Source organism: Cupressus sempervirens, chromosome 3 (assembly GCF_028749045.1).
Source record: "Cupressus sempervirens isolate cs-2001-9-10 chromosome 3, ASM2874904v1, whole genome shotgun sequence".
Lineage (NCBI taxonomy): Eukaryota > Viridiplantae > Streptophyta > Pinopsida > Cupressales > Cupressaceae > Cupressus > Cupressus sempervirens.
The window spans coordinates 598,298,316-598,875,031 of NC_143120.1; the positions used below are offsets into that span (position 1 = coordinate 598,298,316).

The 576,716-nt window shown below is 35.2% G+C and overlaps 3 protein-coding genes across 4 annotated transcripts; 1 reads left to right on the top strand and 2 right to left on the bottom strand.

Moving 5' to 3' along the window:
- Nucleotides 1-8,028: 8,028 nt before the first annotated feature.
- LOC149568090 (uncharacterized) lies at nt 8,029-8,706 on the bottom strand. Its single transcript, XM_089816684.1, has 2 exons — nt 8,293-8,706; nt 8,029-8,178 (listed from the first exon to the last, which is right to left on the bottom strand). Exons 1-2 carry the CDS (start codon nt 8,704-8,706, stop codon nt 8,029-8,031), a joined length of 564 nt encoding a protein of 187 aa, XP_089672810.1.
- A 33,399-nt stretch (nt 8,707-42,105) lies between these two features.
- On the top strand, nt 42,106-380,847 carry LOC149568091 (ARM repeat superfamily protein). Of its 2 annotated transcripts, none has more exons than XM_089821094.1 (42): nt 42,106-42,424; nt 43,779-43,964; nt 76,609-76,698; nt 116,372-116,445; nt 116,550-116,705; nt 116,802-116,922; nt 117,129-117,184; nt 166,455-166,509; nt 166,586-166,642; nt 166,762-166,863; nt 170,642-170,722; nt 170,866-170,918; nt 194,737-194,806; nt 232,621-232,684; nt 275,490-275,638; nt 275,765-275,895; nt 275,998-276,055; nt 276,178-276,275; nt 276,430-276,520; nt 276,775-276,840; nt 276,947-277,006; nt 301,638-301,724; nt 301,845-302,073; nt 302,743-302,786; nt 302,906-303,247; nt 303,356-303,408; nt 303,533-303,581; nt 317,375-317,433; nt 317,560-317,699; nt 317,824-318,032; nt 319,214-319,342; nt 319,446-319,531; nt 319,675-319,790; nt 319,889-320,001; nt 320,567-320,690; nt 320,925-321,046; nt 321,190-321,689; nt 359,475-359,814; nt 359,966-360,105; nt 379,814-379,935; nt 380,065-380,269; nt 380,368-380,847. In XM_089821094.1, exons 1-42 carry the CDS (start codon nt 42,320-42,322, stop codon nt 380,441-380,443), a joined length of 5,208 nt encoding a protein of 1,735 aa, XP_089677220.1. In that variant the 5' UTR covers nt 42,106-42,319; the 3' UTR covers nt 380,444-380,847. The 2 variants fall into 2 exon arrangements, with proteins under 2 accessions (XP_089677220.1, XP_089677221.1); XM_089821095.1 differs by having other exon boundaries at nt 276,469-276,520.
- A 6,873-nt stretch (nt 380,848-387,720) lies between these two features.
- LOC149568092 (uncharacterized) lies at nt 387,721-388,101 on the bottom strand. The gene has a single exon (XM_089816685.1). It carries the CDS (start codon nt 388,099-388,101, stop codon nt 387,721-387,723), a length of 381 nt encoding a protein of 126 aa, XP_089672811.1.
- Between the last annotated feature and the right edge of the window lie 188,615 nt (nt 388,102-576,716).

Consider the following 576,716-nt stretch of genomic DNA (forward strand, 5'->3'; position numbering starts at 1 on the left):
TTATAAAGTTACCTCTATGATTCTAATCTATTGTTGGTCCATGCATGCATGCAAAGGGCCTCGACTTCTACTATCAATTCTAATCATTGCCCACACATCACTTAGAATGGTAGGGGTACAAAATAATTTCAACAGAGTAGTTAGCTATTTCAGCTTGCACAAACCTTCAAAGAGACTATCTAGAAGCACTTTCCTTTACCCATTGGAGAATAAGAGCACTTGGAATGTCTACTTCATCTACGTGAAGCGACAATTCAACAACATATTACTCAAATCAATCACTTGAGAATGAAAACAAGAATTTTTTTCCGCTTTGATAGTATGGCCAAAGTTATTGCCAGAAATTAGTCTTATGTAAAGTTATGTCATATCTCTATGAAGGCACATAGAAACTTATAGCTAAATTTGGTGATGTATATTTAAATTTATATAAAATATTCTTATAAAAAAAGACAGACATACACTTTCAAAATATGCCTGTAATCATTTATTTATAATTAATAATTATTTATCAAGAATTACATAGAGATACTTAATATTAATAACCACATGTTTAAAAATGAGTTTATTTTGTTACTCACAGCTTAATATATTCATGTGAGATGATTATTAGCTTGCATTCTATCTGTAGTATATAGATCAATATGGAATTTAAGAATTTAATCTCAATATTATATATTATATGCTACCATGTATCTTCCCTTTAATTACACTTATATAAATGAAAAAAAAATGAAAAAATTCAATCTTTCAGTTGAAGTTAAAATTTATCAATTGTTGTCATAAAAATATACATATGTATAATGCAAATTTTCTAATTAAGGAGAAATAAAAATAAATAATTGACATCTGATACTAATTGGAAATGTACATCACTCCATTTGGGGTAGCATGATTTAGAAAATTTGAAGAAACAAAGAAGCAAAACCTTATCCGCACAATTTTTTTAATCCTTGATGGGTCATTTGTTTTTGATTTGGAAAACAGGTTTTACAGGGATCCTGAAACCCAAAGTTTTATAGAATTAAACAACTTAAAGCATAAAAAGTCAGAAAAAACATAAACAGGCTCAAAAGGCTAGAATAAAAAAGGCCCGAAGCCAGGGAAACAAAGGCCAAGAAACGAGCCTGGCGGGCAGACTAGTGTCCCTTCTTCTCCATTGTCTGTAGGATTTCTGCAGCGTCGCTTTCCTTTTGGATGGCCTCCTCCTCCTAGGTCACGGGGGGGAAATGCAACTTATCCCCCTGGCTTTCCTGGATTCCAGTCTCTTTTTGAGGATCCTCCCGGCTGGTTCCATTCTTTGTGCTCTGCTCCACGTTCCCCGCAAGACCGGTATTGGTCAGATAGTCCCCCAGATTAACAATGTTTTCATTCAATGTGTGGAGGGTGTCCACAATTTGTTTAGTCACAACCTGGTGGATGGAGTCCAGCCTTTGGACCTTCTGCTCGAGCCAGGTGATTCTATCCTCCTGATTGTCACTGGGGTCCTTGCTTCTATCTTTTTCCTGGCTGCCCACCTGGTCTTTACTGCCTCTAGCCTCGTGATCTTTGACTTCCCTCCTATTGTTGGTCTAGTTGGACCTGTCCTTTAGAGTCTCAATTTCCTGAAAAAGCCACTTGATGGAGCAGAAATTGTCAATCAGGTTGTTATTTGCATTGTTAAGGAAGTTGAAACCTATTTCACGGGCATTGTCAGAGAGAACCAAAAGAGACCAGTCAAGGAGCTCGTCATAGTGGGTGCTACTGTCGAGATCCCCCAACACCTGGATTTTAGCAGGTTCTCTAACAATGCCCATACTAACACTATCCATATTGAAATTTCACCAGGCTCTTATCTTATTTTTCCTGATGGCCTCCCCTCCCTTTTCAACCATAATTTATATCATCTCTTCTGGGGGCAAAATGGGGATCTCCAGGGGGGAGGTGGGCGCAGTGGGGTTGGGGGGCAAATCAGCATTATCACTGAGATGATCATGGGTAGAGGTTTGGTCCAATTTTCTTTTTTTGGGGTTATCTTGGGTTACCAAGGGGGTCGCCTCCTTCTTGTCATAATCTTTTTCCTTATCGTCTTCCAACTCACTTTCCTTCTCTACCACCAAATCCGCTTCCTCCGACTCCGTATCTAACTCCTCACAAGACTCCTTAGGAAGAGGGGTAGGGGGGTTAGGGGGAGGGCACCTGGGGCTCTTCCTACTAGGGAAGCAGGGAGAGGGTTTGGCTTTTGGGGTTTCAGACTTGACAGATTTCACAACGCGCACTTCCCCAGATTCTAAACTAGCAATGTCCTCCGAGGAGCCACCCGAAGTCCCAATGGGCCTGACTCTTGTTTGGGTTTTCAGAAATTCAAAAATGAGGAGCAGAAGACCTTCATGAAGGGCGGGATTCTTGACAGGACATTTTTTATAACTCTCTATATTCTTAGTCATAGAAGTAAAAATATAGAAAGGAAAGGAGATTTTCACTTTATGTCTAAAATGATTAAGCAGAACAAAATGATGGGTTCTGACTCTATCAAACCTGGGCTCCAAAGTGACATACTCTATGATGATCCTCAGAACAAGCCCCCAAAACTTTTTGATGGACTTTATGTCGTAGAAGGTGTCAATCTTCACCAGTTTTCTTTTCTCCTTGTCGTTCTTGACGAAAGCATTGACTGCATTGGCGGACATCTTCTTATCCCTGAAGAAGCTAATGCCTTCCTGGGAGAAGCCTGTCACTTCTACAATGAGACCCTCTGTGATTTGGTGGGAGACACCATCAATTATGACCTTTTTGTTGTGCCAGGTTTCAACCATTATCTTGGTAACCCCCACGTCGAAACCATGGAGCCTCTCCATGAAGCTGGTTATGCCGCCCTTCTAGAGTTTTTTCCAAACCTTCCCTTTTTCTTTCCAGCTCTCGGTTTCTCCCCATGGCTCTCTTCTAATCCTTTCTCCCACCATTACAAAATTATGCTGCTCTAACCTTAAACCCTGAACAGAATTGCAGAGCTCAAAGATGGACAAATTGCTAAGGACAAGAGCATTAATGCGCGTGTTTTTGGGTTTAACTTTGGCTTTCTTCTGCTTGTGTAGTTCGTACACGTTATTATGAAACGGTGGGGGTTTCGCATAACTCCTATTGATTCCCTTTTTAAAACATGATTTAGCATGTCTCATCATCATAAAAAGATTTTGAGTTGGTTCCTTGAATTTTCTCCTTTTGGATGAGCTCAATAGCTGCTGTCGGAAAATGAGTATTGTTTCCCCACGTCATCACCGAGTTTAATGTGACCACTGCGTTTGCGAACCAATCAGCAACCACGTTAGCTTCACAGTAGACATGGATGACGTGGTAATTTTTAAATTTGCTCAAGTCCATTTTTAGGTCCTCAATTATGCTTTCAATGGTCCATGATGGCTTGGTAACTCCTAAAATACAATTAATTATATTTAGGGAGTCACCTTCAAGCCACAGTTGTTCGATCCCTGAGTCCAGGGCCAGCTTAATAGTGAGTCTAACCGCACTGGCTTCAACCAAATGGTTGGTTTGGTGACCAATAGGGGAGGAGATAGCAGCAATGCCCCCTCCCAAGTTGTTTCTTATGATTCCACCACATCCGGCAGGACCTAGGTTCCCCTTAGTCGCTCCATTGAAATTGGCTTTATGCCAATTTTCGAGGGGGAAGGACCAAGAAGCCTGCTATCTTCTTTTGATCTTGTCTTCTTTCCTGGTCTTAATTTTCCCTCCATCCTTTATGTTTCCATCTCTAGTTGTGGCATAGTTCTCTTTCATGATTCTATCAATTTTCTCTGCTATTATACCCTCAGGAGCTTCTCTGTCGCTGAATATCCTATTGTTGTGCTCCTTCAAGATTCCCCAGCAGAAGTGTGGGATAATCTAGGAACTCAAAATTTGGGATTCCAGGCCTTTGTGGTTGCTTCTCCACTGAATGAAGAAATTCTAGATGTTGGCTGGCGAGCACCAGTAGGAGTTCATATTGGAAGTCAGAAGACTCCACACTCTAGAGGAGAAGGGGCAGTGAATGAAAATGTGATTAACCGTTTCCAGGTCAATTTTACAGAGGCAGCATCTGTTGGGAATAATTTGGCCTCTTTTGGCTAAATTATCCAGGGTAAGGATCTTGTCTTGCAAGAGGAGCCAAAAGAAAATGTTGATTTTGGGCGTTAATCCAGGGGTCCAGGCCTTGGCCCAAATAGGTTTCTCCCATGTTCCCACAAGGGAAAGATAGCCTGAGGCTACAGTATAATGGCCTCCAGAAGAGTCTCCCCAGACTAAGGCATCGCCTATCTGGTTGATGTTAATAGCATTCAAAGAGGCCATCAAAGGCTCAAGATCCTACAAAAATTCTACCAGATTGTGCCAATCATTCCCATTTCTGTAGTTCCTAACCAGCATGCCATATCTGCCTATTGCCTGATCAACCCATCTGCCAAATGAAGGATGGTTAATGAGAGGTTCCTAAAAAAGCCAGCTGTCCTGCCAGAAAAGGATTTTGTCTCCCATTCCAGCTTTCCATTTGGCCCTGGATTTGGCAAGGCGAAGGGCCTTCAGAATACCTTTCCAAATGTAAGAACCCAACGGCAGCTCGGTCCCCTGGAAAATGGAGGAGAGAGACAGGCCTCCCAAGTATTTCTCAGCCAAAATGTCCCTCCAGACCCTTGTGCCTTAGAAGATGCACCAAGGGAGTTTAGCTAAGAGGGATTGATTGAGGTGAGAAATTTCCCTGATTCCAAGACCTCCCTGGCTTTTGGGCAAGCAAACCTGGTCCCAGGCTACCAAGTGGTATCTCTTGTGGTCATCAGTTCTAGTCTAGAGAAAGACCCTTTGAATCCTCTCCATTCTGTCCGTGAACTTAGCCGAAATTCCAAAGAGACTAAGGGCATAGGTGGGGAGGTTCTGGAGAATCGAGTTAACCAGGGTGCATTTACCTGCCTGACTGAGGGTGGCCCCTTTCCAGTCAGCAAGTTTCTTGTTGAAGTTGTCAATAATGCTAGTCCAAAAGGATTCTGAGGGTTTGGAGCCTAAAGGAAGCCCAAGATAAGTCGTCGGTAGGGACCCAATGCCATAACCCAGAATTCGAGCAATTTTCCTCTGCCTCTCCAGAGGCGTGTTGAGGAAGAAGACAGAGCTTTTGTCTAAGTTAATAGCTTGGCCCGAACCCCAGGTGTAGGAATTAAGGATGCTTTTGAAGGTTCTGGCGTCCCAAACTGAAGCTTCTCCCCCCAAAATAGTGTCATCCACAAATTACTGATGAGTGAAAGAGGATGGACCCAAAGAAGGCCTCAAACCCACTAAACACATGTCCCTGATCTTCTTCTGAATGAGTCTGCCAAGGCATTTTGCCATGATAACAAACAGGACTGGAGAGATGGGGTATCCTTGCCTTAGACCCCTAGAGGGGGAGAAAAAAGGAGAGGGGTGGCCATTGACCAGAACCGACAAAGAGGGAGAAGACACAAGCTAAGAGATGAGTTTGCAAACCTAATCATCAAGGCCAAAGGCACAAAGAACAGCAAAGAGAAACTTCTAGTCAACCCTATCATAAGCTTTTGACAGGTCCAGCTTAAGAAGGAATCCTTCCTTTTTACCCACCTCAAGAGAGTGGATGACCTCATGAACCGAAATAATTGAATCAAGGATCTGCCTGCCTGGGACAAAGCCGGTTTGCTGAGGAGAGATAATCAGAGGGAGAACTCTGAGGAGCCTGGAACTGAGAACCTTGGCAATGATCTTATAGAAGGAATTGCAGAGGCTAATGGGCCTGAATTTATCCAGAGAATCAGCACCCGAGATTTTAGGGATGAGAACCAAAAAGGTAGCATTAAGTTCTTTAAGCAAATTCTTGGCTCCAAAGAACTCCTGAACTGCTTTAACCACATCCAATTTCACAACATTCCAAAAGATCTGAAAGAATAAAGTAGGGAAGCCATCCGGGCTAGGAGCTTTATCCCCCAAGAGAGAGAAGAGGGCCTGATGGATTTCCTCCAAGGAGGGGATAGCCTTCAGCATGGAGTTAAGGTAATCTTGAAGAATTGGGGGAATGGTCGCAAGGATTTCTTCTTGTTCAGACCCAGAGAGGGAAGGATCAACAGAGAGGAGAGATGAGAAGTAGCAAACAGCTTCCTTCTCAATTTCATCCTCTTTGGTAATCTGAGCCTGGCCCTTTACAATGTTGGATATTCTATTATTAGCCCGGTGCTTGAGGGTGGTGAGGTGAAAAAATCTGGTATTGCGGTCTCCTTCCTTCACCCAACTGACTCTTGATCTTTGTTTCCAGAAAAACTCTTCCTTAGATATGATGTTGTGCAGATCCGAAAGGATGGCCTTTTCTTGCTAGCTATTATGTGCATTGTATCCTAAATGTTGGATTTCATCCTGAATAAAAGAGAGTTGATCAGAAACCTCATCTTTCTCCTGGAAAATGTGGCCAAAGTCAGTTCTATTCCATGATTTGATGTTTCTTTTCACATTTTTCAGCTTCTGGACAACTCTGTACATAGCAGTGCCTTCAACCTCAATGCTCCACCAATGGGAAATATTGTCTTCCAGCGCAGGGTGTGAGAGCCACATTTTCTGAAAGTAGAAAGGAAAGGCCTTGTTGCTAGAAAGGGGGGAGGCAGAAAGAGAAATCGAGGAGTGATCAGAGCCCACCCTAGGGAGGAGGGATAATCTACAGGAGTGGGAGAGGAGCCATTTGGGGGAAATGAGGGCTCTATCAAGACGAACCTGGATACTATCACCCCCAATTCTTCTGTTAGACCAAGTGAAGCTACCACCTTGAACGTCCAAATCCAGGAAAGCAAGATTCTGAATGAAAGAAGCAAGGTTGCGTTTGCTATCCTGATTCGGGGCCTGACCCCCCCTTTTGTCTGCATCAGATAGAGGCGAGTTGAAGTCCCCCATTATAATCCCTTTATTCAAGTTACAATTAGATAAGATGCCAAGGAGCTTAGTCCAGAAGCAATTCCTTTCTTTCTTGGTATTGGGGGCGTACAGGTTAAGGATTATCCAAGAATCATTGCTTTGGATGTGAAAAACATTACAAAGAAGAGCATTATTTGAGCTGTAAAGAGTAGTTAATTTGAAAGCTCTGGTATTATACAAGGTTAGGACACCACCTAAAGCTCCATCCGAATTAGAAGCTTCGTAGTGAAAAGTTTTACTGAAAGATATCCTTCTTACCAGGTCCCTTTTCATCTTAGTTTCCTGTAACAACAGAAATTTAGGTCTTTGGTCTCTAATCATATTTCTAATGAGATCCTATTTGTGAGCCCCATTTAGGCCCCTTATGTTCCATGAGATAACTTTCATTTCTTACTTCCTAAGAAATCCTTGATGGACCTCTAGCTTCCATCTACCAGGTTCCTTCTTGTTTCTTCTTGCAGTATCTGATTTAAGTTCTTTCTTCCTGCTCCCTTGGGGGGTGATCCAATATCAGCTTTAACCCTACTTCTGGTTGAAGCAAGCGATAGGGGGGGGGGGGGGGAATTTTCTTCTGGTTCTTTTTTTTCTTCTTGACCATGCACCAGTCATCAAGGCTATCCGTCGCACTGTTATCTAACCTATCTTCCCAAAGGGCAAGCTGAGATGGATCAGTGTTCTTAATGAGGAGATGAAGCTTGGCCTCAATACTTATAGGGGCTGTAGAATCTCCCCCCTTGTCGGAGATGACCCTCGGAGAAGCCAGAGTGTTCTCAAGAGGAAGACATTTAGCTTGGGTTTCCTCATTTTGGGCCGGGGATTCTCGTTCCAGGCAATACAACACAGTAGCTCCCAAAAGAGGGACTTCATCCGCTGTGGGAGAAAATTGTACTATAGTTTCTAGAGGGAGATTCTGCTCCATAATGGGACCTGTGGCTAAGGAGGGGGAGCTAACCCGCACCTTAGGGTCTTTCAACGGGTCAGAGATTGACTTTTCCAATATAGGGCCCTATTCAAGGGGGGGAAGATGGCATTTTCCTTGGGGGGATCCTTCTGAATAGTGTCCTTCGCTGCTACGTCTTTTAGGCTAACAGCTTTTCTCCCCTACGCCACAGAAAGTTTGCACCTCCATAGCATCTTCATCTTTCCCTTACCAGAAGGGCGTGTAGCAATTTTCTTGGTTTGATCAGGGATGACTGGTTTCACGATCTTCTTCTTTGCTTCATTGGGGCACTGGTGGGCCTTATGACCTGCCTTCAGACAGAGGAAGCACGCAAAGGGGATCGTTTCGTAGATAATTTTCTAGTTGTGCACTCCAAGTTTGGAATGAAGTTCAACGAACTCAGGCATGTCAGTTCCATCTCTCACCCCAATGTAGATGCGTGCAAAGTTGAGGCGACGCTTGGAAGCAGTGATCAGATCTGTTGAGAGAAGTTCCCCAAAGATCCTAGCTATACCCCCAAAGACGTCCTCATTCCAGTATTCAAGTGGCAATTCTGGCAGTCTTACCCACACTAGAGCTTGGGCAAAAAAAGAATCGTTCAAGCTCATGCCAGAGGACCATTTTTGGAGCACAAGGGAAGAACGACCCATGGCCCATTGCCCTTCACTCAGAATGCTAGCAAGGTCTTTCAAGCAAGTGAAATCGAAAGACATAAAGCCTTTCGCCATAGCCGTGACCGAGACCTGGCCCTTGAGAGCCCATTTATGTTTTATGAGCTGCCTAACTTCATCAATGCTCGGTCTAGGCCCCAAAAATTTCCCAACCAAAGTAGAAGCCATAGTCTAAATATTGTGATCCACAATCTCATCCGGGATGGCTATCACACAAGAACCAATCATCAAATTATGAATAGTTTTAACAAGTGGGAAAGAGGACTTACCAGAGGGTTTAACCCCAAAGAGTGAGGACCATTTTGTGGGTCCTTGCACGTTTGATTTGGAGGCCAGAGGAAACTTGGCTGCTTCCTTGATTAGGACAGCTGGACCCCCAACCGCGCTTTCTGACTTGTCCCTAGTGCCAGGAGCAACCAGACAGCCTCCATCTTGTTGTCTGTGCTCCAGTCCAGGGGCCCGAAATCGACCATCCAAGGAATTCCTGCTCTTGCATGAATTCAAATTTTGAAAACACGCGCTCTCTCCGCTCCCATCGCTGACCACTCCCATCACAAGAAAAAAGTTTTGATTGATGGGTCATTTGTTGTTACTCACTAGATTTTGAGTTTGTGAGACAAAATATCCACCTTAGCATAGACAATCCTCTACATGGATAGCCAGACTCTTTTTTATTATTCCTAAATTCTTGATAATTATTCCTAAATTCTTGATAAGCCTTTTGAAAATCTTGGGTTGTGTATGTGGTTGAATTTTGAATCTAAGTGGTTGTTTTTGTTTTCTCAGACTATAATCTCTTGTAAATCAAAAAATTTGTATCTATTTACTAAAAGAAGCTAGTTTTTTTTCCAGTTAAATGTCTAAACTACTTGTTTTAAACTTATTGTAGAATTTTACAGTTAACATTTGCAAATAGAATTAGATCTAGCAAAGAAAATAGATGCAAATAGAATTGCAAAGAGTAAAATTTTATATTTTAGTTGTTTCCCTATAATTACAAAGAATGGGAATTTATAAATTATAGAGTTAATTGCTTCATACAATAAGAAAGCACGTGAAATGAATAAGAAAATTTGTAGTTCTCTAGATAGAATTGATGCATGTAGGCAATTATTCCCAATCAATGTAGTAATCCATGAAGACAGACATGTCTAATTTCACTTTTCAAAGTGAAATTAAATAACCCATGTTCAAAGTCATGGTTCATAATAGAAGGATGTCAAAATTAACTAATACTAGTTCACCCTTCCTTAGTTCTAACTAAGAAATGAATGAGTAAAGACAAAAACCCAAATAGGAACAAAACCCCCCCTCAAAATAGACACTAATAAAGAAAGACATGTATTATACTATAATTTCTTTCACCCTATCATCTTTGAAAAAGTAAAATTGGAGGGAAGATAGATCCCTCCACAATGTGTTGTCAATGGTAAATGCTTCAAACTATGTCCAGGAGGTGATCCATGATCTTTGGACAACATTATTCCCTTTATGAAGAAACAAAATTGAAAATATGTAAAATAATTCTCTCCAATCTTAAAAGGAATATTTAGGAAGAAATCTCAAGATGTATGATACTTTTGGAAAATGCTCCATAGTCTGCATCTAGATTGTGAAACAAATAGAAGATTTTAGAAACAAATGTAGAACATAATCAAAAGACACATATATCACCTCAAGAGGAAATAGATCTCCTCAAAAATATTGTACAAATGTGTCCACAACAACCATATCAATCTATGAAGAATGATCATGTAGAGAAGGAAGATAAGAATTAGAAGGTCCCCTCACAACAACCAAAGTAAAATCACCTTCATCAAATAAAAAATGTATATAATTAGTACTATCATCGACATCTGAAATGAGGGATTATACAAACAAAAATGATATGCCTAATGTAAATTGATCCCAAAGTGTCAAAATTACCTTGAAATCATAGACATTTCTCAATCATTATGGTGTAATTTTTCATTTTTAAAATAAATTAGAGTTTGCAAATATGGATATCTATACAGTGAAATCTATTAATAGAGCTAACAATAGAGAAGACAATCAATTTTATTTTTTTAATATCAAAAGTCAATAACAAATATACATGCATACATGTAACCTCCAATAATTATTTAAAAAGACTGCTAAACTATGGACTAGAACTTAACTTAACTGATCTTAGAATTAGCAGACACTAATTACAAGGAGATTATCCTACGGACTCAATCAATTAACTAAAGAATGTAAAACTAGAACAATTTTTCCTCCACTAGTTTTTTGCCCTATGACACTTAGTGACTCTTAGGGTTGATTTTGTTCAGCATGCTCGAGAATGTTCAAGCAGTCAACCCAGCCACTTGGAGCTAATAGAGTAGATAGTTTAGTCCCACGACAAATAGTTAGAGAGGTTCACCAGTTGGCAACTTTGTACTGGCCAACACTAAAAGTTTCAACATCACCCGAGATGGGGCTGCAAAATTAAAACAAAATCCAATCTCCAAAAAGTGAGAAATTTTATTGTAGATGTCGATATCATGATCCTGTAGCACTTAACATTGCATCAATACCTCGCACGAGCTCTAAGATATGCCTTGTCAAAGTTTGCTACCCTATGGCACTTAGTGACTCTTAGGGTCTCAAGTATATAAATGTTACATCAAATGTTTTTTTAATTATATTAAATCCAATGAACTAGTTGGATCTGCTCTACATTTTAATGTATGAAGTATTGCCTCATGGTCTAACTTGTGAACCTTCCAAAAAGTCTTATTATGTGGTTTTCCTCCATATTTTATCAAGTGGACATTTGATGTGACAAAAAGGTTTGAATAATGAAGAATCTTCCTCTTTGTTTGCCAATCCTTGAAAAACCACAAGTTAGGGTTCTTCATAGAATATCATGTAATCCATGTATCGGTTATAATTGTCGCACCTATATGGTACTCTAAACCTTCCCCATTTGTAACTGAGTGATCCAAATTTGTTTTAGCCTACAAACAATGACACAAATAATAACATGTCCCTTCTTCATTGTCTTTAGGTGCAATAACAACAAAAACATGGCCTACAGTAATAAATGTACATAATGTGGTCATTAATTTAGCAAATACTTAGGTAAAAGTTATAAAGTTACATATTGAATTTATAGAGATTTATATATTACCAGGTTGCACTAGATCAGAAAAGCAGTCAAAGTCGATGGATGAATCCATCTCTACCATTTCAAATGCTTATGGGGGATGATAGGTGTTAGTTAGGTCCAAAACCTATGTATCCCATTTGTCCACCCATTTAGTCCACTCACACTCATCCCAATTTTCCTCTGCACATGATGAACAAAAGAATATCATTTATTGTGTGTAGATACTCCATGAACCTACATCAAAACTTCTAAAAGAATGCAACTCACTTGATCCTGTTAGTGTGCAACAATCCCCGTATGGTGCAATGTTAGTATTACCTATCAACCAAAAAAATCTATGAATTGTAGACTCGCCTTCCTTACCTGGACCCATTGTAGTGTTATACCACTAGATGATGGATTTTGCATCTGTCAATGTTGCTCCATCTTTGTACTTTAATTCTTCACAAGAAAAGGCTCTTTTGATGCATTCGCTTGCACCATCGTGCTCTCCCATTCCATAAACAACCTTTGTGAAATTCCACATATATTGAATTCTAGACAACTTGTGCATCTTGCTCAACCAAAAGAACATCCATACATTCTTGAATTGAGATTGCAATTGTTTGACCAAATAATATGTTGGCAATATGGTATGCCCTTGTTAGCCAAATCTCTATTAAATAGTTGAAAAAAACCATATATAAACTCCATAGGATGTGATCAATCATCACTAATGTAAAAATGACACTCCCTTAATATTTTCATGTCATCCTCTATACTTGTAGGTGAATGCATGAATGTTATGCAAACAAATATGAAAACCTATTGAGAAGTATAATGCTTTGCTTGCACCTCATTTTGTGGTTGTAGTGTGTAGTTCTCTGTGATGTCTACAATTGAAATAGTGGCCTCCAGTGAAAATGTATCCTTGCACAAATTGAATTGCAAATCCAACCATCAAGCTCTATGTATATGCCTTGCATACTCGTAAATAATATTTTCATAAAAAATCTTCATGAACTCATACACTGGAATCTTTTCAATGACCAAATCACATCTTTTACTTGTTTCCCATCTTTTAGAGCATAATTGTCTTATATTTTTCGTAATCTACTATTTCATTTCCAATTGCATGTGTGATATCCATATGTTCACAAGTTGATAAAAGTTGCAAAAAACCACAAAATAAGCATATACCATCCAAGCATGACATCTTGTAAAATTGTAGACTATCCCCTATTTCACATAAAATATAGGATATGAATTCTCTTGAAGATCTAGGTGACTCACTCATGTCACAATCTTGCAAAACAAACTTAGAATGCAGAAACACACATATATTCCTAAAAACATCAAAATGGGTAGAAAATTCGATATGTATCCTACAACAAAAAGTTGTGCATGTGTGATTTATCTTCACATAAAAAGGTTTACCCATCTCAAAAAATCTTTGACCTATTTGAATTTAAGGATACATAAAAAAAATTGTATTTGAGTTAAGTCCAAAAAATGTTTCACATGTGGATTGCAATTTCGGCCACCAATCCTCCTTCTTACAATGTCTCTTTGATTAGGGGAAACACGCGTGTTATTTGTCCAAAAATATTCAATCAATGATTCCAAAGATTCACTAATTTCTTTATCCTTTCATGGTAGTCTACCTCTAAATGTCCATAACTCATTTTTTGTGGGATCTTCCACTCTCTCATGCTTTACCATGGCTCTCCTTATAGTGTCTCTACCAATTTTCAATGTTTTGCTTGTCTTTCTCATGAGTCAAGCTTTTTTCATTTGGGTACTTACTATTGTTTATTTAAGTACACATCTTGTGATATTACTATCTTTGGTACATGATTTAGAACCTACTTCTTCATATGCACTCATTAGATTCTTTACAATATTTTTTTAAAATTTGAATCATCCATCGTTATTTACCCAAGAATCTTCATGATGGGCCTAAATTTCAAATTCCTCATCATTGCTACAAATAATTTTCATTGACCTATCATATTTAATTCTTTGAAGAATAATCTCCATGTACGATTAACATTTCTTTGACAAGTACGCTTGCTAATCTTGTTAGGCATTGATTTCAAAATGTTACTATCAATATTAATCAAATATTTTGGTCTTCTAAAATGAATTCTAGAAGGTGTTATAATCTCTTCCCTTCCCTCAACATTTTGAACATCAACATAAGGTTGAGTGATTTACATACCTTTAACTAAAGATGATGTGCCTTGGCAATAAGATGCAAAAGATGGAATACACCTATTTGATATGTTGATTTGTGCATTCAACATGGTATGATGGAGTGTTTACATCATCATATGTAGAAATTAGTGTCTCTTCAACTTGAGATGATGATATGACTCCAACATTGGAAGATGGTGTATCTTCACAATTCAATTGTCTTCTTGAGTGTAAGAGTCTCATTCATTCTCTTTGTCTTTCCAATTCTTCCGCTTTGTTTCTTTGTATTTGTGGTTCATGTTCCTCTTCGAAAGATAATTCTTCATTATTGCATTGCAATGTTCTTTGTTCATGTGGTGGTTTCATTTTATCTCTTTTAATTGCCAAATCTCTCTCTCTCTTTCTTTCGTTGTTTGAGTTTTTGGTTTCTTCCTTGCATGATGATGATTTTAATATGTCAAATTATTCAAACATCTGAATTACTTACAATTTGTCGATAAAAAATCCTTCAAATACATATACAAATTACAATTATTTGAATGAATACATAATATATTTTTAAAAAACTTATAAACTTATAGTAAATTATTCATACATTAAAATTTCTAACCATTTCCAAATATCAATTTATTCAAGCATTCAAATTTTAATGAATTCACAATATATAAAACAACTTGTCAAATTATAATGGAATTTATCTCTATAGTAACAAAAAATATTTGAAAAGGACTGCACTAACCTTTTCAATACAAATAATGTTCAAAAACCCTTCAAATAGTGTATCCAATTATTGAATTTGGTGTTTGCTAGCTTCCAATACCATGGAACCCATTTTTTCTGTCAGAACAATAGAATAACCAACAAACGAAAAAGAGAATATGGGTCAATAGGGATCCAAACTTTCCTTGCTTTCCTTGTAACCATTTTTGGTGTTTTTATATAGTGCGTACACACTATGTGAAAACTCTCTCTCTCTCTCTCTCTCTCTCTCTCTCTCTCTCCATGTATCTATCTTGATCTTCATCTCCATATTTCTCTAGCTAAATATCTCTCTCACTCCACTCTTTTACTATATTTTTCTCACCTCTCTCTCTCTCTCTCTCTCTCTCTCTCTCTCCATTTCTCCCTTGTCTCTCCCTATCCCACCCTCTCCCATCCCCCCCCCCCCCTCTCTCTCTCTCTCTCTCTCTCTCTCTCTCTCTCTCTCTCCATTTCTCCCTTGTCTCTCCCTATCCCACCCTCTCCCATCCCCCCCCCCCTCTCTCTCTCTCTCTCTCTCTCTCTCTCTCTCTCTCTCTCCTTATCCCACCCTCTCCCATGTCCTACTCACTCCCCATCCTCTACTCTCTCTCAGTCTCTACCCTCTCTCTCTCTCTCTCTCTCTTTCCATCTCTCCCTATCCACCCTCTCTATTGAAATGCAAGGCTTACAAAGTGTGTGCACACTATAGCATGTATGTTTTATAGTGTGTACGTGCTATGTGAGCCTTGAATTTAAAAATGATTTAAATAGTGTGCACGCACTCTAGTGTGGAAGTGCAATGGCATGCACATGTTATTTAAAGCTTGGATACCACCAAGCCTAAGGCTTGGATTTGCTTTGGGGATCCAACCCAAAGGTTTGGAGTCTCTAAACTAGTCTGAGATTTGTTTTGCAACAAGCATACAAGAAATGATTGATTTTTCTTATGTGCTCTCTTTTAGGTTTCCTCATGGTTGAGCATCGATAAAATCAAGTTATATGATATTATAGATCTTTGTGTTAGCTATATAACCATATAATTTATTTCAAATTCATACTATTTCAAGCCTTTCAACTATAATTTATTTTGAATGTATGTCCATTTTCTCTCAAAAACTAACATGTACTAATTGGGGTGTAGATTTTAGCTTATTCATCGAATTTTGCAACAACTTAATTTTTTAGAAACTATACTCCATTCTACACACTTTGAAAAAAAAATTGATTTTAGATTAGTTTTCAATAATTTCTAGGGGGAGCACACAAATATTTCATATTTTTGGGATGTGTCCAATTACAAATTTCATTAAAAAAAAATGCACATTATAAAATTACTTGAAAAATCTAGGATAAGCTACACGGTGTTAGGTAACCTTTGACCAAGGCGAGTAAAGAATTTCAAAAAAAAAAATTAAAATTAGGGGAGCCACACTTTGCACTATGTTCTATTTTTTTTGAAAAAATAGTACCACTTTTTGTGGCCCCCTTTTTTGAGGACCTAAAACTAAACCATTTTGAAAAAAAATTACTAGTTTAGAAACTACATTCAAAAGACTACTACTTTTGTTTTTGTCCTATCTCAAAATTTTGAGCATAACTATCTTCAAATTCTTGTCAAAGTTCATAAATTATTGATTTTAGAAGAAAAAAAAGTGGCCACTTATACCCCCCTTTTGGCACCACAACTTGGTGCAGTTACCCAGTATATATAAAGGTATGATAGATTTACCAGTCACAACAATATATAGGCAAAACCTAGTATAATAAGGAAATGGGAAATTTTGGGTTAAGGAAGTATTTTGTTTACGAAATGATTACTTAACTAATTAGGGAAGACATCCTAGATGTTAACCATAAGTCAGCGAAACTTAATTTTGTATTTTGATAATTGTATAAAGGCATGAAGGCCGACTGGGTAGATAATTTTTTATTAGCAAGGTATAAAGGAAAGATTGCTATATGCAAAATTTTGTGATGTGTGTATGATAATGATGATAAATGAACTCTGATATATGATTAGAGGATTGCGAAATGAGATAATTTTTTGTGAATGAGTAGCAAAGGAAAGATCCAATATTAAAGATATTAGCACTAGTGTAAAGAAGCTTTTGTATCTATCTCTTTGTACTCATAGGAACTATATTATATATTGCATGTTTGGGTAGTGGGCTCATCTTGTGTACAATTTTTATTTGTATATAACAAATCCTAGTAGGGTTGAGGCTTCTAACAAGGACCAAGACACTATACAGATGTAATAGATTCCTACTAGGGTCAATATCTTTCACAATTGATACTTTTGATTAGTGGGTCATTTTGTGGCTACCATCCCCACTGGGGTTTTCCACTAGCCAAGGTTTCCCTATTTAACAAAATATGGTGCTATGATATCTCTTATTACATGGCTATATTTATTGTTCAACATAGTTAGTTTACTTTCTTATGCATGTTATAAAGTTGTTAAATATATCCAATTTTGGGATAAAGTTTGTGAAATACTAATTCACCAACAGCGCCGCCCCCCACCCCCCCCCAACATGTCCTACTCTCTCCCCATCCTCTACTCTCTCTCACTCTCTACCCTCTGTCCTTCCATCTCTCCCTACCCAAAATGCAAGGCTTACAAAGTGTGTGCACATTGTAGCGTGTATGTTCTATAGTGTGCATGCGCTATGTAAGCCTTGAATTTAAAAATGATTTAAATAGTGTGCACGCACTGTAGTGTAGAAGTGTTATGGCGTGCACATGCTATTTAAAGCTTGGATACCACTAAGCCTAAGGCTTGGATTTGTCCTGGGGATCCAACCCAAATGTTTGGAGTCTCTAAACTAGTCTGAGATGCGTTTTGCGGCAAGCATACAAAAAATGATTGAGTTTTCTTATGTGCTCTCCTTCAGGTTTCCTCATGGTTGAGCATTGAGAAAATCAGGTTATATGATATTATAGATCTCTGTCTTAGCTATATAACCATATAATTTATTTCAAATTTATACTATTTCAAGCCTTTCAACTATAATTTATTTTGAATGTATGTCCATTTTCTCTCAAAAACCAACATGTACTAATTGAGGTGTAGATTTTAGCTTGTTCATCAAATTTTGCAACAACTTAGTTTCTTAGAAACTAGACTCCATTCTACACACTTTGAAAAAAAAAATTGATTTTAGATTAGTTTTCAATAATTTCTAGGGGCAGCACACAAATATTTCAAATTTTTGGGATGTGTCCAATTACAAATTTCATTAAAAAAATACACATTATAAAATTACTTGAAAAATCTAGGATAAACTACACGATGTTAGGTAACTTTTGACCAGAGTGATTAAAGAATTTCAAAAAAAATTTAAAAAATTAGGGGAGCCACACTTTGCACTATGTTCTATTTTTTCTTAAAAAAAGTACCACTTTTTGTGGCCCCATTTTTTGAGGACCTAAAACTAAACCATTTTGGAAAAAAATTAGTAGTTTAGAAACTAGATTCAAAAGACTACTGCTTTTATTTTTGTCCTATCTTCAAATTTTGAGCATAACTATCTTCAAATTCTTATCAAAGTTTAGAAGAAAAAAAAGTGGCCACTTATACCCCCCTTTTGGCACCACAACTTGGTGTAGTTACCCATTACAGATAAAGTTATGATAGATTTACTGGTCACAATAGTTTATAGGCAAAGCATAGTATAATAAGGAAATGGGAAATTTTGGGTTAAGGAAGTATTTTGTTTACAAAATAATTACTTAACTAATTAGGGACGACATCCTCAATGTTAACCATAAGTTAGCGAAACTTAATTTTGTATTTTGATAATTGTATAAAGGCATGAGGGCCGACTGAGCAGATAATTTTTAATTAGCAAGGTATAAAGGAAAGGTTACTATATGCGAAGTTTTGTAATGTGTGTATGATAACGATGATATGTGAACTCTGATATATGATTAGAGGATTGCAAAATGAGATAATTTTTTGTGAATGAGCAACAAAGGTAAGATCCAATATTAAAGATATTAGCACCAGTGTAAAGAGGTTTTTGTATCTATCTCTTTGTATTGAAGGAACTATATTGTATATTGCATGTTTGGGTATTAGGTCATTTGCATACATTTTGTATTTGTATATAACAAATCCTAGTAGGGTTGAGGCTTCTAACAAGGACCAAGACACTATACAGATGTAATAGATTTCTAACAGGGTCAATATCTTTCACAATTGATACTTTTGATTAGTGGATCATTTTGTGGGTACCACACTGGGGTTTTCGCCTGGCCAGGGTTTCCCAATTTAACAAAATATTGTGCTATGATATCTCTTATTACATGGCTATGTTTACTATTCAACATAGTTAGTTTACTTTCTTATACATGTTATAAAGTTGTTAAAGATATCTAGTTTTGGGCTAAAGTTTGTGAAATACTAATTCACCACCCCCCACCCCGCTGGTATTTATTTTTTCTAAAAATAATATGTGTAATATATTTACTATTGAACATTAGATTAATAATATTATATAGAACAAAAAAGTATTGGATGATCCATCAACATGTTGGAGTAGAAAGCTTTGTTTTGTTTATTTGGCTACATGTTTCATTTGGAAAGTCATCAAAGTTATGTTTTTGAGTTATGACTTCATATACGAAGTCAACTTTCGATTGCAAAAAGTGTGTATGATGATAGAGGATATGACAAGGAGATGCAAATTATGTGATTAGAGATTGTATTTGATGCAAATACTTGCCAAAAATTCATCAAGAATTTATAAGCATTGTTTATTCTACTAGTCAGCTTGGTAGAAGATATAAAATCTAGTTTATTTATATAATTTGACTAGTGAACTCGACAAAGGGCTAAATCTTTTTTATAATCGAGTAGTGAGCTACAAATGAGTACTTGAATGCAAGTGCACTCTTCTCTTTTGTATGCATTCCTTCAACATGGAACTTATTATTGTATTAGTGATTTATTTATGGATTTCATCCTCCCCAAGGTTTTTCCTCAAAAAAAAATATGGTGTTATGAATTCTTTGATTGTTTTGTGTTATGTTGCAGTTTACTTTGTATTTGATTTATATGGTATTTGTGCAATAATTTTAAAATTAATAAAAGAGATTGACTATCGATTCATTCCACCCCTCCATCCTCTCACTATTCTCTCCAATATCATCTTTGAAAGAATGAACCATGATTTCTATTTTTGTAATATTTTTTAATAATTATCCCTTGTACCTTACATAAATATTATTAACTCTGCATTAAACACATGCTCATAAATCCTCCCTTCAATAGTTATTGACCTTTTACATGTGAATTTTAATTGAATTATTAATTATTAATTTATACTTTACCTCCTTCCCTCGATATTAAAAATTCCCCTTACCCCATGAAGAACAAACATGCTCAGAGAGCATCAATCTCCACTCACATATTGAAGACAACCTTCATTTGAAGGCTTTAATTCCAAGTCCTTATCATCCAAATCTTGTAAGTCTTATAAAAATTCCTCTTTCATTGTCTTCTAAAGCTTCTAACAAACTTTGGACATAGTAACTGCTACTTCATATTCCCTTCTTGCTTTATGTAAGCGACTTCAATCTTATTATTAATGACATTACAAAGTTTCTTTGCTCCAACTACAAGAATGTTTCCTTTCTAAACATGAGCTACATAGTATGCTCTTGAAGGACCCAAATTACCCAAGGAGGCTCCATAGAAGTCGAATTAAATACATCCTTTGTGTGGTGGTATCCAATTTTCCTTCACCTCCATCTTGTTAGCTAGATAAACCTCCCCATTAACTTACTTATTTGATAACATTTATTGACTACAATGATTTATGATGATAAAAATTGACATTATAAAAGATGGATTGCATTGTTATTATTGTCATTGTCGTCATAAATCATAATTGTACTACTTGTCAACATGACTTACAAAAACACAGTCTGAGGAGGTGGTTAAGGAGACGTAGGAGGAAATTAAGGAGGAAAGTGGAAGGAAGAAACACAAGAGGGAGAGTTTGGAGGAAGTGCGCTCTCAATTTGAGGAGGTGTCTGTGCTACCCCTTTATCTTGTCCATCTCCATCCTAAGGAGCAGAAAGAGGAGAAAGTTGGGTATGCGGAAGGGGAAGTGCAAACTAATGACAGGAGGAAAGTGTGGATCAACTTCAATGTCAAGACTTCCAAGATGGGCATCGTCAGGGAGGCCATGAATCCCCAAATCCTCATGGATAATCATGAAGAACAGTGGTTGGAAGAACTAATTGATATGACGATTGTGGCTATTTCGGACAGAGCCAGGGAGATAGGGATGAACCTCTTGAATAATGCTCATAATAGTATGATTGATAATTTTAGATCAATCAAATGGCTTTTCCACGAGCTCGAGGAGGTCAAAGATCAGGTGAAACATATTGAGGCAACAAAGAAAGGGATGGATGCCAACAGGAGGATGGATTCGGCTGACAGGCTCAGTCTAGCAGAAAAAAGGATACACAACCTAGAAAACTACAATCACAACCTTGTGAATTAGATGTTCTCCTTGTTAAGCTCCATTAACATCAACATCATCTCTCTCATGGGCTAGATCAGAGACAGAGAAGTGCACACAGATGAGGATGGAAAAGACAAGGATGAGGCTAGAACGGAGGATGACTCTGCAAAGGGCAACTCCATTCCTGATCAGGACCAAGGGAACCAAAGGGCGCAACAGATGGAAGCAGAGGAGAATCAACTGGCCTTTGAGGCTACTTAGGTTATGCAAGATCTGGAGTGAAAGAACAAGGAATAACTCTCGCCTATTCTTTTGTTTATCATTGTCTTTTGGCTTTTTGTTCTGGCTTTAGGCCGTGGCTTTGCTTGTCTTTTTTTCCTGGTCTTTTCCCAGAGCTCTTTCCTTTGGCTGGGCTTAATGCTTATTATCAGCCTATGAACTTAAACTTTTTTGGCTGGGCTTTCACGCTTATTATCAACCTTTTTTTGTATTAATTATTAGGTTTCAGGTTCCCTCTAAAACCTGTTTATCTAATCAAAAACATGACTTACAAAAACACATTAATGACTTGAGAAATAATTCAAAGCGAAGAGTGAATTAAATTTTAAGATTACATTTTATATTATAAATATATTTGTAATTTTATGATTATTATAAATCTTGAAATATATCTTATAATCTTTTGAACATCTTCCTCTTACTTATAACCATGATTAATTCTATCTTTTATTTTATTAAAGAAAAAACTTTACAAGACACATAGTCTAAAATGTAACATTCCAATCCTATTATTATCTTATAAAATTCCCCATTCAATTTTACTATTTCAAAACTTATAACATATATATTGATCATGCCATAATCATGACTAGTCCACCCCTTCCATTTTACTCACCTTCTTATCTCAACTCTAAAAATGAACCTCCAAACAAGGTAACTATAATTAATCTAAACAATACTTTTTAGAAAGTTATTTTTTCCCTTAGAATATTTACAATTTAAAAAATTAAAAATTAAACAAAAAGTGTAAAATAATTAAGCTAATAGGCTTTTTATTATGGCATGCAATAGTCGGAAAATCATCATACATTAAAAAGTGTTGGATGTTAGATGCTAGAAAATTATGAGTTCCCTAAAAAATTATAGATAAATTATTAAATAGAAAAGAGGGAACTGAACAATATTTATTCTTCCCCAAGAAATAACTAAAAAGAATAAAGACCATAAATTGGGGGAGAGGTTCTCGTAAAAGGGCGTCGTATGCTACGATCAAAAGGGAAATAATTAGATTGGATTAAAATAAAGGAACACACTCTTTCTCTAGGGAAGGGATTGACATACATTTATTAAGAGTTGTGAGAAGGTAATGAATGGGTATGAGAGATTGGCAAGACTCTTTGAATGACACGAAACGAAGCCAGGGTAGACCATATGTAAAGACTACCCCTGCAAAACCAATGCCACATCAACAATCTCCATAAAATCTGAATGTTCAAAGAGAGTCAAGGTAATTTGAATATTTCAGTCAACATTAATTTTTAATTATCATTAAATTTAAAGAATACATATACTAGATACCATATGGTCTAAACATGATGACCAAGTTGAAATGAGCTCCAAGGACCTATCTAAGAACACAAGGGGCAAGAATATTGTAGAAATGTTTTACCACCCTACCATGAAGTTGTTAAGCTTCTTCGAAATCGTTCTTGACATGAAAGATACCCAACCTAACAATGAGAAAGTCTAAATAGGTAAAACCAAGAGTGGTAATGGAATTGTGTAGTTAAAGATGTCATATTCTAAAACTATTCCCGACCATTCAGACACAAGAAAAACACATAATTAAGTTAGTATCAAGCTTAACCAAATTAACTAAATTTATCATCCTTATTTCCAATTCACATCATAAGTAGTTCAAAATGTGACATCATTGAACATATCATATAAAACCATCACTCAATTAGTATAAGACTATCAAATTATGCTTTTAAAATATATCATCATCAAATCATATATCCAACCTATATGATAAGTAGAATGAAGGATAAAATAACTAAATAATTAAATGCATGAAAACATTATTGACTAAAAAGTCTACATCTGATTACGTCTTACATCACTGAGACAACAAGAAGTTTTAAGGAATTAATTTCAACTGTTAGATTTGAATTTCCAATGCACCATGAAGTAATCTCATTTACTTCTTTTAATTAGGTAAGAAAGTTAACCACAAAAGAGTATGGCTCCACTAACCATGTATTGTTTAAGCTATCTCATATGCATGAATTTAATAACAATATGCATATATAAGACTTCAACACTGTTATTTGGTTCAAATAACCAAATACCCCATTATGTAACATAACATATATCATAAGAAAACTAATACACATCAAATCATAAGTAATCCACGCACATTCATAACATATACATGGGCACTTAAATCCACAAATGATCAATTGCCCTGACTATTTCAGAATAACAAAATTTGGTAGATAATCATTACCATTTAGAACACTTTCCTTATTACAAAGAAGCAACATAAACAAAAACATGGACTACCATGTCATAAAATGACCATACATTATTCTGATACAACTTAATTTATATAACCAATAGATATGTTATACACATGTACTTCTTACACATAGGCACATCCATTTTACTATGAATCCAATACTGCAACCAACGTATTCAAAGATTCCATAAATTTCACATGAAAAGTATAAAAAATTAGAATTTCCATTCTAATTCCACAAGGTAACAAAATCATATTATAGCTAATATTCCAAAATAAAATTGTAAGGTTTGTTCAGATTCTTATTCCCAGCTAAAACAAAGACCCAACATCAAACTCAAACTAAATTTTTGAGTTCATTTCATTGTGAGAGCAATTAAATAATTTTGTTGGAAAAGATATATGCTCGGTGATAATTGTTTATCAAAAGATAGAGATGAGACATTTCAGAGGTTAAACTAATTTCAAAGCTTTCCTCATAAATCTGTCTCAAGCTTTTGAAGTTTTTTACTATAGAATATTGTTTTTTTTCTTAATATTTTTTAGTCTTATTATTTGTGGTTGTGTGGGGCAAATTTGCTCCAGATATGGAATGTATTAGAGCCCACTCATGCTCCTAAGTGATCAAGGTGAGGGCTTTGTTTTGGCATTTGGGGTATACACAATTATTACTCAAACTAAGTGTATTGTTTTTTCTTTATTATTGTGAGCAAAGTGGGGGAGAATCAATTATTTTCATTGAATCAACAATAAGTATAATTAAAATTTAGAATAAGCTTTAATATAATTCTAACATTTAAAAAGAAATTATGTACAAATAAGTATATTGCTTAAATATCACATAACATATGCCGCTATATGCTTGAACATTGCACCTTATTGGTGCAAGTGCTAGTTAATTACGCTGAAGGTTTACTATACTGAGATTGTTCAACTTGCTTTTGCAATCAACAATTGTCATTTCATTAGAGACAATGCAAGATCATTGAATTAGTCATGAGCGTTTATTTTTCTTTATTTTGATTCGTTGTTTCTATTCACGTTGATTATTGCCATTTATATTTACCAGACACAAATTCCATCCCACTCCACACTAATCATAATTATCGACCGTTTTAATGAGTTTGTTGTCAAACTAAGAAATACAACCATTAGTATAAAGAAAACTGTATTTTCTATTTTTATTTGGCTTTTTAGTTTGAAAAAACATTAAACTAAGTTATTAAATATATAATTTTGTTATATCAATAAATTATATATATATATATATATATATATATAAATTTATTTTTTCTCGGTAAACGGTCGAAGCCATGATTAATTTTATTAGATTGAAAACAAAATTTACATATAGTTCCCTCGTTCTGACGGGCACAGGTAGGAAAGAACAGGGAAAGAAAACCTCCTGTCTTGCCCAAGACCTTAGTCCTATATTATACATTCATAAAAGGGGCATACCCCAGTAATTACATCAATCTGGAGTTTACAACAGTTTAATTGACTTTTTGATGAGGTTCCAAATTGGCGAAAAGATAATCCGCATCTGATCTAAATTCACCACCATCAACAAGTGCTAAGAGTTAAGGATAAACCAAAAATAACAAATCTCAAAAGGGAACCAAGGGGAGTCATCTCAACACAATAAATGAAATCATTATGAAGATAATAAGATGGATTAAATATGTTATAATTATTAATTGTTCTGTCGTTAGTTCAATTATATTGATTTATAATTAACTCAATTATATTTACATTTGTGAAGTTTTGATTATAGAGCATGTGGGGACCGAATTTCTTATATCTAAACATTATTAATTTTCATGCACAATATAAGAGATGGTTTAAACAAAGATAAGATGCCAAAGTTAAAACAATTATCTATAACCCAGGGGGAGCAAACTGACAGCAAGTCACAAGCATCTACGAAGATGTGTTGATTCTCCCATTGTTAACATTGATAAACATTAAGTTTTTAATACAAAATTAGCATAAAGCCCTAAATAGTTGGCGTGTCTATACCAAAATTAATATTGGAACATGATCAGAAGTGCCAAAATGTATGAACCAAAACCATTACCAGAAAAGGGGCTGAGCAATAGCTAAAAACAATTTTCATTCATATATATTAAAGTTTACAGTAACATTCGTATCCAATTGAAAAGGACACTAAATTAACAGAAGTCTAGTTGATTGCTACGTCCTAATTATAGTTATAACAACTTATATACAGAGGCATTCTTGCTAAAAACAGAGCTTTACATGCCAAAATTTTGGGTCGAATTCTTATACAAAATGACCCAAGAGCTATTTTAGTCATTCTTTTTTTTAAACCATTATGATTTCTGAAGCTTCGTGCATAGTGGTTGCCTTGGATCCTGGGGGGAATTCATAGGTTGACCTACCCCCGCTTGTTTTGTCATAATTTGGAAGACAAAATTCCACATCCTCCATGATGTTGAAGTCCACATCTAGGTGTATATAGGCATCAAACACCCTTAGGTAATTGGTTAACCAGACCCTTCCTGGATCTTCGATGATTCCCCACCATCTCAACAAAAAATTGATACTCAACTCCATTCGTGGCCACTCATTAAAAAAATGGTTATTATCCCTAATTACCATGCAAGGGTGTCTCGGGCTCCTTCCCATTTCTGGGCTGTTAACTTTAAATTCCATGTATGCCTCTGGGAGAGGAATGCGAAGCCGAGCATCAATGTTTGTGATTGCTAGCTCTAGCCCCACTAACCAGCAAGGGTCAAAAATATTGTAGGTAGTCTTGATAATGTCCCATTTTCCAACCCCTGCTCGAAGCAAGCATCCTACCCAGAGCCCTACTACATCACTGTTAGTCCTCCATGAGTAATCATATTTGAAAACTCCTTCTCCTAAAACCTGACTGACAACTATACAACTCATATCATCTATGGGCCTCAAAATTCTATTCCATCGCTCCTGTGTAATCGACCCACAGAAGGCCATGGTGTGATTTTCATATGCATGAAATAGAAAAATGTTAGAATCCATAGCACCCAGACTTTAACACTGCCTATTTTAATGCTAAAACCTAATGCAGGCCAAAGAGTGTTGCAAAATAGCCCCAGAATTACTGATAAATAGGCGAGCTCAAAAATTTGAGATGCCTAATAATGAGGAAGGCATACAAATGATTAATGTTGCTCCTCACAAAATCATCATATTGAAAGGATATCTCAACTTAATTGAAAGATTACCCGCAAGATGGTACTCTGGCCAAAATGTGTGAGATCACTATATTGCGTCGGAGTTAGAAAGAAAAATGATTATTTTGGCTTTACCGAGGGTTAATATTAATGATTGCATGTTAAAGTATTAAAACCATCAGTGCCAAGATTGGCTAATGTATCGGCCTCCTTGTTGCCTTCTTTGAAAATGTGTTTAAATCTCATTTCTTCAAATGTTGACATAGATTTAATAATGGCTTCTAATTTGGAATTTAATACCCAATTTGGGGTAACTCCTTTTCGGAGAGCATTGATAATAATTTGTGAGTCCCCTTCTATAATAATTTTTTTAATATTAAGTTTAATACATAGGTTTATACCTTCTTCTACGGCTTTGAGTTCAGCTATATTATTAGATGCCATGTCTATTGACTTTGATCTTTTAATGATCCATTCACCTAAATCATCCCTTATGATACATCCAATTCCTACTTTACCGGGATTTCCTCTAGAAGCCCCATAAAAATTCAATTTCTTCCAACCAGGTGGGGGAGGCTCTCATTTTCAAGACAGTCTAGCAAGGTCATTCTTCTTCTTATAGTAAAGGGGGGGTTGATTAATAATGGCCATCATTTTTTAATTTCAGCATCCCAATTAGAGAAAGATCCCTCTTCTCTAGGTCTCTTTCTGAGATCACTATTCATTACTTCTGAGATTGCTACTTCTATTTTCAAAAATAGGGCTTGTTCTGAAAAGTATTGATCTGAGAAGATTCGCTGATTACATTCTTTCCAAATTTCCCAAAGAGCTATAGTCGGGGATATGTTCCACAGTTTGCCATAGATTTTCTTTGGATCCTCTTTGGGCCAGCCCATCAAATGATCTTCCCAATTACCTACTAATGGGGAAAACCAATTCAATTTACTTTGAAGCCATCTCTAACATTCTTGAGAAAATTTGCATGAGAATAAGAGGTGTTCTACATTTTCTTCCTCTTCTTTACAGAGGGAACACCTAGATGGCCCCTCAAATCCCATTTTTTGAATCCTATCTTCTGTTAGAATTTTCTTGTGCATGGTGATCCAGAGGAACATTCCTGCTTTAGGAAGACATGTTGGATCCCAACATAGGTTCAAAGGTAGGGAGCTAACTTCCCATTGCTATGAGTTTGTGATCATCCTGTATCCTTCTCTGACTTTATAGATTCCATCCTTTGATGCTGCCCAGATTAGCTTATCCTCCCTGCCTTTAATTGTAATAGTCTGAGGTTTTAATAATGATTCCATTTTATCCTTTTCCTCCTTATTGATATCACATTTAGAGAGTGATTTCCATGTCCATACCTTACCTATATCTGATTCAATTTCCTCTATATAATCTTTTACTTTTGTACCCCATACTATTTTAAGATGTGATATTGTTTTAGGAGAGAAATTTGAATTAATCAAAGGAGGGTTCCCATTCTAGGAGTCTTCCCAGAATAATGCTTCATCTCCATTCCCTATATCCCATGTGAGGTATTTGGAAATCAGGCTTTGATTATTCAAAAGAAAGTTCCAACCTGCTGATCCTTTGGGGGGAGAATTAATTTTGAATAATGAAGTTTTATCTAGTGGATTAAGATATTTATTGTATAAGATTTTTGCCTATTTCCTATCTCTTTCTTGATAAAGTCTCCAAACTTGTTTGGCTCCTAAAGCTTCATTCTGCCATTCCAAATTCTTAATACCTAATCCATCATATTCTTTTGGTTTGAAAATTTTGTTCCAGCTAATTAGTGCAATTTTTTTCTTATCCTCCAATCCTTTCTAGAAGAAATTGCGTAGTTTACTTTCCAATTTAGAATTAATGTGTTTGGCTAGGTGAGAAAAAGACATTTGGTATGAAGGGATAGCTGTTAGAACTACTTTAATCTTTGTAGCTCTCCCTGCCTTTGTTAACCATCTTCCTTTCCATGATTCAATTTGAGAATCAATTTTCCTGAGTATATGCTCCCAGCCAAGATTAGTTTGCCTATTCTTATCAAGGTGAATCCCTAAATATCTGAATGGAAATTTCCCTTTTCTAAATCCTAATTTTTTGACAGATTTGGTCTTCAACTTCATTATTAGTATTTAGAAAGAAAAAATTTGATTTCTCAGCCTTGATCATTTGCCTAGATGCATTTGTATATGTGTTTAAAATATATTGCATATGATCAGCCTCTTCCATTATACTCATTCCAGCTAGAATTGTGTCATCAGCAAATTGTTGATGGGTGGTATTTTCAACTCTGTTTGTGACTTTCATCCCAATGATTTTGTTCCCTTCTTGCACTGCTTTAATTGCCCTCCTGAATGCTTCTACCATAATAATAAACAGGAAAGGGGATATAGGGTCTCCTTGTCTGATACCCCTTGAGATATTAAAGAAGCCTTCCGAGGTACTGTTGATAAGAATCAAGATTTTGGGGGTTGACATACATTGGAAAATAATGTTAATCCATAATTTGGAGAAGCCAAATGCCTCTAAGGTTTTACAAAGAAATCTCCAATCTACCTTGTCATATGCCCTTTGTATATCAAGTTTTAGTAACATACTAGCTTCTTTATTTTTTAATGTTGAATGGATAGTTTCCTGTATAATTGAGATACCATCTAGAATAGATCTGCCAGGGACGAATCCTATTTGTTCTTTTGAGATGAGTTTAGGCAGAAAGTTTTTGAGTCTATTGGCTAGAATTTTCGAGAATACTTTATATATAATATTACATAATGTGATAGGCCTAAAATCTCTAGGTGATGTGCTTTCATACTTTTTAGGGATAAGGGTTAAAAAAATATGATTAATTTTAGTTAATATGGATCCATTATTACGAGTTTCTTCTAAGGCTTTCCACAAATCCACACCTATTATATCTCAACATTTTTGAAAGAAGAATGCTTGAAAGCCATCTGGACCCAAGGATTTATCCGAATTCATACTGAAGAGTGTAGTTTTAACCTCAGCAAGAGTAAAAGGTTTGCTAAGGAATCTATTATCATCCTTAGTGATCAACTTGGGAATGTGTTTCAACATTTCATCTTGGGCAAGTTTATTTGATGAGCCAAAGTTATTAAATGTGTCATAAAAGTGTTCTACAAAAGTTTCAGCAATTTCGACCAGATTTTTTGTTTGCTCCCCCTTTGGGTTTCTAATTTTGGTATTATTAATATAATTTCTATTGTGAATGGTATTATTATGAAAAAAATTTGTGTTGCGATCTCCTTCTAGGAGCCATTTTTCTCTGGATTTTTGCCTCTAGAACATTTCTTCTTTTGCTAAAATCTCTTCATATTTTAAGAGATATTCTTTCTCTAGATGATAAGATTCATTATTCATTCCTTTCATTATAATCTCCTTGTTTAATTTACTCATTTTATCTTCAATGTCTAACTTTTCTTTAAAAGTGTTTTTAAAATGTATCTTGTTCCAGTTTAAAATCTTGTTTTTTAAATTGTTTAGTTTGGAGACTAGGTAAAACATTTTTTATCCTTCAAACTGATCCTCCTGCCACCAATTGTTAATCTAATCCATAAAACCTTAATCCATAAACCACATTTTCTCACATTTGAAAGGATTTCTACTAGGCTTACTCTATTCTTTGATCTCCATTTTCACTAGGAAATGGTCAGATCCTGCCATAGGTAATATTTTCGCAACGATCAGATTATCCATACTTAATTCACCTTTTAGAAGAGATTTGTCTAGCCTTTCAACAATGTAGCAGAATCCCTTCCTTTGATTATTCCAGGTGTAGATTACATTCTTGGTTTTGATATCTAAGAGAGAGTCCCTCTGAATCCAATTTTTAAATCCTTCCATAGCTCTATTACTTTGACTATTCCCACCTTGTTTTTCCTCCGTGCTTAAGACCGCATTGAAGTCTACATCTAAAATGGCTATTTCTTGAGGCATTGAATTAAGAAATGAACTGATCTCATTCCATACTTCCATCTTGTCATCTGTAGTTGTCGGTCCATACTCATTAATTATTGCTATTTACAAGTTTGATTTTGTGTTGATGACTCTTATTCCCATCCAATTAACTTGAGAGGAGATCATTTCAATATTGATTTGCTGGGGGTTCCAAATTATTCCTAATTCTCCTGAAGCTCCCTAAAATTGCTGAAATTCTAATTTCCATTTTCCCAATTTTCGATTTAACTTTAATCCTTCCTCTTGGCTAAGTTTTGTTTCTTGTAATAATAAGATATCTATGTCGAATTGGGTGAGGTTACGCTTTAGCAAGCATTTTTTGCTAGGGGCGTTAAGACCCCTAGCATTCCAGGTTGTTATCTTCATTGCTCCTTGGGAAGGAACTTCCCCTTCCCGTTGTTCAGTATATCAAAGATTTTTACTTGATCCTTAACCCGCCCTACTGCCTCTCTAAGTTCTTTAAGTGATTTCCTTCCACGTTTCTGCTTAGATTTTCCACAAATTGGAGTTTTCAATCCTTCCTGATTCATAGCAATGCTTATATTATCAAGGTTTTTCTCTTCTAATACCTTCTCTGCTATAGAGATCTCCCCTTCCTGAAGTTCCTTTAAGATTATTTCTTTGATTAACAAATTACTAATTTGCTAATTTTCCTCTGCTACTATCTGGGTGGGCTTTATTACATCATTCTCTTTGTGACATTCTTTATTTGTCTAGCTATTTAGTTCTTCATAACTCCAAATGGATTCTATATCTACAGAATGTGGAGTTACTCTTAATACTGATCCATTATCCTCTTTATCTAATCTAAACATGTCTTTCCCATTACTGGGAGTTTGCCAAAACTTCTAATTTTTCTTCTTTCCTTTCTTTCTGATAGTTATATTGCTCCACTGGGCTGAGTCTGCTGGTGGAAGGATGACTCCTTGTTTAGTATCATCATTTGGATTTGCTAAATTTTGAAATGTTTCTAGAGCTTTCTCTACTCTATTTTCTGACCTGTATTCCTTTGATCTAAGTTCAATTGATCCAAAGTGTATCAATTCTCCCTCGGCCTTCTTGTCCTTAAACTGATTTGCACTCATTTTTGGTATGTCTCCTAATTCCGTAACTTGAACTGCTTTCCCTTTATGCTCCTTATGCAACTCTTCTCCTAATAGACTTTGATCTATCAAATCATTTTGAATTAGCAGGGTTTCATGGTGAAGTTGGTTTAATCTAACAATATTCAATTCCATTTCTTCAATGGCCTCTTTTTCTTTCTGAAAGTCCTTGCATTTCTTGAATTTATTCAGTGAATGCTGATAACTGATCTTTTCTTCCCCTTCTTTTTCCTTTGATTTATCCACATCTTCTTTACTAGTTCTTGGTGCAGTTCTGCTGTTTGAGGATCTTTTTTCATTAATTTTTGTTTCTTGAAGGAGTGGAGTTTTTGTGATAGCCATTTTCGCTCTCCCTGGTGTCTTGCCTGCGTTTCTTTTAGTTTTTAAATGATTTTTTTTATGTTATTGATAATCTGAGATTTAGCAAAGTTGGCATCTAATGTTTTATGAATTTCTCCTGAGTATTCTTCAAAAGTTAACTTGTATATAGATCTATTTGTAATGATCTTCCTATTTACAGGTTAATTTTGATCTAATTTAACCAAAACCCTAATCCTGTTGGCTTTATTTAGGTTGTCTTCAAAACCTATTACATTTCCCAGAGAGTTGCCAATTTTTTTTTATTGTGGATTCTTCCATTAATTCTGATGGGATTTCTTTACATTCCATCCATTTGATCATTACCATATTTTCAATTTTAGTTTTGTTGAAGTTAGGTTGCCATTTTAAAATTTTAATTTGATGTCCTTTATAATATAATGGATCTGATTTTAAAATTTCCTCCTCCTGAATATTTCTACATAAAATGAACCAAAATTTATCTGAAAATGAGTTAAGGGTACTTACCTTGTCACCCCAAATTGTGGAAATGATGCTTACCAGCTTGGATCTCCTCCTTGGCAGACTATTCCAATACATATAGATGCCCTTATCCTCACAATCCTTCCATCTTCTTTCATTATAAGAGTTGCTTATAATTATTTCTTTGCCTGATGAATACTGACTGGTAAGGATTTGTTTAGAGCCGATTGTGGTTCTTTCCTTATGTGCCAGTTGTTCTGTCTTTTGATGCAGAGGTATGTAAACCGATTTTCCTCTCTCAGTGTGATTAATTCGCTAGTTACTCTCATGGATTTGCTTCGATAGAGCCCTTGAATTTATGGGAGATTTTTCTGGTTGCTTTCTAAGAAGGATCACATTCACTTCTAAAATCCATCGAGGCTTTTTAAGGTGCTCCTTCTGATTGAAGTTTTCCTTCAGTTTGGAGCTAGGGACGTTAGGCTCAAAATTTGTCGCAAATTTAGTTTGACAAGATAATGACTTTTGTTTTGAAATTTTTTCTTCCGCGACGTCTGGTTTTTGCCGAGTTTCGGGCCATTTTCTCCTTCTCCACACTGATTGCCATCCATCTTCTTTTTTGTGAGGATAACTGCCACGAATTTCTGAGATTCACTTGGTGTGTTGTTGAACATATGAATCAAAACTATGATTGTTTGCTTTACCAGTATCTCCTTGCCCTGAATTTGCTTGTGTAAGGGCTTCAAATTTATTTTGGGTCGCCAGAGGAGGTTGGGGAGTCATTTTCTGCTGGAACACAACAAATTTCGAGAAGGGGCGACTGAATTTGGGATATAATTTCACTTTTTTCTCCATTTTTATAAATTTAATATTTTTATTTACTTATAATATTCAAATTTATTTCACTTATAATAAAAATAAAAATTTAATGTTAAATTTCCTTCATTTTGTTCCATTTAAAATTATATACTATTAATATATTATGTATTTAAACTTTATTTATATATTATATTTAAATCATTTGAAAAACATGGTAAAAAATAAATAATTTATTTAAATATTTATATACACATGTAAATATTTGCTTTAATTTTAATGTACTTTATTGTAATGTTATTATTTATTGATAAGTTTAGAAAATTTCTTTAATTGGTTAATTTTTTTAAATTATAGATAATTGATTCTTTTATATTGACTATTAAATAAATACTATTATTTATATCATATTATAGAAAAAGTAATGTTTTAATATATTATAGATCAATGCTATTATTTATATTGAATTATTAGTATTTATAAAAAAATATTATCTATATTTAAAATTTTATATATATATATATATATATATATATATATATATATATATAAATATATATATTGCACTAATTTAAATTAATCAAAACTAATATAAATTACAATTACTTTAAATGTTTATCATTTTCATAAGTTAATCATTTATGATTAGATACACAAGTAAATTAATGAAATAATAAACTTCTAATGACTAGGGTTTAATGGCAGTTAGTATTGTGGCTAGAGGCAGGCCTTTAATTATGGTTGCAATTCATAGCTAGGATTATGATTATATTTAGGGTTTATGCTTATGATTATAGTTAGGATCGTAATTAGGGTTAAAGTTTACATGATATCATTAAATTGTTATCATTAGGGTTATGATCAAGGTTTAAGATTACTATTATGCTTAGTTTTATTATTTATACCATGTTTGTAATTATGGTTAGTGTTATGATCTTGAGTTAAATTTAGACTTATACCATGACTAGGGTAATGTTTGAATTTAGAGTTTGGGTTAGTGTCTTGTTAATTAAGATTAATGTTTAATGTTTAAGTTAGGGTTAAGGTTAAAGTTATAATAGTTGGGATGAGACTTGCCAATACGGTTTATTATAAGAATTAGAATAAGGGGTTACAACATTGTTACTACTATGTTAAGGTTAAGATTTTGTTTACAATTAGAACTAAACTTTTTTTTTAAAATTAAATAATCGATACATCAAAAAGATAGGTACAAAATCAAAAGAGGGGAGGCAAACGTCAACCTCCTAGTTCAACTGGTAATCCATGATCAGTCAACTAGCACAATAAGTAATAGTTTCAGCGAGATTACAAAAAAGGAAATTAGATAAGCTAATCCAGAATATCATCACGGTCATCAATCCATGCAGTCCATCCCAACTCTCCTTCCATCCAAACAACTTTCTTCCACTCAAGAATATGAGCAAAGAACTCAAGTCTATCAGAAAAAGGGCCTCTAGTATCCCGTGTCTCCTTAATCAGTTGCTTCAAGGCTTCTTCAAAAGCAAACCGATCATCAATAATGCTGGCCCATTCCAACCCATGCTTCATTTCGTAGATGAACATCGTAGCATGCCCATCACAGAGAAATCTTTTCAGCTTGTCTTTTTCAAGTTTCATATTGCAGCACACCTGCAAGATAATCTTAAAGCGTATGAGTTTTAGTTGAAACAAAGTAAGGGATCTACCAACATCTTGGAATTTGTCCTCATTTCTACTTTTCCAAATAAACCAAAGAATATGAGAAGAGAGAATATTCCAAAAAAAATTAGCATCCTTCTTGAGACCATATATGTTTCCAAGAATAGTATCCAGCACAGAGACATGATCGGTTATAGATATTCCAAAAAATTTCCATATAATCCTAGCAAAATGACAAGTAAAGAAGATATGTCTTAAATTTTTAGGAACCCTGCAAATAGAACAAGAGTCAGTATCACCAGCCTAATTTTTAACGGGAAGTCTATCAAGAAGAAGCTACCATTTAAAATGTAAAATTTTGGGAGGAATATGAGACTTCCAGAATCTGTCAAGGATTTTGTGCCATTCAAGAGAGTCCAAATTCATATACCAGGTGGTATTCAGGTGTGATAAAATAGAGTGATCTTTATTAAGCACCTTATATATATCTTTGGCTTTGATTTTATGTAAGAGGGATCCATCATCCCAACGAAAATATAAAAATATATGAGAATTCACATCACATCTATGAGGAAGATTGAGAGGATGACAGACATTAGCTATCATATTATAGGTATGTTTATGAGAGTTTGGAAGATTGAACTTAAGCCTAATATCTTGCCAACTAGCAAGGTTGTCATTCTCCAAAATATCAATAAAGCTCTTGAGACCACGGCTGTTCCAATGTTTTGCAGAACACCCTCGAGTCATGGTAAGAGGTTTGCCATTATGATGCAGATTCCACTAGATAGAGCATTCACCGTGGATAGAATTATTGTTATCAAAGTTAGAATTATAAATAAAGCCCCTCACCAACTCCCAAGCCTTCCAAATAGACTTAAAAACTATGGAGCCTTGAATAGAGATAGGGAACATCCCAGCAACAAGATAAGCAAAGGGAAGGTTCTTCCAATATTTGGCCTGCTTAGGAAATCCAGATTGAATATTATTTCTAAGAAGATTTTTCCAAGGCTCATGACCATCAAGAGCCTTAAAAATCCACTTAGTAGCAAGAGAAACCCCTTGAATCTTAAGGTCTTTAAGGCCTAAACCACCAGACTTCTTATCAATGTGACACCAACTCCATCTAACAACATGTTTCTTCCTGTTACCTTTACCATTAGACCATAGGAATCTCCTGATGGCCTTCTAAGTTTCAAACAGTTGGTAATTACTAAACATCCAGACAGAAGAATAGTATATACAGTAGGATGACAAGATTTTTTGGCACACCTGCACTCTACCAACAAGTGAAAGCACCCTATTATCCCACTTGTAGAGTTTCTTAATAATTCTATCCTTAACCCAAATCCACATGTCTTTGAGTGAAAGGGAGATGGAAAAAGGAACCCCCAAATATCTAACAATCTTATGAGGTCCACCCCATGGGTAACCAAATTGGAGAAACCAATTTGGAGGTTCCTCTTTCCATCCAAGCATGATAGATTTGGACTTAGATATACGAGCACCTGAGATGGTTTCAAACAACTTGAGTTTCAAATTAAGATGCTGAATATTAAGACAAGATAATTCAAGGAAGAGCGAGGTATCATTAGCAAATTGGATATTAAGAAGCTTAGAGTTGTCAGGGAGGGAAATCCCATTAACTTTGGGAGAGATAGTATCATCTCTGAGGATATAGTACAAGGCATCAGAAGAAATAACAAAAAGAGAAGGAGCAAGAGGACATCCTTGTCGAATGGATTGAGACAGGGGTATAGGATTAGATAAAAAAACCATTGATTTCAATTCTAGCAGAGGAATCCTTAAGCAACACTTGAATATATCTAACAAATTCATCAGGGAATCCAAAGGCCTGAAGGATATAAAGGATGAAATCCCATTCAACCCGGTCATAAGCTTCTCAAAATCTAAAAGAAATATAGCAGAATTCTGATTCGAGGACTTAGTCCACTCCATTGACTCCCAACTAGTGACAAGGTTTTCTAAAATATATCGTCCCTTGATGAAACCAGTCTGGGTGGAACAAATAAAGTTGGGCAGAATATTAACAAGCCAAGAGGCTAAGGCTTTGGCCAAAATTTTGTATGAAATGTTGAGAAAAGTAATCAGCCGCCAATTCTTAATGAGAGATTTGTCTCCATCTTTAGGGATGAGCATAATAATCCCCATATTGATAGAATTACCAAGAGTGCCATGATCATAATCTTCTGAATATAAATCAAATAGATCCTTGGTAATCCAATCAATATTGGATTTGTAAAATTCAGTAGGGAGGCTATCCGGCCTAGGTGCTTTATCCTTTTTAAGAGCAGATGTAACATCAGAGATCTCCTGAATTGATATCCTAGCCTTAAGGATGGAGACATCACCCTCAACAATTTTTTTAGGAATGAGCTCCTTGCATTTATTTCTAAGATCTTTGGCATTATTATTGTCTTTAGAATTGAAAAGAGCTTTGTAAAACTCCTCAAAGGCAGTAGCAATGTCATTGATATCAGTAAGCTCCTGATTATCCATAACAATTCTATCAATTTTTTCTTTACTCTATTTTTGCTTAAGGTAATTAAAGAAGAATTTGGAGCCTTTATCCCCATATTTCAACCATTGTTGATGGCTTCTAACAGAGGCTCCAATGGTTTTAATATGTTGATGCATCCTTAGAGAATCTCTGGCAGTAGAAACACGTCAAATACGAGATAAAGAGGAGGGATTAGCTTGGACATCTAATCCAGCAAATTGAAGGCGATCATTCAATTCATTTTCCACTCTTCTATAAATTTTAGCCTTTCTTTGACCTAAGGTTTGAAATATTTTCCTCCACAAGGAGACATTTCTATTCCATCAATTTGAAAACGGAAATGGTTAATAAGATTGAATGACCTAACCATCTTAACAGCAATATTAGTATCTTAATCATTAAGCAAGGATGTGTTAAGATTAAAATTATCATTATGATGAGCATTAGGAGCCAGAGCATTCCTAATGTTGATGAGAGCAACTATAGGAAGATGATCAGAGAGAGTAGAGGAAGAAGTAAAAACAGGGGATTGCTGTTGATTAGGAGAAAATGAAAAAAATTTAGAATTAACATAAAATCTATCAAGCCTGGAGTAAATCCTTCTAGACCCTTGCTGAAAGTTACACCATGTGAACCACAGGCCAGTAGTATCTCTTCTACGCCCTTCCATAGGATCAAATAGATTAAGTTTATGTTTACAATGATCCCAATAGAACTTCTCTTGATGTTTCCAAGCAAAAGGAAGACCACCAGACTTATCATCTTGATTCTCAACCATGTTAAAGTCTCCAACTAGAATCTAGGGTATGTTGGCTAGATTATGCAGCCAATCCCAAAGAATGATCCTATCTTTAACCTCATTGGGAGCGTATATGGAGCAAACTCCAAAAGATGTGCCATTGAATTCAATCACGACCCAAGCCACACGATTAAAAGGGGAGCTTCCAGTGGATTTAATATATCTTCCCTAGTAGGGATTAATAAGTAAGGCAACACCACCCTTCCCTTTAGGATGATTAGTGCAAATTTTAATAACATCCCTCCAGATGAAATTCAGAGAAGAATTAAGAAGAAAGTTAACAGCTTTGAGCTCTTGCATCATAAAAGTCTCTATGTTTTTATGCCCCAATAAAAATCTCTTGATGATAGATTTCCTATCAAGAGACTCGAGGCCTCTTATATTCCAAGATATGCACTTCATGATGAAGAGTGCATTAAGGGGCCAGCAAGGGGAGTCAAGATCTCCTCGTTCTTCTTTTTATTTTTAGAACCTAAGGGCTTGCCCTTTTTCTTAGAGGCATTAGATCCCATGAGGGGATCATCCTCATCCTAACCATTATAAGACTGAGAGTGTTTAGATTGGGATCCAACCAAGTGAAAATCCCCAATAACATGTGATCCAACCAAGTTCTGGGTCAACATGCAATCAGGATTTCCATGATTCCCAATAATGCTAGATCCAACTGAGTTCTGAGACTTAACATTATCAAAACCATTCTTAGCGAGAATAACTTCAATGAAAAAATCATCATCCAACTCTTTAAGGGCAAAGATGGGGGGGCTGATGGTGTTATCATCAGAAGGGGGGACTACATTCAGGTTAGGGTAATCCTTACAACTAACCATGTCTATAGGGACCTCACTCATGGTAACATCACCAGACCTACCATTGTTTGAGCTTTGACTTTCCAAAATATTTTTACCAAGGATCATTCCATCCATAGAGGGTCTATCTTCAATCAACAACGTAGTAGATGCCAGAGCATCAACGGGGTTAGATTTAGAAGTAGCACAAATTTGATCGAGGGCCAATTATTGAGCATTCTTTTTTCTTGGTTTCTTATTTTTCACTTTTGAAATCCCTCATTATCCCTCAAATCGCTATTCTTGTCAGAAATGGTAGGGTGTTGAGTCTTGCTAGGTTGATTAGGTATAGGGTTGTTAATGTGAGAACCAGAAGATCTATCAAAATTCTGAGTGGGAATCGAAGAAGATGGGATGATAGCTAAATCTTTGTTGATAGGGTTACCGTTAGCTAAGTCCCCTGGTTTTGGTTCAAAATTTTTCTTATTAATGATAGGACAGTTCTTCCGGATATGCCCTTCTTTTTTACACAAAAAACAAGCGTTAAGACCCCCTAGAAGTTCAATTGGGCAGGAAATAGTTTCACCTTGAATTTTTAGGGTAATTTTTTGGGGAATATCAACCCCTGGTTAAAGAGAAACTAAAACTCTAGCATCAAGATTAGCCACAAGCCTAGATATTTCATCGATTCTAATAATGTTACCAAAAGGAGCAAGCAATTGAGCAAGGAATTTCCAAAGGAATGGTGGAACTTCTTTTAAAATGATCCATCTGGGTGAAGACAGAGCGAGGACTTCTTCACAAACTGCATCATGAGACCAAGCCAAAGCCCTAAAGGAGGTTTTACCAACATTCCAATACTGTTGTTTTAGGGCTTCAACCTGAGCCTCATGATTATGAAAGAAAATAATGAAAAGCCCTTTCTGAACCTGTCTGCAGAAGGAAATTTTAAGCCCTAGTTTCAAATTCCATAAATTATGAAACCAATCATCCAAAAATTTTCTAGGAGGGCATTTCTCAATGTCAACGCATGCAAAGAAAATGGCAATGTCACAAAGCCGAGACTTCTCCAAAGCAATTGCCTTAAGCATATTGTCATTTGGTGAGACAAAAAATTCATTCAAAAGGTTGGGAGATTCCTTACCTTCCTCGAATGATCTCTTGCCTCCAACAACCTGCACAAATCTCGCATTAACGGAGACCCCATGATTAGTGGGAGCCACCGTCTTTGCAAAAGTCTTCTTTTGAGGCAAGGTTGAAGAGCTAGGGCTAGGGTTAGAAGCTGAGGGTGGGGTTTCAACACCCGAAGGAAAAGTGGAAGCACCAGAACCTGAAGGAACATTGAAAGGCGATGGAGATAACATAGCAAGATTTGGATTAATGGCGATAAGGGAGCCATCAGAGCTCGTCTCCATAACGCAGAAAGAAAATGCAGAGTAGAGGTAAACAAAGAGTTAAGGAAAGAGAAAATCAAACCAGGGTGGAGGAGTGTTCTCCTCCACAAATGATTACCATGCCCCTAGGGCACGTGTCACCATCCGTGCGCCGCTGAAGACAAAAACTTGCAAATCAAACGCCTAAGTCTCTGCAATTTTCGCCGCCAAAGAGTTTTTTTCGCCGATGAAATGTTGTCCGAACTAAACTTGGGATTGACGTTAGATATGGTTAGTGCTAGAATTAGAGTATTTACTAGTATTAGATTTAGGATACTGGTTTAGGTTTATGATATGATTAAAGTAAAGATTATGGTTTCAAATTAGTTTAGGAATTATATAAGCTTTTTTTCACTGTTAGTATTATGATTTCATATTTTTTAGAAGGTTTAAGGAAAAGGTTCATGGCAATGGAGCCATATTAAACAAGAGACACAATGTGTCAAAGTTTCTGCCAATAATTGGAAAAGAAGGAAAATAGAGATCTATAGATAGAAAGGAAGAATATAAATATAGAGCTAAAAGAGAGAATTGTATGTTATTATAAGGACAAGTAAATGTAGAATGATAGGGAGAGTTGAAGCGAATTTTAAAAATATTAAAAATTATATATTATCTTAAGAAATATATAAATAATAATAGAAATTATATTATATGAATGAACTACTCATTTGTACCAATTCAATTATAAGTTGAAATATTTAATTTTAAAAAATAAATTGTTGATTACTTAATTCAAACTACCAAAATATCTAATTTTACAATTTGTAAAATGGTATAAAAAAAACAAGAGCAAGATTGTAAAATAATAGCTAGTAAAACATAGTTTAAACTTAAAAAAATAACATTTTACAATTGACAAAAATAAACATCTATGTAAAACTAATAAATATATTTAAAATAAGAAATATAAAACATTTAATTCTATATTTGAACTTGGTGATAAAAGTAGATTGTGATAATTAATATTGATTAGATATTCATTTTTGAGGTGGAAGATAAAAATGATTATTTTTTTTGTCACAAATGTGAAAAAGATCAAGTTGTAACTAATACATTCATGGAGTTGTTAGAAATATTTGCACTTTTGTTGAAGAAAATTGAATTTTCTCCCTAATAGAAATATGAATGAAAAATGTAATTTATAAAATAATAAAAAATTAAAAAAATATATAAACATTGATATTTTTTTTTTGGTATTCTTTTAAATTCTATGAATTGATTGTTCAATTGAATTGAAAATACCTTTAGAAGAACTAATAATAACTTGCCCATAGTATTTGATGCACATGCAAAATTATAGTCCATTTTCCCGACTATTTCACCTTCAATTTCTTTCCGCCTACCTTTTGCACTCTAAAGTGCGATTGCTAGTAATTGATGACAGATTAGGAGAAGTATGGGAAGAAGGCACCGTCTGGTCGCAGAGTACTTTTCCACTTCAACCCCATGAAAGGTTCTCATCTAAGTTATCAGTGACATTTTTGCGAACTAGGTTGCCGGTGTAAGGGAAAAGAGGAAAATGTTTCATTAACGACTCATATTTGTTCTTAGATTTGCGCATGAGAACTAACAATTCGTCGTGGAAAACTGGTCGAGCAATTTTCCACAGCTGATTGTAGATCCATTTATCGTCAAACTTGTGGATCCAGTTATTACTCTCTTCAGATCTCTCTATGGCTTTTATGTCCGTACTGGAATCTGATTTACGCGCTCTCTCAGCTGAGGCCAGAAGAAAATATCCTGCTGTTAAGGACGGAGCCGAGCACGCTATACTAAAGGTGCATTTCTTATTTGTTTGTTGACAATTGCATTTGAATCTGTTGCTCGACAAGTTTAATCTTATTGCATTTAATTTATTTCACTTTAGTTACCCGATTCCGTGGCCTGGTGAAATTATTGAATAAATACAATGTTTTCCTCTGAATTGGGTTGTCCAACTCTTATTCAAACACCAAGCATCAGACTCGTTTGATGCATTCTTGTGGAGCCAGAGGTCATATTCAGTTTAAGCTTCGAACCCTAAATTTATTAGAAGGTGCTGAATTGGCGATAATGATTACAAACGATCAACTGGTCGTGGTTCAATACCGTTGGAGTCATATCGCCCTGTTGTCAATTTAATAGTTTACAGCTGATTGTTGTGAAAAATTGCATGCAATTATTTTAAAATTAACAATTTGGATCACACTCTGTAATCCATCATCAGGATGACTTATGTATAAGTACACAATTATGGGGACAATGTTCCTTTTCATGTAATTCAGCAGAGGGAGAGCTCTGAGATCCGTCTTCCTTTTCTCGAAAAGATTCTTTAGAGTCAAATTCCTGGCTTCGACATACTCACAAGCTTGAGCGCTCAGTCACCAGGTCAAAGTCTGACAGACAATTGCTCTGCTCAATTGTGTTGTGCACTATTGCCGCGTTTCCTTTGTTGTGTGCATGAGATTCGCTTGCTACTTGAACGATGTTATACATCAAGTACATTGAAAAGAAATGAAGCGTCACAATGTAGAAGGCAGAAGCCACCATTATTTACAAAAGGATTCAACCATATGGTTTTTGCTCTATCCAACAAGTTGAGAGTGTTTACTGGTCATCTGATATGAGCTTCCTACAGAGGATATAATCAGTTCAGTCGACCGCACATTTTCAATGAGTTGCACAAAGTTGAAAGTTGAAACTCATCTCACCTGTGAATTTCTGCAGTTTGTCACTCTACCACTTGTCAAGTTCATCAGATTAATGATTTTTAGAACAGGTTCATTTATGTGAAGCCAGTCACAATGCTTTAGATTGCGACCTAATCTTTGAAAATCAATTGTTTTGGTTTACAATTCCATGTTATTCCTATTCAGGCATGTTGTTCTTAGATAGATTGTTCTTTCCATTGAGAAACTGTCATCGATCTAGTTTCAGGGTACGACTAAACAACATCGATGTTTGGACTTAATACTTTTTCTAGAACATTTTGATGGGTTCTGACATTGATAGAGTATGTACTGGATTGGTTTCATAACTCCATTCTAACCTAGATGAATACTTGACATAGTCACGTCTATTTCTTGCTTCAATTATTCAAGTTTTTGTTTGGTAAATGCACAATGTAATATTCTTGTGGGGGTTGTTTTGCAGCTTCGGTTACTTTCTGATCCCAGTGAAATTATACAGAATGACGACATATTGCGGATATTTTTGCTAGCTTGTGAAGTCAAGTCTGTTAAACTGAGTGTCATAGGCCTTTCATGCCTCCAGAAATTAATTTCACATGATGCCGTTGCACCTACCGCACTAAGGGAGATTCTTATCACACTGAAAGAAGTAAGTGCCACAAATATTGTGTTTTGGATACGGATTCTATTCTTTTTGCTTCTCAACACGTAAGCCATCTTTTGGCTAGAGTATGTTCTGTTATAAATCTGGCTGTAACTGAAAGCTTCCTTAATGGCAAAAGATATAGCAATGTCTTGCAAAGGAGGTACTCATATATGCATCTATAGTATGCAGATTTGAACTTAGAGAGTACTCAGACAGCCCAAAATTTTCAACTTAGGCAAATACTTGGCAAAATCTCAGCAACTTTAAAGTACTAAAAACTAAAATCTCTTTAATTTTATTTTATATTTTTTTGTAAAATTCAATTGAAAAATGCATTAAGTTTAAAAATTGACACCTTTAAAGAGAAAAAATGCATCGTTTTATAGCAAAAACAACATGTGAAATATGCATTTCAACCAGCATTTTGCCTGCGCAACATTTTAACTCATGTGCTTTTGCATTTTAAAGAACATGAGAGTTAAACTTGTGAAAACTTGCCCAGCCAAAAAATTAGAGAGTACTTGACAACTTGGGTAGTACTCACAGAGTTTGCAAATTATACATGCATATGTGATTTCCAATAATCTGTCAAATATTTCATCAGTGTACACGAAGTTAACTTTGTCTGATATCTTGGAGAACACTGTTGTGTCATTTATTTTAATTTTGAAAGTTCTGTTTTTTTTTTTCTGACCAGACTAATTGCTTTACTTCTATTACTGTATAACCTTCAACAATTATCAATCCAAAGTTATATACCTATCATAATTGCAAACAAAAACTTTTAAGATTGGCTCACCAATGTGATCAGAAAACATGGTTCAGAAGCAAGATAGAAGTATACATTTCAACATTCTTAATATAAGTGTAAATCAACAAGCAGAGTTTAAAGAGTTATCACCTACGTATCTCTAATTTAGCCTAATGCTGAAATCCTTGAGGTGAAAGTACTAGGTTTTTTTTTATATTGAAGCCATTGAAGTTTCATGAAAAATCTGCAAGCCATTTTTTTACAAATAGCTATGAACCAATTGCTTTAAGCCCTACTTATAGAACTTTCAGTCTGAATTGATACTAGAGTAAACTCTAAATGTTCACCTAGAAATTCTCCTACAGCTCTTTGTGGTTCCATCTTGCCTTGCTTAGGTTGCTTTATCTTTATAAATGCCAATTGAATTGTCCCCTGTAATTCTTTCCTAGTTTCTCTGACCTCCTGCAGCAACATTACATCCTCCTATAACTACTGTTGAAAATCCAAATTGAAGTCTTCTATAGAGGCTAGCATGTCTTCTTCATCTTCATCCAACATGGACGTTTTATACTTCACAGTGAACTTCACACAGATGCAAATTCTCATAAATGACCACTGATTAGACCCTAAGGCATGTAGGTAGTTCAAGCTCAAAGGCATTCTCTCCGTCTGTTTCATTTTTGATAATGGTTAATATCTTTGAGGTATAATATTCCTAGCTTGTTCTTGGAGCCTATCCTTGATCAAGTACACCACACTATCTCCCACCTTAAATACTTGTTTTTAACAACACAAGTCATGCCTATCCTTATAATTGGGCATTAAAGTTCTCCACTTATTACCATGCTTTAGCATAGATTAACTTAATTTGCTTACTGGATTTTGTTGCCATTTTCATTCGCGAGCCTAGTTCTTTCCCACATTTTACATTTTTCTAATGCAACTTTGAAGTGGGTTAGTAGGCAAATAATCCAGAAGCGTTTCAAAGGTTATTCATGGGTAGGGTTGTCAGCCGTCCTTATGAGGATGCTGTATGTATGCCAAAGACCCATCCCATTTCCTTGATTTTGCATCCGATTTAAGATTCTATTTCAACTCTTTGACTATTTCCTGAGAATGGCAATAGTCAAGACTATGCTTCATTTCAACTTGATGTTCATCATGCTCGATTAGTTGGTCTGAAAATTTTGTTGAAAATTTGAATTCTTGTCTAATTAATTAGATTTAGACAAATGAAGAGTTACCCAAATATTGGAACAATAAATGAGCCTCTTCTTGCTCATTCATTGCCTTGTTTGTGGAACTAAAACATATATCTTGCTAAATCTATCTACAACAATACATAATTAGTAATATCCATGCCTTTTTTTTTGTAGGCGACCTTCTAGACAATCCATAGGGATGCCCTCCCATCATGTGCAACATAATTCACATCTTCTAATGACTTTTTTTTTTGCATTTTAGGCCAATAGGCATTGCTTAGAAAATTGGCAATTATGTTTCCAACAGAAACAATTAGAAACTTTTCAAGTATATTCCTCTCCCGTACTTCCAAATATATCATCCTTTTGACTATATATTTTATCTTGTTGTTTAGCCCAAATTTGAGTTATAGATCAATTGCCTTCAATTGCTGATATGTTGCCCAATTTTGTCTTGAGCAATGCTTTGGTATAAGCCTCCTTGGTTAAATGATCAATGTTGTAATATTGTTGCCAATATTGAGATTTGCTTTGTAGTTGATGTCTTAGGTAGCATACCATCAATGACGTTTGTGCTTCCCTTTTGGAAGTGAAATAAAAAGAATTCATCAAGTTATGATCTTCTCGTTGAAAAGGAATAGGGGTGCCCCGGACGAGTTTCTGTTTGAGGGTTACCCTCTTGAGATTGTGAATGAGTACAAATACCTGGGTATAGATTTTCAAAACAAACTCAATTGGGATACATGCAGATCAAATAGGATTCAAGGGGGTTGGAAGACATTATATTCTCTACAAAACAGGTGTAGGAGTGCAAAATTATGGGATTGGATGACCATGAAAACCCTTATTGGTTTGCTGGTCACTCCGGTGATTCTGTATGGGTATCAAGTTTGGGGCAGCAGTATGTTCGAACATAAATGGTGACAGGTAGAAAGAATTCAAAGCACTTCATTACTTGCAATCTCAAAACCAAGACTACGGTGCCCTATGAGATCTTATTGGTTGAGGTTGGCTCTTTTCTGTTAGAAGCTATTGCATTGGTTCAAATGCTAAGTTATTTGAAGAAAATGCAAGGTTTGGAAAATCATCATTGGCCCAGGCTAGTCACTGATGAAAAGCGTGACAGGCGAAAAGGCATATGGATGAAACAAAAAGACAAGTGGATGCGAAAATGGGATGTTAACATCCATACTTGCGTAATAAAGAAATAAAGAAGTTTGTTATGAATTTTTTTTGTAATATCATTTGGACAAGACCAAGGGGCGGAAAAAATCTTACTATATTAAAGAATTTAACCCCACTTCTAGTCATGGTGAAAAGGCCTAACTAGTTCTCACTAGCTAAGATGCGAAACCGGTAGATGATAGATTCCAAAAGAAGAGTGGGAAGACAGGACATGTTTATTTTGTAATATGGGGGTGGCGGAGACAAAGCATCACTTAAGCACGGAGTGCCCGACATACAATGACCTCAGATTTGGTTATGCTGAGATCTTAGAGACAAGAGACTTCAACTACTTATTTGAGGAGAATCAGTTGAGGAGAACGACCCTGATCATCAAAATTCATCGACGAAGAGAAGAGTTAATCGAAAGTTTACAGCTAGATTAATTTTTCCTCTATTTTGGGGGTGGGTGCTATGTGTGGGTCCCATAGGTTGCCTTGGTCCCGTGGATGTTATTAAAATCTTTCATTTCATTTCATTTCATGCGTTGTTTGCTAAATTTGAAGAGTGACCAACTTTGAGGTAGATAAGATAAGATAAGATAAATTTATTAATGTCCAAAAAGAGACCACAAAGAGGGTCTAGGGGATTGCAAAAGTACAAAACAAGAACAAGTAGCAGTAGGAACACCAAACGGTGTTTGGGAAAAGAGCAAAACAAAACAAACCCCAAACTGAAGAATGGAGGTGGGAACCAACAATACACTAATCACTATTAATCAAAAGTTTATTGTGGGAACCAACAATACACTAATCACTGTTAATTTTTCCTCTATTTTGGGGGTGGGTGCTATGTGTGGGTCCTATAGGATGCCTTGGCCCCGTGGATGTTATTAAAATCTTTCATTTCATTTCATGCCTTGTTTGCTAAATTTGAAGAGTGACCCAACTTTGAGGTAGATAAGATAAGATAAGATAAATTTATTAATGTCCAACAAGAGACCACAAAGAAGGTCTAAGGTACTGCAAAAGTACAAAACAAGAACAACCAGCAGTAGGAACACCAAACGGTGTTTGGGAAAAGAGCAAAACAAAACAAACCCCAAACTAAAGAATGGAGGTGGACTGAAGAATGGAGGTGGGAACCAACAATACACTAATCACTGTCAATTCCCGTGAAAAAGTCCATAACCGAAGGGTAGGGTCCAATGTGAGAAGTGGCCTTGGGTTGTCTCTGAGAACTTGTGCAAATGGAGGATTGTTGTCGAGAATAGCTCTGTGAGGCTGTATGGACCTAGTGTGACTAGGGATATGAGAGCTGAGTGTCTGCTTGGTACCCTGAGTAGGAGAGACCAAGGAGAAAAATGAGGTAATGAGCCGATCCGTGAACTATCTTGATGGTACCTGAAGTTGCACAGTGTGGTCCCAAAGCCTCATGGCCTCTCGGAGATATAATGCAAGACACCACTGATCTGTGTAATTGAAGGACATAAGAGACTGACACTCCTTGAAAAGGTAGTGGAACCACCCTCCAATCTTGTAGTAGATTGGGCAGCGAAAAATAAAGCATGTTTCCTTCTCGGACTTACCCATATCACACAAGGTGCATATCTGTTCCTGTTTAACAATCTGGTGGTCTGTTTGAATACGTAGCTGCTGTGAACCGACTCTAAAGGAACATAAGGAAATGTAGAGAGCATGTCTTCAATGCAGAGCAAGGTATGACGGACACACAATGACCCCATGCTGAATATCAACAAAGTGCTTTGCATAGGAGGCCATACGTGATTGGAACCTACTAGGGGCATTAACCCATGTCATAAGATTATACTGTCTGTAAATATCCATCTTGACATGCCCATTCAACTCTTGCTGGGAAGGAAGGAGATGGGCGGGGACTTTCAACAAGTACTGAAAAGGAGGAAGGTGGTTAATCTTGAGCATATGCTGTTATCAGGTCCCTCAGAATAAAGGCTAAAATTGTGAAGATTGTTGATAAAGTTTGTATGTGCTTTGCAATTGGCATTCTAGACAATATATCTGCTTCTACATTTGCTTTTGTCTTGTACTTGATCACCAAAAGAAATTGGCAAATAAATCCCACTCTCTTCGAGTATCTTGTTTGCTGCAGTTTGTTTTATTGCTCACAAATATTGTAGTGTCTTTCTCAAACAAATAATGTTTCCAATTCTTAATTTCTTGTATAAATGCATGCATTTAACGACTGCTATGAATTTGGAAGAGCAAGAAATGATGAAAATCTGATTGCTTTTTTCTGTTGAACTGTTATATAGCAGGAAAATTGTTTAGAGGAAGACTGACAAACCAAAAGTATAAGATTTTTTGAAAAAATGGGGACAAATTGACAGAAATAAGGATTAGAAAAAAACACATAAATTGTATGAAGAAAAGGACATAAATTACTGTATTGGAAACTTGAGGGCATTTTGATAGCATTGAGATATAGAGAGCGAATGAAATAGAATGTTTTAACCCATGCATTGCTCAAATTTCAAAATAGGTTTTTTGTAGTTTATATTCATATTGCTCATTACATTGCATTGCACAAAGCTTACTTCATGGTGCTCAAAGAATAATTTGATCATTACAGCTGACAACATTTGAAATTACAATATAGATTATACAAAGAACCTATAAACAAAGTGCATAAGTTCCAAAAAATCAAATATAGTCAATGATTCTTGCTACTACAAATAGAGCTTTTGCTTGAGGGCTGTACGTCCTGATGATGAAGCTCCTAGTTCAGTGTTGATCTCTAAGCCTATGTTGTCTATTAGTGTCCAAACACTTAGTCATTTATTAGGCAAGATTACACGGTCATCATTGAGACTGAGTTATCTAGTAAAGGCCGAGTATACAAAGTCCATAACGAGCATGTCAGCGATTGCCGAGTGTTCAGTTGAGACTGAGCACATGTACGAGCCGAGCAATATAGTCGAAACCAAGTACAATGATAAGTTAATGATTGCCGAGCAAAAAGGTATATAGAAGCCGAGTGACAGTATGGATGATTCATTATGACCAAGCGCCAAAACATTCAAACACCGAGCAGTTCAGTTTTGTCATATGAGTTTGTAATGGCCCAGATACATGTAAATTGTTTTGGTCGACTTCTATATGACATTTAATAATTGTAGAGCCAACTAAGATGATGGTTACACATCATTAGAGAAGGTAATGATCTTGAGGAATGCAAATCAACCAATCAGATGGAAACAACATAAGGAGATGGATTGTAAACCATCTTCTAGAACCTTCGAAGAACATCTATTTAAAGAGGATTCTAACCGTAGAATTAGTGTGTGAGCATGCGAGCAAGAAAGAGTGTATGAATGCGCAAGTGTAGGAGCGAACAGAGGAAAGAACATAGCATAAAGGATAAGTCTGGAATTAGTTCAGACGACGGCAATCAGAGCTGTGAAGGATTAGGCATCATATCTTTTGATCAATCATTGTAACCCTAATAGGTAAACTTCATTGTTGCAACAATGAAGATTTGTGGGTTTCATCCCCACCCTAGTATTACCTTAGCATTGAAGTGTTTTTGGGTTACCAAATCATTGTGTTATGTGTTGAAGTTTTTATGGATGATTATGTTTTAGTAGCACAATTATATGTTTTGCAGCTAAGATATGAGATGCATTAGGTGTGAAATCAGTAATTTGGTTCTATTAGTAAAAGTTTGAGATCCTGATTCACCCCCCTCTCAGTATCTTGTTTCCCATTAATCCTTCCAACATTCAGAACCTCTCCTAAGTCATTGAACATCATGACCATCCAAGATGGTCTTCAGGATCTCAAAACACTCAAGCTCAAGAAATTTATTAAAGAAATAGTTTTCCTTTGCTAAGCAGACATCATAAATTACAAAGTGAACCAAATGTTTCATATGTGTGATTTAATAGCACTTGCAATTTCTAGAATAGTGTGAAAGAGAACTTTGTAGTAGTGTGGAAGAAAAATTATATGACAAAGGAAGCAGTTGCAAAGTTTAACTGAATAGGTTTTGAATCAAATAGCTCAAGATACAACCACAAGAATAGGGATTGACTTTTTCCAGGCTTTCTAAACCTCCATGTATATATGATGAGGCTAAATGGAATGTAGTTGCCTAAAACTTTCAGGAAATGCATTTAAGCAGTGAATTTCATCAATTAACAAAGTATTAATCCTGTAGAATATATAGAAAATTTAAATATAACAAAAAAAATTCCTTCATTTTGATATAAAATATTGCTATAATCCATTTTTGACAGCACTATAAGGTAATTTTATCATTCTAATTGGAACCATTCTGCTTCTGGTTCTACAATATCTATATATTGTTTGCATGTTCCTCTTTTTACCACTTGATTATATAATTGACACTACCCTACCCACTTGTCATTAAAACTTGATTGCTAGCGTCCAATGTAAGCTCTTGAAAAGGAAATTCATCCCAACGTAGCCTTGATAATCCTAAGAACCTGTTTGATGTTATTATCAACAATTGAAGTGTCATAGTTCTTTTGAATAGTCAGGGTCATGCAAATTCCAAGAAAACAATTCTCTTTAGGTTGATATCAAGCCAACAGAGTTTTGTTTCAATTTGGTCTTGCTTTTTATATTTACTTTTGGCAAATACTCTTATAAGGTGTATGTTATAAAAACCAGATAGAGGCCGGCCTTAGTTTTCATGATATTGCCTACTATTTCTCATTAAATTATCTTTGGGTTTATATACATGGAAAGCATTACTACGAGCCTAAAGAAAATGATAGTAGTGTTGATTATTGAAAAAGCACACCTCTGAACAATTCCCTGTTAATGTGACTTCAAACATATAAGCATACTGAAGAACATGTCTGTATTTGAAGGCTGACTACATTCAAGGCTGGCTTCCTGCAATTTTTTTTAGGAACATGATGAAACTCGGTGTATCTTTGATGGTGAACCATGGCCATGCAGCTAGTGCTCGATTATATGCTAAAATTCAACAGGAAAACTTGATTAAATAGTGATGTCATTTGATTAGGGTATTGCAACAGGTTGGTGGATAATAAATGCATCTCCGAAGAAACTTTTTAATGGTTTTTTTGTTATTTAAGCCTTCATTGTAGAAAATTGTGGCTGATTAAACTGGCAGTTGGGGAAAAAATTGTTTTGGTTGAGGATTTTTCAAGAATTGTGAAATCAAGATTTTTTGAGGATTTATGCTTGTACATTGATACATGCATCCTAAGAGATCACAAACCCTCCCATTTGAATCTAAACTCTAGCCTAAATCTGGTATTGGTTACACCATTTTGAGGCTTGAAAATATGTTTGGATAGAAAATAAAGTCTGATTCTGGGAGGTTGGAGTACAGAAATATGTGATTTAAGAGTAAAACTTAAATCTGCACAATTGGTGACTTAGATAGCATATCTGCTACTGCATTTTATTCCTTCTACGTACTTGATCACCAAGGGGAGTTAATAATGAAATCCCACTCACATGTTTTGCTTGTTGCACTTTTTCTTGTGCTTGCAAATATTGAAGATTTGTGACAGAATTAACTATTTTCTGTTCTCTCAACAAATAATGTTTCCATTTCCTAATGCCTTGTACAACTGCATGCATTTATTTCTTTTATTTTGTATTAGTAAAATTATCACAATTGCATACTTGCATTTGCTTGTACCTTGAATGACTAGTGCAAATTAGGAAGGGCAAGCTTTGATGCATGGTTTATTTTGTGTTGTCTAATTCTTTGATTAATGACTATAAGAGGTATGGAACCCTCCCTCCCGTTTGTATATAGAGTATACTATATACCATAGAAGCAAAATTTGTTTTGGGAAAAAAAATGGCAAACCAAAAGAGTAGGTTTTTTTGAAAAAAATCAAAGATAGAATTGGGAAAAAATAAGATTTGCAAAAAAGGTAAAAATTTGAAGTAAAACAGTTATTTTTTTTCCTTTTAAATTAAGGGCATTTCCACATCATAAATATATTGAGAGTAACTTAAATATAGAGTTTAACTAATAGATTGTATAGAATAGATTATCATTATTTTTTATTTTATACAGTATCATTGATTTCATTGCACAAAACATACCACAATAGCATAAAAGATAACTAGATGGAGACAATTGTCAAATGTCAATTACAATATGGTTTTAAAAACTCAAAAGTAGGCAGTGGCGTGCTTGGCCCTGTTGATTAAATTGAACAAACTTGGCACTCCTTAGTGATAAACTAGTCAATATATCCAGGAACACAAGGTCTAAAGGAAACATGAGAAAATACTTTCGCATCTACAAAATTATAAGTAGAAAATTCAAATCTCTGAAGTTTACGAATTGCATTTCCTAAGATCTTACTAAAATGACATCCTTAAAAGGTTCAAAGAAATGGTCAAACACAGAATAAGATATTAAACACCTCTAGTTTTGGCAAAATTAACATATAGATTTGTAGATTTCCTGAAATGTTATGGGTGCCAACTCAAGCCCATTCCAAGAGAAGAATGAGAGCTTAAGTTGGCTAATTAACAATCCTCTCTTATCCTGCAATTATCTTCTAGAGGCTTAATGCATTTCTACAACTCCTATATGCAAAAGGCTTTAATGTAACTGATATAATCTTCTTTTTGTAACTATAGGCTTTAATGTAACTGATATAATCTTCTTTTTGTAACTATAGGCTTTAATGTAACTGATATAATCTTCTTTTTGTTAACTATAGTTACAAAACTCAAAATTTATCATAATTGACATATTACATATGTTGATGTGTAAAATTATAAATGTTCAAAAGTAACTCCACATGCTGTTTGCAAAACTGTTAACTCACCATATAAGTTTTTACTGCATAATAGATGAGTATTTGCATAATAAATGAAACATAATAAAATATAATAGCAAAAACAAATACAAAAATATATATATCAGAGACAAAAATTTGTAAAAGTATATAGGATCCCTGATAGAGTAACAGAGCAGTATTATAATGATGTTTGACTGAGGTTTTAATGAAGAATAATAATAGACTTGAATACAGGAATGATGCTGTTTTGGAAACTGATAAATATATGTTTCTGTCACAGAATATATGTGCCTTAATTCTGATTGAAGATGCAAACTGTACTTGAGATATTGCTGCAGAAGATAATTTGCATTGCCGTTAGATTAATGTGTTTCTCTTCAACGGCAGCATCTATAAATATATTAACAAAGGGCCATGTCTACGTAGAGACATGACTCTACGTGGCTATGGCCACGTAGGGTCATGTCCCTATGTGGACATAACAAACAAAAATTAAGTTACCTTCCGTTAACTGCTACTGAGTCATACGAAGACTCTAACAAGGAGCCCGATCAATAGTTAGCAAGTTTAACAGGTAACACATGGAGATGCCTGATAGTATAGAGGACCAGTGATAAATTAATTATTATCATTTTAATCATCATATATATATATGTGTGTGTGTGTGTATGTGTGAATTATAAATATATAAACACATTTTATATACACACTTGATTTATTATGTGCTTCAATTTGACTGAAGCTACAATTTAACACTCCCTCTTAGCAAGGGAGAATGAACAATCAATCTTCCTTTAGTATTCTCTTGATATGTGCACTGACATCAAATTCGTAATGTCTATCAAGAGAATTATTCATCTGATTTCCGGCACTACGGGACAACAAATTAATGTAGTTTGATCATGATATGTTTGTTATCATGACTACTGGCACTTTGGGACACCAACTTAATGTAGTCTGTCACGATAACAAGTCAAGCTATCGATCAGATTGTCACCTTACAATAGTAAACCTCCATATATATATATATATATAAATGAAAGATCGTCACCTTTCATGATATAATTTACACATGAGAGATTACCTCTGAAATAGAGAGAGGTTTAGTGAATATATCAGCAGTTTGCTCATCAGTGCTGATGTATTCTAGCTTGAGAGCATCTCTGTCCACCATATCTCTGACATAATGATAAGGAATTTCAATATGCTTTGACCGGTTGTGGAAAACTCTATTTACCGACAACTTAATGCAACTCACCATGCATAACTGTAGGTTTTAAAGGTTTCCCAAATAATCCAACTAGCAACTTCCTTACCCATACTGCTTCTCTGGCTCCCATGGAGGCAGCTATATATTCTGCTTCAGTCGAGCTTAGGGCAACTGCTGATTGTTTGCTGCTAAACCAAGATATCATCGCTGAACCAAGATTAAAACAACATCCTATAGTACTTTTGTGGTCAATGGAGCTGCCGGCCCAGTCAGAATCTGAGTACCCATGAAGTTGAATCTCAACTTGATCATATTTAAGACCAAGTCCAATCATACCACACAGGCATCGTAAGATGTGTTTGGCTACCATGAGGTGGATCTTTTTGGGTCGCACATGAATTGACTTAATGTAATAGTTGCGTAACAAATATCAGGACAAGTATTCACCAAGTACATTAGTGATCCGATTCTTTGTTTGTATTATGTAGGATCAGCAGGTTTAGATTCAATTTCGTCATCTATAAGCTTGTGAATATTTGTTTCCATCGGTGTGGTCAAAGGCTTGTAGTCCATCATTCCAAATTTGGTCAAGATGTCAACAGTGTATTATCCTTGGTTTAAGAAAATGTAGTTCTCTTTTTGCCATACTTATAGACCTAAGAAGTAGTGTAGAAGTCCAAAATCTTTCATGTCAAACTCAGTTGCCAGATCCTGTTTGCATTTTACTATAAGATGGTCTTCACCTGTTATCAGTGTGTCATCAATGTATACAACAAGAATAGTCATATCACCATCTGATATTTTGAAATATATATTAGGATCAACTTCATTTTTGGAGTACCCTAATTTAGTGAGGTAACTATCTATCCTTTTGGACCATGCTGTGGGGGCTTGTTTAAGGCCATAGAGCACCTTCTTCAATTTGCACTCATAGGAATTTTTGTCGTGAGTGACAAATCCTTCTGGTTGTTCTATATAGACTTCTTCTTCGATAACACCATTTAGAAATGCAGTCTTAACATCCATTTGATGTATCTTTCATCCTTTAGAGGCTGCAATGGCTATAATGGTTCTGAAAAAGGTGTATCGAGCAACTGGAGCAAATGTCTCTTCATAATCAATTCCATCGATTTGAGAAAATCCTTGAGCTACGAATCTGGATTTGTATTTTTCAATACTACCATCTGGAGCATGCTTGATTTTGAATAATCATTTGGAGGAGACAACAAATTTGTCTTTAGGTCTAGGTACAACATTCCAAACATCATTTTTAAATATAGATTTATATTCTTCAATAATTGCATCTTTCCAAGGTTGACATGATAATGCTTCTTCAACACTTGAAGCTTCAGATTTTATTAGTTCAAATACTAGAGTAACATAGCATCAATGACTTCTAGTTTTCTTGCTTGCTCTAAATATGTCATTAGGTTATATATTGTTTTCTTCAATCATCTTTCTTGCCCACAGTGGCCTTTTCTTAGGGTTTTCAACATTTTCCGTATTTAGAGATGGGAGTTCATGGTCTTCTAATCCATTCTCCCTCTGATTTTCAACTATGGGATTCACATCTACTTTTGTAGTTGATTCCTCGTTTAATTCTTCAATATTTTTAGAGAGGTTATAAGCAATATCTTCTTCAAATTTTACATCTCTGCTAATTTCAATAGTTCTTTGTCCCGGAATGTAAACCCTGTAACCTTTGGAGGATTCACTATATCATACAAATATACCTTTCTTCCGAGAGGGTTCAAGTTTGGTTATCTTTTCTTTCGGAATATGAATATATATAGGACATCCAAAGAGTCTTAGGTGAACTAAATCTGGTTTGTTTCCTGTAAAGGCTTCTTCAAGGCATATGTTCTCTAAAATTGAATTAGGACATCAATTTTGAATGTATACTGCGATATTCGAGGCTCCAACCTAGAATGAGATGTGGAGGTTTTGACCATGCATCATGGCTTTAGCGGATTTAATGATAAAACTGTTTTTCCTTTCTGCCACCCCATTCTGTTGAGGATTATAAGGTACTGTAAATTTCCTCTTAATCCCAACAGAAGTGCATAATTTTTTAAAGTTCTTAGAGATATATTCACCCCCATTGTCAGATCTTAGTGTTTTGATTTTCTTCCCAGTTTGATTTTCAACTAATGCCTTACACTCTTTGATTTTGGATAACACTTCATTTGATTCCGTAAGTTTTAGGAAGTAAATCCAGGTTTTCCTAGAGAAATCATCTATAAAAAATACATAATACAAGAACCCATGTAGTGAAGGGACTGACATAGGACCACACAGGTCAGTGTGAATAAGTTCAAGTATGGTATTAGATTTATGTTCACTTTTTGGAAAAGATCCTTTGGTATTTTTTCTTAAGGCACATCCCTTACATGTTCCAGTATGATCAAATTTTAGACTAGGTAGACCTGTTATAATCTTTTCTATAGATGGCAGAGCACGAAAGCACAAAAATAATGCTAGGTTTTGAGGGTTAAAAAGTTCGTAAAAATTTCCATCTCTGAAACCAATGGTGATTGCGTTCTTAATATTGGAGTTCTTGGGCCATGATAGAATTTTATCTTCTTGAAATGTGATACGATACCCTTGATTTGCTAGACCTAAGATTGAAACCAAATTTCTTTTGATGCTAGGTACAAATAATACATCTTTTAGTTGAAGAGTGACTCCGGTTTTTAGTTGTATTGAACATCTTCCGATTCCTTTTACTGGATAGGTAGAGTTATCACCTATTGTTACTTCTTTAGTAGAATGACCTTCAAAAGTTTCAAATTTGTCTTTGAATCCTGTTATATGATGAGATGCTCCATTGTCTATTATCCACACATTTTAGTTGGTATTTAGCTCACTTGATAGGGCCAAAGGGAATGGTAAAATTTTCATCCTTGACTTCTGGCAGGGAAGCTTGAACTTTCTTCCTTTCCAGGCATAATTTGCGAGTGTGACAAATTTTGTTACATTTGTAGCATTGTACTTTAGACAAGTCTCTTTTCTTCTATTTTTGATTACCTTTTCCTCTTTTCCATTTAAATTGACCTTTCTTTCCTTTATTATTTGTGTTAGTTTGAAGTGCTTGAATTTCTCCCTCTTGATTTTGATTGATTCCTCTTGTGATCAGTCTTGACTCCTCGTGTGCAATCATTCTTAAGTTGGTTGAAATTCGGCAGTTCAAGCCTAGAGCTCATCCCACGAATAAAGGATTCCTAAGACATGGGTAACCCTTTAAGGGCTATTAGAGATAATTCTTTGTCACCGACCTGATTTCAGATGGTTGCAAGTTGGTCTATTAATTTTGCAATTCTCAGGAAATAAGATGTAATGGTTTCTCCTTTGTTCATCTTGATGTAATGGATGCAGTTCTTATTTCAAGGTGAGCAGTTTGCTGGTATTATTGATTTCAAATGTGTTTTTAATAGTCATGAACATTTCATAGGCAGTTTTGAGGTTTGAGATGGATGGAAGTAAGTGATCTTTAACATAATCTGTGATGATCTTCATAGCTTTATTATTATGTCTTTTCCAAGTTGATTTATTTGGATCATTTTCAGGTATTTTCTTATTTTCTTCCGCATACCCTTCTAATTCAAGTTCTCGTAGAATACTCATAATTCAAATTTTCCATAAAACAAAGTTTGAAGCACCTTCAAGTCTATCCTCCAGTCTTACGTGGTTCACCATGATTTTAATCTGAAATTTTAATGATAACTGAGTATATATGCTCTATCAGTTAGGCTCTGATACCATGTAAAAGTATATAGGATCCCCGATAGAGTAACATAGCAGTATTATAATGATGTTTGACTGAAGTTTTAATGAAGAATAATAGTAGACTTGAATACAGGAATGATGCTGTTTTGAAAGCTGATAAATACATGTTTCTGTCACAGTATATATGTGCCTTAATTCTGATCGAAGATGCAAACTGTACTTGAGATATTGCTGCAGAAGATACTTTGCATTGCCATCAGATTGATGTGTTTCTCTTCAACAACAATATCTATAAATATATTAACAAAGGGCCATGTCTACGTAGAGACATAGCCACGTAGGGTCATGTCCCTACGTGGACATAACAAACAATAATTAAGTTACCTTCCATTAACTGCTATTGAGTCATACGAAGACACTAACAAGGAGCTTGATCAGCAGTTAGCAAGTTTAGCGAGTAACACATGGAGATGCCCGATAGTATAGAGGACCAATGATAAATTAATTATTGTTATTTGATTCATCAATTATTTATATATATGTGTGTGTGTATAAACACATTTTAAATATACACTTGATTTATTATGTACTTCAATTCGACTGAAGCTACAATTTAATCAAATTTACAGCTAACAACTGCCATTTTGTAAGCTAATAGATACTATAGTCTATAACAAAAAATAAAAATTTATTGAGAAAAATTAATTACCAACCTGGCAAAAATTTGATTGGAGCCTGGAGTTGATGGACTTTTCTCTCACCACAAATGTAACAAGAAGGTAAAAGTAACTGGACTCTCATGTAAACAACAAACAAACGATCTTGTCCCTCAATGGCTCCCATGACAAACAAATGATTTAATCCTTGGCAAACAACGACTCCCGTGTAAAACAAATGATTTAATCCTTGTCTACAATAGACTGCCAAGACAACTAAAGATATGTGATTCAGAGGTCGCACAATGATATTAAATAGAAAAGAAAGACTTTCATTTGGCATTATTTATGTTTTCTGGCAGCACATTTTTGTACACCTTTAAACGATTAATTGTGATTTTGTTATGATTAAACATGAATTTATTATTATTAAACATGATTTTTTGGGCCTAAAAATAGTTGACTGTGTTGATCAATTTGTGGGGATGTTTTTGGGGGAAAAAATTGGGATTGGCTTTGATTCAAGATTAATCACAATTAATTGCGATTTTATGAAGATTTTCGCTTCATTGCCATATACCATACATGTAGTACTTAAAATGTTAGTTATGAAAAGATATGTAAGACTATTAAGAAGTAAAATAGCAGAACGACATATGCCAAATACTAAATAGTAAATACTTGGACATTAAAGCTTTGAATATTGAACCTGCTAATTAGAAATTAGAATACCGAATGCTAAATATAAGTTTAAATTTTTGAATCAACAAATTGAAGATAGCTTTTATATCAAAATAATCATAAAGATGATCAAAATGAGTAGTAGGATGAGCATGATGCCATGATATCAAAATAAGTACTAAATGTCAATATGTAGTGAACGAAGGCTTCTAACCATTGCTCTAGGCAAACTCCTCATCAATGGAACTACTAAACTACTGATGGTTAAGATCTACAAAATAAACACCAACCAACCCTCAAAACATGTTGTATCCTCATCCTCATGATGGCTGCTTTGGCTCTACATCCCATCATTTTACTAGGTTCTCCTTGTACACATGTCTTGTAGTTAGTCATATGCGAGGTACTATGTACAACCTCTAGCTTTTCTGATCTCCTGGAGGTAAGTTTGTTCTTCTTAAGAGAGTGGATGACGCTATAAGTAGACCTATTACTCTTTGAAGTTGAAGAACTAGAAACCTGATATAATAGACCAATGACTAGTGCGGTAGTTACTGATTTCTATCCATGACAAGTCCACTAAATTACGTCCACTTGTGCCATAGTTCTTATATCGGCCTTTGCTGCAGCTATATAACCCTAAGAGTGGCGAATTTTGTCCACTCAACGTGAAGCTTGTTGACAGTTCCCTCATACATCCTGTTAACGTACATGAATAAACTTTCCTTCTCCACATCATCCTTGATTAGTGTAACTTTATTAGGCCTAAGCATGTATCACTCTGGGTTCAATGGATAAGCATCCATTTGCAAGGGAGTGTTTAGGCTGTTCCATCTGCACTAAATGATTGGCTGAATGTGCTAATTGTTGAATGCTAAAGTGGGGTCGTCTCGCTCAACTGTCCTAATGTCATCAAGCATAAAATTGATGCCCTTATACACCTCTCCAAGGGTAGTTGCACCCCCATCCTCATATGTGATGACTTGGAAAACTGGAGCAATGAGAGACATTGTATTTTGCTTCATTCCAAAATGCATCGCTCTTTACTATTTCCTTCACCCTCATCCCCTACCTTGTCTTATCCTCGTCCCACCAATTCCATTGATATCATAACCATGAGTTGTAGTTGCTCTTGCAACTTAAGCATTCTCTCCCAGAGAATGAAATAGCATGCATAGCTGGCCTTAATTTGTTTTAAGAACTCCTTCACGAAGCTCCGAAAGAGTGCATGTAAAGTTTGGTGGTTGCAAATAAACATCTGGACATCTCTTGCATTGCTGACCACTCCTCTAATCCAATCAATCATCCCCATGTCCTTGAGTGTGTTGTTCACGGCATGGACACAATATGGAGTCCACCAAATATGTCTATATCTTGCCTCAATAAGCTTCTCAACAGGTCTACACACATGTGCCATATATCTCTACTTGGACCACATTTTGTGGCCCAACCTCCTCAATAGCTGTCCAAAGGATGTCAAATAGAAAATCAATATCTTTTCAGTTCTTTGAACAATCAAGTACCCTGAGAAAGAATGGGCTTTCTTTGCATGTAACTATGCTATTGATAAGTGGACGATGCCTAATGTCTATCCACTCATCCATTACAATGTTACATTCAGACTCTCAACATTTCCTCATCATCTTTATCAATGCATTGATCTTGGCATAGTTGTTATGCAAGACTGTGGTCCTAAATTTGTTGTTATCGGGAGGCACATATGATGGTCCTTCCATTGCCACCATTTACATCATCTCCCTATAATAAGGAGATCGAACTGCATGAAATGGGATGCCATTGGGAAAGAATAAGTGGGCAATCGTATTATCTATTTGTTCCTTCAGGTGCACATTTAACAAATCAGCTATGGGGTTACTTTGCATCTTGCATTTCTCCTTGCCCTATTGTGATTCAGCCACAACGCTATGAGTGGATGAAGGTCCCAAGGTTGACCCTAACATCACTCTTGCTCTCTAATGCAACATACGAGTAGAAATATGTGTCTGCCCCTATATCTGTTGAGTAGTCCAAATTTGATGCCAACCAGACAAGGTAGTAGGCATTGCAACTCAAATGTCATTTCAAACACACCAATTGCAACTCTAATGTCATTTGGAATAAACCAATTGCAACTCCAATGTCATTTGGAGCACATCAAAGCTTGTGGAACTGAATTATGTAGCGCAAAATTTAGCCTCCTTCAAAAATTCACATGCTCCCACTCCTTTTCCTAGCAAAAGGAGGAAGTGTGCATTAAGTATACTTATGCTTCCACACCATTCTATACTGCAAATATTGCTTTTCCATTTCCTTGTGCCACCACCTGTTGGCATTGGGGCTGTTATTCTTGTTACAAAGTGTTTGAGAGGAGATTTGGGGTCATAAGGACCTGTAGCAAATTTTGGGTGAATGTTTTGCAACTGATAGTTTTATGGATCAATTGCAAAACAATTTTTCCAATCACTTCATGTGAGACACAAGCTAATTAGAAGGGCATTACATCTACCATACTCTTTTCTTTCAGAGTAGGTGATCTTGCATCTATTCTCTAATTATATACACTAAGCTAATGACAAGTTCATTACATCTACCGAACTCTCTTCTTCTGGAGTAGGTGACCTTGCATCATATTCTCTTTCTTCAGAATACATGTTTTTATCTTTACAACAATCTCTTGAGTATAAGTTAGCAAAGTAAAACAAGAAGATCATGAAAGCTCAAAGTCTTTCCATGACTTCCTATGATAATTTAGAAACAAGAATGACACATAGTTGCAGCTCAAATTCTTCAACGTATATTTCACCTTACACGCACAAACAAGAAGACAGGGGTTTTTGACAAGCAAATTTGGAGGAAAAAGGATGGAATCAACTTTAAAATGAGGCTAATGTGCAATTCAAGGTTTTTTGATGGGCAACGCACGTAGGTAAAAGATACGCATTTCAACTCAAAAATGAGAAGTTCAAATTGCAAATGCATATCCATATCATGGAGGATAAATTTTACTTGTAATATGGATTTAGAAACTTGATTGCATGTACTTTGGGGAAGTGCTTTCATTGGTATTTGGGTTTTAAAATCCCGATTGCAAGTAGGGAAAAAACTTTAATCTTGCTTGAGGAATAAACTTGTAGTCAGGATCTTGAAACCTGATTTTGCAAGTGAAGGGCATATTCATGGGAAGAACCTTTAGCTCATTGCAACTATATGATAAATATATACTTTGACATCGGGAAAACATGTTTGGATTTTCTTTTCAGATTCCATACTTGCTTCCAATACATATGTATACCAAACAAAAACGATGTAGATAAACCCTAGGCACAATAAATATTCAAGCCATTTTTCACAAAATCATAAGAAAAAACCCTAGGCATTGTTGGCGATGGAGAGACAATGCAAAATTGTTTAATAAAACTTGCAAATACAACCATAAACATACAAAAATGTCCATTCTTTTATAAAAAAAGGACCAAGATTTGGTACAAACAACTGAGAAAACTCTTTAAAAATCACATTTCAAGCGTGGGTGCTTTCAAAAATAGCTACAGACTTCATTTTTGGAATTCATATGTTCTTGTACAAGTTGTATAGAAGAGAAAAAGACCCGATATGAACATTTTTTCATACTTGTGTTTTTCTTCATCATTTACAACTAGAAAACACTATTTCAAACTAAGATTTACTTGTAATTAGGTTTCGAAGTCTTGATTACAAGTTTAAAAGCCCTTGAACTTTTTTTTTTGGTTCTTCATATTTAAAATGTTGTCAGGTTTTAGACTTCAAAAGAAAAGTAATTGCTTTTACCAAAATGCCTACCACATGATAATGAGTTGTATAATCCCAATTGCATGTATTATTTACATGCAATTTGCTCCAAAAATCAAGCCCAACTAGATAAGCTGTGTTTCAAAATATCTTGTACAAGTAACATGCTTTTATTACAAATTAATTGGTAAATTATTCGATGGATTAATGAATGAGCAATACACTCATTATAAAATATATAAAGATGACATTATTAAAAACATTCTAATAATGAAACAATAAAAGAATATTAGAAACATTCTAATATTTACAACATATACAATATTGACGACTAAAAGAATAATAAATAGGATATTTAGAGATATTATTCTTATACCTTGGCTTAATGTGTTAACTACACCAAGGAGCCCTTTGAACTTAACAAATTTCTCTGGAAGGAGTGACTTGGGGAGAACATCAACAGTCTGGTCTCCTTTATGTATATACTGCAAATCCATGGATCCATCTTCAATCACCTGTCGGATGAAGTGATAATGAATCCTAGTATGCTTGGTTCGCTCATGGAAGACTAGATTTATGGCAAGTTTGAGCACCCCCTAATTGTTGTAGAAGAGGGGTGACAAACCTGTTTAAGAAATAGGGATGCCGAATCGCATCTGCCTCACAACTTGCTTTGACTGTTCCCCGATATTGACCTTTTAAGAGGAAAGAGAGATATTGCTTGCTGCTTCTTACTAGTCCAAGTGATAGAATTGGTGCCCAAGCTAAAGACATACCTTGAAGTGGACTTCTGTCATCATCAAAGCTTCCCCAATACAATTCTGTAAAACTGATGAGTCAGGGATCTTTGGTTCGCCCAAAGAGGATGCCAAAGTTTGGTGTTCCTAGCATAGCGCAAAATGCTCTTCACTGCTGCCCATTGATTTGAAGGAGCTACCATGAAGCAAGATATGTAACTTACCACAAAGCTAAGATTAGGTCTACTGGTGGTGAGATAGATTAAACTGCTTACTAGTTGCCTAAAAATGGTTTCATTCTGTCATGAAGCAAGATATGTAACTTATCGCAAAGCTGAGATCAGGTCTAGTGGCAATGAGATAGATTAAAATGCTTACTAGTTTTTTAAATATGGTTTCATTCTTAATAGTAGAACTAGATTGGGTTGACAACTTTAGACTAAGCTCCATAGGTGTTGATGTAGGTTTGCAGTCTTGCATTCTGAATTTGTCAAGCAAGGCACTCATTAAGAAATGAGCAAGGTGTATGTAATGTCCCCTTTTTTGGGACATTAGAAAAGTTAATGACATTCATATAATACTAAAATTGACTTGAAGATCGTGGACTCAAATTATAAAAGGTCAATTTAATATTATAAAGTGGGTTAAAAATGACAAGGAGAGATAAGGCGAAAAGCTAGGGAGGGAGTCGAAGAGTCACGACTGTGAGAATAAAAGTAGAAGAGACTCATTCATTTGTATGCTTGTTCATAATTCAGATTTCAGTTTCTTGCTTGCGAGAGGTATTCAGAATGCTTCAGCTTTTAGCCAGTGTGAGGATGTAGCCCCTCATGCCGATAGACAGTGGACGCAAACCCATTGTCCGTGGAGACGTCACTTCAGGTGTCTCATATGCACTTACAGGTTCTTCTCTTAGTATTCCAATCTGACTGTAAAATTGTGTTTAAGATTGGATTTTGAATGCTGGTTATTGTATTGCTGTTGTATAATGCAATAACATGTTTTAAGAATTTTATGAGAGTTTACTTGTTTTATACTGTTGGTTTATAACGCATTTTCATATGCTTGAATCCTGAATATTATTTTGAGGAAACAACCGGGTAAATATCTATTGGGGATATTTTCCTAGGGTTTATATTGTTGGTTTCTATAATGCAACGTCGTATGTTTATGTTCTGGATGTTATTTTGAGGAAGAGATCTGGTCAATATCTGTTTGGGATATTTCAGTGGTATCAAAGTTGGTTTTCCTGCCAGCCTGTGAGATTGATATTAAAGACGAATTTATAAAGTTTGTTATCAAAATTATCAATGTGTTTGCATTTACAATGTTCATAAGAATTAGAGGTTCTTTTATTTAGAATCATAGCACAAGAAGGTAGAGTTGATAACCTGTGCTTACAGGAAGGACTGGTAAAATCTATAGCTAGAAAGCTTGCTTGTTCTTATATCTTGATAGTAAACTGTTGAGCTCTCATTGGAGAGTGCATCCGAGCAAGGAAGGAAAAGCAGATTTCTAGATAATATCAGCAGAGATATGTTGGAAAAGAAGTCTATATTGCACGAATTGGTATGTACAAATTCTTTGATCAAGTAGCAAATAACTTCATAAGTCTAAGAGTTCAGTAATTGCGAGAAGGTGATCTTGTGTGTGGCAATAGTAGTTTTGAATCTGTACATTGTCAGGGATAGCAGGAAGGATTGAAGGATGTTGAATGTAGAGTTTTGATAGGCGAGATGTCCAACTAAGGCAACGTTACTCTCAGACTATCAACTCACAACCATCAACAATCATGTTAACTGATGTAATCGTATGCAGGTATAACTAGGGAATAGTCTGTAATGAGATCTTTGCAGATTGTACATCTCACTAATTGGGTAGTGTCCAGTTCAGTTCTCGTGAGGAGTTAAGGGTGGTAATCAAAGACCATACCACACTCTCGATTTGCATGTAGCGTGGGTGTAGCAATAGCATCCGGATGGCAGCAACTGTTTTCAGAGTTGTGGGGAAATCATAGAGATGGATGGAGTAATATAAGTCAATATTGAACTCCCGACAACCTTCCACATGTTAATACCATTTATTTGCAAACAAGGGGACTGGCTCCAACGGTGCTTCCAGTTGACACGGGTAGAAGACTCACATCCTAATGCCATTTATAGATATTTATTTTGAGAGTTTGTAATCTGCATATTATCTTTACCACACCTTGGGCAAAAGAGTATAAAAAATTGAGTTGAAATATTGAGGAGCTAAGGTGGAAGACCCCGACCTAGTCACATTCTCGGCCAAGGCAGCTATAACATATATCGTGGATGTAGCAATGGTAATCAGGTGGCCATATAATCATAGATTTTGGGAGTGGAGGAAGAACGCAGAGATTGGTGGGGAGACTAGTTCACTACCAAGGACTGATAATCTTCACTAGTAAATATACCCTCTACAGCAGACAAAGAAACCTTCGTGACTTAGGAGGCTCACCTCATATCTTCAATGAAAGGAAGCAGTAACAAGTGAGAATGGAACATATATTTTAATGTGTATCGGTTTGCACTTTCTTGTATGAAGTTATCTATTCGAAAAATCCAAAGAGATAATGACTCAAAGGGCAACGTGGGAGTGGAGATGAGGAAACGGTAGTAATGATTAGTAATCGTTATAGTGAGTTAAGTAACGCCATTTTTTGAAACCAAAAAATCATCCTTAGTGGCAAATGCAGAGATGTCTGTAGCTTTAGGCCAATAATTTTGGCTTATTTGTAATAATTGGGAAATACTGAGCAGATTCGAGGCGTTACTAAAGGTAGAAAATTGTAGAGAAACGAAAGGGAAGAATAATTAAATATATGCAAGGAGATGTTGACTTTGAGAAAATATTTGTAAAATAGTCACAACTTGTTTTGCAACTGAAGTTTGTGACTGAAGCTTGGCTGTAGATAGTTGAATGTAGACATGTTTTGAAATGGATCTATGCATATGGCCATTACCTTCCTAAACACAAGCAAACTAAAAGGCAATTTTTTGAATACTTGCAAGGTGAAGCTGAATCTGGCTTAGAAAGACTTCATCATTGTGCTGAAAAGGAGTTACAAGTATATCTTGAAGGTGATGGCCCTTCAAAAGACTTCAATGAATTTCGGACAAAACATGCAGGACACACAAGTGTTACTCGTAATTATTTTGAGAATCTTGTTCGAGCTTTGGAGAATGGCTTATCAGATGTGAGCATTACATAAGCACCGATAGTAGAACCAGTACCTCTAAGGCTTCTAGTAACAACAAGGGCAAAGGCGGATTCCTAAAAGTTGGCACATCAAAGAATTATTCTAACAGAGATGGCGATAATGCAGCCCGTTGGAGTTGCAATCATTGTACATTTGCTAATTTGAGTTCTATGACTGTCCGTAGCATGTGTCATCATGCACGGTGATGCAACTGTGATTACCAAATATCACGAAAGACAACATAACTTGTAAAGCTATACATTATTTTCATTTGATCTTGCTGTCCGTGTTGATCTTTTGAGAATGTTTTATGTAACTTGTAAAGTGAAATTGATGCTCTGCATTCAAGCTTAGTCACACAACCACAATAAATGGATTGAGCTTTGTATGCAATAGCTTGAGCATATAATTGCGGGCCTCATTATATTATAGTAAGAGAAAAGCTTCTGTCGAATGATCAGAATCTGAACAATAGCCAATTAGTATCAAGCACTACGAAGGTAGTGGTTTGGAAGTCTTCAACGGATAGAGAGAGGGAAGTTTCTAATGTAAGCTTTGGTTGTTTGAGAATGTATTTGAAGCTGAAAATACTATGGACACTCTTATAGCCATAAGAACAAAAAATGAAAAAATATTATAGCAGACCAGAATAACACTTCGGCATAAAATCATGAAGAATATCATGAAGTGACTACAACAATTGGCCCAAAATTTTGAACCTGATATAAGATTAGAAATACCCGATATTTATAAAGAGTATAAAAAACTTCCTACCCGAGTTGAGAATGACTTATCATTCGGTGATTACTTGGATTTTCATCCAAAGCATCAAAATAAGACTGATATGGCAAAAAGGAATTATGTGGAATTGGTTCAGGACCTCCTAGCAAAAGACCAGTGCAAAAAGTGTATGAAGAAGTTCCAGCAGATCAAAATCATCTGATAGAGGGTCTTGAAAAAGAAGAGCAGTCAACTACTATTGATTTGCAGCCTTCTTGGGATCATGTAGAAGATGTTACACAGGGTGCAAGTTTCTACGTTGGTGATTTGGAGGTTAGCTTTGACAAGCAGGTTGATGAGGTTGGTTGCACACGAGGTAATAGCATATTGGAATCTTTGTATGATGAACCATATATTTCTGATGCCCATGACATGAATTTAGTGGAACAATCTAAGATGACACTGCAAGACGATGAACTGCTTTAACATGGCAATAATGAAATGGATACCTTAAAAAACCAGCTAAAGGTTAGTGAAGAATGGTTGTGGTATCTTTGGTATGTTATGAAAACACTCAAAAGATGGTTGAAGATCTCTACAGGAAGGCTCAAAGGGAAGTGGTAGGAGATTGGCTTGTTGCTGATTTGCAGGTGGTCAAAATAGCTCTTGAAACTATGAAATCAGATTATCTATGTTTCCTTTCGGACAGGGATTATATTCTTAAGGTTGTTGAAATATATGCTGACCAGTTGAATAGAGAAAGGAATGAGATTAAGGAGCTCAACAGGGAGCTTAAGTATGCTTGTGAAGCATTGGATGATACTTAGTTTTCTCTTCAGGAAGCAAAAAATCAGATTAGGATTATGAACCATTTTTGGGAACATGAAGGTAAAGAGAGGTAGGAGTTTTTCTAAGAAGTAATTGAGGAACTTGATAGCATTCAGCAGACTTATGACTTGCACAGTTGTCCCAAGAGACCAAGTACCAAAGTTTCAGATCACATTCAACTTATAGACAACCCCATGTTTGAAGTGGATGCCGATTGGACTTTCGATAATCCCCTTTTTGAGATAAACGAGGGAACTCTTTTTGATTGTCATGAAGAAGATGATTTTGATTTCAGGATATGGAGTACTGGTATTATTCCTAGCAGTGAATCTTGGTCATAGGATGGGAGTAGTGATTTGACTATTGTCGCTTGTCATTGGATCAGTCCAAATATGGTTGTCGACTTCACCCCATATAGGAGTTGGATGGATTTCCTACATCCAGCCATTGAGTAGATCTTGGTGGAGTATTGATGAGAGCTATGTTTCAATCACAGCGGATAGCTTTTCAGCTAAGTTGCCGGTTCGCGGTTCGGTTCCGGGTTCGGGTTCGAGAACCAGTTCGCTGGTTCGACAAAATTTTGAAAAGGGGTTTGGGTTCATTTGGGTTCGTTAGTACAAAAACATGTAAAACAATTTAAAAAAAAAAAAAAAAAAATATATATATATATACATCTTTACGAAGCATGAGTTAGAATTAGAATGTAGCATAGTAGCATAAACACATTTGAACAACAAAAACTTTAAAACAGCATAAACAATATAGTAGCAAACCACAGCGATCATTGGAACCCCTAGCGACTAGATCTCTTCCCTTTCATTTAAAAAATTCATAACTGTATCTGATTAGTTTATGCAGATCAACAGTAAGTTTTAATAAAAATTTCTTCTTTTCATAAATTTATTTACCAAACTCTTATTATGATTAACATAACCGATTGAATGTGGTTAAAAACTAATTAGATCTAGCTTACAGAAGGTAAATCCCTTTGACCAGCTGAATATTCTTCAATCTCTTTGGGCACAATCTCCCAAACACTGATCAACAACAGTAAACTGGAAAAAGACCATTCATGGAGGCCTCTGGATAACACAGTCTGACGTCCCAAATTCAATATTCTTTAATACAATTTTTAATATACCTAGAGGAGAAATAATCAGCCAAACAGTGATAGACAATGTGGTAAGTAGCTGCCCCACCTGACCATATTCATGTGACCGTAACTTTCTTCTGCAGGGCAACATTTCCCAATAAAACGTTGTTTATTGTTTAGTGTTTGAAAAATTCATATTGCTACTCAAATAGGCCCTGAAATTCCTCAAAATTGGTCATGGTGGTCGCCACATGTTGAGCATCTTCTCTTGTGGGTGTCTCAAATTTAGTAGCATTTTGATTCAAATAGAAAGTGTTTTACAGCTAGGGATTACTCAACACTAAAAAACTGTGGCATTGTAATGCCTACCAACCCAGACCCAAGATGTATAAACATAAATTAAATTAAAACATGCTGTAATGTGGAAAATTTATATGTGGTTCTCCTGGGTTCGAACCCTGGTCCAAAATTTTATATGTGGTTCTCTTGGGTTCGAACACTGGTTCGAACCAGATCGAACCAGGCCTCCAAAAACGAACCCAGGTCGAACCGGACTAGAACCACGAACCGGTTCGAACCGGTACGTGGTTTGGAGGGGGGGGGGAGGTACTCGTGCAACTTAGCTTTTTAGCTTCATACTTACTCATAACACCTATGTACTCGGGGTTCTCCAGATTTATGATGGCGGTATGGTTTTTGATGTGCTCGTGGTGTTAGTTCCAACTTTTGAGTAGCTCGTTTCTCAAATCATCTATTTAGGTCGGGTTGCCACCATCTACTGGGTTATACGTAGCCCCTGGATACATTTCTACCTCATCATATCAGCTAATCATGACAACAAGGTTTGGGATCGAGGTGTTGACAAGATGTATCTATGGCTTGTTGAGGATTTTGTTGTAGTTCTACTCAGTTTGAGACTGGATGCGAGCTTAATTAGAGTTGTATAGTCTACAGGTGTAGCGATATTTCGTAGATTTCTATGGCATCCAGGGATCAGGTTGATGGATGGGTTGCAGAATGACACCTTGCTTCACAGTGTGGCCAAATTTGTTTTCAGATTGGGCTATAGGGCTACTTGCAGATTCCTATTGGATCTTGGTACTGATTGCTTGAGGGAAAGCAATCTTGAAGAGGGAAGATTTGTAATGTCCCTTTTTTTGGGACATTAGAAAAGTTAACGACATATTCATATAATACTAAAATTGACTTGGAGAGCATGGACTCAAATTATAAAAGGTTAATTTAATATTATAAAGTGGGCTAAAAATGACAAGAAGAGATAAGATGAAAAGCTAGGGAGGGAGTCGAAGAGGCACGATAGAGACTCATTCATTTGTATGCTTGGTTCATGATTTAGATTGCAGTTTCTCTTGTGACAGTTATTCAGAAAGCTTTAGCATTCAGCCAGTGTGAGGACGTAGCCCCACATGCCGATAGACAATAGACACAAACCCATTGTCCGTGGAGATGTCACTTTAGGTGTCTCGTATGCACTTGCAGGTTCTTCTCTTAGTGTTCCAATCTGACTGTAAAACTGTGTTTAAGATTGGATTTTGAATGCTGGTTATTGTAATGCTGTTGTATTGTGCAATAACATGTTTTAAGGATTATATGAGAGTTTATTGGTTTTATATTGTTGGTTTGTAATGCATTTTCATATGCTTGAATCCTGAATATTATTTTGAGGAAACAACCGGGTAAATATCTATTGGGAATATTTTCTTAGGGTTTATATTGCTGGTTTCTATAATGCAATGCCATATGTTTATGCTCTAGATGTTATTTTGAGGAAGAGATCGGTCAATATCCATTTGGGATATTTTAGTGTAATTGGTAAATCATTGGGTGGATTAATGAATGAGCAAGGCACTCATTATATAGTTTACAAAGATGATGTTATTGCAAACATTCTAATAACAAAAGAATATTAGAAACATTCTAATACTTACAAGATACACAATATTGACCTCTAAAAGAATAATAAATAAGATCTGGAGATATTAATCTCACAGCTTTTACGAACTCAAAGACTATAATATTGTTCATTTGCATAAAAGCATCTTGTCACATCAATGTTGATAATTTCCCGACTTTGATTTTGAAATGTCATTTTTAGTGTTCTCTTTCTTTTGTGTGTAAGGGGCGCTTCACTTTTAGACTCAAGGGCAATTGAGGTAGTATAAAAGGGATGGTCTTCTATCACAACATCTGTGGGGTATTGAATTCCCTTTTCTTTTTTAAAAACTTCTATTGCCAGTGCCATTGGTTGTCTTTTACCTAGGTTCGTCTCTATCTTCTGGTACTTCATGCTCTTGGATATTATTAGTACTGTTGCATTTGGTACAAGTGGACCTTTTTTTAAAGGCATTTCTTGACTCCTCTTCTAGGTTATCCATACAAATGGCCCACTACACCAAAGTATGAACTATTTCTTTCCACATCACTATTACAATAATAGATAAGACGTCTATTATTAAGTTAATGGTTATCTTATAAATATCTTTAGCTTTAGTTTGCTTTCATTTTTTGCTTTCTCTGGAATAGAATGTTTCTATTCTTTACGATCGTTTCCTAAGGAAACATCGTCTCTTCCTTTTGTATAAATTGACCTTTCGGTCTCTGTTATTAATAAGCAAGTATTTACCAATTACATCGTAATATGGTATTAGAGCTAAATACTTAAATTTTTTTTGGAAAAATTTATAATTTCTTCTTGAAATTATTTGTTTAAATTTTTCCAAAATTATTTCAGCTAATTTCTCCAAAACCCACCTAGGGTTTTTCTGCTTGGAGAAATTCCCGAATTACGGGTCTGCAAATCGCGTGGAAATCATGGCCATTTTTTGGAGATTCGCGTTTTTGGGGTGAAAATCTGCATGTTTCTGTATCAAATCTTCATGCTCTTAGCCGTCTCAGTCTGTCATCGTGCTCTGGAAAGCAGATGCGACCATTTTTCATCAAGAAATCTGAAGTTTTTTCAAGCTTTTTTTAGCTAGGGCCGTTTTTTTTCGAAACCCTAATTTTTGGGGTCCAAAAATTTTTTTGTTTACAGATTCTTGGTGGGTTTTTCGAGAGCTCAACTGGGTTGTCGTCCGTTTTTTCTGGGTGCCTCGATTTTTGTGCCTTGATTTTCGAGCCAGCGGATTCAAAAAATGACAGCAGATTCCTTCTGGGTTTTTCGAGCTCTCTTTTGGGTCATTCTCTAATTCTTCTGGGTCTTTTGTATTTTTGCCTCGAAGAACGTGCCTTCATAGATTTTCACAGTTTTTCATTGAAAAATGTGCCATGGCATCTCTGACAAATATTCTGCTCGAGCATAATTCCAAATTCAATGGTCGCAATTATGGAACTTGGAAGCAGCGCATCATCGCAATCTTCGAATATCGAAACACCGATCAACTTGTTCTAGGTGTTAAGCAGCGTCCGACTTCTCCGGGTCCTGATCAAGATACATGGGATCTGAACAATCGAGAGGCAGTAATGCTTCTCAAACTATTTGTAGCTGATGACCAGCTTTCTCAGATTCCATCCGGCAAGACAGCGGCCGAAATCTGGACACATCTAAAAGGTCTTCATGAGACTTCCGACAAGAGCAGAGCCTTCTTTCTAAAAAACACTCTGTTTTCTATTGTCATGGATGAGTGCACCTCGCTCCAGGCACACCTGAATCGGATTCAGGAAATCCGTGATCATTACTTGCCATTGGTCGCAAGATGGAGGAAGAGGATATTGTGGTAATCACTCTTCGGAGTTTACCAAATTCCTATGAGCATTTTATCGAGACTCTCAACATCACATCTACTGGTGTTGATCTAAAGTTCACTGATCTCTGCACCCTGCTACTTCAGCAAGATCGGTGGAAACAACAGTTCGGTAGCAGCTCCAGTTCCACCTCCACTGAGCAAGCCTTTGCTGCGAAATCCTTTCAGAAGGATAAGGGCAAGTTTCAGCAACCATCTCAGCAGAAGTCTTCTGCTCCAACATCCGATGGTACCAAAAAGAAGAACATTCAATGCAACTATTGCCACAAGTATGGTCACATGAAGGTTGCATGTCGGAAACGCTTAGCTGCCTAGTCTAAGCAATCAGGTTCGCAACTCAAAGCGAACAGTGCAGAGCACACTGAGCAGGCGGAATCTGCCTTTTATGCCTTCATGGCTAAAAGACCCGCAGATCATGTACAGTCATCTACCTGGTACATTGATTCAGGTGCCTCTCGACATTTCACTCACCTCAGAGACTGGTTTACTGACTACCATGACATTTCAACAAAATGCACCACCTCCTGGAAGGGGTCTTACAATATCAACATACTTTCACAAAGGAGAATTAGATTGGAGTTCTATTCTTTTTATTTGGTATTGCCTACTGAGGAAGATGTAGATGCTATTGTAGTTCCTTTTCTTATGACAAAAAATTGTATTCATAGACAATATAAAACTTAAAAGCAAGAGAATGAAAAATTATGGAAAATAATTGGTAGAACTTATGGACAAGGAAAGGGAAATGAAAAAAAAAGCTTAAACAGAAACAAAAAGCAAATGGAACGAGAACTTACCTCTTCCACTCATTATAAGCTCATAAAGGTGTAGGAATGAGGTATAGACACTTGAAGAAGGCCCACAAATCAGTCTTCCAACCTCTTCTTGCATAACTAAACTCTCGCTCAACCACCTATTTGCTCTTGCTCAAAACAGAATAACCTGTTTGTACACCACAAATGAGAATGAGAAGTCAACAAAAGCCTTTCATATCCATGTTTTAGGGTTGTGGATGTCAAATTTTTATAAATTTGCATACAAAATGACTTAAAACATGTCCATGGGTCCTAGTTCAACATCAATTCGACCTAAAGGTGATTGGTCCACCCGGCTACAAATGGCTGACCTGCTGGTTCAAACTGGGTGGCAAAATTTCGAACACTGCCTGGACCAGCAGTCAAATTGTAGCAGGACCAGGTACCGGTTCGAACTTTTCCTAGTCTGACAACCAATATAGGCGAATTGTACATCCTAGATTAAAATTGAAAACAAACACTACATGAAGTAAAAAATGATAATCTGATATTAGGCTAATATCACTTCTGAAAGAAGATATCAAAAACACTACCAATCCATTTGAAAACAACACTAAACACTCTTGTGGAGCTTGAAACCAAAACCAAAATAAAAATCCTACCTTGGATAGAGATTCTCCTCGTTGCAAGTGCCTGGATTTTCTTGGTAACTATCTACTGCTTTTAGAATGTGAGACATATGTAGAACAATGTATTAACACCAATCAAACTCCTTGTCCTAACGAATGAATTTTGTTTGAACACAAATCAGACTACTTGTCCTAAGGATTGAATTTTTGGTTAAGTGAGGAATGTAAAGGTAGGAAGGGATTCTTGCTTTTGTTTACTCCATTGTCAGGATGCTAGAAGTCATATTTTACTATTAGCTTAGTTTATCTAGTTTAGTCTTTTGACTTATTGTTCTTATGTACTTTTAAAAAGTTGTTGTTTTGAAACATACTGTGGCTTTGATTTTGCAAGTCCAAGGTCCATCTTGGTTATGTCTCACACATACCCAGGCCATACCTGAGTCATATCCATTCTATACTTGGAACTTTAGAGTTGTGGGTATGACCTGCATACAGGGCATGCCAGGTCACCTGGATTAACGTAGGTCTACTAGTCTATGCATGGGTAGTTTGTGAGCTATATGTTTTATCTACAAAACCTATTGAAACCTGGAGGCAAATTTCATATAGGAAAATGAAAATGATATTAACAAGAGACTCAACAAGACAATTCACAAGGGCCTGATTTCATTAGATACATTAAATTTAAAAATGATTCCTTTTCAATAAAAAGGTTTGTTTTGTAGATAATTGCTTTCATATTTGTTTTGTAAAATCATCCTAGTCATTGATGTTAGAGTAGTTACAACTATATTTTATTCACTAGCAGAATATTCATTATAATTCTATTGTAATCATTTACAACTGTGTCAATTATATTTAGTATGGATTTTATACTTTGTTCACAACATTTGGATTCAACTGTGGTTGATGTTATCCCCTTTTTTGGTTTCCAGCATGCTGATGTGAATGATGAAAGTGTGCAGCTAAAGACATTACAAACCATATTGATAATATTTCAATCACGCTTACATCCAGAAGATGAGGTATTGTAAATATATATGGTATATTTTGAAAAGATGATATTTAATATTTACCTTTTAGATGTTTGTGCTTTTGTTGGCTTTGCATCTCAATGGTTGAATGACACCTTGACCTCAACACCAAATCTTGTAGCCCTACAAGCTATCATTTCATTTAGTGTTCTGATTTTTCTATACACCTAACTAGTAACAATTTGTTAGGATAATTCACATAATTGTCATTAGGTGGTTATATGACATTAATAATTGAGCTAGTCATTTGACGTTACTTGTATCTGTAATTTATTATCTCCATGGCTTCCAGTTCAGTAGGAAAACACAGTTTTTTGTTGAAATGAGTGACGTATGTCACAATATATGTATCTATATAACTATGTAAAATTATCCTGCTACCTGGGGAGAAACATCTCACCATAGCAGCAAAAATTGTTTGGGGAAAAATTAACATACCAAAAAGGAGGTATAAGATTTTTTGAAACAGAACTGAGGCAAAAAAATAAAAAAATTCAGGAAAAAACCGGATTTCAAGGAAACATAAAAATTTGTAAAAAAAGAGTCAAAAACTATATTTTAACTTTTTTTTGAAGGCATGTCCATAACATAGAGATATAGAGAGCAAACAATAGAGTTTAACCCATGAGTTGTAGAAAATAGACAACTATCTAGCTACTGTTAGGAATTTTGCAAAAATGGAAGCCATTTTGAAGTGATCGAAGACTTTCATTACGATTAAGGCAAGGATTTTTGTACGGGAAGTTCAATATTTGAGAAAGGGTATAAAATTATATTCCACAATTACAATGCTTTATATTGCATAATGGCAATTGGTAATTCCATATCGGGTAGAATTCAACAAAAAGACATTTGTGTAGTTGAAGTAAAAGTTTAGCATACCACTAGTTATCGTAATACCTAGCTTGCAATTACTATTTTAGGTGGAGACGATAATAATAAAATTACATATATTAAATACATTAAAAGTTCTATATATATTAAAAATTGAATATATTAATTATATATTAAAATGAAATGTATACGTTAGAAATTTTACAGTAGTTATAATTTCTAGTTCATTATATAGTTATTTTTTTGTAAGTGCTGTCTTATGGGAACAACTCCCTATATCAAAAAAGAGAATATACATAGAGTTCAGTACATTTGGTGGAAGTATGCCACTCCCTTTCCAATATTGACCAACCTATTTAAAACTGGATCAAATACATCATTATCATAATTATCAAAGGCCTTAAGTAATTCAGATTTTTGTCTTCTTCCACTGCCTTCCTGAATAGTCTCCATGCCTAAAAATTGTTGTCTTCGGTGTTGAGGTGCTAGACTCCAAGCACCATCCCAGATAAATTATAATATAACTATTAATAACTATTAATAGTCTAATAATTTAATTTATGATATTAATTATAAACTATAGGCATTTGCTCTTTCCCTGTCAAAGTAGCATCTATTATAGTGCATAACAGTTAATGTTAAAATTAACATATAATAGTAATGATATATTTCCTCGCATTAAAATCTAATGGGTAGGGCATGTAGAGAGCTTGGGTCATATTAAAGCCAGGATTTAGACTATATTCATCAACTGCTTCAACACTATTTCACATGGCCCTTGCAATTTAGGATGATTGAGGCCCATTCAATTTTGGTTGATGACTGTCATTTATCCTTCTGCTCCTCCATATAGGATTTTTGAGAGGTCAGATAGAAAAATAAAGGACAGAATAACAAATTGTTTTCTAGTTGATTTTGCACTGATTTTGATTTTATCTTGGAATCTACCCGAGTGATTTAGCAATTTCGTGAGTTTTTCTAAGGTTTACAGGTTTTTGCAACATTTTTTCCATTTTTTTGGCTATTTTTAGGAATTTTTAACATGATTTTTAATTTGCTTAAAGACCAAAAGCCATTTAAAAGTGGGTCGATGATATTCTCATGAATCAGGATTTTTGCAAGGAAAAATTGACTGGCTCTAGTATTCAGTATTAATTGGGTACAATTTTGATTTTTTGCAGATTATTACTTCTCCATATCCCCCTATAGAAATTGATAAGAACTGTTTACATAAAAAAATCCCACATAGGAAAAAAGTTACCGTTGGAGTTAAAATGACTAGCATTGCAAGGCATAGTGATAACATGGTTGGGGCATCTATTCTCTGTCAATATGAAGGTCTTCCTTGATGAACTTCTTGTTGGGTAATCTCTGCTGATAACTTGTAATTTCATCCCCTTTACAATATCGTTGGGAGGTTTATTAGGGATCTCTTTAGAATGATGCTCTTGGTATCCCATTTGGTATTACTTGTTTTTGATTAGCCATTGGCACACCTTATAAATAAGATGCAAATCATATGAAACCATCCAGCCACATTGTGAAGCAATATGTTCAGATGCAACTCATTCATCAATAAGATCCTTGGATCCCAAGGCCAATTTGAAGGACTATTGCTCACATTACATGAAGCCTTTAGCTCATCCTTAAATTTTCATCTTTGTAACCCATCATAAATGTCATTCGGAAAATGCAAGCTTTGTAGACTGCAAGGACTCTTCCCAAAGGAGAGTACATTTCATTCCATGATGTAGTATAATCCTCTGCATACCAATCATTCAATTTTTTTTGTTTTAGTCATCATCAGAATATTCAAATCATCAACTTGTGAATTGAAAGAGAAATGCTACGTTCTCCTCACAATGCAATGAAGCTGATAAGAATCACCTTTTTTTGGTATAGATTGATGCTCACATCTATTAGACTTGTACACATCGTGCTTTTTCTGCTCTACTCTGTCAAAACTATAGTTTGGAGGCCTGTAATATCCCAATAGGATATTATCTCCAAATTTTCTCCAAATGAATTTCAGAACATAAACAGATAAATGATGCGATGTAAACCAACAATATAGCCAGTAAATTCTCATTAAAATGCCTCAGAATATGTTATTGCATTATGCATCAGCAATACAATAACCAGATATCAGGTCCAATCTTAAATACAAATGATACAGTCATATTGGAAATAACAATAAAATGAACCTATAATCCCAAGTGTGAATTTTGATATGAATCCACCATAGAGATGAATCAAGACTACGTCCAATCCACCCAAGAAGAGCTTGAAGGTTTCCATCCTTGGATCCTCAACCAGAGAAAGCTGGTAGCTCCCCAAAGTTCTCCAAGGAGAAACCAGAAACTAAGTCTCAAATCCAAGCATGTCAAAAATGAATGAGACCCCCTCTTTTAATGCACAATAGCGGCTCTTCAACTACCTCTTATCTATTCGTCTTAGTCCCCCTTTTGTCAGTTTGGCCCACTATATAATATTAAATTGACCCTTTTTTAATTATTTATATTATGTTCTCATTAGTCAGTTTAATATTACATGAACATCTCCTTAAATTTCCTAATGTCCCAACAAGGGGACATTACAGTCCAAGCTCCTCAAGATTGCTTGTCGTCCAGCAATCATGAGTCCATAAACAATACCAAGATCCCATATCCATCTGCGAGCATTTTAGTGGCCCACACTGCTAACTCTGAAGTTACGACCTGCTATGCGATTGCAAAAATGAGAAGGCAACCCATTTATCACTATGATCCCTGGATCCCATGTCAATCTGTGAAGTACCATTGCATCTGTAGGTTGTAGAAATAGATGATCAGTGAATCATTAACCTTCTGAATCAGCCAGCCGAACCAATGGATGTCAAACACAATGCCCATATGCAAGGAAATCAACTCATCATGTCTTAGGGTATCATTACCATAACTTGGGTCACCATCAAGAATGTCAACAATGTCATGACTATGTTGTGGAACTAGGAAGATAAACATCTCATATAGAATATATCGCATTGTGTGGCTTCCACTTGTCTACAAGTAAGTCACCAACCGATGTAGGCCAAACAAAGTTTGAAAATATACTAATAGTCCAAGTAGGGCAGCCATTGAGAACTAGAGTATGCAGAAAGATAAAATCACCAATCAATAAGTAGGCAGCTGCCATATTATAAGAACTTGGTAAGCTGTAAAAACCCTCAGGGCACACTAAGGACAACTTTGAATTATATGCTTCACCATAAGCATTATCACTAAAATCAATGTCTGCATCAATAAAAAGATCACCTCCGCACATAGTTTTCATAGTGAAATTACTTGGTTCATCTTCTACCTCATGATAAGGTGAGATCATATAATTGTTGTTATGAAAATCAGAACTCATTTGCTGGCCTTTGAAGCTTTAGCCTCATCTAGATACGATGAAGTGGGGAAACCAAGTTCATCTTCATTGTCACCAAGGGCATTGATCCTTTCTACAATGTGTAGGATATCCTTTGTTCTAAGATCATGCCTATCATCTATGCAAGTCACTGTTATAGAATTCTGATTTTTGGCATGGTGTAATGAGTATTGTGTCATATTTAGTTGGAGACATAACTCATCTATCTCCCACTCTTTATCCTTAGCATGTTTGATAGCCACATCTCTATCTTCGAGCAAGTTTTAGTAACCATTCATTCTTTCTACTGCCCTCTTAAGAGTGCGAAGACTTGCACTATTGGTTCCTTCATTGATCCTTTCTCCCTTTCAATACTTTTAATTTCCCACATGATCTCCTCGATGTTTTTATGGGTGTTATTGAAATGCACTAAGGCTGCAATAATCATATCATTCGATACTTTCAGCTTATCGTCCAAATTATATGCTTCAAAATCATCAACCTAAAACTAAATTTCTGATTGTTCCTTCAAATTAGCCCCAATAGTAACATCGTCCTGGTCTAGATTTTGATTCTAGATTCATTTTTCAACACCATTTTCAGAATTTCCCTCTGTCTTCATTTGTATTGTCTCATCAACTATTAAACCATTGTTTTCAAATAGTCCATCCTCATGGAGGGGTAAATTTTTATTTTTCAGACATATCATGTAGATAGACATTTTAATGAAAGTGCTTGTTAATAACCACTTCTAAATCACTAAATAAAATGCTAAAACAATCCTTACCATTAACTCTAGAGGAACCCTTATCCTCTCTTTCCTCATTTGGTTCTTGTTCATTTTCTGAGATTCTACAACCTGTAATTTCCTCATTTTTAGTTCTGCCTAAGTACGTTGTTGTTTGTATTTCTTAATTTTTGGCTCACATTTTTTAACACCTTGTTGACTAAGTGACAAGTAGCCTTTGAAGCCTTTTGTTCTCTATTTGAAACTGTTAACAACATTTGTAGAAGTGGCTGGAAATGAGCATCACTCTCATTAATTGTCATAACCATAATGTTTTCTATGGCTGCAATAACATCTGCATCGTGTTCTTCCCTAATTGTGCCTAATAGATTGTGGAACATGATATGTATTACATCATACAACCCCAAGTCAAGTAATAGGTTGGACAACCTGATATTTGCAAATGATTTTGGTATTGCATCCCGTTTGGGGAATGACAACTACTACTATCTCCCCCCCCCTCCCTAAGTTTTGAAAATTATCAACAATAAGTTGAACTACCTCTTTCATAATGTCTTCTTCATAGGGCTCCTGTGGTGCTAAAATTCTTATGACCTCCATTAGGCAAGAGACAACTAATAGCTTTATCTTGTTATCTGAATGTTTCAACCACTTGTGATGTTTCAATGCAGTTATTGCAAGTACAAGAGCAACCTGCAACAAGTAATGGGGCGATGGATCCACAATGGTCAAGCATCCTTCCAGTTGTATTAAGGTGACGAGAGCGTTTTCCCTCATTTGTGTTTCCACATTAGCTTGCTACTTTTCTCATAAAGTACTTTGGCCAAACTATTGTTTAGTACCATTTTAAAATCTGGTACCACCTCAATTGCTTTGTGGTTTTAGCTAGCTTTTAAACAATCCCTTCACAACAACAACCAGAACATTTTGTCAAATAATTGGCCTATTTTTGAGTGATCCCCGAAGCAAAGGTTGGTGCTACATAGAAGTTGAGTTGTAGAGGAGGTTCTTAAATTCAAGCTGCCTTGAAAAAAGGAACTACTCTTATATCCCACAGATTGATTGAGTCATGTAGCTGGGAAACCCAAATTCCTTGGCACTGTGCATTCAACGCTTTGCATGTTACTTGAAAAATATTATAGACTTTCCTTCTCAAGAATTTTGTTGAACAGATTGCAACTGGGTACTGGTATTAGCAGTTATCCATGACAACATGTAATAATGCGATCAGATTTCCACAATCCATGATAGTTATATTGAGTTTTTGGATTAGATTGTGTAAAGATTTTTTTCATCAACGTTTCGAATCACACTACGTGATCCATCATTAGGATGAGAGAGCAAGAGGTGTAAATCAATGTAAGTTGCAGATTTAGCATAGGCTCACCAAATAAAGGAGACCAGGAGGAGAGGGATTGCACACACCCCAAAGCAAGAAAAAATAATAAAATTAAGACTCAATATAACTAACATGTAATAACCCCAACCTGGTTATAGCTCAAACAAACACTGATTATTTATTGGCTAGTTACTCGACATTCCATCAAACGCTTGGAAAGCCGGCTCAAAATCACCATAATGACAAATCTTCCTTGTAGTTTTTATTTATTGCTTTGCATTTAGAACATTTGTGTTGAATTTTAAACAGTTTGAATACTGCAACCACTATTTGTGCTATAACTTAGCAATCCATAAATTCCAGTAGATATCAGAAGCACATAGCAATACTGAATCTAACCATTCAATTTCAGAATTACTTATTATTTAATTAGAGAATAGAAAGATAGTATCATGAACCAAATTTCCAATGTTTAAACAATGATGAAACCTGATTTCTCTTCGTGGCATAATTCCTTGCATTTGCTGGCTGATAGGAGAATTCAATATATATATATTAGATGCGGCTCCTTAACATAGCATCACCATTAGTAATCTCAGCACAAACCAAAGACTCTAACAGACCCGTCTAGTATTAATCTGAACTGCTTACCATTTGCAAGTTGCGGCCAGGATAGGAATGAAGTCCAGCTTGATTGCAGATCGCAGATGGAACCAACAATACGTGAGACAATGCAAAGATTCAGAATTACATTTGTTTCTGCCCATCCCAGTTTAGTAGACCAGCAATGTTCTCCTCACAGCTTGGTGTTTTAGCAAATGACAATCTTAGACGTAGCCCAGTAGATTAAAGCCGTAGTCACCAAAACCTTCAATCAATTATCAAAGCGACTGACAGATTGTACACATCACAATCGATTTCCTTCAGAATGTCAATCTCCGTAGCCGCAGTGATCATAGTTGGAGAAATACGACAAATATCAAATACACTATACTTCAGCAGTGGAATGAGAACACTTCTCAGATACAGTGATGAATAGTAGAGAAGCAAGGCAAACTAAGCTATACCTCAGCGGCTAATTGCAAAACAAATTTCCAAACCCTTATACATCAGCAAGGGCATACAGTTCACAACCCAGGAAAAAGCCACAAAGGCACAAATTCAAATATATAATCAAGCATGTTTTTTCCCGATGAAAAGAGTTCTCATTTATAAGCTTTTTCGTTGGCAAAAGTTTCCATAAAATTCCACTTCAGAAAACGTAGAAGTTTCCCAAAAGAACTCAATACTAGAAACTTTCCAACTTGCTTTTTAGAAATATCTCTTTAAGTCATTAATTATAAACATTATTATAATAATGCAACTCAATGATTAAATAAATAAGAGCTCAAGCAATTTATTACTTTATTAACTACAGGTGACAACCAACTGCTGAAGCCACTCATTGCACTACCAAAAATAGCAACTGCCGAAAATAGACTTACTAAAAATAGTAAGTCCACAACTGAGACCCCCCAAAACACCTTGTCAGCTCATGAGGATCGCTATGATAGCTAACTCCATCAACTGCGTAGACCTGCCAAAATCAGGGACATTACACAACATAAATATTATGATTCCAAGCAATTACATGCTGGTAGATTTATGAATAGAAGTTTCAAATGAGCAAATTTCAATCACTCTATCCAGCTGTAACAACGTTGACGGTCAATGATTCCAAATTGAGGTTATCATATAGTGTTCAGCTTCAAATGCTTCCTGCAATTGTCTTAGCATCACCTGCAATAGATAGCCATGGAAATATTTGATAGAGATCGGCCCCATTGGATTATAAGCTAAAGATTATATGTCGCCTGAGCTTGCATCTTATACAGTTGAAACAAATTTTCAAACTTAGGAGCCCAATATTAATTTGTGTTGTCTACTTGAATTCCTAGACTTATTCAACTAATTTCTGCTTAACCTGAAGATGCAGACTAGTTTCTTCCAAATTTGATGCTTTCAGCTTTGTCTATATGGAAGTTGCACCCAACATTAACTCGAGATGAAGGAATTCTTGAATAGTAGCCAACTTTAGGCTGTTCCTCACACATGAAAGAGCAACACTGTTGTCTTACTATATTACTTCCACCCAACTTGGCACTCCAATTACTCTAGATTACTCGTAGCTAGATACAAAAATATACTAGAAACCCATAAGCCCACCCAATGAAATTCGGATTTGATAGCTGTTATAGTCAAGTCGGAATGCTCACGACATTAAAGAAATTGTTTCCAAGCTCCTATGTTGTAAAGTACGTCAAATTCTGCAAATCATTAGCTCCTGCCTTGCAAGGAGAGATTGATGGGTTACTTGTAGAGAATCACGGTATTCACAACAGACACTTCCAACACAATTCAAACTCCTTTATCAAATCAATGATTTTTGTTTCTTTTCATCCAATTCAGGTTAATGGCATATACTCTATAACGTACCTCTGAGTCCCATTTATAGTGTAGCCCAACACAGAAACGAACGTTACTTGGTATCAATTTGTTTCAAAGGAACTTCCCAAAATCTCTTGCTATGCACCAGAAGCATTTACTGGTCCTTTACAAATAGTTTATTCTAAAAGAAAGTCCCAAATGCTTAATGGTAATGCTACCACGTTGAGTAACCGATTGAATTAATTATAACAAATTGAAATAATGTGGATGATTTCTCATGATATAACATCTCTGCTACTGGTCCCCTCTATTTTCGTCTAAAAACTTTGAATTGAGAGACTATTGTCTCTAACGTGTTTGCATCCACCACCAACCACTATAGTTCTCTCGAAAAGAATTGGATTCTCAGTCCATTCTCAATTGCTTCTGACCAGAGTTGTAACGGAAAATGCTTAAAGATTCCTCAATCGTCGTCAAGACTTACAAGAATGTTCTTGCTTCAAATATGCCAAAGGTATTACGCTTCAAAATTCTCCAATTATTAGCTGATTTACTAAACAATCCTCCCTCGTTGTCTTTGTTGATTCAATGACTTCCAAGTTTCAGACATTAATCCTCTATCGAAATTCAAATATGGAGCCAATATGGAGTCGGAGCTTCAATTTTAATACAATCGGAAACCAGATCATACACCCACAATAAGTATTCGCCCAAATATTTGTCATTCCAAACTTAGGCGGAGACGCAAATAATAATTATCTTCTAATATTCTTCAAATTTTCAACACAGTTCCAATCTTGTGCTCTTTGCTACATCAGTTTCCTTCCCTGTTTACTTGCATACACCTTGCCCAAGGCTTGTGTGCTAATAGCATGTCTCTAACCATTTACAACTCATGCGAAGAACTCATACACAAGAAGATTACCAGTGATCTCTCGACGAGCTCTATAATTCTTTATTTCTGTGCTTAAGTCATAGAAGGCTCTTGCAACAATTATTTTGCACTTTCAATCCAGTTGAGCAAAACTTACACTATAAAAATGCAGCGGCAAAATTATTGTGTATTTCCCGTCGACTACAACGCATAGTATATTTCTGTCCTTTAAGATCGCCCTGCTCCTAGGTGTCTGTCCCAAAAAGCTCAAATGTTCTGTGCGAAATATGTATTCCTTTGCAAAAATGCCTCCCGACAGAGTTCAATTTGCGGCAGCAAAGAATTTTTTTAGCCAAGACTATTCACCTTTCTATATAACTAGATCGAATTCCGGCTATGTATTAACTCGTTCCCTTAGACGACGATTTTCATTCTTCTATAGAATCTTGATGAAAACCTTTCCCCAACTTTTGAAAATGACCACAAATTATCACCAGCTTTATTTTAGCGAATTACTATTATAAAATGATATCATTTCTGCAGAATACAAATGTTAAACAAACTTTATTGCTATTGGGAAAATCTCTTAAATAGTCGATGATCAACAATCAACTAGACTTGGTTGTGGAAACAAATATTATAAAATAGTTCTTGTGTAATAGTTGCACCATACTTTGCATTCAACCATGTTGGAATATGTACTACCTCCGCTAGACATTTAGAAGACGACATTGAAGCTCCAAAATCGATTAAGACTTTGCACCATATTTAGAAGACACAACATCGTACAATATGACCAGTCTCAATGATCCATAATTTGCAAAATCTCTATTTTTTGAAGCATTAAAGTCTGATGAAGTGATTTTCAATAGAGAGTTCTCAATTTCACCTTTCTTCAACCTCACATGTTGGCAGGAAAAGGAACTCTGATACCACTGTAATATCCTTGTAGGATATTATCTCCAATTTTTCTCAAAATAAATTGGAACATAAATAGATTAATGATGCAATGTAAATCAGCAATATAACCAGTAAATTCTCATTAAAATGCCTTAGAATATGTTATTGCATTATACATCAGCAATACAATAACCAGATATCAGGTCCAATACACAAAATACAGTCAGATTAGAAATAACAATAAAATGTACTTGTAATCCCAACTGTGAATTCTGATATGAATCCACCACAAAGATGAAACGGGGTTACGTCCTATCCACCCAAGAAGAACTCGAAGGTTTCCGTCCTCAGGATTCTCAACAAGAGAAAGCTAGCAACTTTCCAAAGTTCTCCAAAGAGAAACTAGAAACTAAGTTTCAAATCCAAGTATGCCAAAAATGAATGAGACCCCCTCTTTTAATGCTCAACTGTAGCAGCAAGCTCAAGCTCAGTTTCAGTGAGGATATCCACACAATCCCATACTATGGCAATACCAAGAGCTTTTGCTTTAGTACCTTTTGATCAAGGCAGCCCTTTAAATCTTCAACAACATAATTACATACCATTAGCTTCTTTGAATGGACTGCCAGCGTTCACAGGAGAAGGGCAAATTACACCTTTTGAGCATATAAGAGATGTAGTAGCATTATGTAATGTTCACCATGTGACTCAAGAGAATGTGGCCGTGAGATTATTGGCTGCATCTTTCAAAAAGAATGCATTAGAATGGTTCAAAAGTCTACTAGTGGCTTCCATATCAAATTGGAATAAGCTAGGTGATGCATTTACAAAGTTTTTTGAAGAGAAATCATAACATCTGTCATTTTTAGAGCAGCTAACTACTATTAAGAGAGCTCCTCAAGAGCAAATGACGGATTTCAACATTTGATTTTAAAAGACTTGGAATAGGACCCCTGCAACGGTAAGGCTTTATGCTGATTACATATTTTTGTACTACTTGAAGAGCCTCAATAGTGACATATCAACAAGGATATAGTCTAGGGGAGGTCAATCATTACCTTAAGCCTATGATATATAGCTATAAGGGCAGGAAATTGCCTCATTCAGGCAGGAAAGATAGCTCCTACGCCTCCTATGCCATATTTTCCAGATATTCAACCAATATGCCATTGCATATACCTCCTCTTGCTACATTACCTGCTGTTCCAGTCATAGATTCTGGTGGAAATCAGACAAGTGCCATTGCTGGACCTTCAAATGAGCTACAAGAGATAAAGAGTAGACTACAAAAGATAGAAACTATCTTGCAGACATTGGGAAATGAGTTGATCAGCATAAAAAAAAAGCAGTATCAAGGTCAAAGGCCAGCGTTTCAGCAATATAATGAGCAACAGGGAGTGAATCAGCCATATCAAAATCATGGCCAGGGGTATTAGTATCAACAAGATAGGCAGCCGTACCAAGGAAATAATCAAGGACAACGACAAAATGATAATCAAAGGCCCTTTCAATCATGCAAACCAGTATTGCTCAATGCTGCAAACCTGGTGAAAGATATTGTTTCAGCTCAGAATAATCTTGCAACAGACTATGAATGGTGTTATCCGTGTAATCAAGCACATAACCAAGCAACCTGCTCAAATGGAGTGATTAATCAAGCACTTATGGTCCGAAACGCTAAAGCTCAAAACTTGATGCATCTAGTCCTATACTTGAACAACAACCGGATATACATCCAAATGAAACAACATTCCTAAATTGGCAAGGTGAAGAATTCTATGGTGTTAATGATATCCAACAATTATAACATATACTAGAGCAAAGAAAAGGGCTATAGAATCAGAGCAAACAACCAGTAAAGATAAAGGAGCTGCAATTGCAGAACCATCACCCACACCTAATCCAAGTGTCCTACAGAAGCCTTCAACTCAGCCAACTGGAAACCTACCTCACAAAGAAATAGATTCGACTGTTGCTAAGATACACCAGAAGGTGCATCCCAGTATGCCTTATAACATTGTGGATAACATAAAAAAGATGAATGTGTCAATGACTATGTAGGACTCCTTATCCATTCTTCGGCAAGCTGACATGTTGAAGAAAGTGTTAAGTGGTGAAGATACACAAGAGCAAGCTGCTGGTGATCGTGAGAAGGTGGTCATGACTAATGTTGATCAAGTGAAAGGTGCAGACAAAAAACCAAGCATTACAATTCAGGGTAAGAACGTGAGACCTCCTCTGCTCTATGTTTCATTGTTGGGAAGAACTTAGTGCATATTTATATGGTTGATAGTGTGGCCACTTGTTCTGTAATGCCTAAACCGGTAGTTGATCAGTTAGGAATAAGTATGAACCCATAGAAAAGGGAGTAGTTCAATTGGATGACACATCTGTGAACTCTATAGGACTCATAATAGATGCTAGTTTAACCTTGTATGCCTGCCCTTCTTTGTCTTTTCCACAAGACATATATGTGATAGATTTGCCTCCATATTTTGGTCTTTGCTTATCATGAAAATTTATAGCCAAGATAGAAGGTTATCTTTCATCTGGCTGGTCTCACATGATTCTCCGCACAAGGTATGGATTAAAAGTAACTATAAAGTCTGAGTCACTTGTGAAAGATAATGTAGAACCTTATCTACCTAGCATAGTATACATTGTGTTATTTTTTAACAAGATGAGTATGCTATTCCAATTGTGTTATTTTTTAACAAGATGAGTATGCTATTCCGGTTTGGCAAACATCCATTGCTGAAATTCTCAATATACTTTTAGATGAGTGGGCTGACAGTTATACTCATCATGCTGGAAGTGACTTAGTGTTAGATGCTGGAATGAGCAACTATATGTTTCAAGAGGCTGGTTTGGTTATGCCAAATTTGGTAAAAGTGACAGAAACTAATTCTGAACGGAAGGATGAAGTTTGGCATATGTTTTTTGATGGTTCAAGTAGTAAAGAGGGGGTTGGTGGAGGTGCAATGTTGCTCTCGCCTAAAGGTGAGAAATATTATGGTACTTTCATGTTTACTTTCCTGTGTATGAACAACACAACAGAGTACAATGTAATGTTCCCATTATAAAACAAATAATAAATCAAACTTTTGTAATGGGCCCATTGATTTAATGTATCTTGGACCCATTTTATTTTTGTTTCCGTAGTTGTGTTGCCATCGGCTATCTTTGTACACCCTCGAAAAGTTGTTCCCGACGGGTATTTAAGCACATGTAGGTTGTCTTTAGGTATGCTTTTGGATTATTTTCTATGTACTACAAATTCCTGTTGGAGATCTCTGTTATTTTCCATTTCGGAAGTGAAAGAGGTTCCCTATTTCGCTTGTCTCGGTTTCGGTGGGAACCAACTCTCACCCTATTCCGTCTGTGTATTTCTTGATTTGATTCTGGCAAATATCGATATATATTTTGTGGAGCGACTTTGTTGGTATCTCTTGTTTGCATATCTGGATTTCTTATCAAAAATTGTTCATCTTCGGAATCGTACGCAGCCCATCAACGGTAACATCTCGACAAGCCAGGACTTGCAAACTGTACTTCGTCACAACAAGGCTACTGTACGGATTGATCCCGTACGGCCTTGGCTAACGCTGTCGTACGACCTTGACACCATACGACCTTCCTGGCCTTGTCTCCTGTATGGCCTCCCATTGTCCGTGTGGTCAGACCCCAACATACCGTACGACCAATAAGGTACCAGATAGCCTTTTTCATCCTGCACATTGTCACCGTATGACACACAACCAGAGGCACTGGAAAGACTTCCCGAGGCACAGAGAAGAACATCCCAAGGCACTGGAAAGACTACCGGAGGCATGGAGGAGAACTACCTGAGGCACTGGAAAGACTACCCGAGGCATGGAGGAGAACTACCTAAGGCACTGGAAAGACTACCCGAGGCATGGAGGAGAACATCCTGAGGCACTGGAAAGACTACTTGAGGCATGGAGGAGAACTACCTGAGGAACTGGAAAGACTACCTGAGGCACGGAGGAGAATATCCCGAGGCACTGGAAAGATTACCCAAAGCACGGAGGAAGAACTACCTGAAGCATTTTGCTTCTGGGAGCATACGACAAGGCTACCTAAGTAATTGCCTATGGATCGAGATCACCTACAGGCCGAGTTCACCTTAGGAACATCATAGTGGTATCAGAGCCCTTCGATCTTGCTAGCTTGTTGATAGTGAATGAGAGTTTATAGAAGGAAGAGGACACATTCCGTTGATCGAATGGCTGCCGAGCCGGAACCGACAGCTGTCGAACTCATGGCACTACTGAGGGAACTTGCCAGGAATCAAGTATAGATCATTGATACTCAACGACTCATGGAAGAGACTCAAGAAGTTGGCGGACAATAAAATATCCGGAGAACAAAATGTTCACAGCGCAGACTCAATGTCGGGAAAATCGAACCCTCATCCAACATGCTCTCAAACCTTCCATTCCGACTTTTCCACCATGGATGGAGGCACAATACGGAGGGAAACAACCAACCTTTGAAGAGATGCAAGAACAACTGAAAGAAGATTGGAAGAATGCAAATCTTGAGGAAGATATATCCTACAAAGATTACACAGATTTGAGAATGAGATATTCGGGAGGCGAAAATAGAGGATATTTTAACGATGACCTTAGAAGGAAGTTGAGTAAAGTAAATCTGTCTGCATTTGACGGATCCAGTTCCATATCTACGCAAGTGTGGGTAATGAAGGCCGATATTTCCAGCTAAATCCTATGCCAAAAGAAGAAGCAATCAAATTTGCGGCACTGCATCTGGAGGGAGTTGCGCATGAATGGTGGTATCACGACACCATCACATTAGGGCATGATCAAATAAATACTTATGTGGGATTCACGGAAAGATTGATAGAGCGATTCGATGGTAAAGATCCAAAACTCAATTTCAAAGATTTGGCACAATTGAGACAAACTGGATCGGTCGATCAATTCATTGCGGAATTTCAGAAACTCTCTGTTTTGGTCACGGACATTTCCGAAAGAAGACGAGTAGTGCTCTTTATGGACGGACTGAGAAAACCTCTAAAAGGTTGGGTAAAGGGGTTTAATCCTGCCACCCGGTCGTAGGCAATCAATAAAGCGAAGAGTATGGCCTCGTCATTAGCATCATCCTTTCGAAGTTACTCACATTCCAAACTGTTGGCGTTTCCAAGGGACAAACCTTTGCCCAAGAAGCCGTCGTTGGATGAAGCTACTAGATAGGACCTCCGAAGGAAGAAATTGTGTTTCAATTGCAAGGGACCTTGGGAGCCTGGACACAGATGCCTCAAAAAGGGGAAGATCCATTACATTGAAGTTGTGTCTGATGATGAGGACGAATAGGAGGAAATACCGTCTAAAGAGAACCAACCTCACAATGACACCAACATGTTCGGTTTAATCGTACGGAGAGAATTGCAGCTTTGGTACGACGCGGAGGAACTATCACCTTAGCTGGTAGCCCGAGGTGCACATTTTTTCGTGTACAGGGAATCCTTCAAGGACAAAGGGTTATGGTGATGCTGGACAGCAGAGCCACTCTAAACTTCACTAACTCATCTCTGGTGAAGCAAAGAGGTCTACCTACGAAGGCGCACGCAGGCTTTCAAGTCAAGGTTGCCGGAGGGACTCTTCTGCCCTGCACGTACCTTGTTCCTCAGCTAAGTATCACAATGGCGAATCACACGATGACTGAGGATTTCTTCATAGTGGACCTTGATGACATGGAGGTTATTCTAGGCATACAGTGGATGGAGACACTTGATGAATACACTCAGAGTTTCAAACGGATGGACTTCACATTTGTTGTCGATGGAAAGAAGGTTGTCCTCCGCGGAATGGCAAATGAGGGTCCGAAGGAAGTTTCTGCGCATCAGATGGAGACAATTTTTTGACGTGATGACATTGCATGGACGACACACTGTTTTATCTTGGTGGAACCTATAAGAGGACAACGAACATCCCCACAAGATGATGAACTCCGGGATATTTTAAGTAAACATGATAAATTTTTCATGAACATTCCTCTTGGCATATCGCCTCATCGAGGGTTTGAACATACTATCGAGTTGGAAGTAGGAGCCAAGCCGGTCATAACCATACTGTACCGCCATCCCAAGAAATTCAAAGATGAGATCAAAAAGATGATTTAGGAATTACTAGAGAAAGGATGGATCCATCCCAGTTCCAACCCTTTCACATCATTTGTGGTATTGTTCAAAAAGGAGGACGAGACAATGCGCATGTGTGGACTACTGCGCGTTGAACAAAAAAACAATAAAGAATAGATATCCCATTCCAAGGATAGATGAGTTGCTGGATGAATTGCATGGTGTGGTCTACTTTTCAAAAATAGATCTCTGTTCTGGATACCATCAGATCCGCATGAGGGAGGAAAATGTAGAGAAGATAGCCTTCCGTTGTCACTATGGACATTATGAGTTTATTGTCATGCCGTTCGGATTGACCAATGCACCTGCTACATTCCAATTATGCATGAATCACATCTTCAACAAACAATTCCGTAAGTACTTATTGGTATTTTATAATGATCTTCTTATCTATAATAGGACATGGGAGAAGCACCTGAAGCATCTGAATGAAGTCCTAAGTATCATGGAGGAATAGTCCTTGTTTGCGAAGTAGTCCAAGTGTGAATTCGGTATGATAGAAATATTGTACCTAGGGCATGTTGATAGTAAATACGGAGTTCAAGTGCATCAGGAGAAAATTCAGCAGCCCCCCCCCCCCACAAAAAAAAATACTCACAGATTTGCGAGCATTCTTTGGGCTACGCAGTTATTACCGGAGGTTTGTCAAAGGATTCTCTCAGCTCAACCCACCTTTGACGGATCTGACAAAGAAGGGGTCTTTCCAGTGGAACGAAAAGACACAATTCACTTTTGATAAACTGAAAGAGGCCATGAGCACTTGTCCCATACTTGCATTACCTGACCTCACCCGACCATTCCTTTTGGAGTGCGACACGTCCGAAGAAGGCATTAGAGCGATATTGATGCAGGATAGACACCCCATAGCTTATGAGAGCAGGAAGCTTACGCAAACAGAACACCTCTATTCCATCTACGATAAAGAGATGTTGGCCATCGTACATGCACTAACCAAGTTCTGGCAGTATTTGGTAGGTGCCAAGTTTATCGTCGGCACGGATCACAATAGTTTGAGATATTTTCTGGAGCAATGGAATTTGAACAAGAGGTAACAGAAATGGGTAAGCAAGGTTCAGGCCTTTGATTTTGACATTGAATATTTAAAAGGAAAGAACAATATGGTTGCAATTGCTTTGTCAAGAAAGCTTGCCGTTTGCTTACTAACCTAGATTTTTGCCGATTGGAAGGCACAATTGTTGGTAGAATACTCCAAAAACACATTTGCCTGTGAGCTAATGGATGGCATTGCCAAGGATGACAGGTACAAAGTAGTAGATGACATCATTTACTATAAGAGTCGGCTATTCCTAGTGCTTGAATGTAAATTGAAGCATAAAATCCTGAAGGAGCTACACGACTCACCCCTGGCAAGACACTCAGGCTGTCTATGGGGGAGGTTTTCATGGAAAGGATTAAAAGGGGACGTGTTGCAGTATATAAGAGAGTGTGCAGTCTACCAGCAGAACAAATCCGATCATACTCTACCTGTCAGGTTACTGTAATTGCTGCCAATTCCAGAACATAAGTGGGAAAGTATCTCGATGGATTTCATAACAGAGCTTCCCAAGGTGAACGAGAAGGATTGTATTTTTGTGGTGGTTGACAGGTTGACAAAGTACGCACATTTCTTCGCCATCCCTTCAGAATTTCAGGCTGCACAGGTTACGGAGTTGTTTTTTAAAGAAGTCTTTTGTTTGCACGGGTTACCCCGAAACATTGTCAGTGACTGGGATGGGCAATTCATTAGTATATTCTGGACAAAATTGTTTTAGATGGTAGGGACATAATTGTCACCAAGTACTAGTTACCACCCGCAAACAAATGGACAATGAAGATTGTGAACAAATGGCTTGAAGGTTACCTTCGGAACTACGTTTCGGCACGAGCGTGGGTAAAATGGATCCATCTGGGGGAATATTGCTACAATACTACGTGCCACATGTCTATTCCAGTTTTATAGAATTTCTGTCTACCATATCTCTTCCATAATGGTAAGGAATTTCAATATGTTTAGACTTCTCATGAAAAACTGGATACACTGAGAGCTTGATGGAATTTTGATTATCACAATGAATAATCGTAGGATTCATGGCTTGCCCAAATAATCCTACAAGTAACTTCCTCAGCCAAACTGCTTCACGAGAGGCCATTGCTGCTGGAATGTATTCAGCTTCTATGGAGCTTTGAGCTACTGAAGATTGCTTTCTGCATATCCAAGATATTGTCGTCGGTAGAACCTGTAGCTGACAGGGTATTGTTGTCAGTAAAATTTTTGTAGTCGATGGGTAGATTAGTATTGTTATGTAACCGACAAACCCCTTCAGAAAGGTTCGGTGGAAAGTATTTATACCCCGTCTGGGATCATTGTAAATCATCTTATTTGATCTAATCTTATCACCAGTTATGTAATCTCTTGGCATATGCGAATAAAGGAGTACTGTTGTTCGTGTTCATTATCTGTGTGCATTTCTTAATTGACCTATGCGGTAAACATTTGGCGCCGTTGCCCTATGAACCTGGAAGGTGGGAGGCATGAAGATTAATGCCAAATCAGCTTAATAAGGATCGAAATAAGCTCAAGGGCAAAGATGGAATCTGTAGTGTGCAAGAAAATTTAATTTTGGCACAGCAAGCTGAACGCAGAAAGAGGTTCCAGAAGATTGCCAATGGACACAAAAGTGCGAAGGAATTGTTAGAGGAGACTCGACAGCGGGTGGAGTTGGTGGAAGAAGCAAGGGAGGAGTTTTTGAATTTGTATTCGCCGAGGGAAGAGAATCCAGACGGAAGAGAATCGACTTGCACGGCTCGGAGTGCTGAGGGAGCACGAGTGTGGAGTGAACTCTTCGTCCGGGATACACTTCCGCAGGGGACAACTTTAGAAGATCCTTCTTCACCAAGGTTTGCAACTGTTGGGACCGCCGGTGTGGGAGTGCAGACCGTCGGTGTGGGAGAACAGTCTGCCGGTGTGGGAGAACAGTTCGTCGGTGTGGGATTGTAGATCGTCGGTGTGGGAGTGCAAAGCCACGATGTGGGAGTGAACAACGCCAGTGTTGCAGGACTGAACAACACCCATGCACAAAATCTGGTAGTGATGGCAGGACCGAAGGAAAAGTTGTCGAGATTCGGTGGTGATGGTACGGCCGATCCCATTCGACATTGCAAGACATGCGAGACGATTTGGAGGGAAAATGGCATAACAGATACAAACGAATGGGTCCGGTAGTTTCCGGCAACCCTACGGGGTGTTGCAATTGATTGGTTCGCTGATGCAAATCCCGAGGACTTAACCATTTGGGATGACCTTAAGGAGTTTATAGCGAAATTTCAACTACTTTGTGACGACAACGAAATTGTAGTAGAAATATACAATACGAAGCAAGGGAAGAATGAAACTATCCGTGTCTACGCCAGGAAATTAAAAGATTTGATAAGTAAAATGGAAAATAAGCCAGTGGACGGATTGCAGAAAAGATGGTTCGTGGAAGGCCTACGCCCGAAGTTGCGGAAGAAGATGAAAATTGTGTCGCCATCGTCATACACAGAAGCATACAACAGAGGACGAAAAAGAAGAAGAAGAATATTTCCTCCGACTCAAATGACGATGCGTCCTCGGGAGAGGATAGCAGTGATGATGGAAACAGTAGCAAGAAGGTCCACGCCCTACAGGACATGATCCGCATGATGGAATTGTTTAAAAACATGTAGAAGGAGACCAAGTGAAGGGAGCTGTGGTGCACGGAGTGTAAGACGGATGGTCATACCAAAGGGTCCTGTCCAAAGAACCAATTCTGCGACATCTGCCAGATCATGGGACATTCCACAAAAGAATGCCCCTTCAACATGAAAACCAGAGGACCTCAACAAGTGCTCTTGACACGGGCAGCTTCCACGTCCGGAGGGAATGGAAACGCAAACATTGATGGTGCCACTTCGGGTGGATACAAAAATAATAGCAGAGGGCAAAACAACAACAATGTGAACAATAACAATAATAATGGGAGCCAAAGTCGAATCCAGTATGATGCAAATGGACGACTGATCGTTCAATGCCGAGCATGTAATTTGTGGGGTCATCTTGCGCGGGATTGTACAACGACAAACACACCGAAATTATTATGTAGATGGTGTGGACCTGGCGATCATGAAGACGCCAAGTGTCCAAAATTTGGAGTAAACTTGATCACCGTCGGGACAGATGAAGAGGTTCTGGCAATTACTCGGAGGCAAGCAAAAGAGTACTCGAACTCGACGGAAGAAAAGAGGAAATTTGGGGAAGTGCGGGCGGAGATTGCAAAGGCATCGCAGGTGGAAACATCTCAGTTGAAGGACACTACCGATACTTCGGCATGGAACTCTGCGGAACAAAACATCGTATGACAAATTTTGCAAACAGAGGTACCTGTCAAGATAAATGATTTGCTTCTTAGGATGCCTCAACTTTGATCCGCTCTTACAAATATCGCGCCCGCTCCGAGGATACTAGAAGAACAAGGTAGAGGGAAGGAAATTGCTCCAGGCGGAGAAGACCAAATGTTGCTAGCCCTCACATCCGGACGACATCTGGCAGTCGTCGAGATGGGGATCCTCGGACATGTTCTCATAGACACAATAGTCGATGGGGGGTCCGGCGTAAATGTCTTACCCGAGGAGACTTGGACGAAGCTGGGATAGCCGATGTGGTGGCCTCCTAAATTTCAATTGCTGACAACAGATCAACACGGCATTAAACCCCTGGGCATCCTGATGGCTCAGCCGGTGACAATTGGCACACAACCGTTCCTGCTGGACTTCGTCGTGATTCCGTTGAAGAGAAAAGGATACGACGCCATCCTCAGTCGTGGATGGCTTATTCAAGCCAGAGTCAGACATGACTGGAAGAAGAACACCTTGTCACTCGAAAGTAAAGGCCGGTGATTTGTCATTGATTTGCACACCCAAATGGTTGGGGAAGAAGCCTTGTCATCAGATTCCGAAGAAGAGGAAGATGAAGGCAAACAACGTATGGAACCGGATCAGGAGGGAGTCTTGCGATTGGAAGGAGGCTCAACAGAGGATGATCTGGACTCGGTCAATGGTCTCGTCCACTAGTAGATGGAGGACTACAAACTGTTCTAGAGCTGCAATGTATTGACAGTAGAGGAAGGCCACAACGGAGATGAGTTTCCAAGAGAATTCAGAGAAATGAAAGAGGGGGATGTGCCACTGGATGAGACACCCGCCCATGCATTCACTGAGGGGGAGCCCATCAAATACAACGAAGCCACACTACAAACCATGAATTTGGGAGATGAGGCCAATGAGTCAACTTCGAAAAAAGTGGAGCTGCAGTAGAATGAATCAGAGAAGGAGATCGAGGTTACTGTGAAAACAACGACAAAGCAAGAGCTCTCGGAGAAAATGGAGATCAATGAAATGGTGAAGAAAAAAATTGATAATGAAGAAAGCAAGGGCAAGCGTAAGAAGAGTAAGAAAAGAAAGCAAGTGAATAAAGTAAAAGGAGGAGACGTGAAGAAAATCACAGAGGAAGATAGAGAAGGGAAGAAAATACCACCGGAACTAAAGAAGAAAACCACAGTGGAAGAAGGACATACGAAGAAAATCACAGAGGAAGAGGGAGAAGTAAAGAAAATCACATAGGGACAAGGACAGCTGAAGACAACGAAGGTTGATGGAAAAGTAGAGAAGAAACCAGAGGATGATTGAACAGTGAGCGGAGTTTCCCTAGACAGGGGTCCCGCAGACTGTTCCGAGTATACCTTTTTCGCGGGTTGTGTCTCCGCAGGAAGTCTTTTGTTCCCTGCGGCTTGTCTTTATCTCTCGTGGACTTTTGTTGTGCGGATGGCTTTCTATTCTCCGCGGATTGCATCTTGATGTTGGCGGGCTCATCTTGTTCATTGCCACTTTTTCAACCACGGCATAGTGCAGCTTTTTCTTGTCTTTCGCAGATTCTTCTGCAGGGTGCATTGTGATTGCGGGTTGTCTTCATTCTTCCTCGGTGACAGCTTCTTCCACCCTCGGTAGTGTTCTTTCTTCTGTTGTTTCCTTTATTTCTTGCGCACTTACTTCCCTATTCGCAGATGGCTCCCTAGTTTAGCAGGTGGCGTTGTTATGTATCTTTCAACTCCCTCGTCGTCGTGGAATGGCAAAGTGTGGAGGGAAAATTGAGTTCTATTTTTTTTTATTATTTGAAAAAAAGAAAAGAAAAAAAAGGAGAAAAATAGAAAAAAAGAAAAAACGGAGAAAGAAGAAAAAGAAAAAAGAAAAAAAGGCGCTGAGTGGAAGAGTTTCCGCAGGCACAACCCGCGGACAGCTGCTACGCGGGTAGGCTGTCCTGCAGATAGCTTTCCGCAGGTTGTCCCGCGGACCCCTTCCCGCGGGTATTCTAATTCCTCTGTTTTCTATGGGCTCCTGGGTGAAGTTTTACGCAGATTGTTCCATCCGTGTGTACGTTCACTCCCTCGCAGACTTTTCTTTTTCCTGCGGAGGTGTTTCCGCAAACTGTCTTAAACCCCGCAGGTTGGCTTTGGTTTTTCTTCTTTGGACAGGCTTGGAACTCAGCAGCATCATCTTCGGCGGAGACCTTTTTGCGTCTTTGTCTTCTTCCCCACGGATATTTGAAGTTTCCCGAGGACGACTGCTTGCTCACATGGAGTTTTGTTTTGTCTTCCAATGCCTCAGCTTCTTTCCGCGGGTGATGTCTTATTTCCCTTGGATGCTTTCTGCGAGGACTGATGGTTTTCTTTTGTCATTCCGTGGGAAGTCTTGAATACTCTTGATGCGAGCCTTGTAAACTAATTCGACAGGCAGAGTCTTTAACCAATTGTTGACAAAGATAGTTATGGGCATTAGGAGTAGGAAATATGTTGCGGTTGTCTCCCTTTTCGGATGCCGTGGACCTGTGTATAGTCTTGGGTGAATTCAATAGTTGCATGTTACAGTGGAGGTGGTTGTGACTTCGGCAACCGTGGGCAAGTTGAAAGAGTAATTGGCAGGATAGGAAAGAAGCACAATAGCGGATGGAAACAAAAAAAAAATGACGACAGAATGAGTAACGGATGATGCCAAAGGTAAGGGGAAGCATCACCGGTTGCTAGAAAAAGTGTGAGATCAAAAGAAATTGCAAAAATAGTGTGTTCCATGCATTTTTGTGTGGGTTTCGAAGTGCCCCAAAACTCCACGGGGGTGCTGCCCCTCGACCCCGCTGGGGGTGTTGACCCCTAGACCCCCAGTTGTTGCAGTTATTAGTCGTGGAAAGTATGATCAGTTGATGAGACCTGGAGCTGCTGCAGGCATGGAGTGTCTGTGTACCAGAGGCACTTGGAGTGGGTGTTGGACGTGAGGTTGTCTTGGTGGATGCATAGAGAGCTCGGGAGGAGTTGATCATCCAGTTGAAGGCAGTTCAGCGATGCTTAGCTCAGGGTATCCAGAAGTTGGAAGTAGAGAAAGCGGCGCGGGTGGCTATCAAGGTCAGCTTGATTAAGGAATAGTATTGTGTTCACAGAGGCTGCAAATGCAACACATTTTGGAGACCAGTTAGTGTATTCTGTTTTGTTAATCTATCCTAGATATGTTGGAATTGTATTTTGTAATTGTCGTCCGGAGATGACTTTTTCTTTTGAGGGGGATGATGTCGTCGGTAAAGATTTTGTAGCCGACGGGTAGATTAGTATTGTTATGTAGCTAACGGACCCCTTCAGGAAGGTTCGGCGGAAAGTATTTATACCCCGTCTGGGATCATTGTAAATCATCTTATCTGATCTGATCTTATCACCAGTTATGTAATCTCTTGGCATATGCGAATAAAGGAGTACTGCTGTTCGTATTCATTATCTGTGTGCATTTCTTAATTAACCTATGCGGTAAACAGATATCATAGCTGATCCTAAACTGAAACAACATCCCGAAGTGCTTTTCCTGTCGTTAACACTTCCACCCCAATCTGAATCGGTGAATCCATGCAAATCTAAAGCAACCTTCTCGTATTTGAGTCCAAAATTAAGAGTGCCCTGAAAGTATCTCATAATGTGTTTAACTGCAACTAGGTGAATTTCCTTTGGCTCACACATAAACTGGCTTAAGGCATTAACAGCATAGCAAATATCAGGTCTTGTATTACTAAGTACATATGGGACCCAATTATCTGTCTGTAGAGAGTAGAATCTATGGAAGGTGATTCAGTCGCTGCTTCTTTAAGTTTATTTAAATTAGTTTCCATTGGAGAAGACATAGACTTGCAATTCCACATTCCAAATCTTTTCAAGATATCTGATGTGTACTTCCCTTGATTAAGTATGATACTGTCAGAATTCTGTCGTACTTCTAATCCTAGGAAGTAATGGAGAAGCCCCAAGTCTTTCATCTCGAATTCTCTAGTTAGATATTTCTTGCACTGATCTGTAAGATGATTATCACCTGTGATTAATAAATCATCAACATACAATATCATAATTACCATATCATCTTTATCTCTTCTATAATATAAGTTTGGATTGGCTTCATTCCTGGAAAATCCTAAGCCGATGAGATATTTTTTAATCTTTTCATACCAGGCCCTGGGAGCCTGTTTAAGCCCATAGAGAGCTTTCTTGAGCCTGCAAAAAAATGCTTTAGGATCATGAGTTTCAAATCCTTCTGGTTGCTCCAAATAGACTTCTTCTGAAATCTTTTCATTTTAGAATGCTATTTTTACATCCATCTGGTGTACCTTCCATCCCTTTGATGCGGCAATTGCTAAAACTGCTCTTACAGAGGTATATCTGGCAACAGGAGCAAAGGTTTCTTGATAATCAATCCCTTCTTTCTGAGAAAAGCTGCTGGCTACAAATTTGGCTTTATACTTCTCAATACTACCATCAACAGCATGCTTTATTTTAAATATCCACTTGGAAGAAACGACAGATTTTCTTTTAGGTCTTGGAACAATTTCCCAAACATCATTTTTCATAATAGATTGGCATTTTTTTGTCATAGCTTCTTTCCAAGCTGAATGTTTAATAGCATCAGAAGGATTGGTTGGCTCTGTTTTGGATAAATCACTCATGTTTGCTGTATAACTAGAGAATCTCTTAGGTCTTTTGCTTTCTCTGACTGTTCTTGAAGGTGCAGCAAAATCTTGAGCTGCTTCAATTGTTTTTATGGCTCAAAGTGGTCTTTTCTTTGAATTTTATTCAAGGTTCATATTTTGAATTTCATCTTCTATCTCTTCTAAGTTCTCTCTCTAGGATCCAGATTCATTATTTCTTTTAGAACTAGATAAAGGAGAAGGTTCATCAGAACTTATGGCTCTTTTGAATGCAAGATCTTCTTCAAAGATTACATCTCTGCTAAGTTCAATAGTTTTCTATCCAGGTATGAAAATCCTATATGCTTTAGAACTTTCACTATACCCTACAAAAATACCTTTCCTCCCAGAGGGTTCTAACTTGGTTCTCTTTTCTTTTGGAACATGGATTAGATAGGACATCCAAAAATTCTAAGATGACTTATATTGGGTTTTACTTTAGTAAATACTTCTTCAGGGGTTTATCTTTAAGATAGAAGTGAGGGCTTCTGTTTTGAATATATACAGCAAAACAAGAGGCTTCTACCCAAAGATAGTATTCTAGATTTTTGTCAAAAATCATAGCCCTAGCAGCTTTTATAATTGTCCTATTCTTTTTTTTTGCTATCCCGTTTTGTTCTGGGTTATAAGGAACAATGTACTCCCTCTTAATCTCTAATTCTTTACAAAACCTTTTAAACAAGTCTGAGGTGTATTCTCCTCTGTTATTTGTTTTAAGGGTTTTAATTTTATGTCCTGAAATTTTTTTAGTTAATGCTTTGAATTCCTAAAATCTTTGTAGGATTTCTTCTGATTCTTTGCATTTTAAAAAGTAAATCCATGTTTTCCTAGAGAAGTCATCTATGAACAAGATATAATACTAGAATCCTCCAAGAGAAGGAATAGGCATAGGTCCACATAAATTTGAATGAATTAATTTTAGTACATTATTTGTTTTCCTAGTACTATCATGAAAGGGACTTTTGGTGCTTTTACCCAGGGCACACCTTTTGCAAATACTAAGGTGGTTTTTGTTTAATTTGGGTAATCTAGTAACCATCTTTTCCATAGTTGATAAAGTTTTAAAATTTAGATGCCCTAATCTTCTGCGCCATATTTCATTTGAATCTTCAGCTTTGTGAACTAGGGCTTGAATGGATCGACTAGATTTTGTATTCAATTCATACAAATATCCCTTTCTTTGACCAATTAATTTTGCTTTCTTGATGGAAGAGTTCTTAGCTCAAGTTAATACTTTGTCATCCACGAATGCAACATTGTGTCCATCATCTTCAAGTGCTGTAATTGTGATTAGGTTTCTTTTAATCCCTGGTACATAGAGTAGACCTTTAAGAAGAAGAGTATTTCTTGATTTTAGTTTCAAAGTACAATTTCCAATTCCTTCAATGGAGTGTGCTGATTTATCACCAACGGTAACTTCACCGCTAACCTTCTCTGATAAAGAATCTAGAGTTCCTTGTATCCTGTTATATGTCTAGAAGATCCACTATCAATTACCCATGCTTTATTTCAAATTTCATTTGGTAGAGAGGAATACAAAACACGGTTCTTAGGATCATAAGTATCTTCTTCCCTAATGACATTTGTACAATTTGCATGTTGTTTGGAGTTTTCAGGACAATTAGATCTATAGTGTCCAAATTTTTCACATTTGAAACACTTTATTTTAGATAGATCTTTCTTGGTCTTTCCATTCTTTTGATTTCCCTTTTTCTTCTTGAAATGCTTCTTCTTGCCCTTATAGGAGTTTGCATTAAGAACATGAAATTCTTCATCTTCTACTTTTGGTTTTCCTCCTTTCTTTAGTTTTTCTAGATTCCTGAAGACAATCATTCATGAGTCTGTTAAAGTCCAGAAGCTGATCTCTGGCACTTATTCCTTATGCGAATGTCTCCCATGAATTTGACAATCCATCTATAGCCATAAGTGTTAATTCTGTGTCATTAATGATGGTTCCTATGCTTGATAGTTCATCTCTAATGCTAGGAACTCTTAGGAAATAAGAATTTATCGATTCTCCTTTCTTTATCTGAATGTGCTTCAGTTGCCTTTTTAGTGCAAGAACCCTAGTTGCATTGTTTACTTCATATGCATTTCGTAATGCATTCATCATATCAAAAGCAGTTTGATATTTTGTAAGCATAGGTACAATATCATTTTAAACTCCATCCAAGATGATTTGAATAGCTTTTCCATTTCCTTTGCTCCATATAGATTTGTGAGGTTCAACAGGGGGTTGTTTGGATGCTCCATCAACGAATTGTTTAACATCGTTCTCTTAAAAAATCATCAAGATTCTGAATTTCCAAGCTTCAAAGTGTTCTTTCCCATCAAACCTGTCCTCGGGTCTGATTGTGTATGCCATTGAAGATGGAAGAAAGCTACTAAATATATATGAAGTCTGATAACTGAATTTTGTAGAGCTCTAGATTTGATAACCTGGCTCTGATACCATGTAAAGTTTCTGCTAATTCTTAATTTCATTGAATCAGACTTTTAGTTCAGTCTTGAATTGCCTGAGAATGATCTTCTAAATTCTATGAATATTCAGATTGTTGAGGAATTTAATACTTATCTTAAATGCAGATCCAATACTCTATAATTGATCTAATTGAATTAGAATATTTCTGATTTAGTATTTGCTGGATGTAAAATGCTTAGAGGAGCAGATTGCTGTGTATTGTGTGTCCCTTAAACTGCATTTACAACCGACTATATATATCCTTTCTAGAGGATATGTCCCTCAAGGGACATAACCCTTAACTTGGCACTAACTATAATTCTCCTAAGTCGGTGATCTTAAAAGACACAGTTTAGTAATGACTAACTAACTAAGTGTTAGTTTAGTCAACCACCAAAGAAAAGCATCACTTGAAAATCGCTGGCATCTATAGGAGAAACACATACACACACACACACACACACACATATACATATATATAAAATTCCAATTTTAGATATATTATCATTAAGAGAAGGTACGGTCTGTACTGTTAGACCTGTAGGTTTATCTTGGTTAATATTTTAACATCCAATAGATACTCCATAAACGACTGTGTAGTGGAAATTATATGTGGAAGCATCCACTTGCTCCCTTGTGACCCACAGCTGATCCCTCTGAAATTGTGGCACTGCCAACTGTCCAATGCTATCAGCTATATGAGATGTAGAAATAGATTTGCTTCTAGCAGAAGGAAGCAAATCAGCATGAGAGCCCAACTTCCCTGATACTCTCAACTCATCCGTACCTACTCCATGGTCACCTCATCCTCTTGTGATTGTGACTCTTGAAGAGCCCATTGAGTACACTGAAGAGAGTCTACAGTCACCTCAAGCTCTTGGGTGAGCTCCACCACCTCCTCCTCTTTCTCTTACAATGTCTCATGATAGGTGCTATCCCACTCCAGAAGGTAATCCCAGTCAACAACTAGTTGTGAGTAATTATGCTTCAAGATCCTAACAGCCTCTCGAAGCTAATGAATCTCTACTAGAGAAAGAGTACTATCACTGCGCTCATTAGACATAGGAGCATCCCAACCAGATGTAGCTAGCATCTGATGGACAACATCATAATGCCCAAGAGCTGAAGAAATGTCACTATCACTCACCTTCAGCTGACTGGTCACATGATGCCTCTGTAACGCCTGACTCCTATGCAATGTCTCTATCTCACAAACTACATGGTGATAGGAAACTGAATCAAAACTGCCCACCACAAGATCACTCATACGTATGCCATCATCCTCGCACAACTCCACATCTGAGATACAGCTATTAGGTACCTCAACCAACTTCTCATCCGAAGAAATGGAAGCCCTCGCAATATCAATCTCCTCGCATGTCTCAACTTCCACCTCAATCGTAAGATCATGTAAACATCGATCCTGGGACTCATCCAAAACCTCCTCAGAGTCATCGCCCAATATCTGATAAGGGATATCATGCTCGGTAGAACTCATAGCATCATCAGATGTGTTCATACCATCTGCATCTACATCTCCAAACTTTGTTGTAACACCAACATCATAGTTGGGTGACTCTATACGTGCCTCGGTCCCACCTAAGGAAGCAACTGCCTTCTGTACTGGAGCAACACTACAGTTGCTGACATATAAGTCGCCAATAACAACTCCCTCCTTCGATGAGTCTAAAAAGTCAGTGATAACTACATCATCAAGTGCCTCTGAACCAACCATAGCCACTACTTTGGGAGCCTCAACTTGCTGAAGCTCAGTGCTGCTATCCATCATGGGCACATCCACATGTCCCAGTGAAACGAGTCCATCATCAACACTGCGAATAGGACTAGTAGGTGTCATAGTAAATATAGGTACATTAGTATCATGGACACCTATCAGGTAAAACTCAAGCTTCCTTCCCTGCAACCTCGATGTTGGCCTTCTAACGGCGTAAACCATATACCTCGCTGCCCTCTCAACTGTCATTGGATCTGACAAGCTCTCTGCTAACCTCTGTTGATGAAGCTTAAGTTTCTCCATACTCTCCTGTAAAACATTCATTTTTACGCTAACATCCTCATTACTCCACCGACTTCTAGAACTGCTAGTTCCATTTCTATCCATAGCTGGAGAAATTAAAGTGTTGGTCACTCCACAAACAGATCTGAAAATGAAATAATTTTCCTACACCACAGGATGGCAGGAAACCGCTCTGATACCACTGTAAAGGACCAAACTAGCTACCGGCTTGAATATAGAAGCACAATTTATTGTCTTTGCAAATTTTAACAATGTATTTGCTTTTCTCTTTTGAAGATTAAATCAACTACTTCAAGAAACTTGAAATGATAATATTAAAATCAGAAAATAAACTCCCTCAACACTTAAATTTTGCTTGTTTCTTTGGAAATCACAAATCAGAATTACATGATATAAAGATGGCACCTGAATTGCAATTAAATGTGCCAAACCCGTGAAACTCAGCTCCTCCTTATTGTTCACTATGATCCTGCAATGCCAAGCCCGACCATGGATGCTAATGTCCATGGGTGGCTTACGGAAATGCACATGTAAAAACAGCAAGTAGGGGAGCCAGGACATAGACATTGACATAGTGCAAGGCAGGAGTATCCCCAAAGGAGATGTCCTAGCCCCTTACTATAAAACCACACAGCGGAAACACAATAATAGGAAGCAATAACACAAGATCTGATACCAAATAATAATAATATATTCATAAAATATAACTGATTATATGCAATGTGCCGGGCTATAAGGCCTTCTCGGTTATGGCCAGATACAAAGCAAGTAATAGTTCTGCAAGATCCCTCAAGATCCAAACCCAAACCCTAGCTAGTCCAGATCCACACTCTGGTAGAAACCCACAAGGAAGATCTCAACTTGTGCTCGCAAGCCCACCAAGCAATCTCCTTGTTTTCCAAGCCGCAGCTACTAGCTCTGCTCCAACTTCATCCAAGTGTAAACTGCCTCACACTCGGCGCTCTGTTCACACATTCACAACTCCATCACAATCCTGCTGTAAACTGCCTCATTCGGTGCTCTGTTCACAGACTCAGGAAAACTCGCTCTTCAGATACTTCCCACACCCACTCCTCTTTTGAGTGAATGAATAGTTACTAAAGACTTCCCCACAACCCCTACTTATACCAATCTAAGCCACAAGTCAGCCCAAAACACAAATTAAATGCAAATACATAAATTAAATGCCAAAGCCGGCCTCCTACAACAATTAAATTCCCAAAATCGATGTCTTAGTGAAATTGCGATATCTCCTAGCTCCAAAGGAATTAGAACTCGAGCTTCGAACCATAGGTAGAAGTCTAGGCCCTCTTCAATCTCTGAAAGTTTGATCCTTTAACTCATTGTGGAAAATTAGTTATACAGCCTGAAACAGACACCAAATTCTCAGACCATGCCAAGCAACCAAAGACCATGCCGAGCTCCATAGACCATGCCGAGTTCTAAAGACCATGCCGAGCAACCAAGGACCATGCCGGAGCTCCCAAGACCATGTCGAGCTGCATAGACCATGCCGAGCTCCCAAGACCATGCCGAGCTGCATAGATCATGCCGAGCTCCCAAGACCATGCCGAGTTGCATAGACCATGCTGAGCTCCCTAGACCATGCTGAGTTCCACAGACCATGCCGAGCTCCCTAGACCATGCTGAGCTCCAATCCTTCTTTGACCGAGTACCAGTCCAAACACCCTCCAAAGCAACGACTGAGCCTCCTCCCATGAACTCCAAAGTAGTCACCAAGTAAATCCAAGATGCTCTTGCATCAGACTCCCTAGGTAAATAGAAAAGTGTGTCCCACACTTTGATGCCCATAGAAAGAGCAACAACCAACTTCTTCTTCACCAAAGGTTTCCACTCCAACAGGGATAAGAAAACCAATCTGCACATCATCCACATCCACATCATTCTATCAAATACCAGAATCTCATCCAACCAATCATCATGCTCACTCCTAGGAACAAATTGAACATAATGCTTCATCAACAAACCCCCATCCATATCAACAACTAGTGAATCCATACCAGCAACAACCAACTCCACATCAGTGACAATATGAAGATCTCTATCAACACATGCCAAACTCTCAACACCAACCATCTCATTGCTCACAACAAGATGCTTTGCAAAACACAACTCACCACCAACAGCAACTAGATCATCCACGACTAAGCACTCTGCAATGTCCATGTCAGACTCAACCAACTGATCATGAAAACCAACCTCTATCCTAGCATCAACAAGGTTAGGAATATCTTCAGCAACAACTTCCAACTGTTCTGCAGGTTCTGTATCAAACTCCACAAACTGATCAACAAAACCAAACTCTTCCACCTCGACCTTGTTATGCCATCTTCTCTCACAAACAAGTCTCTTAACTGGCCAAACGACTCGCTTCCGGGTCGGTAGACTCCAACTCCACAAATAGCTACAGAATTCCTTCCTTACCCCATCCTTAACACGATCAGCCAAGCTAGCTTCAAATCGAGCAGTCATCTTAGAAAACCTCCTCTCCACCACATCACGGAGATTTGCAAGCATCTCAGGGTCCAATCCTCTCAGAGCCATCTCCCAAGATCTTCAAAAACCCTCTGCAACAAATCCTTCCCACGCTCCTTGTGACAACCTTGAATTGTTTGCAAGTCAGATCGCAACCTGCCACCTTGCATGAACAATCAGGAACCACATCACAAGTCTGGACCACGAAAACTCTCTATGATCATGCCTCAACAAGATCAAACTTCCATCTTCGCATCCATCGATCAATTTGCATGTCCTTCCAAGGTCCTGGTGTAAACTACCTTAGCTTCAGCGATCTGTCTACACACTCAGGAACAACCTTTGCTCTGATACCACCTGACGCAGTGCAAGGCAGGAGTATCCCCAAAGGAGATGTCCTAGCCCCCTACTATAAAACCACGCAGCGGAAACACAATAACAGGAAGGAATAACACAAGATCTGATACCAAATAATAATAATATATTCATAAAATATAACTGATTACATGCAATGTGCCAGGCTGTAAGGCCTTCTCGGTTATGGCCAGATACAAAGCAAGTAATAGTTCTGCAAGATCCCTCAAGATCCAAACCCAAACCCTAGCTAGTCCAGATCCACACTCTGGTAGAAACCCACAAGGAAGATCTCAACTTGTGCTCGCAAGCCCACCAAGCAATCTCCTTGTTTTCCAAGCCGTAGCTACTAGCTCTGCTCCAACTTCATCCAAGTGTGAACTGCCTCACATTCAGCGCTCTATTCACACATTCACAACTCCATCACAATCCTGCTGTAAACTGCCTCACATTTGGCGCTCTGTTCATAGACTCAGGAAAACTCACTCTTCAGGTACTTCCCACACCCACTTCTCTTTTGAGTGAATGAATAGTTACTAAAGACGTCCCCACAACCCCTACTTATACCAATCTAAGCCACAAGTTGGCCCAAAACACAAATTAAATGCAAATACATAAATTAAATGCCAAAGCCGGCCTCCTACAACAATTAAATTCCCAAAATCGATGTCTTAGTAAAATTGCGATATCTCCTAGCTCCGAATGAATTAGAACTCGAGCTTCAAACCATAGGTAGAAGTCTAGGCCCTCTTCAATCTCTGAAAGTTTCATCCTTTAACTCATTGTGGAAAATTAGTTATACAGCCTGAAACAAACACCAAATTCTCAGATCATGCTGAGCAACCGAAGACCATGCCGAGCTCCATAGACGATGCTGAGTTCCCAAGACCATGTCGAGCTGCCTAGACCATGCCGAGCTCCCAAGGCCATGCCGAGCTGCATAGGCCATGCCGAGCTCCAATCCTTCTTTGACCGAGTACCAGTCCAAACACCCTCCAAAGCAACTACTGAGCCTCCTCCCATGAACTCCAAAGTAGTCACCATGTAAATCCAAGATGCTCCTGTATCAGATGTGGCTTCCCAAATCCCTTAGCACGAGCTGCTGATTGGTAACGTAGGCTCTAGTAAATGCCACACCGTCTCTAGACAACTGTTTCCCCTCAAGAACGGGCTGAAAGTAATAACTGGGCACAATTATGCGGACTTCCAGCCTATTTGGAGTAATTTGCCTTAGTTCCAATCTTGGCCGTTGGTAGTAACAAATATGCAGACTTCCAATAACCAATTTGATCTATAATATAGGCTCTCAGCAAAAACGTAAAACTCTCCACTTCTTGAATTTATCAGTAATGAATTATCCAAGCCACAGTAGTACAGTTAGGAGACTTGGCAAATTGTTTATAACAACACAATTTGCAATGAAATTACCAGAACAATCTTCCAGACACAGGAAAGACAGATAGGAGATTTAGATAGTGAAATCACTATACATCAACAGTGACTTCAAACATTAAAAACTTCAGAGACCCTTATACTTCAGCAAGGGCTTAGAATTCAGACTCAGGAAAAAACCACAAAGGCACAAAAAGAAAATATAAATTCAAGTGTTTTTTTCCCAATGAAATGAGCTCTCATTTATAAGCTTTTGTTGACAAAAGTTTCCCAAAAACTCCTCTTCAAAAATGTGAAAGTTTCTCAAAAGAACTCAACCCTAGAAACTTTCCAACTTGTTTTTTAGAAATATCTCTTAAAGTCATTTTTATAATAATATAAACATTATTATAATAATGCAACTCAATGAATAATAAATAAATAAAAGCTCATGCAATTATTAACTTGATCAACTGCAAGTGACGACCAACTGCCAAGCCATCCACTTTGCTGCTGAAAATAGCAACTGCCCATAACAGACTTACTAAAAATAGTGAGTTATCAACTGAGACCATCAAAACACCCTGGCAGCTCACGAGGGTCGCTATGATGAGCTAACTCTATCAACCACACAGACTGGCCAGAAACGGGGACATTACAATTGAATAGAGGAAATGGTAGATTATTGCTCACCAAGCCCCTCCATAGAGAAGGAACAAGAAAATGTCAAGCTCTCCCTGTGATTCGAGCTATACAAGGAAATAAAGAAAACTTATTCAGCAATGGTGACTTACAAATCATAAATTTCCAAAAGAATCCCTTGCAAATGACAACTCAAATATTAGAAGATATGCCCAGAAACGTCTAATGGCTTACCATCAAGTTTTCAAGATAGATCTATCATTGGCGGCATTTATAGGAAAGGCTCCAGATTTCCAACAAAACACCAAACAACAGAGAATTTCATAAGTTTTCCACAAATGAATACTGAATCTACAAAGGAAAGTGTGATAGAAGTTCCAGGAATGGTGGCATCAACAACATGGAATCCCAAGCTTTCGAAGAAGAAAGAAAATTCTAGCAATGGTGGCTTACAAATCATAAATTTCCAAAGAATCCCATGAACAATGAGCACCTGAATCAGAAAATATGCTCCAAAACCTAGCAGCAGCTGCTCATATTTTCGATTTCACCATACTCATGATGAAGTGAAGAATTGATAATGCAAAATACAAGTTTCTTAATCCCGTTGCATAATTTTTGGAATCTGAATGCATTTATGGGATTCTATTCCATATTTTTTCCAAGTGTGTTGTGGGCGGAAATTTAGAAAATATTGGGAGTTAGGTTGTTTTTTCTAACAGTTTACATTTGCATTGAATCCACGTTGTAAACAAAATATTAAATGGTGTGTTATAAATCATTTAATATTTTTGTTATTTCAAAAATGTAAATTTCTAGACTTTTTCAAAGTCTTACCTTGTATTCAATCCTATGCTTACAAACTTTGGTCGAATTTGAGGAGTGAAAGATTGAGAAATTATGTTTTGCCAAGTGCTTAAATCAGTTTGGAAACATGTGGAGAGAATATAGGAGCTTCAAGATCGAATTTGACTTTGTCTTGGTTGTTGAAAGCTCGTTATGGTCAGTTGGACCATTTTTTGGGCAGTTTTGAGTGAGTCATAGATGTCATAATGACTTAGTGGGATTCAGTGAGTGGTTTGACTTTATTTTGGAGGTTTCTAGGCCCTCTTTCTGTGGCTATTTCTTGCATCTGACCCAAGTTGTTGTGGGTGTATTTAGTGAGTTTTGAACTCATTATTGTGGGGTTCTGATATGCAGAGGAGATATTTTGTGGCATTTTTCTTATCCTGAGTGTATTTCTTATATCTTTCTGTAACTCAATTTGTGGATTTTGAATATATATTCAACTGAATCATTTTGTGGCAGAATCTTCGTGAAATCTAGCCTTCTTTTTTTTCTGCATCTTTGTGTGAATGTAATTGATGAGGTAGGAAGTGAATCTTAGGATTCCTTATTATTTTCTCTCATCTATTACCTAGTTGCAGGGGTGTACTTTTTTTGCAGGTTACAGTTCGTGTCTCCTAGTTTGAGATACTTATGAGAATATTTCTTTTCCTTAACTCATGTTCTGGACCTTACTGTAAAACATTTATGCAAACCTGTATAGGATTGAAGTGTTTTTTTCGTTCACAAGGAGTGTCTTACTAGCTACGATGTGTTCAATAATCGCAAGTTTTGGTGTATCACATGTTAGTTTAAATTCAATTTTTAAGTTTTCTTTCTGCATCTCTTTCCCTTTTCCCTTCAAGTCTAGTTTGTTTTCAGTATCCAGAGCTTAGGTGATTATCATAAGGAGCCGGCCCATAACCCGGAGATTCACTCAATTCATTTGGAAAAGCCCACCACCTATGAGTGATTCAATGTTGACTGAAATTTCCAGGTCAGTTCTCTGAATTTGGTAGCACGTAAATCTCAGGCATCAACACTACTAATTTTCTATTTTCTTTATATTTATTGACAAAGCACATCCTTTCTGGTATGTTGGTTCACAGAAAGGTTTAATTAAGCTGATCTGCTAAAGTTCAGTCATGTTTGTAGAAATTGTGCAGTTAACACATGGATTATATTGGATCAGTTGTTCATGATGTTGCTTTATTATTTATGGTTTCAAAAGGATTTATCTCTTTTGTCAGTTTAGAAGGAAATCATAAATGTCTTTCCAGCAAGACTATGGTCTATATTTTCTAGAAAGAATAATTTTATGGAATTGTTATAGAAATTTTGCATATGGGACATTTCTTATAATGGTGGCTGCCCTTGTTGTCCCTAGTATGATTAATGTCCCCATTTTTTATAGCCTGGAATATCAGGACAATTACTCCAATCTCTCTCTGTCTAATTCTTGCTCTTGAACTAAGGAAGGACATTATGCACAATATCAAGTGCTAGTTCAGTTTCAATCAAGAACATATATGCAATATGATATAGTTATCAATATGTCTAATTGCAGTTTCTAATATATATTGATATGGAATGTGCTGAGAAGTATGATTTCTCCTTATAAGTAGGAGATATTTTCCACAGCAAGTCAAATTGTGAAATTGCTATCAGGATTCAACTATGTTGTTCGAGTCAAACACATTGACCCACATTTCATGGTAGTGGCTTACACAAACCCATCTCTCATGACAATGAATGGAACAGTTAGCACTCATTGGATCTAGGTGATGTTCATAGAGGTGAAGCACTGTGACTACCCAAGAGGTCTCCCATCTTAGTACTACTCCAGCTTGAGCCCGCTTAACGATGGAGTTTCCTCCATGCTTGAACCCACTCTGCTTGCAACCCCATTTGCAAAACTTTCACCAATTGTGTGCCTTATGAACCATTCATTAGAGAGCCCCTTAAGCTCATCAATTGGTAAGTAGCAGATATTATTCATAGCAAGTCAAATTGTGATATCACTATTAGAATTCAATTGTGTACCTGATAGTGATATCACAATGATTTCTCTATCATTTTTTATTATAGAGATTTGTTGTACAATGTTTCCTTTTCTGATGTAGACAGTATATATGCAATCAATATGGTATTGCTTGCAGCAATTTGCTTTTCTGTCTAACATGGTAAGTATGCAAATGTGGGAATACCGCCTTAAGCAATGGGTTCCTTTTTTTCAGATCTTTACTTATGTGCTTGCAACTTAAAAGGCTGATGCTATTTCTAATATGCGTTTTCTATACTTGCAATTACTGGTGCTTTCTCTGATCTGCAGTTATATTGTTGCAACCAATTAGTGTCATTCAGGGATTTGCTCAAATAAGCAGATCCAAATATGGTGTATAAGAGAGTTTCCAATATGATACCTTGAATTATCAATGGGAAAAGTACTCTTATATCTGCCCTTTTGAGTGAGCATTTGCATTAAATTTGACAAGTCTAATGTGATTTGGCATCACACCATTCACCAACAATTCTTAATTGCTGCAGTCCTTAATCTCTAATCGAGATCATTGTGACTCTTCCTTAGGGTTAGTTTTCTCTGTAACACTGTTCCTTTTCATAACGCTATGCTTAATCACACGTTTATCGACCCATAAATCAAGCTTAGTCCGCTGATCTGTTATTTTAACTCTTCATTGATCAATCAATGTAAATTATTGTCTCTTATTCATCATTTACATATTAGTAAAGATGATTGCTTTTGTAGTAACTGATTATAGACCCCCTGCTGAAGACGATATTTCTTATTATTGATTCAAATCTTGGAACCCACTTTGATAATACCTGCTCATTCAAGGATACTCCGTCTATTCATAGGAAATGCATTTGTGGGGAAATATTAATGCATTTAATATTAGTATGGGACATTTTATTTTAAACAAACATAATGTAACCGCCATTCAATTTTCCAGTTGAAGAGATTAATTTGTGAAACTACTTTAGTTACATTTGAGTATACCTTACAAACTTTGATCATTCCACATAACGAACATTTTGCAATGAGTATATCTTCTTAGCATCCAAATCTTTGATCATTCTGCATAAATAACATGTTCCTAGATTTTCCTTGGGAGATGAAAAAACTCCACTTTCAGTATATTTTTTTCTCAGTTTCATTGCTACATAATTTTCTGGGAGAAACGATCAATGACTGATTTAGAACTTTCCTAGTGAGATGAATAGGAGAGTTCTTAGTGTTTCTCTTTGAATGATAATTGAGAATCACAAGCTTTTTGTTAGATGAGAGAAAAATCATCAGACAAGCTCTTTGAAGTTGATACTTAGAAGTGTCTGGAGACTCTCTTCTAATGCAGCTTAAAATAACCTTTTTAGAAACCCAGAAAGTGGATGGATGAATGTATGATATGCTAGCCAGCCAAAATAATTCATTATATATGATGAGAATCTAATTTTGAACTAGTCTGGCCTGTAAATATTATCAAACTTACTTAGGTTCTTCTCTCTTTGTAGTAGGATAACTGAAAAATATTATGGAACTTATCTCCTGGATCTGTCTGCTTCAATGATTGGATTGTATTGCTGAACTCAGTCATATAATCCAATATTGCTAGCAATGCATTTGTAAAATTTCTTAAATTTGTATGTTCTGATTACAGGAATGCAATGGTTTGTGAAGATTAATTCCAATGTTATTTATGTCAGGATAACATGGCAATGGCACTGGGTATCTCTCTCAGGCTCTTGGAAAACAGCCGATGTCCAGATAGTGTCCGCAAGTATTAGCCATACTCTTTTTACCTTTAAGTTTTTTGGGAAAACATAAGATCTTTGCAATGTGACATGTGTTAACTTCTCTTGTTCCTTTATGTTCCTGATCTAGCACTGCAGCAGCAACTTTACGACAAGCTGTGGCCCTGATCTTTGATCGCGTTGTATTGGCCCAGTTGCTACCTGTCACAAAGGTTGGCTCAAACAGACGTGTGTCTCGGACTAACTCTGTTCCGGGTGATGTGAGCCGAAATATAAGTACCACAGAGTATGTGCTGATTGATATAAAATAAATGTTTCTAATAAAATTTATCAAATCAAATAACTCACTTCGAGAAGTAATATGGTTGAACTTGAATTGCAGACCTCTGGAGAGTACTGCAGGCCCTGGAATATCATCTTCATCCAAAGAGAATCTAACTCAAGCAGGAAAGCTTGGCCTTCGGCTTTTTGAAGACCTGACAGCATTTGCTGCAGGTGGATCTGTATGTGACAAATGCAATCTTTTAATTTGTAAATTACAAGCTCCATTATGGTTTATCCTTCATCAGTTCCTGCCTGTGTTCTGGTCACTTGATCCATTAATGTATTTCAAAATGATTGGAAAGAGCTTGGTTCTAATATCTATGACCAAGGGTTTCATTTCTAGGATTCAAATCATAGATTTTGTGTGGTTGCTTTCTGATGGCAGGCTACGTGGTTGCGTGTTGCTGCTCTACAGAGAACATTTGCATTGGATATCCTAGAGTGAGGGTTCCTTCTTTACTTTGTTTTATATGATACTGGAATGGTATTTATAAGTCTACTAAAGATTTGGTAGTTGTTTCTTTAAATTTGAAAAGGAAGATCTCCATGTAATAAGGGGATTGTTGAATTCTCTTGATAATCTTGTAATATTGTGCATTATGATTTTCAGAAGTTTAAGTCATGCTTCAAATATTCTTTTATATAATGGTATGTACAATCGAATATTTGTAATGCAAGTCAATGAGCCTAAGCTTATCAGGTATCTAAGACATTCGTTCAAGGTCTTGGACAGGACATGTGTTGAATCTGTAGATTATTAAGATGATACCTAAATCCCTTAAAATTATTGTGATGAGTAAGATGTAGAAAGCTTACATCAATTGTAAAATACTAAAGTGGATAGAAATTCATGAGCAGTGAAAGAATACTAATGTTCTGGAAAGTTACTTGACATCTCAAAAATTTGATTGGAACTCACAAAAAGATGAAAACATGGAAAAAAATAGAAAACACTAAACAAAGTTAAATCAATGGATGAGACACAAGAAGAATGAGTTTAGAGAACATATGTCTAGATTTATTATCAATTTGTCCTAAACCAGTGACTGCATGGTTATATGACCCTCAAAAGTTCAAAAATTGAAATATTTTATAACTGTACAATGGCCAACTTTAATCTACAACTTCTCGCTCATTGTAGGATGAATTCCAATGACTAACTGGAAGCTAAATCAAAATTATCCCGAGTGAAGGATCCCTTGAGTATTCAATGCTGCTTTCTGCTGCTTCTCCCTCCAATTTTAATGATATCTTCATTAGTTAATATTACTTACACATATTCAACTACCCTGTCCGTATTTGGATTAATGTTATCCAAGCAGATGGCATCATGAAATGTCTTTGTCTCCACTTTCATGGTTCAAAGGTGAAGGTTGCATTGGATTTGGTGTGAATGCTCTCAAACACGCTCTAATTGTGCTCTCACCTCGAAGTGCTATAGGGCCTGTAGAAAACACAAATGACTAGCCTCAAAAGGGTCAGTGTTTGAACACCATCATTTCCCATTACAAATCTACGTATTTATTATTTTAAAAATAAGAAATATTATGTAAAACCTTGTAATTCTACGCTAAAATTGCATTGACGAAAAAGTGATTGAACAATTCAGCTTTTTCCTAGCTGTTGGATTGTCCTCTGAATGCATTAAGAAGAGTAATAGAGCTTCCTCGCCATTGCCTTTTATAACCTCAACTCATCTAGAATTGTGTCTCTTGTTAAGATTGTGGATCTCTGATAGATAAAACAATTACAATAATAATGATAGCAGAGAATGTCCTTACTTGAATATTTACTGTGCTGAATATATGTTCTCCTTCAGTGCTTTGCAGGGTTATCACAATCTGCCTTCCTTCAACTTCAGATTGTGAATGAATAGAAGAAACAAATGAATATGAATTGTTCTGCAAATGATATTATAGTAAACAATGTATTTTATCCAATCACAGGTTTTGGAGATGCCATGAATTGATGTCCTTGTCCTGCGATCTGTGCGGCTCATATATATCTTGTAAGGAGTCATGACTCTATGTGGCCTTTGAGCCACGTAGGGTCATGCCTTTCGGAGGCATGGCTTAACAAAACAAAACAACTTTATAATGTGCTTAACAAGAAGCCCGATAACATGAGGCCCGATGATATCATGAGGCCCAAATTAACATATCTGCCGATAATAATATGGAGCCCGATAACAGTGGATTAGATAGCTGCTGTTAATCATATAATACACATTCATTACTATATATATATATACACACATACATACATACATATATATAGGTATGATAATCAGCAGCAATCTAATTCAAGCACAGATCAGTATATCAGATAATCAATGTTTTACTTCTACTGATGCTAAAACATTAACATCTCTTAGACCCTTGTCAAGTTTTATCCTCTCTATGCATGTAGTAAGGCTTGTTACGAGCTCTTCATCTGTCTCAAAGGAATTAAAGAATAAACTTTTGGGCCTTAAGTTGTTGTGATGGCATGTATTGGCCAGTAGAGGTGGTTAATGATTTAACCCATCTACAGTGAATAATTTTACAAATGATGCCATATGGCCTCCTCAACCTTGTCCATGGCTTCAGAGAGATAACTCATTCGCCCAAACACAATTTTTTCCCCAATTGCTCTACTGTTTGAAATTCGGAAAAGGAAACATCTAAAGTAATACAAAGTTACAAATCAATATCAAAAAACAGAAAATGAAAAGATTATTCTAAAACATAATATTGTTACTTACCTTTAGCTTCTCCTCCATTTTATTTTCAAACACCTCATCAAACACTATCCTCACAAACTTTCCCCCATCTGACCTTTTAGAATATGGAGAGCCCAAACATGCATTGGTCACAAAGATATACTTGAGAGAAGGAAATGACCTTGCTATGCTTTGCAAAGTGATGTTTGGGTTGAATTCTCTCCTTGCAAAGTACGCAAGAAACTTGCCTTTGATGTGCTCTCCAATCAAGCCAATCATCAAAATATGCTTGTGGAAATGTTTGCAATTATCTTGGCATCTTTAATACACTTTTTAGTTTTTATTCATCCAATCTTCTCAATCCTGAATCACAAAATCAAGAGAATGAGCAACACGAGTGCTGAAAAAATGTGGCATATCTCTTGGAAATAAGTTTTCTTGTGGTTACATATGCAGTTATGTTTTTTGCCACAACATTCAATACTTTAACGTCTTGCATTGCTCCGTTTGATGGGTTGCATGAAGTCTTCGCATTTTGATTTTGTGCAAGGTATATACAAACTTCAGAAAAACTTTATTTGCCTCTTTATAGTTTATGAGGGTCTTGTTGCTATGTTTCTAACCCTTAGATAAAATACTGTAGAACTTTTCCCAGCTAGCCTTTTGTTCTGCTACAATTAGTTGTGTGTTTTTTGATGGATTCCTCTTGCTAGGGGCTACATAAATCAAATGGAGTAGGTGTCTTAAATTAGACCAGCATGGTCAGTGCATTTACAAATGTATAAAAATACAGGTTTTTTACCACGTCAAATCGTATTGTTATAGTACTATGTTCTGAATTTTCGATCCTTGGTTCATGGTGTTTCTATCGGTTTCAAGTGGACTTTCAAGCAAAGTTGTCCACTTGGAGCATTTAGAGAAATGGAAAAATTTCATGGAGAATTCAAATTGCTTGAACTCTCCTTAGTGTGAGGGAAGGTACACTAAATCAATTGACAAAGCCTTGAATCCCTGGATAATTCAAGGGTGGTTGTGTGTCATGTCTCCTTTCCAAAAATAAAAGGGAAGACTTCGTTGGTTCGAGGGACTTTGAAGACTGCAGTTTGAGACTATTGAGTGATACATGCCGTGAAGACATTAGAGGTTGGAGATTGGGTTTGTGGCTTGAATCATGTGTGAGAATTGTGGAGATTGGGGATTTGAGTTGAGAATTGATTCATGACATGTGAGTCCAAAACTCCAGATTTGTGTGAGTCTCAGCGATAGACTTGGGAATCTTTGTTGAGAACTTGTTCAGTCTTGGCTTGCTTTCAATACATTTTACAATAGGGTAAGGTGTTTTACAATATCATATCTAGCATGAAACAAGTTGATTTTGGTAGTTTTCAAACTTCAAACTGCTCCAAAAGCTGTATACATCGATTGAAAAATCACATTGATACTAACAACTTTAATGTCCTCTACTCTTCCCCCCTTAACACACATTTGTGACCTTGTCAACTTTACTTCCACCTGCTTAGTCTCCATTGTTGATTGCATCAAAACCCAATCATATGAACTAATTTAAAATTTTGTTTATGACCAGTCCATACATTTGAAGAAATAACGAAAGATGAAGAAGACTACTCTACAAAGACCACAAAAAACCCCTAACTAATCCTCAAAGTTATAAAAAGAAGTCAAAGACATCAGATCCTTTGCCTATTGAATTTTTAGCTTGGATAGAAACTTTCTCATAGGTTTAATATGAACATTCATGAAAGAGTTAAAGTTGTTCATGTTAGGCTATCTTGCATTTTTCTTTGAAAGACTAAAGAGTAAAGAGAGTATTTTATTTAACTTAATGAGTCTAATAAAGTTAAAAAATGCGTTAGAGATTTAATCTGATCTTCTATCTCATCCTTATTAAGTACTAAGGATGGTTTTATAATTAAAGCAAAATTTTGGAATATTATAATTTTTTGGCCAAATTGGCATAAAGAAAGGAGCAAGATAAAAGATTCTAAGCGATTCTTTCAGATTTTTTTTTTGAAGGACTGAATGCCTATGTTTCTTTATTTTCTGTAGGATTGTGTAATGTCCCCATTTTTAGTAAGTCTCTGCAGTTGGATATGCCACCTCATTGTCGCGACCCTTGTGAGTTGGCAGTGAGATTTGAGGGTTTTAGTTGTGGGCTTTCTTTTTAGTAAGTTAGTTTTGAACAGTTGCCATATTTGGCACTGTAGTTGTTGGCGATGGCAGTTGGTCATCATCTGCTTGGATGGAGTTATTTATTGATGGGTTCATATTAATTCTAAGAAATTGATTTGGGTTCGGGGACAAATTTGGATTTTGGGTTCAGGCAAATCTTTTTTCCCATTTGGGTTCATGAGTGGTTTCGTGCGTGTATATATATATGTACAAAAAAAAAAGAGGAACATGCATAATTGCAAAACTAAGTCATTTCATAGTATGACCCAACATAGCATGTAAACTATTTTTAAGAACTTGAGAAGCAACCTAGCATCCTTGAGGTACCAACCATAAGGATATCACAAATAGGACTCATCATTGATTTTAAACCAGAAGTATTACATTTTATAGCATTGGGAGTTTACAAGAAAATTGTTGAAAACTAAATACTTCAATCTCAGAATTTTACAAATATGTGGTTACTCAGAAATCAGAATAATGACTATTGTGGCTGTCCGTATACTGTCACTTGACATATAATTTCCATAAGCACGTGGCAACCAATACCTGAGAATGTTCAAAAATTAATTAGACATACTCAAAATGCTGCTATACCCATTTCTTACTTATATTATAAGTATCTCGGACTGAAAAACTAAATATTTGGAGATTTTGCTTAGTTATACTCTTTAGCATAGACTTGAATGAACCCACAGTCCCAAATTCGGACCTTTCCTGGACCCGCCGTGAACTTGGGCTCAAATCCGGACCTGTGCCAACACAGACCTAAATCCATGCCACAAGGTCTAAACCCGATAACATAGTATTTATTACCTAATTAATGATGCTTTATTATTATAATGGCACTTTTAAGTTATTTAATGTTTTAAAGCTACATTACCCAAGGATGCATCCCGGCCTAGAAACTTGGAGTTTCCGGAATGGGGACATGCTCAAGACGAGGGAATGGGTATAGGACATCTCCCCCACGTCCCCAAAATTCCAAAAAATAACTGAGACATTCCCGAAACACTGAGACGCCGCCGTAGAAAAAGGGGGACGGTTGGTCGTCCTTGGTGATAGAGCTCAAATTTTTGTCAACTTTAGGGCCTCTATTTGTGAAGTAATGTTGGTGATAATGAAAAGGTTATCATTAATCTCATTCTTATTTGACAAGACTTGTAGAGGATTATTAGAAGATCGATAAAGGAATGAGGTTGTAATGTCAAACATGGATAGACCTTACTCAAAGGAAATGAAAGCAACTTGTGGATCAAATGATTACAAGCTTCTTAGTATTAAGTCTTCTCAAAGTAATGAAGACCATGTGCCAGAAGATAGCATAAAGAATGAAACACAGGTGGTTTTATGATTACAAGTTCTGTGAAGAAGGGAAAGACAAAGAATTCAATAACATTCTTGTACTTTTTCAGGGGATTTTCCCACATCGATTACCATACTCATATGGAGGAAAGACGAGTTTATTAGAGCCATCAATAGTGACACAGAGAATTATGTATGCCAACAAGTATAAGATTTGATAATTCATTGGTACACTAATTCCGCTAGCACAACGAGATTGTAAGGGATTGCAATCAAGTCGAACTTTGTACCGCCATCCAACACACATAGAGACAAATGCTGAAATGCATATGCATGAAGACAAGGTTTCAGCGAGCAGATCTGTGCAACTTTAGATGCCATATGAAGAAAATATGCACACACGATATGTTAGAAGCCACACAATATATATACCTAAGAGACTTGTATAAATCGTCAGGTATAGGTGTACTTCAGAATCAAGAGCGGTTTACAAATTGACAGGTATCAAACGCTCCAGATGGATGTCGATCTACATGCCTTGTGTATATGGATACAAATGGAGAGATGCCTATAGATTGAAGATATATTGCATGTGGAGTATCTACAGGATGTAAGGAAGAAAAATTTATAAATCAAGTTCTATCCAATTACGGTTCAATCAGTATTGCATCATTTGTGCTTCATAATATATTTGCACGAGAATTACATTTAGAGATAGAATTTTCTGAAGATTGCAATATAAGATACAATTTTCTATTAAAGGGCTGCTAAAAAATTAATGCTTAGTTTCAAGCTTGAAAATAATATAGGTGCCGTTAGTACGTGGATCCACGCACAGGATAAAGTAAAAGTTCATGCATCAGTGGTCATATGTCCTATAAAGAAGAGTTACCACGAGATTAAAGTTGGATGATGTTAAAAATTAATTAAAATTGCTTATAAATTATACTATGCAAGGGTGATAAAGGCAAGTGAGAGCAACATTAGATTTCTCAACAAGGGCCTGGAAACCTATGGCAACTCCAACCAAAATCTGGAAAATCTGATTGCATCAATGGAAATGCTGAAAAAAGTGGGATAAGATGAAATGGACAACCATAGTGTCAACCTATGTAGCAAGATAATAAGGTTCTTGTTCATCTTCAAGGCTAGTGCTAAAACATGTTAGTAAACTAAAACATTTAATAAGAAAATCACAATCAAATTTGAATTACATAAATTTCCAGTGTTTGTTTTTTATATATTTAAAAATACAAAAATTTAAAATTAAAACAAACCTAGTTATTTGAAATATTAATATTTGCTTGTAAGAATAGATATAAATAAAACTTTAAACTTAAAAATCAAAACCTAAAAGCATAGTTGGAAAACTCGGTCTCGACAAAAACTCGCCAAGGCCTCGAAGGAATTTGGGAAAAACTCGACCAGTTTTCGGAAAAAATTCAGAACTTAAAAAATAACTTAAATTATTACAAATGCATTTTTTTTTGCAAAATTCAAGGAGAAGATGCATCCAATGGGTTAACTAATGTGAACAGAAAAGAAACAAGTTGAGTCTAGATATATATAAATGCAAAGTGGGTACATCGCATTCTCATACAAATGGCAAAATGCTAATGGATGTAAGAAAAAAAGTAAATAATTTTTATAAAACTAAAAGTAAATGCATCATTACAATTACATCTTCCTCTTCCCATCTTTACTAACAAATAATGGAGAGGAACTAGAGGGTCTAGTCATAGAAGTAGAATCATGCACTGGGCGTGACTGTGCCTGCTTGCTTGGTATCTCTGATGATGTTTGTGGCTTGTTGTCCATCTTGGATATGGCTCCTACTAGCACTGACAATGCCTCCTCATTTGACTCATCCTCCTCTCATCCTCCTTCTCAATGTCATCCAATGTGAAACCTAATCCACCTCCCTCCTACATAGCCTACCTCTCCAAATCAGTGATGTCATCCTCTATAAATAATGGAGGTTGCTCTTGTGTTGTCCATTCAGTGTAAGTTTCTATGTTGTCCAGATCAACTGGACCAACTATTGCTTCCTGTTCCTTTCTTACACATAATCAAATAGTATATTGCACATAAACAAGGTCATTGAGGCATTTTTTGGCCAACTTGTTTCTGTTCTTTGTGTGGATGGCGTCAAATAAGCTCCACTTGTGCTGATAATAGGATGAGCTACAAGGTTGGCATTAGATTCTGAGGGCAAATTTCTTTATATGTGAGGTATTTCCATCCCAACTTTGCCACCAAGAATCTGTTAAATAAAATATTGAGAAGTTAGAAAGCAAAGAGAAAAGAGAAAACATAATTTATCAAATGACAAAATTGCAAATGTTTTACCTTGGGTTTGAGTGCCGCTTGCTCTCTTTTCTAGCTCAAGTGTATATTTATGCATTTTTCACCTTGTTGGAGGCATCGATCGATTTTGAGAATGCCTTATTGCCCTTTCAAGCAACCAAAAAATTAATAATGGTTCGGTTTATGCCATCTGTTTGCTCATCAGAAAGACTAGAGTAGCCAATTTACTTCACTCTTTTTTTCACCTTCACCACCGCTCTTGCCCTATCAACTGCATTTGCGAGCAATCTTAAAAAAAAGTGAAATCAAGTCTTAGTACACAATTTTAATTTTATAAATAAGAACAATTAATTCTTTAAAAATAAAACCAAGTGGATTGCTTACTAACCTCCCACTCAAATCCTTGCAAGAAGGGGGAGCCTTGTGCTCTTTTCTTGAAGTTGTCATTATGATCACCAAATTTAGCCAATAGGGACTCTTAGCCACATGTAATGGAATGTTCTTGAAATGCCAAAAATCAGGTCATGCAATGTCTATTTTCTCATATGCCTCCTTGTTCCATCCAATGGCCCCTGATGATGGTTATGCTCCAAATTTGTCGTAGGACACAAAATAACTGTCTATAGGTTGTGTCCTTGATGTTGGTGGTGGCGAAGAAGCAAACACTCTACTAGAGGAAGCAAAAGTGGTAAAAGAGGAGGTGCTCTGTTTGGGGATACACGAGCCACGATGAGAATCCACTATGCTGTCAAGTGTTGCTTCATCTTCTTCAATGTTAGTTGGAACACCTTGAGTTTCAGCTATGGCTACCCTCATAGCTAATATTCCACTCTCTCTTTGCAATTGTCTCTCTTCCCTAGCTGCAAGTAGGGCATTAACAAATCTTGTAATCTCTCCCATGGTTTTGTCACATTCATTAGTATCATGCTTGTTAATGCTTGCAAGGTGGTATTTGAGTAGGTTTATGCCTTTAGAAATTACTTTCTCACATTTTACGCAAATCACCCTCCTAGGCTCCTGCGGTGATTCTTAGGCATACCTCCATGCATTATTTCTAGCATTTTTAGGACAGGTGCCTATAAATTCAGAAGGCCATGGTTCTAGTGGCCACTCTTCCTATGAATTTGTCATGCTGGATTAATGGTTAACTGCTGCCCTACGCATAGAAATTAAAAAGGCAAAATAAATATTTTAGTTAAACAATTAAACAATCTAAAGTTACTTTCAATATTTTTTAGAAATCATTCCAAATTTAAACAAACTACTAGGATTTGATATTTAAAAAAAAAATAGATATTCAAAAAAAATGGTGAAAGTTTCATAAAACTTGTCAAAAATAGTGTTGAATCTTGTATTAATGATTCAAAATAATTTCTATCTACTTAGGAATGATTTTTAATTCATTTAGATACAACAAGAAATTAGAAAAATATAGAAACAAATTCAGCAAACCTACATGGGAATGTAATTTTTCTTGAAAAACTGGTTGAAATCCGCCTTAAATCCCACTCGAATCTGCTTCAAATTGTTAGCAATCATCTAGCAAGGGCTTTGAAGCCTTCTTTCTTCCCTCATTGCCAATCAAACTTGCTGCAAAAAGAAAAGAATCAAACCCTGCCGTTTTTTAGATTTGAACTCTATTATTCCCATGCAGCCAAGTTTTTTAAAGAGCTGCCTGTTTTTTGTGGAAAACCTGCCAATTATTTGGAGAGATTTTGTGGTGATTTCTTCTCTGAAAAACTCACCCAGCTCAAGAAATCATCGAAAACTCACCGCTCAATCATTAGTCCAAGTATGCCTAAAAGTACGTTTAACATATAAAGTTCTATAAATAATCTATATTACGATAATCAGATAATTGTCTATTATTGGTTAATGGTAATCTATTTTTAATCTAATGTAAATATTAAAATTTTTCTAATATTTAGTTAGCTGTAGTTATCTGTTAGCTTTTTTAGCTGTCTTTTAGCTAAAATAGAATGTTTCTATTCTTTACGATCGTTTCCTAAGGAAACGTTGTTTTATTCTTTTGTATATATAGACCTCTCGGTCTCTATGAAAAACAAGCAAGTATTTTACCAATTACTTTGTAATATGGTCTTAGAGCCAATACTTAATTTTTTTGAAAAATTTATAATTTTTTTCAAAAATTATTTGCTCAAATTTTTTGAAATAATTTCCATGTTTTTTCTCAACAGCCTGTCTAGGGTTTTTGTTTGTCAAGAAATTCATTTGTACAAACTTGCTTCATCATACCTAGTTTTGGTTTACGGTTTGTGGAAAATGTTTGCAAAAATTGCGATTGTTTTTTTATGGCTTTCGACTGGGAAAACCTCTGCAACTCGCAATATTATTGTTACTAGGACAATTGCATCTTCAAGTTAGTGCTTTCTCTGGTTGCTTTCTTGCAAACCACGAGCATCCATTAAACATCGTTGAAGGGGCTTTGTGTGACTGAAAAGTCGTGCTACACGATCTCATGTGCCATTTTTTCTAGGCATTTGGTGTCTTTTTTATTGTAGTCATTGGAAATTTCTTGGTGCCGTTTCTGTCTAATCCAGTCTACTCGCCCCTCTTTGTATCAAAATCGTCCATTTTTAGGCATTTTTTACCAATAATCAACCATTTTCTTTGCAAATCTGACCTCCATAGCCCCGACTAGGGTTTTCTTTGAAACCCTAGTCTTTTGACCTCATTTTTAATTTTCTAATTATAGATTCTTGGTGGATTTTTCAAGAGCTCAACTAGGGTGTCGTTCGTTTATTCTAGGTGCCTCGATTTTCAAGTTAGCAGATCCAGAAATCGACAGCATATTCTTTCTAACTCACTTGAATAGGATTCAGGAAATCCGTGATCAGTTGCAAGATGGAGGAAGAGGACATGGTGGTTATCACTCTCCGAAGTTATTTTATCGAGACTCTCAACATCACGTCTTCTGGTGTTGATCTGAAGTTCACTAATCTCGACACTTTTGCTTCAGCAAGATCGATGGAAATAACAGTTCGGTAGCAGTTCCAACTCGACCTCCACAGAGCAAGCCTTTGCTGCTAAATCCTTTCAGAAGGACAAAGGCAAGTTTCAGCAGTCGTCTCAGTAGAAGTCTTCTGGTCCAGCTTTAGACAACTCCCGAAAGAAGAACATTCAATGCAACTATTGCCACAAGATTCTGCAGATGAAGGTTGAATGTCGGAAGTGCTTAGCTGCCCAATCTAAGAAAATCAGGTTCGTAACCTAAAGCGAATAGTGTAGAACACACTGAGTAGACAGACTCTGCCTTTTACGCCGTCATGGCTAAAAGACCTGCATATCACGTGAAGTTGTTTGCCTAGTACATTGATTCAGGTGCCTCTCATCATTTCACTCACCATAGAGACTAGTTTATTGACTACCAACCTTATTTAAGTTCTATTATTTTTGTTGGTGGAGAATAGTACACCGTTGTCGGCAAAGGCAACATTTAGATTCAGTATACTGGGAGGAATCTCATTTTCCTTGATGTGTACTATGTTCCAGGGATGGAACTAAATCTACTCTTAGTTAGTCAGTTACTGCTCCATTCTCCACACTTGGATGTCACCATCAGTTCACATTAGTGTACCATCATTGATTGGGCAACTTAGTCTGCTGTTAAGGTGGGTCTTGAGGATCATGGTCGTTTTTGACTTACTGATTCTGGTGATTCTCGGGACTTAGCTATGGCTATTGGGCGGTCTTCTGTTTACACACTTTGGCATTAGCGATATGGGCACTTAAATGTGCATTATGGTGCAGGAGCACCTAGGCTAACTCCTAGTCCTAGTTCCACATTTTTGGTTTTGGCTTGTATTGCCCTTACCAAAGTCAGTTGGGTGTGTTTGGACCTTAGAAGGTCATGTGAGTTTGCTTCTAGATGGATTTGATTAGGCTCAATCCATTCTAGATATTTTTACTTGCTTTGTGTTCATGTTTTTAGGAAGCAAGATTGAGGTTATGGGTCTTGTAGCCTAGAAGTCTGGAGGAAGTCTAGATTTGAGCCTACTATGTCTTTGTTGGTGTATCTACATCTTTTTGCATAGGTTGGAGATCATATGTTGTCATTTGGTACAAAGTTGGTAAAGGTGTCAATTGTTGCAAAAGTTGTCAATTAGGTCAAAGTGGTCCAAATCATTTGAGTTGATGCTCTGAAGGCTAAATCATGCTTAGACATCATAAATAGTAGACCTATTTGGAAGGTTCCAAGTGATGAAAGTCAACGTTGCTAGAAAATGCAAAATGTTGTTAGCAACTTTGAAAAATTGCATGACAACATTTGACATGAAAGTTGTATGTCGTGAGGATGAAGTTGATAGTTAGGATAACAGTTTGAAACCTTCGAGAAAACCTATAAAACCACAAAGGAGACCCATTCAAAGGGTTGGATGTTATAGTAAGTGAATTTTAAAACTAAAAGCCACGAAAATACTGTTCTAGAATTGACAGTTTTGGTGTTTTTCATTGCATGAAGGACTTCTGTTTTCATTTGATCCTTGTAGTTCATGTTCTTACAGTGCATTTTGATTTAGATTTCATGTTGATAGGAGTTCATCTGTTTATAGTTAGAAAATCTTTTGTACATAGACAGTTTGCTGTTCCTGTTTTGAGAGTTTTGTGGAAAATAGCTCCCCAATGAACCCTCACCGTGGAATCATCACAGTTGTGATGGATGTGGAAGTGGAGAGCTTGTACAATGTACATAGCAAAGGAGAGGCCTAGACAAGCTTTTTTTCTATTTTTCAAGTGATGCCCTAGGTGAGCTTTGATACATGGCTAGGCGATCACAGTGCTAGCAAGTTGTTTTTAATAGATTGAATGTGCTAGAAAGTTCAATCTAAGAGTTGAAGGAGGAGGGATGTATGAAGAATGTATGTGTATGAGGAGTTTCCAAGACAAGATTTGCTAATTGTTTCATTAGACCCTAGCAAGTGCTGCTATGAAATGCTTGAAACCCTTGCTTTTAGGCATAAAAGTAGCAAAGTGGTTTACGGACAAGTTGAGAACCAAAAACCTACAATATCTTTAAGTACTTCCAAAAGGGTATTCATATTGGCATTTAGTTTTCAACCTTGTTAAGCAAAATTTGGAGTTATAGTCCAAAAACCAAGTTTGGAGGCCTAATTCAACTAGGCCTAATTAGGACAATTTTGTCAAATTTGAAGGAATCGATAGTGAAACCTGTGGATTTTGAGACCAAGAGGATAGTAAAAGTCTAGAATTCCTCAAGTTGAATCCCTCACGCCAAGTTGAAAGTAGAATGATCATTCTTGGTGAAATTGTGAGTTTGAAGAACAAGTTGGAATGTCTCAATGATGGATGCAAGTTGTAAAAACATTGGTGTAGCTGGATAGTGAAGTGTGGAGGATAAGATAGCTATCCTCTTGAGGTGAGGGTGACAAAGGGGAATCCTAGTTGGCTAGAAGAGAAGCCTAGGTGAGTCCTTAGTGAAGGAAAGGGCTGTAGCAATTCAATTTACATCACATTATCTCTCTCAGCTTGCTTTTGATGAGCTTGCTCTTGGATTGCCAGAGATTCAGACTCAACAGTTTGGAGTTTGTGATGCATGCTAGGCTGCGAAACAACATCACACACCTTTCACAAGTGGCGATTCATGGCAAGCTTTTTAGGTACTTCATCTTGTTCATGCCGATATCTGCGGCTCTATGACCACTCTATTTGTTCTTGGGTCTAGGTATTTTCTATTGTTTCTTGATGATTTCAGTAGAAAAATGTGGGTATATTTCCTTAAAAAGAAATCAGATGCATTTCCTGTATTTTAAATTTTTAAGCCTTTTAGTTGAAAAAGAGTCTGGGAAATCTATTATTACTCTTACATCAGATAATGGGAGGGAATATTGTTCTAATGATTTCTCTAGCTTCTTGGATACTCATGACATCAAATGCCAGTTAACCACACCCCACACACCACAACAAAACAATGTAGTTGATCGTTGGAATAGAACAATCACCGAGATGGCTCGATCCATGCTCGAACGCTGACATGTTCCGAAGAAGTTCTGGATAGAAGCAATCAACATTGCAGTTTATCTTTTGAACTGATCACCCACAGTGGTAGTCAAAGGTAAAACTCCAGAACAGGCTTGGTCAGGTCGCAAGCCCAGAATTAGTCACTTGAAGGCTTTTGGCTTTGTTGCTTTTGTTTGGATCCCTGATATGTCACGCACCAAGTTCAATGCCAAGAGTCAGAAACTCATGCTTGCTGGATGCAACAGTCTTCACAAAGCCTACCGTCTGATCGATGCTGAGACATCTTGTCTCATCTATAGTCGTAATGTAGTCTTTGATGAGTAGCAATCATCTTTCATGCCTGTTTCTCCTGTTCTTGGTCCAGTAGACTGACTATGAAGGCTCATGGTTTGGGAGTTAGGCTTCCATTAGGTTTACCTGATGGGAGGGCTCAAATAGCTATTGCAACTCCAATTATACCAATGTTCCTTGTATAGGCACCTCCAACTTTTCTTGCAGGATCATCTTGATTTGTAGATTCTTCACCTGAGTTTGATCCAGATTCTTTTGAAGAGGAACTGATCACCAAGCTTCTCCTAATATTAATGTTGGACGTTCTCCTCTCCGGCCTAAGTGGTTAGCTAAGACACTTGCTGATTTTTGTGATGATGAGCTCATTAATGGGAGAACTGCTACGAAAAAGAGCAAACCCACACAGTCTATTAACTTTTCTCTCATGGCTAACATTCATAGTGTGTTTGAACCTCAAACATATTTTGAGGCTAAAGGAAATCCAGGGTGGGAACATGCCATGACATCTGAACACCAGAGCCTACTGAAGAATAACACCTGGGTCCTTTTTGATCTTCCACCAAGGAAGAAACCCATTGGGTATAAATGGGTTTACAAATTCAAATATAAATTTGATGGTACTTTAGATAAGTACAAAGCTTGTTTACTTGCGAAGGGCTTTTCTCAGCATCGGGGCATTGATTATGAGGAGACCTTTGCATCTACTGCAAAGATGAGCACCATTAGATTAGTCCTAGCCATGGCAACATCGTTTGGCTAGAAGGTCCATCAGATAGACGTCAAGAGTGCTTTCTTGAATGACAATCTCCATGAAGAGGCCTACATGATGTAGCCTCCTAGTTTCAAGGTTGCCGGTAAAGACCATCAGGTTCTTAGATCAGTGAAATCTCTCTATGGCTTGAAGCAGGCCCCTCAGGCATGGTACATACAAATTGATAAGTACCTCAATGATCAAGGTTTCAAGAATTCTTCAGACTCAAATTTGTACATCAAGAATACTGACAGTGACATCATCCTTCTGGTTATTTATGTGGATGATTTGATCATCACTGACAGTTTGGCATCTTTGATTCAGGGAATCATATAGAATTTGTACCAGTCTTTTTATATGATTGACCTTGGGCTCATGCATTATTGCCTAGGTGTTGAGGTTTGGCAATAGTCTTCTGGCATATTCATCTCTCAATCCAAATATGCCAATACCCTGTTAGACAAATTGCATATGCAGGATTGCAAGCGTGCATATACACCCATGGAAAAAAGGTCTCTAGTTATCAGCCAAGTCTGATTCTCCTCCCTTTGATGATACTGCATGCAAGCAACTAGAAGGCAACCTCATATACCTCTCTGCTACTAGGTCTGACATCAGCTTCACAGTCAACTACATCTCACGGTTTATGACAGCTCCCAAGGCTAATCATTGGATGGACACAAAGCATGTGCTTCATGATGTGAAAGGCACTTCAGAGTATGGACTTCTTTACTCTCGAAGTTCTAATCCTAGACTCAATGGGTTCACAGATTTAGATTGGGTAGGCTCTGTTGATGGTAAAAAGTCAACTTCTGGATATGTGTTCAGTTTGGGATCTAGTGCCGTCACATGTTTCAGTAAGAAGCAGTAGGTAGTTTCGCTTTCCTCTATAGAGGCCGAATATTGAGGGTGTGTTAAGGCAAGATGTGAAGTTGTTTGGCTTCGTCGTATGCTTGGGGATATGCAGATGTCACTAGCAAGACCGACTACTGTGTTTGTTGATAATGAAGGCGTTATTAAGCTAGCCCAAAATCCAGTCTTCCATGAACGAACCAAGCATGTGGATATTCACTGTCACTGCATACGACAGCTGGTTGGAGATAGGACAATAGATTTGCATTACGTTCCTATTACAAATTAGATTGCAAACATTCTCACCAAGCCTCTTGGTCCTAATAAGTTTTTCAAATTCCAAGGACAACTTGGTGTTGTGGATTGATTAAATAAAGGGAGGGTATGATGATAATAGAAAATTGTCTATTATTGGTTAATGGTAATCTTTTTGTAATCTATTGTAAATATTATAATGTTTCTAATACTTAGTTAATTGTAGTTATCTGTTAGCTTTTTTAGCTTTGTTTTGGCTAGAATAAAATGTTTCTATTCTTTACGACCGTTTCCTAAGGAAACATCGTTCTATTCTTTTGTATACATAGACCTCTCGTTCTCTGTTAATAACAAGCAAGTATTTTACCAATTACTTTGTAATAATCTAAAGAAATTTACATTTGGGGCTTGTGCGTTAGGTATTAAGATGACTCCTGCACATAGGGCTTTGGCACTGTGAGGATTATGCCATGCTTGTAGTGCTGGTGTTGGCCCTGTCAGGTTGTGTCAGCTGTGGCTGACTTGCAGTTTTGACATTTCTCTCTTCATTTTTTTTTTGGTGAAAATCCTTAATACCATAGTAGTTTGGAAAATCGCTACTGAACTTATCTATTGGAAAGCTTTATATTTTCCTATCACAATCAGTATGACCAAGTACATGTAAATCTAAAGGCATTTTCAAAGATATTATAAGGATTTGTAATATTATTATCTTAACCGAAATTTGAATCTTGTGGATTTTATGGATCTGTTGCAAATGTATTAAGCACTGCTATTGTATGTGGTATGTATTTTCCAAATGCAACAATCACTTACATTTATATTGAGTAGAAGCCATGAATAGACATGTCCCTTTATGGGACATATCTATTTGTTGATAAGATAATAAATATAATAATATATTTAATCATATATATATATTTCTTTCAATTATATAATTATATATGCTTATCCGACAAATGCTATCAAACATCAACACTCCCTCTTAGCTAGGGAGGATAAATGCATATTACCTTGAAGTATATCAAGTTAGCAAGATTAAGAATATCTTTGATCAGAAGATATCTATCATTTTGATATCACATTTGATATCAAGAGTATTGGTCTCCTAGAATATCAACATATGATATTCACCAAATAATCAATCAGGTTTGATATCACATCTGACATCATTAGTATTGGTCTACGAGAATACATGATATTCACCAATTACTCAAAAATGTTTGATATCACATCTGATATCAAGAGTATTGGCCTCCCAGAATATCAGTGATATTTACCAAATACTCAAAATAAGGTTTGATATCACATCTGATATCAAGAGTATTGGCCTCCCAGAATATCAATGATATTCACCAAATATTCAAAAGGTTTTAATATCACATCTGATATCAAGAGTATTGGCCTCCTAGAATATCGATGAAATTCACCAACTACTCTTTGAGCAATGGCCTTCCAGAATGTTGAGATGCAAGATATTCACCATATACTCAATTTGTTTGATCTCATAAGAAAAGTTATTGTAAGATCGTCATCTTACAGTAACTTCTGCAAATACAAGTGACATCATTTGGAAGTTGTCACTTCCTCATGATGTACACAGGGGGTAGGCCCATTAGAATCATAGTCAAACATATGGACTTTCGAACTCCCTCAGAATATCAATCAACTGAGCTCCTCATCCAATGATGATTCTGAAGGAGCGTCAAACTGTAATAAACTGAGCTATTACCTCCAGCAGTACTGATGGACTTTATAATGTTTTAATATTAAATTTAGCCAATGTTGTTATGCATTAGTAATTAGTAATTAAAACAACAGTTCACAGATTTTTGTAGTGATTCCTGAGTTTGCTGTTTTGTGCAACGTAACACAAATAATGCGTTCAACTAAGAAATAATATTGCTAATTGCAGAACATTAATTGGTTACCCAAGGTTTCAGTGATTCCGCTTCTTCTGTAGTGAACAGTTCATGATCATTGATTCAATTAATGTGCCAGATGAGTTTGTTACTGCAGTAGACATTTTGTCAAACAAATCACAGGCTTTCTGACAACTGCTGCCACAGAGCTAAATGGAACACTCTTACACAAGCACAATCTCACATTAAATTAAAGGTAACTGAATGACTATTCAGGCCAACTAACAGGAAGTTCAATTTCAGTCAAATTGCATCACAAGACCCACCCAGTTCAAAAACGGAAATAGCACTAATAACTCAGAATATGCAACAGTACCGTCTTCACAGGTAAGATGCTTATTCCTTCATGAAAAAACACAATATACTAGCACACGCATTTGCAAATGAGAATGTGACCCAGAAATACCTCAAATCATGTTGGGCTTGCTGGCAATGTTTCTTGCTGTATGGAGTCGACTGTATTAACCACCCCAAAAAGGCCGTAGACCAAGTTCCAGTTCAATCTCTTTCACATTTAATTCCAGTCTCTTCCAACGGTGTGAATCCGCAGACTCTTCTTCGTACATTTTCAATGATCTGACCTGTCAAGAGTATGTGCTCTGAATATTGGCATAAATGTTATAGTCCACCCGCGTCTATCAACGGTGATTCCTGCTCATGTAATGACCTCCCGACCCGACCAGGACGAGTCTCAAATAAAACGTTAGCCGCACAGTAGCAATCCAATTGCCAACAGCCTAAATCTTCACCACTTCCAAGTCCTGTAATGTACGTGGCAGATACAACTTGAAACCAGTACCCGACCCCTTGTGATTTAATCCACGTGAAAGACAATATTTTCCAAATATGTCTGCCTGATTCTGAACCCGACTGTGCTATCAAGGCAACATTAGCTACAAAATATTCATGGGAAACACTACGATTTGTAGACCATGTCTACACCACCAGTATCCTCGTTCTTCATATGTTAAACTGGTAATGACGTTTATGACTGGATGGAAAACACAAAACAGTAGGTACTGAAAATACCAAGGTCACACATTTGCTACATACCTGTTTCCATTCTTTGATTTATTCAACCTTATTATTTGCCGATTTCTGCCCAATGTCTTACACTCACATTTAAAGGAGGCTTGGGGTATCGTCCAGCTCCTTACATGTCTCCAGACTTGAGGGATTTCGTCCTCAAAGTCACAGTCCAGTCACATTAAAGCAACCAGGATTCAGAATATCTAGTGGATAAATTTTCTTCTATCTCAATCCCAATGCAAACTCGTGCATTTATAGCCTCGGAATGAGGGAAAAGTACCACGTGCAAAGAATGTGGGATAAAAAAGTCATTTTCGTCTTGTAGTCACTTAAAGCTATTTATAAAGTAAATAACTTTAAAACATTAAAGTGACTTAACTCTGTACCTTTAATAACGTCCTAGAATATATTAAATTAAATTCCCCTTTTTTGTGATTGGATAGCATCCTTCCTGAAGTCGATATTAATCTATCCGGATGTGGAGATAGATTAATTCTGTTGCCCAGAAATAACATTGAGAAGGGGACATGACAGTCCTCCCTTCCCGAGATTGCTTGCCCTCAAGCAATCTCAATGCTGGGTGCTGCAATATGGACTCGCCTTCCCAAGTGGCATCCTCATAAGGCAAGTCTTTCCACCTGATCAGATATTCTCTGATAGTCCTGTTGCGTAGCTTCCTCTCCGTGGACTCAATCACCTCCTCTGGTACTAGAACAAGTTTACCTGCTTCATCAAGTGGAGGTAAACTCTCTGATGGCACAATCTGCTGGCCCACTGCCTTCTTGAGGCACGAGACATGAAAGACATTGTGGATCTGGCTGTCATTGGGTAACTCCAGCTCATACGCGACCTCCCCTATCCTCTTGGTGATACAATAAGGTCCATAAAATCTAGGCTTAAGTTTTTCGGCCCTGTTTTTCTTCAATGAGCTCTGTCTATAAGGCTGTAGCCGAAGAAAAACTCTATCTCCAACCTCAAAACTCCACTCTGTGCAATGTCGGTCAGCGTGCAACTTCTGCTGATTCTGCGCCTGCTGAATATTATCCTTGAGAGCTCTAAGGATATCCTGCTGCTCCTCAATCCAATCTTTAGCTAATGGCGCTCTACTGTTTGACAAAGCCAAATCAATAAAGGAAGGGGGATCATAGCCGTAGAGTGCACGGAAAGGGGTCATCCGAATAGACATATGATAGGTGGAGTTATAACAGTACTCCCCCAAGTACAGCCACTTGATCCACGCTCTCTACTGCCCTACAATGTAGTGCCTCAAGTAGCCTTCCACCCACTTGTTCACTATCTCGATCTGGCCATCAATCTGTGGATGATAACTTGTGCTAGGAGTCAATTCTGTACCAGTCAATCTAAAAATCTCCTGCCAAAAGGTACTGAGAAATCTACTATCTCTATCACTTACAATGGTTTTAGGTAATCCATGGAGTCTAAAAATCTCTTAGAAAAACAATTCAGCTACCTAGGAAGCCAACCAATCTGCAGATATCGCGAAGAAATGTGCGTACTTGGTCAGCCTTTCCACCACTACAAAGATGCAATCTCTGCCTTGGACCCTCGGCAACCCAGTGATGAAATCCATAGAAAGGCTCTCCCATCTCTGAGCTGGGATGGGGAGGGGCTGAAGTAATCCTACTAGAAAACCCTGTTCAGACTTGTTCTGCTGACAAGTCTGACACTCTCTAATATGCTGTAACACATCATCCTTAAGCCCCTTCCAAGAGAATCTCTCTCTAATCTGCTTGTAAGTTTTGAAAAACCCAGGGTGCCCTGCTGTCGGTGTATCATGTGTAGCGCGCATAATGTCTTTCTTAAGTTTAGAATTGGGTACGAGGTAGATTCTGTCCTTATAGTATATAATATCATTCAATACCTTGTACCGTTCATCGTGAAGTATGCCATCCAAAATCTGACATGCATGTGCATTTTTGGAATACTCCACTAGAAGCCGTGATCTCCAATCTGCTGAAATTTCAGAAATGATGTAGCAATCCAATACTGGGGGTCTACGAGATAGAGCATCAGCAACAACATTATTTTTCCTCTTCACATATTCAATGTCAAAATCATATGCTTGTATTTTGCTGACCCATTTCTGCTGTCTTTCATTTAGTTCCTTCTGTTCTAGGAATTAACTTAAGCTATTATGATCAGTTTTAACTATAAATTTACTTCCTACCAAGTACTGTCTGAATTTTGCTAATGCATGCATTATGGCCAGCATCTCCTTGTCATATGTGGAATATAATACCTCGCTGCCCCGCAGTTTTTTGCTCTCAAAAGCAATAGGGTGACGGTCCTGCATCAAAAACAGCCCCTATTCCGCTTCCCGATGCATCACATTCTAAAACAAAGGGCTTAGAGAAATTAGGAAGCGCTAGCACTGGGCAAGAGCTCATCACCTGTTTCAGCTTATCAAATGCTACCACAGTGTCCTCTATCCAAGAAAAATTCCCTTTCCGTGTCAAATCAGTGAGGGGTGCAGCTACCTGTGAAAAACCCTTGGCAAACCACCGATAATAGGAACATAGATTAAGGAAACCCCGCAATTCTGAAACATCCTTCGGTGGTGGCCAATCCAAAATTGCTCTGATTTTCTCCCTGTGCACCTTAACTCCCTTAGCTCCAATTATATGACCCAAGTAAAGAATCTCAGTCAACTCGAACCCGCACTTAGATTCTTTTGCGAATAAAAAGTTCTCCTCTAAGATACTAAGAACGTCATCCAGATGTTGTAAATGTTCCTCCCAATTTTTGCTGTAAATTAATATTTCATCAAAGAATACCAAAACACACTTCCTTAATTGTTTTTTAAAATATGGTTCATGCAAGACTGGAAAGTGGCTGGTGCGTTAGTGAGCCCAAATGGCATCACCAAGAACTCGTATGTTCGTAATGGCATCTGAAGGCTGTCTTATGCACATCTTCTTTCCGGACCTGTATCTGGTGGTACCCTGAGCGAAGATCTATCTTAGAGAAATAAACTGCCCCATGAAGCTCATCCAACAACTCATCAATGCGGGGAATTGGGTACTTGTTCTTGATAGTTCTCTTGTTCAATGCACGATAATCTATGCACATTTGAAGGGTGCCATCCTTCTTAACTAACACTACCGAGGATGCAAAGGGACTCAAGCTGGGCCTAATATGCCCCATATCCAAAAGCTCCTTTATCGTCTTCTCTATTTCCTCCTTGTAATGCCTGGGATGACGATAAGGTGTAGTGATAACAGGTTTAGCTCCCTCCTCAAGCTCAATAATATGCTCAAATCCCCTATCTGGAGGAACCCCAGGAGGAATATCCTCAAACACTCTCCTGTGCTTATCTATAACTGATTGTATGTCACAGTGATAACGCTGTCCTGTACCCTGTGTCTCCTTAGACAAGATGAAACACTGAGTAGCCCACTCTATATCCTCATGTCTTAAAATAGCCTCCATCCTGTGAGCGGAAATCACCCTGGGACTACTATCAGAAATAGCTCTGAGGACCACCAGTCTATCATCTTGTAAAAACTCCAGCTGCATAGTCTCATGATCAAACGTATACCGACGGAGAGTACTCAACCATTGTCTTCCCAAAATGGCGTCGAGTCCATCCAGATCAACCACATAGAAATCAACCTCTAAAAGGTAACCATCAAACTGAATTTGGAGCCTTGCTACCTTCTCTGTGCACCTCAAAACTTCTCCACCAGCAACCTTAACATCAAACTCAGGTATGGCCACTGTCTGTAATCCCCTCCTGGATACCATCTGTGTACTGATAAAATTATGTGAGGCTCTTGTATCTAAAAGACAAATAATATGCTGGCCTCTAACAACTCCCTTCACCCTGAAAGGATGACATGTTGGGTCACTCAAAAGGGTAGCTAAAAGTGGAGGTTGTTCCGTACTAGTTTGTTTCTTCTTATCTTTACCAGGCTGCCCTTCAACTTCCTTCTCCTCCTCGTTGTCCCCACTGGTATTCTCTTCTTGTGTCTCTTCCACCTCTTGCTCCTCCTCAGAATGGACCTCAACGTAATGGATTTTGCCTTTACCCAAGCATCTGTGATCAGGAGTCCAAGGCTCTCTGCAAGTAAAACATAACTTCTTCCTCCTTAATTCATTGCGTGTCTCAAAATCCAATTTGGGGGTGTTTGTCTTTTGCTGTTTTTTATTACCCTTATAAGAAGTGGATCCCTTATAGGATTTCTTAGAAGGTTGTGACAATGAGGTAGGTGTGTCCAAATTGTGAGCAATCTTAATGGCGTCATCCAAGGTGTTTGGTTTTAGGACTTTGACCAATCCTCTAAATCTGTCCTGTAATCCTTCAGTGAATAACATCACCTTGCGTTGCTCGGACATATCCGGTACCATCACTGATATCCGCTGAAACTTATCTATATAGTGATCCAAAGTCCCACTTTGCCGTAACTGGGCCAAATCTCTGTAGTAGACCTCGATATCTTTCCAGTCAAAATAGTTAATCAACTTTGAGCTGAAAACCTCGTATGAAGTGATGAGTCCGTGATCTTAGGTAACAAGTCCATGATGCCACCAATCATAAGCTGCCCCCTTAAGATGCATAGTAGTGAATCTAATAGCTTCTATTTCCGTCATGGGCTTGAGTGTTAGGTAGGTATCCAAATTATGAATCCATGCTCTGGCTGTAGTTTTATTGCTGCCATCGAAAGTGGGAAGTGTTAATTTGTTCACGGCATGTTAAGATCCCTGTTTTGCATCCTGGGCCTTCTATCATGTTGAGGTCTCTCAGCTTCCCTTTTTTGGTTCATATATTGATTAAAAGTCAAATTTTGCTTGATTGGGTCTGGAAGTACATCCCACTCATCATATATAGCTATAATATTATCAGGTAACAAGGCTGGAGTTGCAGGTCGAGCCACTTCTTCCTCAGCATTATTTCTCACAAAAATAGGCATCAAGGGTCTATCTGTATTCTGAGTTGGAGTTCTTGCTGTACGGGATGTTCCTGCTACGCTACCACCTCCACTGTGGTGGCTAGGCGCTCTCCTATTTTCAGGAGCTAACTGCTACACGAAAGATCCCTGATGGATCTCTGCTGCAAATCTGCTGTAGATTTATTTTATTTTTTTGTTTTTTCCTGTTTATTAATGTTTTCTTGTAGAACTAGACAAAAATGCAGAAGAGTTTGTTTGTTTTTGTGTTTTTGATGATTATTCCACATAGAAATGAGAAGTAGCAAATGGCAAGAAAAGAGTCTGAAAATAAATAACAATATGCAGTAAAGTCAGAGTTGATACAAATCGTACCAGGCAGATCTCTGAATTATAGAGCCAAATAAAAGATCCAGTACATTTCCTCTAACAATGATGCCACAACTGGCTGATGAAATCAGGCTGATAAGATGCAAGAATCTGCTGCTGAGTAACCGATTTTTCTATGTATCCAAGTGCTGCAAATGACAAAGTACGATTGCAAGTACGGCTGCAAGAAATGGTAGTGTACGGCTGCTAGAATTCACCTCCCATACGCCAAAGAACATGCCCAACAAAACAAACTGTAGGCCCAAGCTGAAGTGGCGTCTACCTTCCTCTTGAATACTGTTGAAACTACTGACAAACCAATACCCAATGCTGCTGAGGGTTACGTCCCAGCCAACAATTACCCTGGGGTTTGCGTCCCAGAATGCAAATCGCTCAAGCAGAGCAAATCTGAAAAGAAGTGTTTGAAAAATATGCATAATCATGAGAAATGGCGCCCATCTCCTTATAACCCCTTGCAAAGAAATTCGAACCCTAAAGTGATCCTCAATTGGCGTTGGCTATAAAAAAAATGAATTAAATCTTATTTTAAAGTGACCATGTCACTAGAAAATGACCTTTTCCACCATAGTAATAAATCCGTTCACCGAATTGTCCTGAGACCAAAGAGGAAGATTTAGAGAATTTCAAGACCTTTCCAACGAGCTATCATAACATGGGATACGCATCCAGATGAGGCTAAAATTCCCTTATTACTTCAAAATGGCTATTAACTTAGCTTTATTTAAATATTAAACGCTAGCTTAGGAAATATTAAAAATATAGCCCAAATAGCCACAAACTGCCCAACTGACATCACAAACCATAAAATCATCCTGTCACCTGTCTGTGACTGAAGTCGGAAATCAAGGATCCACTGGCAGTCTCATCCCTAAAATCTAGTGATGCTCCTAAAATTTAGGAAACAAGCCCTATCCCTCTGAAACTGAACCCAAAGGGTCATCTCATGGAAACCCAGCCCCGGGCATGATCATACCTCCTAAAAAGTAGGAATGAACCCTATAAATGTAGGAACTGCCTCCTAAAAACAAGGAACGTCACCCAACTGATCAATACCCACCAGAAAACCAAGTCCCCAACACTGAATAACCATACTGGGTCTCTATCCAACCCTGTCAGCCTACAAGACCCCATAATAAGCTGACTCACATGTCTCTGTTAGACTGAGCTAGAGTGGGGACATGACACTGCATGGCACCTGCGAGCTGCTGTAACGCTGCAGCAATGTTATTTTGCCATTCTCTAATGGCCGGCATGGTTTCCATTACTTCCCTGTCTATTGCGTCGTCATTTTGTCACATTGGAGCAACTAATGCTTGTTTCTGAACTTGTTCAAATCTAGTAGTTTGTTCAACCTGAACTTCTGGCCCAAAGCTTATATCCTCATCCACTGAATAACTATCTTCCACCACTAGACGTTCTGAAGATTCTGTCTTTTCCGGCTGAAGATGACGGAATGTATACTGCCTTTTACTCATTCAAGAACCTGCAACAAAATAGTTTTCCCCCACAAGCTGGCAAGGTCTCTGGCTCTGATACCACTGTAATAAACTGAGCTATTACCTCCAGCAGTACTGATGGACTTTATAACATTTTGATATTGAATTTAGCCAATGTTGTTATGCATTAGTAATTAGTAATTAAAACAACAGTTCACAGATTTTTGTAGTGATTCCTGAGTTCCCTGTTCTGTGCAACGTAACACAAATAACGCGTTCAACTAAGAAATAATATTGCTAATTGCAGAACATTAATTGGTTACCCAAGGTTTCAGTGATTCCGCTTCTTCTGTAGTGAACAGTTCATGATCATTGATTCAATTACTGTGCCAGATGAGTTTGTTACTGCAGTAGACATTTTGTCAAACAAATCACAGGCTTTCTGACAACTGCTGCCACAGAGCTAAATGGAACACTCTCACACAAGCACAATCTCACATTAAATTAAAAGTAACTGAATGACTATTCAAGCCAACTAACAGGAAGTTCAATTTTAGTCAAACAGCATCACAAGACCCACCCAGTTCAAAAACGGAAATAGCACTAATAACTCAGAATATGCAACAGTACCGTCTTCACAGGTAAGATGCTTATTCCTTCATGCAAAAACACAATATACTAGCACACGCATTTGCAAATGAGAATGTGACCCAGAAATACCTCAAATCACGTTGGGCTTGCTGGCAATGTTTCTTGCTGTATGGAGTCGACTGTATTAACCACCCCAAAAAGGCCGTAGACCAAGTTCCAGTTCAATCTCTTTCACATTTAATTCCAGTCTCTTCCAACGGTGTGAATCCGCAGACACTTCTTCTTACGTTTTCAGTGACCCGACCCGTTAAGAGTATGCGCTCTGAATACTGGCATAAATGTTATAGTCCACCCGCGTCTATCAGCGGTGATTCCTGCTCATGTAATGACCTCCCGACCCGACCAGGACGAGTCTCAAATAAAACGTAGCCGCATAGTAGCAATCCAACTGCCGATAGTCTAAATCTTCACCACTTCCAAGTCCTGTAATGTACGTGGTAGATACAACTTGAAACCAGTACCCTACCCCTTGTGATTTAATCCACGTGAAAGACAATATTTTCCAAATACGTCTGCCTGATTCTCAACCCGACTGTGCTATCAAGGCAACATTAGCTACAATATATTCATGGGAAACACTACGATTTGCAGACCATGGCTAGACCACTAGTATCCTCGTTCTTCATATGTTAAACTGGTAATGACTGGATGGAAAACACAGAACAGTAGGTACTGAAAATACCAAGGTCACACATTTGCTACATACCTGTTTCCATTCTTTGATTTATTCAACCTTATTATTTGCCGATTTCTGCCCAGTGTCTTACACTCACATTTAAAGGAGGCTTGGGGTATCGTCTAGCTCCTTACATGTCTCCAGACTTGAGGGATTTCGTCCTCAAAGTCATAGTCTAGTCACATTAAAGCAACCAGGATTCAGAATATCTAGTGCATATATTTTCTTCTATCTCAATCCCAATGCAAACTCGTGCATTTATAGCCTCAGAATGAGGGAAAAGTACCACGTGCAAAGAATGTGGGATAAAAAAGTCATTTTCATCCTGTAGTCACTTAAAGCTATTTATGAAGTAAATAACTTTAAAACATTAAAGTGACTTAACTCTATACCTTTAATAACGTCTTGGAATATATTAAATTAAATTCCCCCTTTTTGTGACTGGATAGCATCCTGCCTGAAGTCGATATTAATCTATCCGGATGTGGAGATAGATTAATTCTGTCGCCCAGAAATAACATTGAGAAGGGGACATGACACAAACTCCCTCTTTTTAAGGGTTGCCTCTAATGAAATGTCAGACTCCCTCTGAATCTTAATCTTCCTCAATTCCAACAATAACGTTCTTGGAAAGAAATATCAAGACAAATACCTCTTATACTACATATAGAAATAAGAGAGACTAAATTTAATTAAGATAAAATAGTCAAGGATGATAAATATTGATCTACACATCAACTTAATAATGTCAAATTTATCAAATCTCATTAATAGATTAAAAAAAATCATTCTTCTATATATATATATATATAATAGTAAACAAACATATGTAATCTATTTCATAAGAATGTTAAAGAAACTTATTTAATATTTCATTCCTTACCTTAAAGGGTCGGTATCCGTCCTTACCTTACTTAATATACCCTCATTATTTGGTACGACTTCTCATTTTGTTGTCTAGACTCTAAACTAGACTCTAAACTAAGGTGACAAATATACTTGGTATTTGTAACCCTTTCGGTGGTGTGATAGGTCATATCCATTCCGTGAGGAAATGACATCGATGCAGGCGACATCCTAATCTAAATTCTATATAAATAATTGTGACAATTATAAAACATACTCTTTCTTCCTTTCCTAGCGAAATCTTTTCCGATAATAGGAAGGCGGTCCTAACATATTATTGATATCTTTTCAATCCTTGTCGGCAGTATGCCTTGGTCAAAGGTCTTTGTCCCTTATTATCGATATCATTTAGAACTATGAGGATGCGTCCATGTTTTAAATGATGCAACGAAAGTTTCTTCCCTTCACCAATATTGGGCACCATGAGATTTTTGACATCATCCACAAAGAGCTGTAAGATCTCCTTACGCCTGTATCCTTGGAAGTTACATGGATACCATGTAAATTTGCGTAAATCAATTATTGGCCTTCACATGAGTCTTCCACATATCACCCTATTGGCCTCCCAACTCTCAACTCACCCAATTAAAATTTGATAGGTTCCTTGATCATGGCGACAAACATAGATTTCATCATCCTTCGTGGGCAGGAGTGAGGGAAGTCATCCCAAGCCATTGCTAAATCCCCGAGACATGTGGAGACAACGTTGTGTGTATGGTTAAAATGGATGGAGAAATATCTTGCAAAAGTCCACTTGGTAGACACAACATCGATAAGGGAATTATCACTGGTCCAACAGACATCCAACATATTTTGCAAGATCTCAAACCATCTTCATCTGGCTTACATCACTCATCTCTGGCATCAATTAATTTGAAATCCCAAGCACACAGATGAAGTGGCCCCTTCTCATCACTGTCGTGTATGTTCCAATCTTATTGGCGGGGTTGTCTCTGTGAACACATCTGGGAAAATAGATTCCTTTTCATTTCAAATAATTTGCAAGCTTAAAAATTTCTATGCTATCCCGGATTTGTGCGATGAATTTCTTGAACTTCCAATTTGGGGGCATCCCAACAACATATGTCATGTAGTGTGTATAGAGAATCTTTGTCCGCCGACAATTCCATTTTGCAATTTCATTTCCTATGCCAATCTCACACGGGCACACAAAGTTATATGTCAAAGTTCTCTGACTGCGAAAAGAACATCTTCCATAACAAATCCAGAGAATATTTATTTATTTAGTGGTGCAGACAAATGTTGCTCACTTCAATGACATTAAGGGATTTGTTATTTAGATGTTGTTATGACTCACAAAAAACAACTTACGTGCTATCCATCTTCCAGTATCACGGGAGATTCAGGTTTCTGCAATAGATCCATGAGCTTTTGAAAAATACATCAAGGATTGTAACCATGGCGCTGATACCATGTTGATTTTTATGGATATATTGCAAATGTATTAAGCACTGCCATTGCATGTGGTATGTATTTTCCAAATGCAACAATCACTTAGATTTATATTGAGTAGAAGCCATAAATAGACATGTCCCTTCATGGGATATTTCTGTCCGTTAATTAGATAATTAATATAATACTATATTTAATCATATATATATATTTCTCTCAATTATATAGTTATATATATGTTTATCTGACAAAAGCTATCAAACATCAACAAACCTCTATGAAAAAATGCAGCAAAACTTTGTGACATAGCTCGCAATCACCATTACAATGACAAGAGGTGCAAGTGGAGGGACAAGAAGCCACAACATCCCAGTAAAATGCCTTCCAAGGCAGGATACTCCAAATTATTTGGTTGTGGGCACGTCTATCATAAAAGAAAAAGGCAGGGCCCAAGAAGAGCCCTCCAGTTGTAAATATTCTGCAAATTATGCAACTAATTCAAACTGATATAATACCTTCTATGTGCTGGAGATTGTTTTGATCAATTTCAGATTGGATATTGATCCTTCTTTATGAGATAATAGTTCTGCAATTATATGTATATCTTGCTATAATTCATATGAGGTAATGTATGCTAAAGGAGCAGACTTAGATTTGTTGTGTGTCCTTTATCCACAAACATAACCTCCATAAATATGGCACCCAAGGGGCATGTCCCTAGAAGGGACATGTCTCTCTCTAGGTCGGCTAGAATTGTTCTCTCAAAATCGACGCCTATTAGGGAATACATTAATCAGTAACTAAACTAACTAGTTTTGCTCAAGGTTAAACTAAAACAAGATTACCCCAAGGGAGACACTGATCATACTTGAGAACTAATCAATTATATATATAGGCCTTTCTTTACAAAGGCATTTTATTCATAATCAGATCTGTACGATTTGTTCCATCAGACCAGTATGATTTCAATGTTACAGAATTAACACTCCCTCTTAACTTGATAATCATACTGAGAGATAACATATCTAGCATCATCAATTAATATGAAAAAGCATAGATTGATACTCTATATCTATCTGAATCTTCTAAGCATGAGATATCATTGAATACATGATATTATGTCATATTACTATACCTGTCATATTACATGTCACTTACACTAGTGATAATGATATTGCATGGAATGCAATATACAGGATAAAATCCGAAGAATAATTAAATTCTTCATTTATCCAAGTTGTGATTCATAGGTACTGGCTTTCCTATATCACAACATGATCCTGAGTTAAGATTTACCAGAACATAGGATAAACTCTAGGGAATAATAAAATTCTTCTTTTATCCAAGTTGGGACTCATAGGCATAGAACTGTCTACATCGCAATGTGATCCTGAACTCATCTAGATATGACAATAGATCTCTACTGTTCAACACATTATCTAAGAGATCGTCATCTCTCATAATGTCTTTTATACAAGTGTTCATTATCTCAGAGATCGTCACCCTTTAAATAATGAATACAAATGGTGGAGCCCATAACAATCCATAGCTTGACAATAAAATTATTTTATTAATATACAAAAGTATTATAATTCAGCCATACCAAGTCTTTTCTTGAAGTGATCTATCTTCACTCGTGAGAGGTTTGGTAAGAAAATCTGCTATTTTACTGTATTCCTGTCTACCATATCTCTTACGTAATGGTAAGAAATTTCAATATGCTTGGACTTGTCATGGAAAACTGGATTTACAGAAAGCTTGATGGAACTCTGATTATCACAATGAATATTTGGAGAATTTATGGCTTGACCAAATAATCCCACAAGTAACATTCTAAGCCAAATTGCTTTTCGAGAGGCCATTGCTGTGGCAATGTATTCGGCTTCTGTGGAACTTTGTGTTATTGAAGATTGCTTTCTGCATATCCATGATATCATTGCTGAGCCTAAATTGAAACATCTTGAAGTGTTTTTCCTGTCAGTAACACTTCCAGCCCAATCTGAGTTTGTGTATCCAAGTAGATCCAATTCAACTTTCTCATACTTGAGCCCAAGGTTAAGAGTGCCTTGCAAGTATCTCATGATGTGTTTGACTGCAACTAGGTGAATGTCCTTTAGCTCACACATAAACTGACTTAATGCATTAACAACATAGCAAATATCAGGTCTTGTATTTACCAAGTACATAAGGGACCCAATCATCTGTCTGTAAAGAGTAGAATCTATGGAAGGTGATTTTGCTGCTGCTTCCTTAAGTTTATATAAATTAGTCCCGCATTGGAGAAGACATAGGCTTGTAGTTCCACATTCTAAATCTCTTCAAGATGTCTAATATATACTTTCCTTGATTAAGTATGATGCTATAGAAATTTGCAATACTTCCAGTCCTAGGAAGTAATGAAGGAGTCCTAAATCTTTCATCTCAAATTCTTTGACTAGATCTTTCTTGCATTGATCTATGAGATCATCACTTGTTATTAGTAAATCATCAACATACAGTATCAAAATTACCATATCATTTTTATCCCTTTTATAATATAGATTTGGATTAGCTTCATTCTTGAAGAATCTTAAGTTGGTGAGATACTTATCAATTCTTTCATACCATGCTTTTGGAGCCTGTTTAAGCCCATAGAGAGCTTTCTTGAGCCTGCAAACAAAATTTTTAGGGTTATGAGTTTCAAATCCTACCAATTGCTCCAAATATACCTCATCTGTAATCTTTCCATTCAGAAATGCTATTTTAACATCCAATGTACTTTACACCCCTTCGATGCTGCAATAGCTAGGACTACTCTTACAAAGGTGTATCTGGCAACAGGAGCAAAGATTTCTTCATAATCAATCCCCTCTTTCTGAGAGAATCTCTTGGCTACAAATTTGACTTTATATTTTTCAATGCTACCGTCAGCAACATGCTTGATTTTAAAAATCCACTTGGAAGAAACAATAGATTTTCCTTCAAGTCTGGGAACAATTTCCGAAATATCATTCCTCATAATGGATTGGTATTCTTCCGTCATGGCATCTTTCCAAGCTATATGTTTAATAGCATCTGAAACATTGGTTGGTTCTGATTTAGACAAATCATTGATGTTTGTTGCATAACTAGAAAATCTTTTGGGTCTTTTGCTTTCTCTGAAGGTTCCAAATGGTGCAACAAAGTCTTGTGCTCCTTGATGGAACCCAAATTTTCACAAAATTTAGGGTCTCTATTTAAGCAATAATGTTGCAGATTTGATGGAGCCTTGTCATGGGTCCATGTCAAGATGCTAAAGCACATTGAGAGATGCTTCAAAGAGTATATGATTGTAAACATAATGGATCATTTTAATCAATTTCATTGTCTCATCTTAGTCAGTTGAACCTTAAGATTCAAAAGGGAACATAGGCTGCACGTTAACAAGGAGGCCAGGAATTCACATCTCACTTTTTAATCATTAAGGAGACTATGCATTTCAGACACAACATTAAATATCTCTTGCATTGATATGAATCAAATTCTGAAAATGCACGGCTCATAGTGAATGTTTCATGTATCACAACTTGATAATTGAGAGTCTGAGCAAGTGAGTATGCAGTTAGATGCAACCATGAAATCATATTGGGAAAATGGTTTTCAAAAGAGTTAAGTACACATATCAACTGGAAGAATTTGCAGATCTGATATATTAACAAAAAGTATGGGATGCTTTCGTTAGGATGAAGCGAGGGACATATGGACCTGAGAGTGCAACTGATTTTCCTCACAGCTTGCCCAGCTAAAGCATGTCTTCACTTAGTATTCTCTTGGATTCCCGTCTCATGAATGGTAATCCATTTTGCACTCAGTAATGATATATATTCAACTTTCAAGCATGAAAAACGATGAGTTTTAAGCTTCCGGACCCACAATGGAGATAGTGCAGCAGTAAGGCATTTTTCTGAAGGAAATGTACGATAGAATCAATGATTTGGTATCCACAACAGTCTTATGTAGCAGGAATCCCGGCTGAAGAAGCCCAGGCAGATTTGGAGTGTGGTGACTGTGAGGAGATTTTGTTCGTTTGTTACAGGCTGATTGTATGATGGCACACAGAAATAACTGAACAGAACTGTTAATCATAACATGATGATCATATCTGATAAAGGAATGACATGCATACTGAAAGTCCCAGGATTCTATGTGATTATATAACATTCTAACCAGTATTTGTGAATGATGGAAAACATCTGCAATTAGGAGGCTGTAAAGAAACAGAGATGAGTGGATTTATACATGATATAAATACAATTAAAAAGGTAAGGAACTGAAGTTAAACATCACAGTAAAGAAGATAGGACTGGAGAGTTATGAAGGTGTCTGAAGATGATATGAACATATAATGTAACCACAGTAAGCACAGACATTGGAGAGTTTCCTGATTCATCTCAGTATTGCAGATTTCACATATACAAAACCTCATGAAATAAGCATATTGCTTCTGTAGATCACCCTATGTACATTTACTGGTGACAAATTGAAGAAAGATGTTATTGAGAGCTTCATAGCAACAACAATTAAACAGGAGACTATATCGCATATGAAGAATCATTCATCGAAATGTACAGGTTAAATTATCAGATGAGGCAAAGGAGTCACTAATGGGCAGATATTTTGCTATCCTGAGTGTTGACGTTGGATAATCAAGCAAATCTCTAGCCCTCGTATCCTGCGTCTGCACTGAAGTTTTAAGTTTTATTGATTGATAACTTAACATATTCTTTTTGTTGTAGGTATATGAAGGAGCGGAAGCACTTGGTGTAAGGCGAGTAATCGGATGTTTCAGATTGAAATATCTCTACGGTCGCAGATTTGAATAAGCTTTGTGAGGATATTTGAAGGCCCACGAGACAAGGATTAAGACGCCTGTAGATTCCGAAGCTTCCGGAGGCTCATGAGCATTCAGGGAACAAAGGTTGGGATTTTCGAATGAAAATATTACAAAATCGAAGTGTGGAGGAGAAACGATCTGCGCAGATGAAGAAATTAAGGTGGAATCCCTGTCCAGATTCAAGCACACATACAACATCCAAATAGATGTGTCTTTGAAGCGATTAGGAATATAGTTGCTGAGATCATCCAAAGGAAAATAGAAGCTTGTGCAGATATGGAGGCAGAAATATATTTTATTTTGAATGAACCTTTCAAGATTGATCTTAATCATCGCTGAAGGATAAATAGGAGATTAGATTATCCGGATATCAATAATTTTAGTAAAATTATGTTAATATCTAATGTTTAGTTATTTGTTATGAAAGGGTGTGATGCTTAGAAAGCAACCAACATCGCTTGCCCTTTTATAAATAAGAGAGACTGATGACGTTATTATGATTCATACTTTAAAATTTCGGCCTTGCGATGATATATTATATTCTTTTAATTGGCAAAGGAAATGACCTTTTGAACTAAGCTTCTGGATGGTGAATTATGGAATAAATTCTTGTGCGATTCCGGAGTTGAATTATATTGGATAGATCACCTATAGGAATGTCTCCAGTACGATTTTATTTCCGGATTAGTAAGAAGTATTTATTTAATTTATTTGCATTAGAGTTTTAAATTATTATTAAATTGTGTCCTTTATAAACATTTTTATTATTTTCTATAAATATTTTAATATTCGGATAAGTGGATTGGATCGTTATTGCATTTTAAATTTGATATACGTAAATATTGTGAAATATTTTATTGTTTCCGTATTTATGTCTAATTTGTCTCCACAGCAGTTAAAGTGCATTTTAGACTAATTTAAATTACTTTTATATAATTGATTCGTCGCATCCGAATTATTAAATTTGTGAATAGTTAAAATATATTAAACTTTATAAAGTTGTACGTTTCAACTAATAATGTTGACTCTATTGCCCATTTAATTAGGCACTGGTCTTTTATTCTTAATTCATAATCCACACGCTGGCAAATGTTTCATTTCTTACCTTTGAAGAATAAATATATTCATCTGTTGCATTAATCTATATTTATTTTTAACACTATTTCAATCATTTACCTTCGCTCTTAACTCATAAATCACAAGTTTGAAGTTTTCAATAATTCTTGGCATTTTGAAAGCTTTTGTTGTATTCGCATTCTAACTGATCTGCTTTGAGCATCGTGGATCTAAGCATTTCGTCCAGGATTAGGTACACCCGGCTCGGTCTTGCAGAGCCGGAAGCGCAGGGGATTTAGATCTCATCGATCAATCCCGTCAAGTTGGCCGTAACCAGTTGGATATCCCAACATCGAGCAGGCAAGGCTCGTAGGATTTCAATCTGCGGTTTTGGGAACCAACAGATTTGGCGACTCTACTGGGGATGTCGCAAGTAAGATTTACTTATTCCAGGACTAGTTTAGAGTTTCATTTAAGCAAAAGCCTAGAGGTGAGATTTCTGATTTCGTCTTCTTTCACTTAGATATAGATACATTAATAAGTTTTCTTTTATTTCCATTTGTCGTTTATAATTTTCAGATTCCAACATTCAAACTTTTAATCATCATTGTGATAAAATCTACAAATCTTTTCTAAAATTTCAAGGTTGTGCTCAAAAGTCTTAAAGTTTTGGCTAAAATTTCCATTTTATTTGATTCACATAAAATCAGCGACTAAAAGGAGATTTCTTTCCTTACTTTCAGCAAATTGTTTTTCAAATTATTGGCATAAAGCTCTGCTGGATATATAGAACCCAAATTTTCATTTCTTTATAGAAATTGGCGACTCTATTGTTTAATTTTGCAAGTATATGTGGGGTAGAAGATCGGTAAACCCCCAGCCTAAAAGACTTGTGCAACTCACTTTTGAAAAAAAGTCAAAGAGTAAGAAAGGCAATTATCAAAAGGCAAAAATGTTTTATACAGGACATAGAAATTTTCAGGAAAGAGCTAATAAACAACCTGAAGTTTGTGAATCAAGCCATAACAACCCAGAAAATGAAGAAGAAAACCCGTTCTTTCATATTCCTAGAATTGATGAAGAGCCTCAATGTGAAGTAACTCGTATAGAAGAAGATGATGAACAAGAACAAATAATGCAGTGGGGCATGATAATAAGGAAAATGGCTGAAACTACGAATGGAAATAGTGCTATATTGGCAAAAGCGTTAAAAATGCAGCCGGATGATATCCTAGCAAAACTAGGAATGTCTAAAGACCTTATTACTTCCCCACCTAAAACTCCTAATGAACAAAGATCAGATAGGTGAAGGGAAGAAAAATCAGATCAAAATACTCCGCCTAGGTATAATCCGCCTCACAGAAAAAATTTGGAGATACAATATGCTACTAATCATGATAGTCCGCTATTTGAGAATAGAAGAGAAAGAAATCAAGATAACAATTTTTTATAATAATCAGCGAACATGGAACAATGGACAAAATAATAGGGGAATTCAGCAAAATAGTGGGAATACTAGACGGCCTTATGGTGCAAATCAAAATAACAATAATCAAAACTGTCACAGATATGTGGCTCAAAATCAAGGCAATAGAAATCAAGTAATGCGGCAACCTATGGCAATCGAGCGCTATAGGCAGCTTGACTTCATTGGAATTCAAGGATATCCGAATCCTATTTCAAATGATTTAAGGAATGCCATCCCAAAATTTTCAGGAAATGGAACAGAATCAGCTGAAAGACATGTTATCAACCTGAAAAATGTGATTGAAGATTTTGAAGAAGAACATGAAGATGTGTTCATGAAATTGTTTGTTCAATCACTAATTGATGACGCTACGGAATGGTATAGAAGCTTGCCAGACAGATCAATTTCTGGTTGGTGTAATTTCGCAGATCAATTTATTGAGCAGTTTGGGGATCACACTGATACATCTTTCGCGTCACATGAGTTGACTAGCATTAAGAAGAATTCAAATGAATTAGTATCAGAGTTTAACAAAAGATTTAATAAAGTCCTTAACAGAATTCCGAGAGAAACTAGAGCCGTAGATTCATTCTTGATTGATTTTTATTTAAGTGCCTTTGATAGAAAAACTCACTACGAAATTAGATCTCATAAACCTTCCTCGCTACCCCAAGCTTTCAAGGTTGCCATGACTATTGAAAATGATAGGAAGGCCGCAAGAAGAGTTAATAAGAGGGATGATTCAAAATTGTATAACCCAAAAAATCCTAAGAAGGACGAATTTAAAGAAATAATGGATATGTTAAAAGAGATAAAAGTCAAAAATGAGAAGCCACCCTTTAATAAAAATAACAGAGTAAGATTACATGATATGCCTTATAACACAAACTGGAAGGATGGGAAACCAGAGAGACCAACTCATGTTAAAGATACATCTGATCCCTTGAAGAAAGTGAATATTGTTGATGATGGCCCATGGTGTGATGCGTGTAGGCTGCCCCACGATCCTAATCATTGTACTATTGCGCAAACTATTTTTGAGGAAGGAAATCAAGAAAGTGAAGAACAACCCGTGATCAACACAATATCGTCTAAACCAATATGGGGAAGAGATGAGGATAATTCTGGGGATGAAGATCAGAATACTGATTATTATTACAGAGACTCTAACCAGCAGCGATGTACTCAACAAGTCTTTTCAGATGAAGAAGATAATCCTACTCTTCGTAGGTTAACACCAGAAGAAAGAAGAGCTTATACTATTGCCGCAGTTGACCACGCTAAACATACATACCAAAGAAGGAACAAAGATAATAATACTGATCAAGGAACTCCTGCTGGTATATTTATAAGGAATCAGCAGCATATTGACGCATCTAAGAAGCCTGAAAACCAAGCTCAAACCAAACAGAAGGAAGGTAACCAAACTTATAGAATGACCAAGCAACCAATTGTGCAGACTCATGGTAAGAAAATATCCGATTGTCATAGTTTTATGAGTCATGCTTTATCTCAATTAAAGATTACTGTGCCACTAATGGATATGATGAAATTTGCTGATTACAGGCATGAAATGGTGAAGATATTGTCTAGTGTGCAAGATATTAACAATAAGGATGATAATAAAAGTAATGAAGAAACACCCATTGTATATCTAGGAACAACATTAAATAAAAAGGCGAATCAAGTAGACCCGTTCTATTTAACATTGTTGATAAACAATAAATTAGTTAAAAATTGTATGATTGATTCTGGCGCAGCAGTCAATATTATGTCTGCTGATGTAATGAAGGAAATAGGACGAAAAGTTGATACCCCTTATGGAAAGTGTTATGCCATGGATAACAGATCTGTACCTGTAGTTGGAATAATTAAAAATGTTGAATTTCGTTTTCCATCATTTCCGCATATATCATATAGAACTGACATCACAGTAGTAGAAATATCAGCAAGCTATGGTATGTTGTTATCTAGGCAATGGTCAAATTTGGTTGGAGGTCATGTGCAGTTAGATATGTCTTATGCTACTATTCCTATCGGAGGCAAGGAAATACGAATCGAAAGGGAACCCCAATCGTACTATTTGGTCGAAGACTACATTTTGGATCCTGAAGTTAACTTTTGCCATTCGGACATGGACAACTTCCAATTAAGTATAACCAAACCTACTTCTAAGATTATTGATCCAATTTCAATCTATGTAAGAAAAAATTGTAATGATGTTTGGCAAATGTTTTTTGATGGCGCATGTAGTAAGGAAGGAAATGGGGCTGGCGTTATTTTTGTCTCGCCGTCAGGTAAAACTTTCAAATTTTCTTTCTTACTGAATTTTGAATGCACTAATAATATTGCTGAGTATGAGGTGTTAGTCATTGGTCTTGATATTGCTAAAGCATATAAGATTAAAATGCTCGCTGTTTTAGGGGATTCAGATTTAATTGTTTCACAAATTAGGCATAAATTTTCAACTAGGAACCCGAGATTAAAACAATATCGGAACCATGTATGGGATTTGATAGAATTCTTTGATGCCTTTTCAATTAAATGGGTCGATAGATCAACCAATTACTTAGCTGATATAATGGTTAATCTGGCTATTAGGCAAATGGATATCCCATTTGATGAAGTTATTCAGGTTGAAATGAAAAATAGACCTTCTATACCAGACAATGTTCAAAACTGGCAAGTTTTTGAGGACGATAATGATATCATTAAATTTTTGACTTGCCAAGAAGATTATGAAAATCAATTTATTGATTGGAATGGATACATAGAAGAAGAAGACGGTAAGGAAACATTATTTGGAAAGGAAATAATGCAATTAAAAACCAATAAAATACCAAAGGGTCTTGTTTCTTTAGAGCAAATCTTTGATGAAAAGGAAAGTCCAAAAAATAGCAAATCTACCAGAATCCAAAATGAAGTTGAGGAAATAAATTTGGGAAGTGAAAGTTCTCCCAAAAAGATTTACATAGGAAAGAAATTGTCAACAAAAATAAGGGCTGACCTAATTGCTTATTTAAGAAAATATAGACACGTCTTCGCTTGGAGCTATGATGAGCTTAAAGCATATAGGGAAGATTTGTTTCAGCATGAAATACCTTTGAAACCCGATGCCAAACCATTTAGACAAAGACAACGTCCGATAAATCCAACGTTAGCTCCAAAAATGAAAGATGAACTCATCAAATTAAGAGACGCCAGAATTATAAAGCCTATAAGCCATTCTACATGGGTTTCGAATTTAGTCCCAGTTAGAAAGAAGAATGGAGATATACGGTTATGTATAGATTTTAGAAATTTGAATATATCTTCCCTTAAGGACAATTATGCATTACCTAACATGGAGATTTTATTACAAAAGGTGACTGGTAATGAATTACTATCTATGATGGATGGATTCTCGGGTTATAATCAAGTTAAAGTGAAAGAATCCGAACAATATAAGACTGCTTTTACTACACCTTGGGGTACCTATGTCTATGCTAGGATGCCTTTTGGGTTGACAAATGCAGGGGCTACCTTTCAAAGGGCAATGGATGTCGCTTTCGATGGATTGATTGATTTAATCATGGTTGTCTACCAAGATGACCTTACTGCTTATTCAAAGAAAGCAGAAGACCATTGTAAGCACTTAGAGAAGATTTTCATAAGGGCCCTTGAATTTGTAATTTCTTTGAATCCTAAAAAATGTCAATTCGGGGTAACTGAAGGAAAATTGTTAGGTCATATCGTCTCCCAGGAAGGGGTTAGAATCGATCTTGAATGGGTAGCAGCCATCGATAACATTCAGATACCTAAAATGACTAAGGGAATCCAATCTTTCTTCGGGCAAATAAATTTTGTGAGAAGGTTCGTTTCAAATTTTGCTGAAATTGTTAAACCTATTGCTAAGATGCTTAAGAAGGGTGCTAAAATTACTTGGGATAGTGAAGTTGTAGGGGCATTTTCTAAGATAAAGCAAGCTATTAAAGAAGCCCCGGTTCTAAAATCTCCCGATTTTAAGAAGCCGTTCCAGTTATTTTCATTTGCCTCTTACCATACAATAGCCCCAGTCATGCTGCAAAAGAACGATGAAGGATACGAGCAACCAATTGCATTCTTTAGTAAGAGTTTACAAGCCGCTGAATTGAATTATGATATAAATGAAAAACAGGCTTATGCTTTGGTTAAGGCAGTTAAATCTTTTCGACCTTACCTAGTAGGGGCTGAAGTTATCGCCTATGTACCAAGTGCTGCCATTAAGGACATATTTAGACAATCTGAAACCACTGGAAGACGATGTCGTTGGATAAATCAGATCCAAGAATTCAATATAGATATTCAGATCACTAAATTAGTTAGAGGGCAGGGTCTAGCTAAGCTTATGGCGGAGTCAAATTTGGAGGCCGTGCAAGTCAACCAAGTTAGTGATGAACATGCTAAAGTTAGTATTGGGAGATGCCCTTGGTACACAGATATAGTATATTACTTGCAGCATACTAAATGTAGAGATAATTTAAATGAGAATCAGAAAAGGACCATAAAGTTACAAGCTGCAAAATATGTTTTAATTCAAGGTGATTTGTATTGGAAGAATCAAGATGGGATTCTATTGTATTGTTTAGATATTGCGCAATCAGAAGTTATTCTCAAGGAAATGCATGAGGGTGTTTGTGGGGGTCATTTTTCAGCAAGGACTACGGCTCATAAAATATTGCGAGCAGGGTACTATTGGCCTCAGCTCTTCAAGGACTGCCGTGCTTACATTAGAAAATGTGAAGCTTGTCAAAAATTCTCCGATAAATTAAAATATGATGGTGCTCTCCCATTAAGGACAATGCAAGCGGAGGAACCATTCCAAATGTGGGGGATTGATTTTATAGGAGAAATCAGTGAAAAGTCAAGTGGTGGACATAGTTGGATTTTAGTAGCCACTGATTACTTTACCAAATGGGTGGAAGCTATACCAACTCGGCAGTCGACAAGTAAAGTGGTTATTAAATTTCTTATGGAAAATATCTTGACTAGACTTGGAGTCCCGCAAAAAATCATAGCAGATAATGGTATGTGTTTTGGGTCTAACGAATTTATTGAGTTTTGCAGGAAGTATGGTATTGCAGTTTCGTACTCATCTCCATATCATCCCCAAGGTAATGGACAAGCGGAATCTAGCAACAAAAACATTCTGAAGATTATCAGAAGAATGCTAGAAAATAATAAACGTGCTTGGGATTCAAAGCTAAATTCAGTGTTATGGGCAGACAGAATCACGGTAAAGAAGTCAACAGGTTTCTCTCCATTCAATCTTGTTTATGGCAAAGAGGCCAAGCTTCCCTTAAATAACTTGTTACCTGTTTACAAATTCGTTACTGAAGAGCAATTAGAAGATGTAAATTTTATGGAAAATAGGCTAAATGCTTTGATTGAGCTGGATGAGGTAAGGAGGTTAGTGCAAGAGCAGAATATTAATAAGTAGTAGCAGGTCAAGTTTCTTCATGATAAAAAATCTTCTAAGTGATCTTTTAAGGCAGGCGATTGTGTTTTGAAATGGAACGCTAAGGATCAGGACAAAGGAAAGCATGGCAAATTCGAAGCCTTATGGCTCGGACCATTTATTATTTCTGATAAAGCAGGTGAACAATCTTACTTTTTGCAGGATACGGAGGGTCGTATACATGATTTTCCAGTTCATGGACAATATCTCAAACCATTTTTTCAGTAAGCTTGAAAGGGAAGTTATTTTGGTTTTCTTTGTCTCCCTTATATTCTTGTTCCTCTTTTCTTTTGTTTCATTTCATTTTTTTAAAGATTTTTATGTGTGGATCCGCAAACTGATTTCCTTTAGTTTATTGACAGGTCTGCTCTTCCAGAGATAGCTGGAATCTCGCTATGCTCACATGGAGTATACGTCCCCAGAAAGAGCCACTGATGGAACCCAAATTTTCACAAAATTTAGGGTCTCTATTTAAGCAATAATGTTGGAGATTTGATGGAGCCTTGTCATGGGTCCATGTCGAGATGCTAAAGCACATTGAGAGATGCTTCAAAGAGTATATGATTGTAAACATAATGGATCATTTTAATCAATTTCATTGTCTCATCTTAGTCAGTTGAACCTTAAGATTCAAAAGGGAACATAGGCTGCACGTTAACAAGGAGGCCAGGAATTCACATCTCACTTTTTAATCATTAAGGAGACTATGCATTTCAAACACAACATTAAATATCTCTTGCATTGATATGAATCAAATTCTGAAAATGCACGGCTCATAGTGAATGTTTCATGTATCACAACTTGATAATTGAGAGTTTGAGCAAGGGAGTATGCAGTTAGATGCAACCATGAAATCATATTGGGAAAATGGTTTTCAATAGAGTTAAGTACACATATCAACTGGAAGAATTTGCAGATCTGATATATTAACAACAAGTATGGGATGCTTTCGTTAGGATGAAGCGAGGGACATATGGACCTGAGAGTGCAACTGATTTTCCTCACAGCTTGCCCAGCTAAAGCATGTCTTCACTTAGTATTCTCTTGGATTCCCGTCTCATGAATGGTAATCCATTTTGCACTCAGTAATGATATATATTCAACTTTCAAGCATGAAAAACGATGAGTTTTAAGCTTCCGGACCCACAATGGAGATAGTGCAGCAGTAAGGCATTTTTCTGAAGGAAATGTACGATAGAATCAATGATTTGGTATCCACAACAGTCTTATGTAGCAGGAATCCCGGCTGAAGAAGCCCAGGCAGATTTGGAGTGTGGTGACTGTGAGGAGATTTTGTTCGTTTGTTACAGGCTGATTGTATGATGACACACAGAAATAACTGAACAGAACTGTTAATCATAACATGATGATCATATCCGATAAAGGAATGACATGCATACTGAAAGTCCCAGGATTCTATGTGATTATATAACATTCTAACCAGTATTTGTGAATGATGGAAAACATCTGCAATTAGGAGGCTGTAAAGAAACAGAGATGAGCGGATTTATACATGATATAAATACAATTAAAAAGGTAAGGAACTGAAGTTAAACATCACAGTAAAGAAGATAGGACTGGAGAGTTATGAAGGTGTCTGAAGATGATATGAACATATAATGTAACCACAGTAAGCACAGACATTGGAGAGTTTCCTGATTCATCTCAGTATTGCAGATTTCACATATACAAAACCTCATGAAATAAGCATATTGCTTTTGTACATCACCCTATGTACATTTACTGGTGACAAATTGAAGAAAGATGTTATTGAGAGCTTCATAGCAACAACAATTAAGCAGGAGACTATATCGCATATGAAGAATCATTCATCGAAATGTACAGGTTAAATTATCAGATGAGGCAAAGGAGTCACTAATGGGCAGATATTTTGCTATCCTGAGTGTTGACGTTGGATAATCAAGCAAATCTCTAGCCCTCGTATCCTGCATTTGCACTGAAGTTTTAATTTTTATTGATTGATAACTTAATATATTCTTTTTGCTGTAGGTATATGAAGGAGCGGAAGCACTTGGTGTAAGGCGAGTAATCGGATGTTTCAGATTGAAATATCTCTAAGGTCGCAGATTTGAATAAGCTTTGTGAGGATATTTGAAGGCCCATGAGACAAGGATTAAGACGCCTGTAGATTCCGAAGCTTCCGGAGGCTCATGAGCATTCAGGGAACGAAGGTTGGGATTTTCGAATGAAAATATTACAAAATCAAAGTGTGGAGGAGAAACGATCTGCGCAGATGAAGAAATTAAGGTGGAATCCCTGTCCAGATTCAAGCACACATACAACATCCAAATAGATGTGTCTTTGAAGCGATTAGGAATATAGTTGCTGAGATCATCCAAAGGAAAATAGAAGCTTGTGCAGATATGGAGGCAGAAATATATTTTATTTTGAATGAACCTTTCAAGATTGATCTTAATCATCGCTGAAGGATAAATAGGAGATTAGATTATCTGGATATCAATAATTTTAGTAAAATTATGTTAAATATCTAATGTTTAGTTATTTGTTATGAAAGGGTGTGATGCTTAGAAAGCAACCAACATCGCTTGCCCTTTTATAAATAAGAGAGACTGATGACGTTATTATGATTCATACTTTAAAATTTCGGCCTTGCGATGATATATTATATTCTTTTAATTGGCAAAGGAAATGACCTTTTGAACTAAGCTTCTGGATGGTGAATTATGGAATAAATTCTTGTGCGATTCTGGAGTTGAATTATATTGGATAGATCACCTATAGGAATGTCTCCAGTACGATTTTATTTCCGGATCAGTAAGAAGTATTTATTTAATTTATTTGCATTAGAGTTTTAAATTATTATTAAGTTGTGTCCTTTATAAACATTTTTATTATTTTCTATAAATATTTTAATATTCGGATAAGTGGATTGGATCGTTATTGCATTTTAAATTTGATATACGTAAATATTGTGAAATATTTTATTGTTTCCGTATTTATGTCTAATTTGTCTCTACAGCAGTTAAAGTGCATTTTAGACTAATTTAAATTACTTTTATATAATTGATTCGTCGCATCCGAATTATTAAATTTGTTTATAGTTAAAATATATTAAACTTTATAAAGTTGTACGTTTCAACTAATAATGTTGACTCTATTGCCCATTTAATTAGGCACTGGTCTTTTATTCTTAATTCATAATCCACATGCTGGCAAATGTTTCATTTCTTACCTTTGAAGAATAAATATATTGATCTGTTGCATTAATCTATATTTATTTTTAACACTATTTCAATGATTTACCTTCGCTCTTAACTCATAAATCACAAGTTTGAAGTTTTCAATAATTCTTGGCATTTTGAAAGCTTTTGTTGTATTCGCATTCTAACTGATCTGCTTTGAGCATCGTGGATCTAAGCATTTCGTCCAGGATTAGGTACACCCGGCTCGGTCTTGCAGAGCCGGAAGCGCAGGGGATTTAGATCTCATCGATCAATCCCGTCAAGTTGGCCTTAACCAGTTGGATATCCCAGCATCGAGCAGGCAAGGCTCGTAGGATTTCAATCTGCGGTTTTGGGAACCAACACTCGCTCTATTGTCTTAATGGCCCAAAGTGGTCTTTTCTTAGAATTTTGAGTTTCTTCAAGATTGAGAGTTTGAATTTCATCTTCAATTTCTTCAATGTTCTCCCTTTGAGACTCAGATTCAGAATTTCCTTCAGAACTAGGCAAGGGAGAGGGATTTCCAGAACTTAGGGCTCTTTTCAATGCTAAATCATCTTGAAAAATTACATCCTTACTAAGCTCAATATTTTCCTGACTAGGTATGAAAATCCTATATGCTTTAGATGTTTCACTATACCCTACAAAAACACCTTTTCTCCCAGAGGGTTTTAACTTAGTTCTCTTTTCTTTTGGAACATGTATATATACGGGGCACCTAAAAATCCTAAGATGATTTATATTAAGTTTAACTTTAGTAAAGACTTCTTCAGGAGTTTTATCTCTAAGGTAGGAGTGAGGACTTCTGTTTTGAATATATACAATAGTACAAGAGGCTTCTGCCCAAAGATAATATTCTAGATTTTGATCAAATATTATAGCTCTTGCAGCTTCTATAATTGTCCTATTCTTCCTTTCCACTACCCTGTTTTGTTGTGGGTTATAAGGAATGGTATACTCCCTCTTAATTCTTGTTTCTTTACAAAACTCTTTAAACAAATTTGAGGTATATTCCGCTCCATTATCGGTCCTAAGAGTTTTAATTTTATGTCCTGATAAGTTTTCAGTTAAGGTTTTAAATTCTTTAAATCTCTTAAGGATTTCTTCTGATTCTTTTCATTTTAAGAAGTAAATCCAAGTTTTTCTAGAGAAGTCATCTATAAAAAGTATATAGTACCAGAATCCTCCAAGAGAAGGAACAGACATAGGTCCACATAAATGTGAGTGGATTAATTTCAAAACATTGTTAGTTTTTCTAGTGCTATCATGAAATAGACTTTTGGTGTTTTTATCCAGAGCGCATCCTTTGCATATGCTTGAGTGATCTTTATTCAGTTTAGGTAAACTAGTAACCATCTACTCCATAGTTGACAGGGTTTTGAAATTTAGATGTCCTAACCTTCTGTGCCATATTTCATTTATATCTGCAGCTTTATGAATTAATGCTTGAATAGGTCGACTAGGTTCTGAATTTAATTCATACAAGTACCCCTTTATTTGACCAATCAATTTTGCTTTCTTAAATGAAGAGTTATTAGCCGAGGTTATTACTTTACCGTCCATGAATGCAACATTATGTCCATCATCTTCAAGTGGTGTAACCGAGATTAGATTCCTTTTTATTCCTGGTACATAGAGTACTCCTTTGAGATGAAGAGAACTACTCGACTATAGTTTCAAGGTGCAATTTTCAATTCCTTTGACGAAATCACCTGAATTATCACTGATGGTGACTTTGCCATTAACTTTTTCTAATATAGAGTTTAGTGCTTCTTTGTATCCTGTAATATGTCGAGATGATCCACTATTAGTCACCCATGCCTTACTTGAGACTTCATTTGATAGTGCCGAATACTATACACGATTCTCAAGATCATAGTTATCTTCTTTCCTAGTACTGTTTGTATAGTTTACTTGTTGTTTGAAATTCTCGGGACAATTAGATCTATAGTGTCAAACTTTTTGCATTTGAAGCACTTTATTTTGGATAGATCTTTCTTAGGTTTGTCATTCTTTTGATTACGTTTCTTCTTTAAGTGCTTCCTTTTACCTTTATAGGAATTTGTGTTGAGAAGATAAAGTTCTTCGTCTCCAGTTTTCAACTTTCCCACTTTCTTAAGTTTTCTGGATTCATCTTGAAGACAATCTCCCTTAAGTCTATTGAAGTCAAGAAGATTGTCTCTAGCACTTACTCCTTGTGCGAATGTTTCCCATGAATTTGGTAATCCATCTATAGCCATCAATGTTAATTCTTTGTCATCAATTATGGTTCCTATATTTGCAAGTTCATCTCTTAGATTGGCAACCCTTAGGAAGTATGAATTCATCGATTCTCCCTTCTTTATCTATATATGATTTAGTTTCCTCTTCAGTATGAGGACTCTAGTTGCATTGGTAACCTCATATGCATTCAATAATGCATTCATCATATTAAATGCTGTTTGATGTTTTGTTTTTACTCCATCTAATATGATCTGCATGGCTTTCCTATTTCTTGTACTCCAGATAGTTTTATTAGGTTTAGTATCAGGTAGCTTGGATGCTTTATCAACAAACTGTTTCACATCATTTTCTTCAAGAATCATCATGATTCTGAATTTCCAAGCATCAAAGTGTTCCTTCCCATGAAACTTGTCCTCGTGTGATAGGAGAATGATGCTAGAGGTACTAAGTCTGATTATTTAATTTGCAAAGCCTAGGTTTGACTACCAAAGCTCTAATACCATGTAAATATTCTGCAAATTCTGCAACTAATTCAAACTGATATAATAGCTTCTATGTGCTGGAGATTGTCTTGATCAATTTCAGATTGAATATTGGTCCGTCTTTACGAGATAATAGTTCTGCAATAATATGTATATTTTGCTATAATTCGTATGAGGTAATGTATGCTAAAGGAGCAGACTTAGATTTGTTTGTGTCCTTTATCCACAAACATAACCTTCATAAATATGGCACCCATGTCTCTAGGTCGGCCAGAATTGTTCTCAAAATTGGTGCCTATTAGGGAATACATTAATTAGTAATAAAATTAACTAGTTTTGTTCAAGGTTAAACTAAAACAAGATTACCCCAAGGGAGACGCCGATCATACTTGAGAACTAAACAATTCTATTTATAGGCCTTTCTTTACAAAGGCATCTTATTCATAATCAGATTTGTACGATCTGTTCCATAAGATCAGTATGATTTCAATGTTATAGAATTAACACCAGTGATTCATGACAGCCCTGTTATCATTATATACTTGATTTCCTCTGTTTTATTTCCTTAAGTATTCTCTCTTCGAAATACTATCCTTGCTACTTTTTATTGCTTCTGTCAATCCTCTTACTTCTTCTGTGATCTCTTAAGATTGATAGAGTGACCCTGGATTTGGTTGTTTGTACATCCTAGAAATTTTCTTAAAATACTCACTTCTTTACCCCCCAAAAAATAAAAAATATCTTCTTAAGGTTGGTAGTATCATGCAGGATGACAAAAATTAAAGTTGAAATTTCTTGGATGTAGCTGTATCCTGTATTTCTTTCTGAACCTTTTGACTATTTCTATGACATGGATGACATTTAGAAAGATAAAAGAATTCCCAATTATTGGAGTTCTATTAAGATCTTTTTATACTTATTAATCTCTTGATCATTCAATCTGACAAACAGTAATGGCAATTGTTACAGGTTTGTTCTGTCAAACTATGTATCAGTTTTCAGAACCTTGGTGCCATATGAACAGGTAACTTTTATTAAGTGTGTACAATTAGTTTAAATTTAAACTGTTAACAACATTAATCTAATGGCTATCTCATCAGGTTTTGAGGCATCAGGTATGCTCTTTGCTGATGACTTCACTGCGGGCTACGGGCGAGGTAAACCTCCTTGCCATACTTAAGCAAAAATATATTAACACATTTGAGCTATCCAATATGTGTAAGTTGATGTGTGCCATATGCCGCTTTTGGTTATAATTCAGTTGCTTTTCCCTCAGCTTGAAGGTGAAGCAGGAGAGCCATCTTTCCATCGCCTTGTCTTACGATCGGTAGCACATGTTATTAGACTTTACAGCTCAGCTCTTGTAACTGAATGCGAGGTAAAATTGCAATCAGCACAATAATTATGAATTCCTGTATAAACAATTTAAGCCTCAAATTATATTGGATGTATGTAAGGATTTGATTACTCATGTAATCTAGCTATAATATTTTTTAACTGTATTGTTTCAAGATTTAAAATTCTTTATATATCGTCTAGTGAAGAAGTGTATTGCCTTAAATATCCAAAGCTATAGATCCAAGAATTAATATATCATCTAGTGAAGAAGTGTAGTGCCTTAAGTATTTGTAGTATACTTCAAGTCAGAACTGTCTGACATCTTTGTACAGTGCACCCACTGTAACTGAAATATGGACTTGATGCACACTTGTCTACAAGAAGAAAGAAATTAAGAGGAAAGCGTTATACCAATGTCTCTGACTGATCAGCAAATAAAGTTATAGTTAGAGAACAGTATAGTAAATAGCTTGGAGCTCACATAAAACACAGCAACACAAAGTTATACTACCAAAAAACTCAAAATGGCTCAAAAAGACTCTAATGGTAACTGTTTCCAGCAGCATGTCTTAGAAAAATTAATTACTGAACTCTCCCTAGTGCAGAGTCTGGGAATGTCTAAAGTAAGTCAGGAGTCCATGACAGTCATTCATTTTTAGGAAGGCAAATATAAAATAATCAAACCTCAAGAAAAAATGTTAACCTGTATAGAGAAATGATAATGAGACATGTAAAAGGTGAAAGAGCCAAACAAGTCAAGGGAACCACATCAACTTGATCTAATTCACTGTAAATGTAGAAGACACCTTTGTGTTATCTTGGCAATGGTGGTATGGATCTACGGCCATGGAATGAATACATGACAATATGCTAAAGTTTACAAGACATGTATCTTAATCTTAAACTCTTTAAACCTGATCTCCAAACTTTAACTCTGGCTCAATGCCATCAAGGGCACAAGTTTTTAAAACACATATTATTTGTTGGCAATGGGCATATGGATCTGTATGTCCATGGAAGGTGGACTTGTTACAATATGCTGAAGGGTGCAAGATCTGTACATTAATCTTGAATTCTTCAAACTTGTTTTCCATACGGTAAATGTACTGTGTGGCTACATGCCTTCAAGGGCACAGTTTTTGAAAGAACCAGTTTTCTTTGTTGAGAAGAATGAGACTGGATAATAGTTTTAAGTTTGTAGGAAAAACTTCCTAGAATTTTCTTTTGTCTTATATTATTTTTATGTCCGTGTTGAGTTGCACAAGTGTCTAATTGAGAGCTAAATGGAGCATTGTGTGCAGTTAGTCATCATTGTTTTGGTTATAATTATAAATGTGCTGTTGTGCTGTGGATTGTTAATAGGTTTGTCAGAGATTACTTGTATCATCTAGTGGAATTGTTTTGTTGTTGGTCTGGAATTTGAAGGGTTGAAAGTTTAAAACCCTTGAAAAAGAAAATCACAAGGCTATATGTTTTTTATGAAAAGGTTGTTGTATATTTACTTAAAGTAGAGTTAGATCCAAGATGATGCCGCCAATAACTTTTTTGCATGATAATGATTGTGGTTGATGTTAAACAGTTCTGGGAATACACGTGGAAGTTAACTTTGAGCTTGTAATATAATTTGTTTTATATTCTTATTATGTCTACGTTTAGATGAACATTAGTATGTTATATTGATATAAAGCTAAATTTGTCTTTGATTGTTCTTAGTCGTCTTTGTTTAGGACATAAATTGCATATGCTAATAGTGGTAATATATGTATAGGTTAGTCAAAGATTAGTTGTATCATCCAGTGGGGTTGTTTAGTCCTTTGTCTGAAATCCGAAAGAAAAGTCATAGGACCCTGGGAAGAGAAAATCACAATGCTACATGTTTTCAGTGGGAAGGATTCTGTATTCACTCTTAGGGAATTGTTGGGCTCATGACAATGTCTTCAATAGTTAATTTTCTGCATGAAGCATTGTGGTCTGTTGGTGCTTTTGTAGTATTGTCCTAGTGTGATATACCATTTTGTTTTTGATAAGTACTGCAAGTACACTTGTTACTGTGAGCATAATAATGGGTATAGGTAATTTATAATGATGCAGAAAATACTGAAATTTCTTGATAGGATTAAAAATTTACATCAGGTAGAGTACATTGGTCTGCTTATCATGATATCTTTTGGCTCCTGAGTAGTACCATCAACTTAACTCGGATAAGTCATCATAGAGAAGTTTCAAAATATCTCAGAGAACTTGGTAAAATATATGCTATATTTCTCTGTTTTATTGTGATAAATAGAAAACTTATTGCCCGATGGTCCTGAAAAGGGAAAAACACATTTTATTGATTGGAAAAACAGATTTGGAGAGGAGTGAAAGGGCAAAGAGGAGAAAGAAGGTTGCATCAGAATTGGAAAGATAGATTTTTGAGTGGAAAAACAGAATTTAAGTTCCCGATATTTTCCCGAGAAGTTTCGGACTTATCTCTGATATTTTTTTTTGCCTTCAGCAATAATATGCTGATAACAATATTTTGAACTATGGTACCACGAATGCGTACAAACAAATTAGTTAGAAAACCAAAATTAATCAACTATGAAGGAATTGTCCATCAGCATAATTCTTTAAATTCTGTCCACAAAAATAGGCAGCACTGCAAAACATTTTGCAAAAGTTTTGTAAAGTCTATTGATGATTTGGCCATGGATGCTTTGATATCATGAATCTCTCTGATTGTTGAGGAATAGAGAGTGCGTGTTGGATGGAATCTTTGTGTTCTTATTAGTGCATAACATTCTAATTGCTGTTAAAAATAAAATTTGCACCTTTTGTGTGTTGACAGATTCCCTGTAACTTAACTGGTGCAGAAATCCTACTCCCATCCACAAAAGACTAAAAAGATATTATAATTTTTTCGTCAAATCTACATGCTGATCTTGCGGGTCATCCTGTTAGCACAGGGACATTATGAAAACGCTAATGTGAAACTCTTGAGTGAGTTGAAAACACATATTTGCCATAGGTGGTACGATTTTGACTGGTGGTGGTGTTGTATTTATGTAACTTCTAATTGTTTAAAACTTTAAAGCAATGTTCATGCAATGCTATTTTCAAACTTTCTATTAATGAGAATACAGAGAATCATAGACTTGGCAACAACTGTGTAATTCAATGGTTGCAGACGATAGCATTTGATCATCTCTGTGAAGGAATTTCTAGTGTTTGATCTGTAATCAATGTAATTTTCGCATAAATGCCTCGTATGTTATACATTTGGAATCTTTTACTTGCAATGTTGGGACCAATGGAAATGCTGCATTCCTTTGTTAAGTGCCAAAGAAAGACATCTTGGGAAAGATTAAGGCAGAGAACCTGAATGAATGGAAAGTATATATTGGCATAAAAAAGTATTTTGGATTCAGAATGCAGAATTTGGTGCCAATAGGGTCTCTGGAATTATTCATATAAACATATTAGCTACAGGTTTGGTTAATCTCAAGTACATGGGCAAATAATCAACCAAAGGGGAATCTTGAACTGAATGGAGACTAGAAATGTAACATTCAAATTGTCTTTGATAGATATTCTTGACATGGTTGATAATACAATCTTAGTCTTTAAAAACTAAATTTTGATTCCCTGAGGCTAGGCCAAGCAGTAAGGTTGTGTAACTTATATTCTGAATTCTTAGTTTCTTCTTGGAATCTTATCCAGTTGTAGTCTCGACAAACTGTCATCTCTTTACTGTGACATTTAGAGGCCCATTAGTTACTGTGACATTTAGAGACCCATTAGTTCTGCTGACTAGAAGTTTATTTGTCTTTCTGCAGGTTTTTCTCAGCATGCTGGTTAAAATTACAAGTCTTGAATTGCCACTATGGCATCGTATTATGGTGCTGGAAGTTTTGAGGGTAGGTATCAACGATAAGTTTCATCCATTGAAGATATTGGGACAATGTTTTCTGAAGTGTTTTCATTCTTGTTGCAACTTGTAACTGGTGAATTTTTATTTTGTTGAGATTTCTTATGTCAGTAGTACTGGAAATACTTGCAGAGTTTCTGTGTTGAAGCAAGGATTCTGCGTCTTCTTTTTCAAACTTTTGACATGTAAGTTACTTATATCATAAATTGTCCAACAGACAGTCTAGATTTAAAAAAGAAAATAGAGTTGGTTCAGTAACATTTAAGTTTGAGCATTAATAATTTTGACTTTTTCAATATTTTTGATTCTCCAGCAAATTTGACAAACTGCTGTAGTGCCATACAACTTTAAGTGCACTTTTTAAATAGGGCTCTGTAGCATCTGACCTTTTTTGGGTCATAATTTGAAGTAACTAAACTTTATTTAAAGTAAAAAAGTGCTCAGTTTTTAATTTCCAGTGAAGCATGATATATTGCACCAAGGAACATGATAGTTATGTTAGCTGAGAGCATACTTTTATGAAAATCTTGCTCCGTGAATTCTAAAAGAGATAAACATTTGTTTCTTTGCATTCGATACTTTTTGCTCTGTAAAGTCTAAAAAAGACTCACATTTGTTTGTTTGCATTACAATACTAAGAAGCTACAAATCTATTGAAATATTTAGTCCATTGATAGCCATAGCTAGAAGATATATGTTTTAATGAGTGCTTTTGATTTCAGATAAAAGTCAAATGCCCCAAGCCAAACACTCAAGGCATTAGCTTACCAAATGTATCTTCTTCAAAAGAATAACACTAAACAATAATATCATTAATAACAACCATTATAATCTTGTTATGCTCCATCAATATCTTTTCAAGTAATTAAAACATAACAGTTCCTCTCTCGCTAAGCTGAAATCAGAAAAATCTCGGTTTTCTTAAGGTACTTTGGACTCTAGGGTGGACTTGGAACTCAAACTCATGTTCCTACTTCTCTTCATTCCATGGTACTCATCTTGACAAATGAAAGTTTCAAAAGAGTGTGGGGACTGAGGCCTTCAACTTGGACTTGGGACTGATTCCATGTACAAAGTCTTGCCTGACCATTGTGACTCAGAGTGCTGGTATAGACTTGAGATTTTACCTGAAAAAATCAGATAAAGAAAGGTTAGAAGAAGATAGGTTTCATTTTAGAAGCAAAGATAATCTTCATCTTATTCATAACCCTTCGTTTGAAGTTGAATTGGAGACAACTTATGACAACCCACTTTCCGAATGGATTGATGAAGCTCTCTTGGACACATAATGTTAAGGATGAACACAAAATTGGCATCCTGGTGCATCTTTATTCAACAAAGCATGGAGGCAAGCTTGGAGTAATGAAAACCCTAGCAATAACCACTCTCCAATCAAACTTTAGGAGATTGCAGTTTAAATCAGGATTGCTACTTTTGATCAAAGATCAAACATTGAACGCTTTAGAAGAAGTAACCTTTCCAATATACATCCTACAGAGAGTAGTTATTGTTGCATAATGATGACACTAGTTAATAATTAAATTGTTGTTGGATCATGGCATTTAGAGAAGTTGATAAATCCTACAAATACCATTCCAGTATCCACCCCTATCACTGATCATCCATATCAACATTCTAAGAGATTGCTATACAATTCCTACAACATCAAGATGAATATGACAGATTGGAAGGCTCAAAATTTATCTCTTGAGATCTTGCTACAATGTGCAAGGCCTTTTGTTCTATGGTTGAACAATGTTCATTTATCATCAACAAGGATTGATTCCCTGAGTTTAGACAATAAGCACTTCCTATGACTTCCAAAGAGGCAGTAACAGTTTGGGCATGAGAATCAGCTTATTGAAATCAGAGTGGCACTGCAACGATGCAAAGTTACATTAATGAGGATGCTTTGGGGTTCAATTTTGAGCTCAAAGTTTGATGAATATCATATGTTTAATAATGGATATAGGTTTAACATTATCGGAAGGCATCCTTGTAAAGAGCCCATGACACATTTGATGACTCACCTTATGGTTAAACATTAGAAGATCCTTTTTTCAGATAATCAACCTAACTACACTATGAACTAGTGGTGCTATAACTTTGTTGGCTAAAAATTTTGTACGTCGCTAACTATGACTTACAGAACTGTGACTTTAACCAGCATTTCATGAGATTTCTCTATCCTTTTAGCAATAGGGGGGGCTACCTTCTTACCGTAGGTGGCTTTAATAGGAACTTAACTAAAATTACAAAAAGAATGGTTCTCTTGATCAATTCCTCTTTTTTTAGGAATGATTTGCATACAACTCTCTTTCCAACTTAACAAAAAGTGCCTTATTGGTACAATAATATTGGTGACCTAGGAATTGATGTAAGAACAACACTATGGGCAGCAATTTATTTTATTTTATTTTTTGAAACAAAACAGGAACCCAAAGTCTCCTGCACTTGTCTCGAATGAAGATTCAAGCAAAATAAACAATAAGGCACAAAGTCTCTTACTGGATACTCTCAAATTTAATAAACACTTACAACTGAAGCCCAAACTCTTCAACTCTAAGTAATTGCAGCCACTACTATCGATTACAATTTGTCCTCCTGTAGTAGAATGTCTTTAAAATTTAAAATTGACTCTCAATGCAATAGGCTGCTCAAAGGCAATACAGTGAAATTCAAATCCCTCTTGATCAAAGCTCCAAAACTCGCAATTAAAATCCAAAAAATGTCGTCACATAACACCTTGAATCAACACAAAGTTTGAAATCAAGTTGCCTCTTTTATTGATAGTAATCTGATTTACATCTAAGCACAAAGTCCCAAGCACAAAGTCTTAGAGTGCACAATACAAATTGACAAAATTCTCTTGCCTTCCCAAACGATGTTTATTTACAATGAACTCTCTCCTTTATATAGAAAAATAGGAGAGAGAAAGGTGAAGGAAAAAGTGGAACAACCTCAATTACCTTGACTTATCTCTAACTAACTACTTTGACTTTATTCAAAGTTGAATGCCTGATGTGGTTGCAACTTAACTAGATGAGCTGGTAGTACAGGTGCATGTTATCTTGTACTTAAAACATAGATGCTCTTTACATGTAACTTTCCTATTGCTATTCTACTTAAAGCATATAAAAATCTGATTTGAAGTACTCACACGGTATCAACCAGCTTTCCAAACTTCCGCAGGGACTTGTGTACAACTGCAACATCTGGTTCGACAGTGTAGCAAGATCATTGTGACCTTCTGGAGTATGGTTGTTTCTTTGAGTATCTCTTTGTTATAAATATCCATTTGATTTTGGAGATTATTCAATGAATACTTCCAGCTTGCAAATGTATCCATTACATTGATGTTGAAGTCATCCACTTCAAGCTATAAGCGGATGGCCTCTTTGAACTTTGTGAGAACATCTTCTTGATTCTTCAGTCTGTTATCATTAGTGATGATTTCGCAGATAGCCCTCTGAATGCTTCTCTGATCATGCTTTCTTGGTTAGTTATCCTGGCTACTGCTGCCTTTGCATCTCTTACAAGTCCTCGTAGAACTTTCTCTTTGTTGGTCATGACATGTGCGTAATCATGGTACATTTCAACAGACGTGATGCATTTGTACTCACACAAGATGTCCAAATCAATCTCCATCATGTTGTTCTAGGCACCAAGATTTCATCCAACAACTCGAGTTAATGATTGAGTGATTTGAGAATGTGATTCAATCCAGTAGTAGTCTCTTTCCCTTTTGCTGGTGTAACTTCTCTTGACATTGCCGAATGGTGTACTTGTGCAATTGTCACATGAAAGTTTTATAGTGTGTGAACATTGTCATATGTAGGGTCCATACCAAACTTGGGTGTGTAAAAACACATATTTGAGCAAGGTATGTATAGGGAAAGGATATGGAATAGTTAGGGATAGTGAATGAGCAAATTAGTCAAGCTCAGAATGACTAAAAAATGACTAGAATAGGCAAAACAGGGTTTTTTACGAGTGTATTGCAAATGTAGACAATGAGCTTTAAAATGTGCTATAGTGTAATGAAATGGAAACGTAGCATAATTTAATAGGTGTAAGTCATACTATGTATCCGGCAAGCATGTGGGAAACTCTTTTTCATCCATAGGATAGCCATATGGAGGTCCACAGAATACGTATTGTTGGGACTTGCACTTGCATTCTTATGAGGGGCAAAGAGGGACTTGCTTCCGTTTTAAAATGAGAGTTTATCCCCGACTGCACATGCAAGTAAATGGGACCTTGCATATGCAGCTTGAAGAAGACAAAAGAAGTGACAACATATATACAAAAACATGCAAATCTGAAAATGGAAATGATGAGACTTGCATACACAACACAAAATATATATATAACAAAAACCTTATGAAAAATAACAAAGAACCGTACCCTTTTATCAAGAGGCAAGAGAAGTCGTCGTTTTAAGTACTTATGAAAAATCTGAAAATGCGATCAAAGAGATTTCTTGGATTTAGAAAGGTTGCAAGATGAAGTGTTAAATAGACTTTGAATCCTTGCTCGATCCTCACAAGAGATGAGTCAAAACTCGTAGATTGCCAAGTGTAGGAAGTTAGAGGAAAAAATTGCATCATTTTAGCAACCGTTTTGACCAAGCAATGTGCAACATGTAAAAAATTTTAAATATGGCATCCAAAGCATATCAAGTGATATAGAAGACTTGAATTCAAGCTAGAAAGGATAGGAAATGCTTTCAAACTTACCTTGATCCAATCACTTGCTGTTTTAATGGTGCAAATTGCTCAAAACTAGGGCATTTTTGAGCAAAAACGTGCCCTAGACGGGTTGAGAAATGAAAAAAAGACTCAACAAACTCTATTTTTGAGTAGCCCAATGTGTTCTTTGGGTGATTATAGGCAAACACGACCCGTAAATTATAAAAAATGATCAAGAAATGCTCAAGATATGAGCATTTGAAAGCTGGAAAACCCATTTTTGGAGAAAAGTGAAGTTTTGAGAGCCAAAAAAATGTGTTTTTGGGCTTAAAATTCGCCACTTTTGGGTGTTTGATAAAAAAGTCTCATATTATGAAGTAAAGACACTTTTTGGTTGCATTTGCATGTGAAAAATGTGTCCTAAAAGACCCTCCAAATGCAAGTTGCAAGTTAATAATGAAATTTCCTTGTGCAAATGTATATAGTGTATTGCATGCAATGTGCTCCAAAATTGCCACTTTGTGTTTTTTCGTTAAGGACTTAGTGCAAAACACACTTTTGTGTTTTTTCCATTTTTGAGTAGCCCATTGGGTTCTTTGGGTGATTATAGGCAAAAACAACCCTTAGATTATAAAAAATGACCAAGAAATGCAAGATATGAGCATATGAAAGCTGGAAAACCCATTTTTGGAGAAAAATATCATAAAAGTGAAGTTTTGAGAGCCAAAAAGATGTGTTTTTGGGCTAAAAATTGCCACTTTTGGATGTTTGATAAAAAAAGTAAATTGCCACTTTTGGATATTTGATAAAAAAAGTCTCATGTTATGAAGTAAAAACACACTTTTTGGTTGCACTTACATGTGAAAAATGTCTCAAAAAACACCCTCCAAATGCAAGCTGCAAGTTAATAATGGAATTTCCTTGTGCAAATGCATATAGTATATTGCATGCAATATGCTCTTGCCACTTTGTGTTTTTTCATTAAGAACTCGGTGCAAAACGCACTTTTGGAGACCATTTACATGTTTTTGAAAGACATGCAATTGGGCAAAATATTGCCACTGTGCCTTGGTGGGGTTTTAAAAGATGAAAAGACATTTTAAAATGCATGTAGTTGGGCAAAAAAATACCACTTTGGCTTAGGCTAAGTGAAATGGGTTTCTCAATATTACATACACATGCAATTGGGTCCAAAATCGCCACTTAGTGGATTTACATGTTATTAAAACATGTATTTTAACTTAAAAAGTCCATTATGCAACAATTTTAAAAGATGCATATCTAATGGGTTAGAGAAACACCATTTAAATGCATTAATATATATAAAATAAACTTATACATGCAACAACATATGTAAACGAGTAGTATTTTCCCACTTACATTAATTAAATAAGTTTAAAATATGTAAATACATATTAAAAACCTACTTAACTTATTGAAACATGTTATTGCATATAAAAAGTCCATTTAATTTAATGGTGAGACTTATAATTTATTGGGAGTGGTTTTTTATGAAGTATTTTGTATGTGGATATATGCAATATGAATAAAAATCCCACTCTACACACTTAAGTTGTCTCATGTAATTATATTTAATATTTAACTATAATTTTTAATAAAGTAACATGAAAAATAGTCTAGAAATAGACTATTTTCATAAAACATAAAAAGCTATAGTCAAATCAACTCAAAATGAGTTGAAATTTTAAAATGGACCACAAAGTCCACTTTAAATATTAAATATGATTTAATATCGTGCAATTACCAATAAACAACCCAGTTTTTGAGATTTTTAATAAAAATATGGAGTTGACCTGAAAAGAACACATAGGCAAGATTGCACAAAGAACAATTTGGAGATAATGAATTGTTTTTATGATACGTCATCAATGCGTTAAAAAAAAGAGGATGTGCCTACGAATCCATGAGAAAATTGTGTAGGCTTGCCTCAATTTTGTGATGTCGAAATTGAGGAGAACAAACTTTTGACACTTGGAGGCTTACATGATGAGGGAATTACATAATTAGATCATTGGCATCCGAAAGAAGCAAAGGATATATGTAAGGTCCTTATATAGAGTTAATTGGGACCAGTATTAACACGAGGAATTAAGAATGCTTATGTCCAAGCACTTTCAAGGAGGGGAGGCTGTGATCCCCCATCCTTTTTGAATTATGTTGATCAAGTAGCTCAATTTGTGAAGTCTCTGGACACGCAAAATTGAGATAGTGGATCAAAAGATCATATAGGAAGAAGTTAGAAGTCTTGTTGATGTTAGCTAGAAAAATATATATCAGACTAGCTAGGCATTCATCAGACAAGCAAATATATACAAGGATTTCATCCGTCAATGTATCCAATGTATGCAGCCAAAACCTCTAAAGAATATAGCATGAATCAACAACATATCAAAGACTGGTTCACATGCTTAACATCACTTCTTATTGCGACATCTTGTTGTGGTAATTCAAATGTTTATAGAACCGACAATAGCCGATATCATTATCACATATAGTGATTAGTTCCACATAATCCCCTTGGCAGAGTTGGACCTAAGTCTATCACACGTCAACAATTTCCTTTGTGTTAGAAGTAGATACCTGTGGTGAAGGAACATTGATTGCCACAAAATCCTGAAGAGAAGTGTAATAATATGAAATGGACATTGAACAGCCCTCAGTAAAGGTCAGCAACTAATATCAATTAAGACAAAGACTGATATCTATCAAGTAAACTGATATGTGTATAAGGGCACAATGTTTACATACATTCTGCTATCATGCATTGTAAATAAAGAAATGATTAGATGCATAAGGGCCATCGATGACTTAGAAAACATTAGTGATTACCATACAAAACTAATTGATTGTTTGGAAGGATGTGATAAACAATTAGACTTCAATAAGAGTAAAAAGAATGCAAACAGCCAAACAACAGCAACACCAGGTGTTTAATATATTGATTCGGAGAAGAAGATGACTAACTAGATGATTAGTCTTGAGCATTGATAGTGATATGCTAGGGAATTGATTATCAAATAAAAGGATAGTGGTTACAAGTTAGAGACCAATCTTAATGAAGAGTCACAATGATAACCCAATTATCATTGATCGCTAGTTTGGAGATTAATAATAATGAAGGGTTGAAATTAGAAAACAAGAAACTGAAAGATAAGGATGTGTCACATTAGTAATTATTATGAAGGAAGGTGGTCACAAAGGGACATGAGAATGTCTTATCCGATGTGACTTTCATCGCAAACGCATGTTATAAGAGGACAATCATATTCCTTCATTTATGAGCTATTTGTTGTTTATCTCTTATATTATCCCATTGTGGATCTACTCTTTACTGAGTGATTGCCTATTGGCTTGTTGGTTGCATATGCTTATGCTATATCAGAGACAGCACCTTGTTGCAAGCATCAATCGACCATATCAGATATAGTAGCATCTTTAGAATTGCATAAACATATCAGCATATCATACAGATAAATTATTTCTTTAATTAATAAGTGGAATTGATTACAAAAATTGAAGGATTAAATTACACACAACAATTGTCAAGTGATAATTATGGATCAGGCATTGCATGCTTTAAAGGTTATACCAGAGACAACAATGTGTTTTTCTATATGCAATACCATTACATCTCAATTGCATAGTTAAATTGCCACATAGCAAGGATCATTGCACTAGGTGCAAACTATACCAATTCACTTGAGCATACATATTGTATATATCAGAGATAGCAAGTAACATTTTTCATTGTTATTTTGCACAAATTTATATTTATATTATCCATTACGTAGTTAAATTGTAAAATCAGGCACTGTGAGCTGTAAGAGATGATTAATTTGCAAAATCACATAGTTTATTTTAGGGAATTGCACTTGGAATTACAGATAACGAACCTTCCAGTTTGTGGAGGTTACGATAAGATGAAAACAATTAGGGCCTGTTTGGTTGTAGGCATAGGAATTGAGAATTAGAATAGAAAATTAGAATGGGAATGGGAATGGAGAATAGGAATAGAAAATAGCAATTCTAGTTCTGTTTGGTTCACTTGGAATTGGATTGAGAATATGTTAATCCTTTGTTTGGTTGTACAAAATTGGAATTGGAATAAGGTTAAATTTATATATTTTTTGTTTTTTCCTTTAATTTCATTTGTTTTAATTTGTTTTAATTTTAAATTTTTTTTTTTCAATAATTGTAAAGAAGAATGTTTAAAAAAAAAAACCTCATTGAGGTTAATGAGAAATTTAAATTATTTCAATTTTTTTAAATAGATAGATAACATCATGAAAACGTTATACAGAATAAATAATTGTGAAACTAGTAAAAATATATTTATCATTAATATGCAAAATCATACAACAAATTATCTCCACGATAAAATGGACATGTCGTTACTAAAATTTGTCCACCATCAGTTATATATAGTCATAATAAAATTTACATCTCCAATATCTAACTTTTAAACCATATTGGGCATTTGGCCCCAAACCACCATAACCAATACTGCATTTATAGCAATTAGCACACAAATAACACATCGTGCAAACATGATTTCAACTTTCGCCATGGAAGCAATCTCCCTGGCAGCAGTATCTCGAACTTTGCACAACTTGCAACTGTTCCTTTCATCTTCTGTATAGTTTGCTGCAGTTGACGTAGATGGGCCATCAACGACCTATTGAAAGAAATCCATTGTCACCCTGCATTCCGAAACTACATAAGTGCTTGCCACAATAATTTATTATGTTTAAAATAAACATTTAAAAAATAGTAACAACTTTTCGACTATTTGGACAACATAAATTTTTTGCTCAGGATTATACTGTGTGTGACGTCTTTATTACTACAGTACCAACGCCACAGTGACACAATGGCAAAGTATCCAAAGTCATCACCCTTATATAAATAATGAAAAAATAATAATGAGGGAAAATGAATCAAGAGCTAATAAGTTCTTATTAACAACATATCATGGAAGAAAAAAGATTATAAGTTATCATAGAGTAGCATATGAAACATATTATACCACACTAGTTTTCATACAACATCAACCATCAAAATAACATAGCTCAAAATTTCTTCTTTATTAGAGAACAAAATCAGACATCAAATAGCTATAATAGAACCACAAATTATATCCAATGCGATTACACAAATACAAAGATGAAGTTTCTCCTCCATCCTATGTATCCTAAAAAATCTACAGCCAATAAGATAAATATAAAGAGAGATACAAAGATAAAACCTTACTCCTACAACATATGAAAATTTGAAAGTAATGGGATTAAGAAGAAATGAAAACTATCTTTCCAATCTGTTGTATGAATCTACTCCAATATGAAATATAGCTTCACTATTTAGTTGAAACTTGAGACAGTCAGCTTCTACAGTTTCTACAGCAGCACTCGCACATCATTAGCAAAGAAAACATATATTTCATAAAAGAAGAAATATAAGACAGTCAGCTTCTGCACCAGCACTCACACATTATTAGCAAAGAAAACATATATTTCAGAAAGAAGAAATATAAGACAGACAGCTTCCACAACAACACTCATACCAAAAGATAAATCAGTTCCCAATCTACAAGTATATTGTTGAAGTACAGCAATGCAAATTTTAGTTTTAGCACCTCCTTTCTAGTTGGATCATGTGGCTAAAATATAGTATTCTAGTACATAATGAACAAAATCACATAAAACAATATTTCCATTCATTACATTATATAATTATAATGATGCATGTTTCAGATCTAAAAGTTTGAAAGACACCTTGTGCTATTATGTTTAAAATGCCTTGTTTAATGAGAATTTGAAACTTTTGTACAAATATTGATGTATGCACTAATCAACATGGGATCCAAATTAAAATAGTTGTTACAAACTTACGATGAATGACAGATTATTTTATGATCTCCACTCCCAGGATTTTTAATATTAAGACAAACATGATAACAACTGTTCCTACAAGTATACTTTCTTTGATTGGAAGAGCATCTATATGCCACTGAACAAGTCTTGAAATTGATGCCTACAGAGGAAAGGGACAATGCTTGGATCTTTTGGTGAGAGGTTTCCATTCAGCACACGAGAAAGATGGAGTAGAGTAGTTGTTATGATGAGGAAGGGCAATGAAAAACAGATCCACAAACAATTTTTATTATGCTTGTCAAGGGCTGGAATTGGATGTGTTAATAAAATAACAGAGAGAGGCCAACAAATTGGAAACAATTCAAAATTTTCAATGATTAGAGAACAAGAGAAGCTTGTAACTAAAAGATACATTGGATGACAAGTGGCAATATTCCATCAAAGTTGTATTTCCAAAGTTGCATAGATATGGATATGGATGCAAATACAGATACGGTATTGGGTATGGATACAGCCATTTTTATAGACCCCCAATATGGATACGGCTGGACACAACATTAATAAATAACACATATACATATATTTAACATAATTTTCTAAGTTATTGTAGGAGATTTTCATTACTTCAAAAGTAATATTGACACATAAATGCTACATTAATATTTATAAGTTAATTTAACGCTTTACAATATGTAAACATAGTAGAGTTGCATTAGAAGATATCCCAAAAGCGGGTTGCTGAAATAGAAAAACATTTTATTTGTCTTTCTCATTCGGTGGACGTTTTGTTTATACTATTTAAAAAAAAATTGCTTTAATATAGTTTTTTTTTCACATTAAGTGAAGATCTACGTAAGAAGTCCCATAGTATTTAGTATGGTTCAAAAATCACATTTATTAGGCAGACATGGGTACAATATTCGACGTGTATTCGGGCAATATTAGATACATTTCCAAACTGGATACTTGGATACGCATGCCCAAGGAGGGACAGGGGAGTTTCCGCAACTCTGTGTATTTCCAATAGTTATTGACAGTTGGAAAGGTTTTGAAGGGACCCTCCAAAATAGGAGACAAAGCCTGCAAATTTTCCAGAATAATATCAGAAACATTTACAACTGTTGGTAAGGACACTTTACTTTCCAATGCCATCCATAGACCTCATCAAATAGATATTCACAGAGAAACTAGGATGTTCCAAAACACTATGCAAATGAACGATAGGTAGGTGGCAGTCTCATTCAACGTATTCTTGAGGTTTTAAATTTCAAAAAAGATATGTTTTACTTTCCATCCATTGACCTCATCTTTCGAAAAAATTCCCAGCAGTTAATCTTAAATGACATTACAAGTCATAAGAGTTACAGATCTGATGTTAAATAGATTGTAAGTTCATAAACAGTCTCAAAAAGATTGTAAGTTCATAAAGATTATAATATATCACATAACTCCTCCAAACTTATATCTCATGTATTCTTCCCTCTCCTCTTCAGTCATCTCTACGGACCCCCCAGCTTTCGTAGGTTCAGAAGAAAAAAAGTCATATGCAACAATCAAAGTCTCCCTACTAAGTTTGGGCATGGCCTTCAAGGCAGCATATGCACTTGTTATATCGTGCTTGACTTCCCTTTTATCAACATTGATATTGTGAGCCTTATTCATGCCTTGATCTATGTTCTAGATGCTTTCACATATGACATCCAAACAAGTTGCCATGCTTGCCTTCCTCCTCTTTGGCCTCTTTGTTGTTGGCATAAAAGGATTTGGTCTTATAGATGCAGTAGAATTGTTTGAATTAAGGAAATCTTCATCCAAATCAGGAGTATTGAAGCCCCCATCCATGCATGTATTGAAGCCCCCATCATCCTCTAGATCAACAGCCTCTTCAAATAGATGCCCATCATCAGTCTCTGTTGTTGTTGCTGCTACATTCCTTTTAGCTATGTCATTTCCAACAATGATTGCTAACTCATTGGAATAGGTGAATGGTTGCCTCTTGTACACTCTAGCATTTTGGAAGTCCTTTCTCTACATGATGCAAAAATTAATGAATTAGATGTCTTTTGTTACAATTGATTACAATTTTTTTTTCTTGCATACTAATATTATCTAGAGAACATTACCTTCAGCAACTCTTTCCATACACCATCCTTACCATCCACACATTGAGTAGCTTCATTCCAAGCAAAACCACTTACCTTTTTCAACTCTTTCATCATTCTGTAACCTTGTTTCCATGTCTTCAACTTATTCTTAAAGTAATCCTTTACAAGATTCATATGCATATCTTCATTAAACTTCTTCTCTATTGCTGTCCAAGCTTCTTTTCTAAAGCCCCCATCACCTTTTCTTCCTAATTGAATCTGCTCAAAAAGAAGATCTAGTAATTTTCGTTCCATATCTCTTGTCCACACCACTTTTACATTTTTAGTCGAAGTAGCTGGCCTAGTCACACGTACCTCAGCATCCATGCTCGTTAACGGATTGGTGAATGACATTTGAAGCTATCAATGGGTAGCTGAAAATTTCCAAAAAAACAATTAGCATCCAATATAACTCTAGATCACATCCAATAAAATTATTTTTTCATTACTTGGGTGCTAGAAAATATTTTACCCCTCATTTATTTAAACTCTGAACTAATCAACAAATTAAGATAAGCCTCCAACAATCTCCAACAAAAAAAAAGACAAACAACAAGAGGTAGAACTCATTTGCATGAGAATGAATTGCTAACAAAACAAAGACAACAAGCAATACAGCCATAGGCATAAAAAGGATGCACATATCAATTCCTCATTAGTCAAATCTGAGAGTTTTCAAATTTGTTTCAAAAAATCAACGTTTCCAGCTTGACCCATCACCATAAGAAGAATAAGAGATGTTCACTATCAAATCAAAGGAAAAATACATCTGTTGTACCATTGAAAGCCTCTTCAAAGGCCAAATCCCAATGACTTTTAATGAAGTCTCATGTTTAAAAATGTAATTTGTTTCAAAAAATCAGCATTTCCAGCTTGACCCATCACCATAAGAATAATAAGAGATGTTCACTATCAAATCAAAGGAAAAATACATCTGTTGTACCATTGAAAGCCTCTTCAAAGGCCAAATCCCAATGACTTTTAATGAAGTCTCATGTTTAAAAATGTATACATATTATATTTACAATTTTTTTTTTTGGTATTGAGGTATTAAATATAACATAGATGGGTAGGGAAACTAGATGAGACCAATAACATTGATAAAGTTGTTGCAATAGGATAAGGCACATATTCATCTCAAGAAAGCTTAACAGACCAGCTATAACAAAACATAAAGCATAATACCTCATGAAGGCATAACAAAACATAAAGCTTAAAATAACAACATAATAAGTCATTCTCCAAGCAGCATATAAGCTCAATATTGGTGGTCAGCTTACCTTACAAGTTAAAGCATCATTGAAGATCCCTAAAACTGAAGTTTTTGCCACAAAGTCATTTTCATACAAATACCAAGTACATATATTATAAATACCTCATATACAAATTGTGGACTATTAAAACTAATATTACCATACAACAAAAACTCTCTCAAGAGTGCAATACACATAAACTACAAAGTGCAATTCCTATTTACGACAAAGTGCAATCAAATGTTCCTTTTTTGCAGTACAACTAAGTTCGAGAGTTGTAGTCTTCCAACATCCTTCGGACTATTTCATCTCGAAATTTCCCCCAATCATCTCTATCTTGTTGATTCATTCCATAAGTTTCCAGAATTGGCACAACTTTCCCAGCACGATCATCATCCTCATCAATATCAGCTTCAGATGGAAGACCATCCTCCATTTTAATGAAGTTGTGTAGTATCCTGCATGCCAAAACAATCCTTGTTTGGGTAAATATACTGTAGGATGTTGCATGCTTGAGGATAGGAAAATGTTGCTTGAAAATACCAAATGTCTGCTCTATCACATTCCTAAGAGAGGAGTGTTGGTGGTTAAATAACTCTTCGGGATTGCTGATCGGGTTTGCTCTACAAAACTTTTTTAGATGGTAATGAGCACATCGATAAGGGGCAAGAAATCCTAGCACATTTGGATACCCAACATCAGCTAAATAAAATTTTCCTACGCTGATGGAAATAAAGATATAGTTAAAATAGAGCATTAAAGTTTATAATCATATCAAATATGAATTAATATACCAGGAGGAACCACAAGTGGATCTGCTCTAGACAGAGCTGAAGCAAGCACCCGACTTCTGCAGCAGACCCTTCCCAACTAGCAAGAATGTATTGCAACTTGTAGTTGAATGAACAGACACCCAAGACATTCTGTGACAAATTGCCTTTTCTATCACGATATTTTGCTTGGATGTCCACATCGACAGTAACTGGCATATGGGTTCCATCAATTCCACCAACACAATCCTATAACAAGCAATAATATTATCAAATATAAATTAATATAAATAACTTTGTAGTAACGAAATATATGCCACTAGGATATTTACCTTGAAATATAGGTCAAAACGTGCCTTCCCAACAATTTATGGAGGAGTGGTTGCAACAGGGGGTAAAAGGTAATCGTTATGAAGCGCTAAGATAGCCTTTAGGACCTTGTGGAAGTGTCGACTCACTGTCTCTCCTGAGTGACCCAAGTTGTGGCCAATCTTTCAATTCCTTACATTGTGGCCAAGGTTGTGGAGGAACATCACTAGTTGTTCTTGCAACGATATGTTTATCGTATCTTGAGTGCTCCCTTTTTGCCTTATAATATTGGCCAAGCGAAAGAAGGCTACTCTACTTATGCGTATTTGGTCATGGTAATCTGTGTTATTGGAATGGATAATATGCTTATAAAAAGGGCATGCAACTCTTCTTCGCTTACGCCTATTTCTTCTAGCCTCTTGCGAAGATGCTACTATAATTACTGCAAGAGTGGCAAGCAAAAGAACAAGTATACGCATGACCTTGATCTTCCTAACTATGGCTCCTTGGACTTCTATGTTATCAATAAGATCCATTGAAAGACCTACAATCACATAATGTTGTTGCTATGTTGCATAATCACATCAAAATATATAGGGATGCTTACTGGAGTTATTGTATCACAAAAAATACTATAAAAGATAAAGGAAAAGAATTATTTAAATGTAAACATTAGTATAGAGCAGTATTTGGTATTGTATTTCTTTTAATAGCTATGGATAGGACATGATAAAACTCATAGCTGGAGGTTTAATAAATTTTGTAGCAATCATATGTAGGTTCAGCTTTGTATACTGACAATGATGGCTATGTTTTGCTTCACCATGCTCCCTATTTTTTTGTTTATTAGCACAAATATGCTAAGTCGCTGATTCGGGTTCGGGTTCGGGGTTCAGTTCGTGGGTTCGGGCAATTTTTTTTTTCCCCATTTGGGTTCGTGGGTGGGTTCGTGAGTATATATATATATATATATATATATATACATATATATATATATATATATATATACATAGAAGAGAAACATGCATAGTTGCAGAACAAAATCATTTCACAATATGAACAATTGTTGCTTGATCATTGATCAATGCCAAATGCCAAAGGGTTTTGGGTCCCTTCAAAACATGATTTTACTTGAATCTAAAAACATTAAATACTCGCTCATTAATCTATCTTCATGATTGTAAAGAAAATTATACATTGAATTACTAAATTGCAAAACATAGACTAGTTCATCAAATAATACATTGAATTACTAAATTGCAAAACAAAGACTAGTTCATCAAATAATAAAGTTTGAAACATGATGATAGATGACAAGTGTTTAGTAGTTTATCAATAATCATAGTATCAAATGCCCTTCAAGGGTCAATTGGATCATCATAAAATGAGAGATCAATGGCTTCATCCCCAACTGCAACTATATCTAGAGCTTCATCATTGGAACCCAAACTGGTTCCACTAGTCCCATATGCTGCTATATCATCGTCCTCCTCCTTGACATAGGGGATTAGATGAGTGAAATGTTTTTAAAATTTTTGTTAAGTTCCTTTGAGAGTTACAGAAGAAAACAATTTAAAAAACACACTCTTTAAAGTTGTTTTTAGCCCCGGGTTTGCTGTGGGTTCGTCTGGGTTTGCTCCAACAAGGACCCGGACGAATCCACAGTCAAAGCTAAGGACCCTGTTCGGACCTCCAGCGAACCTAGGGGCAAATCCGGACCCGTGCGGACCTGGAGCCGAATCCGGGCAGCAGGGGATGAATCCGGCAACTTAGTAAATATGTTGTATTTCCTGTGATGCATTGTTTTGCTTGACTTTTGTTGTTCTCAAATTTGATTGATTGGCTGTCTTTACTTTTCAGATCATAAAAATTGGAATTTATTTTGATAATTTGTCATATTACTTAATCTGGAATATCTAAAAAGTAATAATTGTAAGTGGTTTGATGTATCAACGAATTAGTATTCATAATTTTTTAAAAGTTTGATTTGTGCTTCGTTTTCATGTGTCTTTATATGAGACGCCTTGATGCACCTATGGGACTGAGAGTTGAAGGTGCAAAATATACAATGTAGTTAAGAGCTTCACAGAGTTATGATGGTTTTGGTCGAGATAAGTAAGTGGTATAATTTATTAACACTCAAGCATCAGCACTGCAGAAAGGTATTTTCTACAAGACTTTACAGTCAACAGTCAAGAAACAGTACACTCCCCAGGCTAATCACACAATTTTGTTTTGCCGATCTTAGAAAAAGCCATAAGATAATAACTCCATTTTGACTGATTCCAAACTCATTGGCGTTCAAGAAGATTCTAATACTAGTGCCAGTTTTCTTGCAAGATATATAACCCAACAATTAATACCTAATTGAAACCACAAAAGTTGCACCTGACTTGTTAAACACTCGGAAAAAGGCATTTAATTAATATATGGCATAACAGCACAAGATCCCGCCTTTTAAACTACCTATGCATACAGAAACTGTACTACACTAACCTGAACGCCCTCTCTACAGCAGACAATAAGCATGCTACACTAACCTCAACAACTGTAAGACGATGAGCTGCACTACACTAGCCTTTGAAAGAATTACTCATGGGCACACAATAATGACCTAAAACAAAGTGCACATCAATATTGATCAAACAAACTTACCAAATCACACAAAAAAATCCAGAAATACAGCGGGCATCTACTAGTGGCAACTTACCAACTTACTAGACAAGGCATTAAATAAGCAAATGACATAACAACACAAGATCCTGCCTTTGAACCTACCTATGCATATAAAAATAGTACCACACTTTCCTGAACACCTCTATACAAAAGACAATAAGCCATACAACTAAATGGCAAAAATGCAAGACATGCCAGACAGACCCAATCACACAAAAGAAAAAGAAAAGAAAATACAGAAATGCACCAGGCATCCATATGGAAACTTCTATTACTGACTTACTAGACAAGGCAGTCTTATCTAGTGTCCCTCTAGAAATAAATTCTGTACAAATTAAAAAAAAAATGTTCTGACAGACGGGAAACAAACATCTTGCAATGCCGATGATAATTAATAATTAGCATCTGTATGACAATTTTACTTAACCTCAGAGCACTAATAAAGGATACCAAAAATTAGTATTTACTCTAGATTATACATCTTGACATAGTCTCTCTGGCATGCATGTCATGATGCTATACAAAATGTACTATTCTTACACCATACAAATACTATCCTGCAGTCGAGTGAATTCAAATAGATGAAACAAAATTCTAAAAACTGGTCTCAGTTGTCAAACATTTAATTTTGGTACCAAAAACCTATTGACGGCCAGCATTAAATGACTGTGAAATCTAAGATGATATTACGAATTCAATGAGAAAAGACATTTCTGAATGAATACATAGAGTAGGGAAATGAACTCAAATCATTTTGATGAATTCTTTGTATAGGTGGATTGAAGATTTCGTAGTCTAGCAGCTGATTAAGTAGATGAACTAGCCTACTAACTATTTGTAATGGTCACAATGATAGTTTTTAATACTAATTTATGCATTCAAACATAGCAATGAGAACGTGATGTATTTAGATAAACTAGAAAGATGATTCAACTAATTTGTTTTGGGTCTATTGTGGATGATTAGAGGGGTGGAGTCACATAACCCAGAAAATATGTAAAACAAGATTATTAACAACGAATAAAAACAAAAACATTAGAAACGAGATTATTAAAAAAGGAATAAGAGTACGAGGAGAAAAGATTATTGAAGAAGAAAAAGCCATGAATTATACAATGAGAGCACTAGATGAGAGGAGGCTGTGATTCATCATCAGACATGGGTGCAACTTAGAAGAAAAAGATAAAATTTGATCCAAAACTTCATTAAAAACCATACTATTTGAAACAAAATCTGAACAAGCTCAAATATGCATGAGGTTGATCACAACATACCTAGTAATGAATCAGTTTCTCCTTCAGAAGACTATTTTTCCAAATGTGCCATATCTGTCTGTTGAGGAGTGCAAGAGTTGAGAAAACGGTGATGGAAAAGGGAAGGAAGGAGGGAGAATAAATAAAGAGAATTTTGTGAAGACTGTGCCAATTAAATGGATGACCAGTAGGTGTGAAATGCAGGAGAAGGGCTCTTTACCAAATGTAAAAGTGGGATGTGCGTGACTTCTCTGACACAAAATATATAGTAATAGTGATACTACACACTACTCCTCTTCCCCTGTTAGTGCATTGTTTTTCTCTCAAATCTTTATTCTAGTGAATATATTATAAAAGTTATCCTTTCAATTAGCTCATACATATACATTTAGAAAGGTAATAAATGTTTACAAAATAAATAAAAAGCATACTTAGTTTTGTATACTGTATACATTCCTTTTCCATTTTCATCTGTTTATTGCAATTTTCATGAAAAATGTGCTATAGTGAGGAACCACTACCCATTGGGTGTGTTTTGAGGTGTCTATGATTTCATCAAATCCTTCATCTGCCAAAGTTACAACTTGCAATCACTCCACTTTGTGAGACAACAACTCTTGAACGCATTAATTTTACATCCCTCCTGTAGCAGTTGCCAACCACATCAAATTTCTGGCATTTGCGACATGGGAAAAGCTCCTCTTGATGTGTCCGATGAGCATTACATTCAATTGTTTTCATTTGAGTAGACCTCAATCTATTTGATTGACGATTATTAGAAACCTAATTCCTTTCAAGTGATGGTGCTATTGTGTCTCCTATTTTGTGATATGTTCTAATACTTCCTATGTAAGAGCAATTGGATGGTATTTGGGAGAAAAATACAATTCTTTCTTGAAAACAACTGACTCGATTAACAAATGGACTCTCTTAAAACCAAATGACCTCATTAGAAACGACCTTTCTTGGAAGCAACCGACTTATAATGCTCATCAAATTTTTAGCGGAGAGAGCTTTGTTAAAGATATTTTCAGGGAAAACATATGTTAAATCCATACAAATGAAGCCTTGAAAATCTACGAAGAAACCAATAACAACAAAACTGAATTTCCATGCATCTACAAAATTATATAATAACAAATTGAACTCACATCTCAAACCTCTTATTTTGAATAAAGGGAAAACTTGAATTGATTGCAGCTGGAGACAAATCATTGGAAACCCTGAATCCCCAAATCCCCTTTTAACTCCTTCCAGCAGCGGCACACAAGGAAACTTAAACTGAAACAAAATCTGTTCAATTCGCCACAAATTTGCTTGAAAAGAGGCTTAATTAATTCAAGACATAATGGTGGGCAAACCTTGTTATAGAGTCTAGATACCAAACTGTTGTGCTCCCTCGTGAGTGGAGAATTAGTTCAGAAAACACCTCTGAAGATGTATTTGATGACGTACACTCCTCTATCTCACAACCCACACTCAGCAAACACCCCTGCAACATCATGTCAAAAACAAGTTTTAGTTTTACGATGTCAAAAATGGTGTCAAAAATGGCGATGTAGTTTCCAGAAGCATAAATGGTAAAATAAACCCAAGTTCCCCAAAATTGAAGGAAACCATAGTGCATATGCCCACCTGTTCAACGCTTGTGCAACCAGTAAAATGCTGCCCCAAACCAATGTTTCCCTAAAACCCTGTGCTTCAACCTTGCACAAATGACTTCGATTTTTTCTCCCCACCAAAAACCTACCCAAAATACCTGCACGCAGAACCTCGGACCCGACAAGATTATTGATTTTGGAATAGTAATTTTGAGAATGGGAATGGCCTATTCTAATAACAAGTATTTTTAAGAATGGGTAAAAGCTCATTTTGGGGCTAAAATGAGTATACATATTCTTATACCCAATTCCAATTCCATGCACCAAACAATGAATTAAAATCATATTCTTTTTTTCTACGCCTATTCCACTTGTATTCCAGCAACCAAACGGGCCCTTAAGGAACTAGTGTTGTAATTGGAATCACAAAAGCTTCAATTATAAGAGAATATCAAGCACAAGACAATCACATCATGGGGGAACAAAGAAACTTGCAATATAAGTTCGCTCAATTTTTGGGCATGCTAACACAATCAAACACTAATAATGACTGACAACTACAAGGATATAGTATCAGAAATGGAAATCATTGCATCATCATTCAAACTTCATCTTGGCATATGGCTACAACTAATTCGAGGATATATGTCTAAAAAGCTACATAGAGCTAAGTGTAGCCGTAGAATACTCACCTAAAGAACATAAATGTCATCACCTAATGAGTAGAATTGAAAGACATCATTGCAAAATTGTATCAAGAGTTTCACCAGAATTGTCATTGGAAGCTTTGGGGGTCATTACAGCAAGGGAAGAGGGTAGGGAGTTGGACAGATGCAAGTTGTGGAACCCCATAAAGGTTAAATAAATAAATGATTATTACCCATTTAGTGAATTCTGAAAGCAAAATGACATTCGCGATTCTTCTCTACATCTTAATGTAATGTCACCTTTTTGAGACTTTATAATTAAATAATTACAATTTTAAGTTGTTGAAATATATGACAGCTTAATTAATTATTTATTAGAGAAATTTAAGTGACTTTATATGTCAACCAGAACTATAAAATAAAAAATCATTTTTTCTCAAGTTAAAAGACAAAGAAATGGAATGCCAAGAGACAAGCTGATGGGATGCAAAGAGTTACTTGAGAAAAGTATAAGTGGAGGATTGTCAAACAAGTGGCATGCAAGCAGATTTTCTGATGTCTAATGCAATTTTCTGAGTTGTAGTATATCTATTTTGTGAGTTTTCAATGCATAAATTTTTGCCTTGATATGAAGCAACATATGAAATAATAACAAATATATGTATTGGAATTAAAACCAGAAGTCTGACATAGTTTTGAACATCAAGGTTCTGTTATTGAATTCAGGGAATTTCAATGCAATGACATACCCAATTTTGCCTTCAACATTATGATGCATAAAAATAATTAACAAGGTATGGATGCTGATTACAACTTTGATTATGAATTAAATATAAATCTAACTTAACAGCAGAACCTTTGACGGTGAAACTAGGAGTCCAAAGCAAGCACTGAAACCCTATGCACAACATAGCAACAGAGTAGGCAGATACTCCTTTGCCCCTTCTTGGGCATGCATATCCGCGCATCTGAAACAGATATATATCTGATACAGCTTGGATACACATCGGATATTGTACCCACACAAGCACAAAAGACCATGATTTACTGTGTGATTTATTTTATAAAAAAATGTTGTAAATTTTCCTCAATTTGATTTAATTAAACTTTATTTCTGCATTTATTCTAAAATTGATATAAACAAAACGTACACCAAATGAGAAAGATGAAATGTTACCTATTTTAGTGATCCATTTTTTTGGGTTGTCTTTCAATTCAACTCTACTGTATTTGAAATATCGTAAATTGTTAAATTAACTTGTAGTATTTATGTAGCAATTATGTGTCTATATTGGTTTTGAAGTAACAAAAATCTCCTATAATACCTGAAGAAGTTGTGTTAAATATATGTATATGTTCTTTAATGAATATCATATCCAGCTGTATCCATATTGAGGATCTTAAAGAATGGCTCTATCTGTGTCATATCTGTATTTGTATCCATTTTCATGTCCATGAAACTTTGTTTAGCAGTGAATTACTATCAAGCCCTTGCTCAAATAACTCTGAACTTATCAAAAGCACTGTTCATGTCACTGTAGCAAGCCTTTAACATTCAAGAACTCTTTAGCCTTCACAAAATTCATGCCAAACACTAGTCATTCATGGTATTTTGAAAAATATTGTAAATAAACCTCCAAATCTAGAGCAATATGCCTTCCACCTACAGAAAAACTTCAAGCCCTAGCTGATATGATTATTCTTTTTTTGAACCCTAGCTGGTTGAAGCTCAAAATATTGTAAAACTTGCAAATATGCTCAATGATGAACTCTGGGTGGATTAGCCTCTCAATGTAGAGTTGGGTTTTGCTCAATCCTTTGATTTCTGAGGGTTTCTGTCTTCAACTTTCTGTAAATGAAATTCAAAGTTCTCAAGATTGTCAAAGAGAAAATAAATAAGCCAATTATATCAAATAACTTACTCAAATCTCCTTTTAGAACCCTCTCAAAATGTTTCCAGAAACCATATTTAAATTTCACATTATTATATTGATATATACTTGCATTCGACATTAATAATAAAAGTGACCCCTTTTATAACTCTAATTAATTTAACGTGTATTTATGAATTAATTGTGTATTCACTTTAAATCTCTCAATATTGGTACCTATCTCCTCTAAACACTCTGTTAAATTATTTAAAAGCATATAACTCCTTAGGTGCCAAAATTAAGTCACTTTATGAGAACTTAAAGTCACCTTAACCCACTTTTTGTCATCATATCATAAAATCATTTAGTACAATTATATTATGACAGTTGATCAAACTTAAATTATTCAACCAAAATCATTAAACCCTATGACAATTGCAATATCATGTCATGGGAATAATCCATCCACATTCCATATATAGATATGGTGCCAACTGATCACTCTAGTGACTTATTATAAATATTAAGTATCAACTAAACATCAATATTACTGCCTAAAAATACTAAGTTTGAGTCGAAGTGTCCTCAATGATCCTTGGAAGGCACACCACTAATGATTGATGAACACTAAAATAAGCGCTAAAAGGTTAGTTGAAGAGTCATAGGACACCCTAAAAATGTCCCCTGATCACCATGTTAGCTTATGGGGCCCAAAGTTATGGGAAAACATCTAGAAAAAGCCAATGACTTTAAAGGGGATATTACAACCTCTAATCTCGGTAGTTGGTGTTGCAGATAAAAATCATATTTTACTTTTCTAGAATTTTTGAATATCATTGTTCGCTAATTGATGTGATGAGAAAATTTTAAGTTACTCGTGTTTGTTCTCTTTTGTAGGAAACCAGGCAACACGAATGTTGTAGCAGGGATGATTAAAGCACTTGGGCAAGTGGTTACTAATATGCAGGTAGAGCTGTATATTGCAACTTTTCATGAATGTTGTCTTCTAGTTCTTATTTTTCAAAATTTCTTAGCTTAGAGTTTAGCCCCGCAATAAGTTGAACAATGAAAGATTGGAAGTCGTCTTGAGTATTTCACTAATTCCTTGAGGGGTTTTAACAAGTTAAAACTTTATTTAATAACATTATGAATTATTTTGAAATAATTGGATAAGTGATGTTGATGCCATGGATGGAAAATGGGTCGGGTTAAGGTGAATCCTGTCATTTTAGGTTTTGAAGGCACTTGGAGAGATAGGAAGGGAAAAATAAGATGATTTTGAAAATTTATTGTGTGACTACTTAAATGAAGAAAACTCAACATTACAAACAAATTAAACTACTGCTTATAATGTTTAAAACTATTCTTGGTTTGATGAGAGATTCTACATAAAAGTGTATTCTGGTTCAGACTTGTTAGATTGCTAAGATTTGTCTTTCCTACAATCCTTACACAGACGAATCTTTGAGTTTTTGTTACAATAATTAACATTTACTTTTTTGTGGTGCAATAAAATTGTGGGTCATCCTTCACAAGGATCCCTTATACTTATCACATGGTATTTCTTTGCATTCTTCCCTTCTATGGCTTTGCAAGAGTTATTTCCTCTTTGGCTTGGACTAGGTGATGCTTGTGGACACTATCTTGATGTTGACATTGCTTCATCCTTGTTCATCAGTTCCATAAGCAGACAAAATATAACTCATTTTTCCATCTTAACTTGGGGGAACACATAGCCTCCTTATTGCATATATTTTGTTCATTTCAAGTATGACAGATAGAGTACATTGGCATAACATAATTTTCTAGGGCCAGTTACTGTCCATTTTTATATAATTAGGATTGGCTGACTAGCATAACATTATTTTTAAAAATATCTGACCTACCTTGGCATATACCTATCTTAATCCCCATGGTGATAGATTCATTAATGTATGTGGAGCATAGATAACTGAAGCTTCACAACTTCAAAAGATGCCGATCCATTCATGAGGTATAAATGTACAAACACAGGAAAAGCTACTAGATATTGCAATCTTTTTGATAGGATTGACTAGCACATGACACTCAAACCTGGTAGACAATTCAATTATCAGTATCAGATTTCTACAATCCATTTGAAGTGTGTAATTCAATTTCTAATTCAATTTCGGGATTTGATTGTGTGAGTTTACTTAGCATCAACATTTCAGATCACACTTTGTGACCCATCATCAGGATGAGAGAATGCATGAATAAAATTATTGATTAGATTAATTTATTACTATGAAAAATTAAATAGACATGATAAAAAAATCAGATAGAAAATGATGACATATAAGGAATATAGCGTTGTAGTAGTTGTGAGATACCTAAAAAGAACAAAGTAGAGGATACAAATGACTTCAGGCCAATAGCCCTTTGTAATATTCTTGCATTATCTCATCTTGATGATGAATTATAGAATGTGAACTGAAACGTTGATGCTAAAAAAGCTTACACAATTGAATCCAAAAATTGAGTTACATAGAAAATTCAATTATTGCTTTTGTGTGATCCATGGAAAGAAACACAAAATCTTGGAAACGTAAATACACCCCCTTTTTGGTTTTGTTAGAAATATTTCTTGTCATCATTTTGGAATTGACGAGGACTCAAGTCTATTCGAGGTTTGAGTTTTTCTCTCTATTTATTTTGACAAGACCATCTTATTTATTTGATTCAATTTACCATGAGTGCAAGTATGGATAATACCCTCTCTAAACTGGGATCTAATTGTATTGTCTTAAAAGTTAGCATTTGTTAATTTGGTAGTTCAAATACTTATTAGGCCCCACTTTAGAAAAATCCTAGAAAATAGATGAATTTATGCACAAATTATTGTTTATTCCTCAAATTTATGTCCATTTATGATAATTTACTCTCTACCCCCAAAATCTTGGATGTAATCTTGATTAGAGATATCCTAGAATAGTTCAACCTCCACCCTAGCTTGAGTTTGAGGTCCACCTCAACCTATAGTAGTTTTGCTTAGGATCTCATATTACGATGTAATTGGTAAAATACTTGCTTGTTATTAATATAGACCGAGAAATAGTGCTTCGAGGCAAAAAAAATGGAAGACTGAGAAAATTTGAAGGATGACTCAGAAAAGAGCTCAAAAAACCCAAAAAGAATATGTTGTTGGTTTTTAGATACGTTGGCTTGAAAATTGAGGCACAAAAAACGAGGCACCAAGAGAAAACAGATGACAACCCATTTGATATCTCAAAAAACTCATGAAGAATTTGGAATCAAAATTGTTTTTTGACTTCAAAAATTAGGGTTTCGAAGAAAACCCTAGTCGATAGTCATGGAGTTCTTCATATGAAGAAAAATGGTGTCATGTCCCCAATTTCTACCCTTCTTTAGTGACAACATTTTTAGCAAGGTTGGTCTATTATCTGGTTCTCATAGGCCAGCAGAGCATAGAGGGAACCAACCCAGGGGCTTTGAGAGTCATGCATGAGCTTCCCAAGTAGTTTGGAGCAGTAGACAACAGTTTCCTACAATTTAGGAGGGATTCCTAATTTGTAGGGATTGACTAGGAGTGGTCTAGGAGGCATTTGGAGACCTCGGCGAACGTTTTCTAGACTTAGAGTGCATCTCCTATTTTTTAGGAGGAACTCCCAGTTCAGTGACAGTTCTCTCAGAGGTGCACACAGTAGGGGAGTCATTGGGACTCAATTTTGGTTGATTGGGGCTGTCTCCTACTTTTTAAGAGCATCCCTAGATTAAAGGGATGGACTGCTAGATGACCCATCTTGTCCGGCATCAGTCACAGACAGGTGACAAGGTCAGATTCATGTTTGATTGGTCATTTTGGGCCTTTTGGGACCATTTGGGAAATATTTTAATATATTTAAACATTTCCTAAGTTGGTGATTAAATAAATTAAAATAAGGTTAATAATATAACCATTTTGGAGTAATAAGGGGATTTTGGCTTCAGTTGATCAGGTACACCTATGTTTTATAGCTCGTTGGAAAGGTCTCGAATTATTATACATGATTTTTACTATTTGTAGACTTTTTGGTGCCTTCAGCTATGGAATTTTAATAAAGTAATGTTTTTCCTATAGCATGGATGACTTTAATTGGGAAAATGTTATTTTATTATATTTTATTTAAAGGGCAAAGTGTAATTTCCCTTTAGGGTTCAATTTACAATTGGAAGGGGATATAAGGAGATGGAGACCTAATTTATTATTATCTTTTGCATATTGAAAAACTTGTTTTTGTGAATTGGCTCTGAGAGAGCAATTCTTCATCTGGGACGCAAACCCCGGGTTCTGGATTGGCTGGGACGTAGCCCTCAACAGTTATTGGCATTGGATTCTTCAGACAGTGTGCGTTGCTATCAGGGATAGAGTACACCATTCTTTATTGTGGATTCAGGTTGCAGATTTATGGTTTTAGTGTTACAGATTGATTCTTTCAGCTGGGATGTGATTCCTTGTAGTCTTACGGCTGCCATTTGCAGCAGTTTGGCATCATTGTTGGATGTAAGATCCTTGGAACTGCTTTGGATTTATTATTTGGCTTTATAAATCAGAAATCTGCCTGGTACGATTTATAGCAATTCTAATTTGGCTCTATGTTCTTATTTATTTTCAATCTCCTCTTATGTTTATTGTTCATTATTCATTACTATTGTGAAAACTATCAAAAAACACAAAACAAAAACAAAACCTTTTGCTACTTCTGTCTATTCTCAAAGACCATCAAAAAAATCACAGGAAAATATAATTTATTAATTTAAAAACTACAGCAGATCAGCAAGGGCATCTATCAGGGATCTTTCAAATGGCGTTTGTAGAAGAGAACGACCATTTTTTTCGAAGAGGGGCGTTTATGGCTGGGGAGTGCAGAAACAAGACCAAAGATGGTGTTTTAAGTGCGCGAAGTGCATAAAACAGCTGCAAGAAAATCTGAAAAAAAACAAACTAAAAAACAAATGGCTCTACTTAGATGTGAGTTTTTGGGCACGTTCGGGGAGACCAGCAGCTCGCGATTTGTCCAAATCGCATGTATGGAGTGAATAGAAGAACAAATTGCATGTATTTGTCCAAAAAAAACAGACGTGATTTGTCCAAATTGCATTTTTCAGGCATAACTAGCTCAGGATTTTTGTAGACCAAGATGAACCGATAGGCATGCGATTTTTCTCACACCTTTGATGGTGTGGTTTGAATAGAGGAACCCTTGGATGGGTTTTAGAAAAATCTCAGAAATAATTTCAAAAATTTGTAGCAGATAATGTCAAAAGAAATTATCAAATTTTCAAAAAAATTTGAAGTATTGGCTCTGATACCATATTACTATGTAATTGGTAAAATACTTGCTTGTTATTAATAGAGACCGAGAGGTCTATATATAAAAAAAGAATAAAACGATGTTTTCTTAGGAAACGATCGTAAAGAATAGAAATATTCTATTTTGGCTAAGAGAAAGCTAAAAAGCTAACAGATAACTGCAACTAACTAAATATTAGAAACATTCTAATATTTACAATAGATTACAAATAGGTTACCATTAACTAATAATAGATGTTTATCTATTATTGTAATATCCTAGACCTATTTTTGGGCTTTTCATTATTTTCTTGGCTAGTACAATTGGCCCTATTGATTTTGATCTTAAAACAATTATAAAATGCAGATTTCTCATTTCATTTCATCATTTATGATAACATACTTGACCTTTATGATCTATTATTCAAGCCATCATTGGAAGGAGAGATTTAGATGTGCATTCAAGGTATTTATGCCAATCAAGTAAGGATTCATTAAGGCCCTCATTTCATTTCATCAATCATGCATTTCCTTCTATAGATACATCTACATTCTTCATTGAAGATAATAGAGGCAATCATCAAGGATGGAGATGTACATTCATCAACATTACACAAGCAGAGAAGAATTCACTTTTCAAGTATTGGAGCGTAATTATATCTATGGATCTCTGATTTGGTACATATGGATCCTTTTCATTTGTGAAGAAATACTACATCATACATTTACATTAAATCTTTATGGATTATAGATTTGTCTCTATCCATACAGATTTGATATGTACGGTAACTATTTACATATTGTTTTACTTTTATATGCTTTCGCATTTTAAGGTTAATTTCTGCATGGGATATTAATGAAGGAAAAAACTCAAATTTTGTGATGAGGAAAAAAAATTAAATTTTGTCTATGATAACTTTGTAAGGTTAAGGATTTGTACAATAATTAACATTTCTTTTTTGCAGTTTTTGGCTCAGCAAGGAGATAGATTTAGAAGAGCCACACCGTATCACACAAAAATGAGGGATAGAGCCACTGAGCAGACACCAATTTCTTTGGAATTAGAAGCAGTATGTAATGTATTTGGCATTTCTCAACCACAAGAAGTGGATGATAAGGAAACTTTGAAAGAGAAATAAATACCAATTCAAAAAATACTGGAATTTGATGATGCAGGGGAGTTCAAACAAGAAGTGCAATCTGAAGACACAAAGCACCAGGAAGGGTTGAATACGATGAGAAAGGATGAGATTCTAGGATTTGTTAAAACTGTCCCGATAAGCAAAAGAATCTAGACTGGAAAATCCTTAAGGAAAGGATGAGGAAGGAAATCTTTATCAGAGCTTATAATGAAAGATGGAGCTGCTGAGGATCAGACTAAAATAACTTCTATACTGAATTAAGTTAGGGCAAAATTGTTCCCTAGGAGCCATGATGTTTCTAGCATGGAATGATGGGGGCATGAACACCCCTAACAACACTGTTTAGTTAAACATCATATTTTTCAACAAAAGCTGAAATCGTAATGCTTCAAGAGACAAAGTTGAACAAAGAAGAAATGTGAACATCCAAAATGAAACTAGGAAATTGGAATGTTGATCTGGTTCAAGAAAAGGATTCTTTGGTTTCTTTTGGAGGATTAGCAATTTAATGGAATTTAGGAAGATTATAATTTGAAAATCTAATTGAAAGAAGCCATTGGCAGGGTGGAGTAATAAGAAGCATTTGTTGCAGTCTTAGTTTTGTTTATAGAAATGTGTATGAGCTAATATTTGACATCAAGAAAAAGTGGTGCGAGGTGAAATAGAAAATGTAATACAGCAAATCCCATTTCAAAACACAACCATAGGAGGAGATTTTAATGCCATTCTCCACTTGTTAGCCAAAGGGGGAGGAATCCAAAAAAATATCTCAATCACAAATTGATTTGAGAAATTGGGTTAACATAAATATTCTTTTGTAAATGAAAACATAAAATAAAATATGTGTAATAATAGAAGATTAAGGCTTAGTCATAAATTGGAAAATTTCAAGCAGAAATTAATAAAATGGAATAGAGGACACTTACACACTATCTTTTCAATAGTACCCAATATACAAGAAGCAATAGAGAAGGTAAACAAAGAAGTTATTCAATGGAGGATGGATCAGAATAAATTCTTAAAAGAAAACGATCTTCTAAATGAGTTGGATGAGGTGTTCGCAAAAAAGAGATCTTTAGTAGATGGAAGTCGAGAAGTATATTTAGCAAACAAGGAGAAAAATTCTAAGTTCTTTCATAATAGCACAAACCAAAGGGGGAACATAAACATAATCCTTAAGCTTGGAAATGGAGATGCCAGCATTCCAGATAATATAGAGGAGCTAACTAAAGAAATAATCCCATTTTTCAATAATATTTTATATTTTGGATGGATATAATCTCACTCAAAAAAACCCGTCGATGAATATACCTAAAATAATATCGGATGATCAAACCAAGACGGTCACAAGAAAGTTTACACCTTATGAGAAAGAAACTACACTCAAATAGTTACATCCAAATAAAGCACCATGGTTGGGTGGGTTCGCGACTTGTATTTTTCAGAAATGTTTGCATATTGTAGGAGAAGAGATGGTTGAGGCACTTGAAAGTACAACAAACTTAGGAAGGTTCTATAAGAACCCTTACCTACACTTGTTACCTTTCTAAATTGAATAACTTTTCATTATTGTTGCTCAACTATATTACATGTAGTGTCTCCTTTTTGGGATTGTAATACAATGGTGGATGGAGGGACCTCAGTGAGATTTGTCCGAGCGTGCATAAAGAGTAAGCTCAACAGAAATACAATAGGGAATAGAGAGAGCAATGCTGGATCCACCTTTATTCAATAGGAAATCAAAATACAATCAATTGGCAACATACATGCCCTCATTCATGCCAGACGAATATGCCTATTTGCTTAAAAACTTCAAAGATTGATTTTGAATCCTAGTCTTAGGCTTAAAAGCTATAGAGATTGATTTTGAATCCGATCTTCCTACTAAGTCTTACAACTACCAAGTCACTTTCTACTCAAGAGATCCATCACATTGCATATATAGGCATCATGACACAGAGGTCAGCCTTGAGATCCATAATGTTTCCCCAGAGTAGGAAACATATTACATAGTACACCAAGTAGGTCAAGGAACTTATCACATAAATCGTTTGAGAGCATGTGGTTTTGGATTTAGGTCCTCACATGATCCAAGAACATAGTTAGATGTGTCACCAAAGATCACAAGCCGTAGAATTCCATTGCAAATCGAATTTCCACAATCAGGTCCAAGCATAGATAAGAATACACTACCCAAGAGAGAACAATTCATAACTTGAGCAACATAGGTCCAAAATGTTGTGAACCTAGGAACATGGTCCAAGATAGGTGTCTTGGACATACTCAGGTCATTGCAAATGCTACCTTGACGATATGAAGAACCGTTTGATTGATCTCCTAGACTGTACAAAATGACACAAACTAGAAACACAATATTTTTGGTTCATGCAAGATTGCTCCAAACCCAAGATGCTCTTGCATTACACACTTCGGGTTGATAAGAAAGCAATTCTCTCACTTTGCAATATGAGAAGAATCAAGATGATCTAACTCAACTTGAGAAATCCATGAAGAACATTAACATGGTTATTCCTCCCATTTAATCAAATTCTCTTTGTACTCTTGTAATGTCCCCGTTTTTGGCCAGTTTGTGTGGTTGATAGTGTTAGCTCATCATAGCGACCCTCATGAGTTGACAGGGCATTTTGGGGGTCTCAGTTATGGATTTACTATTTATAGGAAGTCTATTTTTAGTAGTTGCCATTCTTGGCAATGCAAGGGGTGGCTTGGCAGTTGGTCGTCAGTTGCGGTTGATCAGGCTAATAATTGCATGAGCTCCTATTTATTTATTATTCATTGAATTGCATTATTATAATAATGTTTATATTGTTATAATAATGACTTTTAGAGATATTTCTAAAAGGGCAAGTTGGAAAGTTTCTAGTGTTGAGTTCTTTTGGGAAATTTTCGCATTTTCTGAAGTGGAGTTTTATAGAAACTTTTACCAATGAAAGCTTATAAATGAGAGCTCATTTCATTGGGAAAGGCACGCATGATTTTATATTTGATTTTGTGCCTTTGTGGCTTTTTCCTGGGTTCTTAACTGTATGCCCTTGTTGATATATAAGGGTTGAAAATTCTGAGAATTGCACTAGCAATTTAGCTGCTGAGGTATAGCTAAGATTGCCTAACTTCTCTACTTTTCATCACTGTAGCTAAGAAGTGTTTTTTCATTCCATTGCTGAAGTATAGTGGATTGGATATTCGTTTGCACAATTTCCTTCTGTGTATATTGTGTCTTGGAGATTGGTTTGTGATTACTGCTTGGATAATCAGGAGAATTGAATTTGCTCATCCATTTTGGAGACGACATTCTAGAAATTCGATTTGTTACTGAAGGCTGCCCATTAACATTCAATGATAGCGTCCCATATAGTAATAGTTGCCTGGGCAATCTTAGAGTTGAAATTCAGCTACCAAAGAGCTAAACGACATTGGTTTCAAGACCTGCAATATACTGTGACACGTTTGGGGACTCCAACCTTCAGTATGTGGTACATGTTGGCAATGTGCTGATATATTATGGGAGTGACGTTACAGCCCATTGCACATCAACTACTCCAATGTTTTGCATTTTCTGAGGACAGCCAAGGATATTAGTCATTGCGGCTGAGTTTGGCAGTAAGGGAAGTCATTTTGGTGGCATGATTTGGCAAATTACCTACAGCCAGGTGCCATTGTCGAAATATATATTTTTGGTTTGTTGTTCTTCATATTAAATGCAAAGAATCTGTTTCGAGTTATAGTCGGAATTCATTATATTATTTCAAACTTCTTATAATTGTTATCACTTATCAACTGGAGAAAATTCAATATAAATTGGAAAACAATTAAATATTGCAAATAAGAGTTTATGCATCATTAATTCAAATTGGGAGCCAGTTCGGGTTTTTACAACTCTTTACCTCTTGTATTCTTTCCAACTTTGCTATTCAAACTTTCCTCTATCCTATACGACTGCTTCTTAGGATGTTGTTGCTTCACATCTTAATCATCGTCCAAAATGGAATGAGCTTCATGATACTCATACAAGTTTGCAATGTTGAATATAGGTGAAATATCCATATTTTGAAGTAACTCCACTTCATAAGCATTTCCAGAATCCAATTTCTTCAAGATCTTACAAGGTCTAAACTTCATCTTTAATTTTTTATAAGTCCTATTGGAAATCATTCCTTTTTCAAATGAACCATAACTTTATCTCCTTCTAAGAAATCCTTACTTCTTCTAGTCCTATTGGCATCTCCTTATAACTCGATTCGTACTTTCTAAATGATGCTTAACTTCCTCATGTAATGACTTAATAAAATTTCCAAATTCCTCTGCTTCAACACTCCTTTATTCTCCTTCATAGGATCCCTTAGCTTCAAACTCTATTAGCACTCATTCTAGTAACTATTTTAAAGGGTGTCTTTTTTGTGCTGCTCCTAGTCGCTTAACTGTTATATGCAAACTCTGCTTGTGCTAAAATCAAATCCCAATTAGTAGGCTTATTTCCATCCTATCTAAGATTATAGCTGTAATAAAGACCTTTATCTCTAATTCTGCTAGATGTTGAAATTGAGATATTACCTATGTACTGTGTTTAAGTTGGAGAAGATATTTATGATAATATTTGAGATAATATTATATGTGAGACATGTGACATGCAAAGACTTGTGCATTGTGGAAATATGAAGAGACTTGTATATGGAATTTGAAGAGACCTTCAAATGTGATATGAAAAGTCTCTCAATCGTGTGTGTGTGTGTGTGTGTGTGTGATTTTATTGTAGTAAAATGGAAATCATTGTACTTGGACACATTAATTATGAAGGAAAGTCTATATAATCAATGAAAGGTAAATCTTTTTGAACATGTGGTGGGAGTTTTTTATATTTTTCATACATGTCGAGCATTTCTACCCTTATATCAGGCTGAATTTTTTTGGATAACTGCCGTTGCAACTTAACAAGATCTTGTTAGCATGAATGCTGATGGTATTCCTATGGGGGAGTATCCTAGTAGTGTTGGAGACATGATTCAATGGTTGTGTGTTGCATTCATGACAGAGTTTGTCATTGATGTCAATGTACCGGTTATTCTATGAAGATTGACAGAGAGGAAGACAATTTAAGAATTGAAGATCAGCTTATGCATACGTGGGATTATGTCCTAGAGTATGTCTAGATGCTACAGTTAAGAGCGTGTATGGAAATCTGAAGACTGGAGAGAGTTATGAAGGATTTAGTGAAGGCAACTTTCAGACAACGTCCTTAGAAAGTGGGTACTAATTTTTGGATTATATCTCCTAATAGATATGGAATCTGGTTGAGCGAACTTAGACAGAGGTTGGAGACATGCTGAAGATGCTTTGGTTAATCACACATAATCAGATGATCAACGAGTATGAGATGAAGACTATGAGCAGACAGATTACTTGTAATTGTGAAAAGATGTAATATTTTATTGTAACGTGTATTATAATATCTTAAGTTGGTCCTATATCATTATTGTAAATTGGGAAAACCCCATGGATGACTCAATAATTTGTTTTAGGACTTAGTATAAAGGAAAGATGTTTTCCTTGGTTGTAATCATCAGTGAGATCATTTTGTGATATGGGAACTTAAGTGGGATATCCAGTGCAAATTCGGTCATATCTATTTGATGTATTGTGGGAACTTACATGCAAATATCTTTTGGATCAGAGAAGTGATTGGTGCAGTTGGGGCACGATGAGCTTACAAGGAACTGTATTTGGCAAGATAAGTTGTTGGATAGGTTGTGATGTATACTTGTATTATTGAGTAAGGATAGTACTGAAGTTGTTTGGACAGTGGGTCCATCGATCTTCCTTTCAACTATTAACAGGGTTGGCACAACTCCTAATAGGGTTGGAATCTCCTAACAGGGATTCAAAGTCTTCTAACTTGGACTCATATGTACTAATTGTATTTTGTTGACTCCTAACAGGGTCCATCCTTTCACAAGGAACTTTTATATTAGTATGTGATCTTGTGGGTACCATCCCCATTGGGGTTTTCCCTCTGATTAAGGGTTGACCTAGTTGACAGAACTGGTGTTATAGTGTATGGTTATCTTTCTATGGTTGTTGCATCTGCTGCCATTTATTTTCCCCATCTTAATGAAAATCTTTGATTTTGGTCTTTACTACTGAGAAATGAACTCCTTTTGCGAATGACCTTTTTAATAACTATAATACTCGCTCTCAATTCTCAGTTTAGAGTCAAGCACATTTTGTCAAATGATATGCATTCTAAGATTGTTCTTGCAGAATACAACTGCCTAAACTGCTCCATAAATACGAGTATTAATATTCCCAGCTAAAATTAAGCTATCACCTTGTTTGAACTAAATAACTTCACAAGACTATAAACACAATAGTACTCAACCCTATCAACACCTATATCTTTGACTTGCACCAGAAAATATAGCAATGACTTGTTAATATACTGCAATACTAAACATGCGATTCTGTCTACAACCATACTTAAAGATAATCGTTCACACAATCTCTGATAGAGAACTGGAAGTTTGGGAAACTTACCCACACATTAACACTGGTAGACTAGATATGTTGCCTAGAAGAGTTTTGTGCCAAAATGGTTGCTCTTGTTATCATGCTCTTGGTTCTGATCATGGTGTTGTTTATATCACTTCATAGTTTTGATCATGCTCCTGATTATAGCACAATCAATGCCAGATGTTGCAATTCATGCTGTTCCAACTTTTGCAGATTGGAATATGCTGGACCTTAGTGGACGACAACAAAGTATTGTGTGGCTTCAAAAGAGATAGGTAACAAAACTTGGTGACTTTGTTGTATCAGATCTTTCTTCATGGTGAACTCAACAAAGGCATCAAAAGATGGTAGTTGTACGACTTGTGAAGAAGTATATGAATCAGAAACTTATCAAAATATCCGGAAGGCGACAATATATAGAGAGATAGCTACATGATACCTCCAAACTGTAATCTTTTACTATCATCGTCATGTGTGCTTTCTTGTAGCTGTATAGGGAATCCCCAATAGCTTCTTAGTGTCTCGACACAATTAGTTCAGACAGAGTGTTGAATAATACTGGACAAAGCAAGATAATACCACCAGTTCTGAAAGCTTCGCATCCTATCTAATAATATGCCCATGCCAAACTCCCAAAATTATATATGGCTTAGAGATCTGGACATTGATATTGAATGGACGACATCGGAAAATGCTTCTATCGTCCCCTTTGATAATTATTTCATTATGACAATAATTCTTTTACATTCACGACACCAACTAGTCAAGAATACGATTTTTAGCACTCATCCAATCTTTCAAGAAGATTGCGATTTACACAACCCTTCCTACTTAAGATGATCTACCTTTGTAAATATTAATCATTACAATTAAAATAAATGCCTCCATGTCTGAATAAATGTTGCTGATGTCTTCTAAGGTATTGTAGAGGATATATCAAAGTTTTTCAAGAAAACTATTATAAAAGTCGTAAATGAATACTAGGCGTGTGAAATATATATCCCAAGCTTGCTCGACTCCAATTTTTTAACATGACAAAGCCTTCATTAGTACATCCACCAAATAACAAATAAAGCTTTTGTTTTAAAATAAAGTCTTGATACCATTTAGCTTCAAACACTAATAGTTTGCTCAAAGCAATTTAAAACATGTGAACATCACCTAATGAAACCGCCACCCATATTATTAAATAATTTGACCTAATATTTGAAATTTATCTTTCACGACAAATGTAAATATCCTTGAGGCAATGACACAATATTTACTTCGCAATCCATGAAATAATGTCCTAAAAAATAATAAATTGTCCTGCAAATGAAACTTATAAACCAATTTCAAAAATTGATCACCATCTAAGTTCTTGGTAAATATATGCCTTTCAATATATTTCCCAATGTCCAGTCTTCAAAGGAATACTCAAATTTGAATGAAACCTTATGTTCTGCAACGACAATATGAAATGAAATCTTAAAGATCTCCATGACTGAATACACAGGCTGTGATTGTACGTTTCAGACTATACCCAATAGGATTACAAATACCACTGCAACATCCCTAAACCGGATATTTTCTCAAAACCCTCAATAAAATCTTAGAATTTTTAAAACAAATAAATTTATCCAATGATTTTTCAGATTTTACCAGCAAAACCCCAAGAAATAGAAAGACAAAAGAAATCTCAAAATATTATTGCAGTAAATCTCTAGCAGAAGTACATTTTCAAAAATAGTGTTTCATTGAAAATTTTCAGCAAAATGACCAAGAAATTGAATCACATATACAGTAACTACAGCAGGATTGGATAACAAAAAAGATGAATTTGGAATACTATGTGACATAGTGGCACACTGTCTCCAACTGACTATGTGTTTCCATCCACTACCCAAGCTTGAGGGTTTCTGTCCTCTCACCTGCTAAAAGCTGAAGCTTTCGAAATTAACTCTTCAAGAGAGTAAGTGAAATCCAAATCACAAAACCAAGTAGTTGAAATGAGCTCTTTTTCCTTTTGAAACAACCCGGTGACCCTTTACATTCTCCTCTCAGTTTCTTTGTTTTCTTTTTAAAATAATACTTTTTCCACTGAGGAAATAAAGTGCCCATTATAACAAAGTGAGAATTAATAATGTGAACTCATATTATGAAGTCACCTTATTAATTAATCAATTAAATCTTTAGTAGTAAAATCTCTAATCAGATGGACCCGGGTATGCATGTGCAATAGCTTGTTGGAAAGGTCTCGACAAGACACTCGTAGTCCAACCCTAAAAAGTCAAGAATATTGAGCTTGTTGACTTACTAAAAATAATATCTGGAAACCCCATTGTAACAACTGTGATTTGCTTGCAACTGAGACCACTTAGGCCTAAAATTGCTATGATCTTATAGAAACCTCGTTTGCCTATGGCCCCAAGGCAAAAGAAGCTAATGACGCACAAAACTCATTGTCCTAGAAAAGGAGACATGACATCATGCGATGCTTGGATGAAGGATATGTTTATGACCTCAAGTTTGTAGGGGAGGCTTTAGGGGGGATAAATCTAGGGATTGGCATTATTCCTTGATAACCTTTCCTCTATAGTTGGCTTTAGTTGAGACCTAAATGGGAATAAGGGTTATGAAAGAGTTAAGAGGTCTGATAAGTTTTAATTAATACATACTATCCTTGAATATGTACAACACCACTCGCAAAAATTTAGTTCTATATTTTATGGAATAAGTACGAAAATCCAAATTCTCTTGCAATTATCCCAAATTATGATTCAAGTTGAATAACTAGTAAGGCACATAGTCTCTAACCAAACACTCTTAGACTTAATAAAAGCACCTACAACTGAAGTCCAAAGTCTTCAGTTCTAAGTAATTCCAGCCACTAACAACTATAACAATTTGTCCCTTTCTAGTACAAAGTCTTTAAAGGTTCAAATTGGCTCTGAATGCAATAGACAACTCAAAGTCTACATAATTGAATTCAAATCCCCCTTGAACAAAGCATTAAATTTTACAATCAACCAAAGAAAATTCATCATATAACAATTTGAATTGGAACAAAATCTTGAAACATCCTGCCCCTTTTGTTGAAAGCAATCTGATCTACATCCAATTACAAAGTCTTAGAGTGCACAATAGAAATAGGCAAAATTTTATCACCCTGCCAAAAGATGATTATTTACAGTGAACTCCCTCTATATATAAAAAAAAGAGAGAAAGGTGGAGAGAAGGGTAAACTGTCAACCACCTTGACTTATTCAAAAAGAAACTCCTAACTAACTTTGACTAATTCAAAGTTGCATGCCTAATGTAGTTGCAGCTTGATTACATGTTACAACTTTGCATGTGATACTATCACATGCAATTATGGTTTGCTTTCCATTACATGTAACATGTCGACTACAAATTAGAAATACATTATAAAAATATTCGAAGTGCCTGACAAGACACAACTTTTGTTATATCATGCTTTATTGGTCTTCATGCTGTTAGAAGACACCCAATGTTTTACGATTGTTGTGCTCAGGTTTGGTGGAAGCATCTCAAACTAGAATATGAATATGCATTCTTGATTGTTCCATTGACTAATTTTGTCTTGAAAGCACTCTATGCTTGTAAGCATTCTTTCACCTCCTTGTAGGCTCCTTTATGTGATCATGATTGTTTTGTGTCCTTTCTTGTTTATATGCATAAAACTACTTTAAATGGGGGAAAACTTAAGAACGAGTTTTTCTGGGAGCATTGAATATGGAGTACAGCTGGAAACTTTTGGGATAGTGAATAGATATAGGCATTTAAGCTCAAAATATGCACTTATATAGTGTGAAAACTCCAAAAATGGGCTTTTGGAGGGCAATAGCATTTGCAGACAGCAAGCTTTATGCGTGGAAAATGGGCAGCTTAACATCTACTTATAATGAATTATTATGTTTTCATCATGAGCAAGTTTGTAAGCAACCACCATCACGAGTTTTAAGTCACATAGGAATGATATAACAAGCACAGGTAAAGTGCGTGCAAGCATGAAAGTGGGCTTTGTGGATGTAAAAGGATGTTGCAATGTGAGCTTGCTTTCCTTGGTTGTTTCTTTCAAGAATGAGTTTTTTAATCCCAACTGCCTATACAAGCAAGATGAGACACTTGCATATTCAACTTAGAGAATTTAGACATAAGACAGAAGGAGCACATCATATACATTATGCAAATCTGAAAATTGAAATGAAAAGAGTTGCATAATCAAGAGGACAAATATATAGAACAAAGCCCTATGAAAATGGCAAAGAATCATACCTTTTTCCTCAAGAAGCAAGGGAAGAAGTCTTTTAATCTCTTGCAAAGAATCTGAAAATGAAACCAAAGAGATTTCTTGGATTTAGAATGATTGCTAGTAAAGAGTCATTGTAATGTCCCCTTTTTCCGGGACATTAAAAATTGATAGACCAATCCAATTTATGACCTTTGACAAGTTAATATAGAATTATTAAATCATTTTTAGTTAAAGGAGAGTGAATAAGAGGCAAGTGGCATGAGGGAAGGGGACAAGAATACAAAAGCTGAAGAGTCAAAGGTTGGATCTTTAAAAGGCAGAGGAGAAGCTCATTTCTTCATGCTTGGTTTATAATTCAGATTTCAGTTTCTCTCTTGAGAGAGTTATTTGAAAAGCTTCAGCTTTCATCTAGCTTGATGACGTAAATGCTCGTGCCGGTAGTCAGTGGACGCAAACCCATTGTCCATGGAGACGTCACACTAGGTGTCTCACATGCGCTTACAAGTGCTTTTCTTAGTATTCCAATTTGACTGTAAAATTGTATTTAGGATTGGATTTTGAATGCAAGTTATTGTATTGCTGATGTATAATGCAATAACATATTCTAAGGTATTTTATGAGAATCTGCTGATTTATATTGTTGGGTCATAATGCATCTTCATATGTTTATGTTCGAAAAATTAGCTTGAGATAAAATTGGGCCAATATCCATTTGGGGATATTTTAGTGGTATTAGAGCAATGTATTCTGCTAGCCTATAGGGTTAAGTTGCTTGTAGGGTTAAAGTTTAAGAGAGAATATATTTATAGCTTTCAACAATGATGTGATTCTAATATATGTCATCGGTTGTTACTTGTTTTAATATTTTGAAGACCCAAAATTAAACGTGGCCAAGAAAAGGTATACTGTATTCATTCCAGACAAATAAAATTGTCTTCGAATTTTTTTTTTTGGGTGCAAGTTGGGGAGATAATTTATTTTACCAGGTTACCTAATGTTTTTAGTTTGGAGGGATAAGGTTTAATCTGGAAATTTTATCGAAAATATACGGGCCTCTTTAATGAGATTCGTATAGTGCTCCGTAAGATTATGAAGGAAAATAAGAGCTTGGCAATCTTCATATTGCTGTGTGAAATTAATAAAAAATAGTGAGCAGTTCAGGGTGCTTTGAGGCCATGTAATGCCCCGCTCAGAGATCCTTGGAACAAGGATAAATTAAAGCCAATACATTTTTTTATAGAACCAAGCATGGATTCAAACAACATCGACATACAACCAATCAAAAGATCACAATGAAAAACTTAACCAAGTAATCCAAACAACCAACGATATCCAAGTGTCACTACTTACCAATGCATTCAAAACTAACTATGAAAGTTTTGTTAGTGTAGTTTTTTATTTTTCCTATTTTGCTAGATTTTTCCTACACTTTTTAATAATCTCGCTTAGGTTAATAAAGCATGTCTTATTAGGTGAATGGTTGTGAGGTGTCACCTTCCTACATGTGAGCATCCATTAGCTATCTTGGGAAGATACTTTGCTATCTATAGTCCGATAGATGGTTGCTCCTCATTGGTTGGTGTTGCCACCTCCTCCCTCTTCCTAGCCTATATGAGCATGCTACTTGGCTTGTATTTGCATCTCTTGTTTTTGCATCCTCTTAATGCTATTTTGCTTCTAGCATTTGCATTACTCTCTTGGAGACTAACTCTGTGTTGCTATTTTGATTTTGTATCATTTGCATTCATAGTTTAGATATTTATTCTTTGCACTAGTTTTCAGGGTTATTAATCTTTTCAGATTTTAACAAGTTTAACAAACAAGAAACTCTTAATCTCCGATCTGTCGGGACCTAGGAAGGTACGCAATCCAACAGTTATGCAAAACACCCAAACACGCTTCTTGATGATGCACGAAAACGCTCCTTGTCTTCCGTGCAAGGAAGTAGAAAAAGCCAGACTTGCGCGAACAAGTACTATGCCCCGCATGAGGAAGCTCACCACCATGTGAGGAAACTCTCCTCGATGTGAGGAAACACAACTGGGAGAGAGAGTACCTGGCCACGCAAGCCAATACTTTCTCGCGCAAGAAAAGACCAGGCTGCGCGCGAGAGTGTGCACTCTTGCGCGAGCAACTGGCAAGGCCCGCACAAGAGAATCCTTTCCTCATGCGAAGAAACACATCTTTGGGGCAAAAAAGGATGAAATCAATTATAAAAAACATAAATGGAAATACGGTAAGAATGATTCCTCCACATCGGATACTACCGGAAACACATGAATCGAGGCTCAGACACTTGAAAACATGGAAATGAAAATGGAGAAAATAAACATTTAACCATCCAACCCATAGCATTAAGTGTACTCATGCGGAAGATTAACATTGCAGTAAACATACATGTGCATATATCAACTATTCCAATAAAGTGAAATAACATAAACCACATGGAAACATACTCCAAAAGATATGGAGAACCATGTGAGCATCCAACTCCAGAACTGAACATGGAGAAAGGACAACACTGTATGTCAGTGCCCAGCAGTGGTAAAGGTAGCTACGCCTCCCAACCACGTGGAACTCGTAGCCCCACTCTAGTTGTGCTGATGGAGATAGTGATCCGACCTCAAAAGCACACAAACAATCATCCATGGTTAACACTCACGCCAAATAGTACAGAGGATTGAAACCAAGATCATGAGAAAATGCAATACAACAGATCCTGGTCAGACACTCTATGGGTCTACTATGTAGGGACTCTAGTGGAGAGTAGATCGCTTGGCATTAAACATCATATGGAAATTCTCCCTCAAGAGGCCATAGTGCTATGTGCTCGGATGAAGCATGCAAACATTAGGCCCATCGGTTTCGGGAGGCCATAGTGCTATGTCCCTAGATGAAGCGTGCAAACATTTGGCCCTCGGATAAACCGACGGGCACATACCTTCTGGTGAGCTGTATAGGTACGCAACATTTTCTTATCTTAGTTAATTACCCATGAATTCATTTAGTTATCTCTTATTATAAACTTCTTCATGTATACCTTCTCGGGAACATGACTTGGGGTTACGAGAGAAGCCCCTCCAGTTGTCTACCCTACATACCCATGCTCATCATATGATGAGTGCCCATAGGTAATGCAATTTCCCAAGCCAACCCCAATGAACATAGCTCAACCGAAAGTAATTGAGAGTTCGGGTCGCGAAAGAACCCGACAAGTGCATGCTCACGTGCTTGTGTATGGGCACACCAACTACATGATGATCATAAACAAGGGCTGGATGAGAAACAAATAAAATACCAAGTATCAAATTACTCAACCAAGCACGTGGCCGAGAGTACGGATTTGACACGAATCCCAAGGTGAGAAGAAACATTTATGGTCGGATTGGATTCCTCACGGATAATTCGGGTTAACGACCAACATCAGTGCCAAGAAACACAAGAAAACTCAGTGGCACACAAATCGAGGCAAAGTCAAAATTGCCCAAAAACTAACATTGATGTAATGTCCCCATTTTGGAGGAGTTAATTATTTATAAAGTTATCAAATAAATAAATATTAAAAGGTAACTTTATATTTAATTAATTTAATAAAGTGACTCGAATTATAAAATATTTTATAAAGTCAATAAAATAATGTTCTAGAGGTTGCTGGAAGAAGTGGAGAAACAATTAATAAAATAATACTCCTAGAAGGTGACTTAAGAAAAGTTCAAGAAGGAAGCCCACCTATTGAGGAATAAGAATAAATAGGCATTGAGGGCTCATTGTCTATCATCCAGATTTCTTTTTGATATTTGTTGATGTGCATTGTGGAGCCTAGGGTTTCTGGAGTAGTCACAATTGGCCATTGAGAACGAAAATTCTCAATTGGTACGCAATTTTGAGGGTGTGAAAGATCACTTGAATTATTGCAGCTAGGAGGAAGATACTTCAGTCTTCTATTTGTGCTACATTGAGAAAAAAATATTCGAGTACAATAGCTGATGTACTATTGTACTCATCTGAATAAAGAGTTGCTTCTTCATCTATTCACAAGGGAGCTTCAAGCCAACCAGGTTTCATTGCATATATTCCATCATTTCATAACTTTTAGTTACAGCTGTAGGAGTGCATTTTCATACCAGCATATCATATATTTGAATTTCTTGTTAATGCCAAGAATCTTGTCTTATGGATGAGCATTGTATTGGATCATTGTGTTGAAATAAGAGACACTGATTTGCTGATCATTTGTAATTCTCATTGAGCAATTCTTTATCATCATTTTAAGATCAGATTTGAGCAGGTTCACTACAGTGGTATCAGAGTGGTTTCTTGCCAGCTTGATAGGGTTTATGCAACCACCATTCAATTTAGTTTACACAAGTAAAAAAACAAAAGGGCTCTATTTACACAGGGAACCAACACATCTGAGAACATGGCTGAGAGACACTCTCAAAGCCCATCTAGAATGATGCGAGATGATGAGGCTTTACAGCATCAGGATAGGCTTCTACAGTCAATAGAGGCAAGTACACAGGCAATGATGGTTATGATGCAACATTTGATTGGGGAAAACAGGAGAAATAATCATAATAATGACCAGGATGACAGGAGCATAGCAGGATCACCACATAGGACACGGTCTGGAACAGCTGATACACCCACACGTCCTACATTCAGGGAAGAAACTCCAACACTCACACTTGATGCTATGGTAACAGATATTGTAGATGAACTCCGACAAGCGAGGAATGAGTGAGATTCATTACCAGCATATGTACAGGACGGATGGACATTTGATAGGTACCTGAACTACAAAGCTGCTAGGCAGATAAACATAGTGAGTTGCAACAGGTCACCAACAAGTTGGCATTACCCACATTTGATGGTAGTGGGAAAATGACTGCTCGTGCTTGGATTCATAAGGTGGATACTTTCCTATCTTTGAAGACTACGACAGAATTTGAAGCACTCAAGTATGCCACTTTACACTTAGACAGGGCAGGTCATGACTGGTGGACACATGGCATGATCACATTGCAACACAATCAGGTAACAACTTATCAAGAGTTCGTGGATAGATTGATAGAAAGGTTTGATAAAAAAAATCTTGAAGTTTATTTCCGGGAGTTAGCCCAATTGAGACAGTGAGGACGCTTAGAACAATTCATCAATGACTTCCAGAAGCTTGCAGTGATGGTGCCTGACATTTCAGAACGGAGGCTAGTCATTTTATTCACAGAGGGATTAGCTGAACCACTCAAGGGGTGGGTAAAGGCCTTTGATTCTCCTACGTTACAGGAAGCGATGAAGAAAGCCCGCAGTATGGAACTTGTAGCTTCGGCAAACCAGTTTAGTTTGAAGGGTTCTTCATAATTTAGAGATAACAAAGGGGAATTCAGCAAGGGTAAAGAGAAGGTTAGTGACTCAAAAGGCAAGTCAGCTACACCTTTCGATAAGGAAATGCTTAATGACTTGCCTAGGAAGAAGCTATGCTTCTTTTGCAAAAGTCCCTATGAGTTTGGTCATGACTGTCCTATGAGGCCTAAGGGCAAGGCTAACCGGGTGATGTGGGCTTATTACGAGGGTTCGGATTCAGACAATTTAGAGCACCATGATGAGGATCCTGATGAGGCAGAGGGTGAATAGGAGGTAGATAGTGCTGAGAAAAAAGAGGCTCCAGAGCTACATTTATAGGAGGCACATCTGTCTAGTATTCAAAGAGAGGGATCTTTCAGACTTCGGGGAGTCTGAGCAGGATAGAAGGTTATTACTTTGTTGGATACAAGTGCCACGCATAATTTCATTGATGCACGATTTGTGGAATGGCGTGGACTCATTATTGAGGAGTTCGAGGGATTGAGAGTCAAGGTAGCTGATGGATATACTCTTCATTGTGACAGGATGGTGCGAGATTTACCTTTGCGCCTAAACAACTATGAGTTCAAGGCGGACTATCATGCGGTCAACATGGGTGACATGGACATAGTACTTGGGATGTAGTGGCTACATTCTTTGAAGGAGGTTACCTTGAGACTGGAGGATATGGAGATACGATTCGATGTGGATGGCAAGACTCATGTGCTGAAGGCTATCCCTAATGGTGATGTTAGGATTATCTCATTTAGGCAGTTGGAGAGATTAGCCAGGCATAATAATTTAGAGTGGGCAGCAATATGCACCTTGATGCCTACCCAGGAGGAGCAACATAAGGCTAAATATCATCCGGATATTCAGAAATTGAGAATCAAGTATGAGAGGGTATTCAACGAGATTCCACCAGGCAGGCCACCAGATAGAGGCATTGAGCACATTATCGAGCTGGAGGAAGGCGCTAAGCCTGTCATGATCACATCATACCGGGACCCAAAATGACTCAAAGATTAGATCGAGAGGACCGTCAAGGAGTTGCTAGCAATGGGACACATCCGACCAAGTAAGTCACCTTTTGCGTCTTTTGTTTTGGTAAAAAAGGATAGTACTCTACAGATGTGTATTGATTACAGGGTGTTGAATAAGAGAACTATAAATAACAGGTATCCCATCTCACGCATCGATGGATTGATAGATGAATTGCATGGGGCTTGTTATTTCGCAAAAAATGATTTGAGATCAGGCTATCACCAGATCAGGGTCGAGAGCAGGATATTGAGAAAATTGCTTTCAGATGTCATTGTGGGCACTTCGAGTTTGTAGTCATGCCTTTTGGTTTGACTAATGCACTTGCCACCTTTCAGTCCACTATGAACAAGGTCTTCCACCATCAATTGAGGAAATTTGTGCTGGTGTTCTTTGATGATATTTTGATCTATAGCAGGACATTGCAGGAACATTTAGAGCACTTGGAGACAATATTGAGCATTTTACAGAGGGAGTCCTTGTATGCCAGGAAGTCCAAATGTGATCTGGGGATGATAGAGTTGTATCTTGGACACATCATTAATGCGGAGGGAGTGCAGATGGATCCTGAAAAGATCTGCGCTATTGTTGATTGTCCAGCACCAGAGAACCTTACACAGTTGAGGGGGTTCCTTGGTCTATGTGGATTCTATTGCAGGTTTGTCAGTGGCTACTCACGGCACGCAGCAGGCATGACAGATTTGCTGAAGAAAGGGGCATTTGTGTGGACTCGGGAGGCACAAGACTGTTTTATGCGGCTTAAGGAAATAATGACTACATGCCTAGTATTAGCATTGCCTGATTTGACGAAGCCATTTGAGCTTCAATGTGATGCTTCTGGAGAGGGAGTTGGTGCTGTACTCATGCTGGACAAGCATCCTATAGCTTATGAGAGCAGGAAACTCAGAGGGCCCGAGAGATCATTCAGCATATATGATAAGGAGATGTTGGCCATCATGCATGCCTTGGCCAAATTCAGATAGTATCTTGTGGGCAGCAAATTTTGTATTAAAACTGATCATAACAATTTGAGGCACTTTTTGGGACAGTGGAACCTGAATGATCGTCAGCTGAAGTGGGTGAGTAAGTTACAGGCCTATGATTTTGATATCACATATGTTAAGGGGACACAGAATGTTGTTACAGATGCTTTATCCCGTAGGCCACACCTCACTTCTATGATTCAGATATCAGAGGATTGGCAACACTTGATTGTAGCAGAATATGCTAGAGACACATGGGCCTCTGATATAGTGGAGGGAACAGTGATGGACACCAGGTACACTCTTGCAGATGATTTGATCATTTACAAGAATAGGATTTACTTAGTCCTAGGATCGAAAGTGAAGAAGTTGATTTTGAGAGCACTCCATGATTCACCTACAGTAGGCCATCTCGGGTATTTCAAGACTTACAGGTTAGTATGGGAGCGGTTCACGTTGAAGGGGCTTAAGGCTGATGTTTTGCAGTATGTGTGTGAGTGTCTTGTTTGCCAACAAAACAAACAAGAGCACACTTATCCAACAGGGCTCCTACAGCCACTTACTATTCCTGACAGGAAGTGGGAGTGCATCTCCATGGATTTTATCACGGGCTTGCCTAATGCCCAAGGGCGCGATTGTATCTATGTGGTGGTGGATAGGCTGACAAGATATGCTCACTTCTTCCCTATTGCTACTACATACTTGACAGCTCAGGTGGTAGAGGTCTTCTTCAGAGAGGTTTTAAGATTACATGGTTTGCCTCAGAACATTGTGAGTGATAGGGACAGCCGCTTCATGAGTCACTTTTGGCAGGAGGTATTTTGGTTGTGTGGCATGGAGCTTACACCTAGCACCAATCATCACCCACAGACCGTTGGTCAGACGAAGATTGTGAACAAATGGGTGGAAGGGTATTTGAGGAATTATGTGGCAGATCAGCAATGAGCTTGGGTCAGATGGATATATCTCTGTGAGTATTGCTACAATACTACATAGCATATGACTATACAAATGGCACCCTTCATGGCACTTTATGGTTCTGAGGCAACCAGTTTCTTAGATTTGTTGTTGGGAGACAGTCATGTACCCCGTGCAGGTGAACTATTACAGGAGAGTAAGGATATAGTTGCTACTCTCAGGGACAACATTGCTAGAGCTCAGAACCAGCAAAAGTAGTATGTAGACAGGAAGAGGACTGAGCGTAGTTTTGAGGTAGATGATATGGTTTACCTTATGTTGCAGCCATATAGGCAGTCCACTCTCAAGAAGAGTGGTGCAGAGAAACTCAAGCCACGCTATTATGGACCATTTAGGATCATCAGGCGAGTTGGTGAGGTGGCTTATGAGTTGGAGCTTACCCCAGACAGTAGAGTGCACAATGTGTTTCATTTATCACGCCTCAAAAAAGAGTTGGGTCAGAATGTGGCGTCTTCGGCAGTATTACCTCCCTTGGATGATGAGGGGAAATTGATCTGAGTGCCAGAATCGCATTCTGGATAACAGAGAGAAGTAGCTTCGAAGGAGAGTAATCAGAGAGTATTTGGTTAAGTGGAAAGATTTACCTGTTGATGATGCTACTTGGGAGGGAGAAGCGATTTTGTATCATCCAGCATTGAGATTGCTTGAGGCCAAGCAATTTTAAGAGGTGCGGACTGTAATGTCCCCGTTTTGGAGGAGTTAATTATTTATAAAGTTATCAAATAAATAAATATTAAAAGGTAACTTTATATTTAATTAATTTAATAAAGTGACTCGAATTATAAATTATTTTATAAAGTCACTTAATAAAATAATGTTCTAGAGGTTGTTGGAAGAAGCGGAGAAACAATTAATAAAATAATGTTCTTTCTAGAAGGTGACTTAAGAAAAGTTCAAGAAGGAGGCCGACCTATTGAGGAAAAAGAATAAATAGGCATTGAGGGCTCATTGTACATCATCCAGATTTATTGTTGATATTTTTTGATGTGCATCGTGGAGCCTAGGGTTTCTGCAGTAGTCACAATTGGCCATTGAGAACGAAAACTCTCAAGTGGTACGCAATTTTGAGGGTGTGAAAGATCACTTGAATTATTGCAGCTGGGAGGAAGATACTTTAGTCTTCTATTTGTGCTACATTGAGAGAAAATATTCGAGTACAATAGCTGATGTATTATTGTACTCATCTGAATAAAGGGTTGCTTCTTCATCTATTCACAAGGGAGCTTCAAGCCAACCAGGTTTCATTGCATATATTCCATCATTTCATAACTTTTAGTTACAGCTGTAGGAGTGCATTTTCATACCAGCATATCATATATTTGAATTTCTTGTTAATGCCAAGAGTCTTGTCTTATGGATCAGTATTGTATTGGATCATTGTGTTGAAATAAGAGACACTGATTTGCTGATCATTTGTAGTTGTTATTGAGCTATTCTTTATCATCGTTTTAATATCAGATTTGAGCAGGTTCACTACAATTGACAAAAATCAATGGTTTTAAAACTCTTTTTGCAAGCAAGTATAAAAACCCTAGATATCTAATAAAATTTGGGTTTAGAGTTCGTATGCAAAAACAACCAGCATATCGGTCAAAAACCCCAAGACGCCTACTCCAAAAAGCCATAAATGCTCATACCCGCCCAACTGGGTAGAGCCAACATACAGGAATATAGGAAAACACTAGTTCTCTGCCTCCTAACTTAACATTATCCAGAAAATGACTTAGAAATAGAGTCAAAACAAGTAAATTGGATAGCCCTACCTGGGAGCCAAAAGGGCAAAATTAGGAACGCTTGGGATTAAATAATCGCTCTGCGAAAGCTGCCAAAAATCACTGCAAACCAAGGTATCCCCGAGATGGATCCAACGAGATCAACCTCATGACGATTTCATGCCTGTAGCTATCACAACGAATAAAACAACAATTCCTCCTGAAGAGGATTCGGGATTTTGCTCTCAAATTTCTAATTCGTAAAGTGAGAAGTGAGGAAAAATTCCCTGTTTGGGATATATATTCACTTTAAAAGTGAAATATTAAAATAGGAAAATAGGCTCACTATAAATCCCTCTTTAGCCCAGACAAAATCGGGTAATTACAATCAAATAGATTTCAACTACGACAAAACTACCGATAATTAAAATAAGAAAATCAAAACCCAAAATACCCTTAAACATTAAATCACAATTTTTCCTAATAATTTCTATGACCAAATGCGGATATCTAAATGCATAGACATAATATGGGTCTTGTCACAAATGCAAATGAATCCAGATTTATTAAATCACGGGAGGGTTTAATTAACGTTTAAACAAGATATGTCGCCCATATAGGGACGACATTGGCTAGGTAAAACAGCCAAATCATTAACTCCATGTGCCACTGCTGGGGATATAAATCCTGCACACTAAACAACACGATCAAGTGCAATTGCATATAATAATATAGCCGAAGCGATAAATGCATTAAATCACATAAGTAACCGTTCATTTAATTAGATTAAACTAATCTATTTACATCACTCACTGCATCATAAAACATCTCAAAGCAAGAATGAAGCAAATATATGAAGCATCGAATCATAGTATCCAAAATCCAATAAGTCCATCATATAATCATGAACAGACTATATGTCTGAATACAAAATAACTAGATATCATCATAAAGCATCATCACGCAAATATGATCAAATTGAGTAACATAGTATCTAACATCTATGATATTGGTAATCAAAATAGTCTTTGACCATTAGGTCAGGTCATCTTGAATGTCATCCAACATGAGTATCAAAGTATATCTCGAATCAAAACATAAGAAGATATAGAATGCAAACACGAGAGGCACTACAGGCTGAGCTAGATATTGATATTGTCTTGTTTATTTATGGTGATTAAAAAGCATTGTCGCGAGTTGAGATTATTAAAAATAAGGTAGGGCATAGATTAATAAAACATTTGATTCTAGATCAAGACTATGGGAAAAATTGTTGTGTCGTGAATTTATTGAAGACGATATTTTTGTAAGGAGCTCGAAAAAATTGAAAGGGAAATTCTCATTCCCATTACCAATCTTGACTCAGACGTTAACCCTCGGTGTCTTTCTTGAACGTTGATACCTAGCAGAGGAGAATAGTCATTGGCATGAAAGATATCGTAAAACGACAACCAATATTTAAGATTGAATGCAACCGTAGGATGGGGAATTAATTTAAGTTGAGTAAGTGGAAAGAAGTTACCAAAAAAGTTTCAAGAAAAACATCAGAAGTAGCTAGTGTCATTTCAGGATTCTTTAGAAGTTGTAGAGGAGTTTATTGGAAGAGGAGGTTGGAAGAAGCCAAAATTTGAAGCATTTTTACCTTCAGTCAGCTCTTGGAACAATCTTGAACGCTGAGAAGATCAAACATTAATTAGGTGATCCAGTGTGGAAGTTGTAGAATCGTTTGCATAGAATCATTGGCTACATTCAGAGTCTCATGGCATTACAATTAGTGACGTTCATTCCAAAAGTTGTTTGTCTTTTCCAGGAATCGTGAGCCTGTGTGTCACTCATGCTACCATGACTACCTTGCAAGGTAGCATCATGCTTGTGTTAGGAAAGAATCGTTAAATATCTATCAGTAACAACTAAGTTTTACTCATAATCAAGGTTGACGAGAGCTTCTGAGGATTAGAGTTGACACCTTTAGGACATCTCGTACACGTTACTCCATCAAGGCTTTGAAGCATTACCTTTTCGTTTACCACATTGCTATCATTGTTGGAGCCCATTGTAAAACTGACAGTCTGGGAATTGGATTTCGCAAATAAAGGCATCGATAGTTTTTGTGCAGTCTTGGTTTGGCTACAGTTTGCACCGGCATGACAAAATTGGAGTTTTAGCTTTATCTGTAGGTGACGATGACAGAGTAAAAACAAGACTTGTTACCAGTGCGCTAAGGAAGTTCCGGTGTCGACGGCATATGAGAGTCTCCAAATTTGCATAACATGTATAAATTTTATCGCTGAGATGTAGTTGTTCTGAGAAATCAATTAAAATCATGCCTTTCTATTGGTGGAAACTTTTCCAAAAAGGAACCGATAGCAAAGAAGTTGTTGTAATTGTCAGGAGTGGTAATACTGTGGAATCTGTGGAACAATTCTAGACAACAGTTGGGAATTGGTAATATTGCAGAGGAACTGTTACGGGAGCCTCTCTTGGCAGATGTATGATTTAAGGTTGGAGTCGTGGTTGGAAGCACATGTGATTGGCAAGGGAGTTTGGTTAAAACCCATACAACATCATTTAGGAAACAAAGACAGAGTATAACAACACTTTTGAACCTTCTTGGATTGTTGGACAATTGTTGTACTAGAGGTAAAAGTCTGGTAGAACTTGAGACTTAGCAAATTGTTGGGATTGTGGAGAGCAATTCAAACTCTTAATACGAGTGTTAACATTAGTTTCTAAGTCTTGTAAATATCAAACAACAAGTTGGAAGTGAGACTGCTACTACCTTCATTGGAACACATGTCACACACTCCTAAGGGTCAAACATTGTGAAGAAAAAAAGGGGGGCGGGGGGGATAGGGAATTAGGTAGGTCACTTCAATGGTATTCGATTTCTTTATGTTAAGGGGACTGTATATCATATTAGTATCCTGTTGTTATTGAGACACGTAGAAAATACTGTGCGACTACCGAACAAGGAAAATACAGCTGGCCTAGTGATAGAGTAAAATCATAGTCAGAGTAATGGTTCTTTGCAGCAAAATCAGCTTGGGAAAATTGGTTAATAGTATCTCAAGGCAGCAAGCAAACTTAGTTTAGATAGGTTATTATAGTAGCGATCTACAGAGGAAGTGTGTATTAGATTGGGGTAGTTTTTGGTCTTAGAAAATAAAACAATGGAAGGTCTGAAAAACAATGTCTTTTCAGAGGAATATAACAATGCATTCAATGACCCTTAGCTAAGAAACTTGCAAAAAGAAAATCAATTGGGTTGGATATACGTACTTGGGTTGCAATTAGAACACATGGAATCCTCAAATGATGTTCTCTTCAAATTGGAAGAGATAGAAACATATTTGACCCATGTAGAGAAGGCAGATTGTAGGTTACTGAATTTGGCTTTACAACCCTCAATGGTTACCTTGGTCCAACCCAAGTTTATTGAACGTCCACATAAAGATGTGAGGCTTATAGTTGCCTCTTGTCTCAATGAGATTATGCAAATACCATCTCCTACAACAGCTTGTAATGATGTGGTGTTGAAGAAAGTTTTGTAGCTGATAGTGAAGAACTTGGAGGGATTACATAATGACAACGACCTTGCTTTTGACAAGAGGGTTTAGGTTTTGAATATCATGGCAGAGATGAGATTATTTTATATTATGATTGACCTGGAATGCAATGATTTAATTCTGCAGCTGTTAGAATGCTTCTTGTTCGAAATTAGGAGTTACCATTTAGGAAGTGTAAAGACTTGCATGCACACTATTATATCTTCAATTCTTGATATAGATGTTGAAATTTGCAAGAAGTTACAGTCAACCTTGTTAACCTTTTGGAGAGGGGAACATAAATATTGCGAATCCCCATTTAAGTTGATGATCTCATCTGTAGCCTTCGAGCTCGTGGAGGTAGTAATTAAGCATAGAATCAATAGATTTCAATATCGCATGATGGATAGTGTGTTGATCTTTGTGGGTTTACAAGTTAAAGGAATCCCTATGAGGCAAGAACAAATTTGCTTGACATGTGAGGACACTAGTACACTCGATCGTGTTTGTGGGAATTGTAATAACGAAGAGGAGGCTAAAGAAATTCAGACCAGCACTAGAAAAAATGTAGATAAGAAATGTAGATAAGATGATTTCAGCTGTGGATAAGGAACATACAAGTTTCTGCATTGTGATTTGGAGGTTAGCCTTGACAAACATGATGATGAGGCTGGTTTTACTCGAAGTAATAGCATGTTGGAGTCTTCATATGATGAGCCTTTGTGTGAAAATGATGACATAGCAACATTTTTGCCTTTGCATGCAAATCAAAGGAACGAGGAAATTGAGGCCTATGATTATGTTTTTGAGAGGTGTGATGAACCATGTGTTTCTTATACACATGATATTAACTTCGAAGAACAGTCCAAGATGACACTACAAGACGATGAGTAGTATCAACATGACAATAATGTGATGCATGCCTTAAAAAAATAGTTGAAGGTTAGTAAAGATATGGTTGTGGCATCTTTGATACGTTATGACAACATTCATAGGATAGTGGACGATCTCTATACGAAGTTTCAAAATGGGGAGGGGGGGGAGGAAGGAGATTTGCTTGCTGTTGAATTGCAGGTAGTCAAAACAACCCTTGAATCTATGAAATCAGATTATTTATGTTTGATTTCTGAGAGGGATTATATTCTTAAGGTTGCTAGAATATATGTTGATCAATTGAGTAAAGGAAAGAATGAGATTATAGAGCTCAACAAGGAGCTTAAGTATGCTCATGAGGCATTGGATGATACAAAAATTGCTCTTCATGAAGTGAAAAATAAGGTTAGGGTCACAAATAATACTAGGGAGAATGAGAGTAAAGAGATGTGGGAGTTTTTTCAAGAAGTAATTAATGAACTTGATGGCATTCAACAGACTTATGACTTGGATAGTTGTCCCAAAAGACCAAGTACCAAAACTTCAGATCACATTCAGCTTGTAGACAACTCTTTGTTTGAAGTAGATGCTGATTGGATAACGAAGAATCCACTATTCGAGTTTGATGATGACACACTCATTGATTTTGGTCAGGAGTTCCAGATTGATATTTGTTGCAACCAAGAGGTTGCTGCCTTGATAGAGGGACATAACGCTAATTACAAATCAACCTTGGATAGAGATGTGGTGAGCAGTATAGTTAGAGTGCATACAGTGAGAGTAGTAGCATTGTGACAGTTGAGCAGCAGTGATAATTCATCCATTATTGGCACAAAGCAGCAAGATATTACAAATAGTTGGGAAGGTGGATGGCTTTTTTGTTTGTGGGATCCAGGAGGAACATTCCCATGGTTTGTAATGTTTCCAGGAGTTGGTTGGCACACAGTTGAGTTCCCACAATTATTTGACGACAATGGTGCTTGTGATCTAAATTGGAGTGAGATTCTTAGTCGCACTGAGGATCTTCTTGTATATGATGGTTGCACACGTCAAGTTGTTCTGGTTGAACATGCACATGGGATGGTTTGGGATTCTGGCATTAGCACACTTTATGTATTGTTATCGAGGGAAGATCGTGAATTGCTTTGCAGTTCTCAGTGCTTTGTTCATATCACAATAGCACAACAGATTGTCAAAGTATTATTCATGATGTTGATATTGGACCCAGGTATCATACTCGCATGCTTGCAATTGTTTGAGGGCAAACAATATCGAGAGGGGAGGACTATAATGTCCCCTTTTTTTGGGACTTTAAAAAATGATAGGCCAATCCAATATATGACCTTTGAGGAGTTAATACAGAATTTTTAAGTCAATTTTAATTAAAGGAGAGTGATTAAGAGATGAGTGGCATGAGGTACAAGGACAAGAAGACAGAAGTTGAAGAGTCATAGGTTGGGTCTTTAAAAAGCGGAAGAGAAGCTCATTTCTTCATGCTTGGTTTATAATTCAGATTTTAGTTTCTCTCTTGAGAGTTATTTAGAAAGCTTCAGCTTTCATCCAGCTTGAGGACGTAAACCCTCGTGCCAGTAGACAGTGGACGAAAACCCATTGTCCGTGGAGACATCACACTAGGTGTCTCACATGTGCTTACAGGTAAAATTGTGTTTAGGATTGGATTTTGAATGCTAGTTATTGTATTGCTGATGTATAATGCAATAACATATTCTAAGGTATTTTATGAGGATCTATTGGTTTATATTGTTGGTTTATAATGCATCTTCATATGTTTATGTTCGGAAAATTATCTTGAGATAAAACCAGGTCAATATCCATTTGGGGATATTTCAGTCATACACCACGATGAAAATATAAAACATCATTGATAATTTATGTTACCAGTTAGCTAAAATGAGAGTCAAATAGAAAAATAAGGCACATGCACCTTTGGGGGTCTCATTTACAATGCTCCAAGTACATGTTTGAATCCAAACCAAGTCATCTTGCTTTTTGGCATTTTGCCTATTCCATTTGTTTCATATCAGAAGTTTTTGTAGGTGTGGTGTAGATTGACATTTAAATTGTCGCAGCTAGCATGTTTGAATTGATGCATCAATCCTGCAACTAGATCTCATGGTTTGACATTTAAACCCTGGTACCTATAACATCCTTAGCATATATCCACATTCTCTTTTCTAGACTTATTTGTTTTCATTACTAAGTAAATTTTCTTTCATTTCTTACTATTTTCTGTATTTCTTATTGTTTTCTCTTGTTACTGATGTAAATGTGAGATGTGTCTCTTGATCCTTGGAATGCATTCTAGAGATGTGTTTAAAAAATGGGAGTATTAAAGATACCCTAATTGTTCTTACTCAAATGCCTTCTGTCTATGTATATATAATATTGGATGGAGCCCTTCAATCTTAGCCAGAGTTCTAAGAATCGCCATGAAATCGCTTGAATTGCCGGTCTGGCGATTCGATTCAACTTGGGTGATTTTTTATGAGTCGTGAATTGGATCAGCTGATTTTTTCTCATGAATCGCTTGAATCGCCGATTCATGGAAAAAATCACTTGAATCAGCATTTGGTTTTTGCCGGTGTTCATACATTTGATACACAATTGCAAAGAAAATTTCTTATCTCTGAATTTTATTGTTATAATCTGGTGTCAATTATATTTGCTCCCATCGAGGGTTTATTCATTGGAAATTTGCTGTTGAAACATCTGCATATTCAAGCATCTATTCAGTATTTCAGTGTCGTGGTATTAAGTAATTCTGGGCGATTATTTTAGAGGATTGAGGTGTGTATTCGGAGGGCAAAAATATCTTACAGAGCTGTATTTAATAGTGCCCAGATTGGGTGTTTAAATCTGCATTCTAGACGTGGCTGTTGACTATTGTTGGGGTACTTAATCATCTGCAGTTGCACACCATTACTCTTCTACTTGTGGTGTAATTCATTTGAGTTTTGGGTGGCTATAATGTGAGGACTGTGTGCCATTTCTTGAGTGCCTACCTTTTGTCTGATATATGCACTCTAGTGTGGAATATTTCTGAATCGTTGTGGGAGCTGCATGTAATCTGCAGCAGCATTTGGAGTCAATATATTATCTGAAACCAGAGTTCCGAGAATCGCCATGAAATCGCTTGAATCGCCTGAATGTTAACTTCTATTTGATGATGTTATAGCGTGTTTAAGTTATATTCAATAAAGGGTGCATGAAATAAGTTTTAAATTGTTAAAATCTCTAAATTTAAAGGGTTTTTTTAAATTTGCCGATTCATGGCCTATTCACGGTTTGATTCGGCCTTGCCGATTCCGATCTAATTTATGATTCTCGTTACTTTGGTCTTAGCTACTATAGGACAACCATTTAAGAAACTAAGATAAGCACCTATGTTTTCATATGGCTTCAGGCATACATGTCCCAAGGAGCATCTATGTGATAAAACAAGGCCTACTTGGTTATTTTTTTTTTCTGGAAGAGCTGTATGGCAAAAAATGGAATATCATTAATTATATATATATATATATATTTGAATTAACAATATTACATATTATTAACTATAAGCTACAGGTTTATCCTTGATGATGCAGGAACATCTTGCGTGGGAAAACAAAAAATAAAATAATAATAATAATAATAATAATATGTGGAGGAGAGAGTAAATGACGAAAATAGAAAAATAATAAAAAAACAGGAGGAAAAAAAACGAGAAAAGAGGAATTTTTATTTTCAAGGTGCATAGGTGTCATAAATAGAAAAATAAGAAAATAGTTGTCATTTCATTAATCGAGGTGTGTAGATGGCATCTTAGAAGTTTGTGGAAAGTTCCTTAAATCATGCATTTAATATTTGTTGTGATCCACAAAAGAAATGTAATTTTCTAATTGGGCCACATGGTGGTGCTTAGTTGTATTTGGGTGGGAATTTAATATTTGTTTTTAAGGTAGTTGCATTTACCTTTTATCTCACATTGGTTGTGTTTGTAATGTCTTGGATGGTAAGTGCCTATTTAAGCAAGGCCTATGGTCATTTTGTAATCAAGCTAATGGAGTAGAAGCTCTTGGGATAGAAGTTCAGGAAGTGTAAGCTCTTCTTGTAGAATGTCTTGGTGTGCAAGTTAGTTGGAAGCCCTTAGTGAGGAAGCTTTCTCATATTGTAAGAATTTTGAGTTCTTGCATTTGGAGAATATTGTAATGAATTTCAAGTATTAATTATGCTTTAGGAAGCATTTTGTCATCTCTTTGTCTCCATATTGTTGTGATATTGGTTGTCAGTTTGTAAGGGTGGTGTGACCCTTCATCAAGTGGTATCAAAGCAAGAGTTTCTGAGCGTGTGGACAGATCGCCGAACGTGAGGCACTTTGCACCAGGACTTGGGTTGGAGAAGTAGATTTGAGTTGATCTTGATTTGGTAGTGGATTTTTCTTTCTGGAGTCCTAGATCTTTTGGTTGTAAGGTGGCAGATTGTCGTTCTGACTTGCAATTGCAGAGGGCTTGCAGAAGGATCGGTGGATGCAAAGATGGAAGACTGATCTTGTTGAGGCATTGCAGATCCGTGTTCCTGGACTTGTGATGTGGTTCCTGATTGTTCATGCGAGGTGGCAGGTTGCACTTTGACTTGTGCAAACAATTCAAGGTTGTCACAAGGAGCATGGGAAGGATTTGTTGCAAAGGGTTTACAAAGATCTTAGTAGATGGCTCCAAGAGGATTAGACCTTGAGATGATTGCGAATCTCCGTGATGTGGTGGAGAGGAGGTTTTCCGAGATGACTGCTCAGCTTGAAGCTAACTTGGCTGATCGAGTTAGGGCTGGGGTGAGGAAGGAATTCCGTTAACGTTTGTGGAGTTGGAGTCTACCGATCTGGAAGAGAGTTGTTTGGCCGGTTAAGAGACTTGTTCGAGAGAGAAGATGGCATTGCAAGGTTGAGGTGGAAGAAGTCGGTTTTGTTGATCAGATTGTGGAGTCTGATACATAACTTACAGAGCAGCTAGAGGTTGTTGTTGAGGATATTCCTAACCTTGTTGATGTTGGGATGGAGATTGGTTTTCATGATCAGTTGGTTGAGTTTGACATGGAGATTGTGGAGCACTTGGTTGTGGATGATCTAGTTGCTGTTGGTGATGATTTGTATGTTGTAGAGCATCTTGTTGTGAGAAATGAGACTGCTGGTATTGTGAGTTTGGCATATGTTGCTGAGAAGTTACATATTGTTGTTGATATGGAGTTTTTTGTTGCTAGTGTGGATTCACTAGTTGCTGAAGTGGATGAGGGTTTTCTGTTGAAGCATTATGTTCAGTTTGTTCCTGGCAGTGAGCATGCTGATTGGATGATTGATATTTTGGTGTTTGGTAGAGTGATGCATATGTGGATGATGTGTAGATTGATTTTCTTGTCCCTGTTGAGGTGGAAACCTTTGGTGAAGATGAAGATGGTTGCAAATCTTTCTTTTTGGCGTCAAAGTGTGGGATACACTTTTCTATCTACCGGGGAAGTCTGATGCAGGAGCATCTTGCATGGGAAAATTTAATAAAAGGAAAAAAAAAAAAAAATCGTGGAGGAAGAGAAAATGACGAAAATAGAAAGAAAATTAAAAAAAAAGAGGAAAAAAAAGAGAAGAGGAATTTTTATTTTCAAGCTGCATAGGTGTCATAAATAGAAAAATAAGAAAATAGTTGTCATTCCATTAATCGAGGTGTGTAGATGGCATCTTAGAAGTTTGTACAAAGTTCCTAAAATCATGCATTTAATATTTGTTGTGATCCACAAAAGAAATGTAATTTTCTAATTGGGCCACATGGTGGTGCTTAGTTGTATTTGGGTGGGAATTTAATATTTGTTTTAAGGTAGTTGCATTTACCTTTTATCCCACATTGGTTGTGTTTGTAATGTCTTGGATGGTAAGTGCCTATTTAAGCAAGACCTATGGTCATTTTGCAATCAAGCTAATGGAGTAGAAGCTCTTCGGATAGAAGTTCGGGAAGTGTAAGCTCTTCTTGTAGAAGCTCTTGGTGTGCAAGTTAGTTGAAAGCCCTTAGCGAGGAAGCTCTCTCATATTGTAAGAATTTTGAGTTGTCGCATTTGGAGAATATTGTAATGAATTTCAAGTATTAAATATGCTTTAGGAAGCATTTTGTCCATCTCTTTGTCTCCATATTGTTGTGATATTGGTTGTGAGTTTGTAAGGTTGGTGTGGCCCTTCATCACTTGAACATGTATTCTATAATATGTTAATGGCATACCTGTGTTCATAGCTGTACCTGTACCTAAGAATCCTGGTGACCATTCTTGTTACAGAGTGCTTTTCTCATGCCAATATGTGCATTTCGTTGGATGGAAACAAGCACAGCTACATGCAATGGCACATACATACAAGCACAATCAAGCACACATACAGATATACACATGGATATATAGATAGACACACATACACATTCATGTATTCACACATACACAAACATTCATACTTACACATGGTCCACACCATAGACACTGGTAATCTTGTAGTTTCCCTCCAAGCTTTTATAATCTCTCTTATCATAGAAATCCAATTTTACTCATCATTTGAGATAGTTTTGTGGCATTGTACAGTTCATGTTATCTGCCTTGATTTAAGTAGGGATTCCTATTGAGATATTCTGTAGCCTTGTAATAACACACAGCATTTACTTCACTCTAACATACATGTGATCAGTAGTAAACAGCGTTTTAGTTATTGTATTCAACTGTTGGAAAAGTGAACATGGGTCCTTTAATATGTAATTGCTACCCTTGGTATTGATAAATAGACATTAGCACATATGGATTGAATTTTTTTTCCATATAATTTTATTTTATCTTTCAATTTAATGATGGTTCATAGTAGATTCCATGCTTAATTCTTCATTGCAGTCTGAAACTATAGGCATTATGATGTGGAAAGATAAGCAAAATAAATCTCTTCTTTGGTTCTTAACCTTTGTATATTAAATTGAATTTAAAAAAAATTCTTTTTATCACATTACAATGTATTGCATTCCTTTTTTTATTTGAACTTTTTTCCCATGTGCTGTAAATTACAGATTCCAGATGCTAGCGAGGAGAGCTTAGCTGCTGTTGCTGGTATGTTTAGCAGTAAAGCAAAAGGTACATTGCATCTTTCTTACTATTTAATGATATGGTTATCTGTGACTCTGCAGCAAGTTGCAACACATCAATAAAGAAATATGATACCTTTTGTTACCTAGAGTAGTCGCAGGAATGCTGCTTTAGTTAAAAGAGCTTTGGAAATGGATTTTTCGGCTGAAAAGATGCCTTGTTCTTTGTTAATAACATTTTCTTGATTAAAATAATATTGAGACATGAGACACAAAAACATATTTTTTCACCTGTTACTAGAATTTGTGCTTTATAATTTTGCCAGAATATATCCCATTTTTTTTACCTCTATTCCATTTATTTATAACCAAATTTCCAGTGGTATGATCATTTATCTTAGCAGATAAGAGATGAACATGGTAATTAACTGAAAGGATGGCATAGATTTATTTTTCTATTTATTGTGAAAGTACTGTAGAACATTTCCCTCAAAATGTTCAAGATGCCTGTGTGGCAAAATTTTTCATTAGGCTCATTTAACGTATAGTTGTCCATGAAATTTCTGGGCCTATTGTTTGGTCAGAGTCAATCTAGAATATGAGATAACATTGGCATGGATTTAATAACGAATATCCATTTTTCCATTTCAATGGTCTTTTGTGTTCAAAATAAATAATATTTTGTTCTCGTTGAACAACGTTTGTTAAGATCCATGCTGTAGTCTTGTTTGGCCTTTGTGGGCTTGTATTGAGAGTGTGCAGATTATTATGACTCAATTTCTTATTCACTGGAAGTAATTTGTAGTGAGTTGTATTATCAAATCTAACTTCAGAGTTACTGTCAAGGACTTGAATGAAAATTAGGCATCGTTTTTATCTCACCGATGTGATTTTTTTTGTGAATCGACTCTGGAATGTGAATGACATCTTTATTGGGCTCATTGTTGATCTAAAGTGACAGCTTCATATTTTTCTGAGGGTTTATGGATGCAAAGATTGCTTTACCAGACTTTCCTATTTTTGATATTATAAAGCTCAATAAATTAGCTAGATCTTCGTGAGGTAGCCAACAAATTCAGAAAAGCTTAAACTCAGCTTGAGACATGTTATTATGTTGAAATTTAATTTAAATAGTTCTCATGATGGTGAAAATGTGTCATGTTACCTCTATATCTGTTTGTCATTCAGTATGAGTGCTCCTTCAAAATGGGATTCTATACAATCAATAACCCCCCGGGATGCTTAAAAGCTCTCTTCACTAAAACTTTCCTTGCTGATATCCTGAAACTGTGACTTATATTCTTGTGTAGGTTTCTTCTTAAACCACAGGGAGCTTATCCAGTTTTTCCATATGAGGCATATTGATAAAAGTCACTGTCTAACCATAAAATATGCTGGGAAATAACAGGCTCAATTCCAAAGATTGTGAAGATCAATCTCTATCCAATAAACTAATCAAAAGATGAGATACAAGGCTTGGATAGCAACATGAAATATCTAAGTCATGCAAACCTAAAATTTAAGGTGCCTTAATGTGGAAGACCACAATGAGATACTTCTTCTTAATGATGCTAAATAAAGTTGGCATATCATGCTTAATACCCTATGTTTTGTTTGCCTTGTGTAGAGAAATCTACATTTAGCCCTTGCACTTATAAATTCTATACTCAAAGGGATGAATTTATAGAATGGAGAGAGCTCCAAAACCATTAGTAGAGATGTCCAAAGGAGCCTCTGTGTTTCGCACAACCACAGCCAAAGAGCTCCAAAACCATTAGTAATGATGTCCAAAGGAGCCTCAGTGTTTCGCATAACTATAGCCCTTGGAATGCCTTCTCTAAACTTGAAAAGACATTGATTTTGGACCTAATTCTTCCTCTTTAACTTGGGTGCCCATTCTTGAAAAATGATCATTACATTAAATACAATAATTGACAGAATACCAAGAGACACTTGTTGCCTCACACATTTTCTAACTTGTCAAGTCGTAAAATGTCTTATTCTAGATGTCCATAAGTGGGAAAAATAATATCAAATTATTTGTATGGCTTTGCAACCCACTTTAACCATTGTGAGTGGAACCCATCATCCCTTATGAATGTATTGCAAGCAATAGAAAGAAAGAAATATTGCAAATTAGGAGGGGTGAAGGGGATGCCTTGATGGTAAGGCTAAGGAGGGCATGGTTTTTTAGGGGGAGGCTATTGTTGGTGAAGTGGCTGATGGAAGGGATGGAGGAGGCACAACAAGAGAGGGCGTAGTCGACAACATTTGCACCCCCATAGTGAGGCCAACAAGTGAACCAACTAGAACCAGAGAAGCAAGAGAGACCGTTTAGGATCAATAGGTCCGAAGACTCGTACGACTGGAGAAGATGACGATTGTACTTCATGATGGGCCCCTCTAAGTCATCCAAAGAATGTTGTAGGCCCAGGGTGGATGGGTCCAACTCAAAAGTACAAACCAAATCCATCACCCAATCATGGAGGGGGGTCTAGTCGTCCTTGGTCTGTGCGTCAAAGTCCTCAACAATGATGTCCCCTATAATCGAAAATCGATCAATGCAATCATGCAAACTCTTGTAAGGGTTCACCCTCTTGTCCGTTGTGTATAGCATGGAGCGAAGAAGTTGTCCAAAAGTAGCACACTGCAATGCAAGTGTCCCTGGAATGTATGGCCACTTGGTCAATGCAGGCACAGATAATCTGGTGAAACAGTCCAAGTAAACCACAAAAGTTGCACCTAGGATATGGTCCTTGACTAGGCAAGTGACACCACTAGACCCTTTGACCCCACTAGAACTCCTAATCTCATCCTTGAAAAAAGATAATCAATGAAACTCGTAAACACATGGGAGAGGATGAATGGGGCTCTCGCAAATCTCTGTAACCATAAGAATGTTTGCAGAACCCATAACTTTGCAAAGAAGACATGACAAGGACGACAAAGTATCATTTCCATTTCAGCAAATGACATGCATAGAGCCACCAGTATGCTCCCTCATGCCCAATCGCCCTTGTCACCATCTCAAATGTGCAGGATGTCGAGTGAGAAAAGGACCCAACCACTCGAAGGAGGCAAGAAGGAATAGATGAGCTCATGTGAGGAAAGCAGGAAGCTGAGCCATGAAAAACCATGAAGGCCCGATGATAGGAAACAAGGAGAAAACAAAGACAAAGACCATGAAGAATGAACACCCTAGAGCTCGATGAAGACACAACGAACATCTAAGCTTGACGTGAACCCAGGAGAAGAAAGTCCCTATTACCAAGTAGCTGCTACTAATTATTTTCATTATCCCAATGGCTTCTCATAGTGAATAGAGCTTTGCCACTATCACCATGCTCATTTCACATTGGAGTATCCCAACCAAACATAGCCAACATTTGATTAGCAACATCAATGCATTCTATGGTTGTGGCAATCATGGTATCATTAACCTTAAGTTGCCCAACCAAATGACGAGGACTCTGTGTTAAGTTTGTAGTTGCAGTCAGATTGATTCGATCATGAGATACATTGTTGATGGTAAATCAACATTATATAAATATTCATATATATATATATATTATATTATATATATATATATATATATATATATATATATATATATATATATATATATATATATATATATTACACACACACACACACACACACACTGTTACATCCCAATTTTTCCCCTAAATTTTTTTAAGCTAAATATAGCTGTTGAACCAAAATAATTTTTCATGTTCAAGTGAGGTTAGCTGTTGTTTCATCATGGTAGTTATAGTCGTTGCTTTATTTATTCATGTTCATGTGAAATTGAAGCAGTTATCTTAAGATGTTGCATCGATCTAAATTACTACATGAATTTAAGTCAGTTAAATTTAGCCATTGTGTTCATGTGAAATGAAGATAGTTTTTAGCCGTTGTTCAATCAGTTAGTATTTATGATGAAATTCCTAACGATATTATCTAACAAATTATGAATCATGAATTGATGTTTTGGCGAGAATGATTGTTTTGAAGGTTGCAGGATAAATACCGGAAAAAGAGGGGAAGCATTACAAAACGAGGTCATTGGAATGGAATGGTCATAAGATCCAGTCATCAGAAATGACAGGTTTGACTTAAAAATCGCCATGGCAAGTTATTTGAATTTTACGACCAATTTCTTAGTGGAATTCCGCATGAGCTAAAAGTTAAAGTTAAAATAAAATAATAAATATAAACAAAAATTCTTACCTTAATTTAATTTATCAAATAATAATAATATCACCTTACAATATTTTATTTGCTTAATTAAAATCATAAATATATAAACACAAGATGGCACTTTTATATTAAAAATTATAGTTCAATAATGCCACCTTGTGTGTACATACTTATAACCTTAATAAAGATAACAAAATAATATAAAATGATATTATTAAAACTGACCAATTCATCTTTCCACCTCTTTTCGATTCTTTCTTTCTTTTCCAATCTTGAAGTCGAAATGAGTCTTGTAACAGTAGGAAGCTGTAAGGTCAAGTGCGAATTAATAAATGAGCTAGCCTTGTTATCTTTTAGGCATCTTGAGATATCCATCTCAAACTCTTTTGCAAATACGTTTATCACCTTGCAAAATCCATCGACCATCCTGCAATTACATTTATCACCTGCAACATCATCCTGTCTTGCCACGATATTATACCCTCTGAACTCCCACGAAATCATTTTTGCACATCTCTGATCATTGGTTCCAGCGGACATCTGAAGAGGCCACCAAGCAAGATACAATAACCCGTCTGTATAGGCAAAGCCGAGTAAGGATGTATTAAATTGTTTTTATCTTCCAACTTTCACTCGCGTTTTGTCCTTTCTGAGTTGGGTTGATTCAAAACATAAGAGTTGCGTGCATAGTATTGAGTCTTGCTGTTTAGCATACGCCCAGATTATTTGAGAATGCCAACAAAACTTGTTTACATGGTTGCTAATGAAGTAGTTGGTGTTTATAATAAAGCGGACTATGGAAGTAATAAAGCTTTATGTTCTCATCTTATTCATTGTCTATTATTACCGATTGCCATCACTTAATTCAAAAATACTTTTGAATATATATTATAGACTATACCATTATAAAACCACGTATGTCATAATCTGTAGATTTTGTCTTGAAATGTTCTGTTCTCCAACAAACAAACAATATTAATGATCAATTCTGAATACCAAGGAATTTCTTAGAATATAAAGTCATAATCTTATAAATAGGTATAAGATGTAACGGTTTAGGCACCGAGGAGACACCGATCTAAAGATTTGTTGATGGTGTGAGTTGTAGATGAATTTGATAAAAGAAAAACAAGAATGATATCAGTAATTGGTAATACACAAATTAATCTAATGCAAATAGCTCATGTGATTCCACTTTGATAATTAGTTGTCAAGCTGAGTGGTGGAGATCGGGTTATAAAAACCCACCTCTGAAATCCTTGGCCAGGGCGATAAAAGGCGGACTTGCCACAACAAAACGATCGCGTTGTTGTCCTGATGCTTTAGTTATTCAACCAAATAGCTGTTGGGACCTCAACCCACCTGAGTATTCCGATGACTGGATCAATGAACGGCCCAAGCCTGACCTCAGGGTAGGGAGGGCCGTTCTATTAATTTAGAACTTGTGGGGATAAGTAAAAAGGTCCGCGGTTGGGAGGTTAAGCCTACGATAATGCTTTTCCTCTCACCAAAGTTAGAGCTTGGTCAATTAATTGGAAAAGTCTCTCAAGTAAATCAGTACTTATGTTTGCTTTTAAGTTAGTTTTCTTTATTTTTTCAATTGAATGATTTTTCCTAGAAATAGATGTATCATAGAAATATAATTTAGTTCTTTTTAGCATGTTAGATGCAACTTCTCATTTCAACAATTCAGATTAGGGTTAAATTTCAGCATTTAGATTTAATTTCAGTATTAGATTAGATTTGTTCTCAAAAATTAGATTAAATTTAAATTCAGTAATTAGAATAGATTTAGTTTCAGTTTAACTTCAGTATTTAGTCTAGATTGATCTCAACAGTTAGTTTAGAATTTTAGATTCAGCTGATTATGTAATTGAATAATGTAAACTCAAAATCGGATTAGATAAATGAAGAAAGTAGTTGTAGAAAATCTAGATGTTACACACACACATATATAAACTAATGATGATTAACCATAGAGACATGTCTCTCATATTTATGAATCTTCAAATCTGACTTGTGAAGACATCACTTACAATGGTCATGTTATTACATTTGCACAAAACGATCCATGTTACTTCAACATGGTACCGGAGCAGGCTGCAAATGTTTGGCGGAACTAGTGTTGGATGACTTGAATAAGTATTAAATTTGAGTCAAATATTGAAGGGAAATATAATTCTAGAGACCCAGTCAAATTCAGAATCATTTTCAAAGTATATCAGAGTGCGTGTGTATGCAAAATGATCTTATAATGATCTTATGTGTAAGAGGTCTATAGTTATAGTTATGTCAAAATCTGCTAACCCCAAAAGACAGACAGACCTCATCTCTGTGCGGCATGCATATCAATTTAACCATCCAAGATGTAAGATGTTTAGGAAAGACAAGGTGTCTGCAGTCAAGCTATGGTGGGTGGGGCCAGACTCTGCGGTGGAACACATTGAAGACAAGATCACCAAAGTGTTCGGCAAACTTAGAATGAGTTGGTGTTTGATCCAAGTTCTAAGTTTTCCATATAGCCAGTTGCAGCCTCCCTACCAAAATATATCATTATTGTGAAAAGAATAAAAAAGGAATTTCTCACAGCATATTCATAGCAGACGAAAAGAAAATTGATGTTTACATACAGCAAAGTGACTCACATCCATTATAATCTCAGCGATCATATCTATATATACTCAGATCGAATTCAAGGAGATTTTTTCTTTGGGTATATACTCTACAGATTGAAGGACATTCAGTACTTATATTCAGCAACATATATATTCTCGTCAATCTTCATTCAGTGATATATTTGTCTAAGTTCAATATTCTCAAATATAGACTTCTGGAGCAGATCGATATTACAATTAGACACAATAATATACAGCAGAGTGACATATATATAAAAATTGATATTCATTGTGCAAAGGGAAAGAGCAGAGCATATAACAGATAAGGATACTCTCGGGAGTTTGAACCAGCAGCAATAATGTGGCATGCACTTAATATAATAGAGATTATCAATAAGACATGACAAGTGTGAGAAGGCTACTTAAATATCTAAACTGGGTTTATGGGTTGCCAGTTCTTGTTCGTCACAAAGATAAGATGAAGGACTGCAGAACAATGTCACACAATGGGATGGATAGACATTGTCTATGCTTAGATCAAGACTATATGTCCTGTTGGATGTAGGCTGAGTGAGTTTCAATGACAAAATACTTGAGATTTGAGGTTTTGATGCCTTCTTTCTGATCTAGATGAACGTAGATTCAATGCAATGTAGGAGCAGTGTTTACATGTGTATTCGGCATTAATTAGAAAATCAGTCCCAATGCCACTGCATACCAGATAGAAAATTGTTGGATTCACTGATAAAGAGTGAATGGCATTAAAGTAATGATCCACCGAGCCATGAAGAAACTCAGAAAAATTCAGACCTCTCGTGTATCATTATAATGAAATTGGGATAAATATGCGAGTTGGATTCCTATCTGTGTGGAACATCTTGTCTCAGTATCTAGCTTGGTAATATCAGAATCCTCAACCTACAAATTAAAAGTCCTGATGTAGACCATATTCAACATCCTACTCATTGAATGAATTGGAACAAGACAAAGAAGCAATTTATCTCATTTAGATGGAAGAAAATATATTACAGAATATAATGGGCACATATGACTTACTCAAGAATCTATCAATACCTCAGTAACTATGCACCATGAGATGGCGAAGAACTGGTGATTGCAGAATTGAAGGCTACTGCTTATTCTTTTAGCCATGGATAGAATGTTATTATTATTATAAGGAGTCTAGACTGAGTAATAATTAACAAAGCAAGACTAAGATAAAAAATTTCGAAGGAATATAGGGAATTATATATATATAAAACAAGAAAACATATATAAGGAAATAAGACTCTGGACAGTACTCCAAAATTATATTGGAAACTACAAAGGGCTGTAAGAAAGCGATAAGAACATCATCATATTAAATGGGCAATTACCCTCATTCAACCTAACTACTATGGCCATAAGTAATGCCACTTGGCAAGAAAGTGTCCACGTAAGAAACATCTAAGCATACACAAGGGAAAGTGATTCATTATTGCCGTAACCCTTTGAAGTAGATAACTTAATTATATCACCGAAAGTCAAAGGGATGAAAGGAGCACCAAAAAACAGGAGGATGATGTGGCAACACCTTTGATACCTTAGGCATAGTAAATAAGCGATTGCCCCGCCTATCATGTATGACTAATTGATTGTGGGACTCGATTGCTGACTTAGAAGTGGGTAATCATACCATCAAAACTTGCAACATTGGATTACTTATGTAAACAAGGATTTCATCCTCAACAGATATGGAAATCAAGTCACTGGCAGGATTAAAGAATAGGCTTACACTTAACAAATTTAAATTATCTGCCTCTTGGCTGATGTGAACCCAAGTCGGTCTTCAGGTGAAAAATGCATCAATTCCATTGATCTCATTAAAAGGTAAGTATTGAGTTTAAGTCAATTGTGTTAATTAATTTGTGTTTGCAAATGGTAATGATTTGTTATATATATGTATATCAACATATAAATATTATTGAAAGTTTGAATATATATACTTGTATTTATATATGTTTAATTACATTTAATGATATATTAAAAGGTAAGTATTGAGTTTAAGTCAATTGTGTTAATTAATTTGTGTTTGCAAATGGTAATGATTTGTTATTTATATGTATATCAACATATAAATATTATTGAAAGTTTGAATATATATACTTGTATTTATATATGTTTAATTACATTTAATGATATTTAATAAGTTGATATAATGATTGTGAGATCTAATATGGGAGTATGAATGATTAAGTTCTTCTATTGTTAAAAATATAATGTAAATACTACAATCATTTATGTTATTGTTAATAATACTCAACGTTAAATTTCTAATAGCCAAATTAACATTCTTATTTGTATTTTTATACATCCTACCAAGAGCTATATACCTTGATCTTTTCCTCTGAGAATGTTCTTGCAGGAAAAAGAGAAAGGTTGAAATTCAAAGGGAGGTTGACATTTGAGGCAACCTTAAAAGAGAGGGAGCATATAGAGGATATGATTCAGTCAACTTTTGGTGATCTTGATTAGATTAATTCAGAGGCAGTAAATCACGTTGAAATGGATTCACCAATGATATAAATTTGGAATACATATATTACAAGATGTGCGTAATATAGATTTAATCAAAAGATCAAACAAATACGTTTGCACGAACAAAGGAAATTTCAGTTATTGTGAGATGTTAATGAAGCTTTTAAGAATTCATTTGAACCATCTACAAGTCTCTCTTTGATGAATGAAACTCGATGAATGAGTTGTAGATTCATTCATGTAGCAAAATCATACTCAATCAAGATATTGGCATATTGTGCTCGAGTTTGAGAAAATGGAAGAACATGTTTCCTTCTATCATTAAGCTTAATGAATGTTTGGACCTCAATGGATGAAAAGAGCAAGTTAAAACTTAGAAAGAAGTTGTCACATTTGATGTGATGCAAAAGTGTTCAAAGATATAAGAGTGAGAATTTTACATTGTTGGGGGAATGATAACCAATGTTTCATTCCCACTTGAACCATCTTTAGAAAGGAGATGTTCCATGACCCTCATGGGTAGATAAGTACTTGTATCTTTTATATTTATCTCTTCATTTATTTATAATCCTATACATCCTATAAGAGTTATTTGCCTATTATAGGATGTTCTTGCAAGAAAATAAGGTTGGTACTTCACACATGCTACCAATATTGTGCAGACTTGATCTTATGATATTAGCTCCAAAGATGCTGATGATCAAGATGGATAAAGTGAGACTCTTGAAGAAAATACCTTTGATGATTGAGATTATGAGACCCTTCTACATTAAGAGGGAGTATGACACTTCTTCAAAGGCAATGCAGGAACTTAGAAGATTAATACTCAGAGGGAGTCTAGAAATACATGTGTGTGACTACATGATTTTGATGGGCCCACTCTTGAATGCATCACGAGGAAGTATTGACTTATCACCAGAAAATCGGAAGATTGTTATCAAATTCAGAGTGAGTTTGACAAGAATCCTTGGGAGAAGAGAGCCTCTAAGGGAGTAACTACTGAACCTTTCCAGGATTATTAATATGAGGGATAATTTTGAAGTGCAATCCTTTGTGAATGATATATTCTTTATGAGTAGAAGTTCTAAGTGAAATTCCTTATAATACATTCTTCTCTATAAGAGAGAATTGAGGCGAAAGCCTTTGTACCACCCTCTCACTTGGTTCATGGTGGATTTTATTTCACATATGACATGTAATGAAAGGTGACAATCTTTCATTGGCATATATAAATAGAAGGTAACCATTGTAACGTGACGATCTTGTAAATGGTAGACCTGTTATCATGACAAACTTCATTAAGTTGTTGTCCCAAAGTGCTTGAAGTCATAAGGTAACCATTATAAGGTGGCGATCTTATAAATGGTAGACCTGTTATCATGACAGATTTCATTAAGTTGTTGTCCCAGGGTACTAGAAGTCATGATAACAAATGTATCATGATCAGACAGAAGGTAACCTTTGTAAGGTGGCGATCTTATAAATTGTAGACCTGTTATCATGACAAACTTCATTAAGTTGTTGTTCCAGAGTGCTGGAAGTCATGATAAGGAACATTTCACGATCAAACTTCATTAAGTTGTTGTCCTAGAGTGCTGGAGATCGTGATATTTGTCATGATAGAGACCATGACATTGTGATTTCTTATTATCTGATATACTATATTAAATTGTTGTCTCAAAGTGCCAGAAATCAGATATCTCATATCTGAGGATATAACATATTATTTTGGTAGGCATCAAGGATTTGATGCCAGTGCACATATCAAAAGGATATACGTATGATGAATATCATATGATTGATATTTCTTGTTGAATCATACTTCAGATTATGTAAAAGATAACATCTAAGTTGATGGATCTATGTTGATATCCTTAAATATGTCATTTCAGGAATATCATACTAAGTGAGGTCCTATAAGTGGCAAGTGATGAGAATTGGTAGGCATCAAGGATTTGATGCCAGTGCACATATCAAAAGGATATACATATGATGAATATCATATGATTGATATTTCTTGTTGAATCATACTTCAGATTATGTAAAAGATAACATCTAAGTTGATGGATCTATGTTGATATCCTTAAATATGCCATTTCAGGAATATCATACCAAGTGAGCTCCTATAAGTGGCAAGTGATGAGGAAGAATCACCCTAGAAGTCTTGTATGAAGACTAAGAGCATGAGTTAGTGAGTGACTCATCTAACCCCCCCAATCAATAAATATGAGAGACAACTCTTGACATTCAAACTCCTTGTGACTACAATGATCTTAGAATGCAATGAGATTGCTTACAAACTGAAGTGACAAGCAAAAGGCCTAGACCCTTGGCTTACTATTATGTCTCCAATGCAAGTACCAAACTTATACAAATATGCATTAATAACTACTTGAGAATAGCGAGTAATGCAACTGAAAAATGATGCCAACTACACTAGGAAAACATGAAAGAACCTGATGTAAATAAGTTCTAATGATTGATGAAGATGTAGCAGATCGTTGTGTGAAAAGTGGATTCCATTTGCAGCCAAATCGCGCCTTTCATGCAGTTGCCATTGTTCTAGCATGTACTAATATTGAGTCATATCAACAATAATGTCAACCTTCAACAATGTCTTCTTGCAACATATTTAATTTTGCAAAAGATATTCTCTGAATACCTATTGAAGATTTAGAAAGAAATTTACATCTCCAATGATGCACCAATTGGACCTCTATATGAAGCCCATATTTAAGCAATGATTGAACTGGTCTTTCAAAGCCTCAAGATTTTCATAACTGAAGATATTTCATTCTTTACTGTTGAGTTGCATGAAACCCTAGATCTCAATGCCCAATATACAAAATCAAAGACAAATTATCGTCAATGTTGAATTTGATTTTCTTTTTGAAACCTTTTATATCCTCTCAACTATTAGATACCTTTAATTGCCTTTTGAAATCCAATTTTGGGGTTTTAATAAATCTCTATAGTAACTTTTCAAAAGGGTTGACCCCTTCACAGTGCAAAAAGTTATAATATAGAGTATATATATATATATATATAAATAATCACATATATCTCCCTTGAAATTGGTACTTGCTCATATGCACTTTATAATCTGACTTTATAATTATTCAAGTAAAATAAAGTCATTATATGCCCTCACTTTATAATTTGACTTCATGAGATTTAATCCCTTTTTAATTATAATGTCACATGAAGTCAATAAAATTTTCTCTTAAAATAATGAATCCTTATTAAAGTACCACTTTAATAATAATTAAATGTCATAACTCCATTAATAACCATTATATAATGATTTTGACTTTATCACTAGGTAACTCGACGTTCCTATTGTCAATCAAGATGTCTTATTTGAAATAGTAAGGGTCCCTATCTAACATCCACTAACTTCATAAATAGTAATCTCAAAAAAAAAAAACCAAAACCCTTTGAAAATCAATGTGATGTAGGAGCATCGAGTTTGGATTTTGGTGGAGCTATGCTTTTCATGGTTAGGAATGTGTTGGAGACACATTGGAGAACTTTTCTTCATGATTTCATAGAGATTGGATGGATTTAATTGAAGTTTGAACAATTTTTACCTTGATGCTGGAACTGCATTTTTCTGGTTTCTGAGTGCCTGTTGCAGACCATGTAACTAATTATCCTTAATGAATGAGAAGTTGTGCACTTCAGGGATTGAAAAGGGCCTAGAGTACTTCCTTGTGTCAAGTGCGCAAGTTCTAACTCTTTATAGGTTGGGAGATATGGAAATTCTCCTACAGTATCGATTTTTGGGAGACTACGCGACAATTTTCTATGGGTGAATTTCAAAGTGGATGCATAGTTTTTCTTAAGGAATCAGCCTTTGCGCATTTAAGGGTTTGTAGAGGACCTAGAGTACTACCTACGGTTTGAAGCGCGAGTTCTAATTCAATAGGAGGTAGGAGATATCGCGATTTTACTCGGATATCGATTTCTGGATATTTTATTGCTGTTGCAGGCTGACTTGTGGCATTTAATTTATGTATTTGTATTTAATTTGTGTTCTGGGCTGACTTGTGGCTTGGATTGGTATAAGTAGGGGTTGTGGTGGAGTCTTTAGTCATTCATTCATGATGGAATGATTTGTTGATGGGCAAGTTTTCCTGAGTTTGTGAGTAGATCGCCGAATGTGAGGCAACTTGCGGCAGGATTGTGATGAAATTGTGAATGTGTGGACAGAGTGCCGAACGTGAGGCAGTTTACACTTGGATTTTGGATGGAGAGTAGATGGAATGAAGGAAAAATGCGAATTTGAAGAGCAAAGCTAGGGCTGCAGCTAGAAAATAAGGAGATTGCTTGGAGGGCTTGCGAGCACAAGTTTAAATTTCCTTGGTGGTTTTCTTCCAGATTGCTGTTATGTTATAGATCTGGGCTAGCTAAGATTGGTTGTAAGTTGGATCTTGTTGGAATTTGTAGAACTGATTTTGTAATTGCTATTTGTATTGGCCCTAACCCGGAAGGCCTTACAGCCGAGCATATTGCATGTAATCAGTTATGTTTTGTGAATGAATTGTTGTAATTTGGTATCAGATCTTGTATTATTTTGGTATTAGTTCTTGTATTATTGTTTCTTGCTGTTGTGTTTCCGTTGTGTGGTTATATAGCTGGGGGCTAGGACATCTCCTCTAGGGATTTTACTGCCTTGCACTGCGTCGGATGGTATCAGAGCTCAATTGTTCCTGAGTGTGTGGACAGATCGCCGAAGTTGAGGCAGTTTGCACCAGGACTTGGGTTGGAGAAGTAGATCTAAATTGATCTTGATCTGATGGTGGATTTTCTTTCTGGAGTCCTAGATCTCTTGGTTGCAAGGTGGTAGATTGTGGTTCAAACTTGCAATTGCAGAGGGCTTACAGATGGATTGATAGATGCAAAGATGGAAAGTTGATTTTGTTGAGGCATAAACATAGGAAGTTTGTGGATTGCAGATCCGTGGTCCTGGACTTGTGATGTGGTTCCTAATTGTTCGTGTGAGGTGGCAGTTTGTGATTCGACTTGCAGACAATTTGAGGTTGTCACAAGGAGCGTGGGAAGGATTTGTTGTAGAGGGTTTACAAACATCTTGGGAGATGGCACCGAGAGGATTGGACCATGAGATGATTGCAAATCTCCATGATGTGGTGGAGAGGTTTTTCGAGATGTTTGCTTGGTTTGAGACTAGTTTGGCTGATCGAGTTAAGGATGGGGTAAGGAAGGAATTTCATAGATGTTTGTGGAGTTGGAGAAAGAGAGTTGTTTGGCCAGTTAAGAGACTTGTTTGTGAGAGAAGATGGCATAGCAAGGTCGAGGTGGAAGAGGTTGGTTTTGCTGATCAGTTTGTGGCGTCTGATACAAAACTTGCAGAACAGTTTGAGGTTGTTGCTGAAGATATTTCTAACCTTGCTGATGTTGGGATGGAGGTTGGTTTTCATGATCAGTTGGTTGAGTCTGACATGGAAATTGCAGAGCACTTGGTCATGGATGATTTGGTTGTTGTTGGTGACGAGTTGTGTCTTGCAGAGCATCTTATTGTGAGCAATGAGATTGCTGATGTTGTGAGTTTGGCATGTGTTATTGGAGATGCACATGTTGCTACTGATATGGAGTTTATTGCTGCTGATATGGAGCTTGTTGCTGCTGATATGGAGCTTGTTGCTGCTGATGTGGAGTTTGTTACTGCTAGTGTGGATTCACTAGTTGCTGATGTGGATGACAATTTGCTGATGAAGCATTATGTCCAGTTTGTTCTTGGGTGTGAGCATGCTGATTGGGTTGCTGATATGTATTTGATTCTGATGATTCAGTGGATGGAGCATAAATGTTTGATTTTTAGATTTGTTCTATTGACTTTGATGACGTGGAAGCCTTTGGTAAAGATGAAGTTGGTTTTAGATCTTTCTTTGGGCATCACAGTATGGAACATACTTTTCTATTGCTATGCTTTTCATGGTGAGGGATGTGTTGAAGACGCATTGGAGAACCTTTCTTCATGATTTCATAGAGATTGGATTTATTGAATTGAAGTTTGAACAATTTTTACCTTGATGTTGGAACTACGTTTTTCTGGTTTTTGGGTGCCTGTTGCAGAGCATGTAAGTAATTATCCTTAATGAATGAGAAGCTATGCACTTTAGGGATTGAAATGGGCCTAGATTACTTCCTTGTGTCAAGTGCGCAAGTTCTAACTCTTGATAGGTTGGGAGATATGGTAATTCTCCTACAATATCGGTTTCTGGCAGACTGCGCGATAGTTTTTTGTGGGTGACTTTCAAAGTGGATGTGCACTTTTTCTTAAGGAATCAGCCATTGCGCATTTAAGGGTTTGTAGAGGACCTAGAGTACTACCTACGGTTTGAAGCGCGAGTTCTAATTCAATCGGAGTTGTGAGATATTGCGATTTTACTCAGATATCGATTTCTGGACATTTAATTGTTGTTGCAGGCCGACTTGTGGCATTTAATTTATGTATTTGTATTTAATTTGTGTTCTGGGCCGACTTGTGTCTTAGATTGGTATAAGTAGGGGTTGTGGTGGAGTCTTTAGTCATTCATTCATGATAGAATGATTCATGTGGGAGCGGCTAATGGGTGAGTTTTCCTGAGTTTGTGAGTAGATCGCCCAATGTGAGGTAGCTTGCAGTAGGATTGTGATGAAATTGTGAATGTGTGGATAGAGTGCCGAATGTGAGGCAATTTACACTTGGACCTTGGATGGAGTTGAGATGGAATGAAGGACAGATGTGAATTTGAAGAGCAGAGATAGGGTTGTGGTTGGAAAACAAGAAGATTGCTTGGAGGGCTTGCGAGCACAAGTTTAGATTTCCTTGGTGGTTTTCTTCCAATTTGCTGTTATGTTACAGATCTGGGCTAGCTGAGATTGGTTGTAAGTTGGATCTTGTTGGATCTTGTAGAACTGATTTTGTAATTGCTATTTGTATTGGCCCTAACCCGGAAGGCCTTACAACAAGGCATATTGCATGTAATCAGTTATGTTTTATAAATGAATTGTTGTAATTTAGTATCAGATCTTTTATTATTGTTTCTTGCTATTGTGTTTCCGTGGTGTGGTTACATAGCTGGGGGCTAGGACATCTCCTCTGGGGATTCTCCTGCCTTGCACTGCGTCACAATGTCTCAAAACAAATGAAAGAATTGGTGAGATAAACACTTACAACGCCTACTTGAAGAGCTCAAAAACTCTGAAACTAGACTCTCGAATCCACCATACTAGCTTATGAGGGTCCAAAATAATAGGATAATCCCCTGAGCTCTGATCCTTATGAAAATGAGGATATTATATGACATACAACATAATGTAATGAAAGAATTTTTTTGGTCACAAGTCTATAAGTGTGTCATAGACACAATTCCTTTGTGCAACCAGAATCATGCCAATGCAAAATATTTATTGCTTCTCCAAAGATTCACTCAGGGTGTGGTTTTTGGCAAGAAAAGGAATTGTAGAAAAGAAATCCATGACAAAATAAAAAATGCTCTCTAAGCACGACTTCATTGAGACCAAGGAATGTCAAGAAAGAACAGTTGACAATTGTGCTTCATTCACGCCCAAAGCACAAAATAGACATGAACAAGGAATTTTGATAAATGAAAAATACTGCGGGCAAGCCTAAAACGTGCTTGAGTGCATATTATATAAAGTGAAGGAACTTTTTTTAGAGTATGTATTAAATAAAAGGATTAATGTTTGGGATTCCATCACAAGCACTTATTCGCGCTCATATAGCATTTTCACAAATGTGAAAGATATTATTATAAAGTTTAGCATTCAAAGTGAAGGGTAATACATTGTCTATGTTACAAGATTCAAGAAGAGTTGGCAGATTAACGAATTTCCGGATGATTCATTGATTGATCAACAGAGGAACAAATGTGTTCCTTATAAAGAATTACAAGGACGTTGTTTCTAAAAGAAACAACGTAGAATGAAGACGGAATTAGAAACAAACTAGAGACAGGATAGGAAACATTCCTATTTGGACTGAAGAAAAAAGAGACGGGATAGGAAACATTCCTATCTAGACTGAAAGACGGACTACAGACAAGTAGTTGACTATTATAGAAAGTATAAGATATTATCTTAATACCCTCCCTTAATGGTCAACATACGGATGTCGGAACATTGTGTGATAACTGAGACCCTCCCTGGATCTATAGGATGTTGAAACCAAGAAGCTTTGCCAGAAGAGTGCTATGACTCAAAATAAGTTGCAATTACAAAACTTCGTTTTTGTGGAAAAAACGGTAAAACCCAGAATCTCACGCAACCTTGCGTATTATAGACAACTTGAATGATTTTTGAGGAGAAAATCAACAAACCCAAAAAAAAAATAGAAACAGATTCAAAAGGCGAAAAATGCAGCTTCGCCTTGATCAGGACCCGGAGAAGTCGGATGCTGCGTAACACCCAGAACAAGTTTATCAGTGTTACGATATTCGAAGATTGCGATGATTTGCTGCTTCCAGGTTCCATAATTGCGACCATTGAATTTGGAATTATGCTCGAGCAGAATATTTGTCAGAGATGCCATGGCACGTTTTTCAATGAAAAACTGTGAAAATCTGTGAAGGCATGTTCTTCGAGGCAAAAATACGAAAGACCCAGAAGAATCAGAGAATGACCCTGAAGAGAGCTCGAAAAACCCAGAAGGAATCTGCTGTGGTTTTCTAGATCCGTTGGCTCAAAAATCGAGGCACAAAAATCGAAGCACCTAGAAAAAACAGACGACAAACTAGTTGAGCTCTCGAAAAACCCACCAAGAATTTGCAAACAAAATATTTTTTCGACCCCAAAAATTAGGGTTTCGAACAAAACCCTAGCCGTCGGATTGGAGATCAAAAAATGGCAAATTTCTTGAAAAAAATGGTCGAATCTGCTTTGCAGAGCACGATGACAAACTGAGACAGAGCTAAAAAAGTCGTGTTTGACCGCCAAACGATTGGTAGATTTTGTCAAACGCGAACCGCGCAAGTGCAGGCTTAAAGACGCGATTTCCTTTTTTTTTATTAGTCGCGTGTTGGAAAAAAAGAATCTTTGGCCAGAGTCGCAGAGGAACAGAACTGGAAATGGAGGTTGCAGCTAGGGCTACCGTTCCAGTGACGCAGAACAGGTGCTCTGAAATCCGTTTTCTTACCTCACAAGGGCCCCCAAACGGACGCGATTTTGAGAGCAGAGAGATCGCCAAAAAATGGACGCGATTTTTAGAGATGATTTGTAGACAAACCCGAATTTGGGATTTGCAAACAGACCCGAATTCGGGATTTTTCGTGTAGACCGAAAACCCTAGGCGGGTTTCTAAGAACGAGCACCAAGAAATGCACAAAATAATTTCGAAAAATTATGCACTGATAATTTCAAAAGAAATTATATGTTTTCGAAATAATGTACTAGCTCTGATACCATGTTACAAGATTCAAGAAGAGTTGGCAGATTAACTGATTTCCGGATGATTCATTGATTGATCAACAGAGGAACAAATGTGTTCCTTATAAAGAATTACAAGGACGTTGTTTCTAAAAGAAACAACGTAGACTGAAGATGGAATTAGAAACAAAACTAGAGACAGGATAGGAAACATTCCTATCTGGACTGAAGAAAAAAGAGACAGGATAGGAAACATTCCTATCTAGACTGAAAGACGGACTACAAACAAGTAGTTGACTATTATAGAAAGTATAAGATATTATCTTAATAGTCTACACAAGCAAGGAATTTGAGAATTATCAAAATCCTTTTCATGGGCATGCACTTAGAGTATTATTACTTTTTGAAATTTGAAAATATTTGAAGTCCTTTATCAAGGCTTACATGTGCTCACAGATAGAGGAACTTGGTGAGAAATATTATGTGGGGAGATTTTGAATTTTTAAAAGTATTAAAATCTAAGTTCCCCTTTGTGTTTTTTTTTTATGCTCATGGATATATTTGAGAAGTAATTAAAGACAAGTGATGATAAGAGGGCAGAGACGATGAAATTTTATACCATATGCAAATTCGTGGATTAAATTATGACGGTGGAATTCAGAGTTCAAATTGAGAAAATAATTGGAAAATAAATGATTTTTCTTCTTTTGGGAATTCAATTGAGATTAATTAAATATTGAATTTTACAGTAATATTTTATTAATAAATTGAAAAGTGGAACAAAATTGGATCTTGGACTTATTGCTGAAAATAATTAAATATTGAGACTTTTTTTAATTAGAGTATAATGTTTCTTTAATGGTCATCTTAGTTAGTCTCTAGTTTATTAGGTAATTTCTATTTTTGTCATTAGTTCACGATTGTTTCTTTTAGAAACTTAGGCTTTGTAAATTTGTATAAGGAGCTTTCATCTCCTTCGTTTAACAAAACTACAACAACATTGATTTACCATAATATGGTATTTGAAATGGTGAATGAGATTTCATAAAATTTGGTTCATGTTTAAGAAAAATTTGAGCATTTTTTGATGTGGAATTGTTTCCAAAAAAAACTTATTTTTGAGTTTTAGAAATAAAAATCGTTAAAGGTATTTTACACAACTTTTTGTAGTTTGTCTTTGAGGATTTTATGCAACTTTTTGTGGTTCGTCTTGTGGAAAGTCTCTGTTTTTTGAGGGTTGCATGTACTTGCATGTGCTAGTTTGTCATATGAAGTCTTGTGTTTTACTGTTGTTATAAAATTCTAATGGGTATTAATAATTTTTTCCTATGTTCCCTTGAGTTTCCGAGACGGGACGACAGGGGATAGTGGGATGGGTTTCTGGGACGGCAAAAATTTATGCCAATTTTGGGGACGGGGGGGCTGGCAAAAGTGACATTTTTGTTTATTTTAAGAATTTTTTGTGTTAAAAAATGGGGGACGGATGCAAGTCCTCTATGAACTCCTCGGGACAGAGACATCCCTGTCCCTGAAAAGATGGCTTTTTTTTTGGGGGGGGGGGGCGCGTCCCCGGGGAACATAGATTTTTTCACTTAAATTTTTGTATGGGTTTCTATAACTTTTCCCTCAAAAATTTCTAATTTTATAATTTGCAAAGTTGTATGGGATTCCTTTGTGGGTTTATAATTTTTTCCTCGAAAATTATCTATTGGGTTTTATTGTTTTTCCTAAAAAAATGAATCTTTGTATTGTCTAGTTTTGATTGATTTTTCACCTCAAAAATTGTGTTTGGATTTTTTTGATTTTCTCCAAAATATTGTGCCTTTTTGTCGTTTATTTTGGGGTATCATGCTCACCTGTAAACTTTGGAGGGTTTGCCAATTTTTCCTCAAAATCGTGCTAACTATTCTCAGTGATTTGTCTATGTCTCTAGGAAAGAGCAACTCGTTTATCCAACATCAAGTTGTATATTTTGTGATGATTTCTGGTTAGATGTTTTGCTGATTTTGGGAGGGTTAGTGACAGACTTATCTTAGTGATAGAGTCAGTGGCAGGCTCTTGTCTCTTGTTGCAAAGCATTCAGAATAAGGGGACACTCTTCTCTATTATGTAATGGGGGGATTTTTGGCTTCTTGTTCATTTCCATTTTGTAGATCTAGGGAGGGTCTCTGCAACAGTAAAATGTTCTGAAGAATTTGAGATGAGAAGCTTGAAAGCTCTCCAAACATGGATCCAAACAAGAAAAGACAAAAAAAAAAAAAAAACACATAAATAAGACAACGGATTATAAACTAATTCTAAATAAAATATTAGCTTATTAACTAACAAGCACACACACTGTATTGTTAAACTAACTTACATAAAGAACACAATAGTAGCCTAACCTGTGCACTGCCTCCTTTTAGTACTCAATCAAAATACAAAATCACGTCCTCATGTGGAATCATGTTAAATAGTTAGCTGACAATTATTATGAAGTTATAATGATTGGCTTTGAACATCATTATGTTTCAATGTAACTCATAAATTACATATTACAAAATATACATTTCCCTCTTCCTTTGGTCTCATGTAAACATTGGGAGAGGCTCTCAATTTCTAATAGTTACATTTGAATCTTTGATACTGATAGTATCATATTTCATTATTTGTCAATGATACTACGAGTGATAAAATTTGTTGTCTAGGTTTCCAATTTTGGTCTCCACTTCAAGACCTCATCATTGTGATCAAATTTCTTATATGACAAGGGATAACAACAACTTAGGAGTTTGGGAGTGGAGACACCAATGCATTTGAGAGGTAGTGATGACAAGCTACACAAGGTCTTAGATGTGAGAAAACTCAATAGGCAATTTTTTTTTTCCGAACCTTCCATTTATAATCTATTGCAATCACCATGCACAATTGGATTTATCTTGGTCTTTTGTTCTTCATTTGCGAGCTCTCCTTGAGAAACACTGATATCTAGGGCTTAGCTGACAAGTTGTAATGTTGTCTTCTCAAGAATAATTGGTTTGTGAACAATTAGCACATTTTCAAAGTTTCCCATAGGCTCATTGTTGGGCAAGGGAGAAATCCATCTTTCTTGCATATCACATGATTGATGAACAAGTGGTTTCGTTCATGGCAATGAATTTAGGTAATCCTAGTAAGCCTCATGATGCTTTTAGAATGCAATTTTGTCCTTTTGGTAGATCTCCAAACTTCTTGGAGAAGTATGCTATTTTTAGATAGAAGCCAAGTTGGTTTAGTTCATCATCTGAAGTCTTTATAAACTATGGTATCGCTAAAAGTTGATATTTGTAATATCCCCATTTTTAGCAGGTTCCTGCAGTTGGCCAAGTTAGTTCACCATTGCGACCCTTGTGAGTTGACAGTGGGATTTGAGGGTCTCAGTTGTGTGGTTATAGGCTTTCCAGCAGCCTATGGTGTCTTTTGGCTTTGTTTGAGGGACTTACTATTTATAGTAAGTCAATCTTGTTGTTCCTATGAGCTCAGTTGAGTTAGAGACTTGGAGGATGCTCTCAGGTTTTATTTCAAGCTTCCAGTTTGAGCTCCAAGAATCTTGGAGGGAGCATCTATTTATAGTAAGTCACCTCGTCAGGTTCATTCATCATCTTTCATCATCAGGATCACTTTGGTGATGTTAGATTTTGATTCTGATGCCTCTTCTGTTGTTTTTGCAAGACGGGTGAATTATTATTATTCATATAAATACGCTTAGGTTGCTATTTTTGGTAGTGTTGTTGGTTGGTCACCTTAGTAACATAGCTCGTTGGAACCAGGAAGAAAAGTTTTAAAATCATGGGAACAAGAAACAGTGGCCTTACGTGTCAGAATTTTAAGTTATGGTGGAAAAGGTCATTTTTGGAGCCAAAAGCAATTAATAAATCAATTTATAATGACACTTTATTATATTTTAATGTTGTGTGTGGGAAGTTTCTTAAGTAAAGTTCATTTGGGAAACTGTGCGCCATTTGGAGATTATAAATATGAGCCCATTTGATGACTCCAATTATTTGATTATCTTATTTTGTTCTTGTTGTCTTTGTGACGCTTCTAAAGTTCTGATTTTTGTGCCCTTGCTGAAATATAAAGGGTTTGGGATCTACAGCTGAAGTATTGTAGATTCACTTCCGAGAATTATTCCTAGATTGGTTGGCAAATTGTGCTGAGGTATATGATTTTTCATGCCTCCTGACTGTTGGTACACTTTCTAAGGAGAGGGTTTAGCTGGCTGAATTTGTGAAGGAAATTCGAGCTTTCAGACATCATTATTGGCACTTTCCCAAGCTGCTGCAATCACAAATCTGGGCATCTAGAAAGTGATCGGAAGTCTGGTTTTAATGCTATTATTTGGGAATTTAAAGGGCTGCAGTATTGGAGCCATTGTTGGAATTGTTGGTGACTACTGAAGGATGTGGGCCTTATGCAGGCTGTAATTGGTATCATTTAAAGCTTAAGGTGGAATGTGTTCAAACTTCAGTCTGCTGCAAATTGGAATTATATCAAACATTTTAGGTTCCCCTTATATTCAATTGTTATTTTCAATTTGTGAAACAATAAATCTGCAAGTTGTTAATCGCAAGATTGTTTAGAATTTGATATTTTGCATTATTAGTTGTGAGATATTTACTTGCATATTCCAGTATTTGATATACACCAAAACATTCATATATTCTGAAAAAACACAAGATTGCAAGACATTTCAATACAAAAACAATCTTATCAAACATTACAGCAGTGTGAGCCAGTTGGTTTATTATAATATTTATCTCATTTTGATGCTTTCACAAGTAAATAACTAAATAATTAAAACTTAAGTTGTCTTGAGAAGGAATTTTGTTTTGATAGGTAAGAGACCTACGGTCAAATATATCGACTCTTGGTTTTCAATAAAATCATTTTGACTTTTTCAATCATTTGTGCTTTTGGCACACTCGAATATCCTTTAGTGTTATCTACTCAAGTAATTTATTCCTTCTGAATAAGGGTTAATTTGTTCATTTTATTCTCTTTGTTGTCTTGATCCTTTCCTTCTTAGGCGATAACGAATTCCTTTTGATACGATTTGTAAAATTTCATAGCCTTGACTAAGATCCAATATTATTATATTAGTATTATGATTATCAATGTGGTATAAAATAAAATTGGAAGTTATTCATTTTAATCAACTAAAGATATTAATTATCCTTGGGAAACATATTGAAAAATTCCGTGCTTATTGAAGAGAGCCTTAATTCCTTCACTATAAATGTGAAACTATTTAAAACTCACTTATTTTATAGTTAGGTGGAGAACCAAATTTTTAAATAAATCCAAACCTTGTCTAAGATCCAGCATTAGTATTATCAATGAAGTATGAGATAAAATTACAGATTTTTTTATTTCACTCTATAGGAAGTGTTAACTTTCCTTTATTTGCAGGGCAATTAAGGTATAGTTATTTAATTAAATAGTTTTTAAAGTTTTTTCTATATGAGGACAGCTCAGGACATGGGGTAATTTGTTCTAAAAAAAGTTTTATTATTTAATTTAAAAAAATGCATTTTTGGAGGTGAAATAGAAAATTATTATTTGATTTCTTCTAGAATGTCATAAAAGGAGGTTGAAAGCTCATTGTGTAGTCTGGACATGATATGATATTTTTTAATGCTTTGAAATAAATAATGTTCATCTCATACTTTCTTGGGGATAAAAGCCTTCTTGAAAATACTGATTTTAGCGATGAAACAATAATGTACCTTTTGGGACATCAGGGAATTTAAGCACATATTCATGTACTATTAAAATTGACTTTATGAGGGCATGATGTAGATTTATAAATGGGTTAATTTAATGTTATGAGGTGGGCTAAAAAATGACAAAGGAGGATAAGATGAAAAGACAAGAGAAGGGAGTTGAATGGTCAGTACTTTTAGCTTTAAAAGGAGGAAAGTTTCATTCTTTTTGGGATATGCTTGGTTTGTGATCCAGACCTCATTTTCTCTCCTGGAGAGTTATTTAGAAAGTTTTAGCTCTCACCCAGCTCGAGGACAAAAACCCTCGAGTTGGAAGATTGTGGACGCAACCCCATTGTGTGTGGAGACATCACACTAGGTGCCTCACTTATGCTTACACATTCCTATATTTCCAATACTGTATTACTGTATTTAAGATTGGACTTCTATTTTGTGTGAGGATGCCTATCAGAATTCAATGTCTTATGCCGATGGAAAAAAACAGTGACCGAAAAGGTTGTAAAATTCGGTGGGAAAGTGGTGCAAACATAATATCTAGTAAAGCTTGACGAAATCAGTGTTTAGCCTTTGCTAGGTATTGAGTTCTGATTTTAACGTTTGGAGTTCTAATACTCTTGCACGTGTAATCTGGCATGTTGCACTTCCAAGTCTACCACGATATTTTGCATCCATACATTCACATAGTATGTACGTCATCATCAAATGCATTGTCTTATGCTCTTCAGTCTCCACTCCAACAATGAGGAAAATGTTAAAATAAAACATATGAGCTAGCAGTGGATCGATGTGAGCAGATTATCAGCGTATTCATTGCTGGCCAGTAGGATAAAAGACAGATGTCTTGTCAAGGACATAATGGCATGAAGTAGTTAGTCAGGTATGCAACTTATAATGGCAATGGAAGGTTTGTTTAAAGTATGAATATATTGCAAACTGGTGCCAATAAAAAACTTAATTGCGCACCCATGGCAGAGATGCATTGACGAATTAAAATATTATCTTGACAAATCAAAGTTAATAATTTTAAGCACTACAGTAGCTTTTAACCATGCAAAATATAGTAACACAATTGGATAGATAAATTAATCTGATATTTACATATGATCGTTGGACTAGCCAATGATAGGATCAGTGGTGCATGAATGCATCTGCTCCATCATCCATTTTTACCTCGCACAAGTAGAATTGCCAAGAAAAATGGAAAGATTGAGATAAATGATGTGCAGTAAATGTTTGTGAAATATTTATTAATTTAAATCTGATGTTTGATCAAGAATTTTATAATTAAAAATTAAACCATTTATCGATTAATAAAATGAATTGTAAGATTTAATATTTTGATATCAATGTAGGTGATAGAAAATAATTTTTTATTTTAAACTAATTCAGAAAAATTCATTAAAATTGTGTTTAGACAATTATATTGAAGTAATTTCAACTTTGATTAAATTAGTTTTAAATATATGGTACAGTTGACTACATTATTGCAGTTCAAATTAACATGTAGAAGAAAACTTGCCAGATTTGTGTCCCAAAAAACTTATCCACTGTTAACAATGCAAGAATGTACAAAACGTCTAAGTCAATTAACAAAAGACAATGTTTAGACAAAAAGGCACAAGCATAGAACAAAATCAACTACATCAGTTGTTGTAGGACATACAAGAAGTGGGATATAGGCAAGAAGATTGGCAGGTCTTCATGACATGCACAAATGACCAAATAACACTGACAAAAAGGGAAGATTTCGATATCACTTATTTTCAACCAATGATTAACTTTCTATGCAAAGCTTATTTAATAATAAATCTACTTATAATATGTCTTTGTAAACATAAATAAGTTATTTCCTTACAATAGGGTTAGGGTTTGATTGTAATGTCCCCTTTTGGGCATATTAGAAAAATTTAAGTTAAACTTATGAAATATTTAATTTGGCTTATGAGAGTTTAATGCAGATTATTAAAAGGGTTCATTTAATATTAAAGGGGCATTAAAAAAGAGACGAAATGGAAAGAAAACAAGGAGATAGGGTAGGGGAAGATGAAGAGCTATGATAGTGGATATTAAAAGGAGAGATGGTCTCATTTGAATATGTTTGGATTTGAGATTGAATTTCTGGTTTTTCTTTGTAGAACTTTGGGAAGCTTCTAGATTTCTCTTTTTGAGGCTTGAGGACAGAAAACCTTCAAGATTTTTGGGTGGATTGGGTGTAGCCCTGTTTCATCAGCTGTGGTGAATTCGCGATGGAGTTTACAATTGCATTTCAAGTTATCCAATTTGACTGATATTACTGTTTTTATGATTGTATTATTATTAGATTGCTGAAAATTATTATGCAATAACATTTTTTAAGTATTTTATATTAGTATTTATTTGATTTTATTGTGCAAATTCTTTGTTTATATTTCTGAAATTGTATTGAAGAAGATTGGAAAAGAATAGCTGAGTGGAATGTTACATTGACTTAATTGGATAGAGTTTCATGTGCTAACGTACATAGTTAAGAGGTCCAACTACTATCATAGTTCCGGGACTCTGTGAGTCAATGTCCATCAAAAAGAGGCAGATTGCCTCTGGCGTCGGCAGAGTCACCATGGGCTCACAGAGTCCCCAACTCTAGACTTTCTCCAGCAGCATAACTCAAAGTGCAAAAAATAATAAAATAAAGGGTTAAATGAATTGTTTGTGCTTTGTATAACATCTATTTTATCTAAAAAGGTCATTCCACTCTTTGCTAATGCTTGTGATAGAAAGAAAGGAGTTAGAGAAGAGTATTGGAGTTTTGAGAGGAAAATTAACAAATCGATTGGCTCTCCCATATTGATTGTTGATTGTTTGTGCAACTTTGTAGCTTGCCCTTAAGTATTGAGAGGAGCTAAAGGAAGCATTTGGAGGAGGCTTCTACAAACTTGCTTGCATTTCCATTTTTTGTGAAAAAATTAAATGATCTTGTCTTTGTAGTTTGTTCATTACAACCTTTGCCTTCTCTATAGACAAATCCAAGGCATCAATATTTCATTGATTGTATTCAAGAATGTTGATCCACATGCAGAGTGGAACTCAAAGATTGTTGATCTTGTCTTCAGTGGTGAGGACGTGGAGTGGGTTGATAAGGTGGATTGGGAGGCAAAGGCAGTCACGATGGTAGTCGGGGAGGCTACAATGCAAGGAGAGCGAGTACAAGACCTTGAGGCTAGGAGCGATGGATCTGAGTTTGCTGATGAAGAATTTGTGGGTGTGGATAAGGATGAGGATGCCCTCGTGGTTCAGCCTCAAACACAGGGAGAGAGGATGGCTCTAGAATATTCCATGAATTATCTTAGGTGTATTCGTAGGAAGGCATAGGCTACTATGAGCCTTAGTCTTCTACACTCTAGTTGATATTTTGATATATGTTTTGAATTTTTGATTCCATAGATTTCATAAATTGTAGACAATTGATAGTGACATTATGTTTAAGTTTATATTATGTTATTCAGTTTTTTTCCTTCAAAAATTTGCTCTTATACTTATGTGATCTATGCAAAATTGTTTGTGTTAAGTAGCTTCTATTTATCTCAATTATTGTGTATTTGATGTTAATTGACTAAAAGATGAATAATTTTTTTTTCAAAATCCTTAAAAATATTTGAACTTCATGTGTTTTTCGATTTTCTGAGTCCTTGCTGAGTCTTGACTGAGTCCAGTTGCCAAGTTCGAGTTCGAGCCCAATTTTGACTTTCTGAGGTAGAGGTGAGTCCGAGTCCTATAACTGTGGTTACTATAGTCCACAACATAGCAAAGTATCTATTGTACCAACATCAACTATGTTAAAAAGTTTATTTGGTGCATGGTAGTTTATAAGACATGTTGGTATTATTATTTTTTAAAATTATTTTTGATAAAAAATGTCAAAACAATTCAAAAAATTTACAATTTAAATTTTTTGTTCAAAAGCTTTTTTTCAAGAATCACAACTTTTAGTTGTCTTTCTATAAAATTACAAGTACTAATTTTTCTATATGATTTCTATTAGATATTCATGCATTTAACCTTATGAATATGATTACTCATGTGGTTGTAGATACAAAACTCAAATACAAAAGTCAAAAAGGTAAAAAATTGTTTGTCAAAATGGCTCACCAAAATCTTATTGGTAACTTCCAAATTGGTTAACGTATATGCAATGTTATATGAGAGGATTTATTCATGTAAAGAAAAATAAAATCTAGAAAAGGGTTCTCACTAACTGAAAGAAGCAATAAATCTAGAAATACAATGACTACAATGACATCAGTAATTCCTTGATAGGATAGGGGTTGAATGATTGAAAGTAAGAAATAATAAGTCTACAAATATAATGGCATGAGTAATTTGTGTGATAGGATGGGGGTTGAATGATTGAAAGTGTATATATAAGAAGGGGAAAAGAGTTCAAGATGATATTTAGGGCTCTTTGAAGAATACGGCAGTATATCCAAATAGGGCACTTTACAACATGCACAACAGGCAGGATGTATTGATAGTGTACCAGTTATTGTTGTATTGAGAAAAAATATATATATATATTTTGTTATGCGCTACATTATTGATGGTATCTTGAAGATATTTTCCCTGCCAATTAATGCCTTGCATTTTATACTACTGACATGCTGCTCTCTTCAGGAATATTAACATTACAGGCCTGTTATGGTACAATGTTTTGAACATGTAACTCTTTGTCTTTGACATTTGCAATATGTCATTTGAAGATAAAAAATCTATACCAAAATTTTAATTGAGGTGAAGAAAATGATTTTCTGCAAACATGAAGTTGTCAGGAAGATATAAAACCAATACCAAATTTTCCATGAAGAGGAAGAGCATGATCTTATGCGAATAGAAATTAAGTAACACTAAGCTATTGAAGTATATTAAAAACTATTTTCAAAAGCATGAAAAGTAGAAATTGAGAAAAATTAACCAGAGGAACTGTAACATATAAAAAGTATTTAGTTTTGTTTTAGGTGTCATTTAAATAGTTTGCCAAGGCTAAGCTATCTATCACATTGACCCATTAAATATGGGGAAATGGAGAACCCTTTTATTTAATAACATGAAATGTGGAGAATTAGTTTGAAGTATAATGTTGTAATGGTAAATTATTGAAGATGTGATATGGTAATGGTGAATTTGTATGTAATGCCAATATTTGTTTGATTTAGGAGAGAGTGAAGAATAGATAGAAAAATTGAATTTGAGAAAGAGTTCATACAAATGGAGAAACTTAATATGAGAAAAAATTGTATTTTTTAATTTTTATTGTGTATATAACACACAAGCATGTGTTCTAAGTATATATGGATATTCTATTGAAATTTGAAAGGCCTTAGAAAATAAGACAAAAGTTGTCTACAAATTCGAAGTATATTTTACTACAAGCATAGCCATTGCATCTCTTTTTGGTGCATATGCTAGTGTTATGTTACTGTATTTCTGATCAATATAATACAATAACTTTGAATATATTTGAATCTGGAAATATTTGTAGCTTGTTGGTTTTATTTGCACAAGTTATCTATTGTGTTCTACAATATGTTTTTGAGAGTTTTTGGGGACAATATCCATCCATGGTATTATAGTGGTATCAAAGCATCGAACCTGTCATCCTGTGGATATATTCAGGGAATTCCATTATATCCAATGCCGTAAATTCTTGAAGAGTATAAGGTTTTCATCAGGTTTTGTTTTATATCAGAGTATTTCATATTACATCCTCTTTGGTTGTTGGCATAATACATTGCAACAAAATATTTTTTGTCTGGGGCACAACCTTTTAGTATAACTCACAGAATTGATTTGGGCCACTTCATAAATCCATGAAATATGATGTATTTTAAATGGCGGCTGTGAGAGGCATCACCTATGGGAAGTTTTGAAACATTAGTGCATAACATTATAACTGAATATTATAGGGAGCTTGTGGGTGCTCGAAACATCTTTTTTTGAGAAGGTGCTTTCCCTATTTGCTTATTATATATATTTCAAGATTTATATCTCCTTACCATCAGAATTGTTATGCTTTCCGAAAGATGAATCTACTGTAGGGTTCATCGTTGTGCTTCATCTGAAGTTTTGATAATGGAATAAAATGTGGATTTTCAAGTATTCTTGAGGGAGGCAACTTGAATTTGAGTACTGGTTGCATAGGAAGTTTGATCTTAGTGAGCTGGCGTAATAGCATCAGAACTTCGCTTGGAGTTATTCAGATTATTGCGAATTGTAGAAAATTTAGCGAGATTCATATATGAGATTTGGGAGTCTGCATGTTACTGGTGAGGTTTATGGAGCTGTTGTTGGAGTCAGGAAAAACGTGAGACTTATGTTGAAGTGTTACATCTTGTGCTTCAATTTTTATTAGTATAGCTGCAGCTTGTGGTGGATTCTCAACAGTAATTACAGAGACGTTTGATGATAGGAGGTTGGTTTCGGCATACGTTTTTGGCAGCAGCAAATTATTCTGACGAGTTAGTGAATTACATTTACAAGGGTATTCACAGTGCAGAGTAAAGTTTTTTTTATGGGCTAATGATTAAGGATGAAAAGACAGCTTCTGCAAGGAGGGATAATGAGCGATATATGGGTGTCAATCCCTTCATATAGTTGTTATTCAACTCCTGCGACAATAATAATATAGTTGGGCGAATAATATAAAAGGCAATGCTTGTTATGGTCATCACTGTGGAAAATAAAAATTAAATGATAAAGTTTGAAATCTGCCGAGCTTAATTCTTTAAATCAAATATTTCTTATTTGTTGCGAGGAAATAAAGGAATAGAAAATTTAAGTGAATACTCTTCAGAAAACCGATGTGGTTTTTTACTTAAATGCTACAGAATTCGTTGCAAAGGATGGAACACCTGACATACTAAGGCAAAAATGGTTCAAAATCTTTTGAACACAACTGGACAAAGTATCCAAGATTATTTTGAGTTACTTGCTAGGTGGGAACCACATGTAGAGAGAGGTAAAGGAGAACTCAAATGTAGAAGTATTGCATTCATTGGGGAATATGGGAGTGATTGGCACGATAAAGACAGAAGCAGTGAAATCCATTTTATATTCTAAGCTTACATTTCAGATGAAAGATGCCATTACAAATAACGTCAAAGTTTATTAGCCTCAGCAATCTGAGTGTAAATACTAAGAGGACAAACAAATTTTTCAGCAAGAATCTCAATTGAAGTCTGATCAAGAAGACATCAATTTAACAGTGCCATGGCTTCATGGATACAAGTGGAAACACAGAGACCTTCGTTTGGTTTACAATGAACCATATTTGGCATCAGGAGCAGAGTTGTCATCATCATCATAAAGACCTGCAATTGATGCAATTACATCCATTGTTGTGCTCAATCCTATGCAAATACTTAGGTCACCACTCATTGATATTATATCAGATTACATTTCCACATTCAATCCCATGAGCATATATCAAAGGCAATATTCATATTTGTAGAGACAACATTCTTACAATAACAATATCAGAGGTGACATTTATACTTTTGAAGTGCATATATCAAAGGCGAAATTCACACATCACAAAGCATAGGTGGCATTTGTATCAGACCAATACATCATACAACATAAATTATTGTGCCTATTTCTTATGGTGGAGTCATGTTCATGGCCTGAGCCATTTACCTATGACGGAGGAGTTTTTTCACAGAAAGGATTTGGCAACAAGTGAACTAACTGCTATTTAGGAATATGCAATAAGCAGGAATTATCTGCGTTCAGGAAGCATTGATTAGAGTTAGCATTTTGCAGTAAGTGTGAAATTCGAACAGAAAGCTTGGTCGTGATTGATGTGACTCTACAGGTGGATGAGTTCGTACAGAAATGTAGAAATATAGAATTGAGTGATAGTTGCTTTTTTTACAGTCTCTATGGTTGTACCGTGGGCTTCCTTGACACCTTCTGTACTATGGGCTTCCTTGACACCTTCCTATTATCTTAGCAGAGTCAAAAAATAATTTTGAGTACTATTCCATTGCCCGAGTTATGTTTCAGATTAAGGTTCTCATTTCTGGGCAGAGGGTCCTTGTACCTGGTTGGTCCAGACACTGGAAATAATTATCCTTTCACCTATGACTAGGTGCTTTTGGACGGAGTTGCTAAGTTTGAAGGATTTTGCTATTCCTCGATTGTATTAGGAGCTGTGCTATTTTTCAGTGTCATCTGAGGTGTTTTAGAGCTTCTCCGTACTGCATAGTGCTGCTAAGACAATTGCAGATATTTGATACCTTTATTCTGAAGTAATCATTGACTGATTGATTGCGTTAAAGTTACCTATGTGGATTCAATATTGGCTGCCTGCCGGTGTTTGGATTCAGTAGGACCAATATTCAAACAAAAGTTAATGGGTCTGATTGTGTGCGTCAAAGGAAGCTTAGAAGATTGAATGATATATAGTGGACCATTGATTGGAACTGCCCAAACAGACTAACTGTTAGAAGTAGCTTGCTTTGCACAAATTGTATTTGGAATTCTTGGCTGATTGGGCTTTGATTTACAGTTATCCCTATTGGTTGATCTTATATGTACATATTAATGTTTGAATGTTGTTAACAACAGTTTTATAACCAAACAAGCTGAAGATTGACATTGCATGACACTTATTTGTCTTTGTTGAAATTAAGGAGAAACACCTTTATCTGCAAGACTATTATTGAGCAAATTGTGTGACAAAGGCTTAAAGCTGAACTACTGGGGGATAGTTATTTTGGGTTGCAAAATCTCTCTAGGTTTCAATAAAAAATATGTTTTCCCAACTGCCTAAATTTATTGCCAAGAACAAGGATGAAATTCTTGAGGGAAAGCTCTTCAATATAGAAAGGAAACTCACACATTTGCCTCAATCAAAGCATAGACTACTCTGTAATGTGGATGAGATTGAGAGTTGTTTATCTATGATAGAACAACTAGGTTCTAAGAGTAAACAAGTGCACATCCTTCTTGTTTCGATTGCTTTGGTTAAGCCAACATTGTTAAAGCATCCTCATAGGGAGGTAATACTTGCAGTTAGTGTATTGTTCATGTTATGAGGATAACAACAACATATGATCTTTACAGTAGGGAATTTATGAAGGAGGGATTCCAACCGATCGTGGAATGTTTTGAAGGATTGTGTAATATCAGCAATTTATCCTTTGGTAATAGTATCATCATTTTAGAAAAAGCTGCAAAGCTTTGTGCTTGTGTAGTTATGTTGGATCTCTATTGTGAAGACTTAATTCATGAAATGTTCCATCAGTTCTTGATTGCTGTTAAAAGGGACCACAAGAAAAATGTTTTATCCTTTATGAAGTTCATTATGCCCTTCATCGTTGAAGAGAGTGATGATGATTCACAAAACTTCTTATCTACCATATTGGCTGATTTGAAACAAACACATGTTACTTATCATGTCTGTAATTTGGTTACTAATGTTATCAAACAATGTGAGCAGAAACCGAAATCATTCTTGACAAGGGACAAGATTGAGGGAGGAAGGAAAGAAGATTGTTTAAGCTTATAGAGGGGTATGAAAAGAAGGACAAAACAGAGTCATATGGACAGCTTAGCATGGGTGAAGCTGATGATATTCTTAGGGATTACAAGGCTGTAAAAGACACAACCATGGATAAGCTACCTGGGAATTCAAGGGAGTCTCCATGTATTATGACATAATGCCCGCTGGTTGATGACTATAGGATTGATGAAGCATCATTTGGATCAGCCGTTACAACAACGAAGGGAAAACATGAGGATATTTATTCTTACGGTGATAAAACTTTCAGCCAGCATAATGTTGATTGGTGAAGCATAGTAATTCACTTTTTGAGATGCATGCTGATTTTATATTGGAGAATCTACTGTTTGAGTTTGATGATGGAACACCTTTTGATATTGACCAAGAGTCCCAAATGGATAGTGATTGCCGCCATAAGGTGGTATCTTTGTTACATTTGACATAGACTTGGCTAACAGTATGGCGAAATAGCGAATAGGAAGAAAGGAAAGTGCAGTTGAGTATACATTGATTTATTCTTCTCCTCATTTATTGAGTACCTATGGTTACTCTACTGTCATAGTTGTCGAGCATGATGATAACAATGGGTTTGATTCTACTCACTATGTGATAGTTTGGTATACATGATGGTGTATTTCTTGACACAAGGAGGTGCGTTGTATGACTCCTTTTATAGGGAGACAGTTATGGAAACTGAGTGTTGATTTGGGATTCCCAAACGAGTTGGTTTTCATGCATATTAGAGGTATTGTTGGCATGGATAGAGTGCTATACTTGTGTGCAGTTGAACGACACATGGGGATCATGGATGGATGGATCACCATTTCTACTTCAAGGATTAGATAAATAGATTTGTTTGGGATCCAGGTGTTGACAGGATAGGAGCTTTGTTTTTTAGGAATCAAAATGAGTGGGTCCATAGCTTGAGGCAGGGAACAATTGGGTTTAGAATAGTGTAGTAGGAAAAAGCGACAATATCTCTTAGTATTCTCTATGAGTCATAAATTGGATACACAAAGAATTTTAGTATTCTCCGGGATTATCTTGTATTCTGGTAGATCTTAAACTTAGGATCTTGTTGTGATATAGAAATGCCAGTTTCTATGAAATCAGAACTTGGATAAATGAAGAGATTACTCTTTAGATTTATCTTGTATAATATCACTAGTAGTGGTGATTTGTCATATCACAGGTTTAGTAATATGACTTTGTATCATGTGTTCTATGATACCACATACTAAGAAGAATCAGATAGATATAGAGTATTAATTCTTGCTTATTCATTTGTATTGGTGTTGCTAGATATAATATCTCTCTGTAGGATTATTAGGTTAAGAGGGAGTGTTAAGAATATTAACTTGATCACCTACAGGTCTGATAGTACAGACCGTACTTCCTCTTCTCATTATGATATGTCTCTAAACTAGCATTATATATATAACTCTAGGGGCCGGCGACTTCTCATAAAGCAACAGTTTGATGCTTAACTAAACTAACACATAGTTAGTTAGACATTATTAACTTTGTCTTCCTAGATCGCTTACTTAGGAAGTGTTTAGTTAGTGCTAATTTAGGAAGGGTTATGTCCCTTTGAGGGACATACCCTTTAGGAAGGATATATAGGGAGGTTATAGATGTAGATTAAGGACACATAGTTACAACAAAGTCTTCTCCTCTAAGCATCTATATCTTGTGAATCATATCAGAGATACTCCCTCACAATCAAAGGTATATTATTCATTATTGGATCTGCATCAAGATAGGTGTTAACTTCATCAATATTCAGAACATAGAAGACCATTCTCAGCATTTAAAGACTGAAACAAAAGTTTGATTTAGAGATAAGAAATTTACAGAAAATTTAAATGGTATCAGAGCTCTAGTAGTCGAACCTAGGCTCTGCAAAAATTCAATTATCAGACTCTATAAATATCTAGCAACTATCTTCTATCTTAAATGGCATACACAATCAGACTCGAGGACAGGTTTGATGGGAAAGAGCACTTTGAAGCCTAGAAATTTAGAATCATGATGATTCTTAGAGAGAATGATGTAAACAATTTGTTGATGGAGCATCCAAACAACCCCCAATTGAACTTCACAAATCTATCTGGAGTAGAGGAAATAGAAAAGCTATTCAAATCATCTTGGATGGAGTAAAAAATGATATTGTACCTATGCTTACAAAACATCAAATTGTCTTTGATATGATGAATGCATTATGAAATGCCTATGAAGTAAACAACGGAACTAGGGTTCTTGCACTAAAAAGGAAACTAAATCACATTCAAATAAAGAAAGGAGAATCGATAAATTCTTACTTCCTAAGAGTTGCCGACATTAGAGATGAACTATCAAGCATAGGAACCACCATTAGTGACACAAAATTAACACTTATGGCTATAGATGGATTGCCAGATTCACGAAAGATATTTGCACAAGGAATAAGTGCCAAAGATAATCTTCCGGACTTCAACAGACTCAAGAATGATTGTCTTCAAGAGGAATTCCAAAAACTAAAGAGAGGAGGGAAACTAAAAGTAGAAGATGAAGAACTTCATGTTCTTAATACAAACTCCTATAAGGGCAAGAAGAAGCATTTCAAACAGAAAAAGGGAAATCAAAAGAATGGAAAACCCAAGAAAGATCTATCTAAAATAAAGTCTTTCAAATGTGAAAAATTAGGACACTATAGATCTAATTGTCTTGAAAATTTCAAACAACAAGCAAATTGTACAAATGTTATTAGAGAAGAAGACACTTATCATACTAAGAACCGTGTTTTTATTCCTCTCGATCAAATGAAATTTCAAATAAAGCATGGGTAATTGATAGTGGATCCTCTAGACATATAACGAGATACAAAGAAACTCTAGATTCTTTATCAGAGAAGGTTAATGATGAAGCCACCATTGGTGATAACTCAGCACACTCCATTGAAGGAATTGAAAATTGTACTTTGAAACTAAAATTAGGAAATACTCTTCTTCTTAAAGGTGTACTCTATGTACCAAGAATTAAAAGAAACCTAATCACAATTACAACACTTGAAAATGATGGGCACGATGTTGCATTCGTGGATGGCAAAGTATTAACTTGGGCTAAGAACTCCTCTATCAAGAAAGCAAAGTTAATTGGTCAAAAGAAAGGATATTTATATGAATTGAATACAAAACCTAGTCGTTCTATTCAAGCCCTAGTGCACGAAGCTGCAGATACAAATGAAATATGGCACAGAAGATTAGGGTATCTAAATTTCAAAACTTTATCAAGTATGGAGAAGATGGTTACTGGATTAACTAAACTAAATAAAGACCACCCAAGTATTTGCAAAGGGTGTGCTCTAGGTAAGAACACCAGAAGTCCCTTTCATGATAGTACTAGGAAAACAAATAATGTACTAGAATTAATTCATTTAGATTTATGTGGACCCATGTTTGTTCCTTCTCTTGGAGGATTCTGGTATTATATCTTGTTCATAGATGACTTCTCTAGGAAAACATGGATTTATTTTTTAAAATGCAAGGAATCAAAAGAAATTCTACAAAGGTTTAAAGCATTCAAAACATTAACTGAAAAATTTTCAGGGCATAAAATTAAAACCCTCAGAATTGATAACGGAGGAGAATATACCTCAGATTTGTTTAAAAGGTTTTGTAAAGAATCAGGGATTAAGAGAGAGTACACTGTTCCTTATAATCCAGAGCAAAATGGGGTAGCAAACAGAAAGAATAGGACAATTATAGAAGCTGCTAGAGCTATGATTTTTGATCAAAATCTAGAATATTATCTTTGGGCAGAAGCCTCTTGTACTGATGTATATATTCAAAACAGAAGTCCTGACTCCTATCTTAAAGATAAAACCATTGAAAAAGTATTTACTAAAGTAAACCCAGTATATGTTATCTTAGAATTTTTGGGTGTCCTATATATATTCATGTTCCAAAAGAAAAGAGAACCAAGTTAGAACCCTCTGGGGGGAAAGGTATTTTTGTAGGGTATAGTGAAACATCTAAGGCATATAGGATTTTCATACCTGGACAGAAAAATATTGAACTTAGCAGAGATGTAATCTTTGAAGAAGATGTTGCGTTCAAAAGAGCCATAAGTTCTGATGAACCTTCTCCTTTTTCTAGTTCTAAAAGAAATAGTGAATCTGGGTCCTAGAGGGAGAACTTAGAAGAAATTGAAGATGAAATTCAAAATATGAACCTTGAAGAAAATTCAAAGAAAAGACCACATTGGTCCATTAAAATAGTTGAAGCAGCTCAAGACTTTGCTTCACCTTTTGGAATAGTCAGAGAAAACAAAAGACCTAATTTTTTTGTGGTTATACAACAAATATGAATGATTTGTCCAACTCAGAGCCAACCAATCCTTCTGATGCTATCAAGCATTTAGCCTGGAAAGAAGCTATGATAGAAGAATACCAATCTATTATGAAAAATGATGTTTGGAAAATTATTCCAAGACCTAAAGGAAAATCGGTTGTTTCTTCCAAATGGATATTTAAAATGAAGCATGTTGCTGACGGTAGTATTGAGAAGTATAAAGCCAAATTTGTAGCTAGATGATTTTCTCAAAAGGGATTGATTATGAAGAAACCTTTGCTCTTGTTGCTAGATATACCTTTGTAAGAGCAGTCTTCGCAATTGCCGCATCAAAGGGATGGAAGGTGCATCAGATGGATGTAAAAACAACATTCCTAAATGGAAAGATTTCAAAAGAAGTATATCTGGAGCAATCGGAAGGATTTGAAACTCATGATCCTAACACGTTTGTTTGCAGGCTCAAGAAAACTCTTTATGGGCTCAAACAGGCTCTTAGGGCCTAGTATGAAAGAATTGATAAGTATCTCACCAGCTTAGGATTCTCCAAGAATGAAGCTGATCCAAATTTATATTATAAAAGAGATAAAGATGATATGGTAATTCTGATACTGTATGTCGATGATTTACTAATAAAAGGTGATGATCATCTCATAGATCAGTACAAGAAAGATCTAACTAGAGAATTCGAAATGAAAGATTTGGGACTCCTTCACTACTTCCTAGGATTGGAAGTACGATAGAATTCCGACAGTATACGTCAGACATTTTGAAGAGATTTGGAATGTGGAATTGCAAACCTATGTCTTCTCCAGTGGAAACTAATCTACATAAACTTAAGGAAGCAGTAGCAGAATCACCTTCCATAGATTCTACTCTCTTTAGATAGATGACTGGGTCCCTTATGTGCTTAGTAAATACAAGGCCGGATATTTGCTATGCAAATAATACCTTAGGTCAGTTTATTTGTGAACTGAAGGAGATTCACCTAGTTGTGGTTAAACACATTATGAGATATCTACAAGGCACTCTTAATTTTGGACTCAAATATGAGAATATTGCTTTAGACTTGCATAGATTCATCGACTTGGATTATTGTGGAAGTGTTAAAGACCAAAAAAGTACTTCAGGATGTTGTTTCAGTTTAGGATCAGCTGTGATATCTTGGATTTGCAGAAAGCAGTCTTCAGTAGCTCAGAGCTCCACAGAAGCTGAATACATTGCAACAGCGATGGCCTCTCGAGAAGCAGTTTGGCTGAGGAAGTTACTTGTGGGTTTATTTGGGCAATCCATGAATCCTATGATTATTCATTGTGATAATCAGAGTTCCATCAAGCTCTTAGTGAATCCAGTTTTCCATGACAGGTCCAAGCATATTGAAATTCTTTACCATTATGTAAGAGATATGGTAAACATGAATTCTGTAAAATTGGAATACATTTGTACAGCTGATTAGACAACAGACATTCTCACCGAACCTCTATCTAGAGTGAAGATAGACCATTTCAGGAGGAGACTTGGTATGGTTGAGTTGTAATCTATTTGTACTCTTTTAATTATTAATAAAATAGTTTTATTTATCAGGCTATTGACTGTTATGGGCTTCACCATTTGTATTCATTATTTAAGAGGTGACGATCTCTGAGATAATGAACACTTATATAAAGGACATTATGAGAGATGATGATCTCTTATATAATATTCTAAACAATAGAGTTCTACTGTAAGATCTAGATGAGTTCAAGATCATATTGTGATGTATACATTGCTATGTCTATGAGTCATAATTTGGATAAAGAAAGAATTTTAGTATTCTTCTGGATTATCTTGTATTTTGGTAGATCTTAAACTCAGGATCTTGTTGTGATATAGAAATACCAATTTCTATGAAATCACAACTTGGATGAAGAGATTACTCTTCAGATTTATCCTGTATAATATCACTAGTAGCAGTGATTTGTCATATCACAGGTTTAGTAATATGACTTTGTATCATGTGTTCTATGATACCACATACTAAGAAGAATCAGACAGATATAGAGTATTAATTCTTGCTTATTCATTTGTATTGGTGTTGCTAGATATAATATCTCTCTGTAGGATTATCAAGTTAAAAGGGCATGTTAAGAATATTAACCTGATCACCTACAGGTCTAATAGTACAGACCGTACTTCCTCTTCTCATTATTATATATCTCTAAAGTGGCATTATATGTATAACTCTAGGGGCTGATGACTTCTCATGAAGCAACAATTTGATTCTTAACTAAACTAACATATAGTTAGGCATTATTAATTTTGTCTTCCCAGATCGCCGACTTATGAAGAGTTTAGTTAATGCTAATTTAGGAAGGGTTATGTCCTTTTGAGCTACATGCCCTTTAGGAAGGATATATACGGAGGTTATAGATGCAGATTAAGGACACACAGATACAACAAAGTTTGCTCCTCTAAGCATCTATATCCTGCGAATCATATCAGATATACTCCCTCACAATCAAAGGTATATTATTCATTATTGGATCTGCATCAAGATAGGTGTTAATGTCATCAATATTCAGAACATAGAAGACCATTCTCAGCATTTAAAGACTGAACCAAAAGTCTGATTCAGAGATAAGAAGTTTGCAGAAAATTTACAAAGAGTCACAACTTTGAGCATTAAAGGGAGGGAAGCTTCATTCTTTTGAGAATATTCTTGGTTTTTGATTTAGATTTCATTTTCTTTCTTGGAGTGTTATTTGGAAAGCATCATCTTTCACTCAGCTTGAGGACATAAACGCTCGAGCCAAAACACAGTGGACACAACCCTATTGTCCATGGAGACGTTACACCAGGTGTCTCACTTATGCTTACACTTTGTTATATTTCCAATATGACTGTATTACTGTATTTAAGATTGAACTTGATGTTATGTTACTGTATTGATAATCAAAATAATACAATAGCTTTGAGTATTTGAATCTAGAAATATCTGTAGTTTGTTGGTTCATTTGCTGGTTTATTTGCATGAGTTATCTATTGTGTTGTGCAATATGTTTTTGAGAGTTTTTTGGGACAATATCCATCTGGAATATTATAGTCCCTAGCTGGTCTTGGCGGTTTCATACAAGAGCCAATGTTGCACCTACAAGTAAAGTTTCAAATTCTGTTTGCAACAATGGCTTGTTTTGATGGGTTTTGTTTGTGCTGGTCAATCTTTCTAGATAAATTTGGACTGTTTTTTGTAGTGAGTTTGATATTGTTGGTGACCATAGCTCTCCAGCAAGCGCAGACAAGAATGCCACTATGCTCACTGCCCATCATGTTTGCATCATGTTTGCATCATATTTGCAACTATTTTAGTGCTCTTATTAGCAGATTGGATTATTTTAGTGTGTTATTTCAGTTGTCTTGGCGATTAAGGGTCTGAAACACATGATCAGGATGCTGTACCAGTTGATCAGTGATGCCTGTGAGGGAGGCGTCAGAAATGTGAACATGGGCAGTGCCTTTTTATTGCTGAGTTTGAATTTTGATATGATTGATGCTGCCAAGGTGTTTTTGAGATTGCTGCTTCTTGTGCTTAAGAGAAATCAGATTATGAGGCATGTGTGGGATGTTTTTTGGGCCAATACAATCATATCTTGCATAGCACATTCCACTTAAACAGAGTGAAGATCTGGTTGGCGTTTCTACCCAGTGTGTTCATTTTAATGTTGCTGCATTTTTGATAGTTGGTCTGGTCCAATATTATGTATGCTCTCATCTTTCCCATCTCAAGAACTGGCTGATCAGAAAATGATAAGGGCATCATATTGTAGCTTTGATTTGGTTGATAAATTTTTAAAAAAATAGGGTGGCTACTGGAAAGATGAGGTTATTCTTTGCATGGCTCATCCCCTAGCAACCAAATTGGCACATGATAATCATTATTTTCCATTGTGAGAAGGATACCACTTCCTTAGCCTTTTGTTTGTCAAATAGAAGGTTGCCAAGGAAATTGGACATCCTTGTCAGTTTATGTTAACTTAAAAATAAAAAAGCGCCATCTTTGAATTTGATTGTCAAATTGTTCAAGCTGAAGCCTTACGTGTGTTGCAATACCGTTCCAAGTTTTGGGATTTTCATTTGCTTGCATATCATCTCCCCTTGAAAAGGTCACCCACATAGCTTGAACTTCCATCACCAAATTCACTCCTTGACTCTTCTTTATATTAGAGCAATGTGAACATGAAGGCTGATGAATTGGTTCTTTAATAAAAATGAATGCATTTGGACGAGTTTCTTTCTTGTACACTTGTGGATTTTAATTTCTCAGTGTGTTATGTTTACTACTAATTTTTTGCTAAACAACTAGCAAAAGATGTGTGTGTGTGTGTGTGCGCGCGCGCGCGCGTGTGCTTATGTTCTTATTAATACCCAATTTTTGTTAGAATTAATTTCTCAGAATTCTTACATCAGTTCAAAACTACGCAATTGGTAGTGAATTTCATCATTCATTCTACTTGATTCTTTGGGATTGTTCCAATTATCTTGCTTGCAGGTGTTGAGTGGAGCATGGACAATGATGCTACCAATGCAGCAGTGGTCGTTGCGAGTGAGGCGCATGCAATCACATTAGCAGTTGAAGGGTTGCTAGGAGTGGTTTTTACTCTGGCCACACTGACAGATGAAGCTGTTGAATGTGGTGAGGTGTGTATAACTATAAGGATTTAATGGTGGAAGAATTTTTTTTCTTTTAATATTGTATTCAGCAGGGGAAGTTTCCCTTTGCTTGTATTTTTTCGGACAATTGAGGATTGTTTTTAAAATATGCAGTTGGATTCTCCAAGATGTGAGGGTAGCTCATTGACGACCAAGTTTGAAGGGGAACTTGTTTCCTTATGCACTGCAATGGTAAATGCAGTGTGGCGAGTAATTCTAGATTCTCTGTCTCTCATCTTGTCCAGGTATGTCTGATATCATATGATGAGTTTTGCTGTTTGATTTTGCTAAGCCTGATTTATTTATGTTGATAAGGAAATTTGTCTGGCTTGCTTTATGTTTTATAGGTCTCAAGGTGAGGCAATTGTGTTGGAGATACTGAAAGGCTATCAAGCATTCACTCAAGTGAGCAAATAATATTTTACCATTTTAAATTCAGATTTATATGTAAGGGATTCTGTTCTTAATATGCAAATGAACAAGGGATGGTCCAGATATGCTGAAGATTTGGCATAGTCACATTGCAGGCATGTGGGGTTCTTCGCGCTGTGGAACCATTAAATGCATTTCTTGCATCTCTTTGCAAGTTTGCATTAACCACTCAAAATGATTCAGATAGAAGAAGGTATATGCTATATATGTAGCCTAACTATTTTTTGAGTACTGATTTGTTTAACTCCATTTTGGTTAACCTGAAATTCATTCCTTATTTGTTTTTTTCACACTTGCCCGGGTGCTAATAGCAAAAAAGTACTAATCCTTTTAAATGAGATTATCAGTATTACTGGCTCCTTACCATCTCCTGGGTCAAAACGTAGTGAATTTGTTGATCAACGAGACAGTGTTATTCTTACACCAAAGAACGTGCAGGTAAATCATCATCCTTATCTTTATAGGTTGTCTTCCTTTCCTGTTTGCATATGTTTTTAGAAAAAAAGATACTTCAATGCCTTCTTTATATCAATTTCTTTTTGCGCTGGCTAGCCTGGACAATTATATCTAAAGGTTCTCTTATGGCATTTATCTGTGCGATGTATTAGATTTTAAATCTCCGAGCTTTATGTGGTCTTATTAGCTTTAGCAATGAGTTAATATAACTGGTCATTTATCCTTCTAAATTGCAGGCTCTGAGAACTCTTTTTAACATAGCACATCGGTTGGATAATGTTTTGGGCTCATCGTGGGTGTTGGTACAAAATTAAAATAGCAAAAAATAAGAGTCTATTCTTACTGCATTAATCATCTTATTGTGGAATTGCACAATTGATGATTTTGATTGTCTTGGAAATTGTGTAGGTTTTGGAGACATTGGCAGCATTAGATCGCATTATTCATTCTCCACATGCTACTACTCAGGTGTGAGAAAATATTCTTGTATAGGTGAACTAGTCCATTGTTTTGCTTGTTTTTTCTTAAATTATAATTTCAAATTCAAATTATTATTTTCTAAGTAAATAGAGTCTAACCAAACATGGCATAAGTAGTTAGCTAAAAGAGATGAATCGTTTCAACATCATGAAACCATTTATTTTGAAAGTGTCCAATCTTCATCAGTTCTGATTTATTGCATAATTTCTCATTAGTGAGTCCAAGAACCATATTTTACTTGTCGAGTAAAGTGAGCTGTGTATATATCTTCTATTGTATATCCTATGAGTCATTTCTTCTGGTCCAGTCCAGAAATACTCATTGTGATAAATCTAGCTTTTTATAATATTGCAGTAAGTTTTTAATTTTATTTTATTTTTTAATTTGAAAATTTCCATTAGGCAGAAATCTCATGTTGAAGTTCAGATGGCAAGAATTTTTGGATGAAATTAATTTTATCAAAAAATGACTTTGGGTGTGTCTTTCTTTCAAGAAAAAGGTATTTTAGAATACCCTTAATCTGAATATATATATATAAAATCATTAGTGTTAGATAAGATCATTAATGTTGGTCTCCAAGGGAGTCATGAGGCATAGTGTTAGGTCAGTGATCCCGACGTGACACATCAACTCTGGTTCAAGTCTCACTAGGTTCACCCAAACCCTTTGCTGAAGCAGTGTTGCTAGTCGTTAGGGCAGCAAAAGGTTTAGGAGCTTGAGAACTTCATTTAGAAGAGATTTACAAATAATAATAAGTGCAATAACTAAAGGTGACATGGAAGCCTGACATCTTTTGAATCATATAGATTGAATCAATGAGGAGTTGGCTCCATTAGAAGATTATACTTAGTTACCGGATTTGTGCTCTAGAGGCCAAATCTGGATTCGGATCTGATCCAGATCTGGATTTGTGCCTAGATTCGTCCGGATTCTTCAAAAAAAATAAATTGCTTTCTTGTTTTTGTTTTTCCGATTATTTTCTTATAATCATAATGGCTTCAATCCATAGATTTACACCAGAATCACAAATTGAAATGATTTAGTTTTAGACTTATGTATATTTCTCTCATTTTTTACTATATATAATGCATATATCTATACACACACACACACACACACACACATATATATATATATACACACACACACATATATATATATACACACACACACACATGAATCCTTCACGAATCATAATTGTGGGAAAAAAATCACAAATCCATGGATCCGATTCACGTGCTCGAATTAGATTCGTTTCACGAATCGGTAACTAAGAGATTATAAACTCAAACATGTTCAAAGACAAGGGAATAAGGAGGTAGACACTATATGTTTATCATTTAAAGTGAAAGAGACTAGAATTGAGGACTTTAGAGGCCTATTGATGGAGGATGGAGTTTGAATTAAATAATCGTTACCTTTCCCTAATCTTGGAAAAACACTAAAAGATGGTGCACGTTTCGGCAGTGGGGTATAGGGATGGAGGAATTATTATTGAAGGGGAATGAAGTAACATGCAACACTCTAATTGAGATTGCCTTTATTGCGAGGGAAGTCTAAAATGTTTGCATTTAAAATTTGGCATTTGGTTATTAAATTTGTAGGTGCTAATGTAATGCCTCGCCCGGAGATCCTTGGAACAAGGATTCAATACAAGCCAAGATAATTTTTTTAAAACAAGTATGGAAGCACACAACACTCAACATACGAGGATCACAAAGATTGCAATGGAAGACTTAACCGCAATCCCGACAACCAACGAATCTCCAAATGCCACTACCGAACTAACACACAAACAAAGAAACGAAGACCAAGGACGACAATAGAACAAAGAATCTCAGATCTGTCAAAGCATGTAAAATTAAGCAAACCCAAAAGGTACTTAAAACACCAAATTGTGTTCCCTGAAAAGCCAGTGGAGATACCCACTGTTTTTCTTGCGAGGACAACACCAGACAGAATTCTCGCATGAGGAAGTACAACATGCCACGTGAGAAACTGCCTTTCATGCGAGGAAGTACCAAGAGTTGTGTGAGGAAACCTAGCACACCATGCGAACTTTTGCACTTTTGCGCGAGGATCCAAAACAGCAAGCCATAAAACATAAGGTTAAAAAGCTATGAACTGAATTTCCTCCACACCAGGGAGTATCGGATCCACAAATAGAGGCATCAACAAACGAACACTAAATTGCAAGATGGAACTACAACAACCACTTGAAACAAAGCAGTAAACGAACATACTAGAAGTAACATCACAGTGTATAGAAACATCGCAATGAACTGAAAAAACCAAACTAAGTGCGTAGTTCCTCCCAACCATAATAGCATCATGAGACCTCAAAGGCCCTAGCCATCCTCACACGTAACATCCCAAACTGCCAACTAGATAGTTGGAGCTGTCTTATAAGAACATCACTACTAAAGTGTAATAACATCATAAGAACAGGAAATCTAACATACTAAACCAAAAGCAGTAGATACTCCAACGGAGCAGATAACATCATCAATCATATGCTAAACATCATAATAAGGAAATGCATCAATACTAACATCATCTAAACATGATATACAAGCATTCCACTGAAAGCATAAATCACAAGAAAGCATGCTCTAGAACCCAAAGTACCAAGTGAAAACATCCATCAACAGTCGCACTAGGATAATAGATTGTCTTTGTACATTGGTCCCCAATAGTGGTATAGGTAGCTACGCCTCCCAACCACGTGAAACTTGTAGGTCCACTCCCACCACGCTGATGGAGATAATGATCCAACCACAAACACACATAAAGAAAATTTCCATGGCTAACACTCACTCTAGATAGTAATGATGACTGAAACCAAGAGCATGAGACAATACAAGTACTACAGGTCCTACTCAAACACTCTATGGGTAACTATGTAGGGGCTATAGTGGAGAGTAATGCGCTTGGTACTCCCAAGCTAAATTAAATGTGGAAACACTCTCAAGGGACTCACTTGGAGGCCATCCCACTAATGCAGACACTCACTCAAGGGATTTCCTTGAAGGCTAAAACACAGTATCCTTTGAGTTAAACCGTAGGACAATACTTTTTTATTATCTTAGTTTCTTACGTAGTAATTTAATTAGTTATCACTTGTTTAGAAACTCCTTCACGCCAACCCTTTGGGAAATGGTCACCAAGGCTGTGAGAGAAGCCCCTCCACTGCCTACCCTACATACCCATGCTCATCACATGATGAGTGCCTGTAGGCATGCATATTCCCAACCTAACCCTAGTAAACATAACTCCAACAGAACACAACCTTGAGATCGAGCCTTGCAAGTCACCCGACAACTGCACACGTGCATGCTCGTGTGTGGTGCACCACCATCATGAAGATCATAAAACAAGGGCTTTATGAGAACACAACCAAAAGATCACCAAACCAAAAACAATACTGGAGGGCAGATGCAACACGCATCCCAATGCAACAACAAAAGTGCAACCATGGTCTGACTGACATCCAAACGGATGATCCAGGTCCACGACCAACATCATGCCAAGAAAACTTGACAAAACAAGGTGGCACACAAAATGAGGTAAAAACCCCAAAAACTAGAAAGTTTCGAAATAAAAAACCATTTGGTCTTTGGGCACAAAAGCCGTGAAAATCCAATAAAATTTGGGTTCGAACACCGTATGCAAAAACGATGAGCATAATAATGCGAAACCCCAAACCTCATCCCAAAAATTGGGAAAACGTTTATACCCGACCAATCGGACAGAACTAGCAAATAGAAACGGAGGGGAACACTAGTTCTCAGCCTCCAAACTAATAGCTACTAGAAGCAAATATAGAAACTGAGCTGAAACAAGAAAATGGGAGAGTCCTACCTAATAGCCAAACGGGCTAAAACGGAAAACAGCCAGGTAAAATAAATAACCCATAGATACAACCTAAAATGATGGCAAAGCAAGGTCTCCCCGAGCTGGATCCAACGAGTCCGTCCTCACGAAGATCCCACGCCTATAGCTCCCACAACAAATAGAAAACCAATTGTTCAGAAAAGGATTTCAGAAAAGGCTCTCAATTTTTCAAATTACAAAAGTGAGAAGTGAAGAATTAAATTCCTCTTTCAATACTTATTCACTTTTCGAGTGAATAATCGATTAGGGTAAATAGCCAGTTAGACTAGCTAGACACCAAATTGACCCAAACGAAAATAGACTATTCCTAGTAATAGGAATTCATCTATGGCAAAGTTACCAAACATTAAATTCAATAAAATTTAAAGCTCGAAAACTCAAATTCATAGAAATTTCTTTAACAACTTTCATGACGATGTGAAACTCCAAATGCATAGACATGCTCACTGGTCTAATCACATAATGCAAATGAGTCCAGATTTAAGGAATCGCCGAAAGGTTTAAGTAAACATTTAAATAAGGTACGTCGACCATACAGGGATGACATTGGTAAAATATGAATGGTTGAATCACTAAATCCATGTGCCACTGCCAAGGATATACTCTTGCACACTAAAACACACGATCAAGTGCGATTGCATATAATAACATAGCCGAAGCAATAAATGCATTTAAATAACAAATTTAACCATGTATTCAATTATATTGATATAATCCATTTACATCACTCAGGTTTGCATAAAACATAATTAAATAAGAATGAAGTAAATATCCATAGCATAAAATCCATCACATAACCGAATCAGAGTAATTTCCAAATACTAGATAACCAGATATCATCCTAGACTTACTGTTATCTCAATATGGCATCAACATGCAAATATGATAAAACTGAACAGCATAGTAGTGAAACATCTATGATATTGAAATCAAGGTATAACATTCGACCCTTAGGTCGTCTCAAAAGTAACATAACATGAGTATCAAGTATCTCATGGATGAAAATATAACAAGGTGAAGGTTTTGCAAATGGGGTTGCAAGCTTTGGGTTTAACTGTGGAGGAAACTCCGTAGTTAAGCGCGCTCAGGCTGGAGTAGTACTGGGATGGGTGACCTCCCGGGAAGTCCCGGTGCTTCACCCCTGTGAGCATCACCTAGATCCAATGAGTGCTAAGTGTTCCATTTATTCTCATGAGAGATGGATTCATGTTGAATCACTACTCATGAAACATGGGTCATCGAGTTTGACTCAAAATCACACAGTTAAATCCTGATATTCACATCACAATTTGACTAGCTGTGGAAATCATCTCCTACTTATCAATTGATGAGCTTAAGGGGCTTTCTAATGAATGGTTCATAAGGCACAACACTTGGTGAAGGTTTTGCAAATGGGGTTGCAAGCTTTGGGTTTAACTGTGGAGGAAACTCCGTAGTTAAGCGCGCTCAGGCTGGAGTAGTACTGGGATGGGTGACCTCCCGGGAAGTCCCGGTGCTTCACCCCTGTGAGCATCACCTAGATCCAATGAGTGCTAAGTGTTCCATTTATTCTCATGAGAGATGGATTCATGTTGAATCACTACTCATGAAACATGGGTCATCGAGTTTGACTCAAAATCACACAGTTAAATCCTGATATTCACATCACAATTTGACTAGCTGTGGAAATCATCTCCTACTTATCAATTGATGAGCTTAAGGGGCTTTCTAATGAATGGTTCATAAGGCACAACACTTGGTGAAGGTTTTGCAAATGGGGTTGCAAGCTTTGGGTTTAACTGTGGAGGAAACTCCGTAGTTAAGCGCGCTCAGGCTGGAGTAGTACTGGGATGGGTGACCTCCCGGGAAGTCCCGGTGCTTCACCCCTGTGAGCATCACCTAGATCCAATGAGTGCTAAGTGTTCCATTTATTCTCATGAGAGATGGATTCATGTTGAATCACTACTCATGAAACATGGGTCATCGAGTTTGACTCAAAATCACACAGTTAAATCCTGATATTCACATCACAATTTGACTAGCTGTGGAAATCATCTCCTACTTATCAATTGATGAGCTTAAGGGGCTTTCTAATGAATGGTTCATAAGGCACAACACTTGGTGAAGGTTTTGCAAATGGGGTTGCAAGCTTTGGGTTTAACTGTGGAGGAAACTCCGTAGTTAAGCGCGCTCAGGCTGGAGTAGTACTGGGATGGGTGACCTCCCGGGAAGTCCCGGTGCTTCACCCCTGTGAGCATCACCTAGATCCAATGAGTTCTAAGTGTTCCATTTATTCTCATGAGAGATGGATTCATGTTGAATCACTACTCATGAAACATGGGTCATCGAGTTTGACTCAAAATCACACAGTTAAATCCTGATATTCACATCACAACAAGGTTCAGACTGCAAACACAATAGGCACTACAGCTAAAGTCATTTGGAATGTGTGTTTTGGCTTGAGTGTGAGAGGATGGAGACAACTTTCACTTTTATCTCCACCAAGCAATAGAACCTGTTTCATGGTCAGATCACAGAGAAGAGGTTAGATAAAATTTTGGTGTTTGAAGAGAAAAAATTAATGGATAGTGATGATTTTCTTAGAGCTTTCTTGTGGCTGTCGTTGTGACTGCATTATTTTGGAGACGCAAATCCTCTAAGAATTAGATTGGATGTAGCCCCAATCTATTGGTGTGAATTCAGCCCCAATCTATTAGTGTGAATTCATTACAGAGTTTACCATTAGGTATTCAAGGTACCAAAGGAATAAACAATGGACATGTATGTTTCGTACCAGGTGTCTTATAGCCACAAGCTTTTATGTTGGTATTGTAGCTGAAGTTTTGGGTGTTCGAGTCGAGAGCCCCCTTCTGTGAAGGATAGAAATAGTTGTGCTGCATTAGAAACATTCATGCTAAGAGTATGGTGAGATTCAACTACTTTCTAGTGTTCTGAGATTGCATTGTTGCTATGACATTGAATTGAAGATGTTTAAAGTATTCTTTGGTGTTGACATCTGAGATACGAAGATGGGTAGTTATGCTTATATATGGGTGTGAATGACTGTTGGAGTTCATGCAGCGTTGATGTGACTTAATTGTTGGTGTTTGCAAATAGTAAGGACAATTTGGTAGTGTGTAAAAAGTCATTTCATTCTCAGTATTGGTGTCGACAGTCGCTAGAAGGAGAGAGAAAGTTGTCTTAGGTTGATATTGGATTGTGGAGTTGCAAAAACATGTTTGAGCAACATTGAAGCTTCAAAACAGATTTCTCTCAGTCAGCTAGTATAGGAACCCCAATTCTAACTTTGACAAACACCAAATTGCTTTACTTTTCAGATGTTTGACATTTCATGAAACACTTTGCATGGAAGCTCTTGCTGTCTTTAGAATGTTTGACAGATTTTGGACCAGAACATTTGATCAAAACTGCATCATTTGGTAAGACATTTTCCAGATTATTAAAACACCACAACCAAGACCAAAACCTTAATACAATTCAAATAACATGCGTACTTCTTCAACCTTTATTCCTAGAGTGGAAACATTCTGGAAAACACAACTGAACAACTGTCATCTTCAAGTATATAACATTGCATATCCCTTTTACTGAACTATTGATAAATGGCCCCAAGAATATAACACTACAGAACTCACAAATATCATTGTCACAATCTCCAAAATACATATATGTCTTCCATTGTTCTGTAGCACTGAATACATGCTTGTATTCCACTGCTCTATAGGTTTAGTAGCAGTAACATGTCCAACACACAACCTTACTTCTTTCGGATCAGCTTCCTTCTTCAAATATACCTGAACTTGTCACCAAGAATTCTCGACCATAGTGTTTGAACAAACACAAACACATCTCAAGCACAATGTTTGACTTCAGTGCCAACGAGACGATAACACACATACATACATTTCCAACAACAATCCTAAACTGAAGACAAAAAGGGAAACATCCTAAAGAAACTAAGATGACCATTAAAGAAACATGAGGGTATTTGAATACCCTCCCTTACTGGTCATTATTTTAACTCAAGAAGAAAATTTGTAGGTCTTTAGGTCAGAAAGGCATAAAAGGTTACTCCCTTCTAGTCGTGAATACATATAAAAGGATTTTGCCTCCTCGTCAGAATGCTTTGCAAAATGAACCTACTTCTTAGACCTTCTTTGAATTTGCAAAACTTGTAGAACTAATCGAGACATCCAAAATCCATCAAAATTGATGTTAGGAAACAAAACTATCCCTCCTAGAAGCCAAAGTCAGCGAGAACAACTTCTCAAATTGAAAGCACAATTTTGAGTGTAACTTTTTTATCTTTAAAAATATGTTTTTTTGAGGAGAAAACTTTATCAAAACTAGATATGATTTTTAAGGAGAAAACTTGATAAATACCAAACAATAAAACATCAGTGAGTAGCTGGCACAAAATCCAAGACACAAATCAACATACATTTTTTTACTTTAGGAAAGACAATAAAATCCTTGTACACAATGTTTTTCGTGGGAATAGTCATACAAAAATCACAATTACTTTTCAGGAAAAATTTCTAAAACCTAACTAGAATTTTTTAATTAAAAAGATACTAAAACAAGAAATAAGCCCCTCATCTCCACCTATAGCTTCAACCCACAATGATATAAAAAAAGGGCGAATTGTGGTTGAGATAGATAAGGGAGGGCTGGACCCCCTCATTGATATATAGTGAGAGGGACTCGAATGACGTTTAGCCCCATCCCTTCCCTTGAATTCATACAACATAGGGGTTTAATTCCCTCCCACACCGCCAAATGCAGTTGGAGCTCTATCTAGTCGTACCCCATATTCCATATCGTACGATAAGGTGAGTAGATAGGTACTTAGGTGGGATGGGAGGCCGAGACACATATATGGATAGATAGAGGATGAATATTGAGGAGAAAAGTAAAAACCCAAACAACAATATTTATGGAGAAAAATCAGAAAATCCATGTGGACATTTTAATGGAAAAAATTGGGAAAACCCATACAAAACTTTTTTAACGGGAAAAATTATGAAAACCCATTTTTTGTAAGGGAACTAAATGATGAAAACCCAAACCAAAACATCTCCAAGTGGCCAAACAAACAAACAAATATGTGTGCTAGGCACATTGCAGGGGGATGAAGATATCGTAGATCACAATTTGAAGAGGTCATCTACTTAGAGCAAAAAAAACAGGATTGCCATTCGGTGTTTGCAGAAAATGAGATGCATTCAGTTGTGCAACCTGAGTAGATGTGAGTACATAAAATATACAAATAGAGCCATTGTGAATTTGAAAACGTAGGTTTCAACAAGTTTAGAGTGGAAAATTAGAGCTATAATTTGTTGAACTGTTTTGATATTAAAAATCGTAAAAAAATATTCTCAACAAAAATCCTAGATCATGGGCCTAAACCCGAGAGCAAATGCTTGAAAATCACACGGGGAAGGGTCTCAAATACAGATCCAACAATTTCAACAAACCCAGAAATTAAAAAAATTAAATACAAAAATGGATATGGATAATAGATACCCTTAGCTTGAGAGAAGCTAGCTAGTAACCATCAAACACAAATTACAAAACTGTAACACGAGTTATTGAGTCAAAAACCAATGCCTGAAATCTTGGGCCCTCCCACAAGAGAGCTAGACCCAAATTGACTTCCACTTTAATACCATGTTATGATAAATTGATGGATTAATCAAAGTTGATGAAGCCTCCTTAAATACATTTACAATGATGATGTTTCTAAATAAAACTATCATGAACTGTAGACAGAAAAAGGAAGCTTCCTAAAGAAACTAAAGTGGACCATTAAAGAAACATTAGAATATTTGAATATGATCAATAAGTTTGCAATCAATTGATATCCTCAATTTGATGCGAAATGAGTGTTGCTGCGAAATAACATGGACTCTTGACTATGAAGAAACATGATCGTCAAACTTTTTATAGCTTTTCATCCTCAACCAGTAACAATAAATAAATATTGGTTGACCATTAAATTATAAAATACTAAACAATATCAAGGGATAGCAATATCACAATTATAAAATAGTTTTTGAGTTTGACTCAAAAACTACACAGTTAAATCTTGATAGCAATATCACAATTTGACTTGCTGTGGAAAATATCTCCTACTTATCAATTGATGAGCTTAAGGGCTTTCTAATGAATGGTTCATAAGGCACAACACTTTGTTAAGGTTTTACAAATGGGGTTGCAAGTAGAGTGAGTTTAACCAGTAGGGATCTTCGTAGCTAAGCGCCCTTGAGATGGAGTAGTACTGGGATGGGTGACCTCCTGGGAAGTCCTGGTGCTTCACCTCTATGAGTATCATCTAGATCCAATGAGTGCTAAGTGTTCCATTTAGTCTCATGACAAATGGATTCGTGTGTGAATCACTACTCATGATATGGGTCAATGAGTTTGAATCAAAAACTATATAGTTAAATCCTTATAGCAATATCACAATTTGACTTGCTGTGGAAAATATCTCCTACTTATCAATTGATGAGCTTAAGGGGCTTTCTAATGAATGGTTCATACGACACAATGTAACAACCACTTTTCTCGGGTCTTAACTAATAACTAGCATATCAAAGAAATACAGTTATTACTTCACATTCATAGGAAGACAGTTATATCAGTTATGTTCATGTGAATGAGATTAACGGTTACAATCAGTTAAACGAAAATTTTATAACTAACAATTGAAGACACCATCAATGAATTTAACAAGGAATTTAAAATCTACATATCGTAGAATTCAAAACCGAAATCTGTTTGGGGATGCTTTTGCAAAACCCAAGTTAGTCCATAAATACCACTTAGGAACAAGTAGCTATACCACTTTATCTAAATGATAATTACTATCAAATACCACTATATCAATGAGGGCATCAAATTCCATTATATCATTTAGGGCATCAAATACCACTGTATCAATTAAGGCATCAAATACCACTGTATCATTAAGGGCATCAAATACCATTGTTTCATCTCTTCTCCTTCCATTGCTAACTATGGCAATAACATTCAGTTAGAAAACACGCTCATATTCATTATCAAATATATGAAAGACTGAAATAACAATGCATCAGATAAACCTATCTCTTGCATATAGATATATTCCATGTTCAGTTGGAAGATCAACCGATCTAACTGGTTACCAATTACATTGACGAGAAAAGCCACTTTCATTAAGAGAAATAACTTAATCAGTGATATAAATCAATCCATCATTTCTTCTACTTGTATAAACATCATAAATGTAAAATACCTGTTACCAGCAAATGTTTGAATGGTTAACTTATCTTTGTTTGGTGCATGTCCTGACATCTTGTGGAGAGGGGAACATTGTTAGGGGCTTAACCTCCCATAATCTTTGTTTGGTGCATGTCCAGCTACAGACCTTTAAAATATCCCCACATAATCTCATTCGAGAAAGGCCGTCCCTACCCGAAATAGACATGGAGCAACTTGACCAGCCATTGAGCATATTGGTAGTTAATTCCACTACTCGACTTGACAACTGAGTGTACTTGGACAATCATGAGCTGACTTGGATGTTTTAGTAATTTCTTTTTAAGATGTTAATGCAATTTGAGAATCTGATCATAGTTTGCTCTTACTTGCAAGATTCCTCTCCTCTTCACCCATTCACATAGCTTCACTAGCCTTAGGTGCATCACAGGAGACTGCTATAATAATGAGATCTTTAACATATGGTTTCCTTGAATACCTTCTGATTCTTACTACAGCTGGTATAGAACAAATACCAGTAAGTTAGAGTATCATAATATAGTATTTCAGACTCTCACAAGATTACTTTATGCATAATATAGTAAAGGACATATTATGGAACTATGATCTGCCCTTGTGTGGTTATCATGCAAGATCAGAAATAAAAGAAAGAATCAGAGCTTATGCCTTATATCAAAAATAGCTTTGCATGCAACCTACATGTTACGCATTTGCAGATGATTGAAGAGCAATTACAATGATGTCCATCGCACATGAGGGTGCAGGGCTGTATTAGTAATATCACCTGAGAATCTCAAACAAAAGAATAACATAGAGAAGAACCAACTCATGTGCTTTCAAAATCGATAAGCTCTTGGCCTTTTGGTTATGGCCAGTATGCATCATACAATCATGCCATCGTGGAAATACATCTTTTCAACGATCCACAAGATAAGAACAAATAAAGGGAGCTGATTGAACAGATTTCATGACCTGGATATGCTGGTTATGATTGATATCGTGGCTAGCTACCACAAGCTTCGATCATGCAACTAACTTCTGAATCATGATTTAAAGCTGGTAATAAATAGCGAGTCTTCGACTTAGAGCAATCAAGAGTGATTAAGAAATGAACTTCCCAGCCCAATAACTAAGGCAGCGGGAAGTGTATCATATCTCCCCGTGCGCTCCATTAGTTATCAAGAAGAAAGTAGGTGGTAGAGAGTTACAAAGCCAACACTCAAAAAAATTGAAGCCACCGATTCAAATATTTGACTTATTATCTTGCAAGTAATAAGCCTGATGAAAGAAGAAATAATAATAATAATGGCTCATCTTCCTAATGTTTTAATGTATAGGCACAATGGTATCTATGTCTACATGTATTTGCACGTACACCTACACATATACATGCATATACGTTCTTAATTTGATTTCCGCATATATACATATACATGCATGTACAAGTATAGGTATCTAGGCATCATGGTGTCGATATATTAAGACATGCCTAACACACCAGGAGGTTCCTCAAGTATCTCAAATAATAAAGGTAAAAACTTGTTCTCACTTTAATAAATGCTTAGTGTTCTCTTTTACTATTAAATGATATGTAATTTAATAAGTTAGCTCATGGTCGTCCAACCTACACTCTTGCTTGCCTAGTCGTTTACCCTTAGCCATGGTGGATTAGGGCTCTTACCTATTTGCCCAGAGATGGTGGTGCCCCTCCATGCCCAATTCCTTTTTGGCAATGCTTCCCCCCTTCGTCGTGCTCCTGCAAAGGAATTCTCCACGATTATATCATATTTACCATAACAAGTTATTATTCATAAACCATCATAATGGCTAACCACCATTTTACTTCCCATGATGAATAACCAACTTTCTAAGATTTCAAAGTAACAATATAATAGCATCATAACGATTAACTACCATGCCAACTTCATATGAAATTATAACAATTAACCATCTTACCATTTCACATGATCATAACAAATTTTAACTGTCAACTGACTTCACTTGAAACCTCAACGACTATATGAACGTTTTAAATTGGGTCAAAAATTGGGATGTAACACACAACACTTGGTGAAGGTTATGCAAATGGTGTTGCAAGCAGAGTGGGTTTAACCTATTAAGATATTATCTCCTTAGTTAAATACTTTCTACAATGGTCAACTACTTGTCTGTAGTTCATCTTTCAGTCTAGATAGGAATGTTTCCTATCTTGTCTCTTTAGTCTTTAGTCCAGATAGGATTTTTTCCTATCCTGTCTTCAGTTTTGTTTCTAATTTCGTCTTTAGTCTACGTTGTTTCTAAAAAGAAACAACGTCCTTGTAATTCTTTATAAGGAACAGATTTGTTACTCTGTTAATCAATCAATCATCTAGAAATCTGTTAATCTGCCAATTCTTGAATCTTGTAACATGGTATCAGAGCCAGGTTCATTATTATTTCGAAAATTTATAATTTCTTTTGAAATTATAAGTGTATAAATTTTTCAAAATTATTTTTGAGTTTTTTTCACAAAACTTGTTTAGGGTTTCTGTTTTTGTGAGACTTTCATCTGTTTGAATCTTGGAGATTAGTAACCAAAAATAAAAATTGCATATGCACTAGTCTCAGCTAGGGTTTCAAGAACAAACATTTGAAAATCACGACTTGGTCTCTGGCAGCCTGCAATTTCCATGTAACTGAGAACACATGCGTCCAATGGTTGCTCCTATCTAATATTATCTGCAACTCACATCTTCCATTGACGATTTCTCTGCAAATCGCTGCATCAAATCTTGGCAATGCTCGTGATTGTCTCCGCAAATTGTGTCATTTTTTGCAGATGTCGCTTTTTGCAATCAGTCCAAAAAATGCACACCTGAACAACATTTTTTTTGAATGCGTGCAGATCCAGTGCCGTCTCTGCTAGCAAGGACATTCTTTGTGGAAAAATCGACTGTTCACTACCTCCAACCGCCATTTTTTTTGCAAATCTGACCTTCAATGGCTACTGACTAGGGTTTTGTTCAAAAACCCTAACTTTTTGGCTCGCAAAATTTTTCTAATCACATATTCTTGGTGGGTTTTTCGAGATCTCAAATGGGTCTTCATCAGATTTTTGTGGGTGCCTTGTTTTCCATGCCTCGATTTTTGAGCCTACAGATTTGAAATCCAACTTCAGATTCTTTTTGGGTTTTGTATTAGTTCTTCTGGGTACCTTTTTTTCTAGGTCAGAGTGGAATTTGCCTTGAAATCCGTGCCTGTTGAATTTTAGTCTTGAAGTTTGTACCTGAATTCTTTGAAATGGCATCTTTGACTAATCTGATGTTGGAGGGTAGTCTACGATTCAATGGCCGCAATTATAACCATTGAAAGCAGCACATGTTAACCATCTTTGAGTATCCTCGTTTGTATGAAGTTCGAGTGTTGAAAACGTTGGGCTGCCCAAGCAAGGCAAAATGCTTCCCAGGCAACAACACAAGTTGTCGAGCTTCTTGATCAAGGCGAAGTTGCATTTTTTGCCTTCTGAATCTATTTTTGTTTTTATGGGTTTGTTGATTTTCTCCTTAAAAATCATTTCATGTTGTCTGTAATACACAAGGTTGCGTGAGATTCTGGGTTTTATTGTTTTTTCCACAAAAACAAAGTTTTGTAATTACAATCTGTTTTGAGTCATAGCACTTTTTTGGCAAAGCTTCTTGGTTTCAACATTTTGTAGATCCAAGGAGTGTCTCAATTATCCCAGAATGTTCCAACATCTGTACGTTGACCATTAAGGGAGGGTATTAAGATATTATCCCCTTAGTTAAATACTTTCTATAATGGTCAACTACTTGTCTGTAGTCCGTCTTTTAGTCTAGATAGGAATGTATCCTATCTCGTCTTCAGTTTTGTTTCTAATTTCATCTTCAGTCTCGTTGTTTCTTTTAGAAACAATGTCCTCGTAATTCTTTATAAGGAACACATTTTCTCCTCTATTAATCAATTAATCGTCCGGAAATCCATTAATTTGCCAATTCTTGAATCTTGTAACATAACTGTGGAGGGAACTCCGTAGTTAAGTGCGCTCGAGCTGGAGTAGTACGGGGATGGGTGACCTCCTAGGAAGTCTTGGTGCTTCACCTCTATGAGCATCACCTAGATCCAATGAGTGCTAAGTGTTCCATTTATTCTCATGACAAATAGATTCATGAGTGAATCACTCCTCATGATATATGGGTCAATGAGTTTGACCCAAAAACTACACAGTTAAATCCTGATAGCAATATCACAATATCAAGGGAGACAAGGCTAAGGTTGATACATTAAGGATTCAATATTGATTAAAGAAAAATTAATATAAAGTTATAAACTAATCGATACTCTTATGAAGGAGCGCATCACTAACTATCAACATACCGATTATGGGAAGGACTAAGAAGGTATCCTAATCAATAACTATTGCTAGCAATTCATTAAAAGAGATATCAAAATATTAGATAATGAACCGTCTACTAACCAATTTGTTTGGAAGGATGTGATCATGCAGAGATGTACCTCTCAAAGACAACCTTTCCATTGTATAGATACAAGAGTTTGAACCATTCATGGAGGCATCAAATATATGTGTAAGAACATTCAATTAGAAGAAAAATATATTTTCTTAAAGTTGATTGAACTCTTAGTATTGAGCAAAGGATAATAGTAATATTATTCTAGAAATGGTAATGTAGAAGCAATGATATATATGTGTGTGTGTGTGTGTGTGTGTGAACTTATAATGCATCTTGGGTTTGTTGTAATACACATTAAGACATGAACTTAAATTTGACATTAATTTCCCACAAAGTGATAGGAGAAGGCTTGCAATCAAGGGAGAACCGCTAAGAGCATCCTATTGTAGTGAAAATTAAGGGAGAATAGCTATGAGGGCATCATACTACATTGCAATTGAGAGAGTACTGCTAATGGCACCCTATTGCAATGGTATTTAAGGGAGAATAGCTAGGTGGGAACCTTACTACATTGTGATTAAGGGAGAACCACTAAGGAGACCCTTTTGTAGTAGCACTTATGGGAGAACAACTAGGAGGGCACCCTATTGCATTGCGATTGAGGCAAAATTATTAAGGGCACCATATTGCAAGTACGGTTTCAACCTGCACCTTAGGTGATTAGTAGTGAATCATTATTAACTCCACGCACAGAAGAATGGTAGAGGATGGGTGGAGGGAGAACTGCGATATCACTCCACATCTTCTACAGTTGGAATTCACCTATCTATAATTTAAGTATGCATGATTAAGAAGATATATCTCTTTACTCTGTTCCTTGATCAATTTATGAATAATGTTTGCATTATTGAATATATGTATATACATGCATATCTTTTTGTATGTTGGCATTGTGTTTATGTGGTAAGTGTAGTATTTCAAATTACAAATCACACAATTAAAGAAAGCATTTATTTCATAAACCCTGACCCTTACCTGTTATAATTGTAATTTAGGGAAGCTTCTAGGCAATTTAGAAAGGGGACATTGCAGCTCATTTTAATAATTAGTATATAATACGCTAATTATATATATTTATCAGTAAATGGCCAAACCCTTGTATATTATATTTTTAAGAATAAATGAGACATTACAGAAGTTTTCTGTTCAAACGAGCACTAGTAGGAAAGAACGGAGTAAGAAAACCTCCAGTCTCGCCCAGGACCGAGGTCTTATACGATGTACAAAAGTAAAAGGGGCATACCCCAGTATTGGTGTTTATAAATATTTGCTTCCAAATTTTTACATTAATTATTAAATTCTTAGCTACAGTAGCTCTTATACTTGAATTTTGAATTGAGTGTTCAAAGAGAGGCTTAGGTTCCAATCTCCTTGTATCGTATATCTTCCCTTAGAGTAGTAATCTTAACAATATCTACATGATAAGACACATCTCGCTTCCAATTGGATATTAGTATTTATAGTCAAAAAGCATGAATATATCTAAAAAGACCAAAACCAAAGGACAAGCCAGGAAAACATCGCATAACCCAAGAGCAAAACAAGGATAGAAAAACATGACGAGGAGAAGATAGAAGGGAAGCCAACAGCACAGCCAAGAAACCAGAGGGAAATAGGGAAACTGCCTTATGCAATACTAAAACAAGGCTATGAATCAAACTAAATGAATAAGAAATACTTAAGGTGGAAATGAGCAGATAAAAACCAGAGTAAATAAATTGAGGTACTCGCATGCCTTTAAAGATATATTACTATCTCTGACTTGTTAATTAAATGTAGCAAGAGTTGAATACATAATTCATGAAGTAACTATAGTACCAATCATCTTGTGATAAACCATGAGTACTGAATACTAAACAAAGCTAGTCGAAAATAAACAATAAGAGTGTCTTAGATCCCACATACAATTAAGAGGTCTGATAATATACTTCATCATGTTTACATTACTGTGAGCTGGCTCAACCCTGACAAGGCACCATATAATCTAACCAAAAGGAAACTATATCGAAGGTAAGAAAGAAGCAGAGCCCACCTGACAAAAATAGGGAAAACGCTATGATACTAACACTACAACAACACCCAAAACACGGTAAGGATTTGCAAAGCCTATATTGGCAGAGCATTAAACTATATAACCCTACCACCAACATGAAAAACATATACTAAATATCCTTGATAGAACCTAAAAAGGCGCTAGACCAAAAATCACCCTCATACATTTAGGGCTGAGCTTCCTCCTCTTTCCTCCAGCATACCATAATAATAAGATTTGTCGCTTTGTCCACATTGTGTGCCTTTGAGCCTAGAGGGAAGACATAAGCCCGTAGTTCTTTGCTGGTTTTCAGCATATTGGACTGAATAAATTCCAGCCTATTGAGATCATCGAAGGAAACATCTGGTTAGATGTAAGTTTCAAACATGTGTAACATCTAGTTCAATGTAAGCTATGAGGGCATCATACTACATTGTAATTGAGAGAGAACCGCTAATGGCACCTTATTGTAGTGGTAGTGAAGGGAGAATAGCTAGGTGGGAACCTTACTACATTGTGATTAAGGGAGAACCACTGAGGACACCCATTTGTAGTAGCACTTATGGGAGGACAACTAGGAGGGCATCCTATTGCATTGTGATTAAGGCAGAATTATGAAGGGCACCATATTGCAAGTACGTTTTCAATTGCACCTTAGGTGATTAATAGCGAATCATTATTAACTCCAAGCATAGAAGACTGGTGGAGGATGTATGGAGGGAGAGCTGCAATATTACTCCACATCTTCTATAGTTGGAATTCACCTATCTATAATTTAAATATGCATGATGAGGAAGATATATCTCTTTACTCCATTCCTTGATCAATTTATGAATAATGTTTGCATTATTGAATATATGTATATACATGCATATCTTTTTGTATGTTGGCATTGTGTTTATGTGAGTATAGTATTTCAAATTACAAATCACACAATTAAAGAAAGCATTTATTTTGTAAAGCCTAACCCTTACCTGATATAATTGTGATTTAGGGAAGCTTCTAGGTAATTTAGAAAGGGGACATTGCAGCTCATCCTAATAATTAGTATATAATATGCTAATTATATTAATAAATAGTTATTTATTTAATATATTATACATATAATTTATTGATGTTATTTATAATTAATATTATATTAATCAAATCAAATATAATATAATATGACAATAAATTAAAATATTTAATATCATAATATATAAATAATAAAATGATTATATAATAAATCATTAATAGAACTGATGTAAAAGATTAGAATAAATAAAAATCTATAAAAACATTAGTAAAATTATAAATAATTCTAATATTGTTTGTGAAAGTTAATAGTCAATATTAATATCTTTATTATTTGTATTTATAATCATACACCCCTAAATTATTTGAGCTAATGGGTGTATGAGAAAAATCAAATTCATATGATGAAATGATTGATTGTCCTTGGAGAACTTGACTATCTTCTATGCCACCTTCTCTAGACACTAGTTGATTTGGAATTAGGACAACATCTATTCCAATTACAAAAGCAACATCGTCATCATTTTGTATTAAAGCACACATGGACTCTATTGTTTCCTTGCACTCATCATTCTTTTCAGAAAAAAAACCATTTCTTGATTACACTTACCAACGTTGATCTCTTGATCAGCCACTTAAAAACTTGAGCACCGTTCCTTTGGTTTATTAGCAAGATTAGGGTCTATGATCTCATCAGTGCACTGACTTGTAATAGATGAAATGCATGAGGATCCATCTTCATTCTCTTTGGAATCACAAATGATTGCCTCATTCTTTATTTCTTTGCATTCTCCTTGGAAGTCTGTCCCACATTCATCAAGAGAGAAGGTGTGCTCTTCAACTCATTGTTCATCTACTTCTCTTTATTCGAGTGAGACTTAAGCTTCTCACATTGTTTGAACACACTATGGACAAATGCATGTGATGCAATTACCCATTCTTGATTCCAATCAGCCTATAGAATAGATAAGATGTGTTGTGAGAGAGCATCACTTTCAGGAATAGATATAATCATAATATTCCTTATTGCTGCAAAGACATCTTTATCATGTTTGTTCCTAATAGTGATGAATAATTGATGAAGCATGTTGTAGATCTAACAATGCATCTTCGGGTCCAACAAAGGGTTGCTTTCTCTGGTTTATGCAAATATGTTCAATATGGAAACCTTCTTGAGTAGTGAGAACTAATCAAGTCATCCAGATCTTGAAAATTATAACAATCAGGGGCAATACGTCTATAGTGTCATTGTCATCGGGTACTAGAGGTACCAAGATTCTCATAATCTTATGCATCAAAAAACCATTGACTTGATCTCATTATCAAGATGTCTCAACAATGTTGTTGTCTTAAACATAGCTGGAAAACTTGCCAAGGCTTGAAAAATAAATTCTAGGAGAACTCAACCAGTTTTCGGCAAAAACTTGAGAACTTAAAAATTGCTTAAATTTTATTAGAAATGCATTTTTTTTTTGTAAATTTCAATGAGAAGATTCATCCAATGAATCAATAAATGAGAATGCAAATGAAAAATCTTAGTCTAGATATATTTACACACAAAGTTGGTATGAAATCACATTCTCGTGAGGAACACTGATGGCAGGAAGCAAAATAGTAAATAATTTATGTAAAACTAAAAGTGAATCCATAATTAGATTGTCCTCATCTCAACTCTAGTAAAAATTAAGGGAGAAGTAGAAATAGAGGGTCTAGTCCTAGAAGTCCACATCGGGCATGACTATGCCTCCTTGCTCAGTATGTTTGACTCACTCTGTGGCTCATCCTCCATCTTGGATGTTGCTTTGCCTCTAGCTTCTCAAGTCTCTAGCAATAACTACTCATTGAACTCAATACCATCCACTCTGAAACCAAAATCAACCGCCTCCTCCATTGCCTGCTTCTCCAAATCATTGACGTCATCCTTCTCAAAAACTTTGCTTCAAATCAGTTTGGAAGTGTTTGCAAGACTATTTTCCCCCTCAGAAAAATACAAGTGAAGAAGTGAGAAATGAAATTAATTTGGGACATTTTTTTCCTTTAAGTGTTGTTATAAATCTACGACTGAGTTTTTTACAGAAACTCACCATGTTTTTATAGATTATTTTTCACCAAAAAATTGACAAGTTTTTGGCGCCAATAAAGTTGTAAAAACTCACCAAGCCAAAAAGCTGGACCAGTTTTTGCAACTCGTAGAGTAGTCTAGCACTGGTACATCTATGGTCTTAAAGAGTTTTTTAGAACAAATGATGGTTGCAACAAATCTGAAGGTGGCTACTCCGCCAAATACATTCATCTATCTAATTCAAAGTGTTGCAGACAACATTTCTTGGTTGATGTTCGATCCCCAATTTGTTACCAATTTCATGTAGAGACTTGGTCAACTACTGATTGTCTTTTGATGCCAAGCTTCAATCTATAATGAAAACTGTGAAATTCCCCAACATGCTAGCAAGACTACCAACTCTGATACCACTATAAGAACCCCTTGTCAATATGATTCATTTTGTAAAATATTGGTTGCATGATATTTTGTCAATAACTTTGAATGCAAGGTCCGATTTGGGATTTGTGATTTCTTGTTTTGTTTTAGTTGTTTGTTTTGAATGCCAAATGATGAGAGAACATGTAGAAATGAAAAGGTATGATATGTATAAAATAAGAAAACATAAACGATAAATTTCTCTATGAATACCACTTTATTAGCCTCCAATCATGTCTGATATTTATCTGATAAAGTTACAACAGAAAATTGATTACTTCAGATATGATGTGTATTACATATCACAATTAATCCTCACACATTTGGAAGATGGGATGGAAGCCCAACAACTTGTAGATTGGACGTTTGCCTCACCAGATGACCATAATGGCTGATAACAACAGAAAATTTCTTCAGAAGTTCAAATGTAATTCACTATCTTTCTAACCCTTGTTCAACCATTCCAAAATATGGAAACCCATAGGCCAAAATCACATAAAACATTCTAGCTATCATAGAAATATTATTTTACCTCCAATGACTTCCAAATCTCAGTCCAAATGAAGTTGCTCTAGCTGGAAAAAACATTACAGTGGACACAAAAAAAACACATAGCAGATGTATAACTGCAAATAAATGATATATCTAGCTTCTCAATGCCAAATACTTGCACTCATTGTAAATTTTGGAATGAATACTAATAGGCTGAATGGGTTTTCATCCAAACAATTGAAAGACAAGGGTTTTTGTCCTCATATTTCCTATAAATGAAAGCCAAAGCTCTCAAAATTATTAGATAAGATAAGGTAAATCTATTAATGTCCAACAATAGACCATAAATGGGTCTAAGGTACTGAAAAATATACAAACAAGGCCACAACCAGCAGCGGGAGAACCAAATGATGTTTGTGGAAAAAGCAAAATAGGAAAGCAAAAAGATAGAATTCGGAGAGCCTAAGTACTCCTCATAGGCACGAAGTATTCTAGAAATGAAGGGTATGGTCTGGGTTGAAGGATATGGTCTAGTGTAGAGGTGTGTATGAGCTTTGGGCCGTCTCAAGGAGTCACTTGAGGTAGAGTGATGTTGCCAAGTGAACGCTCTGCGAAGTCTCACAAATCTGGTATGACCTAAAGAAAGGCTGAGCAACCTCTTCATCCCCCAGGTAGGAGACCCAAGAGTGAAGGAGGTGATGAGTTGGTCCGAAGTTTGTCTTGATAGGAATTCAAGCTCAAGAGTTTGATCATGAAGTTGCATGACCACTTGGAGATAAAGGGAAAGGCGTTGTTGATTGGTGTAACTGAAGAAAGAAGACAAGCTCCTGCACCCCTTGAACAAGCAGTAGAACCTCCCCCTAATCTCTTAGTAAATCTGTAGATGTCAGTCTTGATGTGCTCATTCATCTCTTACCAAGAGGGAAGGGTTGAGCAGGGATATCTAGGGAGAATTGAAAGGGAGTAAGGCGATCCATTGAGATCCCAATTCAACAAAGAAAAGTAGAGGCCTGGGTGAACCAACAACAAGCTCTTCTAGTAGGACTAGACCTCATAACTATCTTGAAAGAGCAATAGGCTAGGTAAGAATATTTGTGGCGACCCTCAAAGGAGTTTGCAAAGCCTCAAAGACGATGGAGATACCAAACCAAATCAAATATAGTCCCAAGCCCTAGACGATGAGCACCGAACTCGCCCTAGATAATACTGGGGAGGGTGGACTGGTGACATTCGATAATGTGCCAAAGAGGGAGTGTCTTGACTCTCTCAACCGAAGCATCGTCGAATTCGAGGACCGAGGGCCCCCAAATTATAGAATTGTAGAAGACAGTCTGTTTGACCAAAGAGTACAAAAGGGACATCTTGGGTGTGGTATCCTGAAAGTGATGTTTGAAGCACTGTCTTTAGCATAGCTAGGGAACCAAGCCCTTTATTGACCGAGGGCTGCATGAAAGGTCTCAAGTTGAAATGGAGTTCGGAGAACATATCCTCCTAGTAGGTACCAAAAGAAGTAATCTCAATCTCATCACCCTGAAAGTAGAAATGGAGATGTGAGGTGTTCAAGTAGTTGAAGACCATCGCCCAAGTCTTGCCTATGTTCCTGACTAAGTAAATTAAATGACTTCCTCAAATCCCCTTTTATATTCCTCTCATGAAGTTTCTTGAAACTCTATTTAAAACTCTCATTTTTATAATTTAATATTTAACATGCATATGAGAAATAATAATAAAGTGACCCCGCTGTATAATTTTTTTATTAATATAAAGACACCTTAATAATCTTAGAACTTTAAATGTTGGCACCCCATTTGTCATAATTATTAAGTACTTTATCACGTTCATGTACCAAACGCACACTTGAGCCTTTATATCATTTTTAATCATAATGACAATTAATTATATTAAGTATCAATACCAGATTCAACTTTAATTAGTTAAATTAAACCATTAAACTTTTTTAAATACCAAATATCAAACCAACAACTAATCCTACCAATTTTTTGGCTACAACCCTAGTGACCTTTGAACATCTATATGACTTACCATCAATAGTATCAACCCAAATGTTCAAGTGACTTACTAAAAATAGGAATTGGGTGGAAAGGAAGCCTCAAAGAACTCTGGAAGGCAAACCGCAAATAAAAAGATGCACTGAAATGGAGAGTACTAAATCGTGCTGAGATGGTCAGCCGAAACTTGAATTACCTTCAGAGGGCCGTCTAATCACCATCAGCCTATGTGGACCACTAATAATAGAATAACCTTTGGAATTAATTGATGCTTAGGAATGTGCAAGAATGGGGACATTGCAAAATTGACAACTAGAGACTCATATTGAGCAGTTATGCCTTTTCTAAGGATTAATGGAGAATTGATCATGGCACCATACCTAATTATACCATTTACACGGTATCTCAGATATATCTTAAAATGAATTCTAATTCTGCTATTTCACAATGATCTATCTCTGTGCTTTGCCCAGCTACATGACAAGTATATGGTATCATGTTAATACAGAGAAGAATGTCCAGAATTCTTGTAGAGACAACTTCTCAAGGCTTGCTATAATCTGTAGATAAAGATCCTGCAAGAGACATTAGGAGTGATTACATTTTCTTGTAAATTAAGGAACCCAATTTCATTTCTACGGCCCATGTGGTGATGATCTAACTGAATTCCTTTCACGTCTGTTTCAAGTGGAGAGCTGTTGGTATGCAAATTTAAGCGATCTAGTAAAATAAGACATGCTATGCTTGAGGCCTTGGTAAATGCAAGGATGCAATAAATAACACGAACAATTCTAATAGTTCTTTAAAACTAGTTTATCTACCTTATTTGAATAGCTTGATGAAAGATGTATGTTGATGGAGTGAAACAGTAGTGAGAAAATTAAAAATTTGTACAATGTTAGAAGTGATACACAATTTTTTTTGAGTTAAAATTGCTTGGTTGTAGAGCTGACCTGATATTTGAAATCAGGAAATATCTACTGCCGTTCCAAGGCTCACAAGAGACACGAGTAGCCAATATAGCGACTTTAACATCTTATCTTCTCTTAATTCTCAAGTAAGTTCTCTTGCCGAAGAATTTGTTGGAAGCTTTTCTGTAAAGCCCTTTTGCACAAGTACTGACTTAATGGAATCTTTTTCAAATACATAGTTAATTTCTTGTTGTCTGTTTACAAAGCTATTTGAGAGTTCAGGTTTGATGAGCACATCAGCTGTAAGATCTCTTCTAGCAGCATTGTGCCAGTTGTCCAATGAGTCCTTGACTGGAGCAAGCAGTGGTCTGGGTCAGACCACAGGCGTTAACACAAGTCCTCTAGGGACCTCAGTGGCCGCATCACCACCACAAACAGCAAATAAGATTTTTTCTGTGGAAAGGATGATAGCCGTGCTTGTAAACAATCTGCATAGTATGCTATTCTAAACTATACTTTTAATTTCTTAATCATTTAGATTAATTGCATTTGCACATAATGCTTGCATTGAGAAAAATTATGACCCATTTGCCTTGCATTTGAAAAACTAAAAGCAATCTGAATGGCATTTTTTTCACCCTTCATACTCTGCAGAATATTTATTTACTGGAAATACATTTTGTCAATTAGACATTGCTTGATGCTTGACAAATTACAGCAGCTAGGTAATGTTAGCAAGAAAAAATCAAGCAATGGGTTCAACTTTTGTTCGCTGTGTTAATTTTTGGCTTGCCTGTGCCTCTTTTTCCACTGCCCTTGCCTGTGTTTTGGAGAACTTTGTGACTTCCATAAAAAAACATTAGAACTTTAAAGTACTGAAAACCTTACTTCGTTAATAATAATTAGACATTGCTTGATGCTTGACAAATTACAGCAAGTAGGTAATTCTAGCAAGAAACAAGGAAGCAATTGATCCAACTTTTGTTCACTGTATTAGTTTTTGTCTTGCGTGTATCTTTTCCCTTGCTTCTTTTTGCATTGCTCTTGCCTGTGCTTTGGAAGATATTTTGTGCTTCTGTTAACAGTCATTGTAACTGTAAAATATTGAAAACCTTAGTTCGTTTTGGCTTACTGAGATTGTCATACAACTTTTATGATAATCAGGAGTTGAGCTTCTTTGGGAACAGGTTATTTCTCATTTTCTTGAGGTGAGGCCACTTTCCTCGATTGATCTAATTCATCTTTCCTATAAATCTTCCTCAACTTCATCTTTCTTCTTGAGAATATTCAAATTACCCAAAATCAAAATTCCATTGGGATTTTGCAGCTGTCAGAAAATGGGACTTCACTAGTAAGAAATGTGGCACTTGATGCAATAGATCGCTCTATTTGTGCTGTTTTAGGGTGCACAAAGGTTCAAAAAGAATCTTTGCTGTCATCTTCCGTACACTCTGGAGTTCAAAGTGAAACAAAATATGATCAGTACGAGTTAAAGTCAGAAGTTAACAGCACAGGGAATGATTCTAAATCTGGGAGTGTTGCACACAAATCAAATCCAGAACCTAAGACTTTTGAATGCACTGTAATTCTACCCCTAAAATCATTGTACCATATTCAAAATTCTGAAGTTCGTGCTGGTGCACTGAAAATTTTGTTACATGTTCTAGAGGTGTGTTCTTGTGCCTTCAATAATATTTATAAGTGTATGTTTTTCAAGGTTTTAGCTACATAATAATCTATTTTTGGTGTTTTTCTTCAACTGCTTTGTTTATGTCAGAGGCATGGAGACAAACTATACCATAGTTGGCCAAGCATTTTGAATTTGTTAAGGTATTTTAATGATTCTGTTGGTGCTAATAATTGTTTCTCCTTTCTATTTTAAGCATATAAAGATAATCTTTCACTTGAATTTTCTTGTAATAATATTTTTAAATATTGCTGAAACCTGTGGCAGGTCAGTTGTAAATGCATCAGAGAAAGACCTTATACCATTGGGATTTCAGGTACATTGGCTGACATCTTTTAGATTGCGTTTTTTTCCTTTATAGGAGGTTTGCTTCTCTTTTTTTCCCGTATTATATATGGTGCAAAATATGGCAAGTTCATGATTGGTTGCTCTCAAACTCATGGACAACGATATCATTCTCTCAGTGTGGGTTCGGTATAAGTATATGTGTTTTTGTTGAGCAATTACCAGCTATTCATTTTAACACACTTCTAAGGAACATTATAAATAACATTAAATGGAGCATTTTTCATCGTATTGTGCTGCTGATTTTGTTGGTCAAAGTTGTTCAGTGGATGCCCTCCAGAATCTGGCTATTGGAATTTTGAAAGATTCTTTTGTAAAAGTAGTAGTTACAGAACTCATGTAACACTGCTATTGAGTCATGCTGAAACCATTACACAAGTCTTTGCTAAATTTGAAATGATATAGACACCATCAACTCATTTTTCTGCATAAATGTACTATATTTGTTAAACTTCTGTATAGGACAAGAGTGAAGCTGACAATATTTGGGCTGAGCATGTGCAGTAAGAGAGATGTGCATTGAGAGCACTTAAAGTTTATGTTAGTTGGCTTTGCTTGTCGGGTTATGCTAAATTGCCATTCTGTTAATTGCCATTGCTTATGGTATGCAATTATGTTTGTGAACCTTTTGAACTAGTAAAAATATTATTAGCTGCAGTTGCAGGAAGATATAAATGTTTTGATAAGGTAAAGATAAAGATCAATTTATTTATGTCCAAGAGTGACCACAAACGAGTCAAAAGGCCTTTGGGAATGGTATGTGGAAACCCAAACAACAGGAGCCCCAAATGGTGACCAGAAACCAACAAGAAAAGAGAAAAGAAGGAACCAAGAACAAGTAACAAACTAGTACCCCAACAGGCCGGGGGGGTGGAATAAGCAAATGAAATTAATATGAATATTTGAATGTTTAGAAAATGAAAACTTGTAGACATATTTGACAACATTTTTTCTGGTTCTCCATGAGTTTCAAGTTTCCCATTGTGGAACTTGTGGTCCATTGTCAAGGGATGATCAGTGCCTTTTGTGGGTGAATTTTGGCAGAGTCAAAAGGCCTCAGACTCGGCACTCTAGCCAAAGAGAATATGCATACTTCCATTTGTGGGGCAACCTGATTAGGGAACAAATTGGTTAAAAACTTGGACTAAGCTAAAACTTGACAGACCCAAACTTGATTACGACTGGATGAATCAGTAAAAGCTTGGTAAAAATTTGAGATTTAAAAAACCACATGTTCCTCCAAAAACCATACATTTTCTGCAAAACATTTAGAAGGCACATAAAAGTGTGAAAAAATCATAACATATGTGCAAACACTGAGTTTAGAAAGGTCATAGGCAGCGCTGTCTTCATTTATAGGTCAGAAAATGAATTCGATTCACATCATAGTGTCATGACCATAAATTATATATGCATATTTATATTTTAAAAAAATTATTTGTGGAGATAAGTTATTGGTTCCAGTAGGAATCTAGGTACCAAAGTTGAAAACTTGGGTTTGGCAATATCTCAACTGACCCAAAATTCTTGAAAGTCTTAGAATCACCAATAACTTAGTGAAAAAATTGGCAATAAATCGACACTTTTATTGAACATTTGAAAATATGCAATTTCTTAAAATATTTTTAAAAACACACACATACACACCAAATTTTTTAGAACATGTACTGATTTGAGATATCCACCATATATAAATCAAAGTTCTGAGTGAAAGAGTAATTCATAGCAATTAAAACTTAGTAGATTAGCACAGTGATAGAATCATACACCAAAAAACAAGTACGATATCTAAATAAAAATAAGTTCAATACATATAGAAGTCAAACTCCATGAAACTATAACTTCTAAATACATATTAAGTTTTAAGTCTCAGTATCAATAAAAAATAGGAGTATAAATTATGAATTGCGTCGACGACTAATGCTCAAAAAAGATCATTTTTGCTGCATGGGTGGTGGTGAAGTAGTTGCAGGCATAACATTCTCAACAAGTGCCTCAAGCTCATGTTCCTCCTCATGTACTATCACTTCTTCATCCTAGTCATTTGCTTCCATCTGAAACTCAGCTAGGTGCTCAACAATCAATAAAGGATCATCTACATGCGCATCTAAATCATCACCAGAAAGAGGAGCAATCCAATCTGCTGAATATGGATTAGTCTCATCAAAGTCAAGTGCTTCATATGAAACTTTCCCTTGCATCTTCCTTTTGTGCAACCGAAGGTTGCACCACAATAAACCGAATCATTCAAGTGCTTCTGAGTAAACCTATTATGCTTTTTTGTGTATGTGTCCAAAAGTACTCTAGTTTCTCTTGCAGCCAGAAGCAATATAGGGCCATGATAATATTCGCATGGCAAGCTTTCAAAGATTAGATGCTGCGAAAACATAATGTTCCCATCACAGATCTTCAAGAATAAATAGCCATTTATAATGTAGTAAAGATTCCAATAAATTTAATGAGCTAAACAAATGGTAGAATAAAACTAAACATATGTTCTTTTCTACCTACCTGCAAGGTGTATCTCCTACATTTGCAATTAGGAGAAGAAACTAATGGGCCCTCTTCCCTCTTGTAGCTCTGTAACTCGTCAAGTACAAGTTCTTGAAGGTCCAAATCAGCAACCAATCTCCAAATACATGTGTCCATACCAACTTGAACCTTCTCATCTGCTCTAAAAGTGTTGAAGAAATAAAACTTGGGGTTCAAGTAGTAGGCAGCTGCATGAATATGTTGGGGGCATTGCCATTCCACCTACAATCGATTATGTTCCATATGGGTCTATTGTTGGTCTCATTTGACCTATACAAGTGTTGAATGATCTCTTTGACCCTATCCATGGCCTTATATATATATTCCATAGGGTTTTTATCCCCATCCATCATTTGTAGAATCCTCACCAATGGTTTTGACACCTACACAAACAATTATGTAAAGATCAGCAAATTGCAATATCTGAAACATAACTGATAAATAGTCCGTCAAAACTTGAAAACTTGCATTAATGATCTCCTCCATCAGCTTGCAAAATCTAACATCAAACACAACCTTCTGTGCTTTAGGCTTCTTTGCATAAGGACTCTCCAACCATTTCTCACTTATAGACATTCGCCTCAAGTTGGTTGAAGTGGCTAATATGCTCTGCAAGGTGAGAAAATCAGTAGCAAAACGTGTGATGCCCGATCACATGAGATCCTTACCATCAGTGTACTCTCTCATATGACTTAGGACCCATGTGTGGTTGTACATGTACTTTGTGATATTATTTCCATCTTCAACTACCTTCTTCACCCAACTTAGTTTCCCTAGGTCCTCAAGGAGCAAGTCAAGACAATGGGCAACACAAGGGCTCCGATAATTTGTGATGCCTATCTATCAAAAGTCTATCGATTGCCACATATGCAGCTGCGTTATAAGTCACAACTTGGATGACGTTACTCACTCCCACTTCTATCACCACCTCATCAAGTATGTTGCCCTCATCAAGTATGTTGCACAAAGTCTGTATTTTTCACTCGAATATGCATCAACTATTTTTAGAAATGCTAACTACCCAATTGAAGCAACTAGAAAGTTAATGAGCATTCTATTCCTAACATATGTCCACCTGTTAGATATAATAGTGCAATCTCTTTGTTCCCAAACACTTGTATGCTCTTCCACAAGTTGATGAATGCTTTGCACTTCATCCTATAACAACAGCCCACTCACTTCATAATGAGTTCGAGGCTTGATCTCATTGCCATACACAGATATCACAACGATTTATTGATCCCAATATGGACTACATAAATTCTTGTTCCTCATAAATTGGTTACTACAAATAATCTTCCATTGAACGAACAAATGCCTCTTTCAAAACTCAAGCAAATGAAATATCCCAAATGGATATTTGTTTTGCTGCTGCTATTTGTTTAGTTATATAAATTATATTTTCCTATAGATTTTTCTTTGATCTTATAGAGCTATACAGAAGTTGCAGAAGAAGGTTGTTTCTTTTTGCATTTTTCAGAATATAGGTATTACAATGAATAAATAACAGTAATTAAAAAAATAGAAGTGATAGAAATCATATGCAGCAATACATACTATTTTGGAAATGATTCTAAAACTGTACCAACAGAGTCTGATTTATTTCATAATAGTACCAATACAGATGTACTTCAAACAAGGTTGACGCCAGTTGCAGATGGGCACCAGCTACGGCGAAACAAGTTTAGATGATAGAGCCCAAGCTGCTACAAACAACTCCAGTCTGTTGCAAATAAACACTCCAGAATTCCTCTTGCGAGCTACTATAAGGAAAAACTAGGTTGAAATAACGTGGCTGCCTTCCCTATAAATCCATTGCCTGCAAAGTGTGACTGAAATACTAGAAATTGATCCTCTGCTGTGATCAAATTGTATGCATAAGAACCTTCAAATCTGATCTTGTTGAGGGCTATGTCCCAACAAATCTGCTCTCAACACTAGGGTTGTGTCCTAGGTGAGGAATGTTCTTCCAGAGCAATGGCGTCCAAAATAGGTTGACAAAATGATAAAGATACTCACCTTTAGGTTACCATCTCCTTATATCCCCTCTCCAAGGCAAATCGAACCCTAAAGTGGATTTCATTTGAACTTTATAATATAACGTTATTTCCCCAATAAAAGGCGTTCAAATAGAAGGAAATCATTACTTTATTAATGAAAAATAACTCCAAGCATCAAATAAGTCCTGGCAAGTGATAATCAAATAGTATAGACTGAGCTCTTTCCAACGAGCTATTACACATAGGCAAATCGATCCAAATGGAGCCATAAAACTCCTTATTACTCCAAAATGGCTAAACACTTAGCCTTATTTAAATTATTAAAATGCTAACTTAGGAGAATATTTAAATATACTAAAATATTTCCCAAGTAGCCAAGGAACAACCCAAACACCTCTAAAACATGAAATTGAGTTTGTCACCTGCTTGTGACTGATGCCGGACAACTTGGGCCAACTGGCAGTCTCACCTTCAAATCTAGGGATACTCCTAAAATAAAGGGAACACACCCAAATCTCTTGAAATTGAGACCGGGGGGTGATCTAATAGAATCTCAACTTTGGAAACATCACCACCTCCTAAAAGGTAGGAATCTTCTCCTACAATCAAGGAACTGCCTCCTAAAATCAAGGAACTGCTTTCAACTGATCTACTACTGCCTGTAATACCAAATCCAGACGCTGAAAACCCTAATTGAGTCCTTGATCACCATTGCGACCCTATGAGACTCCATAATAGGCTAACTCTCATGTCATTGCTAGACAGAGCTAAAGAGGGGACATGATAGCAAACCTCATAATTCTATACTACTATCCACAATTTCTTTTGCAGCGCTACAGTAATTGAAGCTTTATACATTAGGTTACCATGATCGTCTATCTCCTACACAAGGATTGCCTTCACGACATGAAGCATAAATGTTCCTCATGTAATGATTTGAGACACCAACCTTGCAAGTGGGTTAGAAGGATCCTATAGCACAACTTGCCAATAAATGTAACATTGAACACAAGCATGTATTTGTTAGAAACAGTTGCCACTCTTCAATGAAAACAACAACAAGAAGTGCAAGTATGATAATTTCCTGCCTCTAAACAGTGAAATGATAAAAGCCAAGGCATCAGCTTCTTGTCACCATCATATTAGACAAGTTCTAGAGAGTATATTCATCATGAAAGATATACAAGTGGGAGACATCTATCACCAAACCTGTCCATAAAATATCAATATGGCCATTATTATCAAGCAATAGAATAAAATGGGAGCATCCTATATTCTAGGACAGTTCTCATCCAAAAGCCTCACTAAGGCATCCGAATCCAACTAGAGGCAACTTTCTATAGAAAAAACATCAATCATGTTAATGCTATTGTTAACCAAATCATTTGCAACTTGATTTTGTCAACTGTAACATTTTTGAATGATCTAATTTATTGAGCCATAAAAGTATTTGATCTAGGATTTATGTAAGCTATATAATTTGGAGAGCATTGCTCTTTGAGGGCATTAATGCTAATTAGCGAGTCTCCTTTCATAGCGATTTTATGGAGGCCATCTGAATAAACCATCACTTGTCTGCAGGAAATGCTTCACATTCAGCTTCATCTTTTGTTTGAAAACTCAAAGAGTCTATGAGCCTCCCATCAAAGACTTGCCCTCAACATCTTGTAGAAGACAATTAACACTAGTAGGGCTAGGTTTATCACTAGGAGCACTATCAAGGTATATCTTACTTCTCGTCAAGAGCTTTTTGTTTCCCATTTCTTCTACTATTTGTATGGATTACTGACCCTTGAATAGGAGTGGGGATGTTTAACGTCTACCTTTTAACATCTTGTGATTCAAAGGCAGTCATGTCCAAATTTTGTTTCTGTAGAACCCTCTTCACATTATCACTTATTGTAGTCTGTCTTGATCCAACATGGTTCCACATTGATAGAGGCTCGTTTCTAAACATTGTTCAATTTCAGTCAAGTACTCCACTTTGAAGAATTGTGCATCAATTAGAACTTGTTTTATATGGTTTTCGAATGACCATTTTTGTTTCTGAGGCAAAATGCTAACTTAATTTTCTTGGTCAGAAGAATGCATATGGATACTAAGCATCATCTAAGTAGCAATAATGGTGGTCCTTTATTGTCATTAATTAGAAAAATGAAAATATATTACAGCAGCTTGGAGCAAATCAGTTTCGGCTTGTTGCATTACATTGCTTTTTCTTGCTGACAAACTAGGTGCTAACAAACTCACAGTTGGCACAAGGAAATATTGCTTTATGATCACCAAAATATACATATTAACACGTTTAAACATAAATTTATTGTCTTAAGACTTCAATTAGTTTTCAGAGCACTGATTTAATCAATTGTAAGCAAGGTTATTATTAAGTTCCATAAGCTTGCATTGTGAATTTTTTCGTATGTTTGTTGTCTAAATTTTTGAATAGTATTTATCTGATTTACACTTTGCAGAAAATTACTAGATCAAATTTTATGTTTAGAAATGATGTTGTAAAACCTAGTAGGATATTATTTTTAAAATTTTTGTCACAGGCAGTTTTAGAATATAATAGATAAATCATGCAACGAGACCCAAACTTTGATCAATATTCACTCAATTATTTGGAACAACATAATAAAAAACAGTCTTGGATATCTTTGGGGATTCCCAATAATTCCAGTCTGCTCTTGTGATTTTACCCTGAATTTATTTTCCTTCCTCCAACCACGTACTTTGCCTAGGTTAGTTCATTCTTTTGGAGTTGACCACTTGTATGCGGCTTCCAACTTGGCAACTGTCCAGAGAAAACTCTTGTTACTGTGGTCTCGATTTAAAAATCAATCTTTCGACTACTCAAATCTTTCCCAGAGCTTTTTTCTTTTGCTATTGTTGATTCTTACAGCTGCACCAGAGGAGGATGCAAAGCCGCCTTGGAAGATTTGTCTTAACACTGGTAGTGGCAGGTTTGTTGAAATGCAAAGTAAGGGGACTCTCAATTTTTACAATTCTAGCAACCTTACGACCCATTTGCAACCAACCATAGGACGAACATCACCAGGTTCATCTCTGGAAACAATGCATTGTTTGCTATGTGTCGCAATGTGTATATATATATGTCATTAAGACAACATTAAGAAATATGGATGTGGGTCTTTAAAAATTTCCTGTTCCTGTTTCTGGCAAATTATATAATGGATAAGCGCCCAAAAGTCTTTTTGTCCTTTCAAATGTTCAGTTCAAACTTGCATGATGCTTACTAATTTTCTCACCGAAGTTAAAATTTCAAACATTCTTCATTGGCGACAAGCATAAACAATACTCTGCTAAATATCACATTTCCAATAAGTTTAACTTTAAATATCTTTGTAATGTTGGAAATGCCGAACGAACAATAGCCAGCAAAATATACTCTATGGTTCTGATTGAGCATAACTACCAAGAGATGTTAATTCTTTTTCACAAACATATGAGTCTGTAAATGCCTCGTCACTTAAACTGGGTATAAAATAAATCCTTTAAGGCTCGATAAAACCTTTCATTCTATAGAATTTGTCTTTGCCTGAATAAAATATATCTGTCAAATGTTTCAAATGCTTCATATGCTCAAACTTCAAAGAGACCAAAAAATCACCTTTAATTACAACTTCTATAATTATATTTGAAATGCTAACCATCATTGAGATAAATATTAGACATTGAAATATATCCCTTTGAAAAAAAAAATCTCCGGTTTGGCAAATATCGTGACTTCGATATTCAACATGAACTATATCTCACGACATATATAACCAATATGCCTGTTGTTGAAAATCTTGAAAGAAACTTCAGATATTAGTCAACGCTTAGTAGTCAACCCTTTACTTCCTTTCTATACAACCTGACTGTAACACCTGAAATGTTTTTAAATGATATAGATTTTGCCTTTTACAAGATTAGCCCAATTTTTAAGTAAAGTCTCTATGCTTCCTGGATATACTGTTTTTTTGATAAAAAACTCTAAAGAACTACATAGGGAGGAAAGATACACTGTCCATGCACGGTTCTGATTAATATCTTTGATAAATAATTTTCATCTCTAAAAATGGTAAAATCTTTATAGTAAATATGTCCTGCAGGGTGGCAGGTTTGATGGTCTGATATAACTCCTCAAGATGGCAGAATACACTGCTCTTATACCACTGTAATATTCAATCTAGATATTCTTTTCAATTTTTACTCAAATAAATTTCCGAATCATAACCAAGAGTTTATACAATAATAACCAGCAAATACTAGTAAATAACCAGCAAATACTCCAGATTTGTTATTGCATTATAAACCAACAATACAATAACAATTGAATCATATTAACAGTGATAACAATCAGATTAGATAATAAAAGGACCTGAAAATACAACTCTAAACTCCGTCGTTAATTCACCACAAATGAGAATCAGGACTAAGTCCAATCCACCAAAGAAGAAGTTGAGGATTTGCATCCTCGGATCCCGAATAGAAGTTGAAGCTTCCTTAGTTTCTCCAAGAGAAATCTCAAAACAAATCAATATTCAAGCACGCTAAAAACGAGCTCTCTCTTCCCCTTTTAAGCACAAGAGGATGACTCTTCATATTCCTTTACTTTTCTCTTCAATTTTTATTCTCTTTCCCTTTCAATTTTTTTTACCCACTTAAGAGAACAATAGAACTTTATAAGGTAAAGTGACTTATTAATTGCCCTTTTAATTTTAAAGTCACTTTATTAAAACAAGCTAGTCTTTAGACATTAAAATAAATATCCTATTGAAGTCAAAAAGCTATGTATAATAGTTTGTCGGAAAGCTCTTGGCAAGACACTTGAAGTCCCATACTGCAAACTTGGAAATATGGACCCCAACTAACTTACTATAAATAGTAAGTATGAGAAGCCCTGCTATCTTGACTGTGATCTGCCTAAAAGTGAAGAAGCACATGTCAAAGTCATATTGACCCCTGGCAAAGACCTAGTTAGCCCACAAGACCATGATGGAAAAGCCTAACAATGTGTCAAATGTAAATGGCTAGAAAAGGGGCCATTACAGATTCATAAGTCTATGTCAGTCCCTCTTTATTCAAAAATATTTTTATTCCGAAAGGGATTTTTTAATGAACTAATATACCATTGAATCAAAAAAAAACTTGATATTTTTCATAACTATTGTATTGGACAAAGATCCCAAGCCCTTTTGTATACAATAAATTCCAGAATGTAGAGGAGACTTGGTAGAGAAACAAAAGACATGGGCCAGGAAACAAAGCTTCTCAGTGTGTGCTAAAATGTTGACAACATTTCCATGAATCATTATATCCAAGATTGCTCAAGAATGAGGTCTCAAATGGCAACTCATAGCTCTCTATTCGTGGAGTGCAAGGGTTTGTAAGGGAGGCCCTTAGTTTGACCTAGTTCGTGCCCATGCAAGTACACCATAAAATGAGAGATTCAAGGATCAAAATATGAATGCAAATGAAGATGCAAGATAATCTAAATGATAACAATGCAAGGCAATGCAAGAAAGAAAATCTAATCTATACAAAGAAATAACAATGTAATATTAATCTATGAAAACAAATATGACTCTAAGATAATATGAAAATGCAAGGATGAAACCTGATGATGGAAGCCATGGATACAAGAGAGAATAAGACAAGAAGTGAGAAGTTGCAGTGAGGCTCCAATGTCCAAACCCTAAGGCTCAAACCCTAATGCTCAAACTCCTCCAAAATCGCTCTCCAAACCTGTAGCATAACAATAAAAATTTCCTCTATATTTCTCTATCTCTCTCTCTCTACATCTTTCTCCCCGTATCTCTCTATATCTCTCTCTATATATTTCTTTCTGTATTTCTCTATATGAAAATGAAGAGAGGGCTCATTATGAAGGAAAATGTGGAGGTGGGAGGCTTCTCACAACCAATATGAGATAATAGAATTTGATCCATGAGAAACAAAATTCCACCAATGAGAAAAATGGAGCATTTGAGAAGAAAGTGGAAAGAGGAAAAAAAAAAAAAGAATCCCACTTAGAAATATGTGCATTCAAGTGTAGAGAAAAAAAAAGATTTATTTATTTATTTAATTTATTTCCTTTTTTCATCACAAACAGATATTTAAGTGGGGATTTATTTATTTAATTAAAAGAGGGATTTTCTTTTAATTAAAAGGGGATTAATTTTATTTAATTAAATGAGAAGTTTTCTTTTAATTAAATAAGACTTAGGATAAGATGATCAAACCTTAGGAAATATTGAAATTATTAAATTAATTACAATTTGATCAAGGAAAATGATTTGAATTGATTTAATAAAATATTGCAATGCATTGATTTAGGAAATCAATAAATTGAAGAATGGGAATTGATAAATTGAAGAATTGGGGGCCCATAGTCTAGGTGACCATTTTAGGGTGCATAAACTTAGAGCCATAGCTGAAGTGTTGGAACACTTGATGTTTCTATGAATAAGTACAGCTGGAAATCACTTGAGATAAACACACATTGAAAGGAGCTTTACCATTCATATTTTCTGCCCACAATGAGAAGCAATTGGATTCAGAATGGGTGAATTAGAGACATCTAATAAAAAAGTAAAAAGAAAGGTCAATAAGGATGAAGGATGAGAGTTGACAATCTTTTAGAGGAAATAAACTCGGTAGACTTGTACCATTGAGATTAGACCCAATAACCATGGGTAATATTTGATCTCATTCAGTTTCAATCATAAAGTCTAACATATAATGGGAACTCAAATGAACCATTCTTGAAGACATCTGTCAATCTTCTTGAAGCTCGAGGCCTCGTGTGGCTTGACAAAAAGTTGGACATCAAAAAACTTTTGGTCAAGATAAATCCAATGATAGGCCTTACCCTTAATGATTTCATGTGATTAAATAAAGAGAAGGAAGCTTTCAAAGGTGCTTGGTCACTCTTGATTATGTGGTAATCGGTCAAAAATACTTGGGCCTTATCAAAGGCAAGTGTCCCACCAAAATCCACTTGGCAAACTAGCCTCAGTTTCTGCTCTGACAATCTCCCTGATTGTTGTCAACAGTGAAGGAACCATTGACTCTTCGGCATCCAAAGTAAGAAACTTCTGATATGATCTTCAATTGCTTCTGGAACGGGTAGTGAAATGAATTTTAACTATCTCTGTGCCAGTATAGCATTTGGAAAGGTTATTGCATAAAGTGGGTAGTGCTATGGATTAGAAAAGGAAAAAATGGACCATTTTAACAACTTGCTTCAGAGTTAATCATATTGAGGCGATCCACAGGAGTGGTTATAGATGATCACTGTCAGCAAAAATGAGAAAGCAATTGTTGAGGCAAGTAGGACCTTCCAAGGACACTCAATTATCCAATAATGTATTATGTAACAATATTAAATTATAGGTAAATGCAAAAAATAACATCATGGTAAATGTTCTAGCTATAACTAGGAGCTATGAGCTCACTTGCACTGTCTTTTTTTTGGTTAATTATGTGCTTTATATGTATATTTATTTCTGCAAGAATTTTGTAAGCCTTTTAGGTTGATAATGTATTTTTTTGACATCTCAATGATAATGCACAGTGACAAGATTTTTTTCTCTGCGTTATGCTCACATTTTATTCTTCCAGTCTCCAAGAGTATAATTTGTGTACCTTTATAACTGTTGAAGAATTGTTTAATTATTCTATTGAACCTAATTTAAGTTAAATATAATGATCACAAGTCATAAGACACATCTGAGCATTGCTTCTTTAGAGTCTCATTTGTCAAAGCTTCTCAACTGTTGGGGCTAACTGTGAGACACAGTAATAATTAACCAATCACTTAAGCATGTAGACATTTAGTATTGTTGGTGGTAATTCTTCAATGCGGTACTGCATGGCTTTTATTCTTTTATTGTTGCTTTGCATAGACCAGAGTTACATGACTCTTTGTGAGTTGTGAAGCCAGTCTGGGTCGCTGAGCCGAGCAGATGTTGCCAAGATTTTATGACTTGGCCCAGGTCATGGAATATGATATATAATTTCATATATATAACTATAAAAGTATATATTTTCAAGAGTTTTTTTCATTTTGCAAAGTCATTACTGAGTCATTTCCAAGTCACGAGTCAATTTGGCCTTGCCGAGTCCAAGCTGAGTCTAAGTCTGGAAACTCTGGCATATATGTATTCTCACTAAGAAAAATTACACATCAATTGAAAGTGCTTTCTTGTTTTACATTCCAGGCCATTTGCTTTGCAAGACACATGCATCCTTTGTCATGTCTTTCTATAGATTAATTCTTTTAATCTTGCTCCATTTTATGAATGATCCTTTTGCCGTACAACTTGCATGTGCTTCTTGAGTGAGTTGTCTGTCTAATAGTGTTAAATGGTTATGCAAACTCTTAGAGTACTTTCCAAGTTGCCAAGCACTCTCTATTTCTTTTGCTGGGTGAGTTTTCACAAGTTCATCTCGTGCATTTTTATAGGCACAAAAAAATCTAGGTAAAAATGTTGATGCAGGTAAAACACTGGTTAAAATGCATTTTTCACATGTTGCTTTTGCTATAAAATCATGTATTTTCTCTTCGAGATGTCAATTCTTAATTTGAAATACATCTTGTAATTGAACTTCACAAAAAAAAATATTACTTTAGGAGATTTTGATATTTAGTACTTACTAAGTTGGCAAGTTTTTGTCAAGTATTTGCAAAGTTTTTTCTGAGTTGAAAATTCTGGACTTCCCAAGTACTCTCCGAGTCTGAGCCTGCAAACTATGGTTATTACATTCCTGGGATGTGGAGTGCATATTGTTTTGTGAGTATCATGTAAGCGGAAATGTTGTTGGCCCTACATTTGTGAGAAAGACTAATCACCACATGTAAGCTATTTTAAGTAAAACCAGTAATGTCTTAGTGATGACAAATAGTTGGGATAAGGAAATTCTATACCCATGATTACTGAACTTTACAAACTAGTTTATAAAATACAGTTTTCTCTTTAGTGTTAATTATTTTTGCCGCACATAATTGGTCAGTTGTAAGTAAGATGGTTATGAAACTCAGTAACTTGTGCTAGTAGTATCTATTTATCTGAATATTGAATACACATTTCAAATGTGTAGATGATTTCTAAATCTATGGTAAATCCCTTTTCATAGATAATTCGTTTTTCTTTAGAAGTACCACTTTCCAGTGAGGCTATTTAACATTTAATCAGAACTGACACTGTCAATTTTGGAATTTTAGTGTGTTCGTGTCATCATGAACGACGGGCTTCTTGCAGTCCCTGCACATTGTCTTGACATGTAAGAGATTAATCCAATATTTTTTTCCCTAGAAGTAAGATCATGAAATTGTAGTATGGTATTTTGAGATTGAGAAGGGTGTGAGACATGGGTTTTCATAGTTTTCACTAGAATATTGTTCATCAGATGTATAGATGTGGCTGGAGCATATGGTGCGCAAAGGATGGACATCAATATAAGCTTGACTGCAATAGCACTACTGTGGACAACATCAGACTTTTTTGCAAGGGGTGTGAATTATGAGCACTTGGAGATTCAGGAAATAGGTATTGCCCTGTAAACATTTGTCTTACATGCTATATTGATATATGAGCTTGTATACAATTTGTTTTTATTTAATTTATGCCTAAACTTGTTTTTTAATTATTTGGTTCATCATATACATCTTAGGACGGAGGGTGAGTGGCATTGGTGCGCAACTAAGTCCAAAATTTCAAGACCAGACTTCTGATGAGTATGGGAAAACTAGCCCAGCTTATGATATACCAGCTGGAGACCATGGAAAGATATCATCCTTGAGTTCCAAAATGAACTTTGACCAATTATTACTCTCTGTATTTGGGGTACTAAAGTCTCTTGGAACAGATGAGAGACCAGAGGTACTCCCTGTCAAGCATATTGTACAATGTAGAAAACAGGCAGCATGTTAATAGTATCATCTCATCAATTTTTACTGGAATAAGGCAGTTTACTATAACATTATCATGTTAGTAGAGCACTATATATAAATGCAGAGAGTACTATATAAATGTAGAGAGAGAGAGAGAGAGAGAGAGAGAGAGAGAGAGAGAGGTGGCAGTTGCATTACATAGATTAGGTGAAACAACTGGGTGAATATGGGTACACTTCTCCAATATGCAATGCTAGAATGATTCTATTTTAATTGTCATAGATTTATTCATTTACTCACTCTTCATATTTTGGATACTTTAACCATCCCCTCATTGGTACCCAAAATCCCGCATTTGCAGAAAATTATGGATTTATTTAATAAAACGTTTATTACCAATTATATTGACTAATTGCATTCCTCCAATTGAGTTATTGTAGTTAGTAAGGTTGTTTTCTCTCTGGTAATTTAGCCTTGATTCATTCTTTATATGAATGTTCAAAAAATAATATTACAAATGAACTTCAACAAAACTTAGGATGCTTTTCATTCTGACATGGACTAAATGTGTACACTTTGAAGAGGGAACTAATAAAAGAGCAAACTCTGTTAAGGATTTTCTAGAAAATAACCTTCGAGATTCTGTGATCATAATCATTTATGATGAAAATAAGAATAATCGATTCAATAATATGGGTAGGAGCTAGGAAAACAAGACAATGACATATCATTGGGAGTAATGCCTATTTTATGTTGTAGAACATCCAATTTTTTCCAAATGGATTTGAAATTGTGTAGGAATTTCTGAAGTTCAACATTCTACACACATTAATCTTGATTGTTCAGGCTTTTTCAAATGAACATCACTTTATTGCAATCCAACTGCTGCTTTTTTCTCTTTATTTATCTTTGATGAACCCTATTTGTACAACAGTGTGTCATTTCATTCCACAGAGACTGTTAATAGAATGGGGATGTATCCTCACAGTCACTGAAGCTACAGGATATAGTCTCTGCAAATCAATTTGTCAGTATTTGAGTATGATAATACTATGAATATGGTATTTTGCAAATGTTCGAAGAAAGATTTCTTTCAACATAGGTGGATAGGGTTCCTGACATTTTCTTTATCCTTTTCTGAAATTTGTATTTCTGTTACTTATGTTATAGGTCAGGGTCTCAGCTATTCGAACTCTCTTCCAATCTCTTAGCAGTCATGGGCATAAGTTATCAACTGATATGTGGGAGCATTGCCTTTGGAGACTTGTGTTTCCTCTTCTTACAGATGTACGGCATTTGGTGAGTAATGAGTTTGTTTCCTTATTGATTGTTGCATTCATATGAAATCTAGAGATTTGTTTTGGTTGATTGAAGATATGCATGGGCCTTAATATATCTACAGGCTTCAACGTCTTCAAAAGATGAGTGGCAGGGTAAGGAATTAGGTATGCGTGGGGGAAAGCCAGTCCACATGCTTATTCATCACAGGTAAGTTAAGCTGTAAATCTTCAATAATGTTATAGAGGTTTATACAGTTCTTTGCATCGACAAAGTAAGTCTGGAGGGAAACATTCTCAAAGCTAAGCTTTGCATTCTTTCGTATTTTTTTAATGAATGCAATTATTTGGCAGCCGTAATACTCAACAAAAACAATGGGACGAGACATTGGTGCTGGTGTTAGGTGGGATGAGTCGTCTATTACGGCCTTTCTTCCCGTTTCTTCGAACCTTAGACAATTTCAGGACAAGTGAGTGCATGTTTGAGCTTTAAGGTACACACTGTGAAATTAAAATTTGATTAAGACTTCAAAGATTCATTTCTAGTGAAAAGAATGAACTTTGGCAGGTTGGGAATCATTGCTGATTTTTATTCAAGAAAGCATCTTAGATGGGAGCAAAGAAGTTGCCCTTGCAGCAATTAACTGCTTACAAACTGTACTGCTTGCTCACTGTTCGAAGGTATTATTAGTGGTCCATTTCATATACTTTCAGTTATGCAGACGTGTGCTTTACACGTTTAACAGTCAGAAACATTTGTAAGTTTTTTCATTGGATGATTTTTAGGATTTAAATCCGTGAAGCTTTTCATAAAACTATGTACGAACTTTTACATAGTTTTCCACAAAGATTTACAAATTTATGGTTTTGTTAAAAATGATGAATGTGAATGATTTCAAATCAAGATAGAGGTGCAGTCAAATATTTAATCTTCATATTGCTTTCTATCTTGTTTTCCTTCAAATCAATTGAAAAATAGTGAGGATCAACAATATCATGATAATGATGCCAAATCCATACCAAGGCTTTTGACAAATTCTAGTTAGAGATTACTTATTTATTATATCTCATTTTCCTCTACTTTGGATGAGAACTCTTTTTTTATTGAGATCATGATTTCTAAACAACATTGAAATCTATTGGAGTTTCAAAACGTTTTAGAAGATTCACTCTTGACTTTACGCTTGGCACATCCCTTTAGTATTGTTATATAAAAGGTTTGTTGATGTTGAGATTGTTATTGCAGGGGACTATGCCCGTGGATTATTTCAAATCAGCATTTTGTGTTTTTGAAACTGCTCTAGAAAAAGGTACTGAGTACGAAGGTAGAGATTCTAGCAAGGTCAAGCAAGAATTATTGCGTAGCTTGGGTAAGCTTCTGATTATAACCATCTTATGGTCTAACATACAAAAGTTTATTCCTGAAAACTTATTGATGCATTTGTTATTAATTTCTCTGTAACCATTGGTAATTGCAACTCTTTTGCTTTTGATGACTTTGATATGATTTTCCTCTGTAACCATTGATAATTCTAGCAGTTTTGCTTCCAATGGATCTTTAAAAACTATTCAAGTGACAGTTCCTGGTCTCAATCTATGAACAGGTGAATTGTATGTTCAAGCATTCAATATGTTTGATGCTAATCTCTATCTCCGTGTGTTAGAGCTGGTTGATCTGTTGGCTAGACATCCAAAGCGTATAAGTGATAGCACTGTGATGGACCATGTAAGATCAATCTATCCGATGCATTGTGTGTGCTTACATCTAATTTCATGAAATCTTGATTTATGTAAATTACATTTTCACTCTTAAATTGTTTGACAAAAATGGATGTTGTTGATAGATATTAATATATATATGTGTGTTAGGGAAGCCTTCCCCCACTCCAACGGACAGTATTGGAGGTACTGCCTATGCTTAGGCCAAAGGATAGGACATTGTCTTCTTTGTGGCCGAGTCTTTTCAGAAAAATGCTATTTTATCTTCCAGGAGGTCAAGCGCACTTTGGTGATGGCTTTGTTGTGCTAGACACGAACAGTATTTCAAGAGAACAGCCTACAAGTGCTGTCAATGCCAGTAATGCAGAAATTACATCTACACATGGTAATGGACAAAGTCAGTCTTGTGAACAGTCAAAACCTGCAGATTTGAAAGCAGTTTCTGAGGAAACACTGAAGTCAGGAGCTCCAGCTAGATCAAAAATTCCTGTTTCTGGCCTAAGTACTGCACCCGAGGAAGAGATGTCTAATCAGGTCTCAAGTCCGCTATTTGCTGAGGGAATAATTACTGTCCTCCTTGATCTCTATTTGCTGGCCCCTTCAGTACAAAGAATAGATATTTCAGCTGAAGTAATTGCAGCAGTTGGAAGGTTTGTCTTCTACATAATTATTAGCATTTTGATTTTTTCAATTTGTAAACAGGAAGCTTTCGTCAATTCTTTTAGCTCAGAAATATATATATATATATATATATATATATATATATATATATATATATATATATATATATAAGTTACTTTTGAGTGCGATTTTACACTTCCAACTAACAGATCAATTGTAAAAAGGTGATTGTGTCCAAGTAATTACAACTTTGAAAACAATTTTGAACAGGGAAAGGAATTTAAAATGTGATATTCTGTCATTGTCTCTCAAGAACTAGTCAATTTATTGGTCTCTTTCAGATTGGAATGTTCATGAAGGTGATGACTATTCTGGCAAGTTTCTGTTTGAACAAGGTTTTGTAAAGGCCAGAACAAAATATTAGTGGCAAGACTTTGGTAGTTGTTATATGCAAATCTGAGAAAGGTCCATGTGGCTAGCAATTCCACATTGCTAATTCGTTGTAGTTTTTTAATTTAAAAATCAAGATTATGATTTTTCTTGGTAATGCAAAGTTACAGAAACAGGGATTTAGTTAGAAGGCTTGGTAAGATGACCATATTTTAATATTAAAATTCTCATTACATTTATATACATTTAATTACACTATTTGTTATTTCGTGCACTTGAGTTAACCAATTAATTAATTGTTTGATATAAAATAACATACAATTGAAAGTGTAAATAAACAAGGTGGGAATGATTAAGGCTTGTTCATATAATCCTATCATGAGTCAAAGGGAAAATGTAAAGTTCATTATAATATGGATTGATTTATTCTATAGGAAGAATGGAGTAACCAAGGATGAGGATTCAAGTCAAGTGTTAAGTATTTGAAGATGAAAATTCATTCTAGAGCAATTATTTGAAGAGTAGTGTTGGGACTCTAAATTTTAGCAAAAAGTAGAGCCACATATGAACAAAAAATCTTATTTGCAGCCTTCGGAATCCTATGCCAAATGAGAAAAATATTCATGTCATCATGCTTGTCACTAGTAGATAAATGTGTTCGCTCATTTGATCGAGTTCAAGGACTTTGCCAACCAAATAACTCTCCAATGCTCAACTTCGCTATAAAAAAGCTCTGAACCAAGTGATCAGGTTCAAGGATAAAGTCTACCTGCCTAGGTGTAGCAGAGCTTGAAGTGCAAGGGAATCAAAGTGATTCTTGTTCGTTGGCCAAAACTGATTGCGGAATCCTATCAGAGAAGTGGTAGGCTCTTGGATTTCCAATCTATGGCTTTGGGAACCAACAAGTAGCAAAGGGTGCTAGTGCCTCTGGCAGTAGATTGTGAACTCATAATCATAAAATTAACTAAATATGAGGACCTTGGATTCAAATGTTGTCACAGTTTTAGAGCATTTCAAGTGCAGAATAGTCAAGATGGATATACATGAGTGGGAGCTCAAGCGGAGATGGAATGTGCAACCAAAGAGGTCAAAATTCTATGATCTTGAAAAGACAGAGAACTTTCTTAGTTTCAAAATTGTAATGTCCCCTTTTTCTGGGACATTATAATTCTGTGTGCTGAATCACTTCGCCTAGGTTTCAGGGGCGAAAAGATTCTTTACAGGGTTCAGAGCGAGGTTTGGCCTAGATATTTCCAGTTTCAAACCCATCAGAGCAGTTTTGGCACGTTGTTCAGATACTTATTATTTTTAGTAAGTAAATAGAGCTTAGTATTCTTGATATCCCAGCATTGATTTGGAACCGTCTCGCCAAGAGCTTTCCAATGAGCTATTGCACGTGCATATCCGAGTTTGTTTGATCAATTATTTTAATGTCTGATGATTATATGGTTTACTAAGTGTCTATTAAGTTCATTTAACTTGTCACTTTATTTTTAAAAAGGTACTATGTTCACTTAAGTGACTAAAGGACAAAAAACTTCTTTATCCCACGTTGCTTAAAAGAGCGTGCATCACATTGGGAAAAGTGATAAAGGTACATCAGACTTCACATGGGAGGATATGAAGATATAATATTTAAAACAAATATTAATTTGGGAGCTGGAAATAGTTGCTGGTTATTTCTTCTAGGACGCAAACCCTTGAAGAAGCATTTGAAGGTTAGACGCAAACCAAGCCTTACAAGTTTCATCTACATTGCCAATCTGATTGTCATTTCTGTTTATAGGATTGGATTACTTGAAATTGTTGCACGTTATTGTATTACTGTTGTATAATACAGTAACCCATTTGTGGTTGTTTATGTTAATTCCTGGTTTATATATGTACTTTTTGAATGTTGGTGAAATAAAACAAAGTTTTCTGAGTTTCCTTGTGATGGAGCCCAAAAATTGTAGCAATTTTGGGACTCCATTTAAGAAACCTTTTTCAAGCTTGTTAGAGAAAATCAACATATCAAGTTCTGAATATATTGCTTAAGATGATAACTTAAACCATTATAATACAAGATGATGAAAGTGATAGAGAGAAAATGCCATTGACATACAGCAGAAATAATAAATTATTGGGACTATATAGTGTCTAAATTCCATATGATGTGCAGTAGTTCATAAAGGCACCCAAAGACTTCCAGAGGATTCATAAAACAAAAGGAGGCAAACAGTTAGACACATCAGTAATGAATCCAGTGAAGGCTTACATCAGATAGCACTAACATGAGTGACAGTCAGTGATGTTCAAGTCTGATTTTGCAGTGACAAAACACAAATATCACATGTTTATACATTAGTCTTCCTGAGAGGTGATAGATACCAGACAGTCTGGGCAGAAATATACAAAAGAAATCAACTAAGAAAGCAAAAATGATACCCGTACAAAGAGAATGGACCTGCTAAAAGTTTCACAGAACAGTAATAAGGAGATTACGTCAGGTCAAAGACATGATACATGCATCGGGAGTATGCAGCAATCACCATGCTTGGAAAGAAATAACATTGAGCACAAACGACATAAAGGAAGCATCCATCTAAGCGTTTGGCTATCTTGGTACAGCATCCATGTCATCATTCAGAGCATTTACACTCAACAAACTTGTGGAGAAGCTAGAAGGATGTCACAACAATATGAAGAGCACCAAATGTAGAATGCCGATAGTCATATCTTTGTATCCCAGAGGCATTGGTTCAATAATCTCAGGCAGCAAGCATAACATGCTGGACGTCAAGTTCTTTCAAAAAATGCTGAAGCTAGTCTATACCCTGCAGCAACCAGAGGTATCGAAGATTGAGTCAAAGACCAGTGTGGAACAAGGAATAGTTTGAAAAAGACTATGCGGAAAACAACAAATCTTCCATGCATTGCCGTTAAGAGCCCTTTTCAAAGCTTAAATGAAATAAAAGTTAGCGAGAATATATTAATATCACCTGTAATTATTTATTCATACCATAGGTTAAGGTCATTGTAAAAGCTACAATATTATTAGTAAAAATAAATCAAAAGGTGTGATTATAATAAGAGGTGTGATTTATTTTCAAAGAGACGTGATTTTCAAATGTAAAAGATCATGTCCTTCTACATTTAAGATATAAATATGACTTGAGAAAAAACAAGAACAAATAATATACATTCGAATATACAAGTCATTTATAAGGAGAGCATTTTATATTAATTGTATGAAGGAATAAGTTTCCTATGACTTTATAATGAAATTTCGTTATTTTATTATTATAAAATTATTTTATTTTAATAATAAAATAAAAATGTTCTTTGTTTATCATTAATGGCATGGAGATTTAAACTACAGGTGAATCGCCCTTTGTAATTATATTTTAGAATTCTGTATATGATTTTGATATCAGAGAAGTGGACATGGTCAGTTAGCAGTTTAGATTTGATCATCATAGGTGTTGTGAAATATTAAATTGTTTCCGTACCTTTGTCCAGTTTGTCTCCTTCTCAACGGAGTTAAAATTCAATCTGGACTAATTTAAGATTGCATTATAATTGGTCTGTCGCATTTGGATTATTAAAATTGTTGGCAATATAAGTGCATTGAACATTATGAAGTTGTACATGAAAGTTCACCGAAGTTGACTCTATCGCCCGGATTAACAAAGCACTAGTCTTTTCTTATTAAAGTCAGAAAATTTAAAATATCCTTCTTACAAAAAATCAAATTCATTATTATTAAAATTTTATCCAAATACTCAACATCCAGTTTCATTCTGATTGAGTTCAAGGACCTTACCAGCCGAGGAACTCCCAAAGCTTAAATTCGCTATAGAAAACCTTTCAATTGAGTAGTCAGTGTTCAAGGTGAAGGTCTACCCGCCTGGGTGTTGTGGAGCCCGAAGTGCATGGGAATCTAAGTGATTTCCGTTCGTTGGCCAAAATTTGATTGAGAGATCCTACCACTTCTCTGGAGAAGTGGTAGGCTCTTGGATTTCCAATTTGTGGTTTTGGGAACCAACAGATTGGTGACTCTGCTAGGGAGAGTTGCTCGCAATACATATTGTGAAGTTACCCAGAATTTATAAGTTCATAGATCAGTATCAGAAGTTGTATCAGTTTGTTTGGAAGTGTACTCTGCTAGAAGTAAGAACCTGGAAGATCCAATACATTCCTCGAAAGAGGTGGCGCCTCTATTCAATAAAGTTTTAGTTGGTAACTCTACTGAGGGAGAGGGCTTAGAAGGAGATGATTTGATTAATTCACCATGGAGGAAGAATACATACACCCCTTAGATGCATTTTCCAATCTGGAAAGATATGAAGGCAAGACATCAGCACATTTGTTTATAAGGATGGTGGATATTTTTTGGAAAGTACCTTCAGACATCATACCTTCACGCAAGGAATTGATAAAAAGGTTTTGTGAGTTGGGAATTTCACTGAAAGATCCTGATTTGATGCTTCTTTTCCAAATGTTGGATGAAAGTACGACTTATGTATCTCCTTTGGATGCCTATTTGAATTTAGAAAAGCAAGAGGATGAATCTGCAACAGAATTCTTCATGAGAATGTTTAATGCTTATCAAGAGATACCTTCAGAATACAAACCTCCATCATCTGATCTTCTCTACAGGATGCGGGAATTAGGCCTCTTATATGATCATCAGTTTCTTAACTTTCTCAAACTTATGGATAATGAGTTGGTTGTAGAGGAAAATGAATGCGATATTGAAGTAACATATGAATCAAATGAAATTTCAGATTCAAATGGAGATGAAAATTTTGAACATTCTGAAGGAGAATCAGCCTATGATGATACTTATATGCCTACAGGTGATAGTGAATGTGAGAAGGAGGAAGATGATTCTTTGAGTGTGGAAGAGATTTCAGCTTGGTTAGATGTAGAATATCAGAAACATGTTGAAAAAAATGGTCCAAATTTTTTCTCAATTCACCATGGTGAGCAAGGTGATGGATTAGTGCATTCTCAAGAGGTATTGGATGAAAGAGATGATCATTCCAACGAATCATATAGTGAGGCTGAAGTAGAACATCATATGGTGTATGAACAAGAGGAAATTTCAGAAGATAATGTTGATGAAGACATTAGTCTTCTAGATGAAACATTTGATGATCCGGATGAAGACTCTAATGACAGTATACTTGGATTCTCCATGTACCTAAATCCATTGTTTGAAGAAGAAGTGATTGAAAACAGCTCTGAATTCACTACATTCTCAAATCCATTGTATGAAGAGGATTTTCCATGCTGCCAAATCCATCACCTTCATGATGAAGATAGCAGGTTTGATTTTGAAATTGATGAAACTCATGAAGTGTATTCAGAAGATGAGACTTCTTTCAAATCATTCTTTGAGTAGGATGTACATCAAACATGTGAAGGTGAGGTGGAATCAGCCATGCATAATGGGGATGATATGTTGAAGAATTGTTCTAAATTTTTTTTGAAGTGTCACGCCTGATTGAATTGTTGATGAAATAAAGGTAGCACTTCCTGATTATGAACCATTTTTGAAGCCTTGTTATGAAGAGAAACATTTTGAAGGTAGAGCAGATTGCGTGCAAAACAATCAGGTAAAGAGGACACATTCTAATGGTTGTATAACAGATCAAAAATGTAACTCCAGCAATCCTCCATTCAGTAAAAATCATAGGGCATTTGATGATTCCTTAAAGGCTAAACATGGGATGGATATCCAAGATTGCATTAATCTAGTGGAAGCAATAAGTATTGCTTGCAGGAATGGCAGTATTGTATTCAGGAAATCAAAAGTGTTATGTGATGAGAATTGTGTGTTTGATAGAGGAAAGAGGTATTGTTCACTTTTTTGGGGGGCCTCGGGCCACCTAGCTTCACCGTGCATAATGTTAAGCATGAATGCTCGGTCTACTCCTCCAGAGATAGTTGGGATCTCACTATGCTCACAAGGAGCATACGTCCCCAGAAAGAGCCACTGATGGAACCCAAAAATTGTGGAAAATTTGGGACTCCATTTAAGAAACCTTTTTGAAGCTTGTCAAAGAAAATCAACATATCAAGTTCTGAATATATTGCTTAAGATGATAATTTAAACCACTGATAATACAAGATGATGAAAATGATAGAGAGAAAATGCCATTGACATACAACAGAAAGAATAAATTATTGGGACTGTACAATGTCTAAATTCCATATGATGTGCAGTAGTTCGTAAAGGCACCCAAAGACTTGTAGAGGATTCATAAAACAAAAGGAGGCAAACAGTTAGACACATTAGTAATGAATCCAGTGAAGGCTTACATCAGATAGCACTAACATGAGTGACAATCGGTGATGTTCAAGTCTGATTTTGCAGTGACAACACACAAATATCACATGTTTATACATTAGTCTTCCTAAGAGGTGATAGATACCAGACAGTCTGGGCAGAAATATACAAAAGAAATCAACTAAGAAAGCAAAAATGATACTCGTACAAAGAGAATGGACCTGCTAAAAATTTCATAGAACAGTAATAAGGAGATTACGTTAGGTCAAAGACATGATACATGCATCGGGAGTATGCAGCAATCACCATGCTTGGAAAGAAATAACATTGAGCACAAACAACATAAAGGAAGCATCCATCTAAGCGTTTGGCTATCTTGGTATAGCATCCACGTTATCATTCAAAGCATTTACACTCAACAAACTTGTGGAGAAGCCAGAAGGATGTCACAATAATATGAAGAGCACCAAATGTAGAATGCCGATAGTCATATCTTTGTATCCCAAAGGCATTGGTTCAATAATCTCAGGCAGCGAGCATAACATGCTGGACGTCAAATTCTTTCAAAAAATGCTGAAGCTAGTCTACACCCTGCGGCAACCAGAGGTATCGAAGATTGAGTCAAAGACCAGTGTGGAACGAGGAATAGTTTGAAGAAGACTATGCAAAAACCAACAAATCTTCCGTGCATTGCCGTTAAGAGCCTTTTTCAAAGCTTAAATGAAATAAAAGTTAGCGAGAATATATTAATATCACCTGAAATTATTTATTCATACCATAGGTTAAGGTCATTGTAAAAGCTACAATATTATTAGAAAAAATAAATCAAAAGGTGCGATTATAATAAGAGGTGTGATTTATTTTCAAAGAGACGTGATTTTCAAATGTAAAAGATCACGCCCTTCTACATTTAAGATATAAATATGACTTGAGAAAAAACAAGAACAAATAATATACATTCGAATATACAAGTCATTTATAAGGAGAGCATTTTATATTAATTGTATGAAGGAATAAGTTTCCTATTACTTTATAATGAAATTTCATTATTCTATTATTATAAAATTATTTTATTTTAATAATAAAATAAAAATGTTCTTTGTTTATCGTTAATGACATGGAGATTTAAACTACAGAAAAATCGTCCTTTGTAACTATATTTTAGAATTTTGTATATGATTTTGATATCAGAGAAGTGGACATGGTCAGTTAGCATTTTAGATTTGATCATCATAGGTGTTATGAAATATTAAATTATTTCCATACCCTTGTCCAGTTTGTCTCCTTCTCAGGGGAGTTAAAATTCAATCTGGACTAATTTAAGATTGCATTATAATTGGTCTGTCGCATCTGGATTATTAAAATTGTTGGTGGTATAAGTGCATTGAACATTATGAAGTTGTACATGAAAGTTCACCGAAGTTGACTCTCTCGCTCAGATTAACAAAGCACTGGTCCTTTGTTATTAAAGTCAGAAAATTTAAAATATCCTTCTTACAAAAAATCAAATTCATTATTATTAAATTTTTATCCAAATACTCAGCATCCAATTTCATTCTAATCGAGTTCAAGGACCTTGCCAGCCGAGGAACTTGCAAAGTTTAAATTCACTATAGAAAACCTTTGAATTGAGTAGTCAGTGTTCATGGCGAAGGTCTATCCGCCTGGGTGTTGCGGAGCCCGAAGTGCGGGGGAATCTAAGCGATTTTTGTTTGTTGGCCAAAATTTGATTGCGAGATCCTATTGGAGAAGTGGTAGGCTCTTGGATTTCCAATCTGTGATTTTGGGAACCAACACCTTGTATGCAAATCTGCGGGTTACAAGTCGGATTAAGGTTCTAGAATTTGTATCAAATATTGGTCTACTGTTCGGATTTAAATCTTCAAATATATATCATAGTTTTTAGTATAATATCCAGAAGGGGATATTACAAAAATATTGCAAATTGTGGAACAGGTCGATTCAAGAAATAATGCATTGAATTAACCAAATAGAAGCATCTGGAATATATTACTGGAGGTCATCAGTGTAAAGTACTGTTATGATAAATATTTGAAAATATAATTCATTGTAAAAGGAATGGAAATTCTGAAGTCAAGTTTTATGTAATGCTAAGAGGGTAAAATAATACTCCCCATACTCACCGATTTTGTCTTACTCTTCTTGGGAAGTGTATAATTTTGTCTTCTAGTTGAAATAGGTGAAGAATAATATATTTTAATATCCAAATGTTTCTAGAAGACAAATTTGAGCCTTCATGAAAGATCCTTGATAGATGCCGTTGCTGATCTGCTGTAGTTTTTAAATTAATAAACTATATTTTCCTGTGATTTCTTTGATGGTCTTTGAGAATAGACAGAAGTTGCAGAAGGTTTTGTTTTTGTTTTGTGTTTTTTGATAGTTTTCACAATAGTAATAAATAATGAACAATAAACATGAGAGGAGATTGAAAATAAATAAGAACATAGAGCCAAATCAGAATTGCTATAAATTGTACCAGACAGATTTTTGATTTATAAAGCCAAATAATAAATCCAATGCAGTTCCAAGGAGCTTACATCCAACAATGATGCCAAACTGCTGCAAATGGCAGCCGTAAGACTGCAAGGAATCATGTCCCAGCTGAAAGAATCAATCTGTAATGCTGAAACCATAAATCTGCAACCTGAATCCACAATAAAGAATGGTGTACTCTATCCCTGATAGCAGCACACACTGTAAGAAGAATCCAATGCCAATAACTGCTGAGGGCTACGTCCCAGCCAATCCAGAACCTGGGGTTTGCATCCCAGATGAAGAATTGCTCTCTCAGAGCCAATTCACAAAAACAAGTTTTTCAATATGCAAAAGATAATAAGAAATTAGGTCTCCATCTCCTTATATCCCCTTCCAACTGTAATTCGAACCCTAAAGGGAAATTACACTTTGCCCTTTAAATAAAATATAATAAAATAACATTTTCCCAATTAAAGTCGTCCATGCTATAAGAAAAACATTACTTTATTAAAATTCCATAGCTGAAGGCACCAAAAAGTCTACAGGTAGTAAAAATCATGTATAATAATTCGAGACCTTTCCAACGAGCTATAACACATAGGTGTACCTGATCAACTGAAGCCAAAATCTCCTTATTACTCCAAAATGGTTATATTATTAACCTTATTTTAATTTATTTAATCACCAACTTAGGAAATATTTAAATATATTTAAATATTTCCCAAATGGTCCCAAAAGGCCCAAAATGACCAATCAAACATGAATCTGACCTTGTCAACTGGTAGTCCATCCCTAAAATCTAGGGATCCCCAATCAACCAAAATTGAGTCCCAATGACTCCTCTGCTGTGTGCACCTCTGAGAGAGCTGTCACTGAACTGGGAGTTCCTCCTAAAAAATAGGAATGCCTCCTAAAAAATAGGAGATGCACTCTAAGTCTCCAAAACGTTCGCTGAGGTCTCCAAATGCCTCCTAGACCACTCCTAGTCAATCCCTACAAATTAGGAATCCCTCCTAAATTGTAGCAAACTGTTGTCTACTGCTCCAAACTACTTGGGAAGCTCATGCATGACTCTCAAAGTCCCTGGGTTGGTTCCCTCTACGCTCTGTTGGCCTATGGGAACCAGATAATAGACCAACCCTGCTATAAATGTTGTCACTAAGGAAGGGCAGAAATTGGGGACATGACACTTCAGTGATGAAATAAACTACACTATTAATCAAATGGCATTCTGTCCCTACCACACCCTTGTTGCAAAATAGGCATATCCTTTCTTCCAATCTTCCTTAGGTATTAACCACTTGCCTATTTCAAACCTCAAATGTTACATTCGTAAAGTATCACCAAGATGATTGACAAACCAAAAAGCATCTTCTAGGTTTACTAATCCTATAACTCTACATTCCTACATCTGCTTTCTAAGGAATATGGTGCTTTCCAGTCTCCTTGAATTTTCTTTGCTTTGCATTTTTTCCAACTGAGTTTGTTCTGAAAATCGATTTCTAAATATTTGTTCCCACTATCTCTAATGGATTGCCTTCAAAAAGGAAAGTGTTTTGGGTCTTTTTGGTTCTCTTCAAAGAGAAAAGCATCACTTTGGTTTTGCTCGTATTGACTTGCATCCTAACCTCATGTCAAAAGGTTTCAAGCCCCTTTAAGTATCCGCGTAATCCATCCGCTTTTTTAGCAATTAGAATGAGGTCATCCACATATAGAAGTAATTTTATCACATTTTTATCTAGTTGAACTCCTCCAAAAAGAGTTTGAGAGAGTGGGTATCCTTGTTTGACACCAATAGTGCTGCCAAAACATTCTGACATCCCATCCACTACTCTGAATTTAGCTTGGGCTTTCTCCTAAAGTTTTTGTACTTCAACCCTAATCTGATTAGGAATTTCTAGTTCTTTCCACTCTATCCCAAAGTTTGTCACATGACACTATGTCAACAACTTTTTTTAAGTCTACAAAATAGAAAATTGTGTCATCTTCTTGAATATGTCATATTTTATTGACCAAAAATCTAAGGCTAACCCTGTAATTAATAGTGGAGTATCTTGGTCCAAAATGTCATGTCCCCAATTTCTGCCCTTCCTTAGTGACAACATTTCTAGCAGGGTTGATCTATTATCTGGTTCCCATAGGCCAACAAAGCATAGAGGTAACCAACCCAGGGGCTTTGAGAGTCATGCATGAGCTTCCCAAGTAGTTTGGAGTAGTAGACAATAGTTTCCTACAATTTAGGAGGGATTCCTAATTTTTAGGGATTGACTAGGAGTGGTCTAGGAAGCATTTGGAGACCTCAGCGAACGTTTTGGAAACTTAGAGTGCATCTCCTATTTTTTAGGAGGCATTCCTATTTTTTAGGAGGAACTCCCAGTTCAGTGACAGTTCTCTTAGAGGTGCACACAGTAGGGGAGAGTCATTGGGACTCAATTTTGGTTGATTGGGGTTGTCTCCTACTTTTTAGGAGCATCCCTAGATTTTAGGGATGGACTGCCAGTTGACCCATCTTGTTCGACATCAGTCACAGACAGGTTACAAGGTCAGATTCATGTTTGATTGGTCATTTTGAGCCTTTTGGGACCATTTGGGAAATATTTTAATATATTTAAATTTTCCTAAGTTGGTGATTAAATAAATTAAATAAGGTTAAGTTTTAGCCTTTTTGGAGTAATAAGAGGTTTTTTGGCCTCATCTGGATGCGCATCCTATGGTGTGATAGCTCGTTGGAAAGGTCTCAAAATTCTTTAAATCTTTCTCTTTGGTCTCAGGGCATTTTAGTGAATGGAATTTTATCTATGAGGAAAAAGGTCATTTTCTAGTAACATGACCACTTTAAAATAAGAAATTATAACATTTTCACTACACAACACCACTTGGAGACACTTAGGGTTTGATTTGCAATTGAGAGGGGGTTATAAGGAGATGGAAGCTTCATTCTAAGATCATCTTTTGCATATTGAAAAACTTGTTTTTGTGAATTGGCTCTGAGAGAGCAATTCTTCATCTGGGACGCAAACCCCAGGTTCTGGATTGGCTGGGATGTAGCCCTCAGCAGTTATTGGCATTGGATTCTTCAGACAGTGTGCGTCGCTATCAGGGATAGAGTACACCATTCTTTATTGTGGATTCAGGTTGCAGATTTATGGTTTCAACATTACAGATTGATTCTTTCAGCTGGGACGTGATTCCTTGCAGTCTTACGGCTGCCATTTGCAGCAGTTTGGCATCATTGTTGGATGTAAGCTTCAATTGCAGCAGTTCAATGATTCTATGTCAAGGAAATTTGGACATGCTAGTGGATCATCATCTTCTTCTAGAAAGGATCCATTGCCACTAGACAGGAAAACGGAAGTAATTAGCATACTTGAGGAGTATAATACTCTTCCTCAATATGTTAGGGAGAACTTTCATTTCAAAGATTACATTGACATGCATCCAAAAATTTGTCATAAGGTTAAGCTTGCAAAAAAAGAATACCATGCCATAGTTGATGATATGTTTTCATGTGAGAAAGAAGATTTGTGTCAACCTATCCATGTTCATGATAAAAACACCATAATGGATCAGTCACTTGCAGGGTATGCAGAAGAAAGGGATGAAGATGTGTTATCATTTGAGTTGCAGCTTATGAAAAACAAGTGTCAGTCATCATGTGGGATTCCTAAAGAAGAAATAACTCTAGATCAAGAGGAGACACATAGCACACCATTGATTCATCAAGTTGATCACAAAATGGAAGAGATTACAATCATTGACCAGTCCATTAGGGATGCTGAAAGCATGTCTCCAAGGTCTGATCCCTATTCTAATTTTTGCAATAGTAGCTCTAGTCATGTGGTATCATCCATTTCACATGAAGGTAATGAGGTTGTTGAGTCTTCCTATGATGGTACTCAGGTTAAGTGTGTTGCACATGAGATTTATATTGTGGATTCAAACCAAAAAGGTTTTGATTGTGTTTACCCCACTTTGGAAGATGTGAAAAAGGCTCAAGAGACGTGCAATGGATGGTCACATAGAGCTAAGAAGGCCAAGATGCTTGCTGCCCAAGCAAGACAACACTTACAAGAGGTCAAAGAAAGATGCAATCAGCTTGATAATGCAAGAAGACAAAGAGAGTCATACATTAGATCCTTATTTCTTCCAAGGGAAGAAAGTGAGGATGTTGAGCATACAAGGGAAGAGCTTCTTGAGGTAAGTCCACAAGAAGAGCATGTTGAGATGTGTGAAGAGGAAAAGAGTTATGATTTAGAAAACTCAGTTTGGTCTAGTTTGCATCATGAAGTTTATGACGTTCCTCTTTTAAAGAGCCCCTTAAAGGCTCCAAACAATGATGATATTAGTTTCACACTTGATGGACCAGCCACAAGTGTTATTTTCATTTGTGTGGAATGGAACATTATTGATTCTGATTTGGTTAGTCATGCATCGTCTACAATGGAAGGACAATTGTTAAGATCATATGAAGCATCTTGTCTTAAAGAGATGATTAGGGAGACTAAGAGGCTGCTTACTAAGAAGATATTGCATTTTGATAATGTTTAGTTTGTTTGGCATACTACACCTTGGAGTTTGTTAGTAATGGAAAACATATCAGTTATGGAGATAAAGGTATGGATCAGATTTTGGGCAGCTAAGGCAGTTAACGGGACATGTTATATTCGTTTGAACACACCCCATGGACCAGCACTTTTAGAGGAGTCACCTACCTTGGAAGGAGAGGCAAGAGAAGACCGCAAAAACATTGTGGAAAGGTATGAACATACTTCTGATTTTCTGACTTTGAACAGCAATTCTCTTTCATCTCATGAGTCAAACTTTGAACCTTGGGTTGGTTACATTCAAGTTGGGGTGTTCAAGTGTGAAGTTGATCCTTCCCTACCAAGAGTTGATGATATATTAAGTTGCATACCTAGTGGACCAGCCACAAAGAGCCTGTCTTTGTTGAGAATTAGAAACATCTCTCATTCATCAATGGGTTTATCACCTCTTCCATATGATAGGGCAACAATGTACTTTTTGATTGAAGATTCAGACTTTTTAAATATTACATTGGGCTTTCAAGATTAGAATATAAGGGACTTCGTTGGTTACATAGTTAAACAAAACATTTACTTAACAACCTTTAATGAAGGCACACTAATTTGTGGAAATATAGGTAAAATTGCAACAGCTGTTTGGAGGAGTTGGAAAAGTATTCAACAAACTTTCCTTGCCGATGATTGGCTTATATGTGAATTCCTAACAACATTGGTCGTTGGTAGTAATTGTGGCTTCATTTGGAGTGAAGTTCTTAGTTGGTTAGATGAGGTACAATTTCACAACAACAACATAATGAGTATCAACATGCCGGAGGGATGTGTCAGTGCAAAGATTTGAGATCTTGGTATCAACATGTGTTGGGCATTTCTTCAGTGGATTCATGTTGAGTTGCTTCACTTTTGGTATACAGATGTTTACATCAGAGTACTGCAGTGGTTGGGTGAAGCAACATTTCTCAGATCGATATGGGATTCAAGAATTGATAATCCTACAATGTTGTGTACAAATGACACATGCTTTGGTTTTTCTCATGATGGCATACATACTTCATCTTCGAGTTTGTCATCTACATCCATTGATATGGCAGTGGTATCCTTGTTGATTGGCGACTCCATAGTCTTCGATTCCTTATGGACTAGTGGCTGTCCAAGCTGGAATCATTTACTACTTGACTTGGCATTGACTACATCCATGATTCAGTATGAGGGCATTGAGGAGTGTTTCTTTGGGACATTTGTTGTTTGGCATTGGTATGATGACGTCTATGATATCATTCGAGTTGCTGGTCTGAATTATAGCAGCATTGTTAGGTGGTCATTTGGGTTGGAATACTGGTTTATGGGAGTTCACTTTCACACCTTGCTAGTCTGCTTTATTGTATGTATGTTTCATGGAGTGCGGTTGAGATACTTCTTCATCTCATTCAACACATTTGGAATTTTGGTTTGGGATCTGGGCCCTGGTCTAATTGATACATTGGTGCTTCAGGGTCCTAATGAATTGCTTCACAACTTGTGGTTCACTAATATTTATATCAGAGTGACGAAGCGTCAGCATGGTGGTTCCCTTTTGAGGTTGATTTGGAATCCTGGAATCACTTGGATTTGCAGTTCAATAATTGAGGATGTGGAAGCCAATATAGGCTTACTAGAGTTTCCGCCTTTAGTGTTCCAGTTTGGTTCTTTCAGAGAGCAGTTCATTGAGGAGTTGACAGAGTTGGTACAGTATTTGATTGCTCTTCCTTCAGCGGGTTTTCAGGAGGTTACTTGTTTGGGTGCAGTGTAGGACAATGTTTCTCGAAGATGGAACTACAAACCTTCTAGGATGGCTTGGGACCTTGGGATCATTCTTGGTTATGGTATGGACTTGCCTGATGTTTGTGGAGTTGGATTGACATTGCTTGAGGACAAGCAATCTTTGGGAAGGGAGGACTGTCATGTCCCCAATTTCTGCCCTTCCTTAGTGACAATATTTCTAGCAGGGTTGATCTATTATCTGGTTCCCATAGGCCAACAGAGCATAGAGGTAACCAACCCAGGGGCTTTGAGAGTCATGCATGAGCTTCCCAAGTAGTTTGGAGCAGTAGACAATAGTTTCCTACAATTTAGGAGGGATTCCTAATTTTTAGGGATTGACTAGGAGTGGTCTAGGAAGCATTTGGAGACCTTGGCGAATGTTTTGGAAACTTAGAGTGCATCTCCTATTTTTTAGGAGGAACTCCCAGTTTAGTGACAGTTCTCTCAGAGGTGCACACAGTAGGGGAGAGTCATTGGGACTCAATTTTGGTTGATTGGGGTTGTCTCCTACTTTTTAGGAGCATCCCTAGATTTTAGGGATGGATTGCCAGTTGACCCATCTTGTTCGGCATCAGTCACGGACAGGTTACAAGGTCAGATTCATGTTTGATTGGTCATTTTGAGCCTTTTGGGACCATTTGGAAAATATTTTAATATATTTAAATATTTCCTAAGTTGGTGATTAAATAAATTAAATAAGGTTAAGTTTTAGCCTTTTTGGAGTAATAAGAGGTTTTTTGGCCTCATCCGGATGCGCATCCTATGGTGTGATAGCTCGTTGGAAAGGTCTCAAAATTCTTTAAATCTTTCTCTTTGGTCTCAGGGCATTTCAGTGAATGGAATTCTATCTATGAGGAATAAGGTCATTTTCTAGTAACATGACCACTTTAAAATAAGAAATTATAACATTTTCACTACACAACACCACTTGGAGACACTTAGGGTTTGATTTGCAATTGAGAGGGGGTTATAAGGAGATGGAAGCTTCATTCTAAGATCATCTTTTGCATATTGAAAAACTTGTTTTTGTGAATTGGCTCTGAGAGAGCAATTCTTCATCTGGGACACAAACCCCAGGTTCTGGATTGGCTGGGACTTAGCCCTCAGCAGTTATTGGCATTGGATTCTTCAGACAATGTGCGTCGCTATCAGGGATAGAGTACACCATTCTTTATTGTGGATTCAGGTTGCAGATTTATGGTTTCAGCATTACAGATTGATTCTTTCAGCTGGGACGTGATTCCTTGCAGTCTTATGGCTGCCATTTGCAGCAGTTTGGCATCATTGTTGGATGTAAGCTCCTTAGAACTGCATTGGATTTATTATTTGGCTTTATAAATCAGAAATTTGCCTGGTACGATTTATAGCAATTCTGATTTGGCTCTATGTTCTTATTTATTTTCAGTCTCCTCTCATGTTTATTGTTCATTATTCATTACTATTGTGAAAACTATCAAAAAACACAAAACAAAAACAAAACCTTCTGCAACTTCTGTCTATTCTCAAAAACCATCAAAGAAATCATAGGAAAATATAGTTTATTAATACAAAAACTACAGCAGATCAGCAAGGGCATCTATCAAGGATCTTTCACAAAACCAGCCTGCCCCCTAACCCCTTTACCTTCTATTTCTGCCCATTTGCTCATTTTGTGCTCTACCATGCTGCCAAAAAGTTTCCGCAGGAGAGGGTTGACCATAATGGTATTGTAGTGATGGGTTATTTATGTCACTACGTTTGTGGAGGGGAATCACAATGTTCGTCCAATTTTCAGAAAAACCCACTTCATTGACATTGTTGAAAATACAGTTGATGTGATGTGTGTTGGTCTCCTTTAATGGTTTGATAGGTAGGCTCCAAAACCTTGTCTCAGGAATCAGATATTTAAGTTGAGCAGTTATCTTATTGCTTTGAAGGCTCATTTTCTATCAAACCCAGGGAATGTATTCTTGAAATGGATCAGAAAGTATATGCACTAGAGATTCAATTTTAGTCATGCTAGCTATAGCTGAAAAGGAATTGATGCTGAAAGAAATGTTTGTGGAAGAGAAATAGCTGAAATACTCAACAAGTATCATCTAAACTGATCTCAAATGAATAACAAGAAGTAATTCCATGATAATTTGATAAACAAGGAAGAGTTACTCTGTTTGCTTTGGCTGTGAGAACAGTAAACTATCAAGACAACAAACAACTACTGTGTGAAAAATGACTACTAAACACGACAAATGGAATGCTCACTAAGTGAGGCCCCTTAGTGAGTCTTCTCCAAACTCAACTATATGCTACAAATTAAATATCATTTTATTGATTCAAAATGTTGTTACATACTAATGGGTGAAAACTGTTTTTCTATAAACTAAAAACTGGAAATTACAATAGTTGTGGATCGAACCCCCTAAGGAGTATTTGAATGTTAAATATAGAAAGGAAATTCCTAACCCTATCTATCAGCATGTCCGCTCCCATACTAATAGGAGGATGCTTCATATTACAACATAAAACAACGAGAGAGTTATGCACCAAGTGAGAAACAGCCAAAATATGTTTCTAGTTTAGAGGAAACCTAGCATAAGAAATGCCCCAGATCTACTTTACTTCAGGTCTGATCATGAAAGTTCCATTATTACTCTTTATGAGCTGTAGAATAATGGTTGCTGACTTCATCAAGCTTCATCATATGGACTTTGTATTGAACCAACTGATTGTTATGAACTCCCTTATTGCAAGGATACTGATTGCTGCTTTATACTCCTGCATTATATCATTGGAGTGCACAAAACATAGGCATATATGTTTTACATCAAAATAAACATTTATCTATCCATGTGCGAATTAACATGGATGTTTCTCATAGCAAAAGGGTCATATATTTCATTTATCATTCAACCAAAAAGAAATTATGAGGATAAGCTTAAAATTGTCATAGCAGGTTTAGGAAGTCAAGTAGAAAATCAGCAAGAAACATCATGTTAAGGTATTAACCCTTAACATTGTCTTAGAAACTCCTATGAGAACCTCTGAAAACATTAAAAAATATAATAAAAAAGAGTCATTAATACAGCTCATCAAGGTGCAAGGGTATCAATGCCCCATTTCAAATGTTCAGCTGAAAGCCCATCAATGTATTGGGCTTTTCCCCCAAGAAGTCCATTTGAATTACTTTAAGTGGGCTAGCTGCAGGTTTGAGCGCTTTCAGTCCAATCAGCTAAATGACGGAGTTAGTGATGCACCTCAGATGTGAAGTTTGGTATGCCTGGATTCTTGCAGGTAATTCAGTTGTGAAGATTGGTATGCCTGTATTCTGCTCGACTTCTACTTCACCCCTGACTGCTAGCAATGTTCCCCACCCTGACTTCCGGCCGCTATCCTTATGCCTGCACAGACTCCTTCCCACGGTGAAGCTGAAGTGTTACCCAATTGGTATGATAGAGACTCAACCTCCATGCTGTAGAGATGCCGTCCCCTTACTTCCACACTAATACCACGTGCTCCCTTAACCTGTCAACTACGTAGGAGCTGGAGAAACATTTCCAGTTGATAAATGAACTGCCAATAACTTGTTGTGATACTTACTTCTATCAGCCAATTTCTATTGGGAGCCAGAGATTAATGCTGCTGTTGTATGCCTGAATCTTGTTTGAACTCTCGCGAGAGCTGCTGGGGCTACATCCCGACTCTCAATGACTTAAGGGGTTTCATCCTTAAGGCAGTCAGTCACATCAAAGCATAGTTGGAAAACTCGCCAAGCCCCCCAAAAGTTTAATCGGGAAAAACTCGGCGATTTAAAAAAAAAACTTGGGAACGTAAAAAGACCGCTGAAATTTAATTAAAAATACATTTATTTTGCAAAATTTAATGAGAAGATGCAACTTTTCAAGCCTTCAAGCCAGCATTTAGTTAGGAACTTAGGAATGACTGTTTCAGTCTTTTGGAGTTTGACTGAAGATTTAAAGCCAGCTCATCCAGTTGTTATGACTGGTCTCTTTTATATTTTTCTGAGTCATGTTTGGTTTAGTCTTAGTGTTGGCTGGGGGAGTTGCATAGAAGTAAAATTAGGCATAGTTGTTAAAGTCAACTGGTGGGTTGCAATCCCCATAGTGTGGAAGTTTAGGCAGAAAAACTGAGAAAGAGGGATTGGTCAGTGTTGCAAGATTTTGCTCTTATTTTTCTGGGAAATAATGTAAAATAATCAGCCAGGGAATAATGAAGAGATTAATCAGTTTTTTTTTGTACAGTACAGTGTTATATTTCCTTTGATTTCCTTGATTCATTGTTTTTCTAGTTTCTCTATCATTCAGGAATGTGTTGAAAAGTTGCAGGTCTGAGGGTGGAAGGAAAAGTGTGAGTTTTTGAAAAATACTCGCTGAGTAATCGGCGATGAATCGTGTGGTGCAGCTGAGTTTTAAGATCCGCGAGTTAAGTTGAGAAAAACTCGCTAGGCTGAAAAAAATCGGCGATTTGTTAAAACTCGCCAAGTATTCGGTGATTTTTCCAACTACGCATCAAAGCAACCAATTCTCAAATCAATATGTTAATAACTTTTTTCATGGTGATAATCCCAAAGCAGATGCTCGCCTTTATAACCTCAAAGTGAGGGAAGATGCGAATAACTAAGCAATGTGGGATAAAAGGCCTATTTTGTCCTTTAGTCACTTAAGTCACTTTATAATTATATGAGTATTAAAATATTTAAATAAATCACTTAAGTCACTTGAACTTTAGTATCTCTTGAAATACTTGTCTGATTGCCATGCTATCTAAAATAGGAATCTCTCCTTGTAATTCCCCATGTGACCAAATGCACTTTCTAAAAATAGAAAGGGTCCATCTCTATTACTCCTGACTTACTATACATAGTAAGTATGGCAAATGGAGTCCAAATGATATCGAAGAAGGCCAAATCCATAAATCTCTAAATGTTGGAGATGAATCAATCCTCATAAGACCCTCTAACCATCCTCATTAGCCTACGAGGATCCAATATTAGGCTAATCTCTGAAATTCTGATATTGGCAACAAATGGGGACATTACATCAGTTCATCATTGTGACTCTCGTGAGCTGACACTTGGATTTGAGAGTCTCTGTTGGTGCGACTTACTATTTATAGTAAGTTAGGAGAGTGGGTTACTATTTATAACAGTGCATAGTGGTGACACCTTGGGTCAAACTATCTCAGCTTGTTTATAGAGCTTCGACAATAAGAGCACAATAAAGGTTCTTAATTAAGTTTAACTTAATTAAATAGCTTTATAAGTTTATTGTTCTAATTGAATAGTGTGTTGAAGAAAGCTCTTAAGTAAAAAGTGTGCACAAGAAGACTCTAGCCATTGAATTGTTAAAAAGTTATTATATTTAAAAGTTGAATATGCTTCCAAATGCAAAATCATAATTTAAGTGAAATGTGTGAGCATGAAGTCTTTTAAGTGAAAGGTGTGAGCATGAAGCCTTTTAAGTGAAAGGTGTGAAGGAGATTTTTTTTGGATTAAAATGTTATAAAAGCAAGGCTCTTGAGATGAATTGAATCATTATATTATCTATGCATTTGTTATTTTTGATGAAGTTTGTGTGAGGGTGTGAAGCTGTGAGAGAATTGTGAATTCTTTTCATTATTTTCTGCACTTTAATTTGGAATTCCTTGCCAACGAATTGTGTGTTTACTGATCTGCAAGTCCATCTGAAGTTTGAGGGTATTTTTGTTGAGGATTAATTAATCGCTACTTCTGTGATTTGAAGATAGGAAGGAGGGCTTCCATTAGCGTCTGAATTTCCGCAAGATTTCTCAATAATTAATGTCATTTGGGGGTGTTTAGTATGCTGTTATCTGAACTGCTATAGCAGCGTTTGAGTTTCCACAACTACAATCACATTACATATGGTGGCATTGCTCATCTGAATTCTGTTGTTTATATACTTAAGGCAGCGTTTGACTATTAAAGGTTGCACTAGTTGATGAAGACAGATTTCAGCACTCAAGTCGATGATCTCTCTTTGCCAGGTGCTTTATATAATCAGTTAATTGCATGCTACATTTGCCAGTGAATTAATATGAAATAAGTTGGAGTTGAATTGTTATCATTTCTCATGCATTTGAAGTTTACATTTCTCTATATTTCAAAAAGCATATATTTTTGTATTCTCAAAACACCAAAAAACTATATAACAAAAAAAAAATGAGAGAATTCTGAGCATAGTTTCGGAGTGAGCCAATAGAGATATTACAATGGTAATAAAGCTTACATTTTGAGACAATATCCTAGTGTGGGATATTACACTAATATCAGAGTGGTTCCCTACCATCCTGTTGGGTAGGGAAATAAAAGTTATTGTGCATGTATCAAAATTATGGCCACTAATAAAAAACAATGAGATTGTATTGTGAAAGATTTGAACGTGTTGGTAAATGAGTTGAATCAAAAGCACAAATGGATGACAAAATTGATTACAAATCCAAAATTTGAGCAAAACATGATATCATTTTTTCAAAGTAAGAAATGTGATGCTACAATGGACAACACTAGAGAGAAAAAATATTTTCAGTCAAAACTCTAAGTCTGATTTTTATATCAGCAATGGTCCATGTGAGACTATAGTTGCGCTTGGTGACCGAGAAAAGTCCAAAACTATTGTGGATAGAGTAATGGATGATAGTGCACATGTTATTGATGATACTGAAGAAGATAACATGGATATTGACAGTCACATTAGTTCTGATTTGCATGACAACAGTGAGGATTTTTGGCATCATGACGATACAGTAGTAGCTACAGATGTGCGGGACATTCCTTTCAAGTTATCACATGTCAGTGCTCAGGTGTTGGACACATTGATGTGGGGTGTGATTGGAATTTATGTCAAGTTGAGTTGGATATGTAGTTGTTGACATGATTTCCCAGGATCGTGCATTTGATGCCGCTGCAATAATAAGGAGTGAGAGCATGTGTTGATTCTGTCAGACCAACAGTTACTTTCGTGCTAGTTGAGCCATCTATTGAGGTCTTTAGCAGTATCCATGTGGTTGTTGATGTGTGCACTAATGATAGCACACATGATGTTGTTGGTTATGAGGTGAGTGATGTAGAGACAGTGCCATGTTAGAGTATAGATCAACACAGTGTTGAGGTTCACTTTGTGGACAATCCTCTCTTCAAGATGGATGCCACATTGTCTTATGACAATTTGCTTTTTGAGGTTAATGTTGATCACTCATGTGAGTAGAGTTGGGCACAATTTACACCATCTGTAGATGCAGTTTAGTTTCCTATGGCAGCAGTTGGTGATGTTTCTATCCACAGTTTATGATGAGGGTGTGGCTACGTTCATTGTTGTTACATGTGTTGTTGATACATTTGGGATGAGTGCATATGTTAAGAGCAATAGAGAACCACATGTTGCACTAGATTCTCGTGTAGCTACGTCTTTTAGAAGGGTTGTTGGTGATGGGTAAAATAAAAAAGGTTATATTCATTACTATGACAATCAGCGTTTGACCAAGATGGAAGCCTTTTATTGGGACTTGATAGGGAGGAGTACTTATCACTATTTCTCTCATCCACACATAGAGGTTTTGATGAGCCATCGATGTGGAATAGTTTCAAGGTTGTACCATCCTTTGTGGGCTGAGTATTTGCCATCTGCACTAGATGAGATCAGTGGCTGCAAGATGGATTACATGTAGAGACGACACATCCTTGGGAGCCCAACAAAGGATGGGGATAGTGGTCGTGTTATAGACACTTCCAAATGTTTTAATCTCTATAATAGGGATGGTTGTGAGTTCAGTGTGCTTTGGGTCCCTAGTGCTGACATTGCTAGCACTCAAGTTTGGTTGGGTCTCATTAATTGGTTTCACCATTTTGGGCTTGGTGAAGTTGAGTTCAAAGTTGAGTAGCAGATGTTGGAGGATGTTCTTCTTGGCAGGCTTTTGTTCAGTGTTTGGGATCCTTCTAGTGCATCCAGATTTCAGACAGGGTTCAGAGAGGAGTTTTGGGGTGTGTACATAATGCCAAGTACATATTGTTTTACTTTTGACTCTCTTGTGCATGATCTTTTTCAGATGCACAATTCAGTTGTGCATGTGTCAGATAGTGTGTATGGCAACTCACTTTGTGTAGTTTGGGAAAGCAATTTTTTTCGGCTTACCAAGTTGTTTCCCTATGAGATGTTCACTCTTGCAACATCTCTAATTAGATTTGATTCAGTTTGGCATATTTAATCAGTTGTAGTGATGATATTACAAGAGCTGATTTGATTCAGTTTGGCACATTTAATTAGTTGTAGTGATACTGATATTACAAGAGCTGGTTAGTAATGACAGAGACATTAATCACTCTTATTTTTTGGGTCCGTGTAGACTGATGTGATGTGTTTCTAAGATTTCTTTGGGACGAGCAATTCTAGGGTGGATTGTAATGTACCAAATTTAGCAGGGCTCAGGAGCATGGGTGTATCAGTTCATCATCACAACCCTCGTAAGATACCACTTAGATTTGAGGGTCTTTGTTGTTGCAAGTTAATATTTATAGTAAACTAGGAGAGTGGATTACTATTTATAGTAGTACACAATGGTGATGGCTTGGGTTAGACTATCTCAATTTGTTTATACAACTTTAATAAGAGCATAATGAAGGTTATTAATTAAGTTTGACTTAATTAAATAACTTTATAAGTTTATTGTTCTAATTGAATGGTATGTTGAAGAAGGCTCTTTAGTGAAAAGTGTGCACAAGAAGATTCTGGCCAATGAATTATAAAGGAGTTATTATATTTAAAAGTTGAATATGCCTCCAAATGCAAAATCACAATTAAAGTGAAAAGTGTAAGCATGAAGCCTTTTAAGTGAAATTTGTGAAGGAGAAGTCTTTTGGATTGAAATGTTATAAAAGCAAGGCTCTTAAGATGAGTTGAATCATTCTATTATCTATGCATTTGTTATATTTGATGAAGTTTGTGTGAGGGTTTGAAGCTGTGAGAGAATTGTGATGCCTTGCATTAGACTATCTCAATTTTTTTATGCAGCTTTAATAAGAGCATAATGAAGGTTATTAATTAAGTTTGACTTAATTAAATAACTTTATAAGTTTATTGTTCTAATTGAATGGTATTTTGAAGAAGGCTCTTTAGTGAAAAGTGTGCACAAGAAGATTCTGGCCATTGAATTCTAAAAGAGTTATTATAGTTAAAAGTTGAATATGCCTCCAAATGCAAAATCATAATTAAAGTGAAAAGCGTAAGCATGAAGCTTTTTAAGTGAAATTTGTGAAGAAGTCTTTTGGATTGAAATGTTATAAAAGCAAGGCTCTTAAGATGAGTTGAATCAGTCTATTATCTATGCATTTTGTTATTTTTGATGAAGTTTGTGTGAGGGTTTGAAGCTGTGAGAGAATTGTGATGCCTTGCGTTAGACTATCTCAATTTGTTTATGCATCTTTAATAAGAGCATAATGAAGGTTATTAATTAAGTTTGACTTAATTAAATAACTTTATAAGTTTATTGTTCTAATTGAATAGTATGTTGAAGAAGACTCTTTAGTGAAAAGTGTGCACAAGAAGATTCTAGCCATTGAATTGTAAAGGAGTTATTATATTTAAAAGATGAATACGCCTCCAAATGCAAAATCAGAATTAAAGTGAAAAGTGTAAGCATGAAGCCTTTTAAGTGAAAGTTGTGAAGTAGAAGTTTTTTGGATTGAAATGTTATTAAAGCAAGGCTCTTGAGATGAATTGAATCATTTTATTATCTATGCATTTGTTATTTTTGATGAAGTTTGTGTGAGTGTTTGATGCTGTGATAGAATTGTGATGCCTTGCATTAGACTGTCTCAATTTGTTTATACAGCTTTAATAAGAGCATAATGAAGGTTATTAATTAAGTTTGACTTAATTAAATAACTTTATAAGTTTATTATTCTAATTGAATGGTATGTTGAAGTAGGCTCTTTAGTAAAAAGTGTGCACAAGAAAATTCTAGCCATTGAATTATAAAGGAGTTATTTTATTTAAAAGTTGAATATGCCTCCAAATGCAAAATCATAATTTAAGTGAAAAGTCTAAGCATGAAGCCTTATAAGTGAAAGTTGTGAAGGAAAAGGTTTTTGGATTGAAATTTTGTAAAAGCAAGGCTCTTGAGATGAATTGAATCATTCTATTATCTATGCATTTGATATTTTTGATGAAGTTGGTGTGAGGGTTTGAAGCTGTGAGAGAATTGTGACTTCTCATTATTTTCTGCACTTTGAGTTGGAATTCATTGTCAATGAACTGTGTTTACTGGTCTGCAATTCCATCTGAAGTTTGAAGGTATTTTTTCTGAGGATTAATTAATCACTACCTCTGCAATTTGAAGATAGGAAGGAGGGCTTCCATTATTGTCTGAATTTTTGCAAGATTTCTCAATGCTTAATGCTGTTTGGGGGTGTTTAGTGCACTGCGATCTGAACTGCTATAGCAGTGTTTGAGTTTGTACAACTGCATTCAAATTACATATTGTGTCGTTGCTCATTTCAAGGCTGCAATTAATATACTTAAGGCAGCGTTTGACAATTAAAGGTTGTAATAGTTCATGAAGTCAAATTCTAGCTCTCAAGTCAATCATCTTTCTTTGCCAAGTTCTTTATATAATCAGTTAATTGCATACTACATTTGCCATTGTAAATATATGGAAGTGAATTGTAGCAAATGAATTGAATCGTTATCATTTCTTAAGCATTTCAAGTTTGTCATTCTCTATATTTGAAAAAACAAAAAGAAAAAAATTCTCAAAACACCAAATATTATAAAACTTCAAAAATCAAAGACTTCTCAGCATAGTTTCAGAGTGAGCGAGAGCAGGTCTCATTATAGCTGGTATCAGAGCTTGCATCTTGAGACAACATCCTAGTGTAGGATATTACAGCTGATGTCAAAAATGATTCCTAGATGCCCTCATTAACCTCCAATTTCCATTTTATTTGATTTACTTATACCTCCAAAGAAAATCGAATTCCCTCTAGGGTTTCTAATTTGTTTGTAAACATGAAATGATATTTTTATTAAATCAAATCCTCCTTCCCTAAAGGTCGAACTTCTTAAGGGGGTATCTAGCTTGGCCCCTCTATCAAGATATGATTTTATTTTATAGCGTAGGAAGGTGTACCCACCACCTCATTAGTTCTAATTTATTATTATAATATAAGTGACTATAATTGTCCACTTTATTTATATTTTATTATGATCTAACATAAGAAGTAATGAAATTATTTTCCAATTATTCATAGCTCGTTTTTTCTGGCCCCCCAATCTAGATTTTGTCTTATGCTCTAACCAGTATGAGCTAACTGAAAGTCCCTTCCTAAAATCTGGGAACCCCTTAAACACTAGGAATTTCTCCAGAAGTGTCTAGACTGATCCTGAAGATCTCCCAGTTCATCCCTAAAAATAGGGATTTTCCTAAAATCTAGGAGACTAGCCAAATCTGGTTAAGCTATAAACCCTTGAATGGGCTCCCTACCCATCTCTTTGGCCTACAGGAGACCTTGATAATAAGCCAATCCTACTAGCTGGTACTGACACTTAATGAGGTGCAAAAAAGATGACATTACAACAGAGCAATTTTTGAGTCTCAAATGAAGATGATTGTAGTAACCTGCCCCCTTTATCGCTCTTAAAAGGTTTATCTTTCAGCAGTTCTGAATTTTGTCAAACAGTTTGTGAGCAATCTGGAAACTTAGTTACAAACTGATTTTGTGAGCTGAAGTAGGAGAGAGAGATGATGTTGGTGTTTACTGAGTAGTTTAGTTCAAGAATCAAGGGAAGTGTCATGTAACAATATTTTTACAAAATAGATATGACATTCAATACAGATTCATAGGAGTTTACTGTATTTTTATTTACTGGTAAACAACAATAGTAACTTTTCAGATTAATAAGTCAAGGTAATGCCTTCCAAATGAATGTTGGTGCTTATTTCTTACATACCAAAATCAATGATTGATGTTGCAACACTAGAACAGCTTCAGAACTTCTCTAACATGTGTAGAGCCTCTGAATCCTGATTTAGCTACTCCAAGGACTGATTGGAACTTGCACTACCAATCATGGCTCTAGTACAGCAGAATGGCAGCAATATGATGGCTGTAAATGACTCTCAAACAGACTGCAGGTCCAACATTGTCACTGTTGTTGATGGTTGCCTTACAACAACTTCCTTATGTCCGATTTATGGCTAGAATGGAACTGCTGTAACACTTTTGAAACCTGTACAACATCTAGGTGACCACTCTAGCTTGTACGATGTTCATAGTATCATGTATCACAGCTAATATGCAGGCATACCCTTCTAGAAGTTGGTCAACTCGTTAAAATACTATCACAGTCTTTGTCTTTCCAATCCTAACACCAATCTTCCGATTTGAGCCCTCATTGCACAATGACACTCAAAATGAATCACAAGCAGATTTTACCTTTGAAGTTTGAACCAAACCAAATCTTCCTGGTTGTGTGTAGTCTCAATAGTGAGGAAGAGATGTAATTTCTGAGAATGAAAGTCCTCAAGAATCCCAGACTTCCAGTATCCTGCAGCTACTAATTGCTTTCTCACGTTGAAGACTTCAGATCAGTAATGACATGTTGGATATCAATGCCTCACTCCTTTTACTGTCACCTGAATGTGGACTAACCCTGACTTGAATAATTTCCGTTCTTAGTTCCCTCTCAGCTGACTGTCCTGCTATTACTTCAGTTATACTGTAATCATCTGCTAATAACTCTGTACGTTGGAGGAGACTATAACATTATCCATTTCTAAGACTGTCACAGCAGTCCCCACACTTGATACTGAATCGAGGATTGTCCCTACGGCTAGCAAGAGGTTTCACCAATAACCTTTTTCCTACTGGAACAAAATTGACTGAGACAGTATATCAAACCTGTAGATGTGTACCTGATTTTGGTAATATTTGAAGCGAAACTGGGGTTACGTCCAGTCTCCACAATCTTCTTAAGGGTTTTTGTTCTTAAGATAGCCAGTCACATTTAAGCAACCATTTTTATTTGATCAATATCATACCAGCTCCACACTTTTATAACCTCGATATGAGGGAAGACACAAAAAACTAGGCAATGTGGGATAAAAAGCCAATTTCGTCTTTTAGTCACTTAAGTTACTTTTGTCATAAAGTGACTTTAAATCATAAAGTAACTTTATATTTGCAATTTATAATATTAAGTGACTTTATTATTATAAGTTACTTTATAACTTTATAGTAACATTAAGATATTTAAATAAATGACTTAAGGCACTTGAACTTTAATATCTCTTGAAATACTTATCTAATTGCCATGTCGTCTGAAATAGGAATCTCTCCTCATAATTCTCCATGTGACCAAATACACTTTCTAAAAATAGAAAGGGTCCATCTCTATTACTCCTGACTTACGATACATAGTAAGTATGGCAAATAGAGTCCAAATGATATCAAACGAAGGCCAAATCCATAAATCCTTGAATGTTGGAGATGAATCAATCCTTAGAAGACCCTCTAACCATCCTCATTAGCCTACGAGGATCCAATATTAGGCTGATCCCTGAGATTTTGATGCTGGCAACAAATGGGGACATCACAATGATTGGTTTGGCTAATCAAATTAAGTGTTGGTTGGATACTTCAGCACCCAGTTAGTGTTATTGCTTGTATTCAACTAGCATGCATATTTGGAGTAGAAATTTTGATTTTAGTAGCATTTATTTTGGGAGTTCACGATGTTGTGAATGAGATAGTTTATGGTAACTTTTTTGGGCTTCCTCCTATGGTGTCTTGAATTGAGATTTTTGAAGGGCAATTCTTTGAGGAGTTGGGAAACGTTTTGTAGTTTTGGATTGCTCTTCTTCCAAATGGGTTTCAACAAGTCTCCTTTATTGGTGTTCAAACTTCAACATGACAGTGCTTGACATAAGTGGCGAAATGCATCTCAAAGGTTTACTATGGACCCTAGGATCATCTTCAGTTTCAGTTTTGTGAGCATACTCATCTTGAAGTCATATTGGAATTGCTTGATGACAAGCAATCCTTAGGAGCACGGACTAATGTCCCTACTTTTGTACCTTAGAATTTAATTAAACAATCAAAAATCATGTTGTATAAAAAAAAAATTTCATGACAACTAAATTCAATTGTTTATTAAAATATTAAACTGACTTTATGGTGAGTTAAATGGAAATTTGATTAAGTCACTTCATTGTTATTTCCCCCAAGTTCAAGTTTAATTAGAAGAGGGGAAACAATAAAACATAAGGAGATGAAAATCAAGAGGTAAAGCAGAGGGAAAGCAAAGAGTATTTGTTGTGGGCTATAAAGCAACAATGAGAGGTTTATTCGGCTTAAGCTTGGTTCTTATTATTATTTCTTTCAGGGCTTGAGAACATATGGCTTTCAGCTCTAAAACCTAAGGAGGAAAACTCTTAGGATTTCTCGGTGGATTGGATGAAATCTTAAGTCATATTTTGGAGTGGATGCATATCAGGATTCACTGCTGCACTTTATTGTTTAGTTGAAGAGGTTTTCAAAATTGGTGAAGTCTTCTCTGAAGATCATTTTTCTGAGGTATTGAGCTCATGGCAGAAATATAGTTTATTTTCAAAGGGTTTTTTTTTTCAGAAGTTAGAAGTACACATAAATGTGCATAAATTAGTTTGGTTGATTGAGGGATAAAGATTACTTGTTGAATAAAATAATTATTCACAACCATAGCATTATGGAGCTATTGATCTTCCTTGGAGATTAACTCCATAATAGGAGTCAATTTAATCATAAACTTCATGTGGTTCGTCTTATTATGTGGAATCACAGGTTTTTTTTTAATTGAATATCTCAACACCAAGGATAATTATTAGTTGGGGTGTGGCTTTGAAATATAGAACAATCTATTTTGGTTAATGGATTTGGTGTCACATTTTGGAGATTAAAATTTTATAATAGTGAGAACTTCTTTCGTATTAGTGATCTCGAAATATTATCCTCTTCATCTCACCTCCAATTTAAATTATTTAATTAATTTCCTGTTGGTCGAGTATTTCCCAAGAGGTTTCAGCTACCATGGAATTTAACCAAACAAACTCAAAAAAGTTCAGCTACTGTGACAACTACATCTGTTGCTGAAGCTTCATATTGTGATTTTTGAAGGATTTGAAGCTTATTTGAAATTTTGAAGGGAAACCTGGGCGAGTTTGAATTCCTAAGAGTATAACATGGCACTAAAGGGAAATATCTGAATTTTTAAGGAAGCTATACCTTGTGGAAGAATCACATCACATAAGAGGCATCAAAATGAAATGGAAAAAAAATTAAAGAAGAATCTTAGCTTCAAGACTAAGTTACCGATTTGGATGCAGACTCGGAAACGGATGCGGGAAGCATGATTTTTTTTTTTTTGAGGGATGTGGATGTGTATGGATGCCTCTGTGTGTGTGTGTGTGTGTGTAGAATATTGCTAGACATTATATATATAATTGTCTATTTTCTGTCCCTCACAAAACACCCAACATTGCTCACATAGGGCAATATATAAATGTCTATCTGCTGGGAGTTCATTGAGTGCTAACTGCTGTATATGGCTTAGCTACCACAGACGAAGCTGTCTATGTAAGGGACTGCTGCAGCAGTTCCATATAAGTCTGAAATACTCCATTAAGGGTGTCGTACAAGATGATTGAGGCCCATACCAGGCCTGTAGCTGAGTTCTGGGCAGTGACTGAGACTGTGACAGAGTTCTGGGTAATGATTTGGTCAGTAAACAAAGTTAGCACTCAATAAACGCACCCTGCCAGCATCCAACGCACTTCCAAACACATCCCACATCCGTCCACATCCACTTCCACATCCGGGGCTACAGGGCACGAATCGGTATCTTAGCTTCAAGACTAACCAAAGCTGAAATGGAGTTTATCTGGCAATTTAATAGATTGCAAGGTCTAGAATGTTAACACAGCCAATCGAGGTTATTCTGGTTTGCCATGAGAAATAATGAATTGCTGGACTCAATTCTCTTTGAAGATATGGAGTTCTGGTCTAACTCAGTTTGGAAGAGTTGATTCATGTATTGAAGCATGATTGCTTCCTTCACTCATATTGTGCTTGGAGTATGGTTATTTGATGATCAAGAAAAATAAAATTCAGATCCTTTAAATTGGTACAGATGGTCCTACAAAATTATCTGATCGCTTGGAAACTGAACATAGTATCAGATGTATGGTTAGAGCGTGTGGTTGTTGAATTGACTTTGGATTCAATAGCTGCTCAGTGTAAGAGTCAGTTCCATTTTAGAAAAGCTTGAATCTGCTAAATGCGCAAGGTTCATGTGACATATATCTTTGTAATCTGTTCTTGCTTTGATGTACAATGAAATTATATTTTGATCAGTTAAACAAACTCTTGCAACGTTTATATCTCAAGTGTGGATATGAAATAATGTGGATGATTTTAAAGGGATAATTGCAATCACGACTTCATTCAAAACAACTGCAGAAACCTCCATATTTACCTTTATGCCACCTGTCTGTTTTATTGCCTGTTAACTGAAGTAAGAAGAAAGTAAGAAGAAAGGTGCAAAAACCTTGGGTAGAAACTGAGGTAGTTTATTGCAAGGAGTACTGAGTATAGAATTGGCAGAGGAGCAATCTTCTATGCTCAAATCACCTCCACTATCCAATCATCAATCATGAACTACTTAACTTTTGGACTGAAGAAACCATCCAACTTATATGTGGGCCAAGAACGGAAGTCATGAGTAAACTGATTGGAAGGTGGACCACAATACTAACATTTGGACCTTGCCCAAAATTCCAATCCTGAGACAACATCTCATAGCTCGAAACTATACCAGGGTTCTAAATCCTATGATCAACTACAGTCTTAATACTGAAATCAAGAAAATGTTTTGGTTGCCCATCATTAGTTTCTGGTCGAAAAGTGTAATATTCTGATATCTGGTTGTATGCCCTGATATAATAGCTATTTCATGGCTCCATATTGCATCATCGAGTAAAATTTGATGACCAAAATTTATAATTTCAAGTTAGTGTTGTGCCTTCCGATCTCCTTCAACATTTTGAATGTCCTCGACATAAGGAATACTGCCTGAGCACAACTAAACATCTAATATTGTCGTCCTAATGCATAAAGTTTAAATTCTTTCCATAATTCTCTAGCCTTGACACATTAGCCTACAGGAACCCACTGAATAGGCTAACTTTAAACCATACTAAAGTAACTGGGAAGGGGACATCGCATTTTGATGGTTTTGTAATTTCAACAAGTTTAGATATTTGCTTTTAGGGAAGGAGTTTTTGCTGATTTCTGAGCCTTGCAAGCAAATAAAAATCAGACAAAGTATCTTGTGGATGCAAGTGAGTTACTTTAGACAAATTTTTGTGCAATAGTGTGGTGAATAAAGAAATTAAAAAGTGATATATTTTATTTTCTGAGAAACCCAAGCCAGACTTCATTTTGGACTGTCTAAAGAGAGTTGTACCACATGCTACTGAATAAAAAAACATTCTTGGCAGTGCGTTGAAAATAGAGGAGCTGCTAACATTATTCCTGATTGTTGAAAGAAGATATCTATGTTTGGGGTTGAGTGTGGTGCTTGCAAACAAAAGAGTCCCTTTTTGGTTGCAACCAACTGGTAGCTGATAGAATGGGCCCTTTCAGGAATTGTAGGTTGTCAAATCCAAGCTTCCAGACCTTGCAAAGCCTTGGAGTTAAGAAAGAGGAAGGCACCAAGAGTGTAGCGAAGTGTATGGTTGTAGGGAATCAAGACATGTAAAGAGGCAGCTGGAAGTTTGAATAATCACTATTTGTAAATTTTGACATCAATCACAGCCAACAAAGTGATGGTATGGAGAAGAGTGGAAGATTAAGAAGTCTGAATTCATGAAGGTTTATTTTGGACACCATTGTCATTTTGGGGAAATCAAAATGATAACATTAATGTGATCAGCTTGGGTACAGTGTGAGGACTTAACTAGGAATCCGCAACAGAACTTAAGGAATCGAGTGAGCCTATTGCCAAAGTAGAGATTTTCACTGCTGTAATAGAAGTCTTTAAGAATCAGAGATTTGTATTCTAGAACTGCTATTCAGTTTTTTCAGATTTATATAAGAGCTTCTGTGACAAGAGTTCAATAGTGAGACTTTCTATTCAAAGAGCTCTTCACTTCTACATCAGCTTAATAGAAATCCCTTGGGCATTTGGAAATGCCATGAAGATTAGAGATTAATTATTTCATACAGTTGTTCTTCTAATATTTCTGGACAAGCATGTTATACTACTCTTGTGCCCATTGATAGGAAGCCTGCAAACTGGTTGTAATATTCTTTGGTGTAAGCTTTAAATATAGGCATTTTTTTATTTTGAGAATATGACTTGGAATATAGTTGTAGCCTTTATGATTGCTACTATCAGAAAAAAAAATTATTTGGCTTTATGCAAAGTATTTGACTAAATGAATGCAAGGTAAAATTGAGAAAAAAATGCAAGTTTTTTGATCGTCAATTCCTGAGGGTGTTTATTGCAAAAAGCTACAAAACCCTAATGGCTACAACCATATTACAAACCTTCTAATAATTTGAAAACGATATTGAACTTGCAAAATCAAAATATCACAAGGTTGAATAAGAAGGCTTGCAACAATTTCACCAGCAAGTAGGGATAAACATTGCTATTAATTTTAGCCTTGGTGCATATTGCACTTTTTAATAAATTCTCACAATACTTTATCTGCTTAAATTATGCAAATTTATCCAATTCAATTTCATGAAAACCAACACCATCTGCAACCAGCCAAACCTACTTTAACCACTAAATGAGTTGAACAGCCTAAGTGTGATCATATGTTAATGCAATTTGAACAATATTCTATGAAATCAGAGCTTTTGACATTGAAATGCTAAGCTATCTTGAAAATAATTAACAAAGTTGCCAAGATGCACCTGGGTTGATTTGTTTCAGTTCTGGAAAGTACTATAAATTAGGTTTTGCTTCTGCTAGTCAATCTGGGTTATTTTTGACACATAGTGAGCAGGTGGACAGCCAATTGGGCATCCTTGTAATCCTTGGACAACCTTGCACTAATGTACTTTCTGTTCTTGAGGTTTTTAGGTTCTGCTCTGCTTTGGATTATAAACAATCCTAGGATGGTCTGCTGGACTTTCTGGGCTTGTACCTATAGGCTAGGTCTATAAAATCATGCAAGCAATAAATTAGTGGATTTTAACATAAAATTGTCTCTGAAGCCTTTATACTTGATAAAACTAAGTTTCCTAACCATGGGCTGGCTGAAAATCTATTGATGAAACTAGGATATATTTAGGGACTCTTTTGGAGAAATGGTGGCTAACTAGGTTGCCAGGGAAAAGGGCATGGCCAGGTGGGAAGCTAGGGAGAGGGCCTTGTAGATATTGGATGGTTTGTTAACAGTAGCACTTGAGATGATAAACTTCATATTTCTAGAATGTAATCTGTAGTCTGGTGAGACTGAGATGACTAATAGCTTTTTTTTATGAATTCTTAATGATATTCTGAAGGACAAGTCTCTTATGATGGAAAACCTACAAAACATGGGTTAGAAGAGGAGTTTAACTCAGTTGGACCCTCTATGGGTTTCAAACATGATTAAGATTTACTGAGATGATGAAACTGTATAAGCAAGTTTTAAAACATCGTCAAACTATTTAAGTTTTGAACTTGTACTAGAATTTTGTAGGAGTCAGACTAACAAGCAAAGGTGGGAGAAAATATATTTTAGGGGGTTGTTATTGGACTAATATGGAGCATGGTAATTATATTTTAAAGTACATCTTAATCAACTTTGGGCTAGGTTTTGACAAGCGCCTTATGAAGGGTGACAAAAAAAGTTTACAGTTTTGAGGAAAATGTAGTAGAGACTTGTTAGTAATGGGTAGGTATGACATTAATCAATATTGCCTCCAAAGTCCAAAGAATTTTGTAGGAGTCAGACTAACAAGCAAAGGTGGGAGAAAATATATTTTAGGGGGTTGTTATTGGACTAATATGGAGCATGGTAATTATATTTTAAAGTACATCTTAATCAACTTTGGGCTAGGTTTTGACAAGCGCCTTATGAATGGTGACAAAAAAGATTTACAGTTTTGAGGAAAATGTAGTAGAGACTTGTTAGTAATGGGTAGGTATGACATTAATCAATATTGCCTCCAAAGTCCAAAGAATATCTTAAATCTCTAAAAAGAAAGGTAGGAATTATAACATTGTTGGGGCTTACCTAATATGGTTTGAGCCTAGCTTATTACAGAATCTAAAGGTGACAATTAGAACTGATTGTTTTAATGTTAAATTTGACCATTTGATAGGGTGGGGAAAGGTGGAGTTCAAATGGTAAGTTTTACTAGCAATGGCAAACTGGGGATGAAAGCATGGGGAAAGGGGGTAAACAGCCTAGTAAACACGAGGGAAAAGGCGAAATTGAACTGGTAAATTTGACCAGGACTGGAAAACAAGGGAGAAATGTGGGGAGAAGGGGTTAACAACCTATGAAAAACAAGGGTAAAAGTTTGGACATAAGATGGGACCGATAATTAAGTTCACTATTTGTGAAACATGACAACAGTTAAAAAGGGAAAAGTATGCATAAGAGGAAACAAAGCTAACATCACAACAAATGTGTCACAAGGTATGAGTATTCAAATAGCATTGGCACAATAAAGTTTTGCCAAAGAGATGATGTTTCCCAAATAGATCTTCTGTAAGGTCATCCAAAGATGACGCAGTGTAAGGCAAGAGAATCCCCAAAGGAGATGTCCTAGCCCCTAGCAAATAACCACACAGTTGAAAACACAACACAAGATACACAATTTGATACCAAATACAACTCTTTATTCATAAAATAACTGATTACATGCAATGTGCCGAGTTGTAAGGCCTTCCCGATTACAGCCAAATACAATAGCAATTACAATAATAGTTCTGCAAGATTCCTCAAGATCCAATTCAAACACTAGCTAGTCCAAATCCACTCTCGTAGAAACCTCCAAGGAAGATCTAAACTTGTGCTTGCAAGCCCACCAAGCAATTTCCTTGTTTCCCAAGCCTCCGCTATTAGCCCTTCTCAAAGTTCACTCCTGCACTTCATCCTCTTTTCCAAGTTGAATGATTCTGACTAGAGACTCCACAAGGCCCCCTACTTATACCCAACTAAGCCACAAGTTGGCCTAGTAAGCTACAAGTTAAATAAACCCTTACATTACTACATGTTGAGCCACAAGTTGGCCTCCAACAGATATTAAATACCAAATGCCTTAGAAGGCTTACAACACTTGTTAAATACATCAAGAACAATTAACCAAGCCCAAAATAGGTCCACACAAACTCCAACGATCAACCCACATCACGATCCCAATCCTCATGCAATAAATGTACCAAATCATCCGAACAAATACACGAGAACTCCATCCTGCAAGCCACACTAACGAGCGTCAGCAAAACCACAAGCATCACCGAGCTCCCACAAGCATTGCCGAGCAGCAGTATATGCCGAGCACCTTCAGCAACCGAGCCCCTTCAATGACCAAGCACCTCGGCCAACACTAAACCCAATAACGACCAAGCAACACTCCTTTAGTGACGGAATGCTCAACTCCAAAGACGAAATCCCTCCAACATGCAAGATTGCTAACAAGCCTAGGATGCTCCTACATCAAAAGATAACCATGACTCAAGAATAGGAGCAGCTAAAAGTATGTTGGCTCAACAAAAAATAACTACTTGCTAAGTATCTTGTGATAAATATATAAATAATCATTGATAATAATCTGATACAAATGCTTAATCCTGTACTATAAGCACCTATTTCAAGCAAAGGAAGTTGAACACAGTACTCCCAAGGGAGACACAGTGGTAATTAGCAATATAATAGAAACCTACAATTAAACAATAATTTGAAAACTGATTAGTACATCATTGTTAACAAAGGGAATATATCTCATTTTTCAATATCAGAATGCTTATACATTTTCTGGCTACATCGTGTTTGTGTTTTATGAAGATAAATAGAACAGTTGGATTGACATCTCAAACTTTACTTCTGTTAGAATTGCAATATTGCTTTATTCTCCATATACTCAGTAATGTCAATTATAATAATACATGGATAATATATTTTATTAATGCATGTATAGGATATTATTGGAGTATTGAAAAAATGGTGTATGAAATCTTGATGCTTCTTCCTTGGGTGATCATATATGCTATGAGTTTGAAAGTCATGTAACTATTTCAAGCTGCTTTTTTTTTGTAAAGATGCATGGCAACAAGGAGAGACCTTCCAGAGAGCTCGCTGTGGAGGACTTCTGTGGAGGTCTTCAATCGTATGTTGATAGAGGACATCACCAGTCTGCAGTCTGATTCAGATTGCTTGCGGACACAGGTTGACTTACATGGCAGTGGACTGGGAAGACCTCGTTTCTGGAAAGAAGTAGCTGATGCATACGAGACTTTTCTTGTTGGTTGCTGTGGACGTGTTTTCCCTTCTGAGCTCGTACCATCAGTAACTTTAAAAGCTGATGAATCTATTGAAGCAGCTGTTCTAGATATCTTATGTAATAGGCTTCTTAAGTCATGCATAGATGCTCCCATGGAGGTGAATACTTTTTCTTCTTTAAAGTATAATGCAAAAACCCGGTGCTTGTTCAAATATTTTTGATATTCCGACTCCTTGCTCTATTGCTCTATTTTTGTCTCTGATTTAGTTGCTAATTTCTGATGAATGTTCATGGTGATAATATTTGCAGGTTCTTCAAAGATTAGTCTCTACCTTGGATCGCTGTGCATCTCGTACATCCAGTTTACCAATTGAGAGTGTTGGACTTTTACCTGCTCATTGCAGCAGGTTCTCTATCACCTGCTTAAAAAAACTCTTTTCTCTGTGCAGGTATGAAAATTTATTTCCATATTTTAAGAAAGGTTTAAGCTTTTCATTATGCATCAATACGAGTATAATTGACATGACGGATTATAGTTTACTGAAGCAAATAGTGCATATGCATGCTATTTTCAACGAGTAAAAAACTAACATTTGTGAAATATAAAAACCCTTGCATCAACCCTTGTATAATTCTAAAAAATGCAGAAAATAAATTGTATAAAGGATTACACCATAAATTGGAAGAGCAGTCCTAGTGATAACACGAAAAAACGCTATGCAGCAAAAATTCAATCCAATCACAGGAAAACATTTTCATGTGACAGATATATGGATCACCTGACTAAATTTGTTTGATTTCCATAGTAATATTGATTAAGTGAGACACAGATATATTTAATCCCTATATTATATAATATTTATACTAGCTGACTGCCGGAAGAGTCAATATCGAACTACTAATTTTGTTTCTGGGTTTGAACTCAAACTTTGTTCTATGACCACAAAGTGTTGATCATCTTTTCAGGATTGTTTATACATGGTTTATTTGTCTCGTATTGTTGCTCATCTCTAGTCAGAATTTTGATTGTATATATTTCATTTATTATCAAAAGGAGGACTAGACAGGAAGAAAGGAAGAAATTATATTAGTGTCTGCCAGTGACCAGAAGAAGTACAGCAGTTTATGATACAAAATCCTAGGAAGAGAAACTAAAAAGGCCACACAAAGGGAAAGATAAGAACAAAAGAAATACAAAACGAGGGAACAACAACATATATCTATTATTTTAGGGGCAGACACTTATAACTGAAATATAAAACAAATGCCACATATATTAGTTGTTGCTAAAACAATTCACCCTTACAGAAGTTAATAGGAAATAATAAAGATACGGTGCCATTTCTGTTACTGGTTTGGTTGGTGGGTTTGGTAAACAAAAATTTTGGGGTTGGGTTTGTCTATCCAAAATCCTATAAAAACCAGAAACACATACATATTTGGAACAGGAATTAAGTTCAGATTACCACATCATGATATATTGTATAATAAACAAAACCACCATATAAGTTCAAAATATTTAAATGCCAATTAGTCAAATTTGTATGTTATGATATATATTATATATTAAATAAAAACAGTATAATGTTAACTGTCAACAATCAGCCATCATTATTATACGGGTCATTAACAATATCATCACAATCCATATTAGATGAGGTAGGTCCTAGCATATGTCATGAGCCGTAATTGATGTGGGTACAATACAAATATATTTCTCAATACAAATGTAATTGGTCTAAAATACATTGCTTTATGTATAAATATACAACTACTCAATATAAACATAATATTATTAATCAATATATTTTATCAATAGCATCTTGTTGTCTAATATATTGACTAATCAGTATGATATTAATAATTTTAATCTATATATAATTAATCAATACAATATAAATTAATAATATTAATAACAATCAATATAACTACAGATATATAACTACATCAAATGGCAAATGTATAACCGTCAATTATGAAGAGCGATTATCATCCAATATAGAAACAACCAATATATTAAGCAGTATTTATTAAGTGTAGATAATCTTATGGAGTTGTTGCTGAAGTTTGATGGAGCAATGATTTGTAAGAACCAACAAGGTACAAAGTATACAAACTGACAAATCAAATCTTCCATGTCATTAGTCAAAGACGCCATTTATAAAAGTTGTTTGTAGTTACTTCAGTATGGAAAGGTGCAACTTACATAAGTGGTACAGTATAAGGAGACCCTCTCACCACTATTTCAGGGGGAACAGGGGAAGTCCAGGAAGAAAACAGATCCATGGTTGAAGGACAACAGGCATTCATAAAAGAAATGAGGAAACAGAGGGGATGAAATAAAACAGATGGGAGAAACATGAATGTGGACAAACAGAATGATCGATATGAAGGAAATGAATAATCATAGAAGTGTATCAAATAAACAGTAAAAGGATGGAATAGTTTGTATCTGGAAATAGATAACATTATGATGCGGGCAATCATCATACAGAAAAATCAACTCAGACCCGTATAGTATTATATATGAATTATATTAATAAATAAAGGGTAGTATTGTTATCAGTTATAATTTTAAGATTATAAATATGTAGATATATATATACCAATATCATATCATATTGGAATTGAATTATATATACGTAAAAATCAGCTAAGAGATCAATCATAATAATAGTTCATATATATATATATAGGAGGTGACTGATATTAGATATTAAGGGTCCGTTTGGTTCCTGGAAGATGACAGGAATTGGCTTTTTCAAAATCCGGATTTGAAATTTTTTGTGTTTGTTTTAAAATTGGCAAAATGGAATTAGCATACCGGACTTCCAATTTTGCCTCAAAACTAGGTTTTCCAACTTCCTACTAGCAAGTAGGAATTGAAAATCAAAACCTGGTTATGGTTTTTAAGGAGTGTAAAAATAATAGATTTGACTGCTTTTTGAAATTTGCCTTCAACTCCACGCTTACGCATAAAAATGTGTTTTCACACACATCTTCCAAGTGAAACGAATGGTTTAAATAAAATCCCAAAAATTGGAATGAAGATTTGCAAACCCTTGATTTGGCTAAACCAAGGTTTGTAGAAGTCCTGATTTTTTAAATTCCACGAACCAAACGCACCCTAAGGGAACTGAGCACACTGATTATACCATCTACTATAGGCACCAGTGAAGATTGGGAATACAAACTTGTCATAGAATCAAATAATAGTATTATGTATGTTATTTCGTGATTCATCATACTGAACTATGATAATAATAGAGTATGAATATTTGATTGACTGATACATATATATCTAATATAAATGTTTAAAGAAATTTAAATGCTTCATTTCCAATTCTAATACATTGCCAAGATTGTTCTAAAAAGGGATCATCATAATATATTAGAAAAACCATAAACAATGCCATTGACAGTAGCCTTGTCATTTACACCATAGTTGGAAAACCCACCAAAGCCAAAAACTCGCCAAGGCCTGAAAAATAAATTCTGGGAAAACTAGGCCAGTTTTCAGCAAAAACTCGATAACTTAAAAAAATTCTTAAATTTAATTACAAATGCATTTTTTTGGCCAATTCAATGAGAAGATGCATCCAATGAGTCAATAAATGAGAGCACAAAAGAAACAATCTTAGTCTAGATATATTGAAACACAAAGTGGGTAGAAAATTGCATTCTCGTGAGGAATGTTGATTGCAAAAAGCAAAATAGTAAATAATTTATGTAAAACTAAAAGTAAATACATAGTTTAAATTACATTTTCCTTGTCTCAACCCTAGTACAAATTAAGGGAGAGGTAGAATTAGAGGGTCTAGAACTAGAAGTCTACATTGGGCATGACTGTGCCTCCTCGCTCAATATCTCTGACTCACTCTGTGGCTCATCCTCCATCTTGGATGTTGCTTTACCTCTAGCTTCTCTTGTCACTAGCAATGACTACTCATTCAGTTCAATGCCTTTCACTGAGAAACAACAATCGACCCCCTCCTCCATAACCCACTTCTCCAAATCATTGATGTCATCTTTCTCAAAAACTTTGCTTCCCTCAAATCAACTTCAAATCAATAGAAATCAGTTTGCAAGTGTTTGGAAGACTATTTCCCCCTCTCAGCAATAGAAATGAAATTAATTTGGGACATCTTTTGCCTTTATGTGCTATTATAAAACTCTAACTGAGTTTTTAACAGAGACATGCCAAGTTTTTGTCAAAAACATGGCAAGTAGTAGACGAATTTTTGCCAAAAAATCGACCAACCAAAAAATTCAGCCAGTTTTGCAACTCGCAAAGTACTCTATCAATGGTACATCTATGATTTACACTTTCATGATCACTAGTTTGTGTGACTTCAACATCGAGTGCAATAAGTTGGGAATCAAAAGCACTTCAGTCAGTATGCTCTGAGTCGATATCTTGATTCCATATGTCCACTTTGCTTGGGTGAAAGGAGACTCGAATACACATACGCTAAGTCCTTTGCATTTTTTGAGTGGAGTGAATTGTGTCTCATTGAGTGGATAAACTAGCAGCTATAACGAAAAAATTAAAGAGCTAAACAATTATAAATGCAAAAAGGAAAATTATGAATAAATGAGACTTCTAGTTTTTATTTTGTAAAACTTGCAACAATTTATTTTGATCAAAAAATGATGTATGTGTATCATGTGTTAATGGCTGACAATCGTAGTGCTATCAATTTTGAGCATTGACCTTCAACTTGTCAGAAAGAGCATCAATACTATATTCGTTAGAGCATTAGGATCAACAGAAAGTCCATGAAACATTGCCTTGTATCAACAAAGAAACTCACATTTGAATGCACATACACTAAGTTCTTTGCCTTTTTTGAGTGTAGTCAATTGAATATATTTAATTCAACATTTCAATCTGCTTTCTTACCATGATGCAATACTCATTTTATATTCATCATTGGCTTATTGAAGAGGCATGATGGAATGGATGTCTCCCATTGTAACAAACAAATGAATAATTATTATCGTTAACCATATTAATCAACATGATTATTGCCATCAACTGCTGATAATTGTATGTGCTTAAGCTATTACTTAATCTACCAGCCCGATTATACAAATCAGCTAAGTATGCAAATGCCAATATATGATGGACTAGCTGATAATGAAAATGCAAGTCTTATGCTATGAATGTTATTAAAATTTGTCCAAGGGGTTTAGCTTGGTTGAAGCAAATGAGTTCTCATGAGGCCTTGGTTTAAATCCTAGGAGGGACATCTTTGTGGAATTCTAAGTTATGACTCTTGGTCTTCCATAGGGTATTTGTCTCATTGTAAAAGGTGGATTATATGTTGTGACTCTTGGTCTTTGAATTGTTGTTTATAGAGTGGTTGCTATTAAGGAGCTCAAATAAGCTTGTAAGTCTCATGTTGTTGCTTGAATGAGCACAAGATCTATAGACAATCTATAATTTAAAAAATGCTATGAAAATATGTAGATTGGCTATTTTTGAAAAAACATGTAATATGATGCCATATAGATGCAGAAATATGATTATGATACGGTGCAATGATGTTATAATGATGATTATGCAATTACATCAAGATGGATGTATCTACGTATGACATGGACATGCATCCATCATATATGTATGTATGACATGATATGTTATGCATATGTATATGATGACATGTCATGAATCGATGCATGTTTCTTGATGGCATTACATATGAAATCTCAATTTAGTGCACAACATGTTGGTGATCATGTGAATACAAAGACAGGGTATGTAGGTCTCTCCTCTATTTATTTACATTTTAAAAGGTTGGGATGTCACACACTAGATGCACCATGTTGTTTGTCATCATCATCATCCACATCAACCATAGTGGCTCTAGCAAGATTTTGAATTGTTGCATCCAAGTTGGTAGACTTGGGTGCTACATCCCCAAACTTCTCTACCCCCTTCTTGCATTAGAGACCATTATGTGACAAGAGACACAAATTGGTATGAATATATACCAAGTTTTCATCTTTTTTCTTTGTAGCCAACTGGTTACACTTCATTGAGTTGATAGAGGAGTATGTACTCCAATTTCTCTCTACGGGAGAAGAGCTTGCAACCTTAAGAGAAAGCCAACAAAATATAAAAATATAAAAAAATACAAGATAAATTCAAGAATGAGAAGTGCTAAATTCTACGACACAAGTGCCCAAAGCAAAAGAAAAAATAACTTGTGAGAGGATCTTGATTGCATTAGGTTGGAGATAATATAATCTGGACCTGGAGGTACCACCATGTAGTAGCATCTATTTTCTATTAGCCATTGATAGCAAAAGGGGGAAGTTTTTCTCCTAAGACAAGCAATCTAGATTCTCCACTAACACTTGACTCATTTCGATCACTAAAAAGCCTATTAAATTCCCTCTTGCACCCATTTGCAACTTCAGAATTTTTATATGGTGGCAATTTACATGGGATAACAATTACTTGTGAGTTATAGTACCTAGGAGATATAGCATGTGCTAGGAGGTGCAATGGTGTGGTCATCTTGTTCCAACAATGTAGAACAATGGTTTCTACCCTTTTGTAAAAGGTGTCTTTAGGATCATTCTCTCCTTTATATTACATTTTTGTTTTCTCCAACATTATGTCCATGTTATCATAGACATCTCCCAAGCATTATCTATTTGTATCAGCAAACTGAAGTTTAAACATGATAGGTTTGGGAAATTCCAATAATATGCCACATGAACCCACCAATCATCATCCAAGATTAATGCCTTCACCTTTTGGGCCCTCTTTGAATTGGTTTGCTTCCAAATACCCCATTGTTTGCTAATAACCATCTAACCCATCACCCCTTTCACCTTCACAAGTTGTCTCAGAACAATTGTGTGAGATGCAAACCAAGTCTCAAAATCTAATAACATGGAAATAGTAAGTTAATAACACATTTGAAATATGTAGATAACGCAAAAAATGATATAAAATGATAAATGAAAATAACTAAACTAAATTTTAAAAATTACCTTCAATAATTCCAATTTTGAAAAAGTTCTGAAAATTGCTTGTGATGTATGTTGGCTTAACACAAACATTTGAATATCCTCAGCCTCCTAGTATATTTCATTCACCCATTCTATTTGGGTCTCAATTGCTTGCATAACCAAATTGAGCAAGCGTATAGTGCATGGTATCCAAAATATACCTCATATCTAGCCTCTACCAAAGCACCTACAGTCCTGCAAACTAACTTGTGTTGGGTGGGTATTTTGCAAATAACAGTTTATACAAATTCAATCGCAAAATAGGGTTACCAGCAATAGTACATGAGATAGAGTTACTCCTACCTTAAAGGGAAGGCTCCCCCTTCTCACCATTCCTTAGATCAACTCAAAGTAAGAAAGAAGTTAAGAGATATTGTAAAGGGGTGTTACTGATATTCTCTCCTCTTATTTTAAGAAAGAATTCACTTATTCGCAAAGCGGGTAATGGGAAAGCTTGATCTCTTTAACTACACTTCTATCTAACATTTGGAAACGGTGATACCGATACCAAAAAGAACTCAAAGGCTGATTGAAAGCGTAGCAACTTAGATCTATGTCTAGTTTTTCTAATCTATAAGAAAAATCTCTACCATTGGGGTGCTTAGACTTCCAAAAGTAGATGATTTCTAAGCTATAATTCTAATAGATCACATGAATACAAGATAATGATATAAACCATAGTCACAACTTCTAGTCTATATTTCTGCAATTGCTGCCAGTCATAGTTTCAAATTCAATTGCTTCCTGTACTCACTATGTTCTAAAGCACACAAGATTACCATGAATAAAAGACAATAAACTGAAATTGTAGTTACAACTTCCAATTTGATTCTACCACATTTGTTTCTAGACACATCTTTGAAGCAAAATGCTCTCTTTGTAGTCACTTTTCTTTTCAAAATTGTACCGCACAATCATAGTTTTTCTTGCACAAGTTTGGCAGAACTCTTTTGCATATATAAAAAGATGATTTTTACAATGAGGGGCACTCCATATAGGTGAAGGAGTGAGGAAAAAATGGAGTAAAAGGTGGGAGGATCACAACCACCTTGACTAAGTCAAACAAGAAAGAAGATCTATTGGATTACATGACTGAAGGTTTGTGTAATCAAGTTACATGCAAATGGATTACACGAAACCTATCTTTTGAATCTACAAAATTGAAAAGTATAGTTGAAGAAAATGTTGAAACAATTGGTTCTAAATGAATCAATCCTGTAGATTATTAGCGAAGGCCTTGTACTTGGTAATGCAATTGCAAATGATCACAGGATCGGAAGTTATTGTATTTCGTACCATTGCATTCACTTTGATAACCATAGTGTTGCATCTTTTGACAGCCTCCTGATTCTCTTTGATGAATTGTCAATTGTCATTTGAAAACTTGATGTAATCAAAGCTTCTCTCGTTCTATAGCTGGTGTGAATTCTCCTTTGTCAGATTTGCACATTTTGGAACTTTTGACACTTTAAAAACCTTCTTAATGATGTCCGGATGTAAACCAACTTTTCCATCAACATCTTTAATTGATTTTTTTTTTTTTTGGCATAGTTGATTCTCTCACAAACTCAGGTTCTAGGTTAGCCATCAAGAAAGTGAAGACCAAATGAATGTTGATTCTTTTATTTGAAGTATATCTTGTTGACAAGATGTCTCTATTCTTTGAAGAAATTTTGACATATCTTGACTTGAAGTGTTCACTACAACATTGAGATTCCAAAGAGAGAAAACATCTTCCAATGGGATTAAATCCATGAGGATTTCAAGATTTGGACAAAAATGGCAGATCCATGAAGGATGAGTGTTCAAAGTATGATTTAGATACTTATTGAATGCTTTACGTGGCTGGAAATGATTGGAAGAGCTGGTATTTTCAGCAATAATGGCCACAATTGGGTTTCACAAGATGGATTGCATGTAGGCAAAATAGGGCTTTTGTTTTGAATGGCTAAGAATGTGAATTGGAAGCATATGGATGTAGGTAGGATAAGAGTTCTTATGTTTAAAAATGTGAGCTTTTAGTAAAATCAGGTTTTGGAGATGCATTTATATGTGGTGGAAAACTCATCATTTTAACTTGGTGTAAATATGTAATCAGGTTTTGAAAGTGTTATTACATATTTGGGACTATGGAATTTGAATATATTTTGGAGATGGATTTAAATTGGAAGATGAAAGCATGGAAGATACTTGCATTCATTGGTGAAAATTCCAACTTTCCTTCTCAAACAAATAAAAACAAGCAACAAAGTATATACAAAAACCAAAAACCAAAATGAAGATCATACCTCTTGCTTTGACTCAACTTGATAAATTCAAAAACTTCACTCTTGCATGCAATTTCATTTTTGAGATGAATAACCTTTTGCATTTATAAGAAATGAGAGTTCTAAACTTATTTAATAACATCAAACAAAAATTTAGGGCTGCATTCAAGCAAATGGATAATAAAGAGCAAAAGATTGCAATAAATAAGCAAACATGATCAAGAAATACAAGCAAACTGGAATCTTACACTTAGAGAGCAAAGAGCATGTAATGTCCCCTATCCGTTACTCTAAGATTCGGAACTAATTTCTATAGAATTCAATACATGGACAATATTCAACTTCCTTAAATTGATCTATGGTTTATTATATAATAACAAAATGTCCTTTTTATCTTCCTCTAGTATTGTGATTACTTTGGATCATTAACCGCTTCCTTATAACGATTTTTATCCCATATGAGTAACAATATGTATGATGTTAAAGATCAATGTATATTAAGGGATCAAACAACACCACTTATTGTGAAGGATATATTTATCGGCCAAGATTGATAATTACTATCGGTGTTTTCTTCGTGACATTCTTGCTATTGATGTCACTATACCTATTTGCAAGTACACTTGAGTCTACCACTTTATTGATGATTTTCAGTCCCTTAGTCTCTATTCATCCTCCTTAGTGATTATAAAGAATTATTTATTATTGTCACTATATTTCTCATTTCATTCATATATTACCACTTATCATATATGATATTTATTCAAAATTGGCCTTTGGCAAAAAGATCACCCTTCTCAAGACACAAGCGTGCTAGTTGACTATGGGATGACCTTTCTCACCTTCCCCTTCTCCCAAGTGTTTATGTGTTTCCAACTCTTCTCTGCTTCTTCAACATTGGGGAATGAATATGGTTGCTGTGAAGCCCGAAATACTTCCACTTTCCAAGTGCACAAATTTCCCCAACAGATGCGTATGTAGAACAAATTAAAAGTTGACTGAGCCAGAAGACAAGAATATTACAAATGTGAACTAGTGATCTCAACCATCAATGTCTGAGAGCTCATATTGGGTGGCTCGGTATTGGAATGGAAAAAGTATCATATTTTATGTTGGTGTTAGACATGATGAGCATGGAATCTATAGCTATCAATATACATTTTGTTGTCATCTCTCTCTATTTTGCCTTGGATTATTGTCGATGCTCCACTCTATACTGTATAGATGCTTGCACCAGTACTGTACAATTTTCTCTAAATGGAACATATTTGATATTGGTGAAGGTTAAAGTACTCCATAATGCCCATCGTCGCTCATTTCTTTACTTCTGTTATTAAATCAAGGAATGTTCAATGACTGCCTGTTGCTTCAGACAATGCGTGAAAAACATATTTCTGTTTTGTACTACTTCATACTAAAGTAAATTCATCTTTATTTTTGGACATCATTGACAAGATTTCCATCCTAAATCTCCAACATTATTTCTCAAATGGAGGTCCTAATTTGCACAAATTAGGGCACAATCAGGTAGCACATTTCTCATCTATATGGTCTTCTTATACAGCAACTTAGGTGGCTGGGATATTTATGTAGAAAATTGTCAAACTTCATGGTATTCCACATAGGATTATTTCAGACCATGATCTAGTCTTTACTTCTGCTCTTTAAACTTCATTGCAACATGCCTTAAGGGCACAGCTGAACATCAGTTTGGCTTATCACCCAGAGATTGATGACTAGACAAAGAAGGTGAATTATGTTCTTGAGGATATGCAAAGGATGCATGTGATGGACAGATAGACCCACTGGAAGGACTATTTATATTTAGTGGAGTTCCCATATAATAATGGAAACCATAGTTCCATTAGCATGTCACCTTTTCAAGCATTGTATGGTTGTCTATGTTGTACACCTCTAAGTTGGGACCGTTTAGAGGACAACGTACTCCTAGGTTCTGAGATATTGTGAGACATGGAGCCGCAGGTTGAGCGGATTAGAGAGCATCTAATGGTAGCACAAGAGATTTTAGAAAAATAATGTAGATGCTCACAGGATAAATAGACAGCTCTCAGTTGGCGGTCTGGTATTCTTATCAGTTCACCCATGAAAGAGTCCAATCAACTATGGAGCTCTAAGTTGGCACCCCAATTTGTTTGTCTATTTGAAGTCCTAGAGAAGATAAGACTGGTCCCTTACCAACTCGCCTTGCCGCCCAGCCTTGCTCGTAATCGTAGATGTGTTTCATGTTTTAGTTCATAGGAGACATATCCTTGATGTGACCCATGTATTGGACGGGAATGCTTTGTAGATAGAGGTCAGGCAACTGGCTTTGGAGCCCAAGCACATTAAGCAACAACAGATACTAGCCCTGTTTAGTGATTTAAGATTGCCTTATTGAGGATCGTTTCGCAAGAAAATTAAGGTTGTTAATTCAGATAGATTCCTGTTAACAACTCATGCATGTTGGTGATAACTACAATTTCACCACAGTTTTTGTTTTTAATTGCACCTTTCTTTTTTTGAGATTCATTGTAATTCTTATATTGAGATATAGTGAGATCAATTAAATTATTTTGTGTAGCTCTTTATTTTTCTGTTTTTCTTATTTTGCAAGTGTTTATTTTCAATTCCTAGCTAGATCTATGCAGCCATAGCTGCAAAATTCTACATGGTATCAGAGTCGGAGCTAGGAAAAGAAATATAAGTATTTGTTTGCAGGAATTGAAGATCAGAGCTTTCAAAATTGGAATTTCCAGTGTTAGAAATTTCTCATGCCATTCAACTATTTCTAATTGAAGCCAAAGATTCTACTTCGGCCCACAAGTAGAAGCTTGTATTGAATAGCTATGGCAACTGAGGTGGGATTGAATTTTATATCAAAGCTATGCCAAGGTCATGCTCTTTTTGCATGGGTCTTGCCTTCTTTTTCTCTCTAGTGATGAACTATTTTTGTGGATCTTCCATGCCTCTTTATGCTAATGCTTCTTTGGTTCTGCACTTCATCAGATTTATAGACAATTGGCACTTGTATTTTCAACTAGCAATTTGTTCTCGCATGGTTGAGTATTGTTGTTGGGGTCACTCATACAGAATCATGTGTCATCTGAATCCTTGAATGATTGATGTTTTGCCTATGTTTTCCATCTCTTCATTGTTTGTGAGCATATATGTAGATTATTGTCTTCTATATCTTCAATTGGAAGATGTTTTGCCTTTGCTTGCTATTTGTATTGTTCAAGTAGGGTCATTGGGAACACTCGTGTAGATTGATCTTGATGTCAGAGGAGTCTCTTCATTCAATATTAGTGCAGTTATCATTCGACAGATGCCCACTATTTTCTTGTCACAAAAGATTCTCTTTTGCATCTCTACTATTGTAGATTTTGAGGGAGGGCTTTATTTCCCACTGGTTTTTCCTCTTTCCTTATGTCTTTCGTTAGATTTTCCATTTCTCCTTAGTTGGAATTAAGAGGGGGTGTTATTGTACACTAATTCCAACCTCCTAGCGGCGATTTAAGACTGCCTTATTGAGGATCATTTCTCATACAAACTAAGGCTCTTAATTCAGATAGATTTCTTGTTAACAACTTATGCATGGTGGTGATAACTGCAATCTCACCCTAGTTATTTTTTAAACTCCACCTTTCTCTTTTGAGATTTCATGTAATTCATTCATAATTTATGTAATTTGTAATTCTTATATTGAGATATTGTAAGATCAGTAAAATTATTTTGGGCAGCTCTTTTTTCTTCTGTAATTTTATTTTGCAAGTGTTTTTTTTCAATTCCTAGCTAAATCTATGCAGCCATAGCTGCAAAATTCTACAATGGGACCCAAATGATGAGGCCCCAATAATATGGGAGGATGTTATTAGACTTAGAGAGGGTCCCTGAATAGCAAAATAGAACATTTGATACTTTTTCTACAAATAAACAAGGATGCAAAGCGTCTAGTTCCTGCCATAGCGTATTTTGAATTGAAGGTTGTAGTGTAAGATAAAATTACTTGTAGTGTTAAGATAAAATTACTTGTTACAACTAGTTATTTGTCTAGAAGGATTCCTTTTCGACCATTGAAATGCCGATTTAAGTGTAAGTAATAGTGTCGTAGACTAAGTTTGCAAGAATTGACATTAGGAATTACTTACAACCCTTATAAGCAACATTGATAAATTATTAAAAATGGCATCCATACACATTTTATTGGATTAAATGCATAATTACGAAGAATAAAATAGGTATCAACATATATCGTGTTTAACTACATAAATTACGACACTGCTACGAATTTAGTAGAGAAATCAGTCGAATACCACTGTGTATATATTTGAAAAAATACTTTATTATAAATGCTACAAATTGTTTCAAAAAAACCAATTTGTATGTATGTGTGCATAATACTTTAGGTCAAATTCGATTGTATACCTTCCAAAAGATAGTTGAGAAATCAAATGGGTATCATTAGGTCAATGAATTTTATAAATAAGTTGCAAATTCTGCGGTGTCAATTGGCATTTCATTAGATAACATATGTTTTGCAACATTGAAAAGTGTATGACTGTTAATTGCATTATATTACAAATATAATAATGATAAATACCATTAAATAACTCAGCACAAAAAAAGGGTGTGAGTGTATTGTATCATATTACAGATATAAGGATAAATGCCACAAATTCAGATGACAGAACAAATGTATATTATCATACAATCTAAACAGACAGCTTGAAAAGATTGTCTAGATACATAAAACCCATGAGGTGGTATCACACAAAGAAACAATCCACATTGGTGGTGGGCTTGATATTCACAACTATATCTAGAATGAAATGAAAAGAATTTAGAAAATCATTTATACACGTCTAATTTTTCTCAATGACCCAATAACATGCTTATAGTATATAATATAACAATTATTTTTGGTAATCATTACTCCTTTTGATGCAAATACTACTTATAAATAAGCTTAATTCTGTGCGTGAAAGATTTCGGAGCAAGTGAAAGATTTGAAAATGATATTTTCTGAGCAAGTGTAAACAAACGTCACTTTCAAACTTAACTCTGAAGGCATGAAGACTATTAACGTGTTTTAGGCTTATGCCTTAATTTACTAGTAATCTTCGACACTTTCCCATTTTACATGGAAACAAGGATTTCGCCATCGAAAAGATTAGCGAATGGAGTTCTTCGTGCCAAATACAGGTGTTACCAAGCTGTCAAGAAGACTTCAAATCAACGACTGGAGACCAAACAGCTGCTAACAAAAAGCTGACTTAGATCAAGGTGCTGAGGAAAAGAACAGAGAATAGGAGGATATAGGTACCAAGAGTCGATAAAAATAAGAGCATTGCCTACTAGAATCAACAATCCAAGAAAGCAATGCTTAACAAAAGACACTCTTTTATGGTATAGTTCATATAATAATTCCTCTACCAATTGAATTCACATGTGGAACCTCCTCAGCAGCAAGACCACCTTAGTATTTATGCTAAATAAGCTGAGCCCATCGTTGAACAGGATGTTGACAGCACCGCCAAAAAATGTTTTGCTGCCAAAACTTGGCTATTAGACTAAAAGTCTGAAGACCAAGAACACCATTTTGTTTCGGTTTTTAGACAATCAACACTTTCCATTAAATATTAATTGAAAGGCAGTTAAATGACCTAACTGTACTGAAATTGTAATGACATGCAGTGGTGACACTGAAATTACAGACCTGTTTCCAAAATTATATTAATATATATACCATAGCATTTAGGATTGAATCCGAGAACAGACAAAAGATTGCTGTTTTACAGGCTTTGGGTGCCTCTGAGTTGAGCAAAGGCTCTTCCATTCTGTCACTCTACTGTATTTTCCTCAATGACTAGCCCACTCAACTGGGTCCTCCACTCTTTTATTTATTTCAACTATAATACCATCTCAAACGACCTTTGGCATTTCAAGAAGCCTTTGATTTCACAGCAGGCTAACTTTGGGTGTCAACTTTTCGTCCCAGATTAATAGAGACAATCCTACTGGCAACTTACTGCTGCATCCTTGACCCTCAACTGGTTCTCAACTAATACATTTCAATTAGAGTGCCATCTCCTTAGCCCTTTAGATTTTGCAGACATTTTGATTTGAAAGCAGGCTCAACCTGGGTGTGAACCATGTGACCTGGATTTTCCATGAACATCCCTGTGACCCAAAATCTGCACAATCTACACCCATGACAGACTGAAATTCAAACAGAGACCAGAAATAGTAGAGCCTGGATCTGGACCTCTATTAGACTGAACCACTTAACATTAAAAAAGAAATAAGAAAAATGATTCTTCAAAAATAGCTTTAAAATTTGTGAAGAGAATATTTGAATATAACCCATGCATGTTCCCAATAGGATGACCTGGTTCAACTCTTGTATTATTCTGTTAAATTATAAATCATTGCTTAGCTTTGACAATAAAAATTAAATTGTGATATTGCCTTATCAATAAAAATTAAATCAAGTTGCTTGGAATTAGTTAAATAAGAGCCTTAAAACAAATTAAAAATAACAACTCATACGAAAATTAAAGTCTGCTGTAGAGATCGAAACTGGCTATCAGCCATTAAATATTGACAGCCAAGTTTTTTTTGTACACATGCTTGAATGTTGTAAATGATATATACCTCAAAATATTGTGTAAAATCTATGAAAAAAGCGGAATGAATACCCATAAGTCAACAAATGGGATACAAGTACAACCAATTAGAAAATCAAAAAATGCAGCTTTTACAGAGACAAGCCAACTACTCTAATGTATTTGGCTTGTTTCCTGCAAGAATGAGGGAGATCTCAAGGCCACGACTAAAAGCTTGACTGACAGATGACCATCATGATCATGAGGCTCTTGATGATTGTTTGAGTTATCAAGATTTCACCGAAATCCCCTACAAATTGGAAGTTGAGGAGGCTGCTAAAGAGCTAGCAGCTTGTGAAATCAGCTCTGTGGAAGAGAATTATGATGGGTGTCATGCTGGGGCTGATTTGTATGAAAATGCTGGCAGTATTGGCGTCTCTGGTTCGGAATTGGGGGGAATTGGGGGAAGTTGATGTTGAGGAGAAGTCCACCGTAGTAGAAGATAATAGAGAGGTCCAATGTGAGAAGCTCACTGGTGCCCAGGTCGGCTCAGCGCAGAAGTTTGTGACTAGTTGTTCTTGCCCTCCTCCTCCACCAGTTCCTCCCCCGTAACCAGCGATTGTTGGATTGGCTCCTAGAAGATTTGTATCAAGTGGGTCGGCTGTACAGAGAAGTGGGTCTTCTAGAAGACAACAATTTTCATGGAATGCTATGGCATGGTAGACTTCACCAACAGACTCGCACTAGCCATGACTTCTTCTAAAGCCTTTGGCAATAAATCACCATACTTGAGCTCCGGTTTGTCCAGAAACACTTTCAGTCCCATGGCATCAATGCTCATGCATGGCGTTCCAGGATCAGGATCACAACAATTGCTCAGAATAGAAATCGAACGAGTTTGAAAGAAGTTGAATTGCATTTTAATGTCTTTCAAAGGTTCTAGACGAGTCCAATATCTAATCTGCTGCACACAATCAATGCCCCATAGATTTTTGTAGAACACTGCATTAAATGTTAACAATGACCGCCGCACAAAGTTAAAAATATCACCTGTCAAGCTGGCACATCGACGGAAGAAATAAATATTCAATACAGATTTTTTTTGACCCTTTAAAAGTACATGTCCCCATAGTGCACTGTGCCTTACGTGGGCATGATAAAGTTCAAAATAAAAATTGCATTCTCTGACCAATCAAAAGTTTTGAAAAAAAGTGAACAATGACTGTTCACGTATAAATTTATATATTTACAAAGCTTATATGAACAAACATTATATTTGAATGGGAACAAATAAAAATTCTGAAATATGATTGGCTTAATAAAAGTTAACCAAAAGCATCTACTGGATGCTATAGTATCCTGCCTTGGCAGGAACTAATAATGTATGCACATATTCGCCCATTCTACATTTGCTTCTACTATTTTGCTGATTTATATTTCTTGAATACTATTGCAATGCTCACATGTCAGATGTAAAATATTTCAGATTCATACATTACTCAATGCTATTATTATTCAGAATACCTTATATTCCAATGTAACCTTTCAAAGATCTGACCAAACATCCAAGCTCCACTTCTTTGTTACTCATAAAAACTCATAGCCTGTCAAGAAAACCAGCTCTAGTACCGCTATAGTATCCTCTGGGGATATTTGTTCTAGATTTATCATAGATATTCAAATTTCAAACAAATAATTTGCATGCAGTCCATTTCAAGGTGAGGAATTTTCTCTCATCTCCTATCATATGACTCGAACCATAGTTTAAAAACCTGGCCAGAACAGGTTTGTATTCACATGACAATACTAGCATCGAGTCACTCACCAAGAAACCCGACAATGATTTTATTAGTTAAAATCAATGAAAATTGCATGCATTTGACAATAGAACTCGCCCAGAAAAAAGGGTCCTAATTTTGTAAGAAATCAAGTATTAGACACGAAGGGTACTTCTGATTTTGGTCTTTTATACAGCAGAAGTCATGATCGAAAACAAATGGGGAGGTTCCATTGATGGCAGTATCAACACTTGGGTATCTTTTTTGGTTTGGGATGTAGTGCAGTCACATGGACTAGCAAGAAGTAGCAAGTAGTGGCTCTTTCCTCGATAATAGTTGTGTATCAAGGAACAGTTAAAGAAACCTGTGAGGCAGTTAGGCTTTGAAGGATGCTTTCAGACATGCAGATGTCTCAATAAAGTCCTACTTCCCTTTACTATGACAATCAAGGGTTGCTAAAACCAACCAATAGTCCGGTCTTCCACAAGACAACCAAACATGTTGACCTTAATTGTCATTTCATCTGACAACTGGTTGAAGACGGATCAGTTCAATTGTATGTTCGGACTACGGATTAGGCAGTAGATATTCTCACCAAGTCTTTGAAACTAGACGACCTTATAAAATTTAGGGGGAAATTTGGTGTAGTTGATAGATTGATCATAAAGGGAGGGTATTAAAACAATATCTTATAATATCTTTATTATTCCTTATTTAATGGTCAATATTGTAGACCTTGTGTAGATTAGAAACTTTCTAATTCTATGATTGCTTCTTATTATAACATCATCTCTTTGTAATCTATAAATGATCACTTTGATCTTTCATTAATTTGTTCATTATTGTACCAATTAATTTTTTTATAAGGAGGTCATTGATTTGGTCGAGTTAGAAACACAGACACGACTTTCAATATAGAGATAGGATTTGCAACAGAGTGCAAGGATTAGAACCTTCCCCCATGTTTTCACCAGAAGAGGAAGATGTAATGTGTTGTAATATGCAATTTATGAATTATTATGATGATTTTAAAAGGGAATCATCATAAATTTATAATAGTTCCTAGCCAACTACTGTGTCAATATTCTACATGATGATGTAATTTTGTATTCAAATGAATTAGTCCAATAGAAAACATTTTTTTGTACTATTTATGGACTTAATATATATTGTCATTGGATTACTTTCTAAGGAACTTAAAATAAATATGTTAAGTTGTCAAGTTGCAAATTTTGGATCTACCGAGCTTTTGCCAAGCCTGAGTCAGCCAACTAAACTTTAGTTATTCAAACCTGATTGCCTTTTCTTTTCATGCTGTCTCAAACGGGTAATTTCAGAACAGTTCAAATGAATAGGACTAGCTATACCTTCCTCCGTTCCATTGGAGGAACGAGTATGTATAGATGAATTATGATCTAGTTGCGGTGCTTGGTGCTCTGCATCTTTAGCATTGAGATACAGCGGAGTACTTGTGTGGATGAGTGACACCATGGGATGTTGATCTTGAGAAAACAGATTAGATGCATAAATCTGAAAATGATGATCCTCAGGGGCATGATCTTGACAATGCCAAAGCACTCGTGCGGTATATAAACTTTAAAGCCAAGCACTAATCATAAGCCACCTAAGCCTTTTTAGTTGCTCCATTTATATGTTTTTACACTTAGCTGTAGACTTTAGTATTGATGTATTATTGCATTTCATAATCGTACTTGCACAGATGAGTGACACCATGGGATGTTCATCTTGAGGAAACAACTTATGTGCATAAGTTTGCAAATGATGATTCTCAGGGGCATGATGTTGACAATGCCAAAGCACTCGTGAGGTACATGAACGTAAAGCCAAACACTGATCATAAGCTACCTAAACCTTTATAGTTGCTAAATTTTATATGTTTTTACACTCAACTGTATACTTCAGTGTTGATCTATCATTGCATTTCGTAATAGTTAAACAAGGAGAATTGAGCTATTAAATCCTCGAATTAGCATTTTTTATTTTTAAATTCAAATAATTTTGAATAATATGCTGCAAATAGATTAAACACTACTGTAATTTTTCTATTCTAATTTAAATTTATGACATCAGCAATTTATAAATACAGTCTCTGTCCTTATATATCCAGAAATCAGGGATTACAAATGCCTGTCATTTTCCATTGACCGTTACCCATGTATACTTGATAGCTTATGGGCATAAATGTCTCCATCTTGCTATGCTTTTTTCAACCTAAACTAATGCTTCCTTTTTCATGTGTTATATGTATGTCTCCGTACCATAAAAGTTCTCAATATGATCCATTATTTTCAATTGATTTTTAGCGATGCTTCTAGTGGCAAAATTCTGTCTTTAGCATTTTTGCATCAGTAACGTGAGGAATTTGGTTTGCATGTATCATCTAATGAATGCCTTGGCATGAAGAAATATGTATCATTGATTCTTTGTGTTTCATTCTTAACAATTCTTGTTGTGCCACAGTTATGAAATTGGAACCCATTGGGATACTTCAAGATTGACAATAAGTCAAATTGCACTCCCTGTTCTCACAAGCAGATGTGATTTCATAATACATCAATTTGTTACAGATGAAAATGATTCTGGTGTGTTGAACCCTTTTGAAACTATGATGTTCATTTGATAGAATATCATCTCCTATATATTAAACAGATTGTGCTTTGTTTTTTCTTTTGAAACCCTTCTGAATATTTTTTATTTTATTGTCCAAAAAGGTGAAACTCCACTACCACCAGTAAGGGTAGAAGAATTGATTTACGTACTCCAGGAATCAGCAAGACTTGTTCTACACCCAAGCACAGCCTCTGTCCTGGAGATACCAATAGTAGTAAAGAATGGGGCACGGAATAAAACTGGTGAAGTGGAGCGTACACATTTGCTTTTACTTTTTCCAACTCTTTGTGAACTTGTCGTTTGTAGGTGAGTTTTGTTATTGCTATCTGTTCCTTGTTCATTTTTTTGATCGTTCATTCCCACTTATTAATCATGAGAAATTATATGATTATTTTCTTTCACAGGGAATCAAGGGTGCGTGAGCTTGTCCAGGTATTGTTGCGATTGATTAGCACGGAACTTGGGCTGGGTAAACGGTGATTTTGATACCCTGTTTTTAATCCAAAGCGAAGCATTTCATTCAACTCAGCTAGAACTGTCATTGCTTGAGTGAGAAATTTCACCTCCATTCGGTTTCTTATCATCAGTTGCACAGGAAAATAGTGTTGTATTGGTAACTTTATTAATCTTACTTTAATTTGGGCTATATATTGATGAAATCTGCCTTTATACTGAAAGACCTTGAGGTTCTTTGTATCATACAAATTGTATAGGGGCGCAGCTTTTGCGACATTGTGGCATTGAATAGTTCATATCGGCTTTTCAATATATTTCAACATGGCCATTATCATGTTTATGAGGTCTGCTTCAATCATATTATGGACATTTTCAATGTGTATTTTCTATTTCAATCAAGATTTTGAAAGCCTTATCAATTGGCTTAATTTTTCTGTGCACAAGATTTTTAGTGTGCGATCTAAAGCACATTGGCATTATATAGAAAATTTAGCCATTGTCAATCAAATAACTATAATTTGCAGAAAACAGCTAGACAGATTATGACTACCTCATTTTGAGCTATTTTGGAGTAGAGCTTTCAAAATTCTCCTAGATGAACAAGTTGAACCCTGAAGGATATTTTAACTTGGGAACTCTTTTTTCAATTGGAATGTATGGAGCTTTACCTACCCACTCCTTCGATATTTCAATGACGGTATTACAATGAATGTACATTATAAAAGTTGAATGAAATAAATCTTTAATTAAATATAAATGAAACCGTGTGCATATAACTTCTACTTCCTAGTTTGATCCACTTTCACCACCATTATATCATAAACAATACCTATGGAAATCCTAATGTTGAGAGAATTAGAACAAATGACATGAATGAGCACTCAAAAAATATGGTTAGTATTTTTAAAATTTATGTTTTTGGGTGAGATTGTGTGTGTTTATCAGCATCATCATTTCGGATCATATTCAATGATCAACGTTGATGCTGATAAACTCACAAACAATCTCACCCAAAAGCATAAATTTTAAGAATAGCATGGATTGTGGAAATCTGTTATAATTAATGATTAACATTTATAAACTTTGGATTAACTAGAAAAAAGAGAAAGTGATGGACACATACTTAACATGGACTATCCCTTTTTGTAAAATCTTTAATATACCCAAGTTGAAAACCCATGAAAACAAGAGCTCTGACGGAGCTACAGTCTCTACCTTTTGCCTAAGATGATAAATAAATATGGTGAATGTTTAAATCATAGTTACAAGAAGCATAGAATGTGTGCTATCACAAAGTTTTTCATTATTCAACAACGAAGCGGATTTCAAAGGGAATTTAATGAAAGCATATGTAGGGGCACATCACCAAGCAGTGGATCGAATGACATGGAGAAACGAATGACATGGAGAAAAAGTTAAAGCACAAAAGTAGTATATAAATTGCTTATATATAGATAGAGATTTGTAAAGAACTATGGGTTTTTCTTTTAATGTTGTTATAGCATTTAGAGAGCAGGAATTAGTCACATCATGTATCTTCAAATTGTTGAAACTAACAATTGTAGGTAATTTTGTATCGACTTTACTTGTATTTACTTATAAAGTATACTTACAGAGCTAGTTGTTGAAAGAGGGTATCTATCATAAGATTGAAGATCAATAGAACAAAACATGAGCATTGTGTTGCAAGTCTCCTTGTTGTGCATGAGTTTTAGAGTAAAGTATCGACTAATTGTTACCATAGGACATATACGTATACACAAAGACATATAACATTTATTTGGTTGTTGATTTTTTATCTAAACAGTAATTCTTTGTGGTTGGTGGTTGTCCTGTCGGTCCAACATCTATCATTTTTTTTTTTTTATTGAAAGACCTAAAAAAGTTGAAAATTTGTTAGTAATATGTATTAATTGGGATGTAGCAAAAAAACATAGATAAATTGGGTTGCTACAAAATTAAAAGTATAGGTTTAATTGTGGTTTTATTGATTAAAACTAATATAGAATAGCTTACATATTATATGTAAAATGTTATATAACTATCATATTATGGTACCATTCTTTGTGTAACTATTTAATAAAAACATTATTAAAAACATTGAGTCATTTGTTCAATATAATATAATGTACAAGCAAAATTTTAAACTTTAACAAATTATGTTTGTTAATGAGAATGTAAACTATGATCATAACCTTTCATATGTCTAGAACAATTATTATCTTAGATTCTTATTGGAATGATTTTACACTAAAATTTATATTATATTTTAAACACATTTAGATGGAAAAAAATATTTTAGAATTACCACTATAGTTGTTTAAATCCTTTCATTAAAATAAAGGTTTTAATTAAAATATTATAAAATGGTTTATAAATATAAAACAATAATTTAATTAACAAAATATAATAATTAATAAATGAAGAAAAACTGAATCCAAATGTACTCGCAAAGTATTTACTAAATAATAATGACAAAAGAAACTTATAAAATCTGTTAATGACAAAAGAATATATATAAAATCTGCTTGTACAAGTATACTTGGTAACAATGCCTTTTCATAATAGAGAGTCCATTTTACAACAAACAAAAATTCATTGACATGGCTATATTAAACCTTAGGAAAACTCAATCTCTCAAATTCATGGAAATTAGTGATTGATAAAGATGGTTCTTATTTTCACGGTATTTCCACTTAAAAAAATTTGGATGCTGCTATTCTCCCACAAAAATGTATAGTTGACCAATATTCAAAAGATCAAAAACATCATAGATTTTTTTGAAAATTTCAGTGTTTGATCTCTTCATAATCTGCATAAGTTGACTTTGTTTTGTCTTTGGTACTTTTTTATGGAAAATTAGCGAGTACCAAAAAAAACTTGCCAATAACTATCTGTTAGAAAAAGCAATAAATGACATTTATTACTAAAAATTAATTTAATTATATTGTAATATGACACTTTCAAATTTTTTAAGTTGTCCACGATTATATAAGATTATGAACCCCAAAAAATGAAAAATCCAAGCTAAAAGGGAGACGTTTGTTCAAGTGTCTTCCCGCCAATTATGTTTATAGATTAAAAATAAAATGTTTACTTATATCATAATTTGTCAATTTAAGATCTTTTAGCTAGTTTACAAATTGTGCACCAACTCTTCTCTTACTCATTGAAATTGTCTTGTTTGACTTTTCTTCGAAATGGAGTTTAATTTATTTTTAGCCAGAGGTGAAATTCATCGGCTACTCATTGAAATCGTAGGCTTTTGGTGTTTTTTGTAAAAACATTTTTTTGTTCTCTGTTAAGGCCATGAAACGTCTACAATTTTATGAGTCTGTAGTGCGGCGTGATTTATAGAGGAATTAATTTAAGTTGAAATGATTTAAACGGAACTTGGAAAGATTACTGGAATCATTATCAACAGCTGGGCAAGCCATTATTAATTTCTATTAAGATTACAGTAAGCAGAAACTTCTATGTATATGTCAAATTTCTTAGTGCCGAATAATGTTTGTAAGTTGATGGTGTGGGGAATATTACGCATCTCATTCTCTAAGGAAATCTGGAGAAGAGAACGACGGAAACAAACAGGGACATTACTAAAAACTGGGATGAAGGCGGAATGAAAGTTTTTAAGACCGCATGGACGCGCATCGACCATTTGGTGATGGTAGTGTTTGTGTCGACGGTGAGAGTCGAGACCTGTGGGATATGTACCACCGTTTGTCACTGCTGCAATAGTAGCGAGAAGGGTGTATATTCTTGTTGATAAACAGATTTGTCACAGTAGAATTTGTCCAATGGAGTATGTGGCAAACCGTTCATAACAGTTGGATAGGCCTTTGATATCTGGCCTTCCTCTGCGTTTAGAGGGGCAGCTCCCTCGTAAGATAAAATATGTGATTTTTCAATAAAGATGAAGAATTTAGAAAATAGGAAGGAAAACCATTGATAGCGAATGTACCACACGCCTTCAACGTTTTCACAAAAAAAATGATGTAACTATTAATGAGAGCAATCAAGGACTACGCTTGAGAACTATCACTAACACAATACTAATTCAACCATTCATAATAGTCACACCATACCATGAAAATACTCATAAATGAATAAACACTCCAACCATTTAGATTCCTTAGAAAGAGAATGCCAAATGTACTTCCTTTATTTCCTTGCACCAAGAAAGTAAAAAATAACTGATTAGAAAAACAACAATTGTACACACTTTCCAAAAATTGCTTTGTTATCAGAGCATAAGTGTTCTCTGTATCCAAGTCCAAAAAGCCCCTTATTACATTGATTTTCAGGAATTTATAGCCAATCTAGAATAACCAACCTTTCGGGTTCATAACTAACCAAAAAGTTAAGAGTTTGGACTACTTGAAGATGGTTCATAACCAACTCTAACCCTTAAAGTTTAACTACAGTTAGAAAAACCAAAACTAGAGATAACTCTAAAGTTGGCCTTTTTTTTTTTTTTAACAAAATATATAAATAAAATTTTAAGACAACTTTAGACAAATATACTTCTAACTTTTAACTATGTCTACTGATATTCCTAGAACTCGTCCTTTGATCTATAGGTGTTGTCAGCAACTGAGTTAAGTTTGCCTCTCACTTTGTTTTGGATTATATTCTTGAACATCTCTTCTTTCATCAATAATCCCTTGCTTGACAGAAAAAGTGATTGTGAATTAGATCTGCCTAAACTATGTAAGGTACTGCCTCTAGATGGTGCTAGGGAAATGCTTTCAACCATTGATTTACCCCAGATATGCTTCTCACATGATGGCTTTGAGTTTTTGTTGTAGTCATATAGTTCTCCAATTGTACTCAGTAAATATTACCTCTGGTCTTAAGGTCTCAGCATCAGCAACAGCTGCAACATCCCCACCGCGAGGATGACTATGGTTTATCCACCTAACAAGCTATAATTCAGAGCTCCAAAAGTGATCCCCATACTGTGTCTCTGTCATCAAACTGGTCTGCTCCTAAAGGTAGCAAACCGGCCTTGGTCCCTCCATTTCCAATAGCAATAAGATAAAACCCAACCAATAACATCCCACTTTTCACCTCACTAACTATCACACATGGCATAGTCGGATCAGATCGGTCGCAGTGTGGAGGAAATAAAGATTTGTGGGACTGTATTAATATTACAAGACATTCGGCTCCTTGTATAATAGTTGCAAAAATGACTGTTTTGAATTTGTTCAGCCAATGATCAGACATCACTCCTCCCACAAGCACCAATAGGAATGGATGAATGTTGTACCCATGAAATTACTCACCGTGCTAGTTGTTTCCATAGTTTCAACATCCATTACGCCCAATATGTACATAATAATGTTCATGATTGTCCCCACAAAGGCTAAGTTGTCCAGTATTGTCATTGCATAAACAAAGGCAGCAGAGTGCTTCCTACCATGGGTAGACTTTCGTGCAGGCCTTCCCTTCCAATCTACAAATCGTTCCAACTCATCAAATTCTTCTATTTTATTTGTAAGTTTCCCCATCTTTGTAAAACTACATAGGCACACATAGGCCTACGGTACCTTTGATGCCATCAAGTCAACATTCTTGGGACTGAGCATAGTATATTACAATCACCATATGATATTCATTTCCACCATGCTCTCAATTTCTCAAAGCATTTTGTCAAGCATTTCATGTGCCTTGTTTGTGGTCATATCTACCACTGAGATGAATGTTGCAGGTTAGAGAACAAGGAGAAGCTGGTCAAACTGATTGCGTACCCCATCACTCATGCAGTCTTTGGTTACACATATAGTCTACACACCCCTCCTTCATTTCCTATAATCATTGTCTTCCATGAGACAACGTCTCTATGAGGCACTTTGTCAAGCAGAGCACACGGGTTATATCTAGGCTACCACATTTTTGGTAGGCATTTCATCATACAGTTTACATGCGTGTTTTGAATCTGCATACTTTCCACCAAGTAGCCTACACATTGCCTATGATTTTAATTTTGAATGGACATCTATCAAGAATATTTCAAGCAATTTAAAGATTTTAAAGCTTCCTCAACAAACATATTATGCAAAGGTTGCAATCATTGCATTCTGTGGGTTGTCGATGCTTTGAGGAATTTAATTAAACAGTTCGCATTTGTAGTCTGCGCATTCACATTGTTTGTGTGTAACCTTGGTAATCTTTTCCCCCAATCTATCGAGCTCCTCTAGCGAAGAATTGGTTGTACTTTTGCACAAAATAATAATCTCTTGTCACAAAAACCATTTCACTAATATCAATGTTGAATGAAGCCGCACACCTGTATGGTGCATGAATAAAGATGACCCTACTAATTATATGACATTGCCTTCAAACAATTCGCATGCTTGGTCTATGCTTTTCAAAGCCATAGCTCTTGATCTAAGCTGGACAGTTAATCAAAATGTATTTTTGAAGCAGCGTATCAGAATAGTTTAGCACTTTTGAAACCACAGATCATGTTGTATTTCTAGCCTACAATTGCCTACAAGTTAAAGTTTGGGTTGGGAGCTTCGGGTTAGAATTAGGTTAAAAAGTTGGAGTACGGGGAGAGAGAGTATTTTGGTACGTGGAGAGAGAAAAATTGAGTGTGAAAACTCAAACCATTTACTTCTCTCTAAAAGGTTTGAGTATGTGGAGAGAACATAAGACCTCAAGTTAGCAAGTATGTATCCAAACACCAAAATTCCAGAGGTCGGAGTTGGAGTATGTGGAGAGAGAGGATTGTGAAAAGGGGAATGAAACTCCAACTCAAACCCCGTACTTCTCTCTACAAGTTTTAGTACGTGGAGAGAGAAAAGTATGGGGAGAGAAAAAGTTTGAATTTTTCTTGAGGACTAATCTCTCTCTTTCTGATTAATTAATTAATATAATTAAAAATCTCTATAAAATGTTTGGGTAATAGCTAGCTCTATCTGGGGACAAGGACTATACAGGACGCTGAATGAACTTAGAGTTAAGAAATGGTAGTGCTTTATCATAGGGGCTATAGAGTCATACCAAAAGGGGTAAATTCGGGAAAAAGGGACGAAACACAACAAAAACAGGAACACAACTGAACTGAAAAGGAAGGAAGGCACAACAAAAACTCCTAGCTAAGATATGTACAAGGTGGCAGACTAGACACCTTATTGATGATAATGTTTCAAATGTTGCCCATTGTAAGGCAAGGGTAACTGAGTACCACTTAGGTATGACAAAATGAAGGAATTCTTTCCACATACCTCTTTGATCTGGAATGGGCCTCTCCATAAGGAGTCAAATTTTCCATGTAGGCCCTTTGGTTCTCAATGTTTATCCCAAAGCAAGACAAGATCACCTTCTTGAAACACCCTCTGCTTAGCCCTCTTGTCAAATAATTTCTTAACACGAGATTGATGTTCTCGAATTCTGTCTACAACCACCTCTCTCTCTTCTTCCAACTTTGTCAAATACAACATTCGTCTTTCAAGAGCATCTTTGAATTCATAATTCTCAATAGCATTTTGCAATTTTAGGGCAGATAATTCCAGAGGAAGTGGGAGAGTTGGTTCAGTTCCATACAGGATCTCAAAGGGAGACAACCCTATTGCTCTCTTCTTAGTGGTGCAATTTGCCCAAAGTGCATCATACAGATGTTTATGCCAAGATCTCTGATTGACGTCTATCAATTTTCGCACAATGGTCATAATATTTTTATTACTTGATTCTGCCTAACCATTTCCTTGGGCGAAATAATCTGAGGAGTGAGAGAATGATTCCATATTGATAGCAGAAGGAGGAGATCTCCTGGGAGGAGAAGTTGGTGGCATTGTCAGTAATGATTTTGTTAGGAACTCCAAACCTAACCAAAATATTTTGCTTGATAAAATTGCACACCACTTCTGAAGTCGTTTGTTTGACTAGAATAACTTCGACCCACTTTGTAAAATAGTCGGTTGCCATCAAAATGTGAGTGTGTCCAACAGTGGAAGAAGGATGGATAGGACCAACGAAATCTAAATCCCACTGTTGAAAGGGTTCTTTAATCACTATCGACTTCAAGGGCAATGCTGCTAATTGGACTCTTCCTTTGAAGTATTGACAAGAGTCACACTTCTTAACCCATTCTTCTGCATCCTTGAACATCTTGGGCCAATAAATTTTTTTTTCAAGATTTTGTAAGTTGTTACTGATGCTGAGTAATGACCTCCACATGCTTCATTATGGAACAATTGAAGCAACTCCTTTCTTTGTTTGAAATCTACACACCTCAGAAAGGTACCGTCTATCCCTTTCTTATATAAAGCATCACCCGAGAGAACATACTTCACAGATTTCAATTTCAAGGTCCTCTTTTCTTTAGGTGATAAATGAGCATGACATTCTCCATATGTCAGAAAATAGGCAATATTTGAAAACCCGTCATCAACATTGCTAATGAATAAAACTAAAGGCATTTCTTCCTCCGTCTCTTCTTCACCTTTAGAAGATCCTTCTGCAATTACCTTACACAAACCTTTTCTTCTGACAAGCTTTGTAGGTTTGATATCGAGATCATATTCTTGTACGTTAGCTATCTAGGAGGCCCTTTTGTTCACACCAATCTCCTATTGTGTTAGAATAGTCTTCACTGCTAAATCAAGAACAAACACCTTGGAGTGAGAGTTCAAGATGTAAAACTTGAATTGTTTCACAGCTTTCACTAAAGCATAAGCATTCTTCTCGATCAAAGATTATTTCAATTCATGTTTCTTAAGAGGTATACTCATGAATGCTATTGGGGCCTCAGTATTGTCTTTGTTAGGTTGGGTAAGTATAGCAGATAAAGTGTTCTCAGATGCATAACAATACAAATGAAAATCTTTAGAAAAACCTGGATAAGAAAGGGTAGGGGCATTAGCAATCTCAGTCTTGATTTTTTCAAAAGAAGCCTTACCTTCTTTTGTCCACTTAAAATTTGTATTCCCTTTCATCATATCCACAATTGACTTTGTAATCTTAGAGAAATCTAGTACGAACCTCCTTATGAAGTTTATTTGCCCAAAGAAAGATCTGACTCCTAGTTTACTCATGGGAAGTGACAACTGTTGGATAGCTTTCACCCATTCAGGATCTATTCGAATACCCTCTTTAGAGACAATATGCCCTAATAGTTTTCCTTCTGTCACCCCAAATATAGACTTCTTAGGATTCAGTGAGATGCCATGAGTTTGACATCGATGCAAGATAGCTTCTAGATGATGTACATGATCTCTTCTCTGCTTCGAAAACACTGTAAGATCATCAAGGTACATCACAATAATCTTATTCTTGAAATCTGCAAATGAATGATCCATCGTGCGTTGAAAGGTGGCACCAACGTTTATCAAACCAAAAGGCATACAATTATAGGCAAACGTACCCCATGGAGTGGTAAAAGCTATTTTGTGTTGGTCTTCCGGTGCGACACTGATCTGATTATAACCGGAGAAGCCATCTAGCATTGACATGAGTTCTGAGCTAGATAACAACTGCAAAATATGGTCCATGACAGGGAGCCCATAATTATCCTTAAGTGACGCCTAATTCAAATTGTGAAAGTCAACACATATTCTTATCTCACCATTCTTCTTCTTGACAGGAACGATATTGGCTACCCATGTTGAATTGTGAATGGGATAGATAATCTTTTCTTTAAGCATCTTATCAACTTCATTGAAAATAGCGTCAGCTACCTTGGGATTGAATTGCCTTTGCTTTTGCCGAAAGGGAGTTGAACCAAGTTTCAAAGGAATCTGATGTTTAAATTTCCCATTCATGAATTCCTTCAAATCTTGATAACCCCAAGCAAAAACGTCTTGGTAGGCTCTTAATAATTTCATGAATTCTTCTCTCTCTTCTGATGTCAAATCTTTCCCTATTAGGATCATCTTTGGAATTTCCTCAGAACCAATATTTACTTTCTCATAACTCGAACAATTAGAAGATTTAGTGTCTTCGACTTTTTCTTTCCTTTTATCTTCTTTATCTAAAAGGCTTTCTAGGGTGACTAATCCTCTCGGGATAACATTACCTTCCAGTTGAATAACTTCAGGGTCATCTCCTAGTGTTCCATTATGATTACATGATCCTTCAAATTTCAAGTCTGAAAATGGAGGCCTTCCCTCAAGAAATGCAATGATTTGCCCATCATCATCAAAAACTTGCTAGTGTCGATCATTATTAGGCACACTGGGTCTATGAATCATCTCTACTATGTAAATATCTTTGTTGAACTCAGGGTGAGGAATAAGGAGAGAGGCAGAGACTGCAAGACAATCTGCTTTGGAATTTTGTTCATGAGGAATAGAAAATAAAGAAAAAGCATCAAAATGCTCAATCTCATCCCACACTATATTCCTATATGCCTTTAATTTTGCATTTTTTGTTTGATACTGTCTATGTACCTGGTTGACAACTAATTTTGCATCTCCTGATACCTTGAGTTGTTTGATTCCTTTTTCCCTTGCATACTTGAGACCAAGTAGGAGAGCTTCATATTCTGCAGTATTATTGTTGGTTTCAAAGGCCAACTTATAAGCTTTCGGGAACTTCTCTCCTTTTGGTGATATCAACACAATCCCAACACCTGAACCAGAAGAAGAAGAACTTCCATCAAACTCCATTGACCATAATTCATTAGTTATATCAGGCATAAGAAGCTCAGCTAAATCTTGTTTAGTAGATGTCATCATATATGTTCCATACCCAGTATCAACATACAATATTTCAGCTCTTGGATCATCTGATTTCAAGACCGTATATTTAGCTTTAGGTTTAGGATTAAGCTTAACCTTTTTATCTCCAATCAGGATAAGAGCGTGAGACATGTCCATCTTGATCTCACCACCAAGGTCTTTGCAAAAACTTATACTCAAAAGCATCCTGTAAATGGCAAGAATACCAGCAACCAAGATATTCAGTTTTAACTTCTTCTCAGGATGTGCTGCAAGTGCTACTTGAGCATCTTTTAACTAGCCAACCAGTGGGACTTGTTTCGCCTCCATAGAGTACACTTTTCCAGATGGTTTATTTAGAGAAAGTCCTAAGGCATGGGCTACCTTTGAAGGCATAACATTATCGGATGCACCATAATCAATAATACAATTACTTAACTTGCATCCAACTATATAAAGAGAAACATAGAAAGGGTAAGGTTTATCTGACAAAGATGCTGCAACAAAAGATTCTTTCTCAACCGTGGGACCTTTCAAATTATCTTCTTCTTCTAGAGAGACTTCTGACTCATGGTTGATAGTGATCTTAGGCGAACCTTTTCCTTTACCAACACATTGAATCAACCTTTCTAATTGATGAGGATTTTCCTTGAGGTAGTCCAACTGAAAAATTTGTACTTTGGTCTTTTTACAGTGATCAATAAAATCAAAAGAATCTTCAACAATGGGAGAGGTTTTATACTTATCTTTTTCCTTTGCTTGTGAAGGCTCTTTTGGAGTATGCTTCCGAGATAGAATTCGCTTAGTCATCTCATCAAAAGCTTTTTCCTTTGCTTGTTTACTCCACTTTTCTTCCAGTCTCTGTCTCCAATTTGGTGTAGCCACATTGCAAGAATGATTTTTGATATCTTCGGCTTTCTCATCATCAGATTCATACTCTAGAAAGTTCATGGAGGAAGTCCTAGTAGTAGTTTCTATTACATCTTCAGGAGCTACATATTCTTCTATTTTCTCTGCTATCAAATGCATTTGCATGAATCTAGCCATCTCAGGATAGTTTGCACCATCATGATCTCTTGTCAGGTGAAAATCACACATAGCAGCCTGTTTACCAGATGATGAGGGATGTTCGATGGCTAATCTTGTTGTTGATTGGGGTAGCCATTTAGTTTGTCTGTTTTGTTGATATGGCATATAATTCCTCCTTGGAATATCTTGATATAGAGGTGGGGGGTTATAGGGCAACTGCTTTTTGAGTTGTAGCACATCATTAGCCAATTTTTGATATAAAGGATCAGTGGTAATGACAGGAGCTTGTTGACCTTTTCCCTTTTGTAGATCATGACTCCATTTTCCTGAACTAAGCAAGTCATCTTCCACCTCGATAGCCAAAGTTTGTGCGGCCACTAGATTAGGAGGTCTTGCCCTTTGTATTTGAAAGCTTATGTCAGAAGGTTGAGCACTGATGAAGAAATTCATTTGATTTTCTTTAGTGGGTCTTTTGTTGATAGGAATTCAATTCATTGTCTGATTAAAACGAGCAATGAATTCTTGCATTGGCTCATGAATTTCCTTCTTCATCTGAGTCACCTGGGAAAGGAGCAAATGTTCATCTTCAGTAGTCTTAAATATCCTCTTGAAAGCTTGAATCAAAGTTGCCCATGAAGTAATTGATCCAGCTGGTAGCTGTCCAAACCATTCAGATGCGGCTTCAGTGAGGGTTTCAACAAAAAGACGGACAAAAACATCTTCATGTTGAATTGCAAGAACACCGCTTTCTATAAAGAATGCACTTGTATGCTGATCAGTAATGACTTTTTCGTCACCAGAAAACTTGGGAAGAATTTTTTGAGAACCAACGAACATGTCATGTAATTGGTTCCCTAAAGCTAGAGGACCAATAGCAGCTCCCCATGGGACTGGTGGCTATAGTGCTTGATGTGCCATAGTGGGAAGAATGATATTCAAGGCCTACAAATTTATAGCTAAAGGTACAAGAGTACCTGGCAGAATCAAAGCTTGAAAAGTCGTAGGAGAAACAGTAGCTTTAGTTGGTGAAGAAGACCTACTAACAAACTTGACCTTTTTCTTCTTCTTAGGAGTAACTGGCTTGAAATCTAACTTCCAAAGGGCTTCAAAATCTTTGTCTACCATACCCTTTTGTCTGTCTACCCAGGTGTATGGTTTGTCAGCTAGCTTAGTGGTTATTATTTATTTTCCCTTGAATATGACCAAGATTTTGTCTGTTTCTTCTTGGAATGACAACTATTCTTTCAACAACTACAATGTTTTGACCAATAGGGGCTCTTCGCAAGATTTCTCTGAACTCTTCTTCTTCTTCAAGAACTTGATTCACTTGATGATATTGCTGTGCACTTCGTCTACACCTCCAGGCTAGAGTGTTCAAGTCTAAGATGATATCTTCCTAGGTGTCTTGAAAGCCGAGGTTCGGTTGGAGAATAGGAAAAATGTTCTCATGTGGAAGCACCATTCTGCTTCATTACAGGCGACTATCAATCTTTCTTGTTCAGTCTCCCTAGCAGAGTCGCCAAAAATCCGTTGGTAAACAGATTTGTCATGGTAGAATTTGCCCAATGGAGTGTGTGGCAAACCATTCGCAACAATTGGATAGGCCTTTGATATCTGGCCTTCCTTTGCATTTAGAGGGGCAGCTCCCTCGTAAGATAAAATATGTGATTTTTCAGTAAAGATGAAGAACTTAGAAAATAGGAAGAAAAACCATTGATAGTGAATGCACCACATGCCTTCAACGTTTTCATTAAAAGAAATGATGTAACTATTAATGAGAGCAATCAAGGACTACACTTGAGAACTATCATTGACACAATGCTAATTCAACCATTCATTAATACTCACACCATACCATGAAAATACTCATAAATGAATCAACACTCCAACCATTTAGATTCCTTAGAAAGAGAACACCAAATGTACTTCTTTTATTTCCTTGCACCAAGAAAGTAAGAAATAACTGATTACAAAAACAACAATTGTACACACTTTCCAAAAATTACTTTGTTATCAAAGCATAAGTGTTCCCTATATCCAAGTCCAAAAAGTCCCTTATTACATTGATTTTCAAGAATTTATAGCCAATCTAGAATAACCAACCTTTTGGGTTCATAACTACCCAAAAAGTCAGAGTTTGGACTACTTGAAGATGGTTCGTAACTAACTCTAACCCTTAGAGCTTAACTACAGTTAGAAAAACCAAAACTAGAGATAACTCTAAAGTTGACCTTTTTTTTTTTACAAAATATATAAATAAAATTTTAAGACAACTTTAGACAAATATGCTTCTAACTTTTAAATGTGCCCACTGATATTCCTAGAACTCGTCCTTTGATCTATAGGTGATGTCAGCAATTGAGTTAAGTTTGCCTCTCACTTTGTTTTGGATTATATTCTTGAACATCTCTTCTTTCATCAATAATCCCTTGCTTGATAGAAAAAGTGATTACGAATTGGATCTGCCTAAACTATGTAAGGTACTGCCTCTAGATGGTGCTAGGGAAATGCTTTCAACCATTGATTTACCCCAGATATGCTTCTCACATGATGGCTTTGAGTTTTTGTCGTAGTTATATAGTTCTCCAATTGTACTCAGTAAATATTACCTCTGGTCTTAAGGTCCCAGCATCAGCAACAACTACAACATCCCCATCGCGAGGATGACTATGGTTTATCCACCTAACAAGCTATAATTCAGAGCTCCAAAAGTGATCCCCATACTGTGTCTCTGTCATCAAACTGGTCTGCTCCTAAAGGTAGCAAACTGGCCTTGGTCCCTCCATTTCCAATAGCAATAAGATAAAACCCAACCAATAACATCCCACTTTTCACCTCGCTAACTATCACACATGGCATAGTTAGATCAGATTGTTCGCAGTGTGGAGGAAATAAAGATTTGTGGGACTGTATTAACATTACAAGACATTTGGCTCCTTGTATAATAGTTCCAAAAATGACTGTTTTGAATCTGTTCAGCCAACGATCAGACATCACTCCTCCCACAAGCACCAATAGGAATGGATGAATGTTGTACCCATGAAATTAGTCACCGTGCTGGCTATTTCCATAGTTTCAACATCCATTACACCCAATATGTACATAATAATGTTCATGATTGTCCCCACGAAGACTAAGTTGTCCAGTATTGTCATTGCATAAACAAAGGAAACAGAGTGCTTCCTACCATGGGTAGACTTTCGTGTAGGCCTTCCCTTCCAGTCTACAAATCATTCCAACTCATCAAATTATTCTGTTTTATTTGCAAGTTTCCCCATCTTTGTAAAACTACATAGGCACACATAGGCCTACGGTAACTTTGATGCCATCAAGTCAACATTCTTGGGACTGGGCATAGTATAGTACAATCACCATATGATATTCATTTCCACCATGCTCTCACTTTCTCAAAGCATTTTGTCAAGCATTTCATGTGCCTTGTCTGTGGTCATATCTACCACTGAGATGAATGTTGCAGGTTAGAGAACAAGGAGAAGCCGGTCAAATTGATTATGTACCCCATCACTCATGCAATCTTTGGTTACACATACAGTCTACACACCCCTCCTTCATTTTCTATAATCATTGTATTCCATGAGACAACGTCTCTATGAGGCACTTTGTCAAGCAGAGCGCACAGGTTATGTCTAGGCTACCACATTTCTGGTAGACATTTCATCATACAGTTTACATGCGTGTTTTGGATTTGCATACTTTCCACCAAGTAGCCCGCACATTGCCTATGATTTTAATTTTGAATGGACATCTATCAAGAATATTTCAAGAAATTTAAAGATTTTAAAGCTTCCTCAGCAAACATATTATTCAAAGGTTACAATCATTACATTTTGTGGGTTGTCGATGCTTTGAGGAATTTAATTAAACAGTTCGCATTTGCAGTCTGCGCATTCACATTGTTTGTATGTAACCTTGGTGATCTTTTCCCCCAATCTATCGAGCTCCTCTAGCGAAGAATTGGTTGTACTTTTGCACAGAATAATAATCTCTTGTCGCAGAAACCATTTCACTAATATCAATTTTGAATGAAGCCACACGCCTGTATGGTGCATGAATAAAGATGACCCTGCTAATTATATGACATGGCCTTCAAACAAGTTGCATGCTTGTTCTGTGCTTTTCAAAGCCACAACTCTTGATCTAAGTTGTACAGTTAATCAAAATGTATTTCTGAAGTAGCGTATCAGAATAGTTTAGCACTTTTGAAACCACAGATCATGTTGTATTTCCAGCCTACAGTTGCCTATAAGTTAAAGTTTTGGTTAGGAGCTTCGGGTTAGTATTAGATTAAAAAGTTGGAGTACGGGGAGAGAGAGTATTTTGGTACGTGGAGAGAGAATAATTGAGTGTGAAAACTGAAACCCAAACTCAAACCATGTACTTCTCTCTAAAAGGTTTGAGTACGCGGAGAGAGAAAAATTAGAAGAGAGAGAGTGAAAACCCAAACCCAAAACCAAAACTTGTACTTCTCTCTAAAGGTTGGAGTACGTGGAGAGAGAGGATTGTGAAAAGGGGAATGAAACTCCAACTCAAACCCTGTACTTCTCTCTACAATATTTAGTACATGGAGAGAGAAAAGTACGAGGAGAGAGAAAGTTTGATTTTTCTTGAGGACTAATCTCTCTCTTTCTGATTAATTAATATAATTAAAAATCTTAGTAAAATGTTTGGGTAACAACTCTTTGCTACTCTTTCCAACAATATTGTTGTCGTTGAAAAGTACTTTACGTCCCTCATCTACATCGATTCTAAATTCGGTTGCATAATAGTAAAAATGGGCACAACATTAAAGAGAATAAAGTCAAACTCTTTTTTCCAGATTCATTATGATTTTTTTAAACTTTGTTGTTGTTTTCAACTACAAGCTATGCAGATCATGAAGATCAAATGTTGAAATTTTTAGAAAAAATCCATGATGTTTCAATTTTTTTGAAATTGGTCAACTGTACAGTTTGTAGAGAGGATAGCTACATCCGTAAAAATCTATCATGCCAATCTCATGTAATAATTGACTCTTACTATTGTCTGATAGTGATCACTATCATAATAAATTAATACGAGTTTATCTGCAACACTTTTTCCTCTATTTTTATAATAATGATAATAAATTACCTCTGGCAAAAATCCACTACACCAATAGGAAATTAGATTTATAGTCATAAAAAATTATTATAAAAAGATATTCTCTATTGAAAATTTAGGAAATGACAGCTTGCCCTCAGCTAAATTAATAATAGACCACTATGAAAAATATTAGTTGTCGTTGGGGACTAATAATCTTTTCCATCTTGGATTTTAATTAAAATTTGAAAGAACCATATTGTTTAAACAATAAAATTTGAGCATAATCAAATTTAATGGAAATTATTTTGACTTTTTTCCTTTCATCAAAACCCTATCCTCTTCCATCTTAGGAGTAATAATTTGCCAAACCAATGAGTCCAACCCTAAATTTCAGCATGTGGGAGGACCAAAGAAGAAAAATCCAACATAGGGACACCAACATCTTCAAAGAAAGGGCCATCAACAGTTTGGGAAAAATCAAGGGCAGCAACATCTTGAGACAAACTAGGGGACTGGTTAGCAACCACTTGAGAGACACGGTCAATGACAACCAAAGAGACAACACCAACCTTAGCAGTCCTATCACTAGGGATAGGAAATTGTGACATAACAAACCTAGGAACCTCCATAGTAGGGGCAGTAACCTATAGGGTGGAGGCCTCAATAGAACCATTGTCAAAATTCAAGCTACGAAAAGGAGGTGATGCAATGCAATCTTGTGCATCAACCTGTGAGAAGCGTCTTCGGGAAAAGGACTTTTCCATCATATAATGTTGCAAAGAGGAACCATTCCACCATGAGATAAATCTTCTCTGTTTTTTGAAGCTCACATTGTTTTGCCAAATGACTAGTTTGAAACATCTTCTACATGTGAAGGGAATCCCTCCATATTCCAACTACTCTTAGGAGAAATAAGTTTAATCTTTGCCAGTAGCCCCATAGAAATATTAGATTCCACCAAGATATTAGCAAATGTGGAGCAAAACATGCTAGAAGAGTCCTCATCCACCATCAACATGCTCCCAATATCATTACCCACAATCTCCAAAAGGAGATCAGCCTAAAGATGAAGGAGGATATTAAGGAGCTTGACCCAAATATGCATCTTACTGAAAGACTCCAAAGAGGGGGAGAAATGAAGATGTCATGGTTTCATCATTAACATGGAAAGATCATCCCAACTAAAAGATCACACAAAATCATGTTTCTATCCACCACATTTTCAAACTTGGCTACAAAGAATCCCTTAGCTATAAGAAGTTGCTAGTGCAAAAGGAACAGTCCTACCAACAAGCAACTTGGAAACCCTAGACATAGACACAAAAATTGATGGAGGAGGTTGGGAAACACCCCACCAAATAGCATGCGATGAGAAGGCTATGAAAGAAGCCTTAACCATAGGGGCTTGTGAAGCGGCCACCGTAGATATGGAAAGTTTGATTGGCATGACAACACTAAGGTTCCATTTGGTTGTTGTAATAGGAATAATAAATTTGGAATACATTTTCTATTTTTTGTTTGGTGCATTAATTGGGATAGGGAATAAGAATACATATTCCCATTTTGCCTCTAAAATGAGCTTATGTCCATTTCAAAAAATAGTTGTTATTGGAATAACCATTCTTATTCCCGATATTCATTCATATTCTCAATTCCTATGCCTGCAACTAAACAGGCCCTAAAGGACGGTGTTAAGGAAAAGGACACAAAGGGAGAACTTTGGGCGGAAGTAAAAGGATTGGAAATCATAGCAGGGGCATGAGCCATCACACCGTCCTTTTCACTTAGTTGTTGAAAAAGAACCAAAAAATTAAATATGACAAAGATAATGTTTGAAGGGGTTTAATAAGGCATAGAGGGCATTGATCAGGCCCACTTCAAATTAGGGTTTGACTCTAACCCAAATTTTTAATAAATTAATTAATGTTGTATTGTCTAGGGAGGAATGACTTCTAGACATCTCCATCTCCAAATATCCCAATGGCAATAGTGAGATGGAAAGGGGATGCCCTATACTCATCCCTATGTCTCAGAGACATCATCATCTCGAAAAGATTGAGATGCATCCCCTTGTTTCACTAGTTGGAAATAACAAGATATATGCTCACCAAAAAGATATAAAGATCATGTAAGTTTCTTATAAGTTGAGTTTTAAATATAGACATAACATTGTTCTAGAAACAAATTAAAGAATTGTGTGTGATGAGGGAGCAGGAGTAGGAGCAGGAATAGGCGAGATTGAAAATTTGAATTCTGCTTCAGTTGTTCTGTCTAGGATGGAGTAGAGAAGGGGTCAAGTGCATGCCAAGAGGGCGATGACCAGGGGAATAAAGTTCCCTTTGGGAATGAGGGCCCATGGGAATTAAGGCAGGTCCTAGGAAAGGAGGCTTTGAAATCTAGTCAGATTATGTTGGGCTTGCAATCAACTCAGGATGTCTTAGACGCAGGTTTGAACAAATGATAATCTTCTCTCTTTGGTATCAAGCCCACAAGTAAGTATTCCTTCTTGGAGATAAAAGAAATCTCAAAAAAAGAAAAGGGAAAGTATGCTATTGAAATCCTTGATGAGCTTGAAGATCATATTACTTTTATGGTGTCCTCTCTGGTTGGGAAGTTAATAGTCCCAAGGCTGAATATTGACATTGTGAGGACCTACGTAAGAAACAAATAGGACTTGAAAGGGCATGTGGAGATAATGGCTATGGCTAAGGGTTTCCTCTCCTTTGAGTTCTCTTGCCTTGATGATCTCACTAGGATTTTGTGTGTTGGGTCCTAGTCCTTTGGACGTTCGACTCTAGGCTTGTAGAAATGGACTTCAAAGTTGGATTTCAATGACTTTTTCTTTGTTCAAGCTCCTATTTGGGTTCATCTTCCTGAACTTCCAATGGAGTTTTGGTATGAGAATTTTTTGTTTGGCATAGCTAAATCATTTGGGGAGCTCCTACCCATAGACCCTATCACAGTGTCAAGGAGCCGGTTAACATATACTAGAATATGCATAGGGGGTCAATGAGGGTAGAGATATGCCAGAGGTTGTGTATCTCCACTCTAAGTTGTGTATCCATAGCTAGAAGTTGGATTTTGAAAGTGTTCTCTTTGCTTTCTTTCATTGTAAGAAGGTGGGTCGTGTTGCTAAACGTTGCCTTAGGCTCCAAGAGGAAAAAGCCAAGAAACAACTTCAGAATAAAAGTACAGGCCAAGGGAATTACAAAGGACAAAATGAATAGCTCCAAAGAGGGAGAGAAATTTTGGAGACAGAAGGAAAAAATTAACCACAAAGATGCTCCAGAGCAGTAGTATGAGGGTATGGTGGTTTTCTAGCCATTGGCTATTGTTGGGGTCCCAGGGGCATGTAGTGCCTGCCCCTAAGTCGCATTTCTGTCATCCTTGCCAAACTCTTTTAGGCCAATTTATGTTTGATGATTAGTATTATTATTTTAGAGATTATCAGATGTTGTTGTACACTCAGTTTATTATATGATGAGATTACTTGGTACTCTATATTTCATGCATGTATGATGATTATTCAATATTTTCAGTTATCGATGATGATTAGTTAGATGGTTTATTATCACACGTGCTTTCTTATGGATACTTACCCCATACTGCATGTGTATGGTGTGCGTGTTGGTTTTCTTTATGTATGGTGTTTTTGATGTGGTTAAGGAAGGGAGTCGTAGTCACTTGCTAGTCGGGATCTACACGATGCACCACTTCCTGCCATTGTCTGTTTAGCTTAGAATATTGTGCCTGTACATGCGTGAATTTTATGCAGGTTGCAGGTACCGGGTATCGACTTCCCTGAATTGCCAGGATGAGCGTACCCTATCGCATTATCTCAATGGTAAGAGAGGGGAGATAAACTCTTAAGTCCAAATCCTAAACCCTTTAGCCAATTGTCCTAATTGATAATTAGGACAAGTATCTGAGTTAAGTACCCTCCGAATGCATCAAATGATGTTATTTCGTGATTATAACCCTTTTTGTTTGATTTAGTATGTGTTCTTCTATGATGGGTTTTCATATGTTGCTTTATGAGTCCTTGATGTATTTTTCTATTAATTAAGTTTAATTAAAAGGATTAATTAATGATTTAATTTAATAGAAATTTATTATGATATTTTAATATTTAATTATATTTAATTAATTGAGAAATTAATTGAATAAAAAGTATTAAATTTGGAAATAAAAGTTTTAAGTATAATTTTAGAATGTGATAATATTAATTTAATTTAATAATAATATATATTTAGAGTTCATTTTTAAATAAATGCTAAATATTATTATTAATTGAATTAATAAATATTTTATCAATTAAATTTTCTTAAATAAATTAAAAGTGGAAAAGATATTAAATTATTAAAGGTTTCTAGATCGCATGATCTAAGCATGAGTTTAAATATAAAAGAAATTAATTAAAATGATTAATTAATGATTTAATTTAATAGAAGATTATTATGACATTTTAATATTTAATTATTATTTTATTTAAATTAGGAAATTAATTAAATGAAAGGAATTAAATTTGGAGATAAAAGCTTTAAGTCTAAATTTAGAACGTGATAATATTTAGTTAATTTAATAATAATATATTTAGAGTTTATTTTTAAATAAATGCTAAATATTATTATTATTTGAGTCAATAAATATTTTTATCAATTTAGTTTCTAAAATAATTTAAAAAGTGAAAATATAATTATTTAATAAAAGATTCTAGTTCGCATGACTTATGCATAAGATTAAATAAAAGAAATTTATTAAAAAGATTAAAAAAATAAGTGAAAATAATAATGTTACTTTAATTTCATAAAGTGTGCATGAGATTAAAAGTAATAAAGATTAAAAATAGAAGTCAAGTGGAATATTAAATAAAGTTATTTAATAATTCAACTTAATATGCATGAAAGATGAATGCAAAAGAAAAGAAAAGATAATAAAGGTTAATTTGGAGTTAACTGAGTTGTGCAAAGAGTCTTCTCGGGTAAACGCACAATTAGTGCCCCAATTTGAGGAGAAATTGCTTATCACAACTTTGGGGGGGTTCATTTTGGGAGATAGACGTATTTGGACCGTGAATTTTTGGGAGACGAGAATTTGGGGACAGATTTTTGGAAAGAAATTTTGAGAATGAATTTTGAAGAGAGGATCTTGGATAGAAGTGAATCTTCTGGGTGTCGCAAGTTTAGCATCAGAACCAGGTAGGTTCTTGAATTATGTTCACCAAGTTAGAATTATGATTATTAGATTATCTTGTCTTCTTTGTAATTGTTGAAAGAGATTCTCTGAACTTCTTTGTGTGAATCTTTCATTCTCTTGTTCTGTATCTACGCATATCATCTGTATGATATGTTTGAAATAAAAATAAATCAAATTGAAAACCTTGTCCATAGGTATAAAAAAGAAAAGAAAAGAAAAAAGAAATTGTAATTAAATGGGGAGGGTTGGTGAATTAAGAGAAGTTTAATTTAGAAACTCGAATGTTAATTAAACCTTTTTATCAGATGATTTGGGAAAGATTTGAATTTGAAATTGGAAAATTCTAGAATAGAAAATCAAATGGTTGTTTGTAATTTCCTATCAGATTAATATGAAAATTGTTTATATATATATAAACGAAAATATACATATATTTTAAGATATTATTGTGGAAAAGATTTATTTTTTAATTGAATAAGTTCATATATTAAAAAAATAAATGTAATGATAAATAAATAAATTACGAATTTTATAATTCACAAAACATTTATTACTTATAGGAAAATATTTTAAAAAGTTTTAATAAAATAAAATAAATAAATAACATTATACCCTCACTTACCTCATACTTCGGCGGCTCACGATTTCCTATAGTCCATGACTCGCATGTACTGCGACAGGGGTATTAAATGGGCCGCACGGTCTTAAAATAGGGGCGGCTTTAAAAGCCTTGACCTGCGATTTTAAATCGCTTTTTCAAATGTGTTTTAAGTTTTTTTTTTTTATATAAAGTTTTAATTATATAAAATTTAGTTTATATAATTATTAATATATATTAATTAATTAATTATATTTAATGTGTATTAAATATTAAAAGGGTTCTTAAATTATAAAATTTTAATATTTGATAAATGATTTACAAGAATTACTATTAATACATAGTTATAATTGATTAATTGAATGGATATTATATTTCTATTATTTATTAATAAAATATTAGTTATTTTATTAAATAATTTCAAAATAAGTTATTAAATGAGACAATGATAATTAATTAAAAATTATTAATTAATTATTATCAAAATATTTTTGGGAGTAAAATTGAATATTGTAAATTAATAATATTTAAGTAGAACACTTAATTAAGTTATTATTAAAATAAACTGGAATCGTAAGTTGTGCAATAATATGAATATGTTATATAATTATTAATTAAATATGATTTAATTAAGATTAATTAATAATGAAGAACATTTAATTTAAGTTCTAAATGTATTTAATTTTATTAATATCGATTTTAATAAGATTATAGGCTTTTATTTCTAAGATCAATAAACATTATAATTTGAATAAATAATTACTTTTAATTATTTTGAAAGAATTGACTTAAAAGTGAATAGAGGTTATTGTGCAATCTATAGGTATGTAAGAATGGGTTAAATTATAAGGGTAGTTATGAAAATCTTATTTACTTGAAAACACACGTTGAACTAGAACTTTGCCTTTAACTCAATTGTATGTTTTCAAATCAAAACCGATTGTGAGACTATGATGTTTTCTATGTAATGTTTATGTTTGGGGTTTTTGAGTGGTTTTGTCCTAGCGTTGACCAGTCCTAGGTTGTTACCAGAGGGTCGGGGATTATGTGAATGTGATGTTATGTTGTTTTGATCTCAATCTTTTAAACCCAACCCTGGTGATGTGTTGATATGCTCTATGACATGTTTGTGATTACTGTTTGTTATTGCTTTCCAGTTTCCTGGTGTGAAGCTGAAATGTATGTATATAAGATACCTGACTTAACCATTTTTGAGTCATCGATCAGTTATATTGGATAACCATTTTTGAGTCATCGATTAGTTATATTGGATAACCATTTTTGAGTCATCGATCAGTTATATTGGATAACCATTTTTGAGTCTCGATCAGTTACACTTGGATTGCTTTCGGTCAGTTGAGAGGACTGGAGTGTTTGTTATGTTCTTGATGATGTCATGTGTTGACTTGACCATTTTGGAGTCTTTGATCAGTATTGTGATTTACTATTGGGATACTTTTTGGTTGCTCATTGGAGAACCATTGGATTTTGTGATTTATCATTGATGCCTTCAGTTGCTGATAGAGAACTGTCATGATCATATGATTATTATTGGATGCTTATCTATTGCTCATGAAGAACTGATGTAATTGTGTGGCTTATCTTTTATGATGTTTTTCAGTTGCTTGTATAGGACTGAGGTGATTTTATTATGATTCTTGATTTGTGATTTCATGAGCCTAGGGTAGGTTATCTATGTGTAGAGTCGGGAAGTGGCTTGCAATGGGGATCGGGGCCCTAAGAGGCTGCCTGGAGTAACCCATTGTAAGTTGTTTTAATAAGTGAAAACATTTACACTAAATAAGGGAAAATGAACCTAATAAGATAATTGTATGTTCTCTCCCATGCCTTGAGTGCTAGTACAGACTAGGATGGGGTAGAGAGAACGCTTGGTTACGACCTTGCATTCCATAGTATGCCTCGTCAGTACGAGAGGATACTAATGGCCGCAGGGATCAGTAGGGACTCGAGATTCCTAAGGGATTGCTCGGGTAACTTCTACGTGACTTTTGCGATGACACTTTCCCGCTTGCATAATAGGTTTCCTACGTGTCTTGTGGTACCTCTGGGATTTAGATGTCGATCTTTTTAGGAACCCTTGAGTTAGCATACTTATAGGATTTCCTGGACTTAGAGAGTATTTATGATTATAGGTTTTGTTATCCTATTTGGGACTTGAGACTATCTCCTCAGCGCGGTGGGAGTGGACCATTTAGGTTCCACGCGGTCAGGTGGTAGTGCTTTTACTCTTACCATTGAGATCCATTCCGTGGTTACCGTGGCTGGAGATTTCGTGATTGGCTTTTACCTTCACTATGTTCTTGGATTATTATGACGGATGGTTAGATTTTATGATAAATGTTTTATCATTATGGATGTATGGATGTATCATGTATGGTGAATAGTTTCATATATTTTTACTGTACCTTGTATCAAGGATTTGAGGATGTTGTATCTTGATCTTTACATATGTATATTCTTTTAAACCTTTCATACCCTGTGACATGTACAGTGGATGATGGAGCATTCCGAATTAATTTGCCAAGGAGCATTCAGAACAAATGTATATTATGGACATTGGAGTTTCTGATTATTCTTTATTATGTATGTATTAGTTGTTAGACTTAGAATTTAATTAAATTTAAACGTGACTCAACGTCTTGGGATCTTTAAGAAATGTAACTTGCAATGTATGTTTGTCAATGATTACATGTTATTGCTTCCGCTACTATGTGTTTGATGTGTATGTTATACATTCTTACTTTTAAAAAAAAAATGTTTAGCAAACTTAGTGAAACTTTAGGTTAATTCTTTTGGATCCCTTGGCGGGGCGTTACAGGGCAGAGTCTGTTGGTACTAAAACTAAGGTAGATGAATCACAAAAGCTTATGGCTAAGAAGTAGAGGTTAGGTTTTGAACCAGAGGATTTAGGTAACAAGGCGAAATCATGTCCTATGGGGGGAATCTTCTAGGGGGATCTCTTATCAAGGATAGCAACTATAGATCTAGAAATAGAAGGGGAAATATCAAATGTCCCTGATTCCCAGGATATGGTAGGGAGTGTGGAGGCAGCTTAGTCTTGTGGGCCTAACCCAACAGAAGCTGGCATTTTCAGCAGGGGATTTGTAATGTTCCCATTTTGGACGAGTTAATTATTTATAAAGTTATCAAATTAAAAATATATATTACAAGGTAACTTTATATTTAATTAATTTAATAAAGTGATATACTTTATAAAGTCATTTAATAAAATAATGTTCTAGAGGTTGTTGGAAGAAGTGGAGAAAAATTTAAAAAGGAGGCTGACTTATCGAGGGAAAAAGGATAAATAGGCATTGAGGGCTCATTGTCTATCATCCAAATTTATTTTTGATATTTTTTGATGTGTATTGTGGAGCCTAGGGTTTCTGCAAGTAGTCACCATTGGCCATTGAGAATGAAAACTCTCAATTGGTATGCAATTTTGAGGGTGTGAAAGATCACTTGAATTATTGCAAAATTGAGGAAGTTGCTTCAGACTTTCTACTTGTACTATAAAGAAAAACATTGTGGTGGTATCAATTGGATGAATTGTTGGGGATATTTGTGTGATCAAAGTTTTCATCTACTGGCAATATTAGGGTTTGATTTGTAGCATTCTTCATTTCTAGGTTTACTCCAGACATTTGCATCTCAATATAGTAATCTTTAATCTACCTATTTTGCATTGTTAAAAAAAAGGTTAGTGAGGTAGTGAAATTTCAGTCATTAGTGTTACATAAGAGTGCATTAGGAGATCATGGTCATTGCATAGTTTTTTTAAAATTTGCAACTATAGGTTTGCATTTTTATTTCAGCAAAACACCATAATTGTATGTCATTTTAATTTTTCCAAGAGTCTTGGCTATTTGAAATCAGCATTTTGAGGTCAAATTTGAGTAGGTTCATTACAGGATTGCCTCTCCTAGGAAGATCTCAAGAGTGGTGGAATTGGTTAGATCCTCTTCGTCAGGTCAACTAACTAGAATGGAGGCTCTGTTTGCGAGTTGTATTGATGAACGATAGGAGAGATGGACTACTGTTAGAAAAAAGAAGAAGAGTAGAGCCCCTTCTCTAGTCTCCCCAACTTCAACAAGAAGTAGAGTGAAAGCTAGTGTTGGAGAAAAACCTAAGACCCCTAGGAGAGATAGTCATAATTAGAACAAAAAAGAGGATACTAGAAGGAATCTAGCAGATGGGAGCCAAAAGACTATCCAAGAGGCTTGCCTGTAAGGAAACTTGGCAATAAAGAATATAACCGTTTCCACATAACCCATAATAGATCTAAAATAAACATGGAATTAAAATCCACATGCAAGAGAATAGAAAACATACCCACAAAATGTGACACAAGATATACCCTGGGAAACCCTCATTGAGGGAAAAACCCAGCCTCCAAAAGCATCCATCATCATGTATTATTCAGCAAAAAATACCATTGCCATACAACCATGGAAGCCTTCATGGCCATAGCCAGAACCGAGCAAACTATGTGAACAAGCATGAATCCACACATCCCATGCCATGCTTTCAACCTTCACAAATGCTCCCTTGGCTAACCTGTCAAGCCTTGTCCCGCTCGACTCTTGCCTTTTGTCTTCTCCTTGTCACTCTTTCTTCTCTCTACAACAAATACCCTTGTGGCTGCTTATATAGTAGCAAGTCCCACAAAACCACTAAGTGGTATTACATAAACGATGTGCTAAAACCATGTGCTACCTAACCCACTGACTCCACATTTAATATTGGGCATTTAATTCTTTTCCCCAATATTAAATAATTACATAAAATATTTTTAGAATGTTACAATACAACTCATCAAGAATATTCCATGGGAATCTTTACATGTTGCACGTCCATCTAGGTACAACATTACATAATAAAATAAAATAATAAAATAACAATATTATGCAATGTGTGCAACACCCATTATCTCAACATTGCCTTGCAAAGAAGAAATGAAGGTCATATCTTGGAACATTTGTGAGCTAAATGAATCCCACAAATAAGAAGTAATAAGAAAGAGGTTAAGGGACCATAGACTATATTTCATCCTTATTCAAGAAACCAAAATGAGAAAGGAGTCAATGGAGAGAATCTCTTTTAGTAGGAGTTTCGAGGGCTTTCCTATGAATTCGAATGGGGCTTTGGGAGGTTTTCTTACTCTCTGCAAATCTAATCTTTTCAAGTCACTTGTTCTATATGGTGAAGATAATATTCTCTTCATTCAAATTGAAAATATCAAAAATAATGAATTCTGGCACCTTTTGTATGTGTATGCTCCCAATACTAATAATGTGAGGAACTATTGGGTTAAAATTAATAATGTTTTATCTAGATTCCAAGTGGGAATCTATATAATCATGGGGGACTTCAACACCCCCTTAAGGGATGATGAAAAAAAAGGGGGTTTGGCTTCAGATTTGGATAGTATGAAGGACCTTTCTAACTTTATCAATGAAATGGCATTGTTAGATTTTAATCTTCAGGGAGGTCTCTTCACTTGGTTCAATAGGAGAGTGGGTAGAGATTGCATTCAAGTTTAGTTGGACAGGGCTCTTATTTCTCTAGATTGGATGAATTCAAACTATTACAATCTATGTTCAATGGCCCAGACAGGATTGGATCACTCTCCTATTTCTCTCACTTTGGACCCCATTTCTATTAAACTCAACTTCCCCTTTAGATTTGAGAGAATGTGGACTTCCCACCTAGACATTTCTCTCCGTATCTTGGAGTGGTGGAACATTCACATAGAGGGAACTTCCATGTTCAAGGTGGCAAAGAAGATGAAAAACATAAAGCTGAATATTAGAAAGTGGAATAAGATTCAGTTGGTCAAATCTAGTCTTCATAATCTCTCAAGTTTTTCTCTAAGTCTCTTTGGGATTCCTAGCAAGTATGTTGATCATTTGGAGAAGATACAGAGGAATTTTATTTGGTTTGTATCAGAAGACTACAAGAGATTTCCCTTAGTGGCATGGGACAATGTGTGCCTCCCAAAACAAAATGGAGGGTTGGGAATAAGAAAATTGAGACCTTTCAATAAAGCTCTCTAAGCTAAACAAATTTGGAGAATATTTTCTAGCAAGGTGGACTAGAAGGACATCATGGAAGACAAATACCTTTTTATACCTTCAATTAGACACTTTCTTTATGGAGGGTCAATTCTCAATGGATCAAATATATGGAATGAAATTCTAAGAGCTAGAGAGATGGCCAATAGTAAGGTGAAATGGAATGTTGGTAATGGGAAGGAAACCCTTTTCTGGTAGCACAATTGGCCAATCTAGGGGCCTCTTCACTACAGTCTTGAATATGAAAGATGGGACTGTATTTGTATCCAAAGATGTGACAAATATGTTAGTGATTATAGACAAGCCCAGGGTAGAGGGACCTTATTTCAATATCTGGGGACCTAAAACCTCTGATGACTATTCTCCACTCTATAGTTTTGAATGAGGATCGGGACCAACTTGTTTGGGAGAATAGTTCTAATGGCATCTACTCGGTGGCTTCAGTGTACCAAGCTATTATGAGGTAGGATTTGAGAAAAAACTGATGAAAGGCTTGGTTCCTTGGCCTTATCCCTAAATCAACGTTTCTTTCTAGCTTTTACTCTAGAATAGGATCCTAACTATAGACAATCTAAGTAAAAGGGGTCTTTGAATTCCTAATAAAGGTGTCCTTTGCAAAAACTAGGCTGAGTTTGTCGAGCACCTATTTATCCATTGCTCCTTCACTAGAGAGGTGTGGTCTATTTTTAGTCAAGCTTTTGGGATGAGTTAGTGTGCTCTTCTCTTGACCATTGAACTCTTCAAGCAGTGGGATGACTCTTCAAAGGGATCAAAGCTCCAAGCAAGAAGTAAATAGGCTTTGCCTCACTTTGAATGGGGAATTTGGAAAGAACATAATAATCACATCTTTAGGGATGCTAACCTTCATGCCAATATTGTGTCTAATAAAATTCAAAATTCCCTTTTGGAAAATTATATGTTTAATAAAGAATCTAACCCATTCATAGGTGAAATTGGAAGTAGTAATGATACTCAGAAAATAAGAAAGGAATGTCACTGGTCTTTAGCCTCGGAGGGATGACACAAAGCTAACTTTGATGGAGTGGCTAAAGGTAACCTAGGAGTTGTGGGTAGTGGAGGGGTGATCAAAAATTGCCATGGGTATGGTATAGTAGTAGTAACTTTCCCTCTAGGAAACCAAACTAATCACTATGTTGAGGCTTGTGCATCCCTTCAAACAACTAAGCTAGGAAAAGAGGTAGGGATTAAAAGCCTATGGATTGAGGGGGATTCAAATAATATCATTAAATTCCTAAGGGGTGAACACCCCCTATCATGGAGTATTAAGAATATGATGGAAGAAACTAACCAAATATTACTTGCCTTTGAGAGGGTCTATGTGTCTCATGTTTACCGTGAGGCTAATGTGGTTGTTGACCAGATGGCCAATTAGGCAATTAGAAGGGACATGTCACACAGATGACCAAGCGGTGAGGAGATTTCGATGGATACTAAAAGTTTAATTGAGATTGAGAGAATCTAGGGGAGGATGAGAAACATAAAAAGTAATAATGAAAGTTAATGTTGTCAATCCTACTTTTAAAGTAATGAAAGCTTAGCATGGCTTGACATAAATTTTTCATAAGTAAGGGGCTTTGTGGCATTTTTTTTGGGTGATTGGTAATTTTTATTACAATTTCTTTATTGAGGAAAAAGGTAAGTATAATTTTTGTGAGGAAAAACTAGTTTTTTGCTCTTCACACTTGGTGAACACATAGTAGTTGTTCTAAATTTTACAACAGTATGGTGAGGGAAGGCATCATAGAGAGCCAAAGGGTGAGATAGAGAAGTGGAAAAGGAGATCAAAGGTGTGGGAGAACCTAAATGAAAGTGACATCATGAACTTCATAGCAACTTCATGGCTAGGATCCTAAGACAATGGACCTTATGGTTAAGTCATGGAAAGATGGGAAGGTGAATATAGATGGTGTAGAATTCCAAGTCAATGGAGGGGTTATAATGGAGGTCATTGATTCTCCTAATTAGGGCATAAAATTCTTTAGGGATAAGAAAATATCCTTGAATTTTGTGAAAGACTTTGCTAAAGCGAAGACTGGTGCATACTATGAAATTTTAACAATAAAGAAACTTTGGAGGTTTGTTCTAAGGGCGATTATCTCTTACACAATTCTTGATACTAGGCATGATAAAATCTGTACCCACCATTTTTTCATCCTAAACCACTTTAGGTATGGAACAAAAATCTCCATCCCCTTCTACCTTTTCTTTGCAAATAAGAATATCATGGATTCCAAAGAGAAAGCGTATGCTAGCCCAACCTTCCATGAGGGTCTATTGTGACTTATATATGAGCACTTTAAGGCTCAAATCCATGGAAGAGCTATAGCCCATAAGGTGAATTCCTCAAAGGATACAAAAATATCTTACCTTCCTTCTGATATAGAGGATAGTGTAGGACTGCATTCAAATGATGAAGAGGAGGTGGCCAAAATTATGAAGGACATGGGCAAGAAAAAGAAGAAGACTAGGAAAGGACTAGAGGGAAGGAATATTAAGCTTGAGGACAATTTAGTGGGGGATTACAATGAAGAGGAAGAGGAGATTGAAGTGGATGAGGAGGGTAATGTAAAAGAGGTGGGCACCAATAAGACACAAGAAAGTGGGAAGGATGGCAACCCTGCAAAAAGGAGGAGAGGTGGAGATAAGGAAGAAGAGAAGGCACATGGTAAGGGAAAGGAGACCAATCCTAAAGCTTAGGAGGAGAGTAAAGAGGAGTATGGTTCAGAAAAATCTAATTGTACTCTTGGTGAAAAGGGCAGGAAAATTACATTGATGAACTTTGAAACAAGCACAAAAAAAATGTGTCTAGTGAGATAACATATCCAAGAAGAGGTATTAAAGGGAAGGAATGATAGAATTGAGTTGGAGTAACTCATCGACCTGAATTTGGTGATTCTAAGTGATAATGTGAGGGAAATGGTGATGAACCTCCTAAATAATGACCACAATAGTATGGTGGACAATTTTTGGTCTATTAAGTGGATTTTCCATAAAATAGAAGAGATAAATATCAAGATGCAGGGGCAGGAAAGGAAGGAAGGTGGGGGGGGGGGGTGTGGGGACGAGACCATTAGAATAAGAAAGCTAGATGCAAGAGTTATTAAGATACAAAAAAGAGTGGAAAGGATGGAGACCTCTCTCCATAGCTCTGCTAACTAGAGCCTCAACATTATCAAAGGATTAAATGATAATATAATTCAGCTACACTTGATGTTGGAGGAAAGCAATAGGGGGAAGGAGGAAAAGCACAAAGAGGAAATCAAGGTACTAGATGAAGATGACTACCTGCAAGATGAGAGCCTAAGAAAAAGAAGAAGATCACACAAGAGGAAGAGGGAAAAGGAGGATTTTTTGAATGATATTCATTTGAAGACTATCACAAAAAAGACCATGGGAGAGATGGAGCTCAAGACTATGGAGTTGGTCAAAGATATGGTGTCCTGATTGGTGCTCCTAGTTTTTTGTTTCTCCCCTAGCTTTTGGTGGTTTTTGTCTACTTGTTCCTCTTTGTGGCTATTTTTTATTGTTTTTAGTTATAGAGGCCTAGTTTGGCTTGTTAGTTTTTGTTGCTATGTAGCTAGCACTGGACTATAAGTAGTATTTTGTTGTTAACTAGTGGGTTTTAGGAACCCCTGTAAAAACATGTTTAACTTAATAAAAAACAAATGATATTTGTTTTTATTCAAATACTAGGCCTACTATAATTATGTTTTGGTAAATAAATTAAACAAATCAATTTCATAACACTTCTCACTTGGCGTGTTAATTTTGCAAGTAATGTGAAAAATTACACCTTCAAAACTTAGTTGAAAATAGATTTTAACAAAACAAAATTCTTATTTCAAAATTATAACCAGGTCCTAAAATATTCTAAGCAACTACTATAATCTTCTTAAGATACATGAATATTGATGTGTCCTCTCATATGACTCAATAGATGAAGCCATATATTTTATATTTAGTGTTTTCTATATATGTTGGAATGTTCAAAATGGGAAGAGTACTTCTGAGAGGGGGGGTGAATTAGAAGTACCACACTTTTAACCTTTTCTAATCCTTTTGAGCAATAAATGATACCCACAAAAATCACTACAACAATAAATGTTTGACCACTTTTGATGGTCTGCCTTGTGAAAGGCCTACCCTATTAAAGGCTTTACATTGTGTCAATAGTGACCTGATTAGAGGATTTACAAACACTTTACATGAAGTGTTACCCTATTAAAGGATTTACAATAGGTTGTTAAACCCACCTAATACAATAGGATTTTCAATCACCTTCTCAAAAGGTTCTCCCACCTAGCTCTTAAGCTAACCTATCAATATAGGATTTCCAACTTCTAATACAATGGCAAGAAAGCATTACAACAATGAACTTGACAGTATGTAATCTTTAATTGTTGGATTTAGGCACTTAATCTGCTCTCTCTAATCTTGATCCTCTAAGATATGATATTTGATCATGTCCCTTGTCCCTTATGTTGTTCCGATCAGCTGGATATGTGATTGCTGCTCTGTTCCTCTAAGTCTTTCACACTTTCTCACTGAATTTTGCTATAGTCTCCCCATACATTATTCTCTTCCACACATGCAATGGAATTTTCAACCTCCTTTTAAAGATTGTGAAGACTTAGGGTTAGATATGGATCTATGACCCATATTGAATCTTAAGTTCTTGCTTATTCCTTGCATTTTTCTCATTGGTTGCATGCCTTCTCCATTTTTCTAATTGGTTGCATGTTGATTGCATAGGAAATGTAAAAGATTCAATCTTATCCTTTTTCTCCTTTGAAATCCTTCTATGTCAGCTCCAAAAATGGTTTACATCTGAGTTTGTGAGGACAAAAACTCATATGTTGATTCTGTGTTACTTGGCACATACTGGACTATTGGTGCTCGACACATATACTATCCTAGATTGCTTGACACCTACTACAATCTATCTTGCTTGACACATATATGATTCTGACTCACTCTGCATATGAAGCATTCTGACTTGCTCTGCATCAACTATGACTCGACACCTATATGTCACTTGGCATCTATTGCTGACTCGACACATGTTAAAAATTTGACTCGACACACACTATGGCTCATCATACGTAGTGTACTCAGCATCAATATAAAAAGTGGTTAAGTGTTTTGACACTCATACGTCAAAACTATTTTAAGACCAACAATATATACACATTCAATTAGTATATTTTTGCTTAGTTTTGTTCCTTTTTGTGCAATTTCATAGTTAATTTATTTGTGTTTAGTTTGATATTTATAGTTATATTTTTTTAATGCAACCTTCATTACCTATAATTGTTCTACCCTCATTCACAATTCCATATATTTGCTCCTATCTCAAAATTATCATTTTAAGTTAAAATTATCATGAATATAATAATAGTTCATGAGTAGATTTATTTGTGTTTAGTTTGATGTTTATAGTTATATATACTTTTTTTTAATGCAATCACCATTACTTATCATTGTTGTACCCTCATTCACACTTACATATATTTTCTCCTATCTTCAGATTATCATTTTTAAGTTAAAATCATATTTTGTAATTTAGGTCAATCTTTTGATATATGTAGGAAAGAAATTGAAATTGAAATATTTAAGTTCAAAATACCAAGTATTTCATATAATGTTAACCTTTATGTGCCCACTTGTAACATAGTTTTTGACATTTTATATCATTGTATTTAAAGACAAGTGAAAAATGTTAAAGTGCACTTTGATTTTATAAGAACTCATTTGCATGTTGGTGAATGATGTCTTCAATCTTACCCATCTTTGTTGATTTGACCAATCAAATGGATTTGAGACTTGTTTATTTATTGAGTTCAAAAAATCTTAAATGATATTATTAGATATCATCCCTTGATAGGTACATCTATGTGATTTGTAGTGCACAAGATCAATTTGCCAAAAAGTTCACCTAAAAGTCCATTTTTCGTTCACAAGATCAAGTTTTTTCCAATTAGAATTGATCATGTGATAAATGAGATTGAACCAAAGAGATTTTAGGGCACCAAAGAGCTTCGAATAGTGATTAACTTGATAACAACTTTAAATAGAGGAAAATTAATTGTTCCCTATATCAATAAAATTATTTCATCACCAAGTTTAGAGCTAAGTATCCTTATCCATATTCTTAGTTATTAATTTTTTTACAACTCAATCATCAATATTAGCTCTAAATTTATCGAGCTTAATTTATGCTAAATAAATTGCTTTTTTTTAATTAGTCTAAGATTATGAACATAATGCAATCTATGTTTATTATATGTATTGATGAAACACACATTTGTTACATTACTTAGGGTTTTTTCCTTCATTATATAGTAAATATAGTTTTAGAATATTGTCTTATTTTTTAATATACTTAAGGTTTTATTTTCCTTTTCTATCTATCATTCCTAGATTAATGCACTTCTTGTGTTGTTAGCTTATAGTTTGACCTTATATTTACTCACCATACCTACTCTTGTTTTACCTTAAGAATATTTATTTGACTCTTTTTTAATCTAGTGTCTTGCAAGTTTTTAGCCCTTTGGTTATTTACATCAAATCCTTTATTGTTTAAGGTTTCATTGTTACATGCATGTCAAGCCTCTTCCTTGTCACGTTGCTTTGCAAAGGTGTGGATAGTTGAACTGTCACATATGTTGGTCACTACAATTGGTGTGTCCAATGATAAAAGGTGCTCTCTTAGCAAATCTCATTTATAAGGGATTGTTAATGATAGAGAAATAATAAAGAAAAAAATCTATAGTTAGGTAATATTTAGAAAGACAACAAAATATCTTGGGTTGCATGGGATAAATAATGCGCTCTTGAGCATGAGGGTGATGTAGGTATCCATAACTTAGAAGCTCCTAATTTGTCATTAGGAGATAGACTTGAAGGGAACCTTTTTTGAAAGAAACAAGTTAAGTACAAGATAATGAAATCGTTTCATATAGTAAAGGACTAATTCTTTGATACCTCACTTTGCTAGTCCATAATATTGAAAAGGCTTCTTGTAGCGATGATACTTAAAATGATCATCCTACCATTGGAAATTATGTTGTTCCCAACCCATATTGAGAGGGAGGTGAATCAGTACCTATACTTTTCTTTTTATTAATGATTGGCTGGATTATTCTTTCAACAAACTTAGTTACTGCCTCTTTAACAACTAAGAGAATAATAAAAGATAAGCAGTAAAACCATAGAATGTTCCATACACAAGCATACAACAATGAAACCTAGATTTATACGTGGAAACACTCAATGAGAGGGTAAAAGCCATAGTGGGAGTAATATACCCACTAGCCTTTTCTTGAAAGTAAAAGGGTGCCTGATTAAGAACTTAAAATTGTTCTTTCTAAGAACGCATCCTATTAGGAATGCCAGTAAACATTTAGGATTACAATTAGTCTATTAAGACTACCTTGCCAGAGGATTTTAATCTCTTTCAGAGAGATGCCTTGTTAGAGGACTCTGAAAACTTATTAAAATTTTCTTTTTAAAGTCTTTACAATAGATGTAATAGTTAGAAAGAAAGCTATCATAGCAGATCTAAGTATCCGATGCACCTTTCCTGATAGAACCTCTGCTTTGGCTTCTTGAAGATACTTTGATCTTTTGTTGATAATCTAGCAAGCATCTGGCTGTTCTTGCACTCTACCTCTTCTTCTCTCATACTTTTTGCACTTTCTTAGTTGTTCCCCTCAATCACAATTGACTACCCTAATGGATTCTCTTCTTTGTATAGTTGCTACAACAACAATGTACTTAGATATTTTCTTTTCAAAAATCATTCACTCTCATCACTCACTTAATTTTTGTGTTGAAGTCTTCCATATACATCACTATCTCTAAATTTGAATGAAAATCCTGAAAGATTATCCCACTCAAATTGTAGTTTGGAACTCAAAATCCACAGTGATCAAAATCACAAGACACCTATGACTCCCTATTCCTAGATGCCTATGTATATAGGCCAACTTGATCAACTACATGCATATGTCTAGGCTAGTGATAGAGCAAGCTTTAGTCGTAATCTACTACATAGCTCTGATGTGTGTCTTGTCATGTTCAAACCTTCTTTGTATTTTCTCATCAATGATGCATGTGCAAATTCGATCCCTTGTTTTCATCCACATCCTTCATCCTGTTGCTTTGACCAATAAGTTAGTTTATCGATAGTCACCCTTGCAATGTTTTTCCACTTCTTGTTAGCCAGTTTCCAATCAATGACACCACACTTTTCTAATTTACTATTTGCGTTCATTGTGCATCACTTGTCTAGATGCTATAGCTAAGTGCAACAATTTAGACTCTCTTAGAATCTAAACAAATGTTAAAACAAGTTGGGGGACTAAAATTAAAGGTTTTTTTAAATTTTAGTTCTTGATGTGTTCTTATTATAATTAAATGAAAGGACTTCCAAGATTGTTCCAATACACAAAATGAAAACTTTTGTCTACCATACTTTTGAAGAAATAGGAAAATGTTTCATTACTCTTACTCTAATCAATGTATTCAAACTCTTTTGAATCTAGTCAAATAAATATTAAGAAAGGATATACATATTTTATTTTCTCTAATTCAAACCCTCAAGGTTCCTAACCTTAGAAATTATCTTGGAATATTGTTACTTTTCTAAAGGTAGGGCCTTTTACTTGGTTGTCTCTTAATAATAGAATAATTACTAGTTCAAGACTAGTCCATCTTGGTATTTGGACTCATTCAATTGTATGTTTTGTGGAGAGGTTGAAGAAGATACACATCACTTGTCCCTTTCTTTTTCTTTTACTCAATTTTATTGGAAAATTGAATTGGTATGCACCACTTCCAAACTCATTATTGGGTGTTGTCTGTAGTTGGCCCTTTTTAATAAGGATTCAACTTCCTCTTCACTTTGGTTAGTATCTTTTTTCTTCTTTGAAATATTTTTATTGAAAAGAATAGAAGGATTTTTAGAAAGGAGACGAGAGTCATATGGAAACTAGAGAAACCTATTTTAGAAGTGATCATGGCTCAGGATCTTCCAAGCTCTCTTTCTCCTCTTGGGATGCAAACTTCATATTTCTAATTTCAAAATTAAATGGATAAAATAGTTTCTTGAATTCCTCCAAATCTTCTATGGTCAAATTAAAGTTTACTAATATTTTAATTAGTTATCTATATATCTTATGAGTTGGTTGTGTAATTAGAAATTCAAGTGGGGATATTATATCTAAATTAGCTAGAAAACTCCTAGAAAATTCTAGTTATCAAGTAGAGGAATAAACATTGTTTACAAGATTGCAATAAATTAGAAAGGATAAATTCAAGAGGATATATGCTAAGGATGTTTAATAATATCAAAACTAGATCACCTATTAATTAGTTTTGAGTATAGCATTTTCCAAATTAATTTTGAGTATTATTAAATTCTTCAATGCTTCAAAATAAGGAAACAAATTAGCAATTAGTCTTAACTTATTTATAGATCTTTGTTACCTCCCAAGAATAATGACAATTATGATAGTTGTTCTTTCTCGACCTCTTACTAGGAGTCTATTTTTCTAGTAATTTTATTTCATTGCATTGTGTATTTACTCTTCATTGCATTTAGTGATCATTTCACTAAGTATTATTTATATCAATTGTTGTTGATTCAAATTTAAAGTTGTTATCTCTTCATTATTATTCTGAGTCATCTTCATTTTCTTTGGTTGCAATGATGTATTTTATCTTTATTGAATTACATTTCACTAAGTATTATTTACATCAATTATTTTTGATTGAAATGCAAGGGTGGTATTTCCTTGTTATTATGTTATGTTGCCTCCATTTTATGTGCTTGCAATGTTGTATTTTCTCTTCATTTTATTTGGCAAATTTTACTAACTATTATTTCTACATCAATTGTTGTTTACTCAAATGAAAGTGTGTTATTTATTCATTATTTGTGTAAGTTAAACTGTGTGAAATAATAATTCCTAATCCTTCAAACTATTGAAGATTGTTTACATAAATTTGTTTTGTATACAAACAAACAAAAGTTAGCCTCAAAGTTGTTGATGTGTGTGTCTTGTTTAGTGACATCTTATTCTTATTAATCATGTGGATTTCTTTTCGCTATTAATTCTTCTAGGTTGTTATGAATTTTTCTATATTTTCATTATGGAAGATCTATCTAGAAACAATTTTCATAAGTGGTCCTATAATTATTCGAGTATGAGTAAAAGTGTGTGAAAATTAGGGAGCATAGTAGACTTTACTGATTGACTATTTTTGTCATGCTATGTTGCTGCACTGTAAGACATCTTTGAATGAAAAGAATGAAGGTAAATTGAAGTATCTAATTTGAAAGGGTACTTATGAGATATTGTGATGGTTATATATATTTCTTGTGACAAAGAAATGATTTTATAAGAATTATATTTTCAAATTTTATCTAGACTTGTATTGGTTTTACCTTTATGAAGTCTTGAGCTTTTCTTTGTAGTAAAGTCAAATTGTATTTTGAATAAAATTATTTGTATATATTGAGATTGAATTTTCTTTGAAATGATCTTTTTAAGGTGAATATTGTGTTGCTTTTGTGCATATTTTTTCACAAAACTATTTGACCATATTTTTATGTATGTATGCATATAAAAATGTACACATGAACATATTTATGCATGTATGCATGCATATATGTGTGCATGTGTGTGTATGTGTGTGTACGTGCGTGCACACACCTGCACACACATGCATATGCACATTATCAAGATCATTTTTTATAGTATCCTTATATCTCTTTGTTCATTATATCTTCTACTTTATCTCCATTTTCTCCTTCCACTTACTATTGAATTATACATTTTTATTTTGTAAATATCTATCTATTGGGATGTGTCTTATATACACCACAACTAATATAGATGATGCATATTTGATTAGAGGCTCTTCAATCTTATTCTAGTGGGTTTGTGGTATGATTTATATTGTCTATAAATCATTGTCTTTATCTTCCTATCATTATTCTCTATTTCAAAATGTTTGTATTTTTAGCCAACTTTTCTATTTTGTGCAAGATCTCCCTTATAAAGACTATCAAATACTATCAAATGCTTGGCCTCTATTTTTTTTTTTTTTTTTTTAACAATTTGGATTTGTTGGGCCAATTTCTATGCATCATGTAGTACTCTAGTGACATAGGCCAATTAAAAGATAAAAAAGTATCTTAGTCGATAAATATTTTGCTTTGTCTAATCTTGTTGGTCTTGTACCTAATAAAGTTTTGAATACAAATTTCTAAATTTTTTCTTGAGTATTCACATTATATTCTTGTAAGGAGTCATAGGAGGTAGCCACTTTGAGAATGTGCAACTGTACCTAATCCACTTATGTTATGATAAATGCTATAATAGTGTACCACTACAAATAAAATTGGTAGAGGATAATAGTTTCACTCTTTGTATTATATTGTTTTGTTAAGTGATTCTTGAGTGGAATCAATCATGGTACACTTTTTCTCTGCATCATATTTGTCTTTTATATTTCCACAAGTATTTACTAATGCATTTTTTCCTACAATTTTATTGCTTTTAGGAGCTCATTTAACAATTTTTTTGAGTTGTATTAAAAGGGATTGAGAGGGGTACCCTTGCATTTGAGGATATTTTTCTTGAATTTATTTTATGATGCATTCCAATTGTTCCAAGATATCCACAAGTCCCTTCTTGTGTTGTTTGGTATCACAAGTTTGCCAACTGAAATCTATAAATTAGAGAGATGTTAATTAGAGTTATCACTCAAGTTTTCCCCTTGTGCTAAGTTGTTATGTTGGAAAACTTTTGATGCATGGAAACATATCTTAATTATGGGTGGCCAAAAATGTAAGTGAACCTCCAAAGAAGGTTTTCTTAATACCTCACCTAAACTAAAGCTCTTGTTGGGGAAGGGTTAGAAGGAAACATGAAATGAAACTAATCCCAAGGTGATGAAACATACTTCTATTAGAATCATGCCACTACTTGTATACAAACAAATGATTAATTATCCTTTTCTATCAACAACTATCTACTTGGCATACTTTATGCATCAAAACTTCATGAAAAGGACTAAGTTCATAACTTTGTGAAGGAAATGTATTTTCAATACACTAAAATATATACACTCTCTAAACAACTTATAATCTAAATAATAGATATATTTTCTATTTTAAGTTGTTTGGATTTGACAATATTAAGATATTGTGTAAAAAATCACAAGTAAAATCTATCCATCATCATAATACACACAAAAATTATAAATTAAATGAGGAGTTGTAATCGTTATCTCATTCCAATGCACATTTTGTGTAGTAGTACATGTAATACCCCAAAATTTGCACATCGGCATTCTAAACCAATTTTGGTGCATCAATCTTACAACGTTAATTTTGTAATCAATTAAGTCCTATTATACTAGGCATTTTTGATTCTTAGTGTCTTTACTTGACCTAAGTGTCAAATGCACAAAACCCCTAATCTGTATTAATCACATTATTTAATTCCTAAATCTAAACTTAAATTGGCTAAATTAACCTTCTAATCAAATTAATTTAATTACAAGTTCTAGCACTTTAATTAAATTAAGATCGCCCTCTTTAGCTAATAAACATAAAAATGAAATTAAATATATTTAGTTTTAATTAAATATCCTCATCCTACTTGTTGAATCTAATTATTTAATTAATTAGAAAATTATATTATGAGGTCATATTTAATTGAATAAATCAATATTTCTTCCTAATTCATCTCATTTCTCCTTCAAAAATGGAAGACTCAATATCTCCTCTAATATGAGTCATTCATGTGGTTTGATTTTTACCATTGATCAGGTCTATGATTCTAAAAAAGAGACCCTCAACCTCTCATTTGAGGAGGATGCAATTGATGAGTATCTAATAATTTTTGGATTGAGCACTCAAGAATTTTTCATTTAGAACTCTATTACTTTCACATACTTTATCATATAGATTATAAAGCATCCATTTAGAGTAATTTTCTTGTCTCGTTCTCAGAGTAATATGCATATCATTTAGATTAATTCATATCTTTGCATAAAACATCTCAAAAATAAATATTATTGCATTCATCTAGATTAAATCCTTCATTCTAGTTGGTCTTCTTATTGAACTCTCAATTTTTAAAGTGCATGGTAAAACCTCATCTAGTTAGAAGGCAACAAATCGCCTTGTGGAGACATGTTGGATCAATAATCTCATGTTCATTCTACAATGTACTTGACACTAAAAGATGATGTTGTATTGTGTGGTTGATTTAGAGGTCCATATTTAACAATCACATTTCTAGCACACACCATGGGGCCAAAAAATCAATTTTCTGGCCTCATTTATCTTATTTTTTGATATTTTGTATTATGTTTGATACAATATAATGAAATCTTGTGCAAAAAGTTCTTTTCTTATGTGATAATTTTGATGCTCATGCCATACTATGTACTTTCTTGCACAAGAATAACATATTCTTGTGTGAAGAGAATATTCTCATTTGTGACACAAAGCATATACTCGCATAGTCCTATGTAAAGCCTTGCACAAGACATGAACAAAATAGCCATTTTTTTGCATTTTTTACATTTTTGAATTGATGTTTCTATTCTAACCTCTATTTTTGAAGCATCTATTTCATGATTTATGATTCCTAAAAAAACATAACAATTGATTACTTTCTTTCTTCCTGTGCGTGGAGAGGGAATCATCTCAACTTGTCATGTTGTATTTGCAGGACAATTATCAAAGATATCTTGAAATCATGTTGTATTTGTAGGACAATTATCAAAGACATCTTGAAAAAAACACACAAAAATTGCTAATGGTTTGATTATAAGATGCTTGTCAAAGACATTTAAAATCTACTAAAATGTTATGTCTTTTCACATGCTTTCAATCCACATAGTTTCAATAGTCTATACAAAGGAATAGGGGATTATTCTCTTTGCTTCTTAGAAGTGATGCCAAAGAGTAAATTAGAAACCTAGATACTTTTAGAAGATAGTAGCTGTGGGAGGCAAGGAAGGTAGTAGTTCTCCCAAGTGAATCTTTTAGTAAAGGGATTATTCTCTTTTCCCTTTGGGAAAATCAGAAACTCAAAATTAGAGAAGTTGGGATTGATAAGATCTCTCACTCATGAATGTTTTTTGCATGTTTGTGTGAGATAGCACACTCTTGCTCTTTTTCCTTTGAGAAAATTATAAATTAGAACCCTTGAATCTGAATCAAGTCTTAGTCAACCTTTAGCGGGCTTGTCAGAGAGATCCAACCTCTAGGAATGACCTAAGTGAGCACACACCTTTCACCGATGATTCCAACTCACTATAATAAAGAATCTTTGTAGAGAAAAAGACTCCAAAGCCATGTTAATTTCTTCCTTGTGAAACCTTAATCTCACTTGCTAGGTCATTGGGGATTAATGTGAACCTAAGCCTATTAAAAACTTGTAGTCAATTTCTACCCAATTTACCTCCAAAAAGGGGTATAATATCTCATATATATCTTCACCATAGGAATGTACCTAGGCATTGGAAGGTGGTCTATGACACTAGCCCTTGCCTCAAGGGAAACCTTTTAACATATATGTTATTGAGTCCTTGGAGTGCACAAAAAATACTGGCACGCTCTAGTGGGGTGACATGGTTGTGTGAGGTGAACACATGCACACAAGAAGTGAGAAAAAAGGTTTTTCTACCTCTACCATTTTTGGTTATAGGGATAAAGCATGTTTTTTTGAATCAACAATAGTCCAAACTATCCAAAACAAAATTTCAAGACTCCTTTGTCCCTCTAAGTTGGTTTTTCCTTGGTTGGATTGTTTATGACTGTTGTGTGTGTCCCACTATCTATTTTTACAAATAAGTCTAAAAAATGAATTGCTATACTTGCAAATTAATCCAAACCATGTAAATGTGAAAGCAACGTCCAAGTCTATTTAGAAACTAGAAATTTTATTTAAAACTTGTTTGAAACCTATTAGAACTGATTAAAAGATCTTGTAAATCTAGTTTGAATTGAGAAGTCTCTCCTTTACTCACTTAGTTTATTGAAAAATCTCATGTGAGCCACTCTTTGCACTTCTTAATAGGGGAAGCTCTATTTTCTCATGCAAGCTTGTGCAAGAATATTATCAAAACTCAATCCAAATTTGGTTAACTTGGTTTGTTTGGTATTTCCTTACATGGTTTTCTACAAAATTTTGTGCGAGATAGAAAAATGAGATATGTTGTGTTAGAGTAAAAGGTCAATTTAGTTTCATTCATTAAATTACATTTACTTCCTTCTTATGATTTCACTTTATGTACCTTACATTTCCATTTAATAATTAATTAGTAATTATTAAATGTAATTTACCTCTTAGGGTTCCTCGTTTAGGGTTTCAATCTCCTTCATAAGGATTGATCGATTGTAAATTCATTCATTATTTTTTGCACAAGTAAATTCAATCTTCTTATTTTTTAAGCAAATCCTTCTCTCCCTTTGTATTTCTTTCTTCCTTGTAACAAGTTATTTGCATGTAGGATATCCAAGGATCTATGAATTTGTTTATCATCAAATTCTACATGGTATTAGAGCCTTGCCTATCGCTACCTATTCTTGTATGAAGAAAAAAAATAACAAGGGTTTGATAGAATATATTTGGCATTTTTAAGGTATTTTTTGTGAAAATAGGGGGGTCTCTAATTTTTGAAGCACTTTGAGGTCAAACAGACCTCGTGATTGGATTCATAAGGTGTCAAAAACCACAAATTCATATAAAATTTGTCCAATTTGGACACAGTTGGAATTAGAGGCAAAATAATATTGCTTCTAAATTGGGCACATTTGTCAAGGTAGTAATTTTCTAATTTTTCAGCATGCAAAATTGAGTTTTTCTAGTTCAAAATTAAGATTTTTGGCATACAAATAAAATTTTTTTGGTTCAAAAATCAAGATTTTTGACACATAAATTGAGATTTTTAGCATGTAAATTGAGGTATTTTGTACAAAAATCAATTTACTTTGGCACAGATCCTGAGGCATTTGGTCTTGTTTTTTGCTCAAAGTTAGATAATGCTTTCTATCTTCTGGGGGGCATAACTTGCTCGATTTAGCTTCATTTTTCAATCAAGTGTCAGAAAGCTCTTCTTGAGCCCTATCCAAATTCTTTGAGGTTTTTCTGTGAGTGTTTAACTCAAGAATAAGGTAAGCTCTCTTAGTTGGATTCTCTCAAAGGCTCATAGACTTATGTGTTGGTAGCTTGACCATCTTCAGGGATGAAGGAGAAGACACAAAATCCTCATTCTACAGTCTTAGATTGATTCTAGCACTCACAGTTCATTAGGTCCACCTCCTCCTAAAGGGGGTAAACCAAAGCTAGAAAGACTGAAGTGTGCTTATTGTAATAAGCGTAATCATGATGAGTCATACTACTATTAGAAGAAGTTAGATAGCTATGCCAAATAGGTTTCATATTTGACAGCTCTCCTTCAGAAGAGCAACATTAATATTCCTTCTACTTCTCAGAGATGATCTTCATCGTCATCATTTCAGTCAGATGGTAAAGATATAGGAAAGGGCCATGCACTATGTGCAACTATTACTCCACCCTCTTCTAGATAATTACTAGATTTAGGTGCTTCACACCATATGCCATCTTCTAAGGGTTTGGTCTCTTCTTTTGAGGCTTCTCCTACTCTACACATTTTGATGGGGAACAACACTATTATGACTATATGTGGGAAAGTTGGAAAGGTTCTATTTTTATTGATGATCTTATATTTTATGATGTACTTTGTGTTCCATATTTGTCCTCTAACATTATCTCTATTTATCAAATTACACATAGTAGGACAGGGAAGACAATTGAGTTTGCACAAGATTCAGTGCACATTAGAGATAGTGAGATAGCCAATATTATTGCTATAGGGACTATTGATCATGCTTTCTACCTATATTCCTTCTCACATTTTGGTCCACTATCAGATACTCACTCTCCTTCTTCATGAGAGACTACTGAGGTGAACTCGAGTCACTTGAACTTATGTGTTGTTCCTGAGACTAGTGTTGTGACTTCTACACCTCCACCTCCTATTTAGATTTCATCTCTTGCACAAGATTTCTCTTCAATATTTCCTACTATTGAAGCTCCACTTATCAATCCACTACTATAGTTATTGATGATATATCAGAGGACATACATCTCCTCTTAGATGACAGATTCAACACACCTGTTATCTCACCTCCATTGTAGATTCCATTTTAGGATTCTCATGCTTTCTCCTTTGAGCATCAACAAGGACTTCTAGTTGTACTTGACATACATGGGTTTTATCATCCTTTTCCACTAGCTTTATTTCCTTTAGATTGGAGCCACATTGGTATGTTCATTGACATAGGAGTTCTACCATTCTAGGAGTGTTGTGGAGTCTCAATTTTCTATCATGAGGGCTTTCATTGTACTTATGGTCTTGAGAGATTCTCTTGAGATGTTTCATTTTTACATCCATTTCTATCTCTTTTTGGAGTATGGTTTTTACCACTAGGTTTTCTTTATTTCTCTACTTCATAGAGATTTGATTGTGATTGGGTGCCTCATCAGGCCTTGTTGCTGAGACCCAAGTTTTCTTTCAGCATTGTAGTTTCCTTGCATTGTTTGTAGTTGTATTGTTGCTCATCTTTGGAGGGTGGGGGGGGGGGGGGGGGTAGTGTTAGAGTAAAGGTTAATTTCATTTCATTAATTAAATTACCTTTACTCCCTTCTTAAGATTTCACTTTATGCACCTTGCACTTCTATTTAATAATTAATTAGTAATTATTTCATGTTATTTATCTCTTGGGGTTTCCCTTTTAAGGTTTTGATCTCCTTCATAAGGATTGATCAGTTGTAAATTCATTCATTCTATTTTGTACAAATAAATTCAATCTTCTTTTTTTATGAGCAAACCCCTCTCTCTTTGCCTTTCTTTCTTCCTTGTAATAGGTTATTTGCATGCAGGATATCCAAGGATCTATGAATTTGTTCATCATCAATTTCTACATATTGTTCCCTTTCTTTGCACCAATTGATGTACTTCCTCACACGTGTGTACCTAGATCCTCGTGTGAGAAATTGTCTTAAAATTGTCAAAAAATTGACCAAATCTATCTATTAGGTCCATTTACTTGCATGGTCAGTATCATTTACTCATCCCAGAGGCATTTCTTTGTACAAAACTATCAGAAATTATAAAAAATAGTGTGCTATTCTCAGTTTTCTCACCAAAAATTTGTCCATATTTGGTCCTTGTTTAGGTACATAGTAAAATTTTCTATCTACAATAGTTAAAAAATTGAACAACTTGCTTGATTAAACATGTGTGGTCCATGTATGAACTAGTCTCATCTCTCTGTTGTCTCATTTGTTCTACTATTAGCATACCTTGTGTCACAATCTCTTGGTTGTTCTAAACACTTCTCTGACTACTCATACCCTAGTATACATCATGCTTACTATTACTTACCTACTTTGAGACAAAGTTCTAAGAGTGGTCCTTGTTTAAACTTTGTCATGCATCATTGTATATGACTATTGCAACTAGGTGTGAAACATGTTTCATTTCTATTGACCTAGATGAGGAGAGGTATAGGTAGGAATCATGGTACATAGAGGTTGTTACCAATTCTATACACATTCTGAGAGTAGTAAAGGATCCTCACAATCTCCTTCACTTGCTGTGTCTGAGGAAGGATCCTTTTAATATCTATCCCCTATTGGTTCACTTAACATCAAATGAGTCTTTTCCATAAACTTACAACAAGCTAGGAATCCATTGTTCCGAGAACATCCAAAAACTAATAGGTCATCTCCTAAACTTGATTTTGACAATACAAACAAGACACGTACATCTTCAAACAACAACACTAAACCTCTATACAAGACACCTATACATTCTAGACAAACTAAAAACTTGCATATTGATAGGATGGAAGACCAAGACCAAAAAATTGGTGAAAACTATAGGAGAGAAAATAGAGAAGAATTTCAAAGAAATAAAGAGTTCAAGAGTCATCAAAACTACATAAAAAACTACGAGGATGCTAAATAAATACCCCTAGAAGAGATATAAAAATTTTTCAAAGAAAAAAACTTTCAAAAGGTGATGAAAGTCTTACTTAATGATGAGAAAGAGAAGTATTTCCTCAAGATTGCTCAAGAAGGAGCTAAGATACCTCAATACTACAATGTTGAAACTATTGTTATCAAAGAAGAGGAATTTGAAATCTCTAAACTACAAAAACAACTACAATCCATGTAAGAGAAATTGGAACAAATGATGAAAGAAAAAGACAAACTTGTTAATCAAGACACACTAAATGCTATTTTTTCATTTCCTTTTGACAAGGATATGTGATTTCCTCCTTTTCCTAGAGTGGTTGAGCTTCCTAAAAATGACAAGTACATGGGTACATCTGATCCCCAACATCACTTGAGGGAGTTTGGTACCTTGTCCATGGGGCTCATACACACTCAAACATCTCATGATTACCCACTAGGATCTATACGTTTGATGAGAATACCAACATATTCATACAATAGTAGTCACACAATATCCAAAGTCTGGTTAACATAAGAGATCTTTGTAATCTCAAACAAAGAATTGGAGAATCTTCCTTAACATTCCTCCAAATATGGGGACAACTATACACCAAGTACTCACGTAAGATACCTGAAATTGAGAAACTTGACATATTCATGGATAACCTCTTATCTAATTTCAAATACAAACTATAGCTTCAAGGTCCACATACCTTCGAAGATAGGATTATATAGGGTATTCACATAGAGGAAATCATGGTTAAGAAAGGTGAGTTAATCATTCAAAAAGATTCTAAACAAGGGTTTAACTATAGAAAAGACAATCTCAAGTACATTAACAAAAATTGAGATGTAGCACATGATGGAGTGCTAGACAATATCACTCCTAAAACTCCTAATGCATCTTTCTATCTTACAGATGGTATACATACATCCAAAGCCACTAGAAAGGCTACTATAGACAATAGGAAATATGAAAATAATGCTAAGAACACATCTTGGGTTTCTAAACCCAAATGTAAGTACACACCTCTAGGTAAATTGCTTGAAGTAGTCTACAAGACTCTTCTTCATAATTAGATTCTCACTCCTATAGATAATTATCATCCATATGATCCACAACTAAGACCTGTGTGGTGGAATGAAAATGCATACTATGGAAATCATTAAAACAAAGGTCATAAAATCAACAAATGTATTAATCCGAGACATAAGATCCAAGACCTCATTGATGATGGTGACATAGTTATTGGAGGACATAACAAAAACTTAGATCATAAATCTTTTAAAGAACCATTTCCTCCATATGAAAAGGTAGAGGGTTCTAAATTGAAAAACAACAAGGTTAATTATACATATACCAAGGATGACAATATAATCAACATGGTTGAACCTTTAGACTCTAAAAATTGTGATGCAATCAAAATCCAAGGGAAAAGAAACAATGTAAAACCAAAAACTCCATTCATTTTTAGAGGTACCACATCTCTTGAATCTGATTCAGAACAATCACATGTATGTGCTAAAACTATCACACATTCCCATGCTATGTTAGTGCTCAAAGGCCCTACATTGTCTACTCTTGAAACTATACAACATAAGGACAATTTTTTTGCTGGTCCAACTAGAAAGAAAAAAATTTTGTAATGTATTCTACTATTGTAAAATATAGAAATATCAAACATTTTCAATGTAATAATGCTTAAATAACCATTTTTGAACTACTTAAAATCTCACCTACTCATAAGAAGATTCTTGAAAAATCTCTCACTGAGGTGAGTGCGCCTCATGATCTTTACCTTGATCACTTTCAATCTATTTTAGGTCACTTGACTTCACCTTATCACTTGTCCTTCTTTGAAGAGGATGATAATTCTTTGAATCATCCTCAAAATCAACCATTGCATATCAAACTCATGATCTATCATAAACACATTTATCATGTTCTTATAGACAATGGTGTTTGTCTTAATATAGGTTCTACTAGTTTTCTTACACAACTAACTTATGATTAAGAGTCTATTTATCCTTGTAGAGATATCACCATCAAAAGATATGATAAAGTAGAATAAAAATCCAAAGGTATTGTTGTTTTACCTCTTTGAGTAGAACTTATAGAACACAATGTCATTTTCCAGGTCCTTGATATTCCTCTAGCATACAATGTATTGTTAGGAAGACCTTAGATTCATGAAATGCAAGTAGTATCTTCAACATATCATTAGTATATGAAGTTTCCATTCCAAGGATCTAAGATAACTATACCTACTAATGTGACACAACAATGGACAACATAAGTCTTCAAACAACAAGGAATGGTGAAAGTTTCCAATTCCCTCAACACCCAAGGTGAAGGGTCCTAGTGCTAAGTACCTATCACAGGTATGGAAATGGGCTTAGAGGAAGGTTACCACAACCCCACAAGACAAGGTATCCTAATCACTAGGTTTACCCAAAGTTCTAAGCACCAAAAATACCAAATGCACTAATAGATTCCCTTAGCAAAAACAGGGATCAAACCCCAAAAAGTGGATACCAAGACTAGGATTTTCCTACAATAATTTCTATGGCCTATTTTGGTCTTACTCATTATTAATAAATGATTCTTTCCATCAAAGACAACTTATAACATCAAGTTTCTTTGAAAACCAAGGATTTGGCTTGTAGCCCTTCTTAGAATGAAAAATGGAACATAAGTTTGAAGGTTCTAAAAAAAAATGGTGACTTGAACAGAGTTTCTAATACCCTTTTGGGTCTTATGAAACATTCTAGAACATCCAAGGATGGAGATGAACAGAGGTTGTTGCCGTTGCAACATTAGACCCAATTTATAGGCCTAATTAGGGCTCCATTTACCCTACAAGTGTACTTTATCCAATGGAAAAAATAAATCCAACTATGGAAACATGTGTGGGCATGCAAAACAACCAAGAATCCAAAGTTTCAACCTCTAGTGAATCCCAATTCGAAAACTAGGAAGGATTGTTCCAAATGTTGTATGGTGTACTCATGAAGATGCACACCTAGGGTATGATGGAAAATCAAACTCCATGTATTTGCTAGAAAAAAAATTGTAAAATGTTAAAGCACATGGATACACCTTGCATTAAATTAAAGGGTATCAATTTCCCATGGTGGATTGTGCCAAAACAATCCAGCCCTAGGTAAATGTTGATTTCTAGGCTAAATTCTAGGTAGTGAGAAAGAAAATTCAATATCTCTCAACCTATGATGGATCAAAGAATAAGACTTGGTGAAAAATAAACTAGATTCAATTATCAAAATTCTAATATCATTGGCACATACCCTCTCATCTTTACAATTCCATACACTGGCCCAGAACATAATTTTTTAAGGGAAAAATGTTGAATTTTTATTGATTGGAATGGAAAATTGCAATATATCCTCCTACCATCAGCCTATGAGGCTTTGTAGGTCATAAGTTCTGCCAATTCTTTGACTTGGGCATAGATTTTAAAATCAGAGACAAGTTCCATCAGATCTAATGGTCCCTTGGGGTGTAGACCATATACTGCTTGAAATGATGTTTTGCCTGTTAATCTATTTATAGAGTCATTGAAGGCAAATTTTGCTTGGGGCAGAATTGTATCCCAACTTTGAGAGTATTGCTTGGTTAGGCATCTTAGGAGATTTCCTAGGGACCTGTTCACTACCTCAGTCTTCTCATCTATATGTGGGTGATAGGTAGAACTATAGGTGAGATTTGTACCCAACTTCTTGAAAAGTGTCCTCCAAAAGTGCCCTTGAAATTTTGCATCTCTCTCTAATACAATTGTCTAAGGTAAGCCATGAATTCTAACTACTTCTTTTATGAAGATATTGGCTATATGAGATGCATCATTTGTATTCTTGCATGGCACAAAGTGTGCCATCTTGCTAAATATGTCCACTATAACAAGTACACTATAACATCCTTGTTTTGTTTTGGGTAGTTCCATGGCCAAATCCATTGATATGGATTCCCAAGGTCTTGAAGGAATTGGTAAGGGTTGGTAGAGCCCTTGATTTGTTGTCATCCCTTTATCTTGTTGGAAAATGGTACAACATTCAATGAATTTCTTAACTTCATTGTTCAACTTGGGCCAAAAGTAACTTCTCTTCACCATATATGTTGTCTTGTTAATGCCAAAGTGACCTCCTAGTCCACCACAATGTTTTTTTCTTATTATATTTTCTCTCATTGAGCACTTTGATATTTATATTTATGCTCCCTTGAATAGAAGCCCATTCTAAATCAAATATTTAGAATACTCAGTATGATATATGCCTTCCATCTTTGTGTAAATATGATATACCTCTGTAAAATCAGGGTCATCTAGATACAAGTGTTTGAGAGACTCAATTATAACAATTTTTAGTTGAACTTCTTCAACAAGATGAATCCTCCTACTTAGAGCATCAACAACCTTGTTTGCTACACCTTGTTTATGCTTAATATTGAAAGTATAGGCCTACAATTCTTCTGCCCATTTAAGATGCCTGACTAAATGTTTTTCTTTTGAATTTAGAAAACTTAATGCATGAATGTCTATGTTGACAATGAATTATTTTGGAATCAGATAGTGCCTCCATTTCTTGAGGGCTTGGACCATGGCATAAAGCTCTAGGTCATATGTAGAGTACTTTCTTTTAGCCTCATTCAGTGTCTCTGAAAAGAAAGAAATTGGTTTTCCTTCTTGGTTTAGAAAAACACCTATAGCTAAATTTCTTACATCAGTCTCCATAGTGAAGACTTTGTTAAAATCAGGGAGAACCAAAATAGGATATTGAGAAAAACTATTCTTCAAGTATTGGAATGCATCATTTGCTTCCTTTATCCATGCAAACTTGGTTTTCTTCCCACCTTTTATTATTTCCAACATTGGTACACACACATGACTAAAATTTTTAATAAACTTCCCATAGAAAGTTGAAAGCCCTTGAAAGCTTCTTACATCACCTTTATTCTTTGGTGAGCATGAATTGATGATTGCATCTACCTTATCAGGATCTATCTTGAGGGTACCTTGTAAAATTACAAAACCTAGGAATACAAGTTCTTTCTTCATAAACATACATTTTTCCAAGTTGATTACCAACTTGTTCTAATGGAGTCTTCTTAGTACCCGTTCCACATGATCAAGATGGTCTTCCTTGCTATGGCTGAATATTAGTATGTCATCAAGGTAAATTACAAAAAAATTGCTAATAAAATCTATTAATATCTCATTCATAAGCCTCATAAAATTACTAGGGGCATTTCTTAAACCAAAAGGAATTACTAAACATTCTTAAAAAAACCTTCAGTTGTCTTGAATGCTATTTTCCATTCATCTCCTGACTTGATTATGAATTGATGGTAACTAGACTTTAAGTCTATCTTGGTGAAGTAACAAGAACCTCCTAGTTGATTGAATAGGTCCTCAATCCTTGGCATGGGGAACTTGTAACTTATTGTGATTTTGTTTAGAGTCCTGTTGTCAGTACATAACCTCCATTGCCATCCTTTTTAGTGGCCAAAACTGTAGGTATGACACAAGTACTAAGAATCTTTTGGATGAGCCCTCTTTCCAACAATTTAGTGACCTATTTTGCAATCTCTGTATGTTGCAATGGTGTCATTTTATATGGTGCCTTATTAGGAAAGGATGATCCTGATATAAGGTCTATTTGATGACTAATGTCCCTAATGAGAGGAAGGCTAGTGGGCATGTTACTGTAATCACCTAAAATTGGTCATCTAGACTATTAGCCCCCTTCTCAGCATTTTGGCTAATTTAATTTAATCATTTGCATAGACCAAATTGCTAATAATCAATTTATTTGATTATAACCTATAGTTTGACTATGTTATCCTAAGTTCATTATTTGATTAAAAGAACATGTCCCCTTTTAATTAAATAAAAGACCCCATTCTTCTAACCCACTTAGAGTGCACACATAAAGTCCTTTTTCTATTTTGCAATTAAAAGAAAATGCTTTGTGACTTTTGTCTTATATGACAAGTCAACTTATATTCTATTGGTTGACTTGTGTGTGCACATTGATCACTCCTCTTTTCAAATTCCACCGTTGATCATCCACCATCTTCATCTTGATCTCTACCCTCCATATGACTTTAAAAGGGAGAGAGCTTTCCCCCTCGATCCATCCATCTTTTGAATATTGTTATGCTGCAGGTTTTCTAATAGGTTTCTTTGGAGCTTTGTGGAGAACTTCTCATTTCTGGTCTCATTCTATCATTACCATTGCACACTAGTTTAGATTCATACTTACATGCTAGTTTAGTTATTTTCTTGTAATGATCTATCTCACATAGTTTAAATAATGGTATTGTAACACTCTCATTCATATTCTAGCATAGCTGCATCTTTCATTTCCATTCTAGTTTAGTCTTCCATCTTGCATTGCATACTTGAGGGATTCCTTGAAGATATTTGCACTTTTTCTCTTGTCTCAAAGAACCTTCCGTTGCATGGTTTACTAGCAAGAAGCACATTTCTAAGGCCTGGCTGAGAGCCTTCATGCTTGAATACTAACTTCTTGCACTCTGTGGATAGGGAGCTCTAAGCCGGCATCCAAGCATTCCAACTCATGGAATAGTTTGGATAGAATGGTTTAGAGTGTGACACATTTCTAGTGTATAGTTACTAACAGTGACATCTTTGTTCTTTTGTAGCAGTTTACCAATTTCATTTGGTATGGGCTCCTTTTGATTAGACCTGATGTTATCCTTGGGTTTTGAGATTATAATAAATGACTCCATATTAGATTCTTTCAAGGTCTTTAGCATCTCTTTTTCTACTATGATAATTGTAGTAGGTTCCTTTTTAGATTTGTTATCAGGTAGAGGCTTCATAGTGAAGGTCTTCCCATCTTTGGTGGTGGAGTAGGTGTTCTTCCTACAATGGTGTATGACATCAATATCAAATTGGTAGGGCCTACTTAAAAGGATGTGTGAGGCATCCATTTCAACCACATCATGAAGGACTTTGTCCTTAAAATTAGAGATAGGAAACTCTTCCCAAGCTTATTGTGTCACTAGAAGTTAACCATGAAACATGATTATAGGGTTAAGGGTGTGGCTTCTTAGGAAAATTTAACTTCTACACCATTTCACAAGATACAAGATTTTTAGTTGAACCAAAATCTATAAGAACATTGCATACCTTTCTATGACATTTGATCTTTGTCTAGAAGAGATTCTTCCTTTGTGAAGGTTCTTGAGTTTGTGGTACTTGAAGGAAGGCCTACCTTATCATCAAGCATTCTCCTTCCTTTGGTTCCAATTCTCTAGCATCAACATTGTCTTCTTGCTTATCTTCTTGGACAAATGTTACTCTCCTCTCAGCTTGATTATTGTTGTTCCTCTTCTCATGGCATCTTCCTAAATGATGTCCTTGTTGGTTGCAATAGAAGCATTTTAATGGTCCATTACCTCTTCCTACATTTATTCTTGCTCTATTGAAAGGCCTTCTTCCTCTATAGTTTCTTTTGAACTAGAGTCACTATTTTCTTTGTCTCCTTTTTGTTGATGCTACCACTACTTTTCCCCTTGTTCCAGGAGTTGCTCTTGCCTCTAAAATTCTTCCCACTATTATTAGTCTTTCCTTTACCAAAATCTTGCTTTCTCTTCCATTTTTCCTCTACCTTTAGTGTCATTTGATAGAACTTATTTACTATGGTAGGGCAATGTAGGATTAGTTCATCTTGAATGGTCACCTTCAAACCATTCATGTATCTTGCCAAATTCTATTCCTCATCTTCTACCATATTAGTCTTCATACATAGTTTTAGGAACTCCTTAGTGTATGAGCCTACATCCATATCCTTTTGTTTCAAAATTTGCTTCCTCCTATGTAGTTACACTCCATTATCCTCAGGTACATATGGCTCTTTGATCAAAGCTATCATCCTATTTCATAAATTGATCATGCTCTTTCCATTCTTCACCCTCTTTGTCTAGATGAAGTTCCACCAAGTTAGGGCTTCCCCCTTCAACTTGGATCTTTCCATCTTTACCCTTTGTTTTTTTGGGATTTCCTCACATTCAAAGAATGTGGTCAAAGTCTCTATCCAATACAAGGCTAAGTTTGCATTCATCTTACCATTGAAAATTGGCAAATCTATCTACTCCTCCATGGTTCTCCTTCCCATAGATTTCAAGTAATCAATGAGAGGCCTTTGGTCTATAGGGATGTGTTTTTTAGAGTCATCCTCCTCCTCACCACTCCCTTCTTCATCTTCAAACCTATTTTTTTTGTCTTTGTCATCAAGCTTCTTCTCAAGTTCTTGAAGCCTTTGAGTTAAGGCCTTATTTGCAACCTTTTTTTCTCTCACCATCTTTGTTAACTCCCTGTTTGTAACCCTTGTCGGGATCTCCTCATTCTTAGGTTCAAACATGATTTGATACCACTTGATGCAATAGTGGATAGTGAAATTCTTCAAATACTAAGGAACAATGAAATTTTCCAATTCCCTCAACACCCAAGGTGAAGGGTCCTAGTGCCAAGTACCTATCATAGATATGGAAATGGGCTTAAAGGAAGGTTATCACAACCCCACAAGAAAAGGTAGCCTAAACACTAGGTTTACCCAAAGTCCTAAGAAACAAAAACACCAAATGTATTAATGGATTCCCATAGCAAAAAGAGGGATTAAACCCCAAAAAGTAGATATAAAGACTAGGATTGGCCCACTATCACTGTTATTGCCTATTTAGGTCTTACTCACTATGAATCAATGATTCTTTCCATCAAAGACAACTTATAACATCAAGTTTCTTTGAAAACAAAGGATTTGGCTTGTAGCCCTTCCTAAAATGGAACATGGAACATAAGTTTGAATGTTCTCAAACAACATGGTGACTTGGAGATTTTGATACCCTTTTGAGTCTTATGAAACATGCCAAAGTGCCTAGGGATGGAGATGAATAGAGGTTGTTACTACTGCAACATTGGACTAGATTTATAGGTCATATTAGGGCTCCATTTACACTACAAGTTTACTTTCTACAATGTAAAAACTCAATCCAACTATGGTAAGATGTTTGGGTATATAAAACAACCAAGAACCCAAGGTTTCAAACTTTGGTGAATCCCAAATCAAAAACTAGGAGGGACTATTCCTAATGTTGTATGGTGTACTCATGAAGATGCACACCTAGGGTATGGTGGAAGATCCAACCCCTTACATTTTTTGGAAAAAAATTTGAAAAATCTTAAATTACATTGATACGCCTTGCATTCCACCAAAGGGCATCAATTTCCCATGGTGGAATGTGCCAAAACAACCTAGCCCTAGGTAAGTGTTGATTTCTAGGTTGAATTCTAGGTAGCGAGAAAGAAAAATCAATATCTCTCAACCTATGATGGATCAAAGCATGAGACTTGGTGAAAAATAAAGTAGATTCAATTCTCCAACTGACACATATTCTCTCATCTATATGTTTCCATACACTGGCCTGGAACACAACTTTTTAAAGGGAAAAATTCTAATTTTTTATTGATTGGAATGCTAAATTACAATATATCCTCCTACCATTTGGCCTATGAGTCTTTGTAGGAAATTCCCAATAGTTACATGGTTATTTCAAGCTACCTATCTATTGGGAGAAAATTTTATAAGTATTTGGCAACTTTTAGCAAAGTTGCTCAAAAGTTGCTGACAACTTTTGGATAAACTTTTGCAAAATTTGCAAAAATGGAAAACTAGTGACCAAACTTGGTTCAAACCTAAAGAAAGTGATCCAAAATGGATCTAGACATTAAAAACAAGTAAAAATCCTAGAATCCTATGTATTTTATGCTTACTGACCATTTTTTACTTTAGTTACTCAGGGGCTCATAATTATTCCTAATCTTGGATCTAGGCTTTACAACTAGATCAATGTGCCAAACTAACCTAAGTAGACTATTTAGGATCTTTAGGTTCCTTATTTGATGAGTCTAGAGTGGGTTCTCCTACACTATAATTCTATCTACACATGTAACATGATCAAGTCTACTGACAGTTCTGTTCCTACCAATAGAGAGTCTACTAAAAATCATGTCAACAAGCTCAAATAAATGGAGAAGACTGTTAATCTAAAAGAAATTGGCATGGAGAATACTAAATTGAACCAATCTTGTCTTTGAAATATCTTTTTGAATCTCCTTTTCATTATGGGAGACCATCTAAAACAAATAGACCATCTACTATGTCACCTAAGACTATCTTCAATGGTGCCTTCATACATGCCACTATGGCTTTAGATGATGAAGATGAAAATAGAGCTATTGCTGCTTTGATATACAAAGAAGAGGTCCTATATGATCTCAAAGTCTAGTCTCATGAAATAACTCTTGGAAAATATGGATAGGGTCTTAAAATGACAAAATGCCTTAGCTATAAAGGTAATGGTCCTATAGGATGCAACAAAAAAGGACTGATTGATCCAATCAAAGAAACATATAGATGACCTCATGACACTAATAGTATAGGCTTCAAGAAATTATCTTTCATCTAGGGATCAACAAAGTTGTACCAAAGTCTAATGGTTCATTTGAGTATGACTATCAAAGTAAGTCTAAAATCAAGTAGAGATTTCTAATGATTTGGATACATTTCCTTATCCAATTTCACTTGATCTTTCTACATTCTTTGTAGAGCCTGATGACTTTGCACCACATGTTAGTACTACTAAAACTGGCAGCAATTCTACTAAAAATACTACTGATACTCTCCTAACTCAAAGAAAAATAGGATGAGTCTAGTCATGCTCTTATTGTTGAGAGAATTTGTCAAAATCAAGATGATACTAAAAGTGGAGAATGGGTACCCATGATTGTTGGGAAATACTTCAATATGACTCGATGTAGCACTAATTCTCAAGAATATGAATTTGATTCTCTCTTAGATGAAACTTTTGATAAAGTGTTTATAGAGTTCACACATATGAAAACCAACTCAAAATAGGAGAGTGGTCTAGGATTTGGCCTGATAAGTCTGACCCTACTAATGTCAACATGTCTTCAATTGATGTTGCTAGAACTCAATGGAATTCGAGCATACATTTGGACAAAATTGTTTTAGGTATCAACCTACTTATCTATATATTTGATGACTATACTGTGAATGCAATTGAACTCACCACTTCTCTCGCACTCACTTATCCTAGGCTAATAGATGGGAACTCTAAAAATACATCGAGAAAAGTCCCCATGTTCTAGAATGATTACACTCTCACTTGATATCTACACATTGTCAAACCAGTATTGTCTTCCACTAGTGAACACAATGTCAACATGAATGAAGTTGAAATTATATATCTTAGTCATACAATCAAAATAAAAAAGAATATGCTCTTTGATGTTAAAAACCACATTGTGGTGGCATCACAACCAAAAATAGTAAAATAAAAGACGTATCTGAAGGTGAAAACCTCTCTAAGGTGCTTAAAGATTGGATATTTGATGCACTTCCAAGTCACTTTTAGGAGTTTTCATCATTATTGATAGAATCAACGCAACCAATAAATTAGGGTACTGAGGAACATCCTCTTATCATATATCTTGCATAATCATTATCTACTAAAGAAAAAGAAAATTTTATTGATTCCTTCCATGAAAAGAAGATTAACTTTTCTTGGACATATTTAGATATGCCAGGTTTGAATCCTAATCTTATTATGCATCATTTGTCTCTTGCACTAGGGGTCAAACCTATTAAATAGAAACTCATAGAGGTGCACCCTCATGTGGAACTTGTTAAAGTTGAATTGGAAAAACTATTAAAATTTGGTTTCATTCACACCATTGGTTATGTTGAATGGATATCAAACATAGTTCTAGTCTCAAAGCATGAAAAATCTATCAAATTTTGCACTGATTTCTAGGATCTCAACAAAGAACGCCCTAAAGATAATTTTGCATTATCTAATATTCATATGACAGTGGAAATGATGGCAAGGTATGAAATATACTCATTAAGGGATGGTTTCTTTGTATATAACAAAATTAAAATTACAAGAAGACCAAGAAAATACTAACTTCACTTGTGTGTGGGGTCCTTTTTTTGGAATGTAATGTCATTTGGCTTAAAGAATGTTGGTGCAACATATCAATGTGTAGTTACAATAATATTCCATAATATGATGCAAAAAATAATGGAAGACTGTGTTGATGATAGCCTAACCAAGAGCATGTAGAGAAGAACTCATCTAGAAGAGTTGGGACCTATCTTAGATTGTATGGAAAAATTTAGTCTCAAACTAGAACCTAAGAAGTGTGCCTTTGGTGTAACATCAAGAAAATTAATTAGGTGTATTGTGTCTACAAAAGGTATAGAGGTGGTTCCTAAAAAGGTTCAAGCTATAATGGAGGTACCTCCACCTTGAAGCATCTCTCAAATGAGAGGACTAAAGGGAATTTGGTATATTTATTGGTTAATATTATAATTAGTAGATAAATCATCACCCTTCACTAAAACTTTGCATAAGGGTGTGAAATAGAACTGGAATACAGATTGTGATCAAATCTTAACATAGATCAAGTAGTATCTTGTTAATCCATCAATACTAATGCCTCTTATTCATGGGAAGCCACTCATTTTGTACATCTCTATGATAGATTTGTCTTTAGGTATCTTTTTGGCTCAAGAAGATAACAAAAATAAGGAGTGAGCTATTTATTACCTCAGTTGTACATTGATATCTTATGGGATGAAATATAACAATATCATGAAGGCTTGCTTGGCAATTTTTTTCACTTGTCAAAATTTGAGACACTAGATGCTCTCTCATACTACAAGACTGATTACAAAGATTTATCCATTAGAGTATTTTTTCAGTAAAGCTACTCTAATAGAAAGGCTAGAAAAATGGGTTATGATCCTGAGTGAGTTTGACATTGAGCATGTGGAACAAAAATCTATCAAAGGAAAAGAGATCACCAATCAACTAGTAGAAGCACCATTGCAAATTCTCCAACGACTGAATGTTGAATTTCCTAATGAGTCCATTCTATTGTTGACACACCAAACATGGGTTATGTTCTTTGATGGATCATTCACACAACAAGAATCTAGTGATGGACTTCTATTCATCACCCCATAGAAATATTTTCTACCTAAGGCATACACGATTACTTTTGTTTGTACAAACAATATTTTTGAATATGAAGCCTTGATCAATGGGATGAAAATAAGTGTTGAATGGAGGGTGGATAAATTGAATATCTTTGGATATTCATAGTTGGTGATCAACAAGGTTAATGATATCTATTAGATAGAAGTTGAAAAATTTTGTGCCTTCAAAGAGAATGGTTGATGATATAAAAAGGTATTTTACACATGTTACTTTCCAATAGATTCCTCAAGAAGATAATATGGTACCTAATGTAATGGCTACCCTAGCTTCTATGTTACAAATGCCCAAAAATGAATTTCAACATGATTTCTTGGTGGAGACATTATCCTACCTTGTTTATGATTATCTAGAGCCCTGAATAATTTGTTATTTCATAGGACATGATTCATCTCGCTACCATCACATATACTCCTACTTACATGACAAGATTGTTCCAACTATTCTAACCTAGAATGAGAAATGTCACCTTATCCAAAATGCTTCACAGTATGTCATCATTGCTAAAAAAATTGTTTAGGAGAGGTCTCAATGGCACACTCCTTAGGAGTCTAGAACTTGAAGAGTCAAAATGTGAGTTAATTAAGGTACACGAAGGCATTTGTGGATCACACTCAAACATCCTAACATTGGATTGCAAACTTATTAGAGTTGGTTACTATTGGCTAGAAATGGAGAAAGAGGCAATCGAATATGCCAAGTCTTGCAATCAATTCCAACTCCATGGAAATCTAATTCATGCTCTAGCTAGGGAGCTTATTCCTTTCATAACACTTTGGCCATTCCAGCAATTGGCCTTTTATTTGGTAAGTCAAATTCATTTTTCCTCTTCAAATGGATACAAGTTCATCATAAAAGTTGCAAACTACTTCACAAAGTGGGTAGAGGTAGTGCCTTTTGTTGAGGCTAATGGGAAGAGTGTAGTTATGTTAATTATTAACTACATCATCTATAGGTATGGTGTACCATCCTTTATTATTATTGACAATGGAGGATAATTAAAAAATAAATCTGAAAGAGCTATGTTCAAAGTTCAAAATCATTCAACATTAATGTTCCATCCACTACCCTCAAGGTAATGAACAAGAGGAAGAATTTAATAAGGCTATTCTCAAAATCCTATATTGCATAGTTAACAAATCTGGAAAGGACTAGCACCTTCAAATCAACCCAACTCTATGGGCTTACCGAAAAAGTATCAAAACTCCTATGGGAACAACACCCTTTGCTTCAGTATATGGAGTGGATGTTGTGCTTCCAACTATGGTTGAGATTCCTACTCTATGAATCTCTTTGAAGGGCCTCATTATTGATGATGACTATAGAATATCTTGGCTAAAAGAGCTAGAACTATTGGATGAATGTTGGCATGTGGCATTTGATCATCTACAAGCTTACCAAAAGAGGATGTCTAAGAGCTACAACAAGAAAGTTAAACCATGAGACTTCCAATTGGGTGACCTTGTTTTGAGGGAGAATCCTAAGAATCAACAAAAGGTAAAGCTTGAATGCAAGGAGCTTGGTCCATTCATTGCTAATGTAGTGTTTGGATTAGGTGCTTATCAACTCTCAACTATTGAAGGAGAATCACTGAAGGAGTCAACGAACACCCATCATCTGAAAGTATTCTACAATTGATATTATTTGAAGCTCTTTGTACATATCTGAATGTCTTGAAAAAAGTCTAAAACTTACAAAAAGTAATAAAAAATCTATTATCTTGGTGAAAACCTAGCAATAGTCACCTTGATAATACTCAAAAAATTGTAAATATCAAAAATAAAAAGAAAAAAGAAAAAGGAAAAAGAATTGAAATTTTTTGAAAATGAAGTAAAGTGCCATTGATGAAAACTTGGAAAATAGGTGTCATGGGAGAAAAAATAGAATCTCTACCAAGAAGGTGAAAATTTGGTAAACAGGTGTCTCTTGTTTCAAATACTACATATTGCACTGCATCTTCTAGCTTCTATACACTTGCTTGCCTAGTTTTAATTCTTTGCATTATTTTTTAGTTTTCTTCTTTTTCTCATGTAGAAACTCTTAGTTATCTTTGAGACTCTTCTGAAAGAGGTCATAGTCTAGGGGGAAACACCCTCTAGTTTTAGAGGATCTCTTTTGAATCAGTCACCAGTTGTCCTAACTATATCTATCTACTATTGCTTACTCTACTGATGAGATTCCTCTTGAGGAGGATCTCTTTTGAGTTAGTCATGAGTTGTCCTAACTGTGTATGTCTATTATTACTTAGTCTATTAATGAGATTCCTCTTGAAGAAGATCTCTTTTGCATTAGTCACTAGTTGTCCTAGCTATTCCTATTTACTCTTGCTTAGTCTACTGATGAGATTCCCCTCAACAAAGACTTCTTTGATGTTAGTCACCAATTTTCCTAATTGTGTTAATATACTATCATCCATCTACTAAAGAGATTTCTTATAAACTTTCTAAACTTTGACATTTGACATCAATCCTCTAACACTAAAATTAAAATTGAAGACTAAAACTATTTGAGCTATGTTGAGATTTTCTTTACGTGTTTCTCTTTCACTTTTTCATTCCCCTTTGAACAACTCAAGGATGTCTAATTTGACTAGAGGAGCAAGGACTAAGATCATGCTCTTTTTTTGTTTTATATTTTTTGATTTAGTTCCAATGATCTGATAGGATTCATAAATGATGGGTGTCTTTTATAAGAGCCTCTATCTCATGTTGGATGGACATGTCTACCTTGATGAATTTTATATGGAAAATTCATTGAGGTTGGTTCTTCTCCTTGACTATTTGATTGAATTGTGTATGCTACAATAAAATATTGAAACTCATCGTATGAAGTGAACATATGGGTTACTACGAGTATGCTTAGAAAACTTCTATCCTAGGTTATGAATGCAAGGGTCATTGCAGACAAAATAGCTACTTATTACTTAGCATGAGAAGGATATATCATATGTCTGGTGTTCTTGTATGCATGAAGCATTCTTTTCATCCTAGCGTTTATCCTCTAATGCTTTTGTTCACTTTCTAAATTAACAGGAAAAGATGTTATGGTCATTCTGGCTTCTTGTGCCTTAATTCTTACATCTAATTCTAACAAAACTATGACTCATGTCATATTAATATTCTCATTATTTTGACATCACTGAGCTTTGTATGACACCTAGTGGCCTTAACAAAATTATGTATGATAAAAACTATATCATACAAGTTCAGTAAACAATCCTAGGGTTTGCATCTAGCATAGGATTTCATTTCATATTAAATGCACATAAGGGCATGATCTTGATTACTTATTTCATTGCACTCCTCAAACTTGAGAGGTAGAATATTTATTACACGTGCTATGTTTCATCTTGATGACACAAGAGTTTGATCCCATGGTTGATCTTTATGAATTTGTTGGAGCACTTGTCATGAGCAATAAATGAGAAACCTGCATGAGATGTTAGTACATGTCCATTTTTGAATTATCATACCATTAATTTAGATTTGCACATAATAAAATCAAGTCATAAACATACATCACATATCTATATCTAATCCATCACATCTACATAAATCAAAATCATATTGGCAAACATCTCATGTATGAAACTCATCAGGAAAAACATGACACATGCAAGAATATCAAACAAGAGCTCTTATATATATATATATATATATCAAATGAGTTAAAATGTGATATGATACAAAAAAGGGTGTTACTTGAGCACTATCGACAATAATATCTCAAAATAATATAAATGTGTGATGCTGATACGTCTCATATACATGATCTATAATAAAAAATGAATAAAATAGAGTAAGCAAACAACCACCTTCCCCCTCATCCATGGTGGAGGAGAAGGAGGAGGTGCATCTTCTTTAGCAAGAGGATGAGCACCCTTTGATGCTTTGGCATACTCTAAAAAGAGGGGCACTTATTTTGTAGCATTTGGTACCACCTCAACATATGCCACATAATAATAGGTCACTTGAGCTATCTATGTATGGGCCTCATCATATTGCCTCTCCAAATAATCTTGAAGTTTCCAAATCTCCTAATCACGATCCACCAAGTATGCATCTCACATCGCCACCTAGATCTATAGCTCTCTTGGTTGTCATTGCACTTTCCTCACTCTTTCCTAAGATTGTGACAGAGCATCCTTTGTTTGCACTAGTACATCTCCACTTTGTGGTCCGAAAGAAAGTTGATCCTACATCTCCTCATCACCACCCCCTTATCTCCTTGCTCCACCCATTATGGAGGTTAATCCTTCACCCTGTGCCTTTTCAGATCACCATGATGGAACCCAAGCTTCCCATCACTCCATGTGATCTCTTCTGACCAGACCCACTCCCACCTGCAATAGGATCTATCGTCATCTGTCAAGGGAGAATCAAAACAAGTATTTACCTCTATCAGGGTCCTTTCTATTGTTGTTATTGTAGTGGTTTTATTGGCTAAACATGTATCACCGTCCCTATTAGATCTATGAATCATTGAAAAGGATGACTCAAAAAATTCTCCTTGAACTTGAGAGTCATCCCTCTAATTGTAATTACAATCAAGTAATCCTAGCAGTTTAGTATCAACCCTCACACATATATCATGGATTTCCTAAGATCTAACCTCATTGACCACCCCTTCTTCACCTCCTTGGTGAAGTGGGTGTATGCACAGTACTCCTATGAGATATCGTAAGGATAATTGTACTGCCTCCATACCCGTGTCAATGGGAATCTCTTGAACACGTGCATAGATTTGCCAATTAGCTATTGTAAAGTAAATGTGTAGCCTAACTATGACCAAAAATCATCCCAAGCCTCTATATCACTCCAAGATATCCACACCACTAACACTAGGCCATCTAGTTGTGCCCTCCACTTGTCTTTCTTACTTAGCATAGGATAGGTCATCTTCCCCCTATATTGGAAAATATAGGGCTCATGAGGCTACCGCATATCTCCACATATAGGCCTAGTAATAAGAAAGTGCTCTCATTCCCACACCTATAACACACACACCCCTATTGCAATACTCTTTTCCTCTCTTTAGGTGATCTCATGCATCTCATGGAACATACGAGCCAACATACATTGACCCCAACCAAAATGAGCAGGCTTCTCTATCATCCTCTGTAACATGTAGCCCCTCCCACACTCTAATCTATGCTAACCTCTGTTAGGCATTAGGTAACAACCAAGGAACATTCCTAGAACCATTATTAGTCTATATGTAGGACCCTACTATTGTACAAGATCCTTTGAAGGGATGGCCCTACCCATGATGATGTCATCCTGAAAGAAAGCTCTCAATGCCAAGGTACTAGGCTATGACTATGAATCATACTCAATATGAGGACCATGGAATGGAATCAATAAAATCATTTAGATGTACTCGGGTGTGATCATCATCTCCTCAAGTGATAGGTTGAAATTGCTTGTCTACAAATAGATACACTCCACTAGTGTTGTTAATAAACCATGATTCACCTAAATGTTGGGGATATCACATAGATGAGCAAGGCCTAATGTGTCAATATGTGTCAATTCAATAGCACCCAACTATCTAACTAAAGCTCCAATAGTTGGATAATGTGATCAGAAACCAACATGTGGGAAATAAACCTACAACCATGCAAACAACATGACAATATTAGTACTCCATGTTATCCAAATCTATGCAAAATGATGTACTATTGCTATAAAAACATCTTACAACTACCTATAAACATGTTACAACAACTTGTGATGATGCTAGACTAGCAAAAAACATGTTGTTTTACTCACAAGCTAACTCTATAGTGACCAAAAGTTCATTTGAGATTTCAAAATCTCATGCCATACACATATTTTTTCATGCAAGGAAACTTCTTAGGTTGCACAAGAAACCATGATCATGCAAGTTCTCCCAACAAGTATGAAAATTTTGACCCTATTAGAGGGTTTCCTGCGTGATAAATGGGTATGTCTCATGTGAGGTTTCCCCACTAATGGCTTGATATTGTGCTTACATAGATCTTCTTCATGTGAGGACTCTTGTAGGCTGGTGCATGGAAACAAATACTCGTGCATGGACCTAATACTTAGCAACCTAAAATTAATAATTTTTTTTTTTTTTTGAATAAAATACATTAAAATCATACTCAATAGGAGGTTTATCAACTAATTACTAGTAGCCCATAGCCATTGGCTGACTATGTCACCTGGACCGCTCAAATTGAGGAGAATGCATAGGGACCTCCATTTTCGCTTCAAACTCCTTCTCCACAAAAGACAAATGATCAAATAATTTAAAACTGACACTTTGTGCTATTATATAGGTTTTAACCTAATTTTTCAAAGTGCCCTAATTGGTGTGAAAACCCCATGGCTAATGGGACCACTCTGAACTCATTTTTGGGATTGAAATCAAATTTTGATACACCTAAACAACTCAAAGTTGCATTTTTTAATTTTGGAACCAACATGATCAAACACTTATACAATTTATCTTTTTGATACAATATGAATGTTTGAACCACATCAACTCAACTCTTTCTTAAAAATTTCAAACTTTTTCATAAAAAGTCAACTTTGGTCAATAATAGTTGAACTTGGTCAAACAAACCTCTGAATCACTTTGAATCGACTCCATAATTTCTACATACTCTTCTAATTCATTCTAAATTATTTTGAATCCATGATCACATTTTTATCTTCAAATCTACTTCTCTTCATCACTCTTTTGATGTGTCATCTTTCGATTTCGATCTCAAGGGCATAAGATGATTACATTATTGAATTAATAAAAAAATTCTTTAATATGATCTAAACTTAATACCCTCATCACTAGGGGCATCTTTTTTCCTTATATCTAGCATCATATGTTATCTATCTTATTTATCAATCAACTGATCTTCTAGAAGTTCTTATCATAGCTTGATGGACAAGTATTTGGACATCCTGTCTAGACTTGTGAGGGTTCAACCTAATTTTGGGGATAATCCTATGACTCATGATAGCTATTGTTATCTTTTGTCTAGACCAATATTCAAGTCTTCTATCTAGACTCTAGAGGATTAAGCTTTGTTCTAGAGATAACCCTAAGTTTTCTTTCAGTCACTATTTAATTGACAAGTATCAAGGCATTTGGTGATTAAGCCTCATTTTGGGGACAATCCTATGAATCATGATTGATCTTGCCATATTTTAAGGGAGAGTTATTAGGGAATTCTAACCCAAACTCCTAAGGATTGAGTCTCATTCTAGGAACAATCCTATGAGTCATGATAATCTTTTTTCTCTTGGACCAATATCTAGGTGTTCTATTTGGTCTCCAGAGAGTTAAGATTTGTTCTGGAGATAATCCTAAAAATATCATCAAATGGAAATTGTATCATCAATCTTGGAACCAATATTAGTTCTCATTCTATGCTTTATACTTTTAATTTCTCTGAATCCACATGCTACTCACACATTAGTTCTGTTGGTGTAAATATGTATTTACTATTTACACTTTACTTAAATTTACTTAGGTTAATGCATTATTTTATTATTTATTTAGGTGAGACACTTAGGAGTTTTTGTACTCTCATGAGTTGTCATGTTGACAACACAGAATTATGCAACTCTAATTCAGCACATGGTGCCTACAACACTAGAGTTTGCTTCATTCATTGAGTTGTCATGTAGACTTATTTGCACTCCCTTTTAGCACATATTTTCTACACCATTTATTTGCATGCAACACCATTGTAGTCTTATCCTCACATCATCACACTTACTTCTATGCTTAATGGAGGATAACCCATATTTGGTGGACATGTGCCTAGTTGTATGATTTATCATGTTGCTAACTTCTATGCATTCTAGAAGATCTCTAGAGGCATTTATATATAGGTACTCCTAGTGTACTTTCATATGGCATATTGAATGAATATATCATCATTCTAATCATACTCTCTCTCTAGTCTACTGTTGTGCTTGTGCTTGAGCTCCTTGGTCTTGGGTGAATTTTTCCCTAAGCCAAATTCTTACATGGTATCAAAGCTCGGGGAGATTTTCTACACATAGTCATTTAAGACCATTCATGCTTCAACACCTTGACCTAAATATGAAGAATCTACATAAATTGGGAGTGTCTAGAGCCAGATCTAACCTTGCTATTGCATTTGAAACATTGATTTGGTGAAGATCGACTATAAATTTGACTATATTGGGCTAAAGTTGATTGTGAGGCAAATTTTTTTTTGTAAACTAGCACCCAAAGGCACCAATTTGCAAACTACGTATGGTCATTTAATCGATATGATTATTTGTTTTTCAAATTTGCATTTTATTTAATCTCTGTAATTATTTCAAATTTCTATTTTTGGAATTTTATCAGCTAGTTGGTTAGTTAGAGAATTTTTTTTGCAGAACTGGGTTGTCACATCCTGGCTCTGCAATTTGTGAAGGATTTTTTTTTAATTGTAGGTGTGTATTCCTTATTAGTGGGCCGTACACCTCAGAAATCTAGACCACATAACTCAGTGAAGGAATGGCTTAACTTTCCACTAGCTAGGCTACTTTGTTATTTGATATGAGAAGAGGTCTATTTTAAAACACTCTCCATGAGTATTTTCCCACAAATGTGGGATAAAACATTCTACCACCAGCTGCAATTTAAAATCTAACGTCCTTAAAATAAATCTGGTGACAAAAATTCTAGTCTCCTATCACAGAATTTTTTTTGGCTTGGCTTCACTAATTCCTCCAACACCTCACAATTTAAAACTAGCAAGAACTTTATAAAAATTGGAATTTTTTTATATATTTCGCTGACTGCAGAGTGTGCTTTGGCCTTCACTACAGTAGGACATACGGCAACGTTTGAGTTGTCCATGTGGACTAATCTGCACCTGTCATGTGGCTATAATTGCCATGTTGTATAGTAGCTAATAACCACTCTACATGTGGACAACTATCCATGTCAACTACTAGTGACACATGGCATACCTATAGAGTTAGCAATCAAGCATAGTTAGCACTACATCATCTGCCTAGTCAGATTCATAGACCATGCAAGCCTATATAGTTAAAGAATCTATATGACAGGTCAAAGGACATGTCAAAATTTCCATAGAATTTTGTACTAACACATTAGCTACTAACATCATTCTAATGTCATCATAAGGGTACAAGTTGCTAACATCATCATTCTATAAGCCTAAATTTGACAGCTATTTGATCTTCATTCTAGGGAAAATTTGAACTACTATGATAATCGTATGACCATCAAATTTAACCCCATCTTTTGCTGATGAAACCTCTCTCCAAATTGATTTTTGATTTTGTAGTCCAACTTTGGGAGGTCATATCTTAGTCATTAAGACTCCAAATTAGGTGCAATTTTTTTTGAAATTGGGTAGAATTTTCTAAAAAATTTAGTGGTGCAACTCTTTTCTAGTTTTGGTGCATGTATTTGTCAAAAATTGTATCTTTTGGTGACTATACTAGCTTAATCCTACATTTCACAACTTCAAATGCTCCATACAGGCACATCTGGACTCAAAAATAGGTTCCATTTTTTTGAAAGTGTGTTATTTTTTGTCTACTTTCTAGATCTGCAGTTAGATTATAGGGTTGTGTGGACAAAAGTGTCACTTTAGAAATAGGGCCTTTCTTTGCTTTATATTACTTCAAAAATGTTTTACATTGTAAAGTTCTAGATTTCTAATCTTTCAAGAGGTTGTAACAAGAGAAATCAGCAGTTCACAAAGGCCAAAATTGGCAAGTGGCCATTGTAATTGCACTACTTATAAAGTGCCAAAAGCATCTATTTTTTGGGGGGTTTCTTGATTTAGTGAAAAGGGGGGGTGTTCTTGGTGTTGTGTTCCTTCTTTTCTACAATTTTCTTTCATTTTTTGCATAATGGGAAATTTTAAGTTTCCAAAATTAACTCCACATAGCTATGCTACATGGTCCATCAAAATTTGGTATCATTTAATGCACAATGGAGTTTCTCAATATGTAGATGGTACTCTTCCTAAACTAGTAGGTGATAATGTATCAACAAGTGATATTTCAACTTGGGTAGCAATAGATAGGAAAGTCCTAGGTGATATATGTTTGGGGGTTGATGACAAGATCATGTATCAAATTAAGAAGTCTTCTACATCCAAGGAAGCTTGGGATACCCTCAAAATCCTATATGGTAAAGTGTCTAAAGAGGATGTTTTCAAAATTGAAGATGAGCTTGTCTCCTTAGATCCTAAGCCATTTGATTCTATATATGATTTCATCATTAAGGTAAATGAACTAAGGACAAAGCTTACTGATTGTGTGAATTCTATTAAAGATGATAGATTGATCTATCTTATTCATAACAAGCTGCCATCAAAGTATTCCACATTTTTTTCTTCTTATAACACCTCAAAGAATACATTAGGGTCTACCTATAAGAAAGTCTCCTTTGATGAATATGCTAATCTATTGGATATAGAAGAAAAGAAGTTGAAATCAATGGGGATTCTTAGTTCACCTATGTCTAAGCATTGGTGGCCAACAATGAGGGTTCTCAAAATTTAGCTAGACAGTCTTCAAATAAAGGAAAGGGTAAGAATAAGATATGGAAGAAGGAAAAATTAGAGGATGTAGAAAAGACAACACCAAAATCCGATCAACAAGGCAAGTCTTCCTTGAATTCAAACAAGGAGGACTATAATAAGGAGAAGAAAAAGTGTGCCTAATGCAAGAAAATGGGTAATGAAGAACATGAGTTTTATCTTAAGAAGATTGATGAGTTGAAAAACATTATGAAGAAACATAATGTTCCACTACCTAATGCTTATAAGGATAAAGGGTCTTCTTTAGATTCAAAGGGCAAAGGGCAAGCACTCATGGAAAATTCAAATTCTTCAAAGGAATGGATACTTGACTCAGGTGCCTCTTATCACATGGGTTCTTCAAAGGAGGATTTTTATTCAATGAACTAGTCAAAGGTACCTCACATCTTTGTGGGAGATGATACCAAAATGGAAGTTGAAGGGAAAGGAAATGTGGAAATGGAAGATAGAGAGTTTCAAGATGTTCTCTATGTTCCAAACCTAAGTTCAAATCTCCTATTAATCTACCAAATCACTCACCTTGGAGATGGACATAGAGTTGAGTTTCTTCCTGACTAAGTAAAAGTGCATAGTCTTAAAGATGATTCCTTGGTTGTAGTGGGGAAAGTGAATCATAACAAAAGGTTGTACTCTTTCTCCCATTTTGTGCCCAAGTCTCCTTCAAAGGCCTTGTTATCATAATCAAATTCTCAAATCCAATTATGGCATGAGCAGTTTGGACATCTTGCCTTCCACTACCTTCAACAACTTTGCACAAACATAATAGTCAAAGGTCTACCTCAAATTAAATTTTCCCATGGTGAATGTTCAATAGATTCAGTGGATATGCATCCAGAGGGGAAGTTACAGAAATGGAAGTCTTCAAGAGCACTAGTTTTTCTATAGATGGTCCACATGGTATTAGCAGTCCCTTTTGTAGTGACATCAGTACGCCAGGGTCACTATATACTTACTTTCATTGATGACTTTTCAAGATACACTTGGGTATACTTTCTTCATCATAAGAATGAAGTGTTGGACAATTTTCTAGCCTCCAAGACTCATGTTGAACAGAAATCAAGAAAAGCCATCAAATTTCTATGAATGGACATGGAAGCATGTATGTGAACAGAAGACTAAAAGAATTTTTTAGACTTGAGGGAATTGATCTTCAAAATCTGCAAGCATTCAATCAGCATAAGATAGATGTTGTAGCTATGAGGATTAGGACTCTCAAATCTATGGCAAGTTGCATGATACAAGCCAAGTCTCTAGATCCTCACTAGAAGTCAAAACAATTAGTAGTGCCACTCACATTCTTAACAGGTCTCCTCATCTAGCCTTAGATGGAAAGACTTATTTTGAGGCATGGTGCGACAAAAAACCTATAGTGATACACTTCAGAGTCTTTGATTGTCCTGCATAGGCAAAGATATCTTCCAGGGGTTGTCAGGTATAGTCACCTCAGCCTTATACCTTCATTGGTTATGAAGACAGTGTGAAGGCATACAGACTATTAGATCCAGAGACACATCAAATCTTTGTGGAGAAGGATGTACACTTTAAGGAAAGTTCACCTAGCTTGTCCTCTAATCATCTTCGTACATCATATCATGTGGAAATTTATAGTGACACCAGCGATAGTGCTTCAATAGATTCAGACATGTGGAGTTCTATCGACAATTGTAGTGAGAGGTCACTAGATCAATCTAGTCCACATGCATATATCGCCACAATGATAGGTCCAACAGAGTAGGATACATCCAGTCTTCTAGGTCCAGCTTCAGTGACAAATTCGGAGGATAGTATTGATGATTTTCTTCTTCCTCTTGATGTAGGAGCACCTTCTTCAATTGCCATGAGAGTTTCATCTAATCCTCTTGTTCATTCTCTACATGATCAATCGTTATTGGTTGAAGTGATTGTGGATACTTATGATCAATAGTTGTAGAGGGTTTCTTCATCAACTGAGGAGACAAAAAGCTCTTTGAGACAAGTTCTTTAGCTAGTTGAGTAGGTTTTAGAGACATCACTTACCTATGGGATTCTTTCCACACATAGAAGAAGCATCTCATTTATACCTTTGGTCTTGTTTCTTCCTAAGGGGAGGAACACCATTTTGCAGTCTTGGATCAACTTCTTCATCAGAGAAGTCACTGGCAGACATTCTTCTGTAGGGGGGAGCCTATCCTGTCTCTCTTCCTCTTCTCATTTTTCTCTTATCTATATACTAGATGTATGATGTAATGGGGGGGTCTTGATTACTCCATCCTTCCATACATTGTATGTGTTTTTCATCTCTCTTTTTGGGGGAGGGTTTTTCCCATGAGGTTTTCCCTCTTTCTACACTTTATGAGAGATTGCATTTCATTATGTACATGGGTGCCTAACATGGCCTAGTAGCTAGGACCCATCATGCACTTCATCCTAGATTTTGTAAGCTTAAGGGCATTCTCCTAAGTTGCACTTAAGGGGGAGTGTTGGTGTAAATATGTATTTACTATTTACACTTTACTTAAGTTTACTTAGGTTAATGCATTATTTTATTACTTATTTAGGTGAGATACTTAGGAGTTTGTGTACTCTCATGAGTTTTCATGTTGACAACACAAAAGTACACAACTCTAATTCAACACATGGTATCTACAACACTAGAGTTTGCTTCATTCACTGAGTTGTCATATAGACAACATAGTTATTTGCATTTCCTTTTAGCACATGTTATCTACATGTTATATAGGCACTCCTAGTGTACTTTCATATGGCATATTGAATGAATATATCATCATTCTGATCATACTCTCTCTTTGGTCTACTATTGTGCTTGTGTTTGAGTTCCTTTGTCTTGGTTGAATTCTATCCTAAGCCAAATTCTTACAAGTTCAAAGAGGGGAAAATTTAATACCCCAAAATTGGCACATAGGCATTTTGAATCAATTTTGTTGCATCAATCTTACAATATCAATTTCATGATCAATTAAGTCCTATTATACTAGGCATTTATGACTCTAATTGTCTTTACTTGACCTAAGTGTCAAATACACAAAACCCCTAATCTATATTAATCATGTACTTTATTTAGTTCCTAAATATACTCTTAAATTGGCTAAATTAACCTTCTAACCAAATTAATTTGATTACAAGTCCTAGCACTTTAATTTAATTAAAATCATCCCCTTTAGCTAATACACATGAAAATGAAATGAAATTTATTTGATTTTAATTAAATATCCTCATCATAATTGTCGAATCTAATTATTTAATTAATTAGAATATTAGGTTATGAGGCCATATTTACTTGAATTAATCAATATTACTTTCTAATTTGTCTCATTCAACTCCTTCAAAAATAAAAGACTCAATCTCTCCTCTAATCTAAATGATTCATGTGGTTTGATTTTGACTGTTGATTGGGTTGAAGATTCTATAAAAGAAACCCTCGACCTCTCAGTTAAGGAGGATGCAATTGATGAGTATCAAATTTTTGTTGGATTGAGCACTCAAGAATTTTTCATTCACAACTCCATTTCTTTCACATGCTTTTTCATATAGATTACAATGCATCCATTTAGAGTAATTTTCTTATCTCATTTTTAGATTAATCTACATATCATCTAGATTAATTCATATCATTGTATGTACAAAACCTTTAAAATCTAGATTAATCTTACATTCATCTATATTAAATCCTTCATTCTAGTTAGTTTTATTAATGAACTCTCAATTCTAAGAGCACATAGTAAAACTCCATCTAGTTCAAAGGAAACAAATCACCTTGTGTAGACATGCTAGATGAATAATCTCATGTTCATTCTAGAATGTACATAATAAATAATGATCATGTTGAAGTGTGTGGTTAATTTAGAGGTCCATATTTAACTCTCACAATAAATAGCCTAAGTATGTGAGTTACAAAAGTCTATTTGTTGCTAAAAAAACCAAAGGGTTACAATGGAACATGAGAAAAGGTAATAACTTAGTTAAAATATGAAGCTCTACAATGCTTTTCCAAAAATGAGATGTATAAGAAAGCAAAATTAACTTCCATTGTCAAATTCAACTAAGAATCATTTTTATTTCATCTCTCCAACAACCCAAGAATAATTATTTTGAAGAAAAAGTCAATCCATATCACTTTCTATCATGAAAGTCCCTAAAATTCTCCAAAGGCCTACAAACTTGATCAAAGTCACCCCTAAATACTATTTTTTATGTTTTCAAACTATTTCTAGCCCCCTTAAATACTTAGCACTTGACATAAACTCTTATTCTTAACCCCTTGACTTATTAATAAATTCGTCTTATATGTGCATTATTGATAATATTTTACTTAAGTGATTTCTAAAATCATTGCTTTTAGAAAATATTTCACATTTATATTTGATGTAAAATAAAACATATTACAAAGCATACCTTATACCTAGGGATGTTAATATGAATGAAAAGTTTTAGAAAATGTCAAAGGTAAAAGAAACACCCTTGACCAATCATATTAGGGAACATAAAAGACCATAACACTGAATGCTCAACATTTACTTTGTCACTTTTTGTTTTATCTCTCCTATGCAACCATAATGAGTTTCTTGGAGGTCTTTGAAAGATTTTATTGTACATGTTTTCATTATCTACGAGTATGTTTTTCTTTTCTATGCAAACAAATATTCTCCTTTGAGCTCTAATTATATTTTTGAAAAAAGATGTTTAATATTTTTGTATTGCTTCATAGTTGGGTTTTTTGTTGTTTTATTGATCAAATCCCTACATATTGCTGTCTAGATTTATTGTTCCTTTATTTATTACCACTACTCAAACATTATTTTCTTTATTAAGGTTGTCCATTTCATGAGAAAAAACTAGTTCTCTTTCTTTACAATGTCTCAACTTCTATAGAAATATCTTTGTGTTATTTTGGTTTCATACATTGTAATAGTTGTAGCCTCCATTGTACAATTAGTAATTTGTCATGTTCATGCAATTTGAAACCTTAAATTTATCCATGAGAGTTTCTCTATTTTTATAATAGACATGATTTATTTTACCCTTGAATTATAATAGTGAAACCTTATATGCTTTAATTATCTTCATATTTTCATATCAATGTACCTTTTCCTCATGGAGATGTTATTCTAACACATTGGAAATAGCACATTTATCTTTCCTTAATTGCTAATATGTTACCATATTATGTTCTTGACTCCAGATCATGTTCGCATTCATAACTATACATTTGCATTGATCATTGTACAATATTATGGAACAAAATAAAAGTGAAATTTAAAATCTGATTGTGAATATATATAATAAGAAATGCATATTGTAACATTATCTAATATCTAGAAAAAAAACCTCATGGTCATCCCCTGCAATGCTGAAATTACTACGGTTGATTTTTCCTTTGAGGGAGACAAGGCTCCTAGTGCAGATGGTTTCCCCTTCCTCTTCTTTCAAACTTACTGGAATATCATTCAAGAGGATGTGTTTAATGGAGTTAAATAATTCTTTAGTTTTAGAAAAATTCTTAAAGAGCCGAATGGTACTTTTTTTGCTTTGATACCCAACAAAGCTAGGGGTTGATAGCATGGACCAATTTAGACTTATCAGTATCTGCAATTCATTTTATAAGATCATCTCTAAAGTTCTAACTCTTAGGATTCTATCTTTATTACCTAATCTAATTTCAAGACAACATAATGGGCTTGTTCCTATAGGAAGATTTTGGATTCTATTATTTTGGTGCATGAAAATATTCATTCGCTCACCAAATCTAAGAAAGAAGGGTTCTTATTAAAGTTGGATTTATCCAAGGCTTATGATATGGTGGGTTGGGATTTTTTAAATTGCGAGTTGGATCCTTTTGGGTTCAACAATAGATTATTTGAGCTGGTCCATATGTTGGTTTCATCTAACACCTTTTCTGTTCATGTTAATGGCTCTCTAACCCCTTTCTTTCAGTCTTCTCATGGACTTAGACAAGGGGATCTATTATCTCCTATTCTATTCATCCTCATGGATGAATGTTTAGGTAGATTTGTAGAAAAAGTGTTAAAAAGGGGGATTTTATGGGTTAAAGACATTATTCTAAGAATTTGACTTGTTCCCATTAGAAATTTGTGGATGATTCAATTGTGATGGGAGAAGCCTCAATCAAAAATATAAGAACTATCAAAAAGGCTCTTGAGGATTACAGGTAGGCTATAAGGAAAACTATTAATAGGAACAAAATTTTGATCTACTTTATTAATGTTAATGAGAATAGACAAAAAAAATTAAAATAATTATGGGGTGCGAGGTTGGCAACCTTTTGGGGGTCTTATCTTGGGTTACCTCTTTGTCTGGACTTGCCTAATTCCTTGTGGAGTTCCCTAGTAGAAAAATCCACTCAAAGTTAGCTAGCTAAAAAGGATCTCTCCTTAGCTATGCTTGTAAGGTCATGGTTCTAAAATCCACTTTATAGAATATTCCTTTCTATGCTTTGAGTGTTTTTAAGATACTTAGGAAGTATGCTCTAGATGTCAAAAAATTCTTATGTTCTGGTATGGAAAACAAGAAAAGTCTAGCTTTGATTTCTTGGGATAAGGTTTCTATGCCCATCAAAAAACGTGGGCTGGGTCTAAGAAAGATTAATAGTATGAATGAATTTTTGCTTGCTAAGCTTATTTGGAGTTTACATAGTGAATATGGAGAATGGAAAGATATATGGAATGATAAATATAATAAGGAGAATCGTGGTTTTAATATTTTCCTTGGTAATGAGGATACTCAAGGGGGTTCTGTGATTTGGAAGCAGGCTCAGAAAAAAAAAGTAGATTATTAATAAAGGAGTTAGATGGAAGGTTGGAAATGACAGAACTATTTGTTTTTGGGAAGACATTTGAATTATTGATCATGCTTTGTGTTCTGATCAGAAGTGGAATGGGTACATGGATCAATGCAAGACTATTTTTAAGACTTTTGTTATTGATTATTAGGAACAAGATAATTGGGTGAACCTATCTAGAGTGGATGAAGTTCTTAATGACCTAAAAAAAATGCCAAATGTTATCTTTTTAGTTCACGAGGAGGATATTTTAATTTGGAAGTATAATCCAAATGTAGATTTTTCTATTTCACCTTTGTATGGTAATTGTTTTGGAGACTAGCATGCACCTTGCTAGGCTAAAGCTTAGTTCAAAGGCTTGACACCCAAAGTTATCATTTTTTTTTTTTGGATCTTATTGCAAGATAAAGTCCTTGATACTAAAAATTTAATGAATAAATATATGTGTCTTGTTAGCAGGTGTTATCTTTGTAAGGAAGAGGAAGAATAAGTTAACCATTTGACCATTCATTGCTCTTGGTTATGGGAGAGGATTTGTAGACTTTTGCATGTAGATCAGGTCTTTCCCCTTAGTATTCAAGATTTACTCTTAGCTAAGGGTAAGGAGGTAAATAATGAGATGTAGATGAATTTTAAGGAGGACCTTGAGAAGGTTATAGGGAAGAAAACCAAAGGAAAAACTAGTATTGTTACCAGAACCAAGGGGAAGTAGACTGATAGAGCCTTGAATATTCCCTCTGATGATGAGCCTCTTATACAAAAGATGGTGTTTAGAGGTAAGAAAGTGCATTCTCAAGGGAAGACTGATGACATTGGCATCAAGGAGGTAGATACTAAAAGAAACTCTATGGATATTAATGAGAAAAACCCTAATCAAAGAAAGGACTATGATTAACAAGGGTATATGAAGGGGAACATTAGTAACTTGGATGTGATGAAAAGGGATATAACTAGTATAAAGGAATAGTTTTAGGATATCAAGAGGGATTTTGAGTACCTAAGAAAGACTACTAGAGGGGAGAGGACTCTTGGTCAACATCCAGATAGGCTCTATGAGGTTATTGGTAATGCAAAAGAAGTCAAACATTTAATGACAAGAGTCCCACCTCTAGAAGTGAAAAAAGAAGCTAATGAAAAAATTATGAAGGAGATGTAGAAAAAGATGGATGCCATGGGAAATAGAGTTGACAACATGGAAAATGTTGTTAAAAAACTTGCTGACCAGAATTGCTCCATGTTGAAGACTATTATTGACAACATCAAAACTTTGTTGGACAAACTAGATCACGGGAGAATACATGGGTCTAAGGATAGGATTGAGGATCAAGGCCATAGTAAATGCACTAGAGCTAATTCAAATAAAATAGAGGTTGTAGAAGACAAATAAATTGATGAGTTGAAGGCCTTTGTGGTGAATACAAATATCCTTGCATATCTTGCTACTGATTTACTAAAAACCTTGTAGTGATCTTGGTGTTGTCTTTTTGTTGCCTTTTTGCTATTTTTTGTTTTAAGGCTTCTTTCTTAGTTTGTTTTATTTTTCTGGTGCTGATGCATAGTTCCTCGTGGGCTTTCTTAGCTGCTTCTGTCTGATAGTTTGTATAAGGTTTCAAGTCCTTTAAAACATGTTTTTACTTAATCAAAACAAAATCTCTATTCTTATGTCCACACCTTTAATGAAATGAAACTTTTATATCACCATTGCAATATGTTTTTGTGATAGTCAATGTTCTAATCATTGTCTTTCTCTATTGTTTTGTAGCATCCATATTTCTCGTGGTATACTTATACAAATTATTTCCTTTGGTTTCAATGAAAGAGTAGTTCCTATCTTTGATTTTTAAGCATATGTGTATCATTGATATGTCCATGTAATCATTGTTAGAAGGACCCTTTATTGTATCTTTAACATTATTATTAGAGTCATGCACTTTAGAGATGTATTGAAATGATAATTTTGAATAATTTTGTTTGTTATTCTTCATGTCTTTGACTTCATATATTTAATAGGATACCTTTATGTTTGAAGCTTCTTTTCACATTTATTTACTATGACATTATATTTCAATACTTATGTGCTCTTTGTAACTTTTTGAAAGTTCTGCACCATGTTGCATATTTAGAATTCCATTGGAAAATACTATTTTGTGCTCATTGTAAGGATTTTTGTTTGATCCTTTTGGATTATTTTTTTTTGTTTCTCAAAAGTGAGGATAATTCCATTTTAACATTGATTATTTTTTATTGTAATGCAATGATATATTTATTTATAGTATTTAGGGTTGACTTGTGTAGTTTCATTTGTATGTTCATATACTATCAGTATGCCCTATTTTACAAAAATGTTGCTTAGAAGATTTCAAAATGATGAGTTACATGTTATATCTCCATAAAAAATTGAGAATTTTACTACTATGTTCCTTGGAACTAGTGCTCATTCATGTCTCTTTAGAGAAATTTAATAAAATTTAATTTTTTTTGTCATTTCTTTATCATTGCACCTTTTAATAGATGTCTCAAATTATTATTACAAGCATTGTATCACTATTCGCAAACCATATAACATTATTATGCCTTTCTCTCTCAATTCTTTGGAAAAATGACATCTTTGTATCTTTTAGATTCATCTTTGATCACTACTCTTGCATTTGTTTTATAGATACATATATTTGGTATCTTTATCTTTAGTACAATTTTTCCTATCTCCTTGTATGTATTTCTAGAGAAGCAAAGAAGACTCTATGCATGGGTTGAATATTAAGTTGTTCAACTATGGTGATTTGTCATAACAAGGAATTAATAGACCACTTCTCTTTCTTATGCATTTTTCCCCCTCATATGCAGTATTTTATTTCATAATGATTTACATTAACCAAATCCCACAACTTTTCTAGGACTTTATTTCATATGATGTTCATGAATAAAGAAAACACATTTTTAAATATGAAATGGTCTATGAGTCTTCTTTATTGAAAATAATTGCAATTATCACTAACTTTTTTTATATACTATCTATTTTTGTGAAAACACCCAATAACAATGAACATGTAATCACCTAAAAATGGTACAATCAAAGAGGTTCCCTTAATCTCAAAAATCAAACAAAAATCATCAAAATTTCTAACACAAAAGGCAATCTATTTCTATCACTTAATTTGATCAGTGTATCAAATTGCATAAAACCCTTAAAATGTAATAATCCTAAAAAAATCAATTATTTCCTATATATATATAATTATAATTAGCAATAAATCACCATGGACTATTTAATTTAATTCAAATGTCCTAGCACATTAATTAAATTAAACCCATTTGCTAATTACACATCAAAAAGGAATTAAAATTGATTAAATTGAATTAAATCTCTAAAAAAATCAATTATTTCCTAATTATACAATTATAATTACAATAAATCACCATGGACTATTTAATTTAATTCAAATGTCCTAGCACATTAATTAAATTAAACCCATTTACTAATTATACATTAAAAAGTAATTTAAATTGATTAAATTGAGTTAAATCTCCAAAAAAAACAATTATTGAATTAAATATTCAATAAATTGAAAGAAATTGAATAAAAGATATAAATATTTAATTATCTCTAATTATCCTCTCAAAAATGGAAGATTGATTAAAATAAGGAGTTGACTTGAGTTCATATATTCATTAAATTAAATTATCTTCAATTATCTTCTTGAAAAATTGAAAATTGACGAAAGCAAAGATTGATCGAAAGAGTTGAGTTGAGTTCTAATTTCATAACAAGGAAATCAAATATTAAATAGAATAGTTAACTTGGCCATGCATTAATAAAAAAGGAAAGTCAAGGGAATTATACCATCATTTTAGGAAGTTAACTTGGCAATCTAGCCCAATCAACTCTCAATCACTCTCAATCAGAGGTAGTAGTCTATCACCTCCTACAAAGACTCTGTCTATAAGGTGTGTGGAGTTGAACTCAACTCTTCCCCATCCTGGAAATATTTATAAAAGAAGGCCTTCTAACCTTCATTTTTCATAAGATGTATGTGCAATTGAAGAGTAAGATTACAATAATGGAATTTCTCTAGAGATATTGTGCACCCGAATTTGAAGAGATTATTGCTTTGTTAGATCATATAGATTTCATTAGCTTTTATCTTTCATTCATCTATTTTTATGCACACATGCATACAAAAAAAATATATCTTAGATGTGCATTCATATTAAAATCCTTCATTTCAATGGCATCTAGTCATTGATACAACTTTGGCTCTGAGAGTTACAAACTCCTATTGATTAGAAGGCAATTAGTAGCTTTCACAAGGTATTTTTCATATTGTTTGTTTTCTGATTTGGCTAACCATGGATGTAGTAATTTATTGAAGTGTGGTGTTTATAGATACAAGTACCTCTTTCACACACACATTTATAGTGCCCATTGTGGGGTTGAACCTAATATTTAGCCTCAAATTCTCACTTTTCAAATGCTAATTAATTTTACCTGTAAGTTTTTAAAGATTTTTTCATATCTCCTAAATGACATGGGAATTATTATTATTTTTTTTAATAGGATTATCTTGATGTTTGCAAGCTACATAATTTTTTTAATTTTTTCAATTAATTTTTTTTAATGATTTTCTCATTAAAAAATCATTTTGGGCACAAATCATCAAATTAGAAAATAAATTTTTTCTATAGATTGATCAACTTGTGCATAGCTCAAAAAAATCATTTTTTTGGGTTGTTTTTAATTTCTATTTTTGTTGTTGTTTTTCATAAATAAATCATTTTGTGCACAAATCATCGATCTAAATAATGAAAAAAAAAATTTGTAGGTTGGTATGGATAAGTGTAGATCACAAAAAAAATAATTCTACTTTTTTGAATCAAGGTTTAGTATTTTTCAATTTAATTTCTGAGTTTACATATAAAAAAATGATTTTAAGAGAAAATTATAGAATTTATTGATAATTTTTTTTTGTATGTTTTTACTAATGTATGTAAGCTACAAAAAAATTTAGAATTTTTTGATTTATTTTTTGTGGTTTTTTATTTTTTATTTTAATTTTTCATTAAAAATATTAATTGAGGAGAAATAAAGGAACTTTCAAAGAGATTTGCCTTTTGCAAATTGGAAATGCTATCAAGAGGCTTAAAAAATAATTTATATCTATATGATTCATTTTCAATAAATAATAAATTTTTAATTTTTTTTTTTATAAAAAACTAATTCTAGAAGCAAAATATTGAATTAATCTAAAATTTTTGATAAACCAAACATATTTTGTATTAAACTAATGTTTGTGGAAGGTGCTCTAGATGCTTAGGAGCTAGAACAATTTCTTAGGTACGTGCAAGAAAAGCTAAAAACTGTGTCTGGCCTTTGCTAGCTTCAAAAAGAGGTAAGTCTAATCCTTTTGCATTTTGTTTGAATTGTGGAATTTCAATTTCAAAATCTAGCCTAAGTAGAAGAGTTAATTGATGGTTTTAGATTTGGTATTAGGCCCATGCTCTTCACTTTTATAGAGAATTAGAATGCCAAACATGCCAAGTTTGTTATGAAAATAAGCCAAGGAATGAAAAAACACATAGCTTAATTAGAAGCCTCATGTTTTCATTAGCTAAAAGGCTTGGAAATAAATAACTCATATCTATTGTGTTTTGAAGTCAATGTTAGAGTAACAAGATATCACCTTATTAGTTAAAACATTTTTATTTAATTATTGATTCACTTATTATCTCTAGTTTCCTTAAGCTAAACTTTAGGCATATAATAATTAATTCTTTTATTTATTATCATGCAACTATTGAAAATATAAGAGGAGTAACTAAGAGAGGAGGGTTGAATCAGTTACTATAAAAATAAATCCCAGATCCCTTAGATGTCAGTACAAAACAAAACCCTGAAAATTGAAATGTTGATGCTTGGTATACACACGGTTAGTGTTGTAACTTGGTAGATATTGAATGTACTCGGTAATGAATTAGCTTTGTAGATCTTAAGATGTTATCAATGATTATCAATACTTTAATTTAATTGTAAGCATAAAGGAAATAGCATGAACACATTTGACACAAATATTTAACATGGAAACCCAATTTGGGAAAAACACCAATTGTAACTAGTTATTATTTTCACTCTTCTAAAGTGAGCCCTGTTATGAGCCAACCCTATTAAAGGTTACAAAACACATTCTTAGGTGTGACCCTATTAAAGGATTTAATCACCCTATTAGGAGTGGCTTTATTAGAGGTCTTTAGACAATTCAATAGAACTACCACCTTGTTAGAGGATAAAAAAATAGTTGTTAAGCCAACTATATTAAGAGATTTAGATCACTGCTACAATGGTTAGAGAGTAACAATGCGATGACCTAATTAGATACAACTAAATTGTTGATTACAGATCTCTATTCTAGCTTATACTTGATCCTTCCTGATCAAATGTATATTTTCAGCTCCTTAAACACATCCTTCTTATCTTTAGATTCACTTCCTGAAAGCAATTCTCAAATCTTCATTATTGTTCTCTTTTTCTGAGACATTATTTCACAACTTGACCTTATACTTATATCCTTCCTATTTTCTAGTAGTCTAGAATACAACTTAGAATAGTCAACATTCATCATCTTAGTTGGTTGGAATAAATAGATAAATTAATATGCCAAAAGAGGAAATTTCTTTGTTAGCCAACCCAGCTCGGTAGTCACTAACGCAAAAATGATTTCCCTGTGTTAACCTATAGAAGCTCAGTTAACACTGCAAACTCACAAATATCCTTTGGTAATCAAGTGAACTTGGTTAACATTGATTCTATCTAACCTTTCCTTCATTAATCAAGTGAGCTCAGTTAACACTCATCTTCTACAAACTTACCTTCGATGCTTGAGTGAACTCGGTAGACATTATCTTTAGAATAGGAATGCTCAGTAGACACATAAAACTATCTTTACTATTCGAGTGAGCTCAACATGTACTGACTGATAATGGTATGAAATTTTTGTAACATCAAGGACAACTCAAAATTAATCAATTGTATCAACAACAACCTAGGTTTTACCTATTAGGATTTTGATATCCTTTTATAAGGATTGATCTATTTGTAATTTTATTCATTCACTTTTGATAATAGCAATTTCTCATTTTGCTCATCAAGAATGTCTCATCTGTGGATTTGGCAATTCCAATCTCCATAGCTTTTTCTTCTCTCTTTTTATGATAAGATTTTGCATGTAGGTGATTCTTGGGAGTCATGGGGTTGATCTTTCATCAAATTCAACATGGTATCAGAGTAGGAGATGAACGATGTTTGTAGCTTCATGCTTCAGTGATCTTCTTCATGATCTTCTTTTGTTCCTATCTTCTAGAACATTCTTTCCATCTCTTTTTGGAGTAGGGTTTTTCCCATATGGTTTTCTCTATTTCTCCTTTTTACAAAGATTTGGTTGTGGTTGGGTACCTCATCAAGTCTTGTTGTCAAGGCCTAATTTTCTTTCAATGATAGTTTATAGGGCTTTAGCTGCTCCCTAAGTGTATCTTGGGGGGGGCGGGTGGGGGGTGTTAGAGTAATAAGATATTGTCTTATTAATTAAATTATTTTGATTAAATTATTAAGTCACTTATTATCTCTAGTTTACTTAAGCTAAACTTTAGGTATCTAATAATTAATTATTATCATGTAACCTAGGTTTTACATCTTAGGGTTTTGATCTTCTTTTATAAGGATTGATCTCTTTGTAATTTTATTCATTCACTTTTGATAATAACAATTTCTATTTTTTCTCATCAAGAATGTCTCATCTGTGGATTTGGAAATTCCAACCTCCATAGCTTTATCTTCTCTCTTCTTGTGATAGGTGTTTGCATGTAGGTGATTCTTAGGAGCTGTAGGGTTGATCTTCCTTGATGCATTTTGGTATAGATCATAAGGAAGAAAAAAATTATTTCTTTTCTAGTGCTTTTTTGACCTACATGTGATTTTTGGTGATAATTTGCTCATCTGCACTCCATTTTTCAATCTGAAAGAAGCGCCAGAAAGCTAATTCTGAGCCCATCATTATGGTGTAGTTTATTTTGGATTTTAGATGCTATTTGGTGGCCTATTTTGGCCTTGAAAGCTAAAACTTATATTTTTCACTCCAAGAGACATATTTTGAGACATTATATTTTCCAGATTCTGCTCTAGGTACATCCCATTTATTTTTTTGATTTTCTGCATTTTGGTGGATATCTCAGTTGTTTCAAGTCATGGGATTGATTTTGTTGTTTTGGATGATTTTTCATGGGTTATACTATCTATTTTATTGGCCTTATGTCTCTTTTGATCCTTGTTGACATCCTTTTGTTGTATTTTTTCAAACACACTAAGATAAAGTTTCACTCTATTGCATTTCAGGGTCTTGCAAATCTTTTTGTTTTGTCGTACTCACACTACATTATAAAGTGCCTTGGGGAGTTTCATGTTTGCCATATTTTTCATCTTCTTTTGTCAAGTGATTGTTCTTTCCATGACATTAGCCTCATGATGTGTCAATGAAATGTGTCATTATAGGTGCTTTTACTTCTTTTGCACTCTCGATGTTCTTGGTTCTTTCTATAGGAGATATTGCATTCATTTTCAATGCTCATGTCTTACATCTCAACATTATAGGGGTATTATGTTGGTTCTATTGCTTTCTTGGTTTGATGGAGTGACCTATGTATTTAGTATTATGTAATATATGATTGTAGTGGTTGGATAGTAGTACGAACCATTGCACCAAAAACCCGAGGTGCTAGTTAAGGTCACCCACCAGGATCATAACATCCCACCATGCTCCGCAATCCATACTCTAGCCTAGATATTAACCCATATAGTGGGTCCTCCCTTGGCCATATGAGTCCTAGATGAACATTACAATGTTTGCATTTATACTTACTCTAAGACTTGAACCTGGGTGGAGGCACTGATACCACATGGTATGAACCATTGCACCAAAACCCCAAGGTGCTAATGAAGGTTGCCCATCAGGATCATAACAGATACCTATGTATTTTGGTGAGATGGATCATTTTCCATATAGAAATTATTTCATTCCTATTTTTGGATGTCATGAAGATACATTTCATCTTTAATTGATCAACTCTCTAGACTTAGTCTTCTCTACTTGGTCATGTTCTATATAGTGGAGGTTCTTCAGATCAGCAATTTGATAGTGTTTGCAGCTTCATGCTTCAATGATGTTTTCATGATCTTATTTTTTTCCTACCTTCTGTAACATTATTTCCATCTCTTTTTGGAGTAGGTTTTTTCCCATGTGATTTTCTCTATTTCTCTTCTTTACAAAGATTTGGTTGTGCTTGGGTACCTAATCAAGTCTTGTTGTCGAGACCCAATTTGCTTTGGGTAGTAATTTTTAGATTTTTAGCTACTCCCTAAGTGTTGATCTTAGAATGGTTTTGACTATTGAATGTCTATAAACTTAAGTTATTTACTTAGTTCATGCCAAACAAGTAACATATGTTGAGCACAACATGTAAAATTAGTACATGCCGAGTAAACAATGAGTGCCAAGTCACTCATGTGCCGAGCATATAGTGTATGTGGAGCAATTTAGGAACTAAGAAAGCAATGCATGTTGAGTCATTCAAATACTAAGTGACAATATTGAAGTTAGTATGTGTTGAGCACTAGGGACTTTAGTTTTTGAGTAACACAATTTTATCATAGTTTTTTGTATTGGCACAAACTACTATGTAAACCATTTTTTAACCAACTTACAGATTGAATTATGATATTTTGGTGATAAGAATGAATATTAAGTTGAAATCCATATGCATTACATGCACCCAATTAGGTAAAGGGAAGGTTTAAGTGGTAATATGGATGAATCACAACTATTGATTCATACCTAACCCTAAGTCACCTAGGTCTTCTTAAGGAAGACAAACCCTAAACTTTTTATAAGCATGAAAGTGAATGAATGAATGATAAAGGAGAGTTTTGCATGTGCAAACTAGGACATTCATGGTGACCAAGGTATCATGATCTGAATAGTATTACAGAATCATTTAAAGGAGAAAAAAGGAAGGAATCAATGAACAAAAAAGAGACATATGATCAAGAAGGATCAAGTACACAATAGGATATAGGTGATCTATCATCAAGCATAAGAGTGCTAATCATAGGATCAATGCTAAGATATTTTAACAAGTGAATTAGTTAAATCTCTTAATAGAGTAGTCCTAATAGGCTATATTGAAATCCTCTAACAAGGGGCTTACTTAATTGTGAGTTGAAGTCCTTTAACAAGGCACACTTCTAACAAGGTAGACTTTCGATAGGGTAGATCATGTTTCATGGTCAAACATTGTAACCTTCATTTGATATAGTTTATTTCTATAGTAGTGGAGATTTGTGGGTGTCATCCCCACCCCAGTTTTACCTTCTCATTGGAGGGTGTCTAGGTAATCATATCTTGTGTCATATATGTGTGAATACTTACTTACTTATATGCTTTAGATGTATATTCTTTACATGGTATTTCATTTTACTTGTTATGGATGTGTGGTGAAGATATAATGGGTCAAAGTTTAAATCATTGATTCATCCCCGACCCCGACCCCTACCCCGCCCACCCCCCCCCCCCCCCAAAAAAAAAAAAAAAAAGTTTTCCTTTCCTATTGTAATTCCAAAAATTGGTATCAGAGCCTTTTTCTCTAAAAGAGAAGCTTTGTAGCTTTCAGGAAAGTTCTTGGAAATGGAAGTCTACAAGCTAGGAAAGATTATCGAGAACCAAGAGATTGAAATACAACTCATTCTACATTAGCTAAATAAAGCAAGAGAAGATCTAAAGAAATCATTGAGAATAAGGAAGGAAACTTCTATAGAGAAAAATGACACACAATACAAAGAGATGGACACTACTAAGCCATTTGAAAATGGAGACTCCAATGAATTTGATGTAGTAGTTACAAATTTAATAAAAAAGAATAAAATTTAAGCTAAAGTAATTAGAAATCTTAAGTTAGAGTAAGAATCACAAGCCATATTACTATGTGAGGTGACAAAATAGAAAAAGAAAGAAGTGGAAAAAAAGCCATGATTGAAGATGACAAAAGAGTTCTGACTAGTAGATTGGAAGAGAGATCATTAGAGGTAACTAAGATTTCTAACATGCAATTGGAAACTTTGTGTCAAATGATGGTTGCAAATCATGAACTGAATGCCAAGGACATTAAGATAACAACACTGATGTTTTAGAATGAATAGTTGAGAAATTATTTGAAAAGGGAAAATGAGTTTACTAAAAAAATTAATAGACCTAGTAAAGCCATCAAGTACTTTGAACAATTGATGAGATTCCCTAGATCTAACAGTGATACATCTGGACCAAGATACACAAGTACTGAAGAAGGATAATCATCCAAAAGTGCTGAAGAAAGGAGTAACAAAGGGAAGAATTCCAAACCTACTTGTCATAATTGTGGTAAGAAAGGACATACTACTAATGTGTGTAGAAGAAAGACTATAAATCAGAATGTTAAGCAAAAGAGCATGGGTCACTGCCATATGTACAAAAAACAAGGTCATCATGCACATGAATGTAGAACCAAGACCATGCACACTCAAAGATTTGAAGGATGTTGTTATAACTGTCAAAAGTATGGACATAAAGCTTTTGAGTGCAGATCCAACCCAATGTGGTCATCAAACAAGAAAACAAAGGTAAAGAACAATGGCAACTTTTATAATTGGGATTATAATACAAGGTATATTTTTCACTACTATCAAGAGTATAGACATGTTCTTGAGAAATATACTAGAACACACTTTAGGAGTGACTACAAAAGGTGGTCAAGTCAAACCACATATTTTAGCTATTTTAAGATTGGTCATATTGGTCAATATTGTCCAACAAGGTCAAAGGCACCAAGTTGTGAGTTCAATAAAGGCAAAGGCAAGGAAGATATTGAAAATGTCAAAAATGAAATGAACAAGACATGGAAGAGAATGGAGGATTACAACACATCAAGTGAAAGAGGGATCACTTCACCCAATGGGTCAGGTGATCACACCTCACAAAACTAAGAAATCAAGAGGTATGTGAGACTAATATTTAAAAAGGATGCAATTTACATTAGTTTTAATGATTTAGTTTTGAAAAATATTACATAAGCATGAGTAAAGATGCAAAGTTTTATTAGGAATCAAAGAAAAATCTTAAAGTTTTGTCAGGTCTTCATGTTACTACCAATGCATGAAAATTTTCCTATGGTTGCCAAGTGAAATGCTAGTGCATGCTGAGATAACATATTGGATAGTTGATTTTGATCTTGTAATGGTTGTTGAGTGAATGGAAAGACAAGAAAATGCTAAGTGAGCTAGAAATTAGTTGATGTTGAGCTTATAGTTGTGTAAGAACTTAGCATTAATTGTAGTGTTTTAAAGTGCTATTCGGTTGATTTCTTCTCATTTAACATCATTCAAATTTGAGAGAGAGCAAGAAGAGTTAAAGGTGATCTAGAAATTTTATCTAAAACATTTGTGGGATATTTAAGCAATTGTTTGACACCATTTTATCAGGATTTACAAGATATTCATCATGTGCCAAGCTACGCTATTTGAAATTTTGTAAACCATAGACTTATGCAATGGCATATAATTCATCCAAAATGAAATGTGTAGAGGGAAAAGAGGTTTTAAATGTTTAGTTAGTTAGAAATGAGATAAAACCACCTATTTTTAAGGCTATTCTAGACATAACATATAAACAAGATCCCTCAGGTGTGTTATCTATGATTCCACCACAACTTTTAATGATTCAAGATGTCAGAAAGTGTTATAATTGTAAGATTGAGAGTATTGGTGACATGGAAATTAGAGAGGAGCATGGAAGACTATGTAAAAATGGTATGTTGAAGGAAGAAATCAAAATTTTAGAAAAGAAAGGGTTAAACTATACACTAGATTTCCCTAATGTTTTCAAAGTTGAGTGGATTAGGATTATTTTCAGTAGAATTCAAGATAGCTCAGTTTGGTTAGATAATGGACCAATAAAAATCACAAAGAGGATAATTCATAGGGTAACAATGTATCCAATCCTAGATTGGCCAAATACTATGAGAAGTGAGTGCAAAGAAGTTATTGAAAGGAACATAGGGGTTATGTGGAATAAGAGGGGAATGACCATAGACACAATCATAGATCCCTTGATAGCTTTTGCAGTTAGGGTAATTGCATATAAGTTTTATCAATCAAGTAGATTGAATAGTTTACCCTACATTGCAATGGGTATGGACTACAAGATTGTGAAGAAGGATCATACATATGATCTTGTTGAGCTACAACTACAACAATTGATTGAAAATCTAAGAGCAATAAGGAAAAGAAAGAGTGCTTAGTGTAAATTCAGATCTATTTTGGTATGTATCTTCTTTTATGTACAAAAAACATTTCCTACATTTGGTAATGTTGCATGGAAGACAAATAGGTATGTTGCAGTTCAAATAGAAGAGTTCATTGAATAGTTAGGTGATAACTTTGAGTTAGTAATGATTAGTTATATTGAGAATTTCAAACAATCCATCAAGAAGAGATTAAGAATTCTAGTATCATTAGTGGAAAAATATTTTTATGATGTTTGTTTCTTAGTTGATGTTGATCACACACTTGTTTAAGAAATAATTCCTAGAGTGAGATGGCTAAGGCCATTAGGTTATGAGATTAATTTTGATGAGGCCTCTACAACAATCACAACATTACTTGTAGAAGAAGTGGATAGAGATGTGAAAGCTTCTGGTAACTATGAGTTGGCTAAATCAAAGATTACTATGGAGTTGAAGATTGCTTCAATAATTAGGAAGAATTATAAATTGATGAAGAAACTAAAATAAAAATTTGGTGAAGGTTCTGAGAAGGAAGAAGAAGAGGAAGAGGATGAAGAGGAATAATAAACTTAGATTCAAGCACTATTGGCATTGACACAAGGTTTGGGTGAGGATCAGAAAGAGGAAGAAATAGAGATTGCAAAAAGTTTTAAGGAAGAAGAAGCTAAGGAAGCACCTATTCCTATTGATTAGAAGAAGAGAAAGGCTAAGGCACAAGTAGTGACAAGACCTAAAAATATTGCTAAACCTAGCTAACACAAAGTAACAACACCTACCACAAGGGTCAATACACGAGTCATTGTACAAAAAGATAAAGAGAAATCCAAGCCTAAAGGAAGGAAGATGAAGCACAAAAAAGACTTAGAATAAAATATGTTGCTCAGGCTAAATCTAATGACAATAGCCAATTCCAAGTGTTGATTCATAATCCATCTTCAGATCTGGATAACATATGTGAGAATGTTAGAAACAATGATGATTTATTAGGTTTCTCTCACATTGATTTTGAAAATCTTGGAAAAGTTGAGAAGAATCAAGTGGAGGATGCCATTTATGCCATAATGACTACTTTTAAGAAGACTCCTCTAGAAATTGCCAACTCCATACCTAAAAGTCTATATGAAAGAGTTGAGAAAAAATAGCACTATTGTTTAGATATAGACAAAAAAATTAGGAAGACAACCCTTGCTCAAATTATGCTAGAACTTAGCAAGGTACAAATATCTAAAGCCATAAGTAAATATGCTATTAGGTTTGTTCCTAAGTATAGGGCATTCAACATACTACAAAACAACATAGAGGATGTTGTTCATAATTTCAAACAAATGTGGTAGATCACATATGGATAGCCACAATTAAAGAAGGTGAACAAGAACCTATTGAGGTCATAGATGATGAAAATTATGACAATTAAGAAGGCATAGTTAAGGGAGGCACTGATATGAATATTGATGATCAGGAAATAGATAAGGAAGAGTAGTAATAAGAATAGAGTGTACAAGATACATAAATGTTGAGTGTCAGCCCTACATAGGTAATAAGTGTAAGTACTAAAACTGTTATAGTAAAGGATGTGTTTGATCCTATTACTCAGAATATCAATGCCTTAACAGAAGAAGATCTAAAAATGATACTTGACCAATCCACACTATAGGCCAAATTATAAGACAAACCCTATATTGGTAAGTGTAGATGAAATTTAGAAATTTGTTACTATAACTACAAGGGAAGAGGTAAAAACACAAGAACTACCTACAATTACTCCTTAATTCACTAGTGTATAGCCTTCACAACCCTTGGTTGTATATCAAAGGAAGGAGACAATAGAATGCACTATTGGTAAACATATAGGTGGAACTCCAGTATCAAAAATAATGCCAAAAGTTGCAACAGATAAGGTTGAGACAATTGGAGAGGGTAAGGTGGAAAAACTAGTCACTAATGAGACATAAAGTCAAATAGGTTAGGTAGATTCATCTGCACCTCCAACACAAGAACATGGTTCAATTTAAATCAATGAGGCAGAAAAGGAAAAACTTGAAGAGATTGATTTGACACCTAAGCGAAAGGAGCTAGCAACAATTCAAGCACTGGTAACTTTACTAGAATTTGGCACTCCTTCTAGTCAAACTCTTCAAAGGTTGAGCATAGATGCAACACCTATGCAATTCTCAGTGCCAATTCCTAGTTCATCCAAGGAAAAATAGGTAATAATATATGGAGATGTTATCATAGATAAAGAAATTGTATTGCCCAAGTTTGATCTTGCAATAATAATAATTAGCAAATGGGTATACTTCAAGAGGCCCTAGCAAGAAAAAAACATCAAGAACTACTCAGAAGGGAGCATAGGAAGAAGAAATATGTGATTGAGATCAAAGAAATTTTCTTAGATGCATTTAATCTACCCACTCCAGATGAATCAAAGCCAATCATTGAACAACTGACCAACATAGTAGAAAAAGTAAGTAATATAGACCTTGATACTAATGTCAAATTGTTAGAATGGTCTGAGAAGAAGTTTTAAACTAGAGTAAATGAGAAGATATCTAGTGAAATTGCACTCACTAAAGTTGCATTGGCAACTAAGATAGACAGTGTGAAGAAGGTAATAGAGAATATTTTTTCTTTGTACACCAACATTGTGTAATCCTATACTCTTCACATAGGAAATAAGGAATCACATCCTAAGCTTGAAAGTCAAATGCATTCATCCAAAGCTAAATTGCCTATGAATCCAGCTCAAAGTCAGAAACACTTTAGGACCCTCTTGCAAACCCAAAGTTAGCGAGTAGCACTATATGTAGATAAAGCCAACATAAGGCTAAACTGATAAATATCTAGACTAAATTGATTCCTTAGATGGAAATTCTACACAAGGGGTTAGGCTATGCATAAAATCTTATGAAGAAAGACCCCAATCTTTCTACATTAGATGGCCTAGTACACCTTGTTGCCAAGTTGGCCATCCAAATTAAGTCTTTGGAGTTAGATTTTAACAATTAGGATGCCACTCTTAAGATTATTCTTGAGGTCCATAAATCCTTTTTGGAAAAATACACTATCAGTGTATGACCCATTGACATCAGTGTCAAAAAGGGGGAGTAAGAGCTAAGGGGGAGCAAGTAAGAGAACACAAAGAATGGGGGAGTAAGAGAAAGTAAGAGAAAGAAAATAATGGGGGAGTAAGAGAAAGTAAGAGCTATGGGGGAGCAGAAAGAGTAAGAATAAGAGAGTAAGAGATAATGGGGAGTAAGAGAAGAGAATATGGGAAAGAGTTTTAGTTGAGGCAAATATCCTCAACATGAGAGGTTTTGATACACAATATAGAATGGAACACATCAAACAACTTAGAGGGAGTTATGAGATTTTTGAGGTATAACTTGTTGCAAAATTTTGACATTTTGAAATTTCGTATAGAAGTTGAATATTTAGTTATGTTATTCTCATAAGAATAAGAGTATTAATACATGACCAAGTGTTTTTGATACTTATGTCAAAGGGGGAGACTGTTGATCTCAGAATTGTTTTGACTAGTGAGTGTTTATACACTTAAGTCATTTACTTAGTTCATGCTGAACAAGTAACATATGTTGAGCACAATATGTAAATTTAGTACATGTCAAGTAAACAATGACTATCAAGTCACTCATGTGTCGAGTCACTCAAGTGCCAAGCAGACAGTGTATGCCGAGTGATTTAGGTACTAAGCAAGCAATGCATGTCTAGTCATTTAGATATTGAGTGACAGTAATATTGAAGTCAATATGTGTTGAACACTAGGGACTTTAGTTGCTGAGTAACATAGTTTTTTCATAGTTGTTTGTATTGGGACGAACTACTATGTAAACCATTTTTGAGTTGACTTACATATTGAATTATGATATTTTGGTGATAAGGACCAATCTTAAGTTGGAATCCCTATGCATTGCATACACCCAATCAGGTAAAGGGAAGGTTTATGAGGAAATATGGATGAATCATAGAAATTGATTCATACCTAACCCTAAGTCACCTTTGTCTTCTCAAGGAAGACAAACCCTAAAATTTCTATGAGCATGAAAGGGAATGAATGAATGATCAAGGAGAGTTTTGAATGTGCAAACCAAGACATTCAGGGTGACCAAGGTATCATGATTTGAATTGTATTATAGAATTAGTTAAAGGGGAATACAGGAATGAATCAGTGAACAAAAAAGAGACATATGATCAAGAAAGATCAAGTACACAATAAGATAGAGATGATATATCATCAAGCATAAGAGTGCTAATCACAGGATCAATGCTGAGATATTTTAATAGGTGAATTAATTAAATCTATTAACAAAGTAGTTCTAATAGGCTGTATTGAAATCCTCTAACAAGGTGCTTACTTAATTATGAGTTGAAGTCCTTTAACAAGGTAGACTTCTAATAGAAATCCTTTAATAATAGGGTAAGACCTAACAATCTTTGTAAGCCTTTAACAGGGCAGACCTTTCATAGGGTAGATCATGTTTTATGGTAAAAAATTGTAACCTTCATTAGATACACTTTATTATTGCAGTAGTGAAGATTTGTGGGTTTCATCCCCACCCCAATTTTATCTTCTCATTGGAGGGTTTCTGGGTAATTATATCCGGTGTCATATATGTGTGAATACTTACTTATATGCTTTAGATGTACATGCTTTACATGGTATTTCAGTTTATTTGTTATGGATGTGTATTTTTATGGGTCAAAGTTTAAAGCACTGATTCACCCCCACCTCCATTCCAACACTAAGTTTATCTTAAGGGGGGTGTTAGAGTAATAAGATATTGCCTTATTAATTAAATCATTTTGATTTAATTATCAAGTCACTTATTATCTCTAGTTTACTTAAGCTAAACTTTAGGCATATAATAATTATTTATTTTATTAATTATTATCATGCAACCTAGGTTTTACCTATTAGGTTTTTAATCTCCTTTTATAAGGATTGATCTCTTTGTAATTTTATTCATTTAGTTTTGATAATAGAAATCTCTCTATTTGGTCATCAAGAATGTCTCATCTATGGATTTAGCGATTCTAGCCTTGATAGCTCTTTCTTCTCTCTTTCAATGATAGGTGTTTGCATGCAGGTGATTCTTGGGAGCTGTAGGGTTGATCTTTCATCAACTTCAATCGTCAAAAGTAGTAGAAATGTTCTCTCATCCTTCTTAGGGTGATTAGACTCCATGACTTGCTTTTGGTTTTATTCTCTTTCTTTCAAATAGGTAGATTAATTTGAGCCATATGGGCATACCTCTTGATATTTTCCTTAGCAAAGCCGATGAGAGGGAAATTCTAAAGACCTTCATCCTTAATGGGGTGAAGGACAAAGAGCATGCAATAGCCTTCCTCTAGTAGTCCTCACAAATTACATGAAACCTCCCTAGCCTTGGTGGGAAGCTCTCAAAAGAGAGGTAAAAATATGCTATTTGGTTGGAAACTCGACTAAATCCTAGTTAATTAGAAGCCACCTTTTTTAGCCATGTATAACCAAAATTGACCTTAGGTAGGTTTATGCATGAAATATGTTTTTTTGTGTTATGCCAGTGGAAGTTTTTTTGTCACTTGTGGAATTTTTTTGAGATAATTTCTTGTGTCACATTCTTCTATTGAAAATTCTATTTTAGTATCTTGAAAATGAATTGAATAAAATAATTATGTCAGAATATTTCTTGAAAACTATAAAAACTAGAAACTAGTGAAAACTCCTTTGACCTTGTGAGAAATCTCACATGAGCCTATCGAAAAACTATTTTTTAGAGTCTCAAAATTCACTAGTTGGTATTTTTGTATGTCATAATTATTGTCTAAAAACTATCTCTCAAACTAGGTTAAACATCTTGTTCAATTATCAAAAAGCTAATATCAAACACGCATACTTACAATCTCTACTACATTGTAATACCTATTGCTGCAAGAATCATCCACTTAGCTATTTATTTATTACTAATTTGATGACTTATACCTTGGTATGCATCACCAACTACTACTTACACAAAAGAAAATTAAGATAAACATTAAAACATAAACTTGATATATACCCCATAAACTACTCTTGTTCTACACTTTGATGCCTATTAAAACCAAAAGTTCTAGTAAGAAAATGATTGAGCAGTCTAGAAGGGACAAGAGTCTTGCTTGGGTGCTATCTTTCTCAAGTGATTCAAAAAAAATCCCTCACCCCCAAGTGCTACTATACAAGACATGTGGTTACCAAATGGACCAACCCTTTGTTTCAAGAACAACCATCTAATAAAATATTTAGTGATTCCCCTCTTGAACCTGAGTTTATCATAAGGAGTAGAACACAGACACCAATTAGACCTAATCTTGAGATACCAGCTAGAAAAACATCTACAAAAATGTTTAAAAGAACACTGATAATGATGAGAGATAGAGGAATAATTCTAATCGAAGAAATAGAGAGATGTAAGAAGAGTAAAGACTTTCATAGAATGATGGAAATACTACTAAAACAAGATAAAAGGAAATACTTCCTTGAACTAGCTCTTGAAGGAGCCAAATTACCTAAACATTATGATATTAAGACACTTTTCAAATAGAAACAGGAAACACCTATATCTCTTCTAACTAGACAAATACAAGATATGCAAACACAACTGGAACAAATGAGGAACAAAGATAAGTCTATAACCAAATTATCATTAGATGTGATATGTAGACAAGGAGATGTATATTCCTCCTGTTCCTAAAGGATTTGAGATACCTAAATTTGACAAGTACTTGGATGCAAAAAATCCCCATGAACATCTAAGAGAATTTGGAGCTTTATCTATGGAATTCATGCATGACCAGACATACCTTATGTACTTGTTCCCACAAAATCTAGGAGGGAAAGCTATGGAATGGTTCTCCAAAATATCTACTAGAATCAAGACTTTTGAAGAACTTTCAAGCATGTTTGTACAATAGTATGCCTACACCATTCAACATCCAGTTACTATCCAAGAATTGTGCAACATAAAACAAAGAATAGGATAACCTTTCTTAAGATTACTCCAAATATGGAGACACTTATATTCCAAATATGCACACAAGAATCCAAAATAAGATTGATAGAACCTATTCCTAGACAACCTTGTACCTAAATTTGGATATAAACTAGAATTACAATGCCACCTCTCATTTGATGGAATGATCAAGACTAGTGTACACATAGAAGCATTCATGGTCAAGAAAGGGGAACTCACACTTCATAAGAAAACCAAACCAGGGTCTAGCAAAGACAAAGGAAAGTACTAGAAAAAAAATCAAGATGTGGTGCATGATGGAGTTGTAGATATAGTAAATCCAAAAGTCACTAAGACTACTTTCAATTTGAACAAAAACATACAAGCAACCAAGGATGCTAAAAAGAATACATCAAACTGGAAATCTACTGGAAGCACACCCAACAAGAAACCCTAGATTGCTAGACCTAAACATACTTTTACACCTTTGGGAGAACCTCTTGAGGTGGTTTTGAAAACATTATTGAAAAAAAAATTCATAAGTCTACTAGATAGCTCAAGACCCTATGATCCAGAATAAAAACTATGTTGGTGGAATGAGAATGATTATTGTGAATACCACTAGAACAAAAGACATAAATTTGGAAACTCCATAAAACTCAAACACACAATCCAAGGTCTCATAGAATCTAGAGATGTGATGGTAGATGGACATAATGCAAACATGGACCACAAAGCTTTCAAGGAACCTTTTCTTGATTATGAGACATCAGAGAGGTCTAAATCCAAAAACATGTCAAAAGTTACCTACATGTACTCTAATGATGACAATGTGATTCACATGGTAGAACTTGTTGAAATATAAAATTGTAATGCTATCATCTTTAAAAGACCCAAAAAAAATTTTGAAACAAAAAATGTTGTAATGAGATCAAAAGAAAAGATTTTCCTCCAAGGTATTGGACCCTCGTCACCTGATCAAGCTCTAAAAGACAAACCTAGTGCTATAACCATGACCAAAAATTCTAGAGAAGCATCACCCTTTGGAGGATTCAATTACAATATCCTTTAGTAACTTCAATGTATCAATGGTCAAATTACCATCTTTGAATTTCTAAAGATCTCTCCAAAACTTGGAAATCTTGGACAAAGCCTTAGCAGAAGAAAGCATGCCTAAAGACTTGAAATGGATCAGTTTCAATCTATGATGGGAAACTTAACTTCACCATATTATCTTTCCTTTTCTAAGGAATATGATAACTCATTGAGTCATCCATACAATGACTCTTTAGTTTCACATGTACTAATTGATGGAGGAGTGGGTCTTAAGATCTTCTCTTACAATCTAATTTGACAACTTAGTCTTTCTAAACATGCCATAGATCCTTGCAAAAAGATAATAATCAAGGATTATGATGAAGAAGAGAGGACTTCGAAAGGACTTTTGGTACTTCATATTAGAGTGGGACCAAAAGAGAGAGAGATATAACCTATCAAGTGTTGGATAGACCACTATCCTACAACATTTTGTTGGGATGTCCTTGGATACATGAAATTCAAGTTCTACCTTTGACATATCATCAATGCGTTAGATTTCTCCATTAGTCGATCAACTAAATACCTTAGTGACAGAGGATTAGACATCCCTATACATTGACTATGATTAGAAAAAATCATGTGCTTTCCTAAGAATAACATACCAACTTCATTTTATTTTATCAATTTGGGAACATAATCTTGAGAGGGTGGCTACAAAGTATATGCTCTAATTCCTCTTTAAGTCATTATAGCTAAAATAGAAAAGAAATGCTGAAGGAAGCTAAGCTAGGAACTAAAATGATGTTTTGTCTTAAAGCTTAGTGTAATGTTGCAAACAAAAAATCTATTTATGCACCTATGCTGTAGGAATAGTTTAATGATTTTGTTATCAATGGCTATAGGAACAAAAAAATCTACTTTGCAAAGAAAAAGACAAGGAAATAAAATCTATTCTAACAAAGTAGTTCACTCACCAAGTGGGCCCCCTTGGATGAGTGAACAAAAAGACAATCAAGATAGAAGGGGGAAACTTACACTTTGTATTATATTCATTCATCGTAAGAGATTACATTTGAAAACAAGATTACACACTACTCAACAAAACAATCTATTATATCTTTCTTTTGGCCAAAACCAATAATAACCCCTATTCAAATCTACAATAACATTATATAAAGGAAAGCTACAAAAACTTCCTACATTTATGATCACTCCATCAATAAGGATCAATTATAGATCATAAAGTTTACAATAGAAATTTCATTAACTATGTTTTAACTTGTCTAAGAATATAGCAGGTTGAGGAAGCTATATTTGTGCACTTCCATAAAAGAAATCACACAATAATCTATTTGTTGCATTGGTTCATCAATCTAGTTGAATTTGACTTAGCATTGAAATGTTGACTTTGAATATGCATAGAAACTACCTACAAAACATTGAACACAACTTCCACACACACACACACATATTTATTTCATCATCAATGTTAGAAAAAGTATAATGTCACTCTTGCAAATCCTATGGCTACCAGAAGGAACCTACCCAAACATAGCATGGATGAGAAAATATTCATCAACATGTAATATTTCTTCATTAAACCATAGAATTCTATAGATTCAAACAAACATAACATACCTGAACAATCTATACTTCAATCTCCATGTATTGACATATAGATAATATATTCATAAAAACATAATTTCTTTTTCTTAAAATATAGAGTCATAAAATATTTCTTGCAAGATAATTGTCTAAAAACAAGATTAAAGGTTCTCAAAATAATGTCCTTTTAGAGGCTCATCGTTCCCCCTGATGGATCTATTGCTAGTCTCTAGCAATCATGAAGTTCCTAAACTAGGCCTGCACTCTCCATTCACTAGGTGTCTTTTCACCTAGATCATCCCTCACATAATCAAAGTAACCATAATTTGTCTTGAGCCTCTTCTAGCATTGAACTTCAGTAGTCATTTCATGATCTTTTGCATTGTCATTTGCTGCTAGTTATGGCTACAAAAGAAGAGGGGGTTGATACCTTAATGGTAACCAATGTTTTCACTAATTTCTCCCCAGGTGAATATACCAAGGAATCCTAATTGTGGCAAGAGTCAAGTTTTGTGGAGAGTGGTGTTCCCTTATTTTAGATCATATGGCATTCTAACCCATTGCTGCCTTGAGGAAGTTATTATTGTTTCAAGATTCTAAGATAAGTGATGTTCCTAGTCTATAAAGGCATATTCTTTGATTGTACTCACCTTAACAAGCCCTACAAGATTACCCAAATTAGAAATCCAATCCATATATGTTCATCTAGAATGTTGAACTTCTAGTCTCATGAACAAGGGTGTTGTCATCTCGTTCTCCCTATAGGGTGCATCTTGATGTTCTCTACTTATTTCATTATGAATCCATGACATTAATACCGTTAACTATACATCCCCTACATATAGGACCAGGTTCCATTCAGTGTCATTAGGCACTACCAGATTGTGAAGATAGTATTCACATAGTAAATTTTTTAAAGCCATGGGAACATATCAAAATGCATCATAAAACTCATGTGGGGTAGAGATAAAGGGGTTAAGACCTTCCATAATTATATTCAATCTATCATTTTGAAGTTGATCTTTAAGAAACAAAGCATATACTGGTGATGGCAACCTACATTCCATTAACTCAAGAATCAATCCTATGATCTACTCAATTCTTCTCTAGAGAACTTCATTTTGATTGAAACTTTGTTTCAACTGGTAATTCTACTCATTAATAACATGCTTTAATTTTTCTTTCTCCAATTTCCATTGAGATATCTCCCATAATGCTATTGAAACAAACTAATTCCTATAGAAAAAGGTGTAGAAAAATTTGGTAGTGGCAATGGCTCATTATGAAAGAGGTCTGTCCATTTAGGCACCAAATGGTGAGTTTTGTTGTCGCTCTATAGTGTGGAGCATCTACATAATTTTCACTAATGTATTGCATAAAAAGGTTTTCTTCAAATTTCTTAGACATTTCAAGCTCACCAGACTCCTTATCACTATCAATAAGCATATAATCAACACTACAATCAACTTCTGGTTCTAGATTCTAGGTTTTACTCTCATTTCTCTTGCTTTAGTTTGCTGCAATTTTTCTTTTGGAGAGGAATCCTTTTCACTTTTAGAAAGTTCAAGGAAACTAAGGGAATAGAGGCTTCTAGAAACCTACTCTCTGAGAGTCTCATACTTTGCCTCATGGGTGGTGTCGATAAGCATGGAGGATTCTTTTGTTTCCTCTTTCTTATAAGTATTTCCACTATAGGCACTTCAAGAGGTTTTTCCAAATCTTCCTCCTCTTGAGAGTGTAGGGTTTCATTAGGGTTGCTCCCCTCATCTAATTGTCAAATAGGTTTGGAGTTAGGTCTAATGTAAATCTTATGAGTTTAGAGCATAGGATCTAATCCTTTCATGTCCATCTAATCCCAAGAAAATATGCTTTGATTCTCCTACAATAACTGTAACATAGCTTCTTGTTAGAAGGGTGATAAGGCATTGTTTACATTAATTTCCTTTCCTAGAACAATTTCCATCTTAATAACCTTATCTACCATGAATAATTGGGCAATAGGAGAAGAATCCATCTCATGAGGCAATAATGAATGGATAAATTGTGAAGCTTCTAAGTGATATGGTGAATTCAAAGATGGTACAATGGTTTCTAACATACATTCATCTTGAGGACACATTGGAGATATTGTTCCATATTCATTTAGAATAATGGATGAGATTATTTCATCTTCTTCTCAAGTATCTATAAATGATTCTATGCCTATCATCATCAAATGATGGATGTAATTGACTTCTGGATCATCATCACCCAAGTCTGGCTAGATTAGTTGGTCATCTAGTAACAATGGTTGAGCAAGGGAGCATAAAGTTAGGTTCTTGGTATGAACATTTTCATCTTCCTAGATTGGCAAGCTATATAAAAATCTACAATGGCTAACCATGGTCTCCCTAAGATTCAAGGATATCCTCTCATATTAGCCTTTGGGAAGAGAACAAAAAAATCAACTGGACATTCCCAAGAATTTAGGGTGACTATAACATCTTCTATCATCCCATCTAGTTTAATGGTAGAGCTATCAACAAGTTGAAGGATGGTAGATGTTTTAAGGTCAACAATATGTAACTAAGATAATACCTCCTTTTTCATGACATTAATAGATGTTCCTAGATCAACCAAAGCATTTTGAACTTGAATCCCATGAATAGTGACTATAACTATAGGACTCTAGGGATTAGTGTATTTAGGTACAATTAATTTCTCTAGCATTATGTCAGACAACTATCCTAGGACATGAAAGGTTTTTGGATCTTTCCTTTTCCTTCCTATTTGAATGCATGATTCCTTAATAGCTTTAGTATAGTCAAGAACTTCCTTAATAGCATCGAACAAAGGTATTTTTACTATCATGTATTTCAACTAATTAAGAAAATCAATAACTACATGATTATCTATGGGCTGGTCTTGTTCTATCAATCTATGGGAAAATGGAGGTTCTTTGGCTACAGAAGAGGTATGTTGATATGACTCATCTGTATGCTCAATCAGAGGATCTTCAAGTTTAGTTATTATAGGTTTTTGAGGTACAAGAAGAGTGGTGCTTGACCTTAAGTGAATATCATTTAATGAGATGGCATAGCTTTGCTATTGAGCCTACTATTTAGTATTGTTCATATTAGGGTTAGGTTGATCTAGTAGTTTGGTCTACATGAAAGGATTATTAGTGGCTATAGGAGGAGGTATTAGAGCTTGCTACTGAGGTGGTGGCAATAGGGTTGACTGACTAGATTGGGTATTCCAATTCTGAGGTTTTTACCAACCTTGTTGAGCTTGTTGCCAAACCTAATGAGGTTGTTTCCAACCTTGTTGAGGTTGCTGCCAACCCTACTAGGGTTGTTGCCAAATCTATTGACATTATTACCAACCCTTTTGAGGTTGTTTTCAAATATAATTTCCACTAAAACTAGTATTTTGAATTTTTTTTTCCATTCATTATTATTAATATAACTTTGAAGATGATGTTGTGGTATACCTTGTCTTTGAGCCCATGGCCTTCTTTGAGCAACATAAAATACCTCTCTAGTTTCATCAATGGATTTGAATTCAGGTGGCATTATGTGTCTCCACACTTGCAAAAAACTTACAACTATAGTGTTTTTTCTTTTCTCTACAATGTGGACAATATTTAGTCAACATTACATCAGCTTCATCTTTCTTTTGATGGGATTGCATGGTGTCTAGCTGAGTGGCTGCATCATTAACATTGTCTTGCTTGAAGTCTGATAGAAAATTAGATAATGCCATCTTGGATACTCTTGAACTTCCATTGGACTTATGTGGTAGATCTCTAAGTCCCCTACCTTTCTTCATAGTAGCTCTAGAATAGTTGAGGCATATATTTTGTATATTAGTCCAAGTCTTTTGAGTGATATCCCCTCTTTCCATAAGGTCTAAAGCTTCAATGCTTCCTTCATTTACACCTATAAAAAAAAAGATGTTTATTTGATTCCTCATTCAATTGATGTTGTGTATTATGCTATAGGTTGAACATGAACCAAGAAACATATTCTTCCAAGTTTCCATCATTCTTTTGGGACATTTTAAAAATGTCATCCCCTTTTAAATCTTGACCCCTACAATATTCCTTATACCTTGTGAGAAACAAATTGCTCATTACAATCCAATCTGCTACAACATTAGCACCCAACCCCATGAACCATCTTAGAGCAGCTTCTTTGAGGGTAGAAGAAAACAACTTTAGTTTGAGGGCATCAATTGTATCATCATAACTTCTACATAGTATGTCAAATTCAAAGAGAAAGACTTTAGGCTCTTCAGTGATCAAGCCATAAAACTTGGGGAGTACAACAATAGGTATATTTTTCAAATTTTAGTTACCTTGTTGAGGAGGGATAGGAAAAGGAAATGTTGGTTGAGGCTAAGGTTGATCCATTCCTAGAGGGGGTACTATTAGTGGTGCTTGATAGGTGACAAAAGCAAGTGGATTATGTTAGTATTCAAGTTCATCAAAGAGATCATTTAAATGCAAGGATTCATAAGAGGATGAGGGTGTTTTTTCTTGAGTAGCAGTTAATGGATTTTTAAAAAGTTCTCCTTCATTCTCACTATAAGGTTCTTTAGGTTCAGGATTAAAAATATCTTCCTGAATATTATGGGGAAGAAGTCTCAAAGGGGTGTCTTCTTTTATGCATGCAAAATAATGCAAAATCTAATCTAACATAATGACTTTAGGGTTGAATTAGATTGATGCCTTCCCTGAAAATGACACCAAAAATAGCCGGTTTTCTAAATACCTCAGTAACAAAGGATTGTAAATCCCTCTTTATTAACTCTATGATTAGAAAGAATCATGTTTTTTTCCTAAGAATAACATATTAACTTCATTTTATTTTGTCAAACTAAGAGCATAAAATTGAGAGGGTGGTTATAAAGTATATGCTCTGATTCCTCTTTATGTCATTACAACTAAAACATAAAATAAATGTTGAAGGAAGCTAAGCTAGGAACTAAGATAACATTTTGTCTTAAATCTTAGAGTAATGCTACACACAGTAAATCTATTTATACACCTATGTTGCAGGAACAATTCAATGATTTTGTTATCAAAGGCTATAGGAACAACATAAGTTTACTTTTCAAAGAAACAAACAAGGAAATAAAATCTATTCTAATAAAGTAGTTCACCCACCAAGTGGCCCCCCTTGGATGAGTGAATAGAAAGAAAAACAAGATAGAAGGTCAAAACTTAAACTTTGTATTCTATTCATTCATAGTAAGAGATTACATCTGAAAACAAGATTATGCATTATTGAACAAAATAATATATTCTATCTTTCTTCTAGCCAAAACCAATAATAATCCCTATTCAAAGCTACAACAACATTATTTAAAGGAAAGTTACAACAACTTCCTACATCTACAATCACTCCATCAACAAGGGTCAATTATAGATCATAAAGTTTACAATAGAAATTTCATTAACTATATTTTAACTCCTCCAAGAATATAGCAAGTCGAGGAAGTTATATTTGTGCACTGCCATAATAGAAATCACACAATAATTTTCTTATTGTGGTGATTCATCAATCTGGTCAGATATGACTTAGCATTGAAATGTTGACTTTGAATATGCATTGCAAGTAACTACAAAACATTGAATGCAACAACTTCCACATAAATATATATTCATTTCATCATCAATGTTAGAAAGGTATAATGTTCAAAATATCACTCTTGCAAATCCTATGGCTATAGGAAGGAACCTACCCAAACATAGCATGGATGAGGAAATTTTTATCAACATGTAATATTCCTTCATTAGACCATAGAAGTCCATAGATTAAAGAAAAAACAACAAATTTGAACAATCTATACTTCAATCTTCATGTCTTAACATATAGATAATATATTCATAAAAGCATAAGTTCTTTTGTGTAAACCATAGAGTTATAAAATGTTTCTTACAAGATAAAAGGTTCTCAAAATAATGGCCTTTTAGAGGCTCATCATCCACAATGGAGTAGAGGTGACTATACCCACTAACATGAGTATTTCATGCAATACACTAATAAAAGGTAGTGACACTTTTGTACCACACAATAGGGAACATTATGGAGATTATGAGGCTAAATTGAAAGACATGGAAGTCTATGAAATTCAAGGATATAGGAATGGGAAATTATTCATTGCTAGTGCTATCTCTAGCATCACTACCCCGATCTCCTTGATATTATGGAAAACCCTCTAAAAATACCAAACCTTCAAAGGAAAAGGCTAAAACCATCCATTATGGTACCTTTATTCAAGAAATAATACCCCTAGAAGATGAAGATGAAGAACAAGTTGTTCTAGCTTGGCTATACAAAGGAGAAAATGATGATAAGGAAATCACACATTGTGACATGCTATCAAACCAACATGATAGAGGTTACTAGATAATGTAGATAATGGGCTATAAAGGGGAAGGTACTATGGGTAAAAACAAAAAGGTCTTGATAGATCCTATTGAGGAAAAGTTCATAAGGCCTAATGACACTATTGGTCTAGGATTTGAAAAGATGCAATTTTACTTGGGAAAGAAATTTTGTTTATCAATTCTAGATAAAATGATAGAAGATCCATAGGAGGAAGACACCTTTCATTACCCAATTCCACTAGATGTATATGACATGATCTATGATCATGTTGAACAAACTCCACAAGTAAACAATGCTAAGAGAAATAGTGATTTTGATGACACAACATTGGCAATTGATATGACTCATGAAATACTACATACAATGCAAAAAATATAGAGTATGAGGGTAAGTTATACACACCTCCTTAGTTTTAAGCTCAATTTCAAATAGAGCTATCTACTCAAGGTCAACCCATAGAAGGGGTTGAGAAGGATCAAGAAAATGATGAAGATGATGACTGAGTACCAATGACTATAGGAGAACACTTTAATCTCCCACCTTAAAGTATGACTTCTCATGAGCATGAATATGATTCATTCTCAGATGCTACTATTTTTTATAACCTTTGGAAATAACAAAGGTTCACACCTATGAGAACCAACTCAAAATAGGAAAAGGGTCTAGTGTTAGGTCTAATTAGGTTAGATTCTACACACATTAATATGTCTAATACTAATAACATTAGGAATTCTAGCGATTTGAATGCACCTACAAATGAGATTTCTTTAGGGCTTAATTTATTAATCTACACTTTCACTGAACTTACCATGAATACAATTGAACCACCAATTCTCTTTCTCTCATACATCCTATGCTTAATGAATTGAAATCTAATATAACAACCATTAAAGTCCCAATGTTCCAAAGTGAATATTCTCTAGCCTAATAACATGAAATCCTTGAACCTATAACATCTTCCATTGATAACTCTAGCATAACATGATAGAGGCAGATGCCAAATATCATTCAAAATATCAAAAGAAAAAGAAAAAGAATTCTAATAGTGAAAACCACATTGTGGTAGTATCATAACCAAACATAGTAAAGAAAAAATATGTATCTGAAGGTGAAAAATTCACTGAGGCACTAGATGATGAGATGTATTATGTTCTCTTAGAGTCATTTCCAAGAAAGATCTTCAATGTTGATAGAGTTGACATAGATAATAATTTTAGGAACTAATGAGCGTTCACACATTATACATCTATCTCAATCATTGTATAAAGAAGAGAAGAAATAATTCAGTGAATTCTTATAGGAAAATAAAATCAACTTTGCATTGACCTATTACGATATGATAGGTCTTGACCATGATTTAGTCATGCATCATCTGTCTATTACACCCAATACAAAGCCTGTAAAGAAAAAGCTCCAAAAAATGCATCCCCATGTGGCATTACTAATTAAAGTTGAATTGGAAAAACTACTAAATACTAGATCTACATAAGGGCTTTAGACTATGTCGAGTGGATATCCAATATTGTGCATGTCTCTAAGGTTGACAAATCAATCAGAATATGCACCAATTTTAGGGATCTAAACAAGGCTTGTCCAAAAGGTAATTTTCCTCTACCAAGCATAGACATACTAGTGGAAATGACCATTAGATATGAGATGTAATCACTAATGGATGGATTATCTAGCTCTAATAAAACCAAAATTTCATCTAAAGATTAGGAGAAGATAGCTTTTACCTATGCATGAGGTACATTTTGCTAGAATGCCATGCCCTTTGGTCTTAAAAACACATGAGAAATATATCAATAGGTGATGACCACTATATTCCATGATATAATGCACATGGCAATGGAAGACTATGTGTATTATACTCTCACAAAACCAAGGGAAAGGAGAACATATCTATAAGACTTAAGTCTAATCATAGATAGAATAGAAAAATATAAATTGGAAATTAATCCCAAAAATTGTGCATTTAGGGTTACATCTATAAACTCCTAGATTACATTTTATCAGCAAAAGGAATTGAGGTAGATCCAAAAAAGTTACAAGCAATCAAGGACATGAAACCACCTCAAAACATCAGCCAAATGAGAGGATTGCAAGGGAAGCTACAATTAATCAGATGATTCATAGCATAGCTGGCACATAAAGCACAACAATTTACTAAGACTCTATAGAAAGGGGTTGAATGTAAATGGAATGATGAATGTAAAAAGAGCTTGAATCAAAGAAAACAATATTTAACAAATCCTTTGATTCTAATGCCTCCTATTCTAGGAAACCCATTGATTTATACATATCCACTACTGCATCAACACTAGGAGAACTCCTAGCACACCAAGATGAGAACAAGAAATAAAAGGCCATATACTATATTAGCAAAATATTGGTCTCATACAAGATGAAATATACCACAATTTAAAAGGCTTGTTTGGTGATAGTCTTTGCTTCTTAAAGGCTAGGGCACTGCATGCTAGCACATTCTATCAAATTGGTTGCAAAGATTGATCCATTGAAATACCTACTAAAAAACCTACGTTGACTGCATGGTTAGCCAAATGGGTCATTATATGAAGTGAGTTCAACATTGAGTAGTTTCATTGGAAGGCCATCAAAGGATATGTATTTGTTGATCAATTAGTAGATGCACCATTACAAGATGATCAACCAATGAACATAGAGTTTCCTAATGAATCTATCATGCACATAACACAATAGGTATGGAATTTTTACTTTGATGGTTCCTTCACTCAACAAGGATCCAGTGCCGACACTTTGTTTATCATAGAAAAATTGTACTCTCTACCGAAAGCATACAAGATTCTATTTGCATGCATAAACAAGATCACCAAATATGAAGCATTGATTAATGGTATGAGAATGTTTATAGAATGGAAAGTGGATGAATTACATGTATATGGATATTATCAGCTTGTAATAAACCAAGTGAATAACATCTATCAAACAAAAGAAAAGAAATTGTTTCCATATAAGAGAATGGTGGATGATATCAAGCAATACTTCACTTGCAGAGTCTTTCAATAGATTCCCAAAATAGAAAATAAAGCTACATATGCCATATTGTTAGAATTCTTTAGAATAACTGAGAGGGGGGGGGGGGGGGGGGGGTGTGTGGGGGGTGAATCAGTTATCCAAGGTCCAAATGCCCTAATAATACTTTTTTACTACTTTTAATGAATCCATACACTTTTCATCCATCCAAACTTAAATCAACCATCTTAGCAAGTTACAACAAATCAACATGCAAAGATAAAACATGCAAGATCAACACATGACACAATGATTTATGTGGAAACCCAATTTGGGAAAAACCACCAGTAACATGCTACTTTATTCTCACTCTTCTAAAGTGATGCCTTGTTAAAAGCCTACCCTATTAAAGGCTTACAACACACTGTTAAATGTGACCTTGTTAGAGGATTTCACCAAACTATTAGGAATGGGCCTAATCAAAGGACTTTAGAACATTCACTTGGAATGTCACCCTGTTAAAGGATTTACAACATGGCTATTAAACCAACCTAAGTCCATAGGATTTAAACTATCTGTTACAATTGCTAGAGAGTAACAATAATGCATTGTTGATCTGATACAACTTACAACATACTTTGTAGATTTTAGATCACTCTTCAGTTCAGTCCTTTTGCTTGGCTTTTAATCACTTCAGTTCTTATAGCTTGTCATCTCAAGCTTCATCTCCTTGAGTCTTCTTACTCATCATACCAATGCATCCATATCTGTGGTCATCTGTTGAAGCAGAGTAAATGTGCTTTCTTTCTCTTTAGCACCTCCTTCAGCAATTATGCTTTCATGCTTGACCTCCTCTCTCTCTTTGCTTCGTGACCTTGTGATTCCTTAAATAGAAATCTAATTTTTCTTTGCCGCTCAATTCTCCCTTTCAACCTTTAGGGTTTCAAATGGATTAGGTAGGGTATAATGTATCTACCCTATATCTTGCTCTTATCTAGAAACTTCATCTAGACTCCAGTTGTAATCTCAAAAAATGTTCTACATGGTGTTCTGTGCCACCAGCTCATTATTCTTAACTTCCATTTAATTCAAAGATTTCTAGATAATAACCTTGTCGGCTTAGATCTGGAAAATCTTTGATTTTCAAAATAATGTAGCAACTTGACATTATTGGTTTACTGATGCTTGACATCTCTATGTTACTTGACACTATTGGTTTTCTAATGATCGACATCTATTTTTGCTCGACACTTGTATCTACTCGGCACTTGATTTTACTCAGCATCTAAAGTTCACTCGACATCTAAAGTTCACTCGGCATCTAAAGTTCACTCGGCATCTAAAGTTCACTCAGCATCTAAAGTTCACTTGACACTTGAAGTTGAACTTGCTCGGCTTCAACTAGGAATCTTTTCGGCACCTACTAGCTTTCTTGGCTCCCTCTTTCTAATGAACTTAATTGGGCTTTACAAATGACTTAGCTAAAACCTTACATCTTTGATATGTTCCAGTGTGCCCTTTCTCTGTGTCTTAGAGTATGTCATCAATACACTATTTCATCAATGACTTAGCTGATCCTTGTACTTCATTACAACATCATAACTTCAACCTTTCTCTAGGTGTTCTAGTTACATCTTATTGATTGCCACCTCCTTGTCAATCAACCAATTTATAGTATTTGGATCACTAAAGAAATTTTCATTCTTGCAAGTAGCAAGTTTGACATCAATGACAAAACAATGATTGAGAACATTCTTTACCAGTTCCATATGATCATTCCAACAATTTTCCTAATGATCTTTTCAATCATTTCCAACAATGTGATGCTTGCTTTAATGTTACAGATAACTAAAAATGATTTAGGCCATGAGTTCTTAGTTAAAGAGTTACACTACCCTACATACAATTATCCTAACTCTTGAATGGTATGTTCTATCATAGGACATGAATAATCTTGCTACCATCATACACACTCTTATCTTCAAGACCAAACCATTCCTTAAAACCTAACTCAAAATGAGAGATGCAACTTTATACATAGTGCTTCATAGTATGTCATCATAGCTAAAAATTTATACAAATGAGGACTAGATGGTAGTTGACTTAGGTGTTTAGAACATGATGAGTCCAAATGCACATTAGTAGAGGTACTTGAAGGCATTTGTGGGTCATACTCTAGTGGCATAGCATTAGCTCATAAAATACTAGGAGTGGGTTATTATTGGCCCAAAATGGAGAAAGATGTTATTCAATTTGCAAAATCATGCACATAGTGCCAATTACATGGAAATTTCATCCATGATCCTACTACAAATGTTATACCATTTATCACACATTGCCCATTTCAAAAATGGGCCTTTGAATTGATTGGATATATACACCCATCATCCTCTAATGGACATAGTTTTGTTATCACTACAACATAATACTTCACAAAGTGGGTAGAGGTAGTACCTCTCACATAAGCCACTAGTAAATGAGTAGCTATGCTCATTTTGAACTATATCATTTGTAGGTATGGTATCCCATCATGCATTATCATAGATAATGAGGAGTAGTTCAAGAACAAATATCTAAAACAACATTGTACAAAATTAAAAATCAAACAACATTGGTCATCTATTTACTACCCTTAAGGTAATTGACGAGAAAAAGAATCAAACAAGACTTTTTTGAAAATCCTACATAGAACAACCAATAGAATAGGAAGGGACTGGCACCTTCAACTTAATCTATCTCTCTAGGCATACAAAACAAGCATTAGAACACCAACTATAGAAACACCCTTTGCATTGGTATGTATATAACAAGTGATACTACATATTGAGGTTGAGATTTCCACTATTTGGGTGTCTCTCAAAGGTCTTATATTAGATGATGATTACAAAATATCTTAGCTTTAAGAGTTAGAACTACTGGATGAACATCACCAAGTGGCATTTAATCACCTAAGAGCTTATCAAAAGTGAATGTCAAAAAGCTATAACAAGAAAGCACGACCAAGGGAATTCAGAGTTAGTAATCTCATTATGAGAGAAAACCCATAGAATCAACATAATAGCATTAAAAAGGGTAAATTTGAACTAAACTAGCTTGGTCTATACATTGTAATTGTAGTGTTTAGATTAGGCACTTATCAAGTCTCAATTGCTAAAGGAGAACTGCTCAAGGATCCAATCAACACCCTTCATTTGAAAATATTCTACAATTGATACTCTTTGAAGCTCTTTGTACATATCCAAATGTCCTAAAAAAAGTCTAAAATTTACAAAAATTCCTAAAAGAATCTATTATCCAAGTGAAAACCTAGAAAAAGGCACCTTGGTAATACCAAAAAAAATGAAAAAAATCTAAAAGATAAAAAAGAGAGGAAAAAGATAAACAAATTTCTTTTTTGGAAAACAAGAAAAGTACCATTGATGAAAACCTGGCAAATAGGCATCATGGCAGCAAAAATAGAATCTCTACCAAGAAGGTGAAAACTTAGAAAATAGTTGCCTCTTGTTTCAAATGCTCCATCTTGCACTACATCTTCTAGTTTCTATATAGTTTCTTTCCTACTTTAGTTTTCTTCTTTCACTCATGCATACACTCTCAGTTATCTTTGAGACTCCACTCAAACCTACATAAATCTAAGCCAATCATAGTATATAGGAAACCTACCTTTTCTAGGGGGAAACACCCTATGTTCTTAGACAATCTCTCTTGTGTTAGTCACCAATTTTCCTTATTGTATCTTCCTACTAGTACTTATTCTACTAATGAGATTCCTCTCAAATAAGATATCTCTAGCGTCAGTCACCAGTTGTTCTAACTGTGTCTGTCTATTGAAGAGATCTCTCACAAATATTTTGAACTTCAATATTTGACATCAATCCTATGAAACTGACTTTGAATTTGAAAACTAAAACTATTTGAGCTATGTTGATATTTTCTTTGAGTGTTTTTCTTTCGGTTTGTCATTTCCCTTCAAGAAAAATCTAGGATGTTTAAATTTGATTAGAGGAGCAAGGACTGGGGGCATGATCTTACCTTTGTTTTTTGTTTGTTGGTTTAGTTCAAATGATCCAAAGGGTCCAAATAAAAGGGTTGTCCACTATATGTGACTCTATATTGTGTTGGATGGCCATGTGTACCTTGATTCATTTTATATGGAAACTTTGGTGAGTTAGGTTCTTCTCCTTGTCTATTTTGTGTGAATTTTCTATGGTACAATAAATTACTAATAGTCATCCTAAGAAGTGAATGTATAGTCACTACGAGTATTCTTAGCACACTTCTATCTCATGTTACGAATGAAAAGTTTATTATAGAAATTTTTTTATTGATTACTTAGCATTAGAAGGATCTCTCATGTGTCTAATGTACTTGTACGCAAGAAATATTCTAGTCATCATAGTGTTTATGCTTTGATGCTTATGTTCACTTTTTATATCAAAAGGAACAGGTGTTCTGGTCATTCTGGCTTCTTGTGCCTTAATATTTATATCTAATTCTAATAAATTATAACTAATGTCATATTCATATTCTTATGATATTTATATTAGTGAGGGTTGTATTATATCCTATGGCCTTACCAAAAAAAAAAGATCAATGATGAAATATAAGCTATGGTTCAGTGGCTAAAGTCCTATTTTGCATTCATTTTATACTTGCATTTTTATATCTAGCATTGTAATGGCACTCATTCTATAAAAATGGAAGAGATGAAGATAAGAATCCCTAAGAACTATGTCATTTCTCTCCATTTTTGGGATCAAAATCACATTCTAATATCAGTAAACAACTCAAAATTGCACTATAAACTTTTGGTATTGACATGATCTTTTTGTGCAAGCATCAAAATTCAAACCATCCTCAAAATATTCCTCATTTATGTCAACCCTAGTCAAACTAGGCAAAAATGCTCAATCTAGCTTAGCAAAATTCATCAACTTTCTTCCTATGCTACCTCACTTCTTCTTAATCAAATCTATCAAATCTCATTCTTCTATACTTTGATTCCTCTCTAGAAAAATCATTAATGATATCATCATCTAACTTTTCCATTGAAGGGGTAGGATGAATCCATAACTTTAATCTAGCTACCATCTCAAGTCCACATCACTAGAGGCATTCTTATCAACAAAACTCAAGTCCTCATCACTAGGGAAATTCTTATAGCTAGAGAAATATGAGTTCATCAAACACATATCAAACTAAATGTCCTAATCTACATCATCAACTACTAATCACTCTTTAACTTCAATGATCTTTGACCATTCTAATTCGAGGTCAACCTAAATATCAATCTCAAATATGAATTTTGACCACTCTAAATCATAAATTTAGAATCTCTTTCACAATTGAACATTCTAAGTCATAATTTTGAAATATCAACAAACCTTTCACCATTCTAAGATAAAGTTTATGCTCAATCAAATATAGTTTGATCAAGTTCAAAGTTGTTTGTAATCAATTTCATATTCAAAGGGCCTTTGACCATTCTAAGTCAAAGTTGATACTCAATCAACTTTAGTTTGATCAAGCTCAAAGTTTTTTGTAATCAAATTCATATTCAATAGACCTTTGACCATTCTAAGTCAAAGTTAATGCTCAATCAACTTTAGTTTGGTCAAGTTCAAAGTTGTTTGTAATCAATTTCATATCCAATAGACCTTTGACCATTCTAATCAAATTCAATGCTTAAGAAACTTCCGTTTAATCAAGTACAAAGTTATCTTCCTGAAAATATTACATCAATAGACCTTTGACCCTTCTAAGTCAAAGTTGAAACTAAATAGACCTTTAACCATTCTAAGTCAAAGTTGATTCCTAATGAACTTTAACCCTCCTAAATCAGCGGCAATTCTTAATGGATCTTTGATCATTGTAACTCAAAGATGATACTTACATCAACCAAACTCCATCCAATCAAGCTTAGACTCAACACCTTACTTTCTTCATAATAAGCTTTATTTGGAACCATATCAAGCTATCCTGAACCTCTAAACATTAAAGTTTCTTTAGAGAGGGGCAAATGTAATCACCTAAAAATGGTACAATAAAACAAGTTCCCCTAACCTCAAAAATCAAAAAAAGATCATCATAAGTCCTAACACAAAAGGTAATCTATTACTATCACTTAATCTGATCAATGTATCAAATTGCATAAAATCCTTAAAATGCAATAATCCTCAAAAAAATCAATTATTTCCTAAATATAAAATTATAATTAGAAATAAATCACCATGGACTATTTAATTTAATTCAAATGTCCTAGCACATTAATTAAATTAAACCCACTTGCTAATTACACATAAAAAAGGAATTAAAATTGATTAAATTGAATTAAATCTCTAAATAAATTAGTTATTTCCTAATTATACAATTATAATTAGCAATAAATAACCATGGATTATTTAATTCGATTAAAATATCCTAGCACATTAATCAAATTAAACCCATTTGCTAATTACACATAAAAAAGGAATTATAATTGATTAAATTTAATTAAATCTCCAAAAAAATCAATTATTGAATTAAATATTCAATAAATTAAGAGAAATTGACTAAAAGAGATAAATATTCAATTAAATTAAATTATCTCTAATTATCCTCTCAAAAATGGAAAATTGATTAAAATAAGGAGTTGACTTGAGTTTAGATATTTAATTAAATTAAAGTATCTTCAATTATCTTCTCCATAAATTGAAAATTGATTAAAATAAGGATTAATTGAAAGAGTTGATTTGAGTTCTAATTTCATAAAAAGGAAATCAAATATTAAATGGAATAGTAAAATTGGCCATGCATAAATAAAAAAGGGAAGTCAAGGGAATTATACCACCATTTTAGGAAGTTAACTAGACAATCTAAATCAGTGAACTCTCAATCGTCCCCAATCAAATGCAGTGAACTAGTCTATCACCTCCTACAAAGACTCTGTCTAATAGAAGGTGTGTGGATTTGAACTCACCTCATCCTCATCCTAGAAATATCTATAAAATAAGGCCTCCTAACCTTCATTTCTCTTAACATGTATCTGCAATTGAAGAGTAAGATTACAAAGCATGAATTTCTCTAGAGAATTGTGTGTCCTAATTTATTGAGATTGTTTCTTTGTTAGATCATATATATTTTATTATCTTTCATCTCTCATTCATCTATTTTTCATGCATATTTTCATACAAAAATACAAAAAAATAGCTTATATTTGCATTCATACTAAAATCCTTCATTTCAATAGCGTCTAGTCACTAATAGAACTTTGGATTTGAGAGCTACAAACTCCTATTGAATAGAAGGAAATAAGTCACTTTTGTATGGTATTTTTCATATTGTTTGTTTTCTAATTTGGATAACCATGGATGTAATGATTTATTGAAGTGTGGTGTTTATAGATACAGGTTCCATCTTTCACACACACACACAACAAAAAATCTTGGGTGGAAAGAGTGAGTGCACTGTTCAATAGAGTTTCATTACTTAAAAAGTGGGATCCTTTATGAGAGATAAGAGATCTCTATTTATAAAAAAATGGCTAGTCAAAAGTCCAAATAAAGGAGTGTAAGAAATATGACCAAAATATGAGATTATGTAAGATTAGGAGTATGACACACCATATTCTTGTGCCATTTATCTCATATTGGAAGATTCCTTCTAAAAAGTATCACTTGATTGAACATTCCAAAAGGCATCTCATAGTTGAATATTTAAATTCAAATAAATGAATATGTTGAGAAAGTTTTACTTGAAAGGATTTAATAAATCTCATTGTCATTTATTATTGGCTAAAGTATATTTAATTTAATAGAAAGTGTTGAAATTACAAATAGGGAAGGTGAACTTCTGAGTGTGTGTGTGTTGGGGTGGGGGGGTGTTGGTGAATCAGTAGATCTAACTTATAGAACTTTCACCATTCATTCATCACATGCATTAACAAGTAAGCTGAAATAACATGTAAAGCATATACATCTACATCATATAAACATGTAAGTAATCACACACATAACACCAAACATGATCACCAAGAAACCCTCCAAGCGAGAAGGTAAAATTGGGGTGGGAATGACACCCACAGATCTTCACTACTACAGCAATAAAGTGTATCCAATTAAGGTTACAATGGTTTGACCATGAATCATGGCTTGCCCTATTAAAGGCTTACAAAGACTTTTAGGTCTCACCTTCGTAGAGGATTTCAACACCCTATTAGAAGTGTGCCTAGTTGGAGGACTTCAACTTACAATTAAGTAAGCACGTTGTAAAGGATTTCATACAACCTCTTAGGACTACTCTGTTAAGAGGTTTAACTAAAATTACTTTCTTTCTTATTAACAAATCACCTCTACAAAATGTCCAATTGATCCTTCATGATCTAATGTATCAATGTTGTATCCTTCTCTATCCTCTATTCTTCTTTAACTGATTCTACAATTCATTCTTTCTTTTAAGTCACCTTGAATGCTCTACAAATTATCTTGTTTGCTTCTTCAATTCAATCATTCACCCCTTTTTACACCATAAAAAGTTTAGGGCTTCATCATCAAGAAGACTTAGGTGTCTTAGGGTTAGGTATGAATCTATGGCGAAGATTCATCCATTTTGCCACTTAAACCTTCCCATTTTTTGATTGCTTGCATGTTATTGCACAGGGAATCCACATGTATATTTGTCCTTATCTCCAAAAGATCATAATCTATCCTTAAGTCAACTTAGAAACCATTTTTTTTCCATTACAAAAATATATATCAAAACTGTGTCACTCGGCATATGAAGTAATTGATGCTCAGCATGCACTATATTCATGTTTCTTACTTGGCACCTACACTACTCAACATCCATTTTTTACTCAACTCTTGAATTACTCAGTGTAGTCTATCTACTCAACACCTGAGTGACTTGGCACATGAGTGACTCAGCACTCATTGTAATTTGGCATGGTCTAATATTTACATGTTGTACTCAGCATGTATTACTAGTTTGGCATGAACTAAGTAAATGGTTTAAGTGTGTTGACACTCACTTGTCAAAACCAATTTGAGATCAACAATCTACCCCTTTGACATGAGTGTCAAAAACACTTCAATATCATTATCAATCTTAATCTTCTCGAGCATAACATATCCATGACTCGGCTTATATAGAAAACTTCAAAATTTGAAAACTTTTCAATAACCTATATACCTCAAAATTGATAACTCCCCCTGAGTTAATATATCTTTTCTGTATCCAAAATTTGTACTCCTTTCTAGGTGTGTCTCTACTAATACTCTTTGACTTCAAATGCATTGTATGAACTATATCTGATACACTTTGATCTGATATGATGTAGCTTGGTTGAGTTACTAATGTATTAGTAACTATTTTCTTTCTTTAATCTCCATTTGTATTGCTCCCCCTTTTTTATCTCTCCCCCTTTTACTCATCTCTCCTCCTTTGTTTACTCTCCCCCTTTTTTAATATTTATGTCAAATGGGCTATACATGAGTAGTGTGTTTGTCTAAAAATAATTTTTGGACTTCTAGTATTATTTTGAGAGCTACATCCTAGTTTTCACATGCAACATTTGTTAACCTCATAATGGTTTTTAACACTTGAGTGCCAATACACTTAACCACTTTCTATATTGAAGCCGAGTACACCATGTATACCGAGCCAAAACATGTGCCGAGTCAGGAAAGACTTCAAGTGCCAAGTGATCTTTAGGTGTCGAGTAGACTCCAAGTGTTGAGTGAAGATCAGGTGCCAAGCAAACTTCAAGTGCCGAATGACTTTAGGTGCTGTGCATGATACAAGTGTCGAGTGACATTTAAGTGCCAAGTCACAGATGATGCCAAGCAATACAAAAATGCAACAGGAGCCAAGTAAGCCAGTTTGTTATTAGTGCTGAGCATCTGAAATCAACAAGTACCGAGTAACACAGAATGTACATATGAGTTTCTAACTTCATTGATTCATATGTAAACCATTTTCATGGCCGACATATGATGAATCTTGAAGGATTAAATGATAAGATCAAATATTTTGTATTTCCTATGCAATCTACATGCATCCAATAAGAAAAATGGAGAAGGCATGCAACCAATAAGAAAAGTGCAAGGAATGAGCGGGAAGCAAAGATTCAATATAAATTGTAGATCCATACCTAACCCTAAGTCTTTGAATGTCTTTATAAGGAAGACAAAATCTCATTAGAAAGAGAAGTGGATGTACAAGGGTGTGGAAGGAACACTATTTTAGAGTAAAGATTATCAGATCTCAGAGGATCAAGATTAGAGAAAGCAGATCAAGTGCTTGTATTCAGAAAATGAAGGATTGCAAGCTATCAGGTTTATTGTACCTAATACTCTCTAGCAATTTTATTAGAATGAAAAACCCTATGGTGATAGGTTAGCGTAATATCTATTTTGTAGATCCTTTAAATAGGTGATTAAATCCTTTAACAGGGTGACACTTCATGTAAAGTGTTTGTAAATCCTTTAACCAAGTCACTATTGATACAGTGTAAAGCCTTTAATAGGGTAAACCATCAGAAGTGGTTAAATATTATTACTGTAGTGATTTTGTGGGTATCATCCCCACCCTAGTTTTACCTTCTTATTTCTGCAGGGTTTCTGGGTTACCAAAATCTCAAGTGTTATGTGGTGATGCTTATGTGTTTTTCATAACTATCTAATATATTCATATGCATGCAATCTACTTTCAGTTAAAAGGTTTTAATGGTTAAAAATACAGTACTTTTGATTCCCCCCCCCCTCAGAAGCATTCTTCCTATTTGAATATTCAAACAATTGGTATTAGAGCAAGGTTCTCACAAGAAGAAGTCTAACAACTTGGAGAAAAAGATCTAAAGATGGAAGTCTTCAAACTTGGGAAGATTATTGACAATCAAGTGATTGATGTGCAACTGGCTCTGCACAAAGTAGAGGAAGCAAGGGAGGAATTGAGAAAACCCTTTAAGAAAAGAATGGATATAGCCATAGCTGAAAATGATATAAACTACAAGGAGATTGATACCACAAAACTGTGTGCCAATGGAGACACCAAAGAGTTTGATGTAGCAATAGCAGAACTGATGGAGAAAAACAAAGTTCAAGCAGAAGAGATAAGATCTCTCAAGATGGAACATGAATCATAGGCGATCATGTTATGTGAAATCACTGAACAAAAGAAAAGAGTAGTTGAGGACAAAGTCATGATGGAAAATGACAAAAGAAATCTTGCAAACAGACTTGAAGAAAAATGTACTGAATTATCAAGGATCTCAAACATGCAGATGGATACACTTGCCCAAATGATGAACCTTCATCATGAACTCAATATGAAAGATATTGAGATTTCTACTTTGAAGATTCATAATGAACAACTGAAGAATAAATTAAATAGAGAAAAAGAGGTAGCAAAGAATCTCAACAAGTCAAGTGAAGCCATCAAGTATTTTGAATAGTTGCTAAAATCCCCAAAATCTGCCCATGATACATCAGGACTTGGATACAATAGCACTGAAGTTGGAGAATCATCAAAGAGTGTTGAGCAAAGAAGTGACAAAGGTAAGGATTCTAAACCCACTTGTCATTATTGTAATAAAAAGGGACATACTACTAATATTTGAAGGAGTAGGAGATTCAATCAGACAAATACACCTAAGAGCAAGAGTTACTGTCACAAGTGCAACATGCAAGGACATATAACACAAGATTGCAGATCCAATGCCACAAAGATTCAAAGATTTGAAGGAAATTTTCATAATTGCAAGAAGTATGGACATAGAGCATTTGAATGCAGACCAAAGCCTATGTGGACATCAAATCAACCAGCAAAATCAAAAGGAAATGAAAGTCACTATCATTGGGATTACAACACCAGGTATAGCTGTCATTATTGTTAGGAATATGGACATACACCCTAGAACTACATAAGGACACATTTCAAGGGAAACTATAAAAGATGGTTGAGCCAAACTACATGTTTCAGTTGTCTAAAAATTGGGCATACCAGCAAAAATTGTCCTACAAGGTCAAAGGCACCCAAGACTGAAGAAAATAAGGGCAAAGAAAAGATTGATGTCAAAAAGGTAAGAGGGAAAATGAATAAGATTTGGAAAAAGAAATATTAGTATAACACATCAAGTGCAGGGATCACTTCACCCAATGGGTCAAGTGATCACACTTCATCAAACTAAGCATGAGAAGTATATGGGACTGATATACAAAGTTATATCACACATCAGTCCCAAGACAAAGAAGCAATGCAAAGTATAAATCTGCATGAGACAAGATATCAAGAAAAAATCTAAATGATGTTGCTGAGTTGCCTTTGGATGCCGAGCTAAGCTCCAACACATACCAAGTTCCTAACACTGACCGAGTTGATAATTGATGCCAAGTTGATTAACTCCAATGCAAGCTGAGTAAAGTGAAAGTGTAGTACAAGCTGAGTAATGTTAAAATCCATCAAAAGCCAAGTTGGTAGTTGAGCATTTAATGTGATGAAAATAGGGTATATTATCGCGATTCCAATCAATTTTCCTCATCGCAATCACGAAGCAAAGAAGAGAAAGAGAGCAGAGCAACTTCATAGCAGAAGATTTAGCATTTCAAGTAGATTGCAACATCTCTCAATGCATTTTCATCGATCTTGAGGTATTTTCATTTGTGCCGAGCTATGCAGTTTCATATTTCATAAACAGGGAAACCCTAGTTTGTATAAATGGCATCAAGTTCCAAGAAAACTGAGGAGAAAGAGTCATTTGAAGTTTAGTTAGTGTCAAATGAGGTCAAGCAACCTGAGTTTTGTCCCATCCCTAAAGTTGCATACAAAAATGACCCAGCCGAAGCTCTCTCCCAAATACCCCCAAAAGTTATAATGGTTCAAGATGTAAGAAGATGCTACAATTGTAAGATAGGAGCCCTAGGAGATATGGAGATAAGGCAAGCCTATGAAAAATTGTGCTTAGATGGAGTCTTAAAAGTTGAATTCAAAATTGTTGAAAGAAAGGGTTTGACCCAAGTTTTGAGCTTTCCCACCGTATTCAAGATAGAATGGGTTAAACTTGTGTTAAGCACAATTCATGGTGGAAGTCTTTGGTTGGAAGATATTCCCATCAAATTAACCAAAGGAATCATACATAGGGTAACTGGGTATCCTACCCTAGATCAGTTCAAAACCTTAAGAAGTGAATCGAAGGAGGTTATTGAAAAGAATACTAGTACTCAGTGGAATAAAAGAGGAATGACAATTCACACCATCCAGGATTTTCTAGTTGAGTTTACTATTAGAGTCATAGCCCATAAGTTCTATCAATCTAGTAGACTCAATAGTGTGCCATGTATTGCAGTAGATGTAGGTTACAAATTGGTGAAAAAGGATCATACTTATGATCTCTCAGAACTGCAACTACAACAGATTACTAAAAACCTAGCTGCCATAAGAAGGACAAAGGGTGCTCAATGCAAATTTGGAGCAATTCTAGTTTGTATATTCTTTTATGTTTAGAATGAGTTTACCTCTTTTGGAAAAGTTACATGGAGGAATGATAAGACTATCATTTCCCAAATCAATGAATATATAGAACAGATGGGAGAAAATTTTGATACACTGATGACAAGTTATTTTGAGGATTTCAAGAAATCCATGAAGCAAAGATCAAGAATACCAGTTTCCTTAGCGGAAAAACATACTAATGATTTGTGCTTCTTAGTTGACATTGATTTTACTTATATTCAAGAAGTAATTCCAAGAGTGAGATGGCTAAGGCCATTTGGATATGAAATCAATATAGATGAAGCTTCTGCAGCAATAACTGCATTATTGGCAGAAGAGACAGATAAAAGTGCTCCACACTTTGGCACTTATGATGTGGTAAAATCAAAGATAAATATGGAGCTAAAAATTGCCTCCACATTAAAGAAGAAAGACAAATTGTTGAAGAAGATTAAAAAGAAATTTGGTGAAGAAATTGAGGCTGAAGCAGAAGAAGATGAAGATGACAATGATGATAATGAAGATGAACAAGAACAAGGCCCAATGGAATTGACCCAAGGCCTGGGTGAAGACAAGGAGGAAGGTGCAGAGGAAGAAGCCAAGGAAGCACCAACTGATGTTGAGTCAAAGAAAAGGAAGGCAACAAAATAGCCTCCAGCTCAGCAAAAACCAAAGAAATTTGCTATGTCATCACCTCAAAAGCCAACAACCCGAGCTGCAATAAGGGCCTCCACAAAAAGGGCTATAGAGGAAGCTACAAAGAAGAAACCAAACAAGAAAACATAGGAAGAGCCGAGGAAAAGAAGAAGATATGTGGCTCAACCTGATACTGATGAAGAAGATCAATCTGAAAAGGTAAGCCATTTTTTAGTTGATACTTTATGTAAAAAGATTGGAAATGGTGATTTAAGCAACTTAAATAAAGTTGATTTCAATAAGTTTACTAAAGAAGAACAAAATAGGATAGAGGAAATAGTTTATGGAATGATGGCACAGTTCAAGTACACTCCTCTTGAACTAGATGGACAATTTCCAAAAGAATTGTCTAAAATTGTAGAAGATAGATGGCATTTTTGTTTGAAAATGGAGAAGGAGATGAAGGAATCAACCCTAGCAAGCGTGTTGCCTGATTTGACTAAGGAACAAATAAAGAAAGTAGTCAAAAGGCATAATACTAGGTTTACACCTAAGTACAGGGCATTCTTTATTCTCCAAAACAAGATGGAAGAAATTGTTCAAAGAACAATGAAATCATGGAAAAACTTGTACAAAAAGATTGAAGATTTTCTTGAAGAAGAATACAAGGAAGAAGCAACTACTCCACAAGGAGAGAGAAGAAAAAGGAGAGAAGAGAAGACAGTAGTAGAGAAGGGAGAAGAAGAAAATAAAGAAGAAGAAAAGAAAGAAGAAGAAGAAAAGAAAGAAGAAGAAAAGAAAGAAGAAGAAGAAGAGAAAGATGAAGAAGAGAAGAAGGAAGAAGAAAAGAAAGATGGAGAGGAGGAAGGGACACAATAAAAAGATGTAACAACAATAGTTGAGCAAGAGCAAGCAAACTAGAGTGTACAAGACACACAATTGCCACCCTCTAGCCCTCCTCAAGTACCCATCACACCTGCAGAAACTATAATTATAAAAGATGTTCCTGACACTTCTGGTCAGAACATCAACCCATTAACTACAAAAGACCTCAAAAGAATCCTTGACCAATCTACGTAGCAAGCAAGATTGTGTATAGATCCAGTATTGGTCAGTATGGATGAATTACAAAAACTAGTAGAAAGCACAGTTAGAGAAAAGGTGAATCCACAAGAACCACCTTCCATCATCTCTATAACTACTAGTGGTCAACTTCAAATGCCCACAGTTATTTCATTAGGCATAGTTGACACCTCAATACAAAAGCCGAGTGCAGCTATAGAAAAAGAAATAGAACAAACAAGACAGACTATTACATCTGATCCTACAACACAAACACAAGGTGCACTTCCTAAGATTACCATAATTGATCAAGGAAGTAGACAACAGGAGGAGAAAATAGAGGAAACTCCTAAAGAGCAAGAGGCAATACAAACATTGATAAATTTTCCTACCTTAGGAACTCCTTCATAACAACCATTGCAAATATCTACACCAGGATCTAGTACTACAAAAGTTGCAAGGGTAATTCACTATGCAAATCCTGAGTTAGATGAGGAGATATTCATACTAGGATATGACTCAAAAACAATAACCATTGATCAAATCAATGAGGTGCAGAAAGTACTGAATAGGAGAAAGAGACAAGAGATACTCATGAGGGAGTATAAACAAAAGAAAACACTACATGAGATTAAGGACATCTTTATGGATGCCTTCAGTTTGTAGTCACTAGATGAGTCAAAGCATATCATAGAGAAATTATCAGATATTGTTGACCAGGTGACAAATGAAGACCAAGAGACAAATGCAAAACTTATAGAATGGTCTGAAAGAAAATTCCAAGGAAAAGTAAATGAGCAGGTATCAAGTCAAATTGCACTCTCCCATGTTGAATTGGCAAAGCTTATAGACAAAGTGAAAAAGGTGCTTGAGAATATATTCTCATTGTACAAAAAGTTGTGTGATTTTTCATACTTTACATAAGAGACAAGCCAAAAGATGCTGAGCTTGGAGAGAAATTTAAATATTTCAAGCATCCAGCTACCAAATGATCCAGCTCAAAGTAAGAAGCATTTTGCTCAAATGCTTCACACTCAGAAAGAAATAGTTGTATTATCAGTAGATGAGGCCAATATCAAGGAAAAACTAATACAGCTCTAGTCCTCTATTACCCCACATTTGGAAATACTCCATAAGGAACAAGTCTATGCAGAAACTGTTCTCAAGAAAGATCCCAATCTTTCCACTTTTGATGGACTTATTCATCTTGCTATAAAGATTTCCATCCAGCACAAGTCACTAAAAATTGCTTTGAACAATTGGGATGCAACTCTTAGGATGATTATGGAGGTAAACAACACATTTTTGCAAAATATGGTCTTAACCCTTAAAATCCTTTGACATAAGTGTCAAAAAGAGGGAGATATATATCTTATTAACAAAAGGGGAGATATTATAAGATGAATGAGAGAATGGGGGAAATAAAACCAAGGAAACCAAGGGGAGCATGATATACAGATAATGGCACAAACAACCAACTCGGGAGGAGTTACAATAATTTTGAGGTATATATATTGTAAGTTACACAAATTTTGATTAAAGGTTTTTAAAACCTCTGTATATACCAAGCAAATTAGTTAATGTACTCATAAAATCAGTTAAGTGTTTTTGTCACTCATGTCAAGGGGGAGATTGTTAACCTCATAATGGTTTTTGACACTTGAGTGCCAATACACTTAACCACTTTCAATATTGAAGCTAAGTACACCATGTATGCCAAGCCACAACATGTGCCAAGTCAGGAAAGACTTCAGGTGCTGAGTGATCTTTAGGTGCCGAGTAGCCTCTAGGTGTCGAATAAAGATCAAGTGCCGAGAAAAGTTCTAGTGCCGAATGACTTTAGGTTTCGAGCATGATAAAAGTGCTGAGTGATATTTAAGTTTCGAGTCACAAATGATGCCGAGCAATAAAAAAATGCAACAAGAGCTAAGTAAGCCAGTTTGTTATTAGTGTCGAGCATCTGAAATCAGTAAGTGCTGAGTAACACAGAATGTACATATGAGTTTGTAACTTCATTGATTCATATGTAAACTATTTTCATGGTTGACATATGACAAATCTTGAAGGATTAAATGATAAGATCGAATATTTTTTATTTCCTATGCAATCTACATGCAACCAATAAGAAAAATGGAGAAGGCATGCAACCAATAAGAAAAGTGCAAGGAATGAGTAGGAAGCAAAGATTCAATATGGATCGTAGATCTATACCTAACCCTAAGTCTTCGAATGTCTTTATAAGGAAGATGAAATCTCATTAGAAAGAGAAGTGGATGCACAAGGGTGTGGAAGGAACACTATTTTAGAGTAAAGAGTATCAGATCTCAGAGGATCAAGATTAGAGAAAGTAGATCAAGTTCCTGTATTCAGAAAATGAAGGATTGCAAGCTACCAAGTTTATTATACCTAATACTCTCTAGAAATTGTATTAGAATGAAAAATCCTATGGTGATAGGTTAGCTTAACAACTATTTTGTAGATCCTTTAAATAGGTGATTAAATCCTTTAACAGGGTGACACTTCATGTAAAGTGTTTGTAAATCCTTTAACAAGGTCACTATTGATATAGTGTAAAGCCTTTAACAAGGAAAACCATCAAAAGTGGTTAAATATTATTACTACAGTGATTTTGTGGGTATCATCCCCACCCCAATTTTACCTTCTTATTTCTGGAGGGTTTCTGGGTTACCAAAATCTCAAGTGTTATGTGGTGATGCTTATGTGTTTTTCATAACTGTCTGATATATTCATATGCATGCAATCTACTTTCAGTTAAAAGGTTTTAATGGTTAAAAATATAGTACTTCTAATTCACCCCCCCCTCTCAGAAGAATTCTTCCTATTTGAATATTCCAACAACATCCAATGACTTGATTTAAATTGCAAGCTTAGCTGCAAGGTGCACTAGGCCATCTAAAGTAGAAAAATTGGTGTCTTTCTTTAGTAAAGTCTCGGTATAACCTAGATCCTTGTGCAGTATCTCCATATGGGGGGTGAGGGATGCCTATATACATGTCAATTTGGCTCTTATGCTAGCCTCTTCTACTGTTAGTATAGCTAATTGACTTTGTGACTAAATCAATGTATTAAAATGCTTCTCACTCTAAGCTAGGTTCTGAGGTAGCTGAGTACCTGATATGTTGATATTTCTCTCCACACTTAGAATATGATGTTTGGTATCTTGGGTGAAGAGTGTAGGGTCACACAATTTGGTTTATAATGAGAATATATTCTCAAAGTACCTTCTTCACATCCTCAAACTTTTTTGCTAGTGCAACTTGAGTGAGTGTTATATCACTAGATATCTTTTTATTTATCTTGCTCTAGAATTTCTTTTTAGACCACTCTAAGAGTTTAGAATTAGTATCAATGTCTTCATTATTGACCTTTTCCATTATATTTGTGAGTTTCTCTATTAGTGGCTTGGTCTCTTTAGGATTTGGTAGGCTGAATGCATCTAAAAAGATGTCTTTTATGTCTTGGAATACTTGTATCTGCATGTGTTCTCTCCTAAGAATTTATTGATGCAATTTCTTCTCTAAGGCTTGCTACAAAATGTTAATTTGGTCTATTTTCATTGTATCATAATCAGATTTGGGTAGAACAATCTCTTCATCAAGAGTGATATCTCCATAATGAATTACTTTTTCAACTTTTGAAGAGCTAGAGCTTGACACTAAGATTTTCAATGGTATAGCTTCTATACTCTACTTATAAAGAACCTATATAAAAGGACTGCTAGATGTTTGTAGAGTTATCAATGCTTAGATGGCTTCCTGCTCCTTCACCTTAGGTGTTTTCTCATGTTCTTCAGGCTTTCCCTAATCTATTACTATGACTTGAATAGCACCTTATTCTTGTGCTTTAGGTATAGGTGTATCTATCTATCCTATTTTCTATTGTCCTATAGTTATATCTTTTTCTTCTTCCTAGTTCTTCTCAGTAGTATCATCTTTAACACTTGTGTCAACCTTAGTAGATGTATCTACTATTGTTTGAATTAGAGGTTGTACACTTGTTACTAAAGGGATGAAAGAAGGTGGTTCTTTTGGATTCACCTTGTCGCTTGTAACATCAATTACTACCTTTTGGAGTTCATCTATACTGACCAAAACTGGATTTCCACATAGTTATTCTTGGAGTGTGGATTGGTCAATATCTTTTTCAAGTCTTCTATAGTTAGGGGATTAATATTATGAGCTAAAAGATTAGAGAAATCCTTAACAATAAGAGTTTTAGTAGACTTGATTATTTCATGGGGAGGAATACCACTCAACACTTGTGTGTTCTACACACTCTATTCATCTTCTTGTTGTTCAGTTGTTGTTGTTTCAACATCTTGTTTTTTTAATCCCTTCCCCGACTATATTTTCTTCTTCCTTGTCATCTTCTTTGTCATCTTCATCCTTATCATCATCCTATCCCTCAAGAGGGTCCACTTCTTGTTTTATAGTGGTTAGCCCATAAACAAGTTTCCATATTTGGGTTGATTTCTTGGCCACATCTTCAATGTTATTTTGAAGTATGTTGAAGGCCCTATATTAGGTGTAAACTTAGCTGCATACTTCTTGACAGCCTTGGTAATTTTTCCTTTGTTAATTCTAGCATTTCTTGGGCTAATGTTGATTCCCTTATTTGTTTTTCAAAATTAGAATAGTAATGCCATTTTTGCTTAACAATATCATACAAACCTTTTGGTATTATGCTAGCAAATTCTAGTGGAGTGTTTTTAAACTTAGACATCATGGCATATAATGCCTTTTCCACTTGATTTTTCTCTACTCTTCCAATTTTATCAAAGTCAATATGCTTTAATCCAAAAAAATCTGCATTACTTTTGATGTTTTCACATAAATTTTAAAGAGCAGATAAGGGATTATGACTTACCACTTTAAATTGATTATTTTCATTAGATTCTATCCTTTCTTCATCTGAATCTAGTTGTGCAACATATTTCCTTCTTTGCCTTTTCTTCTTTCGACCACCTTGCTCTATTTGCTTAGACTTTTCTTTAGCCTTCTGTGTTGTAGCTCGAGTGCTTTCTCTAGTAGTGGGAGCTGTAGGCTTGGCTAGGCTAGGTTTGACAATTTTCTTTTCCTTTTCCACTGGTTGTGCCTTAGCCTTCCTTTTCTTTAGCTCAACAAGAGTGGGTGCTTCCTCGACTCCTTCTTCTGGAGCACCTTTAGTTTCCTCCTCTTCCTTATCCTCTCCCATACCTTGAGTTAATGCAAGAGGTTCTTGTACTTGTGATTATTCTTCCTTTTCATCCTCTTCTTCTTCTTCTTCTTCCTCTTCTACTCCAAATTTAGCTTTTAGCTTTTTGACACACTTATCTTTCTTTTTGAGAGTGGAGGAAATTTTCAACTCCATGGTAATCTTTGATTTTACCATTTCATAGTTGCCAAATATCTTTAATTTTTTTTCCACTTCTTCTGCTAGGAGTGTTGTGATGGCTGCTGAAGCTTCATCAACATTAATTTTATACCCAAGTGGTCTTAACCATCTAACACTTGGTGTGGCAGCATGTACATATGTGTAGTCATCATTAAAAAGGAAGCATATATCATTATAATGTTTCTCAACCAATGAAATAGGTATCCTCATTCTTTCCTTCATTGATTTATTAAAATCTTCAAAATAATTTGTCACCAATGTCTCAAAGTTTTCTCCCATCTATTCAATAAAATCATTTATCCGCATTGCAATTGACTTGTTTGTCTTCCATCCTATAGTACCAAAAGAGGGAAATGTATTTTGCATATAAAAGAATATGCAAACTAGAATTGAACCAAATTTGCATTGAGCACTCTTGGTCTTTCTAATAGCTCCAAGATTTTCCATTAGTTGTTGTAACTATAGCTCTAACAAATCATAAGTATGATCTTTCTTCACAATCTTATAGCCAACATCTATAGCAATGTAGGGTACACTATTCAATCTACTAGATTGATAAAATTTATGAGGAATTACCCTCACAATTGATGGAAATATAGAAGGAGTAACTAAGAGGGAGGTGAATCAATTATCACTAAAATAAATCTTAGACCCCTTAGATGTCAACAATAAAATTAAGACTAATAAAGCTAATTGTTGTTGATGCTCGATAAACAAACATAAATTATTGCAACTCAGTAAATGCAAAGTGTGAATTTCTTTAGCAGATCTTATAAAACTATCAGTAATTAACTTGCAAACATAAGAGAAACAACATGAACACATGAGACATCAGAATTTAATGTGGAAAACCAATATGGGAAAACCACCAATGTAACTAGTTACTATTTTTCTCTCTTCTGAAGTGAGCCCTATTAGGAGCCAACCCAGTTAAAGGTTACAAAACACAATATTAGGTGTGACCTTGTTGGAGGATTTAATCACCCTATTAGGAGTAGCCTTGTAAAAGGTCTTAAAATAATTCATTGAAATTTCCATCTTATTAGATGATTTACAACTGGCTGTTAAACCAACTCTATTAAGAGATTTGAGATCACTGCTACAATGGTTAGAGAGTAATAATGAGATGACTTGATTGTGATGCAACTGAATTGCTGAATCTAGATCTTTGTTCTACTTAAACTTGATCCTTCCTGATTGAATATTACTTTTATGCTCCACAAGGATATCTGCTTATCCTTCAAGTTTTCTTCCACTCTTTTCCTTTTAATTCAATCAACACACTTGCACACTTGAAAATCACAACTTGACCTTATATTTATATCATCTAGATTGTCAAGTTCGCTCAATACAAATTAGAGTTACCAATATTCATTACCATAGTCAGCTAGAACCAATACTTAAAATAATTAATCTTCATATGCCAAAACAAAAAATCCTTCATTAGCCGACCCTGCTCGATAAATATTTATTCTAAGATGATTTCTCGTGTTAACCAATAGAGGCTTAGTTAAGACTGCAAACTTGCAAAATCCTTTGGTAACCAAGTGAACTTAGTTAGCACTAACTCTGTCCAAATTTCCTTCATTAACCAAGTGAGCATAGTTAACACTCTTTTCTACCAAAATTTCCTTCAATGCTTGAGTGAGCTCGGTAGACACTGTCTTCACAGAATAAACTTAGGAATGCTCGATAAACAAGAAAAACTATCTTGCTAACCAAGTGATCTTGGTAAGAACTGATTATTAACTGATATGAAATTTTTGTAACATCAAAGACAACACACAATTAATCAATTGTATCCAAAAATCTCCCTCTTTGGCATTAATGGCAACACAACATGTCATAGCACAATGAAATTTGAGAACAAGACAATCTCTGATAGAAAGTTTCTCCTTCTTAGATTTTACACCAAAAACTTCTCCTTCATGCAATAATCTCCCTCTATGAAGGAATTACATAACTTCTTCCTCTTAGAATGACAAAAGAAAATTTTAGAAAGATATGACAATAAACTTCTCCTTCTTTGAAAACACATGCCAAAGACAACACATACCAAACTAGTATCAATGTACCTTGAGTATTGATTCATATGCAATATTATCTTAACTGTGTTGCATCAACTGATTGATCTTCAACTTGGTTTCTATTGATGCATCACTAAACTTCATTTAGTAAGCTTCAGATAGGGGAATGACCCCTAATTTACCTCTTAGATACAAGAATGAATCCTTAGGTAATAGGTTGGTGAATATGTTTGCAATTTGTTCTTTTGCATGGACATATTCAAATCTGATTTCTTTGTCCTAGACCAATTCTCTTATAAAGTGATATTTTATAGCAATATGCTTTGTTTTGGAATGCATCACTGGATTCTTTGATATGTTAATTATGTTGGTGCTATCACAATACATGATAACAAGCTCTTTTATTTCAATCTTCATTTCTTCCAACAATTGTTTAAACTAAACAATGTTAGAACAATTTAATGCTACTACAACATATTTTGCTTCTACTATGGATTGGGATGTGCAGTTTTCCTTCTTACTTGTCCAAGATACCGACCTTTTACCAAGAAAGAAAGCTCCACCACTAGTGCTTTTTCTGTCATCAATATTTCCTAACCAATCAGCATTAGTAAATACTTTTAGGTCTAAACTTCTTCCAATTTTGTACCATAAACCATAATCTTCAGTACCTTTTAGATATCTCAAGATTTTTTTGATTTCCATCATGTGGTTTTCTCTAGGTTTTTCCAAGAATCTTCCCACTATTCCAATTGGTAAGGCAATATTAGGTCTTTTGTGAGCTACATACTATAATTTCCCAATAATTGATCTATATAAGGTCTGATCAACCTCTTTGGAGTCATCATCTATGGTAAGCTTTAGTCTAGTACACATGGGGGTTCCAACTAATTTTGAATCTTTCATTCCAAACTTCTTGTGTATCTCTTTAGATTGAGTAATTTAGATACAATTTTTGTTTTGTTGTATTTTCAATCCAACAAAGAATTTTATCTCACCAAACATGGACATTTCAAACTCTTTATTCATTTGTTCTGAAAATGCTTTGCATAGATCATCATTCCCTATAAATAGAGTATCATCCACAAATATTTCCGCCAACACAATCTTGTTATCTAGTCCTTCCTCGATGTACAAAGTACTATTATCATTTGTCCTCTAAAAACCAATTTGTATTAGATAGTTATGTAATCTTTCATACCATGTTGTAGGAGATTGTTTGAGACCATACAAAGCTTTGCGTAATTTGCAGACCATGTCCCTTTTGTTAGAATCAACAAAACCTTATGGTTGTTCAATGTAGACTTCTTCATTAAGAATTCCATTCAAGAATGCAGATTTAACATCCATATGATATACTTTGAATCCTTTGTGTGTTGCATATGCAAGTAAAGTCCTAACACCTTCCAATCTTGCAATAGGGGTGAAAGTTTCACTATAATTAATACCTTCTTCTTGAGAGCAGCCTTTACATACTAGTCTTACTTTGTTTCTTGATACTTTACCATCTTCATTCAACTTGTTCCCGAATACCCATTTTGTTCCAATCACATTTTTATCCTTAGGCCTAGGAACAAGGGTCCAAGTTTTGTTCTTTTCTATTTGTTTTATTTCTTCATGCATAGCCTCAATCCAACTTTCATTTTCCAATGTATCTTTAACACTTCTAGGTTCAAATTCAATAAGTAGACATGTACCTTTTAGTTTACTTCTTGTCATAGTGCCTTCTAATTTGTCTCCAATAATCTGAATAGGTGTATGATGCCTTCTAACATACTTGGGTCCTTGTGACATGGTTTGTACTTCTTGTAACTCGATGATTGTAGAGGGCCGAGGAGATGAAGTCTCCTTATTATCAGATATGCTAGGCAATGTATCAGATTTGAAGTAAACAAATTTTCTATAGTCTTTTGGTTCTTTCTTACTTTCTTCTTCAGCCTTTTCTACAAACTCATCAATTCTCACATGTGCACTTTCTATGATTTTGTGAGTAGAAAAATTCAAACATTTATATGCTTTACTTCTATAGGAATATCCTAGAAATATTACATCGAGCTTTCTTTTTCTAGATTCTTTCAAGATATAACATTTACTTCCAAATATTTTTAGGTTACATAAATGGGTATGTAGCCATACCATAGTTCATAGGGAGTTTTTTCTAAATCCTTCTTCAACTAAACTCAGTTCAAAGTATGAATTGTAGTGTTGATAGCTTCCTTCCAATATTTGATAGCAACATTCTTTTCAATCATTAGAGTCCTTGCACAATCCATGATGGATATGTTTCTTCTTTCAACTATCTCATTCTGCTTGGGAGTATCAAGGGCTGACACTTATCTTTTGATTCCTCTTTCAATGCAAAATTTTTTTAATTCATTACAGATGAATTCACCACCTCTATCTAATCTTAAGCATTTCAATCTTTTTCTTGTTTTCTTCTCTACTCTTGCCAAATACCATTTGAATTTCTCAAATGCTTCTGACTTTTCTCTTAAATACATAATAGTCATTCTAGAGTAGTTATCAACAAAAAGAATAAAATATTTTTCTCCTTTATAACTTTGTACACCAATTGGTCCACATAGGTTAGTATGCACAATCTCCAAGACATCTTCAGATTGATAGTTTTTGCTTTTAAAACTAGTCTTTCCCATTTTTCCAATTTGACAGCTCTTGTATAAACCAAGATCTAGTTTCTTCAAACTAGAAATACCTCTTACTTTTTTGAATTTTCTTATTTTGACCATATTATCAAAGTTCACATGACATAGCCTTTTGTGCCATAACCAACTTTCTTCTACTTGAGAAATAAAACATGAGTAATCACCAAGATCAAGATAAAATATGTTACCTTTTCTTTGTTTGCCTCATCCAATCTGATTCCCTTTGTCATCTAGCAATCTTGACTTGCCATGCATGAATTCTACCTTGAATTCAATGTTGATTAGCTACACCACACTCAGTAGATAATGTTTTAGTCCTTCAACCCAATAGGCATTGTCACATACAAGTTCGTTGGTTAATGAGATATGACCTTTTCCTTTAATGCAACAAGGTTCATTGTTTCCAAATCTTACACTACCTACATCATAGTGTTTGAAATGTTCAAATTTTTTTTTTCTCTAGCCATATGGTGTGAACATCCACTATCGATGATCCATATATCATTTCTACTCACATGAGAGATAAGTGCCATCTTATCTCTTTCATCATTTGATTTATCTTTGACAATAATGTATACTATTTCATCCTCATTGTTATTAGAATCTTTAGCCATAAAACAAGTTTTCTTACCTTTGTCTTTGTATGATTTGTGACTTTTGAAATCCTTTTTGCCTTTGTACTTGTGGCTCTTCTTCTCATCCTTGCTATCTTTGTTTGGGCACCTGGCAACAATATGACCAATTTTTTCACATGTAAAATAGATTAGAGAAACTTTACCTTTTTATTTTCCTCTACTTCTAGAATATTTCTTTGCAAGTGAAGCTTCAAAAACTTCAAGATCACTATCTAAGCTTTCCTTGGTTTCTTCTTCACTATTTAACTAATTGTCATTTATCTTCTTACCTTTTTATTTGAGTGAAAGTTTGGCCTCAAATGTAGACTCAATATTTTTGGAAGCTAGAACATAATTGTCAAAGTTGTCTAGCTCAAAAGCTATCAATTTTCCTACTAGGGCATCCAAACCTAACTTGCTATTTGAATCACATCTTACTTCTTGAATAACAGATACTCTGATTGCATAGATGGGAAGAATTTTTTTAAGGATTTTACTTACAATAGTTTCTTCTTTGATCTCTGCTCTAGATGCTTTGATTACATTGACACTGGTGTTGATTATTTCCACATATTTGGAAACATTTTCATCTTCTCTCATCCTTATTTGATCAAATTGTCCTCTAAAGATTTCTACTTTGGTTCTCCTTACATTTTCATCACCACCATAGATGTCCTTGAGCTTGTTCCACATATCAAAAGCAGTTTTATAGTCTTTGACCTCATCAAATTCTTCATAGCTGAGAGAAGATGCAATGTCAATCATCATGATGTTATGGTTCTTTTTCTTAGCAAAATCTCCAACAGATAATGTACCAGTAGGAGTTTTTTATTCTTCATCAAGGTATTCGTAGCTTGAATCACTGATGGTAGTCTAATCAAGCCTCATGAGTCCCTACCATGCCGAAATGTTGTCTCTATTTAGCTTAGGGAATCCTCTCTTGTAAGACATCTTGATCTTTTGCTTAGGTCCTTGAAATCTTCCTGCAAGCACCACAAGCTCTGATACCAATTGATGGAAATATAGAAGGAGTAACTAAGAGGGGGGGTGAACTAGTTACCACTAAAATAAATCCTAGATCCCTTAGATGTCAACAATAAAATTTAGACTGATAAAGCTAATTGCTACTGATGCTCGATAAAAAAACATAAATTGTTGTAACTCAGTAAATGCAGAGTGTGAATTGCTTTAGCAAATCTTATAAAACTATTAGTAATTAACTTGCAAACATAAGAGAAACAACATGAACACATGAGACACAAGAATTTAACATGGAAACCCAATATGAGAAAAACCATCAATGTAACTAGTTACTATTTTCCACTCTTCTGAAGTGAGCCCTATTAGGAGCCAACCTGGTTAAAGGTTACAAAACACATTGTTGGGTGTAATCTTGTAGAGGATTTAATTATCCTATTAGGAGTGGCCTTGTTAAAGGTCTTGAAACAATTCAATGGAATTTTCACCTTGTTAGAGGATTTACTACTGATTGTTAAACCAACTCTATTAAGAGATTTGAGATCACTACTACAATGGTTAGAGAGTAACAATGAAATGACTTGATTGTGATGCAAGTGAATTACTAAATGTAGATCTCTATTTTTCTTAAACTTGATCCTTCCTGATCGAATATTAATTTTTTTCTCCACATGGATATCTTCTTATCCTTCAAGTTCACTTCTACTCTTTTTCTTTTAATTCAATCAACACACTTGCACACTTGAAAATCACAACTTGACCTTATATTTATATCATCCAATTTGTCAAGTCGACTCAATACAAATTAAAGTGACCAATATTCATTACCATAGTCAGCTAGAACTAATACTTAGAATAATTAATCTTCATATTCCAAAACAACAAAATCTTTCATTAGCTGACCCTACTCAGTAAATACTAGTTCTCAAACAATTTCTTGTGCTAACCAACAGAGGCTCGGGTAACACTGCAAACTTGAAAAAATCCTTCGATAACTGAGTGAACTCAGTTAGCACCAACTCTATCCAACTTTCCTTCATTAAACAAGTGAGCTCAATAGGCACTGTCTTCATAGAATAAACTCAGGAATGCTTGGTAGACAAGAAAAATTGTCTTGCTGACCAAGTGAGCTTGGTAAGAATTTATTGTTAATCGATATGAAATTTGTGTAACATCAAAGACAAAACACAATTAATCAATTGTATCCAACAACAAAAAAAATTTAGCAGTGGACCAATGATGGTATCTATAGTCATACCTCTTTTATTCTACACTACTCTAATGTTCTTCTCTATCACTTCCTTAGAGTCACTTCTAAGTGTCTTTGGCTGATCTAGGGTTGGATAACTAGTTAATCTATGAATTATTTCCTTGGTGATCTTAATAGGTCCACCCTCTAGCCATAATGATTCATCATGTATTTGGCTTAGCACAATTCTAATCTATTTAGTTTCAAATACACTGGGAAAATCTAAGGCACATGTTAAACCCTTTCTCTCAATGATTTTGTATTCTTCCTTCAGAACACCATTTTCACATAACCTATCATATGCTTCTCTGATTTCTAAGTCCCAAATGCTACCAATTTTACAATTATAACATCTCCTTAAATATTGTACCATAATAACATTTGGTGGGATCATTGACAAGGTGCTAGAAGGATCTTGTTTGTAAGCTATGTTAGGAATGGCCTTAAATATGGGTTGTTTGACTTCATTACTGACAAGTTGAACATTTACAACTTCTTTTACTTCAACATTTTTTTAACTAGATGCCATTTGTCAAACTAGGTTTTATGTAAAGTAAAACTGTATAGCTCAACTTGTGATAAATACCTTATGAAATCTATATGCTGGTGTGAAATCATCACTAAAATATTTTCAAATGCCTTGAACAAGTTTATGAATCACCTTTTTCTTTTCTTTCTTTTCCTTGAATTCAAAAAGATGAATAATGAGTAGAAATTGATCATATACCCTTCAAAAACCTTCTGTTTGTTTCTTAGTGCTTACATAGCTATAAGCTTCGCATCTATTGATATTTCCATCACTCGGCAGCTACTATGAGTTTGACATCCATTAGGTAGTCATGAAAATTTGACATAAACTAGCTTTCCATTCGACACACATAGGAAACATTTCATGCTTAGAAACAACATGAAAAACTCAAAGATTTATCTTGAACTTTCAACAACATCTTGTATCTTTAATCATGCTAATGTAATCCTTTTAGTACTATCTTCTTTTCAAACTAATGCATGATATAACACTTGAATACTAGTCCCACATACCTCTTGTTTGCTTAGTTTGATGAGGTGTGATCACTTGACCTATTAGGTGAAGTGATTCCTACTTCGTTTGATGTGCTGCAAACATCTTTCATTTTCCATGTCTTGTTCATCTTATCTCTAATGTGTTCAACATCTGCCTTGCCTTTGCCTTTGTTTGCTTCACAACTTGGTGCATTTGACTTTGTTGGATTAGTCTTCAAATAGCTAAAACATGTAGTTTGACTCAACCACCTTTTGTAGTTACCACTAAAGTGTGTCCTAATACAATTCTTAGGAACATGTCCATATTCTTGGTAGTAATGATAGTTATATCTTGTATTATAATCCCAATTGTAGGAGTTATCATAGTTTCTTACCTTTTTTGGCTTGTTTGATGACCATATAGCCTTGGATCTACATTCAAAAGCACTATGTCCATACTTTTGACAATTGTAGCAATATCCTTCAAATCTTTGTGTATGGATGGTCTTGGTTATGCATTCATTTGTCTAATGTACTTGCTTGCTGCAGTTATGACCATGACTCATGTTCTTAGGTTTGAAATTCTAATTTGTAAACTTACTCTTGCACACATTAGTAGTATGTCATTTCTTTCCATAATTATGACAAATAGGTTTAGAGTTCTTGTTAGCATGAATTTTGATGCTATGGGGGAGCAGCGTAGAATAGTTTTATGGCTATGTTTGTCATTGATGACAACATGATAAGACAGACAGAGTAGTAGACTGAGATTTGTGAATTAGGGACACTACATTGCATATTTACCTATGTGTAGTTAATAGAAGTTACTACAACATGTATTTGACATGTGGTCAAGTATGTAGAACCTAAATTGACATTGTATAGAAGATATCAATGATTTACAAAGAATCGCAGGAAATAGAGCATTAGTGAAACAGTATTTTTTGTATGATCAATATAATACTATATGTTTGGAATGAAGAGTTGCATAGTGAACTGGAGGAAGAATACTAACAACTGATGAAATTAGCAAGTGTGTAGGTAAGGAAGCTGCATGTGTGAAAGTTTATGAACAATTGAGAGCCGACATCATTAATTAAATGTGTATTTCATTTAATTAAATATGGAGCCAACTCAAAATAATGTTAAGTGTGTGGAGCTAACTCAAAGGGTTAATAATTCAGTATGGTATAAAGAAAAGTTGTTTCCAAGTTCTAAAGAATATATTTGAGGATGATAAAGAAGTAGAGTAGACTTGTGAATTTCTAAGGAGGAAAGCAAAGTAATCTGCTGTGTGTAAGTGACCTTAAGGGTTACTGATGAGTTCCAAATTTGTTTGAATGAACTAAAGGAGAAAGGTCTGACATACTAGATAGAGAAAGAGGAAACATATTTTTTATTCTGATTAAATAGTACCAAGATCAATTGGATAGTGGGTTCATTGGTCTAATCCTGAAGCTATTTGGATAGTGGGTTTAGCTACCTTCCTCAATACTTAATAGGGTCAGAATCTCCTAACAAGGATTCAAAGTTTCCTAATAGGGACTCTTTGTACTGAGCATTTTAATAGACTCCTAACAAAGTCTTTCCTCTAGCAAGGAATATTCAAATTAGTATATTTTTTTGTGGGCATCATTCCCACTAGGGTTTTCCCTAGCCAAAACATCTAGTGTATTTGTGTGTGTGCATTTATGTTCACTTTTTACTTTGGTTGATAAAGCAAGAATTGAATTAAGATTATTATATAATTGATTCACCACCCCCCCCCCCCCCCCCCCCTTAGTTATATTGATGAACTGTTACTTCTAACAATTGGTATCAAAGTAATAGGTCCTTGAAAGAAAGTTTAACAACTTTGGGAGATCCATGGTGAATATGTTTAGAAAAGAAAACCCTAGATTCGATGACACTAACTAGGATAGTTGGAAGGATAAAATGAAGACTCATCTCTTGTGCATGGGACTAGGGTATTGGCTTATGACTAAGACATCTAAAACCATTATAGTAGAAGATCAACTTGAAACCTACACCAAAGAACAAAGAGAAGTATTTATGTGCAACATAAGGACAAGAGAAGCAATATTGTCAACATTACCTGAAAGTGAGTACAGTCAGGTAAAACTACTTAAAACATCTCATGGAATTTGAAAAACTTTAGAAGCCAATTATGAAGGAGATACTCATGCAAAAAGAGTTAGATTACAAAATTTATATTGCACATTTCAAGATGCTAGAATGATGGAAGATGAATTTGTAAGAAGCTATGTTGGGAGAATAACTGAGTTTGTTGTAGGAATCACATCTCATGATGGAAAGAAGTTTGATGATGAGGTGATATGGAAGATCTTGAAAATTTTGATACCACCCTTCAAGATAGTAGCACAAATGATTCAACTGATGATACCTTGCACTACTAATTTCACCAAAGAAATATTGCTTGGTAGATTAGAAGCTACAGAATTTGATCTGAAACAGTTTGGAGAATTGGAAAAAGTTGAGACAATATTCAGTGCATTGAACATCAAGCCTAGTTTAGCAAGGAACACTAAAACACAAGGAGACATTACTAGCAATAGTAGATCCATTGAAGAAAAGATCCAAGAAGGAGTGGCTCTTCTTGTGGAAAGAGAAAAAGATGGTAAGAATATCTTTAAATGCTAGATTTGTAATGAATATGGTCATTATGCATCTAAATGTCCTAAAAGAGAAAGGAAGTTTAAGGGTAGATTCAAATCTAGAAGACCTAGAAATTATCAATATGCTAATGAAGAAGAAGATGGAGAAGAATTTGATCAAAGTAGAAGTGAAGATGAATCAGGACTTGTGGCCATAAAAGAGGATGATCTTGATGGAGAAATTAGGGAAGAAAATGTGCTGATTTCACAAATTGAAAAAAAAGATTGGATCATTGATAGTTTTTTTTCACATCACATGACTAGTGATATGAGAAAAAATTTCAAATTTAGAAACCATGATGGAGGAATTGTTAGAGTAGGGAATAATGGAGCCTATCATATTACAGGAATTGGATCTATAACACTTGATGGTAAAACATATACTGATGATGTTTATTTTATTGATGGACTGAAGCATAACTTGTTGAGTGTTGGATAACTCATGGACAAAGGCTATCAACTGCAATTTAGTAGTGATACATGCATTATCAAGAACAAGGAAGGGAAACTACTTGGTACTTGCACAAAAACTAGAGGTAATGTATTTCAGTTAAACTCCATTGAAATAATGCAAAAATTGACAACAATTGATTATGGCACAGAAGATTCTATCATATTAATTTTGATAACATTGTAAATGCTAGTAACACACTTGCTATAAGATATTTTACCAAGATCTCTAAACCCACTGACACTGTTTGCAAGGAATGTATTTTGGCCAAGCAGAAAAGGGTCTCATTCCCTAGCAAGCAATTCTACACTACACAAAAGTTGGAATTAGTACATACAAATCTAAGTGGTCCTACAAGAACAAGAGGATTATATGGAGAAAGGTACTTTATGATTTTTGTTGATGATTTCACTAGAATGATGTGGGTAGCTTTTCTTAAAGAGAAATAAGAAGCATTTGAGAATTTTAAGATATTTAAAAACAAAGTTGAGAATGAATCTGGATTCAAGATCAAATTTTTAATATCAGAAAGAGGAGGAGAATTCACCTCTAGAGAATTCAATATTTATTATGAAGAACATGGCATCAGGAGACAACTATCCTCACCCCATACACTTGAGCAAAATGAGATTGCTAAAAGGAGAAACAAATCAATTGTTGAAGTAGCAAGAGCCATGCTATTTGAGAATGATGTACCAAAGACCTTTTGGAGAGAAGTAGTCAATACAATAGTATACACACTAAATAGAGTACAGATCATAAAAGGTATGGACAAAATGCCCTATGAATTATGGTTTGGTCATTCACCATCAATCAAATACTTCAGGATATTTGGAAGCAAATTTTACATCATAAGAGATGATGATATTGGTAAATTTGATCCAAGAAGAGATGAAGGTATGTTTCTTGGTTATTCATTGAAAATTAAAGCTTACAGATGTTTCAACTATAGAACAAAAATAATAGTAGAGTGTGCAAATGTTAAAATTGATGAAAAGTTTGGCACCAAGGAAAAGATAATGGAGTATAACTCTGATGGAGATGATTACTCTGGAATGGCTAATAGAGGTAATGAATTATTTTTCAAGACTAACAATGACATGTAGAATAATGTACAAATTGAAGATGTGAGAGAAGAAAAAAATGCAATACCTGAGATAAGAGTTGAAGTAGCAACTCCTACTCCAAATAGAAACTTGGCAAGAAATCATCCTACTGATCAAATAAATAATAAGAAACAAAGAAAAAGGTGTGATGACAAGGAGCATAATTAATGAAGAATTGTGTCTGATATCTCAAGTAGAACAAAGAAGTGCAGATGAAGCAATAAAAGATGATCATTAGATAAAGTAAATAAAGGAAGAACTCTAGAAAATAATCAAGAATGACACATGGGAATTGGTTCCTAGACCAAAGGACAAAAAGGTGATTGGCACTAAATCGATATTTAGAAACAAAATGAACAAATAGGGAAAAGTAATAAGAAATAAGGAAATACTTGTATGCAAGGGATACTCTTAGCAAGAAGGAATTTTTTATGAAGGGACATATGCACCTATAGCAAGGATAGAAATGGTTAGAATGTTCCTAGCATATGCATCAAACAAAAACTTTAAGGCAAACAAAAACTTTAAGGTATACCAGATGGATGTCAAATCAGCATTCCTGAATGGAGAACTTGAAGAAGAGGTTTACATTGATCAACCAAAGGGTTTTCCTTTAACAAAAGAAGAAGAAATCATTTGCAAATTAAAGAAATCATTGTATGGATTAAAGAAAGCACCAAGCACTTGGTATACAAGATTGGACAAATACCAAACAAAGTTTAGATTTGCGAAAGGAACAACAAATAGTAACCTATACTTGAAGGAAATAGAAGATGGTTTTCTAATAATCATTATATTTATTGATGACACCATTTTTGGTGGAAATTATGAAGCTAGTGACAAATTCTCAAAAGACATGAAGAATGAGTTTGAAATGAGCATGATATGTGAAATAAAAAAATTCTTAGGACTGCAAATTGTTCAAAACAAAGAAGGTATCTTTATTTCTCAAACTAAGTACTTAAATGATTTACTAAAAAGATTTGGTTTAGAAAATTACAAGCCTATTGGAACTCCTATGGTAATTGGTCATAAGTTATCAAGTAAAGATGAAATGCCTACTATTGAACAAGATAAGTACAAATCTATGGTAGTATCTAACTCATAGAAGACTAGATATAGCTAATGCAGTAGGAGCTGTGGCAAGATTTCAAGATAATCCTAAGGAGCATCACTATGCAATAGTAAAAAGCATATTTAGATAACTAAAAGGAACATGGCATTTGGCATGATAGAAATAGTGACTTCACTCTTTGTACTTAATCAAATGTTGATTGGGAAAGAGATAGGGATGACAGTAAAAGCACTAGTAGAGGATCATTTTTCCTTGGAGGAAGATTAGTTTCTTGGCTCATCAAGAAGAAAGATTATACCTCTCAAAGTATTTCAAAAGAAGATTATGTTGCAGCAGAAAATAACTATAATCAAGTCATATGGATGAAGCAAATGATGAAGGATATTGGAATAACATTCATAGAACCTGTTACCATTTATTGTGATAGCTTAAGTAAAATCAACATGTCTAAGAATCTTGTTTTGCACTCTAAAACTAAGCACATAGAAATAAAGTATCATGTATTAAAAGAGAAAGTTGCAGAGAAATAAATTAGATTGGAAGACATCAACACTAAGGAATAGATTGCAAACATTTTCACAAAGGCCTTACCAAAGGATACATTTTAATATTTGAGCGGTATGCTTGGGGTTATGTCCCTACCTAGCTTAGAGTAGAAGATGTAGAAGTGCATCAATCTAGGGTACACAACACCATTGTTAGAGTAGATTGAATGTTGATGCTTCTCCAATGGGGGAGTATCCGTGATGAATAGATTTAGTCAAGGACTCTTGGAATAGGTAATTGGTATACAATAGTATCTTTAGATACTTGTAGTATTTGTAAAAGAATTGTAGGCAATAGACCAACTTGTGGTTGTGCTAATGGGTTGATTTTTATACTACCTTTGAAATTGATGTCAATGGGGGAGAGTGAGTGATATGAAAAACATTAAAATGGGAATAGAGTGAACTTGCATTATGAGGAGTAGAGAGCAAGATTTGATTGATTGGTATTCTTGGAACTAGATTTTTTTCATCTATATTGCCATCAATGCCAAAGGGGGAGATTGTTAGCATGAATGCTAATGCTATGGGGGAGTAGCATAGAATAATGTTATGACTATGTTTGTCATTGATGACAACATAGTAAGACTGACAGAGCAGTAGACTGAGATTTGTGAATTAAGGCACCACATTGCATATCTTCCTAAGAATAGTTAACAAAAGGTACTACACCATGCATTTGACATGTGATCAAGTGCATAGAACCTAAATCAACATTGTGATAAAGATATCAATGATTTACAGAGAACCGTAGGAAATAGAGAATTAGGGAAATAGTCTTTGTTGTATGATTAATATAATACTATATGTTTGGAATGAAGAGTTGCATAGTTAACTAGAGGAAGGATACTGACAACTGATGATGTCAGAAAGTGCACAGGCATGAAAGCAACACATGGTAAATTTTGTGAACAACTTAGATCTAACAATGTTAATTAAATGTGTATTTCATTTAATTAAATATGGAACTAACTCAAAATAATGTTAAGTATGTGGAGCCAACTCAAAGGGTTAATAATTCAGTATGGTATAAAGGAAAAGTGTTTTCCAAGTTCTAAAGAATATATTTGAGGATGACAAAGAATTAGAGTAGACTTGCAAATTGCTAAGGAGGAAAATAGAGTAATCTACTATGTGTGTAAGTGACCTTAAGGGTTACTAATGTGTTCCAGATCTATTTGAATGATCTAAAGGAGAAGAGGTCTAACATACTAGACAAAGAAAGAGGAAAGAGATTGTTTATTCTAATTGAATAGCACCAAGATCAATTGGACAGTGGGTTCATTGGTTTGATCCTGAAGCTATTTGGATAGTGGGTTTAGCTACCTTCCTCAACACCTAATAGGGTTGGAATCTCCTAACAGGGTTTCAAAGTCTCTATTGGTGTAAATACATATTCACTATTTACACTTACTTAAGTTTACTTAGGTTAATGTATATTTTTTATTAGCCACCTAGGAGTATGCATACTCTTGTGAGTTGCCATGTTGACAACACTGGAGTTTGCACCTCTTTTATGCACATGGTGTCTACAACCTTGTCATTCTTATCCACTCATCTAGAATGATGGATAAGGAATGTGCTTAGTTGTCATGATGCTTATCTTATCTCCTAGTTCTTTGTAGCGACATTCTAAATGCTTCCTAAGAGGCCTTTATATATAGGCACTCCTAGTGTGTTTGAACATCATATACTAAATAGAGCAATGTATTAGGACATACTCTGATTAATTGATCATATACGTTTTTTGGTCTATAGTTGTTCTTGTGTATGAGTTCTTAGTTCCTGGGTGAATTTTTCCCTAAGGAAAATTCTTACATGGTATCAGAGCTTAGAGGTTTTCTCATAGCCATTTGAGACCATTGTTGCTTCAGGACCTTAGCTTGAATCTAAAGTACTACAAAAATTGGGAGCATCTAGCACTAGATCTAACCTGGTCATTGCATTTGGAATGCTAATTCAGTGAAGATGGACTATAAATTTGGCTACCTTGGCCCAAAGTCGACCGTGAGGCAATTTTTTTTTGCAAATTGGCACCTGAAGGACCAATTTGCATCATAGGTATGATCATTTTAGATCTGTACAATTAATTTTTAGATTTGCACTTTTTTCATCTGCATCTCTACTATTTTTTCTAGATCTACATTATTTTTCAAAAAAAAATTGGCCATAGGGCCATAGGAGAGATTTTTTGTAGGTGAAGATTGGAGCTTGTTGGTGCAAATCAAATATTTGCATCACATTCAAAAGGTCCAAAAACTCACAAATTAGATTTTGCTTCATCCAAATCGAACATGTAAGGCAAAATCTAGAGGCATTTTTTTTGGAGGCATGTTGATGATTCAGAAAAAATAATAGCAGCAACGATTTTTAAATCCCTCGTACGTACTCCTTTTTGTGAGCAATTTTTTTTGTTTTGGTGTAGAATTTCATGATCTACACATTGGTGTAGGTGATTTGAGATCTCTATTCTTGAATGTTTTTGCAACTCATAAATTTCAAATTTTTCCACTTAAAATTCTTAGTATGGGCTCATCTGGACTCCAAATTAGGTTCTATCTTTTTTGAAAGCACATTTTTTTGTCTACTTTCTAGATATAAAATTAGATTATAGGTTTTGTAGAATAGAAATACTATTTTTAGAAATAGGTCCTAAATTGGCAAGTGGCTAACAAGTACCTAAATCATATATTGGTGGGGGGGGGGGGTTCTTTGGAGGTTACATTGATTAGTCCACCATGTAAGAGGAAGATTTGATTTGCTTGACCATAGACAACTATCAAGAATGGAGTCAACTTGTTATAAAATTTCTCAGTCAACATAATGCATTGCCATATGCGAGAGACCTTCAATATGATATTGATCGAAATGACATCATTTGGCATTACTCTCTTTCTATTTATGGATGATGAAATTTTGGATACAATGTCTAACATTAAGTCATCTGATCCATATAATAATTGGATGTATCTTTGGGAGATGTATGGAGATCCAAATATTCCACCCTTCCCAAAAGATCTCATACCTCTAGTTATAGTTGACTCTCTTCAGATGAGATCACACCTCCACCTCCTGTTGCTTCTACTAATCCTATTCCAGCCATAGATGCTTTAGATTTAGTGTAGCAAGGCCCTTTATGTCTTCCTACTCTACCTTCATGTGACAACTTCCTTTCTACCCTTGTAGGCCTATTCATGGAGTCTCACATTGAAGATGTGGGAGACACTATTTATGATATTTGTCCTCTCTTTGAGGTGAATTCTTTTACCCTAGTGATAGATTCATGTACTTTAGCATAGTTGGGTACACTTTGTCTTCCAGTTCCAGCCTCACGTGATGACTTCTTACTAGATCTTTCAGCTATGTTCATGGAGTCACACATAGTAGATTTGGAAGACTTCTTTGATGATCTACTACTTCTCTTTGTTGAGGATGATCCTTCTATAGTTGTTGTGAGGGCCCACTTTGACCCTCATGTCCATTCTCTACATGATTAGTCTTTCCTCGCTGATGTGATTTTGGATACTTATGTGCAACATCTACAGGAGGTCTCTTTGTCATTTGAGAAGACTGTTGGTTTTTTGAAACAACTTCTACATCACTCCTTGTTCGATCTGCCCTTCTTCTTAGTAGTTTTGGAGGAAGCCATAATCAATATTGACACAAGGACACTTGAGTAGGTTTTAGAGACATTTTTCATCTTAGAGAGTCCTTCTCTATATAGGGGATGCATCTCCTTTATACCCTTGCATTTGTTTCTTCCAAAGGGGAGGAACATCATTCAATGGTCATGGATTAGTTTCTATGTCAGAGCATTTCTCATTGATTAGCACACTACCTTTAGGGCGGGGGACTACCTTGTCTCCTCCTTCTCCATTTTTCTCTTGTATATACTTGATGTATGTTGTAATGGGGGGGGGCTTGATTACTCCATCTGTCCATGCATCTTTTTTCATCTCTCTTTTTGGGGGAGGGTTTTTTCCATGAGTTTTTCCCTCTTTCTTTGCTTTATGAGAGATTTTCATATCATTATGTACATGGGTACCTAACATGGGCTAGTAGCTGAGACCCATCTTGCATTGCATCCTAGGTTTTGTAAACTTAAGGGAATTCCCCTAATTCACTTAAGGGGGGGTGTTGGTGTAAATATGTATTCACTATTTATACTTAATTAAGTTTACTTAGGTTAAAGTATATTTTTTATTAGCCACCTAGCAGTATGTATACTCTTGTGAGTTTTCATATTGACAACACTAGAGTTTGCAACTCTTTTATGCACATGGTGTCTACAACATAGGATTTATCACACTAATTAAACACATGGTGTCTACAACCTTGTCATTCTTATCCACTCATCTAGAATGATGGATAAGGCATGTGCTTAGTTGTCATGATGCTTATCTTATCTCCTAGTTCTTTCTAGAGACATTCTAGGTGCTTCCTGAGAGGCCTTTATATACAAATACTCTTGGTGTGTTTGAACATCATATATTGAATAGGTAAATGTATTAGGACATACTCTAATTAATTTATCATATCCATTTTTTGGTCTATAGTTGTGCTTGTGTATGAGTTCTTAGTTCCTGGGTGAATTTTTCCCTAAGGAAAATTCTTACAGTCTTCGAACAAGGACTCTTTGTACTAAGAATTGTAATAGACTCCTAATATGGTCTTTCCTCTAACAAAGAATATTTAGATTAGTACATTATTCTATGGGCATCATTCCCACTAGGGTTTTCCTCTAATCAATGGTTTCCCTAGTTAACATATCTAGTGTATTTGTGTGTGCACATTGATGTTTTCCTTTTACTTTGGTTGATAAAGCATGGATTTAAATTAGGATTCTTATATAACTAATTCAACCCCACCCTCCCCCCCCTTAGTTATATTGATGAACTATTACTTCTAAGAGTCGTTGCCTTTGATTTTCCTTTCTTTTGCAACTTTGGATGATTCTCCTTCTTTGGTGCTTGTGTAGCCAAATCCTAATGTATCATTGTTGGATCTAGGAGATCTCAATAATTTCTTAAAGTACTTGATGGCTTCATTTGGCTTGTTGAATCTTTCAGCAATTTATTTTTCTCTTTTCAAGTTATTCTGCAATTGTTCATTTTGCAACTTCAATGTAGTTATCTCAATGTCTTTGATATTCAACTCATGATGAGAATTCATCATTTGGCTTAGAGTATCCAATTGCATGCTAGAGATTCTAGTTAGCTTTTTTGACTTCTCTTCTAGTCTGTTCACCAAAATTCTTTTGTTTTCTTCAATCATGGCCTTGTCTTTCATAGCTTTCTTTCATTTTTTAGTTACTTCACATAGCATCATGGCTTGAGATTCTTGCTCTATCTTAAGATTTATGATTTCCTTAATTTGTACTGTATTCTTTTCCATCAGATCTACAATTGTTGCATCAAATTCATTGGAGTCACCATTGGCAAATAGCTTGGTAGTGTCAATCTCTCTATATTGTGTGTTATTATCTACAATAGAAATTTCTTTCCTTCTCTTTAAGGATTTCCTTAATTCCTCTTTGGCTTCATCCAGTTGATGTAGAATGAGCTATATCTCAATTCCTTGATTCTCAATAATCTTTCCCAATTTGTAGACTTCCATTTCAATATCTTTCCCTTGAAGCTACAAAGCTTTCCTTCTGAGAACTTAGCTTTGATAACAATTATTGAAATTATAAATAGGGAATGTGAACTTCTGGGAGGGGAGGGTGAATTAGTAGTTCAAACTTATAGAACTTTCACCATTCATTCATCACATGCATTAACAAGTAATATCAAATAACATATAAAGCATATGCATCTAAATCATGTGAACATGTAAGAAATCGCACACATAACACCAGATATGATCACCCAAAAACCCTCCAAGCGAGAAGGTAAAATTGGGGTGGGAATGACACCCACAAATCTTCACTACTACAGCAATAAAGTGTATCCAATTAAGGTTACAATGGTTTGACCATGATTCATAGTCTAGCCTATGAAAGGCCTACCCTATTAAAGGCTTACAAAAACTTTTAGTTCTCACCTTGTTAGAAAATTTCAACACCCTATTAGAAGTGTGCCTAATTAGAGGACTTCAATTTACAATTAAGCACCCTATTAAAGGATTTCATACAACCTCTTAGGACTACTCTATTAAGAGATTTAACTAAAATCACCTATTAGAATTTCTCAGCATAGATCTTGTGCTTGGCACTTGCTTGCTTGATAATAGATCACCTTGTGTCTAATAATATATCACCTCTACACAATTTCTAATTGATCCTTCACACTCTGATGTATCAATGTTGTATCTTTCTCTATCCTCTATTATTCTCTAACTGATTCTGCAATTCACTCTTTCTTCTAAGTCACCTTGAATTCTTTACAAACTATCTTGTTTTATTCTTCAATTTGGTCATTCACCCCTTGTTACACCATAAAAAAATTAGGGTTTCATCCCTTTTAAGAAGACTTAGGTGTCTTAGGGTTAGGTATGAATCTACAACTGAGATTCATCTATTTTGCCACTTAAACCTTCCCATTTTTTGATTGGTTGCATGTAATTGTATAGGGAATCCACATATAGATTTTTCCTTATCTCCAAATGATTTTAATCTATCCTTAAGTCAACTTAGAAATGGTTTGCATAGTTGTTTGTTCCATTACAAACAAATATGTTAAAACTATGTCACTCGACATATAAAGTTACTGATGCTCAACATGCACTATATTTCTATTTCTGACTCAGCACTTGCACTACTTGGCATCCATTATTTACTCAACTCATGAATTACTCGACATGGTCTATTTTCTCAGCACTTGAGTGACTTAGCACATGAGTGACTCGATACTCATTATAACTCGGCATGGTCTAATATTTACATGTTGTGCTCAGCTTGTATTACTAGTTTGGCATGAACTAAGTAAATGGTTTAAGTGTGTTGAAACTCACTTGTCGAAACCAATTTGAGATCAACAGAAAGTGTTAGAACTTTATATTAAATAAATTAATCAAAGAGGTTTAGATAGCCAATTTTAATCAAATATTTGAGAATTCATTAAAGTTAAGTGATTATTGCAATTTAAGGATTTTATGCGATTGATATTCAAATCAAGTGGGACTAGAAATACCTAGTGATTTTAGGACTTTAGGATTTATTTAGTGGTTTAGGAGACCAATTTTAGGGTATTACATTTTCCCCTCTTTGAATTGATGTGTGAGAAGTGTATTGATTCAAATAATAACATGATTATGTAGGGTACAGTGAGAACTAAGAGTGATAACTGAGGACATGAACTAAGAATGAGAACTAAGCTTGGTTAAATGGAAGTGAATCCCTAGGATTTCAACTGATATAGATGATGAAGAGTTGAATATATGTCCATTAAAAATATTTTTTTGAACTATATCCAAAATGAAGCTTAATACTCTTGAGTCTAGGAAGAACACCTAGATATTGTTCCTTTGAGAAAAGAAAAAGAACTATCACGATTCATAGGATTATCCCCAGAACAAGGCTTAATCCTCAAGATTCTAGATAGAACATCTATATACATGTTCATTAAATAGTGACTAGGATAGGGTTTTAGGATTATCTTCAAAATGAAACTTTATCCCTAAGAGTCTAGATAGAACACCTAGATACTTGTCCATTAAAGAGATGATGATACATATCATGAGTCATAGGACCATCCCAAATTGAGGCTTAATCCTTAAGAGTATAGGTAGAACACTTGGATACATGTCCATTGAGTCATGATGAGGACTATCATGAGTTAACATAGGATAATACCAGATTGATATGAGTTACAAGAATATGATATGTCCCTAGAGACGAGATTCCCCTAGAAACAAGGACTTTAAATTTTGATCAAATTAATCAAAGACAGATTTGATTAATGTAAGAAATGCATCCATCCTGCCCCCTCTTGAGTGAAAGCAAAAGATGACACATGATAAGGGTTATGAAGAACAACTAATGATATTTGAAAATTGGTTTTAGGAATCAAAACAATGTATACTAGATTGAGATTGATTTGAAGCTTTTTTATCAAACATTTGGGTCCCAGTTGACCAAGTTTGACCATAGTTGATTAGAGTTGATTTTTGTTAAAAAGGTGAAAATGTTGAAAATTTATTGATAGAAAAATACATCACTATGAATGTGGCATCAGAAATATGGATTGTACAAGTGATCAATCCTGTTGGTCCTAAAAAATTTAATCACTTTTTTGAGTTATCTGGGTGTGTCAGATTTTATTTTCAATCCCAAAAATGGATCCAATACCATCAAATTAGGTAGAGGGATTAATACATCACTTATGTAATTAATATTATTATGTGACATGTGTAGGGATCTTTCTACCTTTCACTATGTCAAATATGAATGAGTAAGTGAAACCATGTGGAATGTGTAAGCCTAGAAAATGCAATGCAAACCTAAGACTTGGTCATTGAAATATCATGATTTAGTATTCATCATTGAGCAATGTTTTGATAAGTCCATAGTTCATCATAAAATCCTCACTAGTATTTCTACCATGATAATATGAATATGACACCAATTTGAGTTTTTTATGAAGTAGATGTAAGCATTAAGGCACAAGAAGTCAAAATGACTAGAACATCCTTTCCTGTTAATTTAGCAAGTGAATATATGTATTATGGAATAGGTGTCAAGATGAATAGAATTTTTCTTGTATACAATCATGTTGGACACATAAGAGTTCTATCTAATGCTAATAAGTATTAAGTATTCTTTCTATAAGACCCTTTATCATTTGTAACCTAAGATAGAAGTTTGCTAAAAGTTTCCACAATTACCCTTGCACTCACTTCATAGGATGGGTATCCAAATGTACTGTATCATAGAGAATTTACTCCAAAATAAGTACTAAACTCACCAAAGTGTCCATAAAAATTGAGTTGAGGTATACATGGCTACCCAACATGAGATAGAGTCTCTTATAGTGGACACCCCTTTTAGTATGACCTTTCATATCATTGGAACTAGACAATCAAATAACAAACAAAGAAAATATCATGCCCCCAATCCTTTCCCCTCTAGTCAAGATTAAAATAATAGAGTTTCTTGAAGGGGAATGAAAAAGAAAAATGGAAAAAACACAAAGAAAAGCTCAGCATAGCTTGCATAGTTTTAGTTTTCATTTTTTGATTCAGTGAATTAATGTGAAGTTTGAAGTTTAGTGTGTGCATGAAAAAATCTCTTCAGTAGAAGGCTTATAGTAGGCATACTCGATTATAACAATGAGTGACCTATGCACAAGAGGTTCTAGGATAGAATAGGACATTTCACCTAGACAAACAGGTTTCCCCTAGACCTATGATCAATTTTAATCTATGAAGGTATGAACATCACTTAAGCAAAAGAAACAAAAAAAGGTAGGAGACATGTGGAAAGAAAAGCACACAAAGCAAGAAAGAAAGAAAAAAGATAATTGTACATGATACAGGTTTTAGGAGGTGTGATGATAGATGGAGCATTTTGAACAAGAGGTTCCTATTTACCAAGTTTTCATCACCTTGGCAATGATTCTATTTTTTCTACCATGACGCTTGTTTGCTAGCTTTTCATCAAATGACATGTTTTCTTCTTTTTCCATATTTTATTTTATTTTTGTATTTTTTCATTATTATATATATATATTATTTTTAATTTTTGTATCATCAAGGTGTCTATTGCTATCACCAAAATAATAGGTTTTTTCAGACATTTTACAATTTTTTAAATTTTTTTTAGAGTTACTAGCTCTCAAGTACGATCACACTGATTTTCTCCCAATGTCTAGTAATAGGTATGTATAGAGATATGAATGGGTGAGCTAGCAATATTAGATCATAGTGGATAGGTCATGCATGGTGAAGTAGTAAATGTGACCCTCAAGGAAAGTCTCCTTAAGATTACCCAAGGTAGGGAAAAGGATATAGAAATATAAGGTCATAGTATTGTGGTAGGTAGCATGTGGGATAATGACTTGGTGTCATGCAAACTAAGCACCCCAAGAGAGTGGGAAATTCAAGAGGCTTTTGATAATATTTTTTTATTTTAGCTATTATTTTATTTGATCAATACTAAGGGGTCAACTGGATATGATAGTGATAGCATAGCATTGTAAGGGAAACATTCATTATAGAGGTTGTGAGTGAATGGCTAGGAATAACTAAGATCATAATAGGGTAGTTGATGTATCATATAACCAATTATCAAGGGTAACTCAATAGTGTCAAGATCAAAGAGGAAAGATGAAATGGGTGGATTGTGGAAGAACTACACATGATGCATGTTTGTCAAGTATTTATCATGATACTTTTCAAAGGTGCAACAAGAAGTGGTTTCCACCAAAGGAAAAATTTATTTCTCTTTACATTTTCTACTAGGGTGCTTGTTTCCAATATTTCACCAAGGCACATTTTTTCTTTTTTTCCCCCTCTTTTCTTTTTTTGGATTTTTATATTTTGGAAACATTATTGGGATATAATCATATCCTAATAAAATAAGAGGATCAATACAAGATTGTGTTCACCACTATGTGGGGAAAAATGGCATACAAAAAAATGGCTTTTGGTTGTCCAAGATTGGTGTAACTTTCAAAAAGGCAATGGAGATGGCATTCCATGGTTTAGTAAACAAGTTTGTACTTATTAATTTGGATGATATTATAGTTTTTTCTAAGAATATTGATGAACACCTTATGCATATGAGATATATCTTTGAAAGGTGTTGAGAGTTTGGAGTATCCTTGAATCCTAAAAAGTGCATATTTATTATTCATAAATACAAGCTTCTTGGATACATTATTTCTAAGCATGATACTACCATTGATCCTGAAAGAGTGGATTTTATCTTATCCTTACCCTTACTAAAACATAAGAAAGCACTACAAAGTTTCTTAGCGAGAATTTATTTTTTTATAATACTTATCCCTAATTGGGTAGCATTGTTAAGGCCTATGACTCAAATACTTAAAAATAATGCATTCTTTACCTAGACTAAGGAAGTTAAATTTTGTTTTTAATAGGTAAAGAAAGCTATTTCTACAACACCTACACTTATTAATCCAAATTTCTTGAAGGAATTTATTTTATATGCCTTTGGAAGCCTGGATTCTATCTCTACAACATTGGTGTAGAAGATTGGTGATAATCAAGAGAAGATAGTATCATTCTATATCTAGAGCTTTGATTGGTATGAATATACTTTTATTGAAAAATATGTTTTGGTTTTTTTTAGAACTTTGAAAAAGTTCAGATGTTTAGTTTTACATGATTTTATTCATATTATGGTTGCACACCCTAGTATTAAATATTTTATGTTAAACAAGGATCTTAACCATAAGAGGGTTGGAAAGATCACAAATGTCATGGAATATGATATTAAGATTAATATTACTAAGCTAATAAAAGGAAAGGGCATGTGTGAACAAATATACAGATAGTCAATTGATAATGAACAAGGGGATTTGAATATTTTCTTGATCAATAATGACACAGAACATAACAATGGGGTAGAAAATGCCTCAAGCTAGATAGGAGAAATGAAGCATTATCTCCTCACTGGTGAGTGCTCCTAGGGTATAAACAATGTGAAGATAATGTACTACTATTTGCAAGAAATTCCATTTGTAGCTATAGATAATGTCTTTTATAATAAAAAACTATCATAGGGTATTACTAAGATGTGAATAACCAAACCAGACTAACATGATTTTGGAGGAATTTTGTCATGGAGTAGTTGGTGGACATTTTGGGCAAGGAACTATAGCCCTTAAGGTTATAAGAGCGAGATAATTTTGTCTTGATCTCTACAAATATTCATTTAGATGAGTAATGGAATGCAAGAAATGTGCTTTATTTACTTGTAAGCAAAGGTGGGCAACCCTTCCACTCCACCCTATTCAAATTGAACAATAATTTCTCAAATGGGGGATGCATTTTACAGGTCATATTAACCCTCCTACTTCTCACCATAAATGGATCCTAACATCTTCATATTACTTTACTAAATTGACATAAATTGTTTCTCTAAAGGATTCTAGTCAGAATCTAGTCCTAAATTTCTATCAGGATATTTTTTCTAGATTTAGTGTCCCATATTCTTTTATTTATGATAATGTTTTAGCTTCTACTAGCATGAAGATTTTAGAATGCTTTGGAAGTAGTAACATATATTTGAACACCTCATCTAACTATTATCCATAGGGTAATGGTCAAGTTGAATCAAAAAACAAAACTTTGATTAAGATTATAAAGCATACCATTGAGGATAATTAGAGAGCTTGGCATAACAAGTTGAAGTTTTCTCTCTAATCTAATAGGATAATCCCTAAGAGGTCAATAGGTAACTCACCTTGCACTCTTCTATATGGTAGAGAAACAAGGTTACATATTTATTTTGAGTTACATACCTTAGGTTTGATTAAAGGGTTAGATCTAATTAAAGAATGACCTTTGGATATTATGCTTGTTGAATTAATTGAGTTAGAGGAAACAAGAAAAAGAGCACTTTAGAATCTAGAAATGCATCAAGCATAGACGAAGAGGACCTTCAATAAGTGAATTACCTAAAAATTCCAATGTGGGTGACTTGGTGCTCAAGTGGGATGAACTCAAGAGAAGGCTTGTGAAACACAAAAAGTTTGATGCAATAAAGAGCCTCCTTTTTTTGATCATATAATGTGAGGCTCACAATGCTTTCCATCTATCTAATCTAGATGGAGAAGAATTGTCTATCCCAGTCAATAAGACTCACCTCAAGCCCTATGAGTGAGGACTTCATTCCCAAAGGACAACAAAGGAAATTGGTCAAGTGATGCTTAGCAAGAAAGCAATTAGTGGAAGTCATCATAAATGTTACCAATTTTTTAGTTTATTTAGAATTGGTGACAATAGAAGCCTAATTAGTAGGGTCTTTTTGAATGTACAATACCCTAGTTTTTCATTATTATGTGGTCTTTATTATGTCTGAGTCCATTTTTATGCTAGAGGTTTAGAGTACATGTACATGATTAAGAACAAGGGCATAAATGAAAGTACGAGCTACCATGGAAAAATCAACATTTATGTAAAGCTTTAAACATCATGGTTTATTTAGCAGAATGTCAAGTGTGTAATAGAGAAGGTGCATGTAATGCTAATCAAATAAAATGCATGGCCTCACATAGATTGTGAGCATAACCAACATACAAATTGCTCTAAAGATGAATACATGTATACACAAAGATTAGAGAGTATAAGGTATCATACATTTCTTGAATTGGACATGCAAATGTTGATCACTTTGTCTTTGACTCAATTATCCTTCCAAAACCATTTTTCCTAATAACTTACAAGAGTTACAAGAAGAGAAAGTGGGGCTATTTTATTTTTACATCCATCATTATTGTAAATCATGTAATATAATGATAATTATAAATCATTTTATTTAAGTTTTATTTCAAAATGAAAGGCTAGGGGATTTGTGTTTGGTGAAATTGTGGAAGGTATGTTTTATCAACTAATTATATCGGGGTAGCTAGAATTTATTTTTGAGCAACACCATTCATAGGATACTTTGTGCATCCTTCATCATCTTTACAAAACACTTTCCCTTTGTGTTCTAAGATTTTTTGGAGGTGATAGTTTTGATTCCACATTTGGAGAAAGATACAAATTTTGTTGACATTACAATCATGTTTGTTATTAGTGACATGCACTTATTTAGATTGTAAGCATCTACTAAGCATATGGTACAGTTAACAATGTTAACCAAGCTCTACAGTTACTACCCAGTTCCTAATAATAATAGTGAGAATCCAGTGTTGAACAAGCCACTCGGTGTTAACCAAGTGATTCAGTTTATATATATTGAGTTTCACTATATTTGACGAGTCACTAGTACAGATTGAGTTCAAGACTTCTTGGATGTCATTAGTATGGATTGAGATTATATGTCTACCAAGTGCATGATGATGTCAGGCATTGATAGTGGACATTGAGTATTAGAACCTCATCGAGTTAGTCTTCAAAACTCAAGTTCTTGTAGTATGGGTCGACTTTGTGCATTTTATGTAAACTTGTGTTTTGGCTAACTTTGTAATATGATTAATTGGATTGGTATATATGTAATTTTTTGTATCACATTCAAAGTGTGTATCCAAGTATAAAAGTAATGTAATAAGTAGAAGAGAGTAGGAGAGAAAAGTACAAGGCCAAAAGTAGTATAAGGAATAGAAAAGTTTTATCTATCATAGTAAGGTGATTTTACACTCAAAGGTATCTCATTCAAAAAACCAAGTTGTAGATCAAAGATCAAATTGCTATTTTATCCTAATAGGTGGATCTATTAAATCCTTTAACAAGGTAGACCTAATAGTCTTGTGCAAATCTCTTTATCAAGTGCATACTTCATTATATGTTTGTAAATCCTTTAACAAGGTGGACCTAGTAGTCCTTATTGCTCCTAATAGGGAAGATCATCAAAAGTGATCATTGTAAGTCCTTACTTTCTATTTGGAAGTTTTGTGGGTCACCAAATCTTGTATGTTAAATTCTTGTGTATGCTTTCATGTTTTCAATTTCTCATGCATGCAACTAGATCAGAATACACATGAAATATTAATTGGTCATTAAAGATTAATTTTATTAGTTATTGATTCACCCCTCCACTCTTAGTAACTTAGCCTTTCATAATATTTCCAACAATTGGTATCAGAGTTTTTGTGGTTCTCAGAGAAAAGTTTAATAGCTTGAGCAAAGATCAAAAGCTATGGAGATATTCATACTTGACAAGGCTATTGATAATGAGAAGCTAGATTTGGAAATGGCTATTGCACAACTCAAGAAAGAAAAGAGCAACTCTCTCAATCTCTAAAAATAATAAAATATCTTACAATTCAAATGAATGATCATCTTTACACTAAAAAAAGAATTAAAGACCTTCATTCAACAAGCAGCTCAGATGAAGCCAATCAAGCAATCAAAGAACTATTAGAAAGAATGGTTCACTGCAAGAAGAAGTAAGAAAAATAAGAAGAGAGAAATAAATTCAGTCAATAATATTATGTGAAGTTATGGAAGAGTTTAACAAGATAAAATAAGAAATAGAAGGGAAGAATAATGAAATTCAACATTTATCCCTTCAAAAGATTGACTTCATTAATCAACTCACCAATGAAAATGAAGAAATCATGAATCTAAGATAAGAGAATGAAAGATTGTAGAATGATCTAAACACTAAAAGGAAAAACAATGAAAGAATGATGAAATCTCAAGTAGACATAAATCTTGGTTGAATGAACAAAGTCATTATAGAAAAAAAGGAAATGAAGGAATTAGATATATAGAAGAAGGTGAATCATCCAAACACGGAGCTCAAAAGAATCAAAGAACTACTTGCAATCACTATGGTAAGATAGGTCATATATCAAACAAATGTTAGAGTAATGGGAAAACAAAATTCAATGTAAAGTGCTACAATTGCAATCAACATGATCATAAAGCTAATGAATGCAAAGAGAAACCGAAGTTTGAAGGAAAATGTCACAAATGTAACAAGCATGGGTACAAGTCATCAAAATGCAAAACTAGGATACTAAATCTAGTAGAATAGATTGTGAAAGCTATATTTGGTTGGGACTATAATACTTGGTGTAGATGTCATTACTATGGATAATTTGGACACATTGGATTGAATTGTCTAAAGCATCATATAAGGACAAGAGATACTACTAGAATATGTTTCATTTGTACAAAACTTGGTCATCTTGCCAGGAACTACATGAATAGTGGAAGAATTGAAGATGAAAAGAAGTAAAAAGATGATAACATCAAAAAATAGATGAGACAAAAATGGGTTCCAAAATCTTCTGAGAATGCAAGTCTAAGCTACGATGAATAGGTCACTCAAGAATTGAGTGACTCCACCTTTTCCACTTAATTTCTCTAAGGAGAACTAGAATTAGGATACTAAAGAAGACTTCTAATATTAATTCCAATTAGTAGGATGGAAGATCCAAATCATCATTCAAGATGCAAAGGGATCACCGAGTAAAAGATGGAATTCACTATCGAGTGAGGTCAAGTTACTATCTTACAGAACAAGGTCAGGTTGTAGACTCTACTGAGCAAGGTTAGGAGTAACTAAAGTTTTGTGTGGTTACTAAGGCATAAAAGAATTCATTGATCATTCAATACAAGTGAAGTGGATGAAAATATCTCAATTTGAGCGAACAAATGTACCAAGAATTTATGGAAAAATTTGGAAGAAGGGTGAAATCAAAGTCATTTCTTACTATGAATTTTTGAGAGCAATTTTCAATCATTTAAGAAATTTGAGAAAGTTTTTGAAATATTTTCAAACCCTACTAAGAAAAGATGGTAGCTACTAGTAGCAAGGTGGAGAAAGGTTCAAACATGTTGATTTGAGGTGTGGAATGAAAGGGGGAAAATTTCAAGCTTACTCCTACCATTGTAGAAACCCTAGATTTGAGTGGAGCACAATCTCAAATTGCACCAAAGGTACTCTTAATCAATGACATTTGTTCTCATTTCAAATGTGAAATTTAGGATATTGGTACTTTGGAAATTGATGAAACCCTAGAGAAACTATGTGCTAAAGGTGTGTTGAAACCAGAACACCAACATCTGGAAGCTAAAGGTTTAACACATATTCCACATATGACACAAGATTTTCAAATTAAATGGATAAGATAGATCCTTAGTCATGTGCACAATGGTCAATTATGGTTGTAGCAACCAATTTTGATCACAAATAATATGATCCACAGGATCACTAGTCTCCTCATGCCAAAAAAATAAAAAATAACCAAAACCCTAAGTCAGGTTGAACTGGAGGAAAAAACCCTTCCCGAGTGTGATGGAAGGGGAATGAAAATAAGTACTGTGATCAACATGTAATTGAAGTTTGACATTCACATCATCACACATAATATATACAACTCTAGTAGGTTGACCAGTGTGTCATGTGAATTTGTGGACTTGGCTTACAAGGTGGTCAAGAATAACCTATCACTTGACCTTGCTAGGTTGATGTTGAACCAACTCAAAAAAAACATGGAGAGCATCAGGACTTTAAAGAAAAATCCATGTAAGTTAAGTTCCCTCTTGACATTTTTTTTCTTCTATGTTCAAAAGTTCTTCCAATCAAAAGGTACAGTAGCATGGAGAAAAGATGTACTAGTACTTTATCAAATCAATGAATGTATTGCTGAAATAGGAGAAAACTAGGTCAGTGTCATGGAAAACTACTTCAATGCATTCAAGGAAAATATAAAAAATAGGTTCAATATTCCAAAGAAGTTAATTGATGATTATAAGGATGATATGTGTTTTATGGTTCATAGTGATAAGGTATACATTCAAGCAGCTAGGCTAATAATTGCATGGGTAAAACCTCTTGGTTATGAGGTCAACATTGATAAAATAAAAGATATAATTAAGGCATTGATCAATGAGCCTGTTGATCCCAAAGAAACATACTTTGGTACTTATTATGAGGAAAAGGCTAGGATAGAACTAGAGATCAAGCTACCTCATGTGGTTAACAAAGGAAAAATGAGAATTGCCAAGTTAAAAACCAACACCCCCTCTCCTATTGACCAAGGGAAAAGGAGAAGATGAAGAAGTAGTACAAGAAGAAAAATGAGAGAAAGAAGAACCACATAAGAAGAAAGGCAAGATAATCATTACCAAGCTAGCTAAAATTGTGTATTCACAAGAAGGGCATCAAGGAAGAAAGTAAACAAGGAAGGAGGAGATATAATTTTTAGGAAGCCTCCACCCACCTTCCAAGAAAGATTAAAGGAATTAGAGTTAGAGGCTAGTATAATGAATTTCAAGGCATTAAAATATGAAACTAGGATTAAACAAGAGTAGAAGAAAATTGAAGACCTAGTCAGATCCAAGATGGGTAAGTGGAAATACTCACCTAACCAGCTTGCACTTCAGATTCCTAGTGTGTTGATGGATAAAATAAAGCCAAGATGGTAATTTTCTATGAAGAAAACAAGAGATAGATATGAGAAAACCTTGAGGAAACTCATGTCAAGTTTATCCTACAACGAAATCAAGGAATCTCTGAAGAAAAATGAGGAAAAGCTGACATTGAGATTCAATACTTTTCTTGTATTGTTGAATGATATTGAGCATATTATCAAAATGCTACAAACACATGAAAGAATTTCTATCTTCTTCACAAGCTAAGTGGTTTTTTAGTTAGTGTTAGTGATAACAAAGAGGATGATGATGAGCAAAAGGAAGATGAAGAGGATGATGTGGAAGAAGTCACTCATTTTGACAATGTTAATGATGAAGAGGAATAGGGGTAGGAAGCTACCAAGGAAGATGCACAAGATATAGAGGAGAGTGACCTAGTAAAGATTATTGTAGCAATCATAGCTTCACTTCCTCATTCTTCAAGAAAAATTGTGAAGACATCTAGCCCAGAGAAATTTTCAGTAGGATTGATTGTGTCAAACACAACCAACACAAGAGCTCAATCAATCCTTGCACCTGTCCATCTCAGTACCACATTGACCAAAGTGTCAAACACTTCATCTACCAAGAAGGAAACACTCCCCTTTGAATTAGTTCTAGTAACATCTACTATTTCTACTTCAACAATGAGTTCTATGTCTACTTTTTCGGCAAGCCCCACCATTTCTACCATTGTTTCCATTTTGAACATGCAAATAAAAAGTGCAAGGAAAGTTGAGACCAAGCCTCAACCAAGCATAACATTTTTGAGTAAAGGAAAAGATAAGGAAGAAGATAGAGACCTTGATGAGGAGATTGTGATTCCTAATTAGGATATTTCCAATCTCAATCCTGATCAGATGCAAGCTTTTAGAGAACTTCTACAGAAGAAAGCCAAGAAACAAAGGCTAATAGAGGAAAGAAATAAAGAATTCCAAATAATAGAGGATGCCAAGAACATCATTTCAGAAGCTATAGGCATAGAGGTTGATACTTCTCAACTAATTTTGAGTCAATTAGCAGAGACATTCCAAAGATACAATAAAGATCTTAATAGATAAGAGAAGTTGTTGAGGAGAGAAGAAAAGAAGTTTGAAAAAAAAGTTTTGGAACTTATTGCTCAACAAATTGCCATTCATAAAGTAGAATTGTCTACTATTCTAGGCTCACTGGAGACCTCCTACAACAATGCATCTTCTCTATTCGATGAAGTATGTGATAGTTCCATTTTTTTCAAAGGAAATAAAAGACAAATTGGCTAAAATTTATGAGGTCTTAAGGCAAGTGCACATCAGATGCAAACTAACCTGAGCAGAAGCTCTACCCACTTCAATAAAATCATATTTCTAACTGATAAATAGGAAGAATTGTTGAGAGAAGAGGAAATAATAAGAGCTACATTGATTGACATTTAGAACATGATTCTCCCAAACATGGATGAATTACAGAAACACATTACACATGCAAAATTTCTCATCCACGATAATAACTTCTCCATTGCAGATCACAAGATTGAGCTATCAATAGAAGTGTAGATTGCATTGCACATAAGCAAGGTGTTGCAAGAGAATTGGGACAAGAATTTGGTACTAATCCTAAAGGTACACTCATATTTCTTGTCATATTTTGGCATTACTATATAATATATATAGCATAAATCTTTGGCATTAATGTCAAAAAGGGGGAGAAGATTGGAAGATTGGAGAAGATGTAAATTGAATAAAGGGGGAGAAGATTGAATAAAGGAGAAGATTGAAGATTGTAGATAAGATGTATATATTAGATGTATAGTATACTATGTATGGGGGAGATGTATGGGAGAGCATTAGCATTATCATGTTATTCACGTAAAGAAATACATCTCTTACAAAACCAATTTTTTAAAATCTCTAAACAGTATACTCTACCAAGTTGGAATCATAAGGTAATGGAAAAAGGTGTTGAGGAAGTTTCTTTTTAGTTTTGACTAATAAGTGTTTTTGTCACTAATGCCAAAGGGGGGTGGGTTATTGACATTAGAGTCATGTTTTTTATTAGTGACATTAACTTATTTAGATTATAAGCATCTACCAAGCATATGGTATAGTTAACAGTGGTAATCAAGCTCTACAATTGCTATTGAGTTCCCAGTGATAATAGTGAGAATCTAGTGTTGACCCAGCCACTTTGTGTTAACCAAGTGATTTAGTTTATATATACTGAGTTTCACTGTATTTGTCAAGTCACTAGTGTAGACCAAGTTCAAGACTACTTGAAAGTGATCAGTATGGACCAAGCTTCTATGTCTACCGAGTGCATGACGATGTCAAGAATTGACAGAGGATACCGAGTATTAGAACCTCACCAAATTAGTCTTTAGAACTTAAGTTCCTGTAGTATGGGCTAACTTTGTGCATTTTGTGTAAACTTGTGTTTTTTTTGACTTTGCAATATGATTAATTGGATTGGTATATATGTAATATTTTGTATCACATCCAAAGTGTGTATTTGAGTATAAAAGGAATGCAATAAGAAGAAGAGAGAAAGAGAGAAAAGTACAAGGCCAAAAATAGTATAATGAGTAGCAAATTTTTATCTACCATAGTAAGGTGATTTTACACTCAAAGGTATCTCATTCAGCAAACCAAGTTGTAGATTAGAGATCAAACTATTGTTTCATCCTAACAGCTGGATTAGTCAAATCCTTTAACAAGGTAGACCTAACAATCTTGTGTAAATCGATCATCAAATTAAAAAATGATGAGTGAGAGTGGAGGGAGTAGAGGAAATGGAGATTTTAAAAATTTGAATTCACGTAAGGGTGGGATTTCTCTAGATCATTAGGATCAGAACCTTGGATTGGAACATGGGTTGCAAGGGGGGACAGTTAGTTAGCTTTAGGTACTGGGGACTAGTTAGAGATTGTGGATGGGGACCCAAATGTCCCCCCCAAGGAAGTGGTCAGGATTCCTTTGATTCCCAAAGTGGACCAGCAAGGAGCTACAAAATGGTCCTCTCTTTTTGAGGTCAAACCCTTAGGTAAGTCCTCTTTCCCACCCATTAAAATGCTACCTGAATTTGAGAAAGGCTCTTGTGCCATTGCCATCCTAGATGAGATTGTGGATCACAGTATTCAATCCATGGCTTTGACACTAATTAGGAAATTTTTGGGGCCCAGACCAAACATTGATGATGTTAGGACCGATATCAAGAACCATTGGGCCATCAAAGGCCAAGTCTTAGTAATGGCTATGGTGAAGGGCTTCATGTCATTCGACTTCACTTGCATGGAAGATTTGGCCAATATTCTTTGTGAAGGAAAATGGGCTTTTGGTTGAACCACTCTGGTGCTATAGAGGTGGTCCTCCAAACTGAATTTGAGCAACTCCTTTTTTGTTCAAGCCCCCGTCTAGGTTAGATTACCCAAGCTACCTTTAGAATTTTGGAATGAGGATGTTTTTGTGGGGCTTGCAAGGACTTTTTGATGAACTCCTCTCTATGGATCCGATCATGTCTTCCAAGCATCGTCTCAACTACACACACATCTGCATAGGTGTTATAGAAGGCACAAACATGCCTAAGACTGTGGCCTTTCATTCCAAACTTGGAGTTCACATCTAGAAACTAATATATGAAATTGTTCCTTTCACCTACTTTCTTTTCTTGAAGGCTAGTCACAAGGCTCATCAGTGTCCCAGGGTGGAAAAATAGAAGACCAAGGAGCTAACCACCTCAAAAAAAGCTAAGAGGAAATCTATCCCTTCTCATTCTTCCACTAAATGAAAGAAGAAGCTGATATGGAGGCAAAAAACCTCCAAGTCTTTAGAGACACAAGAGAGCAAGGAAGAAAAGAAAAATGAATCTAGGTAGATTGATGCTAATGTGGGTGATCCAACTCAAATGTTGTCAACTAACGCTACCCCCTTGAGGAAGCCATGGCTGAAGAGGGAGGTATATCACTGAAAGAGCTTGTGCAACATGATAAGAGGTAGACTAACAAGAGGTAGGAACCACCCCTCTCCAAAGAGAGAGAAGCTTTGAGGATGGAGACTCCTTGCTCTAATGGTAGGTAGGTTTCTCCTTAGAAGATTTCCCCCAAGCCTTTGGCTTCCCTGACCCATCCCTTTGGAATGGATTTTTGGGTAGGAGATTGCCCCATCTATTCCCAAGGGACTAGAGGCAAAACTCCTTCAACTCATCAACAACACATCTCCTAACCAGATCTCTCATTGGGAAGAATGGATTGATAGCTTCTCTCCTGACAACCTTAATAGTTGGTGCATGAAAAAAAAGAAAAAGAAGAAACAATTTCATGACCATCCCTCATTGTCCCCTACAAAAACTAGAAGCAAGGTTAGGGCTGATGTTGGGACAACCCCCAAGAAACAAGGAAGGAAGAAATCCAATCAACTATTGCAAGAAGAAACCAAAAGGAACCTAGCAGATGGGAGCCAGAGAACCATCAAGGAATTCTTAGGAAGTAAGAAATGAAGGTAATTTCTTGGAACATAAGGGGCCTTAATGGGGCTCAAAAATAGGAACTAGTTAGAAATTTGATCAGAGATCAAAGACCTAATTTTTTGTTAATCCAGGAGACCAAGATGAAAAGGGAGTTGGTTAAAAAGATTTCTTTCAGAAAAATCATGAACTATGAGGCCACTGACTTGGTTCATGCCTCAGGAGGGGTGATGATTCTTTTTAACAATAGGGCTTTTAGGTTGGCCCCCATCTTCAATGATGATAATTCTCTCCTTTGCAACATGTCTCATATCCATAGTGATGAATCTTGGTTTATTTTGAACCTGTATGCCCCCAACTCTAAAAGGGAAAGGAAAGCCTACTGGGATAAGATCTTTGTTGTCATCACAAAAAATGACATGAATAAAGGGATCATCATGGGGGACTTTAACTCTCCTCTCACTGATGATGAAAAATATGGTAGTTTTTCCCTGGATTAGGATAGCAAGCTTGACCTCTCCAACTTCATCCTCAACCTAGCTTTCATGGACGTGGACCTCCAGGGAGGAAGATTCACTTGGTTTAACTAAAGAGTTGGCGGTGAATGTATCCAAGTTTGTCTTGACAAAGTCGTCATCTCTCCTAGGTGGCTATAGACACACTCTTGTAGACTTTCCCTTCTCCCAAGAATAGCCTCAGACCATTCTCCTATTTCTCTCTATGTCTCTCCTTTTGCTATCAAAAGGAAGTTTCCTTTTCGATTTGAGAAAATGTGGATTACCCACCTAGATCTGGAAAATCCAAGATCTCTTTAGGGTGGAATATTGAGGTCAAAGGCACTGCTATGTATAGAGTTTCCTAGAAATTGAAAAATGTCAAGAGAAACATTAAGATCTGGAAAAAGTCAGACTTTGGCCACATTTTCTAGGATAAAGATGAGAAGACTGACCAGCTCTGCATCATCTAGGAAGAAATTCAACATTCTAGATATAATGAACATAATAGGATGGAAGAGAGGGCCATCCTCTCTAACCTCCTCAACATTATATCAAAGGAAGAACATTTTTGGAAACAAAGATCTAGAGTCAACTAGTTGAGAGAGGTTGACTAGAACTCAAGATTCTTCCATTTGGCCACTCTTAAACATAGGGCAAACAACAGAATCTCTAACATTAAGAAGGGCCAAGCTTAATTATACAAGGACAAAGAGATAGTGGATGAAGTAGTTCAGTTCTTCTCATCCCTCCTCTCCAAGGACCCTTCTCTCTCAATGCCTGATCAAGTAGACATTTTGTCTACAATTTCTTCTTTGTTGCAAGCGCATCACAATTCGATGTTGAAAGCTATTCCCTCCCCAGGGGAAATCTTCCAGGCTCTCAAATCTCTTATGAGGGACAAAGCTCCTAGCCCAGATGGTTTCTTGACCTTATTTTTCCAAATTTATTGGGAGGTGGTCAATAGGAATGTGATTAAGGCTATTCAAGAATTCTTTGGAGCCAAAAATATTTTAAAAGAACTCAGCACCACGTTCCTGGTTTCCCAAGATTTTGGGGGTTGACTCAATGGACAAGTTGAGGCCTATTATCCTTTGCAATTCTTTCTAAAAAATCATATCTAATGTCCTTACTTCTAGGCTCCTCAGCATTATTCACTTGATCATTTCTCCTCAGTAGACCGGCTTTGTCCCTGTGAGGCAAATTCTTGATTCCATTATCACAGTCCACAAGATCATCCACTCTCTTGAGGCTAGTAAGAAGGAAGGTTATCTGCTCAAACTAGATATGTCTAAAGCCTTTGATAGGGTGGACTAGAATTTCCTTATGGCTATCCTTTAGGCTTTCGAGTTTGATGCTCAAGTTTTTAAGCTGATCTCTCAACTTCTTACTTCTCCTTCTTTATCTATTTTGGTTAATGGCTCCCCCTCTCTTTTCTTTTTCCCATTAAGAGGATTGAGGTAGGGTGATCCCTTATCCCCTTTCCTCTTTATCATCTTGGCTGAATGCTTGGGAAGACTTATCTAGAGGAAAAGTTATGATAGGAGTTTACAAGGGCTCAAGCCCTATTCGGCTCCCTATTCCTTCACTCATCAACAATTTGTGGATGACACTATCTTGGGGGAGAAGCCTTTGTTAGAGAGGCTAGAGTTTTCAAGGATCTCCTTAACACCTATACCAGGGGCTCAAGTCAGGCTATTAATTGGGAGAAGAGCTCAGTTTACTTTATCAATACCCCTTTGGAGAGACAGAGGAAAATTTCTCACATCTTGGGAAGTGGCATTGGGTCCTTGCCAGCTAGCTATCTTGGCCTGCCTCTAGGCACTAGACCCCTAGATTCATTCTGGAATAGCATCATTGATAGATTCAATAGGAAGCTTGTTGGCTAGAAAGGGGCCACCTTAAGTCAAGTTGGCAAGTTTACTCTGGTCAAATCCATATTCGAAAACCTCCCTACCTATGTCTTAAGCCTCTTTGGTATCTTGGCCAAACATGCTAATAGAATGGAGAAGATTCAGAGGGACTTCTTCTAGTCTAGGTCTGAAGATCACAAGAGATACCACCTTGTTGCTTGGGACCTTGTCTACTTTCCAAAATGCCACGGGGGGCTAGGTATCAAAAAAATAAAACATCTCAATAATGCCCTTTTAGCTAAATAGTTATGGTGCATTTTTCAAAGCATAGGTGTCTAGAGGGATATCCTATTTAAGAAATATCTAAGAAGACAATCCCTCACTTTCCTAATTCGTGAGACTGAGATTTCGTAGGGATCCTACATTTGGAATGGGATCTTGAAGGCAAAACCCCTGGCTAAATCCAAGGCCAAATGGAAAGTTGGAAAAGGTGACAATATTTTATTTTGGCAGGATAATTGGACATGCCAAGGACCACTAATCAACCATCTCAGCTATGGAAGATGGGCAAAGCAATGCATAGAAAGGTTTGGCATGAAAGTTAGTAAGTACAAATCAAAGAATGGTTGGCACAACCTATCTGTGATATCCCTAGACCTTAACCCCCTAATGCTTTTACTGAATGCCACCTTCATTAACAATGATAAGGACTCCATCATTTGGGGAGACACCTCGAATAGACTTTATTCGATTGCTTCTAGCTACTTCTCTTTATGGGATAGGATGGAGAAACCTATTTGGGCCAAATCTTGGATTACTAGTCTCACACCTAAAATCAACATTTTCTTCTGGCTCCTCTTGCAAGACAAAATTCTCACCTTGGATAATTTAGCCAAGAGAGGCCAAATTATCCCCAATAGATGTTGCCTCTATAAGCATGAATTAGAAATGGTCAATCATTTATTCATCCACTACTCCTACTCTTCCAAGGTGTGGATCTTCCTGAATAAGGATCTTGGATTAAGTTGGTGCCCCCTGGCCAGTATCTTAGATTTCCTCTACCAATGGAGAAGCCCTTACTTTGGTTTGAACTCTCAGTTAATGAGCTCCTAGACTCTCCCACACTTCTACTAGGGATTTTGGAAAGAGTGCAACAACAGAATATTTAGAGAAAGGGAGTCACCAGAGTTCATACTTGCAAAGAAAATCAAAAGTCTCATTCTGGAGAACTTTGCAATAATTAAAGGAGGAAATATCAAGGAAGGTGGAATCAAAAAATCTAGTAAGAAAGATAGGGCCATGAGAAGATAGGAAGCAAGATGGTCTTTTTCCCCTGAGGAATGGTACAAAGCCAGCTTTTACAGGGCAGCAAAGGGGAACCCTGGTCTAGTCAAAAGTGGAGGCATAATTAGAAATAGTTTAGGTAGAGGAATTGTGGCCATTTCATTCCCTTTTGGTCACCAAAAAAACCACTTTGTGAAAGCTAATGTAGCTAGACATATTGTTAAGCTAGCCTTGGCCTCCGAGATTGAGCACCTGTGGCTTGAGGGTGACTCCCTAAACATCATCAATTGCATCAAAGGTCAATCTATGCCTTACTAGATTATTTCCAACATCATAGAGGATAGAAAATCTGACTTGGGCAAGTTCAAGAAGACTCACATCAGCCATGCTTACCAGGAAGCCAACTTGATTGCTAACTAGTTTGCCAATGATGTCATCGTCAGAAACTTGGTGATGATGTGGACAAATGGAGATGAAATCTCGGTTATGGTGATTGAGTTGATCTAGTAGGATAAAATCCAAGGTACAAATAAAATCCCAATTTAATAATGAAAGGATTTTCTAAATAGCACATTGGAGGGGGAGTTATTAGAAATCATACAAAGCCCTTTTCAAGTCATAATTATGCATATCGAAGGCACACTTCAAAGGATGGCAATAACAGAACCACTAAATATCATAAAAATGTTTTTATTTTAAGTGCCTAAAGGAAAATTGAGCACTATAAAATAACTAGTGGTATAAGGTTTGCAGAGCTAAAGGAAACCATGGTTGGAGAGAGGATTAGAAGAGAGCCCTAGGGGGAGGTGGGGAGCTAGAAGGAGAAGAAGAAGGTGTGGCATAAACTCGAAAAAGGCAACATCACCAGATTCATGGAAAAGCTTCATGGATTTGAAGCTAGGGTGACCAAGATCATGGTGGAAACATGGAGCAATAGGAGAGTCAAAATTGATGGTGTCACCCATCAAATTTCCAAGGGCTTGATTATGAAGGTGACAGACATTCCCTAGGAAGGCATGAATTTCTATAGGGACAAAAAGATGTCAGCCAATGCAGTAGGCATTTTTGCCAAGGATGAAATGTAGAAAGATAATCTTGTCAAGATTGACACCTACTACAACATAGAATCCATCAAAAAATTGGAGGTATGTTCTCAGGATCCTCATTGAGTATATCACTCTTGACCCAAGATTTGACAGGATAAGAATGCACCATTTTGTTTTGTTAAACTAGTTTAGGCATGGTGTTAAAATTTCTCTTCCCTTTTATCTTTACACTTCCATGTCCAAGAGTATTGAGGGTTTCAAGAAAAAACCTGTTACCAACCCTACCCTCCACAAAGGCCTTCTTCTCCTAGTTTATAGGTTTTTGAAAACTCAAACTAGAGGAAAATCCCTTGGTGACTAGGGTTGTGCTTCAGAGGACACTACTAGTTTTTATTTTGAGGATGTTTAGGTAGTAAAAATGTAGGATGAGGTTAATGCCACCATTTCCATCTCTTCCTACAATCCTCGCATTCCCAGTAGAAAGAGCCCTAGATGCCTCCCTCTGCCTCTTCCCAAGCCTGAGCCTCATGAGGTAGATAGTGAGGAAGACAAGGAGACTGACATGAACTCTGAGGATGAGGATAAGGAGCTAGGGAAGGATAAATTAAAAGAAGAGGAGAAGGGGAGAGAAAGTGACAAGAAGGAGGAGGCTCTTGATGCCCCTCTGGGAAACCCCAAGAATAGAAAAGCTGACCAGGCCCTGCCTTAGATAGACCTAAAAGCCCAAAGTGCTGAGACCACTGGCCCTATCTTGCCCACACCACTACCTAAGGAGATGATTGAAATTATGGTGGAAAAAAGTGGGGAGGTGATTAGGAAGAATAGGAGGAGGGCTTGGAGGAATTTTAACTTGGATACTACAAGTTTGGTTATTGTTAGAGAGTCAATGAACATCTAGGTGTTGGAAGACCTTGACAACAAAACCCTCTATGATGAACTAATTCATCCTGCTCTATTGGTCATTTCTAACAATGCATAGGAAACCAGCCTCAACCTCTTGAACAACGTGAAGAATAGCTTGATTGATAACTTCCATTCCATCAAATGGTTGTTTTAGGAAATTGAGGCTCTAAAGGATAAGAAAAACTAGGACAACAACTAGAACATCCACAGGGACCAGGAGACCACAAGAAGGAAGAGAGATCAGGAAGGTAGTCAAAATATCTGTAGTAGTTAGGACACCAAAGATGAATAGGAGGAAAGAATCTCCTTGGTTGAATAGAAAGTCTAGAGGTTTGATTCCATCCACTAGATCATAACAAAACAAATAGTGGACACTTTGCATACCCTGAATGAGAACATTGTCAATCTGGGGGATTCTCTGATGAGATTCGGCCTTGGTGGGGACACGATGCAAAAGACCAAGTTGGACTTTGGCCAAGAAAGGATGCTCAGAAAGACTCCAGGGACTAGGTGAACCAAGTGGACCAGGTGGAAACCCAAAACAAGAACTAGGAAGGAATCGACAATCAGAAGGATAATGAAGCTAGAAAAACTATGTAGGATCTAGATAAGGACAACCATTAGTCTATTTTTCTTTTGGTTTTTCTCATTTTTTTTTTGGGTGTTGGCTTTTGCCTCCTGGGTATGGGCCTTTTGTTGGTTTTGGCTTTTCGTAGCAGTTTCATGTTAGCTGGACTTTTTTAATTTCTATCTTTTTGCTGTAAACTTTTGGGTTTTAGGATCCCTATAAAACCTATTTTACTTAATCAAAAATAGTCTTGTGTAAATATCTTTACCAAGTGTATACTTCATTTTATGTTTGTAAATCCTTTAACAAGGTGGACGTAGCAATCCTTGTTGATCCTAATAGGGTAGATCATCAAAAGTGATCATTGTAAGCCTTGACTAGCCAACTTTTTACTGCAATACTAAAGCTTGTGGGGTATCATCCCCACCCCAATTTTACTTTCTATTTGGAAGGTTTCTAGGTCACCAAATGTTTTGTATTAAAGTGTTGTTTATGCTTTCATGTTTTCAATTTCTCATGCATGTAACTAGATCAAAATATAAATGAAGGATTAATTGGTAATTAAAGATTAATTTTATTAGTTACTAACTCACCCCTCCCCTCTCAATAACTTAGCCTTTCATAATTTTTCCAAAAGAATATAGGCTAAAGGCCTATATATTTCTATTTCCTTGGTGCATTTTAGTTAGTTATTTCTTCCTATATCATTGGAGAGATATAGTTGTTTTGTAGCTCACAATCCTTTTGCAATCTAGTTTTGAGTATTTTGGCTCCTTTTGAATAATATGCAGTAGTCTTCCTCTTTGGCCATATCAATCTTTTCTGTGTCTTCTATATTTTTTGGCTTCTAAGTCATTTTGATCTTTATGGTTACTTTACATAAGGTTTTGAATGATTTTAAGTCATGTTAAAAGTGAGTTGTATGATAATTACTATGATTTTTGTGCAATGAAGTTCAAAGGTTGTGAATCTAATTTTCTTTCTTTGAACATTTGCATCTTTTTTTATTACAACCATCAAAGTCAATAGAGTCAACCTATGAATGAGATACAATGTAATTGTTCTAATTGTGATCTTTCTTTTGATCTACATCATCTTCATAATATTTTTGAATCATCTTAAGTTCAAGTTCAAGTTATGTTATATGCATTTTTCCTATTCTTTTTCCTATTAGATTTAATTAAGTTCTATTAGGTGATTCAAGGGAAGCCAACCCTTGGCACAAAATATTGATCCTTGTCATGGAATACCCATAGGCCGAGGATCTTTCCATTTTTCACTAGATTATTGAATGGTCATTTTAGCAAGAGGGTTCAATCTAGTTGACAATAATTATAAAAGCGAACAACTTATGTCTCTTTTTATCAATATTCCTTAGAAAAAAAATATGCCCATAATTATAAAACATCATGAGAAATAAAATATATGCATGTAGAAAATAAAAACATTGAATTATCTACCACACTACACATACCACTTTCATTCTTAAATTAGTAGAAATTAAAAAATATCCTGCATATAGTGTAGTTTTTGGTTGCACAAGAGCTCATCTTCTTAATGCTCAAAATAATTTATCTATGCCACTTGTTACATTGATAATAATGTAGTTATTTTCCCAATACATGTCTATTTGGTGGATTTAATTTCAATGACTTTAATTGTCATTTGAAAATTTATGTAATTACAATATAAAGTTATATAGTTAAAGGGAGGACTATGCAAATATTGCTCTAGCCTCAATATCCATCTCTTTTTATGTCTCTCCCTAATCTATATCACTTTTCCTATCTATTATTATCCTCTATATTACTCTATATCCATATATGTTCAGGCCTCTCTAAATATTTATTTATCTAACACTTTAGTCTACTTTATTCCCCTCGACATATATCTCCCTCATTATTCCCATTATATTCTCATTCCTTTTCATATACATCTCTCCACCCCAATTTATTCTTCTATCCACTTCTAACTATATATCTCTTCTTGAGCTCAATATTGTCATGCCCAACTTTTATAGGAAAAAATACAACTGCACTTTTAAAATTAAAAAAATAAAAATTTGACTCTTTATTTTTATTTTTATTTGTTTTAAATATAACTCAGGAAAACACACCTAGATTATGCATGTTACAATTAGGTTATTAATTACCAAAAGTGTCCCTTAGGGTGATTTGATACCTACTTCAATTATAAAATTTAAAGTGATCCTTAAGTTGGTTGATTTGGCATAGAGTGATATGGTTAACAATTTTCATATTGCATTAACATTTACCATTAGTTCTTAGGTCATACGGGGTAAATAATCATGATTTGTGTACCTCTAGGATGTAGTCTAATTGAATATCCAATTCCAGTGGATGACAATGTCAGAGGATTTGTTTCGTTTGATACTCTAGTATCACAACATAAATAATTTTGGTGGGAGACCATATTACATTGATAAGGGTTTAGGTCATAACACATGGACTAGATAACAATAGATTCAGAAATATAGGTTTTCCCACAAAGCCTTGTTGTGCAAGTTTTGCTATGTGATATCACTTAAATTCTATAATCTATCTTGGAAGTAATGTTGCATTCATTAATGTGGGGTACCAAGCCCTCATTAAATATAGGTTCAAAACATAATGATGTATAGATGATAGATATGCATATTCATTCTAATACATATACAAAAAATTATGCATTTATAAAGCAACCTCAATTCATTTTTTTTGCATTCCAAATTCCATATTTCAAAATAAAAGTTTTAATGAAACTCTTGCATTTCTAGATATGCAATTCATACATTACTAGCATGTGTAGTATTAATGTATATATGTATGTATGTATATGTTAGTAATATGACATATGTGCATAGACCTACTACTTTCACCATGAAAATAAAATATAAATCCCTATGTTACCACATGACAATCGACTCTTAATTACACACTTTCTTCTTATCTTAAATTAAATTCTACTCATTTAAGTATCTTATCAAAATATTATATCTCCCATACCTATCAACATTATCACTAAGTTTTTTACTAATTAGTTTAACAATTATACTAATAATTTTTTTATCTCTCTTCATTACTAACCAATTTAACATAAACAACTACTAAGTTATCAAAATTACTTACTCATTAAATAATATCTCTTTCTTAGCAAAATACACATTTCCAAAACTAATTAATAAATAAATACTACTAATCATAAACTAATATCTATTAAAAATAATTTTATATTACATATGTAATTTGCATCATTTTTATCTAACTTAGTTGTAACTACTAACTACTTTTACTAACATTAGTGGCTATCTACTTAACCCATACTAATCGCTAACTAATTTTATACAGGTTGATTAAGTTATGCCCATCTTAATTACTAACTATCTTCTTAAATAAATATTACTACATAATTACTAGATTTCATTACCTTCACTATTACCATCATTAGCCAATTGCTTCCCTACTATTACTAACACCAAATACTCTTCCTAATCAGATTACTTGCCTAATTTCATACTAACCATATTTACTTGGTTAGTTCTAAGCTAACCCTACTCACTAGCTGCTAAAGTTGACTCATCCCTATCCTTGCATCATGTGCCCCCCCTTTCATGGCACTTACTTTATTGTCAATCCCAAGGCACATAAGGGTGACTTCCAATGTTGGGAAGGTATGCCCTCTCTGACAAGAACCTTGTAAGAGCAGCAACTTTGTCATGTACTTGGCTTCCCATATGTCCATCTCCCTTTCTATCACGCAAGCCTCCCACCCAACTCCATTCACATATTTTTTTGACAGTGCTTAGGAATGATGTGTGCCTAGGGATGTGTTATGGAGAGGTGGGACCATATCTAAAATGATGGAGTATTTAGGTGGGCTCACAGATTTTATTTTGATTAAATTAAGTTTGCTCCCCATGTGATTCAATGGGAGTTTTGAGAAATGTAGGCAAGTGGAAATTAGTGTATATACATACATACATACATACATACATATATATATATATATATATATATATATATATAAGTTAGTGATAGGGTACGGATAATATTATGATTGTTCTTTAAGGTGATTGATGTATCCAATCTTTGTCATGAAATTTTTGTGACTTACTCATCTCGAGTCTCTTTCACTTGTGGAATTTTTCTTTATTATCTCCTATGTCCTCTATTATTTTATTACTTTTTCTTGTTTAAAGGATCCTAAGGAATATTCCTTCGAATATTTTATTGGTTTCTATTAGGTAGTGGGGGATTTTTTTAATCTCCATACAAAATATAGAGAATGGAATGCATATTTCCAAGTTTATTTGTTCATGCATATATGCATTCTAAAATTCTACTTGTTAATTTTTACTTTTATTTTCTTATTTTCTTACTTGAGGTGTTGTGACATGGTGATCAATTATAGTGTTGACTTTACTGTTAATGCTAATATTCTGATTAATGCATCAAGTTGAATATTCTATTAAAGCAATTGAAATTCATGTGAGATTCAAAACTTGAGAAAACACCTACTATTCTTTTGCAAGATAATAAATTGGAGTATGCATTACACCTAAGCAAGATAACTTATGAAATCCAATTTCATTTCTTCATATCTACCAATGACACTATGAATCAATTTATTACACTATGAGGACCAATTACAAAATTAAACAAGGTTTGAACACAATTCTCTCCTAACATTTCATAAATTCAATGGACATAATCCCAACATATACTTATGTATTTTCCAATGAACATTGAATATAATTCAATATCTACCTAGGATGGTTTCTTTCAACATCTCAACTACACTTACAATGTTGTTTCAACTTTCCAATATAATTACATAAAAACACATAATAGTGAAACAATGGTACAATTACATATGAATATTTAAAATTCCCTTCACCTCTATAATTCAATTGTGTATTACAAGAATGTAAATAAGATTGATAATTTTGCATTTTCAAGTACATTGCACACTGACAAGTTCCCTCTTCACACTGTACCAATATGAGGATCAAATCCAACTCTTCCTATTGAACCCTTGGACACAAACACATGCAAATACATTTTAAACAAGAACCATGGAGGCTCACCTCCCATCCTAGGATTCTATGAAGCCACCCATGGAGCAAGGGATACAAAGCCCAACTAGGATACACACACAACATTTCCTAATGCATGAAGATACACAACACAACATAAAAGAATCCCTTCCATGGCTTGCACATTGATTCACCATTGGAATCATGAATACATTGGGTGAATGCGGGCTCTTCAAAGAGGATATATTCCATGTTAATACAATTCACACACACTAAATTTCACCATGCCTCTACAAGGCCTACATCATACATGCTCCTCTTCACAATTTCCACTTATCATCCCTAGATTCACAATTTCCACTTAGCATCCCCAAATCATAATATCAAGTCAATGGCTTCAATGGAGTCCATACTCCATGAAAACTTTCCCCATTCTTTCCAAGAGAAGAGGCTCTCCACTACATTGTTGAGCCCAACTAACCCCTTCACCCAAGTCTCCTCTTCCCTCCCAAGGGTGAGTGAAGCCTTCACACCCATGAAAAAATTCAACATTCAAACAAAACAAGGAAATCAAGGAAGGAAACCAAGAAAATACATGAAACAAAATGCATAATCACAACACAACACAAAGATTACAATCACAATACATGATCCCGTAACAACACTCCATGCATGCAGATTCATTATGCGATGCTAAAACAAAATGGTCAGGCTTGAGCACCAACCTTGGTCCAAGCTAAAGGTGATGATAGTTGATAAAGAGATCCCTTAGCCTCCCTCCAAAACCCTAACTATCTCTAAACTTAGAGAGTGGGTGAGCACCCCACTAGTTTGTCCAAGGCTCTCTAAAAAGGCTTTCCCACTAACTATTTTGGAAAAGACACCCAGCCACTTTCTCTTACAAACTTGTGTCCTACTAAGTTTTTTATATTTGACTTAGTGGAAACATGGGAGAGAACACATGTGACAACTCCATTTTCGAATTGGTGGAAGAAAGCATTGGTAAAGGGCCCCCCTAGGCTATTTAGGCATGACAATGGCCAAAATTAGGTCCGTAACATGTTATACTATTATATGGGTAGCTCATTTTCATATAAAGGACACTTTGGGATCACCTAATGCCCCCTCAAAACCCTAGCCAAGAAAAATTTCGAATTTCCTTTGATTGTGACCCATCCTACCCCTTTTCAAGTGGGTTTACTTAATCATTAAAAAGGTAATTAGTTTTAGGATAAAATGCCACCATGATCAAAACCCTAAATGACATGTCATTACACACAAAATCCACAATGAAAAGTGATACATAAAAGCACATTCCACATCACCATGACATGTCCCTAATACATCTTTTTGATTAACAATTTCCACATAAAGAAACTTACATCTACGAAGAAAAATACTTTTGCCACAAGGCTTTCAATCTTCCAAATATTTGTGTTGGCTAAATTTTTTTCACATAGGTTTGGAACTTGTTTCCCCCAAAATTTTCCATGGTTCCACTTCTTGCACATTAAATTCGACCATCAATAGTCAAAGGAGGTTATATAAAATATATACCATAAATGCATATAATTTAAAATGTTACATAACTCATATTAACATAATTCAATTAAATTTCCTTTCCAAATAATTTTAAATAAATCATTCAAAATGTTAAAATATCAAAATTTGCATATCATGAATCATCATAATCAAATTAACATTTCACATCACATCATGATCTAATTTCTATTTTGTCACAAAGTTGCAATTCATATGTGTTTGATCATTACATTCACAATATTAGTTTCTTAGTACATATCATAGATGCAAACACTATTGTAATGTCAAAAAATAATAGATAAAACAAGCCACTATCTGTCTAAGCCTCAAATAAGTGTTAAAATATTGAAGTCTTAAAAATCAAAACGCAAGTAAGAATATCTATGCTATGATGAGTCAGGGTGAGGCCTCACATCCCCCCCCCCCCCCCCCCCCCCCCAGGCATGAACTCCTCAATATGACTCTATCTAAAATGCTCTAAAATATACCTATCCCTAAATTTAGCCACAAATGCCTCCTAGGTAAGAGTGTCTACTCTCACTCCACCTATGGTCTCCTCCTATTTCCACCAATTGGAAGCATTATCTCATAGTAAATGTATAGCAATTTGTGCCTTCAGATTCTTCCCATATGGCCATAATCTAAAGCACCTCTCTAAGCTATATAAGCATGCCTCTTCCTATGTACCATCTATGGTTCCAACGAGTAGAGGTGGATTGAGTTAGATCAATTCCATAATCTCATTCCATATGTCCCTAGGTGCTCTCACTATTGTTGGTGGCTCTATGATTGGTGGTGGTTCAAGCTAATGAACTGAGGTCTCTTCATGGTCACCTTGCCCCTCTACATCTCTAGGTGGGGGACTCCTACTTCTTTCCTTATTATCATCTCTATGCTCCCCTATTCCTTGTTGTTTTTGCTATGGAATTACAAGTGGCATCCTTTCCTGCACTATTCTGATAAGGTTCTAAATAACTGTGAAGAATTGATTGAAGTTTTAAGGTTTCTTAGGTGGGGGTCCACCAATTCCATGTTCTACCCCTCCAAATGCCACTTATGGACCCCTAGGGACTCTAGTCTTTTGAAAACCATAGGTAACAATAGGCATCCTACACATAAGTTGAAGTTTTAGTGAGTTAAGCGAAATGGGTTAGGCTCCAATGTTGTAACCAATTTTCTCTTATACTAGAATTTCATGCCCAAATTTTACATGACAAAACACAACTACAATTTTTTAAATTTTCTAATTTTTTTATTAAATTTGTTTTGACTCTTTATTATTATTATTATTATTTTTTTTGTTTTGAAGATAACTTAGGCAAACACACCTGGACTATGCATGTTACAATTAGGTTATCAAGTACTAAAAATGTCCCTTCAAGTGATTTGATACCTACTTCAATTATAAAATTTAATTGATCCTTAAGTTGTTTGATTTGGCATAGAGTGATATGGTTAAAAAATTTCATATTGCATTAACATTTACCACTAGTTCTTAGGTCATATGGGGTAAATAACCTTGATTTGTGTACCTCTAGGATGTAGTCTAATTGAATATCCAATTCTAGTTGATGAAAATGTTAGAGGATTTGTTTCATTTGATACTCTTGTACCACAACATAAATAATTTTTGTGGGAGACCATATTACATTGATAAGGTTTCAAGTTATAACACATGGATTAGATAATAATAGATTCAGAAATATAGGTTTTCCCACAAGGCCTTGCTGTGCAAGTTTTTATATGCAGTATAACTTAAGTTTTGTAATCTATCTTGGAAGTAATGTTGCATTTATAAATGTGGGGTACCCAACCCTCATTAAATATAGGTTCACAACATAATGATGTATAGATGATAGATATGCATATTCATTCTAATACCTATAAACATTTTTTGCATTTATAAAGGAACCTTAATTCATTATTTTTCCATTCCAAATTCCATATTTCAAAATAGAAGTTTTAATGAAACTCTTGCATTTCTAGATATGAAATTCATACATTACTAGTGTGTGTGTGTGTGTGTGTCTATATATATATATATATATATATATGACATAGGTGCATAGTGTATAGACCTACTAATTTCACCATGAAAATAAAATATAAATCCCTATGTTACTACACAATAATCGACTCTTAATTACACACTTTCATCTTATCTTTAATTAAATTCTACTCATTTAAGTATCTTATCAAAATATTATATCTCCCATACTTGTCAACATTATCACTAAGTTGTTTACTAATTCATTTAACAATTACACTAATAATTTTTTTATCTCTCTTCATTACTAACCAATTTAACATCAACAACTACTAAGTTATCAAAATTATTTACTCATTAAATAATATTTCCCTCTTAGCGAAATACACATTTCCAAAACTAACTAATAAATAAATACTACTAATCATCAACTAATATCTAATAATAACATTTTTCCATAACATATGTAATTTGCATCAATTTCATCTAACTTATTTGTAACAACTAACCACTTTTACTAACATTAGTGGCTATCTACTTAACCCATACTAATTGCTAACTAATTTCATATAGGTTGATTAAGTTTTGTCCATCTTAATTACTAACTATCTTCTTAAATAAATATTACTACATAATTACTAGATTTCATTACCTTCACTATTACAATCATTAGCTAATTTCTTCCCTACTAAATTACTAACACCAAATTCTCTTCCTAATCAATTTACTAACATGATCCTACTAACCATTTTCTAGCCTAATTCCATACTAACCCTATTTACTTGGTTAATTCTAAGCTAACCCTACTCGTTAGCTAGTAAAGTCAACCCATCCTATCCATTTATCATCTGCCCCTCCTTTCATGGCACTTACTTTTTTATCAATCCCAAGACACATAAGGGTGACTTCCAACATTGGGAAGGCATGCCCACCCTGACAAGAGCTTTTTAAGAGTGATGGCTTTGTCATGTACTTGGCTTCCCATATGCCTAGCTCTCTTTCTATCTCCCAAGCCTCCCACCCAAATCCATTCACATATTTTTTTTGATAGTGCTTAGGGATAACGTATTCCTAGGGATGTGCTATGGAGAGGTGGGATCATATCTCAATTGCCAAAGTACTTAGGTGGGCTCGCAGATTTTCTTTTGATTGAATTAAGTTTTCTCCCCATGTGATTCGATGGCAGTTTTGAGCAATGTGAGCAAGTGGAAATTAGTGTATGTTATACTTTTTTATTTTATTTTAAATTTAGTGATAGGATAGGGATAATATTATGATTTTTATTTAAGGTGATTGATGTATCCAATCTTAGTCATGAGACTTTTGTGACTTACTCATCTCGAGTCTCTTTCACTTGTGAAATTTTTCTTTATTATCCCCTATGTCCTCTATTATTTTATTACTTTTTCTTGTTTAAAGGATCTTAAGGAATATTACTTTGAATATTTTATTGGTCTACATTAGATAGTGGGGGATTTTTCTAATATCTATACACAATCCAGAGAATGGAATGCACATTTCCAGGTTTATTTGTTCATGCATATATGCATTCTAAACTTCTACTTGTTAATTTTTACTTTTATTTTCTTATTTTGTTACTTGAGGTGTTGTGACATGGTGATCAATTATAGTGTTGACTTTAATGTTAATGCTAATATTCTAATTAATGCATCAAGTTGAATATTCTATTAAAAAAATTGAAATTCATCTGAGATTCAAAACTTGAGAAAACAAGCCTACTATTCTTTTGCAAGATAATAAATTAGAGTATGTGTTGCACTTGAGCAAGATAACTTATGAAATCAACCTTCATTTCTTCATATCTACCAATGACACTACGAATCAATTTCTACACTAACCCAATCACACTATGATGACCAGTTACAAAATTAAATAAGGTTTGAACACAATTCTCTCCTAACATTTCATAAATTCAATGGACATAATCCCAACATATACTTATGTATTTTCCAATGAGCATTGAATACAATTCAATATCTACTTGGGATGGTTTCTTTCAACATCTCAACTACACCTACAATGTTGTTTCAACTTTCCAATATAATTACATACAAACACATAATAGTGAAACATTGATACAATTACATATGAATCTTTAAAATTCCCTTCACCTCTATAATGCAATCATGTATTACAAGAATGTAAATAAGATTGAGAATTCTTCATTTTCAAGTACATTGCACACTAACAAATTCCCTCTTCACACTGTACCAACATGAGGATCAAATCCAACTTTTCCTATTGAACCCTTGGGCACAAACACCTACAAATACATTTAAAACAAGAACCATGGAGGCTCATCTCCCATCCTAGGCTTCTATGAAGCCACCCAGCAAGCAGGGGAGACAAAGCCCAAATGAGATACACACATGCACAACATTTGCTAATGCATGAAGATACACAACACAACACAAAACAATCTCTTCCATGGCTTGCACATTGATTCACCATTGGAATCATGAATACATTGGGTGAATGTGGGTTCTTCAAAGAGGAGATTTTCCATGTCAATACAATTCATACACACTAAATTTTGCCATGCCTCTAAAGTCTTGCATCATACATGATCCTCTTTATAATTTCCACTTATCACCCCAATTCACAATTTCCACTTATCACCCCCAAATCATAATATCAAGATAATGGCTTCAATGGAGCCCATACTCAATGAAAAATTTCCTCCTTCTTTCCAAGAGAAGAGGCTCTCTACTACATTGTTGAGCCCAACTAACCCCTTCAACCAATGCTTCTCTTCCCTCTCAAGGGTGCGTCAAGCCTTCACACCCATGGAAAAATTCAACATTCAAACAAAAAAATGAGATCAAGGAAGAAACCTAAGAAAATACATGGAACATAGTGCACAATCACAACACAACACAAAGGTTACAATAACAACACATGATCCCATAACAACACTCCATGCTTGCAAATTCATTATGTAATGTTGAAACAAAATGGTCATGGTTTGAGCACCAACCTTGGTCCAAGCCAAAGGCGATGATAGTTGATGAAGAGCTCCCTTAGCCTCTCTCCAAAACCCTAACTATCTCTAAACTTAAAGAGTGGGTGAGCACCCCACTAGTTTGTCCAACGCTCTCTAAAAAGGATTTCCAACTAACTATTTTGGCAAAAATAGCCAACCACTTTCTCTTACAAACTTGTCTCCCTCTAAGTCTTCTATATTTGATTTAGTGGAAGAATGGGAGATAACACATGTGACAACTCCATTTTCAAATTGGTGGAAGTAGGCATTGGTAAAGGGCCCACCTAGGCTGTCTAGGCACTATCATGATCAACATTAGGTCCCTAACATGATATACTATTTGTTGGTGTAAATAGGTATTTACTATTTACACTTTACTTAAGTTTACTTAGGCTGGTGCATTATTTTATTATTTATTTTTATGAGACACTTAGGAGTTTGTGCACCTTCTTGAGTTGTCATGTAGACAACATAGTTATTCGCACTCTAAATTTAGCACATGTTGTCTAAAACACTAATTTGCATGTCACACCATTGTAGGCTTATCCTCTCATCATCACACTTACTTTCATGCTTAATGGAGGATAACCCATATCTGGTGGACATGTTCTTGGTTGTAGGACTTATCATGATGTTGATTCCAAGGCATTCTAGATGCATGTTAGTGGCCTTTATATACATGCACTTCTAGTGTACTTGTACATTGTATTGAGTACTATACAGTTATTCTAATCATACTCTGGTCTAATTTGTGCTTTTGTTTTGAGTTCCTTGGTCTTGGGTGAATTTTTCCTTAAGGCAGATTCTTACACTATTATTGGGTAGCTCATTTTCACATAAAAGACACTATGGGACCACCTAATGACCCCTCAAAACCCTAGCCAAGTTCAATTTCAAATTTTCTTTGGTTGTGACCCATCCTACCCCTTGTCAAGTGGGTTTACTTAATCATTAACAAGGTAATTAGTTTTAGGGTAAAATGCCACCATGACCAAAACCCTAAATGACATGTCATTACACACAAAATCCACAAGTGTCAAGTGACACATAAAAGAACATTCCACATTAGCATGGCATGTCCATAATGCATCTTTGTGATTAACAATTTTCACATACAAGCAACTTACATTTAAAAAGCAAAACACTTTCACAATGAGTCTTTTGAATCTTCCAAAGATTCACCTTGGCTAAATTGTGTTCACATAGGTTTGGAACTTGTTTCCCCCAAAATTTTCCATAGTTCCACTTTCTACACATTAAACTCGAGCATCAGTAGTCCAAGGAGGTCATATAAAATATATACCATAAATGTATATAATTTTAAATGTTATGTAACCATATTAACATAATTCAATTAAATTTCCTTTCCTAATCATTTAAAATAAATCATTCAAAATGTTAAAATATCAAAATCTGCATTACATGAATCATCATAATCAAATTAAAATTTTGCATCACATCATAATCTAATTTCTATCCCATCACAAAGTTGCATCCATATGTGTTTGATTATTACATTCACAATATCAGGTTCTTAGTACATATCATAGATACAAACACTAATGTAATGTCAAAATCAATAGATGAAACAAGTCACTGTCCATCTAAGTCTTGTATAAGTGTCAAAATATCAAAGTCCTAAATATCAAAATGCAAGTAAGAATATCTATGCTATGATAGGTCAGGGTGAGGCCTCACAAATATGGTATATTTGTTGGCAAAATTTGTAGTACTCCCCTCGAGATTATTGATAAGGGCTTAACTACCTCATGTGTACTATAATTTGACAAGTTGTATCAGGCACTAACAAGTTAGTATTTTGGTGTAATGGAAACCCCATTTTAATAAGTGGTATCAGAGCTTGGTCACAGGTTTGAATCCTCAAACCCTCGGGTAATGCTAAGGTGGAGATTATTGGCAAAATTTGCAATGCTTCCCTTGGGATTCATGATATGGGCTTATCCACCTCTTGAGTACTATAAGTTGAGTGATTGTATTGGGCACTATTAGATCACTCTTTTGGTGCAATGACAACCCCACTCTAACAATATTTTTATATTTACTTCCTCCCTACACCCCTAAACATCTCTATATTTACCTCATTTTAAAATTCTTTTAGATCATAAATTTATATATCTCCCTTTATCTTCATTCTTAACCTCAATTATCTCCTTCATTTCATCTTAGTCTCTCTATGTCCCAATCTATATATACATCTTTAATCTACTTCTCTCTCTTTTTTAACTTTTCAATTTTATTTGATTATGATGGAACTTTTATTTATTCAACCTTATGGATAAAGGTTAGGATTTTATTAGGTTTAAGATTATTTTCTTAAAAGTTTTATAATTTGATTTTATTATATATTCTTATTTCTTCTTGCATCTATCTTCAGTCTCTATCATTCCCACAATATTTATCTCACATATTTTATACATCTAAAAATCTCACAGTTCTCTGCCTCTCTCCCTATTTCTCACTCTTTATATATTCCCCTCTCTATGTATATCTCAATATCTCTACCATCCAATCCATATATCCTACCATTTCTCATGCTCTATATTAACATCTCTACTTATGTCTTCTTATCTACCTCCCACTTCCCCCTTTATCTTTTTCTATCCCTATTTATCTATATCGAGCTCCCTCCATGTATGTTTTGATGTCTTCCTCCTTATATATATATATATATATATATATATATTCCCACTCTTTCCCCTCTTATCTCATCTTCCCTCTCTATAAACCATATCTTTATGTCCCCTTCTTACACTTCCTTTCCATCCCCCTAACCATATCTAGAAGCTATTAGCATGCATATATAACTTTAGCTTCACTTATTTATATATCTTAAATAATATATGAGATATTCATTTTTTTATTACTATTATATGTGCTTTAACTACTTAGAGTATTATATAATTTCAGGATTTAACATTTTTTATTAAGTTTTAGCATTTAAGTTATTCTACCACTGTAAAATTTACAATTATGATTTCAAGACACGTATATAGGACATTTAGGATAAACATTATGATTGAATTATTAGGGTTAGGATATTAGGGTTTTACATCTTTTATTAGGGTTTACCATTTAGGATTAAATATTTTAGGGTTGGGAATGGGAAAATTTGTAATTAGAATTTAGGGTTGGAGATATTTAGAGAATAATATATTTTATAAAATAAAAGTAAAAAAGTTTTAACCATGGACTTTACTAAATTATAGTATATGTATAGGTAGAATGTATTCAACAAGCACAGTTTTCTGAGTTTGGAGAAGGGTTATCCCAAAATCAAACAAGTACACACATCTTTCTATGTCAAATAATATCTCTATTTAGGTAATCATTTTAGTTAAAACATATTTTAGAGACCCTTCACTTTCTTGGTAATTTTTCTTATCGTGTGAAGTATTTGGTGATGGAAATGTTGGACAGGGGGAAAGTGAAGTTGAAGAAATGGATATTGAAGAAGGTTCATCACAAGGTCAAACAAGTATGGGCATCTCTCTTTATTCTTGTAGCCCAACATCAAGAAACATATGAGAATGTTTTGATTAAGTAAAAATAGGTTTTGAAAGGACTTGAAACCTTTTACAAAGTCCAAATGAAACTATGCATCAACACTCAGAGCACTAGCATCTAGAACCAAAGAGCCCTCAATAAAAGGGCAAACAACATAGACAATAAAAAAATCAAAGAAAGACAACAAAAGAATAGCTAAAAAGTCTCCAATGGGTTCACCACCTAATCAATCAGAATGTTCATTTTAATTGTAGAAGACCTTAGCTTGTTAATCACTTTATCTTCCATAACCTTAGGTTTCTTTGAACTTTCCCTAGTACATTTACTAGATCCTTGATCATCCCTCAACTCCTTATTGCCATGGTCCTTTCTCCCCTATTCCAACTTCTCCAAAAGAATCTTAATATTTTCAATAGTGGCCTTTAAAATCAAGTAGCTCTTTTCAATAATATTTTTTTTTTGTGTTCTTAATACCCATGACTCTGCTAGCTAACTTATCAACCATATTCTGTAAATATTCCACCATTTTGTCTCTATTTCTGACTATCTCCTCTAAGGGTGGAACTCTTTTCATCATATTTGTAATATCTTCACTAGTACCAATAAGATTAGTAAGTCTATTTAGGTGTTGGCCCAGAGTTCTCTCCCCACTATTAGTTTTACTGAGATGCTCAAATTCCCTCTAGATATCCTTCATTTGATCCTTAATCAAATCAATATCCCTCCTTTTCAAACTTGGGTTGCTGAATACACCAATCACATTCCCATGATCTTTAATATCAAAGCTCTATCTCATATTTTCCTCCCTTGAGTTCACATTAACATTCTCAGTGTTATCTTCTAGGTTCAAATTGACATCCCCTTTTCTTCTTACCCAAAATGTCCATAGCCCCCATATAGGAGAGAGGTTCCACATCCATTTTTTCCCCCTTACCCTTCTTACCTTTTTTCTCCACAATCTCCTTATTAGCACCCAAATCAATATCATAATCACCTCATTTTTGTTTCCTTTCCTTCTCTTAGAAGATGAGCCATGGTAGGAAAAAATATTCATCTTATTCTCCACCAACTGAAACTCCTCATTTATCTCATCCTCATTGACATCTTCAAACTCAATCACTTCTATATGATAATCCTCAAGATTCTTCCTGCTTATACAAGGATTTTCCACTTTCTTCATTTTCAAAAAATTCATGATTAAATCCATAAGCCCTTCATGACAGGACTGGTCCTCATTTAGGTCATTTTTTTTTCCAAAGATTGCATGAGGTAAAAAGGGAAATTAATCCTAACCCCATGACTCACCAGCATGAAATGATGACCATAAATTTTGGAATATCATTCATCCAAGGTAATGTGCTTGGTCAAGACAAACAAAAAAAATATGTAAGGTCTAGAAATACTTTTAGGACTAAAGTAAGAGTTACTGATAAAACTTAATGAGAATACTAATCTAGCTTAAAGATTGAAGATAAAAAATAGGTATAATGTGAAAAAATTAAGGTATTATGTTAAAAACCTTGTACACACTACAAAGAAGACATTGAATAAAAAGTCTAAGGAAATAATTGCACAATTTGATAATCTACAAAATGATGTTGTTTAAAGTGTTAAGGAAGGATTACATTTCATTGGGAAAGAAATTAGATCTATAGATAGATTCATTTTATGACAAGTGATATTGACATCTATTTTAGATAAAAAAATGTCCCAAAAAGACAAATCTCTTCACTTTCATCTCATATTGAGTATAATTGGAAGAAAATATCATATTATTTGAAAAGGAGAAATAATTTGAATGATAATGCATTAGAAGAAAATCAAGCACTATTGTGTAGAGTTCCTCAATCTAATAAGATCCTAGAAATAGTTAGGATCTTGGTTAGTACATTTTGGATTGATAAGTCTCATCCCTCACCAAATAGAAGAAATATTATTAAGTACATGAATGGGCCTAGAGTATTTTCATTGCAAAAATGTTTTATTGGATGTTACACAACATGAGTTGTATCTCTCACTTTGTAATTTAAATCCTGGTATAAAGATTAGGCAAACAATTTGTGAAAGATTGAAGCCCTAGTTTGTGAAGATAAATAATTTTTTTGAAACTTTTTTTTTTAATATATCATGTTAAATTTGATATATACTATCAAGATTTTTGAAAGATGATAGAAAGTGGTGTTCTCAAAATTGTTTTCCTAAAAAACCAAGCCAGTTCATAAATCAATCTTATGCGACAAATTTTATAATTATGCAATAGGTGAAATAGATTGCATAAGAGGAAATTATGAAATGTGCATTAGTATGACTAAATTTCTTTCGAGAGATGAAGATACTGATATGATGAGGATGGCAAAATGTAAGAGATATAAGTACATAAAGTGTGAAAGAAAAGGTGGGAAGGAAATGATACCTATTGGAGAATTTATGTCAACTTTTTGTAGATCAATTCAACCATACATACCACATTCCTTTTTTTCTAAGTGCCAAGAAAAATAGTTCCAAACATTAAGAGAAACTTTCCCACTTGGAAAATTTTTATCGATTCTTGACTTTGAATAGAATTACTTGTTTGTTACTCAAAAACAACTTCAAGCATAATACTACTTTACAGAGTAGGTTAGTGGGTCACTATTATGGCCCAAGTGTCTATCAATGTGCACAAATTTATTTTGATGATTTTAAAAGTACATATCAAGCACAAGTCATTTAGAAAGAATGTCACTTTTACATTAGTGATGATAAGGAGCATGACACATGTTTTGTGGAATATTTTAGGATATTTTTTTAATATTTACAAAACAAAGGCCTAAAAATAGAAAAATATTATATATAGTCAAATGGATATGTAACACAATTTAAACCAGCTAGGTCATTTTATGCATTATGTAGATACCATCGTTACAAAAATATACCACACATTTGGAGGTTTTTTTTAGAGAGGACATGGAAAGGTGAGCATGATGATACATGAGCTTGTATCAAATATGCTTTATGAAAGTATTAGATGGACTACCAAGGATATCATATTAATAATACAAAATGCACTTTGTAGTACTAAATAAGGAAAACACATCATTGCAAGTAGATCAAGTCATATCATTCAAATTATTTTTGGAGGTATCATGTATAGATCTAGCACATGCTAAATTTAAAATAAATTGAATCAAATTTGTATATGGTATGTAAATAAATTATTTTGAATATCCATATTATATATATATATATATATATATATATATATATATATATATATATATATATATATATATATATATATATATATATATATATATATATATATATATATATATATATATATATATATATATATATATATGTTTAACTCATTTTTTATATGTGGACCTTGAAGGTGTCGATAGAAGATCAATGCATGGATGCAAGAGGGTAGACGTAATATACTCTTTGCATTCAGTTATGAGTACAAATAGTAATGTGTGGTCATTGTGCCTAAAGATCACTCATGCTTTTGTTATGATTGTAGTATTAAAAAATATGATGATTTCATTAATCAACAATGTTGATATGTGGTTGAATGGACTTTGGTACCACTAGATGTTACTAAAACAAATGATGTACTTGAGGATGAAGACTTTGATGATATTCTATTAATTTCTATTGATTATAATTATAAAATTATATTTCATAATTTTGCAAGTAATTTTTTTAAAATTACATATCATGTACGTTCATGTGTACATATACTCATATGGTTTATATATATACTTTGTATAGGAAATATTTTTGCAATTGTGGCAGAACCTAGGAATGTAGAAAGTGTTAGTTATTATTTATTGTATTGCACCATGGAAAGAGAGAAACTAATAAAGATTGAAATAAGTGATGGAATTGTGTTTCTCATAGGTTAGTACAGTGTACATTTGTATTTTTTATGTATTCAAATTGACTCATATGATTGATGTACACATATTTGTACATATATTCAATAAGTAATTAATCTATAATAGTTTTTAAATATCTATGCAGGTTATGTTGTTTTACAATGAACACTTTTGAAGAAAATCAAAGCAATAAAAAATGGGACTCATTTAATTGATTATTAACCTAAGAACAAGGTTTATCACTAAAGAAAACATGTAGTTTTCATTGCTCTATCCCTTCATTCAATCATAAGATGTGGAATGCATAAATGAAGGCTTGATATTAATGATCATGAGATAATGTTACATGTTATTTGAGAGTGAGTTTACCCACTTGATGTGAGACAAAAATAATTTATAATATATATCACATGTTTTCTTGAACTGTGCACAAAATTTGGTTGAACAATTTGACATATATGTTTATATATAATTACTTTTTACTTTTACTTGGAGATGTTATAGTATAATTGAAATATAACTACCTTTTCAATTTGTTAGGACATTTTTGATATGAAAGTACTTGTACAAGTTGTGTTATGTAACTACTTAGTACATATGTGATATGTAACTACTTGTTCAAATTGTGATGTGTAAATGATTGCTCAAATTATGATATGTAACTAACTAGGATACATGTCTTAAGGAGATGTTATATTGCAATACAAGTTTTATACTCTCACATCTAACTAATTGTTGAAATTAATTTATATAAATAACTAGGACATGTGTCTTAAGAGGATGTTATATTGCAATACGAGTTGTACTCTTTCATTAAAATAGTCAAGTTAAAATTGTGATATGTAACTACTTTTTCAAATAAGGATATATAATTAATTATGAAATGTGTCTTAAGGGGATGTTATATTGTAATACAATTTTTACTCTTTCATTTAACTACTCAAGTTCAAATTGCTATATGTAATTACTTTTTCAAATTAGGATATGTAACTATTTAGGGCATGCATCTTAAGGGGATGAAATTAGGACATGTCTCTTAAGGGGATATTATATTACAATATTTTTTTAAATTAGGACATAAATTAAATTGTTAAATATGCATTTAACTTAAATTAAATCAAACATATTTAAGTTTTAAAGATCATCAAACATGTATTTAACTTAAATTAAATCGAATATATTCAATTAATTTCAAAGATCATCAAAACATGTTTCACTTATCAAGCATACACCATCATACATACATGTATATGTATTATTAATGGGATCAATTATAATTTAATCATATCTATATATTAGTTACATAGAACAAAATTAATCTCTCTCTCACACACACACACACACATATACATCAATCATAAAATGTATATTTACTAGAATATAATCAAACATGTTGCACATTTAAAATTAAAAGAAGTAGAATGAAAGAAATGTCTAGAATGTAACTAAGTAGGACATGCTCCTTAAGGTGATGAATTTGGGACATGTGTCTTAAGGCAATATTATATTGTAATACAAGTTGAACACTATTATATTTAACTACTTGTTCAAATTGTGATAAGCAACTACTTGTTCAAAAATGACTCATTAGGACATGTTTGAAATTAGGCCATGAAATATTAGTTACATGTGTCTTAAGGGAATGTTATATTGCAATACAAGTTAGCTAATTAGGTCATGAAATATATTACAATGTAACTAATTAGGTCATGAAATATATAGAATGCAACTAATTAGGACATGTATCTTAAGGGAATGTTATATTGTAATACAAGTTAAAAAAATATTACATTTATCTACTTGTTTAAATTACAATATGTAACTACTTGTACAAATTAGGACATAAATTACATCATCAAGCATGTATTTAACTTAAATTAAATCAAATATATTTAAGTTTTAAAGATCATCAAATATTTTTCACCTATCAAACATACATGTACATGTATTATAATTTAGATCAAATGTCATTTAATCATATCTATAATGGGTATGTGCAAGATCATGGTGGGTCAAAATTACCAATGTGAAATTAAAAAAGTCTAAAAATTCCCAAAAATGTTTTATAAATTGTGTTGAATTTCCCCCAAATCTTAATAACAAAGCAAAAAAACATTACCTAAGAAAATTGGATACCCGATATATTAGGTACTCGATCCTTTGTTGCGCATACTTAGTGAGAGGAATCCTAGGGAAATTGAAGGGTTTGGATTAAAACTTAGTGAGAGGTTGAGATTCTCTCCTCCTTTATCCATTTGATTAAAATTCAATTAGTCAACTTTATATCTTTTTGGTTGTTATAGAATGAGACAAATCAAAAAAAAAAATTCTTTTAATTCTCTTTTTAATTACAAATTGATCCATATATTTAATACTATGAGTTGATAATATATATTATAGTAATATTATATATTATATTATATATATAATTGTATGTAGTATATATTTTAGTATATATAGTAATTATATAGTATAAACTCAATACATTATATATATTTTATATAGTATATATATTAAATAATATAGTATATATTATAGCAATTATAACTTAGTAATTATATAGTATGTATTATAATAATTAAATAGGGACATATCTCATTTGCTCAAATAGGTTGAAAGGGGTCACAGGGTGTCTTATAACCCCTTTCAATGCATTCTATGACAATCTATGTCCCTAAGGATCCTAGAAGCCCTATAGACATATCTCATTTCTTCGAATGGAATGAAAGGGGTCATAGGTTATTATATGGCTCCTTTTGACCTATTTAATATTAATATATGTCCCTAAGATTCCTAGGCCCTAGAGACATATCTCATTTGTTTGAATGGGTTGTCATAGGGTACCTATGACCCCTTTCAACCTAGTCCATAACAAAATATGTCCTTAGGGATTCTAGGATCCCTAGGGACATATTACATTTGTTAGAATGGGTTGAAAGGGGTCATAAGGTATTCTATAACCTAATTTTTCCCATTCCATGAAAACATATGTTTTGATGGGTCCTCAAACCCCTAAGGACATATCTCATTTGTTCAAATTGGTCAAAAGGGGTTATAGGGTATCCAATGACTCATTCTAACCCAATCCATGAAAACATGCATCCCTAGGCGTTGACCCCTAGTGACATATTCCATTTGTTTGAATGGGTCAATCGGGGTCATAGGGTATCCTATGACCCTTTTCAACCCATTCTATGACAATATACATCCCT

Excerpts from the sequence above, each read along its gene's own strand:
- LOC149568090 (XM_089816684.1), bottom strand. The coding sequence starts at position 8,706 with ATGGCTTCTACTTTGGTTGGGAAATTTTTGGGGCCTAGACCGAGCATT. Across the intron at positions 8,179-8,292 it reads TTGCACGCATCTACATTGGG|GCAGGTCATAAGGCCCACCA; the intron begins GTGAGAGATGGA and ends CTCTGTCTGAAG.
- LOC149568091 (XM_089821094.1), top strand. The coding sequence starts at position 42,320 with ATGGCTTTTATGTCCGTACTGGAATCTGATTTACGCGCTCTCTCAGCT. Across the intron at positions 116,706-116,801 it reads CGAAATATAAGTACCACAGA|ACCTCTGGAGAGTACTGCAG; the intron begins GTATGTGCTGAT and ends CTTGAATTGCAG. Across the intron at positions 166,864-170,641 it reads CTCTTGTAACTGAATGCGAG|GTTTTTCTCAGCATGCTGGT; the intron begins GTAAAATTGCAA and ends GTCTTTCTGCAG.
- LOC149568092 (XM_089816685.1), bottom strand. The coding sequence starts at position 388,101 with ATGACCATTGTGCGAAAATTGATAGACGTCAATCAGAGATCTTGGCAT.